This window comes from Pelodiscus sinensis, chromosome 28, assembly GCF_049634645.1.
Source record: "Pelodiscus sinensis isolate JC-2024 chromosome 28, ASM4963464v1, whole genome shotgun sequence".
In the NCBI taxonomy this organism is placed as follows: Eukaryota; Metazoa; Chordata; order Testudines; family Trionychidae; genus Pelodiscus; species Pelodiscus sinensis.
In genome coordinates, this window is record NC_134738.1 from 15159681 (window position 1) to 15710728 (window position 551048).

A 551048-nucleotide genomic window follows, 5' to 3' on the forward strand; every position below is an offset into this window, starting at 1 on the left:
CATTAAGGCACAGCTGCTTTGCCATCAGAAACCCCCAGAAGCTATAAGACTACAGCTGTCAACATTCACTCCAGGCTGGAACCTGGTGTTCTCTTTCACAGCTGACGTAAGAGCTTTAGAAGAACCTTTTTTTTTTTTTTCAAATTTACCCCAAGTCCCCTTGGCCCTTCTGTAAACTACACAGGGAGGGTGAGAAAGCGGCAGGGCCACGTGGTTTGAGAGGGATGCATGGATTCTGGCAATCAGGAGAGTTCTCCCTTTAATGTTTTCAATGGTAATGAGTCTGTTTTTTTGTGCAGAGGCTTTGGGAATAGTTTCCATATCGGCCTCCGGAATCTTGCTTTGAAGTTGTTTGGGATTATCTGTCATCATGTTTCTCCATCAGCACATAAACACTCTGCAGCGCAGCATTAACCCGCTGGGTACTGTATGACCCAGGAAGACTGGGGGAAGTTCTGTGTAAACTCTCTTATCCAGGACAAACTCAGCATCTGCCTATGGGGTTTCTTCTCATCCCAGGGTCGGCTGCTGCTCAGAAACAAAGCTGAAGAAGGGAAAAATTCTCAGAGGCCAAACCAGATACTTTTAAAATAGTGCAATTAATTTCTATTAGTTCAGGCGGGGTTTTAAAAGAGAGCTAGGTTTGTGTTGGACTCAAATCTAGGGTCAGTGATAGTGAATTTCAATGGAAGTTTGACACTTTCCTCCCTCTGGGTCCTTCATTTGAATAGTCCAGGTTCAACACATAAACTCCCTTTAATTCCTATCGCAAGGAGACAGACACTCCACAGTATAACTCCCCTGGCTCTGGATTCACCTGGGCTACGTCTAGACTGGCATGATTTTCTGGAAATGCTTTTAACGGAAAAGTTTTCTGTTTAAAGCATTTTTGGAAAAGAGCGTCTAGATTGGCACGGATGCTTTTCCGCAAAAGCACTTTTTGCGGGAAAAGCATCTGTGGCCGATCTAGATGCGCTTTTCCGCAAAAAAAACCCCGATCGCCATTTTCGCAATCAGGGCTTTTTTGTGGAAAACAAATCTGAGCTGTCTACACTGGCCCTTTTGCGCAAAAGTTTTGTGCAAAAGGGACTTTTGCCCAAACGGGAGCAGCATAGTATTTCCGCAAAAAGCACTGATTTCTTACAGTAGGAAGTCAGTGCTTTTGCGGAAATTCAAGCGGCCAGTGTAGACAGCTGGCAAGTTTTTCCGGAAAAGCAGCTGATTTTCCAGAAAAACTGGCCAGTCTAGACACAGCCTTGGTGTTTCATTCATGGAGGTTCGGTCCCTCAATGGCTATTAGCCAGGATGGGTAGGAAGGGTCCCTGGCCTCTTTGCCAGAAGCTGGGAATGGGCGACAGAGGGACGATCACGTCATGATCCCCTGTTCTGTTCGTTCCTCTGGGCATCTGGTACTGGCCAGTGTCGGCAGACAGGACACTGGGCTAGATGGACCTTTGGTCTGGTCCCGTATGGCCGTTCTGATGCATAACTGAGGCTACGTCCACACTACCAGGTTTTTGTGCAAAAACCCGTGGAGTGTCCACACCTCAAGTGCGTTTTTGCGCAAGAAAATCTCTAGTAAATCGACAGACCAGAGGGCTTTTTGCAGCGTAGGTAAACCTCCTTCTGTGAGGCGTAACTCCTTCACGCGCTGCCGCTCTTGCACAAAAAGGCAGGTGTGGACGCTCCGCAGGGGTTTCTTGCGCAAAAAGAGCCTATCCGAAACAGCACACGTGCTCTAATGGCCGTTCTGTGAATGGCATCAGAGCTTTCTTGCGCAAGAGCGTCCATGCAGCGTGGATGCTCTGTTGCACAAAAGCACGTTGCTTTTGCAATGCGCTTTGAGGTCTGGCTGTGCTTTTGCACACAACGTTTTTGCACAAGAACTCTTCCGCAAAAGGCTTCTCGTGCAAAACCCTGCAGTGTAGACAGGGGCGGCCCGTGAGCCTAGGCAAACTAGGCAGTTGCCTAGAGCGCCATTGGCCTGGGCGCCCCGTGATTACGTCATGGCCATTGACGGCTGTGCAGGCGGGGGCGCCGATCGCGCCTTTCACCTGGGGCGCCAGCTGCCGCAGCCGGCCTCGGGCCGCTCCTGAGTGTAGACTAAGCCATAAGGTCCCCCAGAGCCTGTTCCATGCTGGTTTTGGAATAACCATCGGCTTTGGGGAGTGATTCCTCCACTCTTTGGGGTTTGGCCCTGACTAAGTGACCTCAGCTGGCTCCCTGGGACTCCGGTTGCAGATCCCAAAAGACTTCTTGCACAAAAACCCTGCAGTGTAGATGTAGCCTGAGAGAAAAATCAGGAATGCTCATTTTGAATCCAATAGACTTTATTTTGTGCTTTCCTATTTCAGTGCCTTAGGTGGGAAAGGAACATACTATTGCAATTTGTAATAATAAGCGGACGTAGGTTTTATATAGTGTCTTGTCCCCTAGTTCACCAAAACGCCTACGTTAAATGATTTAAGTAGAGCTGGTTGAAAAATAGTACAGTTTTCCCCATGACAAATTTAAAACAACTGAAAACTAAAACTTTACTGATTTTGTGTTTTCTATTTGGGGGGAGGAGTCAAAAATTCCCACGAAAAGCAGACACTGTTCCCCAGAATGGTGCTTGACAGAGAACCCAATCCACCACTGAAGAAGCATTTAAATGGAAAGTTTACAATTTACAAGCAGCCTTAGATTTAAGCACTTGGACCCTGATTCAAAACCCCATCTCTACAAGCACTTACACACACGCTCCACTTCCACGGGGTTTAACCAAATGCTGAAAGTCAACCGTCTGGTCACGTGCTCTGCTGAGTTGGAGCTGTGACATCAATGGGATCTCGGTTTGTGCTGATGTGTTTTACCAAATAAGGATGTTTTCTCCAGTCAGGGCCTACATACATTGTCCCACCAAGGCTCGTGGTTTCAATGCACTGGAAGAAATTTGCCTAGTTAATCCTCACAGCTCACCTGAGAGGTAGATCAATAATATTGTCCTCAGAGGGGAAAGTTGAGGCATCGGGAAGGGAAGTGACTGTCCAAGGTCATGCACAGGAAGTGGGCGGCACAGCCAAGATTAGGACATAGGGCTAAAGTAACTGAGAAGCTGTTTGCATGATAGGAAACCGCATCAATACATGGCCCGGGATGGAACGTTAATTTGTGACCGAGAAAAGAGAAATGGTGGGGCTTTATTTTCTGCCTTCAATCATTTCATTATTAGGCTATCTGTTCGGGAAGTATGCCCCCTTAGATCCATACGGAGCACTACTTAGCTCTGACGTAGAGGTCAAAACGCTGCACTAGGGAAGGTCAATGTCATTATGGAATGGGACGCGGTGTCCTTTGTCGCATGGGGAAACTGAGGCCCAAAGAGGGAACGTGCGTATTTAAACTCCCACCGTAAGTGAGCAGAATAGCTGGGGACAGGACCCAGCTCTCCTGCGACCGGCTGGGTCATACCGCTACCCTGGTCTTAGATCTCCCGTAAGCAAATGTTAGAGTGTGTCTCTCTGTCCGGCTGTTTGTTCAAGAGGTCCTCCTAAACAGTAAGAGCTAGGACCACACGGCTTCCTCGGAGCATAACTTAGAGCAAGGTCTGGGTTGGATTGTGCCAGGACAGCGGGATGGGCCCAGGATGGGATTGCGTCTCATAAAACAGACCCAAAAAAGATAGAATCACCAGGCAGGTGAAAGGGGCTGGCTGGGGCATGCCCCTCCCCCATCCAGGACTGCCCCAGCCCTGAGCCTCCCAACCCCCAGGCACCCTTTGGGGAGGGCAGGGAAACCTGAAGCTCCCCCCGCACCCTGATTTGAACGGGAACATGGCTGGCTGTTCCCCTTGGTCAGGGAGCGAGGGGAAAGTGCACAGTGTGCGGCATTCCTCACTCCGGCTGGGGAGCGCAGGGGGCAGACGAACCTGCACCTGCCCCAGCTGGGGGACGTGACCCGCTCCCTGGCTGCCCCCAATGGAGCTACAGCAGCCGTGGAGAGGCACTTTTCACTTGGCCCCAAGCTGCTGCAGTGAGAGAGGGCTGGTGTTGTCCTTTCTCCCCGGGGCAGCCTGCAGACCGACCCCCTCTCCCCCTGCCCCGCCCCAGAGTAATGATGTACATGAAGCCTGGACATCTTCATTTTAGTTTCCAAAAAACAGAAATGAATTAAGGACCAGAGCAAGGCGGGGTAAATCTAGCGTGTGTCTAGTGACGAGGGAGGGTCCTAGTATCCCTGCGTGTTTCACATACCTTCCCTGTGTGCCAAGAGACATCCCTGGGAAGCGCTGTCCTTGCTAAAGATGAAAGCTGTGCACTGCATTGTGGGTACTGGTAGGGCAGGGGCTTGCTGCTGGCTGCCATCTCAGGCGGGCGGAGGTCACTGTCTTCTCAGTTTATGAGGTTGTTCCCACACTGGTTGTGTGGTCAAGGGCTTGGAAAACCCCCGGGACAATGCAAATCTGGCTTTCATTAATTGAGCACAATCGCCCGCCTGAAGAAAAACCATCCAGGCAGGATTTGTTCCCTGGAGTTGCCAGGCCAGACTCCGCACATGACAACTGCCTGGGAGATGCCAGCTCAACATTTCAGAGCCTCGTTGCGGCCGTGCAGCCTGCAGAGGGCAGAATCCCGCCGTTCTGACCCACCCGGACGGGCGTGGCGTGTGTCAGTCACTTGACAGGTGGGAGGGAAGCCTCTTGCCGCTGAACGATAGAGTACCAGACACAGACAAAGGTGTCAATCAAAACAGCTCGGCCTATTGGGCTGAGCGCAGGTCAGGGTCCCAGGAACGCCTCAGAGCTAATCCCGGCTCTGCCAGTGAGCCACTCAGTGACCTTGGGCAAGTCACTTGCCACTCTGTGCTTCCATCATCCCGCTAGAGAGGGATTATAATTCTTATCTGCTTTACGGTGAGTTTGTCAGAATTAATTACTGGGCCTTCCATATCCTGAAATCTAGCCAGTGTCAAACGCTAATCTATAGAATGCTATTCTTGGGGGGCAGGAAATCCCTCTCCACGCTGGTCAGCAGCAAAGCCCTGCTAGCAATAAATGGCTACAGGTTGAACCTCTCCAGTCCGGCACTCCTTGGTCCGGAAACATCCGTGGTCCGGCAGAATTTTAGTTAGCCGGATGCCCACTTAGCATGGGTGTGGCCAAGCCACCAGTTCGGGTCCCAAGGGTGATGGACCAGAGAGGTTCAACCTGTAGTAGTTCTGGTCCCATTGTGGCCAGCGCGCCCATCTCACCACTGATGTTAGCTGTGCATTGCCCTGCCCTCACACTGCCTATGGCCCTGCGTGCACCTGGGGACGTGCGTCCCGTTAGGCACGTGCTTCACTCCCAGCATTGCTCATGGGCTTTGCTGCCCTGGGCCCTCGTCCTGAAGCCAGATCTCTGCTCTCCCTCCTCGGAATGCCAGTGAGTTCACGATCCCGTGACAAGCCGAGGAGCCTGCTTGTCGCGCACGGGGAACCCGCTGTGATTTCTCACCAGGGCGTGTTGTGCTTGTCAGATCATGGCAGGGATTTGCATATTTAACGGAACGTCGCTTAGCTCTCAAACCACAAGTCTGAGCCGCGCGAAAAGCAACCGAAGTGTCTCTCGCCTTGCTGGTTTGCCATTGCGCTTTGACAATAGCTGTTTTGTTTGGATACTTGGCATTCTTCCCCGGTGACTGCTAGTGTTTATAGTGCTCCTGTTCCTGCCGGAGCCTGTGCCCCTGTCCTTCCCTCTGTGTTGCTGGCTTGCCCACCCATGACAGAAGGGTGAAGGAATGCAGGAGAAGGCCCTGGAGAAAGCCTTCCCTCTCCTCTTTGCTGGTTCCTGCCGTCAGAGCAGTGGTGGGCGAGGGCTCGGCTGCTCCCTGGCCAAGAAAGAGAATGTGAAACAAGACAAATAAATGGGAGTCTAAAATGGAAGTGATGATGGAGAGGAGAAAGGGACCCCGGGTTCCCATACCCCCGGGGCTTGATGGCTTGCTAACGCACAGGGCTCCCTGTAGAAACGCTCCCAGGACTTGCGTGGGTGCCAGGGGAATCCACCCAGAGGCTCCATGGATGAAGACGCTGACACTGGTAACTGACGCCAACCCAGCCATGCGCCCCTCAGCTACGAGCGCTTATTTGTGCAGCGCCTAGCACAGAGAGGACTTACTCCAGGGTGAGGCACAGGCGATGCATGGCTCTGAACGCAGGGTGCGGAGAAGAGTGGGGAGCAGATCTGGAAGGCCGTGGGAATGAACGTGTTACAACCGAAGGGTGGAGTTACGAGGACGCGCCAGGGGCAGGACACATCAGTCAGGGAAGGTTGAAAGAAACACTGAGGGAAGCCAGGCCCAGATGGTTTGGGCGTATGACCGGAAGCTTGGAAGAATATAGAGGAAAAGTGGACGGCAAGAGAAGGGTTGGGAGGCCCACAGCTAGATGGACGCTTGTTGTACAAGGGACTTGATTCGTTGTGGAGTTTCTGAGGAACTGCTTCATGATGGGCTGGAATGGAGAAGAAAGCCTTAACAAGCCAACCCCATTTGGATGGGACTGAGGCTGTGATAGCCACACACAGATAGTCGTTTATCGCCTTGCTGAGACAAACCCATCTGGGGCGTGCAGGAGATGGGCATGCAACAACCAGGCCCTTCAAGCCACCTCATGAGAGACATCAGCCCAGGACACTCTCCTCAGGCCTGTGAGGAGGTAAACCATCCAAAACACACTCGCACACTCGCACACACGCAAACACCTTCCTCACGCCTCAAGAGCGTTGAGAGAGCGCCAGGAGCAGCATTTTAGCTCTGGCATCCAGAGAGAGAGAGAGAGAGAAAGAGAGAGAGAGTGCGTGTGTGTGACGCGTGCGTGTGTGTGTGTGTGTGTGTGTGTGTGACGCGTGTGTGTGTGGTGTGTGTGTGTGACGCGTGCGTGTGTGTGTGTGTGTGGCGTGTGTGTGTGTGTGGCGTGTGTGGGTGTGTGGCGTGTGTGGGTGGGTGGTGTGTGTGAGTGTGTGGCATGTGTGTGTATGTGTGTGTGTGTGTGTGTGTGTGTGTGGCGTGTGTGTGTGTGTGGCGTGTGTGGGTGTGTGGCGTGTGTGGGTGGGTGGTGTATGTGAGTGTGTGGCATGTGTGTGTGTGTGCGTGTGTGTGTATGTGTGTGTGTGTGTGTGTGTGTGTGTGGCGTGTGTGGGTGGGTGGTGTGTGGCATGTGTGTGTGTGTGTGTGTGTGTGCGTGTGTGTGCATGTTGGCGGTAGATGCCCAAGGCAGTACTCTCGGTCCGGTAACGAGGTAGCCATATGTCGTTAGGGAATGGGGGTTTGTTACTCTGGCCACGCGCACGCCCGGGAGCAATCTCTGAGCAGGAGACGGCCCCAGGTCGGTGTGAGCAGGCCCCCCGCCCCCCTGGGATGCTAGCTGAGACGGTGCCGCTGGGTCCTCAGCCAGACCTTGGCCTCCGGTGCCCAGGCGAGACGAGCGCCCTGAGCTGCTCTCTCGCCTGACTGCACCAGCCTCCCCTCCCCCAGCCCGAGGGCCAATCGCTCCCTCCTAGCGCAGCTCTTCCCTTGGAGGCGGTTCCCCCCGCCCGGCCCGTCATCCCCTTCACCCCTAGTCCCCTGCTCAGCTCCCCCCTCGATCGCATCCTCACACCCATCGGTGGGGCGGCACACACAAGTGAGAAGCAAAAAAAACCTCGAACCCCCCAAAACAAAAGCAGGGGGCCCCTGACTGAGGAGAGAGACTCCCCACCTTCTCCTCACACGCCAGCGCCTAGGCGGCCATGGCCGTAGGTTTTGTGTGCTCCAGCCCCACGCTGCGACAGTGGAGGAGCTGGAGTGCCAGCGCGCGCTCCCCCATGCTGGGGGGTCCCAGACCCAGGCAAGCTGGGGGCTACATCTGGTCCCCGGGCCTGAGGTTTCCCACCCTTGCTGTAGGGGATCCCCTGCTCTCCCAAGGAGTCTGGAGTGAATTGGAGGCCTATGTCCATCCCTGGTGTAACGCTTGCCTAGTCAACGGGCCCAACCCTCCACTCCCCACACTCGTGTAAAACAGAAACAATTCCACCGCCTGCAAGGGAGTTAACTGGGTGTAGCACGGGTCACAGTCGGGCCCAATGTCACTGCAGCAGGGAGGTGTCAGTCGTTAAGGGACGGCCCCCCTGGCTCCTCCGATCAGCCCAGGTAGAAGCGGGCGGAGACGTTGTTCTGGGTGGCGTGTTCCTCGCCGTCACGCGCTGTTCCGCCCTCGGGGAAGCAGCAGCAATTGCTTCCAGGCGGTGCTCCTCCCGCGGGTTTGTCGCTGTTGGCTTTAAAGAGGGGAGGAGCCGATTGTTTTCCTCAGCCTCCAAGAATTGTTTAGAAAATGAAAAAAATGCATGATGCCACTTCCTCCTTGGGCAGCAGCGCACAGAACTCCCTGTCCAGTGAGAACAGACGGCGATGTCACCGCCGCTATTTTTAACCCCGATCTTCTACCCTCCTCAATCTTTCTCACAAATGTTTTCCTGGTGCGGAACAAGTGGGGGAAGATTAACTCTAGAACCCGGTTCAATGACTGGAGACTGTTTACATTCTAGAAAGAGCCAGCAGGCAAGACAATGCGTCTCCGGCCCAACCCTGGAAATGCAACTGTTTCCCGGGATAAAAGCTACTCAGGGCGAGATTCACCCTGTGGCCCCAAACCCACTTCCCCAGAGCAGTTCACATATCTGATACTTTGATGCACTGGCCCCGCCAGAAAGCAGTGGGGAAAACATACCTCGGGTTACCGCAAACATGGGCTTTTAAAATCTGTTGGTGAACCAAGAAATAAAGAGGAAAAAATGTGCTTTGAGCCCAATGTGTTGGTTTTGAGAAACTTTTTTTGTAAGAATGTGTGATACGTTTTGGAGAGTTTGTGCGTCTGTCTGTGCGTCCGTCTCTCCAGCTGTGTTCCCAGGGAATATTGCGCGTGTGCGGCCACTCAGAAGCGATTCCAATGCCACCCCGGTGATTAGCAGAGCACCCACAGCCAGCCAGGTTTTGTGTTTCTCCTGGTGGTGCACATTCACAGAGCCTTGGTGCACATACAAATTATTCCGCACATGGCTGGAAAAATCCACACATGGGTGAAAAAGATGAAAGGGAACATGCTGCCAGGGCTGAGCTGGCACAGCTCATGGGTTGGACAGAGACAGGGTTAACCCAATGGCTAAAGAGTAGAGGACTTGTTTGCCTCCAGCGAGAACCTCCTCCGCTTGGCAGCTCAGCAGGAGGCAGGGGATGTGTGCTTCCCAAGAGCAGGATGGGGCTGTTTACCAGGGGCATCTGTTATCTGTATGAACAGCACGCTGGCAGGCCAAGTGGATGTCAGCTTGTCATTATCTTGGCCTGTGATCGGAGAGGAATGTAAACATGGCATGGACTGGAAGTGCCTCATCAAGGCGACATAGTGTGGAGGGGGGTGGTTACTGTGATCAGAGGAGGGCATGGGAGCCCAGCTCAGGTACCCCTCATGTCTGCACTGGGGTGGCACCAGCCCTGTGAGCAGCCTCTATCAGAGCTGGGGTGCTTGTTTGGAGTGGAGATGGGCCTGGCATGCAGAATTCAAATCCAGAACCAAACCTGCCTTCCCCAAAGTCTCGGAGTGCCAGGATGCAAGACTTGGTCCCAGCGCTCCTGCCTGGTGCTGAAGAGTAAGTAGCCCTCTGGCTGTGCAGGCGGATTCTGAATGGGTCGTACTGCCAGTTGAGACAGAGATACGTTTTCCAAAATTCCGTTTTTTAACTTTTTTTTTTGCCAACCATAGAGTTGGTGGAAATTTTTACAATTTCTTTAACACACGTTCAAGTTTCAACGGAGAAGAAAACAGAGCGAGACGATCACTTGATGGAATGTGAGGCAGTTTTAATGATTCCCCCTCTCCCACCCACACACACACACACGCACATGCACACGCACACGCACACGCACACGCACACGCACATGCACTTCAACCAACTGGACGAAAATCTGTGGTCAGGTGTGCAAAGCGTTGCACGCTTGCTGCACGTGGTGTGTGCATACAAAGAGGCCAGGGACATCTGTGGCTAGAATTGCCCACAGGGGTACCGATCTTAGCAGCTTTTACAATGGCCCATTGACTTTGTAGGTGCTTTTGTCGGCCAGGAGGGAGCAGAGACCAGGACACGCCGCACCAGACCCCTCTGAGGGGAAGGCAGGGAGAGAGATTCACAGCTGGAGTGCTGCTCGCAGGGCACCCAGGCCTTTTCGGACAAACGGAACAGGGCCCCATTCTCTGTTGCTCTAGAAGCCCTGGTTTGCTAGGCTAATCTACCCCAGCCAGCCCTAAGGCTGCTATGACTTAGCCCAGGGTCCTAGCTGGATCCCACCAGCCCGGCTTCAGGCACTGAGCTAAAACCGCTCCACAGAAGAGCAGAGCCGGCCCCAGCTGGCCTCGGGGACCATCTGCCAGCGTTCAGGGCTGGGGCCAGGCCCTCGTATCTACCCAGCCGAGCTGCAGGGTCCATCAGCGAGTTCAGCGCCCCACGAGAAGGTAATTATGCAGAGATAACGCTGCTCCTGCGTCACTGCAAGGAAATGAAGGAAAACGAGCCCTCGTTTGGGGCTCCCCTGGCCCTATCAGTGTCCCTCCCGCTGTTTACAAACCAGGGGGAAGTTTATACTCTCCTGGGTTTATTTTCTTCCTGTCTCTGGCCAGCTCCCCTTTAATTAGGAGCCTGGTTAGTATTGGTGGAAGTGCTGCTGATAATAAGACATTAACGAACAGGAACTTTGCCCGGCTGCCCGTCACTGCCCGCTTCTCACGGGAGGGACCCGATGGGGAGGGCAGTTGTCACGCGAAGCAGTATGACAGCAGTGGCCACCCTGGGGACCCGTAAAGAGGGGAAGTGAAAAACCAGCAGGAAGCGCCTGGGTTCGGCAGTAGGGGTGCGAGGGGGGCAGAAAGGGAGGCTGGCAGCCCAGGCCTGGCTCGCTGCGTGGTGGGAGAGGGAGCACATGGGAGCTGAGTCTTGGCATGTGGCTCTGAAGCAGTCGGAGTTCACATGCGCTGAGTCCCCGGGGGAAGATGGTACTTCCGGGAACTGGATCGTGGCACATCCTAAGGGCCAAGAGCTGAGCCGGTTCTCAGAGTGGGAGCTCGCAACAGCTGGATCCCAGCCCCGCTCTCAGGGGATGCCGGAGAGAGCAGGACCAGAGTCACAGCAGCAGCTCCCAGGAACCGCGTTGCAGCTGAGAGATCCCAGGAGAACAATTCGTAACGTCCTGGGACGAGGCCAGGGTTTTGGAACAACAGAGCCAGAGCCCAGCCCCAATGGATCACTCGTGGGTTTTGCTTTGGGTTCCTGCTGGGGGAGTTCCATTGAGTTTCACCCAAGCAGGGTGGACGTGTGTGGCAGCATCTCATGTGAATAGTGGGCGCTGTTCATTCCAGACATTGCTGATAGCCAAGAGCCCTGGAATACAACTTGAGCGGCTGAGGCAATGTGGGCTAAACCGTTCTTATCTGTATCTGAGTGACAAACAGAGCATTATTTTCATGAAAACTGGTATGAAAACCACTTAGCAAGTGATTCCTTAATTTAACCAGTCCGTTTTCCCAGCCGGCTTTGACGGCAGCTCATAGCCCTCCAGGAGGTAGAACTTACCTTCCACTTACAAGTTGTAAGTGGTACAAGTAGAACAGATCTCAGAAATGTTGAGTTTCGGGATCAGTGAGTCCCAAGTTGCTGGAAGATTGTTTCGTTGGTCAAGTGAAGAACATGGCTTGACAGAGCCCTGGCTGGGATGATTGATTTGTGGCTGGTCCTGCTTTGGGCAGGGGCTGGACTCGATGCTCCTGAGGTCTCTGCCCGCCCTGGGAGTCTAGGATTCTGTGACTCTATGAACATAAGAAGGTAAGAACGGCCATACTGAGTCGGACCAAAGGTCTGCCAGTGGCTATTGCCAGGTGCCCCAGAGAATGAACAGAACAGGGAACCATAGAACCATCGAGCTGGAAGAGACTCAGGAGTCATCAAGGCCAGCCCCCTGCCCAAGGCAGGAACAACCCAACTCAATCATCCAGTGATCCCTCCCCTGTCATCCATTGCCAGCTTCTGACAAACAGAGGCCTGGGACACCATCCATGCCCAGCCTAGCTAGTAGCCCTCTGTGACGTAGTGTTGGTACCTTGCTGGTTGCTATGCTGGGGCTGTGGGTGACCCCCACTGGCTGCTGCCTGTACCACGGCCCAGCAGGACAGGGGATGAGTCACTAGGCCAGGGTCTCTCAACCTGTCCGACCAGTTACCCCCCAGGGAGAGGAACAAAGGAAGGGGGAATGCCGCCACTGGCTGGGGGGCAGGGCTGGAAGAGAATTAGTTTCTGTCTGGGAGCATGGAGGAGACAGCCTAGGGAAAGGGGCTGGGATTTAGGGGCCCAGTCTCCCCCCTCTCAAGGGGGGCTGAGGCATCCTAGGCCTGCTCTGGAACCAGATGACATCTGTGCTCTGCTGTATCCTGGAGAAGCAATAAACTCCCTCTGTTCTACTGGCTGGCGGAGTCTGTTCGTGCCACTACGGGGGTGCAGGAGGCAGGGGACCCCACCATCCATCCTGTCCTCCATGGATTCATCGAGCTCTTTTTGGAACCCTGCTCTAGTCTTGGCCTTCACACCAGCGACGTTGCGCTCGGATCAGAATGATTGTCAAACAAGAATGACCACACTGCCGTCGCTGAGCACAGACGGCTCTTTATCACAAGTCTGCCTCGCACGGGGTATGAGTGCGCGAAAGGCCAGATTTGATGGGATTTTCACATTTTTCAGATTTCACATTTTGCATGGCTGTGAATTCGGTAGGGCCCTACCCATGTGCCAAACCCAACGGGATATCTGCTAACAGGCTGCCTTGGCTGTCTTTATCTCAGGGCAGGCTTTGGGCTCATCCTCACATTGGCTTAAGGCCATGAGCAGCGATTCTGCACCCTCTGCTTTTCTGTGGCGCTTCTTCAGCCTGACATTTCATTTGACCGATGCCAACAACAGAACGCACCATGTCACAGACTGTGGGGTGAGGTGGAACAACCAGCCTGGTAGAGAAAGAACTGGCCTGAACCTTCTCCTAGCATTCAAACCCAACCGTCTGGCCTTAGAAAAACCGTTGACTAAAAATCCTCCCCTTCCCCCCATTATATTTTATTTCCTTGAGCTTGGATGCTTCCTGGTTTAGCAGAGACAGAGGCAAAAATGCCAAAATGCGGCTATAAAATCCGATCTAAGCTACACTAATCTGTCTCCCGTGGAGAACTATTTGCCCAGTCTGTCTATTTCCCATGGGTCCATCCCCACAGGGCCTGAATTCACGTCCTGGCAGAAAATAAGGGAGTGGGTGAGTGAAAGAGATACCTTAAATGAGGAACCGGTTTTGGGTCGGAAGCTGCTGACCCACAGAAAAATCGACTGGGGGCCTCTCACAAGTGAGAAACAAAAGCAAAACCCCAAACCCTTGCTGACATGGCCCCGATTGAAAAGCAGAAAGACACTCTCCACGTTCCCTCACACACCAGAGCCCAGAGGTGCGGGGGCAGGCTAGTAGATTTAGTGTGTCCAGGCCCGGGGGGGAGATGGCGGGGAGAGCTGGATCCAGGCAAGCCCAGTCCACATCCAGCCAATGGCCCTTAGGTTACTCACCCTTGTAGGCTTAAATCATCCCTTCTGGAATAGCCAGCGGAACTGAATAGAGGTGAAAACTATGGAGTTCTGTCTAAGGGGGGCTCCTAGAGAATTCTGAGTGGGGGCGACACAGAGTCTAGATCAGCGTTTCTAAAACTTTTTAAGATGGGGGAACACCAAACAATCTCTTTTTTTTATGAGGAACACCAAGGATTTTTTGTTGAGGAAAAAAAAAAGAGGCCGGGGAAAAGTTATTGAGAAAAAAAAAAGAAAAAAGAAAAATAGGGTCGGGGGGAAAGTGATTGAGAAAAAAAGGTGGCCTGCCCCTTTAAGGGTGGCCATTTTAAACTCTGTTGTTCTCCGCGGCACACCTCCGACTGCCTCGCGGCACGCCCGTGTATCACGGAACACCGTTTAAGAAACACTGGTCTCAACTGTCCCCAGGAACCGCAGTGAATTAGCCAGAGTCTTGGGCTACTCTAATTCACACCAGGGGCTACCCTGGCCTGGATCTAGAATGAAACCATTCCCTGCCCAGCACCTCTGGCCCCCTGTATCGTCCCACCACAAAGCACGGTGCAGAATAAGACCCAGTACGCTTCTATGATCCACATCCGCAGCCGGTGCCCGGAGTCCAGCCTAGGCAGACGGAAGGGCTAGACACGGACAGTGTCTCCACGCCCAGGGGAGGATGCCCCCAAGCACTGTCCGGAGAGCAGAGGGCAATAGCGAACAATCGGACGGTATCTTCCAAAGCCCCTTCTTCGCGGGAGCTGAGCTGGGCCTGGGCAGAGGAAGCGCGGGGCAGGCGGGGGCCTTTGAACGCCAGGGGGCTATGCCAGTGATTCATGTCCTGCTTTTCCTCCCTCCCTCCCAGCCTCGGTACTAGGGTCCATTTCGCAGCTCTGCCTTCTAGGGAAAGGAAAGGGAAAGAGGAATCCAAACCAACCCGCTTCCTGTTGATTTGTCCGTGGACCGGCTGGCAGTGGAGGCCCAGCAGGGCCAGAGCAGGGGGCAACCTGGGCTGTTGCCGTCCCCTACAAGGGGGAAGAGTCAGGGGGGCGGGTCCTGTTTTCCCTCCGGCAGCCCCAGCAGCCTCTGGGGGTGTGGCAGTCTGGTGGCTGGGCCGCAGCGGGATGCAGTGAAGGGCCGGGTCACACGCAGGGCTAAGCCCCACTGGAGACCCGGGCGGGGGGGTTTCTGGCTGCTTTGCTCATCCCTGATTTCAACAGATCAGCCGAGGAGCCTTCCCTTCCCAGGGCCAGGGAAATGGCCTCAGGCCTCAGCTGGCCTCATTTACAGCCCGTGTCTGGCCTGCAGAGGAGGGGTGGGAACCCTCTGGCCAAATCCAAATGCCTGAATCCAGTCCCCGAGGCTCAGGGATCCTCCCCCCCCCCCCCCCTCCCAGTATTGGGAAGCTGGCCCGTCAGCCCTGCGGCCTCTCTCCTGCCCAAGCCCCCACTCCACTCCGGCACCCTCCCACCCTCCCGGTTCCCATCCTGCATCCTCCCAAACCTGCTTCTTAGCTGCCCCTCCCACACGCTGAACTCCTCAATGTCGGCCCCACCCCAGAACATGGCGGGGGGGGGGACACAATCTACTAGCCTGCCCCCCCCCAAGTTCCGGTGTGTGAGGGGAAGGTGACGCTTGGTGTTTTGTTCTGTTTGGCTTCTCCCTTTTGCACAGTCCCCGATAGATTTTTCGATGGGCCAGCGGCCCCCAGCCCAAAAACGGTTCCCCACCCCTGCAACCTAACAAGGGGGAGCTGCCCCATAGGTGTTGCCCCTTGACTCTGTCTCATCAAGGGCCGCCCAACCTGAATTCAGCGGCACTGCCTGGGCTGTGTATCACAGGATGCCCACTGCAGTTAGTGGAAGTTTTGCTGCTGACTCCGTGAAGCTGCGATTTCACTCCACATGTTGGCAGAACTTGAGCGAGTGTTTGAAAGGCAGGTGTTTCCTGCTGAACATGATGGAAGACCGAAGCACTTGCCTGCTGCCTCTGATATTAGTCAGAGAGTTTTCCTAAGCCTCACCCTAAATTTTCCTCTGAATTCCATTGGCGTACTTGGTTGCCCCCACACATCAGTGCCTTCCTTGATGCTTAACCCCTCCACACCGGTGTAGTCCAGCACGTCCACCTCCCTGCCAAGTTGTCACCTGTCAGCCTAGCAACATTTCTCTGTGTGACAGGCCCAGGGCAGCTGGCTACACTAGCTGGGTGGAAGGCAGACATACCGGGAGCAGGGGGAATGGCTTTCTGTTTCCTGAATAAACTGCCAGAGACTGTGGCCATGTAATCAAGGTAGGCAGGCACCTGAGGCTAATTAAGAGCCTGCCTGAAGCAGCAGGCTAATCAGACACTTGCAGCCAATTAAGGCCTCCTGGGCTACTTTAAAAGGCTTCCCCTCAGATAGGGGAGGGGGAAGGAGAAGGAGAAGAGGGAAGGACTGAGAAGAGGAAGTGCCTTGCTGGAGAGCTGAGAAAGGAAAGAGTGTTTGTGCTGAAGCAGGAAAGACTCGCTCAGGCCCCAGGGAGAAAGGTCTAGGGGAGCATATGGAGAAGTGGCCCAGGGAAAAGGCTGCTGCATTGTGGTGTGAGGAAAACCCCCTCAATTGCCGCTACCTAGGGTCCCTTGGCCGGAACCTGGTGTAGTGTCCGGGCCCAGGTTCCCCCCAATGGAGGGTTTCCTCCCCCCAATCTAGAAAAGACAAGAGGCAGGGTGGAGAGTCCCACCGAGCCTCTGAGGCACACAATAGCTGCCTAGAAGTGCAGGATCCACAGGACACGGACGGAGCTTTGCCCCAGCTTCTGTTCTCTCAGGAGTCCCTCCCTTTCTTGCTGTTCTTCTCTGACCTCCCTCCAGCTCTCAACGTCACGCTAGCTGTGGCGTGTGCCGAGTGGAAGTTAATATCTCAGATGCATTGGAATTCCTATCCCTGGGTTCAGCCTGCACAGACCTCAGTCCAGAGGGAGAGAAATCGGTTGTTTTATTAGAGCTGGCAGAAGCTCTACCGCTCCAAGCTGGCACTCCCTTAGCCCTCTCGCCTGCCCTGCCAGGACACAAAAATAACCACCCAGCTCTGAGTCTCTAGCCAAGTATGAGCTTTGAAAATGAACCTGCAAAACCAAACTTCTCCTGTAGCCTTTAAAGGAGACCAGCCTCCCAATTACCTACCAGGTAGGGCTCAGCTTCTCTTCTTACAGCCTCATTACAGCCCTAGCATGGACTGTGTGTGGGAAGAATAAGTTCTGGGGACTCATTGGGGGGCGGGTTATCTGTCTGGGGACCCATGCAAATCCGTAGGTCCCTGGAGGTCAGCCTTTTCCTGAAATATCTCGCGCCGCAGCCTTTTTTTAGGTTGTTTTTGCCCGGCCGGGCCTGCCCTGCCCTGCGTTGTGTATACACAGCAGCCCAGCTATGCAATCCTTTTCCGTCGCTCTGTTACACAATGCCTTCCAGTGCCCGTGATTTATTGCCAGCCCTTGAGCCTTCCATGCCACCAGCCATGTGGGTGAGGTTTTTTTCCCACGTGTGGGAAATAAGGGACAGAAGGGGAGCGAAAGGAAGAGCTATTGTTAGGAGTGTGGGGTGGACCATGCTAGGGCCTGCTGGCGTGTCAGCAGGGCCCAGCGAGGAAATGGCCACCAGCCTGAGATCCCTTGGGGCTTTCTGCCCAGGGGTGGGAGATTTTCAAGACACAAATAGTCAAGCACTCAGCTCCCTGCCTTTCCGTCAGCATCGCGGGGTACCACTCCCCAGGGCCGTCCTTAGCCACGCACAGAACACGCCCGAAAATTTGGAGTATCACTGGGTCTACATATCCACCCGCCCACCTCCTCCTATACCTGCCCTGTGGCTCTAGAAGGGCTCCTTCACTGGCGAGTGAGGCGGCCTAGCAGGGCTGGCTTGAGCCATTCCTGTGCCCCGGGCTCCGCCCCCAGGCGCACGGCGCATACGAGACCCCGCCCCCGGCGTGCTGCGCATCTTACAGCTGCAATTGGGCACGCGGTGCCCCTTACAGCTGCCAACAGGCACCCCCATAGGTTGGCACCTCAGTAGCCCCCACTTAATCCAGCCCTGGCTCTGAGCACCCCCGGAAGTGGGCTGTGCCCACGGACCTCACGACACCAGCTGTATTTTCTGTGCACCTCTAAGGTGCTGCAGGACCAGTCGCTGTTACAGACTCACACGGCTCCCCTCTGAGCCCCGGGAAAGAGCCGTTCGAGGGGCAGAGCCGCCTCTGAACAGGCCTTTGCCAGCCCCAGGTCCAGACGGTCCCTGTCTGAATGGACTGCAAGTCGACAGGGCCTGAGCTTAAAATCTGCTTTGCAACTATTTCATTAGCGCGGTGCTGCAGATTATAAACTCACAGCTGCCGTGGGGCACAGGGGCGCCGGTGTAATAGGACTGCAGAGGGCCCCAGAAAGCCTGAGGATGGTCCTGCCACAGCATCCCGGCTTAGTGCCTTCTTCTGTTCTCCTAAGGGCCTTATAGCATTCCCCTCACAGCGCCTAGCTCAACTCCTAGGGGCGGGCAGCCCCCTGGGGCAGGCACACGGATACCCATTTGCTCCCGCTCACCCCGGTGCACAGACCAGCACACATTCAGGCTATGTCTACACTCATGGCTTCTTGTGTAAGTACGGCCGTTCTTGCACAATAACCCGCGGAGTGTCCACACTGCCCGCCCGCTGTTGTGCAAGGAAATTTACAGTACGGGGTGGGAGGAGAGTGCTTGTTGCACAAGCGCTGTGCTCTTTTTTATCAGGTGTAAGCCCTCTTGCGCAGGAGCTCTTGTGCAAGAGGGCAGTGTGGATGCTTGGCAGGGATTTCTTGCACAAGAGAGCCCTATGGCTAAAATGGCCACCAGAGCTTTCTTGCACAAGAGAGTGTCCATACTGCCATGGGCGCTCTTGCACAAAAGCACAGCTCGCACATGGCAGTGTGGATGTGTTCTTGTGCGAGACTTCTTGCACAAGAACCCTTGCACAAGATGTTCTTGCGCAAGAGGCCACCAGTGTAGACATAGCCTCAGGGTATGTCTACACCACAGCGTTATTTCGAAATGTCTTACTTCTAAATAAGGCATCTACATGCAAAATGCATTTCGAAGTAGCTTTTTGCTATTTCAAAATAGCGCGTCCATACTGATTGGACACTAGATCGCATTTAAGGCCAGCCGGAACTGATTCCGGGACATAGGCGCCCGTGAACGACTGGCTGTCACTTGTGCTCCTGCCGTGCCGGGGGGCCACAACTGAGATTCGAGTGCCGCTGCGCTAGGCGCTGTACATATACGCAGCCAGAGACAATCCCTGGTCTGACGAGCTTGCAGCTCACTCGACAATTCAGAGGGGAAAGAGAAGCCCAGAGAGGGGGAAGGGCCCTGCCATGCTCACGCAGCGGGACAGCGCCCCAATGCCGTACCCCGCCCATTGGGCCATCCCACCTCTCCGCCTAGCCCATAATACGTCAGCCTTGTGGGCGAGCTGTGAGGGGCCCGAGGCTCCCCTGCCTGCTCAGACAGGCCGAGCTGGGGTTCGGTGGGCACAGGTGGTCCCTGTGAGAGATCCCTCAACCCTCCCCCCGGCCTTGCACTGGCTCCTTGTCCCCTTAATGGGCCATTCAAGGGAGGAGGAAATGACGTCGGGCCCTTGTTTTTCAAGAACATCAATGGCTGGGGGGGGGGGGGCATTGCTGATGTCATTTGGCTCAGCAGGATGTGTTCTTTTCCTGCCCCATCCCCCGGTGATCGGCTCACCAGCTGGGGCCGGGAAGAGCCTTCCCCCTATGGGGCTGCCAGGCACCAGTGAGTACAGGACAGCCGGGGTAATGCCGTCCTCTGAAGGAGAGAGGATACCAGATTAGATGGGTGATTGGTCTGAGCCACCGTGGCCATTGAAGGAATCAGCTCCGTCCTGGAGCTGCACGTCACAGAGTCCCAGGGTTGGCAGCGACCTCAGGAGCCGAGTCCAGCCCCAGGCCCAAGGCAGGACCGACCCCAACTCAACCATCCCAGCCAGGGTGTTGTCAAGCCGGGACTAAAACACCTCTAGGGATGGAGACTCCACCCCCTCCCTAGGGAACCCAGCCCAGCGCTTCCCCACCCGCCTAGGGAAAGAGCTTTTCCTAATAGGCAACCTAGACCTCCCCCCCTGCAACCTGAGACCGTTGCTCCTCGTTCTGCCCCCACTGAGACCAGCCTCTCTCCAGCCTCTTTGGAACCCCCTTCCTGGCCCACCCCCTGAGAACCCCGAGGGGAAGGGCCCAGCGAGTGTTAAGGCCAGTAGGCTCCTCCTCCGGGTTAGAGACCCCAGGAACATGTTTCCGTTAGCTCCTAAGCACCGAGTTATCAACGCGCGAGGGCGTTTAGCTCCCTTTTCCGTTCCAGTCCAGCTTGCCCAGTCCCAGCTCATGAATCGGCGACAGCTGGCTTGGGAGGGAATTAGGCAACATTTCGAACACTGACAAGAATGCCTGTGAAACTGGAACATCAAAGCTCCCTCGGGTCGCTTATCTAAGCGTGTCTGGCCATGCAGGGTCTTCTCGGCCGTCGGCAGAGAGCCCGCCTAAGCCGCTCATGAAAAGAAACAGCAAATGCCACCCCCATCGGGGCATTCTTCTCTGCAACCCCTCACACGCCCCTGCCCAAGGGTGCCCTTGTGTCGGAGCCTTTCTCCGGAATGCCTCTGGGGGCTTGCTCCAAACTGGCTGAGGTGTGAGGTGTCTGTAGGAGCCTGCTCCATAGCCGTCAGTTTCTCTGTGGGGCACTGGCGCCCACTGAGTAGCCCCATGAGAGGAGCTAGAAGCAGCCCTGCCTGTGATGTGGCAAGTCTCCGAGGGGTCGCCGGGTTAGTCTGTAACTTTACAAACGAGTGGTCCTGTGGCACCTCAGAGACTAAGGAATATATAGATACACGAGCTGGAGTTACCCGGCGTTGCTCGGGAAACCGGAGGAACAAAATGTAGAAAACCAGTAGTCCATTATGGTTTTTGGAATGGTAGTAAAGTTGCACTGATTTCTATAGGGATTAAAATATAGGCCCACGCCATCCCTGGAGGGGGGAGGGGTGACCCTGGGTGGAGGGGAGGTTACACGCGGAAGGGGCACCCCAGCTCGTGCCCGGGGCTGCAGGTGCTGCGGGGGGCAGGGCAGGTGCCTGAGCCGTTGTGCACATGGGGTGCAGGGCATTGCATGCCAGTGTGGGGAGGGGGGAAAGAGGGTCGCTTATGTAACCTCACGGGTGGGAGGGGGCGAGCCCCGGACAGAACTAGGGGCTGCAGGCGGTGGGTACGGGACTTACGGTGGGTGGGGAAGGCTCTGCAGTGCAGCACGGCAAGTTACTTTTTGATTTTTACAGCTTGAGCTCGTGCCCGATTGGGTCCAAAAGTACCTTAAAACCTTCTCCCGGAGGAAAAGTTTCCCCATGCAAAGTTTGGTTGCGGTAGCTCTTACAGTGTCCAAGTTATTAGCGCACAAACTTACAAACATTCTCCTTTATATATTATATATATATAGTGTCATGAGCTTCTGTGGGCAAAGCCCACTTCCTCAGATGTGTTGGAGTAGAAATAATAGATTCCCATGTATATATAACAGCAAAAGGAGTACCTGTCAACTGTAGGACCTGTGTTAACAAGGCTAATTAAGTGGCTAGATATGTCTCATTCAGTGTTTGATGTGGAAATGCAGATGTCAAAGGCAGGAGAAATTTGCTTTTTAATGTGCCAGCCACTTAATGTCTTTGTTCCAGCCCAGGGTAAAAGTGTCAGCCTTGCAGGTGAATTCCAGTGTGGCATCTCTCTCTGTAACTGGCTGGTGACATTCCTTTGTAGAAGACTGGCTACTTTTAAACCCATGACTGAGCGCCCAGGCCGGTTACAATGTTCCCCAGCAGGTTTCTGTGTGTTTCCGATCCTGATGTCTGATGTGTGTCCATTTCTCCTTTGTCGCAGAGACTGGCCGGTTTGGCCAATACACACGGCAGAGGGGCATTGCTGGCACTTGATGGCCTAGACCACAGTAAAGGATGTGCCTTTGTATGAGCCCCTGATGTCGTGGCTGATGTGGCTAGGGCCTGTGATGGTTCTTCTTTTGAATGGCATGTTCAACGCTGTATTTCTTTGTCCAAGCTCTCCAGCCAGCGAACAGCGTCACTGGTTAGATTGTGGAGACCCCCAGTGAGCCAGTGAATTTTCATGTTGGGCATTCCGCGACAATGTGGTGCAGAGTTTGCGGACTGCCACAGTCACAAGTGGAGACAGCAACAGATTCCACTTATGCAGTAGGTAACCGCACCTGCCCTGATCGGTCCTAAACCGGTTTAGGACACACCACAGTCTCCGGGGAAGATCGAAGCCTTTCTGCTCAACAGTGGGATCTGACACATGATGTTTGTTTGGGACGTCTACTGGCTGCCATTCAGCTCGCCAGAGTCCCTTGACATTGGCCATGACTTCCTTCGCTCGCTGCCAGAGAACGGGATTTTAGACGCGATGTTGGTGGCTGATCGAGGTATTTCTGGATGGGAAGAGGTTGGCTGCTGCAGTTGATATGTTGGTATAGTCTGTATTCCTGCTCCCGTCCACGAATGCGTGATGTTTGCCAGCGGCGGTAACCACTCTACAGCAGTGGGTTTTAACACCAGGGCTATTGCTGAGGTCCACAAGGTGCTTGCTCCAGCTCCCCAACTGGTTGCAGCGAGTTTTCTTAGAAGGTTGATCCTTGGCTTTAGTTTCTCCTTTGTTTGTTCCAGACGGCGTCGGAAGGAGAGCGTGTGGTCGAGTGTTACGCCTAAGTCTTTGGGATGGGGCTCGTAAGCAAACTTTTTCCCCCAGAAAGTTTTGCGGTGGCATTACGGTTGTCTAGATGAAAAGCTGTGACCACAGTTCTGTCTGGATTCGGTTTGAGCCGCCACTTCTGTCGTTGGATATGGTCACTGGGTCGGATGTCAGCGTCTGGCTGACAGTTTTGAAAGATTGCGATTGTGCAGCCAGTGTGATGTCATCTGCGCAGATAAACATTGTGGAGCCAGTTTTGGGGATGTCACTAAGATAGATGTTCAGTAACGATGGTGCCAGTGCGGAGCCCTGAGGGAGGCCGTTATTCAGTGTTCTGGGTGTACTAATGCTATTATTGGGGTGCACACGGAACCGGCGGTCGCCAGGCATTGCTGTCAATAGCCGAAGTGTCGGCCAGCACTGAATCAACCTCGCTAGTTTGCATAGCGGTCCCTTGTGCCACACTGTGTCGTATGCAGCTGACAGATCGACAAGAGCTGTGCCAGTCTTCAATTTTGCCTGGTAGCCAGCTTCAGCTGTGGTTGTGAAGGCCAGCACCTGGTTGCAAGTGCTTCTGCCTGGATTAAAAGCAGCCTGATCTTTTGATAAGCCAGCCCCGATGGTGGCAGACAAACGAGCCAACGGCGCTCGCTGGTAGCGGAAAGGAGCGCTACTGGTCTGTAGCTGGAGGCACTATCCGGTGGTTTTCCCTTCTTAAGGACTGCGGTCACCTTTGCTTGCTTCCGTTCCGGTAGCGTGATGACAGCCCTCCCGTGGCGCTACTGTTGCACGTTTCTTGGACTTGTGCGATTAGCGCTATCCCACCGACATAACTAACGTCATCGCCTAGTCGCCGAACGAGGAACACTTGTCTTCCCAGTTCGTCCAGCGCTAGGAAGGGCCCGTCTCAGAGCCAAAGATTTAAGAAGATCGGCCCTTCACTCTCTGTTTACCTGCAATGGTGTCGATATGGAGACAGAGTTGGCAAGGGGGTTTGTTGCAGGGGGTGTGTGTCTGGGGTGTGATGTGTGGCTGATGGTGAGTGTTTGCTTCATGTTGGGGGGGGTCTGTAGGCGAGGAGTGGTCTGGGGAGGCCGGTCCTGCTCCCCCACTGGGCCCCAGAAGCAGAGTCCCTGCAGTAGGGCAGGGGAAGAGAAGGGAGAGCCCAGAGAAAAGCTGCTGAGCAGAAGCAGCATGGAAGAGCTCTGCAGGGCGAGGGGGAAAGACAAAGGGCAGGAGAATTACTGGCTTGGGGGTGTGTTTGGGTCTGCAGTGACCTCGTGCTGCTCCTGAAGGGGTCTGAGCTGGACAAGTGACCTGGCTGGAGGGCGAGGGGGCCAGCCGGAGCCAGGCCAAGGGGGCTGGGGTGGCGTGTGGCTCCCCCCCAAACACACACGAAGCATTCGGAGAAGATAAGAGCGAGGCGCTTGTGCTGTGCCAGTAGCTGCTCGCAGCTGCCGCTCACCCGTCTCCCCAGACGCCTCTGGCTGCTCCTTGCCCCGTCTGAAAGGGGCACAAACACTGGTGCAGAGTTGCTGGGTCTCTGACGGGACTGCCTGGCACGAAGCGGAGTCAGATCAAGAGAAAGGGAATCGGCCGGGGCGGCGAGGCCGGAGGGAGGCCAACGGTGCCGCAGGAGAAAGAAGCTAATTGCAGCTGGCAAGCTTCACCTGGCTGTAGAGTCCTCTGAGCCGAGCGGCCCCGGGAGCCCCTCTCCCATAGCAAACGAGTGCCATCTATTGGCTGAATGGAGCACCCAGGGATGCCGTCCGAGCCAGGCCGCACGCCGGCCGTGCCCTGCCGGGGCTGCGCTCTCGGAACAGAGCGGCTCGTGATGATGGATTTGTTCTCGGAGAGCCAGCGAACCCGTTTCAAGTGCAGCGTGGGTGCAGGTGCTTGTACAAGGCCGAGACGTAGAAGGTGGGCATGTGCCATGCCCGCGGGCCTGCTCTTCTGAACGGGTCGACACACAAGAAATAGGTTTGTTCTTACACTGTTCAACTCCGAACCTTAAAGAGCGCAGCGACGGGCTCCTTGCGAGAGCCTCGCCTCCTCCCACCGGGCATTGAGGAAGCGGCTCGGTCCCTTTAACTTCTCCAGCCGCAAGGTATGGCAGTGCACACACCTGCTCCTCCCGCCACCCAAGCCACGTCTCTCTGCGGCCTGTTTGGGGTGGCCAGCATCAGAAGCATCATTCGGTTGTGCTCAGCACGGTTGTGCTCTTCGGTTGTGCTCAGCACGGCCAGTTTCCATAGCGCTGGCATTGCAATGGCTGGTACCGGGGCCAACCTGGCCTCCGTTCCTAGCTTTCGGTGCCCAGCCCACTTGTAAATGCATCGCGGTCGGATCAGTATTCCTTGCCCTCGTCGGGCAAAATGCACATTGGATTCAGTGGGTGCTTTGCCTGAGCAAGGCACAGGTAGGCAGGGTCTGATTCTCGTTTGCACAGGACCCTCTGCTGCTCTGGGGCTCTCAGAGGGGATAAATTACATTTACATCCACTCCCCTGCTAGCATGCTCTCCGCCCAGGCAGCGAGTGGGCTAACGGGGGGCTGGCTGCCCCTGGGGGTGAGCCAGGATTAGGGGTGCAGCCCAGTGGGGAAGGAGCGGATTATAAAGGGAAGATGCCACACCAGGGAAACAGATGATCTACCATTGGGCCTAACAGCTTAAGCCATGGTTCACCCTGGTATCAAGTGATGTGGCCACCATGGGGTTGTTTGGCCCTCTCTGCCTGTATCTACATTTCCTCACCCTGACCATGTTGGGGAAATAAATATGCCTATTTCTTAGAACTGGAAGGGACCTTGAAAGATCATCAAGTCCAGTCCCCTGCCTTCGCAGCAGACCAAGTGCCAGTCCTGACAGATTTTACCGCGGATCCCTAAATGTCCTCCTGAAGGATTGAACTCACAACCCTGGGTTTAAGCAGGCCAATGCTCAAACCACTGAGCTCTTTCTCCCCGATAGCACAGTAGCCCCTGAGAGAAGAGCCCCCACCATGGTGAGGACAAGGCAGCAGGCTGAACCAAGCACCACTCAGCCGGTTGCCACGCTGTCCTTGTGGCAGAACATCACCAGAAATTCCTAGCTGATGAGCGGAGGCTGTTTCTGGCTAACGGCCGTTAGGCTGGGGTTGCAAGCAGCTTGTCTGGAAGCTCCTGTCTTTCAGGCTTTGTGGCCAGGAGGCTTTCAGTGTTACTGCTTGGACTGACTCCTATTTCTTGCCTTGCAAACACCGATGCTTGCAGGCTACCAGGGAGATGGGTGGGAGGCACGATCCATGGCAGAGCCGAGTGTCATGACAAAGGAGACTCGAACATGGAGATAAACCGTTGGCCCCTGGGAGGAAGGAGGTTGCTCCAGGCCCACGGCATCGATGCTATGAAGTCAAGCGTAGGCGGTGGGACTACACGTCCCTCTAACTGGGACCTTCTGACCGCCCAGAGCAAGGAGCAGGACTCCATGGGCAAGCCAATAGCTCTGTGCCCACGCCTGCCCAGTCTCCATTCCTTGCCCTATACAAATGGCCAGTTCAGGCAACATCTTCTGCAAGTCCTAGAGTGGGGCGGGAGGCAGGTAGAGGAGGCGGCCAGTCCGTGGTCTCTGTGTGGGGACATAGGGGCCCACTTGGACCTAATGGGCTCTGGGCAAACGTGGAATGGAGTCTGCGCTGGTTTCCACCAGGGCTTTCTATCAGAATAACCCCCCTTGGGTCGAACTAGTAAGCGGAGTGTCCCCACGACCCGCCCGTTATTTCGAAATGTGGACACCTGCTTTCCTCGGGGAAGAGTGCTCATTTCAAACCAGTTCTTTCGACAGAGCGGTCGTGGGGGCGCTCCGGGGCCGCTATTCCGAAATAACGACCCCCCAGAGTGATTGGAACTAATTACTCCCCAGTGCTTCCTGGGGTTCTAAGTCAAGGTAACGTGTCCACACAGGGCCGGCCCGAGCCATTTGTGCGCCCCGGGCCCTGGGAGCGCGGCGCCACCCCCTGGAGTGTAACGCATGCTTGGCCCCGCCCCGGTGCCGCCCTCTGGAGTGTGACGCATGCTTGGCCCCGCCCCGGTACCGCCCCCTGGAGTGTGACGCATGCTTGGCCCCGCCCCGGTGCCGCCCTCTGGAGTGTGACGCATGCTTGGCCCCGCCCCGGTACCGCCCCCTGGAGTGTGACGCATGCGTGGCCCCGCCCCCGGGCACATGGAGCATGCACGGTGCCTCCCCCGCCCGGCCCGGCCGCCCCCGCAGCCCCCTACAATGGGGTGCCCCAGGTGGTAGCCCGGTCAGCCTGTAGCTTGGGCCAGCGCTGGGTCCACATTCATGGAGCCTGCTTCCGACTAATTTTGAGGTGTCCCCGTCGTCTCAGCTTGACAAAGCCCCAGCTGTGATGATGGAGTTGGGGTCGGTCCTGCTTTGGGCAGGAGCTGGACTCGATGACTCCTGAGGTCTCTGCTGCCCTGGGATTCTAGGATTCTGAGGTTCTATTATTCTATTTCGGTTTTGTTATTTCAGGAGTTATGAAATCAGTTTAGTTACTTCTGAATAGTTTCCTAGTGTAGACACGGCCTCTTGGGGTTCTTCCAGTCCTGGCTGGGAATTTGGAGGGGACGCTACATGAGGAACGGCCTGGGCAGTGATTAGGGAGGGGTGGAGCTGGATAAGGATATTGGCCAAGCCTGCCGGGGGATATCTGGTCCTTCCACCGCCTCCCCCAACCAGGCTAAGGGGAGCTAAGTGGGGCAGAGCTTTGTCTTTAAATCAAACTCGTTGTCAGACTTGGAAAGGGTTTGTGCCTGTTCCTACAGCTCCCCTGCCCCCCCAGTCCTCTGGTCCCACGTGTGTCCCTGCGCCCCTTGGTTTAGTGCTGTCCTCTCCAGGGCACAACACTGATTCCGAACGCAAGGCTCAGGCCGTAGAACATCCAGGTAAGCTCTGCTCTAGCACCAGGTATTAGCTAGACCTCGATCCATGAGAAGACTTTCCCAGAAGGTGACTGTAAAGTGCACCCATCCTACCCTTCTCCCTACCAGAGAGAGGTGAGCAGACCTAGCAAAACGTGCCCAGGCCTCTCCTCTCTGTGCCAGGAGGTGTCAGCACTGACTGTCTTTCCTGCTCGGAAAGAGAAAAGGCCGGCGGGGAAGATGCTGGTTTTGTGTCTTTCTGGATGGACGCGATTCTTTCACTGAAGCCCTGAGAGCGAGGGCACGCAGCTGTCTGGATGCACTGAATTGTTTGAGGCTGGCATGGCCATTCAGATGGGCTGCTGCTCTGTTGTTATAGCCACTGTTGATAACAGGCTTCTCCTGGCGTTTTAACTTGTTAGTCTTCAAAGTGCTGCATAGTTCTGTCGTTTGTTTCATCTCAGCTGTGAGCCCCATGCAGGGGCAGTGGGTTTGGCTCTGGCGGTGACAGCGTTGAAAATGTTCCATGAGCTGGGAGCCTGCCCGATGCCACTTCCCTTCTGTTTTCACAGCTCTTAAGAGCCACTGGCAGGTTCTCGCTCTCAGATCCCGAACTATCAGGTCTCGAGCTGGAGCATGTAGATACAGAGATGCCAGAACTTGCTGGCCCTGGCGAATCACCAGAGCCCCAGATGAGCACGTTTCAGGGTGTAATTTGTGTACTTGATTTTCATGGAGGTTTCCTCTTCCCTCACTCCCCTGACAACAGGAGGGATTCCTAAAACCTAGGAGCAAATGCCCAATGAGACATACCTGGGCACTTCTGGAAACCGCCCCCCCCCCCCCCCCCCCCCCATGGCTGTTACAATTTGCAGCACTGGGTTTGAAAAACACACTCTGAGTTACAGACTAATGCGGCTACCCCTCTGAAACGCTCTAGGGAGGCTTGGAGGCAGGGTTGCCCGGGGTGGGGGGCAATGGGGCAATTTGCCCCAGGCCCACAGGGGCCCCCACGAGAATGTCTGAGGTCTGAGACAGGAAGTGCCAGGAAGGGGCCCCCGAAATTGCTTTGCCCCAGGCCTCCTGAATCCTCCGGACGGCCCGAATGGAGGAGGCTCAAACTTCACGGGGACAGGATGGTGCCTCTTGAGACTGCCCAGGTGACTTTGTCAGGACACAGCGGTCCTCGCTCACACTGAGACCAGCGCAGAGGAAATGCCCCAGGTTTTTTTTTTACTGCTATCCTCTCCTGGGTTCCTCTCAAGGAAATCCCAAGGTTTTGAGGAAGTTGACTCCTCCTGTGTGAGTGAGGAGCCCGGTCAGACAGCCTGCGTTCCTCTGCACAGCCCTTCTGAACTGTCCACGTTCCTCGCCTTAACCACGGGCGGCGCAATTTTAAGCCGTAAGAGGGATTTTTTCCCCCGTCTGACTGCTCACAGCTTCCTGCATTGCTGAGCCAGGTACCAAGCCAACTCCCCATGTGCATGTGTCATTCTCTGCACACAAACCCACGCTCCAGGGAGACGCACCTGCCTCCACTGCTGCGAAGTGAATATTAATTACAGCGCATGGTGCTGCTCGTTGTCTGGGATCCCGTTCCAAATGGTTAATTAGGCAAACACACTGTCGCTGTCAAACAGTGGCATCACAGGCGTTTGCCCTTTGCTGTGTTCCTGGGAGCAGATCCATCCGATGGGAGGTGGGGAGGGGGGGGGGCTTCTCCAGCAGGCAGGGAAGAGGCGGTTTGCATTTACTGCTCTGCACCTGCTGGCTTCATGGCTGCTCATCAGCAAATCGCCAGAGCGCATGTTGTGTACCTTTTTTGGACAAAAACTTGTAGTGTAGCCGTGCTCTGTTGTGGGGTGTGTGGCTGGTGGTGAGCTGGGGGGGCCGTCTATAAGCAAGGACTGGTCTGCCTCCCAAGGTCTGTGAGAGGTTTTGCCAGTCCTCAAGCAAAACAACTTCAGAAACAGGCTGCAAGGTGAAACTGCTGAGCTGGGATTCATATGCAAATTGGACCCCACCAAAAAGGGGCTGACGAGGGACTGGGAATAAGTAATTTTCCACGTTAGATATTCTCACTTTCTTACCCACATCCACCCGGATTGAATGAGCTCGGATGGAACACTCCCATCTCTGTACCCCCACTATCTGGTCCTTTTTCTTTCCCTTCATGCATCTGATGAAGCGAGTTGAAACTCACCGCATAAATGGCTTATGCCATAATACAGTGGTTCCCAACGCGGTGCCACGGGTGCCATGGCGCCCGCCGGGGCATTTACATGCACCCACCAAGTGCTCAGGGCCGGCCCCACCCCGGGCGCGTGGCACATGCGCAGGACTAGTTCCAAGCACGCAGCGCATGCGCAGCACCAGCCCCGGGCGCATGAGCAGCCCCTCCTCCGGGCTCCCGGCAGCTCCAAAAGGTTGGGGACCACTGCCATAACACAATGACCAGTCTTTAAGGTGCCCCCGAACTCCTCGTTTTGCAGTTTGAGTGAGTTCGCTGAGGCGGCATCCGCAGAGCTTGGATCACAATCCTGTTGTCGTTCAAAACCTCCGCTCTCTTTAGTGTTCATCTCTGCACCTTTCTGGACCTCGTTTGCATTCCCCACATCAGCTCTCTGTCCCTCTGATTTCCTACAGCCACGCTGGTCTGTCTTCAGTACCAAGGCGGCGGTTTTGTCTCCTCTCCTGCCTAAAAGGCGGAGAGCTTCTTGTGTCATCTCTTGAAATGTCAGATCCCGCATCCTTGTCCTTGCCAGGTGCGTGTCACAGTAAGTGCTCCTTTCTTCCAGCAAATCATTTCTTTCCCCTGCCTGTGGTGAGGAGCGCATTGCGTGTTTGTGTTGTAAGTAAACTAATGCAGTGTTCTCCGGGTGCTGTCTAACTCTAGAAGGTTAATTATAGTAAGTGGCTGTCAGTAGAACTGGGTTTGTTCATGGCAGAGCCCAATTTCCAAGGCATTAGCACAGGTGTTTTAGAACTTCTCGTGCTTGCAGAGTGGTCCGGCCAGACTGTAAGAGTTGTATGGCTGTATCTGTGTTCTGGGGGTGCAATGCGTAGCACAGTGGGGTGCTGCTGCTGATCTACGGCCGCAAGCAATGTGAGCGATAAACCGAACAGAATCCTGAGACATGCCTGCAGCCAGCAGCGTGGGACTAGATTGGATGCGTTAGAACCGAAGGCTTCTTGCCTTTAAAAGTTCGGCCGTATGTGTTTCCAGCCAGTCCCCTTTCCGCACACAACCCCTTGCATTCACTGTTCCTGTGCCCTACGGCTTGCAGATACACCAACATCAACTTTTTTCTCCACCAGATCTTGTGTGCAGAAGGAAGGGAGGGGAAACGCTCCTGCAGACGTGATCTGTGCGCCCCACACAAAGAGAATCGATGCTTTGAAAACCCCTCCCGAATGCCTACACTGTGGGCCTGGTAGCCCTGCTTGCTTGAGGAGACAGTGAAATGTGTCTGAAAATTGTTTGTATCCAGCAGCGCTTGTTCTCTGCAAAGCACGAGTTCTGATGGGGCGGAAGAGGGGAGAGGTGAGGGGCTGAGCCTAGGAAGCACAGCCCAGAGGTGGGAATGTTAACGAGCATTCCAGGGGGAGACGTCTTGGCACGGATGTCCTTGGGCTGTGCTCTGTGGCGAAGCAGAGAGCAGAAATGGGATTTGGGAAGTCTTCAGAGGACTTGCCTGACACCTCGTTATCCAACATAGACTCTGCTGGTTGGCAGTGAGGCACTGCCGAGACCTGTCTGGGTCTTCCTGTGCGTTCCAATTATTGCTAGCGCCCATCTCGGGAGCCCTGTTAATAATAAATGAAAGGCCGGCTCTTCTCCTAAGGCTGCAGTGTAAAGAGCTGAAGGATGCAGCGGTTGCGAGGTGACTCGACGAATGGAGGCCCCGTTTGTTTGAGTCCGACACAGCAATCCTAGAGCTTCGAGCGAGCAGCGTGTGACCCCGCTGGGCCCGGCTTCGGCCTTTCTAACTCCATATAAACAACGAGCAGCCCCGTGGCTCCTTAGACTAACAAAATAGAGAGAAACTCATGAGCTTTTGTGGGCAAAACATAAGAACAAAAGAACAGCCAGGCTGGGTCAGAGCAAAGGTCCATCTCGCCCAGTGTCCTGCCTTTCAGCAGCGGCCAATGCCAGGTGCCCCAGAGGGAGTGAACAGAACAGGGAATCCTCAAGTGATCCCTCCCTTGTCACCCATTTCCAGTCTCTGACAAACAGAGGCCAGGGACACCATCCCTGCCCATCCTGGCTAATAGCCATTGATGGACCTAACCTCCATGAATTTATTTAGCTCTTGTTCTGAACCCTGCTTAATTTCTGGTCTTCACAAAATCCTCTGGCGAGGAGTTCCACAGGTTGTCTGTGCATTGCATGAAGTAAAACTTCCTTTTGTTTGTTTTAAGCCTGCTACCTATTGATTTCATGTGGTGACCCCTAGTTCTTATGTGATGGGAACAAGTAAATAACTTTTCCTTATTCACTTTCCACTGAACCATATTTTCCTGCTGAACAAATCCTAGAATCTGTATCACATTTGTTTCATCTTCCCTGCAGCTACTTAGCCTTAAAACGATTCCCCCTGCTGCCATCGCTCCAAACACATGCTTAAGCTCATTTAAAGCCACTACACCAGAATTCACATTTTCCAAAGGGCCTGGCAATGTTAAATCACATTAGTGGGGGGGGGGGGGGTGAACGAGGTGGTGAGGCAGCATGGGTCACATCTTACTGCTCTCGACTGAGGCAGTGAGCTGACTAATCCTTTCTTGTGTTAATAAACCTTTAGTTGTTAGATGCTAAAGGATTGGCTCAGCGTGATTTGTGGGTAAGGTCCAGAGGGTAAATTGACCAGGGATCTGTGGCTGGTTTCTTGGAACCGGACAGAACTTGTTCGGGGTAGGTGGGATTGGGTGCTAGGACCCCCCCCCCCCCCACCTGTGTATGAGGCCCGGGGCCATCTGGGGCATGGATATGGCTGGGGTGTCGGAGGGGTTTTGCTCGTGAGGCTTCAGGCAGGCAGCTAAAGCGCTCTGTGGGACTGGTTTGTGGCCTGTGTGGAGAGGTCACCAGTCGGGGGGCTGTAAGGAGCCCCGGATTCGAGCAATTCACCCTGAGCGGACACCCTCAGCTGTGCCCAGACACGGCCTGGTCTGTCACACCACCCTCATGCTTTAGGTGTGTCCTTGGCCCATCGAGTGCCATTGTCCCACAGGGCCTCGCTAATCAGCCTGTCCATAGCAATGCTCAACCACATTCAGAGAAATATTCAGCTTCCACACAGATTACAGATTCCTACCTACACACACAGACATTATACACTCACATAAATAGCGTACACAGGATCAGCAAACAGCAAGCTTCTATTCAACACCCCACATGGCCCCCTTTTATACCATTTTCTGGGGCCAACACCCCCACCTATGGGTGCAGCAGCAACCTAGCTGCTCCCCTCAAAATCCAGTAACGTGACAGGCGCATCCTTCATCGGGGCCCCTCTTCTGCTCTGATTCATCCCCTCTGTGAGCGCTGGCGCCGGGTGCACGTTGTCAGCGCTCAGACTGGGGCGCGGGGTCAGGAATGGGCGGGGAGGCTCTGGGTTAGACGGGGCAGGTGGCAAGTTCATTTGCTTGCTCTCGTGGTGCGAGAGAGGAGCACGGTTCTTGCTTTCCAGGGTCAGGGCTGTCCTTGGGCATATCACGGGTGGGAGCTGCTTCCCTGTTTGCCAGCTGGGTCCTTGTGATGGGCTGGGGCTGCCAGGGTTAAGCCTGGCCACCTGGCTGAGAAGGCCCCCCCACACACACAGCCCTGCTGGTCCCGGGAACACTCCGGCTGGAGGCCGGCTACAAAGGCAGGTGGAGCAGCTCCGTCGGGGCCGCCTACCACCGGGAAGGAGACGCTGCAGGAGCTCCCGAAGGAGGAGCATTGGTGCCCCCAGACGCCCACACCGGTCAGCAGGGAACCACAGCGGAAGCCCCTGGGCTGGAGGAAGGAGACAGAGCAGATGATGATGGACAGACGAGTAGGAAGTCGCCCAGGACGGGGAGTTCAACCCCCGAGAGCTCAGTGTGTTTGATAATAATAATAATAATAATAGATCTCCTTACCCATGGCTGAGTGCAGACCCTGCTGCTGCGTGTTCTTTCCTTGCATGCATGCATAGAAGCGTGGAGTTGCCGTGATCCCTGCAAGCTGAGTGCTTGGGCAGCCCCCCAAGAGAGATTCCAGTGCTGCCCAGCTGATTGGCAGAGCCCCACAGCTGGCAGTGTGTGTTTGTGCTGGTGGTGCACAGCCGCACATGCCTTGGTGCAGAGAACAAAATTTACTCTGCACACAGATGGGGAAAAAATTAGAGGCACGTGGGTTGTCAGTATATCTGAGAACCATGTTGTAACCCTGTTTGATATCTGTGTTCACAGGGTCACAATGGTGCGTCTACACAGCAAAGTTATTTCGGAATAACGGCCGTTATTCCGAAATAACTATGTGAGTGTCTACACAGCAATTCCGTTATTTTGAAATAACAGACAGTTTACTCCGAATTCTGTAAGCCTCATTCTACGAGGAATAACGCCTATTCCAAAATAGCGATTTTGAAATAAGGCGAGTATAGACGCTCCACTGCTGCTATTTCGAAATAGCTCCTCACCAAGAATTCTACGTTATTCCTCCTGGGGCTCTATATTGAGATAGCACGTCCACGTTAGGGGAGCCTGCCTCCGACTCATTTTGAGGCTTCCCTGCCGTGTAGACGTGCTATTTCGAAATAAGCTATTTCAGAATAACTATTCCAGAACAGCTTGTCCCGAAATAACTGTGCTGTGTAGACGTACCCTATGTGTTTTCTGTGTCACTGTTCTAATGTGATTTTGGTGCAAGGGCTAGATATTTTTCAAAGGGGTTTCAGCACTAGAGATGTAGCAGGGGAAGGGGAGTTAGGCACCTGGCTGGCTTAGATCCCTAATGTGATTTCAAAAGCTCTTCGCAGCATCGTTAGCTGCCCGAATATCTTTTCCAGTCCATAGTGACCAAATCTCCAGCTTTACCAGGGCAGTCCCAGTTTCCCATGCGGCATCCCAGGCCTGTCTCTTACCCCCTCGGACACGACCCGGTGTTTGAAAGCCGTCAGCCCACACTTTGGGGGGTAACGTTTTCTAAAAAGCCAGAGTGAGTCATTTTCAAAAAGCCACTTAGGAACTTATTTTGAGTTAATTGCTTGAACGGAAATTGCTGTGTGTTTACCGGGGGAGAAAAGTGCAGGGGACAACTAAGTGTGAGGAGCCACGTGGAGGACGAAGCTGAAGAAGAGGCTGTGCTTTTGCTCCAGCTCAGTACCTCTGCGTGTTCCTGCCTTCAGGACAAACTCATTCGGCCCCAAAGTTCCTGGGAGGTAAATCCGCCACTCTGAGGTGTCAGAGTCAAACTAAAGCAGATGTTCCAGCGGGCCATGGAACGGGCAGAAGCTATTGTGTGTTTGCCTGTGCGCTACGGTGACAGTCACCTTTCCCGTGCCCCTGAGGTGTGACAGCAGGCGGTATCTCTGTGCTGGCTTCCTGCATGCCAGTCACTGGTTTGCCCTGGCTCAGGTGTTCCCTGTGTGATGCGGGGTCAGAATGTGTCTTGTTTCTCCCACCTCAGGCTGTCACTTAGGGCTGCTGTGATTACACAAGAGGAGAGTACGTTTGTAATTGCCTGTGTGCTTGATGCATTTCCTGCGGCACTGAGCACTTCAATGTCAATTACAGCCCTCCAGCCTGGATCTTGTGGAAACCAAACAACCCACAAGTGCAGAGAAGAGCAATGACCCGGAGACCCTTTATCCTTGGAAAGGAGGAATGTTGCGCTAAGAGAAAGTAGAGAATGTTAAGTCAGCTGGGGCCAAGCTCCGTAGGTAAAACCCTTCTTCTCCCTTGCAGAGGGAAGCTCATGGCGAAGTGTCTAACAATTCCCTGACTATCTAACCTACCAGGGCTGTCTTGGGGACTTGTGCCCCCACCCTATAACCACCCTCTGGCTGCAGGGACGCTTCTTGGGAGGGCAGCTTTGAGACTGGCGTTTCTCACCCTGTGCGGAGGAACGCTCCAGACGTCCTGCAGGGTAAACAACACGGAGCCCCAGAGTGCAGGCACCATGCAGACACACACTGAGTCCCTCCCTGTCCCAGGCCACCCGGATCTGGTTTTCCATCTAGTTCGGTGCATTGGGCCGTAGGTGGCACAACAGGAGATGCTGGGTGCAGAGCCATTTTCAAAATCTGATAACAGTCCAGACACTGCTGAGAGAAACAAGCCACTACTTCTGCTGTCCTCACCTCGGCCCTACAGCTTAATGAGGATGGTAATGGGGCAAGGCCCTCAGGCCAAAAGGGCCATAGAGAAGTCCTCCAGGTGGCTAGAATGGCTAGGAAGAAACCAGCCAATCAGGAGCCAGGAGGAACTATATTAAGAGCTGAAGGACTAGAGGCAGCTCAGTTGCAGCCCAGACCTGGGTGGGTGGGTAGGAGGGAAGGAAGGAAGCAAGCAAGCAAGCAAGCAAGCAAGCAAGCTAGCTCGCTCGCTCAAAGTGGGGAGCTGTTTAGGACACTGTCTCCAGGAGGAGAAGCCCAGGAGGCACCACTCTCCTACTGAGTGGGGGGAAACAGGCTGAGAGACTGGACTGAAGTGAGAGATGGGGACACCGGGATCGACCCCAGCCCAATATCTGCCCCGGAAGTGGGGGGTGACCTCACCCACGGCCGTGTGCCTTGCCCAGAGGACTGAGTAGCCTCTAGGCTGTGAAATGAGGGCGTGCAGCACACGTGTGTGGCCAGACGGGGCGCTCACAGGAGGTGAGTGCCCCCGTTACAAGGGCATTGCAAGGTGTTCCCTCGCCATTAGCCCCCTACCCAGACGATAGGTCTACGGCGCAGAGACGTGTCCACCGTTGGAAAAATGAATCTGCATGAACCAGGGGGGGAAAAGCTAAACTGCATTAAACCCCGAGGCGGAGGATCTTGTTCAGAATTTAAAGTGGCCTTAACTCGGTTCAGTTTAATTCCCCTTGAATCAAAGGTGACTTTAATTCCGGCTGCAAGCTGGACGTCAGTTCAGTGCACAGCTCCCTCTTCAAAGCCCCGGGCCAGCTGTTATCTCCAGCTGAAAACCGCCGCAGCAGAAAGGAAGGACGCGAGCCGGCAGCTACTCTGTTCGGTGACTGTGACGGCGCGTTGGGGGTCCCCCGTCTCCCGCACCCCGAAATGGCCCAAACAGACTGCACCAGCCGGTGGAATAGAGGAAGTTTATTGCCTCTCCAGGATACAGCACAGCACAGATGGAATCTGGTCACAGAGCTGGGCTAGGATGCCTCAGGCCCCCTTGAGATGGGGGAGACTGGGCCCCTAAACTCCAGCCCCTTTCCCTAGGCTGTCTCCTCCATGCTTCCAGCCAGCCACACACTAACTCTCCTCCAGCCCTGCCCCCCAGCCAGGGCAGCATCCACCTTCCTTTGTTCCTCTCCATGGGGGTGTCTGGCCACTGGTTTGCATAGTGACTCATCCTGTTTTGCTGGGTCGTGGTACCCACGGCAGCCAGTGGGGGTTACCCCAGAGCCAGCAGCATAGAAACCAGCCAGGTACCCCCACTACGTCACAGTGACGTGACTCGTTACCAGAGCTGCTTGCGGACAGCCAGCTCTCTGGCCATCCCACTGCCTGCTGAGCAGCACTGTGGCCAGGGAAAGCGTTCCACGCTGTGGCAACGCGCCGCTTGGGGCCCGGCTCCGTTCAGGGTTCCCGCGGAAGGGAAAGGCTGCACGAACGCTCGGTGCCCTACCACTGGGGTTTTTACAGTGGATCAGAGGTTCATTGAGCTCAGGAAGTCATGGAACCGTACCCCTAGCCCCTTGGCCATTCATTTAGTGGCTGTCTGGGAAAGTCCTGCAGCGGGGAAGTTCTGTTCCTGACACGCAGACAGTGGCTGATGGCCGCCGGGTTCGAGCAGCGTACCCCGCTCCCTGGCTCTCCGGAGCTAAATAGAGAGCTCAGAAGAAGCCCAAATTATTCCAAGTTGGGAACCTGCGCAGGAGGCCGCCCCGAGGGAGACCTACTTAGGGGACTTTATTAGTCCAAAGTGGATATGCTTGAATAACGTCCAATGCCCGTTCCCCTACTGAGGCCTCTGAATAAGCCAATTTAATGGGTCGTGGCCCATTCAGACCACCCTGCGTGAATGTGTGGCTTGTTCTGTCGATCGTGGTGTAAGCAGTCCCCATCACTGATGTAAACGCAATCAGGGCCTCTTAGACGGGGGGAATTTGGCTTTGCCGCTAGATTCGGCACCGACTTCCTCTGCCTGCCGCCAGGGCGTCCCCAGTGACCCACGGGAGGGACGCTGCCAAAGAAAACACCCGTGTCCAAGGTCTTTCTTGGGATGTTTTCCTAAGGGATCTGCTCTAGGAATGATCGGGGGGACGAGCCACGCCTGGGTGATGCTGGAGGGTCGTGATCACGCGGCTCCCTTCTGGCCGTGGAACTGACGCACACATTCTTGTTTGCCATTCTGGAAGCCTGAAACTGGCCCGTTTGCCTACCCATGGTGCCGTCCTGGCTGCGGATGCAGGGCTGCTGGTGGGCTGCGGCGGGGCAGCTGATGCATCTGGTCGAGCAGCTGGGAAGAGCGAGTCGATGGGGCTGCACCCGACGTGCGCTGGGGCACGGGGGAGCGTTGCAGAGGCCTTGCTGCTGTGCGCTGAGGTTCATGGGCAGAGGCTTTTCACAAGTCTAGGGGCAGGCTGAGCGCTTCAGTGCAGGCCCTCTGGGCAGCGCATGGGCCGAGAGGCGCTTACGGCTTCTGGGCAGAAACCCGCCCTCTGGCCGGAGGCCCGCTGTCTCTGTGGCTGCCCAGGCACTCCCTGAAGGCACTAGGGAGATGGGAACACGGCTCGGGCATGGCAGCGTCTCTGGGATAAATCCCACAAAAGCCCTGAGCCTGAGCTGGCTTCTGTCACCCCGGGAGCCGCTCACGGAGGGGGCCGCACCCTGGTTCCCTGGCGCCCAAGAGCGTAGCGTTGTGACCGGAAGCCCCAGGCTGGCCAGAAGTGGCTGCTCCGCGATGCATCGTTAGCCCTGTGACGAGCTTTGCAAACCCAGCCACGCTGGGCAGCAAGGGGCAGGCCCAGAGCCAGGGCAGCTGCCTCTGGGAGTTAGAATCGCAGCAGACGTACCCGCCAACGACACGCCTGTACCGGCCCTCGCTCCCGGTGCACATTTCCACGGCTGCTCTCTGCGCCAGGGGCGGGGCTAACTACGTCGTTAAGGGTCCAGGCAGCGCCCTCTAAATAACTCCCAAATGGTCACGTCCTTCTTGCTCCTCCCCCTCGAATTCCTCTGGGCTTTGCTCCTGCATCCCTCCATAACAACCAAGCCCCCTGCTCACGCTGCTTTGGCTCCGGTTTCCCTGGGGGCCCTGCCCTCCCACTTTCCCCCTCCGTACGAGCCGGAGGATCCCGCAGGGGCTGGCTCCTCGTGGCGTTTGCTCTGGAACAAAGTTTGTGAGCTGAAAACAGACGCTGGCGCAGCGTGATGAGAGTGAGGCACTGAGAGCTCAAATCTCCAGGGGAGCAGATGCATCAAAGCCACCTGCATAAATATTTGCTGGCCTAGGACATGCCAGCAAGGAAATTCTTTAATCCATCATAAAACGGAGCAATTGGGCGTGATAACTGCACGCAACACAGCTGCGGCTGGCACGTTTCCTTTGCAGGGTGCACGGCCGAGCACAGGTGGCAGAGATTCGCTTCATCTGGAACGAATGCAAGGACCCGTCAATCCACGCGGGGCCCACTGGCGTCTCTGTGCTGCACGCCACCTGGGAGCTCCCGGAGCTATTCTGCCAGGCCGTCTGCAGCCTCTGCCTTCGCTCCTCCAGCACGTTACCAAGCTACTTTTGTAGGCACAGGGCGCTTGAGCAGGGGGAGAGGAGGGCGCCGGCGGAGGAGGCTGGCAGAGCCGGGCGTACCCCCAGGATTAGCTCCTAGAGTGGTGGATTGTGGACTTGTGGCTGGGCCACCCTGGAGATCTCCCCTCTATTGTCCTCGGAGGATCGGACAAGAAGCAATGGGCTTAAATGGCAGCCAGGGAGGTTTCGGTTGGAAAAACCTCCTGCCTGTCAGGGGTTGAGCTCTGGAATCAGTTGCCTGGGGAGGTTGTGGAATCGCCATCTCTGGAGACATTTAAGAGCAGGTTGGACAGACTCCTGTCGGGGATGGTCTAGGTGCGTCGTGTCCAACACACTAGCCACATGTGGCTATTTGGCTGGGTGAATGTGGCTAGTTCCCTAAGGTGGGGGGACTGGACTTGATGCCCTCTCGAAGTCCCTTCCAGCTCTAGTGTTCTTGATTGTCCCCAAACCTTTCCCTAGGGGAATCCCCAAACATGCGGGCATTGTCCGCACTGGCCTTTACCAGCGTGCTGCTGGCCGCCTGGAGTGGATTGTCAGCTGGCTGGCTGGAGGCGAACGTACCCCTGGAGGGTTTCTGCCCCTGTTTGCACAGAGGCAGCCTGCGGGCAGAGAAGGGGCAAAGCACGGTGGGGTCAGAATAGCAGCACTTGACACCCACCGTCTGCTCCTGCGACTGGAGTGGGAGGGCAGTGGAAAATCCGCCCATTGGTCCTTTGTTGGCCAGAGCACAGGTCGGGCGGTCCTCGCACACAGCACGGCGAATCCAGAGTAAGGCCACTGAAGTGAGGGGAGCAAGGCCTCGTCTACACTGACACAGGTTGCCGCCAAAACCTGCCTTTTGGTGAGAAACCCAGCTAGCCAGGCGCAAGATCAGAATCGGGCCCCTGAGTTATTCACCGGCCAGTGACTGAGACACAAAGCAGGGAGTGGTCAGGACACGGGTCCTAGCGCCTCCGCTGTCCGAGCGCTGCGCTGGCCCTGAGCACACCCGACAGGTTCCCGGCTTCTTGCTGGCTCTGACTCACTCTGCATTCGGCACCTGCCTTGCAGTGAAATCTCTTTGCTTCCCCCCAGCCCCGGGAGTGGCCCCCCCGTCTGTAGGAAGTGTGAAGTTCTTGGCTTCCACTTTGCCCCTCCAGGACTAGCCGTGAGGCCCTTCCAGTTGGCGGGGCAGGGGACATAAGCAACTGCTGGTGTGTTAGCTCAGCCTCCCAAAACCAGCACCCTTCAGAGTGGATTGCAGCCGTGCTCTTCCCCTCCCCGGATTCGCCGGCAGCTGCCGAGCACCCTGTGTTTGCTTTCGGCAATTAGCGGTTGCCCGGATTGAGCAGCTGTCTGTAACCGCAGGGGCTGGCGCGGGCTTTGTGGCAGTGCTGGGACGCCAGGTGTGTTCGCGGCATGCAGCTGTCTCTGAGCTGACCAAGCCGGACAGTCCAGCTGCTCGTCTGATTGTGCAGCTCCCACCTCCTGCATTTCGGTGTCTCGGGGAGAATTCGTGCTTCAGTAGGGTGGGTCAGAAACCCCTCCTAGCAATATTCTGGCTACACTGGAATGGAAGCCGGAGGCGTGCTCTGTTCACACCCCACACAGGGTCTGCAGGGTGCTCGGCAGCCTGGCTTTGCCACAGGCTAACCGTCTGACCTGGGGCAAGTCACTTCTCCTCTCCGTGCCTCAGTTCCCCTTCTGTCGTGTGTGTGGAGAGGGGGCTTGCAGGGCTTCTCTTCCACATTGTCTAGTCAGGCTGGGATTGTGAAAGGAGCCAGACTCCTTTACATTCCCTCGAGAATCCCCCTCTGCGACCGTAAACTCTTCGGGGTAGGAGCTGGGGTTTGCATTGATGTGGCTACACCCCCCAAGCCTCCCGCAGTCCTAGAGCCAGGGTAAGCTCGCCCCCGCAGTCCTAGAGCCAGGGTAAGCTCGCCCCCGCAATGTGCCTGCACGCTGTGCCCCGGCGGGCTGGTCTGCACTCGACATGCACTTCACTGTAGCCACGTGCCTCTCTGGCATGTGAAACGTCTCTGCTGAGACCCCCGAGATCGGGCTCGGTAGTGAGGGGCAGGTGAGACGCTGGCTCACGAGCGGGTGCGTGGGTGCCCTCCCTCCCTGCGGGCACTGTGGCTTCCACACTGCAGTAACGGGGAAGTCACCGGCCCCGTTACACTTGTAGCAGGTGGGAGAAGAGAATGCGAGTCTTTTGTTCTTGCAATGCAGACCAGCAAGGCTCCCAACATTCCCTCCCCCCCCATTAAGTTTTTATGGCAGAGAATAGATTGTGTTAAATATTAACAAGCTTCGCACAAATGTCTCTTTGTTCGCTGCCAACAAACCCACCTCTCTGCCTGATACTTGCCAAGGTGCGCTCAGAAGATCTCTCCCCCCCCCCCCCCCCGCTCTCCTTTCAGAAGCAATCTCATCCTTCTCCTTAGATCTCCCCACACACACACACATTGCTCCTCCAATGACTCATTGTCTTAAGAACCTACCGTCTTCTCACCCCTGTGCCTTCCTTTGCTCTCAGCGAGGGTTGGGTTCAAAGTATAATTTCACCGTCAGCATCTATCAGTCCCTGGAGCTCCGGAAAACCAGCTTATTAATCGTCAATACATGGATTTAAGAGTCGAGCCATTGAAAGTTTGACATGCCATTCCCGGCAATCTGTGCAGTTACTCAGGTCAGGGATTTGCAGGGCTCCACGCCTGCGTTCTTACTTGGGGTTTGTAGTGAGGGTTTGCGTCGTCCCCTCTCCCACATCCGGGCCCCGTTCTGCAAGGCAGAGGACACATGTGTGACGTAGTGGGGGCACCTTGCTGGTGGCTATACTGGGCAGTGGGCTGTGGGTGACCTCCACTGGCTGCTGGCTGTAGCACAGCCCAGCAGGGCAGGAGATGAGTCATTATGCAAAGGGGGCTCCAAACCTGTCTGACCAGCTACCCCCCAGGGAGAGAAACAAAGGAAGGGGGATGCAGCCCCTGGCTGGGGGAGCAGGGCTGGAAGAGAGATAGTTTCTGTCTAGGAGCATGGAGGAAGCAGCCTAGAGAAAGGGGCTGGAATTTAGGGGCCCAGGCTCCCCCATCTCAAGGGAGGCTGAGGCATCCTAGGCCTGCCCTGGAACTGGATGACATCTGTGCTATGCTGTATCCTGGAGGAGCAATAAACTCCCTCCATTCTACTGGCTGGCGGAGTCTGTCTGTGCCATTACGGGGGTGCAGGAGACGGGAAAACCCCAACGCGCCATCACACCATGGGAAATGCCCATCTGTGCCGCAGAAAGCTGGCGAAGCGAAGGCGCTGACTCTGCAAAGATGTAACCCCACCAACAGCGTCACCGCTGCTCCTGTGCGGCTTGAGGTTCAACCCATTCTTAAGTCTTAGACCGGCCAGAGCAGGCAGATGGAGCAAGCAAGCGGATGGGGAGGAGGGAGGGCAGGGAGATGCAAACAAGCAAACGCTTAAACACAGACTGGCTCTAGGAGCAGTTTAATCCACTCGCCATCTGCCTGGCCAGATGTGCAGCCTCCCCCAGCAAATATCCAGTTTGCACATGCAGGCTCTTGAATGGACTGGGTCATTTTTCCCTTGGTGAAGGATTGCTTTGGGCTGTGGTAGCTGCAAAGCTTTGCTCTCATTCCTCCTGCCTAGAGCCTGATTCGCAGGCATGGAGCGCAGGCTCGGGGGGTTGAGCTGAGTGAAAGATCCTGAACAGAGCAAATAAACCAGAACGTCCCGGCGAGGAGCTCGGGGTCTGCAGCTAATTCTATCAAAGTCATTAACGTCAGGCGGGCTGGCTGGGACTCCTAGTTATCTAGTGACTGCCTAGGAAGGAGTCCTGCGGAAAGGGAGACAGGGCTCATAGGGGACCAGCAGCTCAGTAGGAGTCCACAGTGTGACACTGTTGTGAAAAAAAGCCAACATGACTCTGGGCGGCATTCACAGGAGTGTGGTGAGCCAGACACGGGAAGTCGTTCTTCCGCTCTGCTCTGCGCTGGTCAGGCCTCAGCCGGAGCATTGTGTCCAGCTCTGGGAACCGCATTTCAAGGAAGATGGGGAGACACTGAAGCGGGTTCAGAGAAGAGCAACAACAACCGCTGAAGGTCTAGAAGACAAGAACTAAGAGGGAAGACTGAAAGAACTGGGTTTGTTTAGACTGGAAAAGAAAAGAGGGGACATGACAGCAGCTTTCAAATGCCTAACAGGGTGTTACAAGGAGAAGGGAGAAAAATGGTTCCCCTTGATCTCCGACAATAGAACAAGAAGCAATGGGCTCAAACTGCAGCAAGGGAGGTTGAGGTTGGACATTAAGAAAAACTTCCTGCCTGTCAGGGTGGTGAAACACTGGAATAAATTGCCCAGGGAGGTTGTGGAATCTCCATCCCTGGAGATATGGAAGAGCAGATTGGACAGACACCTGTATAGGCATGATCTAGATGGTGCTTGGTCCTGCCGTGAGGGCAGGGGACTGGACTTGATGACCTCTCGAGGTCCCTTCCAGTTCCAGGGTGCGTCTAAACTACATGGCTCCATCGATGGATCCTGTAGATTAGGCTGATTGGCAAAGGGAAATGAAGCTGCGATTTAAATAATTGCAGCTTCATTTCAATTTAAATGGCTGCCGCGCTGAGCCGACAAACAGCTGATCAGCTGTTTGTCGGCTCAGCACGCTAGTCTGGACGCTCCCGCGCCGACCTGAAAGCCCTTTGTCGACCTCCCCGCTATGCCTCGTAGGATGAGGTTTACTGGGGAGGTCGATAAAGGGCTTTCATGTCGGCAGGGGAGCGTCCAGACTAGCGCACTGAGCTGACAAACTGCTGATCAGCTGTTTGTCGGCTCAGCGCGGCAGCCATTTAAATTGAAATGAAGCCGCAATTATTTAAATCGCGGCTTCATTTCCCTTTGCCGAACAAACAAATCTACATGGCTCCGTGACAGACGTACCCCCAGTGTTCTATGATTCTATGGCCTTTCAGCAGATATGGATGACAGCTAATTAATCAAATAGCAACTGCATTAAGGTCAATGCTAGAAAATCCATTTAAAAATTGCTTCCCATCCCTGTGTCTTTAGGGATTCCACCCACTGCCCTCAGAGACAGACCTTCCACTCTGTGGTCTGGAAATGACCTTTCATTGGGCCTGTTAGTTCCTAAGCGGCTTACTTGGTCTACGGCTGAGTCTCCCCTGGCTGCAGCGCAGTGACTGCTCTTTGATCTTTGGATGAGTGAACATTTTGTATTCAGCCATCACTCGCCCTAGCTATTCGGGGTGAGGCTGAGATCTGTATGAGGGCAGATTATCTCTGAAGCTGCCCCTGTCACCGACAGGTTATGGGCTACCCGGATCAGTCCAGACCCAGGTCCCCGTAGGCCATTGGTCTCGGCTCAGGCAGCGCAGGGCAAGGGGAGAAGAACTTGGCTCTAGGCCCGGAAGGGGGACTGAGGAGGTGAAGTGTTGGGACCCAGGGAAAGAGGCTGGGATGACACGGGCTGGTCGCAAACGCCTCGGGGCATCCCCTCCACCAGCCCAACTGAGTGAAGGCAGGAGGGGATGGTCCTTGCCGGATCCATGGCCGAGAGCTGCGTTTCCCCCTCCCCTGCCCTGCTCCTGGGACGCGGGTGGTAACAGAAAAGGAATCGCTCTGCCAGAGCCAGGCCAGCACAGCTGACAAGCAAACCACCCGGCCAGGCCGCCTGATCGAAATGTACCGAGGAAACGGCTTTCGTCTCTCGGGAATGCAGCCCATTGTCAGAGGACAATAGGAATTAACGCGTCATCATCCCGGGAGGCCAGGCAGCCGCACGAGTGTGCAGCTGCTGACGTGCTCCCCTTGCCTTAGGACTCCCAGCTCAGCTCTGCCCTCCGTCTGCAGGGGCGCCCGTCACAGACCTGCCGCCGCCGGCCTGCCCTGAGCCTGGAACAGACGCCTCGTCCGCACTTGTGGCCTTGCAGCGAGGCTCTCTGACGCGGCTGGGATGGGGCAGTGGATGGGCCCTGCCCAGCAGGTGCACCGGGATCCAGGAGAGCTCGTTTCAGTCCCTGCCGGGTCACTGTGTGATCCTGGGTCAGTCTCTTTAGGAACAATTGTCAAAAGCACCCACCTGGCCTCGGAGCCCGAGTCCCATTTCCATAAGCGACTTGGGCCCCTGGAACGTGAACCTACCGGAATGTCAAGGCTCCTAAGTCACCAAGGCCCTATCGCCCATCGTGTTTCTGTGCCTGCGTTCTGCCAAGCTGGGCTGATCCCTCCTTCAGCCCGGCCTGCTGGTTAGGTTGTCAGGGCTTCGTGCCGGGGGCTGGCCCAGGACGTGTGCGGAGAGCTAGCCCGGCGGGCTGGGGAGCTCTAGATGCCAGCGTAGTGCAATGGCTTGTTGACACACGCACACCCCAGAGCCGCTCTCGGAACCTGCTGCCTCGGCGTGTGCAGCCTGCGGTCTCAGCACTCTGCGTGCTGCAGGGTCAGCCTTGGAGTAGGAGCTGGGTGGGAATCCGAGGGGCACTGGGTTGTAAGGCTGCGTGGGCAGCTTCCTCAGCCTCCCCTGCCCAGCCCTTGGGTTTGAGCCATTGACGATGACGCTGTCCCTGTGCGTGGGAACGTCAGGCTCCGCGTCTCTGAGCAAAGGTTCCGCAAACAGGCGTGATACCCACGCCCGGGCTGTGCCACCACTTAATGGGTAGCAGGTTTAAAACTAATAAAAGAAAGTTCTTCTTCCCACAGCGTGTAGTCAACCTGTGGAACTCCTTGCCAGAGGAGGCTGTGAAGGCTAGGACTATAATAGAGTTTAAAGAGAAGCTGGATAAATTCATGGAGGTTAGGTCCATAAAAGGCTACTAGCCAGGGGATAAAATGGTGTCCTTGGCCTCTGTCTGTCAGAGACTGGAGAGGGATGGCAGGAGACAAATCGCTTGATCATTGTCTTCGGTCCACCCTCTCTGGGGCACCTGGTGCTGGCCACTGTCGGCAGACAGGCTACTGGGCTAGATGGACCTTTGGTCTGACCCAGTACGGCCGTTCTTATGTTCTTATGTTCACTTACATGACTCTACGTCAGGGCTTGGCGGGAGAGCTGCCCCCACGGGCCAAGCGGCAGCCGCTCCGTGCTGGATTAACCACGTCAGCAGGAGAGCGCTCTCCCTTCGGCGGTGGCATAGCCGTGCAGACGCGCCACCGTAGCCTCCCCTGGGCTTGTGACGCAGCTCCCCGCCCGGGGTCGCCAAGCCTGCCCTTCGTTACAGCTCAGAGAAAAGCATCATTACCCCCATTTCTCAGAGGGGGAAACCAACGTGCCCAGCGCCGCCCTGGAACTCTTCAGGCCCGAGGCGCGGTGGGAACTGATTATCTGGTAGCAAGGATAATCCTTGCGTTGTGTCCTGCGGCAGGGCGCCTGGCAGTCGTGAGGCTCAGTGGTTGGGCTCTTCTGCATGTCAGCACCTCCCATTCTGGCTTGCTGAGCGTAGCCTCCGCATCTCCCTGGGCAGCGGTCGTGACACCCCATGGTGATCTGTACCCTGGCAAAACGCATCCTCCGAGAGCTCGTCCGACGGCGCTCGCCTGCTACACGAATAGGTCACACGCCTCCTGTCCTTACTGGGCTGTCACAAGGACAAGCGGCGCGGACACCACTGGCAGGATACGCCGGCGAGTCTCTCCTCTCCGTCTGCACGGGGAGCAACTGCGCGGCCCGGCCGTCCCCCTCGGCGAAGGAGCACGGCCGTCCCACGCTGCTAAGCGCCTCTTGCCTCCCCGCTCCGCGCGTTCCGCCGGCCCTTCCCGCGTGCGCGCCGGCTTTCATCTTCGGAGTGGGGGATGCAGCTTGCGTGCGTCTGACACGGCTGTGATCAAAGTCGCCGGCTGTGATTGATGCCTTTGAACCTTCAGACGGATGCAGGCTGCCAACGGGCAGAAGCCTGATTAGTTGTGGGGTCGGGGAGCCGCTAGCGCACGTGCCCAGGTCCACGGGATGGGCTTGCCGGATTGGCGAGCCTTGTGCAAACCCGCCCCTAGAACTCGCCAGCCCTGAGCGGCCTTAAGGTCTGAGTCTGTTGCCTTTCTGCTCCCTGGTGCCCTCCCCTACTAGCCCCCACCCTCCAGCCAGTGGGACTCCAGGGAAATCCATGGGAGGCTTGAATACCCAACGCTGCTCCGTGGGAAGGCAGCAGGAATAGGCACATGGGCCGTTTCAGACAGAGCCGGTGGGTCACACTTGTGAGTCGCCAGCTGCTCTCATTTAGGGGCCGGGTGCCCTGGGGTATCAGTCCTTGGGCAAACCAGTTGGAAGTGACCGTCCCCAACCACGGTTCTGGGCCAGGTCTGGCCAGTGCATATGCAGAATACCAGCCACGCGCTTGCTAAAATCCTAGAAAAGGGGAGTAAGGCACCGCGGGATGCCTGTGCTCTCCCGTCTGCCTACCGCTGCTAGTTGCTCTCATTTGGAACAGGCTTTGGAGGGTGTGACGGCGAGTCGGGGTCCCTCCGATCCTGCAGCCCCGCAGCAGCAAGAACAGACTCCGCCAACCGGTAGAACAGGGGGTTTATTGCTTCTCCCGGATACAGCCCAGCACAGACGTGATGTGTCTACAGGAGTCTTGAGATGGGTCGCTGGGCCCCTAGATTCCAGCCCCCTCCTTAGACTGGTTCTTTCATGATTCCAGCCCCAGACTGTCCCTTCCCCCAACACCCACTTCCTAGTTCCCTCGCTGCCCTCAACCGGTCAGACCGGTAGGGTCTTAGGCAGCCCACTTGCTGGGCAGTGCTCCGGACACCGGCCAGCAGGGTCACCCGCAGCCCACGCATAGCGACGAGCAAGGTACTGACACTACATCACAGAGGGAAAACGGGTTTTTTAATCAAAAACGTCTGAATTGCTGTGGGAAATGCTGCCGTCTAACTAAATTGTCCGGGGTCGGGTCAGGGCTGTTTTCAGTCAAGGAGGGCGGGGTTGTGTTGTCAATGAAACCTGAACATTGTCGAAGAAAAACGTTGACGGGTGTTTTTTCACGTGGTCAAAACCTTCTACGCCCAATGTCGGCCATCGGGGTCAGTGGGGCTCCTCCTGATTTGGGCCTGTGCCGGGCGAGATCCATCTGAACTGACTGCGCTGCTGAAAGCGGATCAGCTTTGAGCCCCGCCCCTCTGTCCTCGTCCATGATAAATCTCTCTGGCTCTGGTCAGTGAGCCCTGGTTAGGGGGCGGCTCCACGCCCAAGTGCCTCTGAGATTCAGGGCCAAGGCAGCGCAAGCCAGGGGCTGCCAGGAGCCTGAGTCTGATGTGTGTACTATTGGCACGCCAGCCTGGTCCGGTTACTGTAAACCCAGGTTTACAATGCAGCAAGGCACAGGGGCAGGCCTGGAAACACCCACTCTGCAGGCCTGGGTCCCCCCAACCCCAGTTTACAGTGCAGTGTAAACGTACCCTGACCGGTCTCCAACGAATCCTCAGAACAGACCAGTCCAGTAATCAGCTGTGCTATCGCTCCCAGCGGCTCGGATCTGAGACAGAGCTGGGGCGTGGCGGAGAACTCAGCGGGGGCCTCAACACACCGCTGGGCCCGTAGGGGGGAATCTCTGCTACTGGGCCACGCCGTGCCTCAGTTTCCCCAGAACACTCCCTTCCTAGGGCATTGTGCGGATTGCTGAGTTCATGTCTGTGCAGTGCTTTGAAAATGGAAAGTTCTACAAGTCTGCTCAGTGTTCTTGGTCTTCGTTGTTCTGCTGCCTTAGGTGACGTCTGATGGAGGAGACATCCGCGCGTAGTACTGAGCAGCGAAAGCATGGTCCTGTGGCTTAGGTATAGGACAGGACTTGGGAGATCTGGGTGACATGTCTTGCTCTGCCACTGATTTGCTCTGTGACCTCTGTCAAGTCACTTCACCTCTCTGTGATTTAGTTCTCCCTCTGTCAAATAGGCAGGATATATCTCTTCACCCACCCTTTCTCTGTCTTGCTCATTCATGAGCACCTGGGGGAAGGGGCGGTCTCTCACTGTGCGTTTGTAGCATGGGGAGGGGCATTCTATGCTGGGACTCCTACACGCTCCTATGGTATTTTTGCCCTTCGGCTCATGCTGGAACAACAGACATTCCAGCAAGCTGGTTCTGGGTTACACTAATAAATGTAGTTGCCCTCACTGCCAGGCCCCGTCCCCTGCCAGAACAAAGCGAAGAGGCCTTTGGATGAATAAGAATCGGCCCCAGTGAGTCTCCAGACACGTAAATCACCAGCAGTGATTAGGGGGAGTCTGGGAATGAGCAGTAGGCGGAGGGTCGGGTTTAGATCACCCCTGGGGTTGATCCTGCTGACAAAAGGCAGCACGTCCCTTTGCTGAGAAGGTGGAAGGAAGCCTCCCAGGGAACAAACCGTGTGTGTGTGTGTGTGTGTGTGTGTGTGTGTTGTGTTGTCTTGTTAATAGAATAGCTCCCTGCTGGGATGTGCTGGCAGCAGTGCAGAATACAACAGTTTTAGCGGCTGTAGACAAAGTGATTTCAAAGAAGTGTTAATGAATGCATTGCTAACCGCCCCCTGCGAGTGAGTTGATGATATACCCAGCACTAACTGCCTGAGCATCCGCTTGATTTCTCGTTTATGGAGGACCCGCCCCCGCTGCACAACTGACAGAACGGCTCAAAAAGCTACTTCTCCATTCCGGTGAGGGACTCAAAGGAGAATAGGGCCTTTTGCTTTTCTTCCAGGAGACTGGACACGTGAGGATTAAGCTTCGAGTTTAATTTACTGGACTGCAGGGCTATACCTACACTCACAGCTTCTTGCACGAGAAATATGCAAATGAGGCTACGCGTGGACTATCGCTGAGCCTCATTTGCATACCGAATGAGCCGCCATTTTTGCAGAAGAGGCTCTTGCGCCAGAAGAAGCGTCTACACGGCCCCTTCTTGCGCAAGAAAACCCCTCTTGCGCAAGGCCGTTACTCCGATTATTTTCAGGAATAACAACATCGCACAAGAGGGGTTTTCTTGCACAAGTAGGGGCAGCGTAGACAGCTCCTTCTGGTGCAAGAGCCTCTTCTGCAAAAATGGCGGCTCATTAGGTATGCAAATGAGGCGCGGCGATATTCCATGCTTAGCATATTTCTCGCACAAGAAGCCGCGAGTGTAGACATAGCCCAGATGCAAAACAAATCCACAGCAACCTCCCTGTTTGGTCTGACGGAGCAGCCGGGGGAGTTCCCGTGGAAGACAGAGGGCATCACGGCGGGCCCAGAACACACCCAATTCCATCCGTTCCGTTAGCCACAGCAGGGCTGTCCTGCGTGCCCCCGGCCTGCGTGGAGACAGCGAATCCAGCACCGGGCGTGACCTGGGCTTCAGGACCTTTGTTTTCAAGGCCTCTCTTCGGTGCAGGATTCGTTTTCTCCTGGGAGAGGAGGGTGCTGCAGAGAAGGCAAAGGGGGTGGGGTGGCGCTCTGGAAAGCCCCCACTAGCCCATGAAACCGTCTCACCACTCACGCTGGGCCGAAATGCAATGGTCCCTTTCGGTCTTTAGGGCAGGAATTTCTGGTGGCATCCGGGATCTAGTGTCCTGCCATTAATGACGGGGATTCCCTGTTAGATTGATGCGTGCGGAGCAGAGCACTAATCTGGCAGCCCGTTCGAGTCTGTCCTCTTTAGGGGCAGGTCTTTCGGCCTCTGCTTCCAACCCCCCTTTCTTCTTGAGACTCCCGTTCCCACCGATCCCAGCAATCCAGGAAAGCCACACAGAGCCCATTCAAACGCCGTCTGGAATTGTCCTGTGTAGCTGCCTCACGGCAAGCGCAGGAGCCAGACACAGGCACGAGGACAAGTCCTTCCGATTTTCCAGCCATGCGGTACTGAAGAGACATGAGCTGATTGAGCCTGGGCTGTGTAGGTAATGGGTAGCGTATTGTCTGTGCGATTTGTGAGAGCTGTTCTCCATTCAAAGGATGGGTACAGCTGGATCACAGAGGTGCATGTTCTAGCAGACCTGTGTGTGTGTCTGCTCCACAAGTGTCACCAGTGCAACCTCCCAGGGCCGGTCGGCGGAACAAGCGCGCTGTGTTGCACATCACAACCCCTGCTCTGGGGCTCTGAAATGGCAGTGCCTGGGGGAAAAGGGCGCTCGGTTCTGCATTTTTCCCAAGCAGCCACCGGCACCTGGGGGCAGCTCCCCTCTCTCACGGCCCGCAGCGGTGTGAATCTGGAGTAGCTGCACTGAGAGCAATGGTCTTACACAGGTGTAAACAAACAGAATGTGGCCCCGGTTTGCTGTCTGTTACTCTGTGGTTGCCATAGCTCATCGTGTCCACCGGAGGAATTTTTTAATGAGCAAAATGTCCAGCCTCAGCAAAGGCCTCGTCTGTACTAGATGATGACTGCTCTGTAAATCAGCCAGAAACCGGGTCCATTATCCTGGGCAAATCCCTTAGGGTATGTCTACACTACCACCCTAGTTCGAACTAGCGGGGTAGTGTAGACATACCCTCTGTCAGGTGCACTACGCCAGTTTCACCTTTGCCTGTTTCGTTGGGACTGACTGGCTCTGCTGAGCCCCTTTAGATAAAGGCTAAACCATTTTAAGAGTAGCTGGAGATCATTAGTCTCTGGTTAAACTGGTGCATATTGCTAGCCTCGTCAGGGCCAAAGAGCAGGCATGGCAAAAAGCATGAGGATCCTCCCTAGGCCATGTTTGAAGTTAAGCATCTGCTTAAGGACTTTGCTAGACAGGAGTCTAGGTTTGTTGATTAAACTCTTTCAGTTTTGAAGTGATCTTACAAACAGAAGTGCGGCGTGTTGATTGTGGCGCTGGCCTTGACGAGAGCCGCAAGCGATTGTGTTACAGGGCAGAGCTGCTGCTGGAGCAGCACAGCTTGTGTATTCGAGCACGTGGAACTTTGCAAGAACAGCCAGAGAGAAACTTCAGCCACCCTGCCAGCTTTGGGGTTCTCTTCTGCCCCTAGAACTGGGGGGCAGCCCGCAGCCGGGGCAGCTTGGCAGGCAGCAGCCGGCAGCACAGAAAGACAAATAAATACTCACTGATTCTTTTTTTCTTTTTGCAACTGCAAAACTGAATCCTGATGCTTTAAAGCACATTTCCCACTCCCCAGACAGCACCTTCCGAGTGCAGGCCAGGGACATGCGGCGAGGGGAGCTTTAATACACAGACATTTCATAGGACAGCCAGCCTCAGCGATACACGGAAAGCCATGGAGGGAGAAGTGGGCGTCCGTAGGAATATAACAGCAGCCACCCCTGCCCCCCGTGAGTCATCGCGCATTTACAAAACCGAATGTGAATCGCGAGGGACCCGGGCGGGAGGGGACAACACTCGTCACTGCCCAGAAGTGACGCTCGCCGAGGGCAAGCAGTGGCCGCCTCACTCGTCCCAAGCTTTGCAGACTTTGTTCAGAGGGGTGATTTTATCGATGTCCCGCAGGGAAAGCCCCTGCCTCTCGCTCTGCCCGTTCTGCGCAGGGCAGGGGGCGCTGGGGGGCAGGCTCTTGAGGCAGACGGAGGTGGAGGTTTCCCTGTCCGTGAAGATCTTGTTGCGCACGCAGAAGCCGCTGGCGCTGCCCGGCCCCTTCTCCGAATAGACCTCGCGGTGCCCACGCTCCTCAGCGCACACCGGGAGCTTGCAGGCGGCTTGGAAGCCCCGCTTGAAGTTCTCGTTGAAGTAGCCGTAGATGATGGGATTGATGCCGCTGTTGGAGAAGGCCAGCCAGTGGGCAAAGGGGAAGATGTAGCCCGTCAGCAGGTCCAGCTGCTCGTCCTCCAGCTTGACATAGTCTGTGAACAGCATCAAGGTCCACAGGGGCAGCCAGGAAAGCATGAAGAGCAGGGCCACCAAGGTGAGCATCTTAATGACCTTGACCTTCCGCCTGGAGACGGCCGCGCTGCCACACTCCTGGCTCTCCACGCTGTGCTTGCTCACCGGGCCCGCCGACCGGTAGAGCTTGGCCCCGATCCTCCCGTACATGGCCACGATGAGGGTCAAGGGGGCCACGTAGATGTGGGCGAAAAGGACAGTGGTGTAGACCTTGTGCATCTCGCTGTTGGGCCAGGCCTCGTAGCAGGAGTACAGGGGGTAAGCCAGGCTCTGGTTGCCGTCGTGCACCATGTAGTGATCCTCAATCTGCACCACCGTGAGCATGACAGCAGAGGGGCACATGATGGCGATGGCCAGGACCCAGATGACCGCGATGGTGTTCAGGGCCTTGAGCAGGCTGAGCTTGGATTTAAAGGGGTAAATGATGCAGCGGAACCTGGTGCAAAACCAACACAGGGGTAGGTGAGTTCTATGCCAAGACACGACCACAGAGCAGGACCCGAGAGACGTCTAAGCACAAAGCAGGCCCGGATTCTCCTGGGACGTGGTGCGTGATTACCCTGGGCCAGGAAGACTGGTCGGTAACTCCCTGATCCTGCCCCGTTGTGCCCTGTGCCTGCAGAGGTGGAAAGGGGCAAGGCTCTACAATAGCTAATCAAGGGGTGAGCAATAACTGACCCGCAGGCCGGACGAGGTTCACCAGGATTTGCTCCTGGCAGGCCAACGCTGCTTTATTGACCTGCACTTCCAAAGGTACGGCCGCCTGAAGCGCCCATTGGCTGCAGATCACCGTTCCTGGCCAATAGGAGCTGCAGGAAGCGGAGTCTGGGTGCACAACACTTCCCGCAGCTCGTGATGGCCGGGAACAGCGCTCTGCAGCCAGCAAGAGCATTGAGTGGCTGTAACTGCAGCGGCGCAGGTCAATAAAGCGTCTGCTGGCCCACCAAGGGCTAACCCTGGTGAACCACCTCCAGCCTATTGCCCACCCTGACCTACGCCAACCACTTGCTGGATTTTCAAAACCACTTGGTATTGGCCCAATGCTGCTTCTGCTGAGGTCATGGTCAAGCTCTCATTGCAAGAGAAGAGGTGGAATCCTGGCCATTGACTTCCACAGAGCTTGGACCACATTCTGCAGTAGAGGTTCCTGTTCTCATTGATGACGTGTGTTGCCCAGTCATGGAGCAGGCCTCTGCTGTGCTCGGCGCTGCACAAACACAGAACAAAGAGCTGGATCTAAGTGTCAGACAAGCTGTGATGGATAGGTGGAGTGCTGGCCAGCACGCAGTGACTAAAGGGTTAAGCTCAGGTAGCTCAGGGTGTTGGAAGGGGGCCAGGAGAACCAATGGGATACAGGGCTGCAATTTAAACCCTGCTGCCCTTTCTTGTGTGCGAGTGCTAAGTGAAGGGTTGGAGGGAGCAAGATGCAGTAACCAGAATCACCATGCCTACAAGGAATATTGGGCGTGGGATTGAACTGGGCCTTGCAGTACGGATCAGCACAGATCGTGAGTAGCGAGAGGAATGCACGTTTAGTCACCATCAGGGTAATTTTGTTTTAGTTGCTTGGTTAAGCTTCTCTGTGTAAAATCCATGTGCTCTCCCCCCCGCCCCATTCACTAAGCTGTACCCAGAGATACTGTGTTCTCTGTGTTTTAATTTGTTTTTCTCAGTTGCTCTGTGACACCTAGCAACCAAGTCTGCTTTCTTAAGGCTCTCTGTTTGGTTTTGTTAATAAAATCATCCGTGTTAAGGTGATGATTTGATTCTTGTGTCCTGCAAGGTAACAAGTCTCCATGGGTGCTGCCTAGCCTGGGAAGTCAGCTATCAAAGACACACTTTGTTTTCTTCATTGTCTTTTGTTTCTTTTTTCAAGCTCTTTTGTGGCAGAGGAACTCGGGGTGCCCTAGGGAAGGAATTGAAGTGTTCCTTCCTGGTTTGTGAATATTCTTTAAAATCACTTGATGGTGGCAGCCTGTATTCCAGGCCCAGTGAATCTGTGACTCTGAGGAGTTTTTTTGCAAGAAGAGCCAACAAAGGCAAGGTATTTAAGGTCTTTTGTGGGCCCCCACCTTCTGCACTTGGAGTGCCGGAGTGGGGAACAGCCCTGATATGATCCCACTTCTGCCACCATGTCAGGGCGGTTCCCCACCGGACTCCTTATTACTGCTGAAATGGTCTAACACGGCTCCCCTTCTGAAGCCTGTCGACATGATCATGGTGGGGTTTATGTGGGCTCATGGTAAAGGAGACTGGACGATTAAGGTTTGTGGTTGTTTAGGAGGTGCTCATTCCTTGCACGAGGGGCAGAAGACAGGAGAGCTTTTAAATGAAAACCCAGCCATTTGGGGACATTTTTTCATGAAAATGTGTTTGGTCAAAAACCATCCCCATTAAAAAAAAACCCACCATCAACGAAACACTGTCCTGCCACTTAACTTGCAGCAAGCTCTAAAAATAACGTTTGTATTTGGCCAGGAGTATTGCCAGGTGAGCTGGAAGCAGGAGCCCTTCTTGCCTGGTATGTGACCTCTGACGGGCCATACCAGCTGCTCTCAGAGGAAGGTTCTGAAAAACCTGCCACGGGCATTTATGGAATAACCTGCCCCGGGGGATCTTTCTTCCTCACTCTGATCAGATAGGCTATGCCTAGACTACGCCGAAGTTCCGAAAGAGGATATGCAAGTTCTGAGGGAATTTGCATATCTTCTTCTGGTCTCACTTTCAAAAGCGGAGCTTTAAGGTTTGAGGTTCACACGGCTTTTCGAAAAAGAAGGGGTTGCCGAAAAAAAACACGTCCCGACTACTTTTGCTTTCGAAAGTAAGATCAGAAGAAGATTTGCATATCCTCTTTCGGAACTTCAGCGTAGTCTAGACGAGCCCTTAAGAGGCCACATGTGCCCAGAAGCAGGAAAATAGAACCAAAGGGCCTACCCTTCCATTCCAGCCTTATCTAGAGGTTGCAGGTACACTCATGACGCCAAATTCCCTCGGTTACCCTGCCCATAAGATTGCCCATAAGACCAAGAAAGGCTGCATTTGACTGAGCTAATTGTCTGCCGGAGCCACATTGTGCTGAGGTGAATGGCTGTGAGGAGGCACCCGGCTCGTCATGATTAAAACCTATGGGAGTGGAAATAACCTTTGTGATTCGGGCTGTTTCTTATTGGGAACAATTTTGGAGTTGTTAATTCAGCAGCTCTATAACCATTCTCCGAGTAATTGAGTTTTTAATTAAACGTACTTGTCTCGTCACCATATCAGCCTTTGGAGCGGTCCCCACTCAGCGTAGCGTCACAAATTTCAAACGTGACAGGGGCTGATAAAGGGAAGAGGAGCTGCCCTGTCTTGCCCCTCGTGGGGGCAGGTTCTAGCTGATGGCGGCACTCGCAGCTCTCTGTGGAGATCAGGGGCGGGCAAATACCGGACTCTGGGCTGGATCCGGTCTGCTCGGGTTAGCCCTGGCGGGCCCTCGCCACCATCTTTACCTGCACCCCTGCAGGTCCACGAGATCGCAGCTCCCCATTGGCTGAAGATGGCTGTTCTCGGCCAATGGGAGCTACGATCGCCCGTGCCTGTGGAATCGCTGGTAAATATAGCACCAGCGGCCCACCAGGGGCTAATCCTGGGGAACCGCCACCCTGTCCTTGCCCCTCCCCGGTGTAGAAGGAGCTTGGGGCTTGCAGGCATCCCTTGGGCTGGCCTGGCCCGGGCCTCTTCGTGGCAGCAGAGCACCCGCAACCACACCCACACGTGGAAGGCGTGGCCGGTGCCGCCAAGAGCTTCCCCAAAGGCTGCGCGCTTGATGCTACCGTCCAGCTCGTGCCTGCCTGCGCCCCCGCCACCCGGGCTATTGTCGGCGCTGCTCTGTGGGCCACAGACCCCACCTGGCCGGCAGCTCTGCAAGCGCACGATGGGTGGAGGCGACCCGGCCGACAGGCCCAACAAGTGACCTTCTCCAGGGCCATCCTCAGAGTTTATGGGTCCTGACGCTGCACTCCTGAGCCCCACGCCGCGCAGCAGGGGAGGGCTGAGGGTGTCGTAGAGCTGTGATTTTTAGACTCTTCACTCACCCCCGTGGGAAATACTTTACAGCGGATTTTAAACTCCGGGCCTGTCGACGTGTGGTCGGTTCAGACACCAGCAGTATCAGCTTGGGGCGGGCAAATGCCTGTTCGACGGCTTCATGGCCACTCGAATGGCCCTTCCCCAGGCGTGGGGTCTGCCCACCACTCTGCCAGGTGGCGTTACTTCTAAAGTCACTAGCTCCTCTCCGGAGGAAGCAGGGATAGGAGGAGGCGGGAGGGTGGACACTAGGATCCAGCGGTGCCCCAAATTTTTGGGAGCCCCACACAGCTGTGTATTCTGCACACGGGGCCCTGAGCTTCTCCGACCGGGCAGGATTCGCCCTCGGCGCCGTAGCAGGGCAGCGTGGGGAAGCCGGCGCTGCCACACCGGGTCCTGCTCCAGTCCTGGTGTAAATCTCCAGGACTCTTTCCCCCATTGAACGGAATGGGAGTCGCAAAGGACTTCAGAGCCCGGCGCTTTGAACCTGGCACCGAAGGGGCTTTATCTGAAGTCAGGGCTCGGGGGACGCTGCTGCGGATCCGCTTCCCCTCCCCCAGCCCCTTCTCACCTGTCCACAGCAATCGCCACCAGTGTGAACACGGAGGAGGCCACGGACATGCCCTGCACCAGCCCACTCATCTTGCAGACGCCGTTGCTGAAGGGCCAGCCTAGCAGAAAACAACCACACGCAGGGTCAGTGGGAGGCGGAGGGAAGCTGACGCCCCCCTCATGCCCCACCACTCGGCTGCCCCAGGAAAAGCCACGGCGCTTGGCTGTCCCATGGGGAGATCGCCCGGGAGAGTGACGGGAGAGGATGCTGTGGCCGAACACAGCTCCAGCCGCGGGCTGCAGCTAACGAGACTCCCTGCAGCCTGCATGCTGAGCCCCCACCCAGCAGAGAAGCTGTTGGGGGGACTCCATCGTTCACAGCTCTTCTCTGCCAAGCCATGAGGTGCTGCAGGGCAGAGTAGTGTGGAAGCCCGGACCTGGGGCAACTGGCCCCGTGGCTCATTGAGGCGATGCATCTGGGTCCTGTGGGAGCTCTGGACTTGCCATCACACAGAGTGTTCACTAGCTGGGTTGCGGGGCAGGCAGGGAGCACAGCAGGTCTGGCCTGGTGTCTCCTGGCAGTGGCAAGTTTGCTCAGGAAAACAACTTGCTGCCCTTCACCCTCCCAGGATGTGGAGCACCAGCAACCGCGGACGCGTCAACGTGTTAGACAGAAACAACCAGAAGTCCGGTGGCACCTTAAAAGACTCACAATTTTGCCCTGGAGTGAGCTTTGGTGAACCGCGACTCCCTTCCTCGGAGGCAGGATGGGAAAGAAAAAGAACCAGAGAGTGGGGATACCGAGATTACGTCAGAGCGAATTCAATCCGGGTAGATGTGGAGACGAAGGTTGAGTTGGCTCTGATGTGACTCTCCCACGGCTGAATCCCCACTCTCTGGTTCTTTTTCCTTCCCTTCCTGCCTCTGAGGAGGTGCATTGCCACTCTCGAAAGCTACACCAGTACAGAAGAGATTATCGATAAGATGCCCCCGGACTCCTTGTTGTTTTTGTTGAAACAGACGAACACGGCTCCCCCCGGACCTGAGCTAGACAGGGGCATTGTTTTTCCAGGGTCCAAGGCCAAGAACACAGGTGCCAGCTGCCTCCCACGTGACCCCTCTGGAAAGGGCATTATTCCCTGCTGCTCCTGGGAAGGGGCAGGCAGAACTTAGTCTTTCGCCCTGCCCAGGCCATGACAGCGCCAGGGAAAAGCCCATGTGTGCTCCAGAGGGGTGGGAGTGGCCGTGCTCAGCAGACACTCCCTGAAGCCCATGGGAACAGCACTAATCCCTGCGGAGCACCCAGGCGCCCGTGAGCTGGCTCAGGAATGCAAGCAGAGAGGGTCCTGGCCCATTCTACAGTGCAAGCGGCACACAGAACAGTAGCACCCCGGTTTCCAGATCCAGAAGGCAACCGCGGGCTTTGGACCAAACCTGCAGCCCCCACAAAATGCACTGCACCGTGGAGCAGAGCAAGTGGGCTGGTCCCTCGGAAGTCCATGGGAGCTAGAGGCATTCGCCCCCTTTGCAAACGAGGCAGCATTTATTTAGGCTGTGTCCGCACTGGGGAGGTTTGGCGACAAAAGGGCTGTCGAAGGCAAAAGTGAAAAATGATCAAACCGTTTTTTCTGCCTCCCGTTATCGATATTTCATGGCCATCTTGCTAGCACCCTGTGGACAGATAGAGCAAAGCATTGTGGGTAAGCATCCCACAATGCGGTGGTGCAGGAAGGCAGAGCTGATCCCTGTGCTTTTTGGGATTCCCTCAGAGCTCTGGAAGCTCCCTGTGCTGAGAAATGTCAAAGCAGCAGGGCCGTCTCTCCAGCCCTCCAGCTGCAGCAGCAGCCTTCCTGCTCCTAGCCAGGCAGAACAGGAGCAGTCCAGTGAGTTGCTCTTTGTTTGTTCCCCAAAGGGAGCAGCTCACTCAGCTGTAAGACACTTCCCGGAGCTCTGAAAGGGGGAGGGGCACTGGCCTGCAGGGCAGCAGAGCTCACAGAACACTAAGCAGAGCCAGCAGGGCACAGTCAGATACTGGCAGAAGCCAGTTCTCTCGACAAAACAAACAGCAGAGTCCACACTGGCTCTTTGTCACCAATAGAGAGAGGGGAAAAGACAAAAGTCTATGCCAGAGCTGGGAAGTTTTTTGTAGCCAAAACTTGTTGTTTTTCCAAAGGCAGTTTTCGGTGACAAAACGTGCCAGTGCGGACTAGCTCTTATTAGGGATCTGTTACAAGGCACCAAGGTTTGCAAATGCTGTCTGGTTTTGCACCACTGGTGGGACCCTAACTGATCCCAGTCCCTCTCAGATGTTCACATCTTCGTGCGTTCCCATTGCAATGGCAGTGCCGGTGTTCTAAGGCTGCTCAGGTCGGACTCGTTCCCTTTCGTTGGGCATTTATAAGCCAATTTACTTCTCCAAAGCAATACGTCTCAGCCGACACCTCCCCTCCTGAGGCAGAGGGATGTAAACAGCCTGGACAGCGACAGAACGTGCCTGAGAACCCAGAAAATGGGATTGGATCGCTCAGCACTGCCTCTCTTCTCATTAACTCTTGCCGGCGGGACGCTGCTGGTGTTCTGGCCAGCACCGAGAGCCCTGGAGCCCCCCTCTCTCCTTACCTGTGATTAAATTGTCCACCAGTGTGGTGGGCACACAAAAAATCCCCACCAGCAAGTCGCTGATGGCCAGGTTGAGGATAAAGAGGTTGGTGACGGTTCTCATCCGGCTGCTCCTCAGCACCACGAAGCAGACCAGACTGTTCCCAACCATGCACAAGGCAAAGATAAACAAGTAGGAGATGATATAAATGGCAGCAACGGGCGGGGAATGCTGGTAATAGGGCAAATAGGTCAAGTTCCGATTATGGGCCGTTAAAGAAGAGACTGTCTTGTTGATTCTGCCTTCTGACTCCATCCCGGAGCCATCCATGGCATGGCAGGAATCCCACTCCACTGCAAAAGACCACAGGAGAATTATGGGGATTTCTGTGTTTTGACAAAAGAGACGTTTCGGTGTGGAAGGTTTGTGACAAGACCCTCCAAAAAATGAGTATCGGTCTCAGAGGAGTTGCCGGGTTAGTCTGTAACTTTAAAACCAATGAGCAGTCCTGTGGCACCTTAGAGACTAACAAAAATATTGGCTCATGGGGTAAACCCCATCAGATGAGTTAGAGTGGAAATAACAGAATCCACAATATACGTAACAGTAAAAGCGGTTATCTATCAATTGTAGGACCCATGCTAATGAGGGTTATTAGGCGGGCTGGATGTGTCCCATTCATTGCTTTTGATGTGAAAATGTGAACATCAAAAGCAGGGGAAATTGGCTTTGTAGTGTGTTAACCAGTTAATGTCTATTCCAGCCCAGGATGACAGTGTAAATGAATTCCAGTTCCGCACTCTCTCTCTCTGTAATTGGGTGATAAAATGCCTGTGCAGAAGAAGGGCTACTTCTAAATCCAGGACTGAGTGCCCAGACAGGTTACTATGTTCCCTTGCAGGTTTGTGTGTTATCATTTCTGATGTCTGGTGTGTGTCCATTTCTCCTTTGTCGCAGAGACTGGCCGGTTTGGCCACAGACGTGGCAGAGGGACGCTGCTGGCACCTCATGGCCTAGAGCACAGTAGTGGATGTGCAGTTGCATGAGCCCCTGCTGTGGGGGTGTATGTGGTTCAGTCCTGTATAGGTGTGTGGACAGAGTTGGCAAGGGGGTTCCTGGGGGAGTGTAGCTGACGTGTAGTGTGTGGCTGCTGGAAAGGATTTTCTTCAAGTCGGGGTTTGTCTGCAGGCGAGGACTGGCCTGTCTCCCAAGGCCTGTGAGAGTGAGGGATGGTTTTCCAGGCTAGGCTGTAGCTTGTCAGTGGTGCACTGGAGGGGTTTCGGGGTGTGCATAGGGGTGTCAGTGTGACACAGACCGAGTTGAGATCGGTAGATCTGCATCGGGCTAGAGGCCAAAGCGGGGACAGGTGGATTGGTGAAAACCAGAGAAATGAGCAGGAATATTTGTGCAGGGCACTTTGCCTGGATATGTACAAACCAGCTTGGAATGCGGCAGATGAAGTAAACAACTTATTAACTCCTGGACAGAACATTAATGGGAGAGACAGGGCTGAAGGGAAAATCCACCCGGCAGAAAAGTCATCTGCATAATTGGCATTCCATTATTGGCTTTGTGTAATTAGTTTAGGTACATAATGAGGGCGAGCACAATGACACCATGGGAGCGGGAGGCACGGCTGTGTAATTATTACGCCTTTTAATGAGCAGGTGACACAAGAAACCAGATCCTCAGCTGGTGTGAATTGCCGGCTCCCCAGAGCGCTGAGCGGATCTGCCCTTCGGGTTCCAGGCCAATTCCATCCCCTGCATTTGGAGTGTCTCCCTGCCCCCGGGGAGGTCTGCATGCTCAACAAGGGAGAGGGCTAGACCCCAGGGAGGGAGCAGGGGGCTTGGTTTAGGGGCAGCTAATAGGACAGGGGGAAAGGCCTGAGGCAGAGCTGCCGAGGGCCTGGGGCAGCTGACGTGGGTTTGTAGGGCTTGGACTGCAGAGCTCTGAAGCTGCCCCCTGGCCGTTCCCGCTCAGGGTGTGGCTCTGACATGACCCCACCCTCCACCCCATCTCCGGGGCTGTCCCGCTGTGATTGCCACTGTGTTTTTAAGTGCAAAGGACTTTTCACAATGGGCCCGTGGTGAGGAACGGAGCGCCAGCGTCCACCTCTGGCCGCTCACCAGAGGAGAGGGCCTCAGGGAGGAGTAACTCTGGGTATCTTGACCCAGGCCTGCATGACAAAGGAGGGACGCATGGTCTAGGGAAAACCCTTCTTGACTAGACGTCCGTGGCTTGCCAACACCCCCGGTGGAAGGACCACTCGAGTGATGCTGACCGGGGCTCTGTCTGGGTCCAGTGCTGTTTCCGTGAGTGGCTTAGGGCAGAGGACACCGCGCTGGGAGGGGCTGCAAGCACCCGAGCGGACGGGCTTCGAATCCGATGAGAGCTGGGTGGATGGAAGAGCTGGGCGAGAGCCGAGCGATGAAACAGCAGCGACGAGTGCGAGGTGCTGCCGAGAATGGCCAGCCTCAGACGCGGGAATACCTGGCCCAGCAGCAATACCGCAGGCAGGACGTTTGGAGTCGTGTGGGGCTGTATGAACAAGAGTGGGGTTCCATTGTTCCTGTGTTAGACGGGGAGGGGGACATATGGCCCCCAGCTTGCCTGGACCTGGCCTCCCCCGCTAGGCTCCTGCACCCTCCCTCACCCCACACACACTGAACCCTGCATTTCAGAGCCTGTGGGGAGCACAAAATCTATTAGCCCAGCCCCCCCAGGCTCTGGTAGGGGAGGCGAATGTGAGAGAGTCTCTCTGCTTCTCAGGCGGGGCCCCGTCAGCGAGAGGTCTGGCGTTTTGGTTGGTTGGTTGTTCTCACTTTTGTGCATCCCTGTGACCCAAAAAGGGCTCCCAGCCCCGTGCTAGCCATGGGAGGTATCATCCCTGTGCGCTAGGCGAGGCCCCTCCATGGCCAGTTCTGGGGACTGCGGATTAGGGAAGTGGGAACCAATTGGAGGGAGTCCCGAGGGCGGGAGCCACACGAGAAGAGGTTTGGAAATCTCGGCGTGGGAGGAAAGGTTGAAAGAACTGGGCCTGTTTCGAGAAGAGAAGGGGGGGGGGACACCGGTGAGTCTCCAAATGCATGAGACTGTGACGGGGCGTAGCCACGAGCGGGCCTGGGTGGGCTGGGCCACCCACTAACCATTCAGACCCACCCGCCCCCTGCCCTGCCTCTGCCCTCTGGAGTGGGGGGGCCTTGCCCCTCTCCTCCTGGGCTCCAGCTGAGCCAGGGAAGTGGGGTCGGGCGCGGGCCCTGCTCCGCTTGCTTAGCACTCCTGGCAGGGAATTGCAGGCTCCATGCTCCAACCCCTGGAGCAGTGGGAGGGGGGCACAGGGGTGGGGGTGCAGGGCACCCATTTTGAAGGGGTCTCCCTTTTCATTGCACCCTGCCCCTTGCCACCGCTCCCTCCCACACCCTGCACGCCCTCCTGCACCCAGCCCTCCTCCCGGCCCTGCCCCCCAACTCCCTGCCCCAGGTCACAACCCCCTTTCACCCAAACTCCCTCCCAGACCCCACAGCCCTCCTGCACCCCAACCCCCTCCCCGAGCTCCCTTCTGCACCCTCCCTCCCAGACCCTGCACCCCTCCTGCACCCAGCCCTCCTCCCGGCCCTACCCCCCAACTCCCTGCTCCACGTCACAACCCCCTTTCACCCCAACTCCCTCCCCGAGCTCCCTTCTGCACCCTCCCTCCCAGACCCTGCACCCCTCCTGCACCCAGCCCTCCTCCCGGCCCTACCCCCCAACTCCCTGCCCCACGTCACAACCCCCTTTCACCCCAACTCCCTCCCCGAGCTCCCTTCTGCACCCTCCCTCCCAGACCCTGCACCCCTCCTGCACCCAGCCCTCCTCCCGGCCCTGCCCCCCAACTCCCTGCCCCACGTCACAACCCCCTTTCACCCCAACTCCCTCCCCGAGCTCCCTTCTGCACCCTCCCTCCCAGACCTGCCCCCCTCCATTAATACCATGGATGCGTGCGGCCCTTCACCACTCAACCAGAGTCTCGGAGGGCCCCTGCCCCTGCCAGACATTAGCGCCCAGCCCAGGTTAGACCGGCGGGAAAAGGTTCTGACCCCAAGGGGAGTTAGGCGCAGGAGGCTGTGGACTCCCCGTCCCGTTTGAGAGCAGCTTGGACAAAGGCCTCGCAGGGCCGGTCGCGGGTTGTGTGGCCCTGCCTGGGGCAGGGGCTGGACTGGGCGCCGCGAGGTCTCTGGGGGGTGGCGGACGGGGAGCTGGGAGGAGAGTTTCTATCGAGTTTGCATCCAGAGAAAATACGAAGTGGGGGAGGGGGGGTCCGATCCTCCCCTCCCCTCCCCCTTCGCTCCCCCAGAGATGGACGCCCCGGGACGGAACGGGCCTTTTCCCTCCTTCACCTCTGCTGTTGGCCCGCTGGCGGCGTGGGACCCTGGGGGCCTCCTGCCGAGGGCGGCTCTGGGCCATGAAGCTTCGCTGGACCAAGGGGGTTTGTGGGCTGCCTGGTGCCGTGACAGCCAGGTCGGAGAGCCGCTTGGAAGCTGGTGGGCTCCCTCCAGGGAGACCTGCCCTACACCCTGAGCAAACTCCCCGGGGGGCCCTAGAAGCCACCGGCTGGGCTGGGCTGGGCTGGGCTTTCGGGTGGGTGGGGAAGTCCAAGGAACCTGCTCCACTGTGGCCCAGTGAGGATCAATCCCCCCCCCCCCCCACTCCTTCCTCATGCAGCCGGCCAGTCCCATAGCTCCACGGGGAACCGGGGCTTCACCCATCCTGCCATTAGTCTCTGTCCAGTTGCGCCCAGGGACGCATCCCCAGGTGCCCGGGTCCCAATCCGTGTGGCCCTGCTGCAGGCCAGGGACAGAGGGCGCGGTACTGCCCCCTCCTTCCCCCGCCCTCCCCGCAGGCCCTGATCTTTGACTTTCCTTGCACCCCGGTGCTGCCCACAGTGTCCACACGGCTGGAGTCCCGCTAGGGCCTCGTGGAGTTCTCCCCCCACTCTCCGGAGCCACAGGGCAGACCCTCCCGGGCTGCAGCCTCTGCCCCTGCATTTGGCTGGCTCCTCCCCACGCCTGGTGCCAGGCACGCAGGGGTTCATCTAGGCTGTGCAAGCGGCAGCTGACACCTCTCCCCCGGGGACCAGAGCCGCTAGGACCCCAGCAAAGGAGGTCGCAAGTGGCCTGGACATCACGCAGTGCAGATAATGGTCTGGCCGTAGCCCCGGGGGACAGCCGTGGTGCAGCCATGTGCCCAGTGGACAGCCCGGGGGCGGGGTGCTGGCCCCCAGAGCCCGATTCAGCGGTGCACGGATACAAGGGGTTCCCTGCCCTCTCCTCCAGCCCCCCACAGCCAGTGTGCCACGTGGAGGGGTGACATCTCAGCCCAGGCTGAGTGACCCGGGCCCTGCACTCTCCCGGGGGCCTGTTGAGTTTCGCCCATTAGGGGAGCACCGATCGATCACGTTCCCCTGAAAGAGCTTTCAAAGTTCCCTGCTCCATGGTGCCCTTCTCTGACCCGGAGGGTCTGTGCTGGTTCGGAGAAGTTAGCCGTGCCAAGGCTCTCCCTGCGTCTCATTCTGCTCTGTGGATCCATGACCCATCACTTACCGGGAAACGTCAACTACCTGCCCTAGCTCCCTCTGCCTCCTTGAGAGGGGGGCGTCAGATTTCGCATCCATTTCGGCTGTCCGGAGAACAGCGTCCCTCCTCCGCAGGGCAGCTGCACAGACTATCCGGAGTCATTTCCTTTCTTACCTGTGTGCTCTAGGAGTCGAGGGAATCCTTCCTCCAGGCTGGCCGGAGCAGCTATCCACTTCCCATTTAAAATCTTCCGTTCCCAGCACACGAAGAATGGGCCCGTTTAAAGAAAGAACAAAAGAAAGGTCTGATCGCTGCACGGTCTAACTGGGACCCCTCAGTCCATGGCGCTGCGGTGGAAATAAACGCGAGCCGGTTCCGTGCTGGCAGGGGGGCGGGGCGGCTGTTTCTCACACGCGTCTCTGCCGGCGCTCAGACTGAATGCAGCCTCCGAGGTCCCCTCTATTATACAGACAAGAGCAGTGATGTCACCGAAAAGGCTTCAAAATGCAGAGAGACCCGCTGGAAGGGCCTCCCAGGGCGAGGATCTGTCACTTTCCCACTTCTCCCCCCCTCCGAGCCCCGTCTCGCCGGGCAGCTGTTCCATTGTTTTGGTCTAACAACAGGGTTTGACCATCCCCTTTAAAGCAGCGTCGAATCACTGGGGGGGGGGGGCAGATCTCGACCCGGCTCTGTCATCGGCAGGTCTTGGGGGCAGGCCTGGGGGGCGTGGGGATGTGATTAAGGGTTTGAACAACTTCGCCCCAGCCTCTCCAAGCACCTGACAAAATCCACAGCCCTTGGGAGGTGAATCCGATCCCCTGCTCCTGGAATCACAGAGCACTGGAACGGGAAGGGACCTGGACAAGCATTAAGCCCAGTCCCCTGCCCTCACGGCAGGACCCAGCCTGGTCCAGACCATCCCTGACAGGTGTCTGGCCAACCCGCTCTTCGGTATCTCTAATGATGGAGATTCCACAGCCCCCTAGGCTGACCTGGGGGGGAAATCTGGGACCCTGACAAGGGCCCGGCCTTGCCCTTCGGCTTCCCATTCCCAGCCCCCTGCACGGACTGAACCAGCTCACCAGCCCTAGGATCCCTGCTGGCCAAACAGCTCCGTGCAAGACCAGAATTCCCAGGCCCCACCCGCCCCGGGAGCGCTGCGCTGTCCTTCGCCGTCGGCTGAAATCGCAGCCCCTTACGCGTTGCTTCTTTCAGTGCTGCCTCCTGGCGCTGGTCTGGCAGCCGGGGCCCAGCGTGGGCACCATCATTCCGGACGCTGGCCCAGTGGAAGAGGCGGCTGTGCCGGTCACACACACGGGATGGGCCTCTCCGCAAGGCGGAGCACGGCGCCGAGGCAAGCAGGAGGCAGCGGGCGGGCGGACAAGGGGGCGCCGGGTTAGTTTGTGACTTTAAAAACAAGGAGCCGGCCTGGGGCACCTTAGAGTCAGTAAGGTCTTCAATGGAAGTAAAGGAGCAGCCCTTTGGGCAGTCAAGCCTATGGGTGTCAGTTAATTAGCTTCAGCCAGCCTTGGCAAGGCACACTAATGCTTTGGCTGGTCATATAGGCACGTCCCTGGGGAAATTACAGTCAGCCCATCCTCTTAACCTCAGTATATGCTGGAATGAAATTCAGCAGATAAATCTGACGCAGGTTAGGCACAACACTCATCTTTCTCCTGGCTGTTTTACCAGCAGGAGCTTACATACTGGAGTGAAATATCTAGGCAAGGGAGCAATGTTTCCTGTAAGCTGTGCACTTGGGCAACTGTGCCTCAGGAGAGATTCCAATGCCACCCAGCTGATCAGCAGGCAGCATGTGTTTCTACTAGTGGTGCACATCTGCACGTGTGTCAGTGCACAGAACAAAATGTATTCTGCACACGGATGGAAAAATAGAGGGAACATTGTTAGGGAGATGCTATTTGTCTCTACAAATGCAAAAAGTGCGAATAAACAGGAAGAATTGGAAGTATTGGTACAATATGATGAATTATGATTTCACTGGTGTCCCAGACACTTGGTGGGGTAAATCACATTACTGTATGATAGATACAGAGGGGTATAGCTTATTCAGAAAGGACAGGCAGGGGGAAAAGGGAGGTGATGTTGCATTATAGGTCAAGAATATATACCCTTGTGCTGAGATCTAGAAAGGGGTGATAGGCAAACCAGGTGAGAGTCTCTGAGTAAAGACAAAATGGGAAAATGCCAGGGTATCTCCCCTGGTCAAAAGTCTCATATAAGTCTGGATCTGCAAAAACATCAAGGAGTCCTGTGGCACCTTAGCAACTAACAGAGTAAAACCCACTTCATCGGATGAATTGGAGAGTGTACGGAGACAGGGGAGGGGTATCTATATAAAGAAGGAGGGTACTTGGGTAAATGAGGCCAATCAAGTCAGGATGTGGAAATGTGGCTATCAGGAGAGGGGAAATGGCTTTGTAGGGCGTTAGCCAGTTCAGATCCTTGTTCAATCCTAAGTTGACAGTGTTGAATTTGCCAATGAGCTCCAGTTCAGCTGACTCCCTTTGTAATGGGGTTTTGAAATTCCTTTGTGGGACGGCTACTTTTAAATCCATCGCTGAATGTCCAGGGAGGTTAAAACATTCCCCTGCAGGTCTGATGTGTGTCCATTTCTCCTTTGTCATAGAGACTGTCCGGTTTGGCCAACAGATGCGGCAGAGGGGCCTTTCCGGCACATGATGGCCTAGCGCACCCGAGTGAATGGGTCTGTTCCAGAGCAGCAATTCAAGAAGTCATTTGTGTGTCATTTGTAGAGCACATAGCAGAAATACCCAAACTGCGAGGCCTGACAGTAAATGGGGGGACTTTAACTATCCTGGTGTCTGTGGGGAAAGGGATATGGCAACTTCCTGAAGGGGGTTCCAAAGAGGCTGGAGAGAGGCTGTTCTCAGTAGTGACAGATGCAGAACAAGGAACAATGGGCTCAAGTTGTGGTGGGAGAGGTCCAGGTTGGATAGTAGGAAAAACTCTTTCCCTAGGAGGGTGGGGAAGCGCTGGGAGGGGTTCCCTAGGGAAGCAGTGGAGTCTCCATCCCTAAAGGAGTGAGGTCTCTTCCAGCTCGATGGTTCTATGATTCTATGAATAGAAAATGTCCCCCAAACACTTGGCATGTGCTGGGGACAGCGTCTTGTTTCAGAAAGTGAAGGAAACAGGCTGGAGGTGGCTCTTTCTGAGCAGCAGGGAGGAGCTGGCAGCGAATCCGAAGGTGAAAGTGGCCGTGAGCATGCTTCATTCTGAACATACGCTGAGCGTCCACGCGGAAAGAATAATGGGTCTGATTTTTAAAATGTCTAGCAGCCCTCCCTGAGGACAACAGAGAACTCCCCTGCCACACACGTACCCGGCTCCTGGGAACAAAGGGGACTGCTGGGTGGTAAGCATTTTTTTTAAATCTTGCCATCTGTATACTCCCCCCTCGTGAAAAAACATGGGACAGCCCCTAACTAACCTAATAACCTTCTGATGGCCCTGCAAACTGGGTGTTTTATAGGTGGGGAAACTGAGGCACTAAATGGGTTGCCCGGGGTTACAGGATCACTCAGCTACCATTCGCACACAGAATCCATATGGCAGGCTGGATTTACACGTGCCCTCGCCCTCCACTTCACATGAAACACTGTTGAAACCCTGCCCCGTGCCATGTCTAATCTGGGGTCTGAGCCAGAGAGCCAGTAACCAACGCTTTTAGAAAGTGCACGTTGGCCATCTTTCAGAGCAGCGCACCGGGAAAGGATTCAGCAGCCAAAGGAAGCCCTAAACAATGAAAGAGCTCATCTGCATATCGCATTGCAAATGCAAATCATGCTGGTATCCTGGGATTTGTCACTTAGTCCATTGGCAACTCCGTCCATTTGTTAGGTCCATGATTACCGTTCAGGGGAGCCCCGTGTGCCGACAATAGGCTACCAAGTCACAGTGCTAATCCACGCGGCCTTCAGCGTGAGCCAGTGGGGGGCCAGCCAGGTGTTCTGTCTGGCAGCGGGTATGCGCCGCCAGATGCCCGTGGATTGCTGGAACCACTTGCTTTAACTGCATCCTGCCCAAGGGCTCTCTTCCTGCAAGGCAGAGCCCTCTAGCCACCTGCATGACCATCAGCTGTACGCCTGTGCCCCGTTCTCTCCCCGCACCCCAGATCCTGCAGCGGCCGTGCAGCAGGACAGCTGTTGCTATCGACAGGCGAGGTCTGTTCTCGTTAGGAATTTGCAATAGCGGTAGCGCCGCGAGGCCCCAAGCAGCACAGGCCCCGTGGCACTAGCTTGCTGTGAATATATCCGTGGTGAAAGACAGTCACGGCCCTCACCTGGCTCACGCTCGAAAGACACAAGGCTGGGAGAATGGAAGGGACCGGACAGGTGAGGGGCTGAGGCCTAGATCGATTAAGGGATTTGCCCGAGGTGGGGTGGGGGCGGAGGTGTCACACAGCGCTCGAGGGCACAGTGAGCAATGCGGTGCTCGGTGCGTCTCCAAAGCCAACCCCAAGTGCTGGGTCTTCTTGGTTCCCCTCTCCCGGGTGGTTCTCCTTTCCAAAGCCGGATTCTGTGTGTGGGGCACCGACATGCCCCCAGTCAAAGGGATCTAACTGGGCTCTTGGGGGTCACGGCTGTGGCTTTGCTTTGGGATCCGCTGGGAGAGAACACACACGTTCCTCCAGCCCATGGAGCAAACCCCTGCCTTTAGGTCGCTACTTCCCCACCAATGTGAGAGTTGCACTAAGTATGGGCCGGATTCCTCACGGCCTTCTGCCTTGCACCTGTGCAAAATGCCCCCTTGTGGCAGGGGTGGGCAATCATTTTTGATGGGGGCCGCTCCGAGGTTTGGGCCGCACTTTTGCAAAGAGGGGATGCGGAGGCTGGGTGCAGACTGGGCTCGGGGTAGGGGATTTGGGGGCAGGAGAGGGTGTGGGATCTGAGAAGGAGTTTGGGGGACAGAGGGGGTTGTGACCTGGGGCAGGGGGGTGCAGAGGGTTTGGGTGGTGACCTGGGGCAGGGATTTGGGGTACAGGAGGGGGTGGGGAGCCAGAGGCTGGCTCTGGCCAAGAGGCACTTACCTAGGTGGCTCCCAGCCAGCAGCCCAGCAGGACCTTCGGGTAGGCTCCCTGCCTGCTGCAGCCCCAGGGCTCAGTGCGGCCGGCTGCTCCATGTGCCTCTCTGTGCCACATGCAGCAGGGGGAGGCTTTGTGTGCTGCCCCCGCCCCCAGCACAATCTCTCAGCTTCCATTGGACGGAAATTGGCCAATGGGAGCTGAGAGCTTGTGCCAGGGGCGGGGGAAGTGCACAAAATCTCCCCGCTCCTGACGCATGGTGCAGAGGCACGTGGACCAACCAGACGCTTTGGGTGGGCTGGGGTTGCTCCCTGCCTGAGGGTCCCCTGGCAGGACGGGCCGTGGGCCGGATTCAAAGGCTTGGCAGGCCGGATCTGGCCCACAGGCCACCTCTTGCCCATCCCTGTTCTGTGGGAATGTTTTACCTTCCCTTCGCACCCATGTTAATAGCAACACCGGGTCCTACGCTCCCTGCCCCGACTCCGCGGTGCAATCCTCGTGCAGGAGGGCTGTCCGTGCTCCCGTTCTGGTTTGCACACATGGCGCACGGGTGCAACGCCTCCCTGAAGGGTAAGCCCAAGGCTGCCTGCTAAGCCGCCGCCTTTAAATCCCTCCTTAAAGTCCTTTTCCACCATGGGTCCTGCAAAAAGCTGGGCAATGGACCCCAGCCGGCTGACTGGACCCCGCTCATGGGCACTTGGTGCCCCCCGTTAGTGGCGTGCTCCTGAGGCCCAAGTTCTACACTGGGGGAGCAAGCGGCCTGTCTTGTCCTCGGGTGTGCAGCCCCTGGCGTAGCCCTCTGCGCCACGACGCAATACACGCAGCAAATAGCACGAGCAACGAGGACAATCCACCTGAAGTTCGCCCTGGTGCATTTTCACTCTCCTGTGTGATGGAAACAAGGCTGCAAATGCCTCCACCGGCCATGATTGCCCGGCGGTGCAGCAGCTTATTTAACTGTCCCCGCTAACAAAGGGAAATAAGTGTTATGTTTTGCTAGCCAGCCTGTTGCGCAGGTGGCTAATTGCAGTCATTTCATCCCCTCCCCGTGCCGGGGGCGGGAGGAACTCCCTCCAGCCTCTCAGTCATTGGGATTTGAGTCATTGTTTTCTTGACGTTTTACTCTCCGTAATCTGAAAGGTGCAGCCGGCTCGTCTGGTGCTGAAGCTCCATCCGAAAAAGACTGCAGTCAATATTAATTCATATGACTCTATGGCAGGCCTGCCTAAACCCTCCAGCGCTCCAAACCTCTTTATAAACGTATGTGCTACCACACAGCCCCCTGCTAGGGTGTGCGAGAGGACAGCTGAAATGCCAGATCATTTCACTGGGGTGTGATTTATAGCAGGGCTGGGCAATACTTTTCAGTGTGGAGGCCTCTCCAAGATTTTTGGTAAGTGGTCAAGGGTCACACTTTTCTATGGAGGGGCGCGGGGTCTGGGACGGAGGTTGGGTGCAGGAGGGAGCTCGGGGAGGGGATTGGGGTGTAGGGGAGGGTGTGGGGGTGGGAGGGGGAGTTTGGGCGAAGGAGGCGATTGTGACCTGGAGCAGAGGCTTGGGGTGCAGGGTCTGGGAGGGGGTATAGGTACAGGAGAGGATTCTAGCCTGGTGGAGGAGTATAGAAAGGGCTGTGGGGTCTGGGAGAGAGTTGTGACCTGGGGCAGGGGGGTGCAGAGGGTTTGGGTGGTGACCTGGGGCAGGGATTTGGGATGCAGGCAGGGGTGGGGAGCCAGAGGCCTAGGCGGCTCCCAGCCAGCAGCCCAGCGGGACCTTCGGGTAGGCTCCCTGCCTGCTGCAGCCCCAGGGCTCAGTGCGGCCGGCTGCTCCATGTGCCTCTCTGTGCCACATGCAGCAGGGGGAGGCTTTGTGTGCTGCCCCCACCCCCAGCACAATCTCTCAGCTCCCATTGGCCCTTTGCAGCCAATGGGAGCTGAGAGATTGTGCTGGGGCCATGTGATGCAGAGAGGCACATGGAGCAGCCGGACACTTAAAGCAACTTGCGGCTGCTCCCTGCCTATGGGTCCCGGCGGGGCGGACCACAAGCCGGCTTGAAAGGCTTGGCGGGCAGGTTGTGGCCCGCCGGTCATATCTTACCTGCCCCCGATTTACAGGCATTTCCAAGGCACCCACCCTTAGCAAAGTACAGAGCAGCTCACCCACAGCTGCCCCCGCCGCAGCCAGCTGCCCTTATCTCCATCCTGCCCCAGGGGAAACTGAGACTCTGGGCCGGGCAGTGACTTGGCCAGGGCAGCAGGGAAAGGTTCTGACAGCACACTGAGCAGAGTCCCGATTTCTTGACTCCGCTAACTGGTTAACCGACTCCTGGCGCCACAGAAGGGCTGTGGCCGGATGGCAGGACCTCACGGCCACCGCTGGACCCCGTGGTTAACCGGGTAACGAGTTAATCCTTTCAACATTCCGAACTGCAAGCAAGGAAGACGTGGGCCCCAAATCCCGGGAATGACTGTGTGCAGGCAGCCCAGGCGGGAGCGAGATACCGACGCATGTGGGGGCGGCGAGCTGCCTGCCCAGGGGCCGTGTGTGGAGCATTGGCAGGCAGGGCCCATTTACACAGCACCTGGGAGGGTGACATGCTAGATCCGCTCCAGCTAGTGCCTGAAACTAGCCATGCGGCCACCACCCCAGAGCCCAGTCCCGCCACACCCTCGGGCTACGGACTCGGTGGGGCTGGCACCTAATGCAGCTGCCGCAGCATGTTGCTCTTGTTAGGTGCTAGCTCCACAGACAGGCTGGGAATTGCACCTCACAGCTGCAGAGCAGATGTACCCTGACCCAGCTGCCTGCCCGGGGAGTGTGCGCCGAGCGTGGGCCTATTGCGGGACCGCCTGGACTCCACCCCCGGCGCGGAGAGCCAGAGCTGTCTGTACTGTGCTGGAAGCCAGGACGCCTGCTGGCTCCGCCGCTGGCTGCGTGACTTAGGCATGTCAGATAAACACTTTGTTTGTTTCTTTGTCAGCTGAGGATAGCGGCGCACACCCGTCTCCAAGGGCGCTTGTGACGCTCCATTAATCAACGTCGCTAATGTGGCTGGAGGTATTTGGGTGAAAGGTGCAATGAGCATGCAAATGAAATGACTACAGGTTGGACCTCTCTGACCCGGCATCATCCGTGCCCTGGCGTGATGTCAGTGAGCCGGGTGTCATTATCATGGGTGTGGCCAAGTGTCCCGCAATCCCATAAAGTTTGTTTACAGCCCCCAGTCCTGGCTCAGTGTTCTGTGCAGGTATTTAGCTCGAATTTACCCCTCCGTGGCTTCCAACATCCCAGCAAGCAGCAGCCGTGTTGGTGATGCTGCCAGACAATATTAACCTCCCGTAGTCCGGCAAATTCTCTGGTCAGGTACCAGACTAGAGAGGTTCAACCTGCATTCTTCTGTTATCTTCAGAGGCAGCTTTGTCTGTGCGTAAGCCTAGGCTTGTGAGTGAGAAACCTTCTACCGCGCACTCGACTCGAGTGGCCCCCACAGTATTTCATGCCCCGGGCTCAATCATTGTGAGTCTGTTGCTCCGTACGGCCGCGTGAAATCCATGGGGGGAAATGACAAGGAATTTCAATTTGCTCCAAGAAAAAGCTGCGACCAAGCTGTGTGTCGGTGCAGAGTCTGACAAAGTGACCTCAGCGCAAAGCAGCCCAGGAACCACATGATCCACTCCAAGATAGCACAACTGGGGACTGGCACTTACCCGAAGCACTGAAAGGGCTGGGTTCCACTTGATTGCTCCGGGCAATGAGAAATGCTGCTGACATGGGTTGGAAGGGCAAGCTGTTCTCACAGGGGACGCGGCGAAGGCTAGAAAAGGCATCGCTGCCTGGTACTTTCATTCCCGTTAAGTGTTGTGCTTGTTGCATGCTGCTAAAAGCAGAAAACGCTCTTGCGTGTCAGTGGAGAGGGGCAGGGACAGTAAATAAATAAGGCCGGGTGGAAAATTCCCAGCCCAGCAGCCGACCCACTGATGGGGGGGCTGCCCTGACTCCTGTCCCTCACCGAACCTTTCAGTCCAGGCGGAACAAGAGTTCCCGCTCTGTGCTCAGGGGGTAAGAGTGGCCCCGCACCATTGAACGAAACAGACTAATTCATGCTGGGGCCCATTTTCTTTGCAGCAGCGAGACTCAATACCAGCCTGGCCGAGGGTTCAAACCCTTTCCTTCCAGCACACTGGCCAGCAGGGATTCTGCTGCATGGATCCAGGCCCTTGTTTTCTGGCAACCCTTTCCAATGAAGAGTCCTGCGCTGGATGAGAGCGCATGCAAAAGTGCTTCCCCGAATCATTCCTCCCGGGGGAGAGAGTTCTTCAGAGCCACCCTGGGAAATCTCCTCTATAGCTGGGAGAGTTTGTCTGTCTGGTTGTTCGAGACCTCCTCCTGCACTGTCAGAGCTAGGGCCACCCACTTCGGTAGGCAGCTTCCTCTGGTTATAACTTAAAGCAGAGTTGTGCCAGGACAGTCGGATGTGCCTGGAATGGGATTGTGTCTCAGCAAACCAGACCGAACAGGGACAGAATCACCAAGCAGGTAAAAGGGGCTGGCTGGGGCATACCCCACCCTCCGAGACTGCTCCAGCCCTGAGCCTTACACTCTCCCCCCCCCCCCCCCGATGCCCTTTAGGGAGGGGGGCTGAAGATCTTCCCCATCCCAATTCATACATGGCTGGCTGTTCCCCTTGGTCAGGGAGCGAGGGGAAAGTGCCCAGTTTGCTGCATTCCTCACTCCGGCTGGGGAGCGCAGGGGGCAGATGAACCTGCACCTGCCCCAGCTGGGGGACATGCCCCCCTCCCTGGCTGTGCCCAATCAGGGCCGGATTGAGACCTTTAGAGGCCCTAAGCACTGAAAAGATGATGCCCCCCCCCCCCCAGGTAATTCAAAATCAAACCAACACTATCCCGTAAAATCGCATTTTGGGGGGTGCCTAGTCTGCCTATTGGGTAATCCAGCCCTGTGCCCAACGGAGCGCCAGCAGCCATGGAGAGGCGTTTCTCACTTGGCCCCAGGCTGCTGTGGTGAGAGACAGCTGGGGGGGTCCTCTCCCCCCGGGCCAGCCTGCACCCCCACCCCCTCCTCCCCAGCCCCGCCCCGGAGCAACGATTCACACGACGCCTGGCCATTTTCATTGGATTTTCCAAAAGAACAAACGTGACCGGGGCCCCAGGCCGGTCCCCTGGTGACGTTCTGCTCTCGCCGCTTCCAGGAGGCCAGTGTTAGGGACCGTCGGGGGCAGGGACAGCAGATGGGGAGGAGAGCGTCACCCGGCGCGGAAGACACCGGAGTGTAGATCCGTCAGGGATGGATGCTAAAAGTGCCCCCCCACCCCCGTTTGCCAACAGACCGCGCCTCTCCCCGGACCCGCTTCCACTGCTCAGTCTTTGCAACATGGACCAAGATGGAGCTGGAGCCTTATTGCTGCTGTTTCAAAACCCACCTCCCCGGTCCATTGAGACGCGCAGTCAGTGGGTTAGTGACTTTTTTAGACACATCAAGCCTGAAAAATCTTGCCAAGCCAATTAACACTGCTCCCTGATTGCCGCGCGCAAGGGCTTCGTGCGGAATTTGCATAATTTCCAACTTTCTCATCAAACGAATTCTCCTCGGCTAACGTGTCTTTCCCGCATCAGCGGTCTGATGGGAATAAAGGCACGTCGGGGTGACACGTAGAAATGGGTTACACGGGGAATTTAAACTTAGAAAACAAGAAGCTAATTCCAGCAGGCTGAGCTGTTGCTTTGGATTTTGTTCCTGCAGCTCACCGAGGGCAAAACTCGCTGGATCTCAGACGGTCACCTTTGTCCTTCGCTGTAGGGACGTCTTAGTGACCATGCCAAAGAAAAGAGCATTTCCATCTTTGTTTTTTCTCACGTGAGGGTTTGTGCAAAGAATTGCCTGGACAAATCTCTGAGTCACACTCTGTACGTCTGCGGTTTGTAGAAATTCTCTCTGAGGAAAGCCCTGGATTTCAGGGTCTGCGAGTGCGAGAGCTGCCTTAGCCCCCGCACCCCATCAGGTGATCCCCTTGCAGCAACAAGCCCCAGCGCCCAACATCCCCCTGCCCAGCTCTGGGCCGCACCCCATAGTTTGAAAACCAGAGCCTTAGAGTTCAGTTTCTCCTATGAGTAAAGGTGAGGCGAAGGGGGTTCCGTGATCCAAGCACAGGGCTGCGGATGGGAAGAACGGGACACTCTTCTAAGCGCCGACTCACTGCAGCACCTTGGACAAATCACTTGGTTTCTCTCTGCCTCAGTCTCCTAATCTGTAAAATGGGGGGAATTTGGCCTTCTCGACAGGAGGGTCAGGCATGTAAATTAAGTCGCAATTTGCTCTGCTTATGACTTGAGTCCCATGCTCCTGCTAAGGGCTGTCCAAACACCACTGCGCAGCCGGTGTCCGTCCCAAGTCCTTTTACCAGGCTTTTGTCCTCGTGCACTAGTGAACATGGAAGGAGGGGCCAGTGCGTGTGAAGGGCCTTGACAGCCATGGTGCCCCGGAGCATTGCTAGCTCACTAGTCCACAGCGGCAGGGTTCTCGCGCCAACGGCGTGTTGCACTTTGCAGATCCAGGGAATCGGCAGGATCAGCTGTTTCTCCTGGGGCCTTGGCGCAGACACGGAGAGAGAAAGTCAGAGTTATTGTAGGGGCCCTGCAGCACTTCACCCTTCTCCTCCCAGGCTGGCATTGTTCTCTGGCCAGCCTCGGCAGGAGGGACACAGGGCAGTGGGGCACAGGGCTCCTGTTGTACTTCAGAGGCCGGGCCAGCCAGACTCTGCTCTCAGGTTCGGAGGGGAACCAAGAAGACACAAACGGCTTAATGCGAAGAGATGCCGGGTCTCTCCGATATTACAGGCGAGATACAGAGAAAACAAGAGAAGGTCACAACATCCCTTTGGGACTTCCCAAAGGAGCTGGAATTGTACAGGGGTGACTTTCGGACCTGGCTCAGGAGTTCGTCCTTCGCTGAGCCGGAGTCCCCAGCAAGCCAAAGGGATTTGGGACCTTCTCTTGTTGTCTCTGTATATCGCCTGTAATATCGGAGAGACCCGGCATCTATTCACATTAAGCCGTTTGTGTCTTCTTGGTTCCCCTCCGCACCTGAGCTCAGAGTCTGGCTGGCCCGGCCTCTGAAGTACAACAGCCCCGGAGGGAGCAGATCGAATGGCTGCTCCCCATACCCATTTATCTCCTAATTTCAGGGCAGCGAGACGAATCTGAGGCTCTTACTGATGCATTTGAAGTGTTAATGCGCTCAGGCGCCTCCCCACACTTTGCCTCGCGAAGGCAAACCGGTGCCGTGGCTGAGCGAGGCCTTTTACACTCACACAAAGGCAGCGAGGGGCCCGGGGTGTCCCCGAAGCGGAGCAGGTGTCCAGCAGGACCAGGGGACAAGGAACCCCACATCACAGAGTCACCAGCACAACCGCTCCACACGCGCTCTTTGAACTGTGCTTACTGGCCTGGGAGGGGTACGCCTGTCCCAATGGGTGCAGGGTTCCCTTGGGCAGCTGTCCAGGAGAGATTCCAATGCCACCCGGCTGATTAGCAGAGCTCCCAGGGGTGTTTCTCTTGGTGTGGTGCACATCCTCACATGCATGAGTCCAAAATTTATTCCACACACAGATGGAAAAATGGGAGAGAACGTAGGTGGGTAGCCCAGAGCTCACCGCCCAGCTTGCAGGGAAAGGCTCCTGCTGGCTGAGCACGGACGTCCGCCACCCATCCAGTAGCCCAGTAAGTGGAGTGCGGGGTGAGCCGGCGGAGACGGGGTGTCTGGGGAGAAGGCAGCAGACGCGGGGAGGGGATGAAAACTCGAGCTCCTTCTTGCACCGAGAGGGAAGGTCGACATCTGGCCTTCTCCTGATTGCCAGCTCCTCGAGGATTTCTTCGGGCTGATGTTTGAACAGGGTCGTCTGTGCTATAATTAAAGGGGCTGAACGCTGCTCCCCGGCTTTCTAGCTGCTCCAAATAGATCTATCAACGCGCGCGCCCCCCACCCCTTCCAAGGGCTGTCAGCTGTCCTGTGCACGGTGGGCCACCCCCCCGTGTGCTCTACCCTGCACCGGGGGGCACTGGGGGAATTCGTTTAGCAAAGCAGTGCCATGTTGATGCACCCACGCATGGGGAGATGCAGTCCCTGAAATGCTGCTGGGGGGTAGCCCCCCAACTCCGAGTGTGGGGGAAGTGCCCGGCCGGGCTCTGCCATGGAGCCAGGGGGCTGCAGGGAATGGAGAACCCAGACGGCCTGGAGCATCGTGACCTCCGGGGGCAAAGAGCACACGCCAAGGGCATCCGCGCAGACGAGAATCCGGCTTGGAGCGACAGGGTGTGGAGAGAATGTTCTTGCGCCCGTTTCATTGCACGTGTCCCGGGCTAGAGCTGCCTCCGGGGCCTTCTCCATTTCGTGGCCTGTCTCTGTGTCTCTGCCCCTGGCCCGTTTGTTCCGCAGCGCTGGCCCGTTCTGCCAGGGACGAGCCCAAATCGTGCCCTAAACCCTGACATCGCAGCGCTCCCCTTGCCTCCTGCTGCACCTGCTCCATCCGGGCCGCGGCCGGTTCCAGCCACAGGGGAGAAAAAGACGCAGGGAGAGGGCGAGTTGTCACAGGGACGGCTGCAAATTAGGAGAAAGTTGGGGTCCCAGGTAATGCCCAGAAAACCCGGCCGGGACCAAAGAAAGCAGAAGCCCAGCTCGCCCCGACTTGGGCTCCACGGGGGCTGCCCCACCCTTTGCTGGGCACACACGGGCTGTGGCTGGGGAGGGGGCTGCTAGCCCCACCCCCTCCCCACCTGGACATAGGCGGGGCTCTGCTCTCTCTTCCGTGGCGCAGCCCCCCCACCGAGCCCCGCGCCCCGGGGTACACTCCTGGGGCCCAGCTCTGTGCCTTCTGCAGAGAGAGACGCTCCCAGGGCTTCCCCTCCTGGAGGCGGCTTCCCGGACCCACCTGGCCACAGGGCGCTGTCCGTGGTGCTGCCGCTCTCTCCACCAGCCAGCCCCCGCCCTGCGCAGCTTGGGGTCTCCAGGGGAAGCGATTGCGGCTCTGCGCCCCAGCTCCTTTGATGGGGCCTTGATCTGCTGCTTCCTCGGCTGCTGCTCTAGACTGTTGGGGGAACTGCTCTGACCAAGGGAGCCAGAGGAAAGGGACGGATTCAATGCAAAGCCAGAACAAGGCAGGAAGCATCCTGTCGCCTGGTGCATTATACCAGCCTTTGATGAAGACTTAAACCGTCAGCCGCAAAGCCAGACTGATTGGAGAGCCCCAGAGAAATGAGACTCATCCAGTTGGTCACTCTACACGCACCTTCCAGGAGGGAGGATGAGCGTGAATGTTTTGAAATGGCATCCCCTGCTGCAGCCAGCCCACTTCCATATTCAGTCAGCCTGAGTAAGGAGGTAAAGCTGCTGCGAAATCCTCGATTAGAAAACAGTCCTGGTCAGAGAAGGAGGCTGGACTCCAGGGTTCTTTTCCTGACTTACTGAGCCACCCCACGCCAGTCACTTCTCTAGGCCTCAGTTTCCTCATCTGTAAAATAGGTTTAATCATTCTGATGCCTCACGGGAGGTAAGGAGGCAAGGAGACTGTTTGTTAGTGGGTCTAGAGCAGGACACGATCTGGTGATAAAAGGTGCTAAACAGGTGCCACGTGTCAATAGCATCAGTCCGTCCTTTGTGGCGCTCACTCGAAAGCCCAGGGCCCTGTGTCAATCTGCGCTAAAACGCGCTCCTCCCCCTGCCCACCTCGGGACATTTCATTATCCGGAAAATTGTCTGAGCTGCGCAATGCTCCTGCTCGCCGCTGGCGCCGCTGGAGAGATAAGGAAATGCAAAGATCGCCAGGCGGAGCTTTTCTTCCACCCTTCTCTGGGAGCAGCAGCCACAGGCCTCGGAGGGAAAACAAGGGGAAAAGGGCACCCCAGTGGTAGGGAGGGTGGGGGGAAGGGCGTATTTGTCTTCCCTCCAGTTTCTCCTTAAGCGCAGGCAGCAGGAATATCGCTGCACAGTAACATCTCACGTCAAGTCACCGCAGTTCGCAGCTGTCGTTAGCTGGGTGCTGATCTATTGGAGAACGTGCTCAGTTAAAGTCCTGCAGCCTTTGGTTTGCTGTCCCGATGGGTCATTATCCTTGCTGATCAAAATAATGCACACCGTATTTCCTGCCTGACCGCCTGCAGCTTCAGTTCCCAGCCATGGGAACATGTTACATCTCTGTCTGCGAGGCTGTAGAGTCTTCGAGTTCCCAGTCTCCGCTCTCCGTGCAGGCACTTGCAGGTTACCGTAACCATCTCTTTGTCAAGCTGTTTGGATCTGTCTCTGTAGGGCTGCGTTTTCCAGCCCCTCTGTCATCCCTTTGGCCTCTCTCTGAACCATTTCCAATCTATTCACGTCCTTTCTGAACTGTAACCCTACCCTCAGAACTGGACACAGTGCTCCAATAGCCCTCACATCTGTGCCAAATGCAGAGGTGTATAGCTCCCCTCCTCCTACCCGAGATGCCCGGGGCTAGGAATCTAAGGATCACGTTACCCCTTTTGGCCGCTGGAAGCTCATATTCAGCTGATTGTCCATCAGGATCTCCGGATCTTTTTCAGCCTCCCTTCCCCCATCCTGTAAACCTGGCCTCGACTTTGTTCCTTTGTAACTTCACATGGAGCCATATTAAATATGAATTGTGTGCTCGTGGCCTGCTTCCCAAGTGATCCAGGTTCACACCTTTCTCTAGGAAAAGGATCATGTCATCTTTTATGACCTTGGTTTAATATTCTCGTCAATCCATGCCTGGTAATGTTCCATTCTGTTCTCGCCACCTGGCTGCATCGTTGCTTTCAATCCACCAAGGTCCCAGACCAAGCTTGCTTGCAGTACATAATTTGGCCACTAGAAGTCTCAGTGCTATAAGGAGTTCTAAGCAGTGTGTGGTCCCTGGTAAGCAAGAGAGACAAAGCTGGAGCTGAAGCTGGAGCTGCATATGGGTTTGTACTTTGTGGCAGGGGTGTTAATTAAGTGTATTTGTGTAAACATGTAACCACTGGATTTTTAGTGGTTACATGTTTACATGCAGTGGGGGCAGGCAGGAGCCAGCACTTGTCAGGTTAAATGTATATCTGTAAATTACAGATTTAAATTTTCATTTGTGTCTGTCTTTTCCTCCCGTATCAAAGCTTTGGAAATGAACCCTAGTACCCAAGCATTTCTAGTTCCTTGTACTTGATAATCCCAACATGTGGAATCAGTCGAATGTTAATGCTCCCAAGGAAATATGAGTCTTTGGCTATGGGGGGACGTTTGATAACATTGGGATTTGGGGGGCTGTGATTAGAGTCACTCGTATAAACTGGCATCATTTCCTAACGACACATGTGATCTCATTAGAAGCAGAAAGCAAAGTAAATGGTAATTTGTTAGAGCTTTGCCTTGCACTCTGTAGTGTGGAAATAGAGGGCTGATTAACCCACCCGCATAGATAATTCCTTGTGATTATAGCCTGCTGCGAAGGAGTATTGTTGGGTGCTGATCAGTCTACACTATTTGTGGAAAAGAAAACCCAGAGACAGACAGCAAAATTAATGGGGACAGGCAGTGTCTGTGGGGAAGGACGACAGAATGAAAAACCTCCAATTACTGAGTCTGGAAATGAAAAGGATAAAAGGGAATAGCAATGTATGAGTTACTGGGTGAGCTTGAGAAATCCAGTCGGCTGCTTCTCTTCCCTTCACCTCATGGAGCTGGGCAGTAATGGAACAGGACTGAGACTCCTGGATTCTTACCCTGATCACATCTCTGTGTCACCTTGAGCAAGGCACTTCAGTTTCCCCCATCTGTTCAAAGAGGTTGAAACTTATGTATTTTGCAGGAGCAGTGGTTGTCAAGGATAAATTCCACTATAAATCACAAAATATCCCCAGGCAAACTGGACAAGAGCAAAGTGTGATTCTCCATGCAAGTGCCAGAGGGCGCTAGATAAAGCCAAGATGCAACAAGTTTCGATCAGTCAGAGGAAAAGCTTCTTTAGGCATGGTATGTTGTTAACCTGCGGAACTCAGTGACATGGGATATTACTACAGAGCTTAATATATTTTTTTAAAAATTAGACACATACGTGACTAAGAATGGCACCTAAAACTCCAGTGACTGCTATGAGGGTTGATTAATCCCCATGCTTCACAGACGAGGCTAATCACCATATAGGGTCAGGAAGGATTTCCCCTTATTGGTCTGTTGTCCAAGTGCACTAGGTTTTTGCACCAGAGTTTTGCTTTTGATGAAATGTCTGTTAACAGTCACTAGAGGAGAAGGACCATTGGTCTGTTCAAGGAGAGCAATTTCTATCTTCCTGTTATGAAAACAAAGCATTCGACTTAAAGGGGGAGGAAGGATTGGCTTGATCTGTGACCCAGGAGATGTAGGTTCTGTTCCTAGCTCAGCCACAAGTTGCCTTTGTGACCTTGGGCAAGTCACTTGCTGCTTCTCTTCCCCATCTGCGAAATGGGGCTAACAACCCCTCCGTTGTCTGTTCTGGCCAGGTCAGTATTTCAGGCTTCGAAGGACACAAATGTAATACTAAACGTGTGGCCCATGGAGTTGCTTGTCTGGCAGATGGCATGTGGCTGTGCCATTCTGGGGAGCGGCCAGGAATCCCCTTTCTGGGCAGGGAGCTGTATTTACAAAGAGCTATTGATGTCTTCCTGCCCACGGTCTTGTTTTTCTTGCAGCCTGATTGTGGAACGCAATGTGCCAGCTGTGAGATTTGTTTTCTGCTTCGCCACGACTTGACCCTGACAGCTATGCACTGGCAGGAGCTCTGCACGGCACATGGTACCTTCTGCAGTTCCCCCTCTCTGAAGAAGTGGTCCTTAACAGCATCCACGTGGAAGCACAGGAGTTGTTTGCCTGCCACACGGCTGGCTCTGTGCCATCCAGAGCTGGTTATGTTTGAGCTACTGTGACCGGAGAACCCTGCCATACACAGAGCTGGTTTCCCAATGCCCCGGGGGGAATTTCCCTGTTTCAGATGCAGCGTACAGACCCGCAGCTGAGGCAATAGGCTCGGTTTATGTCAAGACTCTTGGCGGGATTGGTAATTGGAATGGAAATTGCCGTGATGCCGCAAAGCATAGAAATTGGCAGGACATTCCCAGGTACGTTTTCCAGCGGATGTCTCGTACTAAAACAACGAGACAGGGGCTGCCAGGTGGACTGAGTGGGTAGGTGCCAGGCCCATGCTGTAGCAGTGAGGGAAGAACCCGTCCCGGGAAAGTTGCTTTTTGACACCTGGACGGTGGCTTTTCCCTCTGTTTGAAGAAGGCTGGGGTGGGAGGCGCTATCTCATGCTGCTTTGTGTTTTCAGACTTTGGGCCTGATTAGGCCCCGGTCGGAGTCTTGTGTCCAGTTCTGGGCCCCACATTTCAGCAAAGATGCGGAGAAATTGAAAGAGTCCAGAGAAGAGCAACAAAAATCATAGAATCATAGAACACTAGGACTGGAAGGGACCTCAAGGGGTCATCGAGTCCAGTCCCCTGCCCTCATGGCAGGACCAAATACTGTCTAGACCATCCCTGATAGACATTTATCTAACCTACTCTTAAATATCTCCACAGATGGGGATTCCACAACCTCCCTGGGCAATTTATTCCAGTGTTTGACCACCCTGACAGGTAGGAACTTTTCCTAATGTCCAACCTAAACCTCCGTTGCTGCAGTTTAAGCCCCTTGCTTCTTGTCCTGTCCTCAGAGACCAAGATGAACACGTTTTCTCCCTCCTCCTTATGACACCCTTTTAGACACCTGAAAACGGCTAGCATGTCCCCCCTCAATCTTCTCTTTTCGAAACTAAACAAACCCAGTTCTTTCAGCCTCCTTCACAGGTCATGTTCTCTAGACCTTTCATCATTCTTGTTGCTCTAAAAATGATGAAAGGTCTAGAGAACATGAGCTAGGAGGGACGACTGAAGGAACCGGGCTTGTTTAGTTTGGAAAGGAGAAGACTGAGAGGGGACATGAGAGCAGTTTTCAAATATCTAAAAGAGTCTTACAAGGAGGAGGAGAAACATTGTTCTCCTTGGTGTCTGTGCACTGGAATCTCATCCTGGTCAGTGTCCCGACGCCTGGATTTAACCAGCGCTGGGAACTGTGAACAGGGGTTCCCCCTATGGGGCCAAGAGACGGGTCTGGTGCAGGCTGAACCCTTGACAGAGCAGCGGGCACCCGTGTGTGTGAGTGAGTACAGGGTCATCTCTGACTACCAGAGCGCCTCACACCGCCCTCCTCCCCCCCGGTACCCCCTGCTGGCATCCCACAGAACATGGTGTCCCGGTCAGAGTCGCCCTCCCCAAAGCTCTCCATGGCGTGAACGTCTCCCGGGACTATGGGCCATCCTGGGTCTCCCTCCCGTCCATGCCAAGGGCAAGCCCCTGCCTTCGAGCTGCCATGCACATCGATACCTAGCGACCCGTGTGGGGGCGAGAAGAGAACAGAGCCAGAACAAGACACCCCTGCACACGTCTCTGGCCCGGTGAGAGCCGAGGAGGATGAGCCCTGGCGCACGAGGCTCGTCTCGAAGCCAGCCGGAGCCTGCAGCGGTGAGCGAGCACCAGTCCCTGTGCCGCGCAGAAGGGGCCCGCTGCTCTGTTCCCTGCCTCTCCCAGCACCCCTGCTCATGGATTGACACAAGGCACGACTGCTCCGGCGAGGCTGGGTTCAGAGCGGGTAAAGAACCCTGCTTGAGGGCGCCTCCTCTCGCTTGCACCTGCGAGCTCCCCGCTAGTCTGAGCTGGGTAAGCACCAGGGCAGTTATTAACGGACACCTGCTAACCGAGGCCGTTTGGCCCCAGCCTGGTTCTGGGGGTGTGATCTGTGGGTTCTGAGAGGCTCCCTCCCATCCCACGAGCATCAGAATTCATGGAGCACTGCGGCCTGGGTCGGTCCATGCAACAAAGGCCCTTTTGCTCTTTCCTTGTCCGTCTCTGGGCTGGCGTGTTCAGAGAGGACCGAGCTCTGTGCACGTCTCACTAGCCAGGGTTTAGAGGGACTCGCTTTCTGCTGCTCAGAGCGAAAATATCCCCCCACCCCGGGCCAGGTTTTCAGTTAGGGTCAGAGAAAGCCGCCTACTGAACTTGCTGGTCCTAGCTCCTACCGTTTGGGGGAGTCCTTGACCAGACAGACAGACAGACGGACAGGCAGGCTCTCTCACAGGCTGTAGATCGGTACTTTCCCTCCCAGGGATGGGAAGGGAGAGAACACAGAGGATGTTGGGCTGTGTGGCCAGATAGGGGCGCTGTTGTGACACACAAAGGGACCTCTGCCTTGCTGGGCCAGAGTCCGGGCTGCCGAAGGCAATTGGGGGGGGCTTTGCTCCCATGGGGCCCCAGGGCAATCCCTCTGGGTGCGGCATGTGGATTTAAACTCCCCCCACACTGCCACAGTGGTGGCTAGACTGCACTGGCCCTCTGCATGGGGGGCCCCGACTCACCCCTGCAGCCACCGCCACCGGTTCAGAGTCCAGGGAGCAGCGACACCCACTTTCCACTGGTTTCGATGATTCAGCCCACAACGAGCAGGAGTTTGCAGCCTTGGGCTCTTTGACCGTGAGCTCTTGCACACAAGGACCCGGCCTTCCTGAAAGCACCTGGCCCCCTGTGGGTGCCATATAAATAATCATACAGATGCCCTCGCAATCTCCCATTTCTTTGCGAAAAAGAGTTTACCAGCATCCCGCTGTCCAATAGGGCATCTAATACCTCCCGGTCACCTGCCCGCCTGCCCCATGCTTATGGGGGCATGTGACAGCCACAGGCACAGCAAGCCACCGAAAAGAGGAGGGATCTTGCCCTTCGGTCACTTGTGAAAGCAAGAAGGGCAGCCGCTCCCAAGGCGATGCTGTAGGCTCTAACGCTGCACCATCGTGGGTGTGCGCTCTCCTGCTGGGGTGGGAGCGGCTCGGCAGGGTCCGGTTATTTCTTTCATACCTTGTTTTTCCTTTCTAAAAAGTATTTAACAGAAAAACAACACATGCCTTTGCTAAACACTGCTGCCCAGCTAGTGTTGGATCCGCCCACATTCCTGCATGTTGTGCATCACAGCCAGAACACACAGAGACACTTCTCACATCACTTCTGGGCATGCAAGAATGGGACTCAGCCCCTGAAAGAGAGTCAGACCCTAGCCCGGCTCCCTTTGAGGCATAATGTTAGGCATGCTGCCCCCACAGCTCCCTTGTGGCTGGGAATAGGCAGGATTAAAACAAACAAAAGGGAATGTTTCTTCACTCAGTAGCACAGTCAACCTGTGGAACTCCTTGCCAGAGGATGTTGTAAAGACCAGGACTTTAACAGGGTTCAAAAAAGAACTAGATATATTCATGGAGGTTAGGTCCATCAATGGCTGTTAGCCAGGACCGGCAGGGATAGTGACCTTAGTCTCTGTTTGTCAGAGGCTGGGAATGGGTGACAGGGGAGGGATCACTGGATGATTCCCTGTTATGTTCACTCCCTCTGGGATGGAAAACAGGACACTGGGCTAGATGGACCTTTGGACTGGCCTGCACTTGAAAGTTTCCCTGGTAGAGTTAGTTGACTTGGATAGAGTTAGTCGACTTTTTAACAAATTAGTTATACCGCAAAATAACCAAGAACGGACACAGAAATAGCAATAAACAGGTGACTTGTACTAGTCTAATTATTCCATTTCTTGCACATAACTACTTTCATAAGTATAAATATGCCAACACAACTGCCTGCACGGGAGTGGGTTGTACTGCATTAGCTGTACTGAGTTAAATGAAGCAACACAATTTCATAGTGTAGGTAGGTAGAAGGGAAGGAAGGAAGGAAGGAGAGAGGGAGAAGGAAGGAAGGAACTTTTCAGTGTGCGTATTGTAGTCTGTTAGTAAAAGCCTTTTACAGCTCTGGGCCAGTGTCTGCTGTCATGTTTGTCCCTTTAAACGGTCTCTGTCAGGCCAAAAATGCAAAGTCGTTTCCAAGGGTGACAGACAGTAGCTGACACCTTTCCCCTTCCGTAGGTTAGCCTATCATTTGGGCATCCTCATCTCCATACGTCCTAGCGGCAGTTGGACCCCACAGCTGCCATGCAGAACGCCAGCCGGGAGAGTTGTAAGTGGTGGCCAGGCCAGCTGTGTGGCATCGATTTAACGAATCACCTCGTTTGCATGAATACAAACATGTGGCCAACCTTTCATCAGCTTGCTAAAGTGCCAGCAGGCGGGCAGGGGGCCTGCAGATGGACCGGCCCCTTGGGGAGAAGGGCTGAGCTGGAATCGGAGTGGCAGGGTGGTCCTGCAGATCGTGGCTGCCAAATGACTCACCACAAGAGGGGTGACTTTGCTCCAACGCACAAACACTGTTCATCTTAGTCACCTGGGGGCGCCAAGAAAGCTTTAATCCTAGACATACCCGGACACCAAGCAAAACTGCAGACTTACACACGGCTGCTCATCACATCTTCTGGGACTTGTGTGTGCACAGCCATTCACGGTAAGGGACCAAACTCAATAACAACACAGTTACACCCAAAACACACCTGTATGCGCACCCACACACACATACCCATGTGTCCGTGCATGCTCACACACCTATATACACTGACATGCCTGCATGCTAACATCCAGGCATATACACCTATCTCAAACACACACAAAACAAAAAACAACAAGGAGTCCTGTGGCACCTTAGGCTACATCTATGTACTTAAAAACTGGAGCATGTCCCCTCTCCATCTTCTCTTTTCCAGAGTAAACAAACCCAATTTTTTCAGTCTTCCCTCACAGATCAAGTTTTCTAAATAACCTTTTAATCCTTTTTGGTCGCTCATCTCTGGACTTTCTCCAATTTGTCCACATCTTTGCAGAAAGGTGGTACCCAGAACTGGACACCAGTCCTACTGAGGCCTAATCATCGCAGGATAAAGCAGAGGAATGACTTCTCATGTCTTGCTCGCAACACTCCTGCCAACGCATCCCAAAATGGTGTGAGCTTTTTTGCAACAGTGTTGCACCATTCACTCGTATTTAGCTTGTGATCTGCTGTGACACTGCCCTCTCCTCCCCCCCCCCCCCCCCCCATCTTTCTGCAGGACCCTAGACAGTCATTTCCCATTTTGTATGTGTGCAACTGATTGTCCCTTCCTAAGTGGAGCACTTTGCATTAGTCCTCGTTGAATTTCATCCTATTGACCTCAGATCACTTCTCCAGTTTGTCCAGATCATTTTGAGTTTTGACCCTATCCTCCAGAGCACTTACAACCCCACGTCTGCATCACAGTGTCATTAAGCCATGCTCAGCATTTATCTTGAAACTAGGAACCACTAGGTCAGTAACAGATCTGTGGGGCATCAATTCTTGGAATCGAATGTGGGTCTGACCCAGATCCAATCTGAAGTGAGTGTTCAGAGTTGTGGGATCCCTGCTTTTGATTCAGAGATTCCAAAGGGATTGTTGTAAGCAGCTAGCCAGCCAAAGAACGTCTCTGAACTAATTCCTAGAGTAGATCATAGAAAAATATTGGACCGCGATATAAATATTGTAGTGATGGAGAATTTGCCAAGACCCTGGTTAAAATTGTTCCAATGGTTAACTGCTTTCACCATTACACCTGATTTCCAGTCTGAATTAGTCTTGCTTCAGCCTCCAGCCCTTGGATCATGTAATATCTTTCACTGCTAGACTGAAGAGCCCCTTGTTAAATATTTGTTCTCTGTATAGGTATTTCTAGATTGTAATAAAGTTACCCTTTAACCTTCCCATTCTTAAAACTAAATATGTCTATCACTACACAATATCAAGAGTAGCTCTGTTACTTTCTACCAAAACAACAAGGAATCTGGTGACACTTGCAGAAAAACGAATTTTATTATGGCATACGCTTTCATGAAAGCATATACCATAATAACCCTGTTAGTTTTTAAGGTGCCACTGGATTGATTTTCACTACAAGGCATGCTTTCTCGTCCTTTCATGGTTCCCCTGGCTAGTCTCTGAACCCTCTCCAATGCAGCCACATCTGTGCTGAACTATGGGAACCAGAACTGGACACAGTATTGCAGCCGCCGTCCCACCCGCGCCAAATACAGAGGTAAAATACCCTCCTACAGTGTGGTGGTGAGTACTGTATGAAATGCAGAGGCAGAGAGAGAGAAAGACTGGCGCTCTCTCTGGTACTGCCTTTTGTGTGAGTCGCGGCATTTGTTTGACTCCATACGATGCTGATATTGAATCAGGAATTCCGGAAAGGGCCATTTGTGGTGCTTTGTGTCAGCCTCTCTCTCCCGTCACCTCGACAGGTGAGCTTTCAGCGGGAATGCAGGTTCACGCGTTTGTGACACTCATCACCCGCCAAGCGCCCAGGGGAGTAGGCTGTGAATTCTATCACTGCACAAATGTCTTGAGCGGTGCTGAAGGCCTCCCAGGAGGACCACCCTTGCTGTGGCTGCCTTCTCGGGAGGGACGCAGGGTGTGAAGTGCCCCGCTGCAGGAGGAAGCTGGGTAGCAGGAGTGGGGGCACGGTTAGAGGGGAAATGGTCCCAACGCGCTCATCACATGGGAGCACACTGTGGGACAGGCGGAGAACCTCTGTCGCAGAAATCCTTTCTCAGCCCCCTACCACCAAACCAGCCCACGGCCATGGCAATGCCTGGGAGGCTGCTCCCAAACCTGCCGTGAGGGCGAGGGGCTGGACTCGATGACCTCTCGAGGTCCCTTCCCGTCCTATGATTCTATGATTCATATTGCCCAAAGGTATTTCCTTCCTTGCCCTGCTTTGTCTGCCGGGACTACAAAGCCCCTGGGCCGGACTGGGCGTGCAGAGTAGCAGCAGGCTGCCACGCGTCCTACTGGCACGGGGCGAGGGCTAGTGGGGGCAGGGGGACGAGTGATTAGGGAAGGGTGATCTGCGGGGGGGAGAATGGGCAGGGGAGGGGAGGGGAGACATGGCGCTTGGGGGGAGGCTGGGGCAGCAAGAGGAGCCGGGGCAGGGGAGAGGAGCAGGCTGACGGGCAGGGGGATGGGGAGGGGACGGACTGGCAGCAAGGGGAGGAAGGGGGATGGGAAGGGGAGGGGCTGGGAGGAGAGGGCGGGGCTGGAGGAGGAGGGAGGGACAGCTGGAGGAGAGGGCGGGGCTGGAGGAGGAGGGGGGGCAGTTGGAGGAGAGGGCGGGGCTGAGGAGCAGCCAGTGGGATGGGAAGGGGAGGGGCTGGGAGGAGAGGGCGGGGCTGGAGGAGGAGGGAGGGGCAGTTGGAGGAGAGGGCGGGGCTGGAGGAGGAGGGGGGGCAGTTGGAGGAGAGGGCGGGGCTGAGGAGCAGCCAGTGGGATGGGAAGGGGCGGGGCTGGAGGAGGAGGGAGGGGCAGTTGGAGGAGAGGGCGGGGCTGAGGAGCAGCCAGTGGGATGGGAAGGGGCGGGGCTGGAGGAGGAGGGAGGGGCAGTTGGAGGAGAGGGCGGGGCTGAGGAGTAGCCAGTGGGATGGGAAGGGGCGGGGCTGGAGGAGGAGGGAGGGGCAGTTGGAGGAGGGGCGGGGCTGAGGAGCAGCCAGTGGGATGGGAAGGGGCGGGGCTGGAGGAGGAGGGAGGGGCAGTTGGAGGAGGGGCGGGGCTGAGGAGCAGCCAGTGGGATGGGAAGGGGCGGGGCTGGAGGAGGAGGGAGGGGCAGTTGGAGGAGGGGCGGGGCTGAGGAGCAGCCAGTGGGATGGGAAGGGGCGGGGCTGGAGGAGGAGGGAGGGGCAGTTGGAGGAGAGGGCGGGGCTGAGGAGCAGCCAGTGGGATGGGAAGGGGCGGGGCTGGAGGAGGAGGGAGGGGCAGTTGGAGGAGGGGCGGGGCTGAGGAGTAGCCAGTGGGATGGGAAGGGGCGGGGCTGGAGGAGGAGGGAGGGGCAGTTGGAGGAGGGGCGGGGCTGAGGAGTAGCCAGTGGGATGGGAAGGGGCGGGGCTGGAGGAGGAGGGAGGGGCAGTTGGAGGAGAGGGCGGGGCTGAGGAGCAGCCAGTGGGATGGGAAGGGGCGGGGCTGGAGGAGGAGGGAGGGGCAGTTGGAGGAGGGGCGGGGCTGAGGAGCAGCCAGTGGGATGGGAAGGGGCGGGGCTGGAGGAGGAGGGAGGGGCAGTTGGAGGAGGGGCGGGGCTGAGGAGTAGCCAGTGGCAGGGGAAGGGGCGGGGCTGGAGGAGGAGGGAGGGGCAGTTGGAGGAGAGGGCGGGGCTGAGGAGTAGCCAGTGGCAGGGGAAGGGGCGGGGCTGGAGGAGGAGGGAGGGGCAGTTGGAGGAGGGGCGGGGCTGAGGAGTAGCCAGTGGCAGGGGAAGGGGCGGGGCTGGAGGAGGAGGGAGGGGCAGTTGGAGGAGGGGCGGGGCTGAGGAGTAGCCAGTGGGATGGGAAGGGGCGGGGCTGGAGGAGGAGGGAGGGGCAGTTGGAGGAGGGGCGGGGCTGAGGAGCAGCCAGTGGGATGGGAAGGGGCGGGGCTGGAGGAGGAGGGAGGGGCAGTTGGAGGAGGGGCGGGGCTGAGGAGTAGCCAGTGGGATAGGAAGGGGCGGGGCTGGAGGAGGAGGGAGGGGCAGTTGGAGGAGGGGCGGGGCTGAGGAGTAGCCAGTGGCAGGGGAAGGGGAGGGGCCTCAGGCGCCGCCGTTGCCGTGGTGCCGTGCGCGGGGCGGAAGGGGCGTGGCCGCCGGCTGCTTCCGGGCGGGCGCGGGCCGGGGCAGGGGGCGCGCGGCGCTCGGGCAGCCCCAGTCGCCATGTCCGGGAGCTGCCGCCAGGGCCACACGCCGAGCCGGGCCATCCCCGCCAAGCGCCTCAGCCTGCCCGACGGGGCCGCGCTGCCGCCCGGCCACTACAGCACCACGCCGGGGGGCACCGTGTTCGGCACCACGCCGGGCGGTGAGTGGGGCGGGGCCCCCCGGGCGGGACCTCCCCCCCCCCCCCCCCCGCGGAGCCGTGAGCGGAGCGCGAGGGGCCGGACGGGGCTGGGGGTTGGGAACGCGCCGCTGCTGGAACTTGCCCCGCTGCATGTTTGGGGGGGCGCCCAGGGGGCCCGTTTAGAGCCCCCCCCCCCGCCTGCCCGCCGCTGCCTCGTGTGCACCCACTTCCCCAGCCCGTAGGGCGCTCGGCAGGGAGGCGGTGTCGCGGGGCGGGTGAGGGAGGGAGGGAGGGAGCACTGTGCAGAGCTTGGGGACAAAGGGGGCCCGACGCAGGGATAGGGGGCAATAGTTTGGGGGTCCCGAGACTGGGGCGCTCGTAGGTGCCAGAGGGAAACAGGCGGGGCTGTGCCCACGGGGGTTAGCACCAAACACTGGTTCACCCAGGACACCTGTTTCCCTAAGTCCAGCCCTGAATTGAATATATTCAAAGTTCTGTCAAATGTACAATGTAAATAAGTGGGTAGGAGGTTTTTTTTCACTAATATTACATGTCAAGTGACCTTAGGAGGTGCATGTAACAATAGTAGTTTTTTTAAAAAAAGAAAAAAAAAGACAGAAGTATGAAGATTAAATGGGTGTGTTTAAAAACAACAACAACAGTTGGGCTAGCCTGAGAGAGTCTTGGCACAGAAACTGAAGGTCTTAGTTTCAGTTGTGCTAGGTATCCATTTTGTGCTCTGAGAGCGCAAGCAGTAGGAATTCTTAAACATTAGGCACCTCTTGCAACAATTGTCACAAGTTTAGGAGAATTGGGATCAACTGATTATTTTCCAATACATGTTCTGCAGTATATTTGTTAGGGATGCTAAGTATCGGTTAATCGAATAGTCGAGTCACCTCATGAATTCTTATCCGTTAGTTGACTATTCTCTAGTCCCCGGGGGTGGGGCCGGCAGCCACTGTATTAGAGGCAGAAGCGTGGGGTACCAGGAGGGAGCTGGTCTATGAGGGGAGCCAGTTTAAAAACCAGCTCCCCTCACAGACTGGCTGCCTGTTACCCTGTGCAGCTGCCTCTGATAAAGAGGACGTTTCTCAAAATATCTAATCACTAGTAATAGCCTTTATTTTCAAGAATCCTGTTTAGTTTCTCAGTGATTTGGATAATCCAGAGAATGAATATTTTAATGTGTGCTTGTTTTTAAGATTTGAAAAACTAGGGTGAGTTTAAAAGCTCCATATCGCACTTCAGTTCTGCTTTTATCTGTTAACTTACATTTTATTGCTGTTAGTACTTACCATATGTTTATGTTCCCATGGCTATTCTTAGAATGATTAACAATGGAGTTTTAATCTCTCTTTCCCAAGACTACTGTCAATAGACTCTAAAATAAAATTCCTTCAAATCTCCCTTTAAAAAATTTGAATTAAGCAAATACTAACAGTTCTTAACACGGATCAGCCACACAGATCTTTCCTGTGCTGATCCATAAACCAAATAATTATTATGAAAAGGCAATTGCACTTCACTGTTCAGTAAGCTTTCAGGAGCAGAGACAGTTCTCAGGTGCATTCCTATGTTAAACAAATGCTTGTTCGTTTGAAAGGTTTAGGTGTAAAAACCTTTAGCAAAATGTTACTGTTTATTAACACGTGTACAGTGAAGCATTGTAAACAATACATCAGGTTGCACTTCAGAATAAAGGAGCAAATGTAATAGGGCATGGAACACCCATTTCTAATTTTAAAGAGCCAAATATTATACTCTTTAATCTCCCAAACAGTTCCATTGATTTCAGTGGAACTGTGTGGGGAATACAGGATTTAGTGCCAAAATCAGAAATCTGCAGTAACCGGTTCAGCCATTGGTGCAAATTATCACGGTTCCATTGGTGTATTAGAGGCCTGATCTACAGACCTAAACTTTAGGTTGACCTAGCTGAGGGACATAGTTAAGCCAACCTAAGCACTGGTAGAGACACTGTTAGATTGAAGGCAGAATCTTTAATTGGGGTACTGTCTTCACGATAGTAACATAGCTGCAGCTGTGTCTGTAGCACAGACATATCCCAAGTCTAGTGCTGAGGAAGTTTGGAAGCACAAATGGCTTTCAGAAAGCATTGTCCTGTAATTTAAAAGTGGTTTGCCTAATTTCGGTAAGTTCAAAGCCAGCTCAATATATGTTTTCTTCCTTTACCTTGAGTGAAAATGAGTTATGGGGTGATACTGGAATGTGATTTCTCAGAGAACATGAGAGAGCTAGACCTGAAATAGTCATTTTAGTCTCTTGTCAGTACTATTGCAGTGAGCTTATAAGGTTTTGAATGATTTATTAAAGACCACTGATTAGGATGCTCTTCACAGCTCCAAGCTTCTGCAGGCTCTGTAATAGGCTTTCTGCAATAGGCTAATCTTCACACTGCAGAAAGAAAGGGAAACAGTTTGGTTTTTCAATCACTGCACACATGCGAGGCAGCTCTTCTTTGCTGCTTGCTCCCCAGTTCTGACTGTAGGATGGCTCCACTAAGACAGAGGAGCTCTACCTGGATTCACTCGTCCTTAGGTGACCCTGAGAGGCACCACTGGCATCCCTCACCTCCACTGTAGACTGCTGTTGTCCGTGAGGAGCTCAGAGCGGATGGTTTTGAGCATCCCAGTTTGGTTGCTGGCAGAGGGATTTGCCAGTATGAAGAATGTTCCTGCAGTGTACGGTGCCTGTCCCCTTCCACCCATTGCTAATGGACTTTGGGTTGGCAAGACCTCGCTGTGCCGGGGTGCTTCCAGCTCAGTGTACTTACACTATGCGAACGGTTGTGGCCCGGAGGGGCTTGGTTACCTCTTCCATCTTGGCCGGGAGAAGTTGAGAGAATAAAGTACGCTTGGCCGTGCGGTGAGACTGCTGAATGGCCCCTAATATGGACCAAAGGCAGCAACTGAAATGAGGAATGAGACTCTGATGAGTTTGGCAGCTGGGGTTCCCCTGCAGGCTGTCCCTGTAAGGGCCTGAGCCTGCGTTCCTTGTGTGTCTGGGCTGCACAGGGACCAGACAGTGAACCGGTTAGAGCCACTGGGCTTTGGAAGACAGAAACTGCTGAGCCAGTATCTTGTTAGCACTTGCTAGGATTTTGTAACTTGCGCATCGCTTCCAAGCATTGTCAGGGTGCCCTTAAGAAGGGAGCAGTGGGTGAGGATGCGATTTTTTTTGTTCCTCTTGTCTTCCAAGACCTTTGATCAAAGTATCACAGCTTCCTACTTCCAATGAACTTAGTTTGATGGGAACCCTAACAAGGACCAGATGCCTGTCCTCCAATTACACAGTGCAGGGACATGCTCAGATACAGCGCTGGGGGCAATACAAACCCTCACAGAGAGCAAGATTGACCAGAAGCTTATAGAAGAGAACTTCTGCCAGTCAGAACCCCTCCCCCATGCATGGCTGGAGCTCTGTTGGACAGGAGGGGAAAGCCACGAATCAGCTGTCCTGGGGCAGGGAGTAAAGATTGTTTTGCAGAAGCTGATGCGGGGTGTTTCATCAAATGGTTCTTATAATATGGAGAATTGAAATTAAGATTTTTAATGGATCGGTTTTGTGTTTCTCCTGATGGAAGGGGTCCTATGTATGAATTCTGCACGTCCGTGCATCCCCTTCTAAGACAACTGTTATAATAAATCAAAGCATGGAATACAAGTTATGTAGTTTGCTAAGCAATAGCTCGAGGCATGTGACTGTGTGAATGAATGTAAGCCAGGAATGTACAGTTCTTCCAAGTCTGTTATGAAATGTACTCATAATACCTAGTATGCTAGCTGAGTTCTAGGAACCCTGTCCTTATTCTGTACGTCTTCCAGCTACCAAAGCCTATAACTGTGGGCTAGGGTTGTTTCTTTACCCAAATCCTGATTAACTGCACTTGTCCTGGAGCATAGATCAGAATTGGAGATGTTGCTAGTTAAAGTCCACTGCCTTGATCTGCAGAAACTTATCACAATTATCTTCAATTTTGAAAGGTTCCAATGTCTTGGAAATTATGCTAATGAGTTTCCTCAACATTTAATATCTAATTACACGACTTTACAGACAGGCTATGGAACATGAATATACCTAACATTCCAGGAGGGAGATTATCTCTGATTTCTTGTATACATGCCTACCACCAGCAAAGAACATGGGAGCAAACGGGGATGGGGGGGAGGCAGCATTCCTTGATGCTATTTGGTTGGATGGGGGTAGTGTATTAAATGTCCAATCCTGAAATGAGATGTTGCAGCCCTCCCCTTGGAAAGCTGTTTTGAATCGTTTCTATATTATGGATGTTGTCTCTTTGGAGAGAGCTTTTTACTCTGGTTTGGTATTTTTCCAATATCAGATGCCTGGGCAGGGAATGGGCTGCTCAGCCTACCTACAGTGTTCCTTTCTAATCCCTGCAGGGAGCCTTAATTCCCCGGTTTCCTCCAGGTTTGCTTTCTGCCAATTAATAACGATGTAGTTTTATTCTGTTCTAACAAAACAGCAACAATAGGGTGAGGTCCTATCACCACTAACATACACTGCAAATAAAATGAGTCAGCTGCCTTGTGTTGATTTAGTTATAGAATCCTGACACACATAAACGTAAGTTTTCTGAGCTGGGCAGCCGAGGCAGACCACATAAAGGCAATGCCTCCATACAGGAATCTCTGCTCTGATAACAAGCAAAATCTGACTTAAAAAAAGAGGCAATTTTAATTTCCTGATCTATCTGCTTAGACTTGTGGGGTTTCATAATTATTGTTAACCTCAGAAAAGCATGTGACATGTATATCCTGCAACCACAAGGGAGAGAAAAGTTTAAATTTTAATTTGATTTTTTTCCTAGTTCTTTCAGGAGCCTCAGTATTATTTTCATGTAGCCATCGTAGCTAGGTTTTCACTAGGAAGTGGTGTGTCCTAGTGGATTGAGCACTACGTTCTGGGTCCTGCATTCTGCTCCTAGTAAGTTAGGGCTTTGACACTTGTTTTCCTTGTAAAGCATACTGAGATGTCTGGATGAAAAACGCTATGCAAGAGCTGCTAGTAATTTAAGTTGCTGTAGCTGCTATTGTCTCTACACACTGTTGCAGGTATGCAGTGACCATAAACATCTACATATGGCCATGCTGAAAGCTGACAGGATGTCCTATTTTCCTCCTCTAGGCACAAGAATTATTTATGACCGGAAGTTTTTGATGGAATGTCGTAATTCCCCAGTTGCCAAAACCTCACCTTGTGACCTTCCAGACATTCCAGGTGTCACCAGTCCAAATGTGGAGGAGCTGAAGATTGAAAACAACCATATCCACAACTATGAGGAGAAGGTGGGCATAGGTGAGTGGCACCCCCCGGCAAAGCCTGAAAGTAACTTGCAATCTGCACATGTACAGATTGGAGCCAGCATATTGTTAGAGCAGCAAGGGAGGAACTGATACTGTGTTGAACGGCTACAGGCTAAATCAAGATTTTCTGGGGTTAGACATCGTTCTTACACCAGCCTCATTGCCGTAGTGTGAGCGCCTTCCGGTGGTGCGCTAAGTCAGGGGTCTCCAGCCTTTTTAAGCGTGAGATCACTTTTTGAATTCAAGTTCAATCTAAGATCTACCTCAAACCCAAATACCCTGGCCCCGCCTCCTTTGTGCCCCTTCTCTGAGGCCCTGCTCACTCCCACCTCCCTCACTTTCAACAGGCTGGGGCAGAGGGTCGGGGGGCAGGCTCTGGTCTTGGATGAAGGGATCTGGAGTGTGAGAGGGGCTCTGAGCTGAGCTTGGGCCAGGCCAGTAGGGGGCCAGGGGGGTTCTCAGTGCAGGCACTGGGAGCGTGTTTGGATTCAGGGCTAGGTCAGGCGCTTGGCGTGCAGGAGGGGTTCATGACTGGGGTGGGGTTTCGGGATGCAGACTCCAGCTGGCCACTGGTTACCTCAGGTGGCGGAGCAGTGGAGTTAAGACAGGCTCACCCCTGCCCTGGCCCTGCACCACTCCCTAAAGCAGCCAGCGAACTCCCTCCAAGCCCTGTTGTGCCCCCTCTCTGCTCTGTGGAGATAGGATACAGGGTGGGAGAGGGCACCTTGACAGCAGCCCCCTCCTCATCTTTCCCTCCCTGCACAGAAAGCAGGAGGCTCCTGAGGGGACAGCACCAAAGCAAAGGGCAGGAGCTGGAGAGCAGTGGGGGAGGGGCAGCTGAAATGCTGGCACTTGATAGCCTCTTGGCCAAACCAGTCAGGATCCCCCATCAGAGGCTCCAAGATCGACCAGTAGATCCCAATCTACTAGTTGGTGACCACTGCACTAAGTGATGTGATTAGCAGTTGTCATTGTTCCTCTCCCTGTCTCGTTCATATTAACTTAGCAGTGATAAAACATACTGCTGGATTAACAACTCTGGAGACTGATTCCTGTCTGGAGATCGCATGCAGCCAAGCTTTGCATGTTCCATCTTTTGCTGATGTGCTTTTTCCTTGCATCAGAAGGATATGGGGATGAAAGGGGAATTGTCTGTGGCCCACACAGTCCTTGACCTCTCTGCAGAGATGTCTGCTTACAAGGACCTTAAATTGCATTGTCCGTTTTGTGATATGGGCACGTGTCCTCAAACTAACACTGGGTTGAGTTTTCCAACTTAGCCAAATGTTGCTCTGTATCTCACTCCCTCACATCTCGTATCAAAACCAATCACCCTGCAAGCCAAAGTAAAATTTGTTTCTCTTCTGGCTCAGTTTGGTACCCGCAAAGGGTCATCTTCTGCATCACTAGCAATAAGGAGTGTAACAGCTCTAGCTTGCAGTGTTCATGTCGCTTGCAGTGGCAGGGTAGCTGTGGTGGTTCCAGCATAGCAGAGAGGCAGGGTGAGTGAAGTGATGCCTTCCACGGGTCAGCTGAATAATAGCATCATTGCTTACACTGGCATCCGATCAAAAGCAGCAACTATAATAGCAATCACATGCATCACGCTGTGCTGACTAAAATGGCATTTGCCTCTTGTTGCAAACAGACCCATATTTGTGATCCAATATATTATAGGAAAAATATAAAAACCCACTTCTCTTTCTGTGGATTTTTTGAGTAGTGTTCCAAAGGAAGGGTGGAAATCTCTTGTCAGATCCCTCAGATGTATCGTGTCTCCAAGGCTCTGTGCGTTGGCGGAGTGCCTGCTGGCAGAGGAGATATTGTTTAGAAGGAGAGCAGAACATCAGCCCAAAGATGAACTGGTTTCCCCCTAAGATCAGAGCAAACTGTTCCCTCTCTCAGCAGTTCCCCTGCAAGACTCAATCCCTGTACGTAGCAGGCTGAATCTTCCTCCATTCCTGACGGTCATGTCCAGACTTCTATGCTCTTGTGAGGCTGCCCATCTTTGAGTGTCGAGTGTTTGCAATTTAACTAGGACGTCAGCAAGTACTCACCTACATTTTCCTGGTTTCTTTTCTACAGGTGAGGAAGCTCAGTTTGATATGGACATCTAAAGTACGTGCCCTGAGCGTGTTTGTCCGGTGGAGGATGGGCCCTCCACATGAGGGCTCCTGCCAGCTTGGCTTCTAGAATAGCCGTGCTTTGCTGAGTGACTCGCTCTTTCCTACCAAGGGCAGTCTGTTCGCTTTGACCGAGAGCCGACACGTCCTGTTAGGTGAGGACAGAATGTATCAATTGATTCACATGGGTGTCAGTCCATGTATGTGGCCCCTGCAGGAAATGGGCAGCGGAGCGAGAGAGGAATGCTCTTGATGTTTTGTTTCAAGTTTCTTTGCCTCTGTTAATTGGCAATATCAATACTGTACAGGGGACTGAACTGTAATAGCGGGAGAAATAAAATCATTTGGGGTCTCCAGGTTTGGGGATGAAAGCAGCAATGTGGGTGTTTGGTCCTTGCTGACTGGCAAGCAAACTGCTGCCCGTTACGTGCCAGGAAGGGATACGAGGGCAGTCCCACAAATTGAGTTGCCCTTGCAGGGGCTTGGCCATAAGTGCTCCAAAAGGGCACACAGGGCAGCACCTCCTGATGTGCCTCGGGGTGCAGTCCCCCCTTGCTGTGCCGGAGGGTGGTCTACGATCTGACTGAGTACATGCTGCAGCTCATGGCCCCTCTCATGTGCTCCAGGACGTGAAAAGCTTTCCTTGAGCACCTATGGGAGGGGAAGAGCTCTCCCCTCCTAGTAACGTCTCATGGGGCCTCATCCTCAGCGCCTCCTAGACATCCCCAGCTTGCCACCTGTGCCAACGGAAATCTCCAGCTGCTCTGGCCCTTGTCCGGAGCACATCTGTACACATGCCCCACTGCATCCCCTCCTGTGCCTGCCTGGCTCCCCTGACCCAGGCTGGCAGGACCTCTTGCCCCAGGGGAGAGTGAGGCGGTACCCTAGCGTGCCAGGGATATGGTAGCTCCTCGGTGGAGCTGTGAGCACAAGCATGTTTGGGGGCGGTTCACCAGTTTCTCCCAACACCAGACCCTTCTGCGCTGAGAGGGAGACCTGGGCATCCATCCCCCAGCGTGTCCCCTTGCAGCACCTCTTCCAGATCCTCACAACCCTTTTACAGAGGCTCTGGCTTTGCTTTCCCCACCCCTCCCAATTTATGCACGCCCCATGCAGGGCCCTGCCGTGACCCAGTAGCCCCAGCGCTCCAGAGGAGAGGGTGCTCTGGCCCGTGTCCAGGCAGAATTCTCTGGCAGCGTTCAATGACTCCTCAGGTGCCTTTGAGCAGCTGTGGGCAATGTCAGGGCTTCTCTGTCCAGTCTCCTCCTCAGGGTCCCCCACTCTTAACCTGTAACCTCCCTGTGGTTCCTATTTCCTTGTGCCTGGGCTTTCTCCCTCATAATTGGGAGGGCAGGCCTGTGCTGGGGGAGGGGGGAGCTAGACTCGCCTGCCCCAGTCTGCAAGTCATGCACACTGATACCCCCTTTCAAAGCATCTAGATACCCCTAAGTCCAGGCAGCCTTTGCAGAGCAAGCTCGTCTTCCATGCCTGACCAAACTGCTAGAAATCCAGTCATCCTCCTCCCAGCACGCTTCCGCAGCTACTTCTCAGGCCCTGTGGCAATAGAGGCTCACTAGCCAGCGGCCCACAAGAGGATGAACCAGTCTCACCCCTGCTCCCGCTGGCGAGGGCTTAATAGCTGCCTGCTGTTGCAGGGCAAGCCCCAGCATGCCCACGGCTGGAAGCTGGCTCTAGCCCATCCAGCCTTAAAAGGGGTCACCTGAGGCCACGTCTGCCTAAGAGGAGCCCTTCAGCTCCCAGCCTGGAGCATGCGGTAAGTCTCCTCCCTGTGGTAAGAGACCCCTCTGACCTCGCCTACCCCTAGCATGTCCTTCAAGCTGGGTAAGTCTGAGCCTCCAGTTCATGTGTGTTGATTAGGAGCCCCCGGCAACCCCTGTTCAGCCAGGCCCCTAAGTTCCTTCCACATATAAATCACCACTTAGATCCTGCTCCTGTCTCCTGTCCGACCTCGGCACTTTGTACAGGGCATGAAGCCCCAACCAGCCTTTCTGTCCTGGCAAAGCTTAAACAAGGAGTAGTCTCGCAACACCTTAAAGACTAACAGAACATGCCCAGGATGGGGCTCATGGCCCCATCGACATGTTTCCCATCGGCGTGCTGCTTTTCCAGTTGCAGACTAACTCGGCTCCCCCTCTGAAGTGTTGTCCTGGAAAAGCGCCTACTGAAATCAAGGAATTTGCAGGAGTCGAGACAACAGGATGAGAGCAGCGCTTGGACGCAGGATGCAGAAGACACGCTAGTGTCTTGCTAGCTAAATCCCGCGGTTCAAATCTGGGGTTTCTTTATAATCCACTGCTGTTGCTGGACAGAGATTTACAGCTTGATAAGTACCAGCTTTGACCTAATGTTTGGTGTTTGATGCTTTTGAAGGTACCACAGGCTGCTGGTGTCTTCTGACTAGGTGCTTCAGGGAGGGAGTGAACACAGCCCACAGCAGCGCTGGGATGTGGATTGGGAGTGGGGCTTCCCACAAGACCCTTTCTGAGGCCGAAGGCAGATCATGTGCCTTTATCTGCTTGAAAAGTCTGCTAATGAATTACAAAGGACACATCGCATTAACTTACCCTATTGAGCCCGAGAATTACAAAGGAAACTAAGATAAAAGAAATGACACCAATCAAACTGCACAGAAGATAAGATTTTAAATGAAACACAATCTGATAGGAACAGCTATTCAGAGTCATTGCTTCCATCCCTATCTTGTAACTAGTGCTTAGCACCTGTGTGGGTTCCTCTGATCTGCATCTTGGGAGCTTTTCCTTCCATTTGCAGAATGCATACAGTAGAGCAAGTTACTTCTAGAATTTACTAGTACTAAATACTAAGTAACTTGACATGTATTTAATTAGTAAATTCACATGCACCTCCCTGGATTTTCTTTCTTTTGGTAAAGTGCGGGAAAAGTTGATCATATTCACATTTTCCAAAAGGAATACAATCTTCTAGGCACTGACAGAGCCAGCCAAGGACTCAGGGTAACAGTATCCAGACAGCTTCAGGGGGTAGCCAAGTTAGTCTGTACAGAATAAACTTAAAAAACAACAAATAGTCTGGTAGCACTTTAAAGACTAACAAAACATGTGGATGGTCTCATGGGCTGTGCCCACGAAAGCTCATGTTACCATCTACATGTTTTGTTAGTCTTTAAAGTGCTACCAGACTATTTGTTGTTTAAGTATCCAGACAAGATGTTTACAGATACCAGCACAAAGATCTGAGCCAACAGAACTTAACATTTCAACTAGGGATGTCAGAGAGAAATCAGAGAGTTTAGCGTATGACATGGACTATTTGCTGTAAATAAGACCCACAAACAGTACCCTGATGTTAAAGTCATTGTCATTAGGCTTTCAGATTTGCTCCATGACATTTTTGGAACAATGTAACTCTTGCGCAAATTCAAACGGCCAGTGTAGACAGCTGGCAAGTTTTTGTGCAAAATCTTGCCAGTCTAGATGCACCCAAAGTGTCTTAGAGCATTATAGTGTTTTCCCTTTCCCAAAACTATACTGGTCTAAAACTGCATCCACGCAAGGGGAGGCTGTGCTGTTTTAATGACACTAGTATAAATCAAGCAATACAACTTTCATCTGTGGACAAGCTGTGCTCTCATTTTCTTGGGAGGCCAGTCAAGTTCGCCTCTGCAGAGAGCTGGCTTGCATGAGTTTCCATAGACTGAGACATTCAGGTCACACTTTTAAAATAGGGTTTTTTTCAAAACAGCTCAGGCAGGCAAATGTCAAGGTGAGCCAGTTAGAAAACAACTCTGTTACATGTTTAAAAACGAGTAGTCCTGTAGCACCTTAAGGGTACGTCTAGACTACGTGCCTCTGGCGACAGAGGCATGAAGATTAGACTACCCAGCATAGGAAAATGAAGCGGTGATTTAAATAATGGCTGCCGCACTGAGCTGATCAGCTGTTTGGTGGTCTGGATGCTCCAAGGTCCACATCAAAGGCATCTGTCAACCTCCCAGGTATGCCTCATCATTCCCCTTTCTAAAAGGTGACAATAGACCTGTTGCAGGAGATGAGTTGAACAATTTATAGGACAGCCTGCAATATGCTGCTATAAGAATAAAAAGGTTTGGCCAGCTCATTTGTCTCAGGGAAAGATAAACTCTCACAATAAATGAGACTGTATCTCAGCCCATGGGATTCTTTAACAAAGCTCAGCCATGAGGGGACATTCGATACAATGCATGTTTGTTTTGGTGCAAAAGTGGCTGGATGTTTAGTCCCACTAAAAATCTTTATGTGCTTCCAATTGGACTTTTCAAATGAGAGCACTGCCTCTTGCTAAAAACAATCATGCTAAATTAATATTGAATATCTAGCAAACACTTTCAAAAATAGCGAATCCTTTTTGCGGTTTTGCATATGCAGATAGGTCATTTACAAGTATAGGTCAAAGCTTTTCAAATGTGACAAGTGATTTTGGATGACTAATTTGAGAGCTGCATGTTAGAAAGTGCGGAGCACCTCTGCTAGCCAAACTTTCTAAGGATCTCATGTTGGACTCCCAAAATCATTGTTCACTTTTGACAGTCTTGGTCATATGAGCTTACATATCAAAGGAGGAAGTATCATGGCTTGTTACAAGGAGATCGGAGTAAGTGGTACAAGGCTCCATTCCAGCTTTATAAACCATCAATGAGACACTTGGGCCCAAATCCACAAAGGCATTTAGGCTCCTAACTACCACTGAGATAAACAAATGAAAGTTAAACCCTTAAATACCTTTGTGGCTCTGGGCTTTGGCTGTTGATTCATCAAGGACAGTGTTCACTCCAAAGGTGATTCCTACTTGATGTTCAAAGAAAGGCAAATATCCCCATGAAGCACCTTGTCAAGTGTGAAATGGTCTAGCTAGGAGGCAGAATTCCTTCCTGAGTCCTAGACTGATCAGCCTTGAACCCTGAGATTGGTTTGACCGTATATTTTCCTCATCCTACATTGATTTGAAATTGTGTTTTGCAAGCTCTCAAGAGCTTGGTGACATCCAAAACACACACACACAAACCTACCACTGATCAAATACATCACTGAATAATTTGTGGTAGATTTCCCAACACCTTTCGGATAGGTTGTTCGATTATTTTTCTTTTTGTTATCCCCCATCCAGTCATAAAGCGGGGCTGCTAGCTTGACAAATACAAGAGAACCCTGATTTTGATGAACATCTTTGAATTACTTCGTATATGAACCAAACGAGAGAGGTGGTTCTCTCAAACCAAGACAAATCAGGCACACAGTCATCATTATGTACGCTATCACTGCACGGCTGTAGTTTGGGGATGTTCTATTTTATTCACCCCCAATTCATAAAATAGGGTCCTACTTTATCTTCATGAATAGTGTCTTTGAACTATGTGCTCTTGTAAAAATACACTTTCATTTTTCTTGTGTGTGTTTTCACCCGGCTTGTCCTCTGAGAAAGAGTCTCCATTGCATTCGTTGTCTTTACACCTGTCCTACGGGTTTGTGAGCAGTAGGATGCTCAATTTATAGACACAGTCACTGTGGCACAAATCTTGCCCTTCTACCCACCCTCCAAGAATACATAGGGAGAGTCTAAAAGTCTGGAAGAGCTATGCAGAGGGCTTCTGCACTAATACCTTACAGCTAGAGCCCTGCACAGATACAAAATTGGCATCCACGTTAGGGATGTTAATGGTTAAACGGTTAACTGTTATGGGTGAGACTTACTAGTTACAGTTAACCAGCGGGGGCAGGAGTAGACTGGCTGGAGCAGCCCCTGACTGCTGTGGGGGGCCACTCCAGCCCAGCCAGGTTGGAGCGGCCTCTCCACCTGCCCCGTTTAATTGGTTAACTAGTTAACTAATTAAATAGGATTTTACATCCCTAATCTGGACCTGCAAAAATGATCTGCGGATATCCACACCCGCGGATGCGGATACCCATAGGTATAAAGCAGATACCTGCAAGTGTGCGGGGTTCTTAATACATTTGTATCTGCAAAACTGAGCCGCTCTACCCATGGATACAGAGCGAGTAGCTGCGGATTTGCAGCCCTCTCTATGACCCCCCTCCTCAGAGCAAGGAACAAGCTTAGGAGTTTGCTGCTCGCTCCAGTGTTCTAACTGCTAGCTAACGCTGCATCCCGGAGCCCCAAGGGTCCTTCGTTTCCCCCCCTTCTGTATAAAATGTGCAAAGAGCAGCTAGGCCCATCCGAGTCAGGCCTGTGTGTTGTCTGGGGTTCGTTACCTGTCTGTGACCCATGTGCTGAAAGACGGGCTTAGCTGCAAGTGTCACCCCCATCATGAATACCCATAGACCGGCCACGTGTTTCATGGCAGGTGATTAATGGAATTGTGGATTGGGCTGAAATAGCCCAGCTGGGCTTGTTAAACAGAACGGGCCAGGTATCGGCATTAGCATCAGATTTCCTGTCTCCTCGCTTCGCCTCGTCTCTAGGTGGAAACCGGGTCACCAGGTATTTGGCATCATTGAATAACCCCGGGCCTCCCTCACTGACTCTTTTCCTGCTCACCTCTGCTAAGCCAGGACATCAAAGCCCTTTTCTTACCCAGATGGTGTTTCCTTTGTTGCACTGCGTGTGTGCATTGATTCCTTGGGCAAACTGGTGTGGTGTTACTGTACAGCTCCGAAAGGCTGGGTTGTGTGTGTTGGTGTGTTATTGTAGGGTCACTCTTTAGTCCTTGGGCCACAGACACAGCTTTGCTCCTTAGTGCTGGGCTTTGCCTGCTGGTTTGTTGTCTCAGGATAGGATGCGAGTGCTGGGTTGTGTATGTTACTCTTTCGGCTACAGGTTGAACCTCTCAGGTCTGGCCGAGAACCAGAGAATTTGCTGAACCATGGGAGGTTGGTATTGTCTAGCAGCATTACTGACACTGCCATTGCTTGCTGGGCTCTAAGAGAATCTGTAGGGGTAAATTAAAGCTAAATAACAGCACAGAACACTGAGAGTCAGGCCTGGTGGCTATAAACAGACTTTATGGGACCACAGGAAACTTGGCCACACCCCTGATAAGTGGACACCCGGTTCACTAAAATCTTGCCAGCACACGGATGTTGCCAGACTAGAAAGGTTCCAGCTGCAGTTTGTTTTGTAGCCTTGCTCCAGGGTGCTGGGTGCCTACTGCACTCTTCATGCTTTGTTTGGTCCCCAAAAGAAGTCAAAATTGAAGCCTATTGGTTGGTGACGTGTAGATTATGGCAGAACAAACTTCCTACCGGCTAGGGGCCTGCAGGAGCCATCTCGGGGGGTGGGAAGATAACTCCTGGCCTCTTTGCAGGGCCGGCTAACACAGGACCACCTAGTGAATGGCTGAAACCTCACTAAGGAGGGAAGGGAGTCTCCTTTAAACAACAGCATGACACTGCTTGTTTTCATGTTGTCCTGCTCTGGTTGGGGGGATACACGACAGCTCGACGGTGCACACTGTTTGAGCCGTACCGGGTAGGACCCCAAACCTACTGTGTTCCAGGGAAACCAGCTCAGCTCAGTCCCAAACAAGCGACCCGAGAGTGACCCAGCAAATCGAAGGGCTTTCGGCTGAATAGCATCCAGCTCGCAGAGGGGAGGCATGTTCCCCAATAGGCAATGGGAGCCGCGTACACCAGATCCCTGAGGACAAGAAATGGCACTGCAGCGTGTGGATTGGGGGGGTATAGCACCCCAGAAAATGCACCAGTATCTCCAAGCATTCCAGACATTAGCTCTTCTCCGGGGGGCTAACAGCTAGCAAAGCATTTGGCAGCCACTGTTTGCTTCTTCCTCACAGGGTTAGTAGCCTTCTCCTTAGCACGTCTTTAACCACCGGGCGAGTGCGCGCCCGCCCCCTCCGTGCAGGCATTGGGATGCAAAGCGCTCTGAAAATGAGCTGTGCAAATTTGTCACTGTCTGTGACCCAGTGGCACTCACCCGGAGCAAGCCTGATTTAAACCAAACTCCGACTCTCCACACCGGACCGGGGTTTCACTGAATGGGTTTAAAATCCTGCCTTTCGCTAGCCCCGGGCCTTGAGAACCAGACAAGAACGGGCGTTTGGGTGTTCCACTCGGGCTGGGTGGGCGAGAGCCTTTGTCCTCTGGGTCGCTGATTGGGTTGCATTTCCTACCACACAGGCATTCACCTCATCTGAGTCAGCTCTAAGGATCCGGGCCGTCTCCGACCTGCTGGGACGCCATCCCATCGCTAGAGGCCTGGCCCCTCAGGGATTCCACTTTTGTGCCCGTTAGAAGCAACACAGGAAATGTCTGAGCTAAAAGAGTCCTTTAGAACAGGCGACTCGAGGAGGGGGGTGTCCAGGAATCCCATCAGAGACAGCCCCCCTCATCTGGCTGGATAACCGTAGTCAGAGAGTGGTTGTTAACGGTTCTAAATCCTGCTGGAAAGGGATAACAAGTGGAGTTCCTCAAGGGTCTGTTTTGGGACCCATACTGTTCAATATCTTCATCAATGATGTAGATATTGGGATAGAGAGTACGCTTATTAAGTTTGCAGATGATACCAAACTGGGTGGGGTTGCGACTTCTTTGGAGGATAGGGACATAATTCAGAATGACCTTAGCAAGTTAGAGAAATGGTCAGAGGTAAACAGGATGAGGTTTAATAGAGAGAAATGCAAAGTGCTCCACTTAGGAAGGAACAATCAGTTCCATACATACAAGATGGGAAGCGACTGTCTAGGAAGGAGCATGGCAGAAAGGGATCTAGGGGTCATAGTGGACCACAAGTTGAATATGAGTCAACAGTGTGATGCTGTTGCAAAAAAAGCAAATATGATTCTAGGTTGTATTAACAGGTGTGTTGTAAGCAAAACTCGTGAAGTCATTCTGCCGCTCTACTCTGCACTAGTTAGGCCTCAGCTGGAGTACTGTGTCCAGTTCTGGGCGCCACATTTCAAGAAAGATGTGGAGAAATTGGAAAGGGTACAGAGAAGAGCGACAAGAATGATTAAAGGTTTAGAGAACATGACCTATGAAGCCAGGCTTCATGAACTGGGCTTGTTTAGTTTGGAAAAAAGAAGATTAAGGGGGGACATGATAGCGGCTTTCAAATATCTAAAAGGGTGTCACAAGGAGGAAGGAGAAAATTTATTCCTCTTGGTTTCTGAGGACAGGACAAGGAGTAATGGGCTTAAAGTGCAGCAGGGGAGGTTTAGATTGGACATTAGGAAAAAATTCCTAACTGTCAGGGTGGTCAAATATTGGAATAAATTGCCAAGGGAGGTGGTGGAATCTCCCTCTCTGGAGATATTTAAGAACAGGTTAGATAGACATCTGTCAGGGATGGTGTAGACGGAGCTTGGTCCTGCCTTGAGGGCGGGGGGCTGGACTCGATGACCTCTCGAGGTCCCTTCCAGTCCTATGATTCTATGATTCTATGATTCTATGATCTATTCAGGATGCGACCGTCTCCTCTTCTTGTTCTATGTTTGCACAGTGGGGCCCTGCTCCCTGACTGCGCACCCCAGGACTGGTGCAATACAAATAATAACCATTCTAGGGGAAAGCTGCACACAGACGGGGGTCCCAGGACCGGCCCAGGCAGGAGACCGATAACACAAGGCCAGATTTCACGCCAGTGTGAAACCCTACTGAACTTCCTGTTACTTCTCCTGCCCCCTGTGAAACAGCCGGCTGTGCCCTGCAGCCCCGCTTCCGCAGGGAGACACTTCCACCCAGGCCCAGTCTCTGTTAAGGGTGTTTTCCATACAGCTTCCAGTGTGTCCGCCCCCCTCACCCCCGTCCGCATCCCCCCCTTTTGTGGGTGGGTGGGTTACCTATAATGAGGGAGACAGCCCCTCCTGTCGGGGGAGGGTCTGTGCTGAAGCCTACGGAGTCCTTGGCGCAATTTCAGTGTAAACGTAGCCAGTTTGGCGGGAAGGTCTCTCCCTTTATCCCCTACCTTAGCTATCTGCAAGATGCTCAGGTGTTATCCTTTAATGTCTCTCTCCTCGCACCCCCCGCGAGGCAGGGCAGGGCTGCTAGCCCCGTTCCACGCGTGGGGAACGGAGGGTAACAGTTGCCAAAGCTCCTAGATGAGTAAAGAGACTAAAATCCCCTTTCTAAAGCTAACCTGGGCGCACCGGCACCTACGTTCCAAGGACGTCCACAGAAGGCTCCTAAGTGACTTGGGTCTGCACCCGGAACAGGCATTTTCAGTGCCTCACTGCCATTCGTGGCTCATGCCTACATGCCTCTGCAGGATCAGGGCCTGGTTCAAAGTGGGAACTCCTGCCCAGTGTTCCCTGTAAGCCATATGCTGTGCAGCTGCTTAGGAGATTCCAGTGCCACCCAGCTGATTAGCAGAGCTCCCACAGCTAGGTTTTGTGTTTCTCCTGGTGGTGCACATTCGCACATGCACATAAAATGTATTCTGCACATGAGTGGGAAAAAATTGCACCGGGATGGGAAAGATTAGAGGGAACCTTGCTCCTAACTCATTTAGGTTTTACAAAATGTTGCCCCCACCTGGGGCTTCCTCAGGTCACCCTGCAGGCTGCGGTAGAGCAGGAAGTCAGTGTCCCCCAATGGGCCACCCTTCCCCTGCACCCGTACTTTACCCAGCTCTTCAAAGGGCCCATCCCCAGCTGAGCCAGCGAGTGAAAGGCTCAGGGAGGGGAGGTAGAACCCGGCTCCCCTCTGGCCCAGGTGCTGCTCCTTGGCCAGTGAGCACGGTTTGCTTTGGCAATACTCTTGTGCCTTCGATAAGGGTCTCTGCATGAGTAGCCAGGCTGTTTACTCTCCCTCTCGCCTTTTCATGTGGCTGCAGAGCAAACCCCCTCCCCCCTTATCTTCCCCTCCTTGGACTCGCTCCCCTTCGGGGACGGGGGGTATCGATAAGCAAACAGGCAGGTGGGGAGTCTCCCAGGGCCTCCATTCCTGGCAGGGCCCTGCGGAAGGATCCGGCTGGTGCTCTGCAGACGTACGCTGGCTGCTGTCAGGTCCAGCACGGCAGCCTGGAGCAACAACTCCCCGTCTCTCAGGAACGTGGTCTCATGCCCCGACTCCACGGAATAACTCCTGGCCCAGGGGAGCGTGGCTTAGGGACATCCAGCCCTGCTTGGAACGTGGCCGGCCCTGCAGAGCGCACCTCACACCTGGGCACATTGGTTCAGGGGTTGTTATGCCCCCTTCCTTCCAGTCTGACTTTGTCTTGCATCCGCTTCCGGGCCCTGGGCCTTGTTCTGCCTCTGTCTGCCCCATGGAAGAGCCCTGGGTGCTCCTGGGCAGACACCCGTGGCTGCGCTCGTCACCCGAACCTCTCTCTGCTCAGCTAACTCAACAGACTCAAGGAGCTCGGTGAAAAGTCCGAGCCAGACTAGTCTGTATCTGCAAAACCAGGAGTCCCAAGGCACCTCGCGGCCTGACAGGGGCAGGACACCCCTCTTCACCAGATGAACTGGAGTTTGGGGTCAATCATCTGCGCCCAGTTTTCCTTTAGTCACTCTCCTGGCCCTTCTGAGCCGTATTGGCTGCTCCTCCCCTTTGCAGATAAGGGGAGAAAGTTTTTCCCTGAGATTTGCTTCCTGATTCCAGCCAGGCCGGGGCTGATGCAAGAGCCGCACCTCTGCATTCCATGGGCTTTGCTCCTCCAAGTCCCGCTGCGTTGGTGCTGCATTCATCCGCTACGGTTTCTCCTGCCCGGGCCCTGGCAAGCCAAACCCTGCACAGGCCAGCGTGGCCCAGACAGAGGATTGCAAGTCAAGGAGTGTTCCCTCCGCTTACAGCCCAGGCAGAAGCAACCCAGCGGCTTCCGGCCCAGCTCTGCTCCTCCCCTCGGTGCAGACCCACCAGCACCTGCTGCTGGCGCTGCAGGCAGCTCTCACTGTGCTGGAGAAGATACTTTAAAGGCATCATTCCTCCTGCCCCCACCTTCAGCCCACTTTAGTTCATTCATTCCAGGCCCCAGCTCTTACCCTCAGCAACTGAGGTTCCCGGCAAGATCGAGGGCCGCAGTGCTGTGAGCAGGACGAATACGCAATGGGAAACAATCCCTGCCCTGTCTCAGAACTGACTGTCTAAAGAGAGATGGGGAAACTGAGGCACAGAGCAAGGCAGTGACTTGCCCAAGGTCCCGCAGAACAAGGAACAGAACCCAAGCCTGCTGGCTTCAAACTCAGGGCCCTGCCCTACCCACTCCTCCACCCTGACTCTTATGTAGAATGGACCCATGCTTTGCATTGACTTCGGCGAGAGCCCTGGCGGGCACCCAGAGGCAGGACTTGTCCTTTACAAGGGGCCCTGGTCTCAGAACACAGAGCAGTGGCTACTGCCTAAAAGGCAGGGAACACAATAGCTGGCACTGCCAATAGAACTGCTCTGGCACTCAGAGGCCAGAATGTGCTTGGTCTCGCTGCACTGCGGTTCAACCTGTGGAACTCCTTGCCACAGGATGTTGTGCAGTCCAGGACTTTAGCAGGGTTCAAAAAAGAGCTCGATAAGTTCATGGAGGTTAGGCCCATCAGTGGCTATTAGCCAGGCTGGGCAGGAGTGGCGTCCCTAGCCTCAGTTTGTCAGAGGCTGGGAATGGGCGACAAGGGAAGGATCATGTCATGGTTCCCTGTTCTTTTCATTCCCTCCGGGGCTCCTGGCATTGGCAGGACGCTAGGCTGGATGGACCTTTTTTATGACCCACTAGGGCTGTTCTGATGTTCCCAACAAAAGCCTCCGCCCCGTGTCTCTCCTTAGCCCAGCTAATGTCTATTGGGTGGCTGTCGGGAGGGCCGATGCTCATGGGGGTGCAAAGCTTTTTGCTAAGGAAGATTAGGTCCCCTTGCATACCCAAGCCCCGGAGCTCCATGCCCTTAAGCAGGCACCGAGCACTGCAAGATCAATGAGTCTCCTGGTGTTTGATGTTGTTCTTAAAGCCCTGGCTTCCGGAGCTGCAAGGGAGCCTCTGCTTTCAAAGTCCCCAGGCCAGCCCTTGCAAACGCCGCCCCTAAGGGCTCGGCAGGGGGAGGGCAAGAGGAACCCGAATTCCAGGTTGTTTTTTAAACCTGCCTCCTCATTTGGGGGGGGCGTCTGACTCATTAGCTCAGGGCCAGGCTCTCCCCCTTTTCAGAGCCCCCGCAAATGACCCTCAAGTGGCTTGTTAATTGCTGGCGGGTCTCAGCAGGACAGGCCATCTGAATATGTAAGCAGCGGGCTGGGGATCAATGCCAGGAGGAGGCCTGTGCTGTGAGAACCAGACACGCTTTGTTTATCCTGGGCTGGGATGTGGATTGGAGTTAATCAGGCCCAAGCCCAGGCCGACAGCTGGGGGGATGTGGAATCCCCCTGCCGCTGGGGCTCTGCAGGCCAGAGGGGAGGCCAGGAAGGGCTCCTAGGCCTCTGACCCTGCCATGCCCAGCAGCTCCAGGAGCCGTCCCAGCATCCCTCAGGCGTCCCTTCCAAGGCGCCCTGCATGGGGAGAGGGCGCGCTGAGCATGGCCAACAGCCAGGGGAGAGGAACCTGTTCCCATGGCAACCCCATGGACTAGTACTTGGGGCATCCGGCTCCCTGAGGCACTGCCCGACGGGCTGGGCCTGTGCCCGGCTCCCTGAGGCACTGCCCGACAGGCTGGGCCGGTGCCCGGCTCCCTGAGGCACTGCCCGATGGGCTGGGCCGGTGCCTGGCTCCCTGAGGCACTGCCCGACAGGCTGAGCCGGTGCCTGGCTCCCTGAGGCACTGCCCGACAGGCTGAGCCGGTGCCTGGCTCCCTGAGGCACTGCCCGACAGGCTGGGCCGGTGCCCGGCTCCCTGAGGCACTGCCCGATTGGCTGGGCCGGTGCCCGGCTCCCTGAGGCACTTCCCGACAGGCTGGGCCGGTGCCCGGCTCCCTGAGGCACTGCCCGACAGGCTGGGCCGGTGCCCGGCTCCCTGAGGCAATGCCCGACAGGCTGGGCCGGTGCCCGGCTCCCTGAGGCACTGCCCGACAGGCTGGGCCGGTGCCCGGCTCCCTGAGGCACTGCCCGACAGGCTGGGCCGGTGCCCGGCTCCCTGAGGCACTGCCCGACAGGCTGAGCCGGTGCCCGGCTCCCTGAGGCAATGCCCGATGGGCTGGGCCGGTGCCCGGCTCCCTGAGGCACTGCCCGATTGGCTGGGCCGGTGCCCGGCTCCCTGAGGCACTTCCCGACAGGCTGGGCCGGTGCCCGGCTCCCTGAGGCACTGCCCGACAGGCTGAGCCGGTGCCCGGCTCCCTGAGGCAATGCCCGATGGGCTGGGCCGGTGCCTGGCTCCCTGAGGCACTGCCCGACAGGCTGAGCCAGTGCCTGGCTCCCTGAGGCACGGCCCGATGGGCTGGGCTGGTGCCCGGCTCCCTGAGGCACTGCCCGACAGGCTGAGCCGGTGCCTGGCTCCCTGAGGCACTGCCCAACAGGCTGGGCTGGTGCCCGGCTCCCTGAGGCAATGCCCGACGGGCTGGGCTGGTGCCCGGCTCCCTGAGGCACTGCCCGACGGGCTGGGCCGGTGCCCGGCTCCCTGAGGCACTGCCCGACGGGCTGGGCCGGTGCCTGGCTCCCTGAGGCACTGCCCGACGGGCTGGGCTGGTGCCCGGCTCCCTGAGGCAATGCCCGACGGGCTGGGTCGGTGCCCGGCTCCCTGAGGCAATGCCCGACGGGCTGGGCCGGTGCCCGGCTCCCTGAGGCAATGTCTGACAGACCAAAAAACACGGCTCAGAACGTAGCCGTAGTTTTCCAAGGCAAGCCCCATCATGGACCAGCAAAATCTCTCCACCTTGCACTGCATATGCTCCCCCCTTCCTTTTAAGATGGGGGAGGCGAGAGAAATCCATTTAGCTTTTCCCTTCCCTTCTCAGCGGCAGATGTTTCAAAAGCTTTGCCCTCCAAAACCAGAGGCAATCTGGGAACTGGCCAGGGAACAGTCTCCTGGCCCGTTCTCCTCCCAGCGTGTTCCTTGTTCCCATTCACCTGCTGCTCGATGCTCTGTCTGTATCAGCGCCCTGCGCGTGTGCGCACCCACACACAGGCCGTCCTCGCTGTAAGTCCAAGAGACAGTCCAAAAACTTGCATGTGCAGCGAAACAACTTAAAGTGGGGAATTTTTTTCCCGCGGCTCACTTCAAATTCCAAATTCCACCTCACCATCTTGTGGGACCGGAGAAGTAAGAAGGAATCCAGTGAACCCCCCACCCCACTCCCTCGCCCGCTCCCAACCACCATCCACTCCCTTGGGACTCTCAAGCCAACCAATCACACACACACACCCAAGCAGGCCTGTTTGCAGTGAGGGTTGCCAGATGGTTTCAATAAAACATTACATCATCTTATTTAGAAAATACCGGACATTTCTATTTTCTCAATTTGTTTCCCGAACAGAAAGCTCCAATACTGGACTATCTAGTTCAAAACCAGACACCTGGCAACCGTATTTGCAGCTTGTTGGGAAGTTGATATTTGTCCCATGAAAACTGGATGATGACAACAAAACATTTTTTGTTTTTGTCAAATATTCTTTGAATTTTCTTTTAAAATTTTCATTAAAAAATGGATTTTTTTTTTTTTGACAATGAAGTGTTGGATTCTGAGAATTGTCTCGGTTTGGTTCCCCCGCCCCAACAGCCCCTCCCCCCCCCCCCCATGGCAACCATGAAAACTTTTTTTTCTAGCAAAAAAATGACATTTTGTTGCAAAAGCTTTTTATGTCACACATTAAAAAAAGCCAAAGTTGGAGGGAAAAGGTTGCCCAGTGCTGTGGTTCTGCGGACAACGCATGGCTCAAAAGATCTCAGCAGGGACACACGGCCCCGGCCCTACTGTCTTTGCATTCCTTTGCCCTTGTCCTTTCCTAGGCAAGCTAGGGCTGCCAGCGTCCCAGAGGCCCCCAGCTGGGGAGCTAGCAGCCTGGGCAGGAGCCTGGTGTGGCCTGTTCCAGAGGAGCCGTCTCTTTGTGTGGATGCTGCTTGTTCTCCCTTGCAGCTCAGCTTGGCCATTCGTTGCGTTCGGTGTGTCTGAGAGCACGAGGAGGAAGGGGCGATTCTACTGTGTCTGCTCTCCAGGCCTGGTCTTGCAAGCCCGCCTCTGCGATGAGCACCCAGCCCTGCCCTGCATGAGACAATTCCTGGGGTCCGTCCTCCCCTCCCCAGGACCCCACTGGGGAAATGGGAGCTCCTGCTGTGGGGAGGCAGCCACTGGCTACGGCGCAGTGCTGCCGAGTCGCCAGGGATTCCCTGTTCCCAGGCGACTTTGCGGCCCAGAGGACATATGTGGAGTGTGTGTGGGCAGGGGGGTCCCATGGAGACTCAAACCAAAGCAGCAATTGCAATGGTGAAAACAACACACGATGCTGAAACATGCCAGGTGCCATTTCACTGAAATACGTCAGTTCCGGTTGTATTGGTCAACAGTGCAACCAAAGAGCTTTTATTGTGGATCTAATTATTGAATCACACCAGCCCGAGTTCGATTGGAGAGCCCCCGGGGCGCCAAGGAAGCCAGACGCATCAGCTGAGCTGAGATTTTTCCAGTCTAGAGCAGCCACGTTCGTGCCAAGTCAGACCTCCGCAGCTCTGTTGCTTTGTGCATGAGACTCACAACAAACTCACTTGCCCGCGAGCTGTTTCTAGTTACTAATGAGCTGTGCAGGGGTTGAGAGAAAGGAGGGTCTCAGAGTTAAGCTCTTGGCTAGGACTCAGGAGGTCTGGAGTTAAAAAGTCCTGAGGCTGCTGCAGAATCCCCATGTAGCTCTGGGCGAGCGAGTTAAATGATCTTTCTTGGTTCCGAATCTGTACCAGGAGGATACCAATAGTTCCTTTCTGCCACCTTCACTCTGGCTTGTCTCTTTAGACGGTAACCTCTTCAGGGCAGAGACTGTCTCCCTCTCTTTGTCTACACTGCCGGCAGAGTATGCAAATGAAGCATTGATTAGCATTTTGTCATGCTTCATTTGCAGAATCTAGTCGAGCCATTTTTGCACAAGGGGGTTTTCCACAAAAACAAGCAGTGTGGACGTTTCTTTTTGCGCAAGTTCTTTATGCCTCTCTGGCAAAAACCCCTTGAGCAAAAACGGCTCAAATAGATTCTGCAAATGAAGTGCGACAGAATGCTAATCAGCCAGCACTCTCCGGCAGTGTAGACAAAGCCCCGGTGTATATGTACAGCACCTAACACAATGGGGATCCGGTCTCAGTGTGCCCTGTTCCCCACCGTAATACTAATTATAAAAAGAATGCCATGCGTTAATTTTAATAGACTGTGTCTAAATTCCTGAGACAGCTTGGACAATCTCAACTATTGGCGTGATTAAATATTAAAACAGACACGGGCGCCTCGCCTCCCAGCCAGACTGTAATGGGTGGAACATTTATCCCACCTGGAAGGAAAACAAACAGCACTTGCGGTGTTTAGCAAGAGCGAAGAGTCCTGAAAGCGACGAGGAGTCCTGTGGCACCTTATAGACTAACTGAAGTGTAGGAGCATAAGCTTTCGTGGGCAAAGACCCACTTCGTCAGATGCATGCACGAAAGCTTATGCTCCTACACTTCAGTTAGTCTATAAGGTGCCACAGGACTCCTCGCCACTTTTGCAGATTCAGACTAACACGGCTACCCCTCTGATACTTGAGTCCTGAAAGGAGACTGAACTAGCAGTGTTCTCAGTGGTTCTCTCCACTCGAAGGCCCAGGTCTGCTGGCTGCCTGCTGGGATGTGCGGGTCTGTAACTGAGGAAAAAACGTGGCTCCTGAAGTTTTTGCAAGGGACTCTTGACGTTGACAGTTCTGCAGGTGAGACCAGCCCCTGTTCCCAGTGCAGCGCCTACAGATACCAGCCAGAAAGGGAAGCGTGCCTTCACACCCCCAGCGCAGAGAACGCCGATTGGCTTGGGGCTTTAAAATACTAGGGCAGGCCGATGAAGGAACATTCGCCCCCAGAAAAGTAACGAGCCTGCTGCACTATTTCGTGTTGTGTTTTGTTTTGCTGGAAAGATGTTTTGTGCCAAAACTTCCCCCTGGCTCTAACCAGCAGTTCTGCCTCCCCTCCAAGAGCTCACTCCTCCCCCTCTGTGTTACTTACACGGGGCCCCGGGGAACGTGCGCAGAACCAACTCCGTCCGCACTACTATGAAAGTAGCAATAAAAATCTCTTGGCCTCCATGCAGGAAATATAGATCTATTTATTTACACCGTCCACAGGGCCTCCTGAAGAGCTATTTCCACCTGAGAGTGCATTTGGCTGGCCCGCATTGACCCAGAGCAGACAAAGTTGCAGCAGGCGGTGCTGGGGGAAGGAAACTTCCATACAACTTCCCTGGCAGAGTTTGCCTTCCCAGATCCTCCCGGCTAGGGGGGTGTTGTGCATCCACAACCCTGCCTTTATCCTCCTCAGTCTTCTGCCCAGACTTCTCTGGTGAGGCCTGTTGGGATCCCAGGAGGACAGCACCCCTGGGGGCAGCTTGATTCCCGCAGTGCCTTGAGCTGTGGGTGGGCAATGACCTGACCCTTTGTCCTATTAAAACATTTGGCTTCACATGCTTGGGGGGTGGTTCCTGGCTGCCCGGGGCCTGCTCCCTGCCAACCCCAGAGCGGGATGAGCCTGAGTCTCGTGGTGGTAGCCTGGCCCTGCTCATCACTGACCCGAGCTGCAGGTTCTCAGTCACTCAGAGAAGAGCTTGCTTCAGTTGCAGCCGCATTCCTCGATGATCATGTCTTCGTGGTGGCGGAGGACGACTTCCCCTTTCTCGTAGTACAGCATGGAGAGGGGGCTCATCTTGACGGGCGCGCAGGCCGGGCAGGGGACCCGGTTGGGCTGGTACAGCTTCAGCAAGCTCTGTGGGGAGAGAGAAAGGGGACAGCGTTAGCCACTTGCCTTGTGCCTGTGCGGCCTGGGGGCGAGGTTTGCCAACAAGTCTCGTGACTCGGTGCCCCACACGAAACCCCTTCCAGCAGCTGGCTTCTCGGCACCTTCTGAGCATCCACCCTCGAGGAATCCAGCCCTGGCAAGGCCTCTCCGGCTGGCAGCTCAGGCCCTAATAAATCGGTTAGGCTCCAAGGGGCCACAGGACTCCTCCTTGTTTTTCCCCAAATCGCTAGTCACCTTGGAAAATGGTTGGGGCTCCCACAAAATACGGTGGTGGTCTCTGTATGCTGGCAAGACACACACAGGCCCCTGCCGTGACCCGGGACCCCACTGGCCAACGCACTGTACAAACAGAACCCAAACTGTTCCCTGCCCCCGAATGGTCCTTGCCCGAGGAGAAGCCAGGCTGAAATCAGCAAGTCTCTCTGCCCTGTCCATGCAACGCCCCTTAGGTCGAATTGGGAAGCGGAAGCTATGTCTGCTCTGCGTTTTTTTTGCAGAAGAGGATATGCAAATGAACACTCATTTGCATATCTTCTTGGTTATTTTTTGTGGAAGAGGTTTTGCTGCTAAAAAGCCCTGTGTAGACGGGGCTATTTGTCAGAACCCCCCCCCCCTTTTCACAAAATCACTTATTCCTCTAAAATCGAGGTTTACAGGCTCTTGTGAAAGGGGGTTTCTTTCCGACAAAAGGCCCCGTCTACACAGGGCTTTTTAGCGGCAAAACCTCTTCTGCAAAAAGAACCGGAAGGAGATATGCAAATGAGCGCACCATTTGCATATCCTCTTCCACAAAAAACCCCGCAGTGTAGACATAGCCGGAGCGTCCACACTACCAAGGCCGTTATTCGAAATAACAGGCCGCTGATATCAAAATATGGACTCCTGCTTCCCTCCGGAATAACACTGTTTCCGAAATAGTTATTTCCATGTAGCCGTCGTGTGGATGCTCCAGTGCCACTATTTCGAATTAACAACTCCCCAGAGTCATTCGAATGCACAACCCCCCCCCCCCCCCCAGTGCTTCCTGGGGCTCTAAGCTGAGGTGGCGCGTCCATATTAACGGAACCTGCCACGGACTCATTTCGAGGCGTCCCCACAGTGAGGACACGCTAGTTCGATTTTGTAAAATTGGGAGTTGGGTCGAATTTAGTCATTTCAAAACAGTTTCCTAGTGCAGACGTGGCCTCTTGGAGCACAGACCCCCTCAAGAGCCGCAGGGGTGGCCCTGAAAATGCCTGAATGTGCCAAGGTTCCCCGGATGGGACTTTGCTGCAGAGAAAGGAGCCAGCCCTTGCCTGGAATCTCCCTTGGCTCCGGTTGGCTGCAGGGCCTGAGGGAGCCGCTTTCAGGGCGATGCTTGGTCCAGCCGGTAACGATTGCTCAAGAACCTCCCCGCTGCCCCCGTCTTAATTCACCCCAGTGTGCTCAGGCGGCAGACGCCCTGTGGACTGAGACGTTTGTAAACCAGCCTGGACAATGTCGGACGCGCACAGTGGCCGGTCCCACGCTGGCATGAGGGTGGGAAGGGGCCGTGGCCTAAAGACTCAGTGAGCCCTTCCCATGTCTAACGTCTCTGGTTCTAGGAGGCTGGGGTTGGCTTAGCCACTCGTGAGAGACATGACTTGGGAAACTGCCCCTCCTTTGACAGTTCTTTGGGTTTTGCTCTAATCTCCAGGCTCGGCAGACCACCCACCCCGTGCAGAGCCAGGGGCAGCTCATTCCCTGTGCTGGGGGGACTCTGCAGGAAAGGCCTCCTTTACCTGTATGTAGGCATGGTTAGTTGGCTTGAAGCTCTCATCCACGGGCGCTGGGCACTCTCCCTCACACCGGTAGGCGTTGTACTTCTTGGGGTAGACGATCCAGCTGCCCCAGCCGGTCTGCTCAAAGTTCACGATCATATCCACCCTCTTGCACAGGGGCCTGCCTCCCTCCCCCAGGCCTGGGCCGGAGACATCGGCCATTTTAATCCTTTGCCTCTCCTGCTTGTTCCGGCGGTGCCGGCGGTTCCCCGGCTCTTTGGAGGTGGAGTCCACCATGACGTGCTTGGAGGCCTCTGCGGTTCTGATGAGGGAAGAAGCCCGGGAGGGCTCGGCTGAAGGCTTGTCTTTGGAGAAGACGACCAGCAGGGCCTTGTCCGTCGTGCCGTGGGACCCGGCGGGCTCTGCCTGGCCGGAGTCGCTGGAAGGCTGCCCGCCTATCCGCCCGGTGGCGTTGCGGGCTGACCCGGTCCTCTCCCGCCCCTGGGAGCGCTGCGCGTCTGCTTGCCTGCCGTGGCGGAGCCAGGACCGGAGCGAGCTGGTGACGTTGAAGACGCGCCAGGAGGAGTGGCCGAGCGCGGCGCTGCTGGTGAAGGTGCCCAGGAGGAGCCTGTCCACGCAGGCCGGGCTGCCCGGGCGCGCCTGGCTGTGGTAGACGTCCACCGTCACGTTGCGGGGCTGGGAGGCAGGCGGCAGGCGGAGCCGCAGCTCGGCCAGCTTCACCTCGTGGCCGCTGGAGACGGCGCTCATGTCGAACGAGAGAGACCAGCGATCCCCGGCCTGCAGAGAACCTGCAAGAGAAACCCGGGGCCAGAGGTGAGGGGTGGGCCCCACACAAGGCCTGCGCCCCACCGCCCGCCAGTGTGGCCCACGGGCGCCGGTCCAGCCAGGGGCGGGGCAAAGCGGTGATGCCCCTTGGGGAGTCCCTGGGGGCCTGCCGCTGGTAGGTGCATGGGGGGGCAGGGCACTGGGCCAGGCCCGGGGGGGTAGGCCTCTCACTATCCCATGGGTCCCTGTCCGCCGGGGCGGGGCTAGAGGGGGGGGATCTCCCCCAGTCTGGGCCCCGACTTACCCTCCCGCCCCCACATGTGGGGTTGTACCTTGTGTACTGCTTTAATTGGGTAGGGCTGGGCTCTGCCTGGCCATGCAGGGAGGAGGCCCGTAGGGAGGGGGTCTCTGGGCCCCATAAAGGGCAGGGAGAAGTGGGGGCGGGGGTTGAGGCATGGCTGCCTCCCTCCACCCTGGACCAGCTTCATGCTTCAGCCGAAGGCACTGCCCGAGCCTTCCCGCAGGCGAGCAAGCGGCCCCTCACCGGGGGGCTGGAATAGACCCACAGCGTGTGCCCCCCAGGGGCTCCAGGAGACAGTGTTCTGCCTCCCAGTGCTGGCCCTGGGGCAGTGCCGGGCCGCCCTGTCCTGGCTGCACTGTGGGCCGGGTCTTGCGGCCTTGGCCAGCCTGTGTCTGTGCATCCCTCCCTGAGCGTGAGCAAACCCCCCCTCTTGCCTCCGGGACCCAGCCATCCCTGGCCAACACCAGCCCCGCAGCAGCATATTCCCCGCCCGCCTCTTCTGCCAGCTGGCCTGGCCCTGGCCCCATCTCTACCCACAGCTGATTCATGCAGTGCTGCAGTTAAGGAGGCCTGGTAAGATCCCTCCAAGGCAATGAGTTATCAAAATCTCATTAAAATTCAATGGGCTCCTGGCAGGTAATTGACTAGATGGCCCTGAAAATCCCAGCTTACGTCCTTTCCTTTTATTGGGTTGTTTGAAGAAAAAAAAATAAGGCACATTGCATCTGCCAGTCAGCCCGGCTAGGCTTTGATACTACATTCATTCCCACAGGCCACATAAAGACCTACTTCTCACCGAGTGCTTTTCATCCTCAAAAAGCCCTTTGCAAAGGGGATGGGGAAACTGAGGCACGGGTGGTTAAGTGACTTGCCCCAGGCCACCTCACAGGGCAGTGGCAGAGCCGAGGACAGAGGAGTCCTTTCCCAGAGGTCTAGCTCCTACATCACTCTGCCTGCCAATGAAATTGTTCATTAATGCTGTTGATGCTGGTGCTACCGGATAAAATGTTCAGATCTTACCCGATGTAAGGTAGGTGCTTTTTAAAATGCTCCCTGTTGTTAGTTATTTGCAGCATTAATAAAGCAAAGCCGTGGGGCTGAGAGTGGTGAAAGGAGGCTCTGTGATGGGACGTAGCCCCACCCTTACTGCAAGGCACTAGCATGAACTTTGCCAGCAGGTAGCTGTTGCAATCTGCCCGGTTCCTTCCTCCCACTGACTTTGCCAGGCGGTTGGTTACTGACGTTCCTGGGTCCGGCTGGGTTTGCGCCTGGGAGTGAAATGGCTTTGCTGGGCACCCTGCGGCCTTGGCTCAGAATCTCAGGCCACTGGGGTGGTTGGTGGGCGGAGGGCTCGCATGCGTGGAGTGAGAAACGCCTGCCCCCTGTGCGCCAGGCTTGGGCGCCGCCTTGTGAACCAGAGCGGCTGGTCCCTTTGCCTTCCCAAGGCGCTTTCTCATCCCTCTGTCCCAGGCTCCTTTGCCGCTAAGAAGCAGCTAGGTGGAAGCTCTGCCCTGTGCCCCAAAGTACCGCAGGCCTGCAGCCTGAGCTAGGGCCCTGCTATCAGAACCCCAGGGCGGGCAGAGACAGGAGGCACCGAGTCCAGCCCCCTGCCCAAAGCAGGACCCACCCTGACTCAATCACCCCAGCCAGGGCTCTCCAGCTCCCCGATCCCACGCTGGCCGTTGGCGAGGGGACATCGCTGCACAAAGACCTGTCTTTCCAGCTAACCTGCCCGACAGAGCTTGGGGACTGAGGGCAACCCCTTGGCATTCATCTGCTGGCAGGGCCAGCGGCCGTCTCTGCAGAGTTCAGGATCCAGGCTCAGGACTGGCCCCTTCAGAGCAAGACACCCCTCCCCTTCCCCCGCATCCCGCCAGGTCTCTCTCACTCTCCCCACGCGCCAGCCCTTAACAAAACAGCAACCGGGGCCTGTTCCTGCCAGATGTCAAAACAGCGGAGATGTGGATTGGGTCCTCATGCGGTCCCTTCACACAGACATCTGGGGTCCCAATCCACAAAAGCAGAGGAGCTGGAGTAGCCAAAGCCCTACAGAGACCACAGAGTCTGACAAAGCCCAGGGCTGGATCCCCCCCCCCCCCCCCCCTCTTGGGGCCAGCTAGGCACACAGGGAAGGAGAGACACAAGAATAAATGAGCATCACCTACTTCTAGCCCGGAGGCTTAGGACCGTGTCCGATTCCTGCAGCGCTGATGTCTCCCTGGTGGGCTGCCCCAGGGGATTCCCGGTGACCAGAGCCCGGTACAGCTGCATCATGTACACCGGGTACCACAGCGCCCGGGGCGAGGGCCTGATGCCACGGACCGCAGACGGACTCGTTAGCCCTGGGCCAGATCCTGCAGGAGGCAACTGCTGCTCATCCTTGTGCGGCAGGACCCCGCGGGGCTCCGACGTGCCCAGCTGCAGGAGGGTGAGAGCCCAAAACGCCAGCTCCCAACCACCGCACGTGCGCCTGGGTGGCATCGCTGCCTCTCTCTGAGCTAAGCTGCTTACAGTCCCCTCTGGCTCCTTTCAACACCCGGAGCTGTCTGGCTCTGCGACTTTCTTCTTCGCTGCTGCCTACAGACACTATATACCTGGGGCTCCCGGAGCAGCCTCTTTGATGTCAACACCTCCCCGCATCCCCAGTCCCAAGCTGTCAACCTTCTACAGGCTCCACATGGTCCCTATTCTTATGCAACCCCTCCCTCTAATGAGGAAGTGATGGGAAGACCCACAGAGCAGGTGATTAATTACCTCTCAGAACTCTTCCCCCTTATGCATTGGCCCAAACTGGAATGTGGCCTGGAATGATCATTTCCCAAGGGCCTGAGAACGGCCAGATCCTGAAATCCTCCCTCATCCAGAGGGATTTGCTGGTGGCTTCTGCTTTTACACTTTGCCCAGAGTGAGGGAATCCAGATTCGGGGGCAATCTCTCTAGTTGTTAGGAATTCATGGTTTTAATGTGGGTGATTGCCTTGTGACGCCTGTGGAAAGGTGAAGGGGGAATTGTTTTATTGGGAGGACTTAATTGAGGGCAAAATGGAGTTATTCAGAGCATGGAAACAGGCTGGCTGATTTTAACAGCATCAAACTGGAAGTGACAGTCAGGAGAGACAATAAAAAGCTCGCTCCCTTATGATAAGGAACGCACCAAGATTACAGAACCAAAAGAGCCAAGAGGAGAAAGCAGGCAGCAATATTTCACTCCCTGGCTTTGCTTGTTGTTTCAGTTTTGTCAAGCACCTACCAGATCCTTTTTACTGAGAGTCCCATTCGAAAAACAGAATTTTCTCAGGATGCCCATTCTGGAGCGACGTTAGACGGTAACAATGCTACTAACTGAGAACATGAAGCAAGGTACTTTTCTGAAGGTGTCCCAGTTTCAGAACAGTTGTAGATTCTGGGCGGAAAAACTCACCACAGTAACATGCCTAGATCTGAGTCTGGTCGTGTGTCCAGTTGTACTGTATTTATAAATCTGTAGAGTCACTATCTTGAGCAGCTCAGTTCTTGAGCAACCCTGTAACGTTGCGTGAGGCATTGAAGAGTGCGTCTACGCAATTTGAGCTGTGCAAACCACGTATCTTATTTCAATCTTATTTCAAAATAGTTTATTTCGTACTTTGGCACGACTACGCAGCGCTTATTTCGAACGAGCCCGCTATTCCGAAACTCCTCACGGAATGAGGTTTACAGGGACGTCGGAAAAGCACGCCGGAAATAACGGGCTTGCTGTGAAGACGCAGGATACTCCGGTATCCTAACATAACATTGCCGTGCAGACTTAGCCTCTGTGGCCACTTGGTTTTTTGACGTATTTCATAAAGAGCAGGAGGACGGACTGAGTCCAGGCCAAATTCCAAGTTGGATAATTATATTCTGCTGCTGAAAATTCCACCCCCAGCATTGTCCCTCAAAAGACTGAACAGCAGGGCTACGTCTAGACTGGCAGGATTTTCCGCAAATGCTTTTAACAGAAAAGTTTTCCGTTAAACGCATTTGTGGAAAAGAGCATCTAGATTGGCACGGACGCTTTTCTGCAAAAGCACTTTTTGTGGAAAAGCGTCCGTGCCAATCTAGACGCGCTTTTGCGCAAAAAAGCCCCGATCGCCATTTTCGCGATTGGGGCTTTTTTGCACCAAACAAATCTGAGCTGTCTACACTGGCCCTTTTGTGCAAAAGCTTTTACCCAAAAGGACTTCTGCCCGAACGGGAGCAGCATAGTATTTCCGCAAGAAGCACTGATTTCTTACATGAGATCGTCAGTGTTCTTGCGGAAATTCAAGCAGCCAGTGTAGACAGCTGGCAAGTTTTTCCACAAAAGCAGTCTAGACACAGCCCAGGAGTATTCACGGAGCAAGAGGGGGGCTTAGAACCTGGCCAGGGGAAAATAAAGACATGCTGGGTGCTTGTGGAAAAGCTGGGAACTGAACAACGGGTCTGTGCTGCCCTCTGGGGTTTCACACAGGAAAGATGCTGGATTCACTTTCAGCCTGTGCACTGGCGATAGGCAATCAAGGCTAGCGAGTGGGCAGCAAGACTGTTGTAACCAAGAGAGTCTCCCGCACCCCTCACTCGCATGCTCTGGCTTTACACGAGTGTCACTTTAACGGTTCCGGCAGGAAAACACCGACATGGACGGAAACCTGCGGAATCCGTTAACCCTAGTCCGAACTACCTAATCCGTGCCACGTGTAGAGGACATTTAAAAATGGCGGCGCCCAGCTATATGCAAATGAAGCCCGGGAAATTCAAATCCCTGGCTTCATTTGCAACTCTGGTTGCCTACATTACCACCCTAGTTTGAACTAGGGTGGTAGTGTAGACATACCCTAGCTTCTCTTTAAACTCTGTTATATTCCTAGCTTTCACAGCCTCCTCTGGCAAGGAGTTCCACAGGTTGACTACACGCTTTGTGAAGAACATTCTTTTATTAGTTTTAAACCTGCTACCCATTAATTTCATTTGGTGTCCTCTAGTTCTTCTATTATGGGAACTAATAAATAACTTTTCTTTATTCACCCTCTCCACACCACTCATGATTTTATAGACCTCTATCATATCCCCCCTCAGTCTCCTCTTTTCTAAACTGAGAAGTCCCAGTTACTGTAGCCTCTCTTCATATGGGACCCGTTCCAAACCCCTAATCATTTTAGTTGCCCTTTTCTGAACCCTTTCCAAGGCCAAAATATCTTTTTTGAGGTGAGGAGACCACATCTGTACACAGTATTCAAGATGTGGGCGTACCATAGTTTTATACAGGGGCAGTAAGATATTCTGTATCTTATTTTCTATCCCTTTCTTAATAATTCCTAGCATCCTATTTGCCTTTTTGACCACCGCTGTACACTGTGTGGAAGTTTTCAGAGAACTATCCACGATAACGCCAAGATCTCTTTCTTGGACTAAAGTAAGTCTTAGTAGCTTACTTTAAAGCCAGTGGGGGTTAGGCATTTAAGTCACTTCCCATGCTTTTGAAAATGTTTCCCCGGTTTTAAAATTGCAAACGCAAGGTGTTTCTGGGTCCACCAAGGAAGAGTCTTGCCTACAGGTGTTTGAAGCTCGAACATTTTGTTGAAGTACTGTTTGCATGATCTCCCTTGTGTAAGCAGAATTGTTGTTATTTGTGTTGCCTAATGCAAATGCAGGGATGTTATCTCTGGGAATGTACTGAATTACATTGCTTTCTAGTATTCATCTTTTGCCATGAACTGGTCTCTGATGTGTTCTTCCTGCCACCCAGCGGCCAGAGAAGTAAATTTCTTTTCCCTATTGTCTTTTCCCAGAGACTACTCTTCTCTTAGGACTACTTTCTATTTCTTCCTGGTGTGCTGTTAACATACAAAATTCCCCCCTCTGCACTGCTGTTAACTTTCCCCTGGCATTTGGGATGATGTATAGCTCTGTTTTCTCATTAACCATATTGTCCCCACAGTTATTCCCATCTACCAAGATGAACCAGATGAATGATAAGGTCAATTAACCTGATGTTTATCACGGGCAAATACATGGACAGGCTGATACAAGCCTTACTCAGTAAAGAAGTAAAAAACAGTAGCATAATTAATGCCAATCAACACAGCCGTATAGAAAATAGATCTTGTCAGCTAAACTTGATATTGTTTTTTGAGATTACAAGTTTAATTGATAAAGGTCATTATGTTGACATGGGAGAGCATCTCGAAAGCGTTTGATTTAGATCTGTACAGTGTTAGCGCTAGAAAAACCCAGTATAGCGCCTTTACAGCAATTAAAATGTAACTAGCTGATTGATCTTACAAGGCAATCATCCAAAGGAAGGGTTTGCGAAAATATAAAATCACTGCTGGTAAATTTTTCAGATGCCTCATAAGTTGGTAGCAGGGCAAGCGATGATGAGACAGGTCAGTTACACAGACTGACTTGCTAACTTTGCTCGCTGGGCTCACTTGGACAGCTGGTCTTTTGATACAGGCAAATGCGAAGTCTTGTATCAAGGAACAAAGAGAGTAGGTCTCAATGAAAGGCCAGGGGGGGTGCCCCCTGGAAAGCAGTGACTCTGAAATGGACTTGGGGGTCATGGTACATGATCTCCCAGCGTCATGCTGCTGCTCAGGGTGCTAGCACAGCATATGCAGGGGAATAGGAAAAGAGAAAGGGGCATTAGCTTTACGTACAGCATTGGCGAAACCGTTACCAGAATGGCTGGATCCCTTATCACCGAAATGTCTGTAAGCCAAGACTGGGCGTCTTTCTAAAAAACGTGCTGCAGTTTCAACCACAAGTGATGGGCTTGAAACTGGAATCACTGTCTGAAGTTCTGTGGGCTTTCTTATGCAGGCTTGAAATATAAATAAAGCTCCTAAGACCATAAGAACGGCCAGATGGGGTCAGCCCAAAGGTCCATCCAGCCCAGTGTCCTGTCTGCCAATGCCAGGTGTCCCAAAGGGAGTGAACAAAACAGAGAATCATCCAGTGATCCCTCCCATCACCCATTTCCAGCTTCTGACAAACAGAGGCTAGGGCCACCATTCCTGCCCATCCTGGCTAATAGCCTTGGATAGACCTATCCTCTATCAATTTATCTAATTCCTTTTTTGGATCCTGTTATAGTCTTGGTCTTCATGCATCCTCTGGCAAGGAGTTCCACAGGTTGCCTGTGCATTGTGTGAAGAAATACTTCCTTTGGTTTGTTTTAAACCTGTTGCCTAGTACAATAGTAGTTTAAACTAGACATTAATATGAGAAGAGGAGTAGTTTGGTCTATGTTAAAGATTGTATACAACTCATAGCACTGAATTCAGAGGGGCCGTAAGCTGCACATTAGTAAGTTGGGATGAATATGAATTTAATGTGAGGGTAAACTGTAAGAGATAGCAGGGGAGAGTTGTAGTAGGAAAAGCAGCAAACCAGAGAGCCTAGGGAAGTGTAAGATAAAGTAAAAGGGGAGATTGATATCTCTTAAAACCTCCTGTTAGTCTTGCTAGCAGGAGTTCGTTATTAATCAGTTACTTCAAACAGATGACCCAAATTGCCATTTTGAGATGAAAATGAAACTGATACTTGCCTCTTGATTTTTACTGTATCTGATCCAGCTCTGTGTGAAGTGGCTTAGGGTGGAGATGGACGAATACCGAATGCCCATTCTCTCCACGCCCCACACGTCTTCCCCCTCCCTACACGACACTGCAGATCCTCCAAATCTCAAGGAGCCACTCGGCCAGGATCAAAGAGTCTGGTTATGGTCCCACAGCCACGGAGGAAAATGAAAAAAGCATTTTTGTTTCCTTCTCCTGAAGTGTTCAAATATTGTCTGCCTTGAAAAGCGTTTAGAGCCAAGAGAATTTTGACTTCAGACAGTCTGACCCTGCACACCCGCCCTTTGCGCTGCAGAAAATAAACTCGTTCACACTCAGCGAGGGCAAAATCCTCCTCTCTTGATGAGGCAACGTCCCTCAATGCACGGCATGTGCACAGAATTCGGTCGGGATTGTAGGAATGGTCCCTCCAGTCCGGCATCTTGTCACCAACAGCCACCAGGACCACAGACTTCCAGGGCAGGTGCAAGACACCCCGGGGTGGGCAAGTGTGGAAGGAGCCACTCACACGGAGTGTCTGGTGTGAGCCGAGACATGGCCCGCGTGAGAAGAATGGTGCTTGCTCCTGCTGAGCCCAGAAGGACTTGGAGAGACTCAGGCCTGCGGGATTCCCAAGGCGGAAACCCACCACTTCGGCTCCCCAGCCGCTGATGGGACAGGACCGAGTCCCTGCGGGAGAGACACAAGGGTTCCCATCTGGGTTCCACTCTTCTGCTGTGAGGCCCTGCTCCGGGCCAGAGGAGACTCATGCAGAGAAGACAGCTCTGGGGGCAGATTTATGCTGGGACTCTAGGTGAGCCTCCCAGACTGACCCCAAAGAGTGCGGCAGCAGGGCTCACACTATAAGCAGCCATAGAAGCACTGCATTGACGTTGAGGTTTAGGCTGGAATGTGGGATCTCAGGTGTCTCCTCTGCAGGCATGAGAGCCTCCGCTCCAGCCCGAGCATCTGTTAGCACATGTCTGTGGACACAGGTCGGGAGGCTCCTCCCAAGCCTCAGCTGCAGTGTTGACATAACCCCAGAGTGACTGAGGGAGACTGGACTAGCCAGGAGCATTTGTCAGTGTGGTGGGGGCAGGAGATGGATGGGAAGTGGGCGAGGGGCTGAGAGAAGACCAGGAAGCTGGATTGGGCCAGAGGAAAGAAGGGTAGGAAAGGACAGGAGGGAGCTGATCCATGTCTGGAGGCACGCAAGATGGGAGGATGCTCTTAGTGGTAAATAGAGGACATGTCTACACTACAGAGTTTTGTCAGAAAAATGGCCGTTTTTCCTACAAAACCTAACGTACACTGCTGTTGCGTTCTTCCGAAAGTAAATCGAAAGAACAGAAGGTTTTTCCGACATTGGTAATCCTCTTTCTACGAGGAAGAAGCCTTCTTCCGAAAGAGCGCTTTCAGAAACAGGCGAGTGTGGATGGGGGAGAGGAAGTTTTTTCGAAAGAAGAGGGAAGAGGAAAAAGCACAGGTGCCCTGGTGGCCACTCCATCCATAGCAATCACAGCGGACATGCGAGAGAGCCTCCATTCAGTGTGGACGCTCTCTTTCGAAAAAGCAGATCACTTTTTCGATGCACTTTTGTGTGTGGATGCTCTCTGTCGGAAGAAGTTTTTTCAGAGGATCTCTTCCGGAAAAGCTTCTTCCAAAAGAAGCCTGCAATCTAGACATAGCCTGAGAGAGACTTTCAGCACCAACAGGCTGGACAGCAGCTCGCCAGGAGGCGAACTCCACCATGAGAAGTCAGCTCCAGGGCATTACTACACCTCCCTTTTCCTTTCCTCCCTCGCCACCATGGGCATTTGCTTTGCTCTCTGTTATCAGTGATTATTATTTATGTGGCTTTCCAAGTGCGTGATCAGTTAGGCCTCCGATGTAATCCAGGCCATAGTATTTCACCTTGTGATTCCTGCGGGTGGTTACATCTACACTAGGAAATTATTTCAAAATAACTACATTTGAAATAATAGCTCTCAGAAATAAGCTTATTCCCCAAGGAAACAGATTTCAAAATAACAGGCTTGCTAGTGTGGATTCTCCGCTTATTATTTTGAAATAAGGGGGGTTATTTGGAAACCACGTCTTAGAGACTAACAAATATTTTAGATCGTGAGCTCTCTTGGGTAAAACCCACTTCATCAGATGAGTTGGAGTGGAAACTACGGAAGCCAGAGTATATATAATAGCAAAAGCAGTTCCCTGTCAATTGTAGGACCAGTGTTAACAATGCTACTTGAGTCAGGCTGGATGTGTCCCATTCTCCTTTGATGTCTCAGGCTCATTCAGTCACAGAGCTCATCCTTCTCCTTTGGAAGATACTGTAACACTTTGAGAAAAGATTCATATTCCTTTTGGAGATTCCCGAGAGGTTGTGAAGGCAGGTGATATGGGCACAGGGCCAGGCGCCAAGGATAGCAGACTTCTCCACGGTCGGTCAATGAATCATTGTGTGATCCATCCCTGAACAGGCCATTTTGCCTCCCTGTGCCTCACTTTTTCCTTCTGCAACATAGGGTAGTTTTTCACAGGGATACTGTGATGGTCAAGGCCTTTGTCCCCCTCAAAGCATTGTGAATTTTGCCATTGACTTCAATGAGAGCCCCAACGTCTGTGCAGTGCTTTGAAGATAAAAGTTACTTTAGAAGTAGTAATTACATTGCAAGGGACTGGCTAGTGCATCTGTGAACCACTTCCCTCTAATAGATTATCTGAAATAAATATTACCTGTGTTTAAAATAGTCCCTAGAGGTCTCAAATCAAGGATCAAAGCCCCATTGTGGGATATGGACAGACAGACATACAACTTCTGTATTGTATTTAAGCTTTAGTTTAAGGACAGGTTCAACTGGAATGGGTGGAGGCAAGGCAAACTAAGGAAGGACAAGGTAATACAGACTGAACCTCTCTAGTCCGGCACTGTCTGCTCCGACAACATCCGTGGTCCAGCATTCTGTCAGTGAGCCGGATGTTCACTTGTCAGGTGTGGCCAAGTATCCCGCAGTCCCTAAAGTTTGTTTATAGCCACCAGTCCTGGCTCTCCATGTTCTGTGCTGTTATTTAGCTCCAATTTACCCCTCAATGAAATTTACCCCTACGAACCCAATAAGCAGCAGAGTTGTTGGTAATGCTGCTAGACAACATGGAACCCATGGATCGGCATGGTCAAGTTCCGAGGGTGCCGGACTAGAGAGGTTCTACCTGTAGTGATGACCGTGCATTTTAATGAAGACAAAATAAGCAGATTGTTGCAATAATCTCCACTCACCAGCTGCCCGGCCAATGCCCGCTGGCTTTTCGGCAGAATAGCTTCTCTACCAAGGTACGTAGATTCCTGCCTCTCCCAAAGGGTTAGATATGTGAGGAGCTCTGTACACACAGGCTGGAGCATGTGTGCAGCATCTCCGTGGTGATGGTCCCTAGGTTACTAGCAGTGATTCTCACGTGCCTTTTACTGTAGGCATCTCAGAGACGCAGTCTGTGCTAGACTAGTCAGTTATACAGCAGTACATAAGAACATAAGAACGGCCGTACTGGTTAATAGCCTTTTATGGACCTAACCTCCATGAAATTATCTGGCTTCTCTTTAAACTCTATTATAGTCCTAGCCTTCACAGCCTCCTCTGGCAAGGAGTTCCACAGGTTGACTACATGCTGTGTGAATCCTCCTCTGCTTCCGCAAAGGAGAAACACCTCTCTCCTGGCATGTGTGCATCATGCCACCTCTGACCACACCGGCCTAGTGAAAGCAGCAAGTCTGCCCGCGGAGACCAGCCCCGAGTTCTAGCCTGCTGCTGGGAAATTGAACGGCCCAGGTACACGCAGTTGCTGGGTAGTTATGGCAAGGTCGTGTTTTTCTGTGTTCCTGGACATGGCTTCGTTTGGCTTGATACCTGCAGGGGTGCAGCCGGGCACCGATATCTGTGAAATAGGCACAAAGACTCCTCCTGCCAGGCGGCCTATTTGGGTTCTTGTCCATGGCTGGGACTCCTGTCCATTACGGCACCACAAATAATGAGTACCAGCATTTCATCCACCTGCTATGAGTGGGGCTGATGGTGCCAAGTTCCGCTAGGGGCTGATTACCCCGGCCAGAGGGAGCAGAGTCCGAATGCATTCATTGGGAGCTGCACTGGGTTACTCAGCCTCGAGCCTCCCTTGGAATCGTCTGCATCTGACTGCGTGTTCTCACTGGGCGTGGGGTTCACCTTTTAACTTCTTCATTCTCCCTGGTAATTGAAATGACCCTGGTCGCCTCCTTTGGCAGTGGGCCCGGCATCCCCCTCCATTCTGCTCCAAGGTGGAGGGGCAGAGAGAGGCCATCAGCCACCGGTGCATTGTCACAGCGGTAGCACATGCCACGAGGGCGCAGCAATGCAGCCAGGCCTGGGATCTGCTGTGGGGCAGCCGCCAGACGTGGTAGCCTGGGGCGGTCACAGCCCAGCAGTATGTCGCCAGCATCACGATGGTGGGATGCTGTGGCGGGGCCCTGTGGGTTCCCCGCACCGTGGCAGGGTGGGAAGGTCACTGCGCTGCCGTGAGTGATGTCACGCCACAGCCCTGTGATGTCACAGCACTGCCGTGGGTGATGTCACGGGACAGCTCTGTGATGTCACGCCACAGCCCTGTGATGTCACAGCACTGCCGTGGGTGATGTCACGGGACAGCTCTGTGATGTCACGGCACTGCCATAGGTGATGTCATGGCACAGCCCTGTGATGTCATGGCAAGGCCCTGTGATGTCACAGCGCTGCCGTGGGTGATGTCACGGCACTGCTGTGGTTGATGTCATAGCATGGCCCTGTGATGTCATAGCATGGCCCTGTGATGTCACGGGGGCCACAGCGAGGGCGGTCCCAGAATGGCTGGAGCGGCCGTGACGGGGTGATGTCACTGCTCCGCGGGACCCAGCGGGTTCACGGTGGGCCCCACCGCTGGCATCGCCCTTTTACGGAGGGAGCGGGAAATCTCGCGAGACACCGGGCGAGAGTTTGGCGCGACTGCGCGGGAGGAAGATGGCGGCGGCGGCGGGAGCAGCGGCGGCGCCGGAGCCGGAGCCCGCCCCGGAGGAGGGGGGGGGAGGCTGCCGCGGGGGCGGGGGCGGGGGACCCTCCGGGGCCTCCCGAGCAGGGCGCCGGGGACTCGGAGACCGGGTGAGTCCGCGGGAGCGAGGCCCCCCCATTGGAGAGCGGGCCCCCCCCATCGGAACGCGCGGGGGGGGGGGGAGAGCGGGCCCCCCCCATTGGAACGCGCGGGGGGAGAGCGGGCCCCCCCATTGGAACGCGCGGGGGGAGAGCGGGCCCCCCCATTGGAACGCGCGGGGGGGGAGAGCGGCCCCCCCCATTGGAACGCGCGGGGGGGGGAGAGCGGGCCCCCCCCATTGGAACGCGCGGGGGGGGGGGAGAGCGGGCCCCCCCCCATTGGAACGCGCGGGGGGAGAGCGGCCCCCCCCATTGGAACGCGCGGGGGGGGAGAGCTGGCCCCCCCCATTGGAGAGCGCGGGGGGAGAGCGGCCCCCCCCATTGGAACGCGCGGGGGGGGGAGAGCGGGCCCCCCCCATTGGAACGCGCGGGGGGGGGAGAGCGGGCCCCCCCATTGGAACGCGCGGGGGGGGGGGAGAGCGGGCCCCCCCCCATTGGAACGCGCGGGGGGGGGAGAGCGGGCCCCCCCCATTGGAACGCGCGGGGGGGGGGAGAGCGGGCCCCCCCCATCGGAACGCGCGGGGGGGAGAGCGGGCCCCCCCATTGGAACGCGCGGGGGGGGAGAGCGGGCCCCCCCCATTGGAACGCGCGGGGGGGAGAGCGGGCCCCCCCATTGGAGAGCGCGGGGGGAGAGCGGGCCCCCCCATTGGAACGCGCGGGGGGGAGAGCGGGCCCCCCCATTGGAGAGCGCGGGGGGAGAGCGGGCCCCCCCATTGGAGAGCGCGGGGGGAGAGCGGGCCCCCCCATTGGAACGCGCGGGGGGGGGAGAGCGGGCCCCCCCCATTGGAACGCGCGGGGGGGGGAGAGCGGGCCCCCCCCATTGGAACGCGCGGGGGGGGAGAGCGGGCCCCCCCATTGGAGAGCGCGGGGGGGAGAGCGGCCCCCCCCATTGGAACGCGCGGGGGGGGAGAGAGCGGCCCCCCCCATTGGAGAGCGCGGGGGGGAGAGCGGCCCCCCCATTGGAACGCGTGGGGGGGAGAGCGGGCCCCCCCATTGGAGAGCGCGGGGGGGGGAGAGCGGGCCCCCCCATTGGAGAGCGCGGGGGGGGAGAGAGCGGGCCCCCCCATTGGAGAGCGCGGGGGGGGAGAGAGCGGGCCCCCCCATTGGAGAGCGCGGGGGGGGAGAGAGCGGGCCCCCCCATTGGAGAGCGCGGGGGGGAGAGAGCGGGCCCCCCCATTGGAGAGCGCGGGGGGGGAGAGAGCGGCCCCCCCATTGGAGAGCGCGGGGGGGGGAGAGAGCGGCCCCCCCATTGGAGAGCGCGGGGGGGAGAGCGGCCCCCCCATTAGAACGCGCGGGGGGGAGAGAGGGCCCCCCCATTGGAGAACGCGCGGGGGGGAGAGAGGGCCCCCCCATTGGAGAACGCGCGGGGAGGGGAGAGCGGGCCCTCCCCATTGGAACGCGCGGGGGGGAGAGCGGGCCCCCCCCATTGGAACGCGAGGGGGGGGAGAGCGGGCCCCCCCCATTGGAACGCGCGGGGGGAGAGCGGGCCCCCCCATTGGAACGCGCGCGGGAGCGGCCCCCCCTTATAGGAACGCACATGGGGGGTTTGTTCCTGCCATGCAGAAGCCCCCCCCAGGTGCCGCCTTCTCACCCTGCTCCGGCCCTTGCAGGGGGGATGCCGCTTTAGCCGATGTCGCCGCCGGGCTGGAGACCGAGTCCCCCAACGGGAAGGATGCCCTAGTACGTGAGTGCCGCCGGTGGGTCTGTGCGGGCGGGGGCAGCTCCGGGGGTGCCCTGGCTATGGGCGGGGAGGCCCTTGTGTCCTGTGCCGCAGCTGGCACAGCTCCGGTGCCTGGCAGGAGCCCTGCGGCACTGCCGCAAGACGAAGCGGGCTAGCAGGCACCTTGCTCTGGCTCTGCCTTCCTGTTGGGCTGCCTGGCGGGCTTCTGCTACAAAGCCTGCGTATGCCATGTGTCGGACCATGCCATGGGGCCCTGGCTGCCCTTCCTCATGCTTACCCCTCAGGAGCTTCATTAATCTCGAGTCCTTTTCATTTTTTCCATCCGTGTGTGGAGTATATTTTGTTACGTGCACCGAGATATGTTACGTGCACCACCAGAAGAGAAACATGCTGCTGGCGTTAATCCAGTCCAGACCTGCTAATGCTACTATGCTTGCAGGAAGGGGCTGGGGACAGTTCTGAAGTCTTGGACACTCAGACAGGCTCGGTGGATGAAGAGAATGGGCGACAGCTTGGAGAGATAGAGCTGCAGTGTGGGATTTGTACAAAGTGGTTCACAGCGGACACCTTTGGCATTGATACAACGTATGTAATAATTCTCTCAACGTATGTAATAATGCTGCATATAATCTGTCTAGATACTTATGATCCTCCGGTACCATAATATTTGTGTGTCTTCCAAAATTTACTCTAAATTCTAATGAACTTCTCTGAAAAATGGCTGGTTTGTTTAAAAAACAAACTCCAACCCGGGAACAGTATTCCTGCTTGCAGAACACTTCTGATTCCAGCTGAGAGAGGTCGCTGAAGATCAGTTCATTTAGAGCTAAAGTTGCTTAGGGCTGATTTTTTTAATCAGTCCAGTCACTGAAAATCAAGGAAATATGAGAGAGAGAGAGAGAGAGAGAGAGAAAGAGAGAAAGAGAGAAAGAAAGAAAAATATATATCACAGTAGAATCTCAGTTATGATCACCAAAGTTACAAACTGACCAGTCAACCACATGTGTTATTGGGAACAGAAGTACACAGTTAGGCAGCACAGACACCCCCTCAAAAAGCCCAAATACTGTACAGTGTTAAACATAAACTACTACAAAAAGGGAAAGTTGAAAGGTTCAGACCCTAAACTCAGATCAGTACATTTTAAAAAGATGCTGCCTAAGTTTTGTTTTATAAACAAAGGAGGAAGTATTTAGAATGTAAATTCCCTGGGAGAAAGACCTTGTCTTCCTATTTTGTTTGCATAGCATATCGCACTTTGAGCTATGTAAACAATAATAAAACAGTTTTACATAACACAGAGTGTTTATATTTTTCTTACACTTCAATGAAAAAATCTTTGTTTGCAGATAGAGATTTTCCTGACCTATTTGTAGCTTTGGGTTGCTGCATGAGACAATTGTGAAAGTGACTTAAAAAAGAGGTTGGGCAGGGGAACACAGAGCTTGCTAGTGTATATTTGCTGACTGAAAAGTGAAAAAGACAGACACTGTATATGGAAAGCAAGTTCATTTTGATATTTGAGAACTTTTAATGTGTGTTAAATAAAAATTGGTTTTACAATGGAATTAGTATTTTATAGGGAGGTTTATAGCTTTCGATGTACCTGAGCTAATCCATGGTTCACCGTGCAAGGTGCCTGAGTGGCTATCAATTTGCCTTAGTGGTCAAATTTCAGGACTGTTTCTCAAACAGAAAAATGGTATTTATGCTGACCCTGAGTTACGTGTGAATATTCATTGAGCGCTTTTTTTTTTTTTTTTTTTTTTTTAATGAAGAGGCAGTTTTCTTTTTTTGGTGTAATAGAAAAGCCGTGTATAGTAACTTCTTGAATGATTTTGCTGTTTCACAGATCATGTCTGCCTTTCATGACCAACTACAGTTTCCATTGCAATGTTTGTCATCATAGCGGGAACACATACTTTCTAAGAAAACAAGCGAGTAAGTATTGTAAAAGCCTGAATTTCTTATCCTCTCTGAATCTTGGTTGGGGATGGAATGGCCCTATCTGACGACTGTCCTATAGCTGGTTAAAATCTTTCAGTGGGTCTGGTAAAGATTTGCAGTGCTGATTGCAACAAAACCTGCTGGGGGATTGACTACTTTAGACATGGAGAATGCCATTGTGAATTTCTTAGGCTGGTAGAATTTTTGCCTTCAACCAGGTTTATTTTTTACAACACAATTCACTGTAGCAGCCCCCTTTTCCAAAACTCAGCATGTTGCAGAGGTGAGACCAACTAATGGAAGTTGATCTAAGTTTAAATCTGCTGTGTTCTTAGTTTTTACCAGCCTTACTATTGTATATAAATACACTTGACCTTCATCAAAGATGTAACTAATTTTGCCATGTTTTTGTTTTGTTTTTAAGATTTGAAGGAAATGTGCCTTAGTGCTCTGGCCAACTTGACATGGCAGTCAAGGACACAAGATGAGCATCCAAAAACTATGTTCTCAAAAGACAAGGTACAGAAGTAATTAGACTGTTACTTCTGACATGACATAAAAAGGGAATTGCCTAGATCCACAAACTCAGGCAGAAATTGACAGTATGATCTGTCAGGCTCACCAGCTCTGACAGATCAATTAAAATGTGTATGATCTGGAGTTGAGAGTTGTTGGCTTAATAAAGTAGTTTCATTTCTTAACTTTTTAACTATTTTAATGACTCACTTTATCATCTTTTTAAATAGGATATTATACCATTTATTGACAAATACTGGGAGTGTATGACAACTAGACAGAGACCTGGAAAAATGACTTGGCCAAATAACATTGTAAAAACAATGGTAAGTAACTAAATGTTTAAATTTGCAGAGGATCTTTGCTAATGATCGAGTTGCTTTTTGATCGACTTATTGGATAATTAGAACTAAACTAGAAAAATAGTTCAGACATGAATACTGTCCCTGAGAGTTCTTACTTTCCTGTCTTCCTTATTTCAGTGCAAAGAAAGGGATGTGTTCTTGGTGAAAGAGCATCCAGACCCAGGTAGTAAAGATCCAGAGGAGGATTACCCAAAGTTTGGGTTACTAGATCAGGTAGGTGATTGAGGCAGGGAGAAAGTTCTCCCCTTTGCAATACGTTCTCATAACTCATGTAATTAAGAGTAGCTGCAGTATCATTAGGCCTTCATATGCAATTGCCAAAGATTGTGGCATCAGGAATACCCATCTTAATAGTGTTCCAGTCACACTGTGGGTACTTGAAACAGAGTCTTGCCTTTAGCAATGGAGACTATCCTGTTTTTCTCATTTCTTTTACTATGACTCTCACTCAAAATGCGTGCAGGAATCTTGCCTCCATTTTTAAAAGTCATGTCCCTCAGCCAGCATGTGTCTAGGATCTAGGAAGGGTTAAAATCTTTACTAACCTTGTGACACAATATCTTAGCGCCAAATAAAAATGGCATGAGCTTGACCCATTGGGTGTTCTGGCTGTGTAGTTTGGGTCCTTTTTAGAAAACTTAAAAAAAAAAAAATCTTCCCAGTGCTCTGAAGATCTTGTGTTATGCTATGCTGCTAAAATTTCAGTAGCACTTCAGCTCTTGGAAAGCCTCAAGAGCAAAAACTTTTTTGCTCAGACTTTGAACTAGGCACATCCTTTCAAAACAGGTTGTACATACTAACCTGCCCATAAATCTGTAGCCGCCTTAAATTGAGTTTTCCTTTTTCAGGACCTTGCTAATATTGGTCCAGCATACGATAACCAGAAGCAGAACAATGCTGTATCTACCAGTGGAAGCTTAAATGGCAAGTTCTTTAATTTTACTCAAGGAAATTCATTGAGTATTTGGGAATATTTCACATTTTCTCAGTCCTACAGTTGAACACATCCTCTATTATATTAACTTTGACATTTATAGCTTAACAAAGATGGAACACTTATTAGCTGGTATGTAGACATGTTATTTCCAGAATGTATTTAGCCATGGTAAATCTCAGTCTGGTAATTTTCTTTAGTGATATAAATTAGTCTTTACCCTCTCACGGAAGTATGTGACAAGCACTCTTTCAGACAGCTGGTTATACCATAGTAGTGCACATGTGCTTGCAAGTTAGCTGTTTTTAAAATTGGTATCTTCACCCAAAACAAATTTTTGCCTTTGTACTTCCCTATCTTACCCCCAAAATGTTGATTTTTTTTCTTCAATTATGACAGAACACTATTGCGCAAACTTCCCATTTTCCACATTCTGAGATTTCAAGAGAACTAGGGACGCTTTATTCTAGTATACATTTCCATGTAATGGTCACTGGCAGATTAGTGTTCTCCCTCTTAGTGGGATGAGGGTACTGGAGGGATAGTGTCTTTGGTCATGTCCATACTGTGAGTTGGAGTGATCGCCTGCTCGTGTATATGTACCCGTGCTAGTTCAAGGTGTGCTTGTGCAAGTATAAATGATAGTGTAGCCTTGGTGAAATAAGCAGTGGCAACACGGTTTAGCGCTCCACCAGGTTCCAGTGGATTTGTATTCCGTATGATTGACCTGTGCCACAACTGCTGCGTCTCATGTTGCCACAGCTGCACAACTATCTGTACCCATGCTAGCTCTCCTTAGGCTCACATGAGGGTGTGCAAGCTGGGAGTCTGTCCCCTAGTTTGTAGTGGGGACGTGGCCTTTGTGAGTAAGGCAAACTCTGTACTGTGTTAGCTAATATACACTAACCACAAGATATCTAGTTAGTGATGGTGTAAACCTTTTCGCAGTTATAAGCATATATGCATGAATTGCTAACCTTGGGTGTGGTTCTAAAAAAAAAAAATTATGCACCCTTCCATCATTGCAGACTTCTGAAGTGTACATTGTCTCCATTTCATGCACTGGTTATGTTTGTCTTTAGTTATTAAAATTTGACAAATACATGCTGCCACTTCTGTCCTTACAGGTGGAGCCTCTTTGGGAGGTGAATATTTACCTTTCAGCTTCTAAAACTTAAGTATTGTTGTGGTTTGGAAAAGCTTTTTGCTCAACTGTCTTAGAAGCTAAAGTGAATTAAAAATCTAAAGTGTGTCCTAAAAATGATTGCAGTAATAGTTAATGACACAGTAATTCCAGTTTTTAATGTTTAGCATTTAGAAGCTTTTAAATTGTCATATTCTGCCTCACATGACTGGTATAAGGTGTCCCTTTCACTGTAATTTGTTCTCTTGTGTAGGATTCTGTTTCAATTTGACACTAAAGTTCAGAATGTAATTACTGGCTTCTGAAGAATTCACTTTTTCGATTTACAAACCTGCTATGACAAACTAAGGTGTTAGATTCAAGCAAGCACAGTTGAGATCAGTCCATGTTTGTGCAGAATATGATATCCCTGAAAGGTCTCAATCCCTTACACTGCAACAGGTATGCTGATAATTTAAAAGCTTGCTACTTTTTTAGTTACAGTACACTATGCGGTTGTGAAGGGTGTTTCCCTGCAGTACAACAAAATCATGTATTCTTTCATTTTTAAGTAGGTAATGCAAGTAAGCCATGTTTTTCCTCAGAGGTACATGGTGTATTTTATCACTTACATACTAAAATATTCAATAGAGATTCAACTAACTTAGTTTATCAAATACATTAAAGAAGTTACACAATAATTTGGCATGATTCTGATGTTAGATGTTCAGTGTTTTGTCCTATCCTATAGTTGGATAAATTGTGTTTGAAGACATTTAATATTAACATGAAATGCCTTGCTATTATTGTTTACATTGCAAACTATATCAAATTTGGAAACACTGCAGAGAAGCACCTTTTATTGCTTCTTCTTTTCCCTATTTTGGTGTATTTCCTTTTATATATTGAACTTTAATGTTAAGTGCTTACAGCTGAAGCAGACGTGTGTCAAAGTGTATTGCAAGCATATTGTAAGTCATTGAGACAACTGATAGTCTGCTTAAAATGGGGAAAAGTTGCCTTTTGGGGGCATACTTCTGCAAAAACATATCTTTTGTTGTCTTGTGTGTTTGGAACTTCCATGAAATTGTGTCAGTATTTGTTCTCAAACTAAATATACAAACCATACCATTTGAAAGGAATGCTATGGGAAAGTAAAGACTTGTAATTCATGTAATAAAACTTGAGTCCTATTAATAGAATGTTATTAATTGACCTTTACATTGATTATTTAAATCAACACGTTTCTCTAAAAACCGATTAGAGACTGTAAATAAATTTTATCTTCTGCTAGAGTAGTTTTCTCTGGTGTCAGTATCAAACCTCTATAAAAGTTGATAGTTTTCTGTTTTAATGAAGCCATTTGCTAGTGTGACTTACATGGAGTTTCCACACTCACGGATTCCCATTGGCACCAGCTGTTACATAAAGTGTTAGCTGATGTAGATTTGTGGTGATTTCTCTCCAAAGGAGGTATTGCAGCAGGAGGTAGTGGCAAAGGAAGAGGAGCAAAACGCAAACAGCAAGACGGAGGGACCACAGGGACCACCAAGAAAACTAGAAGGTAACTAGAAAGATACAGGCTAAGTGAAGTCACTTCACAGTGGCAGATGGACAAACTACAGAAAATATAAGGAACAGTCTTGTATTGACCAGGGTTGTAGGGAAAGGCTTGATGATGGAGTACATGCCTCCCATCTCTGATGCAGTTCTGCACGTGCTATGAGAGGATACAGCCGTGTTAAAAACTTTAAACTCCCACGGTACAAACTAATTAGCATTTTTATATAATCTGTCCTCACACTAAGCTATAGGCCATTATACATAATCAGGGCTCAACAAATAATACAATCTATTCACCCGTGGCGAGTAGATTTCAGCTATGCGCGTGCCGCGAATGAACGGAGCGCACGCGCATTGTGGCTCTTGCGCATGCGCAGTATGGGGCTGGCAAGCGGTTTTCGCTGCCTTTCTTCAAGCCCTGTACATAATTACAGCCGTACTGGGTCTGACCAAAGGTTCATCCAGCCCAGTGTCCTGTCTGCCAACAGTGGCCAATACCAGATGCCCCAGAGGGAGGGAACACAACAGGTAATCCTCACATAATCCCTCCCCTGTCACCCACCTCCAGAGAAACAGAGGTTAGGGGCACCATTCCTACCCAGCCTGGCTAATAGCCATTGAGTGACCTAACCTCCATGAATCTATCTAGCTCTTTTTTGATCCCTGTTAAAGTTCTAGCCTTCACCACATCCTCTGGCAAGGAGTTCCACAGGTTGACTGTACACTGAGTGAAGAAAAACTTCCTTTTGTTTGCTTTAAACCTGCTGCCTATTAATTTCATTTGGTGACCCCAGTTCTTATATTGTGTGAATAAGTAAATAACTTTTCCTTATTCACTTTTTCCATACCAGTCATGATTTTATAGACTTATAACATATCCACCCTTAGTCTCATCTTTTCTAAGAAGTCCAGGTCTTTTTAATCTCTCTTCACATGAGATCCGTTCCAAACCCCTAATCATTTTTGTTGCCCTTTTTCTGAACCTTTTCCAATGCCAAGATATCTTTTTTGAGATGAGGTGATCACATCTGTACACAGTATTCAAGATGTGGGTGTCCCATGGTTTTATATAGAGGCAATAAGATATTTTCTGTCTTATTCTCTATCCCTTTTTTACTGACTCCTAACATTCTATTTGCTTTTTTGACGGCCGCTGTGCACTTAGTGGATGTTTTCAGAGAACTATCCACAATGACTCCAAGATCTCTCTCTTGGTTAGTTGTAGCCAAATTTGTCCCCATCATATTGTGTGTATATATTTGAGATGTTTTCCAATGTGCATTTACTTTACATTTATCAACATTAAATTTCATTTGCCATTTTGTTGCCCAGTCCCTTAGCTTGGGGAGATCTTTTTGAAGCTCTTCACGGTCTGCTTTGGTCTTAACTATCTTGAGCAGTTTATCATCTGCAGTTTTTGCCACCTCACTGTTTACCCCTTTCTCTAGATCTTTTATAAATAAGTTGAATAGGATGGGTCCTAGGACAGACCCTTAGGGGACCCCACTAGTTACCTTTCTCCACTCTGAAAACTTACCATTTATTCCTACCCTTTGTTTCCTGTCTTTTAACCAGTTACCAGTCCACGAAAGGACCTTCCCTCTTATCCCATGACAACTTACTTAAGAGCCTTTGGTGAGGGACCTTGTCAAAGGCTTTCTGGAAATCCTAAGTATACTATATCAACTGGATTCTCCTTGTTGACATGTTTGTTGACCTCCTCAAAGAACTCTAGCAGATTAGTAAGGCAGAATTTCCCTTTACAGAAACCACGTTGACTTCCCCCAACAAGTTATATTCATCCATGTGTCTGACAATTTTATTCTTTACTATAGTTTCAACTAATTTGCCCGGTACGGACGTCAGACTTACTGGTCTGTACTTGCCAGGATCATCTCTAGAGCCCTATTTAAATATTGGTGTGACATTAGCAATCTTCCAGCCATTAGGTATGGAAGCTGATTTAAAGGATAGGTTACAAACCACAGTTAATAGTTCTGCAATTTCCCATTTGGGTTCTTTCAGAACTCTTGGGTGAATGCCATCCTGTCCCAGTGACTTGTTACTGTTAAGTTTATCTATTTGCAGAATTTATACAGTAGAAGTATAAACTTCCTGACTGTGAATATCTGCCCTCCTGTTTTAGTAACCCATAGTGAGCACCTCTTATGTTCGTAGGCCTTGAGTGGGCCTTCTGCTCAGAACCAAATTTCACCCTGAAGGTTTTGACTTTGTAGCAGCCGTAGGGATGAGCTGCTGTAGTCGTTGGCATGTCCTTGTAAAAGGCAGTGAAGGGGAAGTATTTGGTGGATGGCTCTGCTTAGGGAAATGGTTTGGATGTTGTCTAGCCGCTTATGTGGGTGTGGTTCATGGCAAGTGTGGGAACGTCAGTGCTAACGTTTTTCCTTGTGCCTCTTCCAGTGACCCCTTGTTTTCTGCTCAGCGCTTGCCACCACATGGCTACCCTCTGGAACACCCCTTTAATAAAGATGGATATCGTTACATTTTGGCTGAGCCTGACCCCCATGCGCCTGACCCTGAGAAACTAGAACTAGATTGCTGGGCAGGAAAGCCAATTCCTGGAGACCTCTACAGAGCCTGCCTCTATGAACGAGTCCTCCTGGCATTGCATGACCGAGGTAAGCCAAGCAGCCAGCTCCCCGTATGAGCCATCTTCTCTATAACCTCGCTGTCTGTCAGTAAAGCTTCAAAACACCCTTGTGCTAGGAAAGGTGGTGAGTCTCGCAACCCTGGATTGGTTCACTCACCCACTTGCTAATCACCTCTTTTTAACTACTGTAGCACCTCAGCTAAAGATCTCCGATGACAGACTGACCATTATTGGCGAGAAAGGGTACTCCATGGTACGAGCCTCCCATGGCGTGCGGAAGGGAGAGTGGTACTTTGAGATATCTGTGGATGAGATGCCACCAGACACAGCAGCCAGACTTGGCTGGTCACAACCACTAGGTAAAGTAATTGCTGAAGATTCCTTAGCAGTAAAAGCTTCCTGCTCTTGCTTTCATTTTCTGCATTTTAAGTAGCTCAGACCCCTGAGCAATAAGCCACAGAACCAACGACAAAGAGGAAATGCAAGTGGAGTTGTTGTGGAAATGCTAGAACTCTTTACAGGTGTTGTTCGATGTGATTGGAGCAGGACTGCTGCAGACCCTTTGGAGTATTGTGTAGTGAGTCGGTTCCTGGGTTACTGCAGGAGGACAGATTAGTCCCGCAAACTCCTGGCTTTGCTGTTGCTTGCTGGGCCTCGCTAATCACTGTAAGGTTTATTGCCTCTTTCTAGCCCCGTTCAACACTGCATGCCCTAGAGCCCACATCAGTGTCTCACGCATTTTTACAAAGTAAATATTTTCAGTGTGGTTTGTAAAACCAAGCACTGAAACATACGTAGCCTGGATGGAAGAATTCCCGTTTCATGTACGATTAGATGTTAATGTTTGTTAAACCTGGCAGCTTCTAGAAACAGTACGTTCATGCAAGAAAAGGGTCTGGTGCTTCCAGGGCTGACTTCTGGTTTTCCACAGGGAACCTTCAGGCTCCCTTAGGCTATGACAAGTTCAGTTACTCCTGGCGCAGCAAGAAGGGAACAAAGTTTCATCAGTCCATAGGCAAACACTATTCAGCTGGCTATGGGCAAGGAGACGTACTGGGGTTTTATATCAGTCTTCCTGAAGATACAGAGACTGCTAAGTCCCTGCCTGATACCTACAAAGATAAGGTAAGCTCGATCCCCTGGGCTGTGCCTAGAGATTCTCAAGGTTTGGTTTTGTGTGTTAACTATAAAAGACCCTGGCCATGCTAACCAGGTCCTGACACTTGAATGTGCAGTATCCCAGAGTGGAAACTGGGCTTCTCCAAATTTCAATCTTGAAGCTGTCCGGGCTCTGTGGTGGTCCTCTGAATGGGAGGCAAATAATGTGTCAACTCTTACCACTGACTAAGGAAATAGCATGGTGAGAAGGTCTAGAGCACTAGTCTTAAAAGCCCCAAATGCCTCACGTAAACAGTGGTCTTTACCTGAACTCAGAGGCTACTGGTGAGGATCAGATGAGGGAGGGAGCATCAGCCGGACTACCTTCTGGCTATTGAATTAGGCACATCCGTATCCTGGTTCCATGAACTTGGGTAGGAGATTCTGACACAAGTCCAACGTGCCAACCTACAGAAATGCTGCACCTGTGATTAGTGCAGCTTTCTGATCCCATACTTAGGGTATTCGCGCCTCATTGGTGAACTGACATTTGCTATATCTGGGTCTGCAGTAGTCAGAAGCTTGTGAGCTAACCAGCCCTATCTGCCGCTAGCCATAATATTACTAAAAATAATGGTGTGACTCTTGCAGCCTGGCTCTGTTGCTTACCTTTCTAGGCTTTGATCAAGTTCAAAAGTTACTTGTATTTTGAAGAGAAGGACTTTGTGGATAAAGCGGAGAAGAGCCTAAAGCAAACTCCTGGAAGCCAAGTAAGTTGGATTTTGGGAATAGGGTGGAAACTTGAGACGAGCCCTTAGAAATCCACAAAGCACTGTAAGGAACTACCAGCCTATCAGACAAGTTCACCATACATTCCTTTATAGATTTTTTTTTTTCACTTAAGATTCTTGGTGTTCATTTACTTGAATCTTATTTGACACTTTGACAAGGATGTGAAGTTGAATGGTCTCTGTTGCGCTTATATAGACTTGAATAAGCAAGTAATGCAGCTGGGTTTCACCTCTTTGACTGACTTAAAATAAATCACTTCAGCTAGTTTTGTTTGGTGGAATGCAAGACCTCACAAATGCACTAGGCATCTTGCAGAATGAAGCATGTCTCGTGGTAAATAAAGCCTACAGTCGTAAGAGAACCAGCTGGGGGGAGGGAAGAGAAGAGAAGAAGGTGGCTACAAGTGATTGAGGGTTAGTCAGTGAAGCATGAACGCCTCTTGATTCACTGACTGTTTGTTTTGCAGATCATCTTCTATAAAAATGGTGTCAGTCAAGGAGTTGCCTTTAAAGACATTTTTGAAGGTGTTTATTTCCCTGCCATTTCGTTATATAAGGGCTGCACGGTAGGTACATGCCGAGACAGAGGTGCCCAGATTTGAAAGGGGATGCAAAATGGATGATTTGTGTGTGAGAGGCCCAGTCATGGAGCAGCAGACCCTCATTGCATTAGGCGAGGTGCAAATACAGCAGAAAGTTGGTCCCTGCCAGCGTTGGGGAGGAGTCAGAGCTAAGATTATTCCAATGATACGGGCCCAGGGACTTTCAGAGCACATGTGCAATAGCTTATCTGCCTGCTCTGGGCTGCAAGGGGAGACACAGAGAACAACTGCAAGTGGAGTCTCTTAACTTCGCCTGTGTCACGTCTCCATAAAGCTGAGGCAAAGCTGTGGTGGTAGAGATCTCTCTATGCCACCTACAGCCTGTCAGATGCTGAGCAGGTGATTGCCTTTGCTTCATGTGTGCACGTCCATCTGATAAGTCTGTCTGCCTCCCTTTCACAGGTTTCAGTAAACTTTGGACCCTACTTCAAATATCCTCCGAGAGACATCACTTACCGCCCCGTAAGTACTAGTTCATAACTACGTAATCTGCTTTCTCGTGCTGTTAATATGGCACAGTCTTTAAATTCAGCTCTTGTGCCTCCGTTCTGTCTACAAGAGTTCAGAGTTATGAATGGATCACTTCAGTTGTCACCTGGTTCTCTTTTAGAGGGGAGAAGGGGAGTCCAATCTAACAGTATAAGGTGGCATTAAAAGTAGCTGTGTTTCTGCTGACTTACCAAGGTATGGAGTTGAGCCATATTTTGTGTGAAGGGGAAAAACAGGCTGGGTTTTAATGGTCTAAAAGCACAATCTTAGCTTGAGCTCCCTGATATGTCCTGCCGACTATCGCCCTGTAGTATATATGTGCAGTCAGACTATTTTTCTAGCCCATGATGTGCTTGAAGTTCCTAAAACAAGGCATTCTTCGCGGATGCATTTATTGGAATTAAAATTAGGGAAAAAATCTAAAATCTTTCCCATTACTCTGTACAGCAGATGCCTGCTTCTGACCGAGCATGTTAGAAAAATTCAAAGAGGTATCAGACATTGGCTAGCATGAGTTAGCTCCTGGACTATGAGTTAGCTCCTGGACTATATCTTTCCAAAAACATGCTTTGGGGAAAACATGGTTTGGGGACACAGCCCCTTACTACACCTAGACTAGATTGATAATAGGAATTGTCAGGCTGGACCAGCTGTCTTCAAATGTTAAGGTTGCATCTAAAAGTGGATGATGGCAGGGGGGAGCCTTTTACCTCTGAAGCATCACCTGAGTGACGTCTAGACAGGTCTAGAGTCCTTGTCGGTCCCATCTGTGGAAGTGTGAGTCGAGTCACAAACGGAAGCTACTGCATTAGGTGTACCACAGGCTTTCCTTTGTCCGCCAGCTCCCAGCGTTGCCACGAGCAGACGCCAGCCTTATCAGGGGAGGGATTTAAGTGCTTTTTCCAGGAAGTCTTCAGAAATTCCTTAGACCAGTTCCTTCACAGGTATTGAGAGGAGAGATCAGGGTGGGTGAAAGGCTCTGTGTTTGTGCATTTCATTGCTGAGTACAGTGCTTTGGTAGCTTCAGGACTATTGCCATTTCCATAGGGTATGCTCTAGGCAGTTTTCTCACTGCTATATATAACTGAAGACTTCTGTGGCAGGAGTAAGGCATTTTTATACTGAAGTTAACCCATTTCCTTTTGGAGAAGGGATAGAAAACAGCCCAGTGCTAAGCTGTGCTCTGCACCGCCAGTGACCTCTTCTCCTTGCCGACAGATGAGCCACATGGGCTGGGGTGCTGTTGTGGAGCACACGTTGGCGGACGTCCTGTATCACGTGGAGACAGAAGTTGACGGGCGGCGAAGCCCGCCCTGGGAGCCCTAGGCGAGATGCTTTGTATACGGATTTTATACACTGGACACACGAGCTATTTCTAGGGAATTGCAACATCCAGTTTCTGAACATCACTACTTTGTAAAGGATGAGCCAGTCTCAGCTCCTACCGATCTGGCAGGTATTTAAAGATGGTTGAGGGCTGGGTTATTGGCAGAGGGAGGTGTGTATTATATTTTAAAATGCCAACCTTCTCCACAAGGTCATGGCCTTCTCACTGAAGTGCTGTTACATGTACTGTGCTACTCATTGGTATCTTCCGGAGTTTTCAGCTGACTGTGCTTCTAACACGTGGTCGGTGTGAGTATTTGATTATCACGACTTCTCATTTACTATCCAGTTACTCTGAGGAGCAGACAGCAGCCGTACAGCCCTGTATCATCACACGTGTCAACTGCTCAGTTGATGCCAAATACCTTAACACAGTGTAGTGTCAACAGCTGTGTTGTAAGATTTTTAAAAAACTTGTAAACCGCTTCCGTACAAAGGGATCTTGCTGTACCAGAACTGTAAAACTGAAGTTAGGGAGGAGAGTCTGATTGTGGTTTTTATATTAACTGGCAACCAGTTTAAAATAAAACCTTTCCCTCGTCTCTTCTTTTGTGTGTTTTGTGGCCAAAGGCAAAACAGCCTTGATCTGGTACACTACCTGCACTGCTCTGGCTAGGAGGTTTGGGATGTGCCTTTTGCTTGACCCCATTCACCAGTCAGTGTGGGAAACAGTGCAGCATCCTTACCTTAAGGCTAAGCCACATCCTGCATGAGAGAGAGTCACAAGGCACTTCACCTTAGTCCCAAGAGCTGGGCAGCTGGGTGTACATGCATACAGCAGGGGCTAGTCACTGGAGCCATGACCATGTGAGGGAAGTTGGTTTGTTTGCAGAGACCCTGCTACAAGCTGCCCTTCTGGCCCTCACAAACCACCTGGAGTTTTATTTTGCTGTGGGTAGGTGTAGAGAAAGCAGGCAGAGGGGAGATTAAATTCCAGAGGCTGGCAAGCGTATCGTGGTGTACAGCCTCAGCAGTGTTAGATAAGGTTGTTGTCCAGTGCCTGCAAACGCTACCTTATCCTGGAGGAATGTGCATCTAATCAGGGTGGCACACAGCAGCTGTCACAGCACCCGAATTGTCACACACACAAACCTTCCAGCAAGGAGTGTTCTGAGCCAGGATTTCATACATTTGCATCCTACGTGGTCAGGATAAAGAGCCAGGCAAGAACTTGAATCTTTTTACAGTTTATTTTAAAAAGCCTCTATACACACTACATCAAACTCAAATGGGAGTATTGTAAACTAAGTACGTTAGGCTACTGCAGAGACACACTGCAAATACTTGAGCGTTCATAGCAGCACTCCAGTTTCAGCTCTGCAGGGCACAGGGATTGTTAGAACATAAGAACGGCCAGACTGGGTCAGATCACAGGTCCACCCAGCCCAGTGTCCTGTCTGCCCACAGTGGGAAGGAACACAACAGGGAATCCTCACGTGATCCCTTCCGTCACCCACCTCCAGATTGTTGGTTCTGGGAAAGTCCCTCTTACACTACAAGGTAAGACAAGCACTGTAGATCTCCCTACGGGCTACGTAGATTTCTCCCTAAAAGTAAATTTGCTTAGAGCTCCATGGTCACAGAATAAATATTAAATAGTCGTTGTGCATGTCTATACAAGAAAAATAAATACTCGCAACCTGGCTTTATAAATAACTTCCTACAGCTGCATTCCACCGAGTGCAAAACGAACGCTGGTCTGTGGGATTCTTAGTTAACGTGTAAGCTTACAACAGTGCACGGTGCTAACATGCTAAGTGTAGAAAATGTCAAGGCAGACACTATGCAGCCTATTTAGAAACCAAGACCAGATACAGATACTCTGAAGAGGGAGAGTAAGTACACACTAAATCTGAGCCAGTCAGGTACCAGAGTTCCTGCCTCAAATCCGGGTCAGTCATACCCCACAGCCAGAACTGGTTGGTTAGTTGGCTGCTCTGTTAGCAAAGGGTGTAATATAAATGGAATGGAAAGCCAGCGCGTCTGGCTCCCTTGGCACTAACAGTTCAATAATCAGCTCTGCTCAGGGATGGGTGTTGGGATATTGCAAAATGCCTTGATCTACATTCTAACCCTGTCATGGAACCAGAGGGGCACAGGTTGCGGGTTAAGCTGGAGCTTGAGTGTGTCTTAAACTCAAGTCTCCTGTTCAATCAGAAGTAGTTTCACTGAAATTATCACGCTATAGAAAAGCTTAGAACCACCAGTACTGGACCCTACTATGCCTAATCTGACAAGGCGACCGCTCTGGATGTCACTTAAACAGCTTCTTCTGTGGGCCTTTCAAGGGTTGCCTGCAGCAGCAGATCTGATCTGTTCAAATAAGAAGGGAGCCCCCTCCTGACGGGATGGAGACCTAAGTGCCCATTATTGAACTTCATGTAGCATTAAAAGTCTGAGCCTAGTCAACAGCAGCCTCCCTTATATACTATCTGTCCATTTCTTTACCAAAAAACCCACATGCAAGTTTCAAATAACACATTACAGGAGCTCATCACCTCTGAGGACAAATCTAAATGTCAGGTGGGTTTCTGGCAATCCCTCAAGCTGCAAAAGCTGCTAGGGGTTAATGCTTCTGAGGGGCGTGGCAGTGTCCAGCCGGCAGCAGCTGACAGCAGTTGGGGTGGCTGTGGTAGCCAAGCGCTTGCGTAGGTGGTTGGCAAAGTCCACCTGGGTCTGGGAGAGGACTTGGTTGATTATCGTCTTCGGCAGCCAGCCCTGTGAAAGAAGTGCGGGATTGTGGTTATGGAGGTTGGGATTGGAGGGGGAGAACTTTGCAGCGATACGGGCCAGTGAGTTCGGATGAAACACGAACCAAATCTTTCTGCTCAGAAAGAGCTGGCCCTTTTCCCGCTCCACCCTGGGAATTCCTTTGCCAGGGGAGAACGTCTCTGAGCCAGCTGCTCACGACTCCCTAGCCTCAGACAGCGTTCATCCACTCCCTTCCCTCCCGGCGTCTGCCCTTCCCATGGGCACTTACCTTCAGGTCAATGCTGAGTAGCCACGTTAATTGGGTCTGGGAAGGATCGCCAGCTAGTGGACGGAGCACCATGCATGTGGGCCCGTTCTCAGCTCTGGAGAGAGGCAGAAAAGCATCACATTAAGCCCATGATTTACCATCCCCAGGGGCCATCTTCTGTAGCAGCCTCTGACGGCAGGAGAGTGGCACTGCCGCTCCCAGGCTGGGCTTTGCTACAGAGCAGCACGGATGCTGTGGGGGTGGGGTTGCAGGGGGCTGCCCTGGGGCAGGGTCACGGCTCCAGGAGGACTTGGCCAGCTCTCTCTTGCTGAGTTACGTTTCTCTACCCTTTGACCACTCTCTTAAATTCTGTGCTTCAGTCCTTTATTTCACCTGGGCTGTGCCCACGCCTCCCTTGAGTGAGTTGCCTAGAGCCATGTGTGAGGTGCCTGGGAGGTAGGGGCATTTACTAGACACCTGCTAGGAGAGGAAGGAAGGGGAGTACCAGTAAAAAAGCGGTGCAAAGGGCCAGAAGTAGGCGTCCTGCCTTCTAATGGGGATGAAGTAACACAGCAGCTCCCTCCCTGAGGGTCCGTCACGGAGCCATGTCGATTTGTTTGTTCGGCAAAGGGAAATGAAGCTGCGATTTAAATAATCGCAGCTTCATTTCAATTTAAATGGCTGCCCCGCTCTGCCGATCAGCTGTTTGTCGGCAGATCAGGGCAGTCTGGATGCTCCCCTGCCGACATGAAAGCCCTTTATCGACCTCCCTGGTAACCCTCATCCTACGAGGCATAGCGGGGAGGTCAACAAAGGGCTTTCATGTCGGCAGGGGAGCGTCCAGACTAGCGCGCTGAGCCGACAAACAGCTGATCAGATGTTTGTCGGCTCAGTGCGGCAGCCATTTAAATTGAAATGAAGCGGCAATTATTTAAATTGCGGCTTCATTTCCCTTTGCCAATCAGCCTAATCTACAGGCTCCATCGACGGAGCCATGTAGTTTAGACGCACCCTGAGGGCCGAAATGCTGTTGAGGCTTTGAGGGCCATAAAGGGATGTGATGGTGGGCGCGACGCAGGAGGGCACAGGTCCCTTCTGGTCTGAAACGTCACGCCGTGAAGGAAAGAGCTTCCTGCTGTGTGGCGTTTCAGGCCAGGAGGTTGCAGGAGAGTATCTAGCCTGCCCTCCTGCATTGCCACAGGCCAGCCGCTACATCCGGGTGGAGTATAACCCGCTGGCCTAAGCGGGACTGGGGCCCAAATCAGATCAAGCCTCCAGGTAAGCCAGAGAAGGGGAGAAACCAACACCACCTCGTGGCCACAGGGCCGAGAGCACCAGCTTCTGGGCCTTGAGTCCTGGTTGTTTCATAAGTGCCCATGGGACAGCGCAGGGCTAGATAAAGGGGGTGTTGCAGACTGCAGGATTTCAGTCCGTGTCCCCTCTGCCTGAGGCCCCTCCATTGGCAGAGAATCACAACGGGACAAGAGAACGGCTGTACGAGGTCAGCCCAAAAGTCCACCTCGCCCAGTGTCCTGTTTTCCATAGTGGCCAACGCCAGGTGCCCAAGAGGGAATGAACAAAACAGGGAGTCTCATCAAGAGATCCGTTCCCAGCTTCTGGTAAACGGAGGCTGGGGCCACCCTCCTGGCCCATCCTGGTTAACAGCCATTGAGGGCCTGTCCTCCATGAATTTTTCTAGCTCTCTTTTGAGCCTCGTTACAGGCTTGGCCATCACAACATTCCCTGGCAGGGAGTTCCACAGGTTGGCCTGTGTTGCGTGAAGAAAAACTTCCTTTGGTTTGTTTTAAACATGGTACCTATTAATTTCATTCGGTGAACCCCCCCCCCCCCCAGTTCTTGTGCTGTGGGAACGATAACTTTTCCTTATTCACTTTCTTCACACCAGCCATGATTTTACAGACCTCCATCCTGTCTCCTATTAATCTTCTCTTTTCTAAGCTCTCCTCATGGCAGCTGTTCCAAACCCTCGTCAATTTTGTTGCCCTTTTCTGTACATTTTCCCACACCCAAGCAAGCTTGAAATGTACAAGACCGGCCGGACTCCAAGCTAACAGCTTTTCTACTGGTACTTTTCCTTGTGCCTTTCTCCCTCCCCACGCTCCGTACCTGGTACATCAACTACTCCCGGGGCAGGCCCATGTACCTGAACTTGCCCTGCTCCAGCTGTAATCCCCCTGAGCGCGGGATGGCTGTGGCCCCTTGCATTAGCCCCCCCCCTCACTCTGTACTTGCGACGTGTGCCCGTGCTCACTTGAGCAGAGCTACCGTGTGTCCATCCCCCTGAGTTGGGAACGGCCTCTCCCCCACCCTGGGCAGAGCCACCCGTTCACGTCCATTCCACGCCTGCCGGTCGGGCTCTGTACGAAGCCGGGTGGCGCCGTACCTTATAAATCCCTTCTGCTCTGGCATTGCGCCATAGTGTGTGGCCATCCCCGCCAGGACGCACGTAGAGCCGCGTCTCCTAGAACAGCGGACGCTGACGAAGTCCCGGGGCCCCACCACGTTGCCAGGCGTGGCAGCAGCCGTCTCGTGGGTGATCACGGTATCTTTCCCGATCTTTTGGAGAATCTGCACCGGGACAGTGGCGGCATGAGGCAGAGCCAGCGTACCGGGGCTGCTTACACAACCGTAACAGGCAAGAGCCTGGAGGGTCAGGGTGTGTGTGTCGGGTGCTGCCTGGAGTCCCAGCTAGCAGCGTGACACGACCTTGCAACGAATTTAAAACAAGTGCTGTGCCTTCCCCCATGCAATGTCTCCTCCCTTCCCCCCGCCCCCAGACCCAGACTGCTGCCTTTGGCGCCGTGATCCTGTTACGCTGAGGGCGGGCTGTGTGTGGCCAACGAGGGAAATGCATTTAAGGGTTCAGCCAGGACCATTTGAGAAGTGGCTGCTGGAATAAAGTAGACCCTTCGGCTGCAAGCGCGCCCTGTGTTCCAGGAGCGGCTGCGCCGGCGGGGAGAACGTTGGACCTGGGGGGGGAGTGGCTAATCGGTTAGACCCCAGCACAGTCGTAGCTTCCACGTATGAACCCCAGGCCACTGGGGTAAAGAAACGGACTGCGCCCCTCTGCAGACACCTTGTGGCTATTGCCAAGCAAGCTCCACGCTAACGAACTTCGCTCTAACCGAGATGCATGGTGCTGGGCGCCCTTCAGCCCAGATGGACGTATCCCTCTGGGCACAGATGTGCACCTGGTTTTCTGCTTGTTATTTTTCAAGGTTTTCCTATATTTCAGCTGTTATTGGGAGGGAAGGAGGGTGCTGGGGGGCAGGGCCTGGGAGGGGCATGCTGGTGTGGGGGTCCAAACCATGGTATTCTCGGCTCAGAGGCAGAGTAAGGTGGTTCGAGTGTAGCTGACAGACCCTTTGGCTTTAACCCTAAAAGTCCCTCTCCAGCAAGGCCCGGGTTTAAGTCCTTGGCTGAGCCCAGGCCAAAGCAAGCTGAGAACGAATGTGGTGGAGCCCCCACCTTGATTTCCTTGATGCTCGGATTCCAGTCTCCCATCTGCTCCATTCTCTCCACCAACTCCTGATACACAGAGTTCAAGGGCTGCTCCACAACCACCTCGAGCCGGAACACCTTCCCGACGTCGGGGAGCACCTTGCTCAGCACTTTGTCCCCGTTCTCCTGCAGCAAGACGGAGACCCCGGCGTTAACATTCCCAGCGGGCGCATTTAGGCAAGGACAGGCTAGAAACCCCGCCCCCGAGCAGAAACCCTACCGCCGTGGTCTCCGTTTTCCAGCCGTCCTGCTCCCCAAGGATGCGCAGGGATTTCTGAAGGGCTTCCTCTCCCTGCTTGATATAGGTCATCTCCACTTCGCTGAAGGGCTTCTCCTCCAGCAAGGAGCCTGAAAGGGGTGAGGGGTGGGGCTTTTACTTGGGCATGGAAGGAGTGCTGGGGGCAGTTCCCTCCTCTCACCCGGCCGCTGGGGCACTTTAGTTTCCTGCCAGCCTCTTGAGGGACTTGGGCCCCAGTCTTGCTCCCATTGGAGCCAGGCGCAAGACTGTCCTACCATGTTCCCTCTCATCGCTTCCATCCATGTGCGGAATAAATTTTATGTGCACCGAGGTGTGCGCACAAAACCAGCATTAGCCGAGCTGTGGGCGCTCTACTCATCAGCTGGGTGGCATTCGCCCAGCTTAGAGGGAACACTGGTGTCATAGGTTTGAATGGCACGGGATCCCCACCCCCACCCCAGCTTGTCACTGTACATTGGCAGACAATGGTACTTACTGAGCAAGGAGCTTCTCCTACGGACTTGGCTGATCCATTTACTGGGCCCAGGGCCAGCAAAGGTGAGTTTGTCCAGCCCCTGGCTGAAGGCAACTGCAGCCTGTCGTCTCAAGCCTTGAAAGGAGAGAGCGAAATTGAAGTGAAAAGGCTTATGGGTTTCACAGCTTCACTGCGTGGGCCCCTGCTAAGGTAACAGTAAAACTTCCAGGACAAATTTCTTCCCAGTCAGACCCAGGTTGATTTTTTCTTTAATTTTTCTTTACTTTCCACCCTTCTGTGCATCTACAGAAACGGGTTCTCCTCCTCGCCACACAGGGCTACAGCAGCTGCATTTGGCTTGCTGCAAGAGTGGCAGGCCTCAAAAATAAACCGGATCACCCCTTTCCCTATGGAGTGTAACAATTTTATAGGGAGACCATGTGTGGAGATGGGGCTTTGCAAAACACACGGGGGCATGGGGCTAGCCCCAACAGAAGGAAGGAAGACTCCGTCCAAGCTTGCAGAACTCCAGCCACAGAAATGACACATGGAATCTAGCCCTCAAATTGTCCCCTAGCCCAGCACAAGACCCAGGAATCCAGAAGCCAAGAAGCGTCTGGTGGAAGTTACTTTCTCTGTACGGCACTTTGGCCACGAGCAGTCTGGAAAAGAGCAACTGGAGAGGCTAAGCTGCGGCCTTCACCTGTGAGCGCTTCAAGGCAGGGTGCATGTTTCAGCTGCACAGAACGGAACGTTTACAACAGCCTGCCTGGAAACACAGGACTGTTCTAGGTTCAGAAACAGGCGTAATCTCCCTCCTCACCCCGTAGCGCTAGTCGCCTGGCAGCCAATAGAGGAGAGGCTAATAGAGCCTAAGGCTGGAATCCATGTGGGCACAGGGCAGATCTTTAACTCCGAGGGGACTAACAGTTTACACCAGCAGAGGGTCTAAGCTGCGTAACACGCAGCAGGGAGTTCCAGTGATGCCTGCTGGCTTCCTGGCAGGTAAGCGCTCCAGGCAGGGTAGAACAGAGGTGCCTCCAGGTGCACAGAGCTTAGGGCATTCGGGGGCTGCAGCCAGAATAAGTGTAACGGAAATAAACATCACTGCTCAGCGCAGGCCCTTGGAATCGGCCAGTCCAGGCCACAGCAGTGGGGCTGTCCAGCCAGCCTCCCCCACCCCGCCCGGCCCCCCTCACCTGTCATGTTGCGCAGATGCCGGTAGGAGATTCCGGCGCACAGCTTGAACGTGGCAGGCAGCATCGTGCTGGTCTGGTGGCGGCTGCTTCTGCGGGCGACTCGGCGGGTCTGTGCTGCGAATCGCCTCCCGCACCGCCTTAAATCCTCCAGCTGAAGGATGCTGGTGTGTCAGCAGCGAGATAAGACAAGACATCACTTGCCCAGGCCTGCTGGGGGCCAAGGCCAGCGCCTCTCCCCACGCATCTGTCATGTGGGCAGCGTTAGGAGAGGCAACGCTGAGCAAGGGAACAAACCTCCCTGGGCTACGTTAACCCTCGGCAGCCCGGCCCGCGGGCCGAGCAGCTGGCCGGCCCTAGTCCCAAGCCAAGGCGCCCGCTGATCAGTTAGTGCCACTTGCCAGCTGCGTGGCCTGGGGGCGGGGAGCCAGGGGGTTGGGGCGCCGGGCACCGTGGCTTGCAGGGGTGGGGGCCAGCGACCCACAGACGAATCATTTGGGGGGCTGCACAAAAGTGAGACGCACCCTCCCCCCCCAACAAAAACGCCTCACAGACGTGCCCCCCGAGGGCAGAAAGACCCTCCCCACGGTCCCCTCCCACACCAGCGCCTGGGGGCAGCCTAGCAGATTTTTGTGGGGCCTCTCTGGGCTGGGGCGTTGGATGTGTGTGGGGGGGCTGCTGGGAGTGGAGTGTTGGTGGGGGGTGCAGAAGCAGCTTGGGGATGGGCAGGTCTGGGCAGGGGGGAGGGTGCTGGAGCTCTAGCCCCCCACGGGAGGCCACAGGTCTGGAGTGCCAGGTCCAGCTCCCTGATCCTTGGGTGCAGCAGCCACGGCAGTTAGCCAAGGGCGTCTGGTCCCCCCAGTGGCTTACGGGACTAGGCCACAGAGCCTGCTGGGTGCCAGAGTGGTCCGGAGCCCCCTGTATCCACGTGGGCCGTCGCAGGGGCGGGCAGGCTGCCCGGTGGGGGGGGCACTGGCGCTTTTCCGTGGATCGGCAGGGTCAGGAGCCAGTGGTGCCGCCAGCCCTGGTCCCTGCTTGTCCGGTCCAGCCGCGAGCCCGTCTTCCAGGGGCTTAGCCTGCAGGGCGAGCAGGGGCCGGTCTGTCCGCTCAGCCCCGGCGGGTCCCATGTGGACACTGGGCATGAGGATCCAGCCCCGGGCGCAGCCCCAGCTGAGGAAAGTCACTGCGGAGGGGGGCGTTAAGGCAGCAGTCACTGCGGGAGGGGGGGGTTAAGGCAGCAGTCTCTGCGGGGGGGGGTTAAGGCAGCAGTCACTGCGGGGGGGTTAAGGCAGCAGTCTCTGCGGGGGGGGGTTAAGGCAGCAGTCACTGCGGGGGGGTTAAGGCAGCAGTCTCTGCGGGGGGGGTTAAGGCAGCAGTCACTGCGGGGGGGTTAAGGCAGCAGTCACTGCGGGGGGGGGTTAAGGCAGCAGTCACTGCGGGGGGGTTAAGGCAGCAGTCACTGCGGGGGGGGTTAAGGCAGCAGTCTCTGCGGGGGGGGTTAAGGCAGCAGTCTCTGCGGGGGGGGTTAAGGCAGCAGTCACTGCGGGAGGGGGGGGTTAAGGCAGCAGTCTCTGCGGGTGTGAGCGGGGGGGAGGTTGGACCCCTGGTGCTCTGGAGTGGGCCCAGCCCATTCCGCACAGACCTGCACCCCCCGAAGTGCCCCCCCCCATGCCGTGAGCTGGAGTCTGCGCTCAGCAGCCCCCAGTGCACCCTGTGCAGGAGGCCGGGAGCTGCCTCCATGGCTCGGGGGTCCCACGGCCCAAACCTGGCCCCCGCTGGAAGCCGGGCGGGGTGGACGGAGGGATGCTACACAGACGGCTTGCACAGCGTGTCGTGGGCTGGGCTGGGCTTCGCCCACCCTGCCAGCCGAGGACACAACCCGCCCCACAAGGCAGGGCAGCCTGGCCCCCTGCGCAGGGCAAAGCGCAGGAGCTGAACCCTCCAGGACACGCGCAGCTCACCCAGGCAGATGCCACGTGGACAAGCAGCAGCGCTGCGCTTTTCTGTGCCCCTGACGCCATACTGCTCGGGGGGGGGGCAGGACGAGCATCCTGCTTTACAGCAGGGGAAACTGAGGCACCGCAGGGAGGGGGCACCTAACAATCCACTAGCTGGGGCCGGAGCCGGACACCAAGCCGGAGGGTAATTAGCCACTGGCACCGGGGCCCACGGGCCGTGGTGGAGTCTCCCTCACGGACCATTTTTAAGGCTCTTCTAAGAGCCCTGCTCTGGGCCTGCTTTGGGGGCAGTTCCTGGGTCCGTGTCCTACTGGGGGGCCAGACTGGCCAATCACAGCCCTGCCTTCCGGCATGGTGCTCGGCGCGCCCCGGAACAGGGCCAGACACCCAGCCCCGAGGCATCAGCCGGGCCGGTCTCTCCTCCCGCGGGGGGTCGCTCCCTGAGGGGTGGGTGCGCTGGCAGAGACCCGATAGCACTCAAGGCTAGGGTGACATTTCCCAGATGAGTTACAGCCCGCGAGACAAAGGCTGAGCAGAGCCAGTGAATCACCAGCTGCTTCCTTTGACGTCAACTTTCGTACCCTTGTGCGGTGGGCCTGACCTTCCCGCTGGATGTTGCAAGAACGGGCCAGGCATGAGGTCAGCCGTTAACCCCAAGTCCGGCCTCGCGGCCAGCGGCGGGGGGGGGGCTGGGGCCAGGACACCGGGCTGGGACTCAGGAAAACTGGGCTCCGGTTCCCCTGACCGACGGGCCAACCGCAGCCTGGTCACTTTCGCTTCGCCCCTTGGCCCTGCCCCAGCTACGGGCCCTGGTAGGGAGCCCCCGCCTCGCACTCCCCTAATGCAACGTCTGAGCGCAAGCGCACGCCCCTCATCAGCCCGGAGCCTCATCGCCGCCCCGCACCCGCCCGCCCGGGGACACAGGTTCCCCCCAGGGCGACAGCCCAGCCGGCAGCTGGCGGGAGCAGAGGCCTCGGGCCAGGGCAAAGCCGGGTGCAATTCCACACGTAGGCACCGGCCGCTCAATTCAAAAACCAATCCTCTGTTTGGGCAGTGGAAACTGACCAGCGCACGTTCACCCGCCCCCTCCCCGCAGGGTGTGTGAGCAGCTAACGTGCCTCCCCTTCCCCCGCTAGCGGGCTACCCCCTCCCGCTGTCATTGCCGGCCTGAAGGCCGTGGCACAGAAACAAACAGCCTTGTCTATCATGCGAGATAAGAGACTCGCGCATGGAAGGGAGCGATCAAATCAATGAGCCAGCGCTGCGACCGCATTAGGATCAAGTGTTTTCGTGCAGGCCGATAAACTATCACTCCTGGCTGGAGCGTAGCCCGGAGCTGGCCTGCCTCACCGCACTGCTCAGTTGCGCTCCCCTGCCACACTCCGGGCCCCTGGCTGCCGCCGCGCCCGGGGCTGCACCGTGGCCTGGCCCACCACGGCGGGGTGGCTGCCGGGTTTTCCCCGCGCCGAGAGAAGGGTCGTGCTACTCGCTGGCAAGGGTTTGCACAGAAAGGACTCGCCTGTTTGAGCTGCAGGCTGCAGTGCCGCAGGTGTGACGCGTCTGCCGAGAGGGAGGGCGATCGGTGTGGACAGTGACCAGGGGAGTCAGCCACAATCCCTCGCGAGCGACCCACAGGCCCCGTTTCTCCCAGGAAGACTTTTCCCTTCTATCCCAAATTCGGAAGCGTCCCCTGGCAGGGTTGCGGGCTGGGGCCGTGTTTGGTTCGCCGCTGGTGGACACAGGGGCGGGGGCACACGGCCATTTTTCTGTCAAATATGAAGAATTTTTGTAATGAAAACGTTCCTACCCAGCTCTGAAAAGGCCAGGCCTTTGCCGCTCCGCTGCCAGCGCCCGCAGAGGTGCACAGGCTGGGCTAGAGCCCTCGTTCTGTGCAGTCCCTCTGCTCCACCTGCCCCCAGCCCGTCGGGAGGTGGGCCGCTGGGCTGCAAGGCCCTTTGGGCTGGCCCCGGGGGGCCGGTCGGGCGTCCAGCTCTGCTAGTCGCAGGCGTCTGAAAGATTTTTTCCAACAGAAGCAGAATGACACGGCCCCTGCCAGGCGTCACACGGCTCCATCCTAGCGCCAGACACCACCCGCCCAGCCACAGCGGTCAGCCGGGCAGGTGGAGGAGCGAGGAGGAATGGAAGCTGAGGTGGAGGTGGGCACCAGCTTCCCCAACGCTCCCCCTACGGCGCCACACGCCTCAGGACGGTCCAGTCCCTGGCGGTGGCCCCAAGAGAGACCAGGCTGGCCGGGGCGGGACGTTGCTCCAGACCTGTGAGTGAACCCCACATGCCCTGGACACAGCCGCAAGGAGAAAGGGGGACGGGGAGGTGGCCACATTTGCAGACGACACTAAACTGCTCCAGAGCGTTCAGCCCAAAGCAGCCTGGGACGCGCGTCCAAAGGCTCTCACCAAACAAAGGGACTGGGCAACAAAATGGCAAATGACTTTTAATGTTGCTAAATGCACTTTGGAAAACATCAGCCCGACCCTGCCTCCCACGTGGGGGGCAACTGAGCTAGAGCCACTCGCGGGCGCAGCGGCACGGTGGCTAGCTCTGGCCCGCAGCCCTCAGTGCGCACTGGCAGGCACAAACGCAAACAAGATGTTCGGAAGCATTTAAAAGGGCTAGAGAATAAGCCAGAGACGCTCTTCTTGCCTCTGTAAATCCATGGGACGCCCACAGCTTGAGCACTGCGCACAGACGTGGGCGCCTCATCTCAAAACAGATCGCTTGGCATTGGGAAAGGTTCGGAAAAGGGCAACAAAAATGATGAGGGGTTTGGAACAGGTCCCAGCTGAAGAGAGATTAACCAGACGGGGATTTTTCAGCTTAGAAAAGAGGAGACTAAGGGGGGAATATGATGAAGGTCTCTAAAATCATGAGTGGTGTGGAGAAAGTAAATAAGGAAAAGTGATTTACTTGGTCCCATCTCATAAGAACTGGGGGGGGGGGGGGGGTCACCAGATGAAATTAATAGGCAGCTGATTTAAAACAAACAAAAGGAATTTATTCATCATACAGCGCACAGTTAACCTGTGGAACTCCTTGCCAGAGGATGCTGTGAAGACCAGGACTTTAACAGGGTTCAAAAAAAGTTAAATAAATTCCTGGAGGTTAGGTTCATCAATGGCTGTTAGCCGGAATGGGCAGGGGTGGTGTCCCCGGCCTCTGTTTGTCAGAGGCTGGGGATGGGTGACAGGAGAGGGATCCCTGGGTGATTCCCTGTTCTGTTCATTCCCACCGGGGTGTCTGGCACTGGCCACTGTCAGCAGACAGGGCGCTGGGCTGGATGGACCTTTGCTCTGGCCCAGTCCAGACGCTGTTATGTCCTTAGAGCATAGAATCATAGACACCTAGCGCTGGAAGAGACCATCGAGTCCAGCCCCCTGCCCAAGGCAGGACCAAGCCCAGCTCAATCCACCCAGCCGGGGCTTTGTCAGCTAACACATGCCTTGTAGAATCCAGGCGGTGGCACTCTCCGTGGGGGCGGTCCGTGGCTTACTTAGCTGGTACCGTTAAAACGAGCAGGCCTGTGGCCCCTGGGCCTAACAAAAGCCGGCGTATAGTATCACACGCTTGATACCCTGCGGCACTAGCTGTGGTACCCCGGGACGGCGCTGTCTGCAAGGCCCCTAGGCTCCGCGCCAGCAGCGCTGCGGCCGGGAACAGAGCGTCCAAAGGCAAGCGCCCGTGTCACAGCTGCCACAGGAGCCACGTCCTCAGAACGCCGGAGCTGCAGGCAGAGCGGCAGGGATTCTTGGCGTGGCCAGGGGAGCAGCCGTGCTTGCAGGGAGCGCGCCCATACTCAGCGAGCAGAGCGCTGTGCCGGGGGTCACAAGGACACCCGCCTAGAGGCAGGGCCGCATTGTGACTTCGTGGCCCTCGCCACTTTTGCCTTCATGGGCCCCTCCCACCATAATAATATCAATAGTAACAATTATTTTTGATATAACTTTAAACATTTCAACATTTTATTTTTTTCCTGCTTTAGGCAAAATGGAATAGATTTTTGTTGGCCCTAAAAGTTTCGTTTTTTTCCTGATGTGAGAAAAAAATTAAAACATTTTCATGGGCCCCTAAAAGTATCGTGAGCCCTAGGCCCTGTGCCTAATGGGTCAGTCGGCCCTGCCTAGAGGGGGCCACTGAACCCTTCATCATCCCCAGAGGTGCCGGCCACAGGAGGTGACTCACGGCCCCTGTGTTTGCTACGTGGTGGCTCCCAAAAGCAAGGCCGCTGCCCAAGGACACGGCTTTGTTTAGAGATGGATCGAAAACCAAACCCAGCAGGGCAGAGCCAGCCCCGCCGTTCCTGGGCCCAGACACTCGTTTTGTCTCTGTACCACGTGGCAGAGCAGCGGGGGGGAGGGAAGGGCCAGGATCCTGGGGTGGGCTGGTCCCTGGGGGCCCTGCACCGATGCAGGCAGCAGTGGGATCATGGGTGCGCCAGTTGAATGGTGACAGGAAGGCAGGTCGGCTCACCGCACGCCGCAGCCACCCATTTCATGTCCACGGTGCCGCTCCCGAGGCAGTGGGAGCCTGGGGCTCTTGCCAGCTGGGCTGGGATTCCCAGAGCCCCAGGCTCCAGCCAGACCTTCCCCTGCATCTAGGAAGCGGACTGGGCAGCCGCTCAGCGCTCCGGCCTTACGGACACGTCCCATTCCACAGAGCACCACCCCAGTGCGAACCACCCCTCCAGGGGCCGGCGTTTGCTGCAGTGTGGCCTGCTCCACAAGGTCCTTTCACTGACTCCTAGAACCAGCAGAGACCTCACGAGGCATCAAGTCCAGCCCCCTGCCCTCTCGGCAGGACCAAGCACCATCTAGGGCAGTGGTCCCCAACCTTTTGAGGTTGTCGGGTGCCAGGGGGCGTGGCCGTTCACCCGCCGTGCGCCAGGGGGCGGGGACACTTGCGTGCCCGGGGGCGGGCCCCCCCATAGCTGCATGCCCGGGGGTGGGCCCCCCCCATAGCCACACGCCCGGGGGCGGGGCCCCCTCCAAGAGCCGCGTGCCTGGGGCCGGCACTCCCCCGCCCCACCCGCAAGCGCCACGTGCCCGGAGCCGGCGCTCCTCCCCTCCCCCCGCAAGCGCCGCACGCCCGGGGCCGGCACTCACCGTGCGCCATGTGCCCGGGGCCAGGCCAGCCCCGAGCACCTGGCGGGTGCATGCAAATGCCCCCGCGGGCGCCATGGCGCCTGTGGGCACCGTGTTGGGGACCACGGATCTAGGGCATCCCTGACAGGTGTCTTTCCAACCTGCTCTTGACTATCTCCAGGGCTGGAGATCCACAACCCCCCTAGGTAATTTATTCCAGTGTTTAACCACCCTGACTGGTAGGAAGTTTTTCCTAATGTCCAACGTGACCCTCCCTTGCTGCAATTTAAGCCCCTTGCTTCTTCTCCTAACAGAGAATAATTTTTCTTCTGCTTCCTTGTAATAACCTTTTGGGTGCTTGACAGCTGCTGTCATGTCCTCCCCCCCCCTTCTAATTTCCAAGCTAAACAAACCCAATTCCTACAGCTTCAGGGGGGGAGCCAAGTTAGTCTGTGAAAGATAAATGTAAAAAACAACCAATAGTTTGTTGGCACTTTAAAGACGAACAAAACATGTCGCTGGGATCGTGAGCGTTCGTGGGCACCGCCCACTCCTTCAGATGACCCACGAACGCTCATGATCCCATCTATGGCTACGTCTACACTGCCGGCTTCTTGTGCAAGAACTGTTTTGTGCAAGAGTTCCTGTGCAAAAAATCTTCCACAAGAGCGCGTCCGCACTGCCGTGTGCTTTTGTGCAAGAGCATCCATGGCAGTGTAGACGCTCTCTTGCGCAAGAAAGCTCCCATGGCCATTTTAACCATAGGGGCTCCTTGTGCAAGAAATTCATGTTGCTGTCTACACTGCCCTCTTGTGGGGCGAGGAATACCGCTTCCGGAAGAAGCCCTGTTTCCAATGCTGTACTGTAAATGTACTTGCGCAAGAATGCTCGTGCAGTGGAGACACCCAGCAAGTTTTTGCACAAGAATGGCTGTTCTTCCACAAGACGCCTCCAGCGTGGCCGTAGCTTCCCTGTTTTGTTAGTCTTTAAAGTGCTACTAGACCAGGGTTTTTTTACAACGTTATCCAATTCTTTCAGTCTTTCCTTATAGCTCATGTTCTCTAGACCGTTCATCATTTTTGTTGCGTTCGCTGGACCATCTCCAGTTTCTCTTTCCTTTAACCTCTTTCCTTTAACCTCTTTTACCCAGGCTTTTATTGGTTTTTCGGGGGGGGAGTGTCCCTCCCCTTGAGGTGTTTTAGCAGGTTTTATGTCCCCCACACTTTGGGGTCTTGTATTTTACATTATACACGTTTACTTATTGTGTTTTTAAAATGTTGTCAGCCACCTCGAGTACTTTAACTAGAGAGGCAGGGTAAAAATATTTTAAATAAATAAATGTCCTGAAATGTGGTGCCCAGCAGTGGACACGCTACGCCGAATCGGGCCTAATGAGCGCAGAGCAGAGCGGCAGAACGACATCGGGGGTCTTGCTCACAACTCTCCTATGGATGCCGCCCAGAACGATGTTTGCTTTTTTGGCAACAGTGTCACCCTGTGGACTCATGTGACGGACCGGGCCGTGTCTGGGCACAGCTGAGGGCGTCCGCTCAGGGTGAATTGCTCGAATCCGGGGCTCCTTACAGCCCCCAGACTGGTGACCTTTCCAAACAGGCCACAAACCAGTCCCACAGAGCGCTTCAGCTGCCTGCCTGAAGCCTCCCGAGCAAAACCCCTCCGACACCCCAGCAATATCTGTGCCCCAGATGGCCCCGGGCCTATACACAGGTGGGGGGTCCTAGCACCCAATCCCACCTACCCCGAACAAGTTCTGTCCGGTTCCAAGAAACCAGCCACAGATCTCTGGTCAATTTACCCTCTGGACCTTACCCACAAATCACGCTGGGCCAATCCTTTAGCATCTAACAACTAAAGGTTTATTAACACAAGAAAGAAAAGCCTGAGAGTAAGGTTATTAAAGTACAGTACGTTACATGCACCGAATCTCCCAGTTCTCGATGCAGGCTCTAGCAGAGATGTTGCAGCTGCTGGTTTAAAAGTTCTTATTGCACATCCTACGATCAGGATGGGTTCACAGGTCTTCCGGGCTCTTCAATCCCTGCAATGCTGCCTCTGGGATGAAGTGCTGAGCTGAGAACAAAATGGCATCAACCGCATGGCCTCTTTATACCTCCTTCCTGGCCTCTTCTCGTATGCAGCAAGTCACCTGGTCAGAGGCCAATCTCTATGTTCCCTGCTGGCTGCTCTCAGGTGACAGCCCCTATTTTTTTGGGTGTGTCCATAGCCCATTGAGAGTCATTGTTCCACAGGGCTTTGCTACTCAGCCTGTCCATAGCCATGCTCAACCACATTCACAGAAATATTCAGCTTCCACACAGATTACAGATTCCTACCTACACACATAGACATTATACACTCACATAAATAGCGTACAGAGGATCAACAAACAATAAGCTCCCATTCAATACCCCACACGGCCCCCTTTTATACCAATTTCTGGGGCCAGCACCCCCACCTAGGGGTGCAGCAGCGATCTGGCTGCTTCCCTCCAATTTGGTAATGTGACACCTCATATTTAGCTGGGGCCACTATGACCCCAGGATCCCTTTCTGCAGTATCCTTCCTAGGTGGCCCCGGCCCCGACTGTCGGTGTGAATGGCTTGGTCCTCCCTCGGTGGAGTGCAGGTTCACCCAAGCCTCTCCCGGGCAACGTGCCGTTTCAGTGACAGACAGGGTGCGGGCTGGCCCCCCACACGAGGGCCTGGTGATGCAGCAACAGCCTGGCTGGCGGGTGCTGGGAGAAAAGCCGCCCCGGAGACGAATTCAGCAGCGCCAGGCTGGAAAAGGCTTCGACCGGCTGTCGGGTTTGTTTGGAGCCAGGTCAGCCCCTAACTCGGGGCGCACCAGGGAAAGGCCTGGGCACGCTGCGGGCAGGCGTCACCCCAGCAGGGCTGACAAGTCACAGAGGGGCTCCGAGGCTGTGCCTGCTAAAACAGCCTCGGTGCGGCTCCTTGTCTCTCAGCGCCCCGGGACTGCTCGCTGGTTTGCCAAGAAAGGCGGTTCGGTGACTTGCCCAGGGCCCTGCGGGACGCTTGTGGCAGAGAGGGGCCAGCCCACGGGGGTTACTGTGGGACCAGCCACTCTGGCCCCTGGTGAATTATCATTTCCGTGGCCCCTGGGGCCATTCCCAAGCTGAGCCCCCAGGGGTCTGGTGCAAACTGGCCTTTTGTTCAGCGCCCGGCAGCAGCGGCTGCGGTGGGAGGGCCGGGTAACCGGGAAGGGGGGACGGATCCGGCCAGGAAGGGGGGGGCGCCCAGCCCGAGCCCACCCGCACACGGAGCCGACGGTTCGCCGGCTCGTTTGGTTTCCAGAGCAACAGGAAGGGAGGCGATTCTCCCGGTTTGCAGGGAGCCGCCGGCCCTTGGCGAGAGAGACGAGGGAAGGGCCTCGTGGCTGGACATGCACGATCCTCAGCGGCGGCGCCAGAGCGAGAGGTGGGTGCCGGCACCGCGGGCGGTCACACCCTCGCGGGGGCTAATACCCTGCCGGCCCGGGACACAGCTGGCTGGCTGCTTGTGTGGGAAGGGGAGGCCTTCCTGGGAGGCGCACAGAGAAGGGGATCCCCGGCCAAGCTCAGCATGGCCTGTTCTCTCAGGGTTGGGGGGGCACCATGGGGAGCCCCGAGCTGCTGCCTTTTCTCTCTGCAGGGGCCGGTGAGACCATGCTACCCACCAGGCCGCGCTGAGGAGGTGCCAGCGCCCCCCAATTCCCGGCTACCATGAATCGCAGCGAGGGGGTGGGGGCCGGTCCCCGGCTCACTAAGAACATGACGTGGTCCCCTCTGGCCCCGGAGGCGCCCCCGTGGGAGTCCCACACCATCGCCGTGGTGGCCATCTTCTGCTGCGTGTGCCTGCTGCACTTATCCGCCTTCCTGTACGCCATCTGCTTCCAGAGCCAGGGGCGCTCCCGGCCGGCCCCCCGCCAGGCCGGCCCCGGCCCCGGCGAGAGCGAGATCGCCACCTTCCAGCCCTCCTCCTCCGCCCCCGAGGCGCCAGCCAGGGTCTGAGCCGAGGGCAGCGCCGGCCCCTCCGCAGAGCAGCCCGAGGGCGAAGGCAAAGCTCCTGGGAGGCCAGAGCTGCAGGGAAGCGGCTGCTTGCGATGGAGCCAAGACGGTGGCCATGGCGGGGTTCTGGCCCTGCCAAGTCTCCGGCGGGAGCACGGGGTTTAGGGGCTTGTCCATTCTGAGCTCCGGCCAGTGCAGCCTCCCTGAAGCCTGCCCAGGCCCTGTTTGCACCAGTGCCACCCAGAAGGGGTTAAATCGTGGCTCCTCGTGGCCCTGGCTTTGCAAGGGGGCTGCAGCGCCACGCCGCCATGGGCCGGACACTGAGCTGCCCACAGGCCCAGCAGCGTCTCGTGCGTTGCTGAGCTGCTGGAGCAGACATGGGGGGAGACCGTTCCACCTGCCCCTCCCTGTGCCCACTGCCCCGGCCCCTCTCCAGGGAGGGCAGCAAAGAGCTGCAGACAGCCTGGGATGCAACCCCGGGTCCCGCGCCACGTCCCCTCCAGTTATTTCCATCCATGAACGGAATAAATGTTGTGCTGTGCACGGAGGCTTGTGTGGATGTGCACCACCCATGGAAACATGCTGCCGGCTGGGGGCAGCTGCCCAAGCACCCAGCTCACAGAGAACCCTGCTTCTGAGACGCTGGGGGAGCGAGCCCAGCTTAGCCTGGGGCCAGGGGCTGGGGGGCAAGGCCCGGCTCGTGGAGCTGACGGGGGCCAGGGTTGCTCGTGGGGGGCTTTTCCCTGGCTCGCCCCGCGCTGGGCGGGGGCTCCGGAGACTCAGGCCCCCTCTCCCGGCTCGGCCTCGACTCTGCCACCGCCCGCAGCCCTCGCATTTAGGCCTACGGGGCCAGCCCCAGTCCCGGGAAGCCCGCGCCCCTCCCCGTGTTCTCCAGGCGCCGGGCACGCAGCTCGGTTCCCCCCGCCCGAGCTTTCAGCCCCGGGGGGGGGCAAAGGTCGCAGCACCCCCCTTGCGAGGGGCTTCCCCGCCCCACGGGCGCCAGCGGGAGAGCCCCGGTCCCACTGCCCCGTCGGGAGCCCCCGGGGGCGGAGGCGAGCCGGGCCCGCCCGCTGGCTGCGTGGGAGCCGCGCCCGGAGAAGGGGCGGCGAGGACCGGCCCCCTCCCCCACGGCAGCACGGGGGGGGGGGGGGGGGTCGGAACCCAGCGCCCCGCCCGTCCCGCGCAGGGGGGCTGCTCTCCAGCCTGGGCAGCTGGGGACCCCGGGGCAGCGCTGCGCCTGCTCGTGCAAGCCGCGTGCAAGGAGTCAGCCCCCCCCCCCCGTGCACCAGGGCTCCCCCCCCCCCCGCTTGCAAGATCACGGCCGCCGCGTCCTCGGCTGGACTCCCAGCTGGGGGGGGGGGGAGGAAGGGGGGGCGCTCGCACCAGGCTGGGGGGCTGGGCTGGAAACCCGCAGCCCCGCAGGTCTCCCCCCTGGGGCCACCTCGCGGCCGAGGGAGCGCCCTGCACGGTGGAGATCCAGGGAGCAGGGGGGGCTGGTTTCCTTCCTGCTGGGTGGGGGGGGGGGGGGGCGCAGGACGCAGCTCAGGGCTTCTGAGATCCCAGGAGTCCTAGCCCATGTCCCCTTTAATTTTTTCCATCCATGTGCAGAATAAATTTTGTTCTACACCCTGGGGATTGTGTGGATGTGCACCACCCGTAGCCACACCTGCTGCCAGCTGTGGGTGCCCTGCTATTGTGAATGGCTCATAGGCAGCCAGCCCAGTGCTCAGTTTTCAGGGAACACTGGACCAAGCTGTGCAAGTCACCACAACCCCCGTGCACTGCAAGAGAACCAACAGCTTCTGCCTCGAGCACAGCAGCAGGGGCCGCTGCTTACAGCAGATTTGGTTGCTTTGTTCCTCTTAAGGAACAGTCCTGCCCTGTGCCTCAGTTTCCCCCAACCACCTTCATGAGATAGTAACGATGGCCCCGCCCCTCATTGAATGCTCTGGCAGCCACGGCTGAGCACTATGGAATGTTATCACTACGGCAAGTGGCCCTCGGGAGGCGCTCACTCTCCTCCTGGAAGATTTCTGTGTATTGACGTGAACTCAGTGCCAGGCTGAAGTTCGGTTCTGTGCACCCCTTACTGTATGGCTTTGACAGCCCAGGGTGGCTGAGAAGTGAGGCAGGAAGTATCCTACGCACACACAGCGTTCATAACGCCAGGGGAAGGTGCGCTGTGTTACTTGTGGGGCACAAAACCTAAATATTCCTGTAGAGCTGGAAGGTACAAGGAAGGGCACAATCCAAAAAATAAAAATTGACCATGCATGTAATTTCAGTGGTTTACAAAATGGAAGGGGGGGGGGGGGAGAGAGAAGAGAGGGGAAAAAAGAAAAACATCCTAAAATATAATCCTGTAATTAAATTACAAATTAGAAAGTTGTAAAAGCTTGCTACAAAAATACAGCGGAGTAAGAGACGTTCTCCTTGGCCAGGATAAAGTGACATCCATTTCTTCCTCTGAGCAGTTGGATTTTTGTTTAAAATTCCCCCTAAAAATATCCCTGAAACACAGATGTGTAAAAGTCACCCCAGGGCTTGGAGCACCAATTTAGCTTTAAAATGTACATCCAGGCATTCACCAGACAAGTATTTACAAACCTTTTACAAATGTACAAACCCAAGGGAATACACCAGAGCTAGGAATTTACAGTGTAAAAAATCCAAAGCCTGTGGCTGCTGGAAGGAAAATACAAAACCGCAGGTGTCCTTTGGCAGGGGAATACAGTCTCCTTTGGAATCCCAGGGCTGATCGCTGGCACAGCCCGCACGGAGCAATTTAACAAACCCCGCAGCCATGGCCCGCGACGCCGGTGTCCTCTCTGCTGAGACACCAGTGGCGATTATGTTCAAGCAACTTTCTCTGCCCAGGCCCAGGATCTTGGTCCATTCTTCCAAAAGGCCAAGCAGGAATGAATTGGGGATCTCGGCTGCTGCTCCAGGAACAGGCGACAGCACCTGAACCAATGCTACCCGCTTCATTTATACCACAGGCATCAAGCTGGGTTTTTCAGAGGGACGCTCATACCACGGCGGCCCGATTCACGTGGTGCTAAAGGCAGCGTCTCACCGACCGTAACAAACATTCGGATCAGCGTGAACAAGTGCCAGTGAAAAACTCCTGGGCTGGTTTTACACCCTCCTCCTGCCGCCTCTGCAACCCGGGGCGGTGAAACAGGCCACCGCCAAGCTGCCTCATTCCTCCGGCCACGCTGGCCAGCGTGTGTGGGCAGGAGCACGGCCCCTGCTTGCAGCCACTGCGGGTCAGTTACTGCTGGAGCCAAAGCAGCCAGGGATCGGGGGAGCGGGGGGTTAAAATTCAGGTTGAGGCTGCCAAGCAGCCTAGAGGCTTTAGACACTGTCCTGACAGGTTTGCGCTGCCAGCCAAACCGCTTGCCAAGACCAGGGCAAAGAGATCTGCACCAGCCCCGGCCAAATCCAAACCCCACCCTCCCCCAGGCACCCTCCCCTCCTACCTTTCCGCAGGACCAGCTTTTTCCTGCTGTCCAAGCCCCTGGCCTGCCTTTAGCCTTGGCTCCCCCTGCAGCGAGCCCTTCCCTCGGGCAGCCTGCGTCGTGCCTGGCACCGCTCGTGTGACGACCCAGAACCAGCCTGCAGGAACCAGGCGCCCCGCCGCGCCCCGCGGCTCCCTCCCGCCCCCCAGGGAGCAGCAAGGCGGCAGGTCGGCTCCTCTCCGCCTGGCCGCGCGGGCGTCCGTTACTGCAGCCCCAGCTCCTAGGGCCCGTTGTACCAGAGAAACCTTTGCAGAGGGTCCTGCTGGAGGCGATGGACCCGGGGGTGGGGGGATAGCAGGGGGCCCCTGCTGCAGCTCGTGAGGTCGGTAGCACCAGGCCTGGCTGGGGGCTCCTTTCCCTGCCCAGCCTTAGGGAGTCGTGACACCAGCCCCGGGACAAGAGGCACCCAGGCTGCGTTCAGGTTGTGCTGAAGTCTGAGCGCCCGGGCTCGGTGCCGTGGGGCTCGGGCTGGGCGGGGCCCATGGCAGGTTCACCCTCCCCTGCAGGTTCCACCTGCTGGGCCCGACGGTCACGTTAGCACCAAAACCACGGAGAGCCGATGGGGGCCTGGCATGAGGCCCGAACAATACGAGGATGGCCCAAGCCAGGCCTGCCCCAGGCCCCTGCCAGCCCCGCACGCCACGGCCACCTGCCAGCCCTGCCCCAGGCCCCTGCCAGCCCCGCACGCCACGGCCACCTGCCAGCCCTGCCCCAGGCCCCTGCCAGCCCCGCACGCCACGGCCACCTGCCAGCCCTGCCCCAGGCCCCTGCCAGCCCCGCACGCCACGGCCACCTGCCAGCCCTGCCCCAGGCCCCTGCCAGCCCCGCACGCCACGGCCACCTGCCACGCAACTCTGGGGGCAGCTCCCTGCAAGCCCTTCCCCACCCCGGGGCCCATGGCCAGACGCTCCCCTGGGGGGTTGGAGGGTCTTGCTCTCACCTTGAGGCCAGGCTATGGGCCAGGGTTGTAGGTGGCTACACACTAGGCAGGGGCCGGCGGGGCAGATTCTGCAGGACACACACTTGGAGAAGGGAAGGGCAGGGCAGCGAGCCGGGGGTGGGAGGAGGGGGGGTTGGGGCACCGGGCTCTTCCCTGCGTCTCCCCAACAAGCAGGTGGGGGTGCAACAGCCTGGTGGCCTTTGTGACGCCCAAGCCCCACTCTGTTGCTAGGGGGCCTGACTGCCACCCCAGCCTGGGCTCCACTGCTACTCGGCCGCTGACACTAGCCCCACATGGGGCCCCCCACTCCCAACCCGCAGCCCAGCTGGTGCCCCCAACGCCAGGGGTGGCAGCCAGGGGGAGAGGTCAGTTCCCTGCACTTTGCCTGCACTTTGGCCATTTCTGTCCTTGAGCAGGCCTGGCCCCGGGGGGCAGGAGGGGGGGGCCTGGGCCTGCTCTCGGGGCTGCGGCTGGACCAGGAAAGACCCCCAGTGGGACGTAAAGGAGCAGAGCAGATGCCCCGCGCACCCCTGAGCAACCCCGAGAGGGCAAGGCCAGCGGGGAGCACCCTCTGGCCAGCCGCGCCCAGGCAGGACGTGCGGGGGGGGGAGGGGGGCAGATCGAGGGAAGCTGAGCCAGGCCCCTGCTGCGAGGAAGCTGCTGGCGACGACCTGCAGCGACACCGCCCGTGTGCACCCAGCAGCGCGAGGGCGGCTCCCTTGTGCGCCCGGTCCGGCACACAGCCGTGCCAGGGTCCTCCCGGGCAGCGCCCTGCGGCTGAGGTACGGCGTGTGCATCCAGGGGGCTGTCCAGGGTGGCTGCATCTTGCCCCTGGGCCCGGCCGGGCAGGCGAGGAAGCCGGCCCTCACCCCCGCGCTGGCTCCCGGGGCCCGTCCCCGGCGCCGCTGTGAAGGCAATGGCGGCAGCTCCACGCCCGCCCGCGGTGGCTCGACCGGAGCAGGGTCTCCGTGGCGGCGGCGGGGTCAGGACGGCGCCTGCGCCGTGGCCCGGCCAGGGCAGGCGGAGTGGGCGGCCGGCGGATGCGAGTTCACGCTGGCGCTGAGGTTGGAGCGGGCGCTGGTGCTGATGGTGTAGTCAGCCGGCTGCGGGGGAGAGAGTCTGAGCCACAGGCGGCCCCACGAGAGGCCTGGGCAGGCCACGGGGCAGGGGCTCAGCAGGGCAGGGGAGGAGGTCTCAGGGCTGCCCGCACGCCCAAGCCCGTCCAGGGCCGGTTGAGGGGGTCACTGGGCCAGCCCCAGCTCCCTTGTGCCACGGCCTGGCCCGCTGGTCTGAGGGGGCTTCCCGGGCCGTAGTGGGGCAGAGCCAGCCTTGTGAATGCAGGTGGGGGGCTGGCCAGACTCCACGCGGAGGGAGAGGGGGCACCCAGCAGGGCCAGGGTCCCCGTCTCAGGATCAGTGGGGCAGGGCAGAGTGAGGCCTTACGTGGCGCCGGAAGAGCCGCTGCAGCAGGCTGCGCTTGGGGGGCTCGGGGAGCTGCTTCCAGTCCAGGTCCGGGGAGCGTGTCCCGTTGGGGCCAAACAGGTTCAGGTCCTTGAAGCACTCCGTCTCGATCATCTGGGGAGAGGCGCAGCGGGGACAGCTCAGTGGGGCCTGCTCCTTGGGGAGGGCCATTCCTGTGGGTCTAGGAGCAGGGTGCTGGCCAGGCCGCGCACCCTGGGGTACCAGCACCCTGGCGCCAGCAAGATGTGGGGCAGACTCAGCCCCTGGGGCAACGATCCTGCTAATTTTTTCCAATCTATGTGCGGAATAAATGTTCTATGCACGTGGGGCCGTGCACCACCAGGAGACGCACATGCGGCCAGCTGGGGGCGCCCTGCAATCAGCCGGGCGGCGTTTGAATCTCCCCAGGGCAGCTGCAGGCCCGAGGCCCGGACCCCAGCACTTTGTCTGGTGGGGAGTAGCAGACCCTGGCCAGGGGGCCCAGCTGCCCACGGCCCGTCCAGGGAGGCGTCTGCGCACCTCACGGGCCCCTTCTTCCTCTGGGAAAGCAGACAGGCTGGAGCCAGACCCAGGCGTGCGGGGGCAGCTCACCCCCCCCGGTACCTCATTCTGCCAGGGGATGGAGACGCTGCCCGTGGCGAACTTGGCGTAGAAGTCATTGTCCGTTTGGTCCAGGTTGATGCCCTTGACGGTGGAGAACTGCTCGATGTCCAGCACGTCCTTGCAGTACACGGCTCGGGGCTGCGGGGCCACAGAGAGCGCTGAGTGTGGCCCCGGCCCTGCCCCCCCCCCCCAGGGCTCACTCCCTTGGTGCTACAGGCCCCTCAGGCTCACCCACCCCCACTGGAGGGGCAGCCCCCCCGCCTGGCCGCGTTTCCCGCCCCCCTTACATCAGGCACAAACAACGGCTTGACGACCCCGGCCTCCAGGCGCTTGAAGTTGATGGTCCGGAAGAAGGGATGCTGCTTCACCGGGGCGGCCCCGTCCGCCCCACAGCCCAGTCGCTGCTTCGGGTCCTTGGCCAGAAGCTGGGGAGACAAGGCCCCGGGGTCATGGGGGTGCCAGCTGCACCACGGCACAGGGGCCAGCAGGGACCCAGCCGCCGTCTCCACCACCCGGAGGAGTCTGCGCCGGGACGGGGGCCCCGCCAGACCCCCAGAGGGCCGGGCCCCGCCCGGGTGGCTCACACGCCAGACTCCAGCGGCTCCACTCGCCCCATCCCCGAGGGGCCGGGGCTGCGCCTGCAGGGCAAAGCCGACAGTGCCACCCCCGGCCCTCGCGAGCCCCTCCCCACGAGGCAGCGCTCAGCCCCGGGCGTAGGGCGGCAGAGCCCCGGCTGGGAGGAGACCCCCACCTCCGGCGGACCCGGCGGCTCACCATGCGGCAGATGGCCTGGGCGTCCGGGCTGAACTTGTCGGAGTAGGACTCCTGCTCCTCCTGCACCCGCTTCTCCACCTCCTCCCGCTTCACCCGCTCCTTGCGGGCGCGGAAGGGCGCCTGCCCCGCGATCATCTCGTAGATCAGGCAGCCCAGCCCCCACCAGTCCGGGCTGAAGGTGTAGTGCTCGTTGTTAATCACCTCCGGCGCTGGGGGCGAGAGCAGGGGGCAGCCCTCAGACAAGCCCCCTCGGGGGCCGCTTGCCAGCCCCCCAGCCCCAGCAAGGCTCCCCTGCCCCGACACCTACCCATGTAGCCGACCGTCCCGACTCGGCCCCGGGTCGTCTCCCCCTCCGGGATCTGAAGGGCCAGCCCCAGGTCCGAGATGCGGAGGTGTCCTGCAGCGGGGAGGGGGAAATGGGCAGGCTCCGTGGCAGGGCCCTGGCGGGGGCTCCCCCCACCTCCCTTCAGCATGCAGCCCGGGGAGGAGGAAACGGGGGCTCTGTGCCGGGAGCGCGCCACGGCTCGCCCACGGGGAGAGAGCTCCAGTCCTGCTCGCCACGTCGCCCCCTCCCCCCGAGCCACGGTGAAATGCAGCCACTTCTGGGGAGAGAGCAGCAGCTTGAGGCCGGGGGTGGGCCCAGCCCCCCAACAGCCTGCAGCAGCCGGCCCTGGGAGCCCACACAGCGAGGAGAGCCAGAGCCACAGAGGGGCCCAGCTGGGCTCCTGCACCCACCATCCTGGAGGGGGCTGCAGACTCGGGTGTCGTCCCTCCCACTCCCCGGCGCTCCCCACTCACCGTCGTCGTCCAGCAGGATATTCTCCGGCTTCAGATCCCTGGGGAGGAGAGGCAGCCCCAGCTCAGCACGGAACAACCGGAGCAGCCCCAGCGCGGCCCCGTCCTCCCCGCCTCTGCCGTGCGGTGCCCGCCGGCTCAGCTGGGCGCCTGTCGCCCGTCAGGCACCTCTGCTCAGGCTGGTGCCACTAACTGGCAGGAGCTGCCCTGCCTGGGGTGCACGTCCCAGGCTGCTGCCCCTCAGGGAAGAGGAAGGGCCCATCGTGCCAGGTGTCCGGGGAAAGCCGGGGCCCAGCAGCCCTGTGGCTAGGCTGCACGAAGCCCCAGGGGGCACACGGAGCCTGGAAGAACAAGCACAGGGCAGCACGCACAGCGTCCTGCCCAGTCCTCGGCACAGGGAGGGAGAGAGAGACACGGGGGGGGGGGGCGAGAGGGACGGATCCGGGGTCATCTCCTGCCCGCGCGAGTGAGTGCTCAGTAGCGGGAGACAGCTCACGGCTCTGGGGAGCGGCCCGCAGGCCCGGCCCACTGGAGAGGGGAGAGGCCCGGCCCCCCGCGCACCTGTAGACAATGCCCTCCCGGTGCAGGTGCTGCAGCCCGCAGCAGATCTCGGCGGCGTAGACGGTGACGCGCTCGTCCTCGAAGCCAGGGTTGCCCATGTTGTAGATGTGGAACTTGAGGTCGCCCCCGTTCATGAGCGTCAGCACCAGGCAGAGCGCGTCCTTCGTCTCGTAGGCGTAGGCCAGGCTGACCTGCCAGAGCGCCCCACCCGGCAGGTCAGAGCCCCGCGCCCAGGCTGCCCCCCACCACGGCAGCACAGGGTTGGATGGGTTGCATGGACCGGAGGGCAGGGGGAGCAGGGCACCCGAGATCCCACGACACCCCCTTCTGCGTGGCCCAAACCCATGGGACGCCTCCCTCCCGCCACCCCAGGGGCCCCCTCAGCCCAGCCCGCGGGAGCGTGACACTCACCACAAACCTGCTGTTGACCTTCTCCAGGATCTGCTTCTCGTTCAGGGCCATGGCCTCCCCCTTCCGCTTCTTGATCCGCTTCTTCTCCAGCTTCTTGCAGGCGTACATCTTGCCGGTGGCCCGCACCTGGCAGGCGCAGACCTGGCGGGACACGGCGCCGCGTGAGGGTGCTGGGAAGGGCAGCGCCGGGGTCAGGGCCTGCCAGAGGCTCAGCCAGAGGCCCGGCTCTTCCTGGAGAGCCCCATTCCGAGCCCACCTGGGTGAGGGGGCCCTGGCCGGCAGCAAAGGGACTCGCCTGCTCCCCTCGCCCCTGCCAAGCGCCGCAGAGCCCCCAGCCCATCACAACTCAGCCACAAGCGGAGGAGGGAGCCCCAGACCCCCCGTGCTGGGCAGGGACAGACAGCGCCCTCAGCCCAGGCCTGGGCCCGCACCCCGCACGCCGGCCCTCGTTCCTGGGTTGGCCCCGCTCAGCCAGCCTGGCCCGGAGACCAGGGCCTCCCCGGCTGGCTGCGTCTCCCAGGCGGGCGCGGCTGCCATCGTCTTGCGCCGAGGCTCGCGGGGGGAACCAGCCCTGTGCAGCCCCCCTCGGGCGGGGCCGCCCTACCTCTCCGAAGCCGCCCTTGCCCAGGATGCGGTACTGCCGGAAGGTGTCCTTGGTCACCGACTGCCTGCAACGACAAAGCCACGAGGCGTGTCTAAGGCCCGCGCATCCGCCTGCAGCCGGGCGCCGCCGGGCGGGTCGCTCACCTCTCCAGGAACTTCCACTGCAGGAAGCGGTCGAAGTACATGCTGCCCCGGTAGTCGGCGAAGGGCGCGCCGCTCAGGTACTCGTGCAGAGGGCTGGGGGAGAGAAGGGGCCGTGAGCGCCGCTCTCCCGCAGGGGATGCTGCCCACCACGGGCCAGGCTGCCCCAGGCCGGGGGCCGCTCAGTCGGGGGCCGCTCCAGGCCGGGGGCCGCTCCAGGCCCAGCACTCACTGCAGGCAGTTGCTGAAGAGGTCTCTGCAGGCGCTTTTCTGCAGGTTCTCCCGGCACTGGGTCATGAGGGTCGGGCTGATTTCCGGCACGTAGTCCGGGGACTGAGGGGAGAGGAGAGCGTGGCCGGTGTGAGCCCGGCTAGCGTCCCCAGCCCAGCCGGCTCCCCCGGGGACTCTCACCAGCCCGGCTGAGCCGTGGGTCGGATCGTGGGAGATCCCAGCTCTACGCCCTGCACCCCGACTAGCCCAACCCGGGCAGCGGACCAGAGCCAGGGGCCGAGCCTGCTCTCCGGCCAACCTGCAGCTCCGCCCCCTGCCCGTCTCCTTCCCCTTGGGCTCCCCAGCCGGGCACAGACTCACCTCGGTTTTGAAGAACCTCCGGACGATCGTCTCGCCCATCTCCTTGCGCCGCTCATCCGGGGAGAGCTCGTAGTCGGTCTGGGCGGGACAGAAAGGGGCCTCAGGGCTGGACGGGCCACGGGCCAACAGCCAGGCGCTCCTGGCTCCAACCCAACAGGGCTGGCCCGGAGCCGTGCGGCCCGCCCCGAGCCAAGGGCAAAGCAGGGCTCTGCCATGTCGTCGCGGCACCAACGCCAAAGGGCGCAGGGGGCATCAAGGCCGCTGCTGACGTCACCCCGAGGAGCACGCTGGCGGAGGAACCGCTGCCGAGCGCTGGCCACGGCTCCCGGACGCCTGGCGCGACCACCCAGACGTGCAGCCCGCGCCCCCCTCCACCCTGCAGGCCACACGCTGCCCTGGATCCAGGGGGACCGGCCCTGAGCTGGCCAGCAACGTTACAGAACCAGCTGCACAGGGATTTCTGCCCGGGAGCAGCCCTGCCCGTCCTCTCGCGCCCTTGTGCTGGAGCTCTGCCGAGACCCCGCTCGGGCACCGGCCCCCTTGCCAGCTGGGCCTTGCCTGCCAGCATCTCCTGCGGGATGTTCTCAGTGCTGCACCGGGCCCTGCCCCGGGCACTTCCCTAACAGCCCTGCTGTGGCTGCCGTCCGTGGGACCGGCCCCGTGCTTGGCATCCGGACTGCGAGCCCCTCGGGGGCCCAAGTGCACTGACCTGCCTGCTGGCCACGAGCGCTGCTCCTGGGACCCTGCCCCTCACGCAGAGCAGCCAGCCCTGGACTCCCCCTCCCCTCCCTGCAGGGCCGCTCTCTGGACAGGCAGGAAGCTGGCTTGGGGGGGCGCGGGGGGCAGGGGCGGGGACAGCCAGCAACAAATGTTCCCACCCCCCCGTGAAACCAAAGGTGCAGCCGTACGGATGCTGGAGCCATGTGGAGCCGGGCACCGGCCCAGGAACTGCACGGCGCTTGGGGGACAGCTCGGGGGAGTCACCCCACTCGCGGCGAGGCCTCCCCGACACGGCTCTGGGGCAGGGGCGAGCAAGTGCAGAACCCGCCTTGGTTTCCACACCCCCACTGTCCACCCGGCGCCGGGCTGGAGCCGACTCTGCCAGGGCCGCGCAGGACGCGCGTTCGGAAGGCCGGGCCCATTCCCAGCCCAGATGGCGAGCGACTGGAGCATTCGAACACCCCCCTCCAGTCTCTGCGGGCCGGCCCCCCCGCAGCGCCCTCTGCCCCCCTTGTGCCTGGACAGGGAGCCCCCGGGGCAGATCGTCTGCTCCCTCCGGCGCTAACCCCCACAGGAGCACACAGGCGGGGGGTGGGGAGGCCCAGACCGGGCGGGGGGCAGGCCTTTTGGCCAAACATTCATTCAAAGCCAACTGGCCTTCCTCTGCCTCCCGGCCTCCTTCCCCCCTCGCTCCGCACGCCCCCCCCCCCGGCCTTCCTCCGCCTCCCGGCCTCCTTCCCCCCTCGCTCCGCACGCCCCCCCCCCCGGCCTCCCTCCGCCTCCCGGCCTCCTTCCCCCCTCGCTCCGCACGCCCCCCCCCCCGGCCTCCCTCCGCCTCCCGGCCTCCTTCCCCCCTCGCTCCGCACGCCCCCCCCCCCGGCCTCCCTCCGCCTCCCGGCCTCCTTCCCCCCTCGCTCCGCACGCCCCCCCCCCGGCCTTCCTCCGCCTCCCGGCCTCCTTCCCCCCTCGCTCCGCACGCCCCCCCCCCCCGGCCTTCCTCCGCCTCCCGGCCTCCTTCCCCCCTCGCTCCGCACGCCCCCCCCCCCCGGCCTTCCTCCGCCTCCCGGCCTCCTTCCCCCCTCGCTCCGCACGCCCCCCCCCCCGGCCTTCCTCCGCCTCCCGGCCTCCTTCCCCCCTCGCTCCGCACGCCCCCCCCCCCGGCCTCCCTCCGCCTCCCGGCCTCCTTCCCCCCTCGCTCCGCACGCCCCCCCCCCCGGCCTCCCTCCGCCTCCCGGCCTCCTTCCCCCCTCGCTCCGCACGCCCCCCCCCCCGGCCTCCCTCCGCCTCCCGGCCTCCTTCCCCCCTCGCTCCGCACGCCCCCCCCCCGGCCTCCCTCCGCCTCCCGGCCTCCTTCCCCCCTCGCTCCGCACGCCCCCCCCCCGGCCTTCCTCCGCCTCCCGGCCTCCTTCCCCCCTCGCTCCGCACGCCCCCCCCCCGGCCTCCCTCCGCCTCCCGGCCTCCTTCCCCCCTCGCTCCGCACGCCCCCCCCCGGCCTTCCTCCGCCTCCCGGCCTCCTTCCCCCCTCGCTCCGCACAGACCCCCCCCCCCCCGGCCTTCCTCCGCCTCCCGGCCTCCTTCCCCCCTCGCTCCGCACAGACCCCCCCCCCCCGGCCTTCCTCCGCCTCCCGGCCTCCTTCCCCCCTCGCTCCGCACGCCCCCCCCCCCCGGCCTTCCTCCGCCTCCCGGCCTCCTTCCCCCCTCGCTCCGCACAGACCCCCCCCCCCCCGGCCTTCCTCCGCCTCCCGGCCTCCTTCCCCCCTCGCTCCGCACGCCCCCCCCCCCCGGCCTGCCTCCCGGCCTCCTTCCCCCCTCGCTCCGCACGCCCCCCCCCCCGGCCTTCCTCCGCCTCCCGGCCTCCTTCCCTCTCGCTCCGCGCAGGGCGCTCTGCCCCTTGCCCCTCGAGGTCAGTACTTCGCCTCCCTCCAAGAGCCAGGCCCTGCTGCTCCCCGGCCAGGACTCGGGAGCTCGGCGGGCGCCAGGCGCCGGAGGAAACGGGCTCAGTCCCAGCTCAAGGCTGCGACGCAGGCGAAGGGTCGTTCCCAGCGCGGGGTCAGAATCCAGGACCCTGACGCTGGCCAAGCCCCAGGTCTCTGGTCGGGGGCTGGGCCGGCAGCCAGGCAGGGAGCCGCACAGCAAGTGCCCGCCCGGGTCCGGCCGCCTTGGGCAGGAAGGAGGGAAATAGGCTCGGAGGAGCCGGCATAGCGGGGATGCCTCCGGGGTCGCCCTCATTCTCAAGTGACAGCTGTTTGCCTTCGCCGCTGGACCGCGGCCACGAGCAACAAAGCGGCTGGAACGTCCCACGCCTGCCCCGGCTGGCCCTGAGCTACAGCACTGCCGGGGGCTCTGGCGGGGGCGTAAAGCACTGGGGGCTTGATCCCTGGGTGCACTTGGCTGGGACAGGGAGGGCACTTGGCTCTTACAGCCCCACCACGCCGGGTGCCCTCCGCAGCCCTACTTTATGGGCGGGAAACTCAGGCACCGGTCGGCTAAGTGACAGGACCCAGGATCACACAGTGAGTGGGTGGCAGAGCGGGAAATAAAACTCGGTGGCTGCACACCTGCGCTAGCCACAGGAAACGGAGCCCAGGAGTCCGGACTTCCCACCCTCTCCGTGAACCTACTAGCCTAGTTCTGCTCCTGCAGCTGGGGCAGCATCCAGCCCCCCCGCCGTGCCGCTCTGACCACTAGACCCCACTCCCCTCCCAGAGCCCGGGACAACACCCAGCAGTCCTGACTCCCAGCCCGCTGCTCTAACCACTAGACTCCACCTCACTGGGGAGGTGAGCCTGCAAGGTCAGCAGCTCTCACAGCCCCAGGCTGAAGTCCCAGGCAGGTGAAGAACAGGGACAAAATTTCACCAGGACTCCAGTGACAACGCCCGCCCCGTTCTAACGGGTGAAACGCGGAGGAGAAGGGTCGCAGACACAGCAGAGGTCACGAAGGGGGAGCCAGGGCAGAGCAGGCGTGGAGGGCGAGCGCACACGCACGACCCGCCACGCGCTCAGCCCACGCCAGAGGCAGGAGCTGGAACATCCTGCAGAAATGTTCGAGCTGGAGACAAAAGGGTGATCGGGGGGGAGACAGAACAGCCCTGTTGGTACAGACTTTGCTGCAGCTCTGCACCTATCACCATCACTTTGGCTGGAGGAGATTCCTTTAATTGACTTGGATGGGCAAGACATTTTTTTAAGTCTTCCGTAAGCGCAAAGAGCTTCGCACAAACCGGCGATTGTTTTTCGGGCATGTGTTTCCCATTAAGCCCCCGCACGACTGGCTCAGCCGCTCTGCTGCATCAAGACGATGCAAAGGAAGAAAAACGCTTGTTTTCATCCACCAGCGTGAACTGCTGGCAGGACCGGCCGCTTCCCTCAGCGCGGAGCGAGATTTTCCCCTGACCCAAACCAAATGGGACTCGGCAAACGCCTCTCAGTTTGAAGGGCAAAAGCTCCCTGGGTTACATAAACAGTTCGGTAACGGGAAACACAGATCACTTGGGGCGGCTGACGTTTCCTATTAACCCGCATCTCCAGGCCCCTGCTGGAATGCCAAGCGCCTACGAGCAGATGCACGTGGATTGCAGATCACAACCTCAAGTTCACTGGTGAAAAAAACAAGCCCAAAGCTCCAGAGCCAGAGGGACACACGATCCTGCTGCGCAAATCCTGCCTCCGGAACCAGGAAACGATCCCGGGGAAAACAAAAAGCCTTTGAAAAGGCTCCGGCTTTATTCCCCCCAAAGGGCCGACGGAAGCGACGCGTTAGCTGGATGGAATTTTTGCTCCACTGCCTTCGAAAGGGCCGTGCTGCAAGGCCAGCAGGACCCCAGTGCGGACGATGCTCTCTGGCTACCCCATTTTCTCCTGTCTAAGGAGCCACCTGGGCACCTAACGAGCCATGGGAAGGGAAACAACGTGGGCAGAGGCCGGTGGCCTCTCTCAGGTGGGACGCTCTGGAAGGTCTGTAGGCCGCTGTCTACCAGGCATCGGAGCAGCCGGGCAGAAGCTTGGAACCCTCGTCGGCAGAGACGTTCTCCACGGCCCCGGTTCAACCGGACGGGTCTGACCGACGCATGAGGCCACCCAAAGTCCTGCCAACGGGGCCCCACCACCCTGCTGCAGAATTCACCAGGACGGGTCAATCTCACACCCCAGGAGGTGCCCGAGCAACCTCCAGTCCCTAAGGCACCGGGCGGGTTTTCTGGCGCAGGGCATGTGTTCCCGAGGGACGACCAGCTCCTGGAGAGACCCAGGAGAGCCAACGCCACGTGGGAATTCCCACCCCATCGAGCACGCCCGGCAAAGCCAGCGCCCCAGCAGCAAGCCCCCGGGAGCGACCATCCGGAAACCCGCTCTCGGTCCTGCTGGTGGACGTCTGGGGTCTTTCCCCCACCTGCCACTCGCCACATTCCTCCTCCACCCCGAGGCAGCAAACCCAGGGCTCCCAACACGCTGCATTGCGGCCGCATCCCCTGCCATCAGCACCAGCAGGCCACGGCGATCGCCCCAAGCCTAGCGCAGCGTTCGCCCCGCCCCTGCCCCGGGCGCACCCGAGCGCCTGGCTGGCGGCGAGTGGGTGTCTTACCACAGCGTCCTGGAAGCGGATGCAGCGCAGCAGCTCCAGCCGCCTCTCGCAGAACTGCCGGAAGAGCAACCGGCCGATGGGCTGCTGGTCGCACAGGCTGTCGTAGTCCCGCTCTGGAAGGGAGAGCAAAGCAGGCAGTGGGCCCGTCTGCCGGCGTAGCAGCCCCTTGGGGGCCCTCCCAGCCCAGACCCCCCAAAGCTCGGCCCCGCGGCTTCCGGCCTCCGAGCGCGGCAGCAGCCAACCCAACCGCGGGCGAGCGTCACTGCCCGGCCCTGGAGCGGCACGTTCCAACGCCGATTCTCACGACCCGGGCGAAGGCAACTGCTGATGCCGCAACCCCCGACAACGGGACAGGAGCGTGGGCTCGGGGGAGGGGCTGAGGGGAGGCTTTGGGGAGCAGGAGGGGCTCTGGCTTTGGGGTGGTGGTGCTGTAACCTGGCCGTATTGCATGCTGTGGGATTCCCTTGTGTATTGGCCGGGGCCAGGCCGACCCTGTTCCCAGACAGGGACAAAGGAAAGAGGCGGGGGTAGGGCCGGGAGCTGAGCTAGTCTCGGCTGGGCTAGGGGGAGTTTTGGACCAAGGAAGGGGGTGAAGCCCCTTCCCCCCACAGGAACAAGGCCACTTGCCCTGGCTCCTGCGCTGACATGGCTCCGATGCTGCGCGGTGTCTCCGAGAAGCAATAAAACCTTCTAGCTACTGGCCGGCGGAGTCTCCCCTCTGGCTGCGGACGGGGCGCAGGGTGGGGGCGTCCCGACGCGTCGTCACGGGGTCAGGGCTGGGGCGGGAGGTGCATCTCTCGAGTGACTCCTGCCTCCCCTGGTGCCGCAGACCCTGCTGCCCCCAGAAGCAGCCGGCAGCCAGTTCCCAGCCCATGGGTGTGCAGAGCTGCTGCTCAGGGCAAGGGCAGTGCGGGGAGCCCCGTGCCTCCCCTCCCCCAGGAGCCAGGCCTGCTGCCGGCTGCTTCTGGGGTGCAAGAGAGGCAGGGAGCTGCCTCAGCCCCCTGCACTGCTCACCTGACCCCCTGCAGCCACGAGCCCAGCGCCCGGCCCCGGGCCGCAGCCTGTCAAAGCGGCTGCTCTGACGCCCCGCGCCCGCCCGGAGAGCCTCGGGAGCTGGCGGCGGTGGGCACGGGGAGCGCTGCCCCGGCTGGGGCTAACGGGTAACTCGGGGCTAATCCAGGGGGGAGGGGAGCTACGGGCTCTTCCCAGGCCACAGAGCCTCTGGACTGGGCTCATGAGCCATACGGGCCGGTGGCCACTGGGGAAGGCTCTGGAAGCAGGAAGCTGCTGCCCCAGCCAGAAGAGCAGAGCAGCCGCACGTCACTGCGCTGGAGACAGGCAGCGGGTACGCTAGGCAGGGGGAGGCGTGGCCTTCCCAAACCACCAGCCTGGCCCCGCCCCCAGAACACCTGCTGTAGGTGCGCTGGGGGCGGAGCATTGATGCCCCCAGCGCCCTCTCCCTGTGCTCCGGAGCCATGCATCACTCCCCTCCCGTGGTGCGGGGGTGGGGGTGGCTCCCGTGGGGGGTGCTAGGCGGAGCTAGGGGCTGGCCCCCCCCACCCACTGCCCACGCCCTGCTGCGCCTGTTTTAGCTCAAGTCCCTGGGGCGGATGCTGCACAGCGTGGCTGGGATTTCTAGGGGACCAGCTCCCCAGAACAGCGTGCGCCCTCCCTCAGGGAGCCCCCTCCACAGCCACCTGCACCCCCAAATACCCCAGTGGCCTCTGACGTCCCAGCGCGTCTGGGTGCTCAGCCAGGCCGTCTCCCCCACGCCCCCGGGGTCTCACGGCTCCCTGCTGGGCAGCGGGACGGGGGCCTGGCCACACAGCGCGTTCCAGGCCGAAGCCCCCACAGTGCCAGCTGTGTGTTCCAGCAAGACAAGACGGCGCGTTTCCTTCCCCCCGCGCCGCTCCTCCCTCGGAGCTGGGAACAGGCCCCGGCTCCCCGACCCGCATTCCCAGGCCCTGTGAACACAGCAGGACGGCCGAGCAGGCGCTGGGGGAGAGTCTGACGTCTCCGAGGGAGCCTGGGAGAAGGACACGCTTATCTTGGACGCTGCTTCCCCCAAGCGTGCCGGCCCAGCCCCCTCTGGCTCAGAGCCGCCAAACGCCCCGCGGCTTGGGGACAGGGGCTGAGCGGAGCAGCACCATCTCCGCGGGTGGCGGGGGGGCAGAGGCGTAGCAGGGACTGGGCGCGAGCCAGGAACCAGCTGTCCCAGCTCACGCTGCGCTTCGGCCTTTAAGCGTAATAAGCGCCTGCCAGCTCGTAAAGGCAGAGCCGCGCCGGGGGCGAGCGCTGACCCCGCTGCAGCTCCCGCCCTTACTGACGGAGCGACGAGTGGAGGGGAATTCCATCGACCAGTCGATGAGCGGATTAAACGCCACTGAACACCCTACTCCCAGCCTGCGAGGGACGGACCAGGTCTGCTCCTAGCGGGGCTGCTCCAGCAAGTCCCCAGCTGCCGAGGGTCGCTCTGAGCCAGGGGAAGAGGCCCCCAGACCTCGGGGTGGACACACCCCAGCTGCCTCCAAGTCCCTCTGTGCTCCATGTGGAGATCGGCCCTGCCGGGGAGCGGGGCCTCGGCTGCCTTTGAACCTGCTGCCGGGAGCTTCCCTGGGATCCAGTCGTCACTCCTGGAGTGAAACTCCCCCGGCCGTGTCCTGCCCCCGGCCCTCTGCCAGCTGGGAGACGCCCTGGCACAGCGGATCTGCGTGTTCTCAGCCGGGCCAGGCACCTCCCAGAGGAAATCTTCCCAGGGCGGCCAGCAGCTGTGCAGCCAGGGCTAAACCCACAAGCCTCTCGTGCCTGCGCCTGGCCGGCCGCTGCGCAGGCTCCCCCGAGCCAGGCGGGAGGCGCCCGAGGCCAGCTGGAGGGGAAGGCTGCACCCCGGAGGCTGGCCAAGCCCAGGGTGTTGAGTCCTGGTGCCCAGGCGCAGCTCCCACGAGCCCCGCTGGCAGAGGGCGCCCACCCGCGCCAGGCTCATCCCGGACAGGGGCATCTGCACACCTGGATACCAGTGTGGAGCCAGGCGGGGGCCCGCACAGGCCCCAGGGCAAGGTGGGGTGATGCTGGGGCAGGAGCGTCTGTGTCCAGACCCGACGCCCTGCGCCCCTGCCGCCGGGTGCCGCTTTCCTCCCCACCGGGGCGCCGGCCGCACGCTGGGCAGTGCCTGGCTGTTGGCGGATGGCACAAGGTGTCTGCCCCCCAGCTCGGAGCAAGGAGCGCAAGGGCTCTGCAGCAGCAGGGAGCAGCCCCCAGCCTTGACCCTTTCCCAGCCTCCCTGCCCCACCCTTCTCCAATTGGCATCTCTCCGCCGTGCTGGCAGGAAACGGTCCAGCCGCGGCTGCCGGGCGCAAGAACCGGAGCCCGGGGCTCCCTGTGGATCTCTGGAGCCGTGACAGTGCCGGAGAGCAGGAGGCGCGGTGCAGAGCACAGCTCCGTGTGCCGGCTGCTCTCCCCTCTTCCCCACCGGCTCCTTACCAGCCGGCGCCCGGCACTGCCGCGAGCCAGTCCTGCCAGTCCTTGGCCGGCGCCGGGGAACCGCTTACCCAGGCCTTTCCGCAGGTCGTCGCACTGGCTGATGTGCGGGAACCGGAGGATCTCTCGCCACTTCTTACTCCGCCCTTTCCGCTTCCCTCCGCCTCCTGCAAGGGACAAAAGGGGCAGGGGGAGGCAGAGTCAATCCGGAGCCGGCGGCCACGGGCACTAGTCTGGACACAGAAGGGACGGCCCGGGACACGGCCCTGCTCCGAGGGCTACGGCTGGAGGAACGGCACCGGGACCGCGATGCTTCACCCTCAGCCAAGGGCCACAACGCACCAGGCCTCCCGGGGACGGCGAGAACCCCTGGGGAGAAACTGGGGCGTGGGGGGGACTTGACCTAGGTGAGGCTCAGAACTGGGTGCGGACCCCAGCTTCAGACCCTGAGGGGAAGGGGAGGGATCGGGGGGAGAGAGGCCCCTTTTCCACTGTTTCTACAGGACTCCTCCCCGGCTCCATCTGTGTCCCCCCCACCACCACTGCCGATTTCTGGAGCCGCTGGAGCACGGGCGCTCGGGATCTTTACTCCCAAGGCCCCAGCTTGCGCCTCCCGAAGGGGCTGATCCAAAGGGAAAGTGACTCACCTCCACTTCCACAGGGATTCGGGGCAGCCCCCCCGCCGAGAGCCGCGTCCTGCCCCCAAGCACAGGAGAGGGCAGACGGACCCCGCAGGGAGCAGCTCCCCAGCCCCATGCCGGCCAACGGGAGGGGCACCCACTGGCTATTCCCCGCCCCAGCCAGGCGGCTGTCGCCCACTGGCGGGGCAGAGAAGGGTTCAGCCTGAGCTGTGCTGGAAGGGTCAGGCCACGCTCCTGTGGTCTGAGCCAGCCCCGTGCCACCTGCCGGACCCAGAGACGCCAGCCCCATCGGGGACCACAGTGCGCCCGGGCGCCGCGGGGCACGTTGGGGTACACCGCCCCGCCCCGGGCCCAGCAGCCCCAGGCCACGTACCCCAGCCTGCCAAGCACCGGCGAGCTGAGCTGAAGGGGAAAGCGAGGCCAAGCTGGGCAAAGTGCGCCCCGGCTGCCAGCCCTGAGGACAGCGCCGGGCAGACGCGCATGCTGCACTATGCCGAGAGCCAGGCCCAGGAGCCCAGAGAGTTTGCGCTTCCTGCGAGAACAATGCCCCTCCCCCGCGCGAGCTCGCCAGCCACCATCTGGTTTCCTTATCGCGGGAGCCGCTTTATTGTTCCGCGAGCCCTTCCCTGCCGGGCCGGGGCCTGCCAGCTGCTCTCGGCCCCCGGCTGGGCTCAGAGGAGGCAGGCCTGGCTCCCAAGGAATGAGCTCATAGCCTGGCGGGCTGGCCCAGGGGACAGACAACTGGCCAGCTCCCTGGCAGCTGCAAGCCAGGTGCCCTCCCCCTGGCCTGCCCAGCTCTACAAGGCAAGCCGGGGCTCTGCAGAGGGGCAGCGGGACCCTCACTGTGTACCCGGGGGGGGTCCGGTGAACGCACACGCCTAGCACAGCGGGACAGCCAATGGCTCCGAGTGCGACCTCAGTGCCAGGCACCAGCAAGTCCCCACGATGCAGAGCCGAGCGCTCGCCCGGCCGGGGGCACGCGCAAGGAAGCTGCGCCGGGAAGTCAGCGGGGGGGGCTCCGCTGCCCGGCCCGAGGTGAGAGAAGCCACCGGTGGCTTTACGCCCGCGGGGCGCTTAGAAGGCAGCATCCCCCTGGGGCTCCCGCCACCCATCAGACCTCTGGCGAAGGCTGCTGCCGGCAGCCCGCTCCTTAGAGCCAAGGCTTCCCCGGGCCAGGCACCCCATCGGCCAGGCGGGGACCCCACGGACACGGGTGGCGCCCCGCGGGCCCTCCGGGGGGGAGGCCAAAGGCTGCACACGCTTTGCTGTCCAGCGGTGGCGTGGCAATTCGAGCTCCATGTGGGACCCAGCCCCGGCTTCCTGCTCCCCACGTTGGCGCGAACCACCGTGGGCCCCGATTTCCCCAGCAGCCCGACTGTCAGAACGTGGCTCAGCCAGGGCAGGGCCCGGGGCCCCAGGTTTGCATAGTGAGCAGCGGGGACAGAGCCAGGGACTCAGGGCCCAGCATTCCCGCGAGGCCCCCCTGTCCCAGCGTTCACACCCTGTACGGACAGGGAGCGTCCTCCACGCCCCACGGCCACCCAGCTCGCAGACTTGGGCCAGGAGAGCCGCTCGCCCCAGACTATCCCGGAGCAACGGCCCGGTCCGTCGAGCCTCCCCGCAGGGGGAGAGACTGCGGCTGGGACGAAGGTCCCGCCGGCCTAACCCTCGGAGGAGCACGAAATGGGGATTATTAAAGTGACGAGGCCTTGGATGCCCTGGGCCAGCTGCCTGCTTTCCCGGGTGGATTTCTTTATCATCTTTTATAGACTTCCGGGAGCTAATAACTCTCCGCAGGCGGCCTCGGCGCCGGGCGCTTGCCAGCACTTCACGGCGCTGCTTTCCAAGAGACGGGTGCTTGGTGCTCTACACAAATCAAATGAACCCGTCGGAAATTAAAACTCAGCCGGAAAGGGCTGGGGTTCCCAGGAGTCCCCTTATCCTTTAGGGTCGTGGTCAGGCCGGACGGCCCCAGCGGAGACGGGCCCCACTGCGCCAGGGGCAGTCCTGATGCACGGTACCAGAACCGGAAGAAACTGGCGAGTAGCTTCCGACTATTTCACGCCTGGGCCAAGCTCGGCAGAGTTGGTTCAGGCATCGTCTGAAGACAGCGAGACGGCGCACAGGAGAGGACGGAGGCAGCACAGAAAGGAACCGTGGGTGGACCGGGAAGCAAAAGGGAAGACGTCACTCAGCGCACACAGCTTCCTCTAGAAAAAGCCTGCTGGGTGCACGAGACCCGAGCGGGAGCATTCTGAAGAAATTCCCTTCCTGGGTGAAAAAGGAAAACGTGTCAAGTGTCAGCAGCGCAGCTGCAGGGCCCCGCAGGACGATTCGTCGTCAGAAGGGAGAAAACGAGGTGGCGGAAGAACAATGCGGATCGACTGGTTAGTAACTTAAATAATTCACGTGGCCACACACCGTTCCTCGAGACTCTCCCGCTGCCTCTTAGTGCAAGTGAGAGTGAAATCAGCTCCCACGCTGTTTGCTGTGCTGGGTGTTGCAAGGAAAAGCAAAGTTTAGCTACACTAGCCCTTCCGGCTTGTTGAATTAGTTAAACCTGGGTTGGACGCAGTCACCCAAGAAAGCTGCAGTAAGAGACAAATCGAGAGTTGCCCGTTGCCATGAGCGTCGTTTTCTTATGTTGTATTACATAACACAGGCCTCTTATTGGGAACATCATGTCCACAGGCCAAACGGGTGACGCCATAAGTCTGTTCCTTATTTTACTGCAGCAGAACTCCGCTTTCCCCAGGGAAACCCAGGCTATACTTGTTTTCGCAAAAATCAGACATGCCAGTGAGTTCAGTGGGGCTTACTTCTGCAGTAAGTGCCCTCTAAGCGCTGCCAGTCTGAGCTTTTTTGGAATCGGATCTGCATTGTTTATATTTTTTTCAGCAACTATTAACTGACTCAGAGTGAGAAGAACGACTGGGCTGTCAATCAGGTTTTGATTTTGTTTTCAGGCATAAGCAACTTTCTATCTGCAACAACTTCAGAATCATCCCTTGGTACGTTTAGCAGCAGCGCTGTAACTGAGCGTATTTCAGACGCCAAAGCATCCGTCGCAAGCAAAAGATTTCAGTCAGCCAGGAAAACCACACCCATGGGTGAGTCTGTCGTAACAACCGACAAATACCCACAAAACACCCAACGGAGACGATTGCTCGGTGCATTCCTGACACAAATCCGCCTTTTCGCATTGTTAATAACAAACATTTCGCTGACACGGCCAAGTCCTTATGAGCAGGCCACACTCCACCTGGGAGAGCAGACAGCGGTGGAAGGTCGCGAGACCCTGTGTGCAAGGGACTGGAACAGCGAGCGATAAACATGGAGGGAAGTTTGCCAGTTTAAGCCGTGGCGGGTAGAGCCACGTACACCATGATCTAGGGGTGTGTGCCTGGGTGGCATCAGACGATGGGGCTGCATCTCTGCCAGAACCGATCGATACAAGCGGGAAAAGCCCACACAGACTATTTAAAAGACGTGGCAGTGAAAGCTGAATTAAACTGAACAAAAATCCAATTTCCACGGGCGCCGTTTTGTCACAGCCACCGCTGTGAAGATGAGAAAACACTTGGCAGACAAAGCGATGCTCCTTAATGACACGGCCACAGGGCCCATTTCATGCACCTTTGAGCCAGAGACTAAAGCACGTCTTCTGCGGGAATCAAAGAAAATGCTGTTCAAGTCCCAAAATATTTCTGCAACAACCGTTTGGCTTCAGCTTCACTGAAGAGAGCCAGAGGCTCCAAACTAATTCGCCCTCAAAACGGCCAGTGGAATTCTGTGGCGGATTGTTTTGAAGGATCAATTAAGCCCCGGCCTAGTCTCATGAAACTTTGTGAAGAAAACTGTGATGAAATAGATGGAAGCATCTCATCCAAAGTCTACCCGTCGGATTAAAGAGGGGTGAAGGGATATGCCCCGGACACTGAAATCCATTAGCCACAGAGAGGGGATGCTGCCTCGTTGCTGATGCTTCGAAACGTGGAAGGCGCCTCAAGCGACACTGACAAAAGAAATGCTTTGCCAGACAGTTAAACGGCAGGCAACAAAGCAGCGAATGGATCAGGGATGTAAAATTTCGGTTAACTGGCAATTTGCATCGACTATTCGATTAATCGATAAGGGCCCCTCCGCCTTTGAAGCGTAGCAACAACCCCAGGGGAGCACGGGGACTCAAGCAGCCCCCGCTGGCCCCATGCTCCCCGCGGCGTTTCAAAGTGGCAGCACCGCATGGAGCCCGGGGGCAGTGGGAAAGTCCCCAACTGACCCTGGCTCCATGTGGTGCTGCTGCTTTGAAGCACCCCCGATCTTCCGCACCCCCGCTGCCTTTCTCTGATCGAGGCCGCAAGGGGGCGGAGGGACGAATCGACGAGCCTGTCGCCTTTGTTGATCGGACAGTCGACTGGTCGGTCACATCCCTAGAACGGATCAAGCACCAACTCCTCCCCCCCAGCAGAAAGGGAGATGCCGAACGGCTACAGCTGCCGTGGCTGGGGCACCCCCACACGCCGCGCCGCCAGTCCGAGCACGCCACTGGGCTGGAGCGAGGCCTTGGCACCTGGGCTTGTTTGCGGGACGTTGTGAACAGATTCACTCCCTGCACTGGCGGGAACCATTAGCCGGGCACCTGGAAACCGAGGTCTGGGGGCGGCAAAGCCAACTGATCGGGGCAGTAGCTGCCTCTCCCAAGGAGCCAGCTTATCGCCACTTGCTCAGGCCCGTCACTCAGACACATGGCCCCCTTTCTCCATCCTCCGCCCTCCGCACAGCCTGGCAGCACCAGCTGTGTCTGTACCGCCTCCCACGCGGCATGAATAATCCACTACCCGCTTGACGTGCCAGAATGGGGGGGGGCCCCTCCAGCCCCTGCAAGTTATTCGGCAGAGCTTCCCTTGCCTCCTCTACATCCCCGCCGCCCCAGCGCCCTCCTGCAGCCGGGGGGCAGGCGTGGCAGGCGGCAGCAGCCTGGAGAGAGAACGTGGCTGTTCATCTAACCCCCTCGCGGCCCTACAGTAAGGATGTTACATTGCGGGGATCAGGGAATCGAGTAGTCAATGGGGGGGGGGGACTGCAGAGCCGCAGTGGGGTTAGCGCCTGGCCTGGGAGTGAACCCTGCTGCGGCTCTGCCTTTAAATGTATTAACAGCCGCCCCCTGCTACCCCTCTGCCTCCCCAGAGATGGTGCTGGGGGAACTGGCATTTAAGCTGGCTCCCCCCAGCACTGGCTCCGGCTCCCCCCCTCGTTGCCTCTCGTCGATGGGAAGTCGAGTAGTGACTCGACCGATAAGCAGATGCGCATGGGGTAGTCGACTGGGCGTCTCCATCCCCACGCTAGAGCCCAGGAAACCCGCACGGCCAGCGTGGGAGCGGAGGTGGCCGTTCGTCTCTTCACCATCACCTCGTGCCTGGAGCTGGGAGAACCAACCTCCCGGACACCCCCTTGGGCACTGCTATCAGCCCACAAGTCGCTTTCTTTGCCCAGCTGGCTTTCTCCAGCCGCTCCGGGCCGAGGGGCACAGTGGAGACCCCACGTCACCTGGAGTCACGCCGGCTCCCAGCTCTGCTGACATTCGTGACCGTTTCCCAAGGTCCAAAATTCAGCCAGTCAAGACGACGGGGGAACCTCTCCAGCCTGGCAACAGCCGTGCTCCGGCGTGCGGCCAAGTTTCCCGCAGTCCCATGAAGTTTGTTTACAGCCACCAGGCCTGGCTCTCAGTGCTCTGGGCTGTTCTTTAGCTCCAGTTTACCCCTCAGTGTCTTCTAAGAGCCCAGCAAGCCGTGCAAGAGTCGGTGATGCTGTCAGACAACGGTGACCTCCCGCGGTCCCGCAAACTCTCTGGTCAGGTCCCCAGGGTGCCGGACTAGAGAGGTTCAATCTGTAGTGCCTACCACGCAGGGCGAGATTAACAAGCACCGTGCTTGTGAGTCCTGGACACTGGCTTTCTGCGCAGGTCGTTTACCGCCTGGGCGCGGGGGTGACTTGCATCTGCGACAGCCAAGGGCTTTGCGTTGCGTGGTTCTTGGGCCGATTTCTCCCTCCGTCACCCCGCACGGGAATGGAACCTCCAGACTGCTCCTCCCTCGTGTTTTAATCAAGCCTGATAACGATCTTATTAAGCGCTAGCCACACTTCACGTCTGCGTCAGCAAGATAAGAACGCAGACGGCTGGAGCTGCAGGAAAATAACATTCCTCCATGTGTTTTAAATTGATTTCAAATGGAAAGGGCGGTAAGGGCCAAGCTGTCGCCGTTTCCTCCCCCTTTAGCGTGAATTTCACGTGGCTGTTGAAAGGTGCCCTGTGCCCGTGGCATCGAAGACAGGCCTTTTTTCAGGGCATCCTCCGCTGAGGGCCCCACCGGGAGCTACCAGCCAAGGGGTCGACACTCCCCATTTCACCAAGGAGCAGTGAGCGGCGCCTCAGGGCGGATGTAAGCTGGGAACAGTGTTACTGCTACCCCCATGAGGCACAGACACATTAAGTGACTTGCCCAAGGACAAGCAGGAAGTCTGTGGCAGAGGCAGGGCTGAGCGGAATTCTCCTTCAGAAGCAAATGGAGGGTCAGTCCTGCTGCTGGAGTCCGGTCCGATGGCTCAGAAGCGAGTCGCTGAGAGGGGGCTGGAAGGTTTGTGGAAGAGTGAGACCCCTCCCCCCCCCCCCCCAGCAGCTATGGCGCAGAGGCGCGAGTCCCCCCCCGGACCAGTGCTGCAAAGCTGGGACCACCACTTACGGGCCTGGGGGGGAGGCCTTCCAGCTTCAGCGCCGCGCTCGGCCGGCTGCATTTCCCCGGCAAGCCAAGCTCTCTCCCCGCCCGCGCAGCGGCGCCAGGCACTCGGCGACCTCAGCAGAGCACCGACTCCAAACGCCTGCCGAGGCCACCCCGAAGCAGAACACAACTTGCTGCTGCCTCACCAGAGGTTGCAACAGCCTCCCCCCTCCCCCCGCTCATTCCAGTTCCCTGGAAACACTGAGAAGCATTCGCACGCGGGCCAGTAACCCCCCTCCGGCTCCAGCCCAGGCGCGTCTCCCTGAGCTCCGGCCCTGCTCGCCTTCCGGACCCGGGGCCCGCGCGGCAGGAGGGCAGCGGGGACCCTCCCTCCAGGCCCTGGAGCCTGCGTGGGGCGAGCACAGGACGGGGCTCAGCACTTCCCCGGCGGGAGCTGTGCGGGGGGTGCGGCGCTGCGCCCGGCCGGCCACGAGCCCCTGCCCAACTCGGCAGAACCGGCCCCCAGCGGCCGTTCCCAGCCAGTCTTCGGTGCAGTCCATATGCAGAAACCGGGGCGTCACGCCAGCCCCTCCCTGAAACTGACACACCCCCAGGCCCTGCCCTGGTTACACCCCTCCCCCCGCAAGGGCTGGGGCTCCGTCTGGTCCCCCCGCCCCCCGTATTTCACGGCGATGGCTCTCCCGCAGGCTGGGCTGGTTCGGACAGCGCCTGCCAGGAATCCAGCCCCTCTCCTGGGGCAGCCGGCCGGCATCACGTTCCCAGCCCCGGGCCCGGGGCAAACTGACACCCTGGGGCAGGACGCCCCAGTCAGACCCCGCAGGCTCATGAGTCAGCCCCAGAGGTGGCTCTGTGGCGGGAGAGTCCGCGTGGGCCGGGCCTGGCGCCGCGTTGCCACGGACACACAGTGGGGGGGGGGCGCCAGTTCAAGTCTCCCCCACTCCCTAACACCTCCATGGCACCTGCACAGCCCCCCCCCCAGCACCTGGCCCCCTCCCAGAGGAGCCCACACGAGCCAGGGCATGGGGCAAACACACCCTCCCCCCAGCACAACCTCCACCCCAAAACACCGCACCGGCCCCACGCCAGCACCCCTCTAGAGCCCCCTCCCTCACCAGCTGCTCCCCAAACACTTTGGCATCAGACCCCCCCGTTCGGGGGGGACCCTCCCACCCCCCCAGAGCGGGTCCTGGCGGCCACGGCTAGCCCGCCCCTGGCAGAGGCTGTGTACCGGCCAGGCTGCCCTGCGCTCCGCTCCCTGGCAGGGTTTTGGTGCCCGCCGGCAGGGCTGGCGTTTACACAGGGAAAGGCGCCGTCACCTCCCGCACTCGGGGCCTCCCTCGGGCAGCGCTCGCCCACCCGCGACGGTCTCTCCCGCCCTCCCGTCCCGGCCCCGGGGCAGAGCCAGACACGTGCAGGCGGGAAGGCAGCGAAGCCGAGCGCCACAAAGCCCCAGGACTCATTGGCTCCCAGCCCGGCCCCTCACGGGAAGGGGGTCTCTGGAGCAGCAAGAGCTGGGTCCGCCCGCGCCCAGCCTGGGCCCGCAGGAGTCCTGGCAAGTCCCTGCAGGGGGTCAGCGCCCGTAGCTCCCGCCCGTTGGTTGCCACAGGGCAGGAGGACAAGCCCCGGCCCCCCCAGCCCACGTGGCTGGGATCCCCGTCTCCTCCCAGCCCCCAGCACCGGGGAGCCTCGACCCCGGGCAGCTGGCCAGAGGCGGGTGGCTCTGGGAGCCCAGGGGGTCTGGAGAGATTCCCAACAGCGGCCTGGTTTGAAGCAGGTCACATACCAGGGCAGCCTCCCTCAGGGCCCTGCCGGGTCTCTGCAAAGAGAACGAGCCCAGCGCTCAGGCTGTGGGGGGAAGCCAGTCACTGCCCCTAAACCAGGCCTACTAAGCCACGAACCCCCCCCCCAGAACTGGGGTGCCACGGGGGAAGGTCACGGACGCCCCCGTCTCCGGGCTCACGCGGCGTTCCCACCCACCCAGCAGTGAAGCCCAGAGCTGGCCCAAAGGGACACCCCCCCTCCCGGCCTTGCCAAGTCACCACACAGCCCCCCCCCCCCCCGCGTCTCTCTCTGCTTCAGGCTCCCTGCAAAGCCCCCAGGCCGCCAGAATCGCAGCTGCCCCCACGGCAGGTGACTTCCCCACGCGCCTCGGGGCGGAGACCAGGAGTCTGGAGCAAAGCGGCCGGCTAGGCCGGAGCCCGGCAGTGCTGGTGTTAGTGGGGGGCGGGGGGCTGGCCAAGGAGCCCCCCCGCCAGCACTGTGGCTTTGGGGTGGGGTGATGGCATCTGATTAAAACAAGACCATCAAACCATTGTTGTTCCCATGCCGTATAATTGCAGCAAATCTTATACCAGGAGGACACGCGGCCCGAGGCGTCACCCGGGCTAGGAAGGACGGAAACGCAAGTAGGGCCCGTCCCCCTCAGAAGTGCAAACCCCGCCGGGGAGAAGCGAGGGGTTCCTAACGGCGGGGATCTCGAGAGGCTGGCGGCACAGACCGCTCCCGCGCGCTGCCACAGCTGTGGATTCAGCGAGCAAAGGGAACATTAACATTTAGATGAATCTCGGGTGAGACATTTCCCCCGCTCTCTTTCAAGGTGCCGTTTGCCAGAGCTGAACAGATAAACGGCCGGTGGGTCGGGAAAAGGCGGCTGCACCAAAACCCTCCGCTTGCCCAGGACTGAATGGTCCGGAACGGAGGCTGCGTGGAAAGCGCATGACGCCTCCCCCGACTCTTGGGCCCTGAACCTTTTAATGGCCAATCGGCTTCAGGGGACGTTTGAGCGTTAAGCCGGCTTGGATCCCTCCTGCACCGGGGCACCGAGCAATCAGCCCTGGCCTGGTCCTGCACTGAGTCTTTGCAACTCCAACGCTCCCGGCTCGGCGAGAAAGCCAAGCTCAGAACTCGCGGCGCGGCGCCAATGTGCCCCCTCCCTTTTCTAATACACATTCCACTTCCATAAGTACAACTTAGCCGTAAGCGCCTATGGGGGGGTCGGACACACTCGATGGGGACGGGTCGGATCCTTGGAGCTGGGGTGTCTGGATGAAGACTAAGGTGGAGCTGTTTTAAGGGCTGTAGAGAGGGAGGTGACAGGTTAACCGGTGCACATCACCCTTACCGGCACTGCCGACCGGTTCTGGTGAACCAGCGGGCGCTGGAGCAGGCTCAGCCCAGGGGCAGCGGGGGGGGGGGGGGGGGGGTCTGGAATCTGCAGAGCAGTGGCCCACAAGGCTGGGGGGCGGGGGGAGGAGAGGGCAGGAAATCAGCCATTAAGGCCTCAGGAGATCTGCAGCCAGATTTACATCTTAGTGGAAACACGCAGGCCAGGCTGGAAGGGAGAGACCCGTTTCCCCGCATGCTAGCGGCCGGCTTCCGCGGCTCCCTAAACAGCCGCTAGGCACGCGAGCCTGACCGGCACAGCCCAAGCAGCGCCCAGGAGGCAACGGGGGAAGCGAGCCGGGAATACAAGTGAAAGAAAAAGCCGCCTGGCCTGGGTCCCACGTGGGAACGAACATTCCTCGCGCCCGTTTTATTCCGTTCCGGCAACACGACTGACAGGCTGCCGTGTGGGGCCTCAGCCACCGCCCAGAGGACGCACGTTCGGAGCTTGGAATGAGCCGTCCCAGCAGGACGGAGCCGAGCGGTGCCAAGGCAGGTCCCCAGGGGCCGAGGAAGCCAGAGCTGCGGCAGCCAGGTCACAGGAGACCGGGGGGAAACCATTTGGGTGCCCCAGAGGGACCCCAGTGCCCAGGTGCGGGGGAAGAAAGGCCCCGAGCGCAGTGCCAAGGGGCTGTGGCTGAACCCAGCCCCCCGCACAGGCCTGTGGATCCGAGGGCAGGTCTGTTCGCAACCCCGACATCAGTCACAGGCGGGTGAGAGCGGGTAGCACGGGGCCCGTTTCCTTCAGCCCCTGGGGCCGAGCGGCAGCAAAGTCCCACCGGACGGAGGGTGGGAGGCGCTGGCGCGCCCGGCAAGTTCCCCGAGCCAGGCTGTGGCTTTACCCAGGCAGGCGGGGCGCTCCCCCGGCACAGGGCTGCTCTTGCCCACGCACCAGCACCCAAAGCAAGAGACAAAGGCTCCCCGTGGCCGGCTGCCGCGTTGGGCCTAAGCTGGCTCCGGAGAGCGGGGGGGGGGGGGGGGGCCTTCCTCAGGCAGCACCAGGCGGGGGGGAGTTTTGATGGGCCCACTCCGACCTGGCGTGCCCCAGCAGGCGGGACGTGCGACTGGCGCACAATGCTGCTTGCACGCCACGTCCCACGAGCACGGACTCAGAACACTGCAGGGGGACGGGCGGGGGCGGGGGGTTCGTGTGCATGCCCAACCCCCGCCAGCCACGCTGTGTGGCGGGCTGCCCCTTTAAAACGCCACCTCTGCGCGTTTCAAAGCGGCAGCTGCCGTGGAGCCCCAGCCGAGCCCGGCGCAGTGCAGCATGGAGCCCAGGGCCAGCGAGGGACCGAGTCTCCCACTGACCCCGGCGCGGCGCGGCACCTGCAGCCAGCAGCCAGTGGGGGTCACCCACAGCCCACTGCCCAGCACAGCAACCAGCAAGGTGCCCCCACTACGTCACCCTCTCCCCCCCGGTCCGGCCCGCGACGGTGGTAAGAAGGTGCCTGGCCCGCAGGGAACCACGCTGCGCAGTGCGGGAAGGCGGCTCGCTTGGGGTTTGCTTCTTGCAGCTGTAACGAAGCCCAGCCCCGGGACGCGCTGGAAACACAGCGCAGGGCAAAGGGGAGTCTCTCCTTCGATGGGAAGCTTGTTCACGGTCTCCAAGGCCCACGCCCCAGAGAGGTGGGGGGGGCGCTGGAGCTGCAATATCCCCCGGAACTGCGGCTGCATCGGGAATCCAGGGGCGGGTGGAATCCAGCCCGTCTCCTCCTTGGAACGGGCGCCCCCCAGAGCGTGTGCGGCGTTATCCCGGAGTGGAGGGGCGGCAGCTGGGAGCCAGGGCTCCGACACAGGCGTACCGGGGGACACGGCGGACTCGCTGTCAGGCAAGGGGGGACGCAGGCAGGATCTCTGGCTCACAGCGGGCACAAGCAGCCCCACTTGCCTCCCACGCCGCAGGCTGCTGGTCGTGCTGGGCCCAGGCTCACTCCAGCTCTTGCCTCTCCTTGCTGCAGTCAGCAGCCAGACCACAAAACCCTCACCCAGCCAAGCCCTGAGGCAGGGGTGGAGAACATAAGGCCTGGGGGCTGGATCTGGCCCCCGAGGCTCCTGCAGCCTCCCTCCCCCACATCCCAGCCCCCCCAATACCCGAACCCCTCAGTCAGGGGCCACGGAGGGGATTTCCTCTCTTCTGTGCGGCCCCAGCTGAGTCCTCTTTGGGTCAGCAGCCCCCACCCAGAAAAGGCTCCCTGCCCCCGCACTAAGGACTGCACCAGGCAGCTCTGCTCTCCGTCCAGGCCAGCCCACGCAGGGGGAAGGAGCGTTAACCCGGCAGCACCCTCCCCAGCCAGCGCCCGTGCGGCACGGGACCACGGCCCATCGGGCCCTGGCTGCGGGAGGAGAAAGGCAGACGCCTCACAAAGCCTTCGAAACCTCAGGGCAGCTGGAGCCGGGGGGATCCGCGACCTGCCACGGCCACGGCGCGTCTTGAGGCCAGACTGTCCACCGGGGAGAAGGGGCCGTTCGGTCAAGGCCCACGCGACAGAGCAGGGGAAAAGTCTCAGGGGCGTGCGGCCAGTCCCGCCAGGTGGGGGGGGGCGGTAGAGGAGGATTCTGCGGGGGCAAAGGGCAGCAAAACCAGCCAGGACATTCACCGCTCCCCAAGGAGCCTTCTCGCTCCCATGACGCGCTGGAAACCGACGGCAAATGCACGAACCCAGGCGGCCCGACATGCTCCCCCGCAGCCAGGCCAGCTCGCCGTACAGCACCCCCCCCCCACGGATGGGACCTGTTACAGCAACCCCCCGTCTGTCCCAGCCCTGCATGCAGGGAGCTGCCTCTCCAGCGTCTGCCCCCCCGGGCTCTCCCCACTGCCCCACCCCAGGGCACTTGGCAGAGACAGACCCCTTGCTGGGAACGCTGTCACCAGCTGTCAGACGGGGATCGCCAGCCAGCGCCCCGAACGCCGCCGCCAGCCTTGCTCAAGGGAGCATCCGAGTCGTGGGCCAGGGCCGCACGTGGGGTGAAAAGGGGCTCAGCACTTCGCGGGCCCACACGACACCCCACAGCTCAGGCTCCCCCGCTGCTGAATCGGAGCCGACTCTGGAGCGACGCGCGGCGGCTGCTTTCCGGCACCCTGCAACGATCAGGGCGCAATAACCACTCACTCACTGGGAGAGGACTGAGAATGCCACCAACTCGTCTGGGACGGAGCTGGGAACGGAGCCAAGATCACCCCGGGACCCGCTTGCCAGTCAGAGCTTTTCCCCCCATCCTAAGACTCCCCTAAGCTCCGCCTTGCACGCAGCCCGGCCCTGCAAGCTCCACCCCCAACGGGTCTGAGCGGGCAACACGTCGCGAGGAGCCCGGTGGAGGGACACGGCACGTTAACGGTTCCTGGCAGTGCCAACCCCACAATTACAGGGCAGGCAGAGACCTGGTGCCAGGCACATCCTGACTGGTCACACTGCTGTCAATCCAGAGAGACCGCCCAGAAACCGGCACCGTTACTCCACCGTCCTCCTGGCAGCAGGGACTCGCATCGGCCCTCGTCCAGGTAACGTTTGCCCATGGGGAGCAGGTGTTCCTCTATCTCCAGGAGGGCGGGGGTGGGGGGGATACCTCAGTTATTCAGGGGCTTCCAAAACTTAGCTCCTCCCTGAACAACCACCTGGGGCCAGGCCGAAACAGGCTCCCAAACACTGGCCACGTTCGGCTCCAGGCAGGCATCTAGCCGCTTTCTCGGACCCAGGAAGAGGGCGGCTGCTCGCTACAGTCGCTCCCTTGGACTCAAGTGCAGAGACCCCCCCGTGTGACACACGCGCCTGTTCCGACGGCGCTTTGCCTGTTCACACGCGGCGCAGGGCCCCACAGACGCGCCGTTCGCAGAGCTATCGCCCGCTTCCTGCCCCACTTGTCAGCCAACTACAGCGCGCTTCAAGCCCCCCACCTCGTTCTTTAAACCGGGCTTCTATCACAAAGGGGCAGCAAGGGGAGGGGAGGAGGGGGTGCTGGGGGGAGCCGGCTTAAAAGCCAGTCCCCCCCCCCCCAGCTCCGTGGGACAGGGCAGGGGTGTGGCAGCGGCGCTTTGTCTTTGAAACATACAAGAGCCCCGGCGGGGGGCTCCATGCCGGCGCTTCCACTTTCAAACATGCACGAGCCTCAGCGGGGGCTCTTGTACATTTCAAGGTGGGAACACTGGGTGGAGCCTGGGGCCAGCGGGGGGTGGGAACGCTGGGTGGAGCCTGGGGCCAGCGGGGGGACTCCCTCTCAAAGGCGGAACGCGCGCTAGTCCTTACCGACCAATCGAAGAGTCGATGGAAATCCTATCGACTATTCGATTAGTTAATTGATCGATATTTTACATCCCTATAAGACACCGCCCCCTGGTTCTGGCCGAGCACGCGGAGCGCGCAGATCTCAAAGCAATTCCAAAAGGAGATCAGTTTTGTTATCCCCATTTAGCAGAGGGACAGGGACAGGGACAGGGCTGTTAAGTAGGTTAGTGGCAGAGGCGCCCGAGTCTGCCGAGTCACAGCCCAGGCGTTATCTATTGGGCCAGACTGCTCGGCTCCCGCGGGGGATTTGCTGCAGGTTTCGGAGGACGCATGCTCCAGCTCTCACCCGGATAGAAGTGGTAAATCAGACAGGAGTTCCTTTCTCCAGCCTGTCGACACACCACTGGCAATGGGTGTGCACTGAAACAAGCGCTCAGGGTCTGCGCCCAGCACTCCTGTCGCTCACTCACCACCACGGTCTTCCCATCTAGATGGGACCTGAATTTCTAGTGTAAAAAACAAAGAACAAAAACCCCACCACCTACACGCGCGCACACGCACCACAAGGCAGCTGAAAGGACAAAGCCCATTTTTAACCCCTTGTTTGTCACTCAGCTTTTAAAAGGGCCCTAAAATGACATTTTCCTCTGGGCACCAGCTCCCGACAAGCCTCTTACAGCTGAGGGCAGAGGTATCCTCACTCCTGCCCCGCCCCTGCCACTCTCCATGTAGGACGCACGCCGCCAGGGAGAAATAACCCCGCAATCGCTTACCCTGGGGTCTCTTTTGGGCCCTCTGCAGAGCTCGAGATTAGCTGCTGCCTCGTCACCGGACCTACCTGTCTCCACGTCACTGTTGGCCCCGGGCAGGAGGGCAGAGCAAAGCAGCCGCAGGAGCAGTAATACCTGGGAGGAGGGCGTAGCCAACAGGCCCCTCTGCCCACGGATCCACGCCACTGCCCGCAAGGACCCAGCAAACTGGGACAAAGGCATCGGCCTTTTGAGCCAGACGTGAAACGGAGCCAAGCCGCAGAAAGCACCTGGGCGCGGGGGGCGCGGGAGCTTTCAGAGGTGCGACCCAGCTCTGCCGTCCTTCAGCTCAAGCCAGCGAATGCTGCAGGCGCTAACCCGGCTGTGCCGGACAAGGGGGCAGAGTACAGGCCCGGTCCACATGGGAGGCTGCCGGGGTAACTTGGCTCGTTCCAGCAGCAGCTGCCCCGAGCCCACCCCCGGATCGCAGCGTCTGGTTCACCTTGCGCCTCATCGACTCGCCAAGCCCCCTGGGAGCAGCTTTGCCATTTCAGTAGGCGTCACGCTGGCGGAAGGGTCACGTGGACGCCTCCTCGCGCCACTCAGGCCACACGGCTTCCCTGAGTCCTCCCACGGCTATCCCACGCTGCACTGGGTCGACCCCGGACTGGCCCAGGGAGAACCCAGGACCACGTTCCTCCTGCTTAAACGCTGCAGATCCCCCCCCCCCCCCGAGCATCGATTTGCAACTCGGGTCCACGATCAGCCTGTCAGCGCCACTCACCGCCAAGTGTCCGAGGCTCGCAGCCCTCGGAGCCGCGCCGCGCGGAGGGGCCAGTCCCCGGCACAGACCTCGCCCCAATGGGATCAGCCCAGTTTTCAGCTCCCGTGCAGACAGGCAAAAGCCGCTACGCTGCAATTCCGGGCAGGGCTGTGCCCGGGTAGCTACAGTGGCGGGTGGAAGACGGACCAACGGCCAGCGCGGCGGCAGGACGGCCAGAGGGGCAGGTTTGCGAGTGCTTGAAGCTGGGAATCCCGCTGACAGCGCAAAGGGCCTCGAGAGGCAGCGATGCCGTGGCAAGGGGGCCTAGCACACGAGGCTCCTGCCCGCACCCATTCAGCGAAGGCGGCCGAGGGCTCCGGCTTCGGGGAGGGGAGTCGGGAAACTGGTTCCCGAATCCCACAGCCTCTAAAGGCTCCACCCAGAACACCGGTGGCACCAGGTCCCAAAACCCACCGGAGTTTCAGCCTCCTCTTGGCTCAGGTCACCGCTGACCTAGGACCCCTCCGGCAGACGGAGGGGTCTGGTCCAGCCACGCCCCCGGCTCCGCCCCCTCCCGAGCACATGGAGTCACACGGGGCGTGGAGACGGCGCAGCCTCCGCCGCAGCATTCTGAACACCCCACGTGTGAGCGGAGACGGGACCATTCCGGCTGCCCCAGGCACAAGGGCTGAGAAGAAATAAATCCCGCTCGCTCCCCAACTGCAATGTCTGCTGCATTTGGCCCCCCCGTGCCCATTTCGACCGGAACTTGGGAGCCGGATCCCGGACGCAGCTTTGAAAGGCCCCGTCGATCTCTGTGTCTCGAAGAAGCCGACTGGACTGGACCTGTGCAGGGACGGGAGAGCAACGGCGCCAATTTCCTTCGGACGCCTACTCAGCTGGCCGCTGGCTGGCTCCTCCGGGGAGCAAACTGTTGGCAGCTCTGATGCACGACGGCAGCAGGTCGCTCGTGCACATCATTCCTGAAGCATTTCCGGGGCTCCGGTTTCCAGCCTCGGAAGACCAGGAGCTGGGAAAAGGCGGCTCCGGCCAAGGTCGGAATGCACACAGGGACTGCCTGTCCATGATGACGAGGAAAGCAGCCATCAACCCCTCACTGCGCAGAGCAGGGCTGCTGGAGTTACCTGTCTCCGGCGGAGAGCAGCCGTGCGATCGTCCTGCACTGCAACAAACACTCTGTTTCTGCCTGAGCTTTTCCAGGACACTCTGTTTCTGCCTTCCACTAATACGGGATGGACTCGGGCCGCCGATTAACCAATAAGCAAAAGCGTGTAGGTTAATGCTACAGACTGCACGCGTTCCCCCGCCAGTCCATTTGTTAGCAGGCTGGCCAGCAGCCCGGCTCAGTCCTGGCTTGCACCAGGTCCAGGACCTCCTCCCGCTGCGGCTCTGCATTAGGAGCCGGGTGGGCAGGCAGCCTGGCTCAGTTCTGGCTTGTGCTGGGTCCTGGCGCTCAGTGCCCACCCCAGACAGGGGCTGCTGCCTCCGCGCTGTTCTCTCTGTATCCGAGGCAGCAGTGCCGGGCGACAGGCAGCCGGTCCGCGAGGGGGGCTGGTTTTTAAACGGGCTCCCCTCACGGACCAGCTCCCACCTGGCACCCCGCGCTGCTGCCTTTGATCCAGCGGCAGCAGTGGGGAGTAGCAGAGGGCTCCTCGGAGCGCACTGGCTGCCACCCCGCCCCCGGGGATTACAGACCAGTCGAGTAACCAATAAGAATTCATGGCTATTCCAGTAACCGATACGTAACATCCCTAGTCTCCGATGCGAGTAACTTACAATGGAGCCATTCCTGCCTGGGGCATCGCCCGCCGAACCATTAGGGAAGCGAACAGTGAGGAAGGGGGGCTTCAGCCCTGTTGGGGGGCGGGAGCAGGAGAAGCCCCTCTTCCCCACCCCCGCTGCATGGCTCCTGCTTAGCCAGCGAACTGATGAATGGGGATTTTGCACCCCGACTAACAAGGCGTCTGCTCTACAGGTCTCAGGGGTGGCTCTGGGGAAGCCAGCTCGCCTGTGGCACAGCCCAGACAAGCCGTCCTCCGACACCAGAGGGGTGACTAGGAGCTGAGTGCAGCAGGCAGGTGCCCACATCACAGACGCTCGGCTGGGCGGCCACACACAACACACCGGGACAAATGGGATCTTGGCTAACGACCCACCCGACGGCGACACAGAAAGCTTCCGCGGCCACTTGGGCTGTACAGCTCGAGGAGCCGCAGCCATTCGTGCCCATCAGACGCCGCCCACCCGCACCACGTTCCCGGGTGCCCTTAAGGCGCCTTCTCATAAATGAATGAGGTTGCTGGCTAGTAGGAGCCCCCTAAAAGCAACGTATTTCCCCACTGCCTGGTCCACGCGACACACAGTGGCTGGCACAGCCCGTTGCTTAGAGGTGTGACGGGATCGGGTTCGTGACCGGCGTTACCTGCGCTACGGACGTTTTCCAGCACAGATGCCGCACGCTGAGCGAGACGGCGCGTTTGCTAGCACCCGGCATTTCAACCTGGGGGCCGGAATAAGCTGGGCTGGCGGAAACGCGGTGCCCTCGGTGTGTCCTCGCCAGCAAGACCTTCCAAGTGTAGAACTAGCCTGAGCCCCCGCGAAAGCAACAGGACTCAGGCTGCTCGCACTCGCCGTCCCTTTCGGAGGTGGGACTTGGACGCCTTTGGAAAGGTCACCTCCCGTTCAGCAGGGCAGAATCACTCCCCGTGTGTCCCGCACGCCAACCATCAGCAGCCACGCCACACGAGAGACAAGGAACATGACCCTGCCTCTGGGGCACGGCGGGTGAGAATAGACGCCTTCTCCCGTGCACCATGCCTGGGGATGCCAACCGAGCAGGGCCAGACTTCCTGGGGCGATGTCTACAGCCCACAGCCTCTCCTCTCCTCTCCTCTCCAGCGTGGGAAACTGGCTGCAACCTCAGGGAAGGGACCAGGAAAATCCCGAGTCTCCGGCGACACAGCTGCAGCTTCCTGTGCTAATCGGGCCACTCTGGGACTCCTCGACTTCCCCCAGCCGGCTTGACCGCGGTTTGCATCCAGACCGCAGCGACCCCGCGCCTCGGGCTCGCCGTGCCAGGCCCAGCGCGCACCCCGGTCACACGCGTTCCGAGGGGGCGGGGGGCTGCCACATCCCCCCCGGGGGGGCGGGGAGGGGGCTGTGCGAACAAAAGGCGGGTGAGCAGCTGCTCGTGCTGAACCGGGGGGGGGGGGGGCTCGGGAGCGGGGCTGTAAATGCCGAGTCCCGGGGAAGGGGAGCGAACCCACGTCCCAGGTGGCTCCTCCAGCTGCAGTCCAGGCTACAGAACCCCCCCCCCCCAGCTGGCAGCAGAAGCGGCTTCCCTCCGGGTCCCAGCCTGGCGCCCAAGGGAGCCTCCTACCTTCCCGGGCTTTCAGCAGGACCGTGTTGGCCACGATGTTCTCCAGCTCCATCGCGAGCAGCTCCGGACGATCCGCGGGAGGAAGCCGAGGCGGGCGGGCGCAGCCAAGCCCCACACGCCCCCCTCGCGGCCGGGCCGGCCTAGGCTCGCACCGCAGGGGGCAGGCCCCCCCCGCCCCAGGCCCCCCGCACCCCGAGAGGGGGCCGCCGGCTCGCGGGCAGCGCCCCCTGAGCTGGGGGACCGGGGGTCATCCGCGCCGGGGGGGGAGTCCCCCCACCCCCACGCAAACCATCGCCGGGGGGCCCGAGCTGCCCCGCCCCCCCAAGTCCAGCTGGCCCGCGGGGGAGGAGCTGGAGGCGCCGCAGGAACCGCCTGGCCCCGGGGAACCCCGAGGAGCCGAAACTGCTACACAACGTTCCACGGGGGCGGGGCTCCGCGCAGTGACGTCCCACGGGGCGGGGCCAGGGGAGCGACGCACTAGGCTTTATGTAACTCCCCCGCCCCCCCAACAAACTCAACCTGGGAGCCCAAAGGCACCCTGGGAAACGTAGTTCAGCCGCCCCCTCCCGGGGCACCGCTCCCCCCCCAGGCTGCACTAGCTGCAGCCCCCCCAAGCTCCAGCCAGCCCCCCCGTCTGCTCCCCCAGGCTGCACTAGCTCCAGCCAGCCCCCCCCCGCCTGCTCCCCCAGGCTGCACTAGCTCCAGCCAGCCCCCCCCCCGTCTGCTCCCCCAGGCTGCTCCCCCAGGCTGCACTAGCTCCAGCCAGCCCCCCCCCCGCCTGCTCCCCCAGGCTGCACTAGCTCCAGCCCCCCCAAGCTCCAGCCAGCCCCCCCGTCTGCTCCCCCAGGCTGCACTAGCTCCAGCCAGCCCCCCCCCGCCTGCTCCCCCAGGCTGCACTAGCTCCAGCCCCCCCAAGCTCCAGCCAGCCCCCCCGTCTGCTCCCCCAGGCTGCACTAGCTCCAGCCAGCCCCCCCCCCGCCTGCTCCCCCAGGCTGCACTAACTCCAGCCAGCCCCCCCCAAAACTCCAGCCAGCCCCCCTCCTACTCCCCCAGGCTGCACTCGCTCCAGCCATCCCCCCCAAAGCTCCATCCAGCCCCCCGCCTGCTCCCCCAGGTTGCACTAGCCCCAGCCAGCCCCTCCCCCACGCCTGCTCCCCCAGCCTGCACTGACCCCAGCGAGCCCCTCCCCCCTCCCGCCTGCTCCCCCAGCCTGCACTAGCTTCCCATGGTTTGCATTCATGTTTGCAAGCTAAGGATGGCCCCATTCCAGCCAGGCTGCCCCAGTGAGATAAGGTCCCCACTATGCTGGATGCAGCACTGCAGGGTGGGTGGGGGCCGGCTGTGCACACCCCAGACACACCCTGACAACCTAACTCTGCTCGCCCAGCCTGGCCAGGGCAGCAGGAAAGCAAGGTCTCCTCGGCCTACCAAGTCATCCGCTCACTTCTCAGACAGAGCATTTGGAAAGGGGCATTCAGCTGTGGCTGGCAGAGCTGAGAACAGCGCTCTGTACAGAACTGACGCCAACGGCCGTGTGGCAAGCCTCCCAGCACAAGAACTGAGAGCACTCCCCTGTCATCACTACTGCTGGGAAGTTTCTATTTGTTTAAATTAAGGTAGCTGGACACACACACCATGTTCCCTCTAATTTTTCCCATCCATGCATGGAATACATTTTGTTGCATGCACTGAGGCAGGCGCAAATGTGCACCACCAGTAGAAACAAATGTTGCCGGTTGTGGCCACTGGAGGTGGTCTTCTAATCAGCTGGGCAGCCACCCAAGCACCAGCTTACAGGGAACCCTGCTCCCAGCCCTAGTGGCCTTTCCACAGTCCCTGGCTCTCAGCCTCTCACAACCAGTGCTGCCTCGGTTCCCCAAACTGGCTCACCCTAAGTGGGGGATTTTTAGGAATCATGGAAAAGGCTGCACACTCCCAGCACCACTCTGTTCACCTCCCCCGGCAGCGTTGGGGGTTTTGCTTGTACCCTGGAGGCCCAGTAGCCAAATTAGTACCACTGAGGCAGGAGAGATGCCAGAGGATGGCACCAGAGGATGTAAAGAGGACCGACAGGGGGAAGGGAATTCATGCTAAATAGGAAGCTGAAGTCCTGCTGAAATACACTGAGGGGCCTGAAGAAAGAGGCCACCGTGTAGGTAATGAACCTGCCCTGGGAAAGGGGCCTGGCCCACGAATGCTTTCCACAGGCTCCTCCACCTTCATGGCCTCTGATCCGGCTAGCGTCAGCGCAGTGCATCCAGCGGGCTCCTTTCCAAGCCTCCCTCCCGCCACTCCTGGGATGATTTTCACAGAACTCAAGCGGATCCAATTTGGTCAAGATGCCAACATTGAACAGCGACTCCAAAGGCCGCAGCAGGATGGTCTGAACCACACAGATACAGAGCGGCATTTATTTTATGCCCAAAGTGCACCTGAGCGATCCTCCCTATCGGTGACATCAGCTGCAAACCCATCTAGTGTTCAAGGAGAGCCAAACTTAATTCAGGCATATTGTTAATCTGTTCCCACGAATGAGAAAGGCCACTTGCAACTTAAAAAACACGATATAATCGAAAACCAGGTGTAATCGGGAAAGTGTTTTGGGTGGGTTTAACATCAGCTGTGACTAAACCCATAGGAGCCATCTCCCCTGCTCCTTTTTGCACAAAAACCCCCTCCTGAAAAAAACCGGCAGAACGGCTCTTGCACAAAAGGAGGTTTTTACTCATTAAGGATGCAAATGAGGTACAGCGATATTCACCACTTTGCATTTGCATATTTTCTTGCACAAGAGAGCGCACTATAGCAGCAGCCATGGTGTTGTACCCGTCTGGACACCCCTACTTCTGAAGTAAGAATGCTTCTTTGCACTTTAGCTTGTGTTGCTCCTGAAGATGTTTAATCTACACAGAAAAAAGCCACTCAAGGGACTGGACTTGATGACCTCTCACGGCCCCTTCCAGCGCTATGATTCAGAGCTATGATTCTATGAAACCTACAGAAATGTTTCCACAGTAGATTCCAAACAAAACAGCTGTTTACGTGAAAACATTTCCCTGCAGCACTATGGGATATACACAGAAAACCTTCTTGATGGGCTTTTGTTTGGTCAAGATGACAGATTTGCAATAAAATAACGCTCAGTTGGCGTGACAACTCTGATTGTCTGAATTCTCACTGTTTGCCATGCAGAAGGAATTAGTACTATGGGCACAGAGCTGTAACAAAGGCCGTAATTTCACTCTCCTCTTCCTCGTTTTTCTTCCTCCTTGGGGCACAAGGGGCTGTAGTTTCACAGAGTGATTGGGCATCTATAAACCAGTAGGAAAATTTGCCCCTTGCACTCTCCAAACCAGGAGCTGTGTTATTCCCACTGGAAGGAATGGCTAGGCGCTACCGGAGGAAAAGAGGCTACTTCCTCTTTGCAGAATTGTTTCCATTTACAGGAACTTCACAGCCTGCCAACTGATTAGGCTGCAGAATTCACAGACTCTGGAGCAGGAAGAACTTTTTCCCACTGGCCAAGCGTGGCTTATAACGGAGACAGTCCCCGGCCAGCGTGCGTCTGGTGCTCAGCTATGGGACAGGGCTCCCATTAGCACTGCCACACTCTGAAAGGCAGATAAAGAAATCGCACTGGCTTAAGTCATTTATACCTTTACCAGGACCAGCCCTGCCCTAGCAGTTAGTTCCCTACCACGCTTTCACAGGGGAGTCGGCCCAGCGCGTGGTTCAGGCATTATACAGTCCCCCCGCTGCACGCCTGCTGCTGCAGGACTGCCCTAGTTGCACAAGCACGGGGAGCGGGACACAGAATGGCAACCGCAGGAACTCCTGCTGCCAGACTGACCTGATTGTCCTGGGAATCTCTGGGCGCTGCCTCTAGCTCCACCGAAACCACCCGGACAGCTCCCCAACCACAGCCTGGCCGCTGCCTGTCTGCTAGAGCTTGCAGCCAGTGGCACAGGGCCCAGCATCCTACCAGCCCTCTAGAAGAGCACACCAGCCTCGGAGCAGCAGCGCCATCGGGAGACAAGACCTGCTCCTCTCGCGACAGGCTGGTCTGCCCTTTGTGGCGTTTACAGGCCTCCCAAGCCGCCCCCAGCAAAACCCTCTTCTCGCTGCCAGTCACCGTGCCCTGCTGGGTGGCAGAGGGCTCGTAACATCAGGCCCGGGCTGGGCGGGGCAGCCGGAGATCGCGGAGCAGCCCAGCAGGCGTCCTCTGCTGTCCTGAGCTCGTTCTAGTGCCTGCCCTGGGCCGCTCAGCACAGGACCCGTGTAAGGAGACACCGGACGGGCTGGCCCAGAGGAAGGCAGCTGGGGACGTGCGGCACAGCCCAGGTGAGACGCAGCTAACGGAGAGCGGGCGGGTTCCATGGCTCAGCTGCTGCAGCCTGACAATGAAGGGGCAGCTCATACTTGCCAGGGCAGAGTGGGTGACAAGGAGCCTCTTGGCCATTAATACCGTAGGAGCAGACTCTGTTCCGCTGCCCCCAGCCATTCGCCTGGCTGCTGTGAGCCGTCGCCTGCTCTTCCCGCTAGAGCTCCAGCTGCCTGCTCCCCCCAGCAAGGGCCCAATCCCGCCCCTCCACCAAGCCAGAAGGAAACATGCTTCCGACTTCCATGGGCTCCTCGGCCCTCCGGGTCTGAAGGCGGCTGTGTGGCGGCAAGCTCCCGCTGGCGATCAGCAGCACGCCGGGCCGGCTGCTCCGTGGCGACAGCCCAGAAAACAAAGCCGATTCCAAGACAAGCGGCTGCGGACTACACCGGCAGGGCCCAGGGTTTATTTCCATGCTGAGGGGCACTTCCCCCCAAAGTCACATGTGAAAACAAAACAAACTTAAGATTTGGCTCCCGCACGCCCATCGGCGCTGCCCCGGGGCGCAGGCTCTTCAGACCCCTTCATCCCTCACACACTGGGATTTGGTGAAGACAGTGACATGATTGCTAGAGAGCCGCTGCGCCCGGAAAACAGAGAAGCCCAAATGAAATCCAACCCAGCCTTTCCGCTCAGACCCCCGCACCCTCTGGCCAACCGCGGGCTAAACGCAGGAGCCCTGCTTGCTCGGACACGACGACTCGCCCGACGGGCAGGACGTCTAATACTCATCCAGAGTGTCTGCCCGCGGGATGGAGAGACCCCGCTCCTTGAGCGCCTGCACTTTCAGCTTCTCCGACTCCTGCTTGGCTTGCTGCTCCACGCGCTGCTCCTCCAGGATCTCCTCGATGGACACCTGCTGCAGCGGCGTGTCGCTCTCCTTCTCCAGGTCCTGCGAGAGACACGCCGGTCAGGGCTGTCGGAGGGAGGGAGGGAGCGAGCAGCGAGGTCGGAGGCTCTGCCCCACCGCAGGGGACGGAACAGAAAGCGCTTCATGCAGCGCTGCCCGGCCCACAGGCGGTGTGTTAACAGCCCTGCTCAAGAATCCACGTGCCCCGGCCAGCCCCCGCCCCCCGAGACACATCCCAGCGCTGCCCTAGAGGAAGGTGGTCCCGGGAAATCTGACAGTATCGGGCTGCACAAAGGCCGCGAGAGCCCCTGACCCCGGGCACCTGACTGAGCATCCACCTGCGAGCACCTACGAAGAGGTAACGGGGCGGAAGGCCCCTGAGAGCCAGAGCAACTCAGTTCTCACGCCCCCTCTGCGCCCATCCCTGGATGCCCCCCCGCTGCAGGATTAACCCCCCAGCACAAGCCAGGCAGCGTTAGCACTCGCCTCCTCTTAGACCAAAAGCCACGTGGGAAAGAGCCAGGACTGAAGGGACCATGAAAGCTCAGGCCCCCCCAGCCCTAGGGTCGGCTCTTGGCCTGCACAACGGCACATGCCGCAAGCCAGGGTCCAGGATTCCTTGCGACCGGCTCGCGGCAGGCCTGTCCCAACACGGACAGAGGGGGCGAGCTGCGGCCAGCTGGCGACCGGACCTGCCTCCAGCCTCAGGCTCGCTGGCAGCACCGCTCACATCAAGGGGCTGCAGCCCGGTGGCACCCAAAAGGCTCACTCACGATTTCTCCCAGCAGGACGACGTTCTCGCCTCTCACCACGAAGATGCCTCGAGGGATGTCGCCGTACTTTTTGCCCACATGAATGCGCTCCACCGTCTGGTGCAACACCAGGTTTGCTGCAGCGTTCAAGGGAGGGAGAATACAGGTTTGTGGCTGTGTCCACAGCAAAAGGCAATGGAGCGTCAGCCGCCCCCGCGGGGCAGGTGCAAAAATCAGTCCTGCCCCAGCTGCCCCCGTTTCTCACTTGCTGTGCTGCATCGCACTGGAGGAGCCAACGCCGCCGGGCTAGGTGCTGTCCAGCCCCAATGGGAGGCCGGTCCTGCCTTGAAAAGCTCCCAGACTACGCCTTCCCTACAAGGGATGGCCGGGAAAAGCCCCACTAGCGGAATTAGCTTAGGCCGTTTGGGGGGAAGCCAGGTCAGAACCAGGCACTTGGACTCCGAATTAGAGCATCCCCACAGATAGCGAGGAAGAGTCCATCTGTTCTCATCCACACCCTGCCTTAATCGGAACTAGCCTCACGTGGACACAGGACCTTGAGAGACAAGGCCCTGGCCGGGAGGAGCAAAGTCTGTGCCAGAAGCAGGAACAGAGAATGGATCACCTGACTCTCAGGCTACCCTGCCAGGCACCAGACCCATTGCAACGCAGCGGGATGGGACTCTGGGCTGCCTCCTACAAGCGGCAGCACGGCACAAGTCTAAGACACCAAAGTGCCACGCGAGGGACCTGCCCCCCCACACGCAGCCCAGCCCACGGAGGGCACTGCTCAAGAGGGACGATTCTGTGCTATTCACTTGCACCCCTTCTACGAGCTCTTGCACGTGCTGGTTGGAGGTTCCCCGCATCTTATTTTTCCTGTACTATCAAACTGAACACTCCGTACGTGCAGGGTCAAAGGTGCCTAAGTCAGAAGCCAAAAGGGGAAAACACTGCAAAGGCGAAACGTGTGTGGTTTTAGGTCTGTGAACGTTGAAGGCACCGGTGTTTGTAGAAGCAGTATGAAAACAAACACCGTGCTCCATCTGCAGCACCAATTAAGTGTCACACGGTCCGGGAGCTGTACTAACTCGATTGTTGATTCTGGGGCAAAGACCAAGATGTTTCATCTTAAGTGGCTATTTCAATTGCAGCCGTCCCAGGCTTATTACAATTGTTCATGCAACGTCCACCGAAAGAGAAAAGAGGTCAGCATTTGCCAATTAAAAGTAGGCAAAAAAATTAGTAAGGGAAGAAATCAGCCAGCTTTTATGGGGCTTTAATGAACCATAGAAAGTAAGAACATCCTGACGTGTTCTTTTTTACTTCAGCATAGTTTATTAAAGGCTGGGTTTTTATTACCAATCAAATTTAAATGTACTGCATATATAAAACCCAGTATCTGGTAAGCTAAGTCTTAAACTAGCCTATCTTGAAGCAAACCAGATACTCCCCTGCAGGTAAACACAAGGGGAGAGATTATACAGATAAGAATGTTTGCAATGCCAGGGCTCAGCTATAAGGAGCAGCATGCTTTACAACATAAATGTAGACTTCAAGTCACACCGCTCTCTAGCACCAGTGCTCTTAAGACTTGATTGTTCGGCATTGAGGAAATGTGCAATACTGTTTATGATCAGCACATGACAAAATCAGCACTATGATTCTAGCTTGTGCATCTGTTACCCTCCACAAGATCACACAGGAAACAGATGAAACAGGAAACTCATGAGATCCAAGCATGCTGTGCACAATGAAGTCAGCATATCTTTATCCGAAGGGGAGATTTTCTGTTCCACTGGCTTTTGTTCAGAGATCTTGCAGTAAAATGTTCTCCCAGTTGCGCTCTGTGATCAAGCGTAACGACAGCACCCTCTCTCTCTGCATTCCTACACCCGAGCTCTGCCCATCCTTAAAACCTAGCTATTGCGCAGCAGAATGAACAGCCAACCCTGTATCGAAGCATCATTTGGGTGATCGTGCTGCATTTAAGTCACCAGCCTGGCCCACGTAACCAAACCTAGCACTGAATTTAACCTCAGCCCTCCACCGCTCCCTCATTTCAGCCAAACACACAAACAGGGTCATCTTGGTTGGTGGTCTGCCGGGTCCCATCTGTAGCAGCCCAGACGGAGAGCGATGCAGGGTGGGGGGAGCCAAGAGGGCCTGGCTCTGGCACAGGTCTTGGGTGGGTTATGTCTGCTGGGTGCCTCAGTGAAGTGGGGATAAAGATCATTCCTGGCTAATCTTCCCAGCAGCGCAGTGTCTGCATGGGGCTTTGGCATGGCTGGGTCAAAGGGGGGCTTGCCCTGCATCCCTGCAGGGAGGAGACAGACTCATCTTGATCTCCACGGGCTGCACCTGCAGCCTTCCAGAGACTGCCTTGCCTCCCACCCCCGAGAGTTTCATACTAGGAGCCACTGCAGCTGCAGCACACCTGGCGATTCTCTCTGCCAGGGCTGGACCCAGAGGGAGGGGCAGCGTGAAGAGATCTCGACTCACAGCTGGGCAAAGCAGGGATGTGCATGGTGTAAGATCTCTGCCACGTGCCTCCCCCCCGCCCCGAGTCACCGTCCCGCACTGCAGCACCTACTCTGCTCTGTTTTCACCAGCGTCATGCAGACTGACAGGTTTCAGAGAGGTGGCTGCATTAGTCTGTTCCAGCCAAACTGGCCATCCACTCAGCTCCTCTCGGCTCTCAGAGCACTGTTTGGGAGGTGCCTGGCTCCCCCTAGGGGTGAGTCAAGGTCTTTAAACCAGGGGTCTGCAACCTGTGGCTCTCAAGCCAAATCTGGCTCAGCATGGAACCAAATCCGGCTCGTGTCAGTCCCAAAACACATGCCACTTTTCACATTAAAATGAAAAATGAATTCAAAATTTTAAAAATGCGCCGTGACTCGTGTAGCTTGAATGCGGCATGAACCTGAACGTGACCAGTTGTGATGTAAACATCAAAGAAATGTGCGAAAAGACGCAGCAGCAGAAACCCCATTGAATAAGTCTGGGAGTACGAGGTTTCATTTATGCTCTGATTGAGCCTCATGTCAATTATCAGTATCATGAAGTCGAATATTTTCAGTCAGGTAGACAGGCATTGTGATGCGGCTCTTTGTTGGCCGCTTGTTCTGAGTGTTGATGTCGTTTGGCTCTTCGGTTTGAAAAGATTGCCGACCCCTGGTTTAAAATGATAAAACATTTTCACCGATTTTGAAACGAGAAGCCTTTCCAGAGCTATTGAGTTCTGACGTGCAAAGGTCTTTGCAATCAAGAAGGGGAGTGGAACATACCAAAAGGGGGCTAGGGAATGTCTGAGCAGAGAGGGAGAATTAAAAGTCAAACACACAATGAAATAGCCTCCTTTGCCCCTCTCCAGCATTGAGAACAGCAGCCACTGTAACATCTGTCAGCAAATACCTCCAAGCAGCAGCACCATGGAGACCAACGCTGATTACTAGCAATAACCTGTCCTCACCTCAGGGACTGGCTTCGGCAACTGTAACTTTTCCAAGATGACTTCTATTTGCCTCAGGCCAAAGGCTTGTGACACACATGCATTACCCATGGAACAGCAGCTTTCAGCACTGTCTGCTGAAGAACTATAAACAGTGGATTTATGGTAGCTGCATCTAAAAATATGATCCATGGATGTGGACACCTGCAAATATAAAGTGGACATCTACAGATTTGTAGGGGTCCAGATACAAAGTTTGCATCCAAATCCATAACACTGAGCAGTGGATATTTGCAGATGCAGATACGCATGGATATAAAGCCAATAACTGTGGATTTGCAGGGTTCTATGCATGAGGCAGAGACGGTTTAGACTAAGAACGAGGCCACTTGCTCACGTACCAAACTGATCGATGCTCCGTAAATATCCTATTAGTGTTCTACCATCTCGAAGGAGGACCAAGTGTTTTTCTGGAAGAGATATTAAATCAGCACCCGCCGGACACACCGCATGATCCCCACTGGCCAAAATGGATCCAACCTTCCGTTTTGGGGCAGGGTAGGTCCCCAGAGCCAGGACTGGGGGGAAGTGGCCAGGCTCAGCCTGAGGAAGGGTCAGACATGGGGCCTGCCGACATTGCTATGGGAACAGTCTGTGCGGGCCCACGGCTGCACCCCGACAGGGAGGGGTGGCAGGGCCCAGGCTGGTGTGGCCCCAGGGCTAGGGTTGCCAGGTGTCCAGGATCGGCCCAGACAGTCCGGTATTTGCGGCTTCTGTTTTGTTAAAAAAAAACAACCAGAAAATAGGGAACATGTTCTCGGCGGGAAGGCCGCTGGGGACATGCTTCATTCTCCCCCTGCCATGCCTGGTGGGGGCGGAGGGGATTGAAAGGCGCAGTCGCTCCTTTTTGGTGCCTTTTTTAAAATTGTTTTTGCTCAACCAATTTTTTCCCCGCACCAGTGGGGAGAGGGGTGCGGGAACGGGGCCGAGGAAGCGGCAGGACCTGCGCGGGAGTCGGGAGGGGGGGCTCACGGAGCCCAGTGGAAGGGGGCTGAGGAGAAGGGGGCCGCCGGGAAAGTGGGGGCCAGAAGCCCAGTGGGAGCCGTGGGCCAAGGAGGGGGCGGGGCCCGGCGGGGGAGGCTGGGAGGGGGCGGGGCCGAGACCGAGAGAGTGAGGGGGCGGGGCCAGGAGGGGGGCCGAGGAGGGGGAGAGGGCGGGGCCCGGCGGGGCCCGGCGGGGGGGCCGAGGGGGGGTCCGAGGGGGCGGGGGCCCGAGGAGGGGGCGGGGCCCGGCGGGGGGGGCCCGGGGGCCCGAGGAGGGGGCGGGGCCCGGCGGGGGGGCCGAGGGGGGGTCCGGGGGGGCGGGGGCCCGAGGAGGGGGCGGGGCCCGGCGGGGGAGCCGAGGGGGGGTCCGGGGGGGCGGGGGCCCGAGGAGGGGGCGGGGCCCGGCGGGGGGGCCGAGGGGGGGTCCGGGGGGGCGGGGGCCCGAGGAGGGGGCGGGGCCCGGCGGGGGAGCCGAGGGGGGCCCGGGGCCCGGGGGGCCCGAGGAGGGGGCGGGGCCCGGCGGGGGGGCCGAGGGGGGGTCCGAGGGGGCGGGGGCCCGAGGGGGGGGGGGCCCGGGGGGGCGGGGCGGACTCACTGTCGATGTCCTGGATGAGGCTGGCCGTGCCCGGCATGTAGTTCATCCTGCCCCGCGCCCGCCGCCCCCTCACGCAGCGGAAGCGCCGCCATCGGCCCCGGATGGACCCGCCCAGCGGTGGGCGGGGCAGAAATAGCCCCGCCCCCTCACTGCTCGCTGGCGGCAGGCAGCGCTGGCGAAGGGGCGCTTTGTGCCTGTCTCTTTAAGACCCGGGCCTTGTGTGCCCTTCTCCGATTGGTGAACCGGGGGCTGAGGGGAAGAAAGTTGACGCTGATTGGGTACGTTTGTGTTGACCTCCTTAGAATGTGGAACCCTAGGTCTGATTGGCCGATGCGCTCGGCAGGGGCGGGACCCTGCCAGGGATTGGCTGAGGCGATTGGCCTGGGCCCCCCGTGGCGATTGGCGGAGCTGGTCACGATGGGGCGGGGGGCTGTGTCGCGGCCGGGGATTGGCGGGTTCCGCGCAGGCGCGGCGGGGCGGCTGGCAGCCCGGAGCGGCGCTGGGAATGTCTGCCCTGCGGCGGCTGCTCCACGGGCCGGAGCCGGAGCCGCCCCCGGGCCCCTGGGCCTGCCCGCAGCACCGCGGCGCCGGGCCGAGCTGGGCCGGGGGCGGCTACAGCCCCGCGGCGGGGGGCGCCTGGGACAGGCCCGGGCGGGGCGGCCCTCAGGTAACGGGGGGCGGGGCTTGTCCCTGGGGGGAGGAGCCTGCCCGGGGGCGAGAAGGGGCGGGGCTTGTCCCTGGGGGGCGGGGCTGGAGTTTGTTAGGGAGGGTCCTGCCCGGGGGGGAGGGGTGAGAGGGGGCGGGGCTTGTCTCTGGGGGGAGGAGCCTGCCCGGGGGGGGTGAGAAGGGGCGGGGCTTGTCCCTGGGGGGAGGGGCTGGAGTGAGTTGGGGAGGGTCCTGCCGGAGGGGTGTGAAAAGGGGGCGGGGCTTGTCTCTGGGGAGGGGGGCTGGAGTTTGTTGGGGAGGGTCCTGCCCTGGCGGGAGTGAGATGGGGGAGGGTTGTGCCCCGGTGGTGCATGGGCAGAATCGATGAGGGGCTGGTCCTAATCTGGGTGGGGGGAGATGGAGTGAAATCCGTGGGCTTTGACCTGCTGCGGAGCCTGAGGTGGGGGCTCCCTTATGAACACACCTGACGGGAGCTGGGGAAGGAAACTGCGGTTCCAGGGTGCATGTTCCCTGTAATTTTTTCCATCCATGTGCCTTGTAAATTTTGTTACATGCACTGAGGCATGTGCAGATGTGCACCACCAGTCAAAACACTTGCTGCCAGCTATGAGTGCTCTGCTAAATCAGCTGGGCGGTATCTCTCCCGGGTGACTGCCCAAGCGCTCGGCTTATAGGGAACAGTGATGCAGATGCCTTGGGTGTTATGGTCTGTCGCTATCCTGGTGTGGAAGAGGTGGCTGCTCTGAGATGCAGTTAAGCTAAATCGCTCCTTTGTTCCTGAATCTTTGCTCTGTTTAATTGATTTAGCATTTCTCTTGTTATTACTGTGATCAGAAGCCAACTCTGCATCACCTCGCCCTTAAGGCTGCCTTGACACAGTCCCACTGGTGCACTAACAAAGAGGCTTGAGCCTGCTGTATGAGAGTATTATTCTTCTAACCACTACTGGAAAGTGATTCTGTGCCACCTCAGCATCTGGAGAGGGAGGAGGTTTTGATTCTGGCAGCTAGCCTGGACAGGGGAGAAGCTTGGAAAAGGCTTGGAATTGCATTGGGTGTGAAGATTTGAAAATACCCTTTCAGGTCTTTTACAGAGTGTGTTATGTTTCACATACAGCAGTCTGTGCAGGCAGTCTCTTCCCCCACAGCACTGCAACAGGTCTTGCTATGAATTCTCTTCACGTTTTTTATTATTAGACATTGTCTAATCTTTTGCTAGCTCTAATGCTGCCTCTTTTCATCCCATGGGGCAGGGAGGGTACATGAATACAAACCATGGGCTCTTTACAATCTCTGCACTAACACCCCCCAACCTCCTCCCTCAGGGAACCCATTTTCTTGTGCCGTTCGAGGCAAAGCGGTACTGTGGTTGTATATATGTTTGGTCCTTTTTGCAGGTGAATGTGGGTCTAGACATCGTTGTAGTGGTAGCCAAGTATCTTCTCAGAATTAGGGATGTCAAATCCTATTGAATTGGTTAACTGGTTAAATGTAATGTTTAACCCACAGCTGGGCTGGAGCAGCCTCTCCACCGCAGTCGGGGCCTGCTGCGGACAGAGGCTGGAGCACCCCTGCAGGTGGTGCACCTGAGCCTGCCATAGACGGGGCTGTTCTGGCTGGGCTGAAGCTCTAGCCCCCACCAGTTAACCAGAACTGATAAGCATCACCCATGTGGCAGGTGCAGTAGAGTTAGCTGGGTAGTGGGGTCTAGTAACTTACTGGTTATAAGACTTGGGAAAAACTGTAGAAGAAAAAGAAAAGAGATATCAGAAAACCAGAGGCCTGCATTCTCATATCCAAAGCGGCATGGGCCCAGTGGATCAAATGGTGGTTTCTAGAGTTAATGCTACTTGTGGGACTCCAAAAGTTAATTCGTCTACTTTAAGGTTAAGAACACTCAGAGTTATATTCAGGGTCAAAAGTGAAATTACCCAGAGCATCCAACTCCTGAAATGACATGTTGCCATCACCCCGTTCTAGTCTGCGAGGTGGGGATCCCGAGCTTGAAGCTTGTCTTCCTGTAAGCCATGAGAGGTCTGCTGAGAGTGGAGACGTGTTTAAACCATGCTGTTAGAAAGGGGCTGTGTCTCTCCATTCCTTTCTCTGTACAGACCCCCCACAAGGCAGCTTGGTGAGCTCCTTATATCCCGTACAATTGGAGGAGTAACTTCCCAGGGGAAGTGTGAGGCTCATTTGTGTAGTAAAGCAATTTCAGCCCCCCTGGCGCCAGAGGGCAGTGGATGACAGCGCCGTGCTGAAGATGGTGCATCAGTAACAGGTTCCTCACTCTGTTGGTGTAGTAAGATAATGGTCTGATCCACCTGGCCTGAGCACAGCCTGGTTCTTGGAGATGAGGATTGCAGCGGTGGCTGTGTACATGTACAGCTCAGAGCAAGGTTTGCCAGTGATCCACATGCATTCCTAACAGGCAGATCCGGGCTGCTAGCAGCCCCCTCTCGCAATGAAAGGCCTCCGATAAGCTTGACTATAACAAAGGCAAAAGCAATGTGTGTGCGGGGCGGGGGGGGGGAGTGCACGCGCTTTCCTGCTGACAAAACAAAGCCTGTTCAGTGGGGGGAAGGAGCATTTTGTCAGCAAACTGCCGAAAACCAGTGTTCTCTCTCATAGCTGTGTAGCGACAGGGCCTTGTTGCTAAAAGCTGCACAGTGTAGACAGACCCGGATTCCCCGATGTGTGGGGTGGGGAAGTGCTTGTTCTGAGCGAAAGCTGGTATGAACTTGTGGCCACAAAAACACTCCGGTGTTGGGCTTGGAGGGTCTGGTAACCTGTCAGAAGCCTTGTTGGAGTTCGGGAAGCATCTCTGGTGAGCTTATTACCGTGGGTGTCAGTCTGTTGTTGTTCTCGCTTTTCTCTGCAATGATTTTTATCATGAGATTGAAACCTGCTTGCTTAGAGCTGTGCGGCCACTTCAGCTGGGGCAATCAAAGTGCAGACAAGGATCTGTGCAGCCTGGAAGTACCCCAGTCAGGAAGGAGAGAGACGTGTCTCTGCTAGGAGAGGTGATGGCTGGGGAGCAGAAATCTGAGAGTAGCCGCCCTTGCTGGTCCGGAGGGGAGGAATACAGGGGCCCTGGAACCATGACTGTTGCGATGAGAAAATGAGCTGCTTTATTTTCCTTAGGAACAGCCTCCTTATCCGGGATATGGGTCCAACTACTGGAACTCAGCGGTGCAGTCTAGAGCTCCCTATCCAAGTCAATACCCAGCTGGACCTGAGTTACAGAGCCAGGTACGGTAGAAGGGCCTCTTGTTTCTTTTGAAACTGAAAGGTTTGTTTTGTTGGGGCAGAGGTTCAAGCCAATACCCCAGTACGAAAGGGCTGGTTTCCCTTGAAAAGGAAGGACCCAGGAATCCCATGTAGGCAATATCCCCAAGAGCGTGGTTCCTTTGCCCTTTTAGGCATGATCTAGACGGTGCTTGGTTCTGCCATGAGGGCAGGGGACTGGACTTGATGATCTCTTGAGGTCCCTGCCAGTTCTAGTGTTCTGTGATTCACCTGGCTGCATCAGCCTCAGGAAGTCCCACACACTGACTTCAGAATATGAAATTGGATTTCAACTGGAAATCTGAAATTTAAACTACTGTAGCCTCGACACCTGAAACTCTTGTAATTACTGACGTTTAGTCACTCCTAGGTGACTTCCCAGATGACACTTCTAGTGCCTTTCATTCCAAGATCCCAAAATGCTTTACAGACTCTTAAAACAGTCAGTCTCACGTTAGGCCAGTTTTCATTCTGTTCTATAAATAGGGAAACTGAGGAACAGACAGGCAGAGTGACTTGCCTGCAGTCACACAGTGTCAGGGATGGCAGTGGTAATAGAATCCACTCCCCTGCCATAACCATTACATCACCCTTGAAACTACAGCCTGAAATTCGAGCTCTGTAAAGCAAGCAAATGCCTGTGTAATTTAACATTACAACCAAAACAAATTCTATTGTACAACAGGAAAATACTGAGAGCCACACTCCTTCTGCCAGCTCCCTGAATGCTGTTGACTCTGCCTTGCCCTTTTCCCCCTGTCCATCCTTGATGCACATCTGAAATTCTTGCTCCTTGGTACTGGGCAAATTTGTCTGGTTTCTTTATCCTGCTAGCTGAAGAGATCAGTGCTCGTCTTGCCAGTAAAGCAGAAACAGCATTGCTATGGCTGGGGACTCTGTCTGTAGAGCCCTACTCTATACAAGAGTAAACTGGTATGTTCTTTTGGAACACTCCTCTCATTAAAAAAATGTTATTTAGCTAATTACAAAACAAGTGCTGCTTTAGGGTTTCATACTTGCATCTCGTCTGCATAAAGTAACAGTAAACTCTCATCCCATACTCCTGTGGCATGAAATGTGCCAGGGTTTGTGTTGCAGTATGAGTTGGATTCCCATCATGGTTATGTAAGTCTTCCCGACTTACAAACTGGTTATGGACCAAGCAATTGGCCGTAACTCGGTTTGTTCGTAAGTCGGACCCCATCCAGTTACATGCGACCGCGCTGTTCGTAAGTGCGGATCACGTTCATAACTCGGGGTCCGCCATTTACGACAGTTTCGGTCATAACTGCGAACGGTCGTAAGTCGACCATTCGCAACTCGGGGACCAGCTGTAAATGTAATGGCACGTGTGGGTGAGTAGTGCCTTCCACAGTGGGCCCTGTGATACTAATGTCCCACAAATAACCCTAGTTCTGCGTTGGAATATTGGAATGATGACACTCACTCACAGGCAAAGTCAGTATCAGCCCTAGTAAACGATGCCAAATGCTTTTTGCAGAAAATTTCCGTCATGTTAATTCCCAACTTTAGAAAAGGAGCCAACGTCATGTATTGAGTCTTGTACAGAACAGGACGGAACAGAATACACGTTCTCTCCTCTGCTCAGGCTTTTATTATTGGTACCATCATAGTGCCAGGGAGCCCGAATCGCAGACCAGCAGCGGACCCCATTGTGTCATAGCACATCAGTAACTATTAATTCCCCGTGTCACATGCTCCAGCTTTTTAGTGTCTAAATTGCTTGGATGTTTCAAAAAAACCCAAATTGTGATTGCACAGTTAGGGTTTTTGGCTATTCTCCCTGTGGCAGTGCGTCGGGGACTCCCCCCTCCCCCCGCCCCGATCCTGCACCCCGTCTACAGCAAGATGAGATTCCGCCAGCCAGTAGACTAGAGGGTTTATTGCTTCTCCGGGATACAGCCTAGCACAGACCTGATGTGGCCATAAGAAGTCAGGGGCTGGCAGCCCTAGATCCCTTGGGGCAGGGTGTCTAGGCCCCTCAACTCCCAGCACTCTGCTTAGTCTCTTCTCTTCATGGTTTCCCAGCCAAACACTGCCCAGCTCCCAGGCCCTGCCCCTAGCCAGGTGGCGTCTCCGCCTCCCTCCCTTTGTCTCTTCCCCCAGGAAGAGCTTTGTTATCTGCTCCGGCTGGGCCTAGGTGTCTGGCCCATACACATGTGGGTGAGTCGGTGGGAATCACAGCCCAGCGTTGGGGAACCCCAGTTACAGAGCAGACAGCCCCCCGCCACGGCACACTCCCCTCCAACATTAACTCGTTCATTCAAATATTACTCTTGAAAATGTCATCGTTAGCAAGTCAGCACGTTCTCAGGGAGATCCCTGGTCCTGTTCCACTCAGGCCCCAGCTATGGAGGTAGCAGAATGCCTGCCCAGCAAACACACTGACAGACACTTGAAATAATCCAGCAGAAGGGACCAATCCTCAGCCGTGGGCAAGAGCTAGTCTGTGTTCTCCCGCACGCCGCTTACCTGGTCAGAACCAAGCTGCTCGCGTGTGGCCGGGGCTGGGTTCCATTCTGTCGCTGCGCCCCGTTGCTAAGAGCCCTGCCGCGTGTCGCTGCCACCATTGTTACCTACGCACATCGCAGGTGCCCAAGCTGTTTGCAGGAAGAGCAGGGGGAGATTTCAAGGCTGGTGGGAGCTCTTGTGATTTTCAAGGTCCCTGTAACCAGAGAGGCCGGGCAGTCCAAAGACAGCTACACATCGCCCGGACTCCAGTGTGGGTCGGGGAGTCTGGAGCCGGGACAGCCCGCTTTGGGGGCTGACGGAACGTTAAGTATAGCACTTGAAGGCAGAGTGCACTATCCCCTTTCTCTAGTGATGAGAAGATGCACATTTACCATAGGAAAACTGTCGGGTTGAGGGGGGAGGGGCCCCCAAAAAAGCTAGCTGAGAGCAGAGCGTTCGAGGATGCAGGGCAGACCAGCAAAGGCAAGGTGGAAGGTGCTGCATTAGCACTGCTGCTGCACCTGGAAGAGGGAAAGCAGGGAGACTGTCCACTGCAGGGGGAAGCGATGATGGCGGATTGCCCACTGGAGAGGGACAGAGCCATCGCTCTGCAGCCAGGAGAGCAGGTGGTGGTGGAAGGAGAAGACTCAGCGAAGGGTTTTGCATCATCACCGTTGCCTTTAGGGGGGGATGTTGGGGTAGACTGTCTGCTGCAGGGCATTGCAGCTGCCTGCCTGCAGCCAACACAGGGTAGAGGCTCTCTGGAAAGAGATGATCTGGTGAAGTGGCTAATCCTCCAGCTTCTGCAAGGGGAGAGGCGGTGCAAGGAGGCAGAGAAAAGATGGGAGGAGGCAGAAATGAAATTTCAGGAATTTCTCCGGGAGCTGGAAACGAGAGCTAGCCAGGCCAGACCCGGAGACGCACTCCCCTCTCAGGACCATGTAGAGCCATTGCACTCGTGCTGGATACATGCTCAGAGGGCGTATCGGTGGCTGAAAGACCTGTGGCCCCTACGTACAAGTCTGTGTCTCTCACGGCAAGTCCAAGAGACTCAGAGCAGTGCCGCGAGCGAGGCCGGGGACTGCTCAGACGTGTGGCGGCAGAGGTTCAGGGAGTACAGGTTCCAGGAGGCGGAGGGACCCCAGGAGGCTTTCGCTCACTTATCAGAGCTGTGCCGCAAGTGGATCCAGCCCAAAAGCAAGAGTGCAGCCCGGATTGCTGACATGCTAATCAGAGAGCAGTTCCTGGCCATCCTCCCACACGACGTCCAGGCCTGGGTTAGGCATAGGAGGCCAGACTCCGGAGGGAAGGCTGTGTCCTTGGCAGAGTACTTCCTGGCCATCAGGGAGCATGCTCCATGCACCGCACTTGTAAGGCCGCAGGATCGTCCTGTGAGGGAGAAATGAATGGCTGGAAAAGCTGGGGGGGGGGGGCTTTGGCTCCAGGGACCATAACTGCGCTTCCCGATGAGCTAGCAGCAGCGTGCCCCACATGGACACACGGCTCACCACAGCCCTAGCATGGGCCGCGCTGTGGGTGGAGTGGGAGGGTTGGATTACAGGCTCCCCTGCTGTGACAACATGGGGCAACCCAGGCTGCCCCATTTCTTGCTCCATTCTAGTCTGTTCCATGACAGCAAGATCTTTGTCAGCCTCTCTGGCGGGAATCTCTGCAGTGCCTGATAACGAGACCTCCCAGGAGGACAGTTACAGTCCTACCCTAGATTCCTGTGGGTGGAATACCCTCCCCCCAACCCCACACATTTTGAAATGCAAAACCTCTATCCGACCTGAATGGTCAGACTTAGACACTCGAGTGAGGGAAGAGGTGTGGTTCCCACAGCAACAATATTAATATTCCATACTGGCGTGTGCTCAGTTGCTATGGAAACCATAACTCTGAATTTCCTGATTTGAGACTAAATTCCCTATTTTACAGTTGCCTGAACACTATTCCACTCCTTCCTTGCACAGTCCTGTTGCTGCTCCTATTCTAGACCTCAGAGCCTTTGGCCAGTCCTAGGGTCCATCTAGACTATGTTCTATTTTTTGAAAGAGGCTATGCACGTTCCCACGGAATTTGCATATCTTCTTCCGAGCTCACTTTCGAAAGAGGATCTTTCACAAGTGAAAGTAGGCTGGACCCGTTTTTTTGGGGGGGGGAACCCTTTTTCGGAAAAAAAAAAAAAAACCCTGTGTAAACTCATTTTTTAAGGAAGAGTGGATTTTTTCCAAAAAGGGTTTTTTTTCCAACCCCCCCATCCAACTACTTTCACTTTTGAAAGATCCTCTTCTGAAAGTGAGATCAGAAGAAGATATGCACGTTCCCACGGAATTTGCAGAGCCTCTTTCGAAAATAGAACGTAGTCTAGACATAGCCCAAGAATCTCAGAAAGGTAGGGGGGACCTCTGAAAGTGATCTAGGCCCTGCCTGTGGACCCCGTCTTTGCAGGCAGGGTTAAGTGTACCTAGACAGGCGTTTGGGAGTCTAAGGACAGGTTAGACAAAGATGGGGATTCCACAGCCTTCCCTGGTAACCTATTCTAGTGCTTAGTGAGAACTTTTTTCCTAATATCCAGCCTCCATCTTCTTTGATGCAAATGACGCTGCTTACGTGTCCCTCCTTTGACGGACATGGAAAACAATTGCATCTTGTGCTCTTTGTAATAACCTTCCACGCATCTGAAGACTTGGATCCTCCCTCAGCCGTCTCCAAAGCACATATGCCCGTTTCTTTCAACTTTTCCTCCGGGATCAGGCTTTCTGAACCATTTATCGGTTTTATTGCAGCGCTCGGGACTTGTCCAGTTTGTTCCTGCTCCTTGCAGGGTGGGTGTCCAAACCTGGACACAGGTTTATGCTGGAGGTCTGCCCCGTGTTGAGTAAAGCAGAACCATTCCCTCCCGTCTTACACACTACGTGCCTGGGACCGCAGCCCCACGTGGCATTTGCCTTGTTCACAACAGCATCCCTGTGTGCCCTCTGTGGCGGCAAGTCGGGGATCCTGCAGCCCCGTAGCACCAAGAACAGACTCCGCCATCCAGAGCAGCCAGCTCCCCCGCTCCGGCACACCCTTCTATTCGACGTGTCACCCACTGTATCCCGCGGACCCTCTGCAGCACCACTGCAGCCTCCTCAGCCCCTGCCTGTCTTGTTTCTCCTTCCCAGGCGCAGGCCTTTGCACCTCTCTCTGCTGAATTTTATGGTGCCGGTGTCCGACCAGTTTTCGAAGTGTTCTGCTCCTGTCCTGCTTGCAGCCCCTCCCAACTCGGTGGTGTCCACAACAGTCTGTGTCCATCCCTGAGAGCTGTTTCTGCTTGTTTTTCAGGGAATGGAGTCTCCCTACACAAATGGAGCCTATGGTGCCCCTTACCCCTCGGCTCCTGGGGCTGCTCCACCATATGCAAATCTGCCACAGTCACATGCTTACTATTCTTCTGGGCACTCTCGGGCCACCTACCCGGCAGAGCCTGCGAGCATGTTCCGGCCTCCTTCGCCAGCCGCGCATTGGAACTACCCTCCAGCAGACTGCCCTGCGGAAGGCCCCTCGCTCAGGAGGCAGGCTCCAGGATACTCTCCACCGCCGGTAAGGAGGCTAGTCCAAGCAAGGAACATGCGCTCCTTTGGGAATGTGCTGGGGGCTGGTGTGAGTACAGCCCAGCTCAGCACCGGATCTAGCCTGTCTGTAGCCAAGGCTGGCATGTGCTTCCTAGGGCAGCCGGCCCTGCGGGTCCAAGCCCTAGATGTGCACTGCTTAGCTGCTGCTCCAGGCTTCCGCATGGAAAACGTTTAGCCTGAGACCGATCTGGCAACGCAGCTCTCGGACTGACTGACGGACACAGTGCTTAGACTGCACTAAACTATATCGCTGGCCAGCGTCTCAGCCATGGGATGGTAATTACCTTTTAAAATGTTAACAGGTTAATGCTGTTTAACAGGTTAACCCTGGAGCAGCGTCCCCTGCCCTCCGCACACCGGTCCTGGCCGGGCTGGCGCAGCCGTGTCGTGCTGCGGGTGGGGGCTGCTCCGGCAGGGCCAGGCCGCCGGTTAACCAGTAACCATGCCGGTAAGGCTCATGCTTACCAGGTAACTGGTTAACCCTTTACATCCCTAGTAACTGCTCCCGTGACCTAGGACTCAGAGTTAACAGCCCAGGTAGCTGGTCTGACTTGACTTAGGAGCGTGTGTTTGGAGCGGAGAAGCACATCCGAATGTGTTTGCAGTGGCGGAGGGAACGTGACTGAAGGTCTGACCCTCATTCCCTTCTTCCTGCAGACCCCAGGTATGCCTGTCCCACACTATCCATATGGAGGAGACAGCAGCCCTGGCCTTCCCCCGCAGGGGCTACCACCACAACCACGAGTCCAGGATGAGTCGTGGCCTTCCTACGGGATGCAGCCTCGTTACACGTGGCCTGCTGCTTCAGCACCCCAAGGAGGTCCATTTGCTTCAGAGCCATCTCCATCCTGGCCTGGCAGCGGTGCGCCCTCGCCGCCTCCTCCAGCTCCCGACACACAGGTAAAGAGAGAACGCTTCCAGGGGCCTGGGGCGTCTGCTTTGCCTGTCTTCCCTCAGCCGAATGGCTCCCTGCTCCCCCTTCTCAGAAGCTAAGCGAGCGGCTCTTCCCACTTGCCCAGGCAAGGCGAGACCTTTCTTAGAAATCACCCAGTACAGTTTGGTGTTGACGGACTGCTCAGACCACTGGACAGTGCTAACAAGGTGTAGGGTGAATCTGTCCGGATGAGCTCAGACTTCAGGTCTGCGGTCAGACCACTAGACTACACTGCTTCCCTGAAAGCCACAGGTACTTTTCATCACTGTGACGTGATTCTACCTCTCTCCCCCATGCTACAGTAACGGGTTCGTACCGCACAGAAACAACCTAATGACCGCTAGGCATTCTCCTCATTGTCTGTTAGACTCGATCCCTTGGGTATCCAGACAGAACATTCAGTTATACTTATTGGGAAAACCAAAGGGGGCGGAATTGGAGGGAAATCCCGTCTCATGCTCCAGATCTTACAACAGTCTCTCGTTAGTAGAGATTAGGGTGAGATCTTTACGAGGGGCATCCCAGAGGTGTTGGCTGCAGGGTTACTTCTATCTTCCTCTGAAGCATCCAGGGCTGGTCACTGGGAGCCAGGAGACTGGCCTAGCAGGGCCTGTCCCGATGCAGACTGGCAAGTGGATCAGGACATGTCCTCCTCCTAGGGCCCAGGAATCCTTTACTGGAGATTTTGCTAAGAATTAAGTGTTGTGGGAATAGGAGATTCTGTTCCTCCCTTGTCTGACCACTGAAGGCCTGGTCCACACCAGGAGATCAGCTGTGTGGCAAAGTACTTGCTAGCACGGTTCTACTGTGGATGTTTTGGATTAGCACAGACAGGAATGGGTCACTTGGGAATAGTTATGAAATTGAGCAATCCCCTGCCTGCAGTGACGGAGCCTCTGTCATGACCCCCTCAAATACAGCCACGCTTCCCAGAGGAATGGTGCTAGAATCCTGCCAGCAAATACCATTGTTAACATCGCTGCAGCAAGCATGACCCTGACCCCCCGTGGCGGTTTCAGAGCGGTCACGGCCATTCTGCCGACACAGCGGGGAGAGCCAACTAGCTCCTCTCACTCGTTGGTTCTTAAATAAGTCCAAGTCCTGAGCACCGACGGCCTTTGAGCATTCCTTTTCAGGCCGGTCTTGGGGGAGCAAAGCTCATCTCAAAGTGATGCGAGTCTCTCGCTGTTAGGTCACGGGATATTATGACCTCAGGGTGGACGACTGTCTCAAAGTGCAGGCCTCACCCTCAATAACTTCCATTGCCTGGACCCTTTTTGCACTGCCATCCTGGGCATGCACACCTTCCAAATGAGCAGGGGGGCAAAGCGTTCCTGCCGCTCAGACACCTGCCGGCAGCCCTCCCAATTTGAGGCAGGATGTGGGTAGGGAAACGGGTGTTGAAGGAGACACATGTAACACCCGCTGCTTGTTTCTGATTTAGGATCCTTCCTATGACCAACCGGACCACGGAGCAAATCACCACCACTACTTTCCAGAAGTCAATCACCAGCCAGCGGAGACTATGAATGATCACAAGCCAGCTCAATTCAACACCAAACCATCCCCTTTGACTTCCAAAGTGCAGTATAGTGCGCAGCCCCAAATGTATGATAACGTACCTAGGAAACCTTCTGTGAACCAGGATGCGGGATTTAAACCCAGTGACCAGCCTTTGCCAGACTCCCTGGGAAGACAGCCCGGGATTCAAAGGGTTATGCAAGTTATGGAGGAAGTGGAGCAGTTGGAGCAAGAGGTGGACGAATTTGTAGGAAAAAAGACAGACAAAGCATACCGGCTCCTGGAGGAAATGCTGACCAAGGAGCTGCTGGAACTGGATTCTATAGAGACTCGCGGCCAGGACAGTGTCCGACAGGTTAGGAAGGAGGCTGTTCATCGAATCCAGGCCATCCTGGAAAAACTGGAAAGAAAGGGATTGTGAAAGAGAGATGTAACAACTCCAGGCCTGCCGAGGACATCCCAAAGAGCTCTGGTTTGGCTTCATTCTCAGTCTGCTTCTAACTCCTGTTGATCACAAAAAGCAATAAATCCTTTCTTTTTTTTTCTTTTTTTTTTTTTTTAACCCAACAACAAATGATAAATTGGCTGTGGCCGAATGAAGGGGGATTGAAACATCAGTCCTGAAATTTCAGTTTGTTGTTCCAGGCCAATGAATGTCCAGATAAGTCCAGAATTCTGACCTTGCCAAACAAAGTGCTTTTGCCTCTGTGGGTGTCTGCACACTTTTCATCAGCAGGAGAGAAAACCGTATGGAACAGACTTTACTGTACTAAGCCAAATGTGTGTCTGTGTAGATGCTATCTGCTGCCCCCTGGCTTCTTAAACAGCTGGAAAACTTGTCAAGTTGTGTAAGTTACAAAGGCATTGCAATGCACAGCAAGTACAAGACTTCAGGCTCTTGGACCATTATTCTTGTGTAGTATTTACAGCTTCATCACTCTAGTCATTGAGATTGGTGTGTATTTGTTCTGTGTCTTTCTGGTGCACTGTAGTACTGTCTTGAAGTGCTGGTGGAAGAGACCACGTTAGCAGCCAGTCCATGTGGCAACTTCACACTGTTTTCTTCTATATAGTGAAGAGCTATTCTGTGACGTTTTATGTCGGGGAGAAGTAATAAGGAACACAATTGGGAGCTTTTTGAATTCTGCCTGTGAAAGGAGAGATGGCACAGTGTGATCCTAGAAATGGTTTTTCAGGGCAAATCGGGGTAAAAATCCACTTTTTAATTGTAATGTCCTTTCACGTAATGCAGTTTTGTATTCCAATATAATCTGCATAACTGACGGTTCTGTACAATGCACTGTGGAGGGGAGGTGTAGAAAGCCTGCCCTTACCTGTGGGTTTCCCACATCTGAAACGAAGTAGTGATTACTGTGTATGATAAGAGAATAAACTTTGGCAAGTTTTAAAAATGAGTTTGTGCCGATGCGATGCTTGAAGTGACTTTCTTTAAAGTTTGTGTGAAACCATAAACGGAACCTGTTGTAACCAAAGCACCGTCCCTGGAACCCTGTCCTGGTAGCAGATCCTCCTAAGACAGGGCAGCAAAAGGCGAGGAAACGGTGCCATTCATGATGCTGAGAGGGGGCTGGTGCTGTTTTCGAGAGGGCTTGAAGCAGACTAGTTCTGCGAATCCTCCAGCCTTTTGCTCCTGAACAAGGGACACAATTTCCTGGATTCCCCCTGCCCGGCGTTCGGGATGCTCCCAGACAGTGCAGTGGAAGATGCATGTCTGCACATCTTGCATCCTTAGCACACCTGAGTTCCAGGGATGGCACTGACCTCTCTGGTCATTTGGATCCATCCTCCTAATCATGCATGTGGTTGGCAATCTAGGAAATGTCCTCTGGGCTAATCCAGAAGAGCAGAGCACTCAGTCTGGGCCAGTAATTGTTTGGGACTGGGGGATGGTGTTGAACAGCAGTCCCTGCCTTGAGCAGGCAAAACCCAGTCAGAACTAGCTAACGCTCTTTGGGCCAGCGAGCTGAACCCGATTCCGAAGAGCAGAAGTGACGCTCTAGCGCAGTGCTTCTCCACCAGTGGGACGAGCACCCTGAGGGGCACTCGAGAGACGTCTGGGGGTATGTAAACACCGCTGAAATTGGGAGAAAACTGAATTTTTGTTTTAAGTTTTACAGCGTTTTATTGTTTGTACTTTTTACACCCAAAAAATTCATCACCCGCCTGGCTACAATGAAGTTGTTTAAATAAATGTGTTGCAATGGTAGAATAAAAAAGTGTGTGTCTGAAAACTGTAGGGATTGGGGGTACTTACCTTTTTTTTTTTTTTTTTTTTTTTTTTTAAAGGGTACTTTATAAAAAAAGGTCGAGAAACACTGCTCTAGCATACCAGGATATTGTCAATGGCCTCCAGGTCTGTGCTAATATATGGGGGGAGAGCCAGTTCCAAGGAGTGAATGGCTGCAGGAAATAATGGTACAACACTAATGAATGCTGCTTTCTTTAGCTCTGCTTAAACAATAGCGGATGCTACTAGTGCTTCTGAGAATTAATGTTACCCTAGCATTTGCCTGCCTGCTTCATGGCACAATGTTTCTTTATATGATGTGTGAGGAGTTTGCCAAGTAACTACAGTCGCTATCACAGTTACAGTTCGTTTACCTGGAGGAGCAGAGTGAGAAACACCTGTTGGTTCTGGGTATTCGTGTGCCTTTAATTTAGTGCACTAAAGTACCTTGGTGCTAGGAATGTAACTCCTTAGTGCACTTGCTATTGGGTTCTAGCTGTGTCTCTGTAATGTGTTTAAAATTTTCCCGGAAATTACTGCTTCAGGCTCATAGAAGGAGTCTAAGATTTAGCAGAAACTTTGTTTTTGAAGGGGAACATGAGTATCGGTATAAAAATCCCAGGAAGGAAAAGGCTCCTTGGCGAAAATGAAGTCAGACAAAAATTGCACCTGAAAAATACTCCATTTGCTGTAACGAAGTTAAGCTGACTGAACTGGAATCCCTAGAGCTTTTATGTTCTCCCTTTTGAAAGTTAGTGCTGTTTGCTCTTCTTCCGTCTTCTGCGATGTCATCTGTCCTCTTCGTGTTCTCAAAGATAACCACGGACGCTAACTTTTTGTTCCCTCTGACAAAAGGCTTTCAAAGCTCTCGTCCATAAGCTAATTCAACACTAAGGCTATGTCTACACTGGCGGCTTCTTGCGCCAGAAATATGCAAATGAGGCTGTGTGGAATATCACTGAGCCTCATTTGCATACCTAATGAGCTGCCATTTTTTTCAGAAGAGGCTCTTGCACCAGAAGGAGCGTCTACACTGCCCCTTCTTGCACAAGAAAAACCCTGTTGCGCCATGCCATTATTCCTGAAAATTATCGGTATTGCGGCAGTGCACAAGAGGGGCAGTGTAGACGCTACTTCTGGCGCAAGAGCCTCTTCTGAAAAAAAATGGCGGATCATTAAGTATGCAAATAAGGTTCGGCAATATTCCACGCTTAGCCTCATTTGCATATTTCTGGTGCAAGAAGCCGCCAGTGTAGACATAGCCTTATTGTACTAACCACTAAAAGAAATGAAGAGTTAAGGCAGAGCTCAAACCCCTTGTGACTAAGGATTTAAGAGGGCGGCATCATACTTTTCCTTAGGTCTGAGTTTTGTCTGTGCCTCTTGCACCATCCGACCTTGTTAAATTAACTGTGTTCCCTGAGCACCTGCCTTCTACGCTGCTGTACAACACTGTTTTGTTGGTACTGAACCCTTCCCCGTCCTGTGTGAACTGCCCCCGCCTACCTTCTTAAAAGCGCTATGCACCTACGGAAGTGTCCCCTAAAAATGACTTTCAAAATAAAAATCCCCACTGGACATAGGGGTACCTGCTTCATTGAGTGATGCATCTTAGACTAACCACGTGTGGATGTTTCAGAGGGGGAGCCACGTGAGTCTGTTTCAGCAAAAACGAGGCCTTGTGGCACCTTACAGACTAACATGTATTTGGGCATCTGGGTTCCAGCCCACGAAAGCTGATGACCAAATAAATGTTCGTCTCTAAGGTGTCTCAGGACTCCCCAACGTGTGGCATTGATTACTTAATCTGCACAGGTGTCCTATGTGAGGACAGTGAATATTAATTATTTAAGCTTGCGGAGAGAGATGAGCCACAATCTGAATCGATCCCAAAGAATCCAGAACTGGTCCCTTTGCTTGTGGTGGTCACTTGTTTTTTCAATTGGGGCAAACATATGAGTCTCCAAGTTTCTCAAGTGCAAACGCCCCGTGAAGAGAAGCCGGGCTTTCAAACATTCTGGCTTATGACTATCTAGGAAACAAAAGTGGCCATTCAGTCACTTTGTGCTAATGACCACTATGAAACGGCTTCTCAAAGTGATGACATCATACTGATGTCAACATGGAACAGGACACTAATCTTGTCATAAGAACATAAGAACGGCCGTACTGGGTCAGACCAAAGGTCCATCTAGCCCAGTAGCCTGTCTGCCGACAGTGGCCAGCACCAGGTGCCCCAGAGGGGGTGGACCGAAGACAATGATCAAGCGATTTGTCTCCTGCCATCCGTCTCCAGCCTCTGACAAACAGAGGCCAAGGACACCATTTTATCCCCTGGCTAATAGCCTTTTATGGACCTAACCTCCATGAAATTATCTAGTTTCTCTTTATACTCTATTATAGTCCTAGCCTTCACAGCCTCCTCTGGCAAGGAGTTCCACAGGTTGACTACACGCTGTGTGAAGAAGAACTTTCTTTTATTAGTTTTAAACCTGCTACCCATTAATTTCATTTGGTGTCCTCTAGTTCTTCTATTTAGGGAACTAATAAATAACTTTTCTTTATCCACCCTCTCCACACCACTCATGATTTTATAGACCTCTATCATATCCCCCCTCAGCCTCCTCTTTTCTAAACTGAAAAGTCCCAGTCGCTTTAACCTCTCCTCATATGGGACCTGTTCCAAACCCCTAATCATTTTAGTTGCCCTTTTCTGAACCCTTTCCAAGGCCAAAATATCTTTTTTGAGGTGAGGAGACCACATCTGTACACAGTATTCAAGATGTGGGCGTACCATAGTTTTATACAGGGGCAGTAAGATATTCTGTCAGTCAGGCACTGTCTATCCAAGAGCCTTGGAAAGTCTAGGGCTATGTCTTCACTAGAGGGAAAATCGACCCTGACGTGATCGATCTTCCAGAGTTCAATTTAGCGGGTCTAACAAAGACCCACTAAATTGAACTCAGAAGACACCCTCAGTGGCAGCTAGTGCTCCTGCGAGGAGTAAAGGAAGCTGATGTAAGTGTTTGCTGCTGTTGGCCTCCCACTGTGGGGACGGTGGGGAAACTTGAATTAAGGTACATTGGACTCCAGCTACATAATTAATGTAGCTGGAGTTGCGCATCTTAATTTCACCTTCCCCTTTAGTGTAGAGCTGGCCTATGTCTCCAGCGTCCCTGTGCTGCCAAACAGCTCACTCTATGAACCGTGCCTGAAAGAGATGTGATACAGAATGGCTAGCCATAGCTGGAGGGGAGAACACTTCTCTTTCTTCAGAATGATTTGAGCATGGAGATGTGGCACCCAGAACTGAACACACAACTCAAGTTCAGCCCTAATCAGTGCAGAGCAGAGTGGAAGAATGACTTCCTGGGCCTTGCTCACAACACTCCTGTTAACTACATCCCAGAATGGTTTGGGTTGGGTTTTTTTGCCAGTCTCACACTGCTGACTCATTATTTAGCTTGTGGTCCACTATGACCCCTGGATCTGTTTCTGCAGTGCTTCTTCCTACTGTCATTTCCCATTCTGGATGTGTGAAACTGATGGTTCCTTTCGAAGTGGAGCACTTTGCATTTGCCCCTATTGAACTTCATCCCATTTACCTATTTCACTTGGTGTGCAACTGAGTCACCACTGAACAGGGACCATTCAGCTTTAAGTGACGACTTCTGATCACCCGTCCCAAGGGATCATAGGCCAACCCTAGACTGACTACCTCAACAGCTAACAGGTACATAGCCATGCGTTAGAACCCGCAGTGCTCTATGGACTGGGTCAAAGGTTTTCACTACTGCTGCCACGGAGCAAGAATGACATCAGTGCATGCACTGAGAGAACAGTCCAAGAATGTGCATGGTATTTGGAAGCCAAAGGAAGTCAGGAGGAGATAGGGCTTAAAAAAAACCCTATAAAGCTGAACCTCCAACAAAACTGGGGGGGGGCATGTGGTCTGCAACTCTCTTGGGTGTGACTGTGGCTGAATAGAGACCAACTAGCCTTTCAGAAGATGCTGCCGCCGTCTCGCTAAGGATTCGTAGCCCCCTGCGTGTGACTTTTACAAATCCCGAGGGAGGGAAAGGAGTGTAGTAGTCACGCTGAAACGCAGGGAAGGGGCATTAAAATGCCCTGTTTAAAAAGAGGGCTGAAACGCCAGTTTATCCTTTCAGCAAGTGGAAAGGCATTCTTGGTAGATTACACCCTTAGCCAAACAGCAGCATGCCCTTCCCCGTCAGACAGCTGGCAGCTTTCATTTGTTGTAGTGGATGATGGACAGCTGGGAGCTGCGATGCAGATTAAGGGGGCACACCCTTCTGTTTTCTCCCCTGTAGAAAATCCCAATCGCTGTAATGACATTCTGACTTCCTAAATCTCTGCTGCAGCCTCTAGCCTCCATCAGCAAAGTGGGGTCAGCACTTGGATGTGAGACAAAGGAATACACAAACGTGGCAACGGTGGGACAGAAGAGGGTGGGGTTTGGTACTGAATTAGAGGCCCACAGAAAAAGGGGTGCTGTGCTATTGGAAGGGTAGCTGTCTCTCTTTCAGACAGCATGTAAAACGGTGATCCTGCTGTAGCATTTTGAGAACATATTAACCCCAGGGTCCTAGCTCTACTCTAGTAATTACATTTTCCTTTCTTAAATTCCTTGCCAATTCCACAGGACTGTGTTCTTCACTTCTAGCCTCAAGCAATGCAAGTGCACTGTGGTGTGTTGCACCACCAAGGTGAGATATGTGAGCTCTGTGCATGTGTTGGTAAGATGCTTCATGAGCCTTCTAAATGAAAGACAATATGGAAATATACAGGCGTTATTGTACGGAATTCAAATACTGAAATACTCTAGAGTACTGCTATTACACCGGAGCCCCTGAGGCCAGAATGGGCTAATAATCTGCATGAATTTCTACATTGATGGTGCTTTTGTCACCCCTCAAACAACCTTGTCTCATAAAGAAGAAGCACAAGAAAACAAACCACTTCCATTCTCTCGACAAAAACACACCCTTCTAATTTACTTTTTAAAAAAGCACCATCTCTTTAGAAATGCGCGCAACCCTGTTCATGCTAAGGGGCTGGGTGTGCTAATAAGCCACAAGGCACACAAGAGACTTTGGCAAACAAATGTGAAAGATCCAGCATACGGCTCCAATGGGAGAGCACTCTCTGGAGTGCTCATTTGTTTTGGGAGCGGCAGCCTCCCGCGCAGGTCGTATGAACACAAAGCATCCACGCCATGGGCAAAGTGACTCGCTGAAACCCTGAAATGGAGATTTCCAATGATCTAAATTGCTTTGGCTTCAAAAGCTTGGGCTGGCCCCTGTTGAATTAATTCCTGCCACCTGCTGTACATACCCACTACAGCCGTGTGTAGGCGCACACCCCCAGACTGGGACTGGACGAGGTGTTACCATCTCCTGGCAAGGCTGAGTGGGAGAACCTTACACTGCACTATGCAGGACACTAACTAGCCCAAGCAAATTTAAAAAGCAGCATGCTATAAAGCCAGTCTGCCTACAGTATGTCTCAGGGAGTGCCTAAACCTGGCCCACTGATCTAGACTATATGGCGCATAAGGCAACATTCATGTATGGCCCTCTGTATAGCAGCTAATCTGCAACATAGCAGCTGGTAGGCAGTGAATGGCTTCTCTTTTCTCCTATTGTTATTGTGAGTGAATACAGAGAGGGGAGCCGGCGACAGAGGACCCAGCACCAAACCAGAAAGAGCACAGTGCTCCCCTGCATCCCCAGAGACTGATGGGATGAGAAATACAATCAGCTGAGCAAGCCAGCAGATTCAGCAGCTGGCGGTACCGTGATGCCGGAAGGATTAACTGTTCGGCTCAACTGCAACAGCCCAGAGCCACATTTGATAACAACTTGGCAGCCTCCAAGACAAAACTGTCGTTTTCCTTTGCATTGTGTCCCAACTGGGTTGATTAACCACGGCCATATGAGTCGTGACTGGAGTGTCTGATCTACCTGCTTACAGCCAGGCCATGCGAGAGTCGTGACTGGAGTGTATGATCTACCTGCTTACAGCCAGGCCATGCGAGAGTCGTGACTGGAGTGTATGATCTACCTGCTTACAGCCAGGCCACGTGCAAACCACCTTTTGTGTTCTCAGACTGGCCCGCTGACGGGGTACGCGTGGTGGAAGACAGACAAATTACACTTCGTGCAGAAAGAAACCACAATGTTTGAATGTTATGTCTCAGCTTAGAATTTCCATGTAGTAAAAGTGTGTTTTGTTCCTATGTACTAGCCATAGAAGTTCAACCATGAGCATTTCTATCTTACAAAGTATTTTCACCCTAGGGCAGCTTCACTGTATGTGAAAATGAAAATGAACAAGGTCTCCCACCCCAAACCCAACAACATCTGTTTTCCTCCAAAACTGAGTTTAAACAATAGAATTGCTGAGATATAAGTTTCATGCCAGCTGATGTAAAACAGATCAGCTTGGAAATACATAACGACAGGTTTATAATGTTTTTCCATACACACACCAGAAAGTCTGCAATGTGTGTTTTCCACCAGTCTGAGAGGGGGGCAAGCCAAGGGTTGGAGAAGTAGTTATGAGCTGTCCTTTATATTTTATCTTGTATTTTTAATGTAGGGGATGGGTGCACAAAGTATAAACACAGCATTTAAAAGGTGTATAAATATGAATACATGAAATCCCTGTTTTATCTAAGTCAAGGCATTCCTAGCGTGTACGATACACCCTGATACCAGGTGTATTAATGTTCACTGTGCTGTGTGTGCTCACTCGTGTGTGCACACACGTCCACAGGCACGCGCACCCTTGTGTCTCTGCCGGGTGTGTTTAAGCAAGAGTGACACTTACGTGACAGCCGGGCGCATCCCTCGTCTGGCGCGTCCCACGGACCTGTCTCCACCAGCGCTGGGAACAGCCCCTGTGCGCCCCTCTGCACCCGCCTCTTCTCCGGACCCCGCTCCTCCTGAGCCCCCCTCTGCACCCGCCTCTTCTCCGGACCCCGGTCCTCCTGCGCCCCCCCCTGCACCCGCCTCTTCTCCGGACCCCGCTCCTCCTGCGCCCCCCCCTGCACCCGCCTCTTCTCCGGACCCCGCTCCTCCTGCGCCCCCCCCTGCACCCGCCTCTTCTCCGGACCCCGCTCCTCCTGCGCCCCCCCCTGCACCCGCCTCTTCTCCGGACCCCGCTCCTCCTGCGCCCCCCCCTGCACCCGCCTCTTCTCCGGACCCCGCTCCTCCTGCGCCCCCTCTGCACCCGCCTCTTCTCCGGACCCCGCTTCTCCTGCGCCCCCCTCTGCACCCGCCTCTTCTCCGGATCCCGCTCCTCCTGCGCCCCCCCTACACCCGCCTCTTCTCCGGACCCCGCTCCTCCTGCGCCCCCCCCTGCACCCGCCTCTTCTCCGGACCCCGCTCCTCCTGCGCCCCCCTCTGCACCCGCCTCTTCTCCGGACCCCGCTCCCCCTGTGCCCCCCTCTGCACCCGCCTCTTCTCCGGACCCCGATCCCCCTGCGCCCCCCCTCTGCACCCGCCTCTTCTCCGGACCCCGCTCATCCTGCGCCCCCCTCTGCACCCGCCTCTTCTCCGGACCCCGCTCCTCCTGCGCCCCCCTCTGCACCCGCCTCTTCTCCAGACTCCGCTCCCCCTGCGCCCCCCCCTGCACCCGCCTCTTCTCCAGACCCCGCTCCCCCTGCGCCCCCCTCTGCACCCGCCTCTTCTCCGGACCCCGCTCCCCCTGCGCCCCCCCCTGCACCCGCCTCTTCTCCGGACCCCGCTCCTCCTGCGCCCCCCTCTGCACCCGCCTCTTCTCCGGACCCCGCTCCCCCTGCGCCCCCCTCTGCACCCGCCTCTTCTCCGGACCCCGCTCCCGCTGCGCCCCCCTCTGCACCCGCCTCTTCTCCGGACCCCGCTCCTCCTGCGCCCCTCTGCACCCGCCTCTTCTCCGGACCCCGCTCCTCCTGCGCCCCCCTCTGCACCCGCCTCTTCTCCGGACCCCGCTCCTCCTGCGCCCCTCTGCACCCGCCTCTTCTCCGGACCCCGCTCCCCCTGCGCCCCTCTGCACCCGCCTCTTCTCCGGACCCCGCTCCTCCTGCGCCCCTCTGCACCCGCCTCTTCTCCGGACCCCGCTCCTCCTGCGCCCCCTGCACCCGCCTCTTCTCCGGACCCCGCTCCCCCTGGGCCCCCCTCTGCACCCGCCTCTTCTCCGGACCCCGCTCCTCCTGCGCCCCCCTCTGCACCCGCCTCTTCTCCGGACCCCGCTCCTCCTGCGCCCCCCTCTGCACCCGCCTCTTCTCCGGACCCCGCTCCTCCTGCGCCCCCCTCTGCACCCGCCTCTTCTCCGGACCCCGCTCCCCCTGCGCCCCCCTGCACCCGCCTCTTCTCCGGACCCCGCTCCCCCTGGGCCCCCCTCTGCACCCGCCTCTTCTCCGGACCCCGCTCCTCCTGCGCCCCCCTCTGCACCCGCCTCTTCTCCGGACCCCGCTCCTCCTGCGCCCCCCTCTGCACCCGCCTCTTCTCCGGACCCCGCTCCTCCTGCGCCCCCCTCTGCACCCGCCTCTTCTCCGGACCCCGCTCCCCCTGCGCCCCCCTGCACCCGCCTCTTCTCCGGACCCCGCTCCTCCTGCGCCCCCCTCTGCACCCGCCTCTTCTCCGGACCCCGCTCCCCCTGCGCCCCCCCCTGCACCCGCCTCTTCTCCAGACCCCACTCCCCCTGCGCCCCCCCCCTGCACCCGCCTCTTCTCCAGACCCCGCTCCCCCTGCGCCCCCCTCTGCACCCGCCTCTTCTCCGGACCCCGCTCCTCCTGCGCCCCTCTGCACCCGCCTCTTCTCCGGACCCCGCTCCCCCTGCGCCCCCCCTCTGCACCCGCCTCTTCTCCGGACCCCGCTCATCCTGCGCCCCCCTCTGCACCCGCCTCTTCTCCGGACCCCGCTCCCCCTGCGCCCCCCCTCTGCATCTGCCTCTTCTCCGGACCCCGCTCCCCCTGCGCCCCCCCCTGCACCCGCCTCTTCTCCAGACCCCGCTCCCCCTGCGCCCCCCTCTGCACCCGCCTCTTCTCCGGACCCCGCTCCCCCTGCGCCCCCCCCTGCACCCGCCCGGGCCCCGGGGGCAGCGGACAGAGGGGGCCATGGGGCTCAGCCCCACCCTGGAGAAATGCCTCCGAGGGGCCAAAGGGCAAACAGGCAGGCTGGGGGGGGCGCTGGGGGGGTACTGGGGGGGGGCAGCCGGCCCTGTGCCCCCCCATCCCCCAAGCTCCCCGCTCTGGGGGCTTCCGAACGCCCCTCTTCGGAAACCTGCCCCCAGACTCCCCCTCGGGCCCCCCCTCGCGGCCCGGCCCAGGCGGGGGAGGAGCCGGGGGAGGGGCCGGGCCGGGCCCCGCCCCACTGGGCGGGCTCAGGACGCGCCGCAGCGCCGGGGCTTTGGGCCGCTGCGCCCGCGAGAGAGACCGGCCGGGTCAGTGCGGGGGGGCCGGGCCCTGCAGGACGGGGGGGGCAAGACGGGGGGGCAGAGATGGGGGGGCCGGGCCCTGCAGGAGGTGGGGGGGCAAGACTGGGGGGCCAGAGATGGGGGGGCAGGGCCCTGCAGGAGGTGGGGGGGCAAGACAGGGGGGCCAGAGATGGGGGGGCAGGGCCCTGCAGGAGGTGGGGGGGCAAGACAGGGGGGCCAGAGATGGGGGGGCAGGGCCCTGCAGGAGGTGGGGGGGCAAGACAGGGGGGCCAGAGATGGGGGGGCAGGGCCCTGCAGGAGGTGGGGGGGCAAGACAGGGGGGCCAGAGATGGGGGGGCAGGGCCCTGCAGGAGGTGGGGGGGCAAGACTGGGGGGGCAGAGATGGGGGGGCAGGGCCCTGCAGGAGGTGGGGGGGCAAGACAGGGGGGCCAGAGATGGGGGGGCAGGGCCCTGCATGAGGTGGGGGGGCAAGACAGGGGGGCCAGAGATGGGGGGGCAGGGCCCTGCAGGAGGTGGGGAGGCAAGACTGGGGGGGCAAAGATGGGGGGGCAGGGCCCTGCAGGAGGTGGGGGGGCAAGACAGGGGGGCCAGAGATGGGGGGGCAGGGCCCTGCATGAGGTGGGGGGGCAAGACAGGGGGGCCAGAGATGGGGGGGCAGGGCCCTGCAGGAGGTGGGGAGGCAAGACTGGGGGGGCAGAGATGGGGGGGCAGGGCCCTGCAGGAGGTGGGGGGGCAAGACAGGGGGGCCAGAGATGGGGGGGGCAGGGCCCTGCATGAGGTGGGGGGGCAAGACAGGGGGGCCAGAGATGGGGGGGCAGGGCCCTGCAGGAGGTGGGGGGGCAAGACTGGGGGGGCAGAGATGGGGGGGCAGGGCCCTGCAGGAGGTGGGGGGGCAAGACAGGGGGGCCAGAGATGGGGGGGCAGGGCCCTGCAGGAGGTGGGGGGGCAAGACTGGGGGGCCAGAGATGGGGGGGCAGGGCCCTGCAGGAGGTGGGGGGGCAAGACTGGGGGGGCAGAGATGGGGGGGCAGGGCCCTGCAGGAAAGGAGAATGGGGGGTGCCGGGGGGCAGCAGGGCTTGGAGGGGATGGGGGGCAGTGCCCTGGGGGGAGCGATGGAGGGAGCAGGGCCGGGGAAAGGGAGGGGGCTGGCGGGTGGATATTGGTGGGGTCATCAGAGAGTGATGGAAAGAAGGGGCAGCCGTAGCCCACCTTGGGGTGCTGATGGGGGCAGCCGTAGCCCAGGTGACTGAGGGGCTTCCTGGGCGCGGGGTGCCAGCTCTTCGTTTGTCGGGGTTTGCTTTGTGCACCCCCTCCCCATGTCCACACCCGCCCCCGCGCAGGCCCGGTGCAGGGAGCTTTCCCGTGGCCCCTCGGCTCTGCGGGGCACTGGCGGGGCTGTTGAAATTAGGGGCTGGTTTACATGGGACTTGTGGCCTGTTGTTAGAGGTGCGGGGAGAGATCTGGCTGCCTTAGCCCCCGGCGCGTTTTCCTGGGGGGCCTTGCACACATGGGCAAGGTCTAACCGACCTTTGAGGTCAGGGGGAACCCCGTGTTGCTGCTTATGTTCACTGCTCCTCTGGGGGTCTGGCAGCCTGGACACTGGAGTTGGTTTCCATATCATGTCAGTTTCACTGCACTAGGGAGTGGAGGTTTCCAAATTGCAGGGGAAAGTGCATGTTCAAAAACAGCTGTTTCCACTGGCACCTTTTTCAGAAGGGTTGGTTGGGTTAGAATTTCAACAGGACGGCAGATTTGAGAGGGCACCTTAAAAATCGCTGTTGGCTGCTCATTAGCTGTTCATTCAGACTTTTTGCCGCTGCAGGAGAGGGCTACAAACGCAGTAGTCAACTTCACCTGCATTTAGTCCGTTTCACTTTGTCAGGAGCACAGTGGCGCATGGCAGATTCATGCATTTTTGGTTAAAGAAAAAAGTTTGTTGAATTGTTTATATTTGATATAAAAACGGAGACAATCGGAGTATTTGTAACAGTGTTGATTGGTTACCTGTTGCCCTGATAGTGAAGGTGAATTTATACAAGAGGGAACCCAGCTGTAAGATTGGGGCCTGTATTTTGATCCAAACTCAACCTCATAATGTCTTTTCCAATTGCATGAACTAGACCAGAGATTATTTTCTGTGATAAGGAAAGAGAGTTTTGACGCACAGGGCTTACAGTCCAGAGCCCTGGATCCTATTCCAAATTCTGTCACCTCTGTTTCCAAATCTTTAAAATGTGGTTAGGGGTTACTGACTATAGCCTGCTGCTGCAAGAACAAGCTGTTTGTAGATTATAGAAATTGAAGTAAAAAAAAGATGAGGGATATTCCTTGTACAAGTAAATGAGAACAATTCTGGGTAGTCATTTGTTTTAGGCCTCTTTCTGATTACTATCCTTCTGTTTCCTGAGCTGCAGTGTTACATAATTTTCCTGACTAATTTCTTTCTACTTCAGTTACCACTTTTGTAGTCATGCTTTTTGTGAAGTCACGAGAGGCACCAGTGTGTTTGGAAGTGCAAGTAGGGTAACATTGGGAAAGACTGGTGGATTTTCAGGTATGTAAAACTTCTGCTGTAGCAGCAGACAAGTTTTCCCCTTTGGATTTTGCATGCTGTCAAGTTCTGCAATGTTTGGTGGAGAAAAACACACCAACTTTCTAAAGTACAAGTATCAGAAATCAGGGATGTGTGAGCACAGCTGAACTGGCACAAGTTCTAAAGCTCATCATAAAATATCTTTCTCTGGGTATGACTCTTGAGCCTTGTTCTAGGTATGCTGCCTGATGGTTTTTCTTTAGTCTCTTGATTGCATTTGCTGTTTTCTAACAGGTTTATTGTTTCTGCAGGTATTTTATTGCCAAGCCCCAGTGGAAGCCTCATCTTTCAGACTTTCTGTGGTGGATTTGGTTGAGCCAAATTTGTATCTGACTTATCTGGTCTGGGCCTTGTCATCTCTGGCAGACGATACATTTTGGATTAAGACAATAATAAGCTTGTAACAAGTAAGTTCTGGGCAGCTGGCAGTCCCTCATTTGTAGCAGTTTACCATTCAGTCTGCTTTATTTTCACAGAAATAGCAGTTCTTGGAAGGGCCACATTTCTGTGTGTTTCAAGTCCCACTGTTAGTAAATAACATTGTAAAAATAAGGAGGACGACCCTGGATTTTTCTCATTATTGTGTCTGCCTTTGTTCATTTAGGGGGTGCAATGTCATCTGTGGAACAACAGGGAGAACCACCTCCGGTGTCCAACTCATCCAGTACCTGTGAAGTAGTGGAGGCAGATAGTGTAAATAAGTATGAGGCAGTCGCACCGCACTGGTTTTACAGCAAGGTAATCGACTCTAGAGAGAGGTGGATCCCGTTCAGTCGGCAAGACTCAGAGAAGTTAGAAGAGGCCCACAACTCAAGTAAGTGGAAAATGCCTTTTTGTCAGAAACGTCTTCAGGGCCAGACACACAGTGGTTGTGAAGGGAACTGGCAGGATCTTCAATCTCTAGACTAGCGCGGTAGCAAAGATGGCTTCGCACTACCCTCCCCTAGAGTCAGGAGCGGCTTGAGGCGCCCCAGGTGGAACGCGCGATCGGCGCCCCTGCCTGCACGGCCGTCAATGGGGTGACGTCATCATCGGGCACTGTTGAAGCGGCGCCCTAGGCAACGGCCAAGTCAGCCTATAGCCATGGGCCGCCTCTGCCTAGAGTAGGTGACCAGAGAAGAGAGGTACTAGAGAGAGTCCAGAGAGGAGCAACAAGAATGATGAAAGAATTGGGCTTGTTTAGTTTAGAAAAGAGAAGACTGAGAGGGGACATAGCAGTTTTCAGGTATCTAAAAGGGTGTCACAAGGAGGAGGGAGAAAAGGTGTTCATCTTGGCCTCTGAGGACAGAACAAGAAGCAATGGGCTTAAACTGCAGCAAGGGAGGTTTAGGTTGGACATTAGGAAAGTTCCTAACTGTCAGGGTGGTTAAACACTGGAATAAATTGCCCAGGGAGGTTGTGGAACGCCCCTCTCTGGAGATACTTAAGAGTAGGTTAGATAAATATGGTCTAGACAGTATTTGGTCCTGCCATGAGGGCAGGGGACTGGACTCGATGACCTCTCGAGTTCCCATCTAGTCCTAGTATTCTATGATTCTGTGACCTCCTGGGGCTGGTCTAGCTCCCAGATCTCTAGTTTAACTAACTCTCCATTTGAAATGTAGTAATGCATCTCACCCTACAAGCCACCGAGAGGAGGTGAATTAGCAAGCGTGACTCATGGGGTTTGCAAGACGGGGAAATCTGCCGCAAGAGCATTGAGTCGGCCGAGGGTTCGAGATGTGTTGTATGAGTGTTACCGAGGGGCTAGAAGCTGCCGCTGAGGAAAGTGTTCAAACATCTCGTGCACTTTTGGCTACGGGAGTTGAAAGGGTCTTCCCTCTCTGAAATTGTACACTTGTCTTTGGAAACATCTTTTCCTGGAAGGGAGCCTCTTCATGCTGCTTACAAAAAATGTCGCATCGAAAAGGCTTTAATGTTCAGGCCTCATTATTGGACACACACACAAAATCTAGTGCTCAGTACATTTGCATGGGAGAGCGTGAAAGCAGCAGCTGGTTAGGGAGCAATGCTGGTTAAATGCCACTACCGGGGAAGCCTGCCCTGCAGATCTTACTGCTCCGTGGATTGATTAGTATGCAAATGGCAGCGATGCAGATTGGAGGATGGGTGAGGCTTCAGGTCCAGCCTGGCTCAGACACTTATTTATAATTGTGTCCGCAGTGTGCGAGGTGCTGTCCGTACATATTAATGGACGTCCCTTGCCCAGAATTGCAGACAGCCGAAAGGCTCTGCTTCTGCAGTCAGATCTGCAGAGCCCCACAAGAGGAGCAGCAAAGGGTGGGGGAGAAGAATAAGGCTTCCTGAGTCTTTTGTCCTCTTGCCCCACCCCCTTTCCAGGGGTTAGACTAAAGTGTGTGATCCTGATTAAAGGTGCCGTGTTTTGGCAGCTCATGCAGGTAACGGGTGCTGCCTATTGCAGTGGACCTGTCATCCCACTAATAGGATCACCCTGTAGATAGTGGAGCTCGGGGAGGCTTTTGCTCGGGGTCAGCGGTGAAATCTGTCAGTGCGGGTGGGGGATGCCGAGAAGCACTGGGCCAGGTGAAGGTTCTGGGGGCTGAGGGCCCAGGGAGCTTATTGCAAGTCTGTGAATGAGACTCGAAATCTGATCTCGTGCCTGCTCTGCCTGGAGCAGAGGTGTGGCCGGGGGCTCCGGCCGTACCCTCTTTGCTGTTGTGTGCCAGGTTGCACACCGAGTGGCTGCCCCTCCCTTTCCCAAAGGGGGCCCCTCTTAGTGGTACTGCCCGGCCCATGGCGCTAGGGAAATACAAACCGACCTGAACATTGAAGGATCGCCATGCGCTAGATGGAAACCAGCTGACCGACAGGGTAAGCGCTTTGGGGCAGGGACTGTCTCTCTGGTTAGGGGTCTGTTCGGGGCCTAGAACGGTGGGGGAGGCCTCCAGGCGCTACCACAAGAGACAGTAATAAACTGGCCTTTCTGATCTCTCCACCCTATCCCTGCGCGGAAGCTTTTGACTCTCAGGCATGACTAGCCTAGGAGGCCTTTTTAAATGGGGACTGTGGCGACGCGGTTGCTGGCGTTGCTAGAGGCACGCCTGCGTTTTCGAGGGAAGCGCCGTGCAGACGCGGCTGCTGCCCCCTTGGTTTGCATCCCCCTCCAACTTCTTGGCAACATGCCCTCGGGTTGGTTTGCTCTCGGCTGCAGCCCTTGCCTTCCCCAGGGCGAGAGGAGGAGCAGCGGGTGGTTCCAGCGGAAGGGGGCAGGTACGACGTGCATCTGCAGAAGCGGCTGCGCCACGCCGTGTACTGGGAGGAAGAGGTGTCGGAAGTGAGACGCTGCACCTGGTTTTACAAGGGGGACAAGGACAACAAATATATTCCCTACCCGGAGAGCTTCAGCGAGGAGCTGGAGGTAAAGCGGCTCGCCGGGTCGCGCCCAGTCCCTAACGCCCGGGATGCCACGAGGGGCCTGGGCGCTGAGCTGTGCCCAAGGACGTGAGCCCCAGGCTGACCTTTCGTCTTTGAGTGGCACCGGTAGACGTACTCGCTCCTCCCTCCTCTGCAGCCTCGCCCGTTGTGCCAACTGCAGCACGTTGAAGAGAGACAGGCTCCCCCTTCTCAGATCCTGGGTCCGGCTGCACAGTTCAGCTGCCTGGCCTGGTTTTCAGCCCTGGCCTCTGGACTTCACCCCTTGCAACCTGCATTCTGCCACGCGTCCTTGCCTTGCTCCTCATGCCCTCCCTCCTCCTACCTCTCTGTATGCTGCCTCCAGGCCTGGCCCATCCTCGTCTCCCTCGTCTTCAGAATGCTAATTGCTCTCTGACTCCAAGGTGTTCCTTAAAGCCCCTCCTCGCGGCTTGCTACCTACAGCTCCTGACCATACTTCTATAGGCGCTCGTCCCTTCCTTCAAGCTGCAGACACGCCTATTGGTCCCGCTCCTTGTCTGCTGTACTGTCCGCATTTCTCTTATGTAGACCCTGATCCGGCAAATACTCCCACCAGAGAATAACTTCACTAGTGCAAATACGTAGTGTCATGGGGCAGTTCCATTGGCTCCAGGGAGACAAATCACTTGTGAGAGGCTGCAGGGTCAGGCCCGCAGGTAGCAGACTACCCAGAGAGAGCTGCTTTATGGCCCGAAAGGTGGTAAGCGTGTTTATGAATCCCTAGAAACTTCTCCTATTAATGGCCAGTAACTCTTCCTATGGAGAATGGTTTTCCATAAAATTTTCATCTGAAGATGCTTCAGTAGAATCTAAAATGTCGCCTCTACTAAAATTGGTGGCATAAAGGTTGCCTCCAGCAAGCACGATGTAAGCCAGAGTTTAGTCCTGGGATAAGACTGACAGCTACTGATCCAGATCTCTGATTTACTTGAGTTTGATCAGTGATGTTGAGGGGTGGAGGCAACCTCCCAACGGGTGGAGTCCTGCGGACGCGTCTGTCTGACTTGCAGAGATTTCTCTTCTCCCCAGGAAACGTACATGATTGCTGTAACTTTGGACGAGTGGAAGAGGAAACTTGAGTCCCCCACCAGAGAAGTCATTATCTTGCACAACCCAAAGGTAAAAGCCTGAGGAGTTCCTGGTTGTAGCAGAGCCTGATAGATTTATGGTTTCTCCTCTGTCGTTCTCCTTTCCGTGCTGGCCTGCACTCGGGTTTTGTACTGCTCCAGTCGCATCTTTTAGAAACCAGCCTACTCGGTGCTCCTCCCTCGGTGTGGATGCAGTTATACCCGTGTAAAGGCATCGTGGTTCAAGGTGCCTTTACACTGATATCACTACATCCAGGCTAGCAGGTCGTGCCACTTAAACTACATCAGAATCTGTCCTTGGTATGCTTGTTCCACCATTAACATATCTGAGGGACTTGCCCTAGGTCATGCAAGCCAGTCTGTGGCTAAGCAGGACTTCCCAGCTTAGCTCCCCAACCACTGACCCGTCTTCCCTCCGGTGTAATCACCCCACAAACCAACAGTTTAACGGGCTTAGTGGCTAACGACTTCATTCCGCTGCTGGTTTCTAATTGATGCAAAGTGGCGCGCGCCCTGGCGCTGCTTGGTGGGGAATCCTTCCTCCTGCCTTTCCCAGACGTTATTTGTTCTGGCAAGGACAATGCAGAGCACAATTCTGCCTAGAACAGCGTGAAAAGCAGCCTGATTGCTGAGGAGCAGAATGTACAAAGAGCTGGTGAGCTCCGTCTATCCAGCGTCCGTCGGTGGCCTCACTGGCGCAGTGCTGGGCAGACTGGCTCTGCTCCTGGCAGTGCTACAGGTGTGCTTCCCGACAGATGCCTGACAAGTTGCTTATCCCCCTTCATGGATGTGTCGCACGCACCACCGAGTTCTACCGCTCTTCTCCCCGTGTCCTTCAGCTGATGGTGCACTACCAGCCAGTGGCAACCTCTGATGACTGGGGCGCCACCCCCGCCGAACAGGGCCGGCCGAGGACTGTGAAGAGAGGAGTGGAGAACATCTCGGTTGACATCCCCTGCGGTAAGGATCCAGCAAGGTGGAGGGAAACGTTTCTCAGCCCCGGTCTGTCTTGCCCGGGGCGATGCAACTCCAGAGAATTTAAAAAGGAAACGTTGTTTGAGATTATGGCAGGGACCCCTCATCTCACTGCAGATTTCCTCGTGTCCCAACCCTAATATATCCGTCGTTTCTACAGCCTGTAACCGAGAGCAGGGCCGTGCAGTGCAGAGTGTTCCCCACGGCGGCCTCGGCAGCGACGCTCAAAGGAGCGTTTCCTCAGTTAGGCAAACGGCTAGCTGCTGGGCACGTTGTGCGAACTGTTCTCTCTCTTTTCCTCTTAGGGGAGCCTCTGCAGATAGATCACTTGGTGTTCGTGGTTCATGGAATTGGGCCAGCCTGTGATATCCGGTTCCGGTCCATCATCCAGTGCGGTAGGTGTGCCCCGGAGGGGACGCATCGCCTCTCCGAGAGCAAATAAACACAGGTTGGATGGCAAACCACACGAGGTGCTGTCATCTCTCGTGGAAAGAATTTGACCATAATCTTAGCAAGCTGTGAGACACGACTTGCTGACTACACTGAAGTAAGGATGTTAAGTATCGGGTAATTGACTAAGCAAATAGTCGTTGCATTTTGCATTCCAACTCCCAATGCTGCATTTTGCATCGACTATTCGATTAGTCGATAGGGTGCCTCTGCCTTTGAAGTGTAGCAAGCGCCACGTGGAGCCCAGGGTCAGCTGAACCTGGGCTCCATGTGGCGCTGCGGCTTTGAAATGCCATGAGGAGCCTGATGCCGGGCTCCCTGCGGCGTTTCAAAGCGGCAGCACTGCACGGAGCCTGGGGTCAGCTCGGGAGTCCCCAGCTGACCCAGAGCTCCACGCGGCACTGCCACTTTGAAATGCAGCGTGCAGCCTGGGGACACCCCAGCTGGCCCGGGGTTGCACACGGCTTTTCAAAGCGGCAGTGCTGCGTGGAGCCCTGGGCCTGGCCTCAAGCTCCAAGCAGCGTTGCCGCTTTTAAGGACCCCCTCTTTTCTCCCTGCCTTGCTGCCTCTATCTGATAGAGGCAGCAAGGAGGGGGAAGCGACTCGTCGACAGTCCTGTCGACTCTCCAATAAGCATTTGCTCACCAGACAGTCGACTAGCCCTTCACATCCCTACGCTGAAGAAGAGTAGCTTGAACACTGACTTTGTAACCAGGAGCAGTGCAAGCCTGTTATGTGGACAGAGCTGGACAGTCGTTTTTATCAGAATGTTTATTGTCCCCTAACCCTTAAAATAGTGAGCTTCCCAAATCAGATATAGGTTCTTCAAGTGACTGAATAAATCTGAGACACTCGCCCTCCCCTCGGTCTACTGCGAGGTAGTAAAAGTGTGTGTGTGGGGGGGGCTTCAGAAATGCTGTGACAGTGTTGTCAGTGCAAGTGCTGAGTCGTGGCGAGGCGCTCTGGGGGGGCTGTGGGCCGTAAACAGGAAAGGTCAGATGAGGCAAAATGTAAAACCCAAAGCTGTTTTGTGGGGCCAAATGTCTCTACTGGGGGTAACGCGCCCCTTTGGTTTTCACGCAGTCAAGCCTTCTGACACTTCCCATGCGCAGGTTACTATCAGTGAACCAAACCAAGTGGTTTCAAATCCAGTCTCTGCTCTGTCTCCCTACCGCCGCGCGAGACTTGCACAGCAGGTTTCGTAGCTTTAAGAAGTGTCTCTCACTTGCTATGTGAAGGGCCCACGCAAACTGGGGAAACTGACTTGCTACAGCGCAAACGGTGAGATGGTTAAAAACCTTCAGACTGAGGATGGCTGCCTGGTCATCAGGTGGCAGCGTCCCTCTAACTCAGGTCCTTGAGCAGAGCGAAGGCAAGAGGCTCTCCCTACAGAGCTGGCTTTTCTAGGCCGTGATGCAGAGCTGCTCTTCTCTTCCCAGTCAACGATTTCCGCGCCGTTTCCCTGAGCATGCTGCAAGCGCACTTCAAGAAAGCCCAGGAGCAGCAACAGATTGGCCGGGTGGAGTTCCTGCCCGTGAACTGGCACAGCCCCCTGCACTCCACAGGGGTGGACGTGTAAGTGAATTGTAGCGCGGCAGGGAACGAAATCCAGGAGCGTCTTGCTCTTTTGGAAAGCGCCTCACCTTTGCTGCAGTGGGTGGGAGGCGAGAGAGGAGCTTTGCGGCAGGGGAGACGCAGGCGAAGGTAAAAAGGGACCAGGATTTGGTCGGATCTAGCCCTCCTGTCCAGTTGTCTCGTGAAGCTGATGTCTAGTGTCAGCTACCCCATAAGTGATGTATTGGCATGTAAAGTCAGAAGGCTGGACAGGCGCTTCCAGGTGATGCAGGAGCACAGAGCAGGGGTTAGCTCCAGTCCGGAAGTCAGTGAGAGTTGATACCTAATTCACCTGAAGGAGATTTTTTTCTAAGGCCCTGAGTGCCTTGAATCACAGAATCCTAGACCAGTAGGACTGGAAGGGACCTCGCGAGTCATCGAGTCCAGTCCCCTGCCCACATGGCTAGACCAGGCTACTCAGCACGCCGCCTGCAGGCCGTGTGAGGCTCGTGGCCCATTTGTTTGCCGCCCACAGTGCGGGTTGGGTTGACGCGGGGCTCACCACACGGCCCACGGGTGGGATGCTTTGAACGTGGCCTCCCCGGGGAACACGCTGCAACGGCGAGTCCATATAAAGGTCTTCTGTTGAGAAGTGTTTTACTAGTTAAATTCCTAGACTTGTCATTGCTCGTTAAAAATGCAAATTGGGTGGAAATCGGATCAATGTTGCATTTTGTTATCATCAGCAGAACTGACTTCCATGGGGCCTGCATGTCGTGTAGTCTCGCCTATCAGTGTGAAAAGCTATTTGCATATATATGCAACCATGCTTGAGCTGTGGCCCTCGGTATGTGCTGTGAGGATCACTGTGGCCCCCGGGGCTTGCAAAGTTGAGTAGCCCTGCTCTGGATCATCCCTGACGGACGTCTGTCTAAGCTGCTCTGAGCCAGCCGCTCCTGAATGCCATGGCGGAAATGCGCTGCCAGCTGTGCCAGGGGGGAGCTTGCTTAAATGCTCCTGGAGCAGATTGGCTCTTTGTTCCCCGTCTGGCAGGACCCTGCTCCCTGTCTGAGGCTCTGTTAATGAGGGATTCTGGTGAAACCCTCACTCTCATACCAGCCGTGGTTGTCGAGAGCCGGGATTCCCCCTACAGCCCTACCAGGAAATAGCGCCAGGAGCCGCGGGGGAATCGGTGTCCCGCTGAAGGGTCCTTTCTGCTCTGCGTTTAGCGATTTGGAGCGAATCACCCTGCCGAGCATCAACCGCCTGCGTCACTTCATAAACGACACCATCCTGGACGTGTTCTTCTACAACAGCGCCACCTACTGCCAGACCATCGTGGATACCGTGGCGTCAGAAATGAACCGGCTCTATCTGCTCTTCCTGCAGAGGAACCCTGACTTCAAAGGGGGCGTCTCCATCGCCGGCCATAGTTTAGGTAAAGGGTTTAGTTCTGTGCCTAGCGACGTAGAATCTACAGGCTGTGCCGTGTGCATGCAGAACTCCGGGCTGCAATCCGGTGCAGAAGTCCCTTTCCCATACCGTGGGACACTGGAGTATGGGAGGGGAGAGACTGGTTCCCTGTTCAAGAGGGAAAGGGCATGTAATATATTTGTATTCCAGCATAAGATCTGATGCTCTTCTCAGAGACTCCGTATGTGGCTGTTTTCTAGGGTCACTCATATTGTTTGATCTGCTAACAAATCAGAAAGATTCCTCTGAGGATGAAGACGGCAAGAGAGAGGTAAATGGTCCCTGGCGTGGATGTGTCTCGTGGATCCATGGGGACACCCGTGGGCTACGTCCGCGCTTCAGCATTCCCCCAGAGAGAGTCATGTTGGGAGCTCTGCTGTTGTCTCCTGCCTCCGTAGCAGAATTGCTTTGAATTCTCAGCACTACCCTGCCAGGCCCCGCCCCCACCCCACCCACCAACTCCCAGGATGGTGGGAGACCAGCTCTGTAAACACGACCCACGTGGCTGTATTTTCAGGGGTCCCAGATGGGTGCCTATGAACGGGGAGACACTGGGGGAGTGAAAGAAATCCTGAAGAAGCTTGAGTTGTCGGAGTACTACAGTGTTTTTGAGAAGGAGAGGGTGGACTCACAAGCACTGGTAAAGCAGCTCTCCCCACACAATGGTCACTATTCTTGTATAGGACACCGGTCTCCTCTCCCGGCCCGGGGGGCTCAGCGGGGGACTGGGAGCCGTGGGGGACTCACCACGGCTGCCAGGAGCCGCAGGGGACTCGCCACAGCTGCCAAGAGCCACGGTGAGTTCCCCCCGGCTCCCAGCCCCACAGCGAGTTCGGGAGCCACGGGGGCCCACAAGGGCCAGGAGCCACGGTTCTCGGTATTTGCGAATTTCACCGTTCGCAGTGGATGCAGGAACACGTGTGCCACAAATGGCCAGTTTCCTGGGTGTCACTGCTGGCCTGCAGATCTATTAAGAGTTCATGTTTTTCTTCTCTGCCTATCACCATGGTACCAGGGCGCGTTCTCACAGCTATTTTATGCCCTCTGGCCTAACTTTCCCGGGTTTTGCTGGTAAGCCTGGGTGACTCCTCCCACTGTGGGGTTTTGACTCTGCCTCGGCTAGCAGCAGCCCGGCTTTCCCACATGTGGGGTGCTGAACTCTACAGCGGCGCTGGGAAGAGAAGCACGTGGGTGGGGGAGGCTGAATCGAGAGCTTGCTGCTCGTGTCTCGAGAAGAGTCCCACTGAAACGGGAGCCATTCGACCCAGGGGACAGTGCTGACAAGGGGCATCCCCCCTTTTCCTGAACTGCACTGATAACTGGCTGTGCTCCTTTTCCAGGCTGTGTGTACAGAGGAAGAGCTCAAAGACATGGGAATTCCCTTGGGCCCAAGAATGAAGATCCTTCACTATGTAAGCTCCAAAGCGGGGTCACAGGTATGTTTTCTGGAGGGGCGGATGGTCCAGCTTCTCATGGCTGCTTGTTTGGTGTCACCGTGAAGCCGTTATTGCCAGAGCAGCTTCATACGCCTGTTGCACCGGCCCAAGGCGCGGCGGATGCAGCTGCTCTGGGGTCACGCCGAAGAGAACGCAAGCGATCTCCCCACATCGCTGCCGCGTCGGTGGCACTGTGGCCTCCGAGCTGCACCTGCCCGGCAAGCAGCGAGTCTGAGCCCAGCTCTAAAAACTCAGTCGTGTGGGGCTCGTGCAACACCACAGATATTAGCAGCGTCGACGTGCACCAGCCCCACGGTCGGCACAGCTGTTTGTACCATTGAGAGAGCAGGGCTGTAGCTCTGCCGTGGGAACTTGGGAAGGAGGCGCTGCTGGAGGGCTGGTGCCTGGGGCAGGTGGGGTAGCGCCCGGTCGCTCTCAGGAGTGTTTCTGCTGGGTGGCGGCTGTACAAGGCTTGGCCGTTTATTTTATGGCTGGGAGAGAGGCAATGCCCAGAGCCTAGAAAGCTCCCAACCCCCCAGTTATATGAACGGAGCCACTGCCAGTGATCAGCATGTCTGCGTGGGGAGCTGGGCAAGGAAGGAGCTCAAACTTCTTCCCATGGGCTGGCTGCCCTGTGCGTGTACTGCCCGTGGCGGCTGTATGGAACCCACAAGGGCAACTGCTGCCACCTCTCCCCCTTGTGTCAAGCAGGACGCTCAGCGGCAGGCCCCCCTCCCTGCTGGGAACGAGGCCAAGCGCGAAGATGCCCCCAAAGCTGCGTTGGGGTCAGCCCCACAGCCGGGGTCCGGCAGCAGTGCCCGTGGCGGGGCCAAGCGCCAGAATCTGGATGTCGGGCTGGGACAGGTAACGGCTCAGGTTGTCGGGGAACGCGGAACACGCAGCCCTCAGACTAGCGGGGGCTGCTAATCAAGGGTCACCTTGCCATGCGCCCGAGGGGCCCTAGTTCTGAGGGCAGGGCTAGCGCCAGGGTCGCCAGGTCCCGGCCCCTGCTGCCGGTCGACTCTAGTGCCCGAGATGCACCCTCCTAAGTCCTGTTTAAGAGGCTCCTTGGCTTGGCACTGACCTCCTGCCTGGTGTGAGCGCTGCCCTGGCCCTCGCTTAGAGCCCGCCACGACCATGCCCGGCTCTGTGCTGGCCCCATAGACGCAGCCGAGACGCTGAACTCGGCCGCTGGCGGGTGTGGCCTTTGCTGCGGAAGGGCAGGACAGCCCGTTGACTGGGACTCGGGAGAGCTGGACTGTGTCTGGCTCTTCCGTGTGACCTGGGCCGGTCCCGGCCCTTCTCGGAGCCTGCGTCTTCGTGGTGTGGGCAGCACAGCGGGGCCCACGCCCTGGTGGATCCCCTCACTGACACTGTGACAATCAACATCCTCTGGGTGGTTCCCACGGGGACATCTGTGGTGGTGTCTGACTGTGCATGGAGCTGCTCCTGAACACTCCTGTCGTGTCTTAACTCCGCTAGGTCTCCGCAAATTACCCTCAGCTGGTCTACAAACCCAGCATCTTCTTTGCTTTTGGCTCTCCCATCGGGATGTTTCTCACGGTACGAGGCGTGAAAAGGATCGATCCAGACTACAGCCTTCCTACCTGCAAGGGCTTCTTCAATATCTTCCATCCCGTATGTACGATCAGTAGGCGTGAAGCGAGATCTCGTGTCCGCAGCCGGCGCTACAGGCTTCTCCCTGCCCCGTGGAACAGCCCCCAAAGACGACTTAGCTGTCAGTACAGGTTCAACCTCTCTGGTCTGACAACATCCGTGCTCCGGCCTTCTGTTAGGGTGTCCACTGAGCCTGGGGGTGGACATGTTCCCTGCAGCCCCCTCCGGTTTGTTTACTGGAACCAGACCCGGCTCTCGGCGTTCTGGGCTGTTTAGCTTTAAATTTACCCCCCAGTGTCTCAGAGCCCAGCAAACAGCGGCCGCGCTGGTGCTGCTGAGGCACGATCGCATGGTTTTGCTTTATCTACTTACTACCCTGAGCTACTGCAGCGGTGTTACAACCACACGGACGCTTTCTTATGCAGAGAGCCGGTAACCCTTGGCTAGGTGCAGGCTCGTACAGGGGTATCAGTGCCAGGGATGCGAGTGGGTAACCCAGCCTGAGTTGGCAGCCCCGGCACTCACCACTGCTTCTGCGGCCCAACAGATTCCCCCCCCCCCATGAGGCTGCTGCCTTCCCGTGGGGTGGAGCTCCCCGTTAAACCGTTTAGTTCGTGGAACGGGATTTTACATCCCGCTCAGTCAGACACACTAAGCAGCGCTGCAAGTGCTGCTCCATTGATGCGCCTCCGTGAAACGGAAGGAGACCCCCCCCCCCGACACTGTTCCCCGCTGAGGTGCGGCACCATCAGAAGAGGTTCAACTCCCAATGCGTCGGGGCGAGGGGAGAGCACCTCTGCGCTGCATTAGAACGGTCGGCGCCAATAGCGTGTCTCCGGGCCCCCCGGGCTACGGCCCGTCGGCTCCACGGGTGCACCCAGAACGGCTCAGCGTGGCCCTTCTCCTTCCGTGCAGTACGACCCGGTCGCGTACCGAATCGAGCCCATGATCGCGCCGGACCTGGAGTTCGAGCCCATGCTGCTCCCGCATCACAAGGGCAGGAAGCGGATGCACTTAGGTAAAGCCTGGGGCCGTGCGCGGGGCGGCTCGGGGACGCTGTTGCTTCCTGCAACGGCTGCGGCTGCTCCTTGGCCTCACCCCGGGCGCCTGTGCCTTTCAGAGCTGAGAGAGGGCCTGACGCGCATGGGGATGGATCTCAAGAACAACCTCCTGGGCTCCCTGAAGATCGCCTGGCAGTCTTTCACCAGAGCCCCGCTGCCCGCTGTGGAGGCAGCCGCCAGCGCCGATGCTGAAAACGAAGCGGAGGCCAGTTTGGAGAAACAGACAGGTTGGTGCAAACGCGAGAAGGGAGGAATCCCCAGGGCAGGGGACCAGGCGCAGCTCAGACTGCTCCCGGCGCGGGAAGGTAACCGGGATGCGAATGAATTGTCCCAGACCAGCCTGGACACCCACTGCTGGGTTCTCCTGGCTCTGGTCTGCCCGTTGTCACTGCCTGCTAGCCGACGTGCCCACTGCCAATGCCCTGCACCACGGAGCGGGCACTGCCCAGGGGACAGGCCTTGTGCCTAGGCTACAGCATCCCAGTGTGAGGAGGCGGCATCTTTATGCTAACAGTCTCCTCCCTGGCGTGTTGTCCTGTAACCCGCTGCTTGGAGCCCACGCCCCTGCGGCTTGCGTCAGCCCGGTCTGCCTCTCGCAGCACCCGCCTGAGCCCCAAGCTGCTCCGCTGCCCTTCGAGTGAAAGGGCGGCCCTGGAGCGGCTGCCAGCGTGGACAGGCCTCGCACGCACCGTGCTGACTCTTGTGTTGGTTAAGTCCACTCAGATGCGACGCCCGAAGAGCCGGCGGCTGGCGGGAAGGAAGAGACGCCCCCCGTGAATGTGGGAATGCTCAACGGGGGCCATCGGATTGACTACGTGTTGCAGGAGAAGCCGATAGAGAGTTTTAATGAATATTTATTTGCACTGCAAGGCCACCTTTGCTACTGGTGAGGGTCTCCTCAGCTGCCTCGCTTCTTACTCTCCGTCCGGCCCCTCCAGCCTCTTGTAACGTGCACCCTGAACGCTGGCAGGGTGAAAATGTGAGCAAGCAGATCCCAGTCACATGGAAGGGCACCAGGGTCTGATGCGTGGCTAGAGCAGCCCCCGGCTCGGCCAGGAGGGGGGTTCCGTGCGCGCCGTACGAATGTTCCGTGGTGTGTGGGCGTCGGGCGTCTAACGCTCCTCTCTTCCAGGGAGTCGGAAGATACTGTTCTCTTGATTCTGAAAGAGATCTACCACACGCAGGGCATTACCTTAGACCAGCCTCTCCAGTGACGGCAGGCCCCAGCTGCACTCTCCAGATGACTTGATGTAAGTTCCTCCCGATGAAAGGGGCGGCCGGTGCCATGCGTCCTGTGCAGCCGCCTCTTTGGGAACGGGCGTAAGGACGTAGCTGGCTGCCTAAGCCCCCCTCATTGTACCGCACACATCCAATGACACCGTCATGTTGGGGATGCTGCTGAAACGGAGGGAACTTTTAAAACCTGACTCCTTCGCGCTTGTCACTGAGAAGGCTGAATCGCTTGTGCTCTTCTCTCCTCCATGTTCAGTCCCTCCGGGTCTGCCCAGTGTCAGCTTCAGCGGTTCAAGTCAGATCTGCCCTCCACACCACCGCTCGGGTTCATTCCCGATGCCTGCCCGGCTGCTGTGGCTGAGCTGGAGGAGGTCTTTCCAAAAGGAGACCACCCTGGTTTAAAGACTCCAGGGATGGAGGGCCTGTCGCCTTCTTTGGAAGCTGTTCCCCTCAACGAACCCTCAGCGCCGTGTTTAAAAACCAACGGGCCTCCTGTTTAGAACGGGCCTAGAGTTTACTCCCCGCCAGTGGCTCTTGTCACGCTTAGGCTGCTAACTTAACGAGCCCTGGAGGAACCGTCGTCTCCCCAGACCAGTGCTTGTGGCTTGCTGGCCGTCTGCCCCTTCTCCTTGGCTAGGGGTAAACTGCACGGCCTGGCCTCCTTTGCGAGGTGTGTGCCAGTTGTGGAATTGTTTCTAGAGGGGGAGGGGTAGCTCAGCGGTTTGAGCACTGGCCTGCTAACCCCAGGGTTGAGAGTTCAATTCTTGAGGGGGCCATTTAGGGATCTGGGGCAAATCTGTCAGGGACGGTGCTTGGTCCGGCCGTGTGGGCAGGGGCCTGGACCCGATGACTCTCAAGGTCCCTTCCAGCTCTATCTGGTAATGGTCTCTCCGGTGCCCTAGGAAAGAATCCCCTCCCACCCAGGCGTTAGTGAACCGGGGCTGGCTCGCCCTCACCTCAGCCTAACACCACTATGCACTGGGGAAGGTATTTCAAGTGACCTTAGTGCCAGAGGGAGGCTGCTGGAGCTGGAATCCCAGGTTTGCTGTAGAACCAGCAGGCTCTGCCCTGTGCTGCTCCTGGGCTGACGCCTGCAGTCGGCAAGGGCCTGAGAGCTGCCAGCTGCTAATGGCTTAAATGGGAGGGGTCAGTCACTGGATGGGAAATCCCTTGTGCTTCCAGGCTTTACTGCTGCCCCGCCCCTGCTTCCTTGTAAGCTGTTTGCTCTCTCCTGTTGCTTCCCTAGATGCCACCAAGGAACACTCAGCAGCAAAGCCTGGATTCTCCTCTCTTCCTTCCTCTCCTGCTGCTGTATCCTGCATGCTGCTTCCCACGCGCCTCTGCTGCCCGGAGCACTGGGAGACTTTTCTCCTGGGGAGGGGGATCAAGGCAAAATCCTCCCTGCCCATGGTGCCACTCGTAGGCTCGTTCACTCCAGCACCGTTCAATGGACTAGTCCAGCCCTCTCGTCTGCTCCAGCACTAGCTGTCCCCAGTAGAAATCCAGCAGCGGGGGTGGGGAGCTGGTGTGGGGGATTTCAGGGCCTCCAGAGACTCCTGGTTAGCGAGCACACGCTGCTTGTGGGAAATGCCTGGAGTGCCCTGCTACAACAGCCCCACCGCGGGGCGGGCGGGGGGCTGGCTCTGGTCCTTCGGCGCACTACGGCCCAGCCTGGGTGGATGGGCAAGGGCTGCTAAGAGCACGGAGTTTGGTTTCTTGCACCCTGGCTCTATGCCGCAGGCCAAGGGACCCTGGCAGCCTCCCGTCTCCACATGCAGGAGGGGGACAAGTGTCATTAGCAGCCTGGAGGCTCTAAGGAGCAGCCCTAGGCCCAGAGCCCCCTCTGCCAGGGCCCTGTGTGCCCAAGCTTTGCTTTCCCCAGCCAGCGCCCCGGGACACAGCAACTGACTCTCACCCAGGGGAGCCGAACTGGACTCTTGTTTCCCACGGTGTCCTCTCACCTCCCCCGAGCTGGGTGTGCGAGGCACCAGAGGCGGGACGGGGGCTCCAGGTGAAGCCATGATGGAGTGTGAAGATGCCCAGTTGCCGTTTATCAACGGGCCGAGCCTGGGCTTTGCCAGAATGCAGGCGGCCTAGCCCAAAGCAGGATGTTCCTAGCACCCCCCCAGCCCTGAGCACCGTAGGCTGGCATGTGGCCTGACCCCGGCTGGATTCCAGCTCTAATTCCCTTCTCCTTTCACAGGCAAACCCCCTGCAGCAAGGGTGAGCCCTGTCCAAGGCCGAGAGGCATCCGCCCCGCACTGCGGGGGCCAGACCAGCTCCACGGCCACTTCCTAGCAAAGCTGGATCCAGTCAGGGGCTTGCTAGGAGTCCAAAGGGCTGCCCTGCTGTGTGCAGCGAGGGAGACACTCAGTGCAATACAAGAGCCCAACACTCCCTCTCCCTACACCCCTGGGGGCACCACAGGCCAACCTCCGTGACACTAATGCCAACTTCACAAAGGCAGAGACCCCTACTGTTGTGCCCAGCCATGGCCTGGGCCGCATTAAGCAGCAGGTGCTGACCTGGTCAAGATGCACAGGCGGGGCGGGGCATGGGGCAGTGACGCTGGTAACCAAAGACGGACGGATAAAGAACTGACCAAGCAGCTGTGGATTCCCTTGCTCAAGGGAAAGAGGGGAGGGTGGAGGGGGGCTGGGCTGGGGTCTGGACGTGGCCCCAACCTTGTTTCCCCTCTTGCTGGCTTGAGTCCATCCAGCATAAGGAGCGTGTTTGTTTCCCTCGGTGTGAGCACTATTTATTTACATGCATTTTGGATTCTCCGCCCTGCTCCCTACAGGAGAGCTCAGGGCTGGCTCTGGGCAGCCGTGTCCCGTGGAGCCCAGCACCTGGCGGGCCATACGAAGGAAATGGGTTTCACACGGCGGTCACGACCAGCTCTTCAAGTTATGCACTTTGTGTAAAACATTTCAATACATTTAAAACTGTTATTTAATGTCTTTTTCCCGTCAATACAGCCGTAAATCGCTGGCGGCAGTGGCTGTTTGTGGGGGAGGGGCAGGAGTCTGAGAACTTACTGTTTTGGGACCTACCTCCATGGCAAAGTACAGCAGGTGTAATTCCCAGGAGGAGCCGTTGGCGGCCAGGTGTCATAGGAGAAACAGATCTAAGCAGCAGCACCAACTAGACAGGTCTCCTTAGGCAGAGCGCCTGCCTTACAGCAGGAGAGCATGTGCTGTCAGGATAAGAGTTTTTCAAAAACGCCCACAATTCAGCCTCTTTTCCCATCTTGCTCCAGTCCTCAGGAGCAGAGAACAAGGAGATGCCCAATTCTAAAAGAAGCCTCACCCCCCCGCTTGGTACGTCCTTCAGCTGTGTCTGAAACAGGCCAAGCAGTGGCGTCCAGCTGGCACTTTTGAAGGTTACTGTAAAGAAATGACTGCTGCTTTCTTGTATGGTGAGATTTCAGACAGCTGGAGCCTTCAACAGAACCAAACCCTGTGTCAGAGCACACTTGCCTTACCAGTCCCTCTTTCAACCTTTGTGAAGACACAAATGTCATTTGCTACTGACTCATCTGTTCTTGGTGCAAACCCCGTACCTAGAACGGCTAATCAAGGGCAGGCAAAACTGGACCTACTCAATGTAAAATGAGCCGGCTGCATCAAGACTGATGGTCTTTAGGGCCAAAATGGAATCTCGCTTGTTTCACCAAATTAAAACCAGCTCTTTATTTGACAGTAAGCAACCCAGTAAGTGACGTGATTCCCGTACTATGTTGGTTTCCCAAGCTTGCCAAAAACTTCAACAAGGCTGAGTCCAGACTCTTGAGTACTCTGGATTAACAGGCAGTACAGTACGCATGCCCCAGGACTTAGCATGGCTCAATCAGCAGTTGAAGGACTGTGTGTTTTTTCCAACCACAGTGTAAAGTGCGTTTGAAATTAACGTATTTCCTATGAAACAGGAATGCAGATTGCTCAGTAGGTCCACAGGGAAACATCCTACACAGAAAGATGCTGCAGTTACAGCTGGAGCAACACCTGCCCCCTTACAAGCAGTAAGCCCATGGATCACACCATCTCACTGCCCTGTTCTTCCAGGCTGACAGTGAATGTAAGGCCAGAGGGGAGAAAGTCGACCTGAGATACGCAACTTCAGCGACAGGAATAGCATAGCTGGAGTCAACGTGCCTTAGGTAGAGTGCCCACGGCATCCCCGCAGAAGGAGGTAGCTGGGAGAAACTCTCCCTTCAACTTCTCTTACTCCTTGCAACCCCGTTGCATGCTGTCCCAAGGCACCATCGGTGGTTGATTTGGCAGGTCTTTACTAGGCCTGTTAGATCAAACCCCGGAAGATCGATCTGGTAAGTGGAGACAAGCCCTGAAACACTTCAGTGTCTTCTCCCACCCCTCAGGTCAGCCGTTACTCTTTGCAAGGGGGCCACAGGCGAAATGCCCTTGTGGTACAAGGCGGTCATGCCCGGCCGATGGCGTCCTGGCCTGACGGGGCTGATCTTGGCCTTGCCACAGGAGGAGGTGGGAACGCAGGCGCTGAGGAAGACCCAGCGATCCTGTGTGTGACTGAGGGCCAGGTTCCAGCCGGGAAAGTATTTACAAAAGGGGGGGAGCAAACCCACCATGGTGCCTCCCCAGGAAAACAACTCAGGGCCTGCTGGGGCAGACCCCCTGTTGGACCAAGCCGCACGTACTGTGCCCACCCTGGGCCACCTGGAAACGCACACGCGCAGGGCTGGGGACTCGCACACACAGCAGGGACGGTAAAAGGCTCTTCCTGTGAGCTCGCCGGGAGAGGGCTGACTGCCCTGCTCATTCCTGCACCAGCCAGGGTGGCCACCGGACTCACCCCAAGCCTCCTCGCAAGCGAGCTGGTGCAGGCAGCCTGTCCCCTCCCTCCTGCAGCAGCAGGATCACTTCTGCAGCTTCCCCGGGGCTGGCCTGACAGAGCAGCCCCGCTGACCACATCCACAGGGGAAGCAATTACTCCACTACCTCGCCCAGCAGGCCGAGAGCCTTGGTCCCCGAGCCGCACCCTGCCCTGAGGCTGAAGCAAGGCCGGGCCGTTGCCTGCAACGTGGATCCCATCATCAGACGTCCAGGCAGAAGCTGGAGCTGGTCCGTGTTAGCTCCTGGGCTGCTGCTGGTTTGGACGGCCACGGCTTGTGGCACTCGGGGTCAGTCAGGGGCGGGTAATGCTGCCGGTAGCACAGGTACGCAAACGTGGCACCAATCACGGAGCCGGCCAGCACATCTGTGGGTGGAAACAAAAGGGTGATTGACCCCCGGCTTGCGGCACCGGCTCCGCGAACCCCCCGGAGCGCTGCTCAGGTCCTGTGGGGACAGGCAAAGCCACGGCCGTTCAGAGCTCTAAATGGCACCATGCAGCGCCAAGGCCAGTCCGGCAGCACTCCCCAAATACGCTCTCCCATGGACTGTTAACGGTTAGCCAGGAAGCCTCACTCCGGTTCCAGTTAACCAGTGAGGCTGGAGCAGCCCCTGACCGCGGCAGGCAGGGGGGCCGCTCCAGCCCCTTCCCGACACTGGGTAAACTTAACAGTTAACCGGTTAATTAAACGGGATTTTACATGGCCAGGAAGTGCCAGCCCGGGGCAGAGCTGCAGGCAGGACGCGCAGCGGAGCTGAAAGCCCCACCGAGTTCAATGGGCTTGTCCATAAGCCGCAGACCTGGCGCTGGCAGCACACACCTCGCTCTGCGAGCCCTCTGCTTCGGGGCTTATGGCCCAGAGAGCGTGAGAGGCCACAAGCCCAGACGCGACTCCTTTCTTTCAGAAGCACCCCTCCCCATACTGCGCCCGGGGCATCAGCGGCCCATGCTTCCGCCCCAAGGCCTCACAGGCTGCCCATCACCCCGGGCTCTGGGCACGCTCACCTTGCCAGTGGTGTTTGTAGTCGCAGGTGCGGGACAGAGCGACGAGGAGGGCACCCAGCAGGGGGCACAGGAAGGCACAGAGGCGCCAGGACTTTCCGCGCCCGCTGGGGGCAAAGCAGTGCAGCTTTCCTGCCAGGTAGAAGGCGGAGAAGGCCAGGCCAGCGAAGGCAACTGGGAAAAAAGGGGGGAAATTCACACCACTTAGGAACCCACCTTGCAAGAGCCCCAGCAGATACACCCCCTCCCCCAGCTCAGGGGCCATCCATTGTCAAGAGGGGTTCAGGAGCTTGTCCTGAAAGGGCACCAGGCAAGTCAGAGGCTGCAATGTAGTACTGACACCTGGAGCTCTGTGCACCTCCATACTCAGAGGCAAAAGCGAGGCCTGGCAAGAAGTCAGTGAGCATGACCCAGGCCATACGGCGAGGCAGTGGCGAAGGCGATCCCTCCCTCCCTGGCATCTGCTCTCCTGTCTGGTTCTGCAGTGCAGCACTATGAACAAGAAACCCGTGCTTACAGGAGGAATGCCCGCTCGGGAAGCTCTTGCGTCCCTCAGTCACCACGGTCGGGTCGCCAGTGCACACCAGCTCGGCGTTGGCCACTCCGTCCGGGAAGCAGCGGTAGAAGAAATCCGGCCGTGGCCTAACGGGGCAGAGAAGCAAAGCATGGGGCCCTGCCGGGGGGAGACTCTTAGCAGTGGCCTGGGTTGATCAGACACCCGCCAGCTCTGCAATCCCCCCAGCACAGCCCCCTAGAAGGGGCGAGGGAGCCCTTCAGCTCCAGGAGACTTGAACGCGCCTGTGTGGAAGGCAGCACGGCCATCCCACAGCTGCTCAGCAGCCTGGGGGGTTCCAGCCCTAGGCCCTGTGATCGCCCAGCAGCTACCCCCGCACCGGCAGAGGGGAGTGAATGAGCTACAGTGACCACATCCTGCTCCAAGAGCCTAGGGCACTGCCGAGAGCACGCAGGGATGCTCGCCCTGGCACAAGCCCCGGGGGCCTGCCCTGTCCCCACACGAGTCAGGGCCCTGCTCTGTGGTTGAGAGATTCCCCCACCTGTCCCTGCGCTTCCCCCCAAAGGGACCTGGGAAAATACAGCCACACAGGCAAGCTGGGCTGTCCACCCCTGAAGTCCAGCTGGGGCCCAGGGTTGGTAATTCCTGGCTGTTCTTACCTGCCCACGACGAGTTTCACAGCATTTGTGAAGACCCCGTTCAGGGCAAGGGCGAGGCTGGCAGCTGGAAGAGAGCCAAGAGCCCCCATCAGTCCCTCCTACCTACACACACACACACACACACACCCACACACACACACACCCCCACCCACCCCGCTGGGCAGGCAGCTGCTGGAGCCAACCAAGTGCCTGAGCAATAGCCTGTCTCTGGGGGATGATTCGGCTGGGGCTGTACTGGCCTGAGTCTCTTAGCTGGCACTTGCACCTGCCATGACACCTGGCCCACAGGGAGACCACGCCTCGCCCAGCCACACTGAGCCATGGGCCGGAAGGGAACGGCTCTGCCAGGGAAAAGCAGGCAAGAGGGGAAGGCAGCCTGGGAGGGGTGAAGCCCCCACGTTCCGGCCCACAGAGGTGTTTTAAGGACAGTGGGTGAAATCCTGGCCCCACAGAAGCCAACGTTTTGCAGCAGACTGCTGTGGAGCCAGGGGGCTGGTCAGGGAGCGAAAGGCGCAGCGTGGGAGACGGGCCAGTGAATGGGCCCCAGGCAGGAAGCAGCTCCAGTTCCCCAACCCCTTGGCCAGCACGCTGTGCATGAGCAGCAAAAGATTCAAGGTCCCCCCACCCCCAGCCCTGCCTCCATCACCCAGAGGTTCCTGAGCCGCAACGAGGAGAATAAAGAACGAGGGTGCGAGCACAATGACACTGCAGCTCCCGTGGGCTGGGCCCTCTGGGCGCTACTGCAGCAAGGAGGAAGAGCGTGTCTGCCCCAAGGATGCGCTCCGTTCGGGTCCGTGTGACCATCAGGGTCGGGGGTGCTCACCCAAACAGGCCTCCTGTGTGTCTCTGCGGTCGACCTTCATGAGGAATTTGGCCAGGAGGATGAATGTCACGGGACACAAAACTGAAATTAGCTGCAATGACAGACACGGAGATGGATAGAATTCGTTGGGGAACCAGTCAACATGGTTTCTGTCCAGGGAAATCCTGCCAGTTTACTGGCTGAAGAGCCTTTGGTGAGGGACCTTGTCAAAGGCTTTCTGGAAATCTAAGTACACAATCTACTGATCCCCTTTGTCCACATGCTTGTTGACCCACTCAAAGAAGTGGGTTTTTATGCTGATAGCTATTTTAAAGGAAAACTATTAACAAAACTTAGAGCGTGTAGGGAACTGGTGAATACTTACGAACATGAGCTTGGTGGGTACGTGATCAGCTTCTCTGTATGGGTTTTTATAAAGCCACATCTCTTCAGGCTGTATGACACGTAGAAACGGAGGCACAAATTCCATGACCCTAGAGACAGAACAGTGGCGTTTGGAAAGATGCAAGCTCCTGGGATTTGGGGAGCTGGAAGGAGGTGGCCAGTTGAGTGTCTCCTACTTACTCTCTTACACAACAGAAAAGCAAGGAGACACCAGGAAATCGAAGGGCAATAAACACTGAAACAGATAAAATACTTTGCGCCTGTTACCACGAGGCATTGCCAGAAACACTCCACTTGCCCCCCAGCATGGCGACCCTATTCCATTATCAGTGGATCCAAGAGATTGGTCAAATTCAAACAGGCAAAAGCCATTGACATGACTAATAGGAGCTCCATTCTCATGTACACTCACTCACTAGGAGAGAAATATCAGATGAAACTATATGCTCAGGGCATAAACCAACTGCTCACTGCTTGGGATTAGGAGAAAACTTTCCTGATATAACTGCATGATCGTCGATGAATCATCAGTTACACAGTGCAGAGAGGGGTTAGGAACTGAAGTAGGCGCGTCCTTGGTTTTCAGATATGTCCACTCCTATCTTCCTAATGGCTTAATGAGTAGTTGGGTTGCATCCTGGGGCTTGTCTACATGAGAAAGCTGCACTGGTTTAAGGTGCACGTTTAAACCAGTAGTTAAGCCAGTGTAAAAAACTGTACGGGACAGATTCTGGTTTAACAATCTCACAGGAATTGCCAGAATGGATCAGACCAAAGAGTGAGGAGGTTCCTTTAGTCTGTAACAATGGCCAGCACCAGATGCCTCCGAGAAAGGTCCAAGACCTCTGCAGTAGATAAGTGTGAGATAATCCACTCGCAACACTAGCAGAGCCCTACAAATCTATCCTCAGCTTATTTTTGCAGATATGATGCAGATGCAAATTTTGTATCTAGAACCCTGTATACTTGTGAGCATCTACTTTATGTCTGTGGGTATCCACATCCACGGATGTCAATGTGGCTATCCAGGACTCATTTTTGCAGATACAGATCTGTCTGCACAGGGCTAGGGACGTTAAATATCAGTTAACTGAATCGTTGAGTAACCTCAGGAAACATTATCGGTTAGTCGTCTAGTCTATAGTCCCTGGAGCCAGCAGCCGCTGTATCGGAGGCAGCACTGCAGGGTGCCAGGCAGGGTGCCAGGCAGGAGCTGGTCCACAAGGGGAGCCAGTTTAAAAACCAGCTTCCCTCGCAGACGGGTTGCCTGTCCAGGCAGCTCTTAATACACTTGAAATGCATAGCTGAAATGGGGGTAGGTCCCAGACCCAGCCTGAGCCAGGACTGAGCAAGGCTGCCTGCCTGCTCGGCTCCTAATACGCTTTGTATGCAGAGTTATAGCAGAAGTAGGTCCTAGACCTGTTGCAAGCCAGGACTGAGCCAGGCTGCTGGCCAGCCTGTTAAAAATTTACTGGCAGGGAGAGAGGGAATGTGTGTAGTCTGTAGCATCAACCTATAAGCTTTTGCTTATTGGTTAATCGGTTTATCGACTACACTATTACATCCCTACGCAAGGCTCCTTCTGATCTCTCATAGTCAGAGACTGACTTAAACCTTGAACCCTGAGGTTTAATATCCCTGTCTAGCATTATTACTCTGGAAATTCTTTTTATCCATGTAAACATCCAGTCCCTTTTTGACTCTTGTGAAGTTTTTGGTCCCAATGACTTGCTATGGCAAAGAGCAGAGCTCTGCGAGGTTACAACATTTGTATTCACATCCATTTCCACAAACACCAGACACGGATATATACAAAGCAGATATCTGCAAGTCTGCAGGGTTCTCAATACAAAATTCAGGTCTGCATTCGCCAAAAGGAGTCACGGATGCAGATATCTGCAGATATAAAGCGGATGTCCGCGGATTTGCAGGGCTCTATCAATGAATCACACAGTTCAATTATAATTTTAGTCTTTATCAGGAATAGATAGAAAGCATACCAGTCTGCAATCACCGGGTCCAGAGCCATTCTTAAATAAGAGCGACAATATTTGTTTGCTACCTTCTCCAGTCTTTACTTACTAAAGCTGTTTGGCAACAGCCTCAAACTGAAGTGTCAGGCAGCAGTTTAACTATCATTTTAAGCACCAATTTAAGTTAAACAGACAACTTTTCTACATAGCCAAAGCCGGGAGTCTCTCTCGGTAAGGGACCCGCCTCTGTTTGCAAAAGTTTCAGGGGGTAGCCGAATGCGTCTGTAACAGGAAAAACTTTAAAAAATAACGAACAGTCTGGTAGCATGTTATAGACTAACAAAACATGGAGATGGGATCACGGGCTTTCGTGGGCACAGCCCCCTTCTTCAGATGACCGGGGTGATGGAAATCCAGAACCAAAGGAAACCGCAAAATCGAGCCAGTCAAATACCTCTGTGCTGAATCCCCCCAGGCTGGCTACCCGGGGGAGACGAGGGGCTGTTCTGTATCAGAAAGAGAATAAAAGCAGGCTCTGTAGCCATGTGTACATAGCCAGCTCCCTGGGTCAGGGGTCGCAGGCGCACCACTGGGGCTGCCTGACTCTCTGGAGCCTCCCGTAAACCACTAGCCACTTCAGGCGCAGCCCGGCAATGGCAGTTACCAGCTGGCACTGGGTGGCAGACTGGGGCCTCAGTCCCGTGTGCAGCTGGCACAGAAGCAGCACCTGAGCAGAACCCAAGGGGGTGGGGCCTGCACTGCCCAACACGTGGGGGGACGGGCTGCCCGGGGGGGTCCCGCCTGTCCAACACGTGGGGGGACGGGCTGCCCGGGGGGGGTCCCGCCTGCCCAACACGTGGGGGGACGGGCTGCCTGGGGGGGGTCCCGCCTGCCCAACACGTGGGGGGACGGGCTGCCCGGGGGGGGTCCCACCTGCCCAACACGTGGGGGGATGGGCTGCCCGGGGGGGTCCCACCTGCCCAACACGTGGGGGGACGGACTGCCGGGGGGGGGGTCCCGCTTGCCCAACACGTGGGGGGATGGGCTGCCCGAGGGGGTCCCGCCTGCCCAACACGTGGGGGATGGGCTGCCCGAGGGGGGGTCCCGCTTGCCCAACACGTGGGGGGATGGGCTGCCCGGGGGGGTCCCGCCTGCCCAAAACGTGGGGGGATGGGCTGCCCGAGGGGGGGGTCCCGCTTGCTCAACACGTGGGGGGATGGGCTGCCGGGGGGGGGGGGGGTCCCGCCTGCCCAACACGTGGGGGATGGGCTGCCCGAGGGGGGGTCCCGCTTGCCCAACACGTGGGGGGATGGGCTGCCCGGGGGGGTCCCGCCTGCCCAAAACGTGGGGGGATGGGCTGCCCGAGGGGGGGGGTCCCGCTTGCTCAACACGTGGGGGGATGGGCTGCCGGGGGGGGGGTCCCGCCTGCCCAACACGTGGGGGGATGGGCTGCCGGGGGGGGGGGTCCCGCCTGCCCAACACGTGGGGGGATGGGCTGCCGGGGGGGGGTCCCGCCTGCCCAACACGTGGGGGGATGGGCTGCCGGGGGGGGGGTCCCGCCTGCCCAACACGTGGGGGGATGGGCTGCCCGAGGGGGGGTCCCGCCTGCGCTTGTCCCCGACGGGGCGGGGCTCCCGCCCCCCCGCACTCACAGGAAGGCCCCGCCGAGCAGGCCCCGCACGCAGACCTCGGCCGCCAGCCGCCGCCCCGGCATGATGGGGGGGGGGGGGGGCGGAGCAGCGCGGGCGCCGACGTGGCCGCCCCGCCCCAAATGAGGCGGGGGGGCGGTTTCACTCCGCGGGGGCGGAGACTGACCCGCCCCCCCTCCCCGAGCGACACGTGGGCGGTTCCTCTTCCACCCCCCCCCCCCCGCGAGCAGGCAGCGGCCCCCGGGCCCAGCACCCCCGGCCCGCGCCGAGCCCGCAGCATCCATGCACCAGCGCGATGCTCCCTTCGCTGCAGCGAGCCCGCCTGCGCGGGGGGGCTCAGCCGGGGGAGGGGCGGGGGGAGGGCTCGCAGCCGGGGGAGAGGCGCTGCGGGGGGGGGGGCGCAGCCGGGGGAGAGGCGCGGGCGCGCAGCCGGGGGAGAGGGGCGGGGAGGGGGGCGCGCAGCCGGGGGAGAGGCGCGGGCGCGCAGCCGGGGGAGAGGCGCTGCGGGGGGGGGGGGGGGGGGGGCGCAGCCGGGGGAGAGGGGCGGGGAGGGGGGCGCGCAGCCGGGGGAGAGGCGCGGGCGCGCAGCCGGGGGAGAGGCGCTGCGGGGGGGGGGGGGGGGCGCAGCCGGGGGAGAGGGGCGGGGAGGGGGGCGCGCAGCCGGGGGAGAGGCGCGGGCGCGCAGCCGGGGGAGAGGCGCTGCGGGGGGGGGGGGGGGCGCAGCCGGGGGAGAGGGGCGGGGAGGGGGGCGCGCAGCCGGGGGAGAGGCGCTGCGGGGGGGGGGCTCAGCCGGGGGAGAGGCGCTGCGGGGGGGGGGGCGCGCAGCCGGGGGAGAGGCGCTGCGGGGGGGGGGCTCAGCCGGGGGAGAGGCGCTGCGGGGGGGGGGCTCAGCCGGGGGAGAGGCGCTGCGGGGGGGGGGGGGCGCAGCCGGGGGAGAGGCGCTGCGGGGGGGGAGGCGCTGCGGGGGGGGGGGCGCAGCCGGGGGAGAGGCGCTGCGGGGGGGGGGGGCGCGCAGCCGGGGGAGAGGCGCTGCGGGGGGGGGGCGCAGCCGGGGGAGAGGCGCTGCGGGGGGGGGGGCTCAGCCGGGGGAGAGGCGCTGGTACAACACACGGGCTGGCTGGACATTTCCCAAACGCTCACTCCAGCGGGGTAATTTTTTTGATTGTCAGTTGAACTCACACGCTGGGGTCAATATTTATATTATACCTGTGGATCTGTTCAGTATGTGGCTTAGTTATCTCTGAACTGTCCAGCTGCAACACTGTTCTCTAGCTCTAGCCTGAAAATTACAACAGGAAAAAAAATCACATTCTTAATTGGAACATTCAGAACAATTTATTGAAGTCAACCTCAAGCAAAATTTTAAATCAGTGGAATGTCATTAAAAACCTTTCCAAATTAATCCTCACAGAAGCAAAAACACATCTGAATTCCGAAGTATTTGTGAAATAAAAAAAGGCAACATCTCAGTAAATATAATGTACAAAAATTATATGATCCTACCATCACAACATTCAGTAAGAAGCTAAAATATTACAGGCAGTTCTAAATACACTATACTAGTTGACAATAAGCTATCTATATACAGGTTAACCAAGCTTTACAGGTTTCACACTATGCAAGAGAACATAGGCCAAACAACAACCCCCCACCCCATATTGTATATCTCAAAGTCTATGCGGCAACATCAAGTCATAATACAGTAATGCCCCAGCGGAACATCCCCAGGGAAAATTAACACTACTTTGTTAGTGTCAAGAGCTTCTAGCCAAGTTCTAGAAACTCCTAAGATATCGACTTTAGTGAATATTGATGCTTTGTTATTAAAGACTCAAGTGATTTAGTTAAAATAACATTTCACAGAATCTACAAAGATTGTTACAGATAAACAAAGTCTACAGAAATAACGACTCTACAAAGGTCATTGTTACAGATAAAGATTACATGGAAATGAAAACAGAATCTGTAGGTATCTGTGTTTGTTGTGCAATATCACTTGTGTAGGTACAAATGGGTTAAATTTTTAATAGCAATCCCCAATATGCACATACCCCTATACAAAAAAGACAATCTTATTACTAGCCAGTTGTAATAGTTATTTATCATCTTGGTTTTCAGTGGCAACATGATTAGTCTGCTTATAAATGAAAAAAATATGACACTAGAAATGAGATACGGATCAACATTAATGAACAGGAAGCAAATATATTTCATCCAGTCTGTCTGTAAATCAAAAGTGAACAAAGAATTCCTTAAAACATCCAGTGCTAGGCTATGGGGCGAATGTTTGGGAGAGGATCAAACACATATTGCCATAGCTGCTTTTCAAGCTAGAAGAGACACCATTAAAAACAGCAGCGCTCTCACTCTTGTGCACAAATGCAATCAGTACCACATGATAAACAATGAATGGCTTTGGCAAATTCGTATCTAATTTTCCCTTTTTGTTTTTATATTGTCTTATATGATTTACAGACAATTCACTTTTATAACCTCCCACCCTCCCCCCAAAAAAGCAGAGCGATATACCCTCACTAAGGTAAAAAGTACCTGAGTTTGCCACTCAGGAGTAGACTATAATAGGAAATACGTAGGTTTTTTTTTTTTCCTTTTTCTGAACGACATCTTGAATACATCCAGAATTTCAGGAGTGTATCGTAAGTGCAAATGTCTTTTACTATACAAAAATAAGTGGCGTGGGGTGAAGGAGTTGATACAATATTCTAAAGTAAGGACATCAAAAAGTTGCTGGTGTCTCATGCAATACACTTCTCATTAAGTGCATACATAAGTCTGAGACATCTGCTTTGAAAAAAATCTCTCCATTTTGCCTTGAATACACTGTACACTGGGAGTAGAAAGTAATTTAACTCAAGGGAGGGGGAATAAAGCGACTTTTGATGTCGCATACAAAAAATGTTATCTATGTATAAATAAAATAGCTGTAAAAATAATGAACTGCAGAGCTTCAAGTACATTAAACCCTGAATTCAATGAGGCAGAGGTTTCAATGTTAAAGTGACTACTTCGTACCAGCGGCAGACATTCTCGTTCCCCTCCCCCACCTCCCTAGCCCCACCCAGATAAGTTTTTATTTTTGTAAAGTTCAGTATATACATATGTTACGTCTAGAAGTTCACCTTCAATGTCGCCTAGTCCTCGTGTCTTTCTGATTCCACCTGGAAACTACAATATCACACGTTTTTAATGGAAAGGCCAAATGATACACTCTAACCCTCTCACTCCACGTCAGATTCTTTAAGTCTCTGGTGGTAAAAATTAATCAAGAAAAGGCTGCCCTTGCTGTTAGCTGCCCTGAACTGCAACCACCTTCCACCCTTACGTCCGTCCTACTGACGACAATCCAGTTGTTATAGACTATCAGAAAACTTGCAGTAATTCATCTTTACACCATTAGGGCATGGTCTGCAGAACCTGTGATCTGAACAAAGTTGCATACTCTATAATAAAAGTGCTCCAGTAAAGTAAACCAGCAACATCTGTGCAGCCCAGCTCAACTATTGCATTCCTGTGTAGCCACTATAATATCTAGAGCCAGCTGTTTTATGAAAGTTTGACTCTATTTTAAAATGTAATAGACAAAAACATCCAAATGAGAGGGGAAATAATGTGATTGGCACCTCCTTCCCTTAAGAATGGGCTACCAGGTTATTATATGCAGTTGATCAGAGCACTTTATTTTCTGGCCAGGACATAACTAAAACAACCACAGCATTCTCTTTGCAGCAAATTGTGTAACTCTGGACAAAAACTTCTAAACAAAAAGGCTAGTATTCTTCCTACAGCTCAATTCAGAGGCACAGAAAGTTGAATTTAGCAGTCCCAAATACCAGAAAAACTGAAATCAAAATGTCAATATTTCGAGTAACAAATTTTTGCTTTACCACAAAAGTTATGTAGTTCTTCAGTTTAAATAACGTTACAAAAACATGATTAAAGTTTGTTTTCAGCATTCTGTGTTCTGCATACAAAGCCATCACCTAAATAAAGAGAATCTCCAGTTATTACCAACTAACTTCAACCACATGTTCTCCTAGTCCACTAAAATGCTTCCTGATGCATCGGAAATTCTCTGTGTCCAACAATTAGAAAACCAATTCAAGTTTTATACTCATAATCATACACTTTGAAAAGCTATCCTTGTCCTCACACCACCACTGTTTCAGCCCAGCTGTTGGTTATTTTCAGTTAGATTTTTTTACTGTAAAGGATTAAACAAAAAAGGACAACCAGCCAGAACTTTGAAATGTAAGACAAAGTGACATGGCAGGAGTGACATCTGACTCCATGATCCTTACAGCATTACATGATATGCTAAGCTTTCAGAATACCTTCATATACTTAGTTATAGCTAACATGCTGATATGTCATAGCACATATTTTGATCATTTTACATGGCAATTGATATTTTGAAACTCCTACCAGCTCACTGACATCTCAAATGCTTAAGGTGGCATTTTAACATTGCTTTGCCATCTCTACCTATACAATGAAAAGACAGCATTGACATAATATAGAAGGACATGGGAATCATTCACGATACAGTATTTGCGAAGTTCAGCACTTTCTGGCTTACCATACATATCCAAAAATCATCTGAGCTATAGAAAACCTAGTATTTCATTGTACAATGTAAACAGATCAGGTCTTCTGGACACTGTAGCAAGGAAAGAGCTGTGTTGGGAATTTTAGAAAAGGGTGAAAACCCTCTCCATTAAGAGCATTTCTTTTTTAAAAGGAGACAAACAAAAAAGCTAAGAAAAATAAAATCCTGCTTTGTTTAAATATTTTTTGTAATAAAAAATACCAAAATATAGCACTGCTTACAAGCAAGATTAGTGTTTTAGACATTCACTTTAGCATTGGCCATACCAGGGTAAGCGATCTGCATTTTCAACCAGCACTCTAAACCATGAAGGTTGCATGCGAGATCTAACCTATGTAACAAAAACAACAAAAAAGTCCAAAACAAACTTAGTTTTACTCAAAAGGAATCTGCAAATTGTTCCAAGAGGAACAGCAACCAGGTCAGTTAAATGGTATTTCAGGTGCTTCAAAGGCTGTAGTGTATTTTGTTAACTTTGCAATTGCACACACACAAAAAAGTACAAATTTGACTCTCCATCCCCCTTTGAATAGAAATAATTTGAGAATGCGAAAGGAAACCTGGTCCAAAGGTGAGCCATATTCCACAGCCCCATGCTATTTTTCTACCCCTGTATTAGTTACTTTCTGGAGTTGAGATGCCTCCATGTACCTGTAGGTCTATGCAGCCAGTTTCCCCAAAGACAACGTTGAATGTTCTTCAGAAGGAATACAAAGCTCCATCTCTCAGCTGTAGCAGCCATGCCTTTTATTAATTCCTTCCACATGGTGGTGCTCTGGGACACCCAGTTGCAGAAGGTTATTGTAGTGATATTACTTGCTATCTTTACATCACCCACTGCCTACAAATTAAAGGGTTACAGTTGGCCATGCTAACTATACTGGGACATACACAGTGCTTTGTAAGATTGAGTGCCTTAATATAAGCCCAATATATACCCTGTTAATTCAGGAAGTGCTTTTAAGAACTGATTTTTCACTACTGGTTAAAAGCCACCAAGATAAATTCGGTTGGAAAAAATTTTTCCCCCTCCCCCGCAAAGCTAAACACCCCTGGCTCCCCAAAACGCTTAAAATCATCACACACACACACGGGGCTGATCCCATACCCCTTTAACACATAAGAACCCCCTTTGAAGCCAATGGAAGCTTAGGAGGAAGTTAAGTTTCAGGCTCTAAGACTCACCATGAAACAAGAGCAGACTAGACATCTGATAAACACATAGTGAAGGACTCAATCCTGCACCTATTGAAGTCAATGACAAAGCTCACGTACTCTAGCAATGGCAGGATCAGTGCTTTAGCTACAATGAATGTAGTGCAACGTCAGTGACTGAATGGTCCATGAATCCTCTCCACCCAAATCTACTCCATCGCTTTTCAAATGAAGTGAGGCTGACGAGTGACCATTGCACAAGTAAGTGCTTTCTATGCTTCGTCAGCTCACATCATTCATTTTCGCAGCGAGCACCCGCAATTCCTATCACTCCCCCCCCTTTTTTTATTAAAAATACCTGATGAAATAAAAAGCACTTCAAGAAAAAAGTGGATAATACTCCTAGTTTCCTACATGAAAATCTTTACAATGTTATTCATAAGCATCATCTCCATTATCCAAGCATCAAATCCATCTTCCCAAAAGACCTTTAAAGATGAATGCAACTGGAATGGAGACATTCCACAGTCCACTGGTCTGAAACCCATGTCACTCCTCTTCCTGGTGATACGTGACAGCTATTTGTAGACTCAGGAGGTTGGTGCTCTTCGTTTTTTAACAACTAGACATACACATTATACCGGATTGGTTTGGCTACTCAGTTTTCTTTTTAAACACACTGACTGATCAGAACCAGAATCCTCCACATCCTTAAAAATTAAATAAATAAATATGCTATGTTTTCCTTTCTACACTCAAAGAACATATTTTAACACAATATTCTTTCCAACATCAAAAGGGTTGCTTTTTTGTTTGTTTCTTAAGAAAGCCAAGATTACTCTGTTTTCCAACAGTAAGAGCTGCTGAAGCACATTCAAAGGTTAGGTAAGAAAAGGACAAGAACGGGGCAAAAAAACCAAACAGACACCACTGCCTGCTTCTGACTGCCAAAAATCAGATAATCTGGTCCCTTTCCCAGTTCCAACAAGGCGGCACTGATGAACACGACTCAATGTGTCACAGCAGTCTCTTCAAGTTCATCACCTATTTGCTTGTTAATTTATTCATTTGCATCTTCTCCAGGATTCTGTGGTTGCAATTTGCATTTTATCTTGCTCCAATATTCTGGTGCCACAGGAGATTTGGGGTTATGTTCGGAGCAGCAGAGACGGCCATCCAATGCTGATGCCACGAGGGCTCCCTTCTCGTGATCTTTACAGAATGAATGAGGGCAAAACTCGCAGAATGAAACTGCAGGATTGCTACAGATGTCACACTGGTGCCAGGGGCATTCCCACTTCCCTGAGGACGGAAGAAGAGGGACAGAAAGGAGGGAGACAGGAAGTGGAAATTAGTCTTTATCTGGGATAGATTCTGGAATTAGTCTGTTACTCCATGTAGTACAGAGTCGGTCAACTCTATGCACAAAAGATGCTTCCCAAAAGCCAGCTTTTAACAACGTTCCCACATCTGTCTTTCAGGAGGGTTGGACTGTGAGCAGTCATTGACAAACTTACATTTTTGAGCCTCAGGGTGACTGAAAGCAAAACATGACTGCACTGCAGAGCCAAATACAAGCAGACTAACCTGCCATGGCATCAGAACATGCTGTGTCCTTGCAAGAGAGTCGATTTCTGTGCACATCTGATTTGAGGAATTCATTGTCTTATCAATGTGAACTTAGTGATCATTTGGATACACTGACTGAAATAGGTATCCTAAATCCCTCTTTATAACAGAATCGCAGTGTGGTCAAACACAGAATGGCTGAGATCTGAGCCATAAATGAGAAGGTGGCTCAGACAAAAGCGAGCTGGGGAAATGCCGTATTTAAGCACAAGCAAAAAAGAGAGCACCACAAAAGCACGCAGGCAGGCATTAGCACAACCACATGCCCTACAGTCAGGCTATAGAATTAGATTGCGCATGTCAAAAAGGAAAATTAACACTTCTCCTTTCCCTCAGACTGAAAATCATGCCATCGTCCTTTAAACTGTGCTGCTGGAGAGAAAACAGGAAGCACTCTCCTTCAAGACATAAGGCACTGACTGCATCCACAGCATGCCAAGGGAATAAGGACAGCGCCAATAAAAGACTCCAGATCTCTAGCATAGTTGCATCTGCCACCACCAGGCCAGGTAAAAAACAAAACTGACTTCTTGAAGTCATTCTCCGGTATTTCCTCACTGATCAAATTTAATAATTTATGTCCCTAGTAAAGAAAATTTGGAGGGAGGCTTTCTGTACTTTTATGTATTGCTGTCCTGAAAAGACATCTCCATTCATAGCACAAAATCTTTCACATAATTCACTCATGGACTAATGTGAGCCTCCAGTTAATTTGATCAAGGCCTCTAGAAACAGAGTTTAAAAATAGGGATAACGTGTTTTTTGTTTGGTTTTGAAATATGACTTTTAATTACTGGATAATCTGAGCCTGGGCTACAAAGAGCTGCCTTTTTAAATAAGGAAAAAGACAGACAAAATAAGAAGAGACACAATGAAAAGCCACATGATTAGAAGATGGTATAGACTAGAGAGACTGTTACAATACAAGCACTGCCATGTGCTGTGCACAGCTGATGTCAGAAGCACTGCCATGTGATATGAACTTGCGAGCCATATGAGACCGAGACCAAGACCAACTAATTATTTCAATCAGAATAAAATGAGCAAGTGCACTCTGAAGAGGAGAAAGGCTCTGCAAGGAAGTCATACCTTTATAACTGTTCGCTGGCCATCTAGGCCTCTTTAGAAATATTGCTGTCCAAGGAGATTTCTCAACACCAGAGCATGGTAAAAGCAAATGTGCCACATGTACAATATTTGGACACCACAGTCTGGATTAAGCTACCACTTTAACAAGCAGGATATCCCTGAAGCAAGCAAAGAATCTGGCGGCCACGGGAAAGCACTTACCAAATGGTGGTTGAGTCAGGTTAAGGCATAGGAGGTGGTATGCTTTGGGGCAGTCCTTTTTGTCACACATGACTAGCTCTCCTCCATCTCCACACTGGAAACAGTTGTCCTCGTGCATCTGTTTCTGCTCTGTTTTTATCTTCCGTTTCTTCTGCTTTAGCCTGGCATTCTTCGCCTTCTCTTCATTTGCTGTTGCAAATGCCGTCTGGGAATGAGAGAGAAAGGTCTCAGCAATAACCATTTTAGTCAATAAGTAACAGCCACTTTAAAAAGCCACGCGGCTCCCAAACTGTCAACGGCAGGTTATTATTTCTGCAAATGCTCAATGAAGTCTTGTCTACTCAGTGACTCCCATGCCACACACAGGTCTGACAACTGTCAGAATGTCATCAGAGGACGATTAACAAGCTGTGATGTTATGGTTATATCCAAAGGCCCAAGGAAGATTTATATTCACACAAAGAAACCGCCCCTTCCTTGGAGACCTTATGAGCAATACCTCTGTGAGCAGATTTCAGCCACTTCTCTGACTCTACAGATACAATACTTTGCAAGAAGCTGATTAAGAACAGCACTCTGGGCTGTGGCCAGAATGAAGCACAACAGCAAGACAAGTTTCCAGATGCTCACACATGCAGGGGAATTCCACAATGCTCCATATAGGAAGATTAAAACCAGAAGACAGACATGTGACAAGGGCTTTTTACCCCTCTCCTGTCAGGCACCCTAAACGTGACATGATAGATTCATGCCATATCTGGGTAGCTTGCTGGCTGGCTACTCCCTTCCATCCTAGAGGTGGGTACAGCCACAGTAGTACAAACTAGGGATGCAATAGTGTAATCGATTAATGCTACAGACTATGCGCATTTCCTTCCCCCTCCTCTTACCACTCATTTTTTAGCAGGCTGACCAGCAGCCCGGCTCAGTCCTGGCTTGCAACGGTTCCGGGACCTACCCCTGCTGCGGCTCTGCATTTAAAGCGTATTAGGAGCCAGGCAGGAAGGCCACCCGGCTCAGTTCCAGCTCTTGCTGAATCCAAGAGCTCAGACTCCTTCCCCCTCCCCTCCCCGCCAGGGGCCACCTCCACTCCAGGCTGCTGCCTCTTTATCAGAGGCAGCAGCGCAGGACAACAGGCAGCTGGTCCACAAGGAGAGCTGGATTTTAAATTTTCTCCTCACGGACCAACACCTGCCTGGCACTCCCACGCTGCTGCCTCTGATACAGAGCGCACTGGCTGCTGGCCCTGCCCCTGGGGACTATAGAATAGCTGATTAACCGATAAAAATTCACGAGGTTACTCAACTATTCTATTAACCCATATTTAACATCCCTAGTACAAACTAGTCAAGCCTTTGGGGAACCTTCAAGGTACCAAACAGATCTATTACATTAAATGAAACAGACCTCTACTCACTCTTCTCCCACAAAAAGCTTTCAATACAAGCGCACTGAGTGCAATCTTTATTCCTTTACAACTAACCTTTGGCCGTACTCCTAGAAAGCCACTGCAATTTTCTGCTCCACAATGGCATTCAGTCCTACCATTGCCCAGACAGTCCAAATTATAATTAAATGTTAACTCCATCCCTAAAAGTTAAAGAGAAACTATTCACACACACACACAAGATGTGGGGAAAACATATACAAGTAGCAATTCAACTTCATATTAAAGCCACTGTTTTTAAAGGGCACAGTTATAAGGTCACAATATTTATAACCGCATCAAAAATATTGAGATGAAATGTGCTGGAGATTTAACAGATAATGAAGTTGTAACTAGCAAGGCTTCTGTGGTTGCGTCGAGTGTGAGGGGTGTGACCGCTGCCGCCAGGCCAGGCCCCCGATGATCCCTGAAGCTGTGCCCTGGGGAATACAGTGCCATGTGGAGAGAAGGGTGAGGCAATGACAGGAAGGGGTGGGGTTTGGGGGCTGGTAATGGACTCCCCTAGGAGTTTGAGGCTGGATTGTACAATTGCTCCCGCTGGGGATTTGAGACCGCTGGTTTATACAGTGCTGCTCCAGCTTTGGACCTGACAGGAGCACTACACGTAGTTTTTCCTACAAATCAAACAGAAATCTTGGCTATTTTATGATCATAAACTTGGTTTACAGTGTCTGTTGGTTACAAAATGTTTAGCATTCAGAGACAGTTCCAGATCTGATGTTAGGGAAAGGATCTGAAATTGAGTATCTATGCTAGCTGAAAAGGACTATGCAGACATGGCAAAAAAGTTAACATTGAATTTTCTGTCCTTAAGCATTCGGTGAAACCCTTGATTTTTTGTGTGTGACAAAGTTGCATGTTTAATACTGTGCATTTCATCTTACATTGCTCCTAATGAGGCTATGCATATTGAAAGCAAGAGCTTCTTGATCATGCATTTTCTTTGTCCCAAAGGGTAACAGAGTCACTGTAAATGCCAATGTGACCAAGTCACTTCATGGGGGGAGAACGGGTGAATGGCAACTGATTCCCATTTGAGAAGAGGGTACATGCAGGGTCAGAGGCTTCTTTTTACCTGCAGGAATATCACAAAGAGCAAAAAGTCCAACTCTAACATCCCCATTCACTGTCCATTTCTGTGTTTCACAGTTCGGATTACAACTATGGTTCATAAAACGAGAATAATTTCCTTTTGGACCAGCGTCTATTATCCGGTCCTTCAATAAAAAGACAAAACAGACTTAAGATCAGATTAAACAGAAGTCATGTAAGTACAAATACAAACAACAGACTTAGACAGGTACTTGATGTGTTAACAGATACTGTTTTTTCCTGGATCTTTTTTTAACCTAAAGCTCTTCAGCACGTATGCAGAGAGAACGTAATGGCTGGCAGCATTGCTAATGAGCTCAGGGGCCTTCCATCTCTGGTTCAACCCCCATCCTGAGCAAAAGAGACCTAAATGATTCACCTTCCGAAAACCAGTGTTTGAGGACAGCTCAGAAGTTTGTTGGAATTGCACTGCAACTGCATCACGCAGGTGCCCACATTCCACCATGACTGACAGTCTTGCTGGCAGTATCAGTGGGCATACTATGGACTAAACAGACCATGGGCGTTCATCTCCTCACAGAAGCCCCACTAAGTCAAGGCTGAAGCAAATGGTCCATGAAGTACCTACATGAAAACAGAACTTCACTCTGGGAACCTTCACCTGCACTAAATGCATTTCAGCTAGAAGTGAAATAAAAAGTAATTCTTGTGCTTTAAACATGGACCCTGATCTTGCTCTCCTGGGTCATAAGACCTAGTTCCTTAAGCAGCAGCAGCTACCATATATCTGAGCGACTGTGTCTGTGAGTGAGTGAGTGAGTGTGTCTGTTCAAGAACTGGTCCTAAACGGTAAGAGCTAGGACCACCAAATATAGTAAGTAGTTTCCTCTTATCCTAACTTACAGCAAGGTAAGTGTTTGGTTGTGCCAGGACAATGGAATGTGCTTAGAATGCAATTGTTTCTCAAAATGGAAAGGGAGGGGGTCTGATAACAGGGACAGTTATACCATATCATGACTACTGAGGCAGCAAGGGGCCAGAGATGGGGATTGTGACAGCTATAACTCCACTGGGGCAGAGAAAGAGACAGCTCTCTACTATATACTTCAGGGAGAATTTGTCTGTTTGCAGGTCTGTCTGTCTGTCTTCCAGCAGAGGGACATGCACCCTTCCCCCAGCTATGCCTGCTCCAGTAGTCATGGACAGGCACTTCTCATGTGGCCCCACTCTGATGAGGGGAGAGGGGGCTGGGAGCTATCATTATCCTCTCTCCCTAGGGCAGCCTGCACACTGAACCCCTTATCCCCATCCCAGAGCAATGACTGAAATGAACTCTTTGAATTAAACATATTTGAGTTAAAGACCCAAGCCACGCCAGGTCAATCTTTTAGTATTTTATATTGTAGAGATCTGGTGCTTTACCTTTGTGACAGTTAACATATAAAAATTGGTTATGCTGTTCTCATGGGCACGTTTAATCCGCAATCTGCATTCTTCTTCATCAATTAATTCACCAACGTATTCGTTTACAAATTCACCCTGCAAAGTCAACAGAAAAACCCATGCTTATTGCTTGCTCTCTGTACAGTTAAAAAGAGGGAGGGAGTATAGAAAAATTAGATGGGAAGCCCTTAGAGATACATTTTGTCCACTGCAAGGCCTAAGTAGGGTGGGTTCCTTTGGATAAGCCAAGTAGGGAGAAATGGTTAAAACAAAGTACTACGTAACAGTGACCCGTATAGAAAAATACATATGGGCTCAAGTTTAGATTAAATTACAGAACTGTGCTTCAAAACGGAAGCATCACACATAGAACTTAATAAAGCAACAATTTAAAATGATTATATTGTTTTCAAGGACACATTTGATTAACGAGTTGTATCTTTCTTGGTCAACTGCATATAGCCGGTCCATGGCTCTGCTTGTACTTCTGTCCTATTTTAAAAGATCTGTACAGTCACTCTATAGAAAATGCCCACATTTTTACAGCAATATATTCAAACACCCATGAGAAAAGATCACTTAGGCATTGTGTACTATTCAATGTAAGAAAAAGATAAAGCCAGAGTCAACTGCTTCTCCATGCACTGGTCCTAGTTACAGCAGCAAAACCACAAGATTCTACAGTAGTTGGAGGTTCACTGGCAGTATTTTGAGTCACATACTTTAAGAAAAAAAAATCAGGATAACAGATAGATGCCCACAGAATATCAACCTCATACAACACTACTGTACTGCTAAACATTTTCACCGCATAGTATTTGAACAATTCATCTTTAACAGGACTTTTAATTGTCAATAACAAACAAGCAAAGTTTGTGATAATGAAGTTTTAATGTAGAACAGATATTACAAAACTGGCTTAAATAATTAAACCGCTAAAAACAACAAGTTAAAAGTGAGCCTTCAGGCTGACTGCGTATTCCCAGCTTTCATGTGATGGACTTGGAAATGGCCAGGAAACGAGGATACCTTGATACAAGGGAGTTAACACACTGCACGTTGAGGGTCATTTTTCTGTAACAGTCTCAATAGTTCTAAAGCTTACACACTTCCAAAAGCAGTTATTTGAGATGCTCAAATTTAATAGTCAAAAAAGTGTCTGAGCAGTTCCAAGGGTTTTGTTTTGTTTTGCGTTTAAATAAAATGGTACCAACATGTTACAGGCTACGCGGGATCAACAGTCTGACAAAAGTCAAAGCTAAGAGCTCTGGCAGCTGGTTGGTTGTGCCAGGGCTCCAGAAAGAGCCCTCGAGTCATGGCTAATCCCATTTTGGAGCTTTGAAGGGAAAAGGCTATACTGCAGGAGAAGATCATCAGGATAACATTTTCAGAAGCCTTTAAGTCCCACTTGGAAATGGGATTTAGGTTCCAGTGGACACATTGTCCTAAGATACTTGGGCAAATCTGTAATCTCTGGAGTGAAGTTTTCAGAAGTGAAAATGCTTCTATTTTAGCCTGTGTGTTCTGAAACAGGTGGTTCAATCAAACCCCCCCAGAAGAGTTTTTCTAATGATGCCAGTGACAAAATTTTCAGTAGTGTTCCTGAAGGACACAAATACATTATTTTATACTTAATATGTGCAGAAAATTCACAGAAAATCCACCATAAAGATGCTATGACATTTACCACGTACTTGGTGCCAGACAAACTAAATTCTGTCACTTTACTATGGTTTTCTCTAGTTACCTGTTAATATGTTATTTGAACACCCATGAGCAGAACTGTCCCAAGTCTAATCAAAGGTTTATCGTTTCAGTTGAAGCAGTGATCACCATCGTAGAAACCTAGTTGAAACTGGTCTGTTCAAACACTTCTGACAGTGCCACTGGCAAGTGAATACTTCACACATCCATTTAGGTGCCACACAACATTTCTCTATGCCAAATTTCTATATACTGTGAACTAAGTTACTAAACAAAAACAAGATAGATACCCTAACTAGAACTGACAAAAGCAAAGAATTCACAGTTAAAGAGTTGCTACTACGCCTTTGCTCAAGACCATTTGCCATTACTGGAGAGTCACTTCAGGCTAGTAGGTTATCCTATACTATCTATGTTTAATATGTAAGCAGCATATAACTTAAGGATGAGACAATTCGGATCTCTTTGCTTTTGTCTAACTGTTAAAGTTACATTCTGGAGCTAAACACACCACCATCCAACAGCGCATTATCACGCCCAGGTACAATCCAAAACGTCCCATCGGGATTCCTAGTCTGGACAGGAGTCAGCGCCACTTAATAGAGAATTGCAGTGAAGACCTTACATCATGTTTAAGTCCACCAGAACTGTGGAATGTGCCTTCGCCATGAGAAGTTCCAGGACACCTTCTTTAGCAAGATGTGTGCAAATTCAAAGTGGAGAAAACATGAAGCCAAATGAGAGCAAAAGGGTGCTCTGGAGTGAACTCTGAGGATGCAGGTCAAATGATAAAAACAACAACGTGTCCTGATTGTCCATCCCATCTGCAGCCATAGCTGGATCTTCCATTCTTCAGGTGTGCTCAGCCTCCTCCTTGTTCAGAAACAACGAAGCCTGCATGAGTAAGAGCAAAACATACATCTGTCCATCAAATCCAATCCTCTGCCTGGCAAGTTAAAGTAGCGTGAAATCCAGGCCCATCATCCTCATGCTTGCCTCGAAGTAGAGCAAGACTGCAATCCAGTGCAAGATTTTGTTTTTCCATATCAACTGTTGCACATCCCACCTGAATCCCAGTGGATAATCCCAGCCTGGTGTCCCCAGGAATACAGTGTGCAGCGACACAGTGTAAAGGAAAACCAAAATGATCCATTCCAGGATCTTGACTACATAGTCAGGAAAGGTATTTTCATTTCCCACCCGCCACAGCACAGCTACCCCATCTGCTACTGCTCCTCTAATGATTCCAATCATTCTAACATTTATGTAAAGTCCTCAATATTTCCTGAAGCTAATCAGTTCTTGGTGCTTTTCACTTATAACAAGTGCACCATGTCCAGCAACAGAAATCTCTGTATCTTCATTATTCTTCTCTGCCTTCTTGAACTTTAAACAAGAACTTAAGTGTGTTGTCCAATGTAGCCTGATCACCAAAAGACTTTTATTAATCCCCTCCGAGTTCTTCTGAAATAAATCCAGTCTGAAGAGTTGAGTGTCAAGGAGGCTATGCCAGCTCCCTGGTGACCAGAAGTTTGTAAGAGCAATGCTGCATCCCCTCCCACTCCCAATCCAGACAATCTACCATTGGGAACTGCAGAATAATCATGTTACCATGTCAGAGCTTAAAAGAAAAGGCAAAAGGAAGTCCAGAAAGCTACCTTGACGGAACCCCTCGGAAAGAGGCTCACCGCCTTAGGTTGCCCCATCTCCCATCCTTTGAGTTACTTCATATCATGAAGTGTGATTAATTTCATTTGCTGTGTTAACTCTGGGGTTGAGGGAAAGAGAAAATGATGGAGGTATGTTTTATTTTTTTATTCCCATCCCTCTAAGACTTTAGCATGTTCAAGAGCTGAACTTGGTCAAAAGAGCATATGAAACCATCTAGAAACTATTTTTTCTCCTCTCCCTCCATGCGTGGAGGTCACTAGGAGAACTTGTGTACATCACTACCTTCTAGAAGTACCGATAGTTCTCTTCTCCTGCCCATCATCAACAAAATTTATAACCAGTCAAATCTGGCTCTTGTGCTAGAAGCAAGCATTGTAATTCCCCAAAAACAAACAAACAAAAACCCCAAACACCTCTGCCAGAGGTCTCACATTCCATGGAGTTGGATGTATCATTATTTCCTCCTCTTGAGGAAGTTTCATGCCTTGTAAATTTAAAGAAACAAGTGTGTGTAGGATGAACTCACTTCAAAGAATTAACTTTTAAATACATTTTCTTTCAAGGTACAAACACTAAAAGAGCAGCAGTACTCTCCTCAACTACTTTGCTTAATGGTTAGTTAAGCATTTGTCCTAAATTCTACCTTTTTAATGTTCCTTTTTGTCCTGAGACCCCAACCACGGCGATCGGTTTTTATGATTTCAGCATCTGGATAGAGCCTTTTGGTGAAGCACTGGTTCTGACAGCGCTCTCCTGCTGGGCACACTTGGGGATGGCACTCATACTGAAGCATCCTGTTCAGACACTCCGACTCTAGGCCACAGGGGTTCTCGTCCGACGGCTTGCAGTTACAGCGAGGGATTTCTGACAAATCAGCAACTTGAATCTGAACTTTCCCTATTACCTTGTTGGACTGTGGAACAAAAAAAAGACAAGGGATAAATTTGGATTTATGGCCATGAACACAGAATTTAGATCAGAAGCACTTAAATCACACTCAGCTACTGATATCAGAAGTGGGTGTATTTTTTTCCTCCCTTCTAAAAGAAAGTATGTCAGCTAAGAAAAGGCAACAAGGCAAAAATACGTTGCTGCAATTTAGGACTTTCAGCGATTCCATCTGGCACTGCTCCATGACTATCAAGCATCTCCGCTGTTCTGAGAAACCAGCAAGGAGGTAGTACTATAGAAAGTGGGACAAGACTGTTTCAGACAGCATAGTACATGAATTAGTATTACAACTCTCGAGGCACACAAAAATGTGCAGAAATCCCAAGAATATCAACTACTATAAAGTATGATGAAACAGATAAGTACACAGTCTGAGGTACTGTGCCCCCACAGTTACTGGGGGAAAAAAAAGCTAGATCATGTTCTTAGTGACCAGATTTAGGAATTAAGTTCTCACACCTAATAGTTTTGTTATTTGTCAATGCTAATATAATTTCTTATTGGTAAGAAAGATTCATTTGTGAGGGGTGGAACCCTCTTGCAAATATCATAGTCCTTTATCTTCAGTAAGACTGACCTTAAACTCAAAGTTCCTTTTAGTGATGCTTACTACTGCCCTTATAAAATTAAAGGACTTAAGGTACTAAACAAGGCAGGTCAGAAGAGACCTTTGAAGAATGGCAGACTGATTATATGAATTTTCTTCTAAGCCACAATTTGCTGCCCTGTTTAAATCTATAGCTCATTCACACACAACGAGGGGACTCACTTTAATATGTTTGTATGGTGGGGGCTTTCTTGAATTCCTTTCGATCTCTAGTGCTTCTTTGCTTTCTCTTTGTGCTTTCAGTTCCTGGAAGCGTTTTGCAGCTTCTTCAAGTGCTGTGCAAAGGAGTCCAAAATGGGGAAAAATTAGTATTGGGCTGCTGCTGCTGAGGAACATTTGTGAAAAGCTAGGAATTGGAAGTCTCCAAAGAACAAGCTAACAATGAAGTGTTACAGTATGTCATGAACAACTTTTAAATCAAGTAGTTCACAGTCGATATATACAAACTCTCGGTGGCCCTCTGCACCAGAGCCCAGGTCCCCCTCATAACTTCTTTCTAAGCTAAGTGGGAAAAACGGGGGTTGCCTATAACAGCACAGAGAGGGAGGAAGTTAGATGCTAACAATCTTCTAACCTCTAGTCAATGGCACCACACAGAGTTTAGCACAGACACAGAACACTAACCACACAATTCCCATGCAAGTTAAGTGAAGATGAAGAAACAAACGTGGAAGTTTTGTTATAAACCACTATAAACTTTGTTTAATTTTACCTTTCTTGAAGGTCTTGTTAATACTAGTTTGCCCCTCAGCAAAGCTTTTATCTCCTTCAACATAAGGGAAAACTCTGCCCTGGTGTACCCAATAGTAGTCATGTGAACCAAAGAAAAATACTGGGAAGTCCCCGATATCATGTTTGAGGCCCTGTATGTTGAGAGGCACAGACCTGGGATTGCAGATCTCAGCTGGCCACCACCTGCAAATAAGAAAAGAGTAAAAACTCAAACTCTATGAAACAGGCAAATTGCTTGGATTCTTGATTTGGGAATTTCAGCTGCAGTAGCAGAAGTTACATTTACTTCCTAAGAAATACAACTGCAGTGATTCCTATCCTATTCTCCTTACAAAAGCAAAATTGCCTTTGATTTTACTTGGGAAGATCCACAAAGAGACATACATCTTTAAAGTTCTCATGGTCCCAACCCAGGATAGGGCCCTGTGCAGTACATACATTTGGGGACAGCAATCCGAAGGGAAATTTGTTAACAAAACTGTTCAGCTATACGTTACAATATTTTTTAATAAAAACAAACCCCCTGATTAAGTTAAAGGCAATGAAAATGTTTGCCAGACATTTTTTGATGTTTAGATAGAGTTTTGCTTTTTTAAAGTGCGGTTTTACAAATCCTTATATGAGAAGAAAAAGCTCCGTCAATTAATTAGTGTGAAGAGTTAATCCTCTTGTAGTACTGGAAATCCAATAGTAGCATTCTGCTAATGCAAAAGAACCAGAAAGTCAAGTGGCCAGCACATCACTGCACTGCCCAAATGAGCACAGTGAAAGCAGTAAACACCTCCAGCGATGAAAAATCATTTGGATTTTTAAACATTCCATTTATGCATCAGGCACTCCCTTTCATAGGCTCAAAATTAGATGAATAATGTGAAAACTCCAGATCATAACTTAAGAACATCCACACTGGTTCAGACCGGGGACCATCTAGCCTAATATCCTGTCTTCTGATGATGGCCGGTGCCAGATACTTCAGAAAGAATGTATAGAACAGGACAAGTCATCAAGTGACCCATCCCGTGTCATCCACTCCCAGCTTTTGGCATTCAGAGATTTAAGGATATCCAGTACAAAGGCCTGAATCCCTGACCACCTTGCTAATAGCCATTAATAGACCCATCCTTCATACACTTATCTAGTTCTTTTTTAAACCCAGTTATACTTTTGGCCTTCACGACATCCCCTGGCAAGGAGCTCCACAGGCTGACTGTTGGGTGAAGTAGTACTTTTCTATACCTGTTTTTCAATCTGCTGTCTATTAATTTTGTTGCTCTCATTTCACATGAAGGTGTAACAGACACTTCCTTATTCACATTCTCCACACCATTCATGAATTTATCAACCCCCGTCTCTTTTCTAAGCTCAGCACCAAGTCTTTTTTGCACTTGCCCTTTCAGAAGCTGTCCCATGCCCCTAATTGGTTTTGTCGTCATTCTATCCCTTTTTTAATTCTAATAAATATTTTCTGAGATGGAAAAGCTGCATCTGGTTTTCAACATGTTGACATATCATGGACTGATACAGCGTCATTATTACATTTTCTGTGTTATCTACTGTCCTAATGGTCCCTAATACTGTATTGTTAGCTTTTTTGACTGCTGCTGCATTCAGAGCAGATGTGTTCAGAGAACTATCCATACTGACTCCAAGATCTCCTTCTGGAATGGTAACGGCTAATTTAGACCACAACATTTTGTATGTGCACGATGAACCACCTGGGCAAAAACTGACTAACACTATTTGTAGTGTGATTTGACAATTTCAAGTAAATGGAGTTAGAAACCAAAGATAAAGAGTGGCCAATAGCTGGACCAATTCAGAATATTTCCACACAGCAATTCAACCTAGAAAAACAAAACAAAAAATCTCAGCAAACTACTTTTAGTCTCATTTTCTTATGCTCCATTTGTCCGGCAAAGTCAAGGGTTAATCACAAGACCATATTTAAATAACTGATGACATGGATGCATTTCTAATTTTAAGTTTATTCTGCTGAACACGTGTAGTTAGTTATCCTAGGTTAAAACACCTTTAAGTTCAATACATTAGTAACTAAGAAAGACAAAACTCCACATTGTTAATAAATCATTATATCCAGGTATTTCATGTGTACTTCATCAATTTGAACCAGATATTCCAACATTTTCAACCCTTGAGGAACTTGGAGTTCTTTGGGGTTAATTCCACAGAAAGCCAGAACTGACAATTATCAGAATATGATGATATGTCTACACAATCACAGATAGGGAAGGGGATTCACAAATTCAACTATTACTGGAAACACTTAAAAAAACAACAACAAATAGTTCTGCAGCACCTTGGAGACTAACAAAAAATGTAGATGGTATCATGCATGAGCTTTTGTGGGCACAACCTACTTCTTCAGATGACTGGAGTTAAGGGGTTCAGGGTACAAATAAATAGCAGAGAGGGATGGGGAGGGAAAGAGAAGGGAAAAAAATATTGTCAACTAGAGTGTCCATGCTAAATGAGGATAACAGAGTGGGCTCTAAGTACCCGGTACTTAGCTTTTTATGTCATTAGGGTTGTTATTTTTGGAAAGATAGTCCTATGCTCTGAGCAACTACTGCAAAAGACAGGCCTTGACTGTATATTAGTTAGTCTTGGACCTATTTCACTGATTTGTAACAATTCCATGGCAGTTTTGCTGTACTTGTGAAAGTCTAGAAATAGAAATTAAAAGCAAGATTTCCCCTTACAATAAAAAAATAATTCTAAAAGCATCCTTCCGTGGACAACTTGAAATTGCAGTGCCAAAAGCTGTCTGATGTACCTTTTCTTTGGACAACACACAATCACAGAACCATAGAACTGGAAGAGACCTCAGAAGGTCATCAAGTCCAGCCCCCTGCTCTAGGCAGGACCAATTCCAACTAAATCAACCCGGCCAGGGCTTTGTCAAGCCGAGACTTAAACACCTCTAGGAATGGAGACTCCACTACTTCCCTAGGGAACCCATCCCAGCGCTTCACCACCCGCCTAGGGAAATAGTTTTTCCTAATATCCAACCTGGACCTCTCCCACCACAACTTGAGACTATTGCTCCTTGTTCTGCCATCTGTCACTACTGAGAACAGCCTCTCTCCATCCTCTTTGGAACCTCCCTTCAGGAAGTTGAAGGCTGCTATCAAATCCCCCCTCACTCTTCGCTTCTGCAGACTAAACAGACCCAAGTCCCTCAGCCTCTCCTCGTAGGTCATATGCTCCAGCCCCCAAATCATTTTGGTTGCCCTCCGCTGGACCCTCTCCAATGTGTCCACATCCTTTTTGTAGTGGGGGGCCCAGAACTGGACACAATACTCCAGATGTGGCCTCGCCAAAGCCGAATAAAGGAGAATGATGACATCTCTGGATCTGCTGGCAATGCTCCGCTTAATGCACCTAATATGCCATTAGCCTTCTTGGCTACAAGGGCACACTTTTGACTCATGCTAACAGGGAGTTTTGAGAGGGAGTTCTCCAGGTGAAGGAGAAGCAAATACAGGACTCTTGAGGGAAGTGTGTTTTGTTATTGGGGCTTTCTTACTGTGTGCTGAGCTTGTGTTTGTTTGGTGTGTGGTGTTTCCCCCTCCCCACCCGTTTGAGTGAGGCTTTAGAGAGGGAGTTCTCCAGGTAGAGGAGAAGCAGATACAGGAGTCTTGAGGGAATATTCTCTGGACATATTCTATAGCCAGAGCTACACAAGAGGAGGAAAGCCACAGAGACAGCAAAAAGTATATTTGAGATTAAAATGTCCAGCAACCTCTTTCTTTCCCAAGAATAGGAAGGCAGAGGACTTCCTTCATCACCTTCACCAATGTCTGTTAGACATGCAGCATTTTACTGATCACATTTATTCTGCGGCACAGATGGGGACTTGCAAGAGGATCAACAACCTTCTGCACTCCCGCAGGGGTCTTATGAATGATCTCTACAAATAAATGCAGACAAAGTTTTGATGCCCTCGGTATTTCATGATCTTTGGGCACTCTTAGAGAGCCCACAGATAATGCTTGAGTAGTACTCACCTTAATGCACACAAATGCATGAGCAAAATTTAAAAAGCCATACAACATCTGACCATATTAGATACAGAGAGAACTACTTGTTTATTAACACTGGGCTGCCCTGCTTGTGTACCTGGATAGATGCAGGATACAGTAAAAACTTAAATCTAAAACAACAATCTAAAATAGTTTCCAGTTGTATTCAGCGAACTTGCCTGTAATTTCCAAGTTTGACCCAGACAATCTGCTTGTAACGTAGTTTCTTGCCAGCTTTACAGTCATTGCAATTCCAACATCCTTCTGGCATCTCTATGTTGAGACATTCGGGGTGAAAGGAAGCTGGGCAGGACTCGCAACACAACAACTTCCCACCTTTAAACAAACAAACTCACTCATTTTACAGAAACAGCAGTTTGAGGCTTCTGCGGGTATTTTTAATATTATACTTAAATGCATTAAACTTGGATTTGCCTCACCCCAAATACGGCAAAAGGAAGGGATCAAGTCCGTTACAATGCTGGCTTAAAAATTAGTCTCTTTTGTATTATACTACTTGTCTACTATGTAATATCTTATTTCCTGACTGCATCACAAATTGGGACAAGACAGACCTTGATTTTGAAAAATGTAGGTTAAATTCGTCAAGTTGCTAATGTGTCAGATCTTAAGAGAAACGTTCTTGAAAACTGTATGGCATTTCTTTTTTAAATCCAGGTAGTCTGGCAGTGGCCATTATCTCTTCTTGACAATTATACAAATTATGCACTTTTTTGGCATACTTATTAAACCAACATTGTCATGACTAGATCCCTTAGCAATCAGTTAGTATGCATAAAAATGAGCCTATAGGTTGATCAATGTTTTTCTGCTTTCAAAGTTAAGAGGGAAAAAAAGTGAGAATTGTAATTTATAAGTCTGTGCATATTCTTCAAAATGAAGGTTTACCAGTGTGAGCACCCTTAATTTACTTTTTTAATGAAGAATGAGAGATTACAGAAAGATTTCACCCTTGCCCAGAGTTCCCTTTGTGCACGAAGGGAATCTGATATAACAATGTGGTAAACATTATTTTAAAAAGAAATTAGACAAAAATGTTTTTTTGGTTTACTTGTTTTCTAGCAGATGTGTTTATTATGGGCACCCACAGAACATCTATACCATTGTCAATACACAAAGAAGCTCATACAATAAACACACTTGCTACAATCTAGATAGAAATTTAATGAACATTTTAGTCCCAGGGTAAAAAGCCTGGGAGCAATTTAAAAGCAGCATTTTAAGCAATTCGAATATCTGAAGTCTGAATTTTTATTTTCAAATGTTCATCAGAAAATCTTGTCCACCTATAGACTTTCAAAACAGTCATTGATTTGATTGTAATATATTGCAAAAAGCATTCCTTAAACAATCAGTAACAAAATCACTTACTATATTTCCTCTGCTAAAAATGTAACAAAATCCAAGCATTTGGACTTTCCTGAGCTTCCCCACCCCATGATCAAGTGTTTATTTTTTAAAGAATTTTTGTAAGTGTTGTTTCAGAGGAAATACAGACCCAGCATAAATTACTGAAACAATAACCAACATGGTAAAATGCCAAGAGATGCGAAAACCAAATAAAAATCAAAACAAAAACTCTCAGAGCTAAGCAGGGAAACTTCGCTCTTAGAATGCATTAGTAAGATATTGCTCAAGCTAAGCAGAGGGCTCAAAATAATTTTTGTGGTCAGAAGTTACACAAAATAAAAGCTGTCTACATCTAGCAACATTTGAAATGATCTCATTTTAAAATGACTGACTGGGCACCATTTCGGAACACCCTTTGGGAAATCAAATTTTTGTGGGGATAGAGTATAACCTCTGAAGCTCACAGACACACACAGCTGGATCTGTTCCCATAAATTCCTTTGACAGCAATAGCATTACCAGCATAAAGCAATCAAGTTTTACTCCTGAAAAAGCTTCTGTCCTAATCCTATTGCAGTTGCCCACCTGCCTGCCTTTCTTGACAGAGCAGAATCCCTGTTGCTCCAGATGCAGCACCTTCTGCCACTCCAATAAGCAGCATTGTTCCAGGAAGTGAGCAGTCAGTCACATGAGGCGAGAAAGGAGCATCACTCAGCTTGCACTAACAAATGAAATACAAGGCCCCTGGATTGTAACAGAAACAAACAGGCAAAAAGCCATCTGCCTTCCTAAGTCTTTGGTTGTCTGGAATGCCAATATACAAATAAACGGTCAAACAAACTCCCTATTCTGACTGTTGCAGGCTCTCAGCAGGCTCCATAATAGACTTCCTCAGAAAAAGGCAATTTAAGAAGTTTTAAAAGTCAATGAGCTGGAACTGAAGTGCAACATTACTGAACTCTCTTCACCTTAGCATTATAATTATGTAGATTATTCCCATTTCCTGGAGACTACCTAGTGGCCAATACATGATTTAGCTTTTTGTGGAGAGGGATAATTTAGTGTTATTAATTATTTTAAGCCCTTTTATTATAATAAATATTTTGCCAACAACATGAACACACACTCACAATAATCAATGAGTGAAATTTACTAAAAGCAACAGGTGGTGCTTGACAAGCAAACTTTTTAATTTGATTTAAAAAGAGAAAAGAAAACAGGAAAAGCGAAAGTAAACTGAAGAGAAAGAAACTATTTGGTTACCTTTCTCACATTTCTTTTTGGAAGCTGACGAAGGAGGAGGAATCATAGGTAATTTCATCAACTCAGCACGATTTGATTCATTCAGTAGGTAGTGGGACTTATAGGCATATGAACTGAACAGGGGGTCTGAATGATCCTGCACTACCAGCCCTATATGAAACAAACAGAAAGAGATGAGTTGCAATGAAACTACCCATGATTCCATAAAGGAGAAAATAAAATAAATCAAACCAACACCTATTATGCATATATATGTTATAAGTTTGAAAGAAAAAGATAATATGAAGAAAAAGAAAAAAGTCTGACAGAAAAGGTTTCTAGATCTACTAAAGGATGAGGTTATATGTTAGAGAGTGAATCTGTACGTAAGTGGAGGAAAACTGAAGAGTAAATAAAAACCATTTCTAATGAAATTTTATTTGTGCAGTAGTTTTAACTTGCACACTTAAAAAAGCACCAAAAAAGTACCTGCTGCTAGTTCCCTATGAGCCATCCTGCCCCCAAAAGATAACAGCCAGCCAAATTACACAGCGTGACTATATCACTGAATCAGAAACACTACGGGCAGTAGGGGCTATAACACTGGAGAAATACAGATGGCATATGCAGATCCCCACATGGGAAGGGGATTCTGAATGGGACGTCCTAGACCACACTTTTAGAGTTGATAAAAGGGGAATGGAGCTACCAGGACAGCATAGCAAACAACCCTTAAATATAATCCACAGATTTTGAAGATAAATGAGTATTTGCACTATCATCCATTGAAGCGCCTATGTGGGGCAGTGGGGACTGGGAACAAAAGGGACTTCCAATGTGATAAAACAGACTAATACAGCTATTTGGTCTCACTGCTGATGAGTACACCAGGCCTGCCTACATGTAGCTACTAGCTATGTTTTTTCAATATACTGCTGATGTTTTGATACCTACGTTTTTCGCACTAAGACTGCAGTAGATCCAAATACGCAACTCTCTCTTCCTAATACTTCTGAGCATGTTAAGTGACAGCTATTACTGTTTGCATGTGCAATAAGTAGCAGAACATTTGTAGGACATTTAATTCCTGATTACTTCCTTCCAAGTGATTCTCGTAGTGCTCCTGCTACCACCCAGAGAATTTTACCAAGTGCTCGCTCCATGCCACCATCCAGATGAAAAGCAATTGGAGGGAACTCCATTTTCAGCCTACCAATACAGCTGAATGGGTTGATGAAGATGTGCCTTGCACCTCAATACTTCCACTGGTGGAGCACAATGCCACTCAATACAGCTATCTTGGACAAAAATGAACCTATAACAAATTCTCTGAGAGCTGCTATATCCCTACTATAATACAAAGGGATTTCATTTAGCAGCCAATTTTGTATTTTTTTTAAATCTTTGAATAGACACAGTTGGTGGACACAGGAGTGCCAATGTATTTTAATTTCCATCTGCATGGGGTCAAAATATTATCTCTAATAGAGGTGCACCCTAATGTACCCCACAGGCTCCAGCCACAGGCCTTGTAAATAGTTCAGTTCAGATATATAAACTAGATATGAAACAATCATGTAACCATCAAAACAAACCAGTGTGACAGAAAAATACTTTTTCCTGTAACTTACGTTTATACTTTAGCAAGCGGCAGAAATGCCAGATCTGCAAGTCTATTCTCTGGTGCAATCACAATAAAAGGCCTTATCATGCTACTAGGCAACCAACATTCAGACTTGGAAGCCTAGTATCAAATTCTGCTTTCAGTTTTGCATGTCTCGGATTGATTCTGGATGAAATCCAAGTGCATGCAGGAAACTTCTCACCTGTGAGGTAACAGCTCTTGCCTAACAGACCCAGTGACTGTCTTTATTTTGTATTTGTATTTGTATAGTGCCAAGCACATGGCCAGCACCTTACAAATAATCTTTAAAAGTTTCATAAACAGAAATGAAGACATTTCCGAGAAACTAAATTTTACAGGGTTAAAAAATATTTTAGTGACACTAAATTAGTGTGTGTGTTTGTTTGCAGAACACAAGAGCTTAGATCCACTCAGCTTTCAGGAACCAGTTCCACAGATGCTTTGGCTGGTTACAGGAACTAATACAATTGTCCTTCACAGAAACAAATACTGCACGCTACTGGATAACTAATGATCCTGGTATTGTAGCTAAAAATGCTGTTTGATATATTATCATATTACAACTCGCTACAGCCATTCTAGAAATGGTTAGACATTAGTTTGAACACCTGCGGACCAATAAAAGCAGTTCTGTTCACATACACAAAAGGGTTTTGCTAATTAAAATTCAGATCTGAAAATAGGATTTTTGGTTTTAAGCTGTGCACTTGTATACATGCTAATAAAGTCAGAATTGAAATAAAACTTAGATTGGACAAACACCCTATATAGAAATCTAACTGAGCAATAATAGATACATGCAACATCCATAAGTTTATCTGCATGTATGTATGCTTATGCAACACTGGCATGATTCACTTTGCATACTTCCTGTTTAGAAATGTCCCAAAGCACTGAAACAGGCTCATTAAAGGAAAAGCACTGAACCATGTGGTAAATACTGTTTCATACGCTTTAAGAGCCCCTCCCAGGCTCAGCATTCTAAGACTTACTGTTTACCTCTGAACCTCCGGATGCCATTTCTCTGGAAAAAATTAGATTTATTTAAAAGGGAAAGAATTTTGTTTTTACCTTGGAACCTCCGATAACTGCATTTCCTGTAATCTAATTAGAGGGAAAAAATCCAACTCTGGATCTCCTCATCTCTAGATCCTGTACTAGTAATCTGCTCTTGCTCATGCAAAACCTTCTTTACTACACAAACTAGTCCTCTAATTGCAGAAACTGAATACAAGCACATGGATTCAAAATTCATCATGTATTTCCACTGCTTTACTACTAACTGTCAAACAGTTGAAAGATATGATGCATTCAGTGGGAACTTTCTGAAGAATTGTGTGTTATGATTAACAGATATATAAAATTACACACAGGCTCTATGTATTTAAATTTCACACCCCAAAGAGAACATGGCAGAGATATCTTTGCAACTGGGCTTTGACTGAAGTAAAATAAAACACTAGAATATTAATCATATCTTCTGCCAGAAGATAACAAAATAAAGTGACCGACAGACTGCTGGGGCTTAAAAGAGGGTGGGGAAGACCAACAGCTGCAGCATATGGAAAACATTTTTAAATTAGATTTTAGTTGATCTAAGTGGTAATTCCTGTTACTGTATAATTTTCTAAAAAATTATTTATCTAAGGGGGACTGGATGTCAAACGGACGTTTGCTAGCTTATGAGCAAACTACCCACCAACCTAAAGATACTCCATTATTTTCCAATTTATAGAGGGTGAAAGAAACCCCTCTTGCTGAAGAGACAGAGAATCAATGTTTACTGATTCGACTTGCAACCGCTGGGTCAGGGAACCCAACCTCCACTTTTTCCCCAAATGGCAGCACAGATACATCTCAGTGCTTCAAAACTGTGTCTGAACATCAAAAAAAATTGTATGTGAAAACTCTAGCATGAGAAATACATGAATATCGTAGGTATTATCCTGGCAGTCAAAGAGGAAGCTTAGAAGCCAATGGAGAGCCCCAAGGAGAAAGAAAAAAAAGTTTTGTAAACTGTCCCAGCCTTATTATGTAACTGTAGTAATGACCACACTGGACATATAAATGGAAGGGGGGAAAAAGTAGTGCTCACCTCTTGCACAAACGAAACAAAAGCCTACATTTACAGCTGATGAAGAGTGATTCCTTTTGGAATGGTTGCTACAGATGAGAATATGAGATGACACAAACAAGCTTCCTGCAGCAATACAGCCATCTCCTGAGTGATAGGCAATTGGGCATCTCAAACATCTCACCATGCGTCCTGTTTAATATAAATGCAGAAAAATGCACCATGTCACAGTGGAAATTAGGACAGGTTGGAAGACATCACGGACTGCGATACAAGTTTGGTTTAGTCTAACCAGGGAGTATTAGACATTAATATCTTCAAAAAACCAATACGATTTTTTTACTCTGTTAACTGAAGACAAAAACCTATTTGGCTCTAACTAGTCTAACACTGCTTGGTAAGCTTGACCATGAGTTCACTTCAGAAGAGGTCCTTTCCTTCAGAAGAACAACTGTTCTACAGTCCATTGCTATATGGAAGTACTTCAGCTTGGGACCTTTAACTTATAGTAATCTCCGGAGGGATGGCACAGAACCTATTCCAAGTGTCCTTAAGCACTACTTCTTAAGAGGCTGGCTGTTTCACATTAACCTCCCGCCCTCCAAAACTGACCTGTTTCACAGTGAACCCACTGTATTGATGTCCAAACGGATAATGAATCCCTTCATAATGAATTTATGTCCATCCCTCCATACTGTATCACATAAGTGTAAGGTATCACATTCATCTTCATTTTCTGCTACTTGTCTCAATGTCAGGTATTTTACAGTTTCCTGCTACTATCCCAATCCAGTTGTGCTCTCACCTTTACTTGCTTTGTGGATATCCTTATCCACTGAGCAGGCGGTACAGCAATGCTGCGGGCAACGGAATCCTCGTGACTCAAAGACAGCAGTGGCAAACTTACGAACACAGGTTTCGTGATAAAATTTACCACAAGCATTGACTGAACAGCGCTTTACATCTTTACCAGGAAGCTTGCAGGAAAAGCACGTGTGCTGTCCTTTTAAGAAAAGGAATAAAACCAACCTCAGCATGAATGCAATCAGTTATTTCCTGTGAGGCAAATTTGCAAATTTGGCAGAGAAAGAAAAACTGTGAAGTTAATGCAGTTGCACCAATGTAAGCAAAATATTCCCCCCTCACCATTACTACTGCACATTAATGAAGGCCTCAATCAGGATTAGGCCCCACTGTGCTGGGTGCAGTACAAATAGGAATACAGCCCAGCACTGAATAGCTCACTAATTATCCTTTTAAAAGTACTTGCTAAGTGGAGAGGGAAGAAAGTCAGCATTTAACTTTATTCACTGTAGAACATCCCTGCCTCGGTTTGTTCAGCCCTGACTATAATTACTGAAGGCATCATCAAATCACTGTAAGGCTTCATCAAAATCACTGTAATCTACCTAGAACACACTGCCCATTTAATAAACCCTGGCCTGGGGAAAATAGAAACCAAGATCTTCCCCCATCACACACACACTAACATTTACCATTTTTACATTCAATGCAGATGAACTTCCCATCAGGTGCTGATTTCAGTCCCAGGCATTCCGTGTGGAAGACTCTACAGCACTCTCCTTCGCAGGAGACCAGAGACTCGCCAGAGCTTTCACAGATCTTAAACAAGCAAACAGCTAGTCAGCAAACAAAGCACCTGACAGATGTTTAAATGCAAGTGACAAACAGAACCAAAGCGATGGAAATTAACTGGCCGAAACCTCTTCATATCACACTGCAGCTTCTTGGTTTCTGAACAAGCAGGCCAGTTGGCTGAAGCTGCCGACAAAACTAGCAATTGTAACAGCCACTGGAAGCCTGCAGCACTCACTGAACGTGTCCCCTCTAAAAAGGAGTGCCCATCCTTTTTGGTTTTAGACTTCTCTTCACCTACATATACATGGAGCGGTGACTGCGAGACGTGCTTTCCCATCCCCACCATATAGGTGTTGTCTTAAGCAATTGCCAAGACAACAGCAACAGAGCCTCCCTCAAATGCAGACCTTGCTAGTTAGCCATGCCTGTGCCTTATTTAGATTAGCACACTGTTGCTCTCATTTTGTTTTACTCTGAAAGATCCTCTGGAATTTTCAAATAGGGCAGAATATAGCAACTTGCTTGCTTGGTGATATTAGTCATTACACGCTGTACTGTATTTTTCCATGGACTCAGTCTTAACCTCCAAAATGCCATGTCAACTTTTTTTTGGGGGGGGGGGGGGGGGGTGGCGGGGTAGTGAAAAAAATCACCTCTGGAGCAGTAAGCCTGCAAGACCTGGTCACACCCTCATGTTCTAAGGTGCTCTCTAATTTTGAGATTTGGTCAAAATACAATTGCATAATTCAAGTTTTCTACCAGACCAGATTAAAATAGAGAAGATAGCACAATTTTAGCACAGATTTGTTTACAGTACTATTCACTTTCCACCTACCTGACAAACAGTATCCTTCTTATTTGTTCCAGTGCCTCTTCTTGATAAGCTAGAGTCTACTGATTGTACATCAGAAGCATCGGCATCCGCAGTAGCTGATGGGCTGTCTGAATGCTTTCCAAAGCTACCCTATAAAGTAATCAATCCACAACCACTTTTATAGAAGCTACTTTAAAAGGCTAACCATGGAATGGAAAATATTAAGTCCTCATTGATTAAAAGAAAAATACAGTCAATATACATGAAAAAGACTTATCTGAACGCTTATGAGCCTCAATATACAGTGACTAACAATATACTGCCCATTTAAAAAATGTCCTTTTTAGCATTGGACCAGCATGGGAAAATATACATCAAGATACTTATGGCCGACCCAATCTACCATCAAAATATTTTAACCTCACCATAACATTGTCAGACTTTTTAAAGAGCAAAACGATTCAGTTATCTGAATTCGACTACTAAGTTACTTTCATATTCAAAACTGAGGCCCATCAATCATGCAATTTCTGTCTCACATACTGAAACACAGATCTGTGTGCAAATATCACACATTTACCTGCAGATCATTAAGTCCTCTTGAATCAGAGTCAGATGTGTCTCTGTATGCTGAACTAGTCAGTTCTACATCAGTTGAGGCACGACTCCTTTTCTTTAGAGGTTTACAAGAATCTGAAATCTCGCTGGCACCTTAACACAACATATTGAAATGAATTCTAAAATACTGTTTTCACTTTTCTTTTTAAAATCACAAGAGGGGAAATAAGAGACATGAAAAATGTCCACAACGCAGCACTTTATATGCAAAGGACCCGGCCCATGGATTGGGGTGTGACCCTGACCTGAGAATTTGGTCAGCAATGTTACTGGGAACATGTGGTAAAGAATTCATGTTGAACCAAATCTAGCTTGTAAATTTAGCTACTAGAAAGTGGCATTCAAATGCCATTAAACAAAAACTTTGGTCAAACTGATAGATAGCTCATGTATTGGCACAATCTATTGAACTATCACCATTTAGGCAGGTATAAAAACCCAACAGGTAATCCCACACCATTTATCTTATAAATATGTCTATGTTCTGATAGCCTCAATTTTTTTAACAAGATTCAAGTAGTGAAAACTTTAAAGACAACCAAGTACACACACTATTTTCCTAGTTATTACCAAAAGATGGCTATAATTCAAAGGGAGGAAGGTAGATCAATACAATGAAGTTACAACAAGCATCTGGGAATTACTTTCAGTTCACACAGACTGAAAATCATCAATGAAATATAATAAGCGGCCTGTAAATAGGGTACTAATAATTAACATTTGTTTTTATTCAGCTAAACTCACCTTTCTGTAATCCAGTCTTCACTGCTGTCTGTGGAACCATTTCTACCTGTTTGGACAGGAAAATCTATAGTTAACAGAGGAATTTTTTCCCCTAGTATAAAAAAGAAAGAACATCCAAGTTTAAGCGATTAGCATATCTGAACTCAGATGTAGTCTGGCAGTCCCCTTCTCAGTGTAAGCCTTCTGTCCTGCTGGGATTTAATCCTAGCTGCCTAGGCTGAATACCAGGTGATAGGGCAGCCATATGTTCAATAGCAATGTCCTTTCCAATCGCTCCCTTTGTGCTTGAAGACAACAAGAAAGCTTTATCCATGTCCAGCAGGCAGGAGAAAGGTTCATTTCTGTAGCCAACCCTGATGCTGCTGTAAAAACCCACACCTGTTAAGGTAAACTTGTACTTATACAGGTATGACACTCAGGTTAGTGAGACACTTAATGTATTGCCGGTTTAAGGCACTTCCATCAAGCATGCACTCTTGAGCTCCTGGAGATATGGACCTTCTCTCTGTATAGAATGCTGCAAGGCCCATAAAGGGGGGGATGAGGACTCCATACAGAGCTTTGCAGAGCTCTATACAGCTGGAAACTCATGTCAGTACAAACTTAAGTAGATAAGTTTGTGATCTTCCAAAAGCACTTCATGGTCTCGATCCTACATCAGAAGGATGAAATTAAAATTTCTCTGCTGTGAAAATTTGGTGATAAAAGCATAATTAAAAGAAGAGAATTGTTTCCTAAGGTCCTAGTTTTAGGCTAAGAATTGCAGGCTTTTATTTCTTTGCAATGTGGTTAACAAAGCATATAGAAACACATTTAGTAAATATTTAAGGATTATTCTATAATTTTTTAAAAAATATTTTATTTTGTTGTACAATAGGTAAAAACATACAATAAAAGGATTTGTATAGGATACAGTTCGTAATACAAATATAAAATCTAAACAATCACTTGTATTTCTCTATTTCTCACTGTAACAGTAGCATTAACATTTTGTTTTTCCCATTATTTGTATTCATTCCAGTTATAAATTTAAACCAAGTGGTCGCAGACTGAATTTGGGAATCGGTTGCAAGAAAACTTGACTTTGGGTAACAAATATTGTTGCATAATTGAAAGTTAGTAAGATCTATTTTGAATATAATTTAATACATTCAAAGTTATGTGCATTACAGTGCATCTTTGATTATTTTATTATGTTTTAGTCACATACTTTGCCTGAGAAAAGCAATTTAATGTACTATGTTGCCTTAGTTAGCTACATAGTATAAAAAGCAAGCAAAGCCCTGGAACCACAACCTTCCTATTGTTGGTTCTTCTACCTTGGTTAAATTAAAGAGAATTTGTAAACGCAAAAAGATTTTATATAAAATAGGGAAACCACAACTTCTCACACCAAGTTAAAGGGCCTATGAGTCAGCTATTTTAAATCCAACATTTAGGTTGCCTTTAAAAAAGTTTGAGACAAAAGTTAAAATTTCTTCTGGCGCTTTCGCAACCCAAACACAGACGTGTCAAACTAGTGCATCGGAATCAAAATACAAAACTTTAAAAAACTAGATGAGGCCTATTTTCAGCCGTTAAGATGACTTTGACGTGCAACAAAATAAAAGTGTAACGGGCAAAGAATAAATTAGGATTTTTTTTTGTAAATATCCATTTTACTCTAATGATTTAAAAAAAAATTAACCTGTGTCCCTTTTTTAAAAAAGCCCATTGGAAAAAACTGTATTAAGAAACAATTGTTATACAAAAGTGTCAGGTTTCAAAAGTGGGTGCCCTTAATGTTTAAATAGGGAAACACTGATAGTAAGGAAAAGAACCAACAACTCTGACAAATTAGTTAAATAAGTGTATTGAGTTAAATATTTAAGTACGTCACCCATTCAACTTGCCTACTTTTCTCCACTCAGAACTTTTTTTTAAATAAAGCAACAACATTTGTCTGTCTGGCATTCAGATTAAAAGAGTGCCCTGTACATGTTAGTTCTACTTAAGGGGGAGAAAAAAAACCCTAAGATCTGCATTTTTGATGTCTGCCAACATAAAAGTCAGATTATTCATCTTTAAGATAGATCATTCTTCAGAGTCCATTTTCAGAAGTGATCAAATAAATGAGAAACTTTGAAAAACAAAACCTCAATACAAACCAGCAGCTAAACCAAGAATAAGGAAGGAAGGAACCTGGCAGCAATTCCATCAGATATTATTGAAACATAAAATCATTTTGCTGACAACACAAATCTCAACGTTAACATGTCAGGTTCATTAGAAGTCTTGCATCATTGAGTTCCCATTATCCAAAGCCTGAATTGATACTGTGAAGATGCCAGTAGCAGAGTCACAGCAATAATGGTACTGACAGGGGGGTTTCATGAAGGATAGTCCAAAAAGGAAACTCGATGGGCAAAATGGAGAAAAATAAAAAGGCACCAATATAAGCCACAACATTTATGAATACAAAATATATTTTAACTCTCTACATGGAGGAAGCCAACCTGCTCCTTTTTGATCTTCTTCTTTGGCACAACTTCAGTGGATTTCTCAGACTCTGAGCGGGTTCGAATCGATCTTCTCTGTTGCTTCTTTTCTACAGAACCTAAGGAAAGAAAGGATTCTGTTACGTGAGTCCTATTTCAGAAGAGCATGATGTGTTCAGTACCAAGTCAACAGCTGTAGTAAAAATAGCATTTTTTTTTATTCTTTTGGTATTTTACTCAGACTTTAAAAAAAAAAAAAAGTCAGTTCAAAGGGTTTTTTTTTAATTTTTTTGTTTTGTTTTTTTGCCAGCTGAAGCCCTCATTGTGGACAATACACGTAATGGAGAGAGGCTTGGGTACAGAAAAGACACCAATAAAAGGGTGAAGGAAAAGGCTAGAATCCGTATTTGGAATAGAATGAGTTTGATAAGGCATGTCACTTTCAGAGCCTTTGGTCTATTATTTTCTAATTAACTAGCTTGCCTTGGGCTTTTTTGTTAAAGGTACTGTATCCATAATTTAAAAAAAAAAAAAAACAGCATTACTTAAAATGTCTTGGTATTGTAATGATTGAGAACTTAGATTCCAAGTTTTTGTTCTCCAAAACAAGGTTCTCTGGGCCTTTGATTTTATGTGGTCAGCTGGATGAACTGATTTATCAAGTATCTGAACTCTAGATATTAGTACCAGGTTAGTCAAAAGCTGGGCTATCATAGTTGCAATAAATAAAAAATTGACAGCGTTAGATAAAGATTTCAAGATGCTGAGGAAAAAAACTGAACACAAACGGTCGTCAATAGACAGGATGCTACTCTAGCAGACACAAATTGAACACACAGATTTCTTAAATTTATGCCTTAGAAAGCAATCTCAGATTAATAAGCGTCATTCGGCTACCTGAAAACACCAGAACAGTTGCTACTTTAAAAAAAATTGGCAAGGAGTATTCTGGGTTACAGCTCTGCTCCTATTGAGGAGCATCTACAGCATCTGTGCAATGTGTAATTTATGAACCAAAGCACAGGTGTAAGATGGATAGAAAAGCCCCAAGTTTGAAAACAAGCTGCAGTTTTGTTCTTCAGCATCAGGCCTTTTTGGTCTAACAAGATAGGGATTTTTTTTATTTTTTAAAATTATTAATATTTAGAAGACTAAAATATGGATCTGGAATTTTTTTGTATTCTGTTAAGAGGATTCATTATTGGAGGCCATAAATGTCTGTTGCTTCCATTGATATTGTGGTATATATCTAAAAAAAGAGGTAGGCTGTAATCATGCCTGGAAATTGTTCCAGAGGACTCTAGAAGCATGGAACTTTCCTCTCTCTTATACACTTAGGTTTAGTATTTATTTAGTGAGATTTCATTTGATGTGTAATTACTCAGGATTATCTGCAGCTAATCTTGCTTTCTAGTTATTTAGAAAATTGTGCATTTAAAACTGGTGCAATGGAAACTCTCAAGAATTGTATTTGTGCCAATACAAATGGTTTTAAAGATTTTATTTTTAAAGGGACACATTTTAGAATGTATACCCAAAGGTATATAGCAAATTTTATTGTGTATTCGACTTGCTCTGAGTGGTCCAAGGCACCTGATCTGTAGCCCCTCTATGTTCAGCAGGCATGCCTTGTATGATGTATGGAAAGACTTCACTAATTCTGGACAAGTCTGACGAGGAAAGTCAACTAATCAGTGATCCCCTTTCTTCTCTATGCTCAGTAGAACTCCTTCTGCTATGTTGTGATGCAAGACCTGTATCGGAGAAGACAGCATTGGTCTCCAAGGGCACTACTTCCCCCAATTCCCCAAAGGTTCATTGCATCACCTCCACAATACGCCTCTCTCACTTCTGTAACATTTATGAACAGGAGCTAGTTTCAGGCTGGTTTATAGCCAGCCTGGCACCTCGTCAGTTACCAAGTCATTGGGCAAGTTTTATTTATACTTCCAGTCTCCAATTAAATTCTCAAAGTAGTTCTCTGATCAGACTGCCAATGATGGAAACAGATTTTCCCCACTATTATGGAATTCTGTACATCTCACTGTGGCTTATGCATCAGGGCTCCCAGAGTCATTCTGTAAAATACTTTACCGTAAAGGTATTCTGAAGTTCCGGTGACCTTAAATTTGAAAAAAGGACTTCCAGTTATGTTCCATGAGAGGGGACCAATAACTGTCTGGACTTTGGAAATGGCTTTGAAAGTGACTGTTTGGAGTGTATACTGAAGTAATGCTCATGCACTGTATGGGGTGTTATCAGGTGATGTTTTACGTATCCAAAAAACCTGAGAAAATGAAAAAAAAGAGGCTCAGAATCCTTACCCTCCCTGTGTTCTAAGAGCCACTGCGAATTGTGGAGGTGATGCCTTTGGTTTCCAGGGGAGGGAAACAAAACAGAGAACACCTCCTCTGTTGTTGGGCAATTAACAGAGTAGCACTTAAAAGCAGCAGGAGAGACAATGATTCCATCAACTGCAGATAAAACCCCATCTTGCTCACACCAGGGTAAAAAAAACCCAGGACTATGTAGCACTTTAAAGACTAACAAGATGGTTTATTAGGTGATGAGCTTTTGTGGGCCAGACCCACTTCCTCAGATCTAATAGTGGAAGAAAACTGTCACAATCATATATACCAAAGGATACAATTAAAAAAATGAACACATATGAAAAAGCCAAATCAAATTTCAGAACAGAAAGGGGATGGCAGGGAAGGTAAATGTCTGTGAGCTAATGATATTAGAGGTGATAATTGGGGAAGCTATCTTTGTAATGGGTAAGGTAATTAGTGTCTTTGTTTAAGCTTAGGTGTAAAGTGTCGAATTTAAGCATGAATGACAGTTCAAAGGATTCTCTTTCAAGTGCAGTCTTAAAAGGATGCAGGTAATCAAGTTGTTGAGACAATGTCCTTTCTGGTTGAAATGGCAAGAAACTGTTTTTTCTTTGTGATCCTGTCTAATGTCTGTTTTGTGGGCATTGATTCTTTGGCGAAGTGTCTGAGACGTTTGTCCAATGTACACAGCAGACGGACACTTTCGGCACATGATTGCATAAATTATATTTCTGGATGAGCAGGAATATGTGTTCTTGATCTTATAACTCACTTGGTCAGGTCCAATAATGGTATCAACAGAGTGAATATGCGGACAAAGCTGGCAACGGGTTTGTTGCAAGGGAAGGTACCAAGGTCTGTGTTGACAACCCAGGGGACAGCAACATTCAAGTAAAACTATACAACAAGAACTATATATGCAGAGGAGCTGAACTCTGTGGCCTGAGGAGAGCGCGCCAATATATGCAGAATGGTGTGAGGTTTTTTTTGTTTTGGTGTCTTTGGTTTGGTTTTATTTTGTGTTTTGAAAAAAGAACTAACTGCACTAAGACCAGGTCCTCTGCATTGCTACATAACTAAAGCAACAAAAGACAGGACCATGCAGCACTTTAAAGACTAACAAGATGGTTTATTAGGTGATGAGCTTTCGTGGGCCAGACCCACTTCCTCAGATCAAATTGTGGAAGAAAATTGGCATGATCATATATACCAAAGGGATACAATCAAAAAAAGTGAACACACACAAAATTGACAAATCAGATTTTAGAACAGAGGGGATATGAGGGGAGGAGGTTAATGTCTATGAGAAGTTTGTCCAATATACATAGCAGACTGACACTGTTGGCACATGATGGCATAAATTATATTTCTGGATGAAATATATGTGTTCTTGATCTTGTAACTCACATGTCATCATATAATTTATGCCATCATGTGCCAACAGTGTCCGTCTGCTACGTATATTGGACAAACTTCTCAGACACTTCGTCAAAGAATCAATGCACACAAAACAAACATCAGACAATTTCGCAAAGAAAAAACAGTTTCTTGCCATTTCAACCAGACTGGGCATTGTCTCAATGACCTTACTACATGAATCCTGCTTCAAAGAGACTTTAACACCAGGCTACAAAGGGAAGCCTCAGAACTGTCATTCAAGCTTAAATTTGACACTTTACAGATGGGTCTTAAAGATGCTAATTATCTTACCCATTACAAAGATAGCTTCCTCAATTATCACCTCTTATATCATTATCTCATAGACATTAACCTCCCCCCTCATACACCCTCTGTTCTAAAATCTGATTTGTCAATTTTATGTGTGTTCACTTTTTTTGATTGTATCCCTTTGGTATATATGGTCGTGCCAATTTTCTTCCACAATTTGATCTGAGGAAGTGGGTGTGGCCCACGAAAGCTCATCACCTAATAAACCATCTTGTTAGTCTTTAAAGTGCTGCATAGTCCTGTCTTTTCTTTCAGCAAGACCAGACTAACATGGCTACATCTCTATTATTATAACTAAAGCAAGAGTGACAATGAATAATGTTGCAAGATTAAAAAAAAAATCCTATCGGAAAGAGTTAGTTTTATGACACCTAAGCTGCATCAAACATCCCCCTTTTGTGGGTCCAGACTGAACCCAACTGTTTATCTTGCTGCTTGGTATATCAGGGTGAATTCGTGTTATTACCCCAAACTTACTTTTACATACTCATTATTAAACAAGGTGTTCTCCACAGTCTAAGGCATGATTACAAACATGTATGATGCATTTTACACATTGAGGATAAAGACTGTTTGACTAAAATACTAAAAACACAACAATAGGAGGAAGGACTTGAAACGGAGTTCAGTCTAGAAAGACTGAAGTTATATTTCTCACCCACCTCATATTCCACCCTCTCTCTTTCTACACTATTTATGAATTTGCTCCCAGAGACTTTGTGCAAGGAGTAACCCAACCCCACTGAAAGAAGAGCGAAATCCACAGCCATTTCCTAACAGAGCATTAATAATCACTTTTCCATCCTAATGCAAAAGAGACTCATTCACTTTAAATTCACACTCTTCTCTCCCACTATGTTCAATTTCTTCAGAGAATTTGCTTTAAGCCTTCTCTTTCCTATTCTAAGCCTCCAGATACTCTTGTTTACTTCACCCTTTTCTCAAATATGCAATATTTTAGATGTACACAATATCTAACAGGTGAGTGCTCAAAGTACATCAGAAAGGGAAGTATTATCCCATTATCCCAGTTAACCAACCGGATTAACTAAAGCACTGAGACACTAATTACCTTGTACAAGGATCACATAAGAAACTAAAGAGTATAGTTGGGAATAGAATTTACTCCTGTTTTATAAAGCCCCTCTCTAACTACAGGACTATGTTGATTCTGGCCTCATTTGCTTTGGTACTAATAGCTACTTTTGAAATTGAATGCTAAAAGCCACGGCTATGATTTTTGTTAACATAACCATTTTACTGCCTCCCAACTTAGTGAACTATTTCACTACCTGCTGCTTCCTCCCCAACCTTCTCCATCATCATAGCCATCTAGGCTACGTCTAGACTGCGAGCCTCTTTCGAAAGTCTAGACTACAACCAGTATTTTTGAAAAAGCAAGCTGCTTTTTCGAAAGAGAGCACCCAGGCAGTCTGGATGCTCTCTTTCGAAAAAGCACAGTTTGCATTACATAGTGCCTTTTTTTAAAAAGTTCTTTACTTTGGAAAGAACGCGGCAGCAGTCTAGACGCAGGGAAGTTTTTTTAGAAAAAAGGCCACTTTTTTTAAAAAAAAACCTGTAGTCTAGACACACCCCTAATGAATATATTGACTTGTTTCACACTGGCTAAGCAACAAGTCCAAGACTAACTGGGTCAACTAAGGGCAGCTCATCCATCATTTAAACTCTTAGGGTGAGTCTACACTGCACCATACCTCGAAATAAGATATGCAATTTGAGCTACGCAATAGCTTATTTCGAAATACCTTATTTTGTAATTTGGCGCTGTAAATAACCCACTATTCCAAAATGTCCCTTACTCCTTGTGGAGGAGGTTTACAGGGGACATTGGAATAGCAAACCCATTATATTTTGAAATAACGGGCTTGCTGTGAAGACATGGGATAGCTATTTTGGGATACTTTGGTATCCTGAAATAATGTTGGAGTGCAGACGTAGCCTTAAAGACATAAAGAGCACCCCCTCCAAGTAACTGCACCCTTTGTGAATTACATGTACCATTGCTGACAAGAGAAAAACATGCATATTGATTGCCTAATTCCTGAAGGAACCCTGCCTTTGGCCCCCTTTTAAATGCTCGTTTGGTAAGATTTAGTCAAGGAGTCCCAACCTTTGCCTACCTGTTGACCCAGAAGTTGTTTCAGGTGAGGATGCATTTTGCGCAGTGACTCTCTCGTTTTTTGGGTTTGACGTAGAAGTAAGCTTGTCTTGTCCCTTGACACTTATTTCAGTTTTGTTACCAACTCCCTTTTAAAGAACACAAATAAAGTTAGTGATTACCTAATCAAACTAGCATGCAAATTAATTCAACAGCCATGAAGACTATAAGGAAAACACTATTTGGAATTCAAGACAGCATCGCACAGTGTTGATCACCGCCAGGCGGGAGAGCAATTTGCAAATAATGAGGGAAGCCCCCCAAGAAGTCTCCCAGTTTCCCCCTCAAATAAATATACTGTATGCATCAGAATTGCACTGAACATCATGAGTGTTGTATTTGTTTTATGTATTCCTAATTTGCTTATTCACATAAGGACCCCATCCATAATAGAAATTAAAAAAACAAATGTCCTCAAAGAAGACAGGGCAGTAAGGAGCAGTACTGGGGCTCACTGAGGAGTTGCAGATAAACTGCATAAGACTAAGGCCACGTCCTCACTAAGCGGAAGATTGACGTCACCACAATCAATCTTTCAGAATTTGATTTAGGGCGTCTAGTATAGACCCGCTAAATCAAACTCAGAGGGCACCTCCATTAGCAGTGGTACTCCTGAATGGAGTAAGGGAAGTCAAAAGGAGTGTTCCTCCTGTTGGTGTCCCGCTGCATGGACAGTGGGGAAACTTGAATTAAGGTATGCCGACTCCAGCAACATAATTAACGCAGTAGCTGGAGTTACGTATCTTAATTCAACATTCCCCTTTTAGTGTAGATCTGGCCAAGGAGGTAAAAGCTTTTTTTTTTAATGTCTTTACCACAGAATTGTGGTTTTTTTTGCTTTTCTCTCACTATTTATGCACCATCCTGTAACCTCACCTGTTGCAAACAAGTGCCAAAGAGCAGGGCTTGACGAACGGCAGCGAAAGCCGCTTGCCAGCCCCGCACTGCGCATGCACAAGATCCGCATTGTACATGTGTCAAGTATCAGAGGGGTAGCCGTGTTAGTCTGAATCTGCAAAAGCGGCGAGGAGTCCTGTGGCACCTTATAGACTAACTGAAGTGTAGGAGCATAAGCTTTCGTGGGCAAAGACCCACTTCGTCAGATGCATGCATCAGTTAGTCTATAAGGTGCCACAGGACTCCTCGCCGATTGTACATGTGCACGCTGCAAATGAATGGGGCGCCTGGCTGAAATCTACGCGCCACGGGCAAATAGATTCAATACTTTGTCGAGCCCTGCCAAAGAGGCAGATCCAATTTAACTCTGAAGAGCTGAGCAGCTCAAATCTGATTTAAAGTGGGAGACTAGAATTAACCAAGTGGCTTGTTTTAGCTACTGATTTCAAAAGTTCTCAGCAACAGCTTGATGGCTTTTGTAGAAACTTCTGTCATTAAAACTCTGACACCCCCTTTTTTAAAAAAAACAAAAAAAAACAAACAGAAACTGTTGGCTGTACTAGTTTTTGTAGTTAGTAAAATTGAGGTTTCCATTTATAGCGACTGCTGACAAAAAGCAGGGTCTGATAGATTTAATGTAGCATCCAATAAAAGCAGCCTGTATGTACCATCACATTTTGAAAGTAGGTGGACACTTAAGTTTGAGCCCCATCCAAATTACGGTGGGTGAGTGCTCCTTACAGAGGAGTTAGTAACAAATAAGTGTGTACCTTGGTAGAGTAAACAAACTGATCGATGAATTTTCCATCCCCAGCAGCATTCTGTAGGGCAAATACTTGTTCAATTTTAACAACTGGAGACATGTTACATTTCTGAAGATCCAAGCTGCCCTTATGCATGGTTATTGAAGCCGGTAAGGATTTTCTGGCTGCAGCAGTTTTCCATGCTATTTTGACAGGTGGTGGCTCCTCTTCTTCCACACTTGACTGCCTCCTTTGACTGTGCCTTCGCACCTCAGTATTTGATAACGAGGGCGATGCTGATACCGTATTAGTCTGTTCTGGCTGAGCATTCAATGCTGGTTTGGGCCGACGATTCTTTTTAGCATCTAATTTAGGGGCAGTAGTCTTTTTGGCTTTAGACAAAGCCTCCTCTGGCTCCTTGTCTATATAAATGAAGGTATACTGTTCTATCCTTTCTTCCCGAGTCATTTTCAATGCTTTCTCAGCATGGGCAATACCAATATCCCACTGAGCACGTTCTCTCTGTGGCCTTGGCTTACGAATCTTTAAAACAAAGATAAAAAGAGAAGTCTATTACTTGTATTTATTTAGCTTCCTAGGTGCCTTAAAATAAACATTCAATTAAAATAAATTAGTTTAAAATGTGCATCTCTTCTGCCCTAAGTAAGCCATCCACAGGTCGCTCACGTATCTCTGATTGCAGGTTAATGTTTGTACAGTTTACAAAATATTTCTAGGGAACACCGCCAGACCAGCACACTCAGGCTGGAATTGACAGTCAAGCTAGATTTTTAGTGGGCCATACATCGCCATCACCAATAAAACTTGAGTCAGATTCTGCTCCAAGTAAACCCACTGAAGACAATGGCGCGCAAAATTTAATCCACGATTCTGCAGATACATGAACCAGAAGATAATCCAGTTCATCCACTTATTTTAATCCTGTTTCGTCCTCTAAACCTCCCATTCCCTACTCATTACTATTTTTAAATTAACTTAAATACATACTTAAGAAGCCCACCAAAACACAGAGGCTATGTCTACATTGGCACTATCTTGTGCAAATACTTTAATGCAAGAGTTCTTGCATTAAAGTATTTGCACAAGAGAGCGTCTACACTGGCATGTGCCTTTGCGCAAGAGATGTGCTTTTGCGCAAAAGCATCCATGCCAGTGTAGACACTCTCTTGCACAAGAAATTCATGTTGCCTGTCTACACTGGCCTCTTGCGCAAGAGGGCTTATTCCTGAGCGGGAGCATCATAGATCTTGCGCAAGAAGCACTGATTTCACACATTAGAATGTCAGTGTTCTTGCGCAAGAACTCCCCGCCAGTGTAGACAGGCAGTATGTTTTTGCACAAAAGCGGCCGCTTTGGCGCAAGATTGCGCCAATGTAGACACAGCGAGAAAGTAATAAGCCTGGAGGTCTTGCTAACAGCTCCATACTCAATTAAACAGACAGTTGATTTTGCTTAAGAACAAGTCTGATATTAGCAATTTACGCTTAATGGCAACATATGGCAGGGACCCAACCCCATTCTGCTAGCATCAATGCTGATAGGATTTGGATATTAGCAATATTTTCTGGAAAAAAGGGCTCTCTGCAGGCATGCTTTTAAGGCTATCCTCTCATTGGGGAGTGTGAGCACCTTCTGCGGCGCATGAGTGAGGCTGCAGCCAGGACAGGAAGTGCTGGGACATACCTCCTCTGGCTGCAACCTTACAAACCTGCCGGCAGCCAATGCTCAGCATGCCCCAGTGTTTCCTTCTGCTGCAGCCCAGCAAAACTGAATGCACACAGGAAGGCTGGGCAACAGCAGGGAGGGGGCTGCAGCCTAGATGCCAGAGCTGCACATTACTTCGCTCTGCCTTTTCAAGGTATCCTGCCATGGGGATGCATTTGGATCTCAGAACACCCCTCCTAGGAAAGAGTGCAGGGTAGTCTCATGGGACCCAACATCCCTGCTCCCTGTGGAAAGCCCCAGCACCAGGGCTGAAGACATATTCCATGCTGCTATCCCCCCTGCAGGCAGATTTGCAGGATGCTGCCAGAGAAGTCACTTCCCAGCATGTCCTTTCACGGCTGCTTTGCAAACCTGCCTTCCTCTTATTGGCAATTATCAGATAATAGCCAGATGAAGTGACTGTTAATAAGCACAAGCTACATAATGTCAGAATGTACAGGATGCTGATGAGAGCATAAACATTGCTACTGAAAACGTGCATTACTTTCTACAAACTATATTAACAACAGAAACACTGAACATTAGAGGTCTAATGTTTATGCTGAAGTCACACACACAAAGTGTCTAGAAAAGGACTACATACATGAAAGAAAGGGAGCAGAGGGAAGAAGAACCACAAATATTTGTATCTCAATTTTGCATTGGATACGAAACAAGCTCAGCTAACAGCTTATCCATAAGGAGGACATAAGAGCATGTGTAAAGAATGATCACTTAGTCATAGCGGAATGCACACAGTACTCTATTTTTGCAACATTCAAATATGCAACAATCTACAACAGGTTTCAGAATGGATCTCCTTTGTCAGATTAGGTTTTACTTTGATAGATATTGTGGATAACATACTCTGAATTTAATGCTGAACATACCTTCTGTTTCTCCGAGTGGTTGCTGGCTTGCTTAGTAGCCTCAGCCAGTAATTGTTCATACTGTTTATGTCCTTTATACTCTCGAACCCGCTTCTCATGCACCCATGCCCTCTCAGGCTGGTTGCTAAAGAATTGAACATGATATTCACGGGCACCTGAAATTAAAACACACTGTTGTAAGCAGTACTATTAACAAAAGTCAGTTCATGTGTTTACTTCGATATATTAGCCTAACATTGTTACTCCACTCCATTCATTTAATGCTTGCAAACGGATGTCCTTAGCTCCATAGAAGACAGACAGTAAAATGTTTACAGCTCTATTTCTTACACATCTGATATGGTTTTGTAAAAGTGGCTAAGTAATAAGATTATGCAGTCAGACTAGAAACTACACAAGAGCTACTAGGTCAATGGGGAAGGGAAGATCACTCTGACATCCTAGCTATCAGTGTTTTGATTTTGCTTAAACCTCCTCTATCTGAATTAAATAAAAATGTTTAACAAAACTAACTTTCTATGAGAAACTGCAATTGCACAGTTCAGTCTAGTAACAGATTTGCATAGCACTTTAGAAAGCAAAAAGGAATTTTTCCTGCCTTCAGATTACAATCTAAAGTAGCAGCACCTGGACCTGACACTGAGCAGTATCAATGAGATCAAAAGTACTACTTGTAAGGATACTAATTCAAGGAGATACAGTCAAATGACCCTTTGATTTTGTGGCTTATGTTGTTTGCTCCAGTGAGTTAAGTGGCAGAATCTCTCTCTAAACAAAGTGAGCACACAGGGTCTGAAGTCATACTGCATTTGTTTAATCATATAGCTAACCTAAGAATTATGCAATGTTATGTGCGAGTGAGGTTTTCCTATTTAACAGGCCGAACGCTTATCATCCTTTGGGAGTCCATAAGGGCCAGACTTTCCAGGTGGAATCAGGGGAAGATAAGCCAGATCAATGAAATAACTATGGCAACCTTGAGGTTTTAATCATTCAAAATTTCATTTTTAATATATCCAGATGTCAATTACCCCAAAAAAGCCACTACATGAACAATTTTTTTTCCTTTAATTTCACTCCAAATATCTCTATCAATTATTGTTTTTATGAGAGCACATTAATGTTTATCATATTTGTTTTAGAATAAATATACAAGATAAATCAAAATTAATCACTCAGTGTACTGTCCTCTGGTTTTTTTTTTTTAAATGACTTAATATTTATAAACAAAAAAAATCAAGGCAATTCTGCTTTCCTTAATTTCACTGTGTGAACAACAGAAGAGAATTTGTTTATGTTTAACTCTCTCAATAGAACACGGATTTTTTCATCGTTAACTTCACTCTGGGAGCCCTCTCCCAATTGGCATAAGTTGTCAGTTGTATTTTATAGCAATATTTTTAATTAAGGAGCAATGACTGATACAGAGTCTAAAATGTCCACTCAACAGTCCTTTACCTCGTGTGTTAATTTTGGTATGAACCTCTAGCTGTGGATCACTTGAAACCATGCAAGGCCACCAAGGATAAGTTCCCACCTTGGACCAGACTAGATCGCCAACCTGAAACTTGACATCAGTTGTAACTTGTGTTGGAAGAGGTGGTGAGGGCTGCTGGACCTATACAGAAAATAACGGCCTTATCAGCTGCAGAAGGAAACAGTCACTAACACACAGTGATTCATAAGGTGTTTGGGTTTGAATTTTTTTTTTTAATTTCTTCAACAATTTACTTTCTCCTTCTCCTTTCAGCTGGCACTGATGGTCAAGTGCAACCATGACAACCACTCAGAATCCAACTGCATGATTCACTGAGGAGGAGTGATGACTGATCATTTGAGACATCTAGAGGGGAGATCTCCATAGAAAATTTCTCCTTGGTAAACCAATTAGAAATATCATTTTTGTGTTGCTTTATTTTATCATTAGATACAAATATAATGAGCATTGGCCACAATAATAATTATTCAGGCATTTCCAAGAACAGTGATTGATTTACCTTATAAGAAGTTAGCACCATAAAGAGCCAGCAAGACAATTTCTACAACACTTAATCCAAGCAGGGTTCCCTTTAAGCCAGGAGTGGGGAACCTCAGGCCCAGGGGCTGCATGTAGGCCCCAGCTTGCCTGGATCCAGCCCCTGAGGCTCATGCCCCCTGCCCAGTATTGGGGAGCCCACGCTGGTGCTCTAGCCTCCTTCTCCCTCCGCTGTCCCCAACACAGAGCTGGAGCACAAAATCTACTAGGTTGGCCCCCTTGGGCTCTAATGTGCAAGGGGAATGTCTCTCTCCTCAGTTGGAGGCCTCATCAGTGAAGGGTTTTGTTTTGGGTTTGTTTTTTTTAAACACTTCTCAGTTGTGTGTGGCCTCTGCCCCAAAAAAGGTTCCTCACCTGGGTAGAAGCCCCCTGCCTGCAGCAACTCCCTGTCCATGTCTGCTGCTGGCCACAGCAGGGAGTTGCCATGGCTCCGGAAGAGGCAAACTCCTCTTGCCCCAACACCAGGACCAGATTAAGAAAGGGGCTTTAGAGGTTGCAGTCCATAAAGCCCCTGTGTTCTGGACCAGTTCATCCTGGTGGTGGGTAGGAGGGGCAGGAGGGAGAGCAGCTCCACATGCTTTCATTCCTTCCCCTACATCAGGAAGCTGTGTCCCCATGCTGCCCTCGTCTGGAGGTTCCACCCCCCAGACTGAGGGAGGCAGTGCCTGCAGGTGAGCGAGGGGCAGAGCGGGCCACCTGTTCTCCTCCCTACCACCAAATGGGAGCTACCCCAGGTAAGTGCCCCCCACCACAAGCCCTTCCCGCAGCCTAAGTCCCCAATTTCCTCCCAGACCCTGCACCCCAACCCAGAGCCTGCTCCCCCCCCAGACTCCACACCCTAATCCTCAGCCCCTTTCCTGTATCCCAATTCCTGTCTATACCCTGCACCCTCACTCTAGCCTTCTGCCCTGAGCCTACTCCTGCACTCAAAATGCGTTGGCCCCAGCCTGGAGCCCCCTTCTGCACCCCAAATGCCTCATGCTCTCAGTCCCAGCCATAGCCCTCATTCCCTCCCAGCCCTGAACCTCCTCCCACACATTTCCATATTGGTGCACATAAAATTCATTCCGCACATGGACAAAAATGATTGGGAACGCCAAGTCCCAAGATGTGTTAGTTTATACAAATACTAACCGGGGCTTCCTCCAACACTGTGTCTTCTCTTGGTCTTTCTGATAGCACACTAAGCCTCTCATTTGGTCTCTAAGAAAAGGATAACAATAAGGAGAGAACAGGAAAAGTAAAAAAGGATAAGGGGATGGTAAAACACAAGAACACACCAAAGAGAACAGGGGCAGGAAAAAATAATTAGAGGAAAAAAAACACAACCATCAAATCAGAAAACATGATGAACTCTTTAGGACTGATCTACGTTTGGGACGCTGCTCAGTTTTGAAATACTCATCTCTCCTGCACTACTTAATATATTTTCATTATAGTAGCACCCAATCAGATAAAAGTCTCACTGTGCTAAGTGCTGTACAATATACAATAAAGAAGCCATTGCCCAACAGAAGCTAAAATCTAAACTGAATACGACTCAGGGAAAAGGGAAGGGAGGAAAGAAAACAGAGCAACACACAGTTACACTGTTGTCACACTCCCATCTCTGTATCTTTTTTCCTCCCCTCCCCACCCCCCCTTTCTGTCTTTGCTTCTTTCTTTTCTCTTCAGCATCTAAGGAAGTGACTTGTAGCTCATGAAAACTTATGCTCTAGTATCCCAATACATGTTAGTCTTTAAAGTGCCATTGTACTCCTTGTTATTTATAGTTACACACTAAGTTGGTTTTATGAACCGAGAGCTGTATTAAGAGTTTTTATTGATTAAAAAAAAAACCCTAAAACATGAATGACTTAGTTGGCAGTTCACTTAGACACTGCAGCTCAGGCAGGTTTGAAGGAAGACTCTGAGGGAGAACAGGGTAGTGGCTTCACAGGTTGCTATGAGGAGTGCAAGCATTCCATGTTTAAGGAATAGCATGGAAGAAAGCATTATGTGCTTGTGGAAGGAAATAAGGTTCAGTAGGCATTAATGCTGGAGCAGTAGCTATGATCAGGCACATGATGCAATATAACAAGTAAGCAGACAGCAGCTAGGCTGTGAAAAGCTTAAATGTAAGGAGGAGAAGCCTATGCTTAATAGGGTGGGGAAAAGGGAAAGGCAGTGGATGGACAAGGGAAAGGGGTGTGTGATAAAACATTATGTCAGAAACTAATACACCATTCAGCTCGATTTTAATTAGTCCAGTTAAAGTGAAGATCTGTTTCCATAAAATTATGTCAGCCAATGATAACTGTAAATTCATGCTTCTCACAGAAACATCTTAAAAATGTTAACAAAGCACACTGTCTAGTACACACCAGTGAGAGCTATCAATATGTGTTACTTTAAGTACTAAGATTTCTGTGTATCTAGTTTTAAAGTAGCATACAAGTGTTATTCTCTACAGATAGTCTAACCTCAATCAACACACACCTATAATATACAAATTCTTCTTTGCTACACCTAACTGTTAATAGTAAATATATCAGTATCCTCTGCTTATGTTTCTATTACAATGAGCAGACAACTTCAATTCTGCCAAAACAACTGAGCCAATCACACAAAGAACAGTATGAACAAAAGACTGCATACTCTCACTTAGTTTCCTAAAAGCAAGCCAGTTGTTTGACTTTAGATTCTGGAATTTTTGTTAAACAAAAATTCCAACCATAAAATTCAATATTTTAATTCTGATAACATTAATATGATTTAAAACTTTATTTCTGATGCAAACATTTCCCTAAAGAGTTTCGTTTGCACTGCATTTCTAAATTAGAAGCAGGAAGTAAATGACTACAAACCACTTTTGTTTCACTATCCATATTAAAAAAAAACAAGTAAACATTTAAAAATTAAATAAGTTTTCAGTATTCTGAGGTGTTATTAGAAACATGGGCATTCACTTTAAAAACTTTAGCTTGACAGCATCCCTTGAAAGTGAAGCATAAGATACAAAGGGAGCAAGTTTAAAATAATTCCTGTTTCTAACAGATGAAGTGCTAAGCAACACCAGTTAGCACCTATTACAGAGCAATAATCCTTTGAGTGCAAGTGCAACCCCTTATACGATTATAGGGACAGAGCCCCTTTAAAACTAAATCTTAAGAGTATGGGGAATGTCAGCTGCCAAATAGAACACATGACTGAAAGATGATCAAGTGACTGGGAACTATAACTTCCCGAGTGATTATTTAAAGCTAATACTGTTGTTCAGTCTGGGGGATACCTGGGAAGATGTTGCTAGACAGCAGGCCTGGATCAACAAAGCTCCCAGAGAGAGAACCAAGGTTCACAAGAAGCCCTATTATGAAAGCACAACAGAACTATGCTAGAACATTTATGGAGGGCTGATGCAAAGATGATTATTAATGCTAAGGAAAGGGCAAAGAAGCAAATACTTTGTTGATTTGTATTAACAAACCAGATTTAAGAAGGTTTGATTCCATTTGAAATATAGTTGTGCAGCATTTAATGTAAGAAGGGAAACTGAGGCACAGCAGATACAGCAACTGTGTGAAACCACCTAAACTGACAAAGTTACCAAGGATCAAATAAGCTGCCATGAAGAAGTCTTTTCCTTTTCACCCATACAGGTGCACCCAGGAGGGCAGGTGTGAGGCATGCTAGCAAAGGATGATGAGTAAGGGAACTTGCACTGCCACTGCCCATACTATATTTTGGCCAATGGTTTGTCAGCCAGATATTTTCCACCAGTACCAAAACTGGCTTAAATACAACACATCCCCAAAAGGAAGAGAAAGACTCTCCGGCTACATCTAGACTGGCATGATTTTCCGCAAATGCTTTTAACGGAAAAGTTTTTCCGTTAAACGCATTTGCGGAAAAGAGCGTCTAGATTGGCACGGATGCTTTTCCGCAAAAGCACTTTTTGCGGAAAAGCGTCCGTACCAATCTAGAAGCGGTTTTACGCAAGAAAGCCCCGATCACCCTTTTCACCATCGGGGCTTTTCTGCGCAAAACAGTACCACGTTGTCTACACTGGCTCTCTTGCGCAAAAGCATTTGCATAAAAGGGCTTTTGCCCGAACGGGAGCAGCATAGTATTTCTGCAAGAACACTGACAATCTTACATGAGATCATCAGTGTTCTTGCGGAAATTCAAGCGGCCAGTGTAGACAGCTGGCAAATTTTTCTGCAAAAGCAGCTGCTTTTGCGGAAAAACTTGCCAGTCTAGATGCAGCCACAGAGTAACTGTATTCTGTAGACAGCTTATTCCTAGTTCACACTTGCATTAGTCACTCACTGAAGTCATTCTGAGCTTCTTTACTGACAAATACATGGATCAAATCTGGCAGAAGTTTAAAGCCTTAACTGTTACATTTTCTGGTGGTGACTATTAATGTCCAAGGAAAAAAATAAATATAAACTATGAAATATAATTTACAGGGTAGCTAAAAAATTCACACACGAGATTTTATTGGATGATACTCGGTGTTCAAATTTAGTCAAAATGGACATATTGCAGTTCTTATTTGCTAAAAAAGTGCCAACATACGGCAACACTCTGAAGGCTGCCGATTGATGGTTAAGCCTATGAACCACTCCACAGGAGACCTATAGTTGGGCAAAGTCCACATTCAAGTGTCTGAAGCCATCTTTTCTGCTGCAGAAAGGAAATAGTCACTGCTAAATGAACTACTGAAACAACCAAAAATGTTAAAACAAGGCCCCTTGAACTAGATACAGGAGTTGAAGACTGGAGTCTTGTGGGAGACTGTACCAAAAAGGAATGCTTTTGGTTGCTGGGAGGCACAGTTACATGAGACTCCTGCTTGGGGTCCTATCTGCCTCTGACTCCACTTCTTCAGAAGTCCCCATCCTAGGCAACCTGCAGCTACAAAAATTATAAAACCAGCTGAGGTGGGAACTTGCTGAGGACTTGGAAACTGCCATACCATACCAGAGCACTGACCATATAGCATAGTAACCTGTCTTCAACAGCTGCCAGTACCTTCACAGGAAGGTGCAAAAACCTCTGCAGTTTGACAATTCCTATATTCCTCACATCTCATCATCTTTCTTTTAACTGTCCCTCTCAAACAGAGGGACAATAAGAAAAGGACAATAGCAGCACATAGCCTGCAGGAGTAATTAGCTGGAAAGTGATCATGCTGACATGCGCGCTGTGTGCTCTTACGGACGGGGACAGAAGTTTAAGTGTTCACAAGGTGGCTCGTTTTATTGAGAGCGGGGACAGAGAAAAGCTGCAGGTACTGAAAACTAGTATACCGAGAACAAGTGCACTAAGGGTTAGCTTGCAATACTATTATTTTTGCACAGTGCGTATGGAGTCATTGCAAAATTAAATCTTGGCATCTCCTGCACCTAGCAAAAAATTATTCTGGACACCAATACAGAATTCTCTCAATCAGCACGGGCTGAGTCAATTGCCATTTCTAATTTGCATGGCACAGCAGTACACACATTTTTGCTGGCATATGCTCAAGATACAGCCACCTCTTCACTTAACTAATATCACGCAATCCACAATATTTATTAAAATGGATTTCAAAGGCAACTGTCAGTTAAACATACATTTTAAGAACATTTAGATGTTATATATAAAGCCGTACACTTAGGGTATGTCTACTTTGCAAAGTTATTTTGAAATAACAGCTGTTATTTCAAAATGAATTTCCTAGCATCTACACAAGCCAACCGCTATTTCAAAATTAAATCGAAATAGAGGAGCACTTATTTCGAATTTGGTAAACCTCATTCTACGAGGAATAATGCCAAATTTGAAATAGCTATTTCGAAATAAGTGTTGTGTAGACACTTATTTCGAAATAGGGGGGCCTCCAGCCTTCCCCAGGTGCCCTGGTGGCCACTCCAGCCTCAACCAAGAACACTTCTCTCCCTCCCCCACTCCCTGGAGCTCTTAAAGGGGCAGACTCTGGCCACAGTGCCTGTGGCAGCTCCAAGCCTGCCAGCCCAGAGCCAGCAGTCACTGCCCCTGACCCAGTGGCCCCAAAACATGAGCCAGCAATCCATTGGCAGCCAGCCCTCCACTGCTCCCCAGGAGCAGTGTGCCAGCTCCCAGGAGCCTTCCAAGGCCTGGAGAAGGTGGGCGCCTTCTTGGTCCAGGGTGGAGATCATAGACCTTATTCAGGTTTGGGGGGGATGCCCCCAACGTCCATGATCTCCGCACTAGACGGAGGAACGAGGCCATCTATGGTAGGATAGCTGCCAGCCTGGCCACCAAAGGCCACATGCGAACTCAGGAGCAGGTTTGCATGACAATCAAGTTGGTTGGGCAAGACCCCCAACCCTGAGCTTCCTCTCCCTCTTCTCCCCCTTGCTTCCCCCTTCCAGCTCCCTCCTCCTAGGTTTCCCCCTTCCCTCTCCCACCTCCTTTCCCCAGTCTCACCAGCGTTTCATTCCCCGCCCCCCCCAGTTTTGTTAAATAAAGAGAGTTTGTATTCATGAAAATGTGTGTATTTTATTTTATTAGGGAGGGGTAAGTGGAAGGATGTGAGGGAAGAATGAGGCACAAGCCGCCCCCAGTGGGGCAGACGAGGGAGGCTTAGTGCTTCTCGGGGTAGAAACTCTCCTGCAGGGCCTCCTGGATACTGACAGCCCCCCGATGGACCTCCCGGATGGCAGTCTGCAGAAAATGCAGCCAGGCTTGCAGCAACGTGTCCAAGAGAAGCACCAGAGTGCACAGGGGCAGCTCTGGCTCCATGTTGCAGAGTGCTGTGGTGTCCTGAGTGAGGGCAACCAGAGAACGCAGAGACAAAACGCTTTGCTGTCCCTCATTGAGGTAGACAAGCAAGCAGGGAAACCTGAGAACTGGCTGTCCGGGGGGCAGAAGGGGGTGTCCCTTTAAGCACAGATCTCAGGCAGCAGCCCCACACAGTCAGTCCTGACCTGGTGCCCTGCTGGAACTGGTTCCAGCCAGCCTTAAATGCGATTCAGAGTCCACTCAGTGTGGACATGCTATTTTGAAATAGCAAAATGCTATTTCGAAATGCATTTTGTGTATAGATGCGTTAATTCAAAATAAGCTATTTCAAAATAACATTTGAAATAAAATATTTTGAAAAAACACTGTAATGTAGACATATCCTTAGATAGTTATAACATGTTTTCAGGTGCCTCTCAAGATAAGTAACATTTTCACTAAGGTTCTGTGACCACTAATGAGGAATACTTCAAATGCACAGAACCCCAGTAAATTATATTTTGAAAAAATAAGAATTCAATTCTGATAATAAGCTTTGCATCTGAGCTGTGGTGGACAATTGCTAAACAGTTCTGATCACGGCACAGAGCATTAGACAGTCAACTGCAGCCTCATGCTGCCTTTTTAAGTACATCAACAACTAACAAGAAATATAAAGCTGCAAAAAGAGGCATTCCCTACTGATAATCACAAAAAGATGAAACTGTTATTCCACTTACATTTTGCTCCTCTGGTTCTAGTTTTGGAATTTTGTGTGACTTGCGCTCTTCTGATCGGGAAGAGTCATGCTTGCTACTTTTTTTCCTTTTCTCCTTTCTCCCTTCATGTTTCATCTTAGCATACTCACTTGCCTGTACTTCATTTAAAAGGTCCCCACACAGAGAAGACTCGAACAATTCCCTGCCATTCTGGATAGTTTTGGTTATTTTTAATTTGATTTCTGGTGAACCAGTCTTCTTTGGAATCACCGTTTGTGGTACTGAAGGAGGTGGTGGCGGTGGTGGTTGTGGAGGGGAAGGTTTTTCCAGAGCATCGTGTGGCCTTATGTTAGAGTTTTCCAATTGATAATACTCGGTGGGACTAAAGTTTCTAACCGCTCCAAAGCCATTGGCTGAACCATTGGGATATTGACTGTATGTCTGGTATTTGGCTTGAGGTTCATACATATTGATTGTTGGTGGATAGCCATTAGTGATCGGTGGAAGATCCTCCGTTGTTGGAGTAGGGTACTGAAAGCCTTGTTGCAGGGCAGTTTCATATGGTGTCTGGCCACCATCTTCAGCGATGTCACTGCTGGTATCAAAGGCATCCTCCTGGCGGATGTTGGCTGAGTCAATGAGCTGAGGTGGTTGCTGAATTGTGTTTCCCATGATCCCTTGCATGAAAGAGAAAGAGAAATCCATTGTTCTGCTCCAGCATCCTTAGCTTTCCCTTTCTCTCATAGGGCCTAAAAGGAAAGGGAAGAAAAATAAGTAATATTAGCCACCCTCTTAGAGTGTCAACATTATCCTACACACAGACTACCCCCCCAACACAAGGAAGCTTTCACCAGCTGTGTAACACCCTGACAGTTCTGTTCTGCATGGGAAAAACCAAGACTAAAGAATGCCAATTATCTGGCAGTTTGTTAAAGTTGTTAATCTACTAAGAATGTATATGGCTCTGCCCAATTTATTTACATTCAAACTGTAATCAAGTTCCAAGCTCACGCACACAGATTATCAGGATGATCAATAATGTATAAATGCCCAGACAGGGTTCCAAAGATCAAAAGCTACTTCGTAAACAACCCTTAGACATCTAGTAACACAATCTATTATATATTTTGAAGAGTTAGTTTATTTGCAGATTTGTTTGTGCAAAATAAAGTCATACTTTGCGGTTACCTATAGGGTGTGTCTAGACTACAGGGTTCTGTCAACAAAAGGCCACTATACCTGCGTCTACACTATAAAAATTATACCTGCATCTACACTACCGCCGAGTTCTGTCGACATAATGTCGACATAACGTCGACAGAACTCGGCAGTTTTGTCAACGGCGGTAAACCACATTCTACGAGGAATAATGCCTTTTGTTGACAGAGTTCTGTCAACAGAAGACGTTATTGCATCTACACTGTCGTTTGTGTCTATACTCTCATGTCGACAAAACTGGATGTAATCTAAATGCGCTTTGTTGACAGTATCTGTCGACAAAAGCCTGTAGTCTAGATGTACCCACTGATTCCAAATTTTGCATAAACAATTCTGCCACTTAAATTAGCTGAATGCACTACTTTTTACACCAGAATATGCTGCATGAAAGGTTTAAACAATTATTTTTGTTTTTCCATCAGAAAGTCATGACTATTACAATTAGAGTTCATAAAAATATTTGCTAACAAGATTAAAACCGAGTCACCTATTCAACTATCATTTTAGTCCAAAGAAAATGTTTGTTACAAAAATCACAAAATAATTTAAATTAGTTATGGGATGAATAATGGAAACCTTATAAATTTCTGATTCAAATGTACTATGTATGGTAATTATTCAATAAAATTAATAATGTTTGAAGTTTAAATCCTACATACCTCTAACTTTTTTACTTCCCTTTTGCAAGTGTATTAATAAAAATATTCTATTACATATATTTAATTTCTTGAACTTTCTTATAAGCGTAATCTACGCAAAATGATTTTGCCCGGTCAACAACAGGCCTTACCTTCTAGTAGCTAAATAATTTAGTCCCTTTATTTATAACCTAGAAGTTTGAAAATGGAAATTTTCTCTCACCACACATTTGTAGAGGAACTAAAATAAGAAATGTCCTTTGTATTTCAGCTTCAAGACACTGTCCACACATTTCTGTACACAGGCTTTTTGACTTAACTGCTTCTCTTCAGCTAGAAGAGGGGAATGACTAATTTTTTCCAAGAGTTACATGTATTTCTCAGTAACGGTCGTGTCTCAAGATATTTGAAACAGAAGAAATTGTCAGCTGTAGGAGTTTTAAACATGGGTCAAACTAATTCAGAGTTACAATAATGGTTCTTAAATATCAGACCAGAGAAAAGCTAACACAAATGATCAAAAACCTGAAACTGTGATGCTTTTTCAACTTTGTTGAAGTGCCTATCCAGAGCTCAAGGTACCCTATACCTACTATAAATTTAACAGGCTAGAAGGATCATAGAAAGACCCCCCCAAATCTACCAACATATATTTCTTTTCCTTCTCCTTAAAAATCTTATTCAAGCTTTCTCTCTTTTTTTCCTCCTCTCTCCAGAAAAGCCTGGGAAAATAGATGAGCTGTGATGCCCTGCAAGATGGCTATGTTTTTTAAAAGCACAGTGGTCCAACTGCAGCAAATAAATGCTATTTATTCCACTCCAGCTGGAAAGAAAACTAAGGAGCTATAGCTAATGAAAGAATTTTTCTATGCCATTAGACTTTGCACAACACATAGTATCAATTGATTCCAGGGATGAAGTGGTTAAACCAAGATAAACATTTTAATAGCAAGATAAAAAACAAGTTACCTTGGTGCCACCCAAAATAGGCCACATTCCTCTCCCACATGCCTCCTGCCCTCCAATCCCTTGAAACACACATTTAAGAGAAGTTCCTACCTGAAGATACAAGTAGGAAATTCAGCATCCATCTCAGACAAATTCAGAAAACAAGCAAACCATCAGCTTCCTTTGGAGTAACTACATCAGTGATGGGCAACATGCAGCCCAGGAGACTTTTTGTTTACTGTTGCCCACGCACAGAGTTGCCAGATTCTGCTGGTTTCTGTCCATGTAGTTTTTCCTTATTAGTATTACTGGAGTGACACGCATATAAAACCAGGGCACATGAAGTAAGGTACATACTGACTGCACACAACATTAACTGAGAGAGCTGTGCGCTCCCTCTGCATCCAATCACAGCACTGATACGGCTCAATAGGCACACTCCGCAAATTCTAGATACAAAAGCACAATTAGCAAAACTACCCTATCCTGGAAGACAATCTTGCAGCCCACTGAGATGAAGGCCGCCACTCATGCAGCTCACTCACTAGACTAGGTTGCCCATTGCTCAACTACATTGACTTGACTGACAATGTCTATCATATGGTAGTAATAACACAATCTTTACCGCCACAGTATCTGAGGTCCTGAACATTTATTTTTACTGGCATATCTCATAAGACCTGACACAGTTTTACAGCCACTTCAAACACAGATGGAAAAAACTTGAATATTACAGGCTCACAAATTGATCTTCTTTTATAGCTAAGAAAATAAGTTTAAATTTAAACCATTTTAAATGCTTAGTCAGAGAGAATGGCTTAATGGGTCAAACCTCATGTTTGAAATACTGGTTTACTACCCAGCAAGGTCATTTTAGTCCTTTCAAGGTAAATAAATGGAGTAGCACAATATGTGCATGTGTGTTGCGGGGATGGAGGTCCCAAATGACCTTTCAGACAAGATTTTTTTCTGGTCTACAATTACGTTAAATACCCCATGACATACATTTCACAGTAAGGATCTGCCCACTTTCTTGCCAGAATTCATTCTCATTGTCCCAAAGCACATATCCAAATATCTTATTCAATATTTTCCATGACAAACTTAAAATAAAAAACTACTCCTTCTCATGAACTAAGGGAGATGTAACAACAAAGCAACTCAAAGAAAAAGTAACTTGTCTGATTACATAGCAAAAATAAAAGTAGTCAGCTCCATGATCAGAGACTATATTGACTTTCCCCATGCTATTTTACTTCCTGGTGATATCAGTCATGTTTAAGTTATCACTGTAATTATACAACTTAGAGGAGCAACTTAATGCCAAAATGCTATGCAGCAAGATTCCCTATTTTAAATTAAGACCTATAACAGTTACACCAGATCTTCCTTGAGACACGTAACCTGCACATCAGTCACAAGACTGAACACTGAACATTTCCCATCCCATGATTAGCAGAAAGAAGGTATATTCATACAACCAATGTAACAGTCTTTCTAAAAGAGATGCTTTAGCTCTGTGCTTCCAAACTTCTCCATGCTGGAACTCAGACCAAGCTCATCTCTGTTAACAAGTCACCCAGGGGCCTGAGATGGAGCTCAGAAACCAAACCCAAAGGGATCCAACTACAACAGTCTTGTCTGGCTCATGTCTGAAGACAATCCTACTCCCTTAGGATCAGGTCGGCTCCCCCTTCCTGCCCATGGAGTTAGCACAGCGACTGCAGCACAATTAGATGGCAGCGGCTGGCAGAATGAGCATGATCGTGACTCTTGCTGCCTGACACCATGCAGCATGCACAGTGCATCAAGACAGCAGTGCTGATGCATGCAGCCACTTATCACCAGGCATCATACATGTTGCACAAGCTTCTGGCACCCTTTTGCAACTGCTCTGGAGGTCACAGTCCACAGTTTACAGACACTGCTGTAGCTCAACACCAAATTACAGGCCTGATGCTGGAATTACTGGGAGAAGTTCTACAGCCTGTGTTATGCAGGTCTATGAGTAGTCCATGAGTCTAGGAAACTGTTCACTATACAAATAGAGCTAACATTCTTGTGGAAAGTTAAGTCAATGGATCCTATACTGGAGTTTGTGAAGATGTTCTAGCAGTGAATGAAGACAGTTGCGAATTTAATCCTGTACACATGTACAATCTTAGTTAATAAGGGATGCAGTTAGAACAGCTGAGACATAACCATTTTGTTCAAAACATGAGTCAATCACCAACTGATAAGGATTAGGAAGAATCTTCCCTTATGGGTACTACACCAAGGAATTTATTTCCCTAGACTTAGCTGGAATCTGTGGTAATACCTGTGCCCCTAACACATCTGAGACACACACCTTATGTTCACACTCACTTTCACAAAAATTATCTTAGGGGGTAGCTTTGAATTAGTGTTCTAGAAAGAATAACTACCTGCCAATAACATGCTCATTAACATTTTTCCTCAATGGACACTGATATATCAACTTCCCCTTGGTGCAGTACAGCTGTAGCAGCAACAAAAGCAGGTGCTGGGTCCTCGCTTCCAAGAGCTAAATGTCATTAAAAGTTAACTAATATGTTAAATACTTTCCTAATATTACTTTTCCATGTAAGCAATTACAAAAATTATCAAATAGATAGCACATGATTAGGAAGAAAAGTTGATCTAGAACACACTGTACTCAAACGTGATGTACATTATGAAAAAAATGAAGGACAGCTACATTAATATATGCTTTGTTAGCAGTAAAAAGAAAAAAGAAAACTGAGTCAGGATGACAGCCTATGCTCACTGAATCCTAGACAGAGATTATTAACTGTGGTAGTGACATTTAAGACCCAGGCCATACAAAGAAATTGCAATGATTTAACTAAATCTATTTCTAAATCATGCAGCCCCTTTGTGTAGACCTTTGAAACTGAGTGGTTGATATCAGAATTAAAATCAGTAAAAATCTTTAGCAACCATGAACCTATTATCCTCCAGAGATGGAACATACCTCCATATATTTTGCCCTAAATATGTAAATACACCAGCTAATAGGTATCTAGGTCCCTAGATTCCCCTTCTGTAACATCATACATGATTTCCGTGGAATTATATTCAAACCAGTTATGTAAGTTTGGGTGACAAAGAAGCTGATTAACTTGTAGCTCAGAATGTCTGTTTGAAGTTCAGCCTCCTCACACAAACTAAATAATTTCTTTGTTTGTAAAGTACCTAGAACAATGGTACCTTCAGCTCTGATTTGTGTCCTTAGGTATTACCACAAAGGAAATTCACAAAAATGTTTACCACATTTTTTATGAGACACCAACTGCTCTTTACAGGATTTAGTGACTCCAGGGAAAAGCATGTAAGCTCTATTCCTCAGTTTCTCCATCTGTAAAGTGGGTACTGCAAGATTTGCAGTAATTCACTGATCTTCAGAAAGTGTCTACAGAGCCTTAGAGCTTGAAGACATAAAGGTGCAAAGTATTCTTTTAAGTGTCTATGCCAAAGAAAAAAAGTTCAGTCACGCAACATTGACTTCATCACAACAGCTAACAAACATGTTTTTCACTGCCAAACAAAGACTAGCCCTGCAGCACGTTAGAGACTAACAAAAAATGTAGATGGCATCATAAGGTTTCGTGGACACAACCCACTTCTTCAGATGAACGGAGTTAAGGGGTCTAGGGTACAAATAGAGAAAGAGAGGGGATGGGGATGGAAAGAAAAGGGAAAAAAATGGGGGAAAATATTGTCAATTAGAGCAGTGTTTCTCAACCAGTGGTAGAATACCTTTAAGGGTACTCGAGAGAAGTGTGGGGGGGGAGGCGGGAGTGGCACGCGGGTATGTCAACACCTGACATTTGGAGAAAACTGAATTTTTATTTTAAGTTTCACAGTGCTTTATTATTTTTTGTACTTTTTACACCCAAATATGTCATCGCCCACCCGGCTATGATTAAGTTGTTTACACAAATGTGTTGCAATGGTAGAAAAAAATTGTGTGTCTGAAAACTATAGTTACTGGGGGTACTTTTTTTTTTTTTTTTTTTTTATAAAGGGGTATTTTATAAAAAAAGGTTGAGAAACACTGAATTAGAGCGTCTATGCTAATAGAGTGAGTTCTAAGTACCCAGTGCTTTGTTTTTTATGTCTTAAGGGTGTGGAATATAGTGGCCCCTCCGGTTCAGGTCTTTGTTCAGACCTTGGTTTCCAGGCATCAAACTTGTAAATGAAACCAACTTTTTTCAGTTACAGATTAACACCCCTCAACCTGCCAAACAAAGCAGCCAGCTACTCATTTTCTTCGCCATACTGAACAATTCCTGTAACAAGCAAGTGCCTAACAGTGCAGGGGAAAAACCAAAATATATATCACTGCTACCAAAACAGTGAAAACATATCTAGCTAATACCACCGGATTTTGATTTACAATCCTTGAAAACTATAACCGTCTTTTAGCGAATATACCCTGCACCTAAGTATACCCCACAGTTTTTACAGTTTGAGTAAAAAAAAAAAAAAAATCTTGTATACCCCGTGCACGAGTATAACCTGCAGGGTATACAATACTTTTTTTTTCCAAACTGTGCTGGGGAGAGGGGGCTTCTACAGGTCAGTGAGGGAAATTAGCCATGCTCCGGACGGGGGAGCACTCACCCCCCTGGGTCCCGTGCGGCTGCACAACCTCCAGGCAAGGAAATGAGAGTGCTCCCCCACCCCTTCCTGAGGCTGCGCAGCCGTCAGCCTCCAACCTCCGGATGGGGGAGTGCTCATCTCCCGGTTCTGCGCAGTCGCAGGAAGGGGCAGGGGGAGCACTCCTGCACAGGAACCAGGAGATGAGCGCTCCTCTGCCCGGAGGCTGTGCAGCAGGGAAAGGGAAAGGGGAGCGCTCACCACTAGGTGAGCAAAAAAAAAGTTTGTATACCCCGCACCCGAGTATACCCTGCAGAGGGGGGGCCGGGTTTGTAAAAACAAATATAACCCGTGGGTTATATTCACTAAAATACGGTAACTCTACCCTTTAAATACGCAATGACCACATTCAAAGGTGTTATATTTAGAAGATTACCTTACATCCCTTAGTTTTCCTTTGGAGAAGCAAAGGACTTTCTCTTCTTCAATTACCTTTTAACAACAGTAGAGGTTTAACTGGTTAACCAGTAAACCTCACTCTGACTGAGTAAGTGGTTAACTGGTGGCCCAGCCAGGCTGGAGCAATCCCCCACCCAACACGGGTGAGGGGCTGCTCCAGATTGGCCGGGCTCACCGTGCCAAGCTGCCGGCAGGGAGAGGACACTCCTGTCTAGCCAAGCCCACCACGCCACCAGTGGGGGTCACTCCAGCCAGTCCAAGCAGCCCATGCCCACGGCCCAGCAGGCTTGACCTAGCCCAAGCAACCCCTGCCCCTGTGGCAACCCAGCCGGGTTGAAGCAGTCCTCTCTCCCTTCACAGCCCAGCCAGGCCCACCGTACTGCAGGCGGGGAGGGGAAGGGCGGTTAACAAGTTAATTTAACATTTAACTGATTAACTTTTTAAATGGGATTTTACATCCCTAAATAAAACCCAAGAATTTTGGGGTCAGAGAGACTAAAATCTCACTGTGACGACACAGTAGCTTATAAATTACACGAGTGGCTACCCACACTATTCTCTAGGCGGTGATCTAAGAGTATACTTGCTGTGGAGCATCTAACAGGAATTTTGAACCTCACTTGGACATTTTGGCCACATTAAAATCCTGCCTAAGGATATCAGTAAAATTAGGCTGTAGCTTCACCTTAACACAACTAGACATAATTCACAACCAGACAACTCATTTGGTTCAGGAGTCACCACATTAAGACAAATAAAAGGTCTTCTCTCCCTCAAAAAGTTATACTAACTTTCAACAGTAGAAAATAGAGAAGAAACAGGCACATAAAACAATGGAGGTTTACATTAGAGACTGCAACGTACCTTTATGAATAAAAAACCCGAGGAAGGCAATTTTTTACCTCTTTCTTACAGGGACGTTTGACATTTATAAATTGAGATTTAAAAGCATCTGTATTCTACATAGTTATTTTAATAGTCTTTTTATTACAAAGAAGAGAAACCAATAAATATTTAATCTATGGGAATTCTACAAGATTATGCCAATCAGATCATGTTCAACTAATTAAACTCAGCCAATGGTACATTTAGATTGCTCAACAGACACTTTGACCATGAGGTCACCAATTCTAATCCAGCCTATACAAGTATCAGCATCTTTTGAAAATTACAAACTGATGGCTGTTCAATGATTCAAATGCAATCATTTAGTGAGTAGCTAGCAGTAGATAGATTACCACCCTCAGCAAAATGCAACAACAGCATGAACAATGAATACTCAAGCCTCGCACGTGTCAAGTCAGAGTGGCTAAATATGGGCAAGAGGAACCTTGTAATGCTACTTTGTTTATTGTACCAACTCCATGTTTACACAGGATTCAGACTCTGTCTACCCTACATAGCTCTTAGGGTATGTCTACATTTGCACCCTCTTTCGACAGAGGGATGCAAATGAACAGGACTCGACAAATCAAGCAATCTACTCGTCCATGGCGAGTAGATTTTAGTCTGGTGTGGCCATGCAGCGCGGCTGGCAAGCACTGCAAATGAAGACATTCAAAATTGCAGATGAAGCCGGCATTTACATATCATGCTTCATTTGCATAATCGCATCATGGCGCTATTTCGAAATACAAAATGCGGTTTAAATGCAGTTATTTCAGGAAAACACCCTTCTTCAAAATAACTGTTACTTATTCCTCATAAAATGAGGTGTATTATTTCGAGGGAAGGGTGTTCTCCAAAAATAGCCACATCTATACCGAGTTTTGTATAACACGATTATACAAATGAATCACGGGATATGTAAATCCCAGCTTATTTTGCAATTTTGAATGTCTTCATTTGCATCTATTGAAAGAGGGTGCAAGCATAGATGCACCCTTAGCAAAATAGCTGTGGACAGTTTAGCTGCTGTTTGTTGGCTCTTTTGCCAACAAATTGCTTCCACTCCCAATGAGCAGTGTTCCTGCCAAAACCACATTATTTACGCTAGCACTTGAGGGAGATGGCACCTCTGAAAGACAAGAGTTTTGTCTAAAAGGGGTGTCACCGTGTTGTCCGTAACTTTAACAAGAAGCAGTTCTGTCACACCTTAGATGAACAATCATCATCATGAGCTTCATGGGTAAAACCCACTTCATCAGATGAGTACTTCAACTGCTAATGTAGATATCAACTCAGCCTCCAGAGCAACCAACAGAGCAGATTTCACAATCATTATATTTCCACGAAAAAGTATTGTTTAAATACAGCATAACAGGATGTGGACTGTTGCTGGTTGGGTTTTTTTTTTGGATACATTAACCTACCATTACATCTACTGATTTAAAGTTACTGACAGAAGTCTTTAACTTTTAAATAATATTTTTTGTGGGGTCATCTACATTAGATAGACCTTGATTTTATTATGCTGTCTGGTTATTTGGGACAGTTTGTTCATCTGGTATAGTACCTTCCAGTACAAAGGGCAGGAGCAGAGACTTTTGCTTAACAGAAAGACTACACATAATGGTCTTCTATGCCCAACAACTCTTCTCCTCCCACGTAGTTAATACATCAGAAGCTCCCTCCTCCAGAATCTTTGAATTCATCATCACTATAGTTAATACCCACACACTTTCCTGTCCGCTCTCCTTTGCAAAACTTTAATGGGTGCTTTCAAAATGACTATCATAATATAAAATAGCCTCTGGATTACAATCTGTTGAAAGAATAGCTCCGGAGAATAACGTGATAGCATTTTCAATTTATGGTATCTCAAAACTTAACTCTAAAATAGGATTACTCTTGAAAGATGATCTTCCACCCCAATGCAACAGCAACCCTCTGGTTCCAACAGAAATGGCACTGATGAGCTAAAAAGGGGGATGGACATACCTGACTCAAGTAGGAGAATAATTTCTAAAAGAGCTGGAAGTGAGGACGTTCAGCAGTCTGAGCGATGCTTAGAAGTATTTATTTTGTGCAAGGACAGATCTCTTGCATCTCTAACTGATGCTGTTGTATTAACTTTCAGAGTCCACCTCCTGCAAGTACAGGACTCAATATCCAGATAGAAGATGTAATAAATAGACTGTACTTTACTACACTGGATCTCAGCCAAAGTATCAAGAAGAATTTATATAAATTATTTAAGGCTTAATAGGAAAGACTTTTTGGTGCTACTGACAAACAGTTTGAACAAAGAACGTGACATCTGCAAAACTAACAGTAATAGTTTTTGAACGCCTACAGGAAGGGGAAAAATTGTTCTCCAGAATTATGTACCACTTTCCACATCTGTCTTCCTTACAGTACCTTTTTGGGGCCTAAGGCAACGTAAACAAAATGTGTCAGTGACACTGAAACTAGAGACAAAATTTTCAATCTACAATAATGTCCAAACAGAAACAGTATTTAAACAAATTAAGTAAATTTTCATCCTTAGGAAAATGAAAACTATGTACTAATAAAACAGTATAATCTAAAATGGATTAGGAGTAGATCTCATGAGAAATGTCATTCCAATTTAATGGCAAATACGCTTAACTTCCTATCCTAAATTCTTATATGGTATTGCTGTGACTGCAAGAAGTGGCTGCAATTTTAACCATAGGTGAAATGAGTCTTATGCAAATAAGCTTGAGTGCTTTGCAATTTTTTGGGAAGGAAACTTGCACTATTACATTTATCTAAGGAATTTTTAGGACCCACATCATGAGTCTCAGATGACAACATACCTGTTTGGTGCTTAGTTACTAGTGACATGCGATACAATAAGCAACATAATTATTGCATCTCTTAAGATCTCCACAGAGATGTCACTAGACTCAGGGGTAGAAGCTGCTGATCCCACTTACTGTTTTGATAATTACTGAAAACCTTTTGCAAAAAGGAGAGCCTTGCTGCCTTCTTTGAGACTGTCAGGCTTGGGCTATACAATTTACTAATATCCCATGTAGCCTCACTAAAATCATGGATATTGGTTAGACTCAAAAGAACGTTCATCTGGGAACAGACCAGGCTAGTAATAGTATCATATCAACATTTTAACATGCTCTGAAATATCTTGAGATAGCACAGCATTATTTATCACAGAAATGTATGAAGACGCCAATCAATGCAACTAAGTACCAACACAAAGTAAAATTCTATTCTTACTTTCACTACACCAAAAATTTTCTATTGAAAGTAGCTTTAAGGAGGAAAAAAGCCACATTCCCCTGCAACCCATATAACTCCAGCATCCTGCTGAGATAAGACAGCCAAAAATGAAACTGTTTAGAAACTGGACTATAAAGGGAAATGAATATTAAATACATAGTTAACTAATTAAAGGTAAATCTGATTTTTAAATGTCATTTTTAGTATATTAGTGACAGTAACACATTTTCTTATTAACAAAATTTTAATCTGAGTGTATAAACGTAATCCATAGCATTTACAATTATATATGGATTTCTCACAATAGTAAGATATACAAAAATAGATGATAGTATAACCACAGTCATGTTGGGAAATCTGCATTACAACTTGATTGCCTTCTCTAGACTGAAGCACAGAATAGAGAAACATGCCAACGGAATATTTAGAAAATATATACATTATAGACACACACACACACAAATATTCACAGCCTTCCAAAAATAACTTAGGAAGACTGCAGTTATCAGGCAGCCAGGAAAGGCTCCACAACATATGGAGAAGGTACGAACTCATTTCTTAGACAAGATCTCCGACCAATATTGCCTCTCCTCCCGCCCCCACTACCACATATTTACCATATCACAGGAGCACAAGATAACACTCCCAAAATCTGAGCAGAAAGAGCCAGTCAACATGATATGCTGAACTCGACAGCACCAATCAACATGATAGCATTCCATAGCTACAGGAATTATGAGAAAGCTGGGTTTACCTATCCATACACAAACTGCAGAAGCCAATACAACATTTGCAACAAAACAGTTACTTCAAATATTTGTTTAAATACAAATTCAGAAGAATGACACAGACCCACCCGTTCAATGCATTTCCACAACAATTACCAGCCAGAGGAGCTCCTGACTGAGCATGAAGCAGAAGCCCATTAATGTGTACCTGACATTAATGACAGTGCCTGAGTTGAGAATGCTGCCACTTTTGTTGTAGCGTTAGCAGCGATTTAAAATTAATTTCCATGATACATTTGATTGTTATTTTACTGTCCATTGCTGCAACATGCTCTAGGACAATCTAAAATGGTATACAAGCTACAGTCTGTGGAGGTTTACACGTTGTTGATGGAGGGCATTCTGCAGAAATGTAAAGGATCTACTTTAAAGAGTGATACAGGCTCATCAGTAAATAAAGAGGGCAACTAACTGGAATCAAATTTTGACATTAACTATAAACATCAGTTCAGCGAACAGTGTCACTGCTTGGCAAGGCTGAGCTGGACTTTGTAATTTTAGCAAGTGCCTGGAAAACCAAAGTTCTGTAATATATCCTCAAAATAATGGTGGTACATTAGTTAGGCAGGTCCCATTAACATGAGCAGGAGCTGCAGAACTAACCCACAGAGATTCAAGGCTCTGTGTGTTTTCTAACCACTGAGAAAGTTGTCAAAATTATACACAAAGATTTTATTCATTTACTTTTATCTGTCTGCATATTTGTTTCTAAAAAACCAGCCATACTGGGTCAGACCAAAGGTCCATCTAGTCCAGTATTCTGTCTTCCCACAATGGCCAATATCAGATATCCCAGAGGGAATGAATAGAACAGGGAATCATTAAGTGATCCATTCCAGTCTCTTATTCCAAAACATTCGTAAAACACAAAGAAATCTGGGTTCTCCTTACATATGATGATATTTTATGTATGTAGTCCTGGTCATATTAAAAAGTTTAACCCGTTAAGCTGCCAATATCAATTCTTATTTGTTATGTGTCTTATAAACAAAGAGACTGTGTTGCTATAGCAGGCTATTTTGCATTTGTTGCAATGCAGAGAGGCATCCAAACAACAGTCTAATTATGTGACTACTGTCTTAAATGTAAAACTACTTAGATACTATGAATAGGAAATTGATGCAATAATCCTTGAATCTCAAACAAAAAAAAAATCTGACCATAAAACAAATACTGTCTTTATATTACAGGTGCTTTTTATCGTTATGAAGAAACTCAGGTGTGCCATGCCAATATGATTGTAAAACAATTCAACAGTAACTGGCAAACGTTTAATAATTTATGTAAATAATCGTTAATGTTTACACAAAGTTTGCTAGGATGTCCAGAACAGGAAAACAAAGCTGCGTGTTTTAAATATGAATTTGGAATCCAGTAACAAAAATTTATTATGGTGTCTGTATTTGAAACGCAAATAACCAAATTTAGCATTGTCTTATGGAGTTGAGGTGAAGATAGGAACCAACTGAAAAAAAGAAAACAACAACAACTCTATAGTCTACAATTTTCATTATAGGAAAAAATACTGAGTTTTCACAGGAGTGTCAATATTATAAGCATGTACTCAGTTTTAACAAAAAACATTCAGTTAATTTCAATCAATGGTCAATACCATTTGAAGAATAAACCTGGTATCCATAGTAAAAGATTTTAAAATAATATAAATCAAGTCATTTTGGTTCACAGTAAACAAAACCATCCACGCAGAACAAAGATACACACTTTGTAAGTGAAATGATAAAAAGCTTCAATCCTACACTGGGATATACTAACAGACCTCTGTCACTGTGAGCACTTGAAACTATGCACAAATGCAAGATTCTGTGATAGCAAGATACTGATCTAGGATAGGGCCTGAGGGCACGTCTAGACTACATCCCTCTGTCGAAAGAGGGATGTAAATGAGCCCAATCAAAAGTGCAAATGAAGCGTGGATTTAAATAGCCAATGCTTCATTTGCATATTCACATGTTTTTAAAAAGGGTATTTCAAAAGAGAAACCACAGTCTAGTCTTTCGAAACAGCGATCGGAAGCAAATATGCAAATGAAGCATGGGGTATTTAAATCCATGCTTCATTTGCACTTTCAATCGGGCTCATTTACATCCCTCTTTCGACAGAAGGACGTAGTCTAGACATAGCCTTAGTGACTTGTTTCCTTTTCATCCTTTTAAAATATCTAGTGAGTTTGATTACCCTCCCCATGCACCTTTTCAAGGGCTATTGAGTTTTGTTTTGCCACAGGAAAAGATGTTTCCCACTGCTTCAAGAGACACCTCTAGAATAACAGTACTGAAAATCCCAAGTACTCAAAATTCACAAGTGAGGCCCCACAAATCAAGATAGCGATGTTGGATCACGTTTTCAAGCTTTTCTCTAAACCACAAGAGTAAAAATCTTGGACTTGACCTTTTTTTTGGAAGAAGGATTTTTTAATGGATGTAAAATCCTGGTTAACCAGTTAACCACTTAACTGGGATCCCATGGGTGGGGAAACCACCAGGGCTGGGATCAGCCCCCTGTCCACAGCATGACATTAACCCATTACATTGTTACAGCCCTCATTTTTACATGATTGCGTAAATCCAGGACCTAGGGCTTTAAAAAAATATCATAAAATCAATGCATATCAAGTATATAGAATCCTGTTTTGAACTTTAAAAGCATGCACTGCAGCAGAGTTCAAAAGTAAGGAGTGCAAAACTACTCCATACTATAAAAATAAAAAGGTGCTTTTCATTAATATGCACAATCCCTTTTCTCGGTCCATATTTTCAGTTGGCATCTGTTCTCCTTTGGAGCCAATATCACCTTCAGAAATGGTTCAAAGGATACCCAAATTAAAATTGTTGAAACATTTATTACACATCCATAGTACAAGCCACTTTAAGATGTAAGCAATAACTAGGAATCAATATCATTTGCTACGTCATTGTTTGATCCAACATGCAAGGTCTGAGAGTTTTAGTCCACTGAAATTATCCAACCTTAACATCTAACAATAATACAATTCTAACAATTTAAGATCCTAAACCTTTGTATCAATCACATGAATTGACAAAAACACCAGTAAAGAGATTAATGTAACATTAATTTCACAGCTAGCTACAGAATGAGAAGTAATATTCTGTAATTTGTTAATTTAGAAGATATACATAAAGCTATATAAAATGGCTAACTGTTACTAATGTGCAGTACCTGGATCCTTGTAAACACCTCTTGCTGTCTAAAATAAATTGGCAGGTATGGCATTCAAACTACAATTTTTTAAAGGGATAAAAATAGGATTACTTAAATTGAGATTTATGTGATAAAGCTGCTAATGACAGCACAGTGACCTAAAAACTCTGTTCTTATTGAAAAAATATTTGTTGCTTTAATAAGATTACAAATACAAAACATGCCTGCTTCACACTCACATCTGGATAACCTGAGTTATCTGCTATTCATAAAAGCAAGTAGCTACATTTTAAGTGGATAAAAAAGGGAGGCCTGCTTATTTGTCTAAGAAAATGCTATTTTCAAACATTTTTCAGAAACAACAACAAAAAATCCTGCCTATATGCTATACTTAAAATGCAGGCAATGGACACAGTATCAAATATCTTTCAATGCATTCACCAATGCCTCCTGCCAATAGCATTAGATCAAACAACATAGTCAATGTAATTTCCTTGTTTACTTCAAGAAATTGCAAAAGATATTTCAGTCACATCTGTAGTTTAAAAGATAAAATGCAACTTTCCATGTATTTCTGTTTTTTAATTCTTCTAGAATATTAGAGAAATGCCAGGCAGTGTAATCTCGCTGCAGATTTGAGTTGAAAAGGGTTAATTTCTGCACCGCAGTCCCCCAGCATGTCCTGTTTGCAACGGGGAGGAGGAGGAGGGAAGGAAAATGTCGCTTTCCCCACTTTGCTGGCTAGGGAAGATTTCTGAGAGATAAGCAGAGAGTAAGGAAGGGAGTATAAAGCCAGGATGGGGAGATTTCACCACCAGGAAGGGGATCCAAAGCAGGATTTTGGAGGGGGAATTTATTTACACTGCAGTGTGCAGCAGCAAATATGGCTGCCTCTGCCCCTTTAAATCCGAGCGGACCTCCTCTATCTCTATCACCACCAAAACATCAAATTACAACCATGTCTCTCTTTATTGCCCCTACTTCTCACATACACAAAACAACAGCCTCCCTCTCCAACAAGAAGAGAGTATCGCTGCAGTAACCCGCTTCCAGTCCTAACACATGGAATATCTACATATTCTATAAAGAAACAATAGATTCCCTCTCACCATTTCCCATACCGCCCCCAACACCAGCTCCTTCCCCCTTGCAAATATGTCTCTGAAGGTTCATTCCTCATCCCCATTTCCCGTAAGCCAAGCGAACCACCACGCAACAGCCACAATCCCAAACCCCACACTTCTCACACACGTCCCAGTGCGATGCCCAGATCCCCCCCAACCCATTACTCACCGTTAAGAAATACCACCCTGGGCCATCTTCCTGTGAGATGCCCATTACCTTTCACTAATCCCCTAGCTCCCCCTTAACCTCTACCCCCCACTCCCACGCCTAGCCCCCACCCTCTCATCCCCCATCCCATACCCCCTCCTCCTTCTCCTCTCCCTCTGGCATCCCTCCCCGCACTCCACACCCCCTCCTCCTCACCATCCCATACCCCCTCTATCTCCCCCCTCCTCTTCACCATCCCATACCCCCTCCTCCTCACCATCCCATACCCCCTCTAGTTCCCCCTCCTCTTCACCATCCCATATCCCCTCTAGCTCCCCCCTCCTCTTCACCATCCCATACCCCCTCTAGCTCCCCCTCCTCTTCACCATCCCATACCCCCTCTAACTCCCCCCTCCTCCTCACCATCCCATACCCCCTCTAGCTCCCCCCTCCTCCTCACCATCCCATACCCCCTCCTCCTCACCATCCCATACCCCCTCCTCCTCACCATCCCATACCCCCTCCTCCTCACCATCCCATACCCCCTCTATCTCCCCCCTCCTCTTCACCATCCCATACCCCCTCCTCCTCACCATCCCATACCCCCTCTAGTTCCCCCTCCTCTTCACCATCCCATATCCCCTCTAGCTCCCCCCTCCTCTTCACCATCCCATACCCCCTCTAGCTCCCCCTCCTCTTCACCATCCCATACCCCCTCTAGCTCCCCCCTCCTCTTCACCATCCCATACCCCCTCTAGCTCCCCCCTCCTCCTCACCATCCCATACCCCCTCTAGCTCCCCCCTCCTCCTCACCATCCCATACCCCCTCCTCCTCACCATCCCATACCCCCTCTAGCTCCCTCCTCCTCTTCACCATCCCATACCCCCTCTAGCTCCCCCCTCCTCTTCACCATCCCATACCCCCTCCTCCTCCCCATCCCATACCCCCTCTAGCTCCCCCCTCCTCTTCACCATCCCATACCCCCTCCTCCTCCCCATCCCATACCCCCTCTAGCTCCCCCCTCCTCCTCCCCATCCCATACCCCCTCTAGCTCCCCCCTCCTCTTCACCATCCCATACCCCCTCTAGTTCCCCCTCCTCTTCACCATCCCATACCCCCTCTAGCTCCCCCCTCCTCTTCACCATCCCATACCCCCTCCTCTTCACCATCCCATACCCCCTCTAGCTCCCCCCTCCTCTTCACCATCCCATACCCCCTCTAGCTCCCCCCTCCCCATCCCATACCCCCTCTAGCTCCCCCCTCCTCTTCACCATCCCATACCCCCTCCTCCTCCCCATCCCATACCCCCTCTAGCTCCCCCCTCCTCTTCACCATCCCATACCCCCTCCTCCTCCCCATCCCATACCCCCTCTAGCTCCCCCCTCCTCCTCCCCATCCCATACCCCCTCTAGCTCCCCCCTCCTCTTCACCATCCCATACCCCCTCTAGCTCCCCCCTCCTCTTCACCATCCCATACCCCCTCTAGCTCCCCCCTCCTCTTCACCATCCCATACCCCCTCTAGCTCCCCCCTCCCCATCCCATACCCCCTCTAGCTCCCCCCTCCTCTTCACCATCCCATACCCCCTCTAGCTCCCCCCTCCCCATCCCATACCCCCTCTAGCTCCCCCCTCCTCTTCACCATCCCATACCCCCTCCTCCTCCCCATCCCATACCCCCTCTAGCTCCCCCCTCCTCTTCACCATCCCATACCCCCTCTAGCTCCCCCCTCCTCCTCCCCATCCCATACCCCCTCTAGCTCCCCCCTCCTCCTCCCCATCCCATACCCCCTCTAGCTCCCCCCTCCTCCTCCCCATCCCATACCCCCTCTAGCGCCCCCCTCCTCCTCCCCATCCCATACCCCCTCTAGCGCCCCCCTCCTCCTCCCCATCCCATACCCCCTCTAGCGCCCCCCTCCTCCTCCCCATCCCATACCCCCTCTAGCTCCCCCCTCCTCCTCCCCATCCCATACCCCCTCTAGCGCCCCCCTCCTCCTCCCCATCCCATACCCCCTCTAGCTCCCCCCTCCTCTTCACCATCCCATACCCCCTCCTCCTCCCCATCCCATACCCCCTCTAGCTCCCCCCTCCTCTTCACCATCCCATACCCCCTCTAGCTCCCCCCTCCTCTTCACCATCCCATACCCCCTCTAGCTCCCCCCCCTCCCCATCCCATACCCCCCCGCCCCCCCCGCTCACCGTCAGTCTGTTCCATTCTAACTCCCCCCGCCGCCTCCGACCGACCCGAGCAGACACAAAGGGCGGGAGGCGGGAGGGGGGGCCGGACCCCCCCGCAGCAGGCCGCGCTGGATCCCCGGCCTCGAGTTCCGCGCCCGCGGGCCCCAGCGCCACAGGCTCCGCCCCGCGAGCCGCGCCGGGCGGGGGGAGGCGCGGGCAGGCCGGGAGAGGCGCGCGGCGGTTGGTGGGGGGGCAGCGCGCTGGCGGCGGGGGAGGGGGGCGCTGGGTCTCGCTGTGTCCCGGGCTCGGGCCGGCCCCGCTCGCGCTCGCGCTCCCGCCCCCTCCGCCCCACGCACACAAAGCTCCGCGGGCCGCCGCGGCCGCCGCCGAGAGAGGCGCGCGCCCATTGGCTGCCGGCGCTGCGCCAGGCGCGGGGCATGCTGGGGGCTGTAGTCCTGAGCCCGCCCGGCCCCGGGCCATGCACCCGCGGCTTGCGGAGCGAGGTTGGCACGCCCGTGGCTATGGACGGCAGTGGCATTCGCAGGGGCTTGGCCCATGCACAGCCTGCGAGGGGCTGCACACAGAGCAGATGCACCAGGCAAGGTCTGACAACCCACAGGCACGGAGCGGTGGGGGCATGGTACCTCTGTGCATCAGCATGGGTCTACAGAGAGCGTTTCCATGCCACAGTGATGCACAGCAGAGAAATGCCTCAGATATAAAGAGGGGTTTAATTTAAATACACACGGTCCCATGACATACAAATACTGAGATGTGCTGATACATTTAATCCAATTGGAATTAAATGTGTTGCTTGTGGAAGGAACTCAAATATAATTCATAGTCTAGGAATATGAGGTGCTGTGAAACTGGCTTTCAGTGCAGTACTAAGAGCTAATCAGATAGGTGTCGAGGGAGATGTGTTGGGCATATTGTTAATACAAAAAGATTTAAATGCAATACGTCAGGCCTGATACTAGACAAGTACAATGGAGAGAGAAGATGGTGGGTACTAATGGTCCAGAATAGTCTCATATTTACCAAGCAGAAAAAATGTATTCTTCTAGATGATGAATAGAATGGCATTTTTAAAATGCAAAAGGTTTAAATGCAATGCATAAGGCATACAGACATGCAAACACTGATAGGTACTGATCATTTTGCTGCCAATCTTGAACATGCAACCCTGGGTGGAGGGGAAGGGGGCAACCGTTCAGTGCTCAGATTGGCCGAGCTGTGCAATTCATTTACATGTTTGTTATGCAAGCAGCGTAGCATTGGCTGAAATGTGCTGGATGCATTTAATTACTGATGTATTGCATAAGGCCTGGGAAAAAAGAAAAATTCTGCTGGGGAGATTACAGGGTCTGTCCCTCAGATTCTAGTTTTAATTACTGAGGTTTAGCATCTGCGTAATAGTGCACAAGAATGCTGTCATACTCAGCAGTTTCTAATCTGATTTTGGCTGAAAATATAAGCATTACAATGTTTGGAATTAATACCCCTTCTCCACAAGCCAAACTGATTCCTGTTCAAAGAAAACACAGAACTGCACTACTTATAATAAATCTCTTGTGTGTAACTCAAAAATTTAAATTTCACCTCACAAGTGCAAAAAAAAAGGGGGGGGAGAGAAAGGGTTGGGAGGAAGACAACCCTATGCAAGAATGAGAAAGAAACAAGATGGAAAGATAGCACAATGCCTGTTACCAGAAAAATCAGATAGTGAAGATGAATTAGCTGGAAAAAGAGACACATGATCTAACATGAAAGAGGAAACTGAAGAGATGTGGGTTTTACGAGTCACCGAACAAAGGTTGAGTAATGGTCTCAAAATTTACTGCATTTCCTATTGCCCAAAGGCTGCAGCCCACAAGAGACATTTCTCTTGTGGAGGCTTTTGGAAAAAATATATTGTAATAAGGCACGTTTACAAATGAGTCTCCTCCTACCTAATACAATAAGCCATCAAAAATGGAGTTGACCTAGAAAAGACTTCCTCCCTCTCCTTCCCTTCAGTAAATTCTGCAGCACTAGGTTGATGGACTCACAGCTGAATTAGTCAATGAAAAGGAGAACTTTTTTTGTTTATTATTTATTACTAAGTGCTTTTTAGGCAACTAACCAGCACACTTACAGGAAATCTTGTTTTCCTCTGTGTATCTCTTATACAGTGTTGTCTTTCCACATTCATCTTTGATTGTTGTTGATATGCTTGCATTAATCCAGCATAGGCCTTTAACACCATTTGTTGGTCACAAAAATGCTTACAAAGCAAGGAACAGTAGGCACTCTGAATCCAGAGCAGGTAAGCACAAGTACTTGGTATTTTGTGTTGTAAAGCAGTCTAAAGGTTAGAACAGATAACTAACAGGTAGGCTTCCCAGTTTCTGTAACTGTCTCTGCCAGTGACTTTCCATTAGTTCTTAGGCAAGTCACTTTGCCTCTCTATCAAATGCAGAACATTTATAAGCCTAAATCACAGGGGAATTGTGAGACTGAATATTGCAATACAATATTAAATCTCACAATATTAATATTGGCTTAATATTGAAATACAGTGGTTTGTAAGGCTTATTTAATGTATACACAGCAGTACCTAGAGGCATCAAACTTGATGTTCCACCGTGCTAGTCACTGTACAGATTTACAGCAATGATAGTCCCTGTCCCACATGGTATTCTTGTTACCTTTTAGTTCTTACAGGAAGGAGTGACATAGTCAGGACTGTGAATGTTTCAGTGGGTATGGGGACTCTGAATGACAGGCTGGAAACTCAGAAGTTTGTGGACTGGTCAGCCCTTACATGGACACAATCAACCCAATTGTAAGTCCTCTAGCATCGTGGACTCTTTTTTATTCTTTTGGTGGCTCTATATACTGGACAGAAAGCCTTAGAGGCTTTTCTTTCAAGTCAATCCCATAAAGAACTACAGGGACTTATAAATTGGAGCTCAGCTGCTGGGCAACCAAGCAAGCAGTCATATTGCTGGGTTTGTAAAATGACCCGCTAATTGTAACTAATAACATTTGCATCTCAGCATATAGAGTAAAGTGAATTTGCTCTCAAGGACTGATCTGAAGTCTCATTAAGAAAATGGAAAATTCATATTGATTTAAATGGGCTTTGTTTCAGGATCTCAGATTTTTATGCTCGATTTCCACTGATTTCAGCTACACGTAGACATCTGAAGACAGCCTTTATCCCTAGATAGGAGTAATGAAATTAAGAAGGAATCATGCGCAAATCCACCCACAACTCCATATTTAAAACCTTGCGCAATGAAAGGCATGATCGGTGTTTTCACTTCTCTGATGCTTCAGAGCTAGTATAGCAGATTGAAATCCTGTATTCTGGTGGTATGGCGAACAAGGGACTCCTACTTGATCACTTCAGAGTGCAGGATTTGCTGTGTTTGGCTGTACAGTTAGTCTTGATTTCATATTCTCGTTGTACTTTATAAAATAATTATTGCCTATTAATTCAGCAGAGAATCTCTCCCAGCAAAAATGCTGTGCTCTATGTGAGAGAGGAAGAATGCTTAGTCACTTCCGCCTTCATTTCATCAAGATTTGCTCTAATTCTGTAAAGCTTCAGTGTTAAAAGGCCTCTGTTAACATAGTGCTTCAAGAATCTGGGAGGGGAGAGAAGCAATACATGGAATGATATTTTTTTAATCTAAGATGTCTGGAGAACTGGCCTTCACAGGCATGTTTTTACCAGTTCAGAATAAATACAGACACAAAGAGACCTCTAGTGGCTAAACTAAGGTACTTTCTTCATACCTCTGGTTTTTAAACAATTATCTGTTTGGACACTAGCTGGTAACTCTGCCTAGCTGGTGGATTAATATTACTTTGAATTTCAGATTATGTGCTAATATTTACTACATCATTCTTACAAATGCAGAATAGATTCAAATTAATCTCTCTAATTCTGTCATCTTCAAAGGAGAAAATTCTCTCCAAGTGCCTCCCAGATTTCTAGAAGGTGGGGAACCCTTACAGTGTGTCTTGAAATTCCTTTTGATTCCTGATGTCAAACAAACCTATTTTTTGGAGGGGAGGATGAGGTAAAACATAAAAAGTCTATTTTTATTAATATTTTTTCTTCTCGCACCTTCCCTTCATAATCTATAATGTGCTATATGTAGATATTAAGTGCAATAAATTTAACACAGATCTTTCACATGTAGGCAACACATTGCTTTATAACATTAAAAAACTGTATGATGCTTTTGGTGTTTTGTTAAACACAAAAATAAATCATCGGTCCCCATAGTCTTTTCACCTCTGGAAATCCTGCATATGGACCACATCTTGGGAATGAAAAACATTTTGTAATGAATTTAACGTGTAGCTCAATTAAACATTCAAAATGTCAGCATTAATTTGCTTGACATGCTTTTTCTCACCTATGAAGCAGTGATTTTGCAAACTTTAAGCAAAAACTTTTAGGATCCAGCAATATCCATCATAGAATAGCAAAGTTACTTCTTCTCAAGACTTGTCTTCATCCATGTCTGTAAAACTCATCTGTCATATACTTGGCACTCTGTGAATAAGTCAAAATAACAATAGGTAAAGAGATGCACAGACAGGAGTTCCACTGTCTTAATGTTTGTTCAACAGAGGGGGATACTTTTTTCAGAGGAAACTCTTGAATGAACAAGTTAATGTTTGTAAGGCACCTTGAATACATAATACTAAAAAAAAAAGTTGAGCAGAAAACAGAAGTTCAACTTTTTTTCCTATTTTTTATGGAAATTTTGTTGTGGTAGAAACTTTCCAGCCTACTCACACCATGACTATTATATGTAGCCCATGGAGTTTACATGAGCACTTATAAATGGGAATTTGCACATACAAATATTGTGAGGTGGAATTTGTGCCTTGAGGGCTTCTGCAGATGAGTAGGATTTTTTTCTTTTGTGAGGAGAAAGAGAAGGAAAGTCTTCCTGATTCCTTCATCTTTCATTGGGGAAAGGTAGTTTGTGTTTCTAGATTACAGGAAAGGTGGGGACTCTTGTGCTCATTTTGTGGCATAGGGGCATGCTGAGAATCAGGGTGTAGGGTAGAAGGAAGAGATATGGGGAAACAGACTGATATAGCAGAGGGCCCTGTAGGACAGGCAACAAGGAGAGGTGCAGCAGTGAGGAGGCAGCAAGGAATAGATCCAGTAGGGTTCAAGATGGTCATAGACACATTAAGGCCAGCAGGGTCTATCATGGTGATCGAATATTAGATGCGACTGGGTAACCAGTTAACCAGTTACCTGGTGCCCAGGACCAGTCCCCATTGGCAGCCTGCTGCTGGCAGAGGGTTGCTCCAGCCGTTCCGGGCCCCATGTGGGGCTGGGAGCCAACAAATATGCGCACGGCCGGGAGCGGGAGCCCCGCGGGTTAGGGGCTGCTCCGGTTAGGCTGGAGTGGTCCCCCCACCCACGATCCCACTTAGCCTAATGTTTAACTGGTTAATTGATTAAATGTCATTTTACATCCCTAGTCTGACCCTCGCACCCACTCTTGTATTAGGCCCTGATCTCTGGCTCAATTACTGAAGCAGTCAGGGCCCCTGGGGTGCACAGGGCCCGGGCCCAGCCCCTGTCAGAGTGGGGGGGGGCAGTCAGGGCCCCTGGGGTGCACAGGGCGTGGGCCCAGCCCCTGTCAGAGCGGGGGGGGGCAGGCAGGGCCCGTGGGGTGCACAGGGCCCGGGCCCAGCCCCTGTCAGAGCGGGGGGGGCAGGCAGGGCCCCTGGGGTGCACAGGGCCCGGGCCCAGCCCCTGTCAGAGCGGGGGGGGCAGGCAGGGCCCCTGGGGTGCACAGGGCCCCTGGGGTGCACAGGGCGCGGGCCCAGCCCCTGTCAGAGCGGGGGGGGGCAGGCAGGGCCCCCGGGGTGCACAGGGCCCGGGCCCAGCCCCTGTCAGAGCGGGGGGGGCAGGCAGGGCCCCTGGGGTGCACAGGGCCCAAGCCCAGCCCCTGTCAGAGCGGGGGGGGGGGCAGGCAGGGCCCCTGGGGTGCACAGGGCCCGGGCCCAGCCCCTGTCAGAGCGGGGGGGGCAGGCAGGGCCCCTGGGGTGCACAGGGCCCGGGCCCCGCCCCTGTCAGAGCGGGGGGGGCAGGCAGGGCCCCTGGGGTGCACAGGGCCCGGGCCCAGCCCCTGTCAGAGCGGGGGGGCAGGCAGGGCCTCTGGGGTGCACAGGGCCCGGGCCCAGCCCTGTCAGAGCGGGGGGGGGGGCAGGCAGGGCCCCTGGGGTGCACAGGGCCCGGGCCCAGCCCTGTCAGAGCGGGGGGGGGGGCAGGCAGGGCCCCTGGGGTGCACAGGGCCCGGGCCCAGCCCTGTCAGAGCGGGGGGGGCAGGCAGGGCCCCTGGGGTGCACAGGGCCCGGGCCCAGCCCTGTCAGAGCGGGGGGGGCAGGCAGGGCCCCTGGGGTGCACAGGGCCCGGGCCCAGCCCTGTCAGAGCGGGGGGGCCAGGCAGGGCCCCTGGGGTGCACAGGGCCCGGGCCCCGCCCCTGTCAGAGCGGGGGGGCCAGGCAGGGCCCCTGGGGTGCACAGGGCCCGGGCCCAGCCCTGTCAGAGCGGGGGGGGCAGGCAGGGCCCCTGGGGTGCACAGGGCCCGGGCCCAGCCCCTGTCAGAGCGGGGGGGGCAGGCAGGGCCCCTGGGGTGCACAGGGCCCGGGCCCAGCCCTGTCAGAGCGGGGGGGGGGCAGGCAGGGCCCCTGGGGTGCACAGGGCCCGGGCCCAGCCCCTGTCAGAGCGGGGGGGCAGGCAGGGCCCCTGGGGTGCACAGGGCCCGGGCCCAGCCCTGTCAGAGCGGGGGGGGCAGGCAGGGCCCCTGGGGTGCACAGGGCCCGGGCCCAGCCCCTGTCAGAGCGGGGGGGGCAGGCAGGGCCTATCGGGGGGGGTCCCGCTTGCAAACAGGGAACCAAAACCTGCCGGGGCAGTCACAGCTCTGCGAGTGACGTCACCCTGTCACCATGGTAACAAGCCATGGCGTCACACGGCCCCGGCCCCGCCCCCGCCCCGGGCACAGGCGGCGCTGGTCACGCAGCCGCATCTGGCCCAGGCGGGGCGGGCCCGTCCTAGGCAGGAAGGGGCGGGCACATCCGCTCCGGCCCCGCCCCCACCTCCAGCTCTATGCTCCCGTTGGCTACCTCCGAAGGGGCGGAGTCCTGCTACCATGGAGCTCGGGGCTAGAGCGTCCTTCCGCTTCCGGTCGCGGGGGCCGGTGGGGGCTGGGCGGACCGGGGGGGGGGCAGAGAGGAGCCCTGGCCGAGGAGGAGGTGAGTGGGGCCGAGTAGCCTTGGGAGCGGCCGGACGCCTGGGTCCCCCTCCCCCCCCCAGCCCTGGGGGGCCTGGCGGGGGGGGGCAGGATTCCCCGGGTTCCCCTCCCAGCCCTGGGAGGCCTGGCGGGGGGGCAGGATTCCCCGGGTTCCCTCCCAGCCCTGGGGGGCCTGGCGGGGGGGGGGGCAGGATTCCCCGGGTTCCCTCCCAGCCCTGGGGGGCCTGGCGGGGGGGGGGGCAGGATTCCCCGGGTTCCCTCCCAGCCCTGGGGGGCCTGGCGGGGGGGGGGGCAGGATTCCCCGGGTTCCCTCCCAGCCCTGGGGGGCCTGGCGGGGGGGGGGGCAGGATTCCCGGGTTCCCTCCCAGCCCTGGGGGGCCTGGCGGGGGGGGGGGCAGGATTCCCCGGGTTCCCTCCCAGCCCTGGGGGGCCTGGCGGGGGGGGGGGCAGGATTCCCGGGTTCCCTCCCAGCCCTGGGGGGCCTGGCGGGGGGGGGGCAGGATTCCCGGGTTCCCTCCCAGCCCTGGGGGGCCTGGCGGGGGGGGGGCAGGATTCCCGGGTTCCCTCCCAGCCCTGGGGGGCCTGGCGGGGGGGGGGCAGGATTCCCGGGTTCCCTCCCAGCCCTGGGGGGCCTGGCGGGGGGGGGGGCAGGATTCCCGGGTTCCCTCCCAGCCCTGGGGGGCCTGGCGGGGGGGGCAGGATTCCCGGGTTCCCTCCCAGCCCTGGGGGGCCTGGCGGGGGGGGGGCAGGATTCCCGGGTTCCCTCCCAGCCCTGGGGGGCCTGGCGGGGGGGGGGCAGGATTCCCGGGTTCCCTCCCAGCCCTGGGGGGCCTGGCGGGGGGGGGCAGGATTCCCCGGGTTCCCTCCCAGCCCTGGGGGGCCTGGCGGGAGGTGAGGTGTTTGCTGGGGCGGGGGGGGGGCAGGATTCCCGGGTTCCCCTCCCAGTCCTGGGGGACCGGCGGGGGGCTGGGTAGAGGGGGGGGCAGGAGCGGGGCTCCTGGGTTCTTTCCCCTGGCGCTGCCAGTGAGGCAGCTCAGTCGTTTCTGGGCCTATAGGGGAAGGCTGCTTGGTCCCCAGGTGCTTTGGGATCCTCCTGTGCAAGGCCCAATGCGGGGCTCAAGGGTCCCGAAGTTTGCTGGGCTGACTTTGTGCGCAGCGGTGCCTCTGCCAGGGGCAGTTCCCTCGCTCCTGGGCTGGTGGGAAAGCTGGGAGCAAGCTGTCTGGCAGCGTGTGTTTCGCTAGGGGCTGCCAGATTGCTTTCCCACACTGCAGCTTGTTCTGTTGACCACAAGTGTCAGACTGGATCAGTCAAAAGTCTCTTCTGCTATGTCTTGTCCAGGGCAAGCTGAAGACTAGAGAGCACTACTGTCTTTTGCACACTCTTGGGTAGAAACATAAAATCTCATTTAATTAGTTAATTATTCAGGTTAACTGATTAGCTGCGGGGAACAGCCCTCTGCCTGCCCTGACCAGGCTAGAGAGGTCTTGCCTGCAGTGTGTCTGTGCCCGGCCTAGCCTATTGTGGATGGGGACCGCTCCAGCCAGGCGGGAGTACCCACCACCTGCAGGACTGGAACTGCCCCCATTCACACCCCTACTTTGAGTAGTGGGAAGGTATAGGTAGATGTAGCATAAATAGAAGGCAATTGTCATGCGTTCTAGTACTGCATGAGTTGAATTAATCTAATTTTCCTCGTAAGTATTGTTGTCCATCTGCTCTTTTGTATTAGAACGTACAACAAATAATTCCAGGGCAACATGGCGTTCTACAGCTGTAACATACTCCTTGCAATAGCCAGGTCAAGGTAAGAAAACAAAGGCTTATTTTTAATTTTCTATGTAAAAGTCTTGGTTTTTCTAGTACTTTTGCATCTTTAATGGTCTGCAGTATATTTAAATGGTAGCTGCTTGTGTGTAAAATGTTTCAATAAAGCTTTGTCTGATAAGGGCCTGATAAAACTGTTGCCATGGTGATGGTTAATTTCTTCAGGTGCTTGAGGCTTTGTTTTATTGCTGGGTCATTGTAAGAAGTGTATGCAGCAATTAATTTTTCATTCAAAACAGGCTTGCTATTGTAAATGAGGTTGAGAGGTGAAGCCAAATGTTTAATCTTAGTTTGAGAGAGCGTTCCGTCTACTGAATTGATTTTTTTGCAGCTGGTTAAATGTCAGAATGAAATGGAGGTATTTGATTAGAAAGGCTCTGGCAGTTGTTGTAGTACATACTAATGTAACACATCTTATTCCTGTTACATTATGATATTTTATTTTATATAAGCCTTCTTTCCCTGGTTATCTTAATATGTTGTGCTTCTTTGGGATACCGTGGTATCACATTACGCAAATTGGTAATATAAGAATACAAGGAATGTTCCAGGAACAATCACATCACCATAGCCATGCTAAGGTTTTGTTTTTTGTGTTTTGTTTTCTCTTCGGCTGTGATTGGATAAACTTCTATCATAACCATTAGTAGAATGCTGGCTTCTTAGAAATGGGCTGAAGTACTGAGTTGCTCTTTTGAGAGGACAGCTCATTAGCTAACTAGAATAATGCAAAAACTGGATGTGTCATCTGCCAGCTAAAATCTGCTCCCACATACTGGGCAAGTCTTTCAGTAGGCTGTGTATGGTCAATTGGGAGCAAGAATGTTAATTCAAATGGAAATGGTTAACTTTTTGGTAATTAACTACAGCAGGGAATTACATGCTTAAAATAATTGGCTCTTCTCCTCAGTTTCAGAGTCCCTCACCTTCTTGTGCACTCCAGCTGTTCTCCATACTCTCCATCAGTTGCATTTGTCCAGCAAGTGGATTCTCATTTACACAGAAGTTACATGAGAGACTCTGAAAACCAGCAGTTACTGTACAGCCCACAGCTGGCCCATGGACTACCTCACCTACGAACTAAAGCAGTGCGAACATTGCACACATCTGCCTACTGGCATCAAGAGCTTCAAGAGAAATCTCAGCTGCACCAAAGCACAATAAATCAGGACACTGAGCGTGCTAAAGCTGTATCCGACCACAGCACAGAGACTAGTGTGGGGAAAAAGTCTTTACGCCAGAGAATTGTAGATGAACTGAAACATTATTACAATGGATTCCACTTGCTTTGGATTGACACAAAAGTCGCTGCCAGGATGGTATGGAGGCTGCTACATGGTCAGATTCTCACTAGGAGAGAGAGGCGAAGGGTGAGTATGAACAACCCGTACATGGACACACTGGGGCTCACTTGATATGCTGATGTGTCGAATATTAAGGTAACCAAAGAAAGCAGTCTGTTTGGCTTCCAAACATTCTTTGAATAGAGGTCAAATGTGGCCATCTCGTCAAACCTTTCATGTGCATTTTAATGCTTGTAAAAGGATAATAGTTCAACAGCCCGGGAGACTGAGATTCTCCATAACTAGTACAACACGAGGAGTCCTGTGGCATAAGACTAACCGATTTATTTGGGCGCTTTGTCAGATGGAATGTATCTGACAGTGGTTTTTACCCCTGAAAGCTTATGCCCAAATAAATCTGTTAATCTTAAAGGTACCACGGAACTCCTTCATTGTTTTTTGCAGATACAGTCCTGGCTACCCCCTGAGACTTAGGCCTGCTGGGTTCTGCCAAGGGCCCTTACATTGGAAGAACCCCTCTGAAATGAGAGGAGCATTCAGTCTCTGTGGCCCACCAGTTCTTGCAAGATGTTAGACAGGTGGGATGATTGCTGAGGCACTTCAGAAGTGGACGGAGCTGTTGTTTTAAGTACACAGGTGCAGTCGTAAAAGCTCTATTCATTCCAGAGCCCAAGTGATAAGTCTTTAGTTTAGATACCATGCTGGTAAACACGCTGGTTATCTAAAATGAGTGGCAAAACTTGTACTAGAGTGCCTGTGAAAAGCCTTAATTATTGGCCCCAAGCTAGGTTTTCTTTTATGTCTGTCCAATGAAAAATAACCTTTGCTGTGCCTTTCTGCAGCTACTGAGGACATGTGCTGATCTCTTCCGACTGGTTCCCTTCTTGGTGTTCATCATTGTGCCCTTCATGGAGTTCCTGTTACCTGTGTTTCTAAAACTCTTTCCTGAAATGTTGCCCTCAACTTTTGAGACTGAATCAAAAAAGGTTTGTGTACCGGGCTGTTGAGAGAGCAGCCTCCATTAACTTGGATAACAGATGCAATCCTAGAAGTATATTAGGATAGCAGCTAACCAGAGCCATGCTGCTAGAAGCTGAATTAACATCCTGCCATGATGAATTATTGTTAGTGCTCATCAGGAAATAGTAAGGTTAAGCAAGTGTAGAAAGATTGGTCTAGTCAGTGGAAAACCTGGGTTCAATTCTTTGCTCAAGTGTGACCTTGGCTGAGTCACTTACTCTACCCTGTAGCTCAGTTTGTTCGTTCTTCATTTTTAGGGGATAATACTGTGAGGCTAAAATCCATGAATGATTGTGAGGCACTTGGATATTCTATTGATTAGGGTCAGAGACATGGATCACTTGAAGGGGTCTGCAGCAAGGTTACTTAGTTACTCACTGAAGACTAGCATAGTACACGAGAAATAAAGGGTTTAAGGAGTATCGTCCCCAGAATGAGCTGTTTTCTCTGTCTTGTTTCCTCTTCCCTCCGCCAATTTCTTTTTCATCCTTAGTCGTTAGAAGGTATGCTTTTCCTCCTTCTTCAGGATCTGCCCTGACATAGATCCCTGTGCTGTGTCTGGTAGATGGCCACTAAAAATTCTTAGGATTATTTTAATCGGGTGCGTCTTATCACTCAGGCAGAGCAATAAGTCAGACATACCGTGCTGAGAGTGGGAAGGCAGGAGCTAAATACTGTTTAGTTTTCACTTCACCAACATTTTGATTAGATCCTTGAGAGGAGATTGTGGGCCAAGATGCTAGCGTCACACGTGGACAGTTTCCATTGACTTCCATGAGGCTTTCCCGTATGTCCCAAAGCAACATTTGCCCTTTACTCTTCAACCAAAACCACCTGAAGCCATAAAGTTCTACATGGCCCATTATTTCTATCAATTTCCCAGCCCTTGTCAGTATCCTATAGCTGGGGTGTTGTTTGCCCACTACCAGCTCATTCCTTTATTAGTTTATTTATTAGTTCCCATAATAGAAGAACTAGAGGACACCAAATGAAATTAATGGGTAGCAGGTTTAAAACTAATAAAAGGAAGTTCTTCTTCACACAGCGTGTTGTCAACCTGTGGAACTCCTTGCTAGAGGAGGCTGTGAAGGCTAGGACTATAATAGAGTTTAAAGAGAAGCTGGATAAATTCATGGAGGTTAGGTCCATAAAAGGCTATTAGCCAGGGGATAAAATGGTGTCCTTGGCCTCTGTTTGTCAGAGGCTGGAGAGGGATGGCAGGAGACAAATCGCTTGATCATTGTCTTCGGTCCACCCTCTCTGGGGCACCTGGTGTTGGCCACTGTCGGCAGACAGGATACTGGGCTAGATGGACCTTTGGTCTGACCCAGTACGGCCGTTCTTATGTTCTTTTGCAGCCGATAATAGCTGAAATCTGGGTCCTTTATTTCTTGCTGCTGTGCCTGATACTCATCCACGCATCTGTTCCATCACATCTTCCCAGCTGTTGACTGCACCCAGCACTGTAAATCTCTTCAGCCTTGCCTACCTGTGCACCTGGCTCAAATGTTCTTGCTCCAAGTGGGCTCACATATGCAGAGCTACAGCAGAATTTGAAGCTTGCTCTCCTATGGCTCAGAGTGGCTACATGCAACACAGCGAAGACTTTAAATAAAGGATACAACCCTCCTATAGCTCACCTCTTGCCTTTTTCTCTCTTTGCTGATCCATGTTTTGGCTTTTTTTAATCAAAATTTCCCGAGTGATTAGTGCCTGGCAGAATGTGGTTCACGTTATCAGGTTTTGCTGCAATTTCAGTACTATGGGTTTGTGTAAATTGTCCCTTATGTGGCCAGTCCAGTGCAATGTGCTTCCTACAGCTATGATCAAGCCAGTGTTAGAGAGACACTCCTGACTTCAAACCATGTGAATTTAAAGCACTCTTTGGATGCAAAAGATATACCAATGATGCAACCTCTGTTGTTAACCATAGGAATCCTGGAGCGTCGTCATCCACTAATCCTAGCTCAAAATCTAGGCTTACTCTTGCTTTTGCACACAATATAATAAAACTTTATTTCTATGAAGAATATTCAGTAAAAAAACTTGTATTGATAGCATCTCTCTAGCGAGTGGGACTGAAACTGACCTGTAGTTTGGTTGTCCAAGCCAAAGTGCCAAGATTAGTCAGCAGTAGTGTTGAAAAGTAAGTTAGGTTTCTGGAAGTGTTGGGGTAGTTAATCAAGGCCTTCAAAGTAACAAAGGGAAGGAAACTTATCCCACCCTCCTCTCCCCTGGAGTTCCAGTTGACCCTCTAACTACTTTTTATCTCCCAAATTAAGGAAGAAAAACAGAGAAAGAAATTAAGTGCGAAATTGGAGCTTGCGAGATTCCTGCAGGAGACGATTGCGGAAATGGCCAGAAGAAACAAAGCTGATACAGGAGAGGCCACCAAGCAGTTCTCTTCCTATGTGCAGCAGGTACAGCACATAGTAAAATAAGCTGGAGAGGCTAAGAAAAGTATCTGCCGTCCAGTGTAGCAGGATGACAAGGTGGGTGGATACAAATCCACAGGGCTTGACAAACAACGGCAAAATCTACTCGCCAGCTCCACATTGTGCATGCGTGTGCCGCCGGTGAACAGGGCGACCGGCTGAAATCTACTTGCCACGGGCGAGTAGAAACAGTGATTTGTCAAGCCCTGCAAATCCATACTCGCTTACCTCCAGGCTCCAGAGCCTTCAAAGTTGTACAGTCTGCAAAGCAACCTTGCAAAATAGATTCAGAGATAAATTCTCATCCACCTTCCAGCATGTGTGAAGTGTTTGTTTCTATACAGGTTACGAATCAAAATATTGCTGTTTAAACCAGCCTGTGGACTGTAACTGCACTGGTCAGCTTATCTGACATGCTCAGGATCAGAGAAGCTGCAATTCCTTGATTACAAGTTTCAGTGGGTGGCGATGGTCTGTTTTAAAACGAATGCTAAATGGAGGAAGAAAATTGTGCCTGTCCATCAGTCAAAGAGCTGCAGCCATTGTGCCCACTGTTGAAACTTAAAACCTGGCAGAACCTTGCTACCAGGCATGTATAAACACTGAGGGTTATTGGTAAACTGATTTCCCTGTTGTGGCCACTGCCCTGGGAAACCAGGGGAACTTGTGCCCAACTAGTGTGTTTATCTTTATCTTCATTCTTATTTTAACCAGCAGAGAGAAAAACCTTTCGCCACTTAAACTTCCTTATGCAAAGTCTCAGAGCATCCTAGAAACAATCTTCTGTTTTCAGACCCTGGACTTTATTGGCTACCAACAAAAACCCTGACGTGACATGGCTGGGGGGGAGTGTGAGAGTGAGGACTGGATCCAGGTGGCCTAGTTTCTGCTTCTAGCTCTGCCAGTGGCTGCTGAGGAACATCCTAGCTGATGCCTTGGCTTTGTCGTGCAGGTTCGTCATACAGGCCAGCAGCCCAGCACCCAGGAGATCGTGCGCTTCTCCAAACTCTTTGAGGATGAGCTGACTCTGGAGCACTTAGAACGGCCACAGTTGGTAGCCCTCTGCAAGCTGCTCGAACTACAGCCCATTGGCACCAATAACTTGCTGCGCTTCCAGCTTTTGATGCAGCTCAGGTCTATAAAAGCAGATGATGAGGTAAGAGACTAAACCAAATAGCACAGACTCGGTGTGATCTGATGATTAGTACAGGCACCTGGATTCTATTCTGGTTTTGCTAGTTACTTCCAATGTTCCTTCTAACTCTTTCCATCCATGTGTAGAATAACTTTTATGTGCACCAATGCATGTGTGGATGTGGACCACTTGTAGGCACACATGCTACGGGCACTGTGGGTGCTCCATTATACGGGTGTGCAGCATTTGAATCTCTCCTGGGTGGCCACCTGACCCGCTCAGCTTTCAGGGAACATTGGTAATTTTCCCTCTCTGAGATGCTGTTTGCTTCTCTGATACTATAGGTGTGTTGCTGCCCATGTGATTGGGGAGGGGTGATTCTTACTGTTTTATAATCGGGTTATCCTATGAGCGGCTCTGAGGAAGTAGAGGGTTAGTAATTGAGCCTTCCAGTGCCTTCTATTGGGTCTACTGAGGAACACGTCTCAGATGACTCAGGGTGGGTGTTCAGAATTAAGGTGGTGGCCTCCTGGGGTCTCAGGAGCCTGTAGCAGTGAAAAATTGCAAAGCCCCGTCTCTTGTGCTACTACAGTTTTGTCATGCCTAGTTCTAGAGGAACTTTGGGCCGTTACTGCTGTAACTAGTGATCTGAATTCAGGGTGCAGTTGTGCCAAATTCATTCCTGTCACTGTCTGAGCTTGGGAGCATGGTGCATGAGGAAATCTGGCACTATCATGAGCCATGAATGAAGACTCCGAGGGCTTTTTGTTAATCGGCTACGTCCCAGCTCCTGGCTGCGTCAGACTTAAGCATATGTGATAGACCAATTTTTACAAATCCAGCCCTGAAAATCTTTATGCCTGTGAGTTAAGTTCCCTGTGAGTGGCTGCTCTGCAGTTCTGTAGGAGCCCCCAGGAGCGTGGAGTTTCTCATGTGTAAGCACTTGGAGGATCAGGCTCAATTTTAGCTGTTCAGCATGCAGCTAGGCAGTCGGGAATGGGCTGTCTGCTGCTGAATCCCAGTTCTGTTCCCTTCCCTCCTGGCACTAGCAGGGATTGACTTGTTTGTTCTTTGCTCCCCTCTAGTACAAGCTTGCAGCTCTGTGCTGCCGGCCGTAGTGAATGAACTAGGGTTTGCGCTTTAGGAGCCCTGGCTGTGACTGTCCCTTTCCCTTGCAGATGATCGCTAAGGAAGGTGTCGGTGGGCTCAGTGTGTCCGAGCTGCAGAGTGCGTGCAGGGCCAGAGGCATGAGGTCACTGGGGCTCACCGAGGAGCAGCTGAAAGAACAGCTCAGCCAGGCAAGTAGGGCCTTGCCCACTCCTGAAGTCTTGGAGTGCTGCAGCCTGGATGTATACGGCCCTTAAAGGGGCCATGCTCAGTCTTCAGCCAGACCGGCTTTGAGAGCTGATCGGTCTTGCCCTGAACATTCACACCGCTGTCTTGTAACGGATCCTCGTGTGCGCGGCCGACCTGCACGACAAAGCATGTTGCTGGTGCTAATGCCCAGTTGAAAAAGATGGTGGCTGATGAGCACTGCGTGCGTGTACCTGTCAAGGCCACAGCACCCCAGGGGTTACTTAGGCGGCTGGAGCAAGGAAGGCCTTGCATGTGTAAGAGGGCAGTGCTGGGGCAGATAAGACATTGGAACTCGTCTGTATAGGGAATCGCAGATTCCAAGGTGAGAAGGGGCCGTTTGTGAGCCGCTAGTCTGTCCTCCTACAAAACGCAGGCCAGAGAATGCCCCCACAATAATTCCCGGAGTAGATCTTTTAGAAAGAGATCTGCATTTCTTTAAACATTGCCAGTGTTGGTGGCACCCCCACCTCGCACTGCTGGAACTCTGAACTGGGGAGGGGGTCTTATTCCTCAGTGGTCAGGGCTGCCATTGCCACTGCTAGATACAATATAAAGTGGCAGCCTGAACACTTAACAGCCCTATTGCCACAGGAAAATCAATGCCAGTCTCGCAGTCCCCAGTAGCTAACCTGCGTTCCTCAACTTCCCCTCCAGCTTCACCGTGTGCCGTCGTCCTCGCTGCCCTTTGAAACTATTTATTGCTGCTGTGAGCTGGTAAACAGCTGCTGCCTTTCACCTCTGGAACTAGGCTGAACCTTGAGCAGCGTGATCTCCAGAGCTCTTCCGGAGAACAAGTGCTAAAGGATCGTCTGTGAACTGATGTTTAAACAGCTGAAACTGAACCAATTCTAATCACCCTCTTTCCCTCCTCTCCCCCCTTCTGTAGTGGCTAGATCTACATCTAAAGGAGAATGTGCCTCCTTCGCTGCTGCTGCTTTCTCGTGCCTTGTACTTGATAGACGTGAAGCCGAAACCTGCTCAGGTGTCGCAGAATGAGGTGAGTGGGCTGCAGAGCAGCAGGTAGCCTCTGGACGTGGTCCCAGTTAAAATCTTTCAGCAGGGTCAAAGGATTTAGCTGCACACCAAGCGTCCGTCACACCCGGCACGTGTCCTGCCAGACACTCGCTCTGACACAGCGGGTTGACGTAGTGACTAGCTGGTGCGTGGGGACCTGTACCAACTGGGTGACCTCAAGTCAAGCGGGACATTTCCCAGCTGCCTCTGTAGAGATAGTGATGGATGGGGGTTCACGCTGCTTATCTGCATTTTTATGGCTGCCCTAATAAATTAGTCACCATGCTGGAAGCTAACAAACTTGGTGATGAAACATCTAATGTTGTACAGGGCTCCCATCCCGTGAAAAACTTGAGGGCTCAGCTTAGATACTGGAAACAGCAGCACAGCTTGAACCACTGTGGTCCAGGATGGCCATGGATGTTGCTGAACTACAGAGCTCCAGCACCATGGTTGCTGGGAGCAGAGCCTGCAGGGCTGCTGTAGCCAGGGGACCAGGGACAGCAGTGCCAAGTGGCTGAAGAGGAGGCCAGTAGGGAAGTGCCGCCCCCCAATGTTCCCTGGTCCGTTAAACTCTCTTGTCCGGGACCAGGGAGGTCCTACCTGTATTGGCTTCAAAAGTGCCAGTTACCAAGGTTCTCATGAGCCCCGGTCATGGACCTGTGCCCCATGGTGCTGTATTGACCCAGAACAAATCAACCCAACAGTCCCTGCCCCAAAGAGATTACCATGGAAGGAAAAGCTGAGAGAACAGCTGAACGCAGACAGACCGATGGGCTGGTACCAGGCAACGGACACACAGAATTGGTCCGCCTCCTCGGCGGTGCTCTCAGCACAGCTGCTGTCTCGCTGTTAGTCCAGTACTTCCTCCAGTGGCGTGTTCGTATGCTCGGTTTGGGGGTTAATAGAACTTGCAAGCCGACAGCCTGAGGCTTGGTCTTTCCCGTGAACATGTCCATGTGGGCTGCTTGGAGTGACTAAGTAATTGACCTGAGACCTGCTTTGCAGAGGTGCGTCCCGCTCACTGCTTCAGTTGGCTGTAGGTGGAGGTGAAGTGTGCTGAGCTTCACTGAAGATCTATCCTTCTGTTACTCCAGGGGCTTAGTCATCCCACATCTGCCCAGCCCCTGGCGTGCTTGAGATGCTCCTGCAGTATAAATCCTAGTGCGAAGCGTCTGTCCATTATGCAAACTGGACATGCTTCTGCCCGGACAAGTCAGATGCGTAAGCGAGCACTTTTTTGCTTGCCTTTTCCTTATTAATGTTCTAATTGTTGCCTAAAAGCAGACTTGGATGGAGATTGGACCTAAACAGTGTAGGAATCATGGGGCTAAGGAACTCCGCTTTTGCCTCTCTACTCACTGGCTTGGAGCGTGAGTCTGTGTAAAATACAAACAGCCATATTGAGCTGTTTCTTCTTTCCTCAGGTTCGGGTTAGTGAGGCTGCCGCAGAAGCACCAGTGTGCGAAGCTAAAGAAACCTTAGTGGATTCTGCACCCCTTGTGCAAGGAAGAAAGGTGAGGAAATGACGCTTTGCAAATGAGCAGGGCTCGACAAATTATGGGAAACCCTACTAGCCAGACAAAAGGGACTCGCCACCCTCCTCAAGTGGTTTTTTTTATGGCATAAATTCCTAAAAAGAATAAGAACAATAATTACTAATAGATTATTAATAAATATCTTATAAACCTACCTTTTCCCTCTGCTGCCATGTCTCCTCCCCTTGCTTCATCAGCTCCCCTGGTGCCTGCTGCCCCCCCACTCCTCACCCTCCTCTGCTGTCCTGATTCCTGCCCTTCTCACTCAGCCTTCCTGAGACCTGCCCCCCTCCACCAGCCCTTCTCTCCCCCGTGCCCGCTCCTCCAGTAGCCCCACTCTGATCATGTGAGCGACCCCTCCTCATCCCCTCTCCTAACACCTCCCTCTACACACCTGCCCTGCCTCTCTCCTCTGGTGCTGGTCCCTCCCCTGCAGGTGTGTGCCCTCCTGCTTCACCCCAGAATCCCCTGGCACCTGCACCTTCCCTTAGCCCTGCCCCCTCCTGGTGCCTCCCCCTTCCCTCACTGCCCCTGCCCCCTTTGCCCTCTTTTTCCCTGATGCCCACCCCCTCACCACCCTCTGCCCCCGTTCCCCTCATGCCTCTGTGCCCTCACACATGCCTTGCCCCATCCCTGCCTTCCTCTTGCCCACAGGGTGATGCTGGGAGAGGAGAGGGTAAGGGCAATGGGAGCTGGGGGGGCGGGGGGGGGGGCAGGGGGAGGTGCTGGGAGAAGGCTTCTTTCAAGCCTTCTCCCAGCACCTCCCCCCCCCCCGCCCAGCCCCCAGTGCCCTTACCCTCTCGTCTCCCAGCATCACCCTGTTCCCCCTCCCACTGACCCCTCCGCTCCTGCCCTTTTCCTCATTTTCTCCACTTGGCCCCCTGGCATTTCTCCCCTCCACCCTGTGCCTTAGTGACTTGCCCTTTCTGCTGCTGCTGCTTCTCAGCACAAGCCCTTTCCCCATATTTTTCCCCTTCCCTTCCCCTCCACTCAGCACAGCCCCTGCCCAGCCCTAGCCCCAGTCCCAGCCCTACCTGGCTTCTGCCTTCCACTTTGCAGGGTTGCCGGAGCCTTTCTGAATCCAGCGGTTGCCGGCCGTGACATCAGGACGCTGGGTCACGCCAGTGTCCTGGCGTCCCGCCCTCTGGCTCGCGCCCGCCTCCTCACACCGGAGCTGCACGCAGGCAGCCCGGCACTGAGAATCGCCGCACTTCCCCCTCCCCAGCGGCGCTCTGCTCCTCCACGGCCGGCGGACCGGATCGGGCTGCGCTGCCCATAGTGCGGGCTTCGGCCAGCCCGTCACAGCGGCCCACCGGGCCAGTCCGCCCCTGCACTCGCCAGCTGGTAAAATCAACTCACCATGGGCGAGTGTGTTTGTCAAGCCCTGCAAATGAGTATCAGATCTGTAGGAAATGCAGCAGACTTGAGAAGCATGAATGACCGAACCTTATCGGAGTATCCCTGGTCTGGCCTCCTTAGCCAGCATTTGTGAATAGTGCGCGGGAAGGAATAGACACTCTTGGGCTAGGCAAGGGTTCCTGTCTGCCACTCGGTCACCCCAGCAGGAGAGGGTTGAAAGGGCAGAGGAAGCTGCAGTGGCATCGCATCTTGCACTAGTGCTGAAAGCCTTGCTGACCGTTCGAAAGAACGCCCCCGCTGATTGTCAGCAGAGCTCTCGGGAGATCATTTTCCAACTCATTTTCCCTAACACAGTCACGTGCTGCTACCTCTGCTCACACTTCAGCTGTGAGACGACGATTCAATTATGAATCCTGTTAGAAGCTCCTCCCATGGAGACTTTTTCCAGAGGGCATTAACCTAAAGAATTGGAGGAGTTGGGGGCAAACTAGCTCGTGAAACTATGTGCGGCCAGAAAAAACTGGTGCAAAAAGATCTGATCACCAAAGTTGGATGAGTGAGTTAGTGTGATCCAAGGGGTCAAATTAGCAGCAATAGTGAGAGTTTAAAAAATAAAAACTTACCGATTTCCTAATAGAGGGTGGCTGTGGACTAGCTTCCAAAGCGAAGAAATGGAATCCCCAGCATCTACCATTAAAACTAGGGGTGCATCACAGAGAACTGCTGTGTTCTGGCTGGGACGTGGGTAAACCTGCACGTTAAAACACCTTTAATAATCTTCTCTCGAAGGCAGAAGAATTCATATCGCAGCCTTTGGAGAAGTTACCAGACCCTGAAGTATCTGTCCAGCCTCCCCCAGGAAAGGTGAGCTGCTAGCAGATCTAGGCCAGATTGTATAGGTTGGTTGAACTAGGGAAGTTCTAAACAGACCTTTAGAACTGCAGAGGGCTTGCCCATTCTTTCTACAGGTTGAACCTCTCTAGTCCGGCACCCTCAGGGCCTGACCGGTGCCAAACCAGAGAATTTGCTGAGTCATAGGAGGTCGATATTGTCTAGCATCACTGACACTGCCCCTGCTTGCTGGGCTCTGAGACAATATTGAGGGGTAGGTTAGGGCTAAAGAACAGCACAGAACACCGAGCGCCAGACCTGGTGACTATAAACAAACTTGATGGGACTGTGGGAAACTTGGCCACACCCCTGCTAAGTGGACATCTGGCTCATTGAAACCATGCCGGACCACGGATGTTGCCAGACCGGAGAGAGCTGGACTAGAGGTTCCACCTGTATGATGGGCAATCCATGCACCTTTGAATTCTATTTATCCTAACTTTGAATTCTCCTAACTGGAGAAATGTGCCGTCTTGTTCCAAACACATGGACACCAGCTGTCTGCCAAAATCCCTTTCCTACATCAATAACTACGAACGGGTATTGGAAGATGTATTTCCACCCTGAATTGCTTTGGAAAGCCTGGCATTTGTTGAATTTTGATGAACATGTTTGGACTGGGGATTGGGTTTTTTAAGCCTATAACTTTCTCTTACCCCAGACCAAAATGGAAGCATCTCAGAGCAGCAAGGCCAGTGCCAACGGCGTCTAGTCCTGTGCCAGCAAGGACCCAGGATCATGGGCACTGTCCGCGCAAGACTCCACTCCTCTGTACCTCATCTAACCCCACAACTGGGTTAGCAGTGTGCTGGCAGGCTCCCTCCCACACTGCGGCTCGCAGCCGTCTCCAGGGGGCCGCCTCGATCAATTCCAGATTGTTTTATTAGCAGCTAGGCCATGCAAAGGACACATTCCATTTAAAATACCCTCTATAAATTAAGTTATATTGTACATATGTAAATAGTGCCATTAAAATGCTCTAAGCTGTAATTTATCCCATGGCTGTGTCATACAATGAGGCTTTGTGCGCTTCATTTCGAGGCAGCATGTTTGTTTTTACGAGGGGCTGGAGTGCAGAGGCGGGCCGGGTTTGGGGCTTTAGTAAAAATATCCCCCGTCTTCGTGGCGCAATCAGGGCTTGATTTAATGGCTGAAGCCATTTGTACAGACCACAAGCCCTTTGGGTGCCCTTTGTTAGCGAATATCTTGTGATCAGAACGGCTGACCTAGCTGTTGCAATTAAACTAACATGCGTTGCTGTTAAGTCTGTGTGGAGAAGACTAACGGCGGCGTTGCAAGAGGCAGGAGGGAGGGTCACCAGAGTCTGAGTGGAGAGATCAAGACTGTAGGAATTCAGTCTCTTGTCCTAGTTTAAAGAGAGCTTCCTCCATTGCATGCTGGGCCTGCGTCCTGCCCATGTTTGGCAGCAGCGTGGAGCCTCTAGCACAGACTTGCATGAGGGTCTCTTTCATAGCCCCATCTCCCTAGGAAGTGTGTAGCATGGCAAGGGGGCCGGGGGGAGGCTGACTTCCACCTTAAACAGTTCCGTTGTTTTTAAAATAGTCTGAGATCAGACTTGTTGTTTTAATTCTAATCATCTGGTCCTTAAAACTATCCACTAATGAGGAGGGTTGGAATACAGCAAGAATTGTTTACAAAAGTATTTCAGCCGTACCCATCTTCCGGGCAGATTGCACAGGAAGAAACTGAGAAGTGGGGGGAGGGGAAGAGGCTGTAATTGAATGTTGACTGCCTGTGTCCGTAAATGATCAAAACTTTCTCATTTTATGGACATACTGAACCTGTTTGACTGGAACGCCGAAAGTGGCTATGCATGGGAGCAGGTTGCGACTCCGTGTGAGTCACACGGAGTCCCTAGGCCCATCGCCTGGCGAAAGGGCCCATCGGCTCAGTCTTAGTAGGTTGTTTCATTAGGCTACCAGGCTCTTATTTCTGTGGGGCAGGGAGCATCTTCCAGTAGTGCTGTGTTCTGGGCTGGTAACGCCATGTGCTAGGGCCGTTCAAATCTCTGCTTTACAAAAGCAAGCGTTCTTTGAAGACGAAGAGGTATGTGTCTTGCTAGGGGTTCATAGAAGACCAATGTGATTCCAATAAATGCCATGCTGTTCTACCATCCTCCTCTCTCCCTTGGTTATTTTAGTGAGGAGGGCAGAGGACCCGTTGGCCGCATGCCTGTTCACCTTGCAGATTGCCTGTATCTTTGATAACAAGGAGAGCTCGGAAGGATCTAGACACCCAGGCTACATCAGCAGAAACGCTCCTGCCACTAAAACTAACCCACTGGCTGTTTCTCCTCCTTGAGGCACAGGTGACTCAAGTCACACGATGCTTGTGGGGTTGGTCAGACTGTACGTAGCGGCAAAAACTTCTGAACTGGGGGCGGAGTATGTGGTAGTGGGAACTAATGTTCCAGTTTTCTCAGAGCATTCAGGCAATGTGCTTTCAGTTCCAAACCCACCAGCTAGCCTTACAAAACAAACATGGTTTGCCAGGGACACAATGGGGCAGGGAGGGAAGGGAATCAGTGAATTAATCCAGTAACCAAGCACCATGCCACGACACAGCTGGTTCCCTAGAAAGCAGCAGGATGAGGGGGTGTTTGTGCTGGGATGCTGGCATGTGATGGAGCTTCTCCAGAGCAATCTACCAAGGCACATGAGACTCTGCCCTCGCAAGCGAATGCTGCGCCAGACTCCTGCACTCTTGGTATTAAACAGCAAGGGCTGCGTTTCGCACAGAACGGCGGTTTTGGCGGAAGGCAATTGTAGAAAAGCTGCTTTTCCCAGATCAGAGAGCACCGAGATAATCTACTTTCTGCCCGTTATGGGAGGGTATAATCACTGAGGGTGGGGGGCAGAGAGTTGATGTTACTGAAGGCTCAGTGGAGTTTAGCCAAAGTTACTGATCCTGCATTAGCTCACAAGGGCATTTTCTGCTAGCAATTGCCTAATTAGATGCTCGGTGAGACGTGTTGTTTAGCTAATGCTAATATGATTTCAGTGCGCTGCACTCCATCTGCTGGGAGTGGATAAATGCAGCAATTATATTATTGATAATTTCTTCCTGCTCCACAGTGCTGCCTGAAACTTGCCTAGCCCACAATCAATAGCTTACATTACTATTGTCAAGGGACATGTGCCTTCTAGCATTCTGCTGAAGGGGCCATGTAGTGATTAGGCCCTACGTGAGTGTGTCAAAGCAATCTGGATCAATGTTTCTGCAAAGGTTCAAGGCTGAAAACTATCCCTCCCATCTAATCAAATTGAGCATCATACTAATTAGCTTCCTAATTAATTAAATGGGAATGTGCTGCCTCTTAGAAATCTTTGTTTTAAATCTTTAATGGGCCATCCCTCATCAATCCAAAAACAAGAGTTTGTGCTGCTGGATAAGTGTATAAATGGGAGGATGACTTTGTTAACGCACCTATTTTGTGCTTCTTAATCACTTGGTATATAAAGCATTGAAGTAACTGATAGAGCCAGCACTCAGAATGCATAGTGATCACGCTGTACTGAAAACCGCATGATAGTTAAAATAATCAGCAGTGACCATTAACAGCAGAGTGCCCCAAGGATGTGTTCTAGGACTGATTTTGTTCAACATCTTTATTAATGACCTGGATGAGAGGATGGATTGCACCCTCAGCAAGTTCGCAGATGACACTAAGCTAGGGAAAGAGGTAGATACGCTGGAGGGCAGTGATAGGGTCCAGAGTGACCTGGACAGATAAGAGGATTGGGCCAAAAAAAATCTGATGAGGTTCAACAAGGACAAGTGCAGAGTCCTGCACTTGGGATGGAAGAATCCCCAGCACTGTTACAGGCTGGGGACCGAATGGCTAAGTAGCAGTCCTGCAGAAAAGGACCTGGGGGTTACAGTGGATGAGAAACTGGATATGAGTCAACAGTGTGTCCTGGTAGCCAAGAGGGCTAATGGCATATTGTGGTGCATTAGGAGGAGCATTGCCAGCAGATCCAGAGAAGTGATTATTCCCCTTTATTCAGCTCTGGTGAGGCCACATCTGTAGTATTGTGTCCAGTTCTGGGCCCTCCACTATAAAAAGGATGTGGACGCATTGGCGAGGGTCTGGCGGAGGGTGACCAAAATGATGAGGGGCTGGAACGCATGACCTACGAGGAGAGGCTGAGAGATTTGGGTTTATTTAGTCTGCAGAAGAGAAGAGTGAGGGGGGATTTGATAGCAGTCTTCAACTTCCTGAAGGGAGTTTCAAAGAGGCTGGCGAGAGGCTGTTCTCAGTGGTGACAAATGCAGAACAAGGAGCAATGGTCTCAAGTTACAGTGGGAGAGGTCTAGTTTGGATATTAGGAAAAACTTTCACTAGGAGGGTGGGGAAGCACTGGAATAGGTTCCCTAGGGAGGTGGTGGAATCTCCATCCCTAGAGGTGTTTCTCAGCTTGAGAGAGCCCTGGCTGGATTGATTTAGTTGGGATTGGTCCTGCCTTGGGCAGGGGGCTGGATTTGATGACTCCTGAGGTCTCTTCTAGCTCTGTGATTCTATGATATTTAAATGGTCATCATTAGCCTTCAGAGTAACATCCACAGGCTCTTCAAGTTTAGGCATAAATGAAAATGTCCTATTTAGAAAGGCTGTTTGGGAAATGGGTCTGTGTTTTAGTAAACTACCTAGAGATCATTAATTATTCATCTTCTCTCCCCTCCTCTCCCCCTTTTTTCTTCAAGAGCGAATATACTGTTTGTGTCAAAACTGGAAAGCAGCTGTTGGATAAACTTCTCAACTTCTGCTTCCAGACCTGGTCAATCCATCTTTACAGTCCACAGTGCCCAGAGTACCTTGACTAGACGTATAACTGGTACATATCATCTGTTTAGTTCTCTGAGGTTTTTTCCACTTGAATAGTATTTTTTGCGCAATGTTAGTAAGTTACCTCTGCAACCGTAGTGCTGGGAACAGAGACTATTTGCATAGAGTGGAACCTCTGTTCTGAATGGATTGATCAACCACACCCCTCCTTTGGAACCGGAAGTCTGCAATCGGGCAGCAGCAGAGACAAAGAAAATACTGTTCAGTGCCATGTTAAATATAAACAGCCAAAAAAAGGGGGGGAAAGTTTAAAAAACACTGAGCAGGTAAGGTTACTGTTTCCCTGCTTGCTGCATTTCAATGAAGATGGGTGAACGCAGCCTTTTGGCTGCATAGTGAAGTTTCAAAGCTGCATTGAGTCAATGTTCAGATAAACTTTTGGAAGAACCCGTAACTTTTGACTATTGCAGCATTACGAATAATCTCTATCCTTGAGGTGTTTGTAACCGTGAGGGCCTGCGCTACTTCTAATGCCTGGTGTGTCCTACAGCTGCACCCTACTGGCGCCATGCATTTGTCCAAACAAGCAGTGCCTGGCAGTCCCCGCTGAGGAGGACGGGGCGAGCGCAAGGCTCATGTCCCAGCTGCAGAGACACAGTGAGGGAAGGTGCAAAGGCGAGGAGCCCGGGTCTGGCTGCTGGGAGGAGGACGGCAGAGTCTGAAGGCCAGCGCAGGGCCCTTGAAGCAGGAATCTGTTTGGAAATCTTAATGGAAATGCGCCTTGCCCTACGCAGGCACAATGTCGTATCTTCTCCGGCCCTGCCGTGGTGAGAGTGAGCCTGGCCTGGGACCAGAAGTGCTGGGTGGGGCCTGGAATGGTTCTTGGAATGAAGCCGGTCAGGCTTTCCTGCTGAAGCTGGGAGCAGGAGGAGGTCTCTCGTTATTACCACCGAGCGCTCGGGGTGCCGGCGTTGGTTGGATGTACTCCTGGCGCTTTCGTCACGTGATCGTCGCTAATTGCGGGAGACTCCTGCAGGGTTGGAACGTTGGTGCTGCGCCGGGACAGGGAGGGGCCGCCCAGCCCGAAGCAAGCTAGGGCACAGGGAGGGGAATGGGTACAGACAAAGCAGGTTCCTGGACAGGACTCCTGACTTATGCACCAGAGCGTGACTGGGGCCTGGGAGAGGGCGGGACTCTGAATTCTCTTCCACACCCCGGTGCAAGAGGCCCGAGGGCTGCCAAGTTTCATTCCACACGCACGTTGAGCTTTGTCCAGGGGAGGCAAGTGACCTTAGGGAGCAGGAGTTCTAAGGGAGCCGGCTCCGGAAGCACAGCCGCTCCGCTGCCCGGGCCATTGGCACACGCACAAAGTTATTCCCTGAGCCAGCTCACCACTTGGGGTGACGAACTAAAACCAGGCCAGCCTTGTGATGAGCAGCACAGGGCTGCTGAACCCCCTCAGCAATGCACCCGCAGCAGCCTCAAACCTTTCCCTGCACGGAAGCAGAGATCGCTTTCAGGACCAGAGGCAGGTGAAAGCGAACGTGTGGCAATGAGAGGGGGCCCAGCCAGGCTGTAGCTGGCCCCTGTGTCCTGCCCCGGCCCCAGCGCCTTGCAGAGCAGGGAGGGAGGGAGCAGGCAGGACTAGACTCTTCTGAAGTTGCCTGTGGGAGGCCGGTTTGCACAAGAAGCGCTCACAATTAGAGGCATGGTGTTTTCTGGGAGTGCCAGTGAGGTCACCATTACTCACACGCACCCTGCCGTTTCGTCTGTGCCATTAAATCTTTTGGGGAGGGGGAGACTAGAGCGGGGCTTCTGTGGAAGGAGGAAGATCTCGCCTACGCTGCCGCAGCGACCGTCCCTCCCCAGACGCTGGCGTTTCACAGCCACTGCCACTTGCCTCCAGCAGGGAGCAGTGACGCCCAACTTTTGTGCAGCCGAGGCTCGCTGGCCCTGGGGGTTTCCCACTACTGGCTTTGGAAGGTTCATCTCAGAGTCCCTCCCTCCCCCCCGGCCCTTTCGCAAGGGCTGCTGGCCTCACGCCACCCCAGCGAGGTAGGGAGGAGCTGCTCTCCTCGTCTGGCAGGCAGCCCGGGGCCCAGGTCCAAGGGTGATCGCAAAGGACGCTGGGCCCGTACACAGCTTTGAGGATGTTGGCTGAAGCAGCTTGCCCAAGGTCACCTAGACAGCGGAGCCCCCAGCGCCTGGACCCTAGCCCCGCCTGGACTTGAGCCCTTTGACAGCCTCAGAGGAGTCTGGATTTGGGGACCCAACTCAGTCTCCGGCAAGAGGAGTCTCTCGCCCGGATCACTCTGACCCAGGGCCCGTACACAGAGACGTGGGCCTGGGGTGAACGGGAAAGCCGGGGCAGGAAATTGGACACCACCTCTCCTTCCCCATAGCCGCCCGGTGGTATCCCGCGGTGGCCCTGCAGAGCGAACAGGGCTTGCCAGTGCATTTCAAAACGCCTGCGTGGCAGCCTGTAGGCGACAGCGCGTGGCCCACGTGCTCTCCTTGGCCCGGGTGTGCCGTGTGCGTGTGCACAACACGATGCTGGCAGTGCCGGCGGGATGGATGGTATGTATGGAGTCTAGCACCGCCCACAACCCCTGCTGCCCCAGCTGAGAAGCCGGAGCCCGCCCACGTGCCGGGGTTGGTTCGGGCCCATCTCTCATAAATGTTAAAATGACTTGAATCACCCTGACCTCAGCTGGGACACCAATACGGCAGGACACAGACAATGCAGGGAGTGTGGGGAGAATGCTGGGGATAACTTCTTGGTACAAGGGCTGAAGGAACCGACCAGGGGCCATGTGCAGTTTGACCTGCAGCTCACAGACAGGGAGGAACTAGTAGGGGAAGTAGAGGTGGGTGACAACCTGGGAAGCAGTGATCATGAGATGGTAGATTTCAGGATCCTGACCAAAGGAAGAAAGGAGAGTAGCAAAATACAGACCCTGAACTTCAGAAGAGCAGACTTTGACTCCCTCAGAGACCTGATGGGCAGGATTCCCTGGGATGCTTACATGAAGGGGAAAGGAGTCCAGGAGAGCTGGCAGTATTTTAAAGAAGCCTTATTAAAGGCACAGGAAGAAACCATCCCGATGCGCATCAAGAAAAGCAAATATGGGAGGCGACCAGATTGGCTTTCTGGGGACATCCTTGATGAGCTTAAACACAAAAAGGAAGCTTACAAGAAGTGGAAACTTGGACTGATGACTAGGGAGGAGTATAAATATAATGCTCGAGAATGCAAGGGAATTATCAGGAAGGCAAAAGCGCAATTGGAATTGCAGCTAGCAAGGGATGTGAAGGGGAACAAGAAAGGTTTCTACAGGCATGTTAGCAATAAGAGGCTGATCAGAGAGGATGTGGGGCCCTTTCTGGATGAGGGAGGTAACCTAGTGACTGATGATGCGGGAAGCTTTCTTTGCCTCTGTCTTCATGGACAAGGTCGGCTCCCAGACAAATGCACTAGGCAACGCAGTATGGGAAGGAGGTTGGCAGCTCTTGGTGGGGAAAGAACAAGTTAGGAACTATTTAGAAAAGCTAAACGCACACAAATCCACGAGCCTGGATTTAATGCATCCGAGGGCACTGAGTGAGTTGGCAAGTGTCATTGTGGAGCCTTTCGCCATTATCTTTGAAAACTCGTGGAGATCGGGAGAGATCCCAGATGATTGGAAAAAGGCAAATGTAGTGCCCATCTGTGACGGCACGTTGGGGTTCCCCGTCTCCTGCACCCTGAAATGGCACAAACAGACTGCACCAGCCAGTGGAATTGAGGGTGGTTTATTGCTCCTCCAGCACAGTGCAGCACAGATGTAATCTGGTTACAGGAACTGGGCTAGGATGCCTCAGGCCCCCTTGAGATGGGGGAGACTGGGCCCCTAAACTCCAGCTCCTCTCCCTAGGCTGTCTCATCCATCCTCACAGACAGCCACCAACCAACTAACCAACTTCCAGCCCTGCCCCCCAGCCAGGGCAGCATTCCACCTTCCTTTGTTCCTCTCCATGGGGGGTGTCTGGCCCCTGGCTCAACAAGTTTGGCATTACCTCTGCCTAGCGAGGTTTTCCCTGCTGGGTCTTGCTCCAGACAGCAGGGGTCACCACAGCCCAGCAAGTACCCCCACTACGTCACAGTTCTCCCCCCTCCGAGAGCGAACTGAGCAGGGTCACTCCGCTCGTGACCTAGGGAAGTTCGGGTCCTCTGTGTGGGAACCCGCCCTGGGGCCATGGGTGCTCCCCTTGACTCGGGCCGACCGTGGCGAGGCCCCACATGAGCTGGCTTTCCTCCGTCCACTCGCCACCCCACTCCAGGGCGACTGGCCCAGGCCTGTCCTCGGGGGTCATACCCACCCTTCCGCTGGCCTTGATCTCTGGCCAGGGTCTCTCGGGCCGGGGCCATGAGCCCAGTGAGCCTTCTCTGGACAGCCAGGGCGGCTTCCACCCCCGAAGCTCCATCCAGGGAGGTCTTCCCCTCCCATAACTCTCTCAGCAAGCCCAGAGGGTCTATCTGGGGTAGAGACCCCCAAGCCGCTCCCCTCCTGTCTTGGGCCTTCCCGCCCCTCTGGCAGGAGTCACAGGACCGGCAGTACCGCTGCACGGCTGTAAAGATTCCCGGCCAATAGAAGTGCTGGAGCAGCCTCAGCCGGGTGCTCCGGATCCCCCGGTGGCCCCCAACGGGGACATCGTGGGCCAAATACAGCAGCTTGAGGCGATACTTTCGGGGGACGACCAGCTGCCGCTGGACCCTCCATGCCCTCGCCTTCCTGGGGGGAAGCCATTCACGGAACAGGAGTCCACGCCCCCGCAGGAATCTCTCCTGGCCACCTCTCCCCCGGGGCCGAGCTGCACGGAGGCCAGCCTGGTCCCTCAGCCTCTGCAAGGAGGGGTCTGCCTGCACCTCAGCCTGGAATTCAGCTGCTGAGGCAGGGATCGGGACCTGTTCCCCACCTTTGCCTAGGTCCGGAGTCCCAGCCTGGCTGGACCCCGTGTCCACTGGGATGGGACCCTGAGGACGCTGCCCGGAGTCCTTCCCTGGACCCACGTTGTCAGCCCCCCACTGGCTCTGGCTCCGGGTAGTGACTAGAGCCCGCTGGGATTCATGGGGCCACTCCTCTAGGTCATTCCCCATCAGCACCTCGGTGGGCAAGTGCGGGTGCACCCCCACTTCCTTGAGGCCCTCCTTGGCCCCCCATTTCAGATGCACCCTGGCTACAGGCACCTTAAACGGGGACCCGTCTATGCCCTTCAGGGTCAGCTGCGCGTGGGGTAGTATCCGCTCCGGGGCCACTATGTCGGATCGGGCCAGAGTCACCTCCGCCCCCGTGTCCCAGAAGCCCGTCACCTTCCTACCATCCACCTCCAGGGGTATGAGGCACTCGCTCCGCAGGGGCCGCCCTGCCCCCACCCGGTACACGGAGAAATCCGCCTCCTGAGAATCAGACCTCCCAGGGGAGGTGCACTGAGCATCCTTCCCCTCTCTCTGAGCTGAGGTTTGCCTGCCAGCCCCTGCCTCTGGGGCAGCCTGCCCTTCCTCCCGCCCCAGCCAGTTAACCCTGGAAAGTCCCCGGTCCTGGGACCTGGTGCACTGAGCCCTCTTGTGGCCTTTTTGCCCACAACGCTGGCAAGTTAGGCTTTGGGCTGTCTCTGTCCAGGCCCTGGCTGGTTCCCTGGGGTATCGATGACTGGTCCTGGTCCCTGGGGCTCGCCTCAGAGGTGTCTCTCTCCGTTGCTCCGCCGAGAACCGGTCTCTGCGCAGTTCCCTCTCTCTCCGGGACTCCGGTTCACACCCGGACCGGCTCTCCGTGAACTCATCCGCCAGCCTCCCGGCCTCCTGGGGGTTCTCTGGTCTCCGGTCCTTGAGCCACAGCCTCAGTTTGGGTGGGCACGCTTCATAGAACTGCTCCATCATGAACAGCTTGAGCAGCTCCTCTGCGGTCTGGGCTCCGACTCCAGACACCCACTTGCGGCCCTATTGCGCCAGGCGGGAGACCAGATCCACATAGGTCTCCCGTGGCCCTTTCTGTACCCCCCGGAACGTCTTCCTGTACATCTCGGGGGTCAGCCCGAACTTGTGCAGCAGGGCCTCCTTGACTCGGTTGTAATCCCCTGGCTGTAGGTCCTCCAGCTGACTGAGCACTCCGGCCGCCTCCTGGCTCAGTGCGGGGATGAGCTCCTGCAGCCAGTCAGCTGGGGGGACCTGTTGCAGCCCACAGGCCCTCTCAAAGGCGCTGAGGAACCCGTCTATGTCACCTATGTCCTTCAATTGGGCCACCACGAGCCTCTCCAAGCGTCTGGCAGTCCTGGGACCCTGGGGCCCATCCGCACTTGGCGCAGCCGGTACCCCGCCGGTTCTCCGCTCTGCCATGGCCAGCTCATGCTGCCGCTGCCTCTCTCGATCTTGGCGCTCCTTCTCTCGGTCTTGGCGCTCCCTCTCTCGGTCCTCTACTTCCAATTCCTTGATCCGCAGCTGGATCTCCAGCCGCCGTAGCTCCGCTGGGCTGGCCCCTGCCCTAGATGGGCTACGGCTTGCAGGCCTCCCGGGAGACGCTGTCTCATCTCTCCGTTGGGTTCCAGCGCTCCTCCCCCTCTCTGAGCCTGACACACTCTCAGGGGGGGTCTGGCTGCTTCCCCTGGGGACAAGATCCTGGCCCTGTGGCTGGTCATTCTCTTCCAGCTGGGTAATCAGCTGGGCCTTGGTTGCTTTCCGCACAGGAAAGCCCCTCTCTCTGCACAGCCCCACCAGCTCTGCCTTCAAGAGTCGGGTGTAGGCCATCTGCCCGCTGGGCCCCTCTGTGCAGACTCACCAGTCTAGTGCTGCAGCGCCCCACGATTCCCAGGAACCGCTTCGCTCTGTCTCCAGCACGCCTGGCTCCAGGGCTCTTGCTTCTGCTGCGCCTTGTCACTTGCCGCTGGAAGCTCCATCCACGGGGTGCAGTGCATCCCACTTCTGACACCAGTGTGACGGCACGTTGGGGTTCCCCGTCTCCTGCACCCCGAAATGGCACAAACAGACTGCACCAGCCAGTGGAATTGAGGGTGGTTTATTGCTCCTCCAGCACAGCGCAGCACAGATGTAATCTGGTTACAGGAACTGGGCTAGGATGCCTCAGGCCCCCTTGAGATGGGGGAGACTGGGCCCCTAAACTCCAGCTCCTCTCCCTAGGCTGTCTCATCCATCCTCACAGACAGCCACCAACCAACTAACCAACTTCCAGCCCTGCCCCCCAGCCAGGGCAGCATTCCACCTTCCTTTGTTCCTCTTCATGGGGGGTGTCTGGCCCCTGGCTCAACAAGTTTGGCATTACCTCTGCCTAGCGAGGTTTTCCCTGCTGGGTCTTGCTCCAGACAGCAGGGGTCACCACAGCCCAGCAAGTACCCCCACTACGTCACACCATCTTTTTTAAAAAAGGGAAGAAGGACAATCCAGGGAACTACAGACCCTGGAAAAATCATGGAAGGGATCCTCAAGGAATCCATTTTGAAGCACTTGGAAGAAGGGAAAGTGATCAGGAATAGTCAGCATGGATTCACAAAGGGCAAGTCGTGCCTGACCAATCTGATTAGCTTCTATGATGAGGTAACTGGCTCCGTGGGTATGGAAAAGTCAGTGGATGTGATATACCTTGACTTTAGCAAGACTTTTGATATGGTCTCCCACAATATTCTTGCCAGCAAGTTAAGGGATTGTGGATTGGATAAATGGACTGTAAGGTGGATAGTGGTTAGACCGTCGGGCCCAGCGAGTAGTGATCAATGGCGCGCTGTCAAGTTGGCGGTCGATTTCTAGTGTAGTGCCCCAAGGATCTGTTCTTGGACCCGTTTTGTTCAACATCTTTATTAATGACCTGGATGAGGCGATGAATTGCACCCTCAGCAAGTTTGCAGATGACACTACGCTAGGGGGAGAGGTAGATACGCTGGAGGGCAGGGTTAGGGTCCAGAGTGACCTGGACAGATAAGAGGATTGGGCCAAAAGAAATCTGATGAGGTTCAGCAAGGACAAGCGCAGAGTCCTGCCCTTGGGACGGAAGAATCCCCAGCACTGTTACAGGCTGGGGACCGAATGGCTAAGTAGTAGTTCTGCAGAAAAGGACCCGGGGGTTACAGTGGATGAGAAGCTGGATATGAGTCAACTGTGTGTCCTGGTAGCCAAGAGGGCTAATGGCATATTAGGATGCATTAGGAGGAGCATTGCCAGCAGATCCAGAGATGTCATCATTCCCCTTTATTCAGTTCTGGCGAGGCCACATCTGGAGTATTGTGTCCAGTTCTGGGCCCCCCACTACAGAAAGGATGTGGACGCATTGGCGAGGGTCCAGTGGAGGGCGACCAAAATGATGACGGGGCTGGAGCGCATGACCTACGAGGAGAGACTGAGAGATTTGGGTTTGTTTAGTCTGCAGAAGCGAAGAGTGAGGGGGGATTTGATAGCAGCCTGCAACTCCCTGAAGGGGGGTTCCAAAGAGGATGGAGAGAGGCTGTTCTCAGTGGTGACAGATGCAGAACGAGGAGCAATGGTCTCAAGTTGCAGTGGGGGAGGTCCAGGTTGGATATTAGGAAAAACTCTTTCCCTAGGAGGGTGGTGAAGCACTGGGCTGGGTTCCCTAGGGAAGTGGAATCTCCATCCCTAGAGGTGTTTAAGTCTCGGCTTGACGAAGCCGTGGCTGGGTTGATTTAGTTGGGATTGTTCCTGCCTCGGGCAGGGGACTGGACTTGATGACTCCTGAGGTCTCTTCCAGCCCTAGGATTCTATGACTAGTGTGGCAATCGGGGTGGAGGGGTTTGCTTGTTCCCTAGAACTGCCTGGTTGGTAGGTTTACTCTGTGGCTATAGGACGGCTGGTTGCACCTGCCACTACTGCAGCCAGTGAGCTCCTGCTGCCCATTCTCATTTCACCACCACCACCTCAGCCTGGTTTGCAGACTCCCTTCCCTTCAGAGCCCAGAACAGGTCTCTCTGGGGGACAGTTTCTAATCAAGCAAGCAGGACCCTTGCCATTAGAAGGAGCCAACTAACCAAAGTGGAGGCAGGTGCTCCTTGGGGCAGGGCCCTTGCAGGAGGCCCACTTATGCCGAGAGAAGCTGTGTGATGATCGTTAGCATCTGCTTTAGGTAGTGCCTAGGGTTGCCAGGTGTCCGGTATCGAACCGGACAGGCCAGTATTCGCACCTTCTGTCCGGTAAAGAAATTGAGAAAATACTGGACATATCAAATGTGGATTGTGATGGAATGTCACGTGTGTCTGGGATCTTTGTTGAAACCACCTGGCAGCCCTAGCTGAGAGTGGACAAAGCACTAGAAGGGGGCAGTCCAGACTTTCCCCATCCCTGCTCACCCAACTGGAGTTGCTAGTGGGAAAGCAGAGATGCTGCTGGAGAGCAATTTGCAGTGAGAGAGACAGAGGGGAGAGAAGTCAGAGTCCATACTATGGGTCTTAGTGTAACCCACACACCTAGCGTGGTTCACTGTCCCATGCAGTGGCACCGAGACACAGCAACAGATAAGACCTCCAGAGCTGGCTTTTAGCTCAAAGGGTAGAGGCTCCTATACTAAGTGTCAGAGGTGCAAGGTTCAAATCTCCAGGTGGTGGTTACATTAGCATTTGGAGGGTTCCAGCTTCCTCAACCCTTGCGGGCAAAAGCCCCGTGCGCACTACACCCTGCTGGACTTAGCTCATTTAAAGAGCTGTAGCAGCCCTCCAATCATGACCTAGCGTGTGCGCGCACACAGAGTCTAGCTGTTGCAAGCAACCCTACAATAACAAACCCGTGCCTGCGTGCCAGGGAGTTTGCTCAAGAAATCATTTTCCGGGGTAATTAAAAGCCAGCGAGCGGGACCGTTTCCCAGCTATGAACATTCTCTTGACAGGCCCCTTTTGAAGGCGGCCGTCCTGGTTAAGAAGCTGCCCTAAGAAATTGGGATGCACAGACTCAGCCGATCATTAGTGTGTGCCGTAATGAGGAGGGGTCTAAACCAACAAGACTTCAAAGGGCTCCGTTGCTCCGTGCCGGCAGCAGCAGCCGCAGCTTCAAAGCCCGAGTGCTGGTGCCGCATCCCGACCTGTTCCAGCCAAGTAGAAATGAACAACAAAATTACTTGAACTTCCGAACTCTGAGGCCGGCTGCTTGCGACCCGCCTCCCTGTTCTGCAATCCTGAGTGCCGTCCAGCTGAGCTGCGGGCGGATGAGGGCAGCGCTCCATGTGCGGCTACCAGAAAAACACTGCCTAACGACCGGCCAAGCCACCCACGCAGCCTACCTCTCCGGAGGCCAGCAGCCCACCTGCGAAAGGGGCACTGCTGTGTGCCAGGAAAGGTCCCGCACCAGCCCCCGCCGGCTCCGGAAGGGGGAGGCCAAAGCACGCACCCCAGCAACAAAACTGTTGGGAAAGGGACTCCCCTCCCCCCGCACCGAGTCCCAGTCCAATCCACCGTGCTAGAGGGTCCTTTGTAGATCACCAGGAGCAGACCTGGTTCCTCCTTTTCCGTGCGCCAGGCTTTCGGCTGCACTGTGCACTGCCTCCCGGCCGGCCCCCTTCTGAGCCTCTCAGCCCAGCGCCAGCTCCAGCCGGTGCCCCCCTCCCAGGGTGGTTCTTACGGACACACCCCACACTCCTCTGCCTCCCTGGAGCTGCCCCCATGGGCGCGCACTGCCTTGCACAGAACAACTCCGCAGGCTGCAGCCTGTTTCTTTGCTGTCTCACTAGGGGTAGAAACAGGGCGGGTGCAGCAAGACCCTGGGCCCAGACCCGGCTCTCTGGGTAGGGACAGAAAAAGCAAAAGCCACTACGAAAACCATGCAGCAGCTTTGGCTGCAGACGTTGCCTCTCCTGCCCTTTGGCAAGCCAGCTGCAAGGGCAGGGAGAGCGGGAGGCAGCTCCCCCAGGGTCGCCGCTGCAATGCAGCAAATATTTCCCAAGTTCCACTTGCTAAGGGAGAAGAGATGGCTCCCAGCGCCGGGACGGGGCTGCCAGGTGGTCCCCATCTGGAGCCCGCAGTGAGGGGCGAAGCAGCCACCTGGGTCCCTCTGAGCCAATGTGGTTAGCCCAGAGATGGCCCAGGGTTGCAGGCCAGAGAGCTGAGCCGCAGGGAGGCTGGAAAGAATGACGTGGTATGGAAGTAAAGCCCGGAACAGAACCCTGGCAGCCCGCGCCCGGGAGAGCTGAGCCGCCGTGAGAACACCGCATCTTCCTGGCTCAGCTCCAGGCGCCGTGGCCGGGGCGAGAGCAGCTAGCCAGGCCTCGGCTGGTCCTGTTCCCTGTCTCAGCCCACCCTGGGGCCTCTTTTCTGAGTGAGGGCAAGTGCATCAGGCCAGGGGAGCCGACTGCATTCCTGGGCCCAGTGCGAATGCCATCACCAGGGGAGGAAAGGAAACGAGCAAACGTTACATGACGAGATTTTTACTAACACGCTCACCCTACAGACCAAGCGCCCCAGGGCGTGTTCTGGCGAGCAAGTGTCCACCTCTTCCGGCCTCAGAGACAGAAAAAATATGTCTCTGTCTCTCTGTCGGGGGCTGATACACTCAGGACGTGCCGCCGTCTCGCTCGTGTGGATGGATACGCTCAGGACGTGTCGCCGTCTCTCTCTCTCTGTCGGGGGCTGATACACTCAGGACGTGTCGCCGTCTCTCTCTCTCTGTCGGGGGCTGATACACTCAGGACGTGTCGCCGTCTCTCTCGTGTGGATGGATACACTCAGGACGTGTCGCCGTCTCTCTCGTGCGGATGGATACGCTCAGGACGTGTCGCCGTCTCTCTCTCTCTGTCGGGGGCTGATACACTCAGGACGTGTCGCCGTCTCTCTCGTGCGGATGGATACGCTCAGGACGTGTCGCCGTCTCTCTCGTGCGGATGGATACGCTCAGGACGTGTCGCCGTCTCTCTCGTGCGGATGGATACGCTCAGGACGTGTCGCCGTCTCTCTCTCTCTGTCGGGGGCTGATACACTCAGGACGTGTCGCCGTCTCTCTCGGGCGGATGGATACGCTCAGGACGTGTCGCCATCTCTCTCTCTCTCTGTCGGGGGCTGATACACTCAGGACGTGTCGCCGTCTCTCTCGGGCGGATGGATACGCTCAGGACGGGAATGCAGTTTGGAAGGCGTGGCTGTCCCTCTGCATGTGAGGTAGCGGCGGGGCAGAAGCAGTCTGGACCTGACCTGTCGTGTGTTCTCCTCAGGCCTCCCCCGAGGAAAACAGGAGTTGCAAACAAATGGGCAGGTACACGCCACGAGGTGACAGGCCCCCCGCGACCCTGCCAGGCTGACCAGTTGCCATGTTTCCGACCAACACCAGAACGTGCCAGCACGGGAGTTGAGGTGCCGGGAGCTCTGCACCTGGCAGCAGCCCCTGGGGGGAGTCCGGGCCTTATACCTGGGGCTGCTTATCTATTATCCTCATCACCTGGGACCGAGCCTGAACTCATGCTGAGGCCTGCCTGCCGCAGGCTGTGGCTCTGGGGTAGGGCCCACAGGACTGCAGTCAGACTCTGCCACCGCGTTTGACTCGCCCATGGTGCACAGTTGGCCGCATGGAGCGTTGTAATGAGTAAAAGCCTTTAGTCTTAATAAGAGCCCACCAGCCTCTCCTTTGGGCAGCACTTTATCTATAGAGGAGCAGGCCTGGGGATGTTCCCGCTGCGGCTGGGCCTGACTGGCCAGATCTACCTCTTGTTTAACTCCCTCGGCCTACGCCTGCCAAGAGAGTGCTGAAAGGGCAATTATCTGGTCAAATTACCTCAAACTTTCGTAGCCAATGTCTAAGTGCACTTAGGAAAGGACTGAGTTCCAACGCTGGAGCAGACACAGATCTCGAATACTCATCTGGAGAACCTGCCTTCCCCCATTATCCTCTGTTAGATTGGATAAGAGATTCTCTTCAGAGCCATTTAAAGACTGAGAGAACAGCTTTCACGGGAACTTCATCCATTTGCAGGAAATTAAGGGTATTATCTCAGTAATTTTCTGCCTCCTTCTTGCACTGAAACTAGAAAAGCACCCAAGAATCGGAAACTGAACTCCAAGCACATTGATATTCTTAAAGTATTGCAACCTGTCAGAATAACGTTTTCCTTCTTCCAGGCTCGGTGGCACACACTGGACAATGCATTGTGTATCAGCAGAATTGCTAACCACTCAGTGCACAGTCAACCTATGGAACTCCTTGCCAGAGGATGTGGTGAACACCAGGGTTCAAAAAAGAGCTAGCTAGATTCATGGAAGTTAGGTCCATCAATGGCTATTAGCCAGGATGGCTGTCCCTGGCCTCTGTTTGTCTGGAGGTGGGTAACAGGAGAGGGATCACGTTCCCTGCTTGTGTCTCTGAGCCTGGGGGAGCTCGCAGGTAGGAGGAAAAAAACCGGATTTGCTTTTACATTGAGCAGATTGCTCTGTGCATGGAGGGCCACTGGCGCCGGGCTCCCACAATGTCACTTTGGTACATTTGCTCCTCAGAGTACAAGTGCACCGAAGTGGCCCAGTTCTCAGCGCCGTGGGGCGTGCCACGAGAGCGCGCCACGCCTCAGTCCAGGTGAATGGCTAATGGATGAGGTGCCGCCGTGAGCCAAGCTTGTTGTGGGTTGAGTTGAAGCCCCGCCAGGCTGAGAGGTGTCAACTCCCCCTTCGATGAACCTGACTAGAAGCCCAAGCGTGGCCCAGGCGGGACAGAGGCGCGTTGTTTTGGGCAGGGGATGGTAGAGACACGAGCTGGGAGGGAGGGGCAGGAGCACGGGGTGACCCTGGCTCAGGGATGGCTCGGCAGCTGGAGCTGAGGAATGCCTTCGTCATACCGACGCTCTGCGCCCAGAATCTGGGCATTTGTAGGAACTCAACACCCAAAGAAAAGTTGCCGTGGAAACAAAAGAAACAACATTACCACCGGCCCGGCTGCCTCCTGGCAGCGCCTGCGGGACCCTGGCGTGAGGCTGCAGCCACAGGGAGCTGGGGTATTCCCGCGGCCCAGCCTGAGCGGCAGGCAGTGAGCCCGGGGGGAGCGGCGAGGACTGCGGCAGCCCAGCAGTTTCACTGCCCAGTTGTGAGCACCACAGGCAAGGAAAGCCTCGGCCCGGTTCCCTCGGCCAGCGCCCCGTCCAGGCTGCGCCCCGGTCGAGTCAGACGCGCCTGTTCGTCACGTAAGAACGAAGCCGTGCTCTGACCCGGCGCTTGGCATCAGCAGCTCTCGCAGCGCAGGGCGCCGGCCATCGCCGGCAGCGCCCCCTTTGACGGATGCTCTCCATTGCCCCGCAGCCGGGTCTGCTCAGCGGCACCCCTGCACCGGGGCTGCCTTACTACCCCCCGGTTCGGCAGGGACGGGCGCCCCGGATCAGGCAGCCCCGTCGGTTTGCCTAGAGACGCCGTCCCCTCCTGGATGAGCAGGGTGACATGGCGGGGAAATTTACAGCCGGCTCCTTTGCCGTGCTCTGGCAGCTCTTTATAAAGCCGCGACTCGCCTGTGTTAATGGCCCTAGCCCACATGTGCTGGCTGCTGGGCGGGGCGGGGCCGGGATTGATTTTATTGATGTTCTTGCTACAAGGTTGCACATGATTAACTCAGTCTCTTTGCGACTTCATCCTCATTCCCAGCGTGCCCATTCGTTAGTAGTAGGTAGGTGGCCGTGTCAGCGCAGCATCCCGCTGGGATCCGCTCGCGCCGGCGCTCACCTGCGAGATGCTGCCGATGGCCCACCGGGGCCCCAGCTCACCTCTGTGCTCGGGGAGCGTTCGGGGTGCATGCACCGGGCACCCCCTTGGAGGGACCAGGCTGCAAGCTGCTGCTTCCGCAGACACAGGCCCACGGGCGCGCCGCCTCTGTCCACGGAGAACTGGATTCGTGACATGCTGGGCCTGCCAGCTCGCAGGCCTGGAAGTAGCCGGTGGAACGGAGGGAGGGGTCAACAGGCTGGCACTGTCAATTCAGCCGGGATGCATGGCCGGCTGTTCGACTCCGTCAGACCCACGCCAAAGGCCAGGCTCCAGTTTGCGGCTGAGAAGGGATGTTTGTGGAAGGCCATAAGAGCGGCCAGGCTTGGTCAGACCTATGGGCCCTCCAGCCCAGTGTCCTGTCTGCCGATGCCACAGAGGAAATGAACAGAACAAGGCAATTTTGAGTGAGCCAAAACCCAGCAAGGGCACCCAGGGTTGTGTCCCTGGCCATCTTGGCTAAGAGCATTGATGGACCGATTTGAACATAGCAAATTCTTTTTGGGTCTCCCTTATGCGTTTAGCCTTCCCAACATCCCCTGGCAAGGAGTTCCACAGGTTACTGTGTGTTGGGTGAAGAAGTACTTCCTTCCTTCCTTAACCCTGCTGCCTCTTCATTTCATTGGGTGATTCCTAGTTCTGATGTTAGGTGGAGAGGTAAAGAACACTTCCCTCTGTGCTTTCTCCTCACCAGTCACGATTTTATAGGCCTCTCTCATATCCCCTTTCAACCATCTCTCTTCCAAGGGAACAGTTACCATCTTTTTCCTCTCTGCTCATATGGAAGCTGTTCCATCCCCTGAATAGTTTTGTCCTTCTGTGCACCTCTTCTGACTCTAATGCATCTTTGCTGAGACGGGGCGACCAGAAATGCACACAGTGCACCAGGGGCGGGTAGCAGGTGTCTTTAGGTCCGTGGTCCCCAACATGGTGCCCGCGGGGGCATTTCTCGGCGCCCGCCAAGTGCTCAGGGCTGGCTTGGCCCCGGGCACGTGGCGCATGCGCGGTGCCGGAGCCGGCCCCGGGCGCGTGGCGCACTGTGAGGGGGGGGGGGAGAGCGCCGGCCCCGGCCCTGGCCCCGGACGCGCTGCGCTTGGGGGAGGGGGGAGGGAGAGAGCGCCAGCGCCGGCCCCTGGCGCGCGGCGCTTGGGGGGGGGCAGAGCGCCGGCCCCGGAATGCGGCTATGGGGGGGCCCCACCCCCCCGGGTGCCCGGCGGGCGAACGGCCACGCCCCCTGGCGCCCGGCAACCCCAAACGGTTGGGGACCACTGCTTTAGGTAGTGACATTTGTGATATTTACTGTCTTCTTATCTGTCCCTTTCCTAACAATTCCCCACATAGTCCTGCCCTTGACATGGTTGTATCTTACTCCACAAACAGTCCAACCGGAGCTACTGGAACTCCGGTCAAAACTACCAGTAGTCGGGTAGCACATCAGAGACTAGCACCCAGGAAAGCGCATGATTTGATGGCGTTTTGTTAATCTCTAATCTAAGATGCAGCAGGATTACATGTTGTTTCTACATTTATTAGGGTGTTGGAGCATCAGCTTTCTGGGAGCTACAGCTCACTGCCAGGAAAGGAAAGCAAAGCATCCTGAGATGGGACGGTGACATCAAATTAGAGCAGCATGGCTGTGGCTCATCCCCAGCAGCAGAGAGCAGGTGAGGCTACCTGCCTGGGAAATGACCTATTGTCACCCAGCACCACCCCATGTGTTTGTTCAGACCTTGGGTCAGGGTGTCAGATTTGCATTAGAATTCCAGCTCAGCAGTTTCTCCGTTCAGTCTGGGTTGGACGTTTTGGGGCCAAGAATGGCAAACTGCAAGTCCAAGGCTGGGTGCCCAGGGAGGTGAAAATGCTCCCCTGCTGGCTTTTGGATGTTGCCGTTGTTAAGGTCTGATTTGTGTCCCCTGAGTCTGTATGCAGAGGCAGGCTGGTTTGTCCGGTGGGCATGGCAGGGGGCATTGCTGGCACCTCATCCATCTGGCTGTGCAGCAAGCGAGTCCCTGAGGCTGGGATGGTGTAGATCAGTGGTCCCCAACCTTTTGGGGTGGCCGGGCGCCCGGAGCCACACACCAGGGTCTGGCACCATGCATGTACCGTGCACCCGGGGCAGGGGCCACCCATGCGCCTTGCACCCGGGGCCGGCACCATGCATGTACCGTGCGCCCGGGGCAGGGGCCGCCCATGCGCCTCGCACCCAGGGCCGGCACCACGCATGTACCGTGCGCCCGGGGCAGAGGCCGCCCATGCGCCTCGCACGCAGGGCTGGCACCACGCATGTGCCGCATGCCCGGGGGCGGGGCCGGCCCACATTGTTCGGCGGGTGCACATAAATGTCCTGGAGGGCACCATGGCGCGTTGGGAACCACTGGTGCAGACAGAACTGGCAATGGGCTTTCTTGCAGGGACTGGCTCCTGGTGAGTGTGTCTGTTGCAGGGGGGTATTTGCTCAGGTTGCAGGGGAGGAGGAGGTGGAAGGAAGGCGCAACCCACTCAGGGTAATGAGAGACCAGACTTGGGCCCTTTCCCTGCTGCCCCTGGGGGGTGGATGCCTGGGCCTGATTGTGGGGAGGGTGAATTGCACAGACACCAACGTACGGAAGCAGCCATGCAACCGAGAGGCCTGATTCTTCCCACCCGTCCGTCCGCCTTACCTGACACTCCCCGTCCTTCCCCCCCCCCCCCCCCCGGAGAGCATGAGTCCTCCCAAGGGAGCGATCACCTGCGCTCTCCTACTGTGCGTAGCTGCCCTGCAGTTTCTGCAGGTTTTTCCAGCGCCTGGGCGACGTAGGACAACGCGCTTTATCCATCACCTCACCCTGGTTCCTTCCTTCCCCTGCCTCAGCATGTTTGTAATTGATTAGCATTCCAAGAGCAAGGCATTGATTTAGCGAGGCCCACACAAGGAAAGCAGGGCTGGGATTGATAGCTCTCTGTATTAATAGAGCATTTCGTTCCTAGCAAGCTTTTGTTGCTGCAAAGAATTCCTAATGGCAGAGGGAGCGGGGTTTACCGCAGCTTAAAACTTAACTCAGACTGAGGGCCCCGGGGCCAAAAAGTTCTGGGGAAAAGAACAGGGACGAGAGACACGAGAATTTGCTTCGTGTTCTAGAGCAAGCCCGTGGAGCATTCAATGGGCTGGTCCAGAGCAAGGGGAGGGAATGAGCCACATGTAGCCTGGCCTCCCCTCTGATACAGGGCTACTCGACTTGGGACGCCCCAGAGGCCACAGTGATACTCACAGCACATGCCGAGGGCCACAGCTGAAGTGTGGTTGCGTAGACATGCAAATATAAATGCAAATAGCTTCTTGCACACTGACAGGCATGAATACGAAGGTTAAGGCCAGGCTACTCAACAGGCCCCCTGCCCCCTGTGCTCCGGGGAGGTCCCCTGAAGCTGGCTGCTTTCCCCACCTCCCTCCAGAAGAAGCCAGGCCGTGGCCTGGGACACAGATGAAGTTCCAGCCTGGCCCCGGGTTTCAGCCCATCGGAAGTCGGGGACTGGACTAGACTGAAGGTTTGGGCTCTCGAGTCGAGACAGAAGAAGCTGTTCCGAGTCAGTGGAGCCCGTTGGCCATTGCAGCGAGCCCTGGGCAGCGCCTCCTGATGGCTGGGCCTGCGCGTGGCGAGCGAGGGGCCGGTCCGTTCGCTCGTGGCAGCTTCGCCGTTGCGGTCGGTGACATCGGTTTGCTCGCTGGCTCCTCCAGGCCGTACCGGCCATGGCAAAGCAGCCCTGCCTTGGCGCCTGAGGGTTTCACTCGCTTTCGGTCCAGCCAATTGACACAGTTCCAAGGATGCCCTAGACAGGGCGGGCCCTCGGCCCATGGCCTCTCCCACTGACCACTGCCCCGGGCTGGGCTAGTTCCTGTGGAGGACTCACAGACGCTGCTCTTGCTCCCAGGGCCGACTCCAGAGCCAGTTACAAAGGGAGGAGGCCCAAGAACCAAAACAGACCCTGCCCCAAACCCGGACCGAGGTGCGGTCTCTGGAGCCTGGACGTGGAGTTCCCCATGCATGTGGGATGCGGAGCCCCGCCACTGGGCAGCACCGTGCCCAGAGCTCCAAGGCACTGGGGGCTCCCGAGCGCACCCTGCCTGGCTGCGGGAGAGGTCTCCTCGGCCGGCGCTGGGGGGAGCGTTCCGGACCCAGTCCGCCGTAGAGCGAGCGCATGAGTAGTGCACGTGGGCGGGGGCAGCCCAGGAAAAGGAACAGGATCCAGGAAGGAAGTGGACACGGCCACCGCGGCTTAGCCCGTGGGAACCGAGCTCTGCCGGTGGGAAGAGACGGGGGCGAGGTTCCGGACCGTGTTCTCCCCACGCCCTTGGCATCTTCTCCCAATTCTCCCTCACGCCAGCGCCAGGAGCCCCAGCTCAGGCTGAGCGCTGCTGGTGTGGGGCCCGGTGCGCTCCCCCAAAGGGCGGTTCAAATGGCACTGCGGAGTTTGGGGTCCTGGGACAATAAATTCCTCCCCTCGCAAGCTCTGCATCCGGGGGGCCGGGGCAGGCGGCGACAGCCTGCAGGCCAGGCGGGACCCAGGGGGGCGCCGTGCTCCGTTCCGATTTGCCCAGGCAGCAGCTGGGCGCTGGTGGGAGCGGCATGACCCGCAGCTGTCATGTTCCATAGCTGCTGTTTTGTCTGGGTGAAACCGAGCTGACAGTTTGCCTCTGATGGAGGCCGGCGCTGGAGCTGTCAGTGTGAGTGACGTGCAGCGAGCGCGTCTCCTGAATAACAACTGCAGCCCCTGCTCTGCCCCGCTCCTGCCTGACAGCTCTTTGTGTCTGGTGGAGAACCAGCGTCCCACAGGCTGGTCACCCAGGCCAGGGGGCGTGCCGCCTCCTCGGCTGGCTCCATCGGCACCACAGGCACATGCACGGAGCCAAACAGTCACTTTGCCCTGCACTGTGCATGCACCGAGACAAAGACCCGCATGGCATGCACATCTGGTCATCCAGGGGCGCACGTGCATTGCCGGCACTCTCGCACACCGGCACGCCCATGTGCATCGGACACCGGCATGCCCATGTGCATCGGACACCGGCACGCCCATGTGCATCGGACACTGGCACGCCCATGTGCATCGGACACCGGCACACCCACATGCATCGGACACCGGCACACCCACATGCATCGGACACCGGCACAGCGAGTGCACTCTTTATCCATATTGTGCTCTTTAGCAAAGCCAGCTGCAGGAGGCGAAGGCTACGTGAAAGGGCTTTTGCCTCTCACCCAGCTACGCTCTCCCCTTTCTTTATGCACCAGCCCTGGGGCAGGGCTTGGAGGCTTGTGGGGAACGCGTCTCCCCTCCAGGGCAGCTCTCAGCTCCGTGGGCAGGCTGCCATGTAGTAGACTGGGCCTCACTCCTGCCCCGCTTCCTGCATTATCCGTATCAGCAGCCCTCTGGCTCTCCGGGAGCAGAACGATTTCCTCGGCGGAAGTCATTTACAGCTGGAACGCTGCCCTGGCTCAGCCTCTGTGCATGCTCCGGACCCGAGTCCCGGGACGTTTTCCATGGCGCTGCGAGGCAGAAGTGTGGGCCCAGGCCGCCGGGAGGCGCTGCAGGCGGAGGGCAGTGGAGGGAGCCACAGCCCCGCACGCACGGTGCTGGCTTGGACGCACACCCTCGCGTGCAGGGCAGCCATTTCCCTGCCCGCCGGCCTTTGCTGTCCTCCAACACTCAGCGTGCAGTAGCGCCCCGCTGGCGGCCTGGCCCGGCCCGAGCTGCGGCTGTGGTGTCCCTCTGATGTGGGGGGGTGGGAGGCGGGTTTTAGGGTGTAGGAGGGACTGAGGGCTGGGACCGAGGGGTTCAGAGGGTGGGAGGGGGATCCGGGCTGGGATGGGGGTTTGGGCGCAGGGTGTAGGCTCCGGGTGGCATTCACCTCCCACAGCCCCCAGACGCAGCAGCACGTCCTCCCCATAGCTCCTCTGCGGCGGCACGGCCAGGCAGCTTTGCGTACCTCCCTGTCCTCAGGCACCACCCCTGCAGCTCCCGTTGGCCACAGGGCCCAGCCAATGGGAGCTGCAGAGCCGGGGCTTGGGGCAGAGCCAGCGTGCGGAGCGCCCCGGCTGCCCTACATGTAAGAGCCAGAGAGGGGACACGCTGCTGCCTCCCGGAGCCCGCCTGAGCCCAGGAGAGCTGCCGACTGGACGTTTAACGCCCCCGGTTGAAAGCTGGACATCTGGCAACCCTGCTGGAGCAAGGCCTGCGGGTCGGTGTGCACTGGGCAGCGCCGCAGAGAGGGCTCTGGGCAGGAGGCGCACATGGAAGATCAGCACCAGGCCCCCGTCCCTGCGTGTGCTCGGGTGGCTGCTCCAGCCCCTCACCCATATCCGCCTTCCCCCTCTTGGTCGCCAAACAGCAGCTTTCCTGAGCAGCTCGTGTGCAGCCCTGGCCTGACCCCGGCGCCCCAGTCTGGGCCTTTGCGAGGCTATTTTGTGGTGAATTCCTCACTCCCCGGTCGTCGTCCCCACCTCCGGGCGCCTCCCCAGAACAGCCGCTAGGAGCCAGCGCTCCGTTAGCTCAGCCCCCTGCAAACCCGAGCGGTAACGAACCACGCCGGTGGCTGGGTGGCCCGGGACTCCCGCGCTGATCTCCTTAGGGGACCCTCGCTCCGCTGGCGGCGCTAGGAAGCTGAAATGACTGAGCCGCTGTTAACAGCATCACTTGCGCGACGAGCCCTCGCCGAGGGGGCGCAGGGAGGAAGAGGCCCCGGGGCGGACTAGCCCGGGCAGGGCTCCTGTCTCGCCAGTTGCACTGTTCTCCCGCAATTCGATTCTGGCTGCCGTGCGTCAAGGGACAATGACCAGCAAGGGCCTAACGTCACCGGCAGTGAGCACCGTGCGATTCAGGGCTGAGGGGGAGGGGGAGTGAGAATGAAGAAGGGAGCCAGGGTGGCTAGGAAAGCAGAACGTAGAGTCCTGGGCCAAGTAACCTCCCCCCCGCCCGTGACAAGCGTGTCCTGCCTGTCGCCCATGTTCACCCCCCCAGACAGCTGCTCCAAGCCCGGCTCCTCCGCTGCCGTCATTCGTCAGGGCAATTCCGTCTGAGCAGGCTCCTCGATTCAATTGCAATGAGCAAGCCAGGGCGGCGGGGAGGGGGGCGGGCTGCAGCCATCTCGCCTGAGGCGCGGGACGAGGCGGAGGCTGAGCGGCCCCGGACGACAGCACCGGCCCAGCCGCCCTGCGAGCAGCCCAGCATGCGTCTTTCCCTGTGAAGGCCGCAGCCAGGGGGGTTGCGTACCCCCGAGCCAGGCACACAAACACGGAGCACGGGCTTAGGAGTCAGCGCGGAATCCCACAGCCCCGGCCAGCGGGTTTAAACCCGGAACTGCGATTCACGCAGCAGCCCGAGGCCAAAGTCGCTGGATCAGGTGGCTCCGCGCCTGCGTCCTGCACGCCGCCGGGCGAGGGAGACACCGTCGCTGGCTCACGGACTGCGCGAGGGTCCCCGCCCCAGGGACTCTCAGCAGAGGCCAAGCGAGAGGCCCAACCTCTGCCGAGCCCGGGTCTAACCCCCGGAACGCCCGGCCTGGGGTCTCCAGGGCTTCCGGGCTGACCCCTTTCGCCAGCACCCCGCCCACACCGGGGACGTCAGGCAGCGGCAGCCCTTCCCGAATCGCCACTCCTCTGAAGCCAGCTGTTACCTCTCCCCCCGGCCCCGCCCAGCGCTGTGAGCCCCAGGCTGCAGGAGGGTGAGCTCCGGTTTGAGCAGGACGCCGGGCGAACTCGCCAGCTCTGCTCTTTCCAGCTGATGCGGGGAGTGACTCATGACTCAGCAACGCTGCGAGGCCCGCGGGGCCGTTCCGCAGGCCGCCAGATGTGAACGGCAGGCGCCATCGTAAGGCCATGCTCTGGGGTTTAGCACCTCCAGGCTCCCAGCAGCTGAAGTGCGTTTCTCTGGCGTGAAACGCTTTCTCCAGGCAGAGGGGCCCGCCTGAAACCCACGCAGGCTGCGGAGTGCAGCCCGCCTGGCACCGCGGGAGAAGGAACCGCGGCTGAGGCCTCGGGAACAGAGGCTGCTTGGTTATTGAAACAGCTGCAGGTTAAAGCAGCGTCCCAGGAGAGCTCGGCCCCCTCGCGCTGGAATCTAGTCTGGGCTCCAGAACGGTGCAGCCTCGGACACTCGCCCCCCAGGCTCCGTGGCTGCAGGAACACAGGTGGCGGCGTGGACGGCAGGAGCCTGCCTGGGAGGCCAGCGTGGATTTCCCAACGTGGCACGGTGCCCTCTGCTCCCGGAGAGCCCAGGGGTGCTCATCCCCCAGCCACGGTGGCTGTGTCACTGACAATCTGCAGCCCCAGCCGGCTCCCCATGCCGACCTCGCCAGAGGGGTCCCTGCCTGGCTGCGGGGCAGAACCCAGATCCCGTCAGCTGGGACAAAAGGGCAGGGGCAAGGTGCCACTGCACAGAACGCCAGGGCTGCGGGGTGCTCTGGCACCCACCCGGCCTCCCCCGGCAGATCACCAACGGGCCAGGCACGGTGCCTGGTGCTGCCGTGCAGGCAGGGGACTGGACTCGTCTCTCCAGGTCCCTTCCCGCCCTAGGAGATGGGGAGAGCTCCAGATTAGCCCCTCGTTGGCCCCGTGGCAGGAAGTGCCCCCTTTGTGCCAGCCGGGCGAGCCAGGCCGCCCTCGGAGACTCCACCCCTCCAGCCTGCGCGGCCTGGCCTAGAGCGCGTCTCCACGGAGCACTCCGGGCAGGCCGGGTTTGGCCTCCGCGGCCGTGGAGGGACGGGGCGGGCTCTCGGGGACGCCTGCCACAGCAGAGCTCCCTTCGAGACGGGCGCCAGGTCACCCCGTGCGCCCCGCTCTGCGCTCAGCCCAGCCCCACAGGCAGCGCCCTGGGAACGCAAGTGCCCAGCCCAGGAGCTGGCGGGTATCTGGGGAAGCCCCTCCCCCAGCGCGGCGTCCCCCACCTGCTGCCCCGCCCTTTCGTCCTGGAGTTTCCCCGGCCCCCGCCGCCCTTTCCCTGCCCCCGCCCTCCAACTCGGCGTATCGGCCGCCTTGACGACGGCTCTGATGTCGGTGCACTCGGGGCAGAGCCCCGGGACGGAGGCTTGGAGGGGGCAGAATGGGGGGCGGGGCGGGGGACGGGCGGGGGAGGTGAGAGCCTCCAGCCCTGCCAGGGTTCACCCTGCCGAGTGTCACTGCGGCCGCGGGGGGGCCGGGCCTGGAGCGTATCCCCCGACGCGGCTCGTTCCTAGGGCAGGCAGCCCCGCCCTGGGGCCAGGCCAGCAGGCAAACGGGCGTCCGTCCCTGGCTCGAAGCAAAGCCCCTTTCCAGCGGGCTGCCCTAGGCTCTGCCTCCCGGGGCTGGGTGCAGCCCGTGCACGGCCGGAGGTGCTCAGCGGTTCCCGTGCAGGGGGCAGGGCCCAGGGCAGAGCCGAGCACCCGCCCTCCCGGTACAAGTCAGCAGGGCCCCGCCGAGGAGCATGGAGGCTGTCGACCACGTGCTGGCACCCAGGCGAGGCCGGGCCGTGGCACAGCACCGCTTGGGCGGGAGGGGGCTGTCCCACTTCCCTGCCTCCAACGCCCGTCCGGTGCGACCCCCGGCGGGGAAAAGGGAGCGGCCTGAGGCTGCCAGGAGCCCTGCACAGGGCTGGAGGGCCCGGCCGGGACGCGGTTAACATTCCACGTTCCATTGGTCACGTTTTCGTGTTCCAGCGCAAGCCCAGCTGTTCGGAGAATGAAGTTATTTCACGAGAGGAAGGCAGCCCACATGGCTGCTGCCTAAACATCTGGTTCCAGCCCATGGCTAATTCCTCCACTGGCGCAGCGAGCCCAGCCTCGAACTCTCGGAGGGAGGGGAAGCCACAGGAAACAGAACTAAAGCCGCGTGCTGAGCGCGGGGCAATGACCTTCTGCAAACATGGACAGAGCCGCTCGCTGCTCCTCTGCAGACGCTGCGCCAGGCCTGGTTCACAAGGGGTAAACTGAGGCAGGGAGACTAAAGGGCCTTGGCAGAAATGGAATCCAGCTCTGCTGACCCCGGCCTCTTCCAAGCGCTGGTGTTGATTTGTCCCGCGTCAGAGATTTTGCTTCGGACTGGAGAGGCGGGGGAAGGGGCTTGCGAGCCAGACGGGGTGAGAGCAGCGCAGGTCCCCACCCTGCCTGCTCAGATCGGGTCCTGAACTCAAGGGCGGGGGTGGGGCTCGCCAGAAGAGCGCGGATTGGGAAATCGGATGGGCACCGGGAGCAGGAAGATGCTGACTGCCCTCCCGCAGCTGGGCTCCGTCGCACTCCTGCCCGGGCGGGGCTCTGCCCAGGACACGTGCTGCAGGAGGCCGGGGCAGAGGGCAGGACACGGGGACAGGGCGCTTTTCTGCCGTGCCGTGGAATTCCGGTCAAGGGGAGCAGCCACGAGCAAGCCCACGTTGGCTGGGCGCGGTTTTCCGACGGAGCTGCAGTGGCCAGCCCTTTACGGGGCTTTCCGAGGAGGAAGCCGTGAAACCAAAAACCTGGGCAAATTCTGAACCCCCCCAAAATGGCCATTTTTGACCGTGCGCTAGAATGTTTCCCTCTACGACCAGCGCACAATGCACAAGCCGTGTAGCAAACCGGGAGAGCTGGGACTGACTGGGGTGAGGGCACCGTGCGCCAGTGCTGGCCGCTCCCCTGCCCCCGCCCTGGATCTTTCCTGGTTGTTCCGTTAGGTTAATGTTCTGCTCCCTCCCCTAAGGGAAAAGTGTCTTCCGCAGAACTGGGCAGGGTCCCCTGGCGAGTCGGGGACCCTCCGATCCTGCAGCCCCGCAGCAGCAAGAACAGACTCCACCAGCCGGTAGAACGGGGGGTTTATTGCTTCTCCCGGACACAGCCCAGCACAGACGGGATGTGTCTGCAGGAGTCAAGGCCAGGCTGCCTCAGCCCCCTCGAGATGGGTCCCTGGGCCCCTAGATTCCAGCTCCTCCTTAGTCTGTTCCCTTCATGGTTCCAGCCCAAGACTCCTCGCCCCAGACCCTGCTCCCAAATCAGGTGTTCGTCTCCCCTCCCTTCCTTTGTCTCTCCCCTGGGAAGAGCCTTGTTCTCCTGTGTCCAAGCCAATCCATGTGGGTGAGTCAGCGGGAGTGTCACAGTGCAGGGGACCCGGGTTACAGAGCAGCCAGCCCCCCCCCCCCCCCCCCGTCACACCAGGAAAGCCACCCTTTCACCCACTCGTGCAACGCTCACGGTAGCCGTGTCTGAACCCGCCCCTCCTGCCTGTTCACCAGGAATCACGTGCGCACGAGAGACGCCACTCGCCGCAGCTGCTACAAACCGCAAGGCTGCTGCAAAGCTCTCGGTTAAAGGTTTTAATAATTACAAGAATTCCAGATTCATTACAGAGGAGCTTAGAACAATCATATTTCCCCGTACAAAGGCAAAATCAACGTTTCAAGTAACAGCCTCCTGGCTCTGGGGGTTGAAACGCCTGGCTAAGGCCCCCCCCCCCGAGGAACGGCTCCTGATGGCGAGGTCGGGACGGGACTCGGCCTTCAAGGCCCGCAGCGAGGGGGGGGCGTTGCTGAATGCAGGTAGCCTGGTGACCCGCGTAGAGCAGGATCTGGCACGAGGAGAGGCCAAGTAAGGACGTGGCCTCGTTAACAGACTAAAGCTCTGCTCCCTGCCGCAGCCCAAGCCAAGCGGCTCAGGGCTATTGTCGCCCTCTTACCCCAGCGGCGTGGCCCGTAAAAGGCAGGGCCGGGGTGTCTCAGAGCCGAAAGCGCCACTGGCCGAACTGTCCTCGCTGGGCCTCGGTAAGGGACCTCCCTGGAACAAGGGCACCTCGTGGGCCCTGGGCCGTCCCACTCGGCCGGGCCAGGGGCGCGTAAGGCACTGGAGTTCGCTGGAGGAAGTGCAGCACCGGGCTCGGGGGGAGGAGAGACGGGCTCCCACCAGCCCCTCGTGCGAGGGCTGCAATCGGGTGCACGACAAGGACCCGGGAGCAGAGCCGGTTCCTCGGCAGGGATGGGAAGAGACCGACGCAGGCCTAGAGCGTGGCCGGGATGTAGCTGGAGAAGCAGGAGCCGAGGTGGCTGGAAAGCCGTTGCTGCTGGCTCAGTTTCCCGGCTCTCTCCACGGCAGGGAACCCACTTAGTTCTGGCAAAGGCCCCAGGGCCGGGGTGGGGGTCCCTACTCAGAGCACACGCCAGTGGCTATTGCTGGGAGAGGTGCTTTGCCCGCCCCGCAGGGGCAGAGTTCCAGCTCTGTCAGGGCTCTCGCACGTCTGTCACTAGCACACACTCACGCACCAATATGGTGATCCGAGTGCTGCACAAGCTGTGCCCACGTCCAAAGACCACAGAAGGGCCCCTTCGATCCAGAGCCCAGCACCAGATGCCACGAGAGGATTTCCACGGAGGGGGAGGAGGGAGGAGGGCGAAAAGGCCATCTCTACCGTGACAACAGATTCCCGAGAGGCAGAATCACTGGTTAATACAACCCCATATAAAACGGAAGCAGCAGCAGCAGCAATTTTTATTGAGGGACCTAAACTGAAATAGGTTTAGAACATAATTTAAAAAAATAAAAACAGCAAAAGTAGCAAAATATATGAACTTTTTTTGTATAGCAACTGATCTCTACCAGCCACTAGTAACTTCCTACCAAACTGGTATATCTCTGGGAACAACCCTTTGAAAAAGACATGTAAATATATATTCATATTTATACATATTTGTAGCTATGTACACGAGATTTCTTTCTGTTTGTTTGTTTTTAGCACTGGGGTATCTGGCTGCTCCCTCTTCCAGCGCCGAGCCGGCTTCTCCCTTGCGCCTGCCCATCTCCAAGGTACCGTGTGTTTGGTCAGCAAAGCAAATTAGTATTGGAATGAATACGCCATTGGCCACTCTTAGCACTTCTCGCAAAGCAAGAGCCACCCTGCACGGGTTCTCGCGCCATCCGAGACGGATGCTCCCAGCGCAGTGCCGCGTCCCAGCCTGCACTCCGTGCTGGCGTTAGCGCAGGGAGCGGTGGAAGCTGGGGTCGCGTGGACTGGCAAGCAGAAAGGAACCCGGGCCTGGTGTCCGTGTCCTGCTGGGGAGCGTCGGTCTGTGAATCCCTTGCAAGGAAGGGAACGCCTGTTACTGGCTGGTTCCCCTTCTGAGCACTGCCCCAGAGCAGGGCTGCTGGAGTCCGCTGGAAGGCTTCAAGCACAGACTGGGTGGGAAGGAAAGAAAAGAACCTGGCCATGCGAGATGCAGGCCGCTCACAGCTCAGGTGATGGGCGACGCTGGCGAGAGGCGCCGGTGGACTCGGTTCTGGGAGATGCTACGGCTGTGTCTTGGAAGGCCTGTAGGCGAGGGACAGCTTCTGGGGTAGCGGAGACACATGCACACACACAGGCACACAGCGGGCAGTCGGACGCCCAGCCTCAGCGCCGCTTGAGTCCACCGTTGGCGTGCGGAGGCGGGTACTTGGGAAGACAAGGTTCGTCTGGGAGAGGATCGTGGGAAAAAACCGAGTCCTCCCCCGAGGAGCAGGTGGAGCTGCGGGTGTCTGGGAAACTCGGCGAATACTGATCCAGCGGCATGGAGAGATCCAGGTATTCCTAGAGGGGACAAAACCCCAGGGACAGCGCTCAGCTGGAGAAGGCAGGACCCAGGTTAAAGAGGCCATGTGGTGAGCATCCCGGAGGGACGTCCCCCCTTGTGCTCCGGGGGGCGTGGGGACAGAGCGCCCAGTGCCGCTCACTCTGCAGCAAGGGGAGCGAGCGAGGCAGAAACTTGGCGTTTGAAAGTCTCCCTGCAGAGGGCCACAGGCACGGGCCTGGCTTACCTGGTTGGAGGTCATGGCCACAATCCTGTCCAAGTCTTCCACCAGCTGCTTGAAGGTGGGTCTCTGGGAGGGGACCGCGTGCCAGCAATCTCGCATCATCATGTACCTGGGGACGGGCAGGAGGAGCGTGAACAAGCACCCCCGGGCCAGTTCCTAGCCTGTCTGGGAGAGCGCAGGGCAAAGCCTGGGACCGTAGCCCCAAACCTGAGTGAAATGGGGCAGGGTGCAGCCGGCCCACCAAAGAGCCGCAGCCACCAGGACTTGCAGCCAACGTTCCCTTCAAATTTCCCCATCTATGTGCGGAATAAAATTAGTCACATGCGCCTAGACATGTGCAGATGTGCACCACCAAGAGAAACACGCTGCTGGCTGTGATCAGCTGGGCGGCACCTGAATCTCTCCTGGGCAGCCGCACAACCAGCTTACAGGGAACCCTGCTTGCAGCTCCTCACGCAGATCAAAATGCAGAGCGGCACATGGGCAGCGGCTGTCTCCCCGGGGCGCGCGTGGGCGGGAACGACTCCCGGGGCCACCCAGGCTGCACGAGCCGGCAGGCTGCACCCTGGGCCAGGAGAGAATCAGGCCGAGAGGGTGTTTCATTAAAAGTAGGGACGCCCTCCCCCGCCCCGCAGGACACTGGAGGGGGCTGTAACTAGCGGCTCAGGCAGCCCTGGCTCTGGCCTCGCCGGGGTTCTCTCTTGCCGAGCAAACAGACTCAGCGGCGATTTCTGCGGGGCTGGCGCTGCTGGGGGAGAACGCTGCACAGCTGCCCTCCCCCGCCAAGGGCCCTGCCTCGGCGCTTTCCCGCGGGGCTCTGCTGGTCTTCGCAGTAAAACCCTGGGCCGGGCTGCTGAGCTCCGGCTTTGCCGCAGCCCCGGGACCCAGGCCACGCAGGGGGGCCACGGGTCAGGGAGCGGTGTCTCCAGACCCACCACACACCTCACCCAGGGGCCAGCAGCCGTTTCTCTCCCGCACCCCGAGGGAGGAGGTTAGGGATCGGGTAACGGGCTCATCGACTAGTCGAGAGGGCGGCTCCGCCTTCCAAGTGTGGCAAGAGCCCTGGAGGCGAAAGTGCCGAAGCCCGGGGTCAGCTGGGGACTCCCCCTCGGACCCTGGGCGCCATGTGGCGCTGCTGCGTGGAAGTACCCCCCGGCTGCCCCATCTCCCAGTCGCCTAGTCCCGAGCAGGCTGGAGAGAACGGACATGGATGGAGGGTTCGGTTGCCCCGGGGAGCACGCTGGGCAGCACCAGGTGCCCGCAGAGAGGCCGGACAGGCCTTCGCCGGACACGCGGAGCTGAGACGAGAAGTCGGGGGCGGGGGGACTCCTGCCATCGGCAGGATCCTGGAGGCTAACCCCTACCCGCGCCCTGGGGACACCTAACCGAGAGCCCCTCGCCGGTCCCAGGACATGGCCAGTACCTAACCAGCGGCCGACGTGACTGAGCGCTGGGCCGAAAGCCGCTTCCTCGCCGAGGCAGCCCAGGGACAGTGACCCCATCCAACCCGCCGCGGCCCCGTTCCCAGGACTCCACGGGCGTGTCCGCACGGGGGGAGCTATTCCCAGCCAACCCCGCGGAGAGATCCCTTCTGGGCTATTCCCAATGAGCATCGCCCACCTGCCCCGCGGATAAAGCCAATTCCCCAGCAGGCGTGTCCACACGCAGCTCATCTGGGACCAGTTCATCCGCTTTACACCCCCCAAACGAAGACCCCGACACCCGTCTGCACAGCGCCGGGGGAGGGGACAGTAACATGCAGCAGGACTCGCCCTCCCCCGCCCCCCGGCAGGAAGCTGCCCCTTACAGCTCATTGGTGCAGTTGCTGGGCTTGTCCATCCTGTGGCCTTCTTTCAGCAGCTTGAAGAGCTCCTCCACTGGCACCCCGGGGTACGGCGAGCCCCCCAGCGTGAAGATCTCCCACAGCAGCACGCCGAAGGACCACCTGCTCCAGACACCGGAACACGGCATTGAACCGGCCCCGCCCCCTCGCATCAGACCCACGGGGGCCCTCCGGCGCAGCGGAAGCCATGGCTCCAGCACACTCCCCCTGGCTCCCGCGAGGACACCGTGGGGCGCACTAGTGACGGGCTGTCCCGCCGGACTTGCCAGAAAGGGGCCGGCTGAGCGGCCGTGCAGCGAGCGCCTGGCCCCCTCCCGGTGTCTTGGGTGGGGCCCCCCACAACATCGGGCACGCGTGGAGAGCCAGAGCCCAGGGGCCGAAGTCGGCTTCCAGCTACGCTAGCACCCGCGTGCCAGCCTCCAGCCCCGGGGGGCGGACAGGACACAGCGCAGAAGCACTGGATGGCTCAGGAGAACTTGGCAGGGAAGGGAAGGGCTGGAGACCCCCAGGCAGCGGCACTCGGAAGACTGCGGCTGCTCACGCCAAAGGCGGTGTCGGGATTCGGCGTTTCGCCTGCGGGCCTGTGCCCAGCGCCCAGGGGCTTAGGAGAGGCTGCCCGCCTGCGAGCTGGCCGGCTGGGGGCCAGGCAGGAAGGAGCCGCGGTCCTGCCAGGATGCGCCGGAGCAGCTGGGGGAACGAGAAGAGTGGCGCGGCTGTTTGCAGCAGGGAACGCGCAGCCGCTGCCGAGGTCGCCACGAGAAGGGGGAGGGGGAAACGTTCCCGGGGGAGGCCCCCCCCCCCCCCTGCAGCACTAACCCGGCCTGCCCGGGAGCGGGGCCGTGCGAGGGCCACGCTGCAGCCAGGGACCCGGTACTCACACGTCGCTCTGGTGGGTGTATATCCGGTCGAACAAGGCCTCCGGCGCCATCCACTTCACCGGCAAGCGACCCTGGAATGCAGGAAGCCCCGCCGGACGTCAGCCCCCAGGACAGGAGCAGGCGGGACGCGCTCAGAGGGGAAACGCGCTGCACACACACAGCCGGCCCCGGGGCACGGCGCCTGCCACGACCGGAGCCCCGACTCCTCGGCCGGGCAAGTCTCCGGCCAAGAGGGGCCTTCGTCCTGGCCAAAAGGGACACCCGGCGCCTAGCGCCCACCCCCAGGCTCTCTGGACAATCACCCCCCCACCGAAAAACAGCCTCCCCAGGGGGCAAGTGTCTAAGCCCTTGGCTGCTGCTCTTGTGAGACAGGCCGGGGACACGTGTCGGGGACCTGGGCACCAGGCGGAGAAACTCCCAGCCCCGCTGGGGGCCTGGCCCATTCTGCTCATCGCCATGGGAGGCCCGGGGGAGGAGGAGCAGGCTGGGGCACAGACAGACGTCCCTTGGCTGTCTCAGGAGCAAGGACCATCTCTCTCCATGGCAGCCTGGGCCCGGGGCCTAGCGTGGCAGAGGCCGCAGGAGAAAGCTGCTGCGCCACGCACGTTAGTCGTCTTCTTGTAGTAATCGATGTGGTGGATGTCCCGGGCCAGGCCGAAGTCCGCGATCTTCATCACGTTGTCCTCCGTCACCAGGACGTTCCTGGCGGCCAGGTCTCGGTGGATGCACTGGGGAGAGGGGCGAGCGCGTGAGGCCGGGTGCTGGCACAGACGCCACCGCCCCCGCCCCCGGAGCCGGCCCGCGGGGAAAGCGGCTACCCCGGCCGGGGCGGCGCTGACGGCGCATGTCCTGCCGCGGGCCGGGTGCCGCCAGCGCTGTCGCTGCGCCCTGGGGTAACTACACCAGCCCCCCGCCCCACTTCCGCTCCCCAGCGTGCGGGGACAGAGGCCAGACCTGCCCCGAGGGCTACAGCTGCTGCTTCGGACAGGTGGCGTTGGCGGGCCCCAGGCACTGTCCTCGGCCGTGGGGGGGGCGCTGGCAGCAAAGGGGCCAGGCAGTGCCGGCTGCGGGGGGGCTTGGGGACCCCGGGATCGAGAGCCCCAAACTCATGGATTTTCAGGCACGAGGGTTGCTTTCACGCCGGGGCGAACCCCGGGCCCCCACTGGCCGGGCCGGGCCCCTAGAGCTGCCTGATCACCACCCCTCGGCGCTCCCCGGGCCCCCTCCCTCGGCGGGTGGGGCGCGGGCTCCCCGGCGAGGGGTGCTCACCTTTTTGGAGGCCAGGTACTCCATGCCCCTGGCCACCTGGTAGGCGCAGGACACCAGGCCCTTGAAGGAGAGCTGCTCCTCGGGGAGGTGGGTGGGGTTGTAGCAGTACTCCATGCCGGGGGGCCGCCGGGCCTGCAGGTACTCCCGCAGGTTGCCCTTGGAGGCGTACTCCACGATCACGTACAGGGGACCTGGGCGGAGCAGAGCGCCGCCAGCTTAGGGGTGGGGGTGCAGGTGCACCACCGAGCCCCCCCCCCGAGACCGCAAAGCCCTTGCGGACTGGGACGGGGGTTTGCACCAGGCAGCCCTGCAGGAGCGGATCCTCCGCCAGGCACCAGAGCCCAGCTCAGGCCTCCCGTGACCGCACACCCCCCGCCCCCACCCCCCGGGCAAACGAGAGGCGAGGACTGGCCCTGTGGTGAGCCGCCCCCAGCCAAGCCAAACCCGGCCGGGGGGTGTGACTCGTCCCGCCCCAGGGCTCCGTGCCCCCTCCAGCCAGGCTGTCCCACCCCGGGAGCTGCGTGCTGGGCCGGCACACGCCCCACGGGGCCTTCGGGCACCGAGATGCTCCAGAGGGGCTGGGCTCCCCGCCGCGCCCGGGACTCACCGTCCTGCGTGCAGGCTCCCAGGAGGTTGATGATGTTCTTGTGCTTGCCGATCATCTTCATCATCTCCATCTCGGAGATCAGGTCGGACAGGTCCTTCTCCGTCGCATCAGCTGAGCAAACAGAGGCCCCGGCCCCGTCAAAGGAGCGAGGCTGGAGCCAGAGCTGCAGCAGCCTCCGCCCAGGGGGACTCGGCTTTCCCTGCCCTCCGCAGAGCCGCGGCGCCCTCTCCCGAGGCTCCAGGCCTCTGCCGCTTCGCCCCGGGATTGGCAGCTCCCCCACCGCTCCCAGGCTCCTCTCCGGGCCGGGGAGCTGCGGGGGGTCGGGCGTGTCTCCCCAGCTGGCGTGGGGGGACGGCGTTCCAGCGAGAAAGGCGCTCAGAGCTTAGGGACGAGCACGGCTCGACTAGACAGCACAATCGGCACGGAGCCTCTCCCGACCGGGTCCGGGGGGTGACTCTCCTAGCAGGCCCGAACCATGAAGCAGAAACTCTACTGCCCCTCCAAACAGGCGGCTGCCGATGCTCCCGGGCTGTGCGGGGCCGAGGGGCGCGCCCAGCTCTCAGAGCTCCAGGCCAGCCAATGCTGGCACGAGGGAAGGCGCAGCTGTTCCTCGGCCGCGCAAGGGAGGTGCCGCCGGCCGCGGTTACGCTCCGGGCCTCGCGGTCGCTCTGCTGGGGCAGCCGCTGGGAGCGCAGAGTCAGAAGCTTTCCCAGGCGGTAAGCACCCCCGTTCGGGGATCACGGGCTCCCCGGCCGCGTCCCCGCTGCAAGGCCCCCACTTACACTTCAGCATCTTGACGGCCACTTTCGTCACCCGGTTGGGCTTGTCCTTGTCCAGGCCGATGGCTTCCGCCAGCACAACCTGCCCGAAGCAGCCTTCGCCCAGCGGCTTGCCCAGGATGAGCCTGGGGAGACGAGAGGGTGATGCGGGGGAGCGACGGCCGGTGTCAGCGCAGACCCCGCGGAGAGGGCACGGCCCCCGCTGGCAGGCACAGCGTGACAGGGCATCCTGTGGTTTCTGTGGCCACTTGCCTGGGCGGGACCCGCCTCGCCCGCGGCGGCAGGGGGCCCCTCTGCCCCTCCTGGTTAATTGGGAGCGGCAGACCATTAACGGACCCACTCCCCACCCCCGGCCTGGAAGCAGCCAGAGTAGGAGGGAGACCCAGGCAGAGCCTGGCCTCCCCGCAGCCCGCGGGAGCTGCACATGCCGGAGGGGAAGCCCCAGAAAGGCGGCTTCGGGGAGGAACACGCCAGCCCTGAGTCCTCCCCCATCGGCCTAAGGAAGGCGCCGGAGCCCAGCAGGAGCCAGTGGGCCGGGCCGGAGCTGCGCTCGGGGGCAGGAGCCAGCTGGCTACGGGCAGGCCGGGGAGCGAGCGGCCTCACCTGTCCCTGGGCAGCTCCCAGCGAGGGTCTTCAGGCAGCTCATACTCGGAGACGCCCGCCAGCATGGGGGTGCCGCTGGAGGAGAGCCGCGAGGGTCTGACGAGCATCACCCCCGAGTTCATGGAGGAGCTGGAGTCTGCCGACACCTGCGAGGGAGACCGAGGGGCAGTGGGTTACCGCCGGGCACCTGGGACGGGGCCTCTCGGGTCCTAGGCGAGGCGCTGCCGACCAAAGAGCTGGAGGTGGAGGGAGCCCTCTCGTGCGGGTCCCGGCTCTCCGCTGCAGCCGGTCTCTTCTCTGGGCACTCCAAGGGCTTCACGGCACCAGCTGCCCCGCCCCAGCCCCTGGAATCGCCACCCCAAGTTACAGAGGCGGTGACTTGTCTCAAGCAGCAGAGCCAGGGACAGACGCCAGAACGTCACAAAGCTCCCAGCTGTGGCAAGTGCTCCTTTTGGACCCAGAACCGGACCCCGTTCCCCTCGCCCCCAGGCGCAGCAGGACACCAGCTCCCAGACCCACGGAGTCGCACCGGATCTTGTGCCCAGCACGGCACCACTTGAACGGGTCGCATTCCGGGGCTTGCTCGCGCACGCCTCAGCCCTCCCGAATTCACCGTGCACCTTGCTCAATTTCACGCTTCGAAGGGCTTTGAAAATGGTAAATTTCAAATCTGAAATGTCCTGGTGTAGTAAGGGGAGGAGTCCTGGCCCGCAGAGGAGGGTTTGCAAGGTTATCGGGGTGGTGGAGGGGGGTTTGCAAGGTTATTGTAGGGGTTGTGGTATTGCTGCCGTTACTTCAGCACAGCTGCTGGCAGCGGGAGAGCAGTGGCTGCTGGCTGGAAGCCCAGCGCTGAAGGCAGAGCTGCTGCCAGCAGCAATGCAAAAGGAAGGCGGCTGGGTACGGTGTTGTCACCCTTCCTTCCATGCTGCTGCCTGACGTGCTGGGCCCTGTCAGCAGCCGCTGCGCTCCAGCCGCCCAGCTCTGAGAGCAGCAGCACAGAAGTCCAGACGACACGGACATGGCGTTGCCACCCTCTCTTCTGCGCTGCTGCTAGCCGGCCGCTGCCTTCCACGCCGGGCACCCGGCCAACACCAGAAGGCCGCTCTGAAGGCCGTGCACACTGAAAGAGCCGTGTGGCCCCCCTTTTGGGTCAGGACCCCAACGTGAGGAACGCCGGTCTCCCCCGCGCAATCTGTAGTGCAGGGGAAAGCGCACAAGAGAGGGGAAGACGCCACGTGTCCGGGTCTGCGGGCGGTGAGTTGGGGAGGGCCCTGCCCATGTCCTAGCACAGGAGCAGCAGCATGCTGGCGGTCACAGGCTCTGCAGCTGAGCGGTGCTGTGAGGGCTGAGCACAGCGTCTCGGACGCGACTGCCCAGGGCTCCCTCCCGAGGGAGGGCCCAGCACCGAACCCCCCCGCTTCACACACGAGAGGAAGAACAAGGGGTTCTGCAGAACCCAGCCCCTCCCGGAGCCCCACGAGCAGCACTCCAGGGTGGAGGGGAACGACCTAGCTCTAACTCCCTCGGTGCTGAGCCACAGAGCCCCTCCAGCAACTCTTTTGGGGCTGGGGGAAGGTTTTTCTAACCACGTGCTCCCACTCCTGTGCCCTCCCCACACTGGCTCCTCTTCTTCTGACTGACTCCTCCTCTCGCGGGGGGCGCTCAGCACGGCCACCCTGCCGCTTCAGCGCGCGTTCCCCAGGGACCCTCGCCCGCCAGGCCCAGGGACACAGGAACCGCAGCGCTTCGGCTGGCAGCCGTCTGGCCAGACAAGGGGAAGCTCTGTCATCCAGTCACACCAGGCAGGCGTCCCTTGGGGACGAGAGAGCTGGGCCCCCCCGAGCCATGGCTAGGAGCTTCTGACAGGTTGTGTGGCCACCACAAGCTGGGCCAATGAAAGATCTGATCTTGCCCGTCTGGCCTCTCTAGTGAGCGCCGGGAGGCAGGCGTGGGGGTGCGTTGAGGGGTGACAGAGAACTGGGGCATTTAGCAAGCTCTGGGACAACACTAGAGGGGCACTGAGCAACAGGGGTGGGGAAAGCAGTTAATTACATAACCATGGAACTGGACAAAGCTTATACTGCAGGGCCAGCCGCACAGCTGGGTCCACGGGAGCGGAGCGGGGCCGGCAGCCAGTAGGCACCGGGAGTCGGCTCCTGCCTGCCGCCCTGCTCCCGGGGAGCCGGTTGCTGCTCCACGCTGATGCCTTTGTGATCCGGCTTCCAGCTCCCTGCCCTGTCCTGGGGAGCCGGCTGCCGCCCCGCGCTGCTGCCTCCATGATCCAGCTCCCAGCCCCCTGCCCTGCTCCCGGGGAGCCGGTTGCTGCTCCACACTGATGCCTTTGTGATCCGGCTCCCAGCCCCCTGCCCTGCTCCTGGGGAGCCGGCTGCTGCTCCGCTCCGCTGCCTCTGTGATCCGGCTCCCAGCCCCCTGCCCTGCTCCTGGGGAGCCGGCTGCCGCCCCATGCTGCTGCCTCCATGATCTGGCAACCAGACCCCTGCCCTGCTCCTGGGGAGCCGGCTGCTGCCCTGCACCGCTGCCTCCATGATCTGGCTCCCAGCCCCCTGCCCTGCTCCTGGGGAGCCGGCTGCTGGCCTGCGCTGATGCCTCTGTAATCCGGCTCCCAGCTCCCTGCTCTGCTCCCAGCAAACCGGCTGCTGCCTCTGTGATCCAGCAGCGCGGGTTGTCCGCCAGCATGTAACCGTTATGGTAACCGATAAGCTCACGCATATTGGTGAATCGCTTAAACGGCTACATTATTACATCCCTACTTTATACAGAGCTTAGACACGCGGCTTGGCGTTTAACCCCGTCCACCGGCAACTCTCCTGCCAAGCCCCCGTCCCTTAGTCCGAGGTGCTGCTTTGCAATCCAGTCCGCACTGCACCCCCCGGATCAAGTGACCCCCCGCGGGCGCGCGCTCGGCAGGCCGGCCTGACTGGGCTCTGGGGAGGGCGTACATACAGCAAACCCCCCATCTACTTTCTGTTACCTGTCTGCGCAGCGGGATGCTCTTGGCCAGCTTGTGCACCGCCAGCTGGCTGTTGAAGTCGCTCTTCTTGGTGGTGCTCTTCATCTTGTAGATGATGACGGTCACCACCATGCAGGAGATGAGGAAGGCCCCGGTGCAGTAAATGATGATCTCCAGGTACAGGGGCGAGGTCATCATGGCTGGCCTGTCTTCCAGAGCTGGGTTGGCGCGACAAGGCGTTAGTACCGCCCGTCCTTTGCGGGCGGTGGGTCAGCGGGGTGGGGTGGTGCCCGCAGAGGCTGGGGAGGGCCAGGGACCCCCTCCCTCCTGGCCCTGTGCAGCTGAGGCCAAGCGAGGGCTGCCCCGCAGCTCAGACCAGTGACCATGTGGCCGTGGAAAGGCCCGGCGGTTGTGCACTTCACCGTGCCAGGGTGTGCCCGGCCGGGTGGACTCGGGAGCAAAGAGGGCGGAACGGCTGCCCTGCGCCGTGGGCTCTGCCGGAGAGCCCGCCGGCTCCTGGCCCTGCCCCTGGCACATGCCTTAACCTGCAGGCCCACAGTGCGGGTGGCAGAGAGACCAATGGGCTAACTGGTTCCACTCTCACATCCCTCGCAGGCAAACCCCAGCTCTCGGGGGCTGCGCCCGGTCCACACTGAATACAGCCCAGTGGGCGGCAGGGGCCAGCCAACGCCCCAGCATCCCTGCCCACGAGCCACCGCGTGGTGCTACCCACCCCCTCCCCGCCTGCCACGCAGGTCCTCAGCCAGCCAGAGCTGGGGGAGGCACGAAGAACAAGCAGGAAAGGGTCCACACCACCCCCCCACCCAGCCATCAGCAGAGGTCAGCTGGTGGGAAAGAAGCAGCGGAGGGAAACTGAGGCCAGATGGCCAGGCAGTGCCACCCTGCCACCCAGAGAGGATGCAGAGGACCGTGGCTGGGAGCAGAGCGGCGATGGGAGGTGGGTCTGTAACCTCTGACAAGCTGGGCTTAAATGAGAATGCCAGACACCCGGAGAAGGGGGTAGATATGGGGCTGAGAACTCGGGGACTTCCCCGGGCTCCCTGGCTAGTGCCGGGAGCCTGGGCTGGGGCAGTAAGGCCCAATGGTCAGAGCAGGCGTCGGCATGTGAATGCCAGGGCCACGAGTCAGGAATCGGAGCCCAGGTGCCGGACAAGCCAATCAGGGAGGGCTGGAGCGTGTGAGTGCCGAGGCCGGGGCAGGACTGGAACCAGGTGGCCTCGCGGACGGGGCCTCGTTAGGCTCCACAAGGCCGAGCAGGCACAGCTGTGGACCCCCCCATCGCTAGGGAGCGGAAAAGGCCGGGCTCTTACGCAGTCTTCTGCGGGGAGATGGATGGCGCTGGGCCTGCAGAGGGGTGCGGCCCGGCCCCTCACGGCTGCATGGCTCAGGCCTGGCGGGGGCCACCCCCTTTCTCCCCACGGGGGAGAGAGGAGCAGCAGATATCTAGGGGCAATTCCCGGGAGCAAGGGGCAAGGCCGAAGCAAACGCTGCCCTGTGAGACGGGAGGGGTCCGATGGCGAGTCGCAGCCATTCAAAATCCATGACCACAGGGGGCTGGGGGTTGAATCGAAATGGCCACCGGCAGCCCCACCCGGAGAGCTCCATTTCATCAGGAGTCAACCCCCCCTCCCGCCCCCCGCGACCGGCAGCAAACCCGCCCCAGCGCGGCCGCGCGAGCTGTGGCAGGTCACCGGTTCGGAGTGCTGCGGGGTGTCTGACCACAGCCTGCTGGGTGAGGACCGGAGTAGTGAGACAAGTCGCCCCCAGCCCCCGCCCGGAAAGCAGAGCGCCGCAGAGAAGGCCGGAGAGGGAGGCCAAGTCTTGCGCGCTGCAGCCCGACTGGCTCCCGCTCAGCGCCCAGAGCGCCCGGGGCAGCCTGACGGGGAGGAGGGGCTGATAACGGGGAAGTTTTTGTAGGAAAAGCGCCCCCAGGCTCCCCAAAAACTTCCTGCAGCGGCTGGTTATCAGGCCTTGTCGGGGCAGGGAAGCAGCATGGAGAGGGCCAGCACGCCGAGGCTCATGCAGAGGGAATGGCTGTGCCGTCACCCGGGGCAGGTTCCATCCTCGCCAGGGCAAGGCCAGGGCCACCGATGCTCCAGCCCCCGGGCAGGGGAGCTCGCGGCACCAGGATCAGGGGCTGCAGCTCACCCACCCCTTTCCTGGACTGTTTTCTAGCTTAGTTCGCTGTGGGGCAGCAGGGGGACCAGGACCCCCCCACACACAACCCGGCGCGGGACTGAACGGCCCCTCCACCCACGGAGCTTCTGGAGCTGGCGGGCTGCCCCTCTGCTCCTCCGGCCCCCTGCCCGCCACCCACGTCCTGGGCCCCCTCTGCCATGCAAGGAGGAGGGGGACTTCCCAGGGCGGCTCCTCCCAGGCCCTTCCTGTGATCCTGGCGCTGGGCTCCTGCGTCGGGGGCGCGGGCAGGGAGCGGCACACGCCGGCGTGGCCCGAGAGGACGGAACCAGCCCGCGCGATGCATTGCCTGGCCAGGGAGAGAGCGGGTGGGCACGGCTCCAAGGCGGGGGTGGAGGGGAGGCAGGGCCCTGGCAGGGAGGGCACCTGCTCCTGGCAGCTGCAGCACGGGAGACAGACCCAAGCAGTGTTGCCGGTAAGCTGAGCACTTGGGCAGCCGCCCAAGAGAGATTCCAAGGCTGCCCAGCTGATACGCCGAGTGCCCTGGCCAGCAGCATCTGTTTCTGCTGGTGGTGCACAGTCACACATGCCTTGGTGCACAGAACAAAATTTATTCCGCACATGGATAGCAAAATTAGAGGGGACATTGGCCCCAAGTGCTGCATTCCATCGGCCCCCCACTTTGGATTCTCTCTGGCAGGAGCCACGCACGGAGGGGCACCCCAGGGACGGGGTAAGTCCTAACTTGCCACGAGGTGGTGTGGCTGAGCGCACCACCCGGGCTGGGGAAAACCCAGCAGGCTCTGGGCTTTCCCGGAGGGGCGGGGGGGGGGGGGGGGGGGCGGAAGCGGGGCCAGGCTCTCTCCTAGGCTGCAATGCATCAGAGGCAGAAACGAGGTGGGGAAAGGAGAGCGGACCCAGGAGTATGTACCTTCGAGAACTGTCAACCATGCAGAGTGATGGGAGATCCCAATAGAATTACCCGCCAAACATGTATACTCCCCCGCATCCTCAAATGAGACATTGTGCAAGCGCAGGACTTCCATTTCCTTGTCGGTGGTGTTAACGCCCGCCGTCTAGAAGAGAACAAATGGAAGCAAACCACGGAGCAGACCGGCAGGGGATCACCCAGCAGCCCAGGTGGAAGCGGAGGGAGGACCGTGCCCTGGTGTCTCATTTGCAAGACCCCCGGGGAGCAGAGAGAGACACTGGAGACCTGTTAGAGAGACCCTCGGCAGACCTGCGACCCAGGCTGGCCTAAGCCGTTTGTTAAAACCCTTCACCAAACTGAATTGCCTGCCCATCGGAACATGCTGGCGATGGGCCGCATGGAAAAATGCCCCTCGGGAGGGGGGCCGGCTTAGTTTCATGCCACACGGACGCACAGGGGGGAGGGCGGACAACACAGCTCAGGGAGAGGGGGTCGGGTGGGGTGAGGACAGACACGGGGAGAACACGACTGACTCGTCACACTCGGATCTGGGGCCGAACTTGAGGTCGGAGAGAGGAGGCAGGAGCGGAAAAAGGCTGCGGCGCTTCTTTACCCGGGAGAGGGCCGAACGCAGCCCAGCCCCCAAGCCCAGAAGTGCTCGCGCCACCGCAGCCGGGCCAGAGAGGCCGGGGTGGGTAGATGCCCCGTCCGAGGGGTTTGCTGATACAGTGAGAGCACACGGGGGGCACATCCGGGGGGGGGGCGACACAGAGCACAAAACTAAGCTGGCCACTGGGAGTATTTTTCCATGGCTCGTGGCAACCAGAAATGCAGCAGAAACAAGAGAGCCCAGAGCTTCGTACTCCACCGCTAGGGACTGACTGTCCCAGGAAGAGCCCCGCCGGGGGCCTCAGTTTACCTTTTGCCACGGGTCTGGTGACAGTGAGCCACGCAGACTGGCTGGCCTCGCCAATATAATTGGAAACCTTACAAACATACTCCCCGCTCTCGGCCTCTGTCACATTACACAGGGTCAGCACCTCCGCGTCAGAGCTATTAACTCCCGAGTGCTGGAACAAACCAACAACACAGGGGTCACATGACACGGCCGGACAGCGCAGCCCCGCGCCAGCCCCGCGCCCGGACACGGCGCCCGGGGCCACCGGCTCACGCCCGCCGCGAGCAGCAGGGGGGTTGTGTGCACAAGCGCCAGGGTCCGACCAGACGCCGGGGCCCCCAGCTTGCGCGCAATGTCGGCAGCTGACCGACACGATGGGTCACGAGCACTTGGGGGCCAGTGTGGAAAGTCAGCAACAGCCCGACCTCCCCTCCCGCGCTCCCCACAGGAGCGCACCTGCCCTCCTCGACAAGGAGCAGGTGGGGGGGGAAGAAACCACTGGCTAGGGGGCCCGCTGGGGTCAGTAAGTGGCCCAGACAGGTGTTAGCTACAACACAGCAGAGGGGAGTGCGCAAGCCGGGGTACACCATGTGCAAGGTACACTGTGTGCAAGCCGGGGTACACCGTGTGCAAGGTACACCGTGCGCAAGCCGAGGTACACCGTGTGCAAGGTACACCGTGCGCAAGCCGAGGTACACCGTGTGCAAGGTACACTATGCGCAAGCCGAGGTACACCGTGTGCAAGGTACACTGTGTGCAAGCCGGGGTACACCGTGTGCAAGGTACACCGTGCGCAAGCCGAGGTACACCGTGTGCAAGGTACACCATGCACAAGCCGAGGTACACCGTGTGCAAGGTACACTGTGCACAAGCTGAGGTACACTGTGCGCAAGCCGGGGTATCCTGTGTGCAAGGTACACTGTGCGCAAGCTGGGCTACACCGTGTGCAAGGTACACTGTGCGCAAACCGGGGTATCCTGTGTGCAGGGTACACTGTGCGCAAGCCGGGGTACACCATGTGCAAGGTACACTGTGCGCAAGCCAGGGTACACCATGTGCAAGGTACACCGTGCGCAAGTCGGGGTACACAGTGTGCAAGGTACACCATGCGCAAGCCAGGGTACACCATGTGCAAGGTACACCGTGCGCAAGTCGGGGTACACAGTGTGCAAGGTACACCGTGTGCAAGCTGGGGTATGCTGTGTGCAGGGTACACCATGTGCAAGGTAAACCGTGTGCAAGCTGGGGTATCCTGTGTGCAGGGTACACCATGTGCAAGGTACACCGTGTGCAAGCTGGGGTATGCTGTGTGCAGGGTACACCATGTGCAAGGTACACTGTGTGCAAGCTGGGGTATCCTGTGTGCAGGGTACACCATGTGCAAGGTACACCGTGTGCAAGCTGGGGTATGCTGTGTGCAGGGTACACCATGTGCAAGGTACACTGTGTGCAAGCTGGGGTATGCTGTGTGCAGGGTACACCATGTGCAAGGTACACTGTGTGCAAGCTGGGGTATCCTGTGTGCAGGGTACACCATGTGCAAGGTACACTGTGTGCAAGCTGGGGTATCCTGTGTGCAGGGTACACCATGTGCAAGGTACACTGTGTGCAAGCTGGGGTATGCTGTGTGCAGGGTACACCATGTGCAAGGTACACTGTGTGCAAGCTGGGGTATGCTGTGTGCAGGGTACACCATGTGCAAGGTACACTGTGTGCAAGCTGGGGTATCCTGTGTGCAGGGTACACCATGTGCAAGGTACACTGTGTGCAAGCCGGGGTATCCTGTGTGCAGGGTACACCATGTGCAAGGTACACTGTGTGCAAGCCGGGGTATCCTGTGTGCAGGGTACACCATGTGCAAGGTACACTGTGTGCAAGCTGGGGTATCCTGTGTGCAGGGTACACCATGTGCAAGGTACACTGTGTGCAAGCTGGGGTATCCTGTGTGCAGGGTACACCATGTGCAAGGTACACTGTGTGCAAGCCGGGGTATCCTGTGTGCAGGGTACACCATGTGCAAGGTATACTGTGTGCAAGCTGGGGTATCCTGTGTGCAGGGTACACCATGTGCAAGGTACACTGTGTGCAAGCTGGGGTATCCTGTGTGCAGGGTACACCATGTGCAAGGTACACTGTGTGCAAGCTGGGGTATCCTGTGTGCAGGGTACACCATGTGCAAGGTACACTGTGTGCAAGCTGGGGTATCCTGTGTGCAGGGTACACCATGTGCAAGGTACACCGTGTGCAAGCTGGGGTATCCTGTGTGCAGGGTACACCATGTGCAAGGTACACTGTGTGCAAGCCGGGGTATCCTGTGTGCAAGGTACACTGTGCGCAAGGTACACTGTGCGCAAGCCGGGGTATCCTGTGTGCAGGGTACACCATGTGCAAGGTACACTGTGTGCAAGCCGGGGTATCCTGTGTGCAAGGTACACTGTGCGCAAGCTGGGCTACACCATGTGCAAGGTACACCGTGCGCACGGTACACTGCGCAAGCCTTTGGGATTCCCAGGCCTGTGGGGAGGCCGAAGGGGCTGGGCTCCCTGAGCGATCACCTCCCTCTCTCCATTAGCTAATAAGCCAATTCACGGCCTGGGAATGACCCGACCCAGCCCAGCCGCTGCGTCTCTGAGCGGGCGGAGCCAAAGGCCCCACACGCCAGCCGCCCCCGCTGCTCCCCACCTCTCTCCGCACCGGTGCGCCCACCGACCCCCCTCCGCTGCTTCGGGGGGGCCTCTCGCACCCACGCTCAGAGCCCGGCAACCCTGGGCACCTCCGCTTCCCAGCCGGCTCCCCAAGCTCCTGGGGGCAGATGTGGATGCCTGTTTTACATCAGCCAGGGCCCTGCCCGCTCTGCTGGGAATACCTGCCCTCCGCCCCCCCATCCCTGCACCTCCCTGCCCTCCGCCCCCCCTGCACCTCCCTACCCTTGCCCTCCGCCCCCCCATCCCTGCACCTCCCTGCCCTTCGCCCCCCCATCCCTGCACCTCCCTGCCCTCCACCCCCCCCGCACCTCCCTGCCCTCTGCCCCCCCATCCCTGCACCTCCCTTCCCTCCGCCCCCCATCCCTGCACCTCCCTGCCCTCCACCCCCCCCGCACCTCCCTGCCCTCTGCCCCCCCATCCCTGCACCTCCCTTCCCTCCGCCCCCCATCCCTGCACCTCCCTGCCCTCCGCCCCCCCCTGCACCTCCCTGCCCCCCGCCCCCCCTGCACCTCCCTGCCCTAGTCCTCCGCCCCCCCAGGCCCTGCACCTCCCTGCCCTAACCCTCTGCCCCCCCATCCCTGCACCTCCCTGCCCCCCGCCCCCCCTGCACCTCCCTGCCCTAACCCTCTGCCCCCCATCCCTGCACCTCCCTGCCCTAACCCTCCGCCCCCCCATCCCTGCACCTCCCTGCCCTAGCCGCTCCCATCCCTGCTCCAGGCTTTGCAGGGAGAAGGCTCCACACGCCCCTTGTCTGGGCTGACCGGTGGCCAACCCAGACTGAACGGTCTCAAACATCACCTGCCCCGCCCCAGATACGCCAGTTCTGGCCCAAGGGCCTCCCTCCCTCCCGCCGTTCCCACTGCCCCAGGCCCCGCCCGGCCCGCCCAGAGGGGGACGGTACCTTCAGGATCTGGACGTAGGGCAGGTTATCGGGCCCGATCTTGCTGCCATTGACCTCAATGTGCTTCAGCCACTGGATGTGGGGCTGGGGGTCGCTGTAGACTTTGCACACAAACTCCACGTTGCTGCCCAGGGCCACAGTCTTGTTGGCGGGGAGCCCGGCCTGGAGGATGGGCCGGTGAGGCGACCTCTCTGCAAGACACGGCAAGAGGGGACAGTCTCAGCCGGACACAGCTCCCAGCCCGGCTCCGTGGCTAGAGAAAACCCGGCTTGGCCACACGCGGTCCAGTGCTGTGTGGCCCCCCCAACTGCCTCAGCTCCTGGGATTCGGCACGAGACCAGTCTTAGCACAGCCCGGCTACGTCTCCACCACTCCCTGCCCCGAACTCGAACTGCCGCGAGAGCACCTCCTGTGCCACAGCCCGGCGGGGGCAGGGGGCAGAGCATTTCGCATCGCTCCCTCTCCGGCCCTTCGGCCAGCCCCACGGGCATCTAGCTCCGTGTCCGGCGGGTGGCCTGGCTGTCGGTGGACGCAGGGCGTCTAAAGCCAGCTAGGAAGGGAGAGAAGGCAGAAGTAGGAGAAAAGCCCTAACCCACTCCAGACTGTGCTAAAGGTGGCAGACGTCGGGGGATGGCCACGCAAGACAGGCAGAACGTGGCACCCTGCCACAAGGCCAGCCCAGAGCCCTGGAAGCTGCATGGCCCCACGGCCAACGACACAGCAGGGATGGAAACTTCCGCTTCGTTAACTCCTTAACCACTTAGCGGGCCTCCCGGCCACGGCCCCGTCAGGCTGCAGCAGCCGTGGGCAGGGGGCCACTGGTTAACCGGGCACATCCCTACAACACGTGCGAGGCAGCACGGAGCCGGCGAACACGCACACCTGTCCCCAGCCGCGAGCCAAGTGCTGCGCTCGGCAGAGCACGGAGCAGGCCCCGGAGGGCGCAGACCCATCCCCCGGCTCTCTCGCCGTTCAGGGTCCGCCAGCACCACGGGGGCAGTGGAGGCACCTTCCTGGAGAGAGAGAGCGAGGCAGCCGGGAGAGGCCTGGCCGCCGGCCTGCCCCGGGGAGTGACCAGGCTGGGATCAAGGGGACGGTTCCTCACGGCGAGTGGCTGGAGCCACGGCCTTTTCTCAGCCCAGCCCGTCACTTATTGAACCCGGCCCGGGAAAGCGTTGCCGCCTGCCTTCCCCTCTAATCCCCCTCTCCCGGCCCCGGGGCCCCACGCCACAGACCGGCGCAGCCCTCGAGCGCCCCCCTCGGCCCCCGGATTCCTCAGCCGCGCCCGCCCCAGCGCCGGTCACTGAGGAGGCCAAACGAGCTGGTTTCTTGGCAAGGGGGAAGGACAAGGCTGAGACCTGGGAACTGCCCAGGGCAGGCCCGCACCGCCAACCAACACAGCCCCCCCCGGGCAGGGGCCTAGAGATGCTGCAGCAGCATGAAGATGCCAGGACGCCAACGGCCCCCTGCGCACTCCAATACCCCCAGGGAAGGGCCCAGCCTGCCCGCCAGCTCGCTTGCAACTGCCACTCTGCCTGGCTGCCCGCGGGAGGGCCACAGGCGCACCTCAGCAGGACACACGGCCCGGGCGGAGACCAGGCCGCACAGGGAAGCTTCTTGGAGGAAGGGGAGGGATGGGCCGGATTCCAAGGGGATGGAAGACACGTGGTAAGCCGGAGCGTGATGGGGGGAGCGTCGAGGCCCCGCTCTCTAATACGCTTGGCTACTGCTCTGGAGTGCAAATGGCCCTCCCCAGCGTGCAAATCGCCCCCCAGGGTGCAAATCGCCCCTCCTCTGGTGTGCAAATGGCCCCCCCAGCCTGCAAATCGCCCCCCCAGCGTGCAAATCGCCCACCCTCCAGCCTGCAAATCGCCCCCCCTCCAGCCTGCAAATCGCCCCCCCCCTCCGGCCTGCAAATCGCCCCCCCCTCCAGCCTGCAAATCGCCCCCCCCCCAGCCTGCAAATGGCCCCCCCCCTCCGGCCTGCAAATCGCCCCCCCCTCCAGCCTGCAAATCGCCCCCCCCCCTCCGGCCTGCAAATCGCCCCCCCTCCAGCCTGCAAATCGCCCCTCCTCTGGCGTGCAAATCGACCTCACCAACACGCAGCTTCTGCCACCACAGACATTCCCGTTGCTGCGAACCACGGCGGCTTTGCGCCTCCGCCAGCCAGGGCGCAGCACAGAGGAACACACCAAGCACTAGCAGCCTGAGACAGCTGGGGCGGGGGGCCGGGGGGGTGCGATTTTATGATTTGGTGTCGGCTCATGGCCTGGGCGCCCAGCCTGGCTCCCAATGGCGCAGCCCTGGCAGTGGGGTCGGGTTTGGGCGGAGGCCTCTAGCTGCGGAGGCAGAAGGTGGCAGAACCTGCCTGGACCCTGGCGGGCTACAGACGTTCCAGCCGAGCTCTGCCCGTACCCGGCCAGGGGGGCCGGGATTCCCGCGCTTGCCGTCCCTGAAATCCGGCCCCTTTCCCCGGCCGCCATGGCCGTGGCGCAGCGCAGGAGGGGGGCCTTGCTCCCCGGTGACCGGGCCTTCCTGAGCAGGGCATGGCACGTGGGGCTCCAGGGGCAGCACTAGCCACTGGCCTCCAAGCACACCTGCGCCCCGGCCCCCTCCCACCCACCCGCTCTGGATCAGCGACTCCAGCCGGGCCGTGGGGCAGGGACGCCGTCAAGCCGGGAGCAGTCGCTCCTGCCCAAGGACAGACAAGGGGGCACGGTGACCCCCCCGCCCGCACAAACTGGGAGGTGAAACGAGGGGGGAGAGGGGCAAACATGGCTCCTCATTTATCCGGGGTCAAAGGTCACACAAACCTAACGAGGGCCCAGCCAGGAACAAAGCGCCTGGCCCCGCGGTGAACGAGCTGGGAGAGGCCCCATTGTTCCCGCTGCCCCCCAGCCCCTTTGGTTTGCTCAGTGTAATCGAATGACACCCCCTCCGGCACGGCCACTCACCGCAGCCCGACGGGCAAGGGCCCAGAGCGGCCTCCCCGCTGGGAATTCAGGCTAAGGTGGGTCTGCCCGGCCTGAACTGAACCGGAACCCCCAGCCCCCCGGGCACCTGGGGCAGAACCATCCGCTGGCCAACAACTGGGGAGAGGCAGCCGCGGAACAGAACAGCACGTCTAGGGAGCCCCGTGTCCCACGCATGGCCCCCCGGGGTGCCTCTAGACTGCAGCCCGCTGCCGACAGCCCTTGGGACAGGCGTTTCCGAGCCCTCCTCACCCACTACGTCCAGCTGGTAGGTGTGGTTGATGCTCCCGTATTTGTTCTCCACGATGCAGGTGTAGTTGCCTTTGTCGGACGGCACCACCGAGTCCATGATGATGCTCCAGGTTGCGTAGCGGACCTACGGAGCAGAGGACAAAGCCCAGTCAGCGCGGCGATCGGCGGCCACCCACTCTACGCGCTACGCCACAGGGTCGGACAGCGCCGGGACCGGAAGGGACCTCGAGAGGTCACCGAGTCCCGCCCCAGGGACGGAGGTTCCCCAGGCGATTGCTCCAGCGTTTCACCACCCTGGCAGGCAGGACGTTTTTCCTACTGTCCAACCTCAACCTCCCTGGCTGCAATGTAATCCCCTTGCTTCTTGTCCTATCCACAGAGGCCAAGGGGAACAATTTTTCTCCCTCCTCCTTGTGACGCCCTTTTAGGTACTTGAAAGCTGCTCTCACGTCCCCTCTCGGTCTTCCCCTTTCCAAACTAAACCAGCCCAATTCCTCCAGTCGTCCCTCCTAGCTCCTGTTCTCCCGGCCTTTCACCGTACTTGCTGCTCTTTTCTGCACCCTCTCCAATTTCTCCTCCTCTTTCCTGAGATGTGGAGCCCAGAACTGGACACTCCTCCAGCTGAGGCCCAGTCAGGGTGGAGCAGAGCAGGAGAACGAGTCCTGCTCACAACACGCCTGTTCACGCTGCCCAGAATGGTGTTTGCCCTGCCAGGGCTGTGCCTGACACACGACTTGCGCTCTCGTTCCAGAGCCATCCTGACCCTGGGCCTCATGCTTGAGGCAGGCCAGAATCTTGGTTCGATTTAAAGCGGGGAGACGCGCTTTGAGCACGGTGGGGAAAGGCCCCGGGACCCTGCCCCACTTCTGACCAAGGGGGACCGGGACGCGGAGAGAGGCTACGGCCTGTCGTGGCGCCGGCAGGGGAATGCACCGGGCTGTGGGCAGCGGCAGGAGGCCGTTGACCCCAGCTGAGAGCCTGGCCCCAAAGGGAAAGGCCCCGAACCAGCGCTGACCGCTCTGCAGTGGGAGCCTGGGGCTGGCGCCGGGGGCCCAAGCGCTCGCCGGCTTCGGACAGAGCCAATCCCGCGGCCACCGGGCTCCCCGCCCCCCAGCCCCGGCACCTTGTAGCCGCCGATGCGGTGGTCCGGCTTGAACTCCTTGCCGTTCTTCAGCCAGCGCAGCGTGGGGCTGGGCGTCCCGCTCGACGGGCACTTGAACTTCACCGTTTTGGCCGCGGGGACGGCGTGGAGCTTCTTCTCCATCTTCTCGGGGTAGGTCCAGTAGGGAGCCACGGCCACTGAGCGGAGAGGGGAGTGAGCGCGGGGGGGCCGGGAACGACGGCCCCGTGCAACGGGAGTGCTGGGACAGCCCTGCCCCCGGCCGTGCGGTTCCAGGGGACCGAGGCCCCGCGGCAGCGTCTGCCTGGTGAGCCGGGAGGACAAAGCTGCAGCCGCGACTCTGCGCGGCAGGAGGGCCGGGGGCAGGGAAGGGGCAGGCGTTTCAAACAGAGCCAAGAGCCTCGGCACAGGTTCAGCCCTGCAGCCAGGCGGGCCGGGGACCGAGAACCAGACTAGGCTGTGGGCCAGACACCCGCCCCAGCTCCCGGACAGCTCAGGCCAGGGAAGGAGACGGGCGTTACCTCCCGGAGGCTAAGGGCCTGTCTGCCTGGGGGATGATTAGAGCAGGCTCGTTAGCGCTCTGCACCCCCAGCCGACCGGGGAGTTAGCGCAGAAGGAGGCGCAGGGCTGCTCCCCCGGTGTGCTTACCCGGCACATTTCCCCAGGACGCTGGACCCTTCCCCACCCCGCCCGGGCGTTCTCCAGTCGCCCCCCGAGCTGCCTGCCCGTGTCGGTCCCTGTGCGTTGGGACGTAGCAGCCAGCCGCCGGCCGGCACCCTCTGCCCCGGGTACCTCCAGCCGTCCGGAACTGCTGGGGGAACGGCAGCTGCAGCCCGCAGGCCGGAGGCCATTCACCGGGAGAGCGGAGCGTTACCGCAGGCAGCTCCCGCGTTCCCAGGGCCATCGCCAGCAGCGGGCCGGGCCCGGCAGGAAAGCTCCAGGTTGCCCGGGTGAAAAGGAGCCCAGCACCCATGAAACGCGGCAGCCGGGGCAAGGCAGCAGAGAGACAATCGTGCCCCCTACGTACGGTTGGGCTTGCTGGTGTCTGCCTCCTTCTCCTCCGAGGAGGAATCGTCATCGTCATCGTCATCCTCGGCAGAGGGCAGAGCGTCTGCAAGAGACGAGGAGCCGGGTTGGAATTCGGCTTCCCACCGGCTGCCCTGCAGGGGAGGAACCGGGCGGAGCTGCCCGCGGCCACGGCCCGGCCTGTGGCTTTCGCCTCCCGCCCCGTGGGCCCCCTCACCTGGCGGCTCGAGCAGGAGCCCTGCGACCGTCGTGTCTAAGCCGAACCGGGGCGCCCCGCACACGCAGCGCTGGGCCCCAGGGCACAATTAAGGCAGTTTCAGAGCTGCCCAGAAGGCAACGGGAGGGGGGCTCCCCGGCAGCCCCCCCGAGACACGGACATGCAGGGCAATGCGGTTTGCTGCCCACGCACTCGGCCATTGGGGGCGCTGTCCAGGTGAGACCTGCGGAGGCCGGGGAGGCAGACTTCCCGCTGGTCCCCGGGTTCTGCCGGCTGGCGCGGGAGCGTGTATCCAACAAGCCCTCCCTGGCGCCGGCCTTGGGGGAGCTGAGAACGTGGGGCAGCAGCCTCCTCGGAAGGAACCTGCCCCCGCGGTCAGACCTGGGCTGCTTTGGCACCTGGAGCAATGGAGGACGCCTCCCCCCAGCCCCTGGCCCTCCCCTCGCCGGGCCCAGGGGCTGAGCCGCAGCCAGGACGGGGGGTGCAGTCGGACGGAGGGAAGAGCCCCCTGGTGCTCAGCCCGCGTCATCCCCCCATTTCTGCCCCCGACAGCCGCCCACGTGGCTCCAGCAACACGGAGCGGGAGCGGGAGCGGGAGCATGAGCAGCAGCTGGAGGCTTCGGCCCTGGGCGGGGGCGAGGCTGCGGCCCAAGCGCCGGCTGGACGCGCCGGCTGGACGTGCCTGCCGGCCGCGGGGCGGGGCCCTCCGCTTCCCCAGCAGGCAGCCCGGAGACGCCCTGCAGCTGGGTCTGTCTGCAGGCGCAGACGGTGCCGGAGCCGCGATACCCGGGGCCCGTTTCTCTGCATGGCTCCTCCCCCAGTGCCGGGGCCCGCGGCTGGAGAGCCGAGGGCGGGGAGCCCAACGGGGCTGGGCCCTCCCTGCACGGCAGCTCAGCGCCCGGACCCCGAGCAGGCCCTGCCGCCCGTTCCTCCGCGCCGGCTCTCGTGCTGCTCGGGCACCGCGCCATCGGCACAGCCCGGCCCGGCCAACGCTCGTAAGCGAGTCCACAGCCCCTCCCCAGCTGGGCATGGCCGGGCCACGAGGCTGCGTCTACACTCGGCGTGGGGCCGGGCTAAGCACAACGCAGATTCTCCGGCGGGGCTCGACCTCGTCAGCGAACCCCCAACCTCTCCGACCCATCACTGAGACCAGGCTGGCCCCAGCCCTGCCGGAGCGCGGCTATTGCTAGCATGGCTGGGTGGCCAGGAGGGACGGGGCAAACCAGCTCGGACAGCACTGCTCCCTCTGCTCACACCCAGTGCAGAATAAACTGTGTTATGTGCACCAAGACAGGTGCCATGTGCACCACCCGTAGGAACATGCTGCTGGCTGTAAGCGGCTGGGGCGCTCTGCCGTTTTGCTGGGTGGCATGTGAATCTCTCCTGGCGGCTGCCCAAGCACAGCTCATAGGGAACCTGCCGCGCAGGGGCAGATCGTCCGTGCCCCGTCCTCGGGGGGCAGAAGGGCTGGGACCCCGTCACCTTTCTAGGTCAGACAAACGCTCCTGCCCCCCGTGCGCACGGGCTACGACTTCCAGCTGGGAGCAGCAGCCTGGGCCAGCCACTGAGCCAAAGGCTGGGCCCCGCCGGCAGCGCCCCGAAGTGACCAGCGCCCCCAGTGACCAGCTACCCCCTCCGCCCTCCTCTCCGCACCGGTCCTGCCTTGCCAGCTGACTGCCCCGGCACAGCGGCTCCGGCTCCCGGCCGGCTGCAGAGCCCCGCCCGATCGTCCCAGCGCCCACGACGAGCCCCCGGCGGCTGCTGTCCTGGGACGGGCTCCATTTGCCGCACTGGCCTCCCCTGCGCGGATGCTGCGCCCCACGCCCCGGCGACCCCGCGAGACAGGGCAGAGCTCAGAGCGGCCAGCCGCTGGGCCAGCAACACCTGCCTGGCTGCGCACGACCCCCGGCGGCCAGTCGCTGGGCCAGCAACACCCGCCTGGCTGCGCACGACCCCCGGCGGCCAGCCACTGGGCCAGCAACACCCGCCTGGCTGCGCACGACCCCCGGCGGCCAGCCGCTGGGCCAGCAACTCCCGCCTGGCTGCGCACGACCCCCGGCGGCCGCCTCCTGCCGGGCCAGCAACACCCGCCTGGCTGCGCACGACCCCCGGCGGCCAGCCGCTGGGCCAGCAACACCCGCCTGGCTGCGCACAACCCCTGGCGGCCAGCCGCTGGGCCAGCAACACCCGCCTGGCTGCGCACGACCCCCGGCGGCCAGCCGCTGGGCCAGCAACACCCGCCTGGCTGCGCACGACCCCCGGCGGCCAGCCGCTGGGCCAGCAACACCCGCCTGGCTGCGCACGACCCCCGGCGGCCAGCCGCTGGGCCAGCAACACCCGCCTGGCTGCGCACGACCCCCGGCGGCCGCCTCCTGCCGGGCCAGCAACACCCGCCTGGCTGCGCACGACCCCCGGCGGCCGCCTCCTGCCGGGCCAGCAACACCCGCCTGGCTGCGCACGACCCCCGGCGGCCAGCTGCTGGGCCAGCAACACCCGCCTGGCTGCGCACGACCCCCGGCGGCCAGCCGCTGGGCCAGCAACACCCGCCTGGCTGCGCACGACCCCCGGCGGCCGCCTCCTGCCGGGCTCACCGCCGCTACGCGAGACGCGAGGCCCACCCGCCGGAGGAGACAGACGCCAGCCTGCCCAGGGCCTCGCCCCCTGCCCAGCCAGCCCGACGGCGGCTCTGAGCCCTGTTCCTCAAAACCACTCCACAGGCAGCCTCCTGCAGCCCGCACTGCCCAGGGTGGGAGACACCCGCGCCGCCTCTATCGCCCAGTCCCAGAGCACCCCCGGGGAATTTGCTGCCCTCCCCCATCTGCCCTCCCCAAAGGGGGAGCCAGCGCAGCCAGCGAAAGGAGAGGGGCTGTATGGATGTGCACAGAGAGGGCATCAGCTTGTTCCTGGGGCTGCCCCAGGGTGTGTGGCAGGGAGGGCCCCTGGGGATGCTCTGGTGCTGGCCAATATTCCCACTCACTTTTCCCATCCATGTGCAGAATAAATATTGTGATACGCACTGCGGCACGTGTACCACCAGCAGAAACACAGGCTGCCCCCTGTGGGCGCTAATCCATTTGACTCTCCTGGACGGCCGCCCAAGCACTCAGCTTTCAGGGAACACCCGTCCAGCCTTTGGGGTCCCCTGACCAGTGCCTCCAACACACAGCTGCCCCCAGCTCCGCCAGGACAGCCACAAGACCAACACCCCGGCCCAGCCCCAGGGCTGCCACGCACCTGAGACGTTCACGGAGAAGTAGGTGGTCTGGCTCCCCGAGGGGCTGTTGGTCACGCAGGCATAGAGCCCGGAGTCCTCGGGCACCGCGTCCCTGACCTCCACCTCCTCCCCCGTGATGCGCGTCCGGTTGTTCTCCGACAGCTGGACCCCGTCCCGCACCCAGCTGATGCTCTGCACATCCTCCCGGAGCCGGCAGCGCAACTGGAGGAGGTCGCCAGGGTGAGCCGAGTGGGACTCCACTTCCACTTTGGCGTGTGGCGGCGCTGGAAGAGTCGGAGAGAGAGAGAGAAAATAGGAACCCGCAGCGGACGGGGCTTTTCCTGGGGCTGGCATGTCCTGCGGGGCGTCTCCTGGGCCGGCCCTGCTCCGGGTGCAGGCTCCGCTTTGCCCCGGGCCAGTCGGTGCGCCGTGGGGCAGGCCACGGCCTTTTCATCCAGCGGCGGTGCCGGGCGTGGGAAGCAGCTGCCGCCAGTCGCGGCGGGGAGCCACGCATGGCAAGGGCACAGGCCAGGCCCCGCAGCTCAGGGCAAGGGCCAGTCCAGCTCACCTACCTGTTAGCCCGCCAAGCAGAGCAGCGGCAGGCCTGTTCTGCAGCCCGCGGGCAGGGGAGAGAGGAAGAAGAAGCAGAGGTTAAAAGCAACTGCAGCAGGATTAAGCATTTCGCCTCCCTTTGAGAACCCAGCGCTAGCACAGGAGTCGGGGCTGCTCATGCGCCCTTGGACCGTCCAACCCCGCCCCTTGGGGTCTGAAACACTTGGGCCAAGTTTTCCAGAAGTGACTTTGGGGGCTCCATGTGGGGCATCTGAAAGGGGCCTGGACTTCAGAGAGGGTGCGGGGTGCTTTCCCAAAAAGCAGGCCCCTTTAAGGGCACCTGAAATTGGAACTCGGGTCTGAACACCCTGGCTTGTGCGCGACCCACTCTGCTGCCCCCCCCCGCAGCGGGAACGTCTCCCTCCCCCGCACATGCAGAGCCCCGGGAAGCTGTACTGCGCAGCGCCCGGCCCAATTCTCCACGCCTGCAAAGCTCAGCGCAGGCAGCCACAAGCAGGCCGGGTATCACTTGGCTGAAGCGTTGGGGGTCCGTGAAGGGGACTGCGTCCAGGCAGAGCCCACGGCGGAAACGCTTCGGTGGCAGCACCCTGGCGGGGCCGGGTCGGCTCAGGTGACCCTCCGTGGAACAGGTGCGGGCCGGGGTTCCCACGTTGCCGGCTCTGTGACGATGGGAGACTTGCAGCTGCCATCCGACGCCACAGTTGCTTTGGCAGCACAAAGGTCCTTTCTCCTCCTGTGGAGACGCCCCGGCTCTGCTGGATCTGCGGGCTCCCAGCCACGGGCCTCGGCTCTGCCATTGGCACTGCTGTCTTGAAGGCTTCTGGTTCCAGGCGTCCCTCCTCGGTCCCTGCTTCCGAGAGCGCCGCGGCGGCACGGGGGAGCGAGGCTGCAGCCTCGCAGGGGCTGAGCCGACCACGGTGCCGTGTGCGAGCCACCGGCTCCGCACCGCCCGGCCCGAGGCCTCGCCGCCACGGGAGATGGCTCCAGGCTCCAAGCCGCTCAGGGGTGGCTCCTTGGATTCCACCTGCCCGTCCTTTGAGAGCCACATCGGCTGCAATGCAGAGACCCACCGGGCCCTGGCCCGGGCCCCGGACCCCGGACTCAGCAGCGACGTCGCTTCGAGAGGCCCCAGCACCCTCCTGCAGGGCCGAGGCCCCCTCGCCGGGGTTTGACCAGGGACGGGAAGGGTGAACCGGTGAACCAGAGGGGGCTGGAGAGGCTCCCTGCCTTGGGCAGGCGGCTGCCAGCCCCGCGGGGCGCTCCAGCCCAGCTGCAGAAGGTGGGGGGGGGGCTGGACTGGAGCTGCGCCCGCCCCCTTGAGCGGGCGAACCGGTTCACCAAGGAAACGGGATTTGACGTCCCTACTCCCCACAGCTGCTCAGGGCCAGGAGTGACGGGGGAGGGAGGCAGGTGTCAGAGGAGAGACCCACCCTGCGGCCAAACGGGCACTGGCTCAGCTTGCTGCGATGCCGGAGGTGCAGGGCAGAGCCGGGCTGAGCCCCTCCCGCCCCGGCTGGGCCCCAGCTCAGCTCTCTCCACCACGATACTGAATCCAAGCGCAAACGTCGGCGGCTTTCCTGTGTGTGCGTCAGACCCCCCCCCCCCCCCCCGAGCAGCACAGACCTCTCCCCCTCCCCCCGGCCTCAGTGCTGAGCCGTTTCCCAGGACGCTCGTCCAGGGCGTGAGCTGGGGGGGGTTTGCTAAAACACACTCAGCAGCGCCCCCTCCCCCCCCAGAGACACATGGGAACACCTGTTACCTTGCCCTCAGCCCTGCACTGCCCGGACACGCCGCCTCTCAAGCCAGCACTGGGAGAAGTTTACCAAGTGCACTTTTATCCCCACGCTGCCCCGGTTTCCCTTTCATCGGTTTCTAAACGAGCGCCCTGGGGGCGCTCCTCGCGGGGACGCGTCTTTCCCTCTGAATTCCTAATGGACTTCAGCTCCACGGAAACAGGAAAAGGTTCGCATTGGCTTAAACCCCACCCCGGCAACTGCGGGGCCTGGACCGCGGCTGTACTTCTGTGCAGCACCTCGCACGAGGAAGAGAGCGTCTCTGAAGCAAGCTGTCAGACAGCTACCACGGGAGTATTTTCAAATGGACGATCCATTGAGAGGAACTGCCCTTTTCTGTGGCATGGATCCCGCCTTGTTTTAGGCATTCCTGGCACAGGGGAGGCGCTTTGGAGAAAAAACACTCAAGAGCGAACAGCCAACGTGTTTTTGTGAATTTTTTTTTTTAACAGCTGGGAGGGAAATTTGCCGTCCCTCCTGCTGTGTTTCTACCCAAACCAGCTGCAGCAGGGTGCCAATCGCCGCCGGAGTTCATCAGTAACACGAGGCGTTCGGGTAGGGCAGCTTGGGACAGACAGACAGACAGCGACCCTCTCTGCACGCAGGGAAAGTGGTTTCACTCTCCGCAGGACGTGCATTTCCGGGAGCTCTGGCATTCTGTGTTTCCAATGATTCCTCACAGGCACCTTGGCAAGCAGATACAATCCCCGGGGTATTTCCCACCCCTCTCCACACTCACCCCCCAAGAGTTCCCACTGTTCCACTGCCAACAGACCAGCAACAGCAAAAGGAACGGCCCCAGAACAGGAGCCCGTCTCCCGAAAGTCCCCACTTCTCTTGCGCACCCATCGCAGGCGGCTAGTCCTCCCTTCCCAGGCCACCTACTCAGCCACGCTCAGCTGGGACGTGGACTCCTGCCTCGGATCGGCCCCTCACCCGCCTGCTGAACTTTCAACCATGCACCTTGTTGCCTTCTTCCCCCTGCCCCGGGCTCATCTGCCAAGCAACCTCCCGACCACCTTCAAATGCCTCCTGAAAACCTCCTTTGGCCCGGCGCCCATGAAAAGCTGACGCGCCAAGGCTGCTGGCGAGCTGAGAACACAGGGCAGCGCTGTCGCAGAAATTCCCGGCTCTCTGGTCAGTCCCCGCCATTGGCCATCTCTTGTCTTCGACTGGCAGCTCCTTGGGGCAGGGACCTTTGTTGTGTGTTTGCGCAGCGCCCGACACCACAGAGCTGCGGCAGTAACCCTACGAAGACACTTTCCTGTTACCCTTTTTGCCTTGCATCTGCGTGTGCATCAATTCCCCAAACGGGGTGAGCAGGGTGCAGCTAAATCAAATCCCTCTCGCGCCCTTTTAACAGCAAAGAATCGCCCCGTAGCCCGAGCACCGTTCCCGCCACGAGCCAGGCCACGCGGCTGCGGTTTTGTACCACGCTTGCTGCTGCTGCTACGGCGCGGGGGAGGTTTGCCTGTGACAGTCCTGCCGGCAGTTCAGCCTCTGCCCAGCCGCGGGGTGGGAGGGACTCGAGAGCTTTGATTCGAATCAGACCGTGAAGTTTGGAGGTAGAAATGCCGCGCACGATCCAATAGCGTCAGCGGCTACTGGGCCGTTATCTGGCTGCTGCCTGTGCTGGGAGACTGACCAGGGATTTTTAGGCCCTTCCGATTCCCAGTTCTGGTTGGAGGTGTCCTGTTCCATGAAGCAAGACCCCGGTCCAGGGCCCAGAGCGGGCACAAGCCCTCAGCCCTGCCTTTGGGCTGGGGACCAGGGCAGGGCACTGCCAATAGAACTAGGCTGGACAGAATCCCAGGAAAGCAATTCTCCAGCCGCCCGCAAAGCCTTTCGCACGGCTCAGCAGGACCTGCAGGGCCGGGGGGGACAACCGCTGGCGGGGGGCCTGGGGGAGAACAAAGCTTTGGGACAATCCACTTTCCCGCATGTGCTGCGGCATCGGCAGGCAGGACCCGGGCCGGTTTTCACACGGGTGTTTCATGCATGACCGTGGACACGGGGCTGGTGAAGACGCGTTTCTCTCCTGTCCCTATGCTGGGCTCAAGGCTTCACGTTCCAAAGGGGCAGAGGCTACTTTGTTACGTTCAGGTTCTGGTTTCTCTTTCTCCCGGGGGGGGATTACCCATGTGCACGGGCGTGTGGGCTAGATCGGGTTTTGAAGTCACTAAGGCCCCCTCCCCCATCTCCAAGACTGTTTTACAGTAACTGCGCGCCCAGCGCAGGCAGGCAGGGCGGAGGGGCCGGACGCCAGCCGGGGCTGTCTGCAGGAGCGGCACAGACTGGCCTCGAGCGCACATCTCGGCGCCAACGGTGGGAACGCTGGGAAAAGGGACTCGAGGGCTGGTGAGCTTGGCCGGGGAGGGGGCAGAGTTCTGGCAGGGGGGAGTTTAATTTTATTCCCTCTCGCCCCCTTCCCTGGGTGAATCTGAGAGGACACGGCCGCTTTGGGCGAGCCTGTGGCCTGCCAGCCGATCACGTGCCAGGCGGGAGGCAGCGGCATGAGGGCCGGGGCAGCGTAGGACCTGGCACTGGGCAGCCCCCAGCCCGGAGCAGAGGTGCCCAGGGGACGGAAGGGTCAGCCCGTGGCTCAGGGCACGTCTGGCTGCCTGATGCTCAGAGGGGGCCACGGAGCAGCCCCAGACCAGGGTGCGACTCAGGGAACCGACGAATGCTTTTGGCCCCGGTGACCGGAAGTTGGGAACATGGCTTGGGCTTCTGCTCCATCCCCTGCTGTGGGCTGGGCGAAAACCAAGCCCCAGTGCCTGCCCGGACAAGGGCTCGCTCCCTTAAGAAGCTCACGATGCCCTCGGCTCACCGGATCACCCCGGGCGCCACGCAGTCAACGCAGGAGGAGTACAGCAGGGGGCAGCCCATGAGAACATCTGGCTCCCAATTCCCACGGACTTTTCCGAGCTGCAGCTCTCCAGCCCTTGCCCTGGGGGAGGCCGGCCTGCGAGGTGAGCCGCGACGCTGCCCCGGTGCATGGTGAGTAAGGCGAGCGTCTGATCACTGGGCTCCGTCGGGCTGAAACGTCTCTTTCATGCACATCGCTGCTCTGTAACTCAACCCGCGCCAACAGGTGCAGCCTGGCCAGCAGGGGGGAAGCCGCGGGGGCTAGCGTGCACCGCGCTGCGCAGGTCCTGCTCCGGCAGAGCGGTCCAGCACACGCTGCCCTCTCCAGCCAGGGGGCTGCATAAGCCAGATGAACTCCCTGCCCTTCTGCCCAGGCCTTGTCTTCCTCCTCTTGTGCCGGGGGCAGGGGAAAGGCAGCGCGGGCTGCTCCCGCATCGGAGAGGTGTCCCCCCCAGGCCCGACGGTGCTCACTTCACAGGGCCCCGCGCCAGAGCTCCGGGAGCGGCAGGGCTCCCGCCCCCGGGGTTCAGGCGGACGGAGGAGGGAGGAGGGGATACAAGACAGGGATGCTGTGTGGAGTCCACCCCCTCTGTGCCCGGGGAGACGGGACAGGAACAGTGGGGAGCCCAGCAGCGGCTAGTGTGGAAACCCAGCCTGAGAAAAGTTACCCCCCCCACCTTCACCCCAACTTTTTAGCTGGGGCAGTGCAATGCTGGGCCGGGGCCCCGGCTCTCCGACACCAGCAGGCGCTCCTGCATGGAGACATGTCCCCGGCTGAGGCCTGGGAGCCAGGGCACGCCCCTCGGGAAAGAGACAAGCCACAGCACCTTGGGGGCCTGATCCTCCAAACGAGCCTGCCTGTGCCACGCCCCCCTCCAGCCCACGTGCCACTGCTGCGATCAATCTACTGGAGTTCGAGTTAGCTGGTCTTAACCAGACTCGCTAGTTGAGACCCACTACATCGAACTCAGAGGGCGCCCCCGTCGGCGTCTGGTACGCCGGCTCTCGCTGGGAGTAAGGGAAGCCGGCGTACTCTCCGCAGCTGGAGTTGCGGACCGTTAGTGTAGACCTGGCCTCAGTTACCGCCTTTCGAAGTGCTTGGAGACAGAGTCCGAATGCAACGTCACCCAAGCCGCTACCTGCCGTCCCCAGCCAGGGGCTGCGTGTCCCATTCCCAGAAGGGACCCGTGACCAGCTAGTTCCCCGGCCAGAGAACTTCCCAGGAGAATTCCCCAGGCAGAGCTGTCAGAACAACACCCAACCCGAGTCTTAAAAGTCACCAGTGATGGAGACTCCACCATGGTCCTTGGGAAACTGTTCCAGTGGTTCATTGCTCTCCCCATTCAAAATGCACCAGGAGCCTCTAGCTCCCGGCATCGGCTCGTGCTGTCGCCCTCTGGGACGAGGCTACTGTTAAATACAACAAGCAGGCCTGGTGCACCTTAGAGACTAACCAAACCAGACAGACTCGCGAGCGTTGGTGGGTGCAGCCATCTGCGTCAGAGGAACTGGGGTGGACGTGTTTGCTACCCGTGTGGGTACAACAGCCTGCGACCAAGTCAGCCCTTTGCCGTCTCTTTATTAAGCCAAATAAATGGAGCTCCAGGTGTCTAACACTACAGGGCAGGTTTTCTAACCTTTACTCTCTCCTGCGGCTCTTCCCCCAACCCCTTCCAATTTATCAACATCCGACTTGAGTGCTAAAGAGAGAGGTGAAGTTTAAAGTACGTTTTTTCTTTACAAAGCTGGAAGATGGTCGCTGTACAAATCCAGCCACACAGCAGGCTGGCAGTGGGACGGACCAAACGCGAGGAGAAGGCCAGATCCTTCACGTTCGCCTTGTTCTTTTTTTGAATTCCAAGTCTGAGGATGTAACTCGAGCTCCTGGAGGGAGGGCGCCTCCTTCCCGGGCGAGGGAGCGACAGCCGACGGGGAAACCTGGCATCCCTGGCTGGAGAAGGGCAATTCAGCGGAGGAGGAGTGTGTAATGGCTTTGAGACAAGGCTGCAAAGTAGAGGCATGATGTCAGGTCCCCAGCGCGGCAGGTTTCATTACTTGGAAACGGAACGAGGCGCTGGGTTCAGTCTGGCGATGGAGAACGTCACGGGGTCCACGGAGCCGCCGCTGGCTCTCCACCGCGCTGGCGAAGGGCAGGAGGGAGGACTCATTTCATAGCCAGGGAAACGTCTGCCCCCCTCGCGCCGAAGAGAGGGCGCAGTAAAACGCCCAGCTCCGGCTTGGCGGCCACGCCGTGAGAGCGACGCAGGCTCCGAGAGTTCAGCGCAGATTAACCTTTCGCCCTTCGCCATTCAGCCGAGCTCTCAATACAGCGCTTTTTTCCCCCCGAGGGTTTTGCATGCAAATGGCCCTGGGCCAGACCGGGCCATCCGCAGGCCGAAATTCGGCATTCAGCCTGCACCAACCGGCGCGAACTGCTGTGCCGGCCACAGAGGCTGCACTAAAGCCGCCAACAAAGAGATGCAGGGAACAATAAAGCGCTGAATGGCTTAGATCAGCAGGTCCTCTCGCCGGTTGCCATGGAGACCCCACCAGGGCTTACTAAAGGTATTTCCTGAAGACAGAGCACAGGCCCAGCGGCTCGGCTAATCCCGACAGGAAGTGCTCCCCGGCGGGGCGGGCGGCGGCCACGGGCCTCTCCGCTCGCCCAACGTTCGCTCGCGTTCCTCGGCCGCTGCGGGCAGGGGGTCCGCACGGATCCCAACAGCCCCCCCTTTCTGCTGCAATCGCCAAGAGACCCCACACTGCAGCGGGGGGGAGGGGCTGTCGGTGCCCCCCCCACACCCCCATTTTGGGATTGTTCAAGCCCAAACTCTCCGGCTGGCGGGCCGGCTCCAGCCCTGGCCACGTGTCACTTGATACCTGAGGCCTGTTCTCACCTGGGGGGGGTGCCCAGCGCCCCCCCCCCCGACAGCAGCCCTGCTGTGTGCAAAGCGATGGCTCCGAGTACTGAAGCAGGGAGCCTGGCCCAGAACCCCAGGGCTGCAGAGCCCTCAGGAGGCACCGAGTCCAGCCCCCTGCCCAGAGCAGGACCAGCCAGGGCTGTGCCAAGCCGGGACTTAACCTCTAGGGATGGAGGTTCCCCCCCAACCCAGCCCAGAGCTTCCCCACTGCCTAGGGCAGAGTCCAGGGGAAGCCAGGCTGGCTGAGGGCTCTGGCGCCAAACCCCTTTCCCATGGGGACTCCGGGCAGACTGGTACGTCCCGGCGATGCGGCCAAGGGACGCGCTTCCCGGGAGGGGGGTGGCTGCTGCGCCCTCCCAGCCCTGCCAGGGGCCACTCTGCCGGCCTGGCCCGGCCCCCACGCTGCAGGGCTCAGGTGGGAAGCAAGGAATGCAGCCCTTCCCCCACACTGGACAGCACCGCGGGGGGAAGGCCCCCAGCCCACCAGAGACCCTTGGGCTTGGCCAGGCCGAGGCTGTTGGGACACAGCGCCAGCAGAGATGGGACACTTCGATGTTCATTCTCTGAGCCTGCTGATGTCCCAAGCAGGGATCGGTCTCGCCCACCACTGAAATGCTGCCACCTCTGGGGAGGAACGCGGCAGCAGTTAGCACATCAGGCCCAGAAGTGGGTGGGATGCAGGTTAAAAACCTCCATAACATCAAGGTAACCGTGGTCTCTTGTCGCTTCCTAGTTCTGCTCTAGGAGGGGCTTCCCCCACAGGCCCCAGGAGAAGGAGCGTAATGCGCTTGTCCCCCTGGAATTCCCGCATTTTGTATGAGATGAAGCAGCATTTAATTAATGGGCAGTTCAGTCGCTGCAAAGCAGCTGGAATAATCGTGCGCCATTCCCCCGGGGGCGAGCGTCAGCCCCCGCCCGGTGCACATCCCTCCTTCGGCTGTGACCCTTTGGAGAGGGCGCGCTACTCCGCATCAGAGCTCTCTGGCGTTCGCAGCCGCAGCCCTGTCGGTCTGCACCTGCCAAACCCACGAGGGGCCCTGGGGCACCCCCGGCAGATTTATTTGGGCACCAGCTTTCGCGGGTCCGAACCACTTGGCACAGGGCCGGATACACGTTAGTGCCGTTATTCACGGTGCGTCGGGAAAACAGTAACTTTGGGCTGAGAGCTTTGCCCGGTGGGACGTGCAGCACTGGGGGGGGGGTGTCTCTGTTCCCCTGATGTTTATATTGAGCAGTGGCAAAGGGCTGTGTCCAGGTGCCCACCCCCCCAGCACTGCCAGGTGGGTTCGCTGCTGGAGGAGGGAGAGGCTAGCACTGGAGACCTGCTGTTCCCAGCCACACAGCGTCTGCGAGAAACACCTGGGAGCAGGCAGGCTCCAGCTCCCCCCTTCTCCTCTGGGTGTGAATGCAAACGCCCCCCAGCCTGCTGACACCAGAACGGGGACGGGAAGGGACCAGGCAGCTGCCACTTGCAAATGGCGCCACTTTCCATAACAAACAGCGGAGCAGGTTCCCCAGTCCCCTGGACAGGCGTAGAGGGAGCAGTTCCAGGCGGCTCAGTGGAAGAGACGCAGCAGAGGGACATGCCACCACGTGACGCTCCTGCAACCACGGCAGAGGTGGGATTTCATCCAGACCTCAGAGTCCAGCAACGCCCCCTCCCCACCCCCCCAATCCCAGGTCCCATCAGCAAGCGGGCGCGGAGCTTAGCCCCACGGAGCAGGCGAAGCAGCCGAGGTTCGAACCCGTCGGGCAGTCCCAGTCCAGATCGGGTTGCAATGAATTGCCCAGCGCAGGGGCCACTGGGTCCGCGCACACGCCGTGATCCTCCTGACTCCCTGCTCTCGAGGGGAGCAGAGACTCCCGGCCCCGGGCGCCCTGCTGCACGGCCCAACGCAGCTTCTGTTTCACGCTCTGCTCCTGGGGAGCCCAAGAGAAGTCACCGGCAGCAGGCCCGGCTCACCCAGGCTTCCACCTCGCCAGCTCCGGCTGCCCTGCGACCGAGGTCCACGAGGGCCCTTCGCCTTCTCTGGGGGCTTCCTTTCCGGGTCGGGGGTCCAGGACAGGAGAAGTTCTGCCCCCTCGGAGTGCATGGAGGGAAGGAAGCAGGTGAGAGCTGTTTCTCGGGGGCCTGTCTCCAGGTATTTCTCTGTCTCCACGTGGGGCGCAGGGGGGTGAGATGTGGCCCGGCGACTAACTGGAGTTCGCTGCCTCTTGAGAGCTGATTTCGGGCAGCCCCCCGGAGGTGCCAGCTGTCCCCCATGGAAAGGGGAGCGGAGGCAGCCGGACCGCCCAGCGGTGAACATGGTGAGCGCCGGACCTGGGGCGGGAGCGCAGGCTTTCTCTGGGAGGCTGGTCGCTGTGTGAGAGCGAAAGCAGCAGCAGCCTGCGGGCGACCCATCAGGGTTCCGGTGCGGCCTGCGAGACGCGTTTACCGCTGGCTGCTCTCCACGGATTTTCCCCCAACACGCAAAGCCAGGGCCTGCTGACGGCACAACGCCAAGAGCCAGGCGCTCCCTCTGCAGCCAATCCCAGCGCTGCGGCCGTTCAGCCGGCATCGCCCGCGAATTCGAGGGGCGCCAGCGCCGTGAGCAACCCTGCCCGGCCCGAGAGAGCCGCTTGGGTACCACAATCTCGTGGCCCCGAGACGGAGGGATACGCCTGCGGCCCCTCCTGCCTGGCGCTGGGATAAAGCCTCGTGGTCATTTCTAGCACACGGAAGGGCCTTTCGGCGCGGGCGGCTACGGGGCCCTGCCCCTCGGTTGGCTCTGTCTCCGGAGCCCGGTGCGTCACTATCCAGCCAAGCACAGGAGGCCTGGCTGCAGGACAGAGGAGCCTTTTCTGTTGTTTGTGAGACTCCGGCGAGGAGCTGCTGGGCTAAACCCGATCCCCTGCCCCCCCTCGGGGAACTGCGCCTTGTAAAAACAGTGCCCCAGCTGCTAAATGCGATCTCTGACCTCTGGCCACGCACTGCGGGATAATGGCTCCCCCTCACCCCACCCCCGGCTCAGCAATTAATCACAGCACCAGACACTTCACTCGCTACATCCTGCTTGGGCTGGCCTCAGAGACACCCCCGAGGGGAACGCCCGCAGCTACCGCAGTCAGAAAGGGCAGCCAGCGGAGCGAGAGCGGGGAGGCGCCCTGGGACAGGCCCCCGAGCCCCGTGGGCCCTGCGGTTCACCCCAGGAGAGGGCGTGAGCCAGCAGCAGCCCCAGTGGCTTCTAGGGTAATTCCGCACCCCCAGAAACATCCCCAGCGACCCTGGCAGGAGCCAGCCAGGATGGGCCCATAAGTCACCCTGCCTGAGTCTCACTCCAGCCCCCCCGCCGCCTGGGACTTTCCTTCCCACCTTCTGGCCTGGGGCTCTGGCTGGCAGGGGGAAAGAAACGCAGATGGAGGATGCCCCGGAAAGCCCCTCAGCAACCCCGAAGGCCCTGCCTGCCGGCTGCACCCCAGGGCATGCGGCGTCGCAGCCTCCGCGGCCAGAGGGGTCGCTGGTGCTGGTTACGGCTCCCGCTGCCCTGTACGGCAGCCAGCCAGGCAGGCCCGGTTCCCAGGAGCTACCCCGCACCTCAGCCCGCCGCGCTGGGTCACTTGGGGTGGAGGCTGGCTCCGCAGAATTGAGGAACAGCAAGAGCGTCACCATGAGCGTTCCTGCCTCACGGCCCGGAGATTAACCCCCCACGGTCCCCGGCAGGGCAGAGCGAAGGCGCCGGAACTCGGGGCTCGGGCAGAGCCAGGCCATAGGGCGCAGACTGGCTTCCCCACGGGCGGCGCTGGCGGGATAACGCTCCCGACCCCTCTCGGGCGGGGCTGGGAGCGGAGCCTTGCAGCCGGACGCGGGATGCGCCGGGGAGAGGGATGCTGAGGCAGCGCTGGCCACAGGGCTCTCCTGCTGCCCTGGTCCGAGGAGGGCACATGGCGCCCGCAACGCCCGCGGCATCGCCACACGCAGGGCCCCCGGGATCCATCCCTCGCTCAGCTCCCACGCGCCTCGCAGAGCCCCCTCCCGGGGAGATTAAAATACGAAGTGAAAACCCCCAAAATGCCCCCGGGAAAGGCACAAGGCAGCGCCGGGGGCACGAGGCTGAGGCACTAACCCTGGGCCCACTCCCGGCTCTGTGCCTCTGAACTGGGGACGGGCCCCGGCGGAAAGCCTGGACCACAGGGACTAGACTGGGCTTGGCGCGGGAGACGAGGACAACGGCACGTTGGGGAAAAGCCGCCGGGGGGAGTTTCCGCGCGTTTTCATTTCCCCTGGCTGTGGGAGGGGGACGGAGGCTGCGCATGGACATTCCTGGACTTTCCCCTCTCACGGGATGTGTTGCCACCTCCACATTCAGGGAGTCCCGAGGGCCCTAGGAGCCGCTGCAATTTGTCGTGCTACAGAATTCTCGATACCTGGCAGGCGCCCGGTCGAAGGCAGAACTGCACCCGTCGCGGCGAGGAGGGGCTGCTCCCCTGGCCACGGAAGGGTCCCGCGAGCAGCCTCTCGCCGCTCCCAAGCGGCACCTCCCAGGAGCCGCTGCACTAGCGACAGGGAAACGATCCCGCGGCCGGCCTCACGCCCTCGCTCACTGCGAACTCTCGCCGCTCGCCCTGGCGCGTCCCGGCTGCCCGCTGCTCTCCGTGGGGGCAGGGCCACGGCGGCGGGGCTGGCCCGGCACCGGCCTGCGTGCACGGGAAGGAAGCGCCCCTTTCGCAGCGGAAGAGTCTCCCCCGGCAGCCGGCCCAGCCAGCGCCGCCCGCAGCGCTCACCGCCCGGGCCACACGAACCCAAAGCGGGGGAGCTGCCTCCTTCCTGGCTGAGCCACTGGGGAGCCGTGGCCGGGACCCCGCCACACCCAAAGCCCTGCAGACTGACCGAGCGGGCGCGAGGCAGGAACCCGGGGGCGCAGCTTCCAGACACGCCGCGGGGCAGGGGCGGCCTGGCACTAGGCACTGAGCCAGGCCCAGCGGAGGGCAGAGCGGGGGCAGCAAGGCTAACCGCTCACCGGCACCGGCCGGGGCAGCCAGCGTCGCCACTGGAAGGGGATTTACAGCCCGAGACGGAGCCCAGAGGCCTGGCCGTCCGACGCACGGGGCACTCAACAGCCGCCCAGGGCCTTGCGCACAGGCCCTCCCGAGAGCCGCCCTGCACTGCCCGAAGGCGCCGCCCCGCCTGGCCAGGGCCCCCAGGCGGGGTGCCAAAGCCGACGCAATCTCTTCCTGACCCGTCCACGCTGGGAGCTGAACCGCAGCCCAAGAGCATCCACCGGCCACGGAGCCGCCTGGGCCAGAGCGGGGCGGGGGACTCTTTCCTGGAACCACCCTTAAGCTCCGAGAATCGAGGTGCCCGGCCCCTGCTCTGCTCCCGCCAGTCCCACTCCAAACCCAGTCAGGGGCTCCCACGCAGCTCGTCTCTGGGCCTCAGGCTGCCCAGCCCACCCCTCTTGCGCCCGGGGGCCGCTCCAGGACACATCTCCCAAGATAGGCGGCCGGCTAAGCAGAACCCCCTGCACTGGAAGAAAAAGCAGCAGCGAGGGGAGTTAAAATGCCAGCCGGAGAGCTCAGAGTCGGTCGAGTTTTGTGGCCTCTCCGGACTGAAGCAGGACTGGAGGTTTCTGGCGCTGGTCACGGCTGTCTGGAAGGCCGTACGGGGATGGCAGGGGCTGTCTCCTTGGCGTGCATCCCCCGGAGGAGGAGGGGAGGCCGTTACGGTGCCCGGCTGTCGTCAGAATCTCTCTCAGGCGAGTTCCAGAGCTCCACTTTGGTGCCAAAACCGGCACGCTAGCCAGTGCGCCGTGGCTGCTCGTGCATTCAGCTGGGATTTGCAGAGCAGCCAAAGGGAGTTAGGTGCCCAAATCCTACTGTGATTCCGAGAGAAAATCCAGGGCGTTTCCCCCCACACACGAGTCTCACACACTTGGAGTCGTCCTGCCCAGACCAGCGTTGCGGTGTCCCCCCTCAGGAGCCAGAGGGCTGGATACTCTCCCACAAGGAGCAGCCGCCATCTGGCCCCTGCCTCCCGGCCGTCAGCCGCAGACAACCCCACCCATCTCCGCCAAGATGTGGCAGCCCCGGGAGCGCGGCTTCTCACCCTGGGGCACGTGTAGAACCAGCAGCCCCCCGGCGGGCATGGGAAACGGGAGTCACCCCACACCTAGGGGCCCGGGGGGAGGAAGAGGACAGGTGGGGACGGGAAGGGAGGCGTCCCACAGACCAGCCTTGTGCGATTCAAGCCAGGCAGCAGGGCGGAAAGCCTGGGCCGCGGTGGCTGCTCTGTTTCTTCTCTGCCTCGCCGGGAGCGCAAGAGGCTCCACCAGGCGATAGTGTTACTCTGCCTCCAGCACCCGGCTGGCCCCGCGCCAGGGCCATTACACCTCAACGTGCCGCTGGGTTCCACACAGCGCCGGGGAGAAATGACGTGCAACCGGCCAGGCCGTGCCGGGGCGCGTTCCCAGCACAGAACAGCAACGGGTCCCCGCAGCGCCGCCTGGGAGCCAAACCCAGGGGGTGCCCGTCAGTAGCAAATGGGGATTAGAGGCTCTAGTTTGGGGGACACGGTCTCAAGCCCCAGGAAAGTGCCGGGGGAAGCCGGTCGAGTCGGCCCTCGTTCTGCTGTGGCCCCGGGGGAGTGTTGGGAGCCACTGAGTCGCACCCAGAGCCCCAGGCCGCAAGTGGCCCCAGGACACCAGGGGCTTCTGCAAAAGGCAGGAACTCAGCCACGTGACACCCAAGCCCGCTGGGCAGCGTTCACCCCCCCCCACCCGCTCCTTCTCAGATCGCTGCTTTCATCCCGTGCACGAGCGGCCAGCACCCCCCGTGCATGGCACTTGGGACCCAGGCCGGAGCTCAGATGCCACTCTCTGGTCAGGAAAGACGAGTGTGTTCCCCTGCTGCAGCCGTACACCCCCACCTGTCTCCTGGTGCCAAGCCCCGTTTGGCACCCGGGATTCCAACACCCCAACAGTCTCCAGCTCTCAAGCCGGACTCCCCAGCGTCCTTCAAGCCAGCTGCCCACCGCCCGGCAGGCGCCCGTCCCGTTGGTTAACGGGGGAAGGCACCGCACCGAACGCCAATGTCAGCTCATCAACACGAGCCAAACGACTGCCAAGGAACAGAGCAGGAGTCCGCGTCGGCTGTGAGAGAACCCGCCCCTCGCGTCACTGCCCACGGCTTGGCCCGGGCGAACGGGGGCCTCTTCGGGAGCTTGGCCCCCCAAGTTAACAAACGGTTTGTTGCTTTTGCACTGCCACGTCCCTTGGGCAAGACTGACCACGTCCTGGCTGGCAGCTGCTCAGACCTTTCCGCAGCGCCGTGGCTCAGGTACGCCGCCCTCTCCCCCCGCCCCAGCACAAACCCTTCGCTGCGGCAGCCAAGATACTGGCCGGTCTTGTTCCTACTGCAGGGCTGCCAGACAGGCTGGAGACACCCAATACCTCGGCCCCATTCAGCACAGCAGCGCAGAGAACGGGGCCAGAGAACAGATCCCAGAAACCTGCCCCGCCGGGGCTGTCGGTCACGTGGCTAGCCACAAGCAGCAGGAGCGACTGGCTCCGCCGGGGGAGGAGCGGACGGACGTGGTTCCTCTTACCTTGGTCTGGCAGGGTTGGGGCTGGCCTTGCAGCGCACAGCGAGGCTGTGACCAGCACAGCCCAAAAGAGGAGGCACCGCCAGGTAAACATCCCAGTTCTACTGCTGCTGGATGGCAACTGGGCTCCAGAACTCCATGGGGACCCGGGTCTCGGCGGCCAGCGGGCTGGCTGGGGTTCCCTGAGTCTTCTCTTCCAAGCTTCCGGTCTCTCCACACTGCCAAGTGGGAAACAAGAGTTAGGTCGGGAGGAAGTCGGGTCCACGCCCAGCGGCGGCCGCGGCAAAGCCCCCTCCAACTAAACACACCGGCCGCGGAGCTTTCGAAAACCGGTGTTCACGGTGTTAGCGCCTCTGGGGACACGTCACCGCGACGTGCAGCCCTCGCTCGGATTTAAAGCACAAGCGTTCGCCGCTCTCTCTCAGCGCCACAACAGCGTGCAGGAATGAAGTCACCCAAAGCCGTCCGTTAGCACCGCAAAGCAGCCCCCCGTTCTCAGAAGCGCATCTCCCACAGGCTGCAGGGGCTCGCGCTAGGGATGTAAAATCCCAATTCGTTAGTTAACCGGACGGCGGTCGGGCTGGAGAGCTCCCTGCGAGGCTGGACATGCATTAAGGGGGAGGCTTACGGGTTAACAAGTCAACATCCCTGTCCGCACCAGGCATCTCAGGGATTTCTCCATGAGAAACGCCAGCTCGCCAAAACTGAAAGAGTTTGTCGGACGGGCGGCTCTGGACAAGCCTCCCGACAAGCACCTCTTGACAAAAGGCCCGAAAACCCCGTCAAGATGTTCCGTTTCAGCATGTGCGACATGGAAAGTTTTGATTTTCGTTGCTTATCCTGAAACGCCCAGGTTGTGAAACGCCCGGGGAGACTGACGTAGGCGGATCTTTCCCTTCTAGAGCAGCTCTCATCTCCAAGCAATCTGGGAGCTTCAGAAATGTCCACAAATGTGCCTGCACCTACCACTGGGGTGCAAGGCAAGGGACCCCAGGAGAGTGATTCAAAGTAATGCAAGGCACCCACTGCATCCCAGCTGCTACTACAGGCTGAGCCCCTCTAATCTGGCACCCTCAGGGCCTGACCAGGGCTGAACTAGAGAATTTGGCAGACCACGGGAGGTCGATACTGTCTAGCAGCATCACCGACACGGCCCCTGCTTGCTGGGGTTGAGAAGAGTAAACTCGAGCTAAAGAACAGCCCAGAACACGGAGAGCCAGGCCTGGCGGCTGTACACAAGCTGTAAGGGACTGCGGGAAACTTTGCCACACCCACGATGAGCGGACACCCAGCTCTGCCAGAATGCCGGACCGCGGAGGTTGCTGGACCAGAGAGTGCCGGACTAGAGAGGTCCAACGTGTACAGAACCGTCCTTCAATACACACAAGTTCTAATCAGGGACGTAAGGGGGGGAGATGTGTGCGAGCTCACACACGCATGGAACGCACCAGAACCCCATGCATGGGAACGCCTCTTCTCTAAAGCTGCCCATGAGCCAAAGCCCTCTATGTCCCCACTGCCACGTGTGCCGTAGTGGGGGGGCTGGCTGCTCTGTAACCCGGGTCCCCCTGCGCTGGGCTGTGTGAGTCCCACTGACTCATGTGCATTGGCCCAGACACCTAGGCCCAGCCTGGGCACTTAGCAACACTCTTGCCAGGGAGAGAGACAAAAGTTTCAGGGGCAGGGTCAGTTGCTGGCTGGAAAACATGAAGGGAACAACCTATGCTGAGGACAGAGAGTCTGGGGGAGGGGGCCGATGGACCCCTAACCTCAGGGGGCTGAGGCATCCTGGCCTTGACTCCTGCAGCCACATCACGTCTAGGCCGTGCTGTATCCGGGAGAAGCAACAACCCCTCTCTGTTCTACCGGCTGGCGGAGTCTGTTCTGGCTGCTATGGGGCAGCAGAACCAGGGGACCCCGACTCGCCGTCACACACGGAGAGGAGGGAGATTCTGCTGCGTACGGAGGGTCGGCGGCACGACCACCAGGGCCCTGACGGACGTGCGCTCTCCCAGGAAAGGCCATTTTACCCCCGCCGAGCGAACGCTGCTTGTGCCGAAGAAACAGACAGTGTCACCCTCCGGCTTCCGCCGGTGAGTCTCCGGGACACGGACTCCAGGGCACACCCAGGCTGGGAGGGTTCATTTGCATTCATTAGCATTTCTGCCCCTAACCCGAGTGTCTTGCCTAGGGTTACCAGGTAGCTTTAGAAAAAACACCGGACACACCTGATGGGGGAGGGAGCTGCCGGGAGGGGAGCGGGGATGGTGAAGGGTCGGGGGCAGTGGGGGAATTCGGTGGCAGGGGTGGGTGGGTCTGGGGCAGCAGGGCGCTGCCTGTCCCGCGCACGGTCCCGGCGAAGCACAAGCGAGTCTGGCTCTGGCTCCCCAAGGCCCTGGACCAGCGCTCAGGAGCACGGACGGGGCTTCTCCTCCCCAAGGCGTCACTCCTACGTCACACGCAACCAGAGGCTCCCAGCGCCGATCACGCCCCCTCCCAGCCACTCCCCCCGCCCCCACTAGGCTCCCGTCGGGCGCCCAGCCGGAAAACCAGAACACACCGGACACTGCACATGGCCGGTATTTTCAGATTTTTTTACCGGACAGAGGGCCCCAAAACCGGCATTTTTTACCGGACTGTCCGGGCAAATACCGGACACCTGGCAACCCTAGTCTTGCCCCAAAGCACAGACCCACTTGGCCACCCCGGCCACCGGAGCCCTGCCTGTCTTCTCAGCGCTCTCCCGGACTGTGCAATGGCAAAACCCAACACCCCCTTCCCCTCAGTCACACGCGGTCCCAGGGGCATGGAGACAGAGCCAGCACGGCACAGACCTGCGCAGCGCCGAGCATGCTGCTTCCACGGCTCTGCCCCGCCTCTCCGCTCCACTTCCTGTCCTACCGCCCCGGCTCAGCCTGCCGTGCCTGGTCAGCTGCAGCGCGCCGGCCGCGGGAGGGGGGAGGGCGTCTCTCCGACCAGCCGAGGGGCTGAGATGCGGGGCTGGGACGGGCTATGGAGTCTCACCAGGCTGATGTCAAACCCCGTGTACTTGGTTAAACGTGTTTAACCCGCTGAGTGAAGGGGGTGCGGGTGGGGGGCTCCTGCCAGCCGAGGCCGGGCTGGAGCGGACCCCCCGCTGCGGGCAGGGGCTGCTCCGGATGACTGTCCCTGGCAGCTCCTCCATCTCCCACCGGTTAATGGTTAACTGGGACCGGTAACCTTTCCCAGCCCTCCTCCGCGCTCTCCTGGAGGGCTCCCGGCCATGCCGAACGGCCGGAAGGAAAGCTGTAGTTTTCCTAGTTGAACTTTAAAGAGATTCCTCCGCCAGGGGTCTGTGCTGCTGTCCCCTGGAGCCCTGAGAGTGGCTCTCCCGGGAGGCAGCCCTGTTTGTCAAGGGGGCTGGGGCAGCCTATTGGACACGCACACCCGCATCCCGCAGACGCACGCGGCTTTATCTCCGCGCACCGGCGAGCCCTGGCGCCAGGCAGCGAGCCCGAAAATACTTGACTGACTGTTAACAATTTCCCCGGGGTGGGGAGCGGGAGGGAGCCTGCGTGGAAAAAGGAGTCTTTGGTATTTCTGGAAATTATTTGCCGTCTCCAAGTGGTTTTGTTTATGGAGCGCACATGCTGCCCAGAACACGTCCGAATGTGGAATGTCCTTGCGCAGGCCCCTCCCGAGCACGGCGCTCGGCCAGGGCCCTCGCCGGGAGAAGGGAGCGCAGCAGGGAGCCACCCCTCCGCCAGCGTGAGTCAGTCCTGGCACAGAGCCCCGCAGAATTCTTCTCCTAGCACACCTCAGGGATGGCTCATTTCAGCTGAGTCAAGGGGAGCTGCTTCCGGCCGAGCGAGCCAGGACCGTACTTCCACAGGGAAGCACAAGCATCGGTCACTAGCCCGGACACTGACACAGAACAAGGGAAGCGGCCACCGCGGAGCAGAGGGGTGGGAGAGGTGCCCTTCCCCTGGGCGAGGCCGAACAGCCGACCTAGTGCATCCAAGTCAGCACTGAACAAACAGCAATTGCACCGCCAGAGCCAGGGGCAGGACGGGGGCTCACCAGCCCGGAGGGGCCGCCCTCAGCTGCCAGGCCCCCGGCCCCGCAGGAACAGAGCTTGGCTGTCTCCCTTCAGCGGATGCCGCCCCCAGGCCTGTCCTGTGCCGAAGCCCTGGGCGCCGGGAGAGCGTCTGTACCTGTGCAAACACGTGTTCGCACTAAGGATGTGAATGGAGCCAGCAGGGCCGCCTGTTCCCCGGGTGGTCGGGTCGAAAACGGGATGCCTGGCCACTCACGGAGGTTCTCTAGGGTCTCAGCCCCTCAAACCGAGCCGGGCCGGGCCGAGGGGGGGGCGCTGGGGAAGGCCGGCCGGAGGGTGGCATGGGCTGGTTTTGCTCTCACTGCAGCTTTCCGGTGCCACGGGCTCTGGCATTCAGACCCCCATCCCGCAGCGTCAGGCCACAGAATGCTGCTGGCCGTGAGGGGGGAGGCATGGGGCTAGCACACCCAGCCCCTCCCTTTGAGAGCCGGGGGCCATGGAAGCTGCTGGGTGCTAAAAGCCCAGCCCACGCTCCAAGACTCTGACCGGCCAGTCGACTTTGGTTCGAGTCCCGGCTCCAGAACGGCCCTCCACAGACCAGCCGGAACTGGCCGGGGTGTAAGACTCCCCCGAACAGCGACAAGCTCCGGACCGCGGGCTAAGGGGTCCAGAGCAAATCCCCTCCCCTCTTCACCTGGGAGGACGGCAGCTGCGAAGGGGCTGCCTGGCGAGAGGAGCTGGAACACGGGGACCAAAGGGCTGTGATGGGGGAGCGGGGCCTCCCGTCCCCAAGAGCACGGCTGAGGTACCGGGGGCAAAGTTCAGCCCCGCAAGGCACCTGGGGAACTGGATAATCACTTGCCAAGCCCTGGAAGGGAGCATGGGACCCGGCTCCAACACATGCCTGGCCGGAGGGGGGCTGCCTCTTTCACTGCCGCCTCTGGACCCAGCAAGCCTCCACCTCCCAAAGCGCTGGGGCAGGGTTACGCCAGGCCTGCGACAGGCACGAACGCCCCCAGGCCTCCTCCCGCCGCCCTGCCCTGGGCCGGGACCCGCGCGTTGGCCACAGTCAAGGGAACAATGCTCAGAGCGTCCAGGGGAGAGCACAGTAATGGCTAAAGCAGACGCAGACGGAAGCGCAGGCGTCCGAGCGCCGCACACAGCACTTAACCCTTCCCTGCAGGAACCCGCTGGCCTTCGCAAGGGCTCTCCGCTTAGCGGCGACCGCGGCAGGGACGGGACTCGAAAGGCTGATGCGGCCACCGAGCAGAAACCCAACTATGGCCGTTCGTCCCCAGGGGGCTCTATTTACCTGCTTGGAAGAGAGTCGAACGATGGGCCACAGGCACGCAGCTCCCCGGCAGGAGAAGGGGACAGGACAAAGTCGCTCCAATCCTGCAACTACTCTCCTGCTGGAGACCAAGCCAAGCCCACAGAAAAGAGAGGAGCGAAGGCCCCCACGGGCTGGGAAGAAGGGGAGGAAGCTGAATTGCCAAGGGCTGCAGCCTCCATGAGCTGACCCAAGCCCAGCTGTCTGCAGGGCCAAGGGGACAGGCACCCTGGATGCCCAGGCTGGGCCTGCAAGCAAAACGGGTTCCACTTCCGGTTGCACTTTCAAAGAGACAAACTAGCAGGGTCTGGAGGGCACAATCCCGCCCCGGGGTGCTCCTGAGCGAGCGAGGAGCTCTCTTCCCCGCTGGGCCCGAGTGGGCTGGCTCCGTACTATAGCGGGCCAGGAGTCCAGCCGAGCGCAGAGTCCAACGCGACAGGTCTGTGGTGCCCGAGACAAGAGCCTCGCTTTGTCCTTTACCCTTCCAGGGCAGAGACAATCTTGATTTATTTTAATCCTCTGCAGGCAAGACAACGGGCAGGCACCGGTGCATGCCAGCCACCCCTGAGATTAAGGGAGGAAACGCTCCTGTGTGGGGAAAAAAGCCACTAGCCAAAGAAATGTGTGGGGACCCGTTCCCCTGATCCCTCTCCAAAGCCAAGACTCGGCCGCCCCCCCTCGCCCCAGCACTGCCTATCGCCCAGAGAACAGCGAGGGAGAAAGAAACCCTGCAGCTGCCCGTTTGATTGTCCTACACTGCCAGGACGCTAGAAAACAAACCCCTTCCACACTCCCGGGGTGCAAAACAGTCCAATCAAGTCCACTTTAAGGTTCCCATCACCAAAGGGAACCCATCTATTCCACTGTAAGGACGGCAGCTTCCCGGGACCAAGCTAGTCACCTCGCTCACCCGATCAGAGAACAGAACCAACGCAACGGGAATTCGATAACGAACACAGACCAAACTGCTCCCACTGCACCCAACAGAAAAGCCAGTCGGGTTGGAGACGCGAGTCAGATGGGTGTGTTTGCATTCCTCCATGGACGAGCTACACGCTAACCGGCACAGTACACACTGCCAGTCACAATTGACTAGGACATTCAAATTTTGCACGGTGTTGGTTAATGACATACATCATCCAATCAGAGAACACAAAAAACATCCCGGAAGGAAACCAGCCCCCACCATGCAAATAAGGAACATTTCCAACTCTGAGCCAGGATTACTATCTGAAAACACTGGTGAATAATTTGGAGGAAAGAATAAATATAGTCTCTCATTAGTCACCCATGATGATTTTGCGAATAAAAAGTCAAAACGTGATGACTCTATTAGCTGCAATATCCCTGACCCTGAGCATTCAACAATTATGAGTCAGGCCTGTCCAAAGCCACAAGATTTTTTTAATAAACTTTTCATTCTTCTGATTTCCCTTGGTTTTGAGCCTTTGGGGATTGTGTTTACAAGACAGTCCAGGTAACCATTAAGGCTAGAAACTTACTTAGAAACCCCCCAAAGCAGATAGTCCCATGTGTGCCGGGCTGGCAGAAAACCATCCCCTATCAGGAACGGCGCTCCTTGGCAGCATTCGCTCCTTGGCTTTTTCCACAATTATTCACTCAGCTCCAGAAACGTTCCAGCGTCTAACAAGGTGCATTTCAAAAATGCCAAGCCGTTTGTCACAGCAAAGGCATGCACAGCCCTTTCGCCTGGGGCCAGTTCTCTGCAGGAAGGGCCCATCTCCACCAGGCACTTTTACACCCACACGGCCACTCGGGTGCATGGGGCTCACCCCTCAATTTGCACCTGCGTCTCTCCACCAGGGCTCTTTGTACACACACCCCACACTCTTGTGGACACAAACTCCTGGAGGGGCTGGAATCCCTTGTAGCGTGGCGGTGCTGAGCGGAGCAGAGCGCCTGTGCGTACAGAAACCGTTGCAAGCCAGGCTGCCGCAGCTAGCTCCAGCAGGTAGACTTCATTTGGTACATTTTTAGCAGCACATTTTAAAATGAAACACCGCCCATTTGGAGCAGACAGCCTCGCAGCAGCACTATCAAGGGAACCTCCAGGAATTCCTTGCAGCTTTCTTTCAAGAGACTCACTGTGCTTGGTTGTCCACCCTTGGGCACTTACGGCCCATTAAATAAGGCCAGGCCTCAGGAAAGCAAGTCCCCACAAGCTCAGCCCCCAAGTGCAGCTGCAGGCAGCCTGAACGAGGAGTTTACTGCTAGCCGTTTCTCACTCTCGGCCAAGGCTAAAGAGAGGGCCAGATTTTGCTTCCTGGAGCTCAGTGGTGTTGCAGGAGGGAGGACAGAGCACCACTGACATGTTTTAGACTTGCTAACAAACCCCCTAACATATGGGACAGTATTTACAGAAGGATCCCCTTAACGAGACCCTCCAGCTGGAGCCTCCCCATACGACCAATACAGGCTCCAAAAAACTTCCGCTGCAGCAGGGAGAAATATGTAAATAAGATATTAGTCGGCATGAGAAACCCAGGCAGGCACCTGCATCCCAGCACACTGCATGACTGCACAAATCAGGACCCATCTGGGATTCCAAACCATTAGCAGGAACTGGGAAACCGTAACTCCAGGCATCTGAAGAAGTGGGCGGTGCCCACGAAAGCTCATGATCCCAGCTCCATGTTTTGTTAGTCTAGAAAGCGCTACCAGACCATTTGTTGTTTTTTTCTGTAACAGACTAACTCTGCTACCCCCTGCAGCCGGGAAACCACACGGCCATGTTATGGGGATGCTTTTCTATCAGCCCCAAATCTAGAAGAGGAAAGCGAGGAGGGGGAGCTTTCGGCTAGCTCGTCTCAGATGAGCCAGGTATTAGGAACCCCCCATTCCTCGGACCTTCAGCTCTGCAGAGTGCATCTCCCGAGGGAGAGCGCAAGGAAACGCCGAGTGCGTCTCGAGAAAGCGCTATTCCATTACAGAGACAAAATCAACAGGCTGGAAACCCGAGGAATGTTTCCAGCGCAGAAGAGATTTCCCTCCCCCGCTAAACTTTGTACCTTAAGAAGCGTTTTTGGCTCAGGAAGCCCGCGGCTGTGAACGCGCAGGCCTCGTTTTATGGGTTAAGGCAGCGCTCGTAGGGTCTCCGGTGTTGGGCTTCCGAGAGGAAACAGCAAATCGCAGCGAGACGAACCCTGACACGGCCCCTCCGCACTGCTCACATCCCAGCGTTTCCATGGGAGAAGGGGAAAAGCAACGCCCGACGGTGAGGCAGCGTCCTCGGGGGAGCAGCCCATCCAAGCCAGGCCGAGGGGAACTGGTGGCAAGGCTCCGACTCTGCCCACGCTATCCCGGGAGTGTGCTAGTCAGCCAGGAATGTCCTAGCCCCTGGCCCTAGGCTCCCTGAATCAGCCAGGCCCGCCCAGCCCGGCGCAATAATCAATACGATCAACAGTCACCAGGTGCCAACTAGGCAGAAAGTTCACACAAGGTCAAGGAGCCCCCCCCCCCGAAACCAGCCAGCCGCCTGCACCTCAGGGCTCCTGCCCAGCCCCACAGCCGGGACTCCCAAGCCACCTTCCCCCAGGGCCTGGCGGAAACCCCCCTGCTGCGCCTCCAGTGCCAAGGGAGAACTGAAAAGGGTGGGAAATGCCCAGTCCTGCCCACGCCCTCCGGGGAGCCGGCTCGGGCAGGGCAGGGCAGGCAGGCTCCAGGACCCGGGCCTTTGGCCTGACCCCCGTGGCCTTAGGGCCCCCTCCCCAGGCCTGACTGCAGCGGGCGGCTCCCCGTGGGGAGGGCTAAGCGCTGGCGGCCGGGCCAGACCAGGCATCGCACGGGGGGTCCTGCCAGCTCACATCCGCCCTCGGCCGGGCTGGGGCGCCCTGCGCGGCACGGCGGGGCTGGAGGAGGGGGCCGGACACACCGGCGCGGGGCCCGATCCCGCAGGCGGCGGTGGGACGCGACTGTTCCCCGCATCGGGCCCCGCGCCAGGGGCGCTGCGAGCTCTGCCCAGCCCCGCGCCGGACGCCCCGGGCACCTGGCCCCAGCCTCGGCCGGGGAAGCTGCGGCTGCTTTCCCGGGGCCCAGGCAGGCGGGGGCGGGAGCCAGGGGTCGCATTCCAGCCTCCCCCGCCCCCCGGACACTGAACCTCCCGCGGTGAGGGGGCGGGCCGGGCTCCGGCTGCCCAGGGTGCTCCCCGCAGCATTTCACGCCCCCCCTCCAGGCTCACTCCGCTGCCCCGCCCCCCGGAGGCGCCCCCCCCCAAAGTTTGGGGAAAGTTTTCTCGCAGCCGCGATGGCGCCTCCCGGGCCAGGGGGCGGGTGGGAGGCCTCGTGGGGCGCCCCCCGCCCCGGGTACTCACCGCTTCGGCGGGGTCCAGTGGCGGAGCCGCCGCCCCAGGCGGGGCCGGTCCCGCTCGGGGCCCCCGGAGCTGCCGCGAAGCCGCGATCCCCGGCGGCTGGGAACAAAAGGCGCCGAGCCGGGGCCCAGGCGCGCAGCCCTGCCGAGCTGCCCCGGCTCACCGCCCCGGCTCCATCGCGCCGCGGGGCCCCGAGCGCGGGAGATCCGGGCAGGGGCTCGGGCCCCGGGGGAGACACGAGGGGCCCCGACCCCCCGGGAGCTGGGAGCCCAGGGGCCCGGGCGCGCTGCGGTGGCTGCGGGGCGCGCTGCGGGTCGGCTCCGTGCGCTTGGCTGCTGCCCGGTCCCCAGTGCGCGCTGCGGAGCAGGGCTGCGTCCCTCCCTCCTGCCCGCCCAGCCCCTCCTCCGCCCCCCGCCGCCGCCTGCCTTCTCCCCGGCTCCTCCTCCTCCGCTGCCCGCCAGCGACCTGCCCGTCCCGTGGGGGAAGGACTCTCTCGCCGCGCCCGGCCCCGGCTTCTCGGCACAGAGCGGAGCTGGGAGGCTGCTCCGAGCGCTGGCGGGATGGGCGCGCTCCGAAATGCAGCTGCATGGAGCTTGGGGCTGCGGGGCTCCAAGCGGGAAAGTCTCCCCCCCCCCGCCCGCAGAGCTTTGCCTTGGCCCCCCCGGTTTGCAATGTATTTGCCCACAAAACAAACCCACCACCGAGGGGGGGGGTTCTGACCCTGGTGATTTGTGAGGGTTATGGCCGCTCTCAGAGTCCCCAGGATCCGGGCCCGTTTGATTAGGTTAGACAGGTTGGACCTCCCTGGTCCGGCCCGGGTCTGACGGGGATTTCCTTGGACCAGGGTTGGTTCCCTCCCGCTGCTGGCCTCCCAGCCTGCTGCCCCTCCCGGCTGCTGGCAGGGGGATCTCCAGATGCCACTGGTGGAAATCCCTTGCTGTGGGGATCTGAGCTGGGAATCCCCAGTTGCTGGCCCTGCTGGGGACCCCCAGGGAGGGCTGGAGCTCTCTGGTGCAGCAATATCTGAGTCCTGCGGGACTACGGATGTGGCTGAACCGGAGAGTCCCAGACTTGAGAGACGGAACCTGTAGTCCGATAGGAATTAAGGCCAGTGTTTGCCCCGCCGAGTTCACAGTCTAAGGCCCCATCTTGCAATGGACTGGAGGGAGGCAGCCAGGGCTCGGCCAGCGTGGGCTGCCAGACACACAGTCACGGACGTGCAACAAATAAACGAACCCAGCAACAGCCATGCAGCGTGTCGGAAGAGCACAGTGTTGCCAACTCTTGCCGCATGATAATCTCCTGATACTTGTGTGATTGTTAAAGCCCAGCTGCTATGCTCAAGAGATCAATCTCAGATTTCTTTCTTTCTGTCTATTTTAGGTAAGTTTTCTAGCCCTTGTGGTTGGAGGATAAAGTTTGAAAAAGGCTCAGAGAAGGCCAAACGGATTTTCCTTTTGCAGTCTCTGGATTTCCAAGCCAGTTCATGATTATTTAGGCCTTGACGCATGATTTTTGAGCCCTGACGGATGATACTGACGGATACCCTCCAACACACACGCTCCCTACCCCTCTGGTTGTTAATTCGTGCAAACTGCCTGAAGCTTTCCGGAGTGAAATAACAAACAGTAACAAAAGGAGAGAGAAATCCGAGGCACAGGCTCAGGGAAAATCGGATTTTATTGTGGCTACTTTGTTTTCCAGTAGAAAGTCCCTCTGAATTAATATCCCGACCCTGTCATGGACTAGCTGAGTTCCTCTTTCCTACGTTTGATACTTCCAGCTCACAAACATCTTGGTTTGATTATGTGCCGCCTAAGAAAGACCAGGAGTGATCAGACCCTTATGCGGTGAGGGCACTGCATGGATCTGACCACAGGATCAGGCCCGAAATCCTCAAGTTTCAGAGTTTGCTTTCATGTGCAAGAGCTGCCTGATGGCTTCCCGTCAGATTTTTTTTGCCTTTTGCTCTTGATAGACAAAAACATGCCAAACTCACTGCTATTATCTGGGGGTTCTGTTGGCTTGAACAATCTATTCGAGGTTTGTCCTCTTGGCATATTTGTATCCATCAAAAGCTATAGGCAAATGTTTTTCTTAGTTACTGCATAGATAGGCAAATGTAGTCCCCTAGTGCATACGTGGCCTGGCTTGTGGACGTGATGAGCACCCACAGTGCCCTCTGAAAATCCAACCCATATCTTCCCGCTCTGATGGGCTTTGACAGGATTTGTCAGACCCAAAGCATCTGGACCACAAACCACAGAGCAATCCAAAACCAGCAGACAGCTGACTTCACTTCCCCCATCTGTCTCAGGTGAACCCTGCTGCGAGGGCCAGCCGAGAAACAGGGTGCAAGTTCTAAGCTGGGAACCCTTTGGGAACATCTCTGCAGGCAAAGGCAGCAATCCAACTTGGGGATTTCTGGAGGCCTCTGACACCAGCTCGGCCAGGAGGTAGCTGCAGGGGGAGTGGAATGCTCCGTCTATTGTCATGCAAATTAATCTGCCCCAAACCCTACTTGGCTTCAAAATTCCTAGGTCCAGTAGCAAGCAGCTTCTGGCGGGGTGCTCCCAGGCGAATGCAGGTTTGATTTAAGGGGCCTAGCGAGGGAGGGAGTCTGGGTGAGTCTCCAGAGAGGTCCGGCCCGGAATGAAGACATCTCCTGGCTCACTGTGGAAGACAATGTGTAAATGATTAAGTTATGAAGTGAAACAAGACAGGCTGAATTAGATCCATCAGTCACCACGGCGATATCTGAACCAAATGCCAGGCATCCGTCTTTACAACGAGAGCAGCCCCTTACCAGCACAGGCAGTGGCTCCGGTTGGGATGCCAGTGGGTTTTGCCAGGGTGATCGATAGATATTGGTGGATGCGAGGGAAGCGACCTTTCCTCTAGGACTCTCCTATCCCTGCGGGGTGTTGCTACGGATCACGTCCGTTCAGGGCATGGGGTTGTGCAGCTCTCGCTAGCTCAGTCATCAGATATGGGCTGGAGGCAGGAATCAAGGTGCAAAGTTCTCTGCTCCATGTTCTGCAGGAGAACAGATTGGATGGTCACCGTGATCTCCAGGCGTTACATTCGGTGGCTCCATGACTAGGTTATGGTGGGGAGCTGTGACATACCGATCTCCGATCTCCCTGGAGCTGTGGTTCGGCCTCGCCGGCTTGCCGCCTTTCCCAGAGCACCCCGCTACCTCTCTGCTCAGGGTTCCTCGCTGGTCTCAGGGCCACACACCCAGGCGCTGAGCTGGGTCAAAACACCGGTGGGCAGGAGCCGTTTGTTGTTTGTTTTGCTTTCAAAGCTGCATTTTTTCTACCCTGATTTTGTCTGTTTCCGTTTGGCGGCAGACGGGCTCTTTACAGCCAAGGGAGGAGAGTGCCCGGAGCTTGGCTCTGCTACCAGGATCCCAAGGGACGAGAGCGCCAGAGCTCAGTTCGGTGCGTCCACACTGCGGGAAGGAAGCCCAGGCATGGAATCTCAGGTTCTGGGACCCTCCCCCGCACTGGACTGCAGAACAGCCAAACAGCCCCCTTGCAATTTGAGCCCACCGAGTCAGCTGCCGCAGGCCATGCCTGGGTGTTTTCCTGCCAGCCCTCCCCCAGCCTCTGTCCCTTCTGGCAGGAGCCAGGTTCAAGAGCTCTCCCGGGGCTGCTGACAAGGGCCATGGCGGAGCTGGAGTGCCGGGAAAACTCCTCTTGGTCTCCGGGGCCTGCCCACCCCGGGGCCTGCTCTGGAGAGAGGCAGGCAGGAGCGCAGGCCCCCTCCCCCGGTCGGATGCTCTGACTTGCATTTGACTCTTCTTGCAGCAGCAGCCCCAGTGGCCTGCCCAGTCCCAGGTCCTTTGTCCCGTCCTCACGCCCGGACATGGCTCTGCCTGCTTTGCTCTCAGCCTTGTCCCCTCCCTGCCAGGGGAGGCAGTGGGGGAGGGCTCGCACCTCCCGGCTATTGTTCCTCCAGAGGGGTTTCTGCCTGCCTGGATTAACAAGGCAGCAGCCTGAGGGGGGCTGGTGGGGAAATTCGGGGGGTTCAGTTACAGGCTTTGGGAACGTGCCGACAACGGGAACAAGAGTCCGACCGCCTGGCACCTGGTGGAGTGGAGTCCCTCACCCAGGGTGCGTCTGCACCGCGCTGCTGCTGGAAACAGGCGAGGCCACTGGAGCTACACACACGACGTCTCCTACTTCGACGGTAGCTCAAAATAGCTTCTTTTGAAATCTGGCGCTGGCTGCGCAGCTCTCTGCCGACCGCCCGCGGCTCCGAAGCGCCGCTCAGAAGCTGCAGAATGGCTACCCGGGGATCCCTGCGGTGTCCGGCACTAGCGCTGCAGCGCCCACGTAGCCCCACAGCCCCCAGCTCAAAAGACAGGAGTTGCACTGAGCTGTTACCGTCTGGCGGGCTGGGGGGACGTGAGCTGGGCTCCCTGGGGACAGGGGAGCAGCTGTCCTGATTTCGTAGGGGCAGTCCTGGTGTTTGGGGCTTTGTCTCCTGCCTCCTCCGCCCCCGCCCCATGGCTGTCTGGGCACCTGACCCGGGGAGCGCGAGCTCAGTCCTGTGAGTGAAAAGACTGCAGAGCCTAAATGCCCCTCTGGCCCCAGGGCCAGGCTGGGCAGTGCCGCTGCAGGCAGGAGGGGGAGCGGGGCTGGCGCCTGCCAGCAACACTAAGCTCGTTCAATGGAATAAGGGAAACGGAGAAATCGGCCCAGGGCTCAGCAGCCCCCCCCCCCCCCCCCCGTGGCAGAGGACGTACCCGCCCCCAGCGTGCCCGGGGCTGACGGCTCGCCCCCTCCAGGCTGGGCAGCCCTGCACTGCCGGGCGGAGACGGGCAGGGCGGCGCTTGTTTAACCAAGGATGCCGTTTGACCCCGGAGCCAAAGGCTGTGTGGAAGCGGCCTTTCCCCATCCCTCTAGCCAACCTGGCGTCGCTCCGGGACAGTCCGAGCTAACTTGCCGCGTGTCGCTCTGAGCATGAAACTGGAACGTGCGCCGAGGAGCTTGCAGGGTCTAGCAAAGCCGGTTTAACACGATGCCTGCAGCTCACGGGGGCAGCTTTCCCACGGGGGCCTGGCTCTGTCCTCACGGGTTGCAAAATGCCACTGGGCTCCCAGACGAGCTACTGACCCCCAGCAGGTGGCTGAAGGGAATAAGGCTCGGAAGGGTTTCTAGGCCAGTGTAGCATGTTCAGTTTGAACCTCTCTAGTCTGGCACTGTCTGGTCCGGCAACATCCGTGGTCCAGCACGACTTTAGTGAGCCACGTATCCACTGAGCGTGGGTGTGGGCAAGTTTCCTGCAGCCCCTAAACTTTGTTCAGAGCCACCAGTCCCAGCTCTGTGTTCTGGACTGTTCTTTAGCTCCAGTTTGCCCCTCAGTGTCTCGGACCCCAGCAAGCAGCGGCTGTGTTGGAAATGCTGCTAGACAATGTCGACCTCCCGTGGCCTGGCACCGGTCAGGTCCCGAGGGCGCCGGACCAGAGAGGTTCGACCTGCAGGACCAGCCCCCTGGCTCTCACAGCACATTGCAAAGGGAGTCCTCGGGGCACATCGCCCCACCCCACAGAGGGGGAGACCAGGACCAGCCCCCTGGCTCTCACAGCACATTGCAAAGGGAGCCCTCGGGGCACATCGCCCCACCCCACAGAGGGGGAGACCAGGACCAGCCCCCTGGCTCTCACAGCACATTGCAAAGGGAGCCCTTGGGGCACATCGCCCCACCCCACAGAGGGGGAGACCAGGACCAGCCCCCTGGCTCTCACAGCACATTGCAAAGGGAGCCCTCGGGGCACATCGCCCCACCCCACAGAGGGGGAGACCAGGACCAGCCCCCTGGCTCTCACAGCACATTGCAAAGGGAGCCCTTGGGGCACATCGCCCCACCCCACAGAGGGGGAGACCAGGACCAGCCCCCTGGCTCTCACAGCACATTGCAAAGGGAGCCCTCGGGGCACATCGCCCCACCCCACAGAGGGGGAGACCAGGACCAGCCCCCTGGCTCTCACAGCACATTGCAAAGGGAGCCCTCGGGGCACATCGCCCCACTCCACAGAGGGGGAGACCAGGACCAGCCCCCTGGCTCTCACAGCACATTGCAAAGGGAGCCCTTGGGGCACATCGCCCCACCCCACAGAGGGGGAGACCAGGACCAGCCCCCTGGCTCTCACAGCACATTGCAAAGGGAGCCCTTGGGGCACATCGCCCCACCCCACAGAGGGGGAGACCAGGACCAGCCCCCTGGCTCTCACAGCACATTGCAAAGGGAGTCCTCGGGGCACATCGCCCCACCCCACAGAGGGGGGAGACCAGGACCAGCCCCCTGGCTCTCACAGTACATTGCAAAGGGAGCCCTCGGGGCACATCGCCCCACCCCACAGAGGGGGGACAGCGGCTGTGCTGAAGCTCTGCCGATTTACACCAGTTGACAGTGTGACCTGAGATTTTCACAATGCCGGGGAAAGACCGTTTCCGGCACTCTCAGCTGTCCAGCCTCTCCCGTAGCCTCTGACGGAGCCGGGATGGGGGAGGGTTTTACAAATCTTCACACACCCTCTGCCAATAACATTTTAAAAAATGCCCTTATGGCTGAGCCCGTGTCCCGCTGGAGTCAGGGTGCGTTGGGTAGCCAGGTGCATTTGAAACTCCAGCCGGGCGCCTGCGGGGAGGTGGCTGCGCCACGCTGCCTGGAAGGGGTTAAAGCAGGCTGGAGGGCGCCTGCACCGATCCCTGGCCAATGGGGAAAGGGCTTGAAAGGAGCCAATCGGAGGGCAGCTTGCTGGGGCAGCCCTGTATATAAGGAGCTGCCCTGCAGCAGGAGTTGGGTCCTGTCCAGTGAGGGTGCAGGGTCAGCTCCTGGGGATGGGCAGGTCACGGGGATTAGCCGGGGGAAGGCTCCAAGCGGATCCCTGCCAGGCTGCAGGCCTTGATGCAAGGGCCAGGAGGGTGCAAGGGGCCTGGGAGACAGGAAACAGGCTGGGACCCGGAGTAGTGGGCGAGCCTGGCCCCTCACCGAGACAGGGGTGGATACAGCCTGTGGCTTGCCCCTGAGGCCGAGGGGCTGGGGGCCGCAGGGCGAAGGGAAGCTGGAGAGGGCCGTACCCCGGCAGGGGCGAAAGGCTGCAGTGTCGGGCTCAGGGAGCGACGTGGGTCCGGAGCGAGATTGTGGTGCGGTCGAGAGAGACGCTGCCCGAAGGGGGCGCCCAGCTGAGGACAGAGCTGATTCCTGCAGCAGCCAGCAGGAGGCGCCACGGGTGAGTCGTACTTGAACGGCCTTTGAAAACGTGTCCCGGGGAGTCTCTGCCCGTTTGAAAATGGGACTTGGGCTCCTAAATCCCATGGGTGCGTTGGAGAATGGAAGCCGTTGGGCCGGGTCCGAAGTCGCTGGGGTCTTCCCATTGGCGCTCGGATCCTGGGCTGGGCGCAGGTTCGGCTCCGAGGTGGAGCGGTTAGTGCTTGGGTAGCTACTGCCCAAGACGGATCAGTGCTCTGATCCCGGACAGCCCTCCACGTGGCCCTGCGCTCCCTGCCCAGTGCGGGAAGGGAAATTACTGCTGAGCTGCTCGGAGACCTGGTGAAACGGGGGGAGTCAGAGCCCCGTTTCCGTTTGGGAGGCTAAAAATCAACCAATTCCTGGGTCTCATGCCCCCTGGAGAAACCTGTCAGATTGTCCAGGAACCGTTGGCTGTGCCAGGAAGGGCATTTCTGCACACAGGGATGGAAGGAGGCTTTGTACAGGGGAGCCCAGGTCGAAGAGGTCCTGACCAATGTGCCCTCTAATTTTTTTCCATTCATGTGTGGAATACATTTTGTTCTGTGCACTGAGGCATGTGCAGATGTGCACCACCAATAGGAACACATGCTGCCAGCTGTGGGCAGCACCTGAATCTCTCCTGGGTGGCTGCCCCAGTGCACAGCTTAGAGGGAACAATGGTCCTGAGGAATAACGCAGTGCGCTGGGCGACTTCTGCTTCCCGGCTATTTGCACCCGGGTGGTGAGGAGGTGCCTGCATCCCATGGCAGAATCCAGGCTGGTCCTGCAGGTGCCCTCTGTGGCCTGGCGGCGAGGGGCTGCAGCCGGCAGGGGCTGCTGTGCCGGGTTCCCCGGAGCTCGCTGGCTAATAGGCCTGGGGAGGGAAGTGGCGGGAGGTGCATGAAGAGCAGAGTTCTTTGGCCTGTCAGGAGGCGGGCGGGACCCTGGAGAGGAGAAGAGAGAGGCTGGCGCTTGCCCGGTCTCCTTTTGTCAGCAGAAGGAGCAGAACAATGGTGCTAAGGAGCCCATCTGGGAATGGGCTTTACGGCCAGCGGCCTGGCGCCTTTCCCCGCTCCTGCCTCTGCAGCCCCTTTTCCGCTTCGGGGCTGAAACATTGCTACTCTTCACCAGTGTCCTGTTCCTGGGCAATCGCCGGCTCCCCCCACCCTGCCGGCTCCCCCCACCCTGCCGGCTCCCCCCTCCTTGCAGGCTCCCCCACCCTGCCGGCTCCCCCCTCCTTGCAGGCTCCCCCACCCTGCCGGCTCCCCCCTCCTTGCAGGCTCCCCCACGCAGGTGCACACAACTATCGTATTTTGTCCTTTGTCCTGCAGTGTAAAATGGGCTCTGGGAAAAATGATTTTCCTTTCCCAATTAGCATCTCCCTCCCTTGAAACTGTTTCCTGCCCGGGTATCTTGGAACGCAGCTTTCGACTGCTCTGCTGCCCACGGACTCCTCCCTCTGTCCTCCGTCGCACAGGCAGCGTGCTGTGAGCTCACAGAAGGAGGGCACAGCTGAGCTGTTTGTCACTTCAACCAGCGTAGAGAAATTCCGGGGGCGTTCAGCCGCTACCTGCCCCGGGAAGAGGTCTGTCTGACCGGCACTGCGCTCGGTTCGAAGTCCCTCCACGCCTCCAGCAAAGCACCGAGCGTTTGGTGGAAGCACCGTCTCCTGGAACAGGGGATTCCAGGAGAAATGCAGCTTCCTTCTCTTCCAAGTCACTTTCTAGCCCTAGAGAAAAGCCTGAAGAGGGGAAGGGAAATCGAGCCTTGTTCTGTAAAACTCCCTGAATGTTCCTCTCCTGGCAGGCGGGGCCTGGCTTGTGATTTAGGAACGCGTGGGGCTGGCGACCCCGAGTTCTCGGCAGGTGGAGGCTGCTGCCTGGTGCCTTTCGAGCTTGGTCCTTGTCGGGCTCTAGCTTCTGCCAAGCATCCGGCACATTTCACTAAGGAACCGTGCGCTGTGGCTGCTGCCAGCAGTGCGGCGTCTGACGTTTCCGTGAGGGCGATCGTCTTTGCAGGCTCGAGGCCTCGGATTGCGTACGCCTCCTGGCAGGGACCCCGTTCCCCGTGATGTGAGCGCGCCCTGCGCCTAGCAACAATTATTACACAAATGAACTGCATGCTCATTGATTCCTGCGACCTGGCAGTGTGCTTTGGGAGACGCAGAGTCAGTCAGACCCCACGCCAGCCCAGTACAGCCTCTCCTTCCCCCCGCTTCCCTGTACGGGGACCCCCAGCTGGGATACATCTGGAGGAGGATGGGAACGGTGGGAAAATGCGGCTGGGGTTTTCCTGATTGCAAGTTGCCCCCTTAAGGAGCTGCAGCCCCCTCAGGCAAACTCCCTTCAGGCCCCAGTTCAGAATTTACAAACCAAAAGCCAAGGAGGCTGACCCAGGGTCGGCGAGAGCCGGCAGGCAGGAGCGCACAGGCAATCAAAATAGGCCCAGGAAATGGGTTGAGAATGGCCCTCCCCATGACATCACACCTGCATGCCCCTCAAGCCCCGCCCCTGCGTCATGTCTGGCACACAGCGTAGGTGGCGGGTCGGGCTCTGCGTGCCACATACAGCGCGGACGCGGAGCCGCTCGGCGTGAGGGGCAACGGCTGCGGACACAACGGCCCACCGGGAAGTTCCTGGTATCCCACCGGGCCAGTCCGCCTGTGACGTAGTGGGGGTACCTTGCTGGTTGCGATGCTGGGCAGTGGGTTGTGAGTGACCTCTACTGGCTGCTGTCTGCAGCACGGCCCAGCAGGGCAGGGGATGAGTCATTATGCAAGGGGGCTCCAAACCTGTCTGACCAGTGATCTCCCAGGGAGCGGAACAATGGGAAGAAGGGGAGTGGAGCCCTGGCTGGGGGCAGGGCTGGAAGGGAGGGAGTTAGTTTCTGTCTGGGATCATGGAGGAAGCAGCCTAGGCAACGGGCTGGGATTTAGGGGCCCAGGCTCCCCCATCTCAAGGGGGGCTGAGGCATCCTAGGCCTGCCCTGGAACCAGGTTACATCTGTGCTGTGCTGTATCTTGGGGTATGTCTACACTACCCTCCTAGTTCGAACTAGGAGGGTAATGTAGGCATACCGCACTTGCAAATGAAGCCCGGGAAATTCAAATCCCGGGCTTCATTTGCAAGTGCGGTATGCCTACATTACCCTCCTAGTTCCAACTAGCGGGGTAGTGTAGACATACCCTTGGAGAAGCAATGAACTCCCTCTATTCTACTGGCTGGTGGAGTCTGTCCGTGCCATTACGGGGGTGCAGGAGACGGGAAAACCCCAACGTGCCGTCACACTGCCCCTGCTGACAGGGAATCGAAGCTGAAGGGCAAAGCGCTGCCCCTGAGAGCCCCGACTGACACTGACCGTGTGAGCTTCGGCTCTCCCTGAAAAGGCCGGAGCACGTCAAGGTGCAGAGCTGCCCAGGGACAGCTGGACTGCTGGGGAGGGTGCAAGCACCGTGCAGCCGGGGGGGGGGGGGGGGGAAGCCAAGGGGTGCTGCAGCCCTCCAGGGGGGCACGTGAGCCCATCCCTGGGCAAGCGTGTGCAGGCACGTCTGTCTCTGCGTGTGCACGAGGGCAGCTGCACGTGCAGCTTTTGGCGTGTGTCCTTGCCGTGTATCTGTGCGTCAAACAGGCGTGGGCCTCTCTCTGGACACACAAAGCTCCCAGACGCGAGTAGGGAAAGGTGGAGCTAACCCAGTCAGGGGTCCCCATCTCGGGACCACAGGATTGTCGTGCCCAAGCGGGTCTCCGGGCCAGGGCAGGGCTGCTCACGGTGCTGGGGTCCCTGGAATTCGCAGGGATCCCCGAGTGAACTGGAGCAGCGCTGGGATTGGCTGCAGAGGGAGCGCCCGGTTCTTGCCGTCAGCGTTGTGCGTAATCCACATGTACTTCCCTTCGCGTGCCCTGGCTCTGCGTGTGTCGCTTTTAACAAGGCTAGGCACAGAGAAAGCGGCAGAGTCGGGCGACGCTGGGCACGGGAAATGGCACACACCGTGTCTCACGGGGCGCACGTGGTGCCCTGACAGGCTGCGGCTTGCCCACCACTGCTCTTCGCTACCGGACATCTCGAGTGCGGCTTCATGCCGAGGGCAGGAGACGGGTCATCCGGTTTCCTCAGTTTCTGGCCTGATTTCTCACTGACTCCGTGTCATTGTGACCAAGTCTGATAACCTCTCCATGCCTCAGTTTCCCCATCTGTAAAAGGGGGCTCATGTGCCTCTCCATCACCTGCTTTGCCAATGGACATTTATAACATGCTCAGAGCCCCTCTCTGCTCCCCCAAGTGCCCTGCATCCTCCTAACTTGGTGATTTGCCATGTCTCCTTGAGCGAGAACACTCTGAGTCACGAGCATGTGACGGAGCGAAGCTGTCCCAAGGTCAAGGTATTTCAGAGCCAAGTTCCCTGGCAGGGCTGGGAGTTGAGAGCACGGCAGCTTTTGTATAAACCGACAGCAAGTCAAGCACATTTTGAGAGAGGAATGGCGAGTCCCTACGCGAGCCGGGAGAGCAGAAGGCGGCAGAGACTGACACGAAGGCGCACGAGCCGCTGGCTCCCTTGGGGGATGTGCCGTTTGATAGTCGCCGCACCAGGAAGCAAACATTCGCTGCTGGGCCTGTTCAGATGGACTCTAACAGCAGCGGTTTCCAGGAGGAGCTCGTTGCTCGCACTCCGCCTGCGTCTGCACCGGGGAGGTTTGGCGACACAAGGGCCGGGGCCGTCTGTCCACCTGCAAAAGTCACCAAACCGGTCAAGCTGGTTTTTCTGCCTCCCATGGTCGACATTTCATGGCCAGCACCCTGGGGACAGAGCAAAGCATTGTGGGTAAGCATCCCACAGGGCAGTGGTGCGGGAGGGCAGAGCTGATCTCTGCGCTTCTTGGGATTCCCTCGTAGCTCTGGGAGCTCCCCGTGCTGAGGAAGGTCCAAGCAGCATAGAAATCTCTCCAGCCCTCCCCTTGCAGCAGCAGCAGCCTGCCTGCCCCTGGGTTCCTAGCCGGGCAGAACAGGAGCACTCCAGTGAGTTGCTCTTTGTTTGTTCCCCAAAGGGAGCAGCTTGCTCAGCTGTCAGACACTTCCCAGAGCTTTGAAAGGGGGAGGGGCACAGGCCTGCAGGGCCTCAGAGCTCACCGAACACTGAGCAGAGCCGTCAGCGCAGGCCTGGTGGGATGCTGGCGGAAGCCAGTTCTCCCAACAGAACAAGCAGCAGTGTCCACGCTGGCTCTTTGTCGCCAATAAAGGGAGAGGAAAAGACAAAAGTCTCTGCCAGGGCTGGAAGCTTTTTGTTGCCATGGCAGGGTGTTTTTCCTGACAACAGTGGCGTTGCGGTGGAAATGCTCTCACGGTTTTGGCGCCAAAAGGCAGTTTTTGGTGACAAACGGCGCCAGTGTAGAAAATGCCTCCGTCAAACTGTCTGCCTGGGTCTGGAGAGCTGAGCTCCATTCCCCTCCCCTGCTCCCCTGGGACCCTCATGCAGCCCCGTGCCGCAGCGTTGGAGGGCAGGGCTAGTGCAGATATCCTGAGGCCTTTGGAAGGGAAGTCGCTGTCGCTGGGCCAGTTACCTCCAAGCAGCTCTGCCCCTGCCTCACAGGGCCCTGGGGGGGAGGCTGCGGGAGAGGGCACAGGCTTGGAGCTGTCTCTGGACTTGGAGCTGGTTCGGGCACCGGGGCCCTGGGCGCTGTGCATGGCAGCAGCGGAAGGCTCTCCGCTTTCCTGGAGCACGGCGCTGCCTTCTCACGGGGAAGGGGGCAGGGGTGTGAGCTGGCCACACGTCTGCGTTTGGCGGCCTGTCCCTGGGGCGTGGCCCAGCGGGGGGGGGGGGGGGGGGGGAGACAGCCTGGCATGGGCTGTGGCTGTGCCAGGGCAAACCCCTGTGCTGGCTCTGGAGTCCTGACTCGTGCTGCTGCGCGGCTCCCCAACCCCCCCCACCTCAGGCCGACCAACCCCCATTTCTCCCCCCCCCCCTTGGCTGCGTCCCAGAAGCACAACAGCCTCCCCCAGCAGCTGCTGCTTAGCTCCTTCTCTGCTGGTCATAAGGGGCCCGGAGCCACCCGCCAGGGCAGCAAGGGCTTGGTTGCGGCGGCCCGCGGGAGGCAAGGCGAGACGGAGACACCCAGCCAGGCACCCCCGGCTCCAGCGTGGAGCGCACCAGCCGTGTGCTCAGCGGGGAGATGAGGAGTCTGCATGGAGGGGCCCCGCGCTCTGCGCAGACGCACGGTGCAGGAGGCGTCCGAGTGGCAGAGCCAGGACAGGTGCATCGATCCAGTGTTGGGGAGGAGGGGGCTAGAGTCACCCCACAGCACCCGGCTCTGGGCGCTTTAACGGGTGCTTCCAGGGCCTTCTCCATCCTTCCTTCTGCTCCTGGGGCCCTGCACCCCCATGGCTGGCGGTTCGGAGCCGTGCGGGCCAGGCAGAGCTCTTCCGCCTGTCCCACGGCATTACAGGCGCTCTCCTGGCCCCTCCTCAGCCCAGCCATGTCCCCGGGAGCCCTGCCTCGCCCCCCTCGTCCTCCCTCCCACTTCCCTAAAGCTGGCCGGCTCCCCCTGCCCCGCGCACGGCCCTGTGCCACGGCCCTGGCTCTCCCTCTGCCAACGTCCCTTCAAGAGGCAACTTCTCCGGCACATCTGTAAATATTTTGGTAGCTGATTTTCTCCGGGTTCCCAGCCCGGCTGACAAGGGGAGTTTTCTCCGGTCACAGCCTCCCTTCCTGTCTAGACAGCCGCGCGGAGCCCGCTGCATTTAGAGAGCAGGGAGTTTGCCCGTTGCTTGTGCCAAACCCACACGGCCCTGGTGAGGCCGGAACGAAGATGCCTCCCACACGCAAACCGCAGCTGGTGACTCACGCTGCCCCCTCCCGCCGGGAACCCGCTTTGATGTGTCACCTGCGCCTGCTGTTCCCCCACCCGGCCCCGGCCCCATCCCTCGGGCCGGACCCTGAGCAGCGCTGAGCCCCGAAGGCGTGGGCCTGCCAGCGCCGGGGGCCTTCGAAAGGCAGGCGCTGCTCAGGCTGTGGGTCTGCTCCCGAACTCGGGCCTGGGCCCTGGGACTGGCTGCCCTTTCGCTTTCCAAGTACGGCCTGGCCGCCTGGACTGTGTGTGTGGAGGGAGGGTCTGAACCCCCCCCCCCCGCAGCCCACCCTGAGTCTGGCCTCTGTGGCTTGTGGGAGGGCCCTGAGGGAAACGCAGAACCCCGGGGGAAGCCAGCTGGGTGTCCCGGTGGGATTTGGAGGAGGAGGGCGAATCCGGGAGGTGGGACTGAGCTGGGGGGGGGGGGGTGTCTCCAGAACCAGCCCACGCCCTGAGCTGGCTCCCCCAGGGCGGCGTTGCAGAGCCAGGCGGCTGGCGAGGAGTCGGGCCCGGCTGCACGGGGGGGGGGGGGTTCGGTCGAATCCCTCTGGCGGGTTTGGGAGGTCTCGGGAAGAGGAGGGGGAGTGAGGCTGGAGCTGACCCCCCCGAAGGAGGAAGCCATGAGAACTCCCCAGTGGGGTTCCCGTGCGCCGAGGGCAGGCTGCTGTGGGGGGGGGGCTAGCCGGGTCCCCGTTGCAGGGTGGCTGCCCCGCTCAGCAAAGCAGGTCCGGCTCCAAGAGGTGCTGCCGGTTTGGCGGGCAGGGCAGCGCCGGCCGCTCGGGGGGCGAGGAAGAGCCCGCCAGGGAGGAGGTCCCTGAAGAAGCTGGAGGAGCCCGGGGAGGCCGGCGAGCAGCAGAGGGGCTGATGTCTCCGAGCTGGGGCCGGACGGCTGGGAGCCGGGGGCCCAGTGGCAGGGGTCCGGAGTCTCCGGGGTGAAGGGGCAGTGCTGGTATCGGTGCCCAGCGGCACGGCAGGGGCTCCGGGCTGGGGAGCGCCAGGCTGGCGGGGTGCGCCCAGGCTCCCGCCGGGGGGGGGGGGCTGGTTTTGCTGTTAGCTTCTTCCTCTCTCCCCCCCGCGTCGCTTTTCCCCTCCCCACGGCTGAGCCGCGCCCGGGGGCCTGCCTGGGGAGAGCCCCTCCTCCCGCCGCTCCCCAGACAAGGGGTCGCGCTCGGACCAGCTGGCCGACACCGCTGTGATAGGCAGCATCTCCCAGCTAACAGCTGAGGGGCTCAGCCTGGCAGATGCTGCCGGGGAGCCTGGTGATTTATCCCCAAGACGCAGGGGAAGAATGTCTCGCTCAGACACCCCCTCGCGCCAGGCAGGCAGCCCAGTGCCTCCTGCGCCCACTGCTGGGGAGCGTCTCCTCGCGGCGGGCTCCCCTGCGCAGTCGCTCTCTTTCCTGGCTCGCCGCCCGGCCCGGGATGCCTCCTTCCAGGGGCCCTGCGCTGGATCCGTGGTCCTGCAGCAAGCGCTTCCCCCGATCCCTGTTCCTTTGTGCTTCGCCTGCCACGGCCGGAGCCCCTGCGGCCGGAGTCGCTCTTCACGGTCTGGCGTGCGGAGACGGAGCCTTCCCTTTGCCGCTGGCCTGGGGCTTGTGAGGGGCTTTGCGAAGCCGACGGCAGCTGCATGGTCCCGCAGGCGAAACGCAAGAGCCCCCCAACCGCACCTCAGGCGCTTCCCCCAGCGAAGGCTTAGAAGATGGGCCTGGCAGACCATGTCCCTCCATGTGCGGAATACACATTGTCACGTGCACCCAGGCAGGCGTGGGTGCGCACCACCACCAGGAACCGATGCAGCGAGGGGGGCGCTCGGCTGCTCGGCGGGGCAGCCCTGGCATCTCTCCTGAGCGGCCGCCCCAGGGCCCGGCTCCCGGGGAGCGCTGCCCGCCGAAGGTTGCTGCTTTCCCTGCTGCAAGCCCCCCAGGGCAGAGATGTTTGCTGGGAGGAGCTGGCGCCAGGCTGGGGGCAGTGAAGTGTGTCGCTTGGGCTCTGTGGCCGGCCGTGTCTCTGGAGCAGCGGGAGGCAGGCCGGCCGCCCCCTTCCCAGCGAGCTCCGGGGGAGCCCTGGCCCGGGGCGAGTGGCTGGGGGGCTGTTCAGGGCAGCGCGGAGGGGGCACAGGGGAAGGAAGAGAAAGGCGGCTGGTGCTGAGCGAGCTCTTCCCCGCGCACGAATCTCCCAGGGCCGTAGGGCGCTGGGGGCTGATTTGACTGTAATGGCGCCTCTTGGCCTCAGCGGCAGGTGGACTCTGCCTTGCCCGGCCCAGCAGCACGGCCCTCTCCTTGGGCGTCCGGCCTGGCCCCCGCCCGTCCGCGTACCGCCCCCCTCCCTCCCTGCATCGCTCCCAGCCTCCCCCCAGCGGCTCTTCCACCCCCGCTTTGCAGGCTGGAGCGAGGGGGGCCGAGCGCCCGTCGCAGGGGACCTGCCTGCCTCTGGCATCGCGACACGGCAAGAGAAGCTGCCGTCCAGGTGTGAGACTCGTCTCCGGCGGGGATCCGTGGGCGTCAGAGTGGGGCGAGGGAGCCAGCGGCTACTGCGGGGGCGGGGGGCCTGCGCACGAGAAGCTAGAGGGGCAGAAGCCAAGCTGGCCCCCACCCTGACAGATTTACAGGAGGGCTGCCCTTTTTACGGGCGTTCGCGCTGCAAACGGTCCGCAGCTGCTCTCCTGCAATAGGCCCAGGCTTACTGCCGCTCTCTAGCGGGGGAATCCGGACCCCTGTAGGGGACACGTGTCTGGGCCCGTCCTCCCCTCACGGCGGCCAAGCGGAATGGGCGGTGGGCCGGGCACCACAGACGGGAGGGGGAATCCGCCCCACTTTGCCCGCTGGCAGCGCCAGAAGGTGTCGGATGCTACGGTGGAGTGATGGGGCTGAAATGTGACGGGCTCCCGACGCCCCCTTCCTCCTGGCCCTGGTCCCGTCGGCATTCCGGCCAGGGCCGTGGCGCAGTCGCCAGTCTCTTCAAAGGGAGTTTCTCAGGGACCTGCGATGGAGAGGGGGTCCGCTTCAGACTGTCGCCTGTTCCTGGCACACGCCCGGCCGACTGACATCGCCGGCCTCCCGGCTCTTCGCCAGGCTGGAAAGCCGTCACCCTTGCTCCAGCACCGACTGTCCACACGGGAGTTACTCCAGACTAGCCAGACTGCACCCCCGTCGCTGCTTGGAGGAGCGGGGCCAGGCAGTTCCCCGGACGAACAAGCCGTATCTCCTTTGAGATCCCCAGCCGAAGAGTTGTGTCTGTGTCCGGGCGTCGCTGCGGGGCCAGGCCGGCCCGCCGGTTAGCTGGGACCGAGCCGTTGGGCGCCCGGTTAGCGAGAGGTGAGGGGTCTGCAAGGACAACAGCTGCAGGAGCTCCCAGCTGCTCCGAGCCACCTGCTGCAGTTATTTCTGGGGCGCTCTGCTTCCCCAGGCCCCTCTCTTACTCCCAGCCTCTCCCCTCCGCCCGGCCGGCTTAGCCTCCGCTGCCGCGGCGCGTGGCTTCCACAGCTGTTGATGCACCGAGTCATCCTGGAAGGGCTTCAAAGGCACCGAAACGTGGACCAGATGCTCCGAGGAGCAGTCGAAGCCCCGGCCCCGCGCCGCTGGGGCCACGTGGCAGTGGAAGGTGCGGTGCTGACAGACGGCCCTGGCTGCAGGCCTGGAACCCGCCCCGTCTATTTATAGTCACTGGTGAAGAAACCCCTTTCCCCGGCTCCCGGAGGCAGAAGCAGCCTGGTGCTCGCGTCCACGAAGAGAGAACGGGGCCCCGGGAAGGAGCCGGTGCCGTTCGGGGCCCTGGTGCTTGACCGGGGCCCGTTCGGCCTGCGGTAGACGCTGGGGGAACCTGCCCCCGGCTCGCTCACTCCTGCACGCCGGCTCCCAGGGTGCTCCACTCCCCACCCGCCAAGCCGCGCACCCGGCCCGTGCAGCGTGATGCTCCGTCCCTGGGAGCGGGGCGCCCGCTGGGCCTGTTCCCCAGTCACACTTGCTGCGAGGGAGCCGCGGGGGACGGGGCCCCTCACTGGCCGGCCAGAGAGCCTGGTGGTGAACTCAGCTTTCCCAGTGCTCCCAACGCTGCCTCCCCTCCGGCCTGGGGGAGCCGCCCGGCTGGGCCTGCCTCGCTTTGCCCTTGTGGCTGGAGTTGCTCCGTGGGACGGCCTGGCTCTGCAGACGGCCCTGGCCATGTGGGGCCAGCGCGGGGGTGCCCAGCGGGCGGGCAGGCTCGGTGTGTGAGTGGCGCTTGCCACTTGACGTCTATGGGCGTGCCCCCCCCCCACCCGCCGGCTCGCCAGCTCGGGCAGGTCGGCTCGACCAGTGGGCCACCCCGTTTCCCTGGGCCCAGCTCCCCTGAAATGCTTTGAAATGGAGCAATGCCGGGGGGTGCTTCCCCCTCCCAGGCGCCCGCTTGTCTCGTGCCAGCCGGTAAAGCTGAGCCTCTGCAGGGACCCCTCCAGCTCTGCCCCATCCCCTCGCACAGGGCTCGGCCCGGAGCGCACGGCGCCGACCCTCGGAGGAAGCCCCCAGTGCCTCTTCCTGCTGGAAGGAGCTTGGCTGCAAGGCCCATGGGGTAGGCCTCTGGGCCGGGCTGTGTTTGGGGAGCGGCTGGGCTCAGCCCCGCTCAGCTCCCCTGGCTGGCTGGGGGGAGAGCCGTAGCCCAGGGCAGAGCCAGGCCAGCCTTTGGGCTGTGCTGGACTGAACCCGGGGCAGCTCAGCTCACCCCGCGGACAGCCCCGGAGGTGCAGCTGTGGCCCGGGGGCTTGGAGCGGGACCTAAGCGGGGGCCCTGCAGCGGGCACAGAAAACGACTCCTGTTTCCGGCAGTAACGCTCTGGGAGCGCGGAAGCAGCTCCAGGCTTTAATCCCTTCCGCCCGAGCCTCCTGGTTAGGCACAATGCCGTTAACGGGACGGAGAGGAGCTGCAGAGCCGCGTGTGCTCTGGGGTCACACACAAGAACAACGGGCACCGACGGACGCTAGGGCAGGCCGGCCCGCCAGGGAATCTGGGGCCATTTTACACACAGGGGCCTACACGTGTAGGGAACGTACCAGTGAGTGCCGAGAGCGAAAGGAGCTAAACAAATACCGGCCACTGCGGGCCAGGCCAAGAGGGGCTCCCCAGGCTCTCATGCAAGGAGAAGCCTCTTGTGCAATGGGGCGTCCCAGCCTCTTGTGCAAGAGGGGCTTCCCAGGCTCTCGTGCAAGGAGAAGCCTCTCGTGCAAGAGGGGCTCCCCAGCCTCTCGTGCAAGGAGAAGCCTCTTGTGCAATGGGGTGTCCCAGCCTCTCGTGCAAGGAGAAGCCTCTTGTGCAATGAGGCGTCCCAGGCTCTCGTGCAAGGAGAAGCCTCTTGTGCAAGATGGGATGTGCAAGAGGGGCTCCCCAGCCTCTCGTGCAAGGAGAAGCCTCTTGTGCAATGGGGTGTCCCAGCCTCTCGTGCAAGAGGGGCTCCCCAGGCTCTCGTGCAAGGAGAAGCCGTGAAGAGGTGACTGCAGTTGCTGGGCAGATGTCAGGACGAATGGAGCGCTCTCCGGCTCCCAGCATGTCGGAGGCTGCATGTTGCTACAGTTGAGCGTTGGCCCCCCACTCCTGTTTCTGCTGGACCCCCAGAACGATGCCCCGCCGTCGGCTGTCCCCCGGGTGTAGCCGCCTGCAGGACGGTTTCCCTCCGCCGCTAGCAGGGGCGGTGAGCGAGGGCCGGCTGGATGCCTGCTGCCCTACGTAACGGAGCGGCGTGATGGGGCCCTGGTGCACAGCGCTGTCCCTAGACGGCAGGAGGCTGCATCCTCGGTATCAATGTGCCGCTGGGAACGGGCCAGGGGAGTTGGTCCTGCCTTGATGTATTTATAATCGAAGAGCCGCGGGCGCTGCAGCCCTCCTGGGCCGGAAGGAAATCTCCTCGGCCTTCCCTCCTGGCCGCTCCGCGCTGGGCTAGATGGGCCGCGTGGAGGAGGCCGCACCGGCTGAACCGTGCACGGTGCCCCCGGCACTGCCAGGAAGGTGGCAGCTTCGTGTGTGCAGCTGGCTCAGGCCCTGCCCACGGCAGGGGGGAGAACGTGGCTCAGCCTCACGCCGCAGCTCTGCATGGTCGGCCCGAGGCGAAGGACCTCCCCCCGCCCCTCCCCAGTTCCACGGCGAGTCTGTGGGCAGCGGGGAAGAGCCAGGAGCTCCCATTCAGGCTCCGGCTTCCCCGTGCCTCTGGCGGGAGCTGGATTTGACTTGCGCCCCTCTCACCTCGCGCAAGGAGTCCAGCGCCGCCCAGAGTGTCCCAGGGCCCTGCCACCGCCCACTCGCCTCTCCCGCGCCCGGCGTCTGCGCAGACGAGAGAGCCGCGGGGCTGTGACACATCGTTCCCGCCGGCTTTGCTAGGGCTTCGGCCGGAGCCTGCTGGGAAACCAGGCAAGTGTCTAGAGACCTTTGGCTACCCGGGGGTGTGTGTGCCCCTAACTGGGAGCCACTTACCTCGGCCACACCCCCTTGCAGGCCTGGAACAGCCCGCAGGTGCCGTCTCTGGCCAGCCGGGTGCCAGGGAGGGGGCGAAGGGCTCCCCCCCGGACAGGGCCCGGTGCTGGGGCTCGCTCTGCTGCAGGCTGGGAGGGGGCAGCTGTGGGCGACCGCTCCGGCTGAGGCTTTCCTGGGTGCCGCCTGTGGCCTCGGCACGCCAGGGGCTGGGGCAGCATGTTACCTCCGCTGGACAGAGCGGGAAACCGAGGCACAGAGAGACCGCGAGGCCTCTGTGGGCACAAAGCAAATCCCCATCTCCCCCCCCCCCGCCATGTCCAGCTGCTCTGCCCCCTCCCCCGACACCCATTCCCTCTTTAGTCCCATTTGAACAAAAGGGCCCATTTATTTACAGCCTGCTAAGTAAGTCTGAGTGCCCCCCGCCCCCCATTGCTCCCCCTGCACAGCCCATGACAGCCGCCCGAGGGGGGGCCTTAGATCTTTATGGCCTGTAAAGGGGTCCGTGGCTAATTTATACCCCACCTATAATTTACAGCCTCTTTACAGCTGTTGTAAAATCACCCATAAATCACAGAGAACATCACAGAGTGGGGCCCGCCGGGCGCAGCCCAGGGGCAGCGGGGAGGTGGCTGGGTTGGAGCAAGAACCGGCCCAGCCATCCCTGGGGGCACGCAGCCAGGAGCTGCTGTGGGGAAGGCCGGGGGGGTCGTGCGTGCGCCCTGCGACTGGTGGCCAGGCGACCTGCCTCTGGGGCCAGCTCCGAGCTGGCGGGGTGGGCGGCAGGTGTGAGAGGCAGGGGAAGGCTGTTCCCGAGCTGCCAGCAGTGGACCCGTCCATGCTCCGCCCCCTCCTTCAGCTGGAGGCTTGCCCCTCTGATGAGGGGGCGGGGCCTCAGGCAGAAGGGGAGGGGCTTTCCTCTCCCAGTCTTACGTTCACGCACCACCCAGGCATCTCTGGGAGCTGCTTGGCTGCTGCGCTGAACCTGCCCTGGCTCCGGCGCAGGGGGGCCTGGCCATGCCGAGTGCTTCAATCCAACCCCGCAGTGTGGGCAGCATGGACGTGACCGACGGGCCCCTGCGCCCTCTTGGTCCAGGGATCACTTGGGGCCCCGAGCGTGGTCCGTGTGCTGCTCGATGGCACCACCCAGACGGCTCGGCCCTTGGCTCCCCTGTGCGGATGCAACATCTCGTCACCGCTCCGGCACGCTCTAGAACACAGGATCAGCTCCCAGCGGGTGCCGCAGGGACACCGGCCGCCCTAGGGCGTGTGGCGAGCGGTGGGGAGGAGATGGGGTCGCCCCACTGCTGCCTAGACAGCACAGTGGGGTGCGCGCCTGCGGCTTGGGGGTGCGCGCCTGCGGCTTGGGGGTGCGCGCCTGCGGCTTGGGGGTGCGCGCCTGCGGCATGGGGGTGCGCGTCTGCAGCGTGCGACAGCTGAGAACTGCAGCTTTTGTGCCCAGCTCCCTGAAGCCGGACCGAGGCCTCCGTGGGCAGACGCCCCAAGTCCTGCCGAGGCAGCGGGTCTCAGCTGAGGGGTTCCACCCTGCAGCCCGTGGCAGGATGGCTGGGAGGCCCCTGGGGTCGCTGCGGCCTTGCTGGGGCTTGCGAGAGGCCAGGAGTCGGGGCCGTGGCCTCGCAGTCTCTTCCCGTCGCACTGGGCCCCAGAGAGAACCCGTCAAAGCTGCTGCAGCTGGGCTGGCTGTAGGTGGCTTGGAGCCGGGTCCGCGTGGATCTCCTGATTTCTGTGCTCTGGGATCTGCTCTAGCGGCAGGCGCGACCCTCCCCTGGCCGGGCGGCTCTGCTAGGCGCGGGGCTCTCGGGAACACGCGTGTTGCAGATACCCATAGCCGGGCGGGGGCCTGCAGCCCAGCTAACAGTGCCCGGCCCTGGCTCCCTCTGAGCAGAGCGGGGCAGCTCCCTCCCGTGCCGTGGCAGGTGGTGCTGCGTGGCACGGGCGAGCCTGCAGCTGAGCGCCCCCAAGGCAGGAGCAGCTTGGCCGGCAGCGACCCCGGCGGCAGGGCGAGGGCTTGCAGCGAAGGGCTTTATCCAAGTTACGGGCTGGTGAACACCGACCTTCCCCGTGCTCCGCCCCTGCTGCTGGCCTGCCGGTCCCTCCACCGCCCGGCGTAGCAGGGGCCATGGCCGCCCCGGCCCAGCCGACACGGGGAGCACAAGCCCAGTGTGGATTGCGCTCAGCCGCTTGCGCCCCACGCCACTGGGAAACAGCTGACGGCGCCTCCCGTCCCTGCGTGGTGGCCGAGTCCCTCGCGGAGCCCGGGCTGCCTGTGCCCAGGGCCTGGCTCCGGCGGCTGCCTGTGATTTGTGCGCTGCCGCTGCGGATCGCCGCAGATCAGGAATCTCCGCGGCCAGCGGGTCTGGCATCCATCGTTCTGTGCCCAGAAAGCCAACGCCGAAGGGAGAAAGGCCTCGTTTGCTTAGCGGCCCCACAGCCTTCCTGCAGCCTCAAGCGCCTGCCCACCCACGCCCCTGGGATCCGAGAATCAGAGAGCACTAGAGCCGGAAGGGACCTCGAGAGGTCACCGAGTCCAGTCCCCTGCCCCCACGGCAGGACCAAGCACCATCTAGACCGTCCCTGCCGGGCGTCTGTCCAGCCTGCTCTTCAATAGCTCCAGGGACGGAGATTCCACAGCCCCCTCGGCGACTTATCCCAGTGTCACCACCCTGACAGGCAGGAAGTTTTTCCTAATGTCCAACCTCAACCTCCCTGGCTGCAGCTTGAGCCCCTTGCCTCTTGGCCTGTCCTCAGAGGCCCAGGAGAACAATTTGTCTCCCTCCTTGTAAGACCCTTTTACGTACTTGAAAGTTGCTGTCGCGTCCCCTCAGCCGTCCCTTTCCCACACAAACAAGCCCAGCTGGACAGAGAAAGGGAAGCAGAAACTGCAGCCGGGTTCCCTTTGCGTCCATGCTGTGTCGGAGCCCGGCCCGGAAACACCTGCTCCCGGGGGTGGGCTCAGGAGGAGGCAGACTGGACGTGCGCTGCGGCTGGGGGCCGAGGCTGCCACCCCACTGAGCTCACAGGCCCCTGGCTTGGGAGAGGAGCTGCTGGCTGGCCGGCCGCCCCTCCTCTGAGGTTTATTTCAGCTTCCTCCAGCCCCTATTTTTACCAGCCCCGTGGGCCCCCAGCCCAGCCGCAGGGTGCACGCTTGGCTTGCACCTTTCCATGCTCTGTACGTTTTGCTCAGGCCGGGCCCCGGGGCGTGTGCGTCCTGTAGCCGTGCTCAGCTGCACGCGCCGAGGTGACTGACCGCGCCAGCACGCAGGACAACCAGCCAGTGTCTTCAGGCGGCGAACGAGACGAAAGGGAATCGTGGGTCTGATGTCAGCTGGTGTAACCCCGCACCTGGGCTGGGTCACTGGCCCATGCAGCGCCATTGAGGCTGCTTAGGGGGAATGCGTTTGCTGCGCAGTCCTAGCCGAGCGCCCGCTGGCTTTAGCAGGGCTGTAGGGGCACGTGCCCAGAGGTCCCGAGGGCGGTGCGCCGGTGCTCTGCAGTCGGTCCAGTATCCTGCTAAGGCAGCGTGGGATTGGTCCTGCCTTGGGCAGGGGGCTGGACTTGATGGCTTCTGAAGTCTCCTCCAGCTCTAGGATTCTAAGGCCCGACGGGATGGCAGGAGCCGGTCCTCAGCAGGGCAGCTGCTCAGTCAAAGGGAGCTGCGGGCTCGGGGCGTTCTGTGTTGCAGACGCACCTGCGGCCCCGTCAGCGACTTGGCCAAGTCTTTCCAGACTCAGCCCGGGGGCTGCATGCTGGTCGCTGAGCTCTGCTGAAAACTGGCGCTACCTGACTGCGTGGGTGCTGGGGCGTCTGGAGGACCCGGCCCGGGTGCCTGAGCCATGGGCACGGGGTTAAGCCCCAGGGAAGGCTGTTAACTCTCCAGGGGGCTGGCTGAGAAGCACTCTCCTTTCTCACAATAAATCTCCAGAGCAGCAAGCGAGCCCAGACCTCCGCCTAATTGCACCGTGCGCGGTACAACTCTGCAATTTTCCAGCTGGCAGCTCCGGCTGCAGCAGGTCCCCGGGTTCATTCTGGTGGGTCCGGTCAGCAGGGGCAGGGTTTCCGGCTCGAGCTATTGGCTTTTGCATAGAGAAACAAACCAGACACAGAGACACACACAGACACAGACGCACACACACACACGCACACGCGCACCATCTCATCTCCCGGAGATTTATCAGGCATCCTGCCTGGCTGTAATGTGATTACAAACGACATTCACAGGGAGCAAAGCTATTACCCGGCTCTGGCTCCCGCGGCTTGCTGACTTTGGGAACTAGCAATTAGGCCAGGAATAGCGCACTGCACGGGGTCTGCCCCAGGAGCTCGGGGCAGGCTGGTGGGGCCAAGGAGTGGCTGTGCCAGCAGCAGCTTGTGCAATGGGCAGTAAACAAGAAGGGCTTTCAGAAGGAGCTGGGCTGGATCGAATCCCTGCCGCCGTGGCTGAAGTTCCAGGCTCACCCCGCACCCAGTCAGCCCCGCCCCTAAAGACCGCGTGTTTTGTGGTGGACGTGGCGCTGCCGGCACAGACTGGAGGTTCCTGTCTCCCACGGGTGGCGGGTACACTAGGCAGGGGGAGGCGTTGCCTTCCTAAACCGCCAGCCTGGCCCCGCCCAGACTCCGCCCCCAGAACACCCGCCGTAGGTGCACTGGGGGCGGAGCATTGCTGCCCGGGCCCTGCATCCAGGGCCATGCATCCCCCTGCCCCCATGGTGCTGTGGGTGTGTAGGCTTGAGAGGGGAGGCATCTTGGGTGAAGGTGATCATGAAATGAGAGAGTCCGTGATTCCAAGGAACGGTAGGAGGGAGACCAGCCAACGAAAGACCATGGATTCCAAGCAGGCAGCCGTTGGCCCACCCAGGGAATCGGTAGGTGAGGTCCCCTGGGAGGCAAACTTAGGGCTTTGTCTTCACTCGCCGCGCTGGAGATCGATGTTCTGTCCATAGACCCGTAAATCGAACGCTGGGGGCCGCTCCGGCTGGTGTCTGGACTCCTGGCAGTCGCGAGGAGTGAGAGGAGCTGACGGGAGCATTTGCTCCCGTCGGCCTCCCATAGTGAGGATGGGACCAAGCTCGGCTTACGGCAAGCCGGCTCCAGCTCCCTCTCGGACAGAGCTGGAGTTGCGAACCTGAGGCCAACCTTCCCGGCCTAGTGCCGACTGGGCCTAAGAGGAAAACCAATCGAAGACAGTTGGCAGTTTTCCAAAGACACATTATTAAGGGCCCAAAAGCAAACTGTTCACTGCATAGGAAAGAGAGGAGGTCTGGCAAGAGACCAGCCTGGCTTAACCAGGAGATTGTGAATCATCTAAAAAGCAAAAAAGAGTCCAACAAAAAGTGGAAACCAAGGCAAATTGCAAAGGGTGACTATAAGCAAATACCAAAGCAAAGTATGTGGGAGCAACATTAGAAAGGCCAAGGCACAAAATGAGATCAAACTAGCTAGACAAAACGGGTAACGAGAACATTCTACAAATACATTAGAAGCAAGAGGAAGACGAAGGAGCGGGTAAAGGTCTAGAAAACATGACCTGTGACTGAAGAGTGAAGGAATTATGTTTGTTTAGTCTAGAAAAGGGAAGACTGAAAGGGAACAGCATGAGAACAGTTTTCAAGTACCTAAAAAATTGTTACAAGGAGGAGGGAGAAAATATGTTCTCCTTGACCTGTAAGGATAGGACAAGAAGCAATGGGCTTACATTGCAGCAGGGGAGGTTTAGGTTGAACATTAGGAAAAACCTCCTGTCATGGGCCCTCCCGTCATACTTTATGAAAATTGGCTTGGTGGCTATGATTATGCATAGCTTGAAGATGGTTTATGTGAAATACATCATGTGATATGTCATGTTAAAAGTTGTAAACCGCGGAATTTGTAGATTCTCTTTGCATGTGTATATCTTCCTTGTGCGGGCATTTAGACCTACAAAGTGGAAACTAGGTCGTCTAGTAAAACCATTGGTGATGCGTTAGGAACTTGATGGCTCAGTGATCAAGTCAACGACCTGTGAATGGTTTTATTTTTCCCGTAAGCCCGTACAGTGGTTTGTCCTACAAAGACATGTGACAGGTCACCTGGAACCCATTAGGGGTCTGGTACTTCTCCGCTCAAGGGGAGAAATTTGAACAGAGCACAAAGAATTGCCACCTTGGGCCAAAGAGATAGACGGGGGGGGGGGGGCAATAGGGGTAGCTCGATGTCAGGAGACCCCCACTTATCACCCAAGATGCCGCCTGCTAGAAACATCTCAGACTGATCAGGGGAAAGGATGGGGCCCAAGCAAGGAGGCTGCCTGGCTTGATGATCAGAACAACTGTTAGGGGAAGGGTTTGCATGTAACAAGTTTCTTAGTGTATTAGAATTAGTTGGAGGTTTTCTGTTAATTGTAACTTAGCAATTTACTTGATCTGCTTGGTTTTCACTCAGTGACTTGACCCCGATTTTTTTATGCTTGTTACAGACACTTTTGTTTATCATCAAGGCCGGTGTAAATAATTGTTACTGGGAGCAAGAACCACTGCGCATCTCTCTCTTTCATTGCCAAAGAGGGTGACTGTGTGAGTTTCTCTGCGTAGAACTTTGTGTGCTGAGTAAGGCGGATTTGTTTGGGGTTTTGGTCCCTGTGGGGGCTGTGTTCCTAGATGCTGTCAGGCGCCTTAGAGCCGATCTCTCCCAGAGCTGAGCGGGTCTGGTGTCTGTTACTCTGCTGGAGGGGCGGTTACCCCAACCCTGGGCTGGGAGAGAGCAGAGCTTCAGACCCAGCAGGAAAGGTGGTGGGGCGCCCCAGAGAGCAGGTAGAGGGGGCTCAGTGGCATGAGTAGGACACCGAGTGACGAACCCAAGGGGCTGCCTGTGATCCAGCCCGTCACACGTCCTACCTGGCTAAACACTGGAATAAATTGCCGAGGGAGGTTGTGGAATCTCCGTCACTGGAGATACGTAAGAGCAGGTTGGATAGACACCTGCCAGGGATGGTCTATGGTGCTTGGTCCTGCCGTGAGGGCAGGGGGCTGGACCCGATGGCCTCTCGAGGTCCCTTCCCCACCAGCCCGGGTGCACTGGTGGTCCAGGTACTGCAGCCACCTGCTCTCCTGCAGCTCAGGGCTGCACGTCTGCAGGTGCGCCAGGCCTTCCGAGCACTCCTCCGCGCGGTTTCCTGGGCCGGGCATTTCGGGGGCGGGTGCGCAGGGCTTGGTTTATTCTACAGAGAAAGCAGCGTGTGCTGTGGGGGTCCCGCCCCTTGGGGACTGGCTTTTGGAACGAGGCACCTAATTATATGGACCGTGCTGCACTGTAATTTAAGATGAACTCACCAGGCACATTTAATCTGTGGTCTGGGACCAATTTAACCTGGCGCGAGGGCACCAAGAACTGCGCCAGGTCCCTTTGGGTGCCGAGGGGAGTCGCTCGCAGAGAAATGGGCTGGCAGATGCGGAGGCTGGGGGAGGGAGCACGACAAGCCGGCGGCCGTTCGCTGGGGCCCAGGCTGCCCAAGAGGCTGGCGTCTGACGGGCACGAGCAGAGGTGAACTCCCAGGCCCGGTGGCTGAGATTCGAGGGGCGGGTCTGGGGCAGCGAGGCGCAGCAGCGGAAGGCGCAGGAGCAGGCACCGAGCAGCAAGCGCCAGCTGCTCCCGTCTGCGTTTTCTCACGGGCACCAAGCGGAGGGGGAGCACACAGTTGAGAGATAAGGGGCTGTCACCCCACATAACCCCATGCGAAGGAAACCCCCTCCAAGGGGGCCCGGTGACGTCCCTGGGACCTGCCATCGGTTCGGGCCTCTCACAAACACTGGCGACTCCCTGGGAACCCTGCGGAGGGCCGCTCCCTGACCGCGTGGGTGTCTGTGGCGAGGCTGCGGCCGCCTGGCAGCTGAGGAGCTGGTGAGCCTGCTGGCCGTGAGGTTTATGAGCTGAGAAGTTTGGTGGGGGGGAGTTGGGGTCAATAAGTAACTAAAGTTCCATGGTTACCGGGCAGAACTTTTCTCAGAGCCTGTTCAGAGGAGCGTTACTCCAGCGGCTGGTTCTGGGCATTTTTGCTTCTCTCCAGGTGAAATGTTGCTGATTTTTGCAACCGTTTCCATCCGTGACGGAAGCTGCTCTTGCTGTTGGAATGTGCGTTCGAGGCGTGTGCCCTGGGACAGGTGTTTCCCTCGCAGCGCCTCCTGGTGTCCAGAGCAATGTTCCCTTGAATTTTTTCCACCATGGGCGGAATAAATGTTGTTACATGCACCGAGGCAGATGCAGACGTGCACCACAGGTAGAAACACCTGCTGCCGGCTGTGGGCGCTGTGCTAACCAGGCAGGCAGCGTGTGAATTTCTCCTGGGTGGCCGCCCAAACGAACAGCTTGCAGGGAACCCTGGCCCAGGGGGATGGTGCCCGTTCCTTGGTGCCCCCTGGCTCCAGACACAGGGTGGATCCGGAGCACAGGCGAGGGGGCTCAGACTCGGCGTCCAAGCGTGTAGTAGCGCCCCACAAGTTCCCATCCAGGTGTGGTTACCAGGGAGTTGAGCCCCGAATGGGGGCAGTGCTCTGGGCCTAGTTTCGTGCTCGGGCCTGCCCCACACGCCTGCCCACCCCCGCGGGGGGCCCACGGATCCTCCAGCCGAGGGCCAGGTCGGGGGCGGCAGGAATCCCCACCCGCCACGGCGCCTGCACACGGCCCCTCGGGCAAGCTCCCAGCTGTGGCGGGAGAGTCCTGGCGGGAGTTCCCACGGCCCAGCCGCCCCAAGGGCAGTCGGAGGCTCCGGCTCAGTGGCGCCGGCACCATCCGCACAGGCTAAGGTCTGTGGTACGGCAGGGCCAGTGCCGGCCCCCAGCCAGCGTGTGCAAGGAGCCGCCCCTGCTGCTAGTGCCTGGTTGAGGCTCCGCATCGGGCTCTTCCCTTCCGGCGCTGAGGGCTCTCAGAGGCGGGCCGGTGCCCGGTGCTTGTAGGGTGCAGGACTCCCCAGGGAACACAGCAGTGGGGTTGCGCCTCTGTACACCCACTAGTGGAGTCTGGCCCCTAGACAGCAACGCCCCTGGGGCATGGGGCTTTGCAGCCCGTCAGACCGCCTGCCCCCTGCACCATCACTGCTTGGCCCTTCTGGAGCAAGGATGGCCTGTCCCGCTCCCGTGGGCCCCCCGCTTAAGCTGCTCTGCTGCTCTGGCGGCTGAGCACGGCAGGCCCAGGAAGAGCTCTGTGCAAGCTCAGACTGAGCCCCGGAGCTGGTCCAAAAAGAGAGATTCCCTCGCCCGCCTTAGCGCCCTCTGCCCGGCCTTACTGCAGCTGCACAAGGCAGTCCCCAAAGCCCCGGCCAAGGAAAAGCTAGAAGAGCAGAGGAGACATTCAGCTTAAATATCATGAACAGAAAAGACGGGTCCAAGGGAGCAGGGGATGTTGCAATTCTCTCTCCTGGGAATAGTTGCTAATAGAGCCCCAGTCGTTCAGGGAACCTGCGGGGAACATGAACTAGTTGCAGTATTTGCCAACCCTTAGGAGCACAACGAATGCATTATTTACAAGATGCAAGTAACTCCCCCCCATCCTCTCCACCACTTTGTTGCCAAGGAAACTGCTTTGATTCTGTTGTTTCTTGCCATGTTTTTGCAAGAGATCCGAGGCTGTTGTTAATGGCCAGTCATCAGCAAGCCTGCCTGGAGGCCTGGGGGTGGTGCACCTTGGAAGCAAATGACCCATAGACTTAGCTTTCCCCAGAAAGCTCAACTGAGTAGAAATGCAAAACTCTGCCAGTGTCTGGCCAACTGTAGAGACAATCTTCTCCCTCAACCAGCTGATCCCACAATCACGGGCATGGCTGTTGCCTTCCTAAAAAAATATGGTGTTGCCCAATCCATAATATACTCCCAATAAAACGAGAGGCAGTAGGTTTAAAACAAGCTTCTTCACACAGCCCACAGCCAACCTGTGGAACTCCTTGCCTGGGGATGTTGTGAAGGCAAAACATATAACTGGGTTTAAAAAGGAATTAGACAAGTTCCTGGAGGATAGGTCCAATAATGCCTAGTAGCCAAAAAGGTCAGGATGCAACTTCCTGCAACGGGTGCCCCCAAACCTTTGACTCTCAGAAGCTGGGAGTAGATGATGGGGAGGGATCATTCGAGGATTCCCTGTTCTGTTAATTCTCTCTGAAGCATCTGGCAGTAGCCTCTGTTGGAAGACAGGACACTGGGCTGGGCGGGTCATTAGTGATCCAGTCTGACCAGTTGTGTGTTCGTGTATAAATTACAGGCACTGGGAGAGTGGGACTTGTGGCTCAGAGGCGGTGAGCATATGACGTGGTTGCTTCCTGGCAAATGTCATTCGCAGTGTTTTGGTTCTGTACCAAGGCAGGAAAAGAGAAATATCCCAGACTTGGGATATTTAAGTAGAAACTTTAGTTTTCCTTGTATCTGGTCTCAGAACAGCGCAAACCAAGGTGCCCAGGAAATCCACGGGGCTGGCTCGAGGCTGCCAGTTGTCACAGTTTACAAACAAAACCACAACAGCCACACCAAGCTAAAAAGTAAAGACCGGTCAGCAAGTCATTAGCTCTCGGACGCTCTCCCTCCGGCGCGAGAGGGGCTGGGGGATCTAAGGCAGCAGCCCCGATCGACAAACCTTTTTTTCTTCACTGGTGCTTAACCATCTCCCCTCCCCCTGCCCCACCCAGTGAATGGGAAAGTTTTGCCCCAGCAAGCGAAATGTGGACGTTTTTCCTAATATCCAGCCTTGACCTCCCTTGCTGCAGGTGTCCTGTCTGGGGGCTAAGAAGCGTGGACTTTCCCCTCCTCTTGCAACACCTGTTTAGATACTTGAAAGCTGCTCTCATGTCCCCTCCCCGGCTGTCGGTTCCCCGCATGTCTGGCTTCCTGTCACAAACGGGGCCAGGAATCGAACTCGGCCCCAATCCCCAGCACTTTGGGACGTTCTCAGTTAACTTTTGGGGCCTGGGACCCAAGGGGCCGACAGGCATAGGGGACCCTGGCTCCATGTCCCCGGCAGGGGCAGGGCTGGGGCAGCCAGACCCACCGCAGCCCTCCAAGCCATGCAGAGCGCGTGGTGAATTGTATTGCCAGGTTCCAGGGCACTGTCCCTCGGTTCCCCCCTCTGTTGGTGGGCCTGTGGGGAGCTATTTGATTTCCCACTTTGCTTCGCTCTCCCTGGTTTTGCCTGGCTCCGCTCGCTAGCTACTACACTGCAGACCGTCCCGTCCCATGGAAAGCGACCGCTCCTGAATCCAGCCCCCATTTCCAAAAGGGGCGTGAGTCTCCCGGGCATTTCCTTTCCCCCTCAGCCAGTGTTAGCGAAGAAGGGTCACTCTGGGTGAGTTTTAAGCAGGCATCGTCTGTCATGTGATCCCTGGGGTGCCCCACAAGGCCCCTCTTGCTTAAATCAACTGCCCCGTTTCTGGCCCAAACCAGCCCGTGCCACCAGAATTTTGACCAGCCTTTGTGACTGGGCGGAGACTCAATGGAAGAGCTTCACTGACTGCCCTGGATAACTCCCAGCAAGGTGCCCGGGCTCTCTCCTGCAGCCAGCCAGCTCCGCTGGGGTCAGCATGATGGCTCCGCCTCTTCCATCCCATGCCCTGCCCCACACAGCTAAACACTGCCGGCCTGGCGGGAGTTTAACTGGTAACTGGAACCAAACTCAGCCAGTTAACCAGTTAACTGGTTAGACTCTTACATCTCTGCTCCAGGGTGCAGTACCAAGGCGAGAAGGGATGAAATGCAAAGCACGGCCACTTGTTATCACAGTGCCAGAGCCATCTCTGTTCTGGGCCGGGCACCTGGCTCGTCTCGTGTTCGTCACTGAGCTGGAACTGACGCGGGAGCAGGCGGGCGAGGGGAAAAAGCACGAACCTTTCATCCTGGGGAGCATGCAGCTGTCAGCCTCCAAGGGAACAAGCTGCAGTTGTCAGAACTGAAGAGACAGATGCCGGCGGAGCTCCGAGGCATTCTAATTCTCTGAGGCTGCGTCTATGGAACTGACCAATGATGTTAACACCTTGCCTGCTGGTGGCACCTTTCATCTGCAGATCTCCACACTCAACCCTGTAGTAAGTAACCCTAGCCACCCCCATGCTACAGATGGGGAAACTGAGGCATGGAGGAGTGAAATGAGCTAGCCAAGGCACTCATTGTGTGATGGGCACCCAAAGCTCATCCCTAGAGGACATGCGAAGGAGAGTTATGGCTCACTGCATGCTCATTATGGGCTAATAAAATTGCAGATGAACACTGATGCTCCGCCCCCATATTTTTAAATGAAAATATGTTTTGAAGATGCACAATTTGAATATGTTTTATGCAAAACAAGGCACATAACCTGCCATTCAAGAGCCTATGATCCCAGTGTGTACATTATTTGTTTGCATCTATAATTCTTATAGGTGAAGCTAGAAATATGAAGTGTAAACCTGTTTTATTAATGCTAGGTCTTGTTGTGAAAGCCATTAGTGGTACTTAATGGCCCAGTGCTCAAGACAATGATCTGTGAATGGCTTTGTTTTTACTATAAGCCCAAACTGGGATTGGACCTGCAAAGGCATGTGACCATGTCAGCAGGTCCTGGAATCCATCTTGTATCTGGTATTTTTCCATTGGCAGGGGGAGAATTGAGCAAAGGTTTCCCACCCCGAGAAAATTCTATATAAGGGATGGGAAGCAGACAAGGATTGTCGTTGGCTGGCTTTTGAAACTGCCTCCCCAGATACACAAGAACACCTGGACAAAAGGAGAGCTGTAAGGAGGAGGTGGAGGAGCTTGGCTGGTCCTAGGTCCGAGGAAAAGATCAGCTCTGGCTTGAAGAATTTTACCTGAAATAAGGACTAGGGTGAAGAACCATGTTCTGTCGCAATTTTGTATTTAGCTGAGCTGACAGGCTTTGTTTCTTTTTGTTTAGGAGCTTACTTTGATCTGTCTGTTTTCACTTGCAATCACTTAAACCTTACTTTATTTGCTTAATAAAAACACTTGTGTTTATTATGCAAATAATTGTTACCGGGGGTGGGGAGAGCAACAGTCTAAACTCCTTGGGACTGTAACAGCCTGACCCTGGAGTCGCAGGCAGGAGAACGTATACACGTAAATGAGTTACAAGCCTATGAAACTTCTAGAGCATCCTTTAAGGCTAACGGAGGCTAAGATCTGGGGATCTCCTGCTTATGCCTTGAGTCCAAGCAGCATAAAGCTACAGTTACTTATTGTTAGGCATTTTTATTCCCTTTCCCCGTGTGGGCCAGGCTGTGGACACAGCTTCTCCGAGCAATCTACTTGCGTGACTCACCTTCAGGGCAACAGATTCTTTTGTGTTCTTTAACGTCCCACTTTAGTGCATCTGGTGTCCATGAGCCTTCCGTGGTGGCCAGGCCATACCAGCTCCTGCCAGAGAGCAGCATTTGCGGTGGGTTGGTGGCTCTCCCGTCTAGTGTTTTGCAGTACCACAGACGTTTACAAAACAAATGCTCGAAAATTCCCTCACAATGTGGGACGCAGGCGCTGAGTGTGAGAGCAAGGAGGCAGCCACGCACCAGCAGACCTCAAATCTAAACCTAAAACCGTTCTTCCCCCAATGCCCATTTTAACCACACTCACGCGGTGCCAGACCAGTTCAATTTGTCAGTGTGCGGTGGGGACATGGGGCCCTTGGCATGAGCTGGCGCTGGGTCTGCCAGCAACACGCTGAGCACTCTGACTTCACGCCAGAAAAGCACAGAACCCGCACTTTATTGTGAGTAGCTGCGTAGAATGGCATGCACTTGAGTTCGCTGATCTGAAGGCCAGAAGGAACCTTTGGATCATCTAGTCGGGCGTCCCGTGTATCAAGACCATAGAAGTTCACCCACTCACCCCTGCACCGAATCTTAGGAGTCGGTTGGGCTGGAGCATATAGTCCAGAAAGGCATCCAGTCTGGGGCCTTGTCTACACTGGCCCCTTTTTGTCACCAAAAACTGCTTTTTGGTGATAAAACCATGAGCAACGCCACTTTTGTTGGGAAAAACTCCCAGTTTTGGCAACAAAAAGCTTCCAACCCTGGGAGAGATTTTTGTCTTTTCCCCTCCCTTGATTGGTGACAAAGAGCCAGCGTGGACTCAGCCACTTGTTTTGACGAGGGAACTGGCTTCCGCCAGCATCCCACCAGGCCTGCCCTGATGGCTCTGCTCAGTGTTCTGTGAGCTCTGCTGCCCTGCAGGCCTGCGCCCCTCCCCCTTTCAGAGGTCCGGGAAGTGTCTGACAGCTGAGCAAGCTGCTCCCTTTGGGGAACAAACAAAGAGCAAATCACTGGAGTGCTCCTGTTCTGCCCGGCTAGGAACCCAGGGGCAGGCAGGCTGCTGCTGCCGGGGGACGGCTGGAGAGATGGCTGTGCTGCTTTCATATCCCTCAGCACAGAGAGCTCCCAGAACTGCTCAGGATGCTGCTCCCAGCAGCGGAGGAGGCTGGGGGAGAACTCGGAGAGAATCCCAAGAAGTGCAGGGATTAGCTCGGCCTTCCCACAGCGCTGCCCTGTGAGATTCTTACCCACAATGCTTTGCTCTGTCTTTCCCCAGGGTGCTGGCCATGTGGCCATGAAATGTCAACCGACCATGGGAGGCAGAAAAATTGGTTTGATCGTTTTTCACTTTTGCCTGTTGACGGCAGTTTTGTCACCAAACTTTCCCAGTGTAAACACAGCCTGGGTCTGAGGCTTCCCTCGGCCCCCCTGCTCCTGCCCTTGGTATTGTGCGGTGATGGCTAGTGCCCCCTGGCTGTACCAAGGTGAACCTTCCTTCTGCTGCGAGCGTGTCAGGCTTCAATTCCCAGCTGTTGCTCCTTGTGTCTTTCTCCACTCGAGCCAAGAGCCCGTGAGTACCTGGCATTTTCTCCCCGGGAAGGTACTTACAGGCCGTAATCAGCCGCCTCGGGCTTGCGGAAACGCTGGCAGACTGAGCTCCCTACCGTCCCTGAGCTAAGGGCCCGCCGAAGAGCTTTGCTAATGGGAGGCGACCTGCAGCGCGACACACGCCTCCCTCCCACGGCGGCTGTGACCCGGGATAATCTTTGCGTCCTTCGGCCTTCCTCTGCCAGGGTGGCGCTGGCCGGGCCAGCGGGTCTCAAACTCGTTTTCTCATGACCCAGGTGAAGGAGCTTGTTGAGGCCGCGACCTGATATGATGTGACTGGAGTGGGGGCTCCGGGGAGGGGCTGAGCATGCGCTTTGGGGAGCAGGAGGGGCCTCTGGCTTTGTGGGGGCAGGGAGGAAGGGCTGGGGCAGGGGGCGCTGACCTCGAGCGGCTCCAGCGGTGCAGCGGGGGGGCTAAGGCAGCTCCCTGCCTCTCCTGGCACCGCAGACCCTGCTGCCCCCAGAAGCAGCCGGCTGCAGGTTCCCAGCCAATGGGAGGGCGGAGCTAGTGCTGGGGGCAGGGGCGGTGCGCTCCCCCCACACACCTAGGAGCCGGGGCTGCTGGCCGCTTCTGGGCACAGCGCAGCCTGCGGTGCCAGGACAGGCAGGGAGCTGCCTTAGCCCCCCCCCCCCCACTGCTCACCTGACCCCCTGCAGCCATGAGCCCAGCCCCCGGCATCCCACTGCCCAGCCCCAGGTCACGCCCCGCTGTTTGAAAGCTGCTGGGCTGGGCATCTCCTGCTTTATAAAAAGCAGCAGAGTCAGTCCTGCCCATGTAGCCCCGTCTGCCATCACGCCAGCCTGCATGCCCGCTCCTGCCTTGGGCACTGTCCATGCTGCCCAGGCACCGTTCAAACCCCTCTCCAAGAGCCTCTTCTCCGCTGAGGCCTGCAAGAAGAGACCTTGGGGCCAGGCAAACAGGCCACTAGCAATACAGGGACCCCGATCATTTCTCCGCCCGCATCTCCCACTGTGTTCCAGCGTCCTTTTGCCCCCGTGTGGACAGGAACGTCCGGTGAACGCAGGCGACGGCTAAGCCAGGCCCCTCTTCTTCATGCCAAAGGAGACGGGTTAGACGGCTCCCCGACTGCTCTGCACTTGAGCGGCACTGCCAGCTTTGCAGCCCAATGCAATGGAGGGAAGACGTGTTTTCTCCTGTCGCAGTCTGCCGGGAGCAAACCGCAGCCACAGATTGTGCAGGGGACGGTGTGAGGGGGAGGCTGAAATCACGCGTGTTGCTCGCTCCAGCAGTTTGCTTCGGTAGGATTTGGCTCGTCTTTACAAAACCCAAAAAGGAAATTGAGCATCCAGCCCCCCCGAAACATCCCACCGCGGGAGCGGCTGGGAGGAGCCAAGGCTGAGGTCGGGCTGGACGGGAGCAGGAGATCGAAACAGATCCCAACGCCTGGGGCCTGGTGACGGAGCATTCTCCGTGGGGGTCCAGGCGGAGCTGTGAACTTCCAGAGGGAGCCAGAGGTGGCGCGTTTTTAGGAAATGCTGCCAACTCTCCTGTTCACGAATGCAGTGCCCCCCCAGGCAGCCTGGCACTCACAGCCCCCCACCCCCCCCGGTTCCTTTGGCAAAACAGGCCCACCCCAAACAGAGCCTGGGCAGCCCAAGAGGGGAGAAGAGCTCCGTGAATCCACGGGGGTGGGGAGGGGTTCATCATTCCCAGTCTACATGTGGAAAGCACGGAGGCCAAGTGCAGCAACAGCCAATGGCAACCCTGCAAGAGAGCGAGAGCAACACAGTCGTGCTCAAGGGAGGGAGTGTCCAGCTCAGGGAAGCTGCATGGGGGGCATTTGTTCTGAGCCCCATGGCTGGATCCCAGCTCTTCATCCCCAGACCCAGGTGGCCTTCAACTCCTCAGACTCCCTCTGCCTAATCCCAGTTTGCTAAGTCCTGCCCATCCCTTCTATCCAGGAGGAATTCGACCCCTGTATCTCTCCCAGCCTGGAGCCAACCAACAAGCCTTGCCGGAACCCAGCAGGAGGGATGCCGGGCTCCCCCGGGGCCCCATGCGCATGCGGAGGAACGTGGGAGCAGGTTGGAATCCTGTCCATGCCACCCGAGCCCCGCTTGGAAGGGATGATTTACGACTTCATTCATTTTCTCTAATGACATACAGAACCGGCCTTCATCTTTCCCCTGCGCTTTACAAGGTCAGTGACTGGAATCCCAAGACAAAGTGAAGCACAACAGCGAAACTCCTTCAAAGAGCAATATTTCAAGTTTATGGCCGGGGAGATATACAATTCCATTTTCCCCGTGAAAGCCAGTGCTATAAACAATACATTTTATCTTTGATCTGCTGGGTCATCAAAGCTGCATTTCTTGCAGGTAGAGTTACAAGACAATAAATACAGCCCTTTAAAAGCGGCACCCTCTTTACCAGATGGTGCTACATAATACGGGAGAGAGGGCTGTAAATTACATCAGAATGTGTCGGTCGGTGGAGTCCAAAGAGGGAGAAATCATCCGCCTTTGCAAGTAATCTTTGAAGGGTTGGAAAGGTCCTTCAGCAGAACAGTAAATTCCACGGCCAGGTACCTATACTGTAAGCAAACACCTGTTCAGGCCAGGCGAGGATTTCCTGACCGACCGACAGAGCTGTGCTTAGGTCTTTGATTCTGCCCCCCGTGCAAGGCACTGCCTTCAGCCATCTGGAGTGGAAATCCATCAACCCCGTGTGCTATGCTGTTTAGACTGGAGGAACTCTGGGTACGAGGGGAGCCAACAGAAATCAGTTGCCACATGAAAATGGCCTTGTTAAAGGTAAGAATGGTTGTATTGGGTTTCTCTGATATACTGTTAAATTGTTGCAGCTTTGGGTTCAGATTTAGCCATAATCCAAACAAAAGTCACCGGGAACACGCATCTCCATCTCGTCAGATGCTGCAGTCTGCAATACTGCCTCACATGGGGCATGTCTACACTATGTGGAAGATCAACACTGCCATGGTCGATCTTTCGAGGTCCGATTTAGAAGGTCTAGTATAGACCCGCTAAATCGAACTCAGAGGGCACCCCCGTTAGTCCGGCTCCTCATGAGGAGAAAGGGAAGCCGATGGGAGCGTTTGCACTAAGGATGTTAAATAATGATTAATTTACTAGTTGAGTAGTTGATGGAATTTCCATCAACTACTCGACTAGTTGATAGGCACCTCCACATTCCTCCTTTGAAATGTACAAGAGCCCCAACAGGGGCTCTTGTGCATTTCAGAGCAGACGCGCCTGCATGGAGCCTGGTGTCAGCGGGGGACTCTGAGTACCCCATGGGCTCCATGCAGCACTGCTGCTTTGAAATGCCACGTGGAGCCGGGGCTCTGCTGTGCAGCCCTGCCACTTTGAAGTGCCCTCTTCCCCCCCCCCCCCCCCTTTGCTGCCTCTGTTTGATAGGGAGGGAGAATCGACTAGTCCTTAACTTCTTTAGTTTGCACCCGTGGCCCTCGCACTGTACGGACGGCGCAGAAACACGATTTAAGAGAGGTCGACTCCAGCGACATAATTAAGGTAACTGGAGTTGCGTGTCTTAAGCTGTGATGTAGACCAGGCTCTGCAGACTCTGCAATAGTTTCGTGGGCACTGACACTAGTCCACATGAAATCAGAGGCAGCGGTACTGAGGGTGCGGAAGAGGGTGGCAGCAGGGTCTAGCTGGAGGTGGCTGCGTCCTCCCCAGACATTGGGGTTTCAGGTGCGCCGTTGTCTGGAGCTTGGGAGTCGGGTCTCAGTGAGACCAGGTCCCCGCTTGTATCAATGGCTGACATGCCAGATCACCCCGCGGCAGGCACTGGCTGCTCATCCCTCACCCTTCCCCAGCCCCACTCAGCCAATCCGTCTGTGTGCTGTCCATCTTGCAGCCCACACGAAAGGCAGCTGCAGGCCAGTCCAATCCATAAGCAGGAGTATTACAGCGCAGTCAGGTTCCGTGCACTCGTCTTGGGTGCCTGGGGGACATGCTGTCTATAAATCAAAGTGATTAGTGGCTTGGTAAAGCATGGGCCACATTGATCTGGGCCTGAGAGCAGAGAGCTTGTGCCGTGCAGCTGGCCTATCGATGAGCCAGGCGGCCTCCTGCTAGTCTAATGGACTGTGATGTATTTGCAGAAGCCTCTTATTAGATTGCTGCCGAGTCTCCCCTGCTGACCCCAGGAATCATTCGCTCAATTGGCCTCGCTCGACCGTAATTCCATTTTGGAGCAAACTCCGGGGGCCCGAGCTCGTGGCTGCTGCCCGCCCGCAATACAGTCGCCGGCTGGATGAAAGCCACCTGCCCCCCAGCAGCCGCCCTGCTGCTGTTCCCCATAGACGTTGCTGGCTCGCTTGGGCGATGGCCGGGGAGCCTGCACCCCTTATTCCCAAGCCGCCCTTGTGCATGGTGGGAGGGCAGCAGGCTCAGCCGTCCTCCCCGATACACCCAGCCCGGGGCTCTTCCGGTGGGCATTGGGAGGGACGGTGCAGATCGTGGGGCTCCCCCTCAAGTCCAGGGACCGTGTGCCCCAGGGATGCGTCCGGGCTGGCTGGGGAATTCAGGCGGAAGGTGGCCCTGTGCTTCTCTCTGCTGTCTCCTCTAATCCCCTGAGGCTTCCCTATGATCTGCTGCCAGAGGCCCGGCCTCCTCCACTGTTTGCCACAGAGCAGGGGTGACAGCAACATCAAATGTCTGACAGGTGCTGCCCTGGGGCTGCCCAGGCCCTGCCAGCGCTGGAACTAGCCCCCGGCTGGCTTCTCCTGCAGTGCGGCCCGTGCTTGCCATTGCTGCTCGCCGGCGCCCCGTGCACTGTCGCCTCTGCGGGGAAACCGCCCACGGGAGCCTGCTCCCGGAGGGTCCCGCGCCCCAGCAGCAGCGGGCTGGGCAGGGGGCTCCATTCTCCCCGCTGAGAGGTGCTGCAGGGGGTCAGCTGCATGTTTGCTCGAAGGCCCAGTGAAACGAGCCGTGGCCTACGTGGGCTCTGCAGGGAGATGAATGGGAGGCTTTCTGCTGAGTCTCATCCCTTCCCCACCACCGGAGCCAGGCTCTCTGCTGCTCCCAGGGAACGACCGTGCAGCCGGGAGGAGCAGGAAACGCAGCTCGCACCCAGTAGGGCTCCCTGCAGCCTGGCACTTGGCAAGGTCCCGGCGCCGTCCCCGTGCACAACGGCTCAGGTGTGGGGCCCGAAACTTGACCGAGGAAGTGTGAGACTTTTTCACCAGCGTCTTCCGCTGAGTACAAGCGTGCCGCGGGCACGGCCCCCGCTCTGCACCGGTGCACTGGGCAACATGGCAGCGTGGGCTGGGCTCGAACATGGGCCCGTCTTTCTGGAGAGCCCGTCCCAGTGGGAGGGAGAAGGACACGGAAGAAGAAGGTGGCAGGTGGCTGTTTTTCTGGCAGCCAGGCAGAAGTGAAATGTGATCTGCTGTGTGCGTGTCCTGCAGCGTGAGGTGGACTAACCATTTCCATGATGCGCGTCAGCGCTTAGGAAAACAGAGCGAGCGTCAGGGGAATGTTATTCTTCAGAGGATGCGGTTGTGGCTGTTGTAGCCAATGAGAACTCAGCGTCCACAAGGCCTGCAGCCCCTCCAAGGTCTCCGGGAGGCCTGCCTGCCCTTTTCTTGCCTGGCCCCAGGAGAGACATGCATGTTTTTGGCCTGGCTCCCACTGAGCCAGCCAGTTCCAGGGGTTGTCTACACTGGCTCCTCTTGCTGCCAGAAACTGCCTTTTGGCGATGAAACAGGGAGAGCGTTTACACCGCGACGCCACTGTTGTCAGGAAAAACACCCCATCCTGGTGACAAAAAGCTTCCAGCCCTGGGAGAGAGGTTTGTCTTTCCCCCTCCCTTGATTGGCGACAAAGAGCCAGTGTGGACTCTGCTGTTTGCTTTGTCCAGAGACCTGGCTTCCGCCAGCATCCCACTGTGCCCTGCTGGCTCTGCTCAGTGTTCGGTGAGCTCTGCTTCTCTGCAGGCCTGCGCCCCTCCCGCTTTCAGAGCTCCAGGAAGTGTCTGACAGCTGAGTGAGCTGCTCCGTTTGGGGAACAAACAAATTCAAGGGCCCAGCTTGGGGTAGGGAGGCGGAAGGGAGAGAATCAGGGAAGGTCACAGGGGCATGAAGTCTCTGTCCGTGGGTGGGAAAAGGGCCCCTACAAGGTTCACGCCAGTCAGAGAGAAGAGCAAGTCCTGCCAGGGCTTCCCACCGGCCACGTGGCGTTTAGAACACTCAGAACTGATCGTCACGTTTTACCTTCCTAGGGAGGGACCTTGCCAAAGGAAGCCAAAGTCCTTGGCAAACCACAGACCTGCAGGAGGGCCTGACACTCACCAGCCCTGGGGACAAAGGGCCGGGAGGTAAGCACCAATGGTGGGGGAAGGACGAGACCTTGCCCCCCTGTGCTCTTCTGACCCCCCGCCGCCACGTTTCTTAGAGTTGTGACGGCCCTGCTCCGCTCCCGGCAGGCCCGGGCTGCCCTTTCCACGAGCTAAACTCAGGGTACGTCTACACTAGAGTTAGTTCGAACTAACTTAGTTCGAATTACTTAATTTGAACTAAGCTAATTCGAACTAACACGTCTAGAACTAAAAACTAGTTTGAATTAGCGTTTTGCTAATTCGAACTAGCATGTCCACATTGAGTGGACCCTGAACAGGGCTTAAGGATGGCCGGAAGCAGTGCCGGCAGGGCATCAGAGGAGGACTTAGAGTGTGGAGATGCTGTCTCAGGCTAGGCGAGGGCTGCGCTTAAAGGGACCCGACCCCCACCCCAGACAGACAGTTCTCAGGGGTGCCCCGCTTGCAAAGCAGTCCTGGCTTGGAGTGCCCTGAGTGCCCACACTGGGCACATCACAGCACTCGGCCATCAGCCCGGCTGCACTTGCTGCAGGCTGCCATCTGGGGAGAGGGGGCAATTGGGGGGCTGCAGGAGAGCTTCCACCCCCAGAAGCCTGCAGAGCCAGCCCAGTCCTCCCCATCGGGGGCTCGTACCCCATTCCTCCCTCACCTCCTTCCACTTACCCTTCCCTCGCCCCCCTTCCTGATGTACAAAATAAAGATAACGTTTCTTCCAACATTGACTCTGTCTTTATTGAACAAAACTGGGGGAGACTGGGAAAAGGAGGTGGGAGAGGGGAAGAGAAAGGCTGGGAGAGGGGAGGGCAACTAACATGATCAGGGGTTGGGAACAGGTCGCAGATGAAGAGAGGCTACAGAGACTGGGACTGTTCAGCTTAGAAAAGAGGAGATGGAGTGGGGACAGGATAGAGGTCTCTAAAAGCAGGGGTTGGGTGGAGAGGGTGCATTCAGAAAAGTTCTTCATGAGTTCCCATAAAGAAGGACTAGAGGACACCAAAGGAAAGGAATGGGTAGCAGGCTTCAAACTAGTAAGAGAAAGTTGTTCTTCTTCCCAAAGCAAAGAGTTAACCTGTGGAACTCCTTGCTGCAGGAGGCTGTGAAGGCTACAACTAGAACAGAGTTTAAAGGGAAGTGAGATCAAGTCATGGAGGTTGGGTCCATGGAGTAGTCTTAGCCAGGGGGTAGGAGTGGTGTCCCTGCCCAAGGTTTGTGGAAGGCTGGAGAGGGATGGCACGAGACAAATGGCTTGGTCACTGTCTTCGGTCCATCCCCTCCAGGGTCGCTAGGGTTGGCCGCTGTCGGCAGACAGGCTACTGGGCTAAATGGACCTTTGGTCTGACCCAGTACGGCCATTGTAAGCTCAGGGCTCAGGGTCGGGGGTCTCAGTGGACCCCCTTGATTTTCATGCACACCTGCTCCTGGGTGGCCAGGCTGGCAGCGGGATTCAGCCCCGTTGGCCCCCGCCTCTGAAGCGTTGTCCATTCCCACGGGCCCTGTGCAGGCTCTGCCCTGAGCAGTTTGGTGCCGGCAGGGAGCTACTGTGCAGGTCCCACAAGGAGAGACGTTAATCCTGGAGCAGACCTGGCTCATCCTGTGAGGCCCCCTTGGGCAGGCGCTGTGCAGCTACAGCAAGAGACTCTCCTTGCCCCACAGCACGTTAGCAGGACCGATGAAGAGTGACATCCTGCCCTCCGGTACAATGGGGAAACTGAGGCACGGAGAGCGTGTGACTTGCCCCGGAGGGAACTGGTGGGAATGGCAGGACTGGCACTTAGCGTGCTTGGGTTCCAGGCCAGTGTCTGGCCCCTAAGATCACTGCTACAGCCAAGAGCCTGCCAAGGGAGGGGTTAATCAGAGCCTGTGGGCCCAATCAGCCCCACCCTGCTACACCTCTGCGCAAGGGCGGGGCTGGGTAGGGGCAGGGAGCCAGCCCACAGGGCCTAGGGATTCCTGCAGCTCAGAGCTGCTTTGTGGCAAGTGGGCCGGGGTGGAACCTGCCCCTCCCAGAGCGAGGCCAGATCCCTGCTTTGGGGTCAGCAGCAGGACGGCCTGGGGCGAGGCGGTGAGGGAGGCCTGCCTGCAGGCTGCCGTAGGGAGCAGCCCTGGGACAATGCAGCGCAGGGTCTGGTCCGCTTCCTCCAGGGGTTGGGGCTGGAAGTTAGCGCAGAAGGGGAGCTAGGGTTCCCCGCGGGCCCACCGGAGGGGGGACCCGGGAGCCAGGCCTGGCAGGACAGCAGAGCCTGACGTTGGACCAGACTCCGGTGAGCTGTCGGTCTCGCTTTGCTGTGGAAGTGACCTGGCTGGAGGGCGGAGGAAGCGGCAGGTCACCGCTGGCAGGGGATGCTAAGAGGGAAGAGGCCCCCGGACCACACCCAGCTGTGAGGGGACCTGCCTGAGGTGAGTAGACGCTTCCACGACCCTCCTTCCTCTCTGGCGTGGGACTCGGGCGCGTTGCCCTCTGGCTAGTCCTGTCTGCAAACAGCCTTTCCCAGCTCTGCCTCCCACCTTTTCACAGTCCCCCGGCCTCGCTTCACGCTTCTGAAACACGCCCCTCGTCCCCCCGCAGTCGGCGGCAGGGCTGAGCTCAGCAGGCCCCCACGGAGGGAAGGAGGCTGCTAGCGAATCGATTAACGGCTCTAAAATCCCCTCAGCCTGCGGCCCTCACGTGGCTGCCCTCCGCGGGCTGGAAGCCAGGCCGGACGGCTGGACTCAGGGGTTTGCGTGTAAACGTCACTGTTGCCATTTCTCTGCCGGCCGGGCGGCCGAGTGCAAGGGCCTGTCCCTTCACTGCCGCGAGTTCGGTCGATTGGCACTTGGGCCAGGTTTCCCTGCAGGATTAGTGCCCAGACGCTGCCGAGTCAAGCACAATGGCTCATGCAAAGCAGGCTGATGCATATTCAGCAGGAGGCAGACCGGACAAAAGGTGGCTCCGTCCCATCTGGAAAGGCTCCCCAGTCCGCAGCAGCGCAGGCAGTGCCCCCGGGGCAGCTGTTGTCTCAGCGGGGAGCGAGGCTGCTTGTTTGCAGGCGGGGGATGTGCAGTCCCTTGGTGTGCGGAGGCATCTCTGGTCGCGGTGGAGTGGGCGGGGGAGTGAGTCCGACTAGCCAGGCGGTGCCACGCGGCGCGGGTACTTTCACCGGGACCGGGTGTCCTGTTGGCTGCAGCGGGGTACAGTCCGGCTCGACGTGCCTTGGCCTGGCCTCCCGGGAACCTGTCCCGGGAAGAGGCCGAGCCAGCCCCTCTGCTCCAGGGGTCTCCCCGGCAGCAGGCACAGAGCCGGGGAAAGCCGTTCGAGTGGGAATGAAGCCGTCGAACAGGCATTTGCCCGCCCCGGGTCCATAGTGTCCGTGTTAGTCAATTCAAACTTGCTTGAAAACTCTTTCCTGAGCATCGTGCTGCAGATCAGAAAATCACAGCTCTTAAAAATCAGGCCCTGCCCACGGGGCCCCAGTGTACGAGCCCCGCGTAGGGCCCCTCGCGCCCGAGGGCAGCCCTGCACGGCCCACGTGCTGGGGGAACTCGAGAGGTGGTGGGCAGGGCGCTCATGGCTTGGTGTAGCAAACGACTGACTGTCTTTGAACGGAGCTAGTGTCCCCAGCGGGGTGTCCCACGAGAAGGGCGTGGCAAGGGGGAAGGAATCTGTGACGAGGTGGGGATCGAATTCGCTCTTCACTTGGCTACATTGCAGGCAATTTCTACTGTCCTGTAGTAACCCCACATGTGTGCCTCAGTTTCCCTGGGTGCTGCACCAATCCCTAGAGGGGATGGGAATTTCCCGTGTGATTGCCTCTGTCAGGTACACAACGGCTGCTGCTTTCTGTAACCCGAGCCTGGGAGGGTGTAACCAGCGGACACCTTTTGCCTGGGAAGATGGACAAAGGCGTGGGCGGAGGGCGGGGGAGGTTGGCTGCTGGGTTCTGGGTGTGGGAGTGAGTCTGGGGGGGTGCAGAAATGGGGGGCAGGGCCTGGCTCTGAGCTCCCCTCTCCCCACCATGGATTGTGCTGCCTGCTCTGTTCTACGCTGTGTCCCTGCTGACTAATCACCTTGCGTTCTCCCTGCCGGCTGAGAGCCCCCCGGCTGCAGATGGGGCGCAGGGCCCGGTGCTCCTTGTGCCTTGGTGACAGGAGCGGAGCAGATTCGGGGGGATTCTTAGTGCCCAGGGACGACATGCGCGGGGAGCCTGCGCTCTGACCGAGCTACGGCTCCGGTGGCCTCCAGCGCTCGCATCGTTGAACTCCAGAATTTTGTGGCCACGTTCCCAAGTGACCCGTGGTTGGAGGAGTCGGGCTGTGACAGCCAGCTTCCCGGCAGGGCGAGAGCCCGGCACGTCGTCCACATCAGCCTCCTTCAAAGTGTCCGAGGCACCTACAACCGCGAGCCCGTCTGTGGGCCGGGGCCTGGCTTGCTCCTTCCCGCCGGATTCTGCTGCCAGAAAGGGCCCTGCAGGGGGCCGGCAGCTTCTGTGGTCCCCCGGGCCAGGTGTGTGGGGGGCTCTGCATGCCCTGGAAAGGGGCGGGGTGCGGCAGTGGCTCCCCTCAGGGCCGTGCAGCACTCCGGTGGCGAGTTGTAGGGCCCCAGGCTCCGGCCACAGTAGCTGCTGTGGTGGGTTCCCAGGGCCCAGTAGCCTGCTCATGTGGAGCGCCTTGGCTGAGCAAGGGGGACATGAGGCTTCTCCCCAGGGCTGCAGCTACAAGCCCTTGGCCTCTCTCCAGTAGGCCTTTGAGCCTGGTTTGCTGCCCTGGCCCCGTGTAGACGTGCGGGCGAGCGGATGCTGGCTGCCTGTCTCCCTCTTCGAGCACTGCTGTTGCCTTTGTTTGCCCAGCTCTGCGTGTGGGCCGGGAGGGGCGGCCTGTTCTCCATCCTTCGCTAGTGTCTGTCAAGGAGAGGGCGAGGTCCGCTGTGCCTCCCGAAGCGCTCCGGAACCGGGGCGCCCGCCCGCAGGAGGTTGCGGCTGGTGCCTCGGCGGAGCCGCCTGACCCTGTGCCGAGTACACTAGAGACCAACCCGCTGTGCTGTGGACCAAGGTGCATCTGTGTTTGGAAGACAAGGTCTCAAAGCCAGGCCATTTCCGGCTCCCGAGAGAGCCCTGGGACCAGACAATCCGGACGCCCACGGCGTGCATGCGAGGCTGGAATCTGGCGTCCTTCCCCCCGCGCGCTCTGTCACGGCGCCAGCCAGAGCCCGTTCATCCCCCGTCCCTCTCGCAAGGCTCATTCTCGCCGGGAGAGGCACGTTTCAGTCGCGGCGTCATTCCCGTGGGCTGGAGAGATGCCGGGACTCACCCAGGCCGGCCCTGCTTCTTGCCAGACAAACACACCTGGATCTGTCACCGGGTTCGCTCCGTCCCCCTGCAGTTCTCAGCCCCTCCTGAGCCCACGTGTGATGCGCGATCTGCACTGAAACCCAGTCTCCTCCTCTGCAGAATTTCCTGTCAAGCGCTGATAACCCAGGCAGAGAGCTTGAGAAGTGCAAGGAGGGGCTCTGGGGCAGCCCTTGCCCCTGGCTCCAGGCTTCTACATCTACCGCAAGAAGCACTGTCCTCCCTTTGGCGTGCAACATACAGCATGTGCCTTCTTCATGCCCTTGCTCTGGATACAGTTGGCTGTCCTACAAGGCTTTGTCCACCTCCACTCCCCTGTGAATTCCAGCCAGACTTGAGCTTCTTCCTACTCCCCTTCAGCTCCTAGCTGCCTGCAGAATGAAACCATTTCGTTCGGCACATAATTACACTGTGGAACTCCTTGCCACATGATGTAGTTGAAGCCAAGAACGTAGTGAAATTGAAAGAGGGAGTCCTCTTTCAATTTTACTAGGTCTTTGGCCTCAACTACATCATGTACATTTGTATGGCTAACTAAGACAATTCTGGCTATTCTTGCCAATGCTAAAAAGATATAACATCTCCTGCTTCAGGGTTTGAGCCAATCCGGCTGAGATCGTCATGGAGGGAGGTTTATCCCATTCTGTCTCGTGTGGGGGGCAAGGGGAGGGAAGAAAGGTGGAAAGCTGGGGTTGCATTTGGTGCCAACCACTGACAGGCCAAGGCGACTACGTTAGCTGGACCTCCCAGCTGATACGGCCTGACACGTCCTGTTTCCTATTTCCCCCACAGTGGTGGCCCTTCTCCAGGCCCGCTGCCGCGAAGGAGGTGGACTCTCGTCCCCCTGCAGCCTGTGGGCATTCAGCCGAAGTGGGCAGATGCCCAGCACCGCGGCGCGTTTGGTCTCGGCCAGACGGGCTGGCCTAGGGCCCGCTCAGCGAGGGGCGTGGCACCAGCCTTCTCCCCCCGCTCTCCGTGGCAAGCGCGTTAGCCCACCGGGCGCTCCCCCCACGCCCAGGGGCAGGCGCACGGCCCTGCCCGCAAGGGGCTCCGTCCTGCTTAGACCACAGAGACACCGGCACCGCGGTCATAGCTCAGAGTCCCCTTTGCCTCCACACACACTGGGAGCTGCGAAGGAAACCAGCTCGCGTTGGAAGGCACCCAAAGGCCTGGGCCCGCCACTCCCTCCTTGGGCCTGATCCGGCGGGGAGCCGGGCCCCCTCCTCTCCCGCAAGGCACCCCCAGCGGAGCCCCCGGCGCAGCCGGAGCAGTGGCAGCTGTACCTGGCGCGGGAGCGGCTGCGCTCAGTGAATTACCCAGACACTTGATTGAATTTGCCAAGCTGCAGCGGGAGGGGGCGGGGGCCGTGCGGCTCTCGCCGCCCCCAGAGGAAAGGTAAGCGAGTGGGGGAAGGGCCCTGCTGGGAATTGGCTGCATTTTCTTTTCTTGGCTTTCAACAATATTAAAATATGAATCACAAAACACATTAGAGCAGCAACCGCGGGCGGGCGGAGGCCGAGCCGGTGGGAGGGAGGGGAGTTAACCCTTTGGCGCCCATCCTGCCTCCGCTCTTCCGAGGAGGGTGCTCTAGGACAGCCCTTGCCTGAGGGCTTGGCCATGCGCAGACCTTCCTTCAGCTGGGGATGTGGCCCCGGGCAGAGGTGCCTTATCTTCTGCCAGCTCTTCGGCGTCCGCTCTCCACAGGTGCTTGTTCCCGTGAAACCCAGGGCACAGACCTTGCAGAAGGGGCACCCAGCGATGAACGGGGAAGAGGCCCCGCTCCGGCACCGGCTCAGAGCCGTGGCGAACACGGGAAGGCCTGGCAGCCTACGTACGGCTAGAACCAAAGCGCAGAAGGAGAAGGGACGTGGCCACGGGATGGGAGGGGCTAGCCAGGCAGGATAACAGCCTGCAAGGGGAGAGGAGGAGGAGCCGGTCCAGGAGCAAAGCCCAAGAGCATTGTAAGGCCAAAATGAAAATGCAATTCATCATGGAGGAGAGAACCCGCCACCCCAGGGTCATGAGAGCGCAGGCCAGAGACGTGGGGAGAACGCGGATGGGTCACTTGGAGAGATTACAAAGACTTGGACTTTTCATCTTAGAAAAGAGGATTCTGAGGGGGCATACGATAGAGGTTTATAAAATCACAACTGGTATGGAATAAGTGAATAAGGAAAAGTTACTTCCTTGTTCCCATAAGATAAGAACTAGGGGTCACCGAATGAAATTAATGGGCAGCAGGTTTAAAACAAACAAAAGGAAGTTTTTCTTCACTCAGGGCACAGTCAACCAGTGGAACTCCTTGCCAGAGGATGCTGTGAAGATTAGGACTTGAACCGGGTTCAAAAAAGAGCTAGATAGATTCATGGTGATTAGGTCCATCAATGGCTATTAGCCAGGATGGGTAGGAATGGTCCCTAACCTCTGTTTGTCGGGAGGTGGGTGACAGGGATTACGTGAGGGTTACCTGTTCTGTTCACTCCCTCTGGGGCACCTGGCATTGGCCACTGTGGGCAGACAGGACACTGGGCTGAATGGACCTTTGGTCTGACCCCATCTGGCCGCTCTTATGTTCTTTCTTCTCCTTGGTGTGTCTTCTGCACCCCAGAGGAAGTTCCAGGTGATGTGGGAGCATCTGCCCTGAGTAGCTCTGCCAGCCCAGACCATGGGCTGCCCAGGTTGGATTCTAGCACCGGTTTCTTGTGCTTAAACATCAAAGAAAGGCCTTTGGAAAAAATCCTGACAAATCGGAGCTGTCTGAACAATTTCTGCCTACGTGTTTTCCAGCTCTTTGTCAAAATGGAATTTTCGCCACAAAAAGTCGCAGGGTGGGTTGGTAGAAAAATGGAGGATTTTCCTAAAAATGAAGACACCTTTTTTTTTTTGGCCACGAAATTTTCAACATTTGCAAAAATTAAAAAATGCAGGGGAGAAACCAGCCACTGACCACCGACCCTGCTGAAAACGGTGGGACTGTCGCGGCCTCAAGGCAAAGATGAGGCTTCCTGAGGGAGGCAAACGCCCCCAGGGCCTCATGCACTGACCTCCCCTGGCACTGAGCCACGCCCATGGTCCCAGGCCTGGAACAGGGGGTGGCGGGGCAGGCAGCTTCCTTGCTGTCAGTCGGTGGAGTCATAACCTTGCTGAGTTCTTTATTATCATCCGCGTTAGATGCTTGTTCCTTCCCCTCTCTGGTCTCCTGGCAGGGCTGCAGTCCTTAGAGCCTGTGCCCTTGATTGATTTACGTGGAGTTCTGCAGGCTGAGTGTTAACGAGCGCTTGCATAAGTTAGCACCTCTCTGTCTCTCGCACCCGGAGGGGCTGGGTGCGCAAAGCATGGCCTGCTCCTCCAGCGCACCAGAGAACCGCACCTCCCCCAAACTGGGAAAGTGATGGGGTTAGCAGGTTTGGCTGCTCATAAATCAGGAGTCACCATAACAACCGCCCCATATGGTACCTTGCTCCACGCTCCCCCAGAGCAGCCGGGAGGGGAAGAGTCAGGAGTCCTCAGCTACAAGCCTTCCTGGCCCGAAAAGGGGGCTTCCTTGGACTGGATGCTCCCGGGGGCAGGGACTGGGAGCTGGTGTGGGTCTGTGCAGCGCCGAGCGCAAGCAACAAGGAATCCAGTGACACGCTTATTGCGGCACAAGCTGGAATGGTCGCGCGCTGACAGGGGCCGGGAGCCGTGTGTAACCATAACTGATTGGTTAACAGTTTGAACCAGGGGCCGGCATCAACGCTCAGAACCCAGTGCTCAGCAAACAGCCGCGTCCCAACGCCCATTTGCATGACTGAAAATATACAACTTAGTACTATAGACATGAGGATCAATCAGAGCAGAAATGAAACCTCGTACTCCCACTTGATTCCATGGGGCTTCTGCTGCGTCTGCGTCTCTCGGCACATTTCTTTGATGTTTACATCACAACTGGTCACATTCAGGTTCCTGCTGCATTCAAGCCACACCAGTCACTGCGCTTTTAACATTTTGAATTTTAGTTTAAAAAGTGGCATGTGTTTTGGGAATGACGAAAGAGCCGGATTTGGTTCCATACCCAGGCAGATTTGGCTCGAGAGCCACAGGTTGCAGACCTCTGGTTTAAACGGTCACACTCCTACGTCCCTCAGTGGAACCAGAGCAGGCTAATCTGCAGCTAATCTTCTTGCCCAGTCTGCCTTTTCCCCACGCTCTCCTGGGGGCCTTTCACTTCCTCCTCTGCAGACGGTGGGTCCGGATTGCTCCTGGGCTCTGCGTGCGGGCGGGGGCCAATTTAACCCATAGGAGCTGTATGCTGGGAGGCCGTGTCTACGCAGCAGCGTTACTTCGGAATCACTAGCATTATTCCACAATAGCAAAGTCCACGTCTACACAGCAAGCCGTTGTTTTGACGTCCTCCGACTCCTGCAACCTCCATTCTCCGAGGAGGAGGAGGGCTCTGGCTGGACTCCCTGCTGTGTAGACAGCACCAAAGCCTAAATAAGGGTCTGTCTACACTACCCCTAGTTTGAACTAGGGGGGTAGTGTAGTCATACGGAGTTGCAAATGAAGCCCGGGATTTGAATTTCCTGGGCTTCATTTGCATAAAACCGGCCGGCGCCATTTTTAAATGCCGGCTAGTTCGGACCCCGTGCTGCGTGGCTACACGCGGCACGGACTAGCTAGTTCGGATTAGGCTTCCTATCCGAACTAGCTGTACGCCTCGTGGAGGGGTATACAGCTAGTTCGGATTAGGAAGCCTAATCCGAACTAGCTAGTCCGTGCCGCGTGTAGCCGCGCGGCACGGGGTCCGACCTAGCCGGCATTTAAAAATGGCGCCGGCCGGCTTTATGCAAATGAAGCCCAGGAAATTCAAATCCCGGGCTTCATTTGCAACTCCGTATGACTACACTACCCCCCTAGTTCGAACTAGGGGGGTAGTGTAGACATACCCTCAGCTATTTCGACTTAAGCTAGGCCATTGACGTTGTTCAAGTTGCGTAGCTTACTCCGGCTTTAGCCCTGCTGTGTGGACGCGCCCTGACTGTCTCCGCTGCTCTCCCTTCCAAAGCCGCGTGACAAGAGCAACCCAATGGCAAGTGCGCTGCTTCTGCTGGAGGGGAGCTTTCCAACTCGGGATGCATTTGGCGCCCTTGCAGCTGTAACTGTCCATTGCTGCGGGCTTGGCCATACGGTGAAGGTCCAGCTTTGCAGAGGTGGCTGGGCCTGGCCTTCCTCGCACACCGCTACCCTGCCATCCCGAGCCTCTAAAACCAGCAAACTGGGCCCTCCTCCTGAGAGGGAGAGAAACAAAACCAGGGCCCCGCCTCCCGGACGTCACCCTCCATCTGGAGGAGCAGGAATGTGCGTTGGTGGGTCCTGGCCCTGCCATCTTTCCCCGGGATTTTGTTCATCCCAAGCCAGCGCACGAAGATGGAGCGCTGGGCGCACGCTGCCCGGGGAGGCAGCCATAGCACATCATAGATCCTTCAGCACAACATCAGTCTGGGTTTCAGTGTCACGCCTTGATTGCAGAGGGCTAGGGATCCGTCTCTTGGCTCCCCACCTGCTTGCCCGGGTCACGTGTGTTAAAGACAGCCAAATCGCCACCCACGCTAACTGGAGGATAAGCCACTCCCAGGCTCCAGGGCATAAGCGGAGGGCACCCCTCAGGAGTCAGGAAGGAACTGACCGAGGGGTGTACTAAAAGCAGCGGGGGCTTGAACTCTCGGAGCGGTGTCCTGAAAGCAGAGTGTCCGGTTCCATGATCTGGTTGGGCAATTCCAACGTAGTTAATGCTGGGGACGGATGGTGGTTCGCTCTGCTCCGACGCAAAAGGGGCAGCCAGGGTGCGGTGCGGCTGGGGAGCTTGGTGCCCGTCCCTGACTCGCGGCAGCGGTGGCGTGGCAGCTGGTCGGACACGTGCAGCCTTTCCCAGGGCGGCAGAGCAGACTGCACAGCATCTCCCCAGGAGGGATTCCAGCCACGTCCGCCAGCCTCCCCTCTCCAGTCTGACGTCTGCTGGTTTTCTTCACCCCCGTTCTCCGCCACAGACCGGCCTGGGCTCTGCCCCCGGCTGGTCCTTTCTCTTTACAAGAGCCCTGACGCCTGCCCGGCGCGTCCCACCGTTTGGAAGCCACGAGCCTCTGTGCAAGAGGGCGGAGTCGATGTGTTGTTTAAGTTACTCCACGTTCCTGAAAGTTGCGCCTCCGCCCTGTGGCCAGGAGAAAGGCAGGTCCCGCAGGCTGCGCTGGGGCGACCCCGGAAGGTGTCAGCGCCCCTCTCTGAGTGAGGGAATAGAGGAAGCCTTCAGCTCCGCCCCACAAAAGGCTGGTGCAGCCCCACTCTCAATCCCTTTGAGGACGGACGGATGGACGGACAGACACACACGGTTAAGAAGCATGTAGGGATCCAATGGAAGGGCAGGTGAGAGCGCTGGGCTGGGTTCCCTAGGGAGGGGTGGAATCTCCATCCCTAGGGGTGTTTCAGTCCCGGCTTGACGCAGCCCTGGCTGGGATGATGGAGTTGGGTTGGTCCTGCCTTGGGCAGGGGGCTGGACTCGGTGACTCCTGAGTCTCTTCCAGCTGGATGGTTCTATGAACCCAGCCCAGCGCTTCCCCACCCTCCTGGGGAAATCGCTTTTCCTAATACCCAGCCCAGACCTCCCCCGCTGCAACCTGAGCTCATTGCTCCTCGTCGGGGCGGCCCGTGAGCCTAGGCAAACCTGGCAGTTGCCGAGGGCGCCGCCGGCCCAGGCACCCGATGATGACGTCTCAGCCATTGATAGCTGTGCAGGTGGGGGCACCGATCGCACCTTCCATGGGGGGTGCCAGCTGCCGCAGCCGGCCTCAGGCCGCTCCTGCTCCTCGTTCTGCATCCGTCAGCGCTGAGAACAGCCTCTCTCCAGCCTCCTGGGAACCCCCCTTCAGGGGGCTGCAGGCTGCTCTCAAATCCCCCCTCACTCTTCTCCTCTGCAGACTAAACAAGCCCCAGTCCCTCAGCCTCTCCTCGTGGGTCCTGTGCTCCAGCCCCTCAGCATTTCGGTCGCCCTCCGCTGGCCCCTCGCCAATGTGCCCACGTCCTTTCTGTAGTGGGGGGCCCAGGATTGGAGGCAACACTCCAGATGTGGCCTCCCCAGCGCTGAATAAAGGGGACTCATCACTTCCCTTCCCCCGCCTGCTCCAGCCCAGGCAAGCGGGATGGCTGCCCGGTCGGACTGGAGTGCCCAGGGCCCTGTCCCAGGCGCTGCAGGGGAACGTGCGGCTTCTCCTCGCTCAGTCTGCCTGCGCGAGGGAGAGGAGTCGTTCTGAGGACCCCGTTTAGGCTGCCACCCGGTCTGCTGCTGGGGTGGACGGCTGCGCCCGAGCTTTAATCTGGCTCCCTCTAAGCAGCAGTGAGGATGGGGTGTGTGTGGCGCACAAGTCTGCACGACTCCCCGCTGCATACTAGTGTGCGAGCCTGGAGGGGGGGCGGCGTGGCACCACGTCCTCCCCACTATTCCGCACGAGGGAGCCAGGTGAAAGCCACCCCACCGGCAGAGGACAAAGCCAAGCCCTGTGTGTGTCAGAACGGGCGGGGGGGCAGCTTGTTTTAACGTAGCTGAGGTCAGCGTGGGGCAGCTCTAAGCTAAACCAAAGCAAGCTGCTCCCACATGGGAATCCCAGTGTTTGCACGAGGGTTTGCCCCGGTGAAACGGGCCTGCGAGCAGCTGGATAGAGCCCCTTGGGCTGGCTGTGCAGAAGGCAGCCTAGCCGAGCTGACAGCTCGGTGTGAGATGGATGGTTTCTGACTGGGGCTCTTTATTTCCCTTGCTTGTACTTTGAAGCCTTTGAACTTGCATGAAGCACATGTTGTGCTTATAAAGAACAGAGACATACGCGTTCGGCTCAGTCCCAGTAAGCGTCATATCCATCAGCATCGCCCCGTCTGCGCAGCTAATTCTGGGAGACACGTCCCTCCGCCGAGAGGAATGGGAGGCCGGGTACTTTGTTCAGAAAAGATGAGCAACACGGAAGCTGTTTGGGGCTGGGGCTGGGGCTGAGCTGAAGGGTTTCACCACGTCAGGAGTCCGGCGGGGATGTCTGTAGAATCCAGCGTGGAGGATTTCAGAGCTATCTGTGAGCGTGCTCGCTAGCTACCGAGCCTGGGCGTGAGCTGCCTAGACGGGGGTTTTCTGAAGGAGAACGTGGGAGAACTCCAAATTTAATAAACCACAAATGGTCCCGTGGCACGTTAGAGACGAACCAGACTAGAGCTTTAGTATCATGAGCCTCCGTGGGCCCAAGCGGCTGCCTCTGAGCAGAGAGGGTTGTGCCCACGGAAGCTCGTGATTCTAAGTCTCTGTTACGGTGCCGCAGGACCACTTGTTAGTTCCAACGAGACAGGACTGTGCAGCACTTTAAAGACTAACAAGATGGTTTATTAGGTGATGAGCTTTCGTGGGCCAGACCCACTTCCTCAGATCAAATTGTGGAAGAAAATTGGCACGACCACAAATACCAAAGGATAGTGGGTCTGGCTCATCACCTAATAAACCATCTTGTTAGTCTTTCCAGTGCTGCATAGTCCTGCCTTTTGTTTCAGCTACACCAGACTGACACGGCTGCCTCTCTATTACTATCTGTTCATGGAGCCCTTCCCCTGCGCTGGAATGGCAGGCCTGCTCCTCCGCCAGTAAGCACAGGCCCAGTGCAATCCCAGCTAGCACATGTCAAGCCTTTTGCCCGCTCCCAAGCACCCCTGTGCCCTGCCTGGGCTCCCTTTGGCCTCAGCCTGTACCCCCCTCCCCGGGCCGGGGGACCCGCTGAGCCATGATGGTGCCCGGTGGAAGGGGGCCTGCTCCCGGGCTGGACGTTCCCAACCCCAGATCCCTGGGCTGCGGCTGCACTGCAGTTGGACTCCACTGCTGCCCTGTGCCAGCGGGCTTGGGCGGCAGCCTGTGCTCGGACCCTCCCGTCTTGCAGGCTCCAGAGTGGCCTCTCCATTCCCCCCGCTGAGTGAGAATCCCCTGCTCCCGGGGTCTCCGAGGGGTTCCCCTCGTCCCGGACAGGAAGCACAAGTGGAATCGTTTCTGTATTTCCCGAGTTCCTCGCGTGGGAGCCGCCGGAGGGGATGAGCTGGCTCCTTCACTCCTGGGCTGGTCGAGAACAGACCACGACCCTGACAGGTTTTGCCCATGTTCCTCTCCTCTTCCTGCCGCTGCTTAGCTGGGACCCAAAGGGGGAGACCGGGTGCCATGTGGCTGTTACTAGCAGCGGAGGAGCATGACTTCACGAGAGCGGAATTTTCCATCCTCTCAGCTTCCGCAGCAAAATGTGCTCGATCATCTGGCTGAAAAAGATAATGCGCGAGCGCAGAATGACTCGGAGCTCGGGGCTTTCCCACGAACAGCTGCAAGGCAGTAAGTTAAGGTGTCTCCAGCCTCCCTCCAGCTGCATGCAGCCCCCTGGGCTCGCAGATACCAGAGCGCCATGTTCTGCAGGAGACGTCCTCGGCTGAGAGTTTTGAAGGGACTAGCGTGAGCAGGTAGCCTGCCCCCCTGCGTGTAGCCTGCCCCCAGGGCTGCAGGACTCCCCCAATCAACTCTTGTTCCAAGTCCAGCCTTGTCGCGCGCAAACCTGCCTCTGAACTCAAGACTGGGTGTTTTTCGAAGGCGACTCCACCTCAAAGCGGGGTCACGTGTTCCAGTGGTGAATGGCCCCCGTAGCTGCACCTTGTTTCTCATCTGGGACCAATGAGCTCCAGCAACAAGTCGCATTACTGGGGGGGTCTCCTTACGTAGCTGTTCGGGCCAGCGCAACGCAGAGCGGCCTGAAAGAGCCCCTCCTCCTCGGCGGTGAACAGCTGGGCCCCTTGCCATCAGGGAGTTGTGTTACCGCCTTGGCCAGCCCTGGCATGATCTGGACACAGCTGCAGAGAGGAGGAACGGGGAACACTCCTGACAGGTGTTTGTCGAACTTGGTCTGAAAAACCTGCAGTGACGGGGATTCCGCCTGCCTCACGGGGCAGTGGGCGGGTGTCACGTCCCTGACAGCCGGGAAATCTCTGGTGTGTTTTGCACGCTCACTTTGCACTGCTGCAAATGACCAGCGCCCAGCGCGGAGAGACAATCTGTACCCACATCCACGTCTGCACGAAAGAGCCGCGGAGATGCACGTGGGTCTCCGCGGCCGTGGGGACCCGCGGGTTTGCAGGGCTCTACCCCTGACCATGTTAGCGAAACGGGGCGTCCGGGCCATTCCTGAGTCACTCAGACGCTGCTTTGTCAGCTGTGGAGGGGGTCACAGCTTTCCGTCCACGGGGAGACACTGAGCCCGGGGCTGCCAGGTCCCGCTGTGTCCCAAACCTGCAAGACCCACTGTGGGACCTGCGGGCCTCGCTGGCTGAGGAAAGCGAACGTCCGTCTCGGTGTGGCGGGGGGGCCGTGGTTCTGGGCCACCCTCTTTCCTTGGCAGGCCAGCGCCTGGGGGCTGCTTTGCAGAACAAAGCCACCTCCCCCTGCCACAGGCTCATGTCTCCGCTTGGCCGTGGTCGGCACTAGCGTAACTAACGAGCTGCCTTTCTGCCCAGGCAGGGCGTTCCGATCCACCGCCCATCTGCTCCTTCCACCTGAGGCTGTACGGGTGACATCACTGTCCGTTGCAGGGATGCTGCGCGGAAGTGCCTGCTTGCGTGTAAACCCGGCTGCGGCCCGCCGGCTGCTGGTTTGTGGTGGAGAGAGACGGCAGAGGGACGAGGCCTGGCCAGGCACGCGGGGGCTCGGCGCCTGGTACAGCCTGGGGAGCTGGCACTTTTAATGAAAGCGGGCGTGGGTTTTCAGGGGCACAAGGGCGCTCGCTGGGACCGGTCTACGCTAGGCCAGGCAGGGCCGCTCAAGGTACGCCAAAGGCGCAGCTGGAGTCGGCTGAGCTGAAGCCGAGCTGCCGCAGCGTCTCCCCTGTGGGGCCGAGGGGAGTCGGGACGCCGGCGGGGCTGGCCTCAGCGCTCCAGCTGGGGGCTGACTAGCTCCTAGGCCTGCTCCGCGGTGTGGACAGCCCGGGCGGAGAGGGACAGGAGGAACGCCGGCACGGTCTGTCTGCCGCTGCCCTCGAGACACCCCAGGGCTGGGGTTTGCCAGTGAGCACTGCCGGGAACAGCCCCCAGGTAAGAGGGAGGCAGAGCGCCCCGGGACGGGTACATGGATGTTATTTCTACTGCCAAGCCCGCAGGAGCCCCTCCATGGACCCAGAACCCCCTGGACAGCCAGCCCCTGCTCTGAGGAGAGACCGCGGCCAGCCAGGCAGGGGGCCGGTCCGAGGAACGCGGCTCAGCAGGGCCCGCGGAACAAAGGGACCCCTCTGCTGGTCCTGTGCATCCCAGGCCCCAGGTGGCGGGAGGGGAGCGCCTGGTACCACGGTGCTGTGTTCCTGCAGGACGTGAGGCCTCCAAACAGCCATCTCCTCGGGCACCGCGCCAGCCGGAGCAGGGAGCACTGCCAAGCCGCCCCGCCCCGCTGGGTCTCTGCCTCCCTCTGGGCCGTGCAGGGAGTGGGCCTGCTGCACCCACTTGGCAGCACTGCCAGCCCACCTGCTGGGGCTGAGGGAGTGGCATCCCAAAGCAGGCGGGCTGAGAGCTGAGTCCCTAGCGAGCGCCCGGGTGCCGTGTTCCTGGGCTGCTCCACCCCGGGTGCTGGCGGTTCATCGGGGGGGACCCTGGAGTGCGCCGGTACTTCCGTTTCCGTGCTACAGTCCTTTGGGAGCCTGGATTAGCGCAGTGAGATACAAGATGCAGGGTGCTGGGGCTTTGTGGTCCATCCCCCCAGTGCCCCCGGAGGCAGGACCAGACACACCCGGCCTCTCCCGACAGGCGTCTCTCAGCAGCGCCCTAGGAGGGATCCCCCATCGCCGCGCTCTCCAGGCTGCATTTCGCACCCAAACTGTTCTTCCCTCACTTGCCGCCTTGCGCATCGCACGGGGCAGACCCCCCGTTGGCGTCAGTGGCGTAAAGTTTGCTGCCCACGTGCCCAGGGCAGAGCCGGTTTACACCAGCCCCAGCTGTGGGTCTGAGCGCAGGCTCTGCGTCTCTCCCCCGGCTCTGTCTGAGCAGCAGGCTGCGATTCAGGGCAGCCGATGGGGCAACGTCTCGTTGTCAGGCTGCCGCACACCGCCCCGGGCAGTCCGTCTGCGCTGCTGTCTGTCCTCTGCGCCGGTGAATCCATCTCTCTCGGAGGCCTCCGGAAAGGACTGGACATTTGTCTGGGTCTAGGGCTATTCAGGGGCTTATAATTAAATACGGAGGAGAGGGGAGGAGGCACCTGTCCTCAGCTCCCCTGGGGCCAAGTTATCTCAGTTCTACGGTGTCCTGCCCTTCTGCTGATGGTGGAATGGTGATGGGAGAGGATGGTAGACGGGACAGTGTCCCTGGCCTGTTTCTCAGGGGCTGGGGCTGTGCGACAGGGGAGGGATCGCTGGATGGTTCCCTGTTCTGTTCCCTCCCTCCGGGGTATCTGGCATTGGCCACTGTGGGCAGACAGGGCGCTGGGCCGGCTGGACGTTTGGCCTGACCCTGTCTGGCCGCTCTTGGGACGGTGCTGGGACAGAGACAGAATCCTGCTGTAGCTGGCGTCCAGTCTGACCCATTATGGCAATTCCTATGTTCCAGCATCTCCCACAGTCCCACTTGCCTTCCCTCCGAGCGGCCCTCCCCGACGCGTCCGTGTGCCACGCCGCGGGTAGCTCTGGGCTGGGGCGCTTTGCGTTGTCAGGCGCGGGAAGCCGGCCTCACCGTCCCGCCAGCCAGTAGCACCGATCTGCCCCGCGTGGCACAGCGGCCGAAAGCAAGCCGGACCCAAACCCCGCTCTCCTCTCGCCGCTTGGGCCCTGGGACGCCGGCGCACGCTGATCTCCGGGAGGAGCCAGGGCTTGCTTGGGCCGTGAGGAGAAGCCGACAGCAGCAGAGCGCGTCTGGCAGGGAACGCCAAGCCCGGCTGCATCTCAATGTGCTATTAATAACGGGCTGCCGCAGAACGCACTCTGGCAACCGGCAGCCGCTTTGAATTATGATGAAAACTCCCGACAATAGCAACCGCCTGACTCGGCTCCGCTCCCCGGCTCCCTGCTCACAGGCCTCTTCTGAGCCCTGCACTGCTGCGGCGGACGGAGCTTGGCGAGGGCGGTTTGCTGGGCAGGATATTGCAGCGAGGGCAGGGCCCCCGGGCATGGCGCTGCACTGGCACGTTGCCGGGTGCAGAGGGGAGCTGCAGCCTTCGCTCTTCGGATCTTCCCTCACTAGGAACACCACCTCCCCGAGCGCTATCCCGACGAGTCCCTTAACCCTCATGCCACCAGGTCCACGGGGTGTCGGAACAACAAGGCCGCTACGGCGAATGTATTTAGAACTAGCGGGCTTGCTGGTAAGCGGTGCAGAGAGGTTATTCTGAAATAGCGGCGCTGTGGAGACGTCCCCGCAGGGAGCGACGTTCCCTGGAAGCTGGGCGCTTGTGCGGCCGCTCAGGAGACAGTCAGATGCCGCCCAGCTGATTAGCGGCACGCCCACGGCCTGCTTTGGGTTTCTTCTGGTGGTGCACATTCACACAGGCCTCGGTGCACATAACACATTTTTCCCCGCACATGGATGGAACAGAGTGGAGAGGGCATTGGTAGGAGGGTGGATGTAAGTGGTGAGCGTAGACAACACCTCACATAGTCATTTAGGGATTTGTAAAGCGCCTTTGAGTCCCCACTGCACTCCGTGCTAGCTGGTTTACCAGTGCACAGTCAGCACAGAGGGTGGCGTTTTACACCTTCCCTGCACTCCCTTTGCCTGGGCCAGGGTGCCGAGCAGTGAAGAACCGGCCCACAGAGCCAGCGCTTTGGCAGTTCTGAGCTGGGGCCCCCGAGTGCTGGTCCGTTCAGCCTCTTCCCTTCCGGGATTTTTAACTCCTCTGTTCGTTCCCTCCCGTTCCAGCCATTGCTCAGGGCGAGGGCTGTCGAAAGGAAAAGCAGAAACCTCCTCGCGACCGGTATTTATTTGTGGCTCTCACAACGCTGGGAAGATTTATTGTACAGGAAAGAATTTGGCAGGCAAGGGGTCTGTAATGAGGACTAAATGCTTTGCTGTTCCTTACCAGCATGCAAGCTGGAACGCTGGCAGGAAAGCGTCTGCTCCGCAGGCCCCGTAGCGGCGTCAGAAGCCCCGTCCAGAGATGGAACGCGCCGGGATTAGCAATGGCTTTAACACGCACTATTTCCAAATCAATGTCGTGTCACATGACAGTCGTGGGGCCAGTCTGCCCTCCCTTTCTCTCTGCCCAGGCCCTTCATTTCCCCTATCTCGCGAGACCCTTCCTGCAGGGCCACTGAGCAGCGCTGCCCCCTCGGGGTGCGAGTGTGTCCGAGCGGGCGGGCAGGGGACACGTTCTGAGTCAGGGGCACTGGGCCTGTTTTAGGCTGGGGGGTTGAGCTGTGTCCCTTTCTGCTCTCACCGCCCCAGGCTGGGGCCGCACCTAGAGCTCCCAACTCCCCTGGGCTGCACCGACCAGATGCCATTGCCCTTAATGGTGCCCAGACCGGGAGAGTTGGCATCCCAGCCGCGGCTGGAGGCAGGACCTGGAGCGGCAGCGCAGCCGGTAGCCTGGCTTCATGGCTGGCAGGCTGCCAGGGGCCAGCAGGACCCCCAGAGGAGCTGGCTGCAGACAGGGACGGGGCTGGTGGGCCTTGGAGGGGTTGCCCGGAAGCAGGGACGGGGGGCTGGAGCAGCCATGGGGGTTGGGAAGGGCCGACAGCCCTCTGGGGTGAGCCCCACGGCTGTGGCTCCCGGCTCATCGTTTGCCCTTGTGCAGGGGTGAACAGGCGGTGTGTCACGAGGACGGTGCGTTGCACGAGGGCCATGAGTGGCACGAGGTGCCAGGCACTGGAGAACGAGGGCCGCGTGCAGAGAGACGCTGGAGACACTGCAGCCGGGCTCTGGGGTCGCTTCCAAAGGGCCTTGTTGGTGCGGAGCCCCCCGACCGGCAGAGGGACCCGGGATGCGCTTCTGCTTGGGCTGGGCTCCGGGGCAGTTTTCCAGAGGCCCAAGCCGCTCTCGGGACCCACCTGCTGTGGACTTTCCGGCGCCACTTGTGCCGTGAAAATCAGCCCCCGCCCCCGGTAGCTTTGCTCCCTGGTCCGATGCCAGGAGAGCTCGTTCGGTCCCCGCCGACGGCCGAGCCGCTCCTGGCCCACGCGTGGCTGTAATCCCAGGGGCTGCGTGCGTGCGCCCGCGAGAGGAGTCAGGCAGGGCACGGTGAAATGCTCTGAGCAGGCCCTTCGCTACGAGGGGAGACCGGGCTCGGGCAGGTGGGTCCTGGCTGGCTCCCCGCTGGATGAGGGAGCAGACGTGGGTGGAGACCGTGCTTGGCGGGCGGGTGCAGAGGTGGGGTGGCAGGGGCTGGCAAGCCTAAGCAGTGGCCTGAGACGAAGAGCTCCAGGCATCTTTGTGGGGGGCGGCGGAGCTGCGCCATCCTCCTCTTCCTGCCCGCGCGCTGCCTGGCCCCTCAGCCGCTGTACGTTCCCAGAGCGGGTCCCAACCCCGCGGAGCCGTCTGCAGGCCCAGGGCTAGTTGCTTCTCTCCCCTCGGCCACGGCTTTTCGCTGCCCTGCAGCACTTGGTGCTGAGGCGCTGGCGGGAGTTATGGGCCAGCGGTCGCTGCCCGCCGGGGGAAGCGTTCCCGTCCCGTCCGTCAACGCCCACAAGGGGCCCTTGTGCCAGCTTCCCAAATGCCGGTTGAGCGCAGTCGTCTGCGCCGAAAGGGAAGCCGGGTTTGATTACCCCGCCGCTAGCCAGACAGCCCTTTGAACTCTCGTACCTGGGATCACAGGCTGTGGAAGGTGGGGGCCTGCGGGCGCGAGGGGAGGTGGCCAGCCGGCCGAGGGGTGGCCGTCAGGTGTCGGTGTGCGTGGGCCGTGGGGAGGGGAGAGACCTTGGATCGGGGTGCTGAGAACTGGGCACTGGAGGCCAGCCCGACGCTGATGCAAGCCACACGCCGGCAGGGAGCGACCCGCCACGGATGCCTCGTGTGTGTGGCCTTTATAGCCCGTGACCAATGCGCCCGTCTTACTTCAGCCCGGGACGGGCAGCCCTGCGCTTTCATCTCCGGCAGGAATTCCACACCCGCTCCGACTCGCCGGGTGTCACTTCAAGAGCTCAGCTGTCCCCGCCGCCGCTTGTGTCGGAAATCCAGCCCGTTAATGCCTGTAACATCTGCCCCAGGAAGTCTGGCCCTTGTGTGCGGGAGGAGAACGAGGCCTCACCCTGCAGAGTCCCAGCCCCTAAGTCTGCTACCGAGAGCCCCATTTCCGGCACCGCTCGCGGCCCCAACGGGAGCAAATGGCAGGAGGCTTCTCCGCTCCCTGGACCGTTAATCAGCAGCGGCAGAGCCGACAGTGAAAGTCTTGGTGTCCCTCTGGGCCTCGCGCCATTCGCCAGGACTGGTGCGTTTGCGCTACCCTGCCCCCCCCCGCTGGCGCTCACGTCCGCTCTCGCGTGTCGGTGCCTCTGGAAGCGCCTTGGGGCAGACACTGTCACTTCCCTGGTTGGTTTCTGGGAGCGATCGTAACACTAGCGTTCAGCAGCCGCCCGCGGTTTCGGCAGCACGGGCGATCAGCCAGCACGAGGGCCCCGCTGCGCCGTCCTGAGCGAACGGCCCGCACAGCCCAGGACGGGCTTTTCAAAACACACGCACGGAACGTGCAAGTGAATGAGCTTGTGCAACACAAAGAGTCACGTCGACCCGCCCACATGCGGCACGGGCACTTTGCAGCCAGCGCGCAGACAAATGCCAGGGCTCTCTCAGAGAGGTCGGCATGTCCAGGGCATGAGACGTGGCCACACGGCCTCACCCGGAGCAGGGGGGTTACGTATTCCCCGTGAGCAGGGCTCTCTGCTCCAGAGGGGTGACTGGGCTCTGGCCAGTGGGTCCTGGCTGGCTCCCCACTGGATGAGAGAGGAGACGCGGGGGGAGACCTGGGGTGGCGAAGGCTGGGGCTTGCTGCGCGGGGGGGGGGGGGGGGGTGACTAGGGCTGGCAAGCCTAAGCAGTGGGTTGGGATGAAGTGGTTCCTTCCCTGCGGCCGTGTGGCTCGCCAGTGACCTGTGCTGCCAGCCTAGCGGCACCGCCCCCAGCCCCCCAGCCCCCTGTGCATTTTAAAGGAGCTGACACCCACCCGGCGTTTCCGGACGCCCCGTCACCCAGGGCCTTGTGCCCCCTGCCCCCTCGTAGGGCACGTGCCAGCGGCTCCCGCTCGGCCCGGCCCGCCAGCGCTTGCCAGGTGAGCAGCAGGCGAGATGCACGAGCCCAGAGCAGGACGCGCCTCCGGAGCCGAGCATTCATAGCCCCGCCTGGCGGTCGCTCCCCGAGCTCTCCCCTGTGCCGGTGGCTGGTCAGGGCTGTTGCACCCTCAGGGACAGGCGACTGTGAGGGTAGAAACCACCCCCCATTTCCTGGCAGCTGTGCCAGCCAAGGCGAAGCACAGACTGGGGGGCACAGAGACCCCCTGCTGCCGGGCTCTTCTCAGGACCGAACCCGGCCAGAGCAGGGACAGCGCCTCATGCCGAGGGCTTGCCTGGGGACAGAGCAGCCCAGGGGTGGCTCTCGCTTGCCCCTCCGACCGTGGGGCTGGGTGGACTCTGGGCCACGGGATGGGAGGATGAACATTCTGCATGTGCCACAGGACTCCTCGTCGCTTTTGCAGATCCAGACTAACACGGCTACCCTCCCCCCCCGATGCTATTCTGCATGTGCCCTCCCCCTTCCCCCCCCAGGGATGCGTCCTGCCTCCCCGGCGTGCTCCCTGCGCCGGAGACGGGCGTCCTGCCTCCCCGGCGTGCTCCCTGCGCCGGAGACGGGCGTCCTGCCTCCCCGGCGTGCTCCCTGCGCCGGAGACGGGCGTCCTGCCTCCCCGGCGTGCTCCCTGCGCCGGAGACGGGCGTCCTGCCTCCCCGGCGTGCTCCCTGCGCCGGAGACGGGCGTCCTGCCTCCCCGGCGTGCTCCCTGCGCCGGAGACTGGTGGGCTGACGGAGGCAGGAGCTGGCTCTGTGCCCACACAGGGCTCTCCCATGGGAGCTGCCTGCCAGCCCTGGGCAGCACAAGCGGGCAGATCTCTCCGGAGGCTCCCAGCCGAGTGTGGGTGCTGGATATTGCGAGACCCTGTGATGCAGGAGTCACGTCCCCCGGCAGTAACTTTTCGAGTTCGCCGGCCCAGCGACACAGACCCCTCCCTGAAATCGAGTGCGCCCCAGGACTTGCCTGGCCTGTCTGACCAGAGTCCTGTTTGCTGACCCCAGCCCCCGGGGCCGCGCTCCCAGATCTCTGCGGCGTCTCCCCAGGATCCGCCCCACTTCGCTTGGCACGAAAAGCATTTACCGCAGAATCCAGACAGGGACAGAAATGGGGCCGGAGGCGTGGCCAGCTGAGAGCAAGTGTTCTCCGGCTGCACCCCCCGGAGGGGCGAGGCCACCCGCGAGCTGGGCTGCCGATGGGGCGGCTGTGAGGACAGGCGCGGCCAGGTTAGCACAGTGCGAGCGTCGACACCCGCCAGCTGCAGGCTCAGGCCGGTAGTGCCCCTCGTGTGCTCTGGGAGAGGGGTCCCTTCCCCGGAGGCAGGAGGGATGGCCCTGGCCGGAGGCCCCCCCGCGCTCTCGCTCCCTCAGGGGCTTGGCGGGGTCTCGCTCCCACGCTCGGGCCCGCTGATGCCCGTAGAGAGGCTCCGGAAAGAATTTCCCCACCGATCAGTTTGGCAGAGAGCTTGGGTTTGTGTCGCCTGCCTCTGCACCGTGTGTGTGTGTGTGGGGGGGGGGTCGTTTGCCAGCGCTGCCTGGGTGTGTCACGTGGAATCACCCCCCCACGGGGCTGGCGCATCGCGGGCCTTCCTGCTCGCTGTCTGGGGCACAGGCTACTTCCCATGGGCTGGAGCACCTGGGTCTCCCGGAATCCTGGGGTGGGGCAGGACCTAGAGTCCCGTCCTCACGGCTGGGCCAAGCATGGGCTGGAACATCCCTGCTAGACGTAACCCAACCTGCTCTTCGATATCGCCAGCCTCCCCGGGCAGCTTGTCCCAGCGTTTCACCACCCGGACACTTGGGGAGTTTCTCCTAACGTGCCACCTGACCCCCCTGGCTGCAGTGTGAGCCCATGGCGGCTTGACCTGTCCTCAAAGGCCAAGGGGAACAATTTGTCTCCCTCCTCCTTGGGCCCCCTTGGAGACGCTTGCAAGCTGCTGTCTCCCCCCTCAGTCTTCTCCTTTCCAAACTAAACAAGCCCAGTTCTTTCAGTCTTCCCTCCTAGCTCATTGTCTCTGGGCCTTTCATCACTTTTGTTGCTCTTCTCCAGTTTCTCCACATCTTTCTTGCAATGTGGTGCCCAGAACTGGACACAAGACTCCAGCTGGGGCCTAACCAGCGTGGAGCAGAGCGGAAGGACGACTCCTCGTGTCTCTCAGTTCGGTTATCGGGCGGTGCTGGTGGCCCGTGATGTCCAAGGTCCCTGCTGGCTTGTGACGAGGGTCGACAGCGCTCCAGCACCGACCTCCCGGACTGCTGAATCCAAGCCAAGGATAGTTTAAGAAAACGGCGTCCTGTTGGGGAGAGAAGCGTCCCGGGATAGCGCCGGTCGGAGATGGCAGCCCTGCCAGGGACCTGGGACACGCGCCCCCTCCCCCCCCCCGTGCGATGCAGCCGGGGCAGAATTTCTGCAGCCCATTCGCTCCTTCCCACACTCGCTTGCAGATCCCAGTGGAGTTGCCCCCGCTCATGCCAGGTCTGACGTTGGCCAGATCAGCCAAGATCCAGACACGCTATTTCTGGTGCCATTCGCAGCACCTCTGGGGCCAGTCTCCCCCCGCCCCAGGGAGGCCAGAAACGAGGTGGGACTAAAGCAAGCTTTTAAAGGGGAGTCAGAACAAAAGAGAAGGAAGAAGAAAAAACCCACCGATCACAAAAAGCTTCTGACGGCAGCCCAGGCCTGGGAATTAGAGCTGGTCAAAACGTTCCCTTCCAAACCGTGTGTGGTTAAAAACGGTCCCTTTTTGTGTTGTCAGAATAGAAATTCCTGTGGGAAATGTCTCTTTGTAGAGGTTTGGGTTCATTTTGCATTTTTTTTGGAGAGGGGGGAAAGGGGAATTGGAAAAAAAAATCAGCCAAAAGAAAAATTGTTTATTTTTTTGTCAAAAGCTCCGATCGTGTGAGGAACCCTGACTGAGCCTCTTTCATTGTCCCCCTCTGTCGTGGGAACATCGTCTACATGGCTCCATCCAGAGCAAGGGGCTAGTCCCTGCTGCTGCTGTTCTCTCTGTGTCTCAGTGACGGGTTGCCGCCTTCTGTTTTGCATCCCTTGCAAATGCAGCTCCCAGGCAGCCAGCCCGGAGAGTGGGACCCGTGCGGGCCAGCGAGGCAGGAGTTGGAGCTCAGACCAGGGCTGCCTCCTAGATCAGTGCTAGGTGCAATGACGGGCCATGCATGTTGCCTTCCCTTGGGCCCAGCACAGAGATGGTATGTGTAGGACAAGTGTTTGGGCGGTAACAGCTTGTGCTGCGTTGCAGGCCAGAGCCATGAGAAGGAAGGGTCGGACACAGCTGAGCAGATCAGCCCCGGGAGGCCCAGGTCTTCATGGGCGCGGTGACGCCGTGCTGGGTGGCCTGCGGGCGGCCGGCTGACCCTTGGGGTTCTCCTGTGGCCCAACAGACATTCGTTCCCGTTGCCCACGTGCAGGTTCCGCTGGCTTCTGTCCATGTCAGTGTTTCCTCCCGGTATTGCTAAAGTGACACGCACGTGAAGCCAGGACACGTGCAGGGTGGTGCGCGCTGATTGCGCCCAGCATGGCCGGTGACAGCTGGGCGCTCCCTCTGCAGCCAATTCCAGCGCTGCCACGGGTCAGTCAGCACCGCCCGCGAATTCTAGGGACGCCAGCGCCGTGAGCGAACCTGCCCTGGCCCAGGAGACCGGCTGGAGGCCCCCTGAGACGGCGGAGGGACACTCCTGCGGCCCCCTCGCTGGCCTTGGTTGCCCATCACTGCCGTAAGCCATTCAGCTCCAGACATTCTGTGAAGAAAAAGAAAACCCTCTTCTCATGGCAAAGCTTTAGAAGTGGGGCCGGGTGGATGCTGCGGTGCCAGAGACGCAGCGGCCTGGAAAAGCAGAGACTTCGTATTTCTTCGAGAAAAGCAGAAGCCAGATTTGTTTAATTTAATTTGGAGCTGGAGCTGCAGCTCCCCAGACTCCTGGGAGATTTTTCTAACTGTGACTAACTAGCCTCAACCAAGCCCCATCTGGCACCAGCGTGGCCAGCGCTTGGAGAGCGAATGGAGAACTCTCCCACGCGGGGAACGTGCTCGGCGCTCACAGAACTGCTGTGTCCGAGCCCGGCAGGCTAAGAGTTCAGGTGGGGTCGCTCCACAAACCAGGTTGCCACAAATTACTGTTTGCGTAGACAAGCCTCAATATCGGCAACATGGGATCATTGGCAGCATTTCCATAGTGCCCAGAGAGCCCCAACAGTGACCGTGGCCAACTGGTTCTTGGTGCTGGGTGGGGCTGTGACAGGCCAAGCGGTGAGCCGCCCCGTCTGCCGTCCAGCCCCCGTTATTGCAGTCGTGTGGGTACCGGACCCGGGTGGAACCGGCCTCTCTAGCCCAAGCAGCCTCCCGCGTTCAGAGGGCGTGGCGGAGGCAATCGACACCAACCATACCTGGCGGGCTGGTGGGGCGGGAGGCGATGCCTCAGGCCTGGGGGGGGGAGCTGCGTGGTGTCTGGAAGGTTGTGGGGCTCCCGGAGACCCGGCTCAGAAGGACTCGGGGGAGGAAGGAGCCGGGCTAACGTCTGGAGGGGATGCGTAAGAATGGGTGGAACCTGTTCCAGCGAACCCGGTGGTGACTGAGCCCAGAGCCCGGGCCCGGCTGAGAACTCGCGCCCCGCCTTGCTGCAGAGCCTTGCAGAGCGCATCTGGGCAGGCTGGGAAGAGACACAAACCCACCCTCCTGAGGGGCCGTCCCTGGCCCCGCACGCAGCCGCTTGGCAGCCGCAGAGCCCCCCTGGGCCACGAGCAGTTCTCCACAGCCGAGCCTCCGCGCAGGGGAGGAGACGGAGTAATAGCAAGCTGGAGGGCTGCCGGAGCAGAGGCCCCATGTGTTGGAGCAGGGAGGTCGCCGGCTGTCGATGCAGCAGTGGGGAGACGAGGAATAACGGAAGCCCCGTCTCACGAGACATCCCGATTGCCCTGGGCAAGGCCCCCTGCTTGCGCGCCGTGCGGGGACCACAGTCCATTGGCCGGGCCAGAAGCAAGGCTCCGTCCTGGCTTCTGTGATTCCGCGGGGAGAGTCCTGTCCAATGTCCGAAGGGGCGTCCTCTGACTCCTGTGGCCGGGCAGCAGCAGGGCAGGCGGGGGGCCGGCTCCGGCAGGCAGGGATCTGGGGCGCAGCCTGTTGAACTTCTGGGTCTCCGTTCATCTCCGGCAGGCTGGGAGTGCCGCTGCTCCGCCAGCTCCCACACCCTGGCACGAGTCCAGTAACAGCCCTGGTGTGCGAGCCCGGGAGATGGCGCCTCCGGCAGGCAGACGAGCCGGGCGGATGCAGGTTCAGGTCGCGGGGGTGTCATCCGACGGCAGAGGTCATGGATCTCGACGAGGATTTTAGTGGAGTCTGATACACTCAGGCCTGCTGCCGTTGCCTGATAAATGTGAATGGATTAGACATAATGAAGGCTGGAACTCTTCCCTGTTGCAAAGCTCTGAGAGCCGCCTGGGGAGGGGATGTACCCTGGGGAGCCTGTTTAGATCAAAGGAAATGCTTCTGTGCGCCACCCGTAGCTCTCCTGCGGAACTCTGCCGCAAGGTCTTGTAGCCACGTTCTTCGCGGGATTTCAAAAGGGGTCTGGGGAGTGGTGCTAGTCAGCAATACAAACAAAAGATGCGTTTCTGGAAGTTATAACCCCCTGCGGCAGGGCAGGCAGCACCATCCACCTACTGGGGCTCAGGAGGAGCCCTCCCCTGGGGCAGAGTAACCCGCCCCTGCCCCATAGCAGGGTTCTTCCCTTTGCTCTGGAGTAGCGGGGACTAGTCACAGCCAGCCAGGACACTGGGCTAGCTAAAGCTCTAGTCTGATGGGACAGGTCTGTGACCCACATAACACGGTGCAAGGGGGGACCCCGCGGGCGTCTGGCTTGTCTCACCGAGGCCAGGCAGGGGCCCGATGAGCCCGTTCTCCTTCGGCCGGACCCCGTTGGCCAAGGTCTGTGTCTAGCTGGGCCAGAAGCCAGGTGGCTCTGTGGCTGGGAATGGATGCTGGCCAGCGTGCAGCGGTGCACGGGCCCCGTTCGCTGCACCTGTCTCTCCCTGCCGGGGCGATTTCAGCTCCCGGTGTGGCTCTGTGTGCACCTTGTTTTGAAACTGCTCAGTGCCACGCTCTGGTGGAAAACGTGCCCGCCCCAAGGTCACGTCTCGGCTGCAGGCTTCTTTCGGCAGAACCCTTTTTCGGAAGAGAGCGTCCACACTGAACAGACGCGCTCCCGCATGTCAGCAGGGATTGCTATGGGCGGAGTGGCCACCAGGGCACCTGTGCTTTTTCCTCTTCCCTCTTCTTCCAGAAGAACTCCTCTTCCCCGTCCACACGCATCTTTTTCCAAAAGAGCTCTTTCTTCCTCGTAGAAAGCGGATTACCAGCGCCGGAAAAACCCCTCTGCTCTTTGGATTTTCTTTCGAAAGAACATGATTGCAGGGTGGACGTAACTCAGGGTTTGTCGGGAAAATGGCTGATTTTCCAACAAAACTCTGTAGTGTAGACATACCCTGAGTGTTTGCAGTGGTGCAGCCACACAAGTGTGCACGAGGCCTGAGCCCGGACCTTTGTGAGGAAGGCCCCTCTCCGGAGAGGCGTTCAAATCAGTTGTACAGACAGGAGAATAATGGATTTTTCTGTGTGCTGGCAACCCCAAAAGACTATGGGGGGGGAGGGCTTTCGGTCAAATCAGAAACAAAGCTTTTCAGAAACGTGGGCAGATCAGAAAGTCAAACAACACAAGTTTTGCTTAGATTTCTAGCACTCGTTTACCTTTTTAATTTTCTAAATATAAGATGCCAGTAGATTTCTCAGCAGAAGTCGTATCAAAGCAGAAATGTTGAAACAATAGGTTTCAATTATAGCCGATTTCTTTTTGCAGCTGAAACAACTCAGTGAAATCAACACAAATTCACAAAGTGTTGTGCTGTCACCAGATCTGTGCCTCTCTCTCTCTCTCTCTCTCGCTTTCCCCCCTCCTTCCCCAGATCTGTGCCTCTCTCTCTCTCTCGCTTTCCCCCCTCCTTCCCCAGATCTGTGCCTCTCTCTCTCTCTCGCTTTCCCCCCTCCTTCCCCAGATCTGTGCCTCTCTCTCTCTCTCGCTTTCCCCGCCTCCCTCCCCAGATCTGTGCATTTCTCTCTCTCTCTCTCACACACACACACACACACACACACACACACACACACACACACACACACACACACACACACACAAAAGCTTTGGTAGAAAAGTTTTGCCCAATTCTGCTCAGCTCCTGCGGAAATGCGTAGGGTTGGGCCAGGCTGTCCCGGCACCCGGAGACTTCTGAGCCCCGCTAGGGAGCGTGTCCCTGTTTGCCGAGGTCTGAAATCTGGAGTGGGAGCACAAGCTGGAGGAGTTCGCTCCACTGGTATCGAATTTTCCTCTCTGTGGTACAGTATCTCCTTGAAGCGTGACAGCTGCAATTGCTTCCAGATGTGAGTCTCTTCGTTTCCAGCAGGCCGGGGTGGATGTGGTGAACTCCGCAATGGAAACCAAAAACCAGGCCAGATGTGCCATGTCAGTGTCACATCTGGCTTGAGCAACAACCAGAACAAATGGCTGTTAGTTCTTCTGTCCTGAACTTGTCCGTGTGTTAATGTGCAAAGGGGAAATGGCAAAGGCACAGCAATCGTCACTTCCTGCCAGGGACCCGGCAGCCAACGCCACGCGCCCACTGGCTCCGACCCTGAGCCACAGGACTCGTCCGCTCGGCGGGGCGGGGCGCGGCCGGGCGTGGCGCGGCCGGGCGGGGGGCTGCGGGGCGGGGGGCCGCGGGGCGGGGTGCGGCCGGGGCGGGGTGCGGCGGGGCGGGGTGTGGCCAGGCGGGGTGCGGCGGGGCAGGGTGTGGCCGGGCGGGGTGCCGCGGGGCGATTCCGGGGAACGCTGCTCACAACCTCACCTCTCCGGCTAACTGTGTTTGGGGCTGGCCAAGGGGTTTTGGTGCCCAAGGCGAAATACGACTTTGCCCCCAACCACACACATTGAATACGAAGACAAATGAGACGTCTAGAACGACGTTTTACCTTATTTACTTGGCATTCAAAATGAACAATATAAAAATAGTTTTATTGATTTTTTTCTACTTGTCATTAAGCCGAGCACAATAACGCTGTGCAGGGCAAACGCCCAGTAGCTGACATTGAAGTTTGAACATTTTGAGCTGTACCCAGTGTGGATCTGCTCAGCTTCTCTTCGACGGGACGTGTTCGTTTTCTGAAAAATTGTAAGCAACTGTTTCAACTAAATTATCCAGCGAGAAAAGAGGGATAGATGGTCAAGTGGATACTCTCTGCAGTGGTCAGTAAGAGTGATTGACTGTGGAGTAAATAGCACATGGACAGTGAAAACTGATGACTTTGCCATGCCATGGGACAACAGAGCATGTAGCACCCTGCCTATTGGAACCTGTCGGGGTGAGTCCCTGCACGTGCCATGACGTCAGAGTCACACAAAGGTGGCGTATTGTCATTTATCAGTTCAACGTTCACTTTTTAAAAATTAAACAGAACTTCTATTATCCAACATGAGTGCAAGTAGAATGGAAAGGAATGTACAAGCTAAGTGGTATTTGTTCACTTTAGCAGTCAGGTGTTTGAAAATCAAGGCTTTACTATTACTTTGACAGTAACAGTCTACAATAAACACACAATCTTAATCTTCCTATTACTTGTGATTCTCCTTTTATGATCTTGGCAAACGGAGGCTAGGGACACCATGTCCATCCTGGTTAATAACCATTGATGGACCTAACCTCCATGAATTTTTTTGAACCCTGTTAAAGTCCTGGCCTTCACAATATCCTCTGGCAAGGAGTTCCACAGGTTGGCTATGCGCTGCATGAAGAAAAACTTCCTTTTGTTTGTTTTAAGCCTGCTACCTATTAATTTCATTTAGTGACCCCTAGTTCTTATGTTATGGGAACAAGTAAATAACTTTTCCTTATTTGTTTTCTCCACACCTGTCATGATTTTATAGACATCTGATATATCTCTCCCCCCCCCCCCCCCAGTCTCCTCTTTTCTAAGCCGAAAAGTCCCGGTCTTTTTAACCTCAAGGGAAACGGCATATTTCCTTCATCACGTCTACACGCTGGTTGCCAGCCCAAACAAGTGCCTTGTACCAGTTTATAGTTGCCTTATCCCAGTGTAGCTCACTCTGCCCTCAAAAACCACAGAATGCTCCGTCAGCCTCCGTCAGCGATATGGGACCGGTGTGCGGGAAGAGACGCAGCGTTCCTGGTGTTGCCCTGGCCGGATCCTGGCTCAGAAAAAGGCCCCTGTTTACATAGGGCCTTTTATCCCAAAGCCTGGGCGAGCTGCGATGCGAATGGCCGACTCGGAGCTGTACGTACCCTGGTGCCGAGGAAGGGAGGCACGGACAAGAGGGACGGCCCTGGGGTCGCCACCTTCTCCCAGCACTCAAGAGGTGCCGGTTCAATGCCCAGCTTGCGCTCACATGAACAAGTCGGAGGAAGTGGGTTTTCCCACCAAGCTCCTGATTCTGTCTGATCTGGTTAGTCCCTAAGGTGCTGCGGGACTGTCCTTGTTTGCTCTGCTCCAGGCCTGCCCCAGCGTGCTCAGCTGTCTGGAACATGCAGCCCATAATCCCTCTGAGCCTCCAAGCCCCGTCGTCAAAGCGTTGGACTTTCTCTGTTCAGACTGTAGGCTCTGTGGGGCAGGGACCGCGTCTTACTCCTGGAATGTTCAGCACTCGGGGCCTGATCGACCTGGGCGCCTCTTAGCTCTCAGCACCCAGCAAGTAACTAAGAACGGCAAGCTGTGTTTGCCCCTCGCCGGCGACCCAGGCCCTGCCTGTCTGGGGAAGCCACTAAAATCCGATACGTTGCTTCTGAAGAAACAGACGGGTCCGAAGCAGCCCAAGAGTCCGATCACATCCCCCAGCGTGTTTCACCAGCAGCTCTCCAAGCTCTTTGTAAAGGAGGCCAGTATCTTTTTCCCCATTTTAGAGTTGGGGAAACTGAGGCCCGGAGCGCTGGTGTGACTTGCTCAGGTCTGGGCTGGGCGAGGGTTTCCATGCAGGGCACCAGGAGGGGAGGCCGCTGAAGACCCTTTTATCAGATTTTAATCAGAGACGATCCTCCCTCCAGCAAACGAAATGACTCCCACTGACCCATGGCCCGGTGGGTCTCCTTCCCCCCCGTTCTCCCAGGAGAACCCTGGAAACAGCTCTCCCTGTGACAGCGCGTGCTGGCGCTTTGCTGCCGGAGGAGGTGCTGGACTCTTCATTGCCTGGAGCCTGGCTGCATTTAGCAAAGGCCCCTCTCCTCCTGCTAGGAGAGCCCAGCGGACGCGGGCCGTATCTGACTGCAGGTTTTCCCAGCATCCCCATGAGAGCATCTCCTTCTTCCCTCCCAGGGCACCTCCTTGCGGCTCGCCGGGCCTGCCAGGGATTGGGAGGGATCATTAGCAGGCAGCGGCAGTTCGGTGGTGTGCTGCGAAATCCAAATGTGCTCCGAGCACTCAGGGGCTAATGGATTTTCCTAGCAGCGTATTTACGGAAGAGGGAAGAGATGAGCGTTGGCCCCGCTCCCAGAGGGCGCGATGGCTACTGGCTGCACAGCCCGGAGATTGTGGCTTTAATGTTTTCCTGCTAATTAATACCCGTGTGCTGGCCGGCGCGCGGAGCCTGCAGCGTGTTCACACGCGCGTCATTGACAGAGCGGCCAGCTGGAGCGGGAGGCGCTGCGACGGAACAAAGCCTTTCGCGCAGGCTCCCGCCTGTTAGCTGAGACCCCACAAACTCAGGGCATGTCAGGGGACACGGCCCCGGAAAGGCACGAGATTTCACGCCCCCAAATGTGCAATTCACCCGCGACTCCCCCGGGAAGCCGGCGAGTCAGACACGCCCCAGAGCAGCCCGGGGGATGTAGCCGCACCTGGAACCCTGGAACGGCGCCAGTGAGGTGACCCCAGCGCACGGCTAGTGGTGGTCAGTGAACGCCCACTGGAGAGCCCCCAGAGGTTGCTCTCGGACACGGACCGCGCGGTTCTGGGGTGTGCTAGAGGCAGTGCAGGTTACCCAGCAGCCTGGTAGCTTGGGACAGCAGCTGGGGGGGTCCCCCCAGACTAGCCTAGAGTGGTAGGGGCTGGAGCAGCTCCCCTCCTGCAGAGTGGGGGGGCCCTCCAGCCCGGCGGGGGCAGGAGGACCCCTGGAGCCCCCCAACTGGTTAACCAATGAAATGGGCTGGACCCCCCGGCGAGCCTTGGCAAAGGTGATTCCGACCTGACGGTGGCTGGCGATCCACTATCTACCTCCCCCCGGGCCAGGCCAGCAGCCGGCAGCTCTGCAGAGCCAGGGGCCGGGCCCTGGTGTGTGCTGCTCGCCCGCCTCCTACCCGGCTTCCCCGCAGGGAGGGGCCAGGACCCAGGGAGACGCAAAGGGCCCACGGAAGCATCGCCCTGGCCCTGGCCCTGGCCCTGGCCCTGGGGGAGAGCGGGAGCCTGCCTGGCCGTGCCCCAGCGGGAGGAGCCGGGCTGCGGCCGGAGGGGCGAGAGGCGCGCGGCTGCAGTCAGTGAACAAGGAAGAGAAAGGGCTCCTGGCAGATAAACCGCAAACCTACACACACTCCCGTGCAAACCTACACACGCTCTCCCTGTGAACTCACGCACGCCCCTCCTTGCAAACCTACACATGCTCCCCGTGAACTCACGCATGCCCCCGTGCAAACCTACACATGCTCCCCGTGAACTCACGCACGCCCCCCGTGCAAACCTACACACGCTCTCCCTGTGAACTCACGCATGCCCCCGTGCAAACCTACACATGCTCCCCGTGAACTCACGCACGCCCCTCCGTGCAAACCTACACACGCTCTCCCTGTGAACTCATGCACGCCCCCCGTGCAAACCTACACACGCTCTCCCTGTGAACTCACGCACGCCCCCCGTGCAAACCTACATATGCTCCCCATGAACTCATGCACGCCCCCCGTGCAAACCTACACACATTCCCCCCGTGCAAACCTACACACATCCCCATGCAAACCTACACACGCTCCCCCTGTGAACTCACGCAGGCCCCCCCCATGCAAACCCACACCCCCTCCCTCCCCATGTGAAGCCACACACACATGTAGAAGGGCACCTGCAAAGGGGCCCACACCAACCTAGGCAGGTCTTTGCAAGACCAAACTCGGTGCGTTGTCAGGTGAGGTGCGGGATGAGCTGGAGAGCCCAGGAAGAGGGGCTGAGCAGGGCCGGCGGGAGCTGCGGAGGAGGCTCTGGACAGCAGCTGTGCTGCGTGGCGGGACAGGGAGAAGACCGGCACTAAGCGAGTGGAAGGATGGACACGTGGTCACTAGGTCTCAGAGCTGGAGAGAAATCGGAGGGAGTGGAGCCGTCAGCGGCGCGATGGGGGCAGCGGTGGGATAGACGAGTTGGAGGGAAAGTCTCCTTCATCCAAGCAGCTCCACGGGCGCCGAGGGGGAGGCTGGGCTGGCTAGTGCCTGGAACCAAATGTCATTTCCATCCGCAAATTGATTCCCGGGCTCGTGCCAGCACGATACAGGCTGCCGGTGGCAGAGCAACGTCACCGAGGGAGGCAGCAGCTGGCCCCCGCTTCGGGAATGTCCCCCCCAGGCCGCCGGGAGGTTCAGCCGGAGCCGGGCATGGAGCGATTCTGCAGGCAAACGCAGCAGAGCCCCCTGGCACCTGAGAGACGAGCAGGGTTTATTTGGCAGCCGAGCCTACGGCACGCGGGGAGACAGCCGGGATGCGGGGGGCTAGGCCGGGCGCTCAGCACCTCCCCCCAATTCCCACGCCCCTGGCTGCAGGCATGGGGGGGGTTGTGTTTGGGGTTTTTTGCAGGGGAGACGTGACCTTTATGGCCGCTCACAGAGGCTGCCCCGACCGCCCGCCGCGCCCTGGCGCCTTCGCGCAATGCTCAGCCCCTGGGAAGTGATGCAGCTGTAACCAGCGAACCTGGCAACCGTGTGAACGCTGCCCCGATGGAGCCTTTGCCTTAGCATCCGTGGGCTTGGGGGAGGGACCCAGGGGCCTGCGGCCCGCAGTGGAGTCTGGTCCTTCGCGGGTGTAGCAGGAGCAGACAGATCCAAAGTCCCTGTCTCCACGCTGGCGGATGGGCTGGTCCCCAGCTGGGGCATCTCCTGTGGCCGTCGCCCCGAGGCACAAACCCGCCCCCTGCTGCCCAGTCTAGGGTCCCTGTGGCTAGGGAGCCAAGGCCTCTGGGGCGACATGCACCCCGGGAACATGCAGGAGAGGAGCAGCCGACGCTGCCCTGACCACAGGAACAGCTGACGGGCCCTGCCGCCAACACAAGCAGCCTCCGGCCGGCCCCAGCCAAGCCCCACAGACCTGGAGCGAGTGGGAGCAACGCGGCCTGGCTCCCGGCTGGGAGAGGAAGCGGAGGGGCTGTGGTGTGTGACGCCAGCCAGTGGAAATTCTTTCCAGTGGTTTGAGCCCATCTCGTGGGCTGGGACCGTGTAAACATGTGGACAGGGCTCTCCGCCCGGGGACGCGCCGGGTTCCTGGAAGTGCCGCAGCAGCAGGGCAGCTGGAGAGGCCTCCCACGCAGGCCTGCAGGACACAGGCCCTGTGCGCAGCAGCAGCCCGGACGAGCCCTTTCTTCTGCGCCGTGCTCCCTGGGGCCCGTGCTGCCGGCTCGGCGCTGCAGCCGGGGTCCCGCTGCGCAGGGAGCCAGGGCAGGGGCTGAGCCCAAGCAGAGCAAACCGGGGCTGGGCTCGTCTCTGCGCTGCCCCTGGGGCGCCGGGTCTGGGTGAGCCGCCCCGTTGTGACGCTCCGCCCGCGCGGCCGTGGCCTGGGCTCGTCTGCGCGCAGCCCTGGGTCCCTTGTGCGACACGAGTCCCAACGGCAGGGCGCAGAGCTCATCCCTGCAGCCCTCGGGCGTGGTGCAGCACGTGCCGGGGGCGAGGTCTGGGATCGTACGCGCCGGGCGGAGCTGCATCCGTGGGACGGGACAGAGGGATGAGGCCCCGGAGGACCCGGAAGGAGAACAGACTCTGGTCTTCCAGCTTCCCCCGTCCCACCCATCGGCCGGTCTCCCTCTCTCCTACCTACGCACCCTCCGGCCGAGGGAACCCGTCCGCCCCGGCCCCTCCTCTGCTCTCAGACAGGACCTGTTTGCCGATGCACAGCTGGCTCAGGCGCAGAGTCTCCTCGCTCCGGCCTGCTGCCGGGTCCGAAGGGGTGAACTCTGCCGGCGCTCGCTTGCGTTGCCCCATTGGTCTCGGCCGCCTGGCCATGGAGGCGGGTTGTCCGCTGAGCGGTGTCCGGACGGGCCTGGCCGAGCGGCTGGTGACGGGGCAGGGAGGTGGGGGCGGGAATTCTAAGGAGACGCACACGGTCACTCAGACAAACCCGGCACGGCCCTGGAGCACCTGTCGGTTGGAACCTGCTCTGTGGGCCCCAGGCTCCGCCACCCTGGGCTGCCCCACAGCTGCCCGGCCCTGAACGCCCCTCGGCAGCGCCCCACGGGCTTGTTGGCCCGACTGGGGCCCGGAAGCGAATGTCGCAGCCCAGTTGTGTTCTGGCACAGATGCTCCTTCGATGTTTGTCCCCAGCTGGGGACGTTCCCGGCCGCACCCGCCACCGCGAGCGATTCCTGGCCGCCAAGCCTGCCGCTGCCCCAGAGTCGGGCCCTGCTCGACGGAAGGCAGACAGGTTTGCCGTGGTTTTAATGGGGGACCGATCAAGCCTCAGAGAGCCCGGCGTGAACACAGAATGGGGTGTCTGCAGCCGCACGAGGGATGTCAAATCCCGTTTCATTGGTGACTTGGTTAGACTGATGTTTAACTGGTTAACCACGTAAGGGGGCTGGCGTGCCCCCCCACCCGCCATGGCTAGGCTGGCACGGCCCCCCTAGGGCTAGAGCAGCCCCCGTCTGTGGTGTGTGGGGAGCTGCTGCAGCCCCCACCGGTTAACCAGGACTGGTAAGCATCCCCTGTAGGGTTCACACCCCTCATCCGCATCTGCACCAATGAGCCACGGAGAGCCACATCCACAGACAGCAGGCAGAGCCCCCAGGTTGGCAGACCAGTGTTCCCTCCCATCTTTTCCGTTGGCGGGTGGATTTTTCCATCCCCGTGTGGAATACACGTTTATGTGCATCGAGGCATGTGGGACCGTGCGCCACCAGGAGAAGCAGGAAACCAACTGTGGTAATCAGTTGGGCGGCATCTGAATTTCTCCTGAGCGGCCACCCACGCGCCCAGCGTACAGGGACCACTGAGCCAGACTCCCCCGACTTAAAACCCCCCCTGCCGGGGTGAATAAAGGAAAAGGGCTGATTCCAGGGGGCTGGCAGTTTGCTCTGCGTGTCTAAAATTATCCCGCGTGCTCAAGCCTGAACTACACAACCCAGTTCTCCAACACAGTCAGCTCCAACCCCTTCTCGGAGCCTGGCTGCAGTAAAGTACATCTCCAGAATACGTGAATTCCAGCTTGGACGGGGCACTCCAGGGATGCACATTCCTCTCCTGGAACTTGTATATCCGGTCCTGGGATATGAGGCTGGGGGCGGGGCGGAGGAATAAGCCCAGCGCATAACAAGTATTGCTTGTGTTTCTCCTGTCTGTCACGCTGGGCATGCAGCGGGCTGAGAAACAGCATCTGGTGCAAGTCAGGTAAGTAACGCTCCGGGGAGTAACTCGCCGTCAGCTGCCAGCCTCGCTCGCTCTCCGCAATGTGGTTTTGCAGATGGATGCAAAGTGCAGCCAGTAGAAGATCCAGTTTTAGGGGGAGGGTTCACAGTTGTGTTGAGTCGTCCTACGCTCTGCTGCCAGGGCTTTTGCTTAATGAAAGGCACATGCGCATCCAATCGTTTCATCCCAAAGTGGGGATATTTTAAGGGATTTGCATCAGCCAAATGGCCCCACAGAGCAAGGACCAGTCGGGGACTTTGTGTTTGCAAACAGGAAACTAAAGTTAGCTCAGTATCCCGAACGCCAACTAACCCGGGAGCATGTCCCTTGTAATGCTTCTGCCCTGAGCCCCCGACGGCAGCAGTGGGATGGCCCATGAGATATACGAGGGAGCCGTGCTCGCCCTGCCATGGTGTCTGTGCGGGTAACCAGGGCCCAAAAGGGTGCGATTGTTTCCTGTTGATCTCACGCAAGAGGGGAGGGAGCAGACGAGCTCGCTGTGGGATGCTGATAACATGAACCCAGAGCCCCGCGCTGCACAGTTTTGGACCCAGCATGCCCCAAAATGCAGCGTGGCACAGGCGCTGTGGGATAGCTGCACAGTGCATCACTCCCAAAGTCGACAGCAGTCTGCCTTGTGGGGCCGTGTTGCTTCGAATGACAGTGGATTCTTTGACTCTGCAAAAGCAGGTGGTATGAAATCGACCTTAATAAATCCCACCTTACCCTGTAGCGTAGACAAGACAGGCAAAAGTCGGTATCGTGAAAACTGGTCAAATTATTGTTTCCGCCTCCCACAGTCGACATGCCATAGTCACATGGCCAGCACCCTGGGGACAGAGAGCACAAAGCATTGTGGGTAAGCATCCCATAAGGCCGTGTTGTGGGAAGGCGGAGCTGATCCCTGCACTTCTTGGGATTCCCTCGTAGGAAAGTCGAAGCAGCACAACTGTCCGTCAAGCCTCCCTGCCCCTCCCTTCCCCTGCAACAGCAACTTGTCTGCCCCTGGGTTCCTAGCCGGGCACAACAGGAGCACTCCAGTGATTTGCTCTTTGTTTGTTCCCCAAAGGGAGCAGCTCACTCAGCTGTCAGACACTTCTTGGAGCTTTGAAAGGGGGAGGGGCGCAGGCCTGCAGGGCAGCAGAGCTCACAGAACACTGAGCAGAGCCATCAGGGTAGCCATTGTGGGATGCTGGTGGAAGCCAGTTCTCTCGCCAAAACAAGCGGCAGAGTCCACACTGGCTTTTTGTCACCAATAAAGGGAGGGGAAAAGACAGAAGTCTCTCGCGGGGTTGGAAGTTTTTTGTTGCCAAAACTGGATGTTTTTCCTGATAAAGGTCACAATGCCGTGCAAATGCTCTCTGTTTTGTCGCCAAAAGGCGGTTTTTAGTGACAAAACGTTCCACCCGAATTGACTGTTAGTCGTCAGGACCTTACAAATTTGCTTTAAAACATTTTTATTCGTGTGTTGCTGCAGATTTTAAAATCACAGCTCTAAAAAAAAATCCTCCCTCCCCACCAGGCTGCCCTCGGGCCCATGGGCACCGGTTTAAGAGGACTGCGTAGAGCCCCATCCGTCGTAAGGACAGCCCTGCCTGCAGTCTCCATTTGGCAGAAGCAGCACCAGGAACCGGACTCATTTTACACGGGCCAAGAAGCCGCCAGCAGGTGACGATATCTTCCCTCCCTGGTGCCTGGAATAGTTTTGAGCCCAGGGCCTTGCCCAGATGCTCAAAGGAAGCCATGGACCGATCCCAGCCGCCGCGCACGTGATGGGCGCTGATTATCTGCGCTGCGGCGCCCCGAGCGCCCTTTCTGGGAACACTGGGAGAGCTGCATTCTGGGGGCTCTTGCACAAGAAGGCTCTGCAGGCCCAGAGCCCAGCGGGCCATTCGATCTCCTTCCCCTCGAAAGTCCAGCCCTTAGCCAGGCTCTGCGTTCACAGTGTAAGCCCCGGGCGAATGCTTAGCGTTTGCCAGGCCTTTGGAACCAGGAGATGGAGACTCTCGTCTGGAACGGCTGCTGAGAGTTTTGAGTAGTTTGGTCAGCTGTGAAACGCTGAATTTCACAGTGTAATCAACCCTCTCTGGCAAAGCCCCAGCCCGCATATTTTCCAGACGAGGCTGCTTTGAATGGCAGGCCTTGGAGGAGGAGACAGCCCTGCGCTATTGCTTGGTCTTAGGGTAAGACAAAACAGGTTTGGGGCCTGTTTGGATCCTCTCCAGAGCTCCCCCGTCCATGTTTCCTTGGAGTCATTTGGACAGTGCTCTGAACAGTTGAGCTCGGTGTGCAGCGGAAGCCAAGAAAGCTCGCAGAACGCTAGGAGAAGAAAAACCCTCATGCCCCGTGCAGCTCCGTGCTAGGCCCACCCCGGCATGGCGTGGGCAGGTCTGGCCACCTGACCGAACAAGCGTACAGTGGAGCTGAGACAGGTTCACAGAAGGGCACCAAAGATGGTGCAGGGAATCCGCACAAGGAGGAGGGCTGAGAAAAGAGGTGACGAAGGTGGGGTGTGAGCAGAGGTCTGGCAAATCCTGGAAGTTGTAGAAGGGCTGAATGGAGAAGTGGTCTGTATCCTTCCCCGCAGTGCAGCGAGCAGGGGCGACCCAGTGAAATTAATAGGCAGCTGGCGGACAAACCACACCCGTTGGCCAAGGCTAGCTTCTTCAGGATGGGTTTGTGATGGGGGGCCAGCTCTGTGCCCCAGAAAGGGGCGGGACGTATGATGGAAGGGGCGGGGCCGAGGATGGAAGGGGCGGGGCGTATGATGGAAGGGGCGGGGCCGAGGTCAGTCAGCTCTTAGTGCCTCCCAGATTGCAGCATGCCCCCTGCCAGTCCTCAGCCGTGCGGAGTGGCGCTATGGCAGGTATTCAAAGGGGCTGTAGGGGTAGCTGGGAGCTCTGTGCTCCCCTCCCCTCGGTGAGCCGGGTCGGGCAGGTTGCAGGGGGAGACACACGAGCTGCGTTTCTGCAGCTCTGGCGCAGCGCGAGGCTCCCGCACGCCGGATGCTCTCCTGGGCCGGGTCTGGTCTCGCGGGTTGTTCTCGGGGCCTGCTCTGCGGGGGCGGGCTGTTCGGATGGCAGGAGTAGGGCGGGCAATGCAGCTGAACGGGGGGGCTGGACGGGGATAAAGGCAGGGTCATTTCCTGCCTTTTGTGCCACAAGCGACTCGCCCCCGCAGGCTGGGCTTTGAGGGACACACAGCAAGCCGAGGTAAACGGCCGTTTGCAGCTTTGTCTCCGGTTCCGAGCTGTGTGCTCAGAGGCGCTGGCGCTGGTCTCCGAGCTCCGGGGTGCTGGGGCAGGATACACATGGCCGGGGGGGGGGGGGGGGCAGTGTCTGAGCCGGTCAGACGTATCGAGTCATCTGCTCAAAGAGAATCCCAGCGGGGCCACCGTCGCCCTCCGCTCCGGCTTCCGCTCCGCGAGGCAGCTGAGCGCACAAAAGCGCAGGTTCCCCCTGCACGTGGTTCCCCCTCATGCGCTCCCTGCCCCCTCTGGCAGCTAGTGAAAACTCACAAGTCCCTCTCCCTTCTCTCTGCTCCGCCAGGCCGGCCCGGCTCTCAGGAAATGCGGGTTGGCCAGCCCTTCGCTGTCCTCCCCTGGAAGAGACAGTAAAACCAGGTGTGACGTAGTGGGGGCACCTTGCTGGTTGCTGTGCTGGGCAGTGGGTTGTGAGTGACCTCCACTGGCTGCTGCCTGTAGCACGGCCCAGCAGGGCAGGGGATGAGTCATTATGCAAGGGGGCTCCAAACCTGTCCGACCAGTTATCTCCCAGGGAGTGGAACAATGGGAAGAAGGGGAGCGGAGCCCTGGCTGGGGGCAGGGCTGGAAGTGAGTTTGGTTTCTGGCTGGTTTCATGGAGGAAGCAGCCTAGGCAACGGGCTGGGATTTAGGGGCCCAGGCTCCCCCATCTCAAGGGGGCTGAGGCATCCTAGGCCTGCCCTGGAACCAGATGACATCTGTGCTGGGCTGTATCCTGGAGGAGCAATGAACTCCCTCTATTCTACTGGCTGGTGGAGTCTGTCCGTGCCACTACGGGGGTGCAGGAGACGGGAAAACCCCAACGCGCCGTCACACCAGGCCCCACTTCCACCCTTTCTGCACGAATCCCCGTAGGAATGGGAGAAACTAGGGCAGGCAAAAGCCCCCACCCCCACCCCGTTCAGTTCCTCTGCCCGGGCCAGGGGGCGAGCGGGGGGAGGGGGGACGGGACGGGGGACTGAGCCCTGCAGAAAAACTCCCACCCAAGTTGTCCCCAGCCAGAGAGAACTCGCTCCTTCCCTGCCACTTGCTGGGGCGAGAGGGGACTTGGTTCGCGTTTCACCTCTGCTGACGCTGGCAGTTTGGGTTGAACGTTGCCAGTTAGGATGGTGATTTTTGTGGGGCTGCTCTCTGCCCCCTGGACTCCAGCCCGAGCTGCCCACCCTGTTTCACCAGGTCCCAGGCAGCTGTCTGAGCTCAGCGCCGTGGGCTCAGAGGTCCAGAGGGAGCCGGGCAGCCCCGGAAACCAGGGGGGTTGGGCTGCTGTGTTTGCCCTCTCCTGCTCTTTTTTCCGCCCTGTTTACCTGCCAGCGCGAGCCCAGGGCATGACTTGGTGGGCATCTGCTAATGCCCCCGTGTCTCTCCGGGCCCTGCCAGGCACTCCGCAGCCATCGACTCGCCCTGCACGCGTCCCGCTCCGTTACCACGCGCAGCTCGGATTGGGGGGAAGCCGAGCCGCGCCAGGGACCCTGTAACAGGCGTCTGTTCACCCAGCCGGCTGGAGTTGGAGCAAGGTTAAAGCCGTGCAAAAGCAAGTTAATTATCAGGGAAGAAAGGCCCCATTATTTGCTCTGCCCTCAAGCCAGAAAAGGAAATTCTCCAGTTTCCCTTCCTAAATTCAAATGAGCCTCTCTGGAGATTGACGTTGAAGGCAGCCTGGCACCGGGACAGGGCCAACCACAGCCTGACATGTACGTGGCCACGGAGAGGCAAACCAGCTCCCACTCAAGCACAGCAGAGCAACCCCCTCCCTCCCCCCGGAGCGGCATGCAGGAGTCTGGCTCGCTCTTCTTACCCCCCAGGAACCCACCTGACTCCTGATCTTACACCCCTGGGCGTGAGGAGCCCCAAGCCCCACGCTCCACTGCTCTCGTCTCATGTTCCCGTGACGTCCTAGGCCGCGATGTCAGAGCTGAGCGTAGAACATGGCAATGCTGGGAACGCGCCCTAGAACTGGGGGCTGACGCCACCCTCTGGTCAACACCATGGGTCTAAAACAAGGGTCCCTCCAATCCAGCGCTTCCCAACCTTTCCCAGAGGGGGACCCATTCTGACAAGTCAAGAAGACTTGGTGCCCCAGGGCAATTCAAAAATGGTGTGACTGGCTCCTTAAGAGCCACCTGGGGAGACGCCTGGCCACCCTTTGGAAATGGAATGGCAACCAGCAAACCAGACCAGGTGCACACTGAGCCTAGTGAATGCACGCACACACACACACACACACACACACACTGAGCACACACACAGTGCACACGCACACACTGAGCCTCGTATGCACACACACACAGCGCATGCACAGCGCACACGCACATGCACACACTGAGCCTAGCACACACACACACACACTGAGCACACACAGTGCACACGCACACACTGAGCCTCGTATGCACACACACACAGCGCATGCACAGCACACACGCACATGCACACACTGAGCCTAGCACACACACACACACACACACACTGAGCACACACACAGTGCACACGCACACACTGAGCCTCGTATGCACACACACACAGCGCATGCACAGCACACACGCACATGCACACACTGAGCCTAGCACACACACACACACACACTCACTGAGTGCACACACTGCATATGCACACACTGAACCTAGCACACACGCACATAAACGCAGTGAGCCTAGCACACTAAGCACACACACAAACACACACTGAGCCTAGGACGCACATACTAAGCACACACATAAACACACACACACTGAGCCTAGGTCGCACACACCGAACCTAGCACACACACACTGAGCACACGTGCGCGTGCACACACCGAGCCTAGCATGCGCACGCACACACAGAGGCGTTATTTATGCATTGTCGTTTGTGCCACGAAGGTGAAAGGTTCAGCCTCCAATAACAGATGGTGCCAGGAGCTATTGCAGCGGCCGGAGGACAGACACACACTTGTGGTGAAATTAACCATCCACTGGATAAAATTGGTGCCTTGGAAAAAATGCAGCTGAAACAGCCCTTCCTTGGCAGCCCCCGCTTGGGCCTTAAAAGAGGCATTTGAAACGTGCATCCCATGCCAGAAACAGCTGTAATTTGACTACGCAGCACGGCACGTTAAGCAGAAACTGATCGTAAACGTCTGCTAAAACCCAGGCAGGGGCTGAGTAAAAGAAATATTTTCCCGGCAACACATGGGCAGGATCTGGCCGGCCCCTCCTTGGGGAGGATGCTCAGTGTCGCGCCGTGAGGGAACGTTTCCGGGTGGCCAAAGCAAGTTTCGCTCCTTGTCTCGTCTGTGCTGCCCAGTCCGTGCTGCCTCGTGGCCTAGTCCGGCACAGCGACGCCTCCTCTGCCGGGCCCGTCTGGAATAGCTCACTCCGCGTCCTCTCTTAACTCGGCGCCGCAAGAGGGTCGGCAGGCCCGGCGCTGATTCTCCCGACTTCACAGGCCGGCTGGGATTTCTGCGGGGGGTTGGCTTTTCTGAGCTGCCCTGCCGGGTGTGCGAGTAACCAGGCGAAGACCTAGTCACAGGAGGGACTGGTGGCTTCTAGGTGACTAATGTGATGCTGGAAATCCCGCTCCCTGCTCTCTCACTCCGCAGGGTCCGGGGAGACCAAGTCCCCTCTGCTGGAAGAACCACTGGCTCCCTCTGCCCCATGGCGGGGCTTTTCAAGGACAAGTCCGCCCCGGGGGCTCTTGGCTCTGGGACCCATTTTCTCTGCCTGGCCTGAGACGGATCATGGTTGCCATAATACCCCTGTGCTCTTCTGCAGCACTTGTCCTCTGGGGAAACCGAGTCCCACAGCAGTGCGATGACTGGTCCCCCAGCAGCCTAGCGGCAGGACTCCTGGGTCCCAGGCCAGCACTCCTGGCTGCTGTGCTAGGCTGTGCCCAGATGGCAAATGGGGATCAGACAGCCCGGGAGATGCAGGAAGTGCTGACCCCTCCCGGCTGCCCGCTGGCCTGGCTCTGCCACTGTCCCCTGCGCTGCGTCTGCTCGAAGCACCCGATGGGACCCACCCTGGCAGGGGCTGATTCTCAGGGAGGGTCCCGGGTTCTCTCCTCCACCGCTGCATGCGATCTCTCCCCTCTCCAGACGAGTCCATTCCGGGCAGAGCTGCAAACCCCCTTTCCCCTCCGCAGCTGAGCAGTCCCCCAGCCCCACTCGGATTCCTCCTCCTTCCTCTGGCCCCAGCACAAAGGTTTCCTATTGCCGGCACCACGCAATTCTTGTGGGCACGTTCCTCCTGGCCGCAGCCCCCGCCGGTGCTCTCTGCTAATCTGCTCCATCCCGCTGCCCGACTTCAGGGCAGTTCTTGCGGCCGAGCACCCTGCTCCGTGCGCTCCAGGCCACTCCGGAGCCGCTGCCCCGGGCTCCCGGGCCGTGTTCCTTTGCCGATGTTTGCACGGATGCAAAGCTGTCTGCTGGGCCCCAGCAGCACAGACCTCTTCCCTCCCCATCTCGGGCGGCTTTCTCCGCTGGCCCCTGCCCACTCGCACTTGGCGTCCCCTGTATTTCTCCGGAGAGGTCCGTTTGGAAGAGCCGAGCCTCATGCTGGTGGTTTCCAGCCAGCAGAAAAGAAAGGCAGCTGCAGGCTGCCCAGCTGTGAGCCGGAAGGGTCCTCGGGGGCTTGTTTTCCTCTAGGGGGAGTCGGGATGGTGGCCGGAGTCACAGCTCCACAGCGTGGGACAGAGAGTGAAAGGAACGGAGCAGTCTGTCCCCCGGCACGGGCCAGCGCACACAGACCTACGCCCGCCGATTCCACGGCCTCCCCGGACTCCTCGTTTCCATGGCCAGGAAGCCAGGCTGGGTATTGCCTAGACCCAGATGTGGTTGTGGCAGGAATTTCCCAGGACCATTCATGGTGGGATCTAATGCCCCGTCTGTCGTGTGCAGAGCAACCCAGAGCTGAGTCAGCGCATGTAACCAGGTCTCCTCTCTCCCTGATACGGGGCATGCATGAGCCATCTGCTCTCCAGGGCTTCATCCCATAGATCGTCAACTTTCTCCCTTGCTCATCAGTGATACTTGGCAAAGCCCCTTCGCCCAGCCTGGGCTGCCTAAGGGGTGATAGCGTGAGAGAGGAAAACTGGAGAAATGGTCTGAGATAAATAGGGTGAAACTCAATAAGGACACTTAGGAAGGAACAAGCCGTGTCACACACACAACGGGAAGCGGCTGTCTAGGAAGGATCCTGCACCAAAGGATCTGGGGGCTTAGTGGGCCACAGGCTAAACATGAGTCAACAATGTGACGCTGTTGCAAAAAAAGCCAACATGGTTCTAGGCTGCATCAACAGGCGTGTTGTGAGCAAGACGCGGGGAGTTGTTCTTCAGCTCGGCTCTGTGCTGATTAGGCCTCAGTTGGAGTGTCCAGTCCTGGGCACCGCATCTCAGGAAAGATGTGGAGAAAATGGAGAGCGCAGGAAAGAGCAGCAAGAATGATGAAAGGTCGAGAGAACGTGACCTAGGAGGGACGACTGAAGGAACCGGGCTGGTTTAGTTTGGAAAGGAGGAGACTGAGAGGGGACATGAGAGCAGCTTCCAAGTACCTAAAAGGGAGGAGGGAGAAAAATTATTCTCCTTAACTTCCGAGGGTAGGACAAGGAGCAAGGGGCTTAAAGTGCAGCCAGAGGTTTAGGTAGAAATTAGGAAAAGCTTCCTGCCTGTCCGGGGGGTGAGACACTGGGATCAATTGCCCAGGGGGGTTGTGGAATCTCCAACCCTGGAGACATTGAAGAGCAGGCTGGACAGACGCCTGCCAGGGCTGGTCCTGCCGGGAGGGCAGGGGACGGGACTTGATGGCTGTTGAGCTCCCTTGCAGCCCTGGGGCTCTGTGCCTGTGCTGGCCCCCAGAAGGGCCGTTGCGGTGCTGCCCGAGGCGGAGTGCCCGCGCATGCCCAACAAAGGGGCTGATCAGAGAAGCTCCTTGTGGCGGGTGAGACGCCTGCTCCCAGCTAGAAAAGCGGATTAGCCACGTAGCATGGGGAGCCCATCCCGCCAGGGGCACATGCCCCGGGGTTCCTGCTGGCGCGCGGCCCCCAAGTGACGCCGGAGCAGGAGGAAGCGTTAAAGGAGGCCTGGCGCCGTGATCTCTCGAGGTGAGGCGTGGGGGAGCTTGGCGCGGCTCTGCCTCGGAGCTCTGGGCCCGAGCTTTCCCGTCCGTCCTTGGAATCTTTTCCATTGTCCCAGGCACACGAATCTGGGCCCAGCATGCTCCCAGCTGGCAGGGTTAGGCTAAAGCAGCAGAGAAAAGCTCATTGTGCTCCCGCTGCTGGAAGGGCTCCAGGGCCTATGCACAGTGAGCAGTAACGTGCTCAGTCCGAAAGCTGCTCCCTTCACGCAGCGGCCGGGATGCACCGTTCCGAGCAGCAGGGCCCACAGCAAGGTTCCTGCAGCTGAGTGTTGCGGTGTGTAGTGAGCAACACAATCGCCCTCGCAAACGAGCGGGGGAGGTCTCCTGAGCTTGCCCAGAGAGGCCCCGTCCTTCCACGGCCGCCCCCACACGCTCCCAGCAATCCAAGCATGAAAGCTCCGGCCTTTCCTGGCCGTGGCGGTGCCGCAGCTCTCTGCTCCGCACGCCCCTTGCAGCCCCGAGCCCCGCAGGGCGCAGGAAGGGAAGTGGCGCGTTACTGAGTGCGTCTGGGCAGCCGCTCCAAATGTGCTTTTGCTGCACGTTCCACGCTCAGCGCTCTGCCCGGGCTGTGTGCTCCCAGCCTGCACCAGCCCGGCGAGCTCCGTGCAGCGCATGCACAGGCCCACGCCTGGGCCCGGCCCCTGGAGCGGGAGCGGGCAAGCCAGGGCTGCGGTGTCCTGAGCTTGGAGCGATTCCGGCCAGGCACGGGGGCAGGCCTGGGAATGCCATTACCTTGGGCGTGCTGTTCCACAGGCAACACGTGGGGCTGGGGCCCTTGGGAGAACGGGCCACGGGGCAGCTCGGGGAGGAAGAGCCGCGAAAACGAGGCGAGAGCCAGCAGCTCAGACTGGCGGGAGAACAGCTGGCAGGGTGAGGGGATCCCGGGCAGCTCAGCTCCCGCCGGCAGCCCGCGCTGGCTAAGTGCTCCGGAGACGCACGGACTTGGCCGTTGCAGGGAAGCCAGGTTACAAAGCGGCTCCACTGCACCTTGGAAAGTCCCGCGGCTCCATCCTCTCCCTGCCCCACAGCCCTGGCAGCTGGGGGCTTTCTCCGGGGCTCTGGGCTCGGCCCTGAACTCAGACAAGGCCCCTTGAATGGGCAGGCAAGACAATGCACGGGCAGGAAATGAGTGTGGCACAAGGCTGAGCTTGCGAACCGCGACGGTGCACGGGGGATCCAGCAAGGGCCAATTACCCGCCCGCCCAGCGGCTCCCGGGGCACATGAAGGGCCAATTACCCGCCCGCCCAGCGGCTCCCGGGGCACATGAAGGGCCAATTACCCGCCCGCCCAGCGGCTCCCGGGGCACATGAAGGGCCAATTACCCGCCCGCCCAGCGGCGCCCAGGGCACACGAAGGGCCAATTAACCCGCCCGCCCAGCGGCTCCCGGGGCACATGAAGGGCCAATTACCCGCCCGCCCAGTGGCTCCCGGGGCACATGAAGGGCCAATTACCCGCCCGCCCAGCGGCTCCCGGGGCACATGAAGGGCCAATTACCCGCCCGCCCAGCGGCGCCCAGGGCACACGAAGGGCCAATTAACCCGCCCGCCCAGCGGCGCCCGGGGCACATGAAGGGCCAATTACCCGCCCGCCCAGCAGCTCCCGGGGCACATGAAGGGCCAATTACCCGCCCACCCAGCGGCACCCGGGGCACATGAAGGGCCAATTACCCGCCCGCCCAGCGGCGCCCAGGGCACATGAAGGGCCAATTAACCCGCCCGCCCAGCGGCTCCCGGGGCACACGAAGGGCCAATTACCCGCCCGCCCAGCGGCGCCCAGGGCACACGAAGGGCCAATTTTCCGCCCTGCTGAAGAGGTAAAGAATTCGAATGATAAATAACAGGAAGCCTGGGATGAAAAGAGTGCGGCTGGGGCTGGAGGCCAGCCAGGAACTCGGCGAACGTGCGCACCCGCCCCTGCCCGCTGCCCGCCGGAGCGACCCGAGCAGCCAAAGCCCACGGTGACGGAGCAGGCCGGGTCAGACACTCCCTGCCCCGGGCTGCTCGCCTGCACGCTGGCTCCTCCAAGGCAGTGTGACTTTGGCCAGGGCAGGTTGCGGCTGGACCGGCCCACAAGCCTTACCCCGCTCTGCTCCCCTCCGTGGCCAACGCACGCCCAGCGGGGCGGCCCGGGGTCCCTCCTGGGGCGGGCAGGGCCAGCTTTCCCCTGGGTGGGGATGGAGGGAATTCCCCCCGAGCGCTCGCCGGCTTCTCCCTCGCGTGCCCTAGTGGATACGACCCCAACCCAGAGCTAGGGAGGGCACCTCAGGCAAGGGGCAGCAGACCCGCCCTCCCCGTAACGTGGCCTGGCCCCGGCGTCTCCCCCCGCCCGGCGTGCTGAGGCAGAGCCCCTCAGTTTGGGGCCAGTTTAGCGGCTGCTAAAACCTCAGCTGGGGTGAGCGAGCGCCGCTCCACCCGCCCCCCTCGCTCCTGGGGGCAGGCCCTTGGGCAACCCTCCTTCGGGGGGGGCCTGCTGGGGCAGGGGGCAAACTGCCAGAGGACGCAGGGTCTCTCCCGCCCAGCCCCGCTTCGAGGGCAGGTGTGTACCCTGTGAGGGGGCGTCTGCCCTGCACCGGCCCCTTAAGGGCAAACCCGGCCCTGCAGGAGGGCTGGGAGCAAAGCCCTGGGGAGGCCGTTATTGCTGGATAGGGCCCAGCTGCCGGCTGCATAAAGCAGGGCTCCTGGCGGGAGGAGGCTCTGGCCTGAGGCAAGGCCTGAGGGGACCAGGGGCAGCCGGGGCGGCACAGGCAGCTGGTCCCCACCCCGTGCCAATGCCGAGCGGCCGTGTCAGGGCAGGGCTAGGGGCAGCCGGGCTGTAAGTCGCTGAGGCCGGGGGTACAGAGGAGCGGGGTGTTCCCTGGAGTGCCGAGACTGAAAACACCCCCCGGAAGGGGGTCGAGAGACGCGGGAGGGGGCTCTGCCGGAGGGCAGGGCCCTGAGGAGGACGCCGCAGGCTGGACGCGCCGAAGGTCTGGACAGGTGAGGGCACGGGGAGGCGCCGGCAGAGGAGGGCGCCCTGCGAGGATGCACGCTCAGTCCCCCTGCTACCAGCAGGAGGTGCCATGGGGGCGACTCCACCCCAAACCCGGGGCTCCCTTCCTGCCCCACTGGCCTGCACCGGGGAGAGCTCCGGGAAGAGCGGCTCCTCGGGGTGCAGGTCAGCGCCTGGGGGTGGCACCTGGTTGCAAAGCGATGCCCCCGCTGTGTGCGGCCCCCCCCCCCAGCTCCCTCCTTCCAGAGCAGGGACCCAGCGGCAGCCCCTTGCCTTGCCAAGCTGCAAGGGCTGCTGCTTCCTTCATTTCTTTTCCTCGCGCTCCCCCTGCAGGCCAGGGAGCCGGGCCGGGAATCTGGTCCCAGGGGCATCCTGCTGGGAGGCAGGAGGCTGTAAAGGGAAAGGCGGGGCATGGAGAAACTCGGAGACGGCCTTTTCTGTCTCCCCCTGCCCCCCGCGGGCCCTTGGGCCTCTCGCCCGGCCACAGGGGCGGCCACGGCCCCTTACAAAGGGACATCCGGACTGGCGCTCGTTTGCAAATTCAGCCCTTTGGTCTGGGCAGAATGAGGCTAACGCCTACCCAGCCACCTTCCCCGCGCCGGGGAGCCGCCTCGCCACACCAGCTGCTGGGGATCAGCCCCCCTCCCCCCGACTCGATTCGCCTCATTCACACCAGCAGCTTCCTCCTTCTCTAGACCCCTGCCCCTGCCTGCCCCACTGCCGCTCGCGGGACGAGGCGGGTTTTACCCGTGTGCCCCCCGAAGTCTGTGTGGCTCTGAGGTGCCCCCCCTTTTCAGAGCATCAGCTCACAAGGAGCCACGGTGACAAAACGCTGCTTCGCCTGCCGCCAGACCCTGAAATATTCACTTCTGGGGCCGAAACTTTGGCCGACTTGTCTCAGCCGCACGTCCCCCATCTCGTTAGCTCCCCGCCGTCAGAGCCGCCTGCTGGGAGGGTGACTGATTATTTCTACGGTGGGAGCTAGTCCATGGTGCCGACCACCACAGACCAAAAGGGCGGACGCTGCCCTCCGAGCTCATGAATCTAAGCCCGAGACAGGCAGACGGGGCAGGCCATGGTGCGAGGCCGGCTCCCTTTTGGAATAATAATGCTGCCACCTTGCGGGGACACCAGGCAGAGCAAGCAGAGCCAGTCCCCCCTCCAGCCGTGTGGAAGCTCCCCCCTCCAGCCGTGCACGTGGCTAACACCAGGGAGAATCCGTGTGCCGTCACAGCAGGGGGGTTCCCCGCAGGTTCACGGTGCCCTCGGCTCCCCTGGACACTTTACCGCCACACACGAACTCTTGGGAGAACCCAAGTGGCCTCGTGTTCACCAGGGTGGTGTCCCCGTGCGAGCGGAGAACACACCTGTTCCCTCGTGCGGATGTGCCCCGAAGAGCAGGCCCCGAGCAGTGCTGGGAGAACACGGCCCCCTGAGCTGGGCCGGGAGCCCTGGCTGCAGCCAGACGTGGGGACGGTTTGTTCCCTTCGCTCTCCCAGCTGCCCATGCCGGGCCCCTCGTTGGGAAGCGCCCGAGGAGATGGCAGCTTTCTGTGGTGGCCCTGGGCAGGGCCGGGCCTGGCAGACGGGGCTGCGACCCCACGTCGAGATCACAACCCCCCCTCGTCGGGCCAGTGCAGGGCGTGTTGCCTCGGCCGAGCGGCTGTCCCTGGGCTCAAGGCACCGGCACCGAGGCTTCCTGACTCCCTGGTGGCGTGTGCCTGCCTCGGTCCGTCCCAGGCCCCTTCTGACCCCTCGCAGGGATGGGCCGGTGCCGCACCGCCCGCCGCCAGCCTGGCCCTCTCTGATACCGGAGTCCAGGTGCCCCCGGCCAGGGAGCCAAGCAAACGGGCGGGAGAGCCCCCGGACACGGCGGGGCTGGACCGCGTCGCGTGCTGGGCTGGCGGAGGGGGCAGGCAGCAAGCGATGCCGGCTCTCCGGCTCCCCTCTTCCTGGGCGAGGCTTCGCCCCCGGCAGCCGGCCAGACTCAGCCGCCCGCCCCTGGCACTCAGCAGCCGCATGCAGCCCGCCGGGGGCTCGGCGCCTCAGGAGCCCGCTAGCTCTCCCGGCAGACCGTGCCCCTCGCGCCAGGGCTCCGCTCGCCCCTCCCGCCTTGGGGGGGTTGCCCGCAGCCCCGCGTGGAAAGCCCCCTGCTCTCGCCCACGCCGGGACCGGCCTTTTTCCAGAGGAGCCCTCTCCTGGCGCGAGGCCCTGCCTGCCACGTTCCCACAAGCACATGCTCCTGGCAGGGCGCCAGGGGGGCCTCCACTCAGGAAAATAATCCAAAGGGGGGGTTAGGGCTTGGGCCTGGCGGGCTCTCCACCCTCCCAGAGCTGCGGAGCGTAAGGCCCTGCCGGCGGCTGCCTCCGCGCTCCCTGGGGTCGGACGATTTCCTCTCTGCCTGCGAGCGCCGGCCAAACATTACAAAACATCCTTTTCCTTGTCGCCCTCAGCCCGTTCCCCCTCCCGCCCCGTCTGTCCCGCTCTAGTGCCGGCCGCCCCTTCCTTCCCGCAGGCCCGTCCCCGGGCTGGGCCGGCTCGCGGCTCTCGACGGAGCCGGGGCAGGTAGCGCCGGGGCGGCGAAGCAGCAAGGAGACCCCGGGGACGCTGCCGCCGGAGAGGTAGGGAAGGGAAGGGGCTGGGGAGCTGGGGGAGAGGCTGGCAGCTGCTCAGCTCCGGCCGGGGTCGATTCCGTCACTGCTCTTCCAGGCACCGTCTTCCCCCCTGGCAGCCGGGGGCTTGGGGCCCTGTGGCCCCGGCGTGAGCAGGGTGGAGCTGGCCGGGAGAGGACGTGCTTGTGCCCCCGCCCAGGGCTGCCAGGGTGGAGAATGGCTAGGTGGACCCCGGAGCGCGTGCTGTTCACAGCCGGGGCTTCTCTCCTGGGCGTTTCCCTCCTGGGGATGGGGAACGGGCTCCGATCCCCGCTGCAGACCCTGGGAGCAGGGCCAGCCTTGGACGTGGGGCCCTGCACAGGCCAACCCACCGGGCGCCCCCAGCCCGAGGGCAGCCCGGGGGAAGAGGTGCCGATTGCTCCGAGCTGGGACTGTGGCGTCTGCAGCAGCGCACCCGTGAAGCACTTTGCAAGCTGCTTTTAAACGTCTATGCTAGACCCGGAGGGCTGCTTTTAGCTCCGCAGCTCCCGCTGTGTGAACAAGGCAGCTGGGGTCAGCGTGCCTTGCGCCCAGCCCGGGGCTGTTTCTGCAGTGGGAGGCCAAGGGGTGCAAAGGCTCCCGTTGGCTTCCCCGGCTCCCCGCGGATACAGGAGAACTGGCGCCGACGGGACGCCCGCAGCGTTCGATGTAGCCGGTCCCATCCCCGCTGATGTGAACACTGGAGAATCGCTCTCCAGCGTGGTACGTACGGACGTGGCCTCGGGCCCTGTCGACTCACGGCCCATTCAGAAACGACCGGTACGTACCCGGGCTGGCAAAGGCCTGTTCAGAGGCGGCTCTGCCCCTCGAATGGCTCTTTCCCAGGGCTCAGAGGGGAGCCGTGTGAGTCTGTAACGGGGAAAACAGCGACTGGTCCTGCAGCACCTTAGACACGCACAGAAACTGTAGCTGGTGTCGTGAGCGTTTGTGGGCACATCCCACTTCCGGGTCTGCTCACAGCCCTGCCCGGCTGCATCACTCGCCAGTGAACAAACCCCTTGGCCCAGGAAGCAGGGCCGCAGAGCCAGGCTAGGAAGAGGCGGGGGGCGGACAGTCAGCCCCTGGAACCTTGCAGCCGTCTCCGCAGCCCATGGGGAGTACCTGCCAGAGATGGGCAAACCGGACACCTCTCCCAAAGGGCCTCTCTCCTGTTAGCTCTGGGCCCCCCCGGGTGGCCAAGTGCCGGTACAGAGCCTGGTTCAGTGGGCAACTGGCCCTCTAGACTCCTCTTGGGGCCCGACGGGCAGGTCCGGGTGCAAGGGAGAAATCGTATCCACGCCACACACAGACGTGCCCGCTAGACAAGACGCAGGGCAATGAGCAAGGGAAGTCGGGGCGATCACCTTTCCCCCAACGCAAACGTCCCTCTTAAAAAGTCAGTGATGCTTTTAGCTCCCTGCTTGTCGGCCTCAGCCCCCACTCGTGGCCGGAAGAAGGGTCCTGGCTCGGCTCCCCTTCTAGCAGGGGGCTGCGGGGAGCCCAAGAAAGCTGCATGCGCCCGTGTGGCCTCTGCAGCATCCCGCCTCAGGGTCCCGAAAGGCAGCTCTCTCTAGCGCTGGGCCCACCGCGGGTTTGGAGCCGGGGGATCTTCCACGTGGAATCAGGCGGCATTTAAGCCAGACTCCATGTGAGAGCCAGACACAGTCTTAGTCACACTTCCCAGAAACAAACATAAAACCGGAGCCCCGGGCAGCAGGCGAGGGCGGGCTGTGCTCTTCTCCCCAGTGCAGAGAACTTCTCATGGAATTAGTGCCTGGCTAATTATTACCAGCTCTTTGGGCTGGCAGCAGCCGCTTTGCGGGCCGGCCCAGGCGGGGCGGTCCCGAGGTGCCCGGGGGCGGCGGGGAGGCAGCCAAAGGCAGGAAGTCGCCCTGAACTTCGCAGGCAGGAGCAGGGACTCGCAGTGGACTTCTCCGCAGCCCTTTGAGTGAGTCGATTTCCAGGCGCCCTGTGGCTGATTTGCAAGCAAGGTTAGATGTGGTCTGACTGTCTCTGCAGGACACGCCTGCTGGGTTTCTGGCTCTCGATCCCAAGGACACTGGGAAACTGGGTTACTGGCATGCAGTACGTAGCCCAGGAGCCTGCCTTAAATGCTTTCAGATGGGTCTGAAGAGCTCAGGGCTTGTTTGCTGGGCATGGACATGAAAGGTACCGAGAGACCTTCCCGTTTGGAAATGAACCCAGGTGTCCTGGCTCACAGACCTGTGTTCGTTCCCAGACGCTGGGGGGAGTGTTACCTAGTGGGCAGGGAGCGGGCTTCCGTCAGACGCGTCATTTCATCTTCCTTTGTCTGCACTTCCCCTCTGGAGAACGGGGACTCTAATATGGGCCTCCCTCTTGGCGGGTCTGAGAGGGTAGCTTATAGTTGGTCAAGTGCTCGGAGAGTGATACGAGATGGGGCAGGATTTAGATTGTCGGGGTTGCAAACCCTATTGTCTCGCGGGAAATGCTAAATAACGGTCAGCCAACAAATCCGCGCGAGTGGGTGTGAATCCGCGCGAGTGGGTGTGAATCCGCGCATGTGGGTGTGAATGCACACGTGTGGGTGTGCAAGCCTTCCCGGTGGTCTCTGATGGTAGCATGGTGCTGGTGCACTTGTGTATCAGCAGTGGAGCCCGGTGTCTGCAGCCAGGACTGAAATAGCCACCAGCCCCGTAAGTAGAACTCAGACAGACTCTGCGCCCTGGCATTTGACCTGCTGCATGTCCCCTTTGCTCGCTCGAGGCCGTACAGAGCAGCTGCCCCCTCCCACGCCGCTTGCCCGTGCACGCCTGCGGCCTGAGTCTCGGCGCGATGTGACGGTGCCGGCCTCGCAGCCCTTCTGCAAGGAGCGAGTCAGCTGCTGGGCTGTGCGCGCTTCGGTAGGATTCACCCTTTGAGGGCAGCTTAGGAAACACGGAATTCTTGCACCTGTCCGGGGGTGGCCGGTGAAGGCACATCTGTGAGAGCAGGCCCTGGCCCAGAGGGAGCAGCTCAGCCTGCAGGGAGGTCGGGAGCCGAAAGGCTGGTCCCGTCCGCTCGGGGAGGCCAGGTGGCAGGGGCGAGTGGCAACACGTCCAGTTCCGGGAACATTTGGCATCAGCAGGCCCATTGGCCTTTCCCAAAGCCAAGCCCAGCAGCACGTTAAAAGCTATTTTATAAGGAAACAGCAGCTGGGAGTCGTTTGAAAGCCGGAGGCCCCCAAATCCAAGAGCTTCTTGGCCCACCCCACCCCTGCCGGTCTCAGGGCACTGCCCTGGCACACCACGTCCGGGCAAGGAGCTGGGATGTCTGTGAGCAAAGGCCGGGTGCGTGTCAGGGCAAGCTGTTTCCAGCTGTTTCCGTCTGAGTCAGAGCCGTGGGTGAGGCACAGACAGCGTGTGCCCACAATGACAGAGACAGAAAATAATGCAGGGAGCTGTAACTACCCAGCATGCCTCGTGTGCGGAGGTCCCAAGTCCGCGACGTGACCCACTAGCAAAGCCCAGCTCCACGGTCATTGCTCTCTGTGAAGTCTGCCCAGAACCTCAGGGAGTAAAACAACAGGCAATACCTGCTTATCAACCTGATGCTCCCGCAAATGTGGCGTCTGCACCTGCCAGTGCTCCCTGTAAGCTGGGCGCTTGTGGGAGACACTTCATGCTGCCCAGCTGATTAGCAGAGCCAACACAACCGAGCTGCGGGGTACTGATGGTGCACATGCCTCAGTGCACATAACAACATTTATTCTGCATGTGGATGGAAAAGACTAGAAGGGAGATTGGCACCTGCCATGGGTGAGCTGGACTTCTCAGTAAGGGTCAGCACCCACCTTGGGGCCACGTTTAGGTGCAGGTTGGCTGCTGAGCCCTTCTGCAAAGCTGGCTCCCGTAGCGGGTGAGGCGCCCTTGGAAATGCGAACCTCAAGGTAAAGCACCAAGCAGCCCACGACCAGCAGCACAAACTCCCAGGCTGTGTCTACACTGGGCCACTTATTCCGGAAAAGCAGCCGCTTTTCCGGAATAAGCTGCGAGCTGTCTACACTGGCCCTTGAATTTCCGGAAAAGCAGTGACGATTTATTGTAAGAAATCAGCTGCTTTTCCGGAAAAACTATGCTGCTCCCGCTCGGGCAAAAGTCCTTTTTCCGGAAAACTGTTCCGGAAAAGGGCCAGTGTAGACAGCACAGTAGTCTTTTCTGGAAAAAAGCCCCGATCGTGAAAATGACGATCGGGGCTTTTTTCCGGAAAAGCGCGTCTACATTGGCCACGGACGCTTTTCCGGAAAAAGGGCTTTTCCGGAAAAGCATCCTGCCAATGTAGACGCTCTTTTTCCGGAAATACTTATAATGGAAAACTGTTCCGTTTTAAGCATTTCCGGAAAAAGGTGTCAGTGTAGACACAGCCCCAGTGAAGACCTCTCCTGGGAACACCCTCCCCGCCAGGGCTCAGGGACTGTCAGGGTAAGGGACAGCGTCTGTGGCAGCGTGTCGGGGTTCCCCTGCCTCCTGCACCCCCGTGGTGGCACGGACAGACTCCGCCAGCCA

At 56.0% G+C, this 551048-nt stretch overlaps 14 protein-coding genes and 1 long non-coding RNA gene across 48 annotated transcripts; 6 read left to right on the top strand and 9 right to left on the bottom strand.

Moving 5' to 3' along the window:
* Positions 1–52362: 52362 nt before the first annotated feature.
* LOC102462709 (neuropeptide FF receptor 1-like) lies at positions 52363–66271 on the bottom strand. The gene is made up of 4 exons (XM_075910809.1): positions 65990–66271; positions 60281–60613; positions 57681–57780; positions 52363–53480 (listed from the first exon to the last, which is right to left on the bottom strand). The coding sequence occupies exons 2-4, from the start codon at positions 60588–60590 to the stop codon at positions 52595–52597; spliced, it is 1296 nt and encodes a 431-aa protein (XP_075766924.1). The 5' UTR covers positions 60591–60613; positions 65990–66271; the 3' UTR covers positions 52363–52594.
* Positions 66272–92478: 26207 nt separating this feature from the next.
* EIF4EBP1 (eukaryotic translation initiation factor 4E binding protein 1) lies at positions 92479–100563 on the top strand. The gene is made up of 3 exons (XM_075910710.1): positions 92479–92736; positions 97888–98058; positions 100152–100563. Exons 1-3 carry the CDS (start codon positions 92595–92597, stop codon positions 100181–100183), a joined length of 345 nt encoding a protein of 114 aa, XP_075766825.1. The 5' UTR covers positions 92479–92594; the 3' UTR covers positions 100184–100563.
* A 17777-nt stretch (positions 100564–118340) lies between these two features.
* Positions 118341–124369, bottom strand: LOC102462468 (nodal homolog). The gene is made up of 3 exons (XM_006134054.3): positions 123991–124369; positions 120760–121547; positions 118341–118966 (listed from the first exon to the last, which is right to left on the bottom strand). The coding sequence occupies exons 1-3, from the start codon at positions 124304–124306 to the stop codon at positions 118814–118816; spliced, it is 1257 nt and encodes a 418-aa protein (XP_006134116.1). The 5' UTR covers positions 124307–124369; the 3' UTR covers positions 118341–118813.
* Positions 124370–134405: 10036 nt separating this feature from the next.
* On the top strand, positions 134406–150244 carry ASH2L (ASH2 like, histone lysine methyltransferase complex subunit). 2 transcript variants are annotated; one of them, XM_075910637.1, is made up of 17 exons: positions 134406–134548; positions 136207–136276; positions 136717–136862; positions 138130–138218; positions 138649–138743; positions 138971–139066; positions 139223–139318; positions 139954–140029; positions 141167–141184; positions 142633–142726; positions 145147–145364; positions 145528–145695; positions 146268–146461; positions 147112–147204; positions 147693–147791; positions 148230–148289; positions 149535–150244. In XM_075910637.1, the coding sequence occupies exons 4-17, from the start codon at positions 138146–138148 to the stop codon at positions 149640–149642; spliced, it is 1488 nt and encodes a 495-aa protein (XP_075766752.1). In that variant the 5' UTR covers positions 134406–134548; positions 136207–136276; positions 136717–136862; positions 138130–138145; the 3' UTR covers positions 149643–150244. The 2 variants fall into 2 exon arrangements, with proteins under 2 accessions (XP_075766752.1, XP_075766753.1); XM_075910638.1 differs by lacking the exon at positions 141167–141184.
* Positions 150245–150877: 633 nt separating this feature from the next.
* Positions 150878–158329, bottom strand: STAR (steroidogenic acute regulatory protein). Its single transcript, XM_006134039.4, has 7 exons — positions 158096–158329; positions 156918–157031; positions 156404–156531; positions 156151–156309; positions 155066–155250; positions 152683–152776; positions 150878–152420 (listed from the first exon to the last, which is right to left on the bottom strand). The coding sequence occupies exons 1-7, from the start codon at positions 158157–158159 to the stop codon at positions 152262–152264; spliced, it is 903 nt and encodes a 300-aa protein (XP_006134101.1). The 5' UTR covers positions 158160–158329; the 3' UTR covers positions 150878–152261.
* Positions 158330–171422: 13093 nt separating this feature from the next.
* On the bottom strand, positions 171423–208474 carry LOC102462222 (G protein-coupled receptor kinase 5-like). 4 transcript variants are annotated; one of them, XR_012897993.1, is made up of 17 exons: positions 189363–189619; positions 188420–188515; positions 184872–184984; positions 179571–179648; positions 179212–179312; positions 178983–179075; positions 178840–178903; positions 178236–178376; positions 177825–178015; positions 177267–177304; positions 176776–176865; positions 176469–176677; positions 175982–176119; positions 175695–175832; positions 175074–175205; positions 173533–174734; positions 171423–173340 (listed from the first exon to the last, which is right to left on the bottom strand). XR_012897993.1 is itself a non-coding variant. In XM_075911044.1 (16 exons), exons 1-16 carry the CDS (start codon positions 208073–208075, stop codon positions 174615–174617), a joined length of 1794 nt encoding a protein of 597 aa, XP_075767159.1. In that variant the 5' UTR covers positions 208076–208474; the 3' UTR covers positions 171423–174614. The 4 variants fall into 4 exon arrangements, 3 of the variants coding, with proteins under 3 accessions (XP_075767159.1, XP_075767160.1, XP_075767158.1); XM_075911044.1 differs by lacking the exon at positions 189363–189619 and adding an exon at positions 208024–208474 and having other exon boundaries at positions 171423–174734; XM_075911045.1 differs by lacking the exon at positions 189363–189619 and adding an exon at positions 194537–194665 and having other exon boundaries at positions 171423–174734.
* Positions 208475–212778: 4304 nt separating this feature from the next.
* LSM1 (LSM1 homolog, mRNA degradation associated) lies at positions 212779–219249 on the bottom strand. 2 transcript variants are annotated; one of them, XM_075911088.1, is made up of 4 exons: positions 219093–219249; positions 217856–217924; positions 214025–214140; positions 212779–213293 (listed from the first exon to the last, which is right to left on the bottom strand). In XM_075911088.1, the coding sequence occupies exons 1-4, from the start codon at positions 219136–219138 to the stop codon at positions 213123–213125; spliced, it is 402 nt and encodes a 133-aa protein (XP_075767203.1). In that variant the 5' UTR covers positions 219139–219249; the 3' UTR covers positions 212779–213122. The 2 variants fall into 2 exon arrangements, with proteins under 2 accessions (XP_075767203.1, XP_075767204.1); XM_075911089.1 differs by lacking the exon at positions 217856–217924 and having other exon boundaries at positions 219093–219236.
* A 288-nt stretch (positions 219250–219537) lies between these two features.
* BAG4 (BAG cochaperone 4) lies at positions 219538–233001 on the top strand. Of its 2 annotated transcripts, XM_075911087.1 has the most exons (5): positions 219538–219759; positions 222899–223006; positions 228842–229099; positions 229789–230031; positions 231510–233001. In XM_075911087.1, exons 1-5 carry the CDS (start codon positions 219598–219600, stop codon positions 232005–232007), a joined length of 1269 nt encoding a protein of 422 aa, XP_075767202.1. In that variant the 5' UTR covers positions 219538–219597; the 3' UTR covers positions 232008–233001. The 2 variants fall into 2 exon arrangements, with proteins under 2 accessions (XP_075767202.1, XP_025045895.1); XM_025190110.2 differs by lacking the exons at positions 219538–219759; positions 222899–223006 and adding an exon at positions 223031–226884.
* A 10170-nt stretch (positions 233002–243171) lies between these two features.
* Positions 243172–263156, top strand: DDHD2 (DDHD domain containing 2). 12 transcript variants are annotated; one of them, XM_075910731.1, is made up of 19 exons: positions 243172–243281; positions 246120–246275; positions 246473–246682; positions 249057–249247; positions 250312–250401; positions 251210–251330; positions 251651–251740; positions 253235–253370; positions 254579–254787; positions 255023–255093; positions 255340–255462; positions 256163–256258; positions 256967–257122; positions 257741–257896; positions 258791–258893; positions 258996–259163; positions 259651–259822; positions 260069–260186; positions 261416–263156. In XM_075910731.1, the coding sequence occupies exons 3-18, from the start codon at positions 246481–246483 to the stop codon at positions 260148–260150; spliced, it is 2166 nt and encodes a 721-aa protein (XP_075766846.1). In that variant the 5' UTR covers positions 243172–243281; positions 246120–246275; positions 246473–246480; the 3' UTR covers positions 260151–260186; positions 261416–263156. The 12 variants fall into 12 exon arrangements, with proteins under 12 accessions (XP_075766846.1, XP_075766848.1, XP_075766850.1 ...); XM_075910733.1 differs by having other exon boundaries at positions 262373–263156; XM_075910735.1 differs by having other exon boundaries at positions 259660–259822.
* Positions 263157–263846: 690 nt separating this feature from the next.
* On the bottom strand, positions 263847–272177 carry PLPP5 (phospholipid phosphatase 5). Of its 2 annotated transcripts, XM_075910743.1 has the most exons (8): positions 272043–272091; positions 270732–270896; positions 268398–268506; positions 268034–268124; positions 267211–267274; positions 266555–266679; positions 266041–266211; positions 263847–265401 (listed from the first exon to the last, which is right to left on the bottom strand). In XM_075910743.1, exons 3-8 carry the CDS (start codon positions 268500–268502, stop codon positions 265238–265240), a joined length of 720 nt encoding a protein of 239 aa, XP_075766858.1. In that variant the 5' UTR covers positions 268503–268506; positions 270732–270896; positions 272043–272091; the 3' UTR covers positions 263847–265237. The 2 variants fall into 2 exon arrangements, with proteins under 2 accessions (XP_075766858.1, XP_075766857.1); XM_075910742.1 differs by lacking the exon at positions 270732–270896 and having other exon boundaries at positions 272043–272177.
* Positions 272178–273297: 1120 nt separating this feature from the next.
* NSD3 (nuclear receptor binding SET domain protein 3) lies at positions 273298–346759 on the bottom strand. Of its 7 annotated transcripts, XM_075910725.1 has the most exons (25): positions 346423–346759; positions 342972–343030; positions 326975–327702; positions 320640–320708; positions 318929–319088; positions 317471–317625; positions 314883–315398; positions 313178–313304; positions 306994–307094; positions 304499–304544; positions 303717–303847; positions 303158–303286; positions 302220–302346; positions 301529–301726; positions 300745–300915; positions 297026–297175; positions 294571–294727; positions 290329–290531; positions 289779–289891; positions 288702–288971; positions 284663–284779; positions 283263–283404; positions 282224–282330; positions 280741–280945; positions 273349–279123 (listed from the first exon to the last, which is right to left on the bottom strand). In XM_075910725.1, exons 3-25 carry the CDS (start codon positions 327656–327658, stop codon positions 278882–278884), a joined length of 4320 nt encoding a protein of 1439 aa, XP_075766840.1. In that variant the 5' UTR covers positions 327659–327702; positions 342972–343030; positions 346423–346759; the 3' UTR covers positions 273349–278881. The 7 variants fall into 7 exon arrangements, with proteins under 7 accessions (XP_075766842.1, XP_075766840.1, XP_075766839.1 ...); XM_075910727.1 differs by lacking the exons at positions 273349–279123; positions 342972–343030 and adding an exon at positions 273298–273318; XM_075910724.1 differs by lacking the exon at positions 342972–343030.
* A 3680-nt stretch (positions 346760–350439) lies between these two features.
* On the bottom strand, positions 350440–352281 carry LOC112547576 (uncharacterized). The gene is made up of 3 exons (XR_003091345.2): positions 351677–352281; positions 350817–350956; positions 350440–350720 (listed from the first exon to the last, which is right to left on the bottom strand). It is a non-coding gene; the product is annotated as an uncharacterized LOC112547576 (long non-coding RNA).
* Positions 352282–353434: 1153 nt separating this feature from the next.
* Positions 353435–399893, top strand: LETM2 (leucine zipper and EF-hand containing transmembrane protein 2). 8 transcript variants are annotated; one of them, XM_075910991.1, is made up of 12 exons: positions 353437–353684; positions 355414–355488; positions 356419–356878; positions 357655–357798; positions 360115–360252; positions 361220–361423; positions 362581–362700; positions 363645–363755; positions 365200–365289; positions 367459–367533; positions 388604–388734; positions 399772–399893. In XM_075910991.1, exons 2-12 carry the CDS (start codon positions 355442–355444, stop codon positions 399872–399874), a joined length of 1623 nt encoding a protein of 540 aa, XP_075767106.1. In that variant the 5' UTR covers positions 353437–353684; positions 355414–355441; the 3' UTR covers positions 399875–399893. The 8 variants fall into 8 exon arrangements, 6 of the variants coding, with proteins under 6 accessions (XP_075767111.1, XP_075767106.1, XP_075767110.1 ...); XR_012897982.1 differs by lacking the exon at positions 399772–399893 and adding an exon at positions 369722–369889 and having other exon boundaries at positions 353438–353684; positions 388604–388738; XR_012897983.1 differs by lacking the exons at positions 388604–388734; positions 399772–399893 and adding exons at positions 369722–369889; positions 372286–373421 and having other exon boundaries at positions 353438–353684.
* Positions 398348–451728, bottom strand: FGFR1 (fibroblast growth factor receptor 1). 3 transcript variants are annotated; one of them, XM_075910983.1, is made up of 18 exons: positions 451596–451728; positions 441903–442117; positions 426189–426452; positions 422739–422822; positions 421715–421890; positions 420592–420715; positions 417369–417559; positions 412865–413009; positions 409798–409994; positions 406806–406951; positions 406206–406327; positions 405424–405534; positions 404817–405007; positions 404153–404275; positions 403548–403618; positions 402634–402771; positions 400830–400935; positions 398348–400602 (listed from the first exon to the last, which is right to left on the bottom strand). In XM_075910983.1, exons 2-18 carry the CDS (start codon positions 441991–441993, stop codon positions 400426–400428), a joined length of 2457 nt encoding a protein of 818 aa, XP_075767098.1. In that variant the 5' UTR covers positions 441994–442117; positions 451596–451728; the 3' UTR covers positions 398348–400425. The 3 variants fall into 3 exon arrangements, with proteins under 3 accessions (XP_075767098.1, XP_075767097.1, XP_075767099.1); XM_075910982.1 differs by lacking the exon at positions 412865–413009 and adding an exon at positions 413784–413934; XM_075910984.1 differs by lacking the exon at positions 426189–426452.
* A 4718-nt stretch (positions 451729–456446) lies between these two features.
* LOC142820923 (uncharacterized) lies at positions 456447–461835 on the top strand. Its single transcript, XM_075910659.1, has 3 exons — positions 456447–456474; positions 456863–458835; positions 460210–461835. Exons 1-2 carry the CDS (start codon positions 456447–456449, stop codon positions 458008–458010), a joined length of 1176 nt encoding a protein of 391 aa, XP_075766774.1. The 3' UTR covers positions 458011–458835; positions 460210–461835.
* Positions 461836–551048: the final 89213 nt, after the last annotated feature.

What these genes read in the sequence shown, in the direction of transcription:
- LETM2 (XM_075910991.1), top strand. Translation starts at nt 355,442, where the DNA reads ATGGCGTTCTACAGCTGTAACATACTCCTTGCAATAGCCAGGTCAAG. An exon ending in CTCAGGTGTCGCAGAATGAG is followed by an intron (nt 363,756 to 365,199) that starts GTGAGTGGGCTG and finishes TTCTTTCCTCAG; the next exon opens with GTTCGGGTTAGTGAGGCTGC. An exon ending in TCCAGCCTCCCCCAGGAAAG is followed by an intron (nt 367,534 to 388,603) that starts GTGAGCTGCTAG and finishes TACATTTATTAG; the next exon opens with GGTGTTGGAGCATCAGCTTT.
- FGFR1 (XM_075910982.1), bottom strand. Translation starts at nt 441,993, where the DNA reads ATGTTTACCTGGCGGTGCCTCCTCTTTTGGGCTGTGCTGGTCACAGCC. An exon ending in GGCCGTCAAGATGCTGAAGT is followed by an intron (nt 405,535 to 406,205) that starts GTAAGTGGGGGC and finishes CTGTTTGCTCAG; the next exon opens with CTGATGCGACGGAGAAGGAC. An exon ending in GGGAGCCTGCACGCAGGACG is followed by an intron (nt 405,008 to 405,423) that starts GTGAGTCCCGGG and finishes TGCTCCGCCCAG; the next exon opens with GTCCCCTGTACGTGATCGTG.
- LOC102462468 (XM_006134054.3), bottom strand. Translation starts at nt 124,306, where the DNA reads ATGCCACCCAGGCGCACGTGCGGTGGTTGGGAGCTGGCGTTTTGGGCT. An exon ending in CCTAAGCCTCCGGGCTAGAA is followed by an intron (nt 121,548 to 123,990) that starts GTAGGTGATGCT and finishes TTTCTCTTGCAG; the next exon opens with GTTCTCTGCAGGCCGGGGAT. An exon ending in CTAACCATGCCTACATACAG is followed by an intron (nt 118,967 to 120,759) that starts GTAAAGGAGGCC and finishes CTCTCCCCACAG; the next exon opens with AGCTTGCTGAAGCTGTACCA.
- EIF4EBP1 (XM_075910710.1), top strand. Translation starts at nt 92,595, where the DNA reads ATGTCCGGGAGCTGCCGCCAGGGCCACACGCCGAGCCGGGCCATCCCC. An exon ending in GTTCGGCACCACGCCGGGCG is followed by an intron (nt 92,737 to 97,887) that starts GTGAGTGGGGCG and finishes TTCCTCCTCTAG; the next exon opens with GCACAAGAATTATTTATGAC. An exon ending in TGAGGAGAAGGTGGGCATAG is followed by an intron (nt 98,059 to 100,151) that starts GTGAGTGGCACC and finishes TCTTTTCTACAG; the next exon opens with GTGAGGAAGCTCAGTTTGAT.
- DDHD2 (XM_075910731.1), top strand. Translation starts at nt 246,481, where the DNA reads ATGTCATCTGTGGAACAACAGGGAGAACCACCTCCGGTGTCCAACTCA. An exon ending in CCGGTCCATCATCCAGTGCG is followed by an intron (nt 251,741 to 253,234) that starts GTAGGTGTGCCC and finishes TTCTCTTCCCAG; the next exon opens with TCAACGATTTCCGCGCCGTT. An exon ending in CAGTTTGGAGAAACAGACAG is followed by an intron (nt 259,164 to 259,650) that starts GTTGGTGCAAAC and finishes GTGTTGGTTAAG; the next exon opens with TCCACTCAGATGCGACGCCC.
- NSD3 (XM_075910724.1), bottom strand. Translation starts at nt 327,658, where the DNA reads ATGGATTTCTCTTTCTCTTTCATGCAAGGGATCATGGGAAACACAATT. An exon ending in TAACAAGACCTTCAAGAAAG is followed by an intron (nt 289,892 to 290,328) that starts GTAAAATTAAAC and finishes TCCTTTGCACAG; the next exon opens with CACTTGAAGAAGCTGCAAAA. An exon ending in TTCTAGGAGTACGGCCAAAG is followed by an intron (nt 280,946 to 282,223) that starts GTTAGTTGTAAA and finishes TCTCATTCCCAG; the next exon opens with ACGGCATTTGCAACAGCAAA.
- BAG4 (XM_025190110.2), top strand. Translation starts at nt 225,895, where the DNA reads ATGCACATTTACCATAGGAAAACTGTCGGGTTGAGGGGGGAGGGGCCC. An exon ending in ATGCTCCATGCACCGCACTT is followed by an intron (nt 226,885 to 228,841) that starts GTAAGGCCGCAG and finishes CTTGTTTTTCAG; the next exon opens with GGAATGGAGTCTCCCTACAC. An exon ending in CAGGATACTCTCCACCGCCG is followed by an intron (nt 229,100 to 229,788) that starts GTAAGGAGGCTA and finishes TTCTTCCTGCAG; the next exon opens with ACCCCAGGTATGCCTGTCCC.
- LOC102462222 (XM_075911043.1), bottom strand. Translation starts at nt 189,471, where the DNA reads ATGCGCGTCTGCCCGGCGCTGTCCTCAGGGCTGGCAGCCGGGGCGCAC. An exon ending in CCATCCCCTGGCAGAATGAG is followed by an intron (nt 175,206 to 175,694) that starts GTACCGGGGGGG and finishes GCCTCTCCCCAG; the next exon opens with ATGATCGAGACGGAGTGCTT. An exon ending in AGCGGCTCTTCCGGCGCCAC is followed by an intron (nt 174,735 to 175,073) that starts GTAAGGCCTCAC and finishes TCTCCCCCGCAG; the next exon opens with CCGGCTGACTACACCATCAG.
- STAR (XM_006134039.4), bottom strand. Translation starts at nt 158,159, where the DNA reads ATGCTGCCTGCCACGTTCAAGCTGTGCGCCGGAATCTCCTACCGGCAT. An exon ending in TAGGAGAAGCTCCTTGCTCA is followed by an intron (nt 156,532 to 156,917) that starts GTAAGTACCATT and finishes CACCCCTTTCAG; the next exon opens with GCTCCTTGCTGGAGGAGAAG. An exon ending in GAGCAGAAGGGATTTATAAG is followed by an intron (nt 152,777 to 155,065) that starts GTACGGCGCCAC and finishes GCCTCTCTCCAG; the next exon opens with AGCTGAGAACGGGCCCACAT.
- PLPP5 (XM_075910742.1), bottom strand. Translation starts at nt 272,104, where the DNA reads ATGCCGGGGCGGCGGCTGGCGGCCGAGGTCTGCGTGCGGGGCCTGCTC. An exon ending in TACCCACCAAGCTCATGTTC is followed by an intron (nt 268,125 to 268,397) that starts GTAAGTATTCAC and finishes CTGTCATTGCAG; the next exon opens with CTAATTTCAGTTTTGTGTCC. An exon ending in CCCGAGCGGGCATTCCTCCT is followed by an intron (nt 266,212 to 266,554) that starts GTAAGCACGGGT and finishes CTTTTTTCCCAG; the next exon opens with TTGCCTTCGCTGGCCTGGCC.
- LSM1 (XM_075911088.1), bottom strand. Translation starts at nt 219,138, where the DNA reads ATGAACTACATGCCGGGCACGGCCAGCCTCATCCAGGACATCGACA. An exon ending in CCTCATCCAGGACATCGACA is followed by an intron (nt 217,925 to 219,092) that starts GTGAGTCCGCCC and finishes TATCTCTTCCAG; the next exon opens with AAAAACACTTGGTCCTCCTT. An exon ending in ACGGAGCATCGATCAGTTTG is followed by an intron (nt 214,141 to 217,855) that starts GTACGTGAGCAA and finishes TGAACGCTGCAG; the next exon opens with CAAACCTGGTGTTGCACCAG.
- LOC102462709 (XM_075910809.1), bottom strand. Translation starts at nt 60,590, where the DNA reads ATGGATGGCTCCGGGATGGAGTCAGAAGGCAGAATCAACAAGACAGTC. An exon ending in GGTGGACAATTTAATCACAG is followed by an intron (nt 57,781 to 60,280) that starts GTAAGGAGAGAG and finishes GTTTTCTGCTAG; the next exon opens with GCTGGCCCTTCAGCAACGGC. An exon ending in GTGGCGATTGCTGTGGACAG is followed by an intron (nt 53,481 to 57,680) that starts GTGAGAAGGGGC and finishes GTTTTGCACCAG; the next exon opens with GTTCCGCTGCATCATTTACC.
- LOC142820923 (XM_075910659.1), top strand. Translation starts at nt 456,447, where the DNA reads ATGCCGTTTGACCCCGGAGCCAAAGGCT. An exon ending in TGACCCCGGAGCCAAAGGCT is followed by an intron (nt 456,475 to 456,862) that starts GTGTGGAAGCGG and finishes GTATCCACTGAG; the next exon opens with CGTGGGTGTGGGCAAGTTTC.
- ASH2L (XM_075910637.1), top strand. Translation starts at nt 138,146, where the DNA reads ATGACCAACTACAGTTTCCATTGCAATGTTTGTCATCATAGCGGGAAC. An exon ending in ACCACCAAGAAAACTAGAAG is followed by an intron (nt 142,727 to 145,146) that starts GTAACTAGAAAG and finishes TGCCTCTTCCAG; the next exon opens with TGACCCCTTGTTTTCTGCTC. An exon ending in TGGCTGGTCACAACCACTAG is followed by an intron (nt 145,696 to 146,267) that starts GTAAAGTAATTG and finishes GGTTTTCCACAG; the next exon opens with GGAACCTTCAGGCTCCCTTA.